This window comes from Malaclemys terrapin, chromosome 14 (assembly GCF_027887155.1).
Source record: "Malaclemys terrapin pileata isolate rMalTer1 chromosome 14, rMalTer1.hap1, whole genome shotgun sequence".
Lineage (NCBI taxonomy): Eukaryota > Metazoa > Chordata > Testudines > Emydidae > Malaclemys > Malaclemys terrapin.
In genome coordinates, this window is record NC_071518.1 from 30,118,208 (window position 1) to 30,694,923 (window position 576,716).

Here is a 576,716-nt window from a genome sequence, read left to right on the forward strand (position 1 = left end):
AAAACAACTCCATAGGTTTGAATTTAGGCTCAGTTTCAATCAACTTGAACCTTCAAGAGAAACCATTCATGGTTGGCATCTCCCTATGTCAATCCCCACCAAGGCCTCGGAATCCTCACAAAGATATTTAAGGAAAGAAAATAGAGCTTCCTGTGGGATGGGCAAGTTTAAGTAGGTTGCAATGATGGCTGTCTGTGGAGAAATGAGGTGCACTGGCTTCCCAGGTATGTGAACAACCTGAGACCATGTTTGCTGAATTTTTGTGAGTTTGGACTGAGTCTCATAAACAGACTGAATCTGACACAAAACTATATACTTTTGTAGTTGCAACTGATTTTTTTGTATAGCTCTATCTATTACTGTCTATCTACCCACATTTCCTCTGCAGTTTCCATTGGGATGAGCATTTTTTATCACTCTGTCCAACATTCCATGTTGTGTAGTGTTGCAGTGCCCCCTCCTATTGCCATATCTCATCTCAGAAGTTGCTTCAGTGCCCTTGTATGTGACATGATTACTATGAATATGGGCACAAAATGGGAATTGTGTGTCCAACTCCCATTGACCTTTTATGGGAGTTTTGGCCTACCTAACACTTGCTCCTTTCAAAATCTCCCTGTTTACTGCATAGTTTGTTGAAGGCTTTAGAGTGCTATTATAAATGCACAATTAGATTATTATTGATTATTATTATTATTTGTTATTTTATTAAAAATACCCAACAGAAAGAACAGTATTTTAAAGTTGGTAAAAACAATAATTTGGTATCAATTGTAATTTGTTGGGAATGTTGTGCATGGCATGACTGCTGAACAATTCAAGATCCCTACATGCAAATTGCTCCCATAGACATATAACTCGAAAACATAAACATGGGCATTTGTTTTGTTATCATTGTAGCTATTTCAAGTACAATTTGTGTAGTACAAATAAGAACATATACTGACTTTCTGACTCATGATAACACTTTACAAACTTCTTAGAAGTTTATCTCATCAGCCTTTAAGGTTCGTATTCATTTAATGGTTTGCAAATGTGCAGCTTGTTTGTGATAATGACATTTCTCATGAAGTATCCAAAGATAATTAAGCTGAAGTATCTCTTACTGATTTATAGAACAAAAAGTCAACTTTAAGGTAATACGGAAAATTTTTTTTAAATTGAGTTGTGTCCTTTTTTTTATTTCTTTATGGTGTAATAAAGAAGGCCAGGAATATTTTCTTAAAAACATCCAACATACAATCAGGAATTTCAAGTCTGGTCCTTCCAGGAGATCTTCTTAGGGATTTCTAAAACATGGATTATGAACTCTCATACTTCAACTGAAGGGGTGACAAAATTTATAACAAAGATACCCTTTCTCCCAGGTGTTCATTAGACACTGCAATTAAATAAGTGTTAAAAAAATCAAAGCTCTTTAGGGGGCCATAATAACCACCACCATAGTTTATTGATACTGATTCTCTGGCAGGTGACAGAGTATTAAACTTTTGTAATCCTAATACGAGACTAGGCCAAGAAATAAGGATCAATCTTCCACAAGCGTTTCTGTGCGTCACATCCTTATTGCACAGCCTATCTAAAATTCACTTTCCTTTTCAATCAATCAGTCTTCCATCTCTTGTCTTATGTGATGTCAAAATTTCACTAGTTCTCTAGTCAGAGAGTCATTCAGATTGACAAATCTGGAATTTCTGTCATAATAAATAAGCTGAAAAATAATTACTATTAATTAAAGCCGTGTCAGAATTGATGTTTCGGGCACTGCTGTAGCTCCATGGGTACAAACACCCAGAGTAGACATACTGTACTAGTATAACCATTATTTACATTCGTGCAGCTTATGTGAGCTTACCTCAGCCCCACAGCCTATGCAGGGTAAACTGCATAAGTGTAAATTACAGTATACACCAGCAAGTCTACTATAGGGGGTTGCATCAGTGTAGCTACAGCGGTGCCTAAAAACCCAATGCAGACAAGGCCTTAATTAAACAATAAAAACTGACCATATTAAAGTGAAGTTCTGTGCTGAAAAGTGACTATAAAAATAACATTGTGAGTTTAAATTTATTGCCCCTCAATGATTCCATTTCAACTTTGTTCCCTTTGCTAATTAAAAGATGTTTTTACTAAATGTCATCCCTGCAAACTCAAGTGCAAGTCTAGATGAGCCAAACTGATAGCTATTATCATACGTACATCACTTGAGAACTAATCACTGGCCTTAACATGTTCTCTGGGCCTAGGGAAACGTCACCAGCACAAGTCATGGTTTACACCCGTTCAGCACATCTGCGTTAGGGAAGTGTAGTGATGCAGCTATTCCATGGTTAAAAATTCCATTGTTGACAAGATTTCTAAAGAGAGTCAAGCCTATTTTCCTGTTCTGAATTGAATGCATTTCTTCCCCAAATATCCCTACTGAGACATTGCAAAGTACATTATTTCTAAAATATGGATCTAACGTTAATCAAAATGATGGAGTCTCTTAAGTTTTAAAATAAAATAGTTTGTATGTACATGTCATACGAGGACAGTAGGGGGCAATTTTTCCCCACAAGTCATATTTTATGCACTGATATAGAATATAACAATAAATAATGAAATGGGGTAATTTACAGTATTTACCAAGCTCATTGTGTGGTCTATGACGACAAGGTAAATGTAAGGTTTCATTTTTAAACTCATGTTTTGTTATCCAGGCATGTGCTGAGGGAATAAGTGGTTTAAATATAAGAAAAAAGTAACCTAAGACAAACAAAGAAACTAGAATCTAAAACCCTTTTAGAAATGAAGGAGAAGGAAATTTACATCCCTGCAGTTGACTGTTACAGGATTTGTTTGAAACTGGTTTCAGTCAAAAAAAAAAAAAAAAGTTACACATTTACATTTTGATAAGCAATTCCCCCTTGGAGGAGTGAGTTCTAAAATTTGCAGTTTAAGACTCTACAAAAACAGAACAGGAAAAGACCCCTCAGAGTGAATATACCTGGTAATCTTTTCTCCTTCATTAATATGAGATTTGCATATGAGAATGACTATAGTTACCCATAATAAGATGTAAGGTCTGTATGATACTGTGCACTTTGAGCTAGATCCTACATCACCGAAGAAAAGGAAGTTTTGCCATTAACTTCAATGGGTACAGGATCAGGACATGAAATAATATATTTTCCAAACAGTTTTAGTGCTGTCCCTTGGTGTATATTTATATTTTCAAGATTATGGGATTTTATAGCACTGCCTTTAAATTTACAGTTCACTGGTAAAATGGCAACATCTTTTTTTGGGGGGGAGGGGGGAGAAGGGGACTGGTGGGCGACCAGGGGGTTATTATTGCAGCTATTTTCACTCTAAAGACTTCCAATTAGAACAGTGCAAATGTCTGTAATTAAATCACAAACCAGGTAATTATGAACCTCAAACTAGAGTCAGGTTTGCTGAAACATTCACAGAGGGTGATGACTATTCCTAGGATGAGTTTTAACAAATCTGGGCCAAATCATGGTTTCAAATGAAAGTCACGTAAATCTCAGTGACTTTGAGCCAAAACCAAGTAAAACTTGGCACGTTCAACTTAATTTTGGGATACCCTTGAATGCAAAACTCAGATTGAAGCAGAAAAACGGGTTGCACAGACGCACTCAACAGTGTTACAAGACTCTCCTTTCCACTAGTTCAACCAGAAGTTATAGGCTTAAAGCAGGAACCAGTGGGTAAAATTCTATGGCCTGTATTACGCAGAAGATCAGACTAGAAGATTGTAATGGTCCTTTCTGGCTTAAATATCTATGAGGTGAACTATGAACTCCCAATCCCACACCTCCTTGACCCAAGAGAAACCGTTCTGATTATATTTACAGACCAGTTTCTAGCACAACAGCTTTAAGATGTTTATCTGAAACATCCCTGAAACTTTTGAAGTGCAACAAATACAAATCTGTATATCTGCTACTGTAGCTACAATGAAGGGCCAGTGAACATTTCAACAGAATCTCCTTGCAGACCCCCCCGGCCTCTAGCTTTTAAATTGAACCATAACTATATGCTCCTGGAGGAATGCACAAGCCTGACTTACATCACTTCTCTGCTGCAATTCATTTGCCTATGTAATAAAAATCACCAAAACAAACCAATTAAAAAACAACTTAACTATGGCTCTCCCTATGTCCTAAAATATAGGATCAGATTACGCTCTAAATTATACCCATAAAACCTAAAACTCCTGTTGCAGTTAGCACAGTCTCAACTTTATTTTTTTTTCCACACCTAGAGCATTTTACATAAAAAACAAGGATTAGTGGACGTGGAACACTCTGTAGCAGTTCCTGCATTGTGACCTACATTTACATGTAAATATTCAATGAGTACAAGTGTGATGGATATTGACAGAGTAATTTAAAACCAAAACCATCAGAATCATCACAATGAAAAGAAAATAAATTCACTTTTTAAGTAGTGTCTGAATGTGACCAAATCCAATTTTAGCAAATACTAACAACTGGGTCAAAACTAGAAAAAGATATAACTACCTTATACCACCATTTGTGTAGTCAATGATTTTTTTTGTCTGGAGAGGTGTAGTGCTGCTCTGTCATGAAATCGAAAGTCCAGTTTAGCCCTGTAAGTGAAAAAATTGTTAGTTGATTATTTTCTTTCAGGGACTGACCATCTGCCCACTCTGAGATATTAGGGCTGAACATCATTTCCTTCAAACCTTAGAAGCAAGTCAGATCTGGGGCTTGGCCCTGACCTTTCTCTGCCCTGGAGCCAGACAAGTACTTCCAAAGTTGTATAGAAACTCTACATTCCTATTAGTTGGTTAAATATGAATTTCTTAACAGTAACACACCTTATTAAGTATATGCATTGACTCAAAGGCCACCATGAAAATACCTAAAGAAACTCTATTGGTTGGGGATGAATGGGGAAAAGATGAGTTCTAGACAGAGAATCATTCAGGGAACAAATTTCCCATTGTGCAGCCTGGCTACTCTTCATATCTGAGACTTTTGGTACCTAACAAACAATAAGGAAAAGTCAGGAGGGAGGGAGGATGATCCAGTCATTAGGGTACTAGCCTAGGAATCAGGAAACCTAGATTCAGATCCTTGCTCTGCCACAGTCTTACCTGGGCAAGTCACTTAGTCTCTTTATGCCTCAGAGATGTTAGCACTTCCCTATTTCACAGGAGTATTGTGAGGATAAAATACATTAAAGACTGTAAGATGCTCAGATATTACAGTAACGTGGGCCACATAATTACATACGAGAGATGAACAGAGAGGAGGAGATAAGGTAGGACTGAAAGGAGAATGTTCTCCCATCACTAAAATTAAAAAGTAGCACGGACCCATTATAGGGCAGTTCCGAAGCATGATCTGCAAAGATATGACTATCAAACTGGAAAAACACCATGAACGTGATGATGGATGACAAAGGGGCAGATGATTTCCTGTGTGGTGGACAACAATGTTTCATACCAGTGTGAAACATAATGTGTGGGCTCTGATCTCTTCTGAAAGAGCTTTATCTATGGCTGAATAAACACTGGTAATACAGCCTTTGATCCATCTAGCTATGGAGGATTTCAATACATGAGAGCTCATTATTTTATCATGAAAGGAAACAATTGAAGATGTTTTCTGGAAATGGTCAGTTCTATTAACGTACATTTTCACTGTTCTTCTCTCTTCTAGAATGTGCATCACCTGTTCCTTTCTGTTCTGAGCAAAACAAAGGAAAAATTATTGACAGAGAACATAAAGAGCCCATAAGAATGGTCATACTGGGTCAGATCAATGGTTCATCTAGTCCAATATCCTGTCTTCCAACAGTGATCAATGCCAGGTGCTTCAGAGGGAATGAACAGAACAGGGAAATGATCAAATGATCCATCCCCTGTCGTCCAATCCCTGCTTCTGGCAGTTAGAGGCTTAGGACACCCAGAGCATGGGGTTGCATCCTGGACCATTTTGGCTAATAGCCATTGATGGACTTACCCTCCATTAACTTATCTGGTTTTTTTTTTAAACCCAATTATAGTTTTGGCCTTCACAACGTCCCCTGGCAAAAAGTTCCACAGGTTGACTGTGGGTTGTCTGAAGTAGTACTTCCTTTTGTTTGTTTTAAATCTGCTGCCTATTAATTTCATTGGGTATTATGTGGTTCTTGTGTTATGTGAAGGGGTAAAAAACACTAACTTATTATCTTTCTCCACACCATTCATGATTTTATAGACCTCTATCACATTCCCCCTTAGTTGTTTCTTTTCCAAGTTGAAAAGTCACAGTCTTTTCAATCTCTCCAAATATGCAAGCTGTATCAGCCCCCATTTTTGTTGCCCTTCTTTGTACCTTTTCCAATTCTAACATATCTTTTTTGAGATAGGGTGATCACAACTGCACACAGTATTCAAGGTGTCAGTATACTATGCATTTATATAGTGACATAATGATATTTTCTGTCTTCTTATCTATCCCTTTCCTAAATTGCCTATGAGATACAGAAGGGAATTATGGGTTTGCGTTCCTTTGGATGACTAGATAAGTTTGATTAATCAGTGTTTGCAATATTCCTTACCCTTTCCTATAACTAGTATGAGTAATACCTAGGAAATACTGAAAACATTGAGAGAACGTTTAGTTATCTAAGTGAACTGACAAGCTTTTAAGCATGACCTATGTATGAAATTATTTGGTTTCTTAAGTTTCAGTCAAATTAAATAAAGGAACAAATTAATCTGATTTAATTAAGTGAAAAATAAGCCACATTCACGACAATTATGGGTGCAACACCACACACTTTAGTGAAATTCTACCAGCTTATGCCAGTGATGAATTTAACCTACTGTACTTCTAGCATTTTAGAGAAGGCCAGACATGCTTGGCTAAAGCAAGGCTCACTAAAGGTAAAATCCTGGCCCTGCTAAAACAATGGGAGTTTTGCCATTGACTTCAATGGCATCAAAATGTCTTCCCCTCTGTCTAACTTGGCTGATACCAGGAAGTAATGGAAACGTCATTGGGAGTCAGGGTGCCTGAAAATCATTATTTAAAAAAAAAAGAGCAACCACATTTTTATTTATTTATTTATCTAGCATAACAGAAGAAGTGGGCTGTAGCCCATGAAAGCTTATGCTCAAATGAATTTGTTAGTCTCTAAAGTGCCACAAGTACTCCTGTTCTTTTTGCAGATACAGACTAACACAGCTGCTACTCTGAAATTTGACATACTGGCAGCTTTTAATTTTCTTAAATGGCTAAAGTGGCTATTTGTTCTTGTTTCTTCAATTAGTTTCCTAATTGTTAGTATAATTTCAGATTTCACATAGGGATGTTTTTCTACTGAGAACTTTCACACTTAAAATGCTCATCTATGCTAAAAAAACAAAAACAAAAATACAAGGCTAGTGCCTCATTAACATTCTTGTTGTGAGAACAACACAAAATTGATAAGCAAATAGGCCATGCTGTATGTGCAACCAAACTACCTTCCAACATAGTCTACTTCCACAAGTGAAGAAAGGTAAAATGCTTCAGCCAAGCTATACCCTCCATCAGGGCTTCCAGTTTCTACGTCACTGGGGCTTGTGTTTCTAAGATATGTAGGTACTTAAATATGACAAGTTTTGAAAATCTTGGCCTGTGTGTATATAAAAAGATTTTCAATAATTTTGTTAATGTACTAGGATAAATGCATTTTAATTGATAGCACTTATGTATCTTAATTTTGAAGGGATAAAGATTTTATACCGCTGAGAGAAAAGTTGTTATTAAAAAATATTAGCAATTGTTGCTGCTGGAAACACTTATGCACATACTTAACCTTAATCACAGGTACTCCCACTGAAGTCAGTAGGACTATTCAAATGAGTAAAGTTATGTACCTGCTTAAGTGTTTGCAGAATCAGGGCCTTAATTTTCAATATTTTTTTTTGCCTATAATAGTTTAGAAAATTGGTAAGATATCCTATTAGTAGTATCTAAATTTTCAATAGCATAAACTTTCAAATCAGTTTTACAATGTCTTGGCTAGATTTAAAATCAGTGGTAGAAAATCAAGTGATTTAAATAATTGAATTAAACCTGTTCCACCCTGTGGAAAGTGAGAGTACTGGGAGAATTCTAATCCAATGTTGAGACCAAACAGGTTAATTTATACTTATCTGAACTTCTAAACCTTATGAATTTTACTGGGCTCTGATATTTTATGCAGACTAATAAAAAGCATGTTCAGACCCTCCCATCATCCAAGTGTAGAATCTTTAAGAATTTCATCATTAAGAATCTTGCTGATAGTTAACTGGAATTCTACATTAGCAAAACCTTCAGATTGCAGGCTTGTTTCTGTTAGAATACCAATAAACATGCACAAAACCACAGTGGCACCAAAAAATGGTGTTAAAAATATTCAAAAAAACCCAGACTCAATAGCATGAAAAACAAACAACATAACAACAAAGCAGCATATTCCTTGCTCCATATGTAGCAACACTGGGGCTTCCCTTCCATTCACAGCCAGGAGTGTAGTGCCAACTCTCATCTCTGTCAGCAAGGCTCTCCAGCCCACCCTCGGCCTAAAGAACCATGCCTCCTGCTGCCTACTGTGATTTAAGAGCAAGGACAGGATGTGTGTGTTTCGGCATCAAACTCTCTATTGAGCAGTGCAGATTAATTTGCCACCCACCTTGCTTTTTCTTAGCCCACTCTCCACCCAACCTTTCCTTTCCTTCCATTATTGCCTCTCTCTCTTTTCCCTCTCATTAACTTTTCTTCTCTACCTCTTCTACTCTCTACCTTCTTCATCCCTTTCCTATCGCTCTAGCCCCAATCTCTTCCTACCTTTCTCTCTCTCTCTCTCCTCATCCCAGGATCTTTCTTCTACCACCTCTCATTCCACTTCTGTCTAGGGTTGCCAACTTTCTACTTGCACAAAATGGAGCACCCTGGCCCCATCCCTACTCTGTGACCCCACTCCTGCTCGCTCCACCCCCCACCCTTTGTTGTTCGCTCTCCCCACCCTCACTCACTCTCTCATTTTCACCCGGTTGGGGTGAGGGCTCTGGTGTGGGGCTGGGCTGGGGCTGAGCAGTTCGGCATGTGGGAGGGCGCTCTGGGCTGGGGCAAGGAGTTGGGGTGCGGTGAGGGTGAGGGCTCTGGCTGGGGATGCGGGCTTTGGGGTGGGGCTGGGGATGAAGGGTTGGGTGATGCTTACCTCAGGCAGCTCCTGGAAGCAGCAGCATGACCCCCTTCCAGCTCCTACGCTGCGGCCAATGGGAGCTGCAGGGGTGGTGCTTGGGGCGGGTGCAGCACGCGGAGCCCCGACTGCTCCTACGCGTATGAGCCTTGCTTATGCTGCTGTTTCCAAGAGCCATACAGAGCCACGGTAGTCAGGGAGCCTGCCTTAGCCCCACTGCGCTGCCGACCGGACTTTTAGAGGCCTGGTCGGGGTGCTGATCAGAGCTGCCAGGGTCCCTTTTCGACCGGGTGGTTCCAGTAGAAAACCAGACAGCTGGCCACCCTACCTCTGTCCTGCCTCCCCTCCCTGGTCTCTTGAGGAATACGTCTACACGGCACTCTAAGCAGAGGCCTGATTCAGGTTTGTGACTAAGCCCCACTTCCATTCGCACACAAATCAGTCTGACTCAGGACCTGTGGGCTAGGACCCTGCTGGGGGGAGGGAGGGGCAGAGCCCAAGTCCCGCTGAGACCTGGGCCCAAGCCCTGTGGTTTTGCAGTGTGGATGCAGACCGGAGTCAAGCGGTGTGCGCAGCACAGAACGGGCATGTCGGCCCCGTTGTGAGACCCGGGTCCAGCATCGGTCAGCCCTTGCTTACAACGCAGTGTGGACGCTCAAGCACGGGCTGGGGAGCACCGAGTCCCGCATGCCTGGGTCCCACAGACCTGGGCGTAGTCGCGGGGAGCGTCGACAGACCCTTAGTGTCTCCCCATGCCCACTCTGTAAGGTCCCCACTGCTGCCCTCCCCCGCCCAGTCTGCCCAGAAAGCCCCAGCGCTCCGAGGACCTGGCCAGGCTTCCGTCCCCCCAGCCACTCAAACCCTTTCTGCCACCTCCAGCCATTCTGCCTCCCACAACCCCAGGGGTGCACCCCTCCCCCCAGGGCCAGCCTCACGTGCCTGACAGGAGGCAGACGGCTGCTCTTGGCACCCAGCAGAGAAAAGACAACAAGCATTCTGCTGCTGGCTGCACACAGGCCGCCCCTGCTGGAGGCAGATGGGAAGTGCAGCGTTTTCCAGAAAGGGGGGGGAAAAGACCCTGCTCAGTGCTAGGAACTGAACCCAAGGAAGTTGCAAGGAGGCACTGGGGAGGCAGCATCCCCTTCCATCTCTCCCACATCTGGCACCGTGTTGTATATGACTGGCTTTTAACACCACGTAATGTGACAAGATCCGTCTCTCCCCTTCCATCATTAACAAGACCTTGGTTCCTTAAACATAAAATGTGAAGCCATAAGTGTTGCCTCCATGCAATGGCACAATCTATTCATCTCTCATTTATTTCCACAAAAGCCTCAGAGTTCAGAATACCCCATAGGATGTACAGCTTGGTCCAGATCAGCACTTTACTTAGCAATGAGGGAAACAGGAACATGTGCCATTTATAATCCCTGGACAAATTTCTCAACTTTTTTTTTTTTTTTTTTTTTTAAATTAAGCATTCAGGTCTTCTCACTGCCCTTTAAATCCCTTGGAATCAATGGTTCTCATGCCAGGTATATCACAAAGTGCTGGATTTAAAAGTATTGAGAAAATTTTTGAAGATTTGCATCACTGGACATGTCTTAGCAAAGGTACAAAAACAGGCCATTTGTTCACTCCTGAAACAGGTAAAATGTGCTCATATTTCCTCAGAATTCAAACAGCCATCCAACATCCAGGAGAAAACAAAATCATAGTTATGGGTGTGATGGGATGAGGATTTTCAGTCAGCTGAAGTGTGTGGCAAATACGAGATTTTTTAGTTCACAGCATCATAATCCAAGCAGTTATCAATGTTTCACACATCTCTCTCATCAGTTGGTTTCTAAAGGTGAAATGACCCCCAAGTAGGAAGACCTCTGTGGTGGGATTGTGCGAAGGGACTATCGAAGATGGTGAGCTCATTCAGGGGAGTTCTGACCCCTGTACACTGCAGAGGGGGTCTCTATGATAGGCCTGAACAGGCCCGTGCATTAAGGGAAGGAAGGAACTAGGGAAGGGAATGGGATTCTCAAGTATGCAGAACCAGCGGCGGAGAACCTATTTGTAGGAGCTGACAGTGGCCGTAAAGGGTCTGTGTTGCAGATCCTTAACCTACATGCAGGTGATAGGATGTGTACATTTCATTCCCTCACTACCCCTATGGAGTTTTCTGCACAGTGCCCTATTAGTTAGCCTTTGGGTAGGATATGAGTGGGAATTTCACTCTAAAATAAATATTACTATTTATTTACACTATCTGATTTTGGTTTAAATGAATATAGGTGGGTTGCAATATATTAAGAATGTATGTTCTTGCTCCAGTTACATTTACTTTTTTTAAAAAAAGACATCATTAGCATAATTTGCTGAACTTGTGTTTTTTAAAATAAGAAACACAGGCAAATTAGGGCATAGACATGACCAAACCCACCAGAAATAAGTTCCAAATGGGGCTACTTTTGGTATGCTAATGTAATTGACTGTACTAGAAAAACTATTAAAAATATTTTAAAATGTAGAAAGACTGCTAGCTACCGTGCGTTTTATTACCTTTATTTGTTCCCCTTTCCATTTGTAGTGTCTTATGTGGAGTTTATGCAAGTTCTTTGATCGCATTGGGCAAATTGCCTTATGTATGATAAATCCTGTTTTTAGTTCTTCTCTGTCATGGAAGCAAAGGGCCTCCAGCTATGGATGCTTTATTATATTTAGGAATGAATAAACAGACTAATCATTGATTGACTGGTATTAACATAGAAAAAACTTCATTTTGTTGATTTTTTTTTTTTTAGAAAGACCACATTTTTCCTGGTAGTCTTTCACAGACACAATTCACTTCCTGTTGCATTAATGCATAAGGAAATTATTTTGCATTCACCAAAGATGCCAGTTTGACTAAATATAATATATATTTTTCAAATCCACAAAAATGTTAATCAGATTGTTAGAACACATGCAAGCCTGTGTTGTGTTGTTACAGCTATTGCTGTATGATTACTCAATAATTTGCATTTTGTTATGAGGACATGGGTGTGTGCAGAGGTTCCAAGCTCACAGCTCATAATTTCAAGTATTCCTGCATTAACAATAATGAATGAAGGACATGAAGAGCATAAATTTTCTCTTGGGCTTTTTTTTAGTTGATTAATCTGGTTCCTTTCTTACTCTTAAATCCTCATCCCCCAACCAAATAAATACTGTATGCAAGTAAAGCAGCAGTAAACTGGAAAATGTGTTATTACTGAAAGTCTAAAAAAAAAAAAACCTGAATAAACCACATTGCTAACCATAAAACCACTGTAGCTATTTTTTGTCAATTGTTTCACAAGAGAGTGGATGGAAATTTGACACCATTACTACAGTGAGCAGTAAAACATGTAAATCAACACTAAAATGCCTCCCATCATTTATATTTCTGTACAAAATGTTAAGTGGCTGAATCAATGTTAAATTAACTGTTAACTGTACATTAACATAGTATTATGCCATAACATGGTAGAGCTACTTCAATTAAGAGTCTGTAAGCATTTCCATTATCCCAGTTTTCAGAGTTCTTAAGCCACCTCTTTACCTCCTCAGACAAAATGTTCCAAACTGGGTGCTAATGATTTAGAAACAGATGTTTTGTAACTAAAACCCATTGACATTAAGTTACTACTCCATCCTGCTAGGGGTGCTGAGCACTTTGACGCTGATTTAGGAAAGACCGTAGGGTTAAATTCTTATTCCATTTCAGTCAATGACAAATTTCTTATAGAGTCCGAAGAATCTAAGATTTGTCCTTAAGCATATAGTTAACTAAGTATGTGAGTAGTCCCATTGACTTTATCTGAATCCAGGGCTGCCCAGAGGATTCAGAGGGCCTGGGGCAAAGCAATTTCAGGGGCCCCTTCCCTAAAAAAAAGTCGCAATACTATAAAATACTATATTCTCGTGGGGGCCCCTGAGGGGCCCAGGGCATATTGCCCCACTTGCCCCCCCCCCCCCCCCCCCCCCCCGGGTGGCCCTGTCTGAATCACTTATATGGGTCATATTCCTCAGCCTCTTGCAGGATCAAGCCCTCAATGAATTACACTAATTTGTAATTATTAAAGTTCACTTATTTGTTAAAAAAGACATGTCATTTCAGTTCATTCTTTATTGTATCTCTTTTAAGAGTATCTTTAGTTTACTACTTCTTTCTCAGCCTATAAACAGGTAAAATTACTCAGTATTAAGGGATACAACATAGAAGGCCAAATTCTTCCTTTGCGTAATAACTCTGTTGAAGTCAAACATTTATCTTACCTGCTTTCAAAAATGCATGTATAATTATTCCATGAGTTAATCAGCAATATCAAAAATAAATGAACAAAAGCAGTGTAATACCTTTAGCATACCTTGTCAAAAGTAAACTTAAAAAACCAACAACAAGTCTTTGAACTGACTGTGGTTCCTACTCTGCAGTAATGATACAGAGACATCTGCAGCGATTCAGTGAGATTCTGCTCAGGCAATGCAATCCATCCATGCACAGTTGCAGGATTGGGGCTTAGTTCTAATTATTAATGCCTAAAGTCTGAATGACCAATTCAAAAAGTAAAACTAATTGTAAATATTTGTCCCTTTATGGAACACACAAAAAATTGGTTTGAAATCTTATCATACTCCTGCATACAAATCTGAATACCCAACTGTATACAAAAAATGAAGTTTTTCTTGCCTTCAAACATATTAATATATGTGGCACAATTATAGGAGGATTTGAATTTGTACACAATGATCAGTTCTAATACAAACTGAGAAAACTGAATGCAACAGCTATTGTTTGGCCTACTTATCCTTTGTATTTTTGTGATACTATGCAAATGTGCTATTGTACACTGAAAACAAAATGTTTTATAACCAAAAATATTTATACTAATAATATTGTCTTTGGTTGTAAAAGTGCTATTGAAGTCAAGTTTAGGAAACCTCAAACTCTTCTCAACACAGATAATTTCATGAGTCATATATAATAGTATAAATGCACAATAAAATAAGTGGTGATTCTTCATATAGCATAATTGACTAACTGAATTCACATGATTACTGTCTAGATGCATGGGATATTTTGTACCTAAGTGTTCTATTCCTGAGTTACCTGACCATTTATATGAGAGGGAATGGTAGACAAAAATTGGAACACTTTGTGCCTAACTTTGGCTTACCTGTGCATACCGACACAAACACCAGAAAGCCTGCAGGAACAGCAGCGCAGTTGTTGTAGTGCACAGCAAAGGAAACCTTCTGCAATTCTGATTTCACTGTAGTTACAAGGAGCTTGCCATGCAGGCCATAACAAGTAAAGCAGAGGGGTATAATATGGCACAGCAAAGGAGGTACGCGAGTATGGTTTGACTGTACATGCCCAACCCAACTTATCCATGACCTCTTTGTACACATCCCTAAACAATTTATCCATTTCTATGGCCTTGTCTAGACCAGGAAAAAATTTTTAAAAAATATAAAAGCTAATATGTTTAAATTAAGTACTGTTAAAAATGTGTTAGCGTCCAGTAGAGAGTTTAACATGTTTTTTAAAGCAGCACTTACTTAAAATGTGTTTGCCAGTACATTAAAAAACAGTTTTGTTTTAGTCTAGACAAAAGTAGTTGCAATAGATGGAACCGTTTGCAGAAGGGGACTTTTTTCAGGCTGCTCACAGCTATCTATGCACATATTAATGATACCATTGCAGTTTCTATATCTACCTCTTTGTGTTACTTTTCCTGCACTAGTTACAATTTGGAACCAGGATTAAGAGCAGGTTGGAAATACAAACTACTTACTGCAGGAGGAAAAAAAAACTACAAGATGTAATATTGTCCAGTTCATTTGCTGGGAAAATCCACACTAAATAACATGTCTTACTAGTAACAATATGAAAAGAAATTGGGATAATTTTTTTTTAAAATCAGAAACTAGAAAATAGTCAGCTTTACAATGAAATATTGTTAAGAACCTGAAGCATATTATACATGTTAATGTCGGCGTCACTGAGAATGGTTACCATGATGTAACCAAATATCAACCAGAATATACTGCAGTAATTTACCATAGAGAGCGATGTGTAATGAATTTGGTAGCTTAGCCTCAGTTTCCAACTTCAGATGGTGAAGATTAAATGTTAAGGGTGTTACTGTAAATGTAACATGAACATGGTTGATGAACATGTAAGATGAATATGGTTGATTTTCTAATTTTACCACATGGTTTACTTCAGAAGAAAATAAGCATTAATAATAGTTCTGTAACTCAGTAAACAGTCACAAAAAATCAATACAACTCACTTCTTTGTTTATGTGGAAGATATTTAGTTTGGGTTGCAAGTATCGGAATAATAATATGAACCTCCTGGTAGAATACCACAACTAAATTTCTGAAAAGCCACTTGGTTAATCTCAGTGTTGAATCTAGCTGTTTTAAATTACCAAAATACATAACAACAGTCTTAATGACAATACAGATGCACAGTGCCAAAGAAAGCTAGAAATAGTGTCCAAAACGATGAGCTAAGAGCCAGCCCAAGTGACAAACATACATATGGCTGTATACAAGGAATGGAGGAGTTTAGGAATGCAAATGCCTGCGGTCTCCAGAATGTTCCAGAGGATTGAATTATGAGGATTTACAAAGTCTGGATGAGAGCAATACTGCTCCTGTAGATGGTAGGCCCTTAAATGGAGGCATCCATCAATTCATGGTAGAATTTAGAGATATCTTTGGTCAGAATATATTCCATTGGCCTCATAATGTACATCAACAAATTAATACTGTATGGATGTCATTTCAAAGCCTCCTAAAGACGAAGAGGCATTATTAACACGATTAGAGCACAGATGGTTCAAACTGTATGCAGATATTCAAACTTGCTTTTTTGCATTATAGCTGCTTTTTTTTTTTTGCTGTTGAACTGTAATGAATTGTCTCATAATCTATTCCATCTTCTTGCCATTAGCAGGCTTTGAATGTTCACAAATAGGAGCAAAGAACTCATTTTCCAGAGGTTTAATCACACAAAGAGCAAATGCCTAATTCTCTAAATGAAATGGTCTGTGATCACTGAAGCAGAGATTTAATATATCACGGCAAATTAGGTAGATTTTAATAAATTACTTATCTCTCTGAATACTTTACATATGCTTATGAAGAAACATAGTCTGTTTGCAAACAGTGAAAACCCACAGCCTATAAAATCCTTTGAAGAAAATGACAAATAAAGTAAATTAAAAAATGAAATGCATTATATCCTAGTTCTCCAGAGACAATCCTTTTGCTGCATTGATTCACAGCTCCATTAAAAATATCAATTAAATCTTTCATTGAGATTGGTTAAAAGCTAGAAAATTAACTTTCCAAGCTCCTTTCTAGCCACTGGTTATCCAGATACAAGGATCATTGTATGTGTTTGATGTAAGTTTTAAAAGTGATCAAAAAACCACTTGCCTGTCCCTACAGCTCAAACTAAGCGGAACAGAATCTGATTGATTCTTTTATATTTTCTTTCTGTGCTTTGATAGCTGTTGGTTGAAACTGTAAATCTCTTTTACTGTATATGAAAATTGAGTCCACCCTCCCCCTCCTTCAAATCATGGTAATCATAAACAACTACTTATAATGTTAGTAGAAGGGCAAAAGTTATTTTTAAAAAAGCTTGCAGTAATTTAATAAGTCTTGCGACTAGCCTCATTCTTTATATTTAATTGATAGAAACTGCACGCATCAAAGAAAACGCATACTGAGATTTAATGTGCATAAAATGGATATTAGCATTTTAAAGAGGCAGATTAACACATTAATCCAAGTAATTTTCATATATTGCTTCTAATAAAATCTTCACAGTATAAAATTCTTAATGAGGCTAATCACAGGCATTGCATTTAGTGGGGTGATTAGGGATAACATAAAAGTATTTTTAATCAGTTTTCTAAGGCTTAAGCTTTTTTATTAAAAATTAAAAATTCAACTTGCATTTTTATTACTGTTTTATGTAAGAAAAAATGTTGAAAATGCAAATAAAGCACATCATTCAATCATGTAGGTATTAATTATTTACAAGACGTTGTCCATTGTAGAGGGAGTCTTAGCCTTAGGGGGAAATATAAAAACAAACAGACTGAAAAGTATACAAAACTTTACAACTATAAATCAAGCATCCTTTTCATATAAATTATACATTAAATATACTGTAGTAATTACAAAAATCTCATCTACGAAGAGCTATCAAGCATGTATTTACACTGGGAGAAGAAGCATCTGTAGGCACACTTTTCTTTCATGCCTCCTAGTCATCTTTGTGTTCCTCATAGACTGAGCGCAGAGCATGGAGGGCCTCCACTGTTACTTTGAGCTTTCCAATTACTGCACTATCATCTTGTGAATCGAAAACTAGAAAGAAAACATCAGACAACAATATTAGCAATTTAATTTAGTTTTTGTGTTACAATAATTTCACTTTCACATTTGGGAAGATTAAAAGGCACCCATACAAGGTTAAAAAAATAGCTGTCAGTTCTAGTGCTCAATCCTGCAAGATGCTGAGTACTATCCACCCAACTGAAGTGAGGGGGAGGAGATGGTGTTCTGCACCTTACAGGATTGAGACCTTCCAACAGTAGGATGGAGGAATACTTTAAATTCCACCTCAATAATGATTGGTGCAAGGTTTAATTTTCAAGCTAAGAAAGCAGAATTTATTATATACCTTCCCAAACTGTTTGTTCATTTTTCATAGTAAATAAATATCACACGAGGAAATGTATACATTTAGGGTTTGATCCTGCTCTTGCTGAAGTCAATGACTGTGTTGCCATCAATTTCAGTAGCAGTAGAATCAGACCCTTGTTATCTATGCATTAGTACACAAGCAGATTTGAAGGGTGAATTGTCTAGGTTCTAGCCAGCTGTGTGCATGATTGGGGCTTGAATTGTGCAGTTAAGATATTAATATACAGATGACAAGTTGATGTTGTCTGGGTGAAGCACAATATGATTTTGACTCCAGGCTTCTTGGATGCTGTAGACAAGTGTAGACAAAGACATTATTCCCCCTTACCTGGTGAAGCGTGTCCAGATAACACATTTTTAAAACATTGACATCTTTGTCTTTACTGGGTGCTTAAATGGTGTTGAAAAACTTGACATTTAGCCAACACACTTTAAAAGAGAGGTATAGGACCAGCAGGAAAATGTCCTGACCCATGTGGTAGGCGGAGACCACCTTCAGGAGGAACGAAGGATGTGGGCGAAGCTGGATCTTATTCTTATGGAACACCATGTACGGGGGCTTGGAGGTCAGGGCCCTGAGTTCCGAGACCCGCCTAGCCAACGTGATCGCTACCAGGAAGGCTACCCTTCCACAAAAGGTGCGACCAGGAGCACGTAGCTAGCGGCTCAAATGGGGGGGCCGTCAGTTGGGCAAGCACCAAGTTCAGGTCCCAGGTGGGACAGGGGGCCTAACGTATGGGAAGAGACAATCCTTAAAGAATCGGCCAGTCATGGCATGGAAGAATACCATGTGCCCCTGCACCAGTGGGTGGAAGGCCGATATGGCCGCCAAGTGCACCCTGACGGACGAGGGCGCCAGGCCCTGTGCTCTAAGGTGAAGGAGGAACTGAGGGTGGGGGGGAGCACGTGGCACCCCTTATACCGTGCCATGGAGGCGCCACTCCAGGGACCGCTGGGGCGCTCCCCTACGGGTACTGCTAAGGGAAAAACTTCCGACACCGGTGCACGTGGCGAGCACACACACCTATTGTGGAATAGACATGAGCAATCACTCAAAAAAGAACCAACATTTGGCCCTTTGACACCACAGAAATGCTATAATTGCCTACAATGGATAGATAGCTATTTGTAGTAGGATATTATTGACAAAAATGTTGAATATAAAATTAATAAGTTCAGAGGCTTTATTAGCATTTAAAGAAATACTCTGCTTGTACAAAAGATAAAAATATACTAGTGAGTAATTAGGCCTACCAGTCTCAGGTTTTGTAAACTGATTAATCTAATAACACTTTACTAGTAATACTGTTCAGATTTTTTCCAAACCAGGGACTGTGTAACTCTTAGTGAGAAGATAATACTAATTATATTAAGTTCTTTAAGTTTTAGGCAATACTATTTCTTTTCAGGAATAAGTTGTATGTGCAGCTGAATTGTGACAATTTATTAAAGTGATGCTGTATGGTTCAATATTATAACAATAATTAAATAATTAAGTATGAAACCTCTCAGAGCAGAGAAGAAAAACTCTAGTAAAATTTTGAAATGAACGGATGTCAAAATTTAAAACTAAGAACTCTGCTAAACTTACCATCAATATCTTGCTCAATTATGTCTTTTTCTTTCTGAAAAATCTCGGTTAGACTGACGTAAGCAAAGCCAATGTCTTCACACTCAAGATCTTGTTCATCTTCTGGAGGGTCACTAACCACTGTAAATCGTATGCTGAGAAAAAAACAAAAATTCTCACTCTTTAAATGATCCATAACACCCAAGCACTTGGGGACTAAATCCAGACAATAAAACAAACAAATATAAAGGCAGAGCATATCTAGAAATTCCCAATTTAGCATATAAAACAACTCTTGATCAGTGGTTCTCAACCAGGGGTACACGTACCCCAGGGGGTATGCAGAGGTATTCCAGGGGTACATCAACTCATCTAGATATTTGCCTAGTTTTACAACAGGTTACATAAAAAGCATTAGCAAACTCAGTACAAACTAAAATTTCATACGACTTGGTTATATTGCTCTATATATTATAGACTGAAATGGAAGTATAATATTTATATTCCAATTTATTTATTTTATAATCATATGGTAAAAATGAGAAAGTAAGCAATTTTTCAGTAATAGTGTGCTGAGACACTTTTGTATTTTTATGTCTGATTTTGTAAGCAAGTAGTTTTTAAGTGAGGTGAAACTTGGGATATCCAAGATAAAACAGATTCCTGAAAGGGGTACAGTTGTCTGGAAAGGTTGAAAGCTACTGCTTTTAATTAGTGCTTCTCAACACTTTCCATAGCAGGACTCAATTTTTCATAGCACATCATTCAGGTACACCTCCACTGCCTTCCCAGCTGGCTGAAATATGCCTCTCCTCCTCCAATTAGCAATATGGGAAGTACTGGTCATTTGTGACCCCAAGTTGAGATCCCCTGTTTTAGATTAAATACATTTTTTCATAAGGTGACACCCAATTGTTGTTCACATGGTAATATATTAAGAGAGGCAGAAATGTCTACAGGACAGAACATAGCTCTCAGAGCCAGGAACTTCTAAATTCTTAGCTCATATCATTCAATCACTTCACCATTTTATAAATTAGGAAACTGAGGTACAGAAGTGATTATTCCCATATAACTCTCAGAGCTTTTTATGAGAGCACTCATGTATGTATAATGCTTTGAAAATGTAAATCACTATTGTGCTTTTTACTGTGATGACCTTTATTTGCAATTTGTTTGAAATGGCAAATAAACTTTGTCTTCGGGTGGAGGGGGAACCTGGAATAATCAATTTCCATGTTATGTTTTTAATCTTGGCTGGCATATGTATCCTTCAGGCTAAAAATGATTCATTAAATATCATCAGAATTTTGCTGGTTAAATCTTTCTGTACTACAGAAAGCCATCAAGCAGAAGATCTGCTGCTTTACTTCAGTGTTATACCACATAATAAACTTTAGCCACACAACAAAATGCAAAGGTCACTCATTCTCTTGGCATTATACTGAATCATGATAAATAGATGGTAGAGATACAGGGGCTGGGCAAACCAAATAATAAATCAGCCATATAGCAGAAATACTAGCCATATTCAGTGAAGCAGTAAATCAACTGCAAAATATTCAGCTGTAAGATATTTGGGAATTTCATCTGTAATAGTTACTAGAAGAGAATATTCTAGCTAAGAAAACCACCGCCATTTCTTGTTCCAAAACAACAACAAAAGTTAGAATCCAAAGCCTGCTGCCCCAGAATAACATCTTTGTAATGGAGTGTTATGTATTTGGTGTTCAAAGCTGGATAATAACTAAATCCAGCAGTCATGTATAAATACACAGCAAGTGCATCTCCATATGGATTTCCGGCATTCATTAATTTGAGTCCTTCGTTAGTTACCACGGTCAGTAAAGAGTGATTCTTGTCTTAATCAATAATGCTATGATAATTTCATAAGGTACAAAGACACTTATTACAATTTAAATAGAAGAAAATCAGTTCTGATCTTCTCTTTACCTGTCCTCATGCTGTTGCAGCTGCATGCACTCAATGCCTGATACATACCTGCCAAACGTTTTGCCTATTCAGTTGCCTTTTGCTGTGCCCTACCCAGGGCCGGCTCTAGGTTTTTTGCCGCCCCGAGCAAAAAAACCCCTCTGAGAGCACAACTGACGAAGCAAAAAAAAAAAAAGGGGGGGGGGTGGGACGACGGTGGCCGGAGTGCGGCCCCTGGAATTGTGCTGCCCATGTGCTTGGTTTGCTGGTGCCTAGAGCCGGTACTGGCCCTACCTCCCCATCCCTGTCCTTTTGCCATGTCCTGTTATTAACATCCATAAAAGAAAAAAAATCTTAATTTCCCTTTTTCTCCTCTGCTCTTATGCTGCTGCCCTCATTCCCCTGCCAAATATAGTTAATATTTTATCCCCATCACTGTGTACCCACTGTATGTTTAAAAAAAAATCTAAAGATAGTGTATTTGGTAAGACCTCTGAACACAATTATTATCTAATCTAAATAAGGGAATACTTGCCCATCCCTAATGTCTAAGCCCAACAGCTATACAAAATATTTGCATATCTTCTGCAAACTTAAATTTCAGTCACTGCATCCAAGTATTACTTTCCTTCTAAACATATAATTGTAGTCTTCTGTTGGAGCTGACTTCAATTAGTGGCTTGTGCAGTGGCCAAAAACACTGGGACTGACCAAATGACAGGAATTCAGAGCTAACTACTCTTTTGATATATCTTGGCAATGTTGTTTAAACCATGAATCCTTGTAAACTTTACCACGTAAAATTTTGTTCAATAACCATGATCCAAAATGAGAAAATCAAGTTATACAAAATCCAGGCCTATTAGAGATGATACCTTAAACAAAAAATAAACAAATCCTCCTAAAAGCCCTTAACAGTATTAGTAACCACTGCAACATGCTTTTATAGTGTTGTATTTCAGCTGCTATAACTAATAAATATTTAGTTCACTTACTTAAATGCCTGTTTTTAGCTAACAACGAACATAAGAAAATAAGAAAAAAGGGGGGGGGGGACAAAAAAGAAAAATACCTCAGAAACTACATTAAGAAGGCAGAAGATCTGGCAGATTACGATGGATACAACTCTAAAATCTTTGGCATTGCACTAAGCAACAGGTGCAAATAAATAAAAAAAAACAAAAAGCAAAAAAGGAAATAATTCTTGGATACAAAAGAGAAGTATCGAACGTCAAAGAAAACTATTTAAACTCTCTAAAAGACAAAGGCGTGTTTGGAATACCGTGCACTTATTCTTAAAAGCACAGAATGCAGCCAAAGTGATTCAGCAACTATGGTTACTCAAAAACTTGGAGAAATCAGTTATGTGATTGGGATGGTGAAGATAGAGGAGGGAATTGTGAACCAGCACAGTCCTTACCTCACTGTGGCACAGAATACACAGTGGCCAAACTCAATCTTTGTAGGGTTCTTTTTTATTGGAAGTTAAAATAGCAAAAACACAATATAGCGATAAGATTTCTTATCCATGTGAGGCTGTTCCTAGTGTTTCCCTCTAGGTCAGGGGTTCTCAAACAGGAGGTCGGGACTCCCCAGGGAGTCACGAGGTTATTACATGAGGGTCGTGAGCTGTCAGCCTCCAACTCAAACCCAGCATTTATAATGGTGTTAAATATATAAAAAAGTGATTTTAATTTATAAGGGAGGGTCGCACTCACAGGCTTGCTATGTGAAAGGGGTCACCAGTACAAAAGTTTGAGAACCACTGCTCTAGGTTCTCTCTCACAGACTCTAGTTCCCTCTGCCCAGAGAACCACTCCCTACATTCCCTTTCTGTGGTTTAGTAGGCTAATCTGCAGTACTACCAATGAGTCAGCAGCAACCAGTCAGCATTTCCAGGTAGGGTCCACTACCTGCTAACAGAGTAGGCAAAGACTTTGCCACCTTATCAAAGGTACCATTGAGAAATAATTTATAAAAAATCCAAGGGAATAGAGTGGATACCTAAACAAACCTTGTATGCCAATGGAGGTCAGAGGGATAAAGGAATTCTAAACAGAATTTCTTTAAACAGTGAGTACTCCATATACAGGACTACCATTGGCAGCAAGAGGAAATTAATACATTTTATTATTAATTATTTTTCTGAGACCCAATTCCACAGTGCTAAGCACTATACAAACCTATGAAAAAAAGCTAGCTCTTGCCCCAAAGAGCTTACATTCTGCATATAAGACAAGAGACAACAGGTAGAGACAACTTACCGACAAGGGTTTTTGGGGTGTGGGGGTAGTGGGAAGAGAAAAAGGTAACAATGAGACAATTATTGTAAGTGTAATGGACTGTGATCAATGGGTGCCAGCTACTTAACAACTGTTGAGTGATTTGAAGACTTCATGGCAGAGAGAGATTTCAATTACAACAAGGAATACAAAAAGTGTACAGTGCTCATTTTATATTATTTTTTATTACAAACATTTGCACTGTAAAAATGATAAACAAAAGAAATAATATTTTTCAATTTACCACAGACAAGTACTGTAGGTGCAATCTCTTTATCATGAAAGTGCAACTTACAAATGTAGTTTACTGGTTACATAACTGCACTCAAAAACAAAACAATGTAAAACTTTAGAGCCTACAAGTCCACTCAGTCCTACTTCTTGTTCAGCCAATCGCTAAGACAAACAAGTTTGTTTACATTTAAGGGAGATAATGCTGCCCACTTCTTAATTACAATGTCACCAGAAAGCGAGAACAGGCATTCACATGGCACTGTTGTAGCTGGCGTCGTGAGACATTTACATGCCAGATACACTAAAGATTCATATGCCTCTTGGTGATTTGGCCATCATTCCAGAGACATGCTTCCATGCTGATGACGCTTGTTAAAAAAGTAATGCGTTAATTAAATTTATGACTGAACTCGTTGGGGGAGAATTGTATGTCTCCTACTCTGTTTTACCTGCATTCTGCCATATATCTCATGTTATAGTAGTCTCGGATGATGACCCTGCACATGTTGTTCGTTTTAAGAACACTTTCACTGCAAATTTGACAAAACACAAAGAAAATACCAATGTGAACTTTCTAAAGATAGCTATAGCACTCGACCCAAGATGTAAGAATCTGAAGTGCCTTCCAAAATCTGAGAGGGAGAAGGTGCAGAGCATGCTTTCAGAAGTCTTAAAAGAGCAACACTTTGATGTGGAAACTACAGAACCTGAACCACCAAAAAAGAACATCAACCTTTTGTTGGTGGCATCTGAGTCAGACGATGAAAATGAAATGCATCAGTCCGCTCTGGATTGTTATCGAGCAGAACCCATCATCAGTATGGATGCATGTCCTCTGGAATGGTTGTTGAAGCATCAAGAGACATATGAATCTTTAGCATATCTGGTATGTAAATATCTTGCGACACCGGCTACAACAGTGCCATGCAAACGCCTGTTCTCACTTTCAGGTGACATTGTAAACAAGAAGTAGCATTATCTTCTGCAAATGTAAACAAACTTGTTTGTCTGAGCGACTGGCTGAACAAGAAATAGGACTGAGTGGACTTGCAGGCTCTGAAGTTTTACATTGTTTTGTTTTTGAATGCAGGTTTTTTTTGTACATAATTCTACATTTGTAAGTTCAACTTTCATGATAAAGAGATTGCATTACAGTACTTGTATTAGGTGAATTAAAAATACTATTTCTTTTGTTTTTTACAGTGCAAATATTTGTAATAAAAAATAAATATAAAGTGAGCCCTGTACACTTTGTATTCTGTGTTGTAATTGAAATCAATATATTTGAAAATGTAGAAAACATCCAAAAATATTTAAATAAATGGTATCCTATTATTGTTTAACAGCGCGATTAATCATGATTAATTTTTTTAATCGCTTGACAGCCCTAATGTATTTTAATAAATAATAACTGGTGAATTTAATAAAATAAAAATCAAAGCAGCGGCAAGTGGAGAGAGGTCATATCTTTTATTGGACCCACTTCTTTTGGTGGAAGAGGCACACTTTCGAGCTTGTCTCTTTCACCAACAGAAGTGGGTCTAATAAAAGATACTGCCTCTCCTATCTTGTCTCTAATATCCTGGAACCAACATGGCTACAACACTGCACACAAAATCAAAATAGATATTCACTTATTTAGCACTTTTATCCATGCTTTCAAAAAGTTTGACAAACATTAATGAAGTAGGGCCTCACAATACTTGTGTAAGGAAGATAAGTAGAAATAGAGGCTCAGAGAGGTTAAGTGACTTTCCCAAGGTTATACAATATGTCTGTGGGGAAAATGCAGGCGACTTGAGTCTTCTGACTGAGTTCTATGGTGTAGTGACAAAGCCTTTTCCTGATAAAAAATGAAGAGTTTTCTGGAGAGAGTTAGTGGGGCCTCATAAGAAGGAAAACTGTGTGGTACTCCACAATTGCTAACCCAAATGTGATTCCAGGAATGGCCCCCATGTCCTCAGATTACCTATTGCTCATATGTTAAATATAAAGCATTCTATTTAGCTGCATATTTTCTTATTGGTTGATAAGTATAAAGTGGCATACGCTGAATGCCAAAAATCACTGCAAGTTTCTGACAATAAAGCCATTTATTTAAGTATAAAGCCAAAATGAACCACAGGAACGAAGTTTTCTACATGAAGAAGTGGAAAAGTAGGAAAAATGGAGAACACTTGAGTTAATTTTAAAACATTATTTCCTAACGAACAGCCAGAATATATGTCTTTTGAATATATGAACTGCCGTGTTAAATTGCATTTGTTTACCTGTAAATACAGACCGTCAAAGGAACATGAAGATACAATGTGAAATTTATTATTTTCAGTAGCACTTTAATCAGATTTGGTCACACCACAAAAGTTGGCTTTGCAGCTTATTACCAAATATGTTATATTAAAAATCTATGAAAATATCAATGTCAATGAGATTTAATCCATGTATTTATACTGTAGATGTGGCTTTAGAGAGTACTTTAACTTTTAAAGTGATCCAGAAGATCAAACACCAATAGCAACAGCATTTGGCTTCCAATACCGTAGAACCTGAGTTACAAACACCAGAGTTACAAACTGACTGGTCAACCACATACTTGGAACCAGAAGTACACAATCAGGCAGCAGCAGAGACCAAAAAAAAAAAAAAAAAGCAAACACATTACAGTACTATGTGAAATCTAAACTACTAAAATAATAAAGGGAAAGTTTAAAAGAAAGACACACTGTTCTTTACGAAAATGATAATGGATGAGAGTGGAGATATGCTATTTATCAGACTAATTTCACATGTAAGAATATATTTACCAGGAATGTGTGTGGATCTTCTCATGAAGACCTAAAGATTTCTGAATTTCATCTCTTTTTTACTTCTTTCCATCTCTCAAAGGGCTTTTATTACCGTGATTTTCCTCCCAGAAGAGCAAAACTGGATATGTCGACCATCTTGGCCATATATTTATGGAGGTTCTAATATAGCACCCTATCACTGTAGTATTTAAGTGTCCTTACAATGTCACTTCATCAGTGTTGCATATGATAGGGTAAGATTTGAAAAGCTGCACAAGGTGGATCTCTCCCCACCAAACCTGAATTTGTACTCCCGTCATAGAACTGCATTTATAACAACACCAAAATGTTTTCCATGACCATGTGCAGCCAATTTTGACTGATATTTATATTCATAATCATTTGATTTCCTAAACTTTAAAGCATTAGTTTAGTTCCTGTTTCAGCTAAAAAAGCCCGGATGTTATTATATAAGGCCTTGTGATAGCAAACGTGTTGAGGAAGCAGCTAAGCCAGTTTTAAAACGAGCAAAGTCCAAAACCAAAGGCGTTTGGGGAGGATCATGCCATGGGTTTCCTCTCTCCTAGCGGTCCCATTGTTGGAACAGGACAGGAGACTGGACTAGTAGCAAGCCTCTTGTCCTCATGTTGAGTCAGTGCAGAATTCAAATATCTCCATAGTCCAGGGCTCTAAGCTATGATAAATGTCCCACCAATACAAAATAAATTTAAGTGAAAGTGAGCACAAAGAGAAGGGTTTTTTGTTACGGTGAGAATGCCATTGCTGTTTCTACTGCCTTTTGTTATTCATACTGGCTATGAGCTGTTCTGCAAGATGGCTCAGGTGCTGCTTGGCAAATGTCTGAAATGAATATAATTATTATATTTGGCCTACATAAAATAGTTATTTGCAGCACTGCATGTACTCTTGGTAGAAAAAAACAAGACTGTTTTCAGTGCTGTAGGATTCTCTAGTATACTGTGTTCTCCAACTTGCTAATTTACATCATAAAACTGAATCCCTTTGCTTATTTGTTGAAATGAAAAATTATTTGTATTTTGGAAGGTCAAAGTGCTTTTGATGTGATATTTCCATGCTCTTATGGGATCTGCTTCCTGTCCGATTTAATTCAAAATTGACTTCTGGCCAAGGGATGGAACTCAATTTTAAAGTTAAATGGAAGAAAGAGAGACAACTATCTTATTACTAAACTCTGCCCTTACATGTCACTGGGTATCTGTGAATATGTAAATAATTAAATGACCCCATACTTCAAACACAATTAGCAGGTATTCCACTATCCTGTAAATGGCATGGATCTTCACATCAATGGGTCCTCTAAATTTGTGATGGCTGGCCTCCAATAAGTATTGTTGAGTTTTTTGTTTGTTTTTAGTAAAAACAAATCATATGTATGCTAATATCCAAAGAAGTTTGGACCTGAACAAACATAGTAAATGACAGTTAGCGCTGGTACAATTAATTTACGCTCAAACTTTGTCATTTATGTAGCTAACAGCAGTCTGCTACATGAACTTATACACAGCTTTAGACTAAATTCAGGACTCAAGACACCCTGTGGATTTCCTACACTCGCTAGAATACTTGGAGATCAGCAAGCAATGAATGGATTATCTTAATTCATAAATGCACTTTTAAATCTGTCACAGATATAACATTGATAATATTCATTTACTTAACTTTCCCAGAACATTGTGTGCTGAACAAAATGTGACACAATAGAAATTGTTTTTACGAACAGTGAGAGAGGATTGCATTGTTTCAAGGCACATGAAAAACCACTCAGTGAAGGACAGGCATGTCACCACATCAAAGTTTAGGTGGCTGACAAGCCAGTGTGACACATGCAATTCATGTCACTGGAAGGCATATCACATGCCATAAAATGTAAAATAGTATAGTAGAGCCACAGATCTGCTTTATATTGCAGTCAACTATAATATGCAGTTATAACATACTACTGGGAAGTTAAATCAATCTTAAGCTATCCTGAGTTGGTGTTAAGTTCTAACAACTTCTCATAGATATTTCTTCAACAAGAAATTGTTACAAGGTATGCCATGTCACAGACTGTATGCATGTATTTACAAAGATTTTGTTTGGTGTGTTTCACCACCAACATTTACCTGCCAGTATTCAACTCTGATTCTTGAAGTACAGACTTTAGGAATTCTCTCCTTGCATGGTTATTCACCTTATCCACGTGAATCACTGGAAAGCAAATCAAAAACCCCAAATTAATATGATAATTAGTTATAAACTAAAATTAGAATAATCTTGGTTTTGGTATTTAGAGGGAAAAAAATGAGAAAAAACAAGTTTCCTTCCTCAGTGCTTCCTAAGAAATGCAACAATGAAAGCGAGAATTAAATCTAAACAGTCATGTGATCTAATGACATGTCACTGCCACCTTTATGTGCACAATGTCAGAAAAGATAGAAGCAGCATCTAAGTTTGCCACATGGCTGTCATTTTCTCTTAACAGCTCTGGCAGTCATGACTGTAAAAGCCAGTGGTCTTTATTGCTTTGTATATGAGAGGATTTACTGCATTTTCTTTCACCCAAGAAGCTAGTGATAATGATAATGTATGGCAGAATGCTTGTCCCTTCTGACAGCCTCAGTAATTTAATCCTCCTCTCCTGCCACAACACGCAATAAGAGAGGCATCTAGACCAGTGGATTGAGGAAAGCCACAGCCTGATGTTTATTTAAATAAAAAAAAAAAAAAAAAAAAGCTGTATTGCTTCAGTTTAAAAACACACCCATCACTTAAATTTTTTGTACCACTGAAGTGACTGACAGTAAAACCATGATGAGAAAATTACAAAAAGGGTTTTAGAAAACTCCATATGAAGGTTTCTGGCATGGACTTCCTTCATTGGAAAGGGGGCTCTTTCTTAGGACATAGTAACAGTCTACAAGAATTAGAAGAGTGGTTTCGGGCTAATATTGCCTTAACGTTGTTACAGAATTTTACCAAGGAACCATCTTCTCTTAGAGTCTAGCCCCTTCATTAATTTATTTTGAAACCAAAATGTATCCCACCATTAACCAGGAAATCAGAAGTTCTGTATCCTCTTCATCTACTAACGTAACTACATTTTGTCCACATAATCAACTCTTCACTCCTCAGAGACAAAGGCTTCTGATCTGTGTAAGTCTCATAAAAACTTTGGAAGATTTCATTAATCTTTTCCATTCTATTGTCAATTCCCTAGAAGGTTTATATAAAGCAAAGATAACATTCTTCAGACCTGCTATCATTTATCTTATTTCCTTACCACTTTCTTGTCTTCTCAGCATTCTTATAGCAATATTTTCCATCCCTATGAAATATAAATGCTGTTTCCTTGTTATCAATGTTTGTCAACTAAACCTGATCTTTTGTATTGTCCTGAAAATAAATTTTAGGTGAAATTTAGAGTCAAATCTCAATGTACCTACCAGGTAAAGCCTACGAACAAAATGTGGGCTTTACCTGGAGCCTCAAAATGTTCCCCCTATTTTTCAGACTGTATGAAATAAAAGCTAGGTTCACTCTGAAATGTGTACTTTGACGTGGCATTCATATAGTTAGCAGACACTAATTTTATTCTAAATGTTTCACCTGAATTGAAAAGTCTGTGTGAATAAACTGCTTATTATGGCTCAGATCACCCCCTCTTGTGAAAGAAAAACTGTAGGAAGAAGCCTGAGATGAAGAAGAGGTGATTAAGTTTTCCTCGCACTATTGCCTTACCTGGGATGGTTTGGGGGGCTGTAGAGTTTGGAAGCACTCATGGATTTTTAGGAAGATTTACTTGCAGAGCCTGTCCCAAAAGACAGCTACATAGGGAACTTTCAGTGACATAATGCAGCTCTAAACCTCCAACCAAGATTTCCATGCCAAAATCTAAGAGATTTGCTTCCCTCCCTGTCCTCTGAGTTCAGCAGAGCTCCATTTATGGGGAGCTACAGAGAATTACCGATAGGAGTACTACCCTGCTTCTGCCTAGAAATGGGGAATTCATTTTGTGGATTGGCTCTTCCATGCACTAATCAACTGAGATTATCTAAGATATTATTCTTTTACAAGATTTGTTTTTACTAATTGTAAAGCTACTCTGCAACTATCTCATAATGAAATCACAAATGTTAAGGTGGTGATGTAAGTGTTAAATAATTAAAATAACTGTTCCTTATTAACCAAAGATTCCAACAGATCATTTATGTCAGCTAAGACATAACATCATTTAAAAAACAAAAACGTAACACTGCTTCAGTTATAAATAAAATAATAAAAACTCAATAAGGTTTTATTTACCAGAATTAATGATTTCTTAAATTACTTGTGGATTTACGATGATTTTTTTCATACAAAATCTAGAAGACTATTAGCTTGCCTCTAAGCTCAAAGTACATTTCTTTCTCTGCATGTAAATCTCATTTTTATTAAAGAAAATATTCAATTAACCCCAAATATTCTACATACTCAAATCTAATTAGGGATGAATAAGAGATGGAATAAAGCTATAGTAAACACACACACACAGAATTCATTACTATTAGATTATTGGCCTCCTCACTGACATTATCAAACAGCAAATTCATTAGGACTTTTCCCTTACATGCAAAGCCAGTATCAAGTAGAAATTAGAGGAACAGTTATCGAAGTAAAACACCAGCAAGAATAAATCAACTGTATTGGAAAAGTGCTGCAAATTAGAACGCTGTAGCCTTTAAGACAAAAAGTATTTCTAAAGAATTATTTGCTAGGATATTCTAAGTTATGAAAACAGTTTTACATTACAACAGCAAATGGAAAAAACAGGGTTGTTATATCCCACGTTTTGATTAGTAAAGTTAAAAACAATTAAATTTATTATTGCCAACCCCAATCATTCAAAAATCACAAGTCACAACCAAAAGTCATGATACTGACTTAAAAAACAATGAAATTTTAAAAATAATAAATTCTGGATTCTGATGTTTGGGCCTTTAGGGTTTAGCAATCATAAGCATTAGAAACTTTTAAAAAGTTTTTAAATGAAAGCTGAGAGTCTCACATAATCACATGACTCCAGACCTGGGGATTTAAGAAAAAACACCCAAAATTGACATTCACCAAAAAATTATTAGAAATTGCAATATTATTAATACTGATTGTCAGTATAGTTTAAGAACTGTCCTACTGCTAATCTTTTTACATATATATCCAAACCATTTCTGTTTTTTCCTGTCTCTAGACCATCACTGTGATTCAGTTCCTGGCCCCACTGAAGTCAAAGGAAGTTCTGCCATTGACGTCAATGAGGCCAGGATTTCACCCAGTATGTCTATTTCTTTCTTCATTTGCTACCTGATGTTAGTCTAACAGTCCAATTTTAGTGAATCAGCACTTCTAAAAATAGTGTAGGCCTCGTATATTAAGGGCCCATTAATGTGCTTTAGGGATTATAGTACATAAGATCACTCATTCTTATACCTGTTGATAAAGGCCATTATATATTGGTTATATACGGATTATGTATTTTGGTTTCCAAATCTAATTTTGATTTGAAGGTATCTCCCCAGTTTGCCAAAACTATCACATCAGTTGACCTGTTCCTACGTACTTTAGTTAGAGAAGACCTCAAGTTCTCATATTTAAGACCACATCACATTTCTGAAGCTTGGATTGAGTAATAATATATGAATAGACTTTTGTAGTTAAATAGAAAAAAATACAGCAAGTACATCAAGTTTCAAGGTTGAGATAATGTGAAGTCACTGAGAATTCAAGACTCACAATCAAAATATTAGCAGGCTTTACTACAGCAGTAATAACTTCCTGTTTGTCAAAGAGACTATGCTTAAAACAATGCTGTATGTTCCAAACATATAGGCACATCTAATTATATGATTTCTCATTAAACTTGTGTTTGGATGTTGGAATTCTAGGAGATTCTATTGATTAATGATTTTGAGTGGTTTTGACTCTTTTGTACTATGATGGTTAAACACTTTGTTTAAAATATGATAAAGATAATTTAGTCTCTGGTATTCTATAGGTATTTCCATTTTCAATAAATTAAATTGTTTACATTTTAAGGGACACATTCTCAGCTGATGTATATTGTCATAGCTTCATTGATTTCAAAGCAGCTATGAGAATCTGCACCAGCAGAGATAAACCCCTATATGTGTGTGTATATATATAAAATATGGCATCTGTGCTATTTTCTAAAAGAATATTTAGAAATGGCAGATACAACCGGAATATCTACTAACTTTACTGTAATCAAAAGAGTTAAGGAAACAGAACTTATTAAACATTTTCTATAGGACTGACTTTAATAGAAGACATGAGGGTGTTCACAAATATATCATACTTACCATTGCTATAATTGTAGTGAACCCACTGTCCACTTTTTGGTTTAGGAAGTGACACTGGTGTCTCTTCTGCAAGGAAACTGTAGAATCTGCATTCTACAAACAGTCGCTGTATTGTGTCATCCATTGCAACTCGGGAATCAGTGAGAGTTAGGGATATAATCTCAATCCGAATTTTTTCTATTGACTGTTTTAAAAACAAACAAACAATAAACACACCATATTTCTTGTAATGTCAACTTGAACAAACAAACATGTAAGTCACTGGGATGTTTTGTACGGTGAAACATGATTTATTATGACAGAGATACACTGAGGTTCTAATGCCCCTGTGTTTGCAGTTAACTGTTTGCAATAGACTCCTCCTTTGTATTTGAGGTTAAAAATACTTCCAGCACAGTAGCAAAGGTGTTGTATATACATTTATCATCATTTAGTAACCCACTTGAAAAAGTCTCAACAATATAATGGATCAAACTTTTCCAGCTGGATGACTATCACTATATGCCTACTGAAGATTGCATTGCTATTAAACTAGATCTGATATAAAACATATGTCACATGAAGTAATACAGTACTTATGGAAATTTCACATATTAAACTCATCTAGTCTAGTTAAATTAAATAAATGTTTAAATGGATATTTTGACAGTACATTTAAAAACTCTAAATTGGCCTTCAACATACTTTCTTTTTCCTTATATTTTTGTCTTAATTTTGACATTTTTATATTTTATATTTGAAACTGTTGCTTTGTACCCCTTTGCTATTTTTGCAATCTTGGCAGGTTTTTGTGTATGTTTGTTTTGTTCGTTAACTTTATAATGTACTGTACCCTACTATGGAGAGTTTAGGAGTCAAACATAACAGAGGGGGGTCACAAACATTTCTTTGAATAACTCTGTGATTTCAAAGAAAGAAAAACCACTGTGATTTCAAAATTAGACTACACAGATGAACATTCAAAGGACGAGATTCTGTTCTTCAAAGAGCAAATAGAACTCCTCGCAGTTCACAACTGTCAAGTTTTTCTTAACTTAAAAAAAAAAAAAGTTATCTGCATTAATGACTATTTCTCCTATGTGGTGCTGGAAGACTTCTGGTTCTAAATTCAAATCATCTGAAGTAACAATCATAAAATTCAAAAATAAGACATGTTTAGAAGATCAGTTTTCTAGACTTCAGTGTAAGAACAACAAATTCACCCACATCATGGTGGTTGCTGATGCATTTCAAAGCATATTATATAATTAATCACATTGAAAAGCATGAGTATCCTATTGTAAAAATATCCTTCATAAAGAAAAATTTTCATTGCCGTCAAGCCCCTTCAATATTTGATGAAGTAATTTTACCCCCTCCTTCAAAAGACATTTTCTTTTATTATGTATCCTAAGACACTTTAACTAAAAACCCAAATCTGAATATTTCAATAAGGTTGTTTTATTATTCAGTAGATTCATGGAAATTTTACTAGGATGACAGAGAAAATTCCACACCATTCTGTCTCCACTAATACAGGTACACGGTTTCAGCTGGCAATATTACTAGGATTAGCATAGTATGATGAAATATTTAAAGGAATTTTTTTTCTAAAACCTAATAAATCAAATGACTGCCAAATGTCATTAAAGTGATGGTCTTTGACTTGAATATGCTTTTCATATTCAAATTCAAAAAGAAAGAGATGAAAGCCAAGAAAGGTTACTCGGTTTCAACTAATAACCTCAAGCACTCTACATTCACATGCATAAAAAATGAAATTGGCTCTATTGTCTAATTTTACTTCAGAAACAACTCTTTTCTTTTTGCATTGTACGGATATATCAGCAGATGCATTTAAAGTGATAATCTGAGGGGTTCTCCCCCCGAAAAATTATTTAGCAGTTATGTCAAACTAGTTTGTACACATACAATAGTTTATAAGTGAAAACCAAATATACTGTATTATCAAGTCTTTTCTCATAACTTAAAATTTTGTTTGACATACTTATCATTTGTAATAGTATGCTATAGGAAAAAAACATTTATATTACTTTCCATTTTCAGACGGAGGAGAGGGGAAAATCCACCTATTGATGGCATACGGCTTTCTAATTTTTAAGGCAACAAATACTTGTAAATTGCATTGTTACAAAATTAAAAGAAAAATAAATGAATTGCTCTAGACTTTAAAAAAGAATATTTAGAGTCATGGTTTTATTATTATGAAGCATGCAACGTAGTGTATAATAAAGAGAACATAAGTTGATTTTTTTAAAAGATAATTTACATTTGCAAATCAAACTATGCAACTGCTAAGGACTAACAGCTAGTATTGAAGTCATATTTCACTATTAGTATAAAAACCACACATTTAGTATAAATAAAAATAAATGTCACAATATCAGCTATGAATGAAGTTTTAAACTACAGTTTTTGGTACTAGGCTGCAGAAAATTATATATTTATATTTTTCTGTTTCTCTGTTAGATTTTTCTTTATTCTCTACAGCCCACCTACTAGGTTTAATTACAGTGAAAAATAACTAGTTTATCATGACCAATTATTTCCCTTCAAATAATTCTGCTTTGATGGAAATTCAACATTTTGTTGTTGATGTAATAATAAAACAAAATTTAAGAAATGTTTCAATGGATTATATGGGTTGTTGCAGTAATGATAGAACAATCTGAGCTACTGATATACTGTTATTAAACCAATGAAACATCATTTAATATTTCAGGATTTTGGCTTGCATTAATTAGTCTGTGGTATTAGTGTTAGCATAGTTCAGTTACATGTTGCTTCTAATTGTCTATAGGAGTATTCTTATTATATTTAGATACCTAAGAATGAAACAATATTATCATCAGTCTGTGATCTGTCAAGTCAAGTTTAATGCCTCTCTGGAGAGACCTTTGTAATTTAAGCTGTGTGCTATGCATTGCTGAAAATCCTCCTCAGACTTCATTTCAACATACATATGGTGTTTGGATTCTATTATAGAAATGTATATTATAGTTCCATTGAGTATTATTGGGCTTCAGTTATCCTATACTTCAAGGGAAAAAACAAACAAACCAAAAGACAGGCCAGATCCTCAGCCCTTGTAAAGAAGCATAGGTTCACTGACTTCAGCTAGAAATACACCAATTGACACCAGCTGAAGATCTGGCCTTATGAGGCTGATGAACTTAGAAGAATCTTTGAACTCCCACAGTGTGCTTTAGGACTGTGTTAGATGCTACTTCTTTTTCAAGAAGGTTTAAGTAATGTGTTGAATACTCAGACATCAGATGTTTCGAGTAGTTGTAGTTATTTCTTGGCTTTTTCACTTAATTTTTTTTTGTCTGAGCAAACAGCAAAGACAAACCTGGAATATGATTCTATGCACTCTTGGATGGCATCTACAGCAACTAGTATACTATATTCTGCCGTTTCTTTACAGACCCAGGATGAAATCCTGACCGCAGTGAAATCAATGGGAAAACTCCAAAGGGCCAAGATTTCACCCTCAGAATCAATAGTTTTAGGCAGCAACATGCTTGGATGTTTCTGGCCATTACAGAGTCATTTCTCATTGTCTGTCCATGCCAGAAGAAAGACAGGAACTCATAGATGTGGTTTAATAAGGGCATAACTTTATTCACTTATAATATCTGGGAGAACCTGGCAACCAACTGTACACTGCATGAAGGAGAGGAGTTTGTTTTCCACTATCCAGATGTAGAACTCCAAACCCCTTTCCATAACTCCCTTAAAGGGGGCCAGAAAAAGCGGGGCGGGGGGGAGCTCCCTGATGAGGAGACAGAGGAGCCCCAACCTCCACTTATTTGGCGCTATTACAGGATGCTTCCCTTCAAATCATTTTCCAATCCATTTTATTCAACAACCATATCCCTTCCATACCGAGTACCTGAGTATCTTCCACAAGTTTTATGTACGAAGTTGCGACAAACCTAACCTCCCTACTCTACTCCAGACTAGCTATGGCGAAGGCAAAAAACCCAACCACCTCAGCCAATATGGCAGTGAGGGGAAGGGAAAGGGCAACTAGCCTAATGTCTACAACATGTCCTTTTGCCAAGTTCATGTCTGGATGGGTGCTGCCACCCCGATCCTGGTAAAGGAGTGCCTCTACAAGGCTGCATGGGATAGAAATACTTCCCCAGCGCTTCTAGTCAACAGGAAGAGCAATGCAGTGACCTTGTCCTAACCTGGCCCCAACTGCTTCCTGCCCAGGAAATTTTCCATCTTCGTCCCACCTGCTCTAAGAGAGGCCTTACCCGGGCAACACCCTTTTCTTTGGACAAAGACCCACTCACATAAATGTTGCAGCAGGCACTTTTTTTCTTTTTACCAACCAACTTGTATTAATTCTGGTTATTTTAATTCTTCCTTTCATTTTTTCTCAGTTTCTTCACTTGCAGCAACTAATAGCAGACTTGTGAATTTAAGTATGTCTGGGGAGTATTTATCCAGGGAATACTGATTCAACCTTTCCTTTAAATCGATCATTTTGTGCATTGTTATGCAGTAATGCATTTACTACTGTTCACATTTACTGCTGACTGAATGAGAAACCACCAGCTAGTAAATTCAATACTGAAAACTGAAGCCTGAAAAACAAGCTAGCCAGCTTTACATAGAACCATGATATCAGATGTCTTTCCCCTCCCTTCCTGAAATTTTAGATTCTAGCAAATCAAGCTTCCCAAGCTTCACAGCTCCATACACAACCCTCTTTTCCATATCCAATGCCAGTTGATTCCCCCTGTTAGCAACACCTCTATCACCAATTACCTTTTTAAAAGGTAGAATGTTCTATAACTTTCTTATGGTTTCTTAACTGGCCTAACCTTGAAGTTCTCATCACTCCTTTTTCAGTTTTTACATTTTAGAACACAGGCTGAAATTAGTATTTACAATAATAAATTCGAGATTAATGTTTCTAGTAACAAAACACTTTCAAATAGGTTATATGCATACAAATACATGTGAGTGACATAAGATCAAGAATTCATGAAAAACACAATGATAAAATCCAATTAACACTGAAAAAAATAACTGGATTATTTTCTTTAAAAACCTGGGTTTTTTCACCGCTCAAAATACAGCTAACACCTGAGTAAGCAAAAGTGATTGAAAAGTAAATAAAACAGTGGGTTTTTTTCACCTCCCTCTGACACTGTTGCCACAAGAATGCCAGTCTGATTGATTTTATTGATTAGAGATGCATAACAATGCGAACTGTGGTTCTGTTAACAAACCAACAGTCTGGATCCAGTAGATACTCACTCAACAGATGACAGCAATAATTCCTTTGACCACCCTGACCCAGATCATGTGATTGAGATAATGTCAGTTTCTTAATAGCACTCTCATCTGTCAGACCCTTATTAAACCCACAATTTAAAAAAGATCTCTTGGTTGGGATTTTGCAGAAACAATGGTCATGGAAATGAGAATTATCCTTTTTCAATCACTGCCATGGCACATTAATACAAGTTATGCTTAGAAGGAATCTTCTTCAAATACTGCTCTAGCTTTCTCCCCTTCTGCTTTAACTAGTCATTTGGAAATTATGGTAGCCTGTGGGAGAAGGTGGTATCCATGTGCCCTTTCTTTATATTAGCTGTCTGCCAGATGGAGACAAACTATTACTATAGAAAATCTATACTCTTCTTGCGCTTTGGTGGCAAAGTTCTTCACAGAGAGAAAGAATTTGAGAGTAGGCTTGTAAGAATGGAGGCAGGAAACCTAAAGGAGCACAACAAGTCTGTCAGAATCATATTTTTTTGCTTCAATTGAATTATTTAATTAAGATTTCATATCTGTAAATTCATGTACAAATTTAAATTGCTACCAAAGTATCAAACATCTACATTTGATAGTTAGCCAAAAAATGAAACCTGTGTCGACTCCTGAGGTAAAAGTGAATCATGCAGAGTTTGCAGCTCTTATCTGTCAGAGTGCCAGTATTAGGGTACATCTATACTTACCTCCGGGTTTGGCAGTAAGCAATCGATCTTCTGGGATTGATTTATCGCGTCTTGTCTAGACGCGATAAATTGATCCCGGAAGTGCTTGCCGTCGATGCCGGTACTCCTGCTCTGCGAAAGGAGTACGCACAGTCGACGGGGAGCCTGCCTGCCGTGTGTGGACCCGCAGTAAGTACCTTGTATTTCGAACTAAGGTACTTCGACTTCAGCTACGTTATTCACGTAGCTGAAGTTGCGTATCTTAGTTCAAACTGGGGGGTTAGTGTGGACCAGCCCTTAGATTCTTTGTCAAAATGATACTGAGTAGTTATGTTCATTTTAGGTTGTATTTCTCAGCTCTGACTTTTTAAATACTAGTGGTGAGATACTACATAAGTTAGATATAAAATAAGACTTAGATGAGGCTATACTGAATATTTCAACAAAGAATGAAATTTCCTTGACTGCAGTTTTTAGATGTCCAGCTTATTTGACACTTTATTTTTTCCCCTAAACACAAAGACTTAATGTATAAAATATGGGGTGAAGGAAAAAAAGATTTGGGCATCCACCTCTCATATGAGCGAAGAAGTGGACTAGGACTAAGAAATTATTTCTGTAAATATGACTCATTATATGAGTTTCATTAAGGGAGTACTGTTTTTCATTCTATAAAGAGAAAAATCAAATTGCACCTGGCCCTTGAATGTGTGCAGTAAGGAGCCTCCCCTACAGTGGACTAATTATGTTGTAGTACTTGAGCTCTTTTACATGGCAGGGACTGCTACCTGTAAATTGCCCTCCCTTGCTCCACCTTCCCAAAAAGAGAAAGGCTGAAGGCAGGGAGGAAACAGGGTCAAGCCCTGCTCCTCATCCAAATTAGCCAGGAGAGCTGGAGTGTTGCAGAAGGGACTACACACTGTACCTATCTGATGAATTATGCAGAGGGCTCACTTCTCTTGCATGCTGAGGGGCTCTTCAGGGGCAGTGAGATTCTGCACTGTTCCCTACACGGGGGGTGGAAGGTGGAGTGTCTATAAGGCATAATTGAGCCCAGAATTAGCTCACCATTTAACATTCTTTGTCAAGTTTATTTCCTTATAGAACACTGCACAAAAATAGATCCCCCCAAGTCACATTATTTCCTTAAGCACACATGAGAGGGCAAACTGTTTTTGCTGACGCACAGGGGACTGAATTGGGAACCTCCAGAGCTAAATGCATGAGTAGCTATAGAGGGAGCTAAAGAGTCAAAACTTTATAGCTAGGGGGCTCTTACAACTCTTATTTTCTGTGAATTGCATAGAGGGGGACCTCTAATACACACACACCAACGGCGTACACATAACCAAAACTTTTCTACATTTGGTCTTATACACCAAATACCTTAGAAAATACTCTAAAAGGTACTGCCGGGATCTGAAACTCTATTGACTAAATGACCATTAATGACAGCATTAAACCTATGTATAAGCAGGGGGCATTTGCACTTTGCTCCTAATGCTGTTCTCAGACACACAGAGGATATTGTCCAAACTTCCTTCTTTTATGTGGTTTGCTTTTGCTGTTAACTTTACATAACATAAAACGCTGTTTGGGATTCCTACTGAGCTTGGCTATGCTTAAGCTTTCTTCACACATTCCCCTTCGACTCTGCCCCTAGTTGACAAATTTTTCTTTTTAAAGAGGAATAAATAAAAAAAGATAAATATCTGGAATTATTTTACTTGCAGCATTTACAAGCTCCAATGGCTTTGTAATGCTCCCTCCTCCCCTCCAAGTAGTGCTATGCATGCAGCAAAGATAATTGTTACTGTAACAGTGCAGTTGGAACCCACACTTCTGTACTGCAGCCTAGCACAAGGAAGAGAGTAATTTGATTTTTCGATGGTAAAACACTGACCACTCATTTTTCAAGAACTGGATGAAGTGACAGGAAAGTACTAAGTGTCAACCTCAATAACCAGTTAGACACCTCAGTACCATCTATTCACACATGAAAATTATTGCAAATGCTTTGTGGGCTTCAGTTACCTTTAATTTCAAAAGCTAGGAGGACTCCTTAGATATTAATGGATGAAATGCAAAGAGCTCTCACTTCTGTTCTATCTGTAGGGAGTTAGGCAATGTTGAGGTTATAGAATGAGTGTACCACATGTTTACATGACATTCAGGATAAAATATGAAGTAGTTATATCTTATAAAAAAGAAACTGTAACACAACAAACCTGAATCACAGAATCCTAGAATATGAGGGTTGCAAGGGACCTCAGGAGGTCATCTAGTCCAATCCCCTGCTCAAAGCAGGGCCTGATCCCAACTAAATCATCCCAGCCAGGGCTTTGTCAAGCCTGACCTTAAGAACCTGTAAGGAAGGAGATTCCACCACTTGCCTAGGTAACCCATTCCAGTGCTTCACCACCCTCCTAGTGAAAAAGTTTTTCCTAATATCCAATCTAAATCTCCCCCACTGCAACTTGAGACCATTACTCCTTGTTCTGTCATCTGCTACCACTGAGAACAGTCTAGATCCATCCTCTTTGGAACCCCCTTTCAGGTAGTTGAAAGCAGCTATCAAATCCCACCTCATTTTTCTCTTCTGCAGATTAAACAATCCCAGTTCCCTCAGCCTCTCCTCATAAGTCATGTGCTCCAGCCCCCTAATCATTTTTGTTGCCCTCCGCTGGACTCTTTCCAATTTTTCCACATCCTTCTTGTAGTGTGGGGCCCAAAACTGGACACAGTACTCCAGGTGAGGCCTCACCAATGTCGAATAGAGGGAAACGATCACGTCCCTCGATCTGCTGGCAATGCCCCTACTTATACAGCCCAAAATGCCGTTCACCTTCTTGGCAACAAGGGCACACTGTTGACTCATATCCAGCTTCTCGTCCACCGTAACCCCTAGGTCCTTTTCTGCAGAACTGCTGCCTAGCCACTCGGTCCCTAGTCTGTAACAGTAAATGGGATTCTTCCGTCCTAAGTGCAGGACTCTGCACTTGTCCTTGTGGAACCTCATCAGGTTTCTTTTGGCCCAATCCTCTAATTTGTCTAGGTCCCTCTGTATCCTATCCCTACCCTCCAGAGTATCTACCATGCCTCCCAGTTTAGCGTCATCTGAAAACTTGCTGAGAGTGCAGTCCAAACCATCCTTCAGATCATTAATGAAGATATTGAACAAAACCGGCCCCAGGACCGACCCTTGGGGCACTCCGCTTGAAACCGGCTGCCAACTAGACATGGAGCCGTTGATCACTCCCCTTGAGCCCGACGATCTAGCCAGCTTTCTATCCACCTTATAGTCCATTCATCCAGCCCATACTTCTTTAACTTGCTGGCAAGAATACTCTGGGAGACAGTATCAAAAGCTTTGCTAAGGTCAAGGAATAACACATCCACTGCTTTCCCCTCATCCACAGACCCTGTTATCTCCTCATAGAAGGCAATTAGGTTAGTCAGGCATGACTTGCCCTTGGTGAATCCATGCTGACTGTTCCTGATCACTTTCCTCTCCATTAAGTGCTTCAGAATTGATTCCTTGGGGACCTGCTCCATGATTTTTCCAGGGACTGAGGTGAGGCTGACTGGCCTGTAGTTCCCCGGATCCTCCTTCTTCTCTTTTTTAAAGATGGGCACTACATTAGCCTTTTTCCAGTCATCCAGGACTCCCCCAATCGCCATGAGTTTTCAAAGATAATGGCCAATGGCTCTGCAATCACATCCGCCAACTACTTTAGCACCCTCGGATGCAGCGCATCTGGCCCCAGGGACTTGTGCTCGTCCAGTTTTTCTAAATAGTCCCGAACCACTTCTTTCTCCACAGAGGGCTGGTCACCTTCTCCCCATACTGTGCTGCCCAGTGCAGCAGTCTGGGATCTGACCTTCTTCTTGAAGACAGAGGCAAAAAAAATCATTGAGTACATTAGCTTTTTCCACATCCTCGGTCACTAGGTTGCCTCCCTCATTCAGTAAGGTGCCCACACTTTCCTTGACTTTCTTCTTGTTGCTAACATAACAACAAGAAGAAACCCTTCTTGTTACTCTTAACATCTCTTGCTAGCTGCAACTCCAAGTGTGATTTGGCCTTCCTGATTTCACTCCTGCATTCCTGAGCAATATTTTTATACTCCTCCCTGGTCATTTGTCCAATCTTCCACTTCTTGTAAGCTTCTTTTTTTGCGTTTAAGATCAGCAAGGATTTCACCGTTTAGCCAAGCTGGTGGCCTGCCATATTTACTATTCTTTCTACACATCGGGATGTTTTTTCCCTGCAACCTCAATAAGGATTCTTTAAAATACAGCCAGCTCTCCTGGACTCCTTTCCCCCTCATGTTATTCTCCCAGGGGATCCTGCCCATCAGTTCCCTGAGGGAGTCAAAGTCTGCTTTTCTGAAGTCCAGTATTCTGCTGCTCTCCTTTCTTCCTTGTGTCAGGATCCTGAACTCGACCATCTCATGGTCACTGCCTCCCAGGTTCCCATCCACTTTTGCTTCCCCTGCTAATTCTTCCCAGTTTGTGAGCAGCAGGTCTAGAAGAGCTCTGCCCCAGTTGATTCCTCCAGCACTTGCACCAGGAAATTGTCCCCTACACTTTCCAAAAACTTTGAATGCCCCATTCTGGCCTAATTTTGAAGGGGGTGGGAGGGGCTTATATTTTAAAATCTATGTATTTTGCATGTTAGTTTCTTTAGAAAGGAGTATAAAGAAAATACACAGAATGAATTATCAAACAGCACATTTTCAGTTAGTAAAAGTACATTTCAGTACTATGAAAAGTGATTATGTAAATAGCAGCTTATTGCTCAGTACACCTGTTCCTCATTTATTCCAAGTCCTAATTAGTGACAAAAGTAAGTTCGTACTACTTTCTTTTCCTGTCAGTGGAGCAGAGCAAATACAGCTGAGTGAGTGAGCTGGATTCTATTCTGAATTTATGTGTCACCAACGGAATTGTTAATATTCCATTTAATGACTCTTTATTACACATAGTGTGTGAGCTGGAGAAAATTCAAATTCTAGACCGTGTTTTTTAGGGCTATAGTTAGGGAAAAATCCAAAACCATTTTTTTTTCTACTTGTAAAATTATTATAGTTTATCTGCACATACCTGCAACAAAATAAATATAGAACCTCACAAAGCTATTTGTACAAAGCCTTTTTTCCAGAGCAGAACTTGAGTATCATGCATTTGCCCTCCAGGTGTAGATTTTGGCAGATGCCTACAAAAATATTTAGTCCCTCTGAATGGGTGACTAAGCAGTGTTGATGTGCACCTATTATCATACATTCTATTTTTATTTTGTGTAAAACTTGATGCCACAGACATAAAATAAGTCAGCCACTTAAGGGCTCCAGTTTTCCGGAAAACATTCATTTGGTACCAATTTAGGCATAAGTGTTTTACCCAGTTACTGTTTCTTCACCCTTATGAAAAGTATTCAAGAATTTAAGAAGGAATCCAATATACCGGTAATTAAAAATACTAATGTTTTAGGTCACTCTTTTGATTAAGGGTATGTTTATAAAAGGTTAATAAATGATTAATAGATTTTTTTAATAAATGGTTAATCAACTAGTAGAGTCCAACTAGTCAATAGGTTACTTATAACCATTGGCTTCCTTGTTAAAGTTAAATTCAAATTATACTAGTTATTATGGTATTCTCCTTTTACCTGGAATTTACCAAAAATATACTATAATTTCTGACATAGCATTTATGTACACACTGTTTTTCATCTAAAGGCACCTTACCAAATCTTCATATGTCCTGTCTGAAAACAGAGAAATTGCAGCCCTTTTGTCAATTTCTATTTTGACTATACAACCATTTATCAGTACCCTATAGTTTTAGTTTTTATTTTGTTTAAAATTTCCCAGGAATGTATCAGTGTTTATCACAAAATTTTTTTAAAAAGTGAAAAATCAGTAAAAACTGAAAGCAAAGGGCCCATGATGTCTGAAACTCACAGGTTGCAGTGGCCTCTATACTCGTGGTGATGGTCTCGATACTGTGGCTCTGTGCCACCATGATGTAGCTGCAATGAGCCAGATTTGGGGAGTTCCATCACTTCCAAAATTTGGCTGAAGAAACAAATTGGTAAAACCTCAATAATGATTTTTTTAAAGCCAGGAATTTTTCAGAAAAAAAAAAAAAAAAAGGGAGCAAAAATAAAAAATAAATGGCCTTAAACTTATATCTCAAGGAGTAATTTTTTTTTCTTCACTCTCACCTATCTTTGGTGCTGTCCTTTTCAGATCCTCAAATTCTCCTGCAACATATTTTGTTCTAAGATATTTCCTCAGTGGCATTTGGTGCAAACATTTTACCGGTACTCTGTCTGGGGCAAGCTCTTCTAGTTGGTCATAGATTTCCAGTCTGGTCACAAGTCACAGTGTTGCAACTAAGATAATGGGCCTGGTTTGGTTTACCGAGGCACTACGCTCTTCTTTCAAAACCTAGTCAAAATTGCTTACTTCCAAATGTTGTACCATTTGTGTTTTTTTATTCTGAAATTGGGTGTCTCTCTATGGACAAAGACTATTATTAAGTCTTTTGTAAGTGCAGCTTGAAGCAAGTGGACTCGTAGCACAGGCTTTGTGAACCATAAAGAAACCTATCATTTAGTGTTTAATTTTAGAATTGTTTTAACTAAAATATCCCTGCCAATCTATTTAAATTCACCACGTACTTGCCAAGCATTTAATCATTTAGTTTATTTTACCACATAAAAACTGATCTGGAAAAATTAAGTTTGTTCTGGGAACATTAACATTTCCATTAATTTCTTCTTCAGCTGTTTTTTATGGTGATGTTATGTCTGTCAAATACTCAGGCCTTGTCTTCACTACCCGCCTGGAGCGGCGGGTAGAAATAGATCTCTCGGGGATTGAATTATCATGTCTCGTTGGGACACGACAATCGATCCCTGAATCGACGTGTGTACTCCACCAGCCCAGGTAGGAGTAAGCACCGTCGACGTGGGTGCCGCGGCGGTCGATTTGCCGCCATCCTCACAGCGGGGTAAGTCGGATCGGATACGTCCAATTCAGCTACGCTATTTGCATAGCTGAATTTGCCTATCTTAAATCGATTCCCCCCTCCCCCCAGTGTAGACCTAGCCTCAGTCTTTCCCTCTTTACTATAGTTAAAAATAATTACATTTTTCTTACGTGGCGGTCTCTCAAACTATGAAATAATGTTCAACCATAAACAAAGTTCTCTTTATTTTCATGAAAATGAAGAGTGCTCAGCTGTACCAAACAAAGGCGTGTTAGCCAATACTTTAGCAGTACTTCAGCACTCTTACCAATTTTTCACTTATGGAAGAGATCTACTATGGATTTTCTTTTCTTTTGCTTTTTGTCTAGGAACAAACTGTAAATAAATTAACCAGTCCTAATAATGTCAATGTCATTATCAAGAATTCTGTGTTGTATATTACAGTCTTACAGAGTAGCATCTTGCACATTTCTCTTTTCCCAACTTTTAAATGTAGACTTTCAAGGAGAGGTACAGATCAAAACAGCAGTCAAACCAGCTTTTTGATAGCTCTGTATTATATCAGAAAGTGAAGACAGTTGTGGCAATGAACAGACTAATTAAATACTGCTGATCAGAACAGTAACTGTAACATGACATTTAAAAAAAAAAAAAAAAACCACAACGGTTTCCCAATCTTTTTTTAGCCTATAGGAAAACAGAAACTCTCACAAAGATTCCCAGAAGTGGCTACAATATTCCAGGTTTGGCTGAACCCGAGTTGTTAACTGAAGCACTAAACATCTATTCTCAACATCCAGAACAAAAATCAAGTCTTTTTTTTTGGTGATTATAGTGCATTGCGCATTCACATCTAGATTACTGTTCACTATTATCTAGAGAGCTTTTCCAACATTATTGCTCTCCAGGTTTTTTTTCTTCCAAGTGAATATCTGTGTTCTCGGTTTTATTTTTCCTCAAAATGTACTAGCTTGTGTTTTTTCATGTTGAAAATCATGTACTATTTTCTACCCATATTTCTAAACTCACTAGGCACCTTTGTATTATAATATTTCTGCCCAATATCACCAGTAAATTTTCTTAATCTCTTTGCACCATCTTCTCATTAATCAATTAAGCTATTAAATAAATTTTCTAACGCTATTTGAAACTTCTCCTTATATCACTTTTGTTGTTGTTGAAAGCTCTTTAGCCTGCCTATCCAAGCCATTTGAATTAGTTGTGAGGGGAAGATTTCATGATGTACTGTAGTATCAGATGTTTTACAAATATTTTCTAATTGATTTATTTAGTTGAATTAAGCTCGTCTGGCAAGATTATTTCTTCAGAAATTCATACAGCCTACCATTCACAGTCCATTAGTTTTTAAATGTTTAGTGGTGGTGTTTTTTTATCTCAGCCCCCTCCCTCTTAATATTTGTTCCATTATTTCACTAGATTCAGAAGTAACGTATACCATTTGGTAACTCCTACAATCTGATTTGTTTTCAGAAGGTTGATTCCATATTTAATTATTTTTCAATCTTCTGGCAGTTGATCAGTTCTCCATAATTTTTCAGAAACAGCTGTCAGTGGTTCAGTAAGTTCACTGGCTAATTCTTTTAAATTCTGGTATGCATTACACTTCAATTTCCTGACATTTGCCTTCTAGAAATCTAATACCCTTTTACTGCTATGCACTTCATTCCCGTTCCTTGCTATGGTGCATTGAAGAAATCTGTGGACATTGGTACCTTATCTGTTTAAGTGGGGTCCATCAAATCCTTTATCAGAGTAGATTGTTGAGAAGGTTGTTGAAAGATAATTTTGATATTACCTGGACTCTTCACACTTCTTTCACCCTTTCACTTCGGCTTTAGTCCTTTTTTGATCTTATTAACTAATCATGACCTCTTAATGATGGAGTATGGTCATAGGTTAATGCTTATTCTCTTAAATGTGTGACCATGAAGTTTTAATAGCTTGCTTTCAGAACCTCAGTGGGGTAGATGGTACTGGATGAAGGATTCACTTTCTTCCTTCACCATACATGCCAGTACGGTGTTCATATTTTCCCAATGTCTGACTGAGGCTGGAATTGGATGAGAGCATGCTGGTTGAAGTCAAATCCTGGCAAGACAGAGGTATTACTAGCGGATAAAAATCATGAATGAAATACAAGTGGAAAATGAAAGACGACCAAGGCTTATGAAATTTTGGACAAAGTACAAGCACCAGCCTCACATGACAGAGTCAGGCCGAGATTTTAAAAATTGGTTATCAGAAACTCCTAAATCTATATTTAGGCACCTAAATAAGTAGTCAGATTTTCAAAAGTGCTGAATACCCAGCAACCCTCAGTGAAGTTAGAGCTCAAGCAAATACAGCCAGAGTAACCTGAATGTATTATAGTCCTGCAGGAGGGAAGGATGAGGGGAGCATAAGAAGGCAGCCATGTTTTTAACATTGAATGTAATGGTCCAGATCCTCAGCTGGTGTAAATTAGCACAGCTCCACTGACTCAGGGAGCTGTACCGATTTACACTCGATGAAGATTTGGACCAGTGTACCTGATTTTCAGGCCCCAGCCTCCACTTATGTGTGAAGAGCTCTGCAGATGCACACCTATGAATCCATTTGGGGTTGTAACACCTGTATTTGCAAGTTTGTGTGTGCAGGTGCCAGGTTTTACGTGGGTAAGTTCTATCCAATCACATTAGATATTTCAATCTTACATGTGGATGATACTTCATAGTATATGCACATGCAAGAGGACCTGTATGCACAAATGGAAGCCAGGATAAGGCCCCATTGAAAATCAGGCCCATTACACCTACTGTAATGATAAAACTATATTCTCCCCTTTGATGTATGCATACAATTCATAAATGATATTCAATGCCAGTGCAAAAGGAGCATATTAAAAATTGAAAAGTGTTTATTGCTTCTTACTATGCACATTTCACTGTGTGCATTATGGATGTTCAACCTTTCACAACACATTTTACTGAACACCAGAACCACAACCACCTGGCATTGCTGGTTCTTGTTATTTAACAGTAACATCCAAATTAATTACATCATGAGATCTTCATTTGGAGAAACTGATTATGACAGTTTTCACTAAACTACTATTAGTGCACGCAAAATGCCCTTACCATATCTGCCATGAAAGAAAAAGATGTAAACATACCTAAAGGAAAACGGGACCACCATTGTATAAATTGCTTTTGCCAGTAATTGCCTTGCGGGCACATTTTAAAATAACTTGGAAGCTGACAGCAGTAAATTTTATTGTGATAATTGAAAACTATATTATTACTCAAGATGATAAAGTGCAGAGGTGGGGGGTGAAGGGAGGAGGGATGGAAGAGAAAAGGCAATTGTTAATTTTTTTAGACTATGCCAAAGCAAATGCAAATTCCTAGTTTTGATGTATATTTTGAGGATCCGAAACAAGGCTTTTAATCAATGTATTATACATCAAATTGATAATGTTAACTTCGGATTATTCAAATATATGAAATATTCATAGAGAACTGTCCAAAGTTTTACATTTCCCTGACTTTTTTCTCTATTAATTATCATGCCTGGAAGCTTTTTAGTAAAAGCAGCAGCCATCAGCCTGACTGAACCTGACAAGCCAGCAAGGCCCAATTATACTGGCACTCTGTGGCACTTTGATGTACTGGAAACGAAAAGAGATAGGGGCAAATTGTATAGCACATTATGTTAATGACTTGATTTAATCCAGCCACTAAACTTTATGTAGCCTGTTAAAAAAGATGCTAACACTAATTACGCCACTTTGGAAAGGAAAGAAGGGGACAAGCATTTCATACCGACAAAGTGAAGCTCATAAATGTTGTAAATGAAATGAAACAAAATGAAGTAATCTATGATTAATTATACATCATAGACATGAAGAAAAGAGAAAGAAGCAAGTCGTACAGCTAAGTACTGGAAAATCTGTTAGATTCCTTTTATGATCAACATATCTAAGAAAAAACCATGAACTGTCTGATTTGCAACATGCAAAAAAGAAATGGTATGATCTTAAATGGCTTAAACAGTGTGGCATGCAGTTCAGATTCACAGTATAATTAGCATGATCTGTAAAAATCAGAAGTTTTATTTACAGTGTTTTAATGATTGCAGGATATTTATCTCAGACATAAAAGTAAGGTACTGATTTTTAATTAAAAGAAAATTAGTTCAATCTAAGTTTTATAAATTGTATTCTTTGAATTAACTAAGTTTTCAGAAACAGGAACCCATTTTTCTCCTAATTTTGAATTATATGCTCCAGGCCACCAACACCAACCTTATTTCAAATCTATTGATGTAATACTTAGAAACTTCTAGGTTCTTCAGTAATCTTATCTACCTTCTTGCACATTTGCTTTGTTTCCTGATGATCAGATCAATAGGGAAAGGAAGATGCTAATGATCCATAAACTAATCTTTCTGAAACAGAAAATCTTTTATGATTGTGCTTAAATCATTTTGATAAAATAAACTGTAGTGCAGTACAACTCTAAATTTGTTCATCAACTACATCATTGTTTGGCTTAATGGTGATGAGTAATTTCCTTTTTAGTTCACACTGTTACAGATTAAAGAATTTTATGGCATTCACTAAGTAATTAAATATAATGCAGTTCCACTTATTAAAATTACTTAGGTATCTCTCTCTAATTCAGATATGAGGTAGCGCTTCTGAACCTCTGTGAAAAATGATGAATAGATGTGCAGCCAATCATGCATGAAATGTTGCTTAATGTAGCTGGTTACATTATAAGATGTTGCTCATGCTTTACTGAGATAGTGTCTGACCACAAATCAGACTATTATTGACCATTGTAGATAATCACATTTTGGAATGTTAAAAAGCCAAGGTCACTCAGCCCAAGTAGGTTATAACAGTGTGATATCACTCAAATAATCCTCTCAGACACAACAGGAAAAATCACTCAAGTACTCGAGACAGTTGGAAATCTTACAGTCAATTTTTTTCGAGGAACTAACTTCTTTACTTTATAAAGACTCAACTTCAGGTCTATTCAGCTAAATTAAAGTCTTTATTCTCCTTGTCTTTAGGAGACACTTACCACATTTTTAGTAAAGAAAATGTACAGGACCAAGTTTTCCAAACTTGTTCTATCTTGTGTGTGTGTAATTATGTGCAAGCCATTTTTATTATCTCTTGTGCATACAAACAACAGTAGAAACTACTCATGAAACTCCCCTTTGCATGCTAAAGTCAAGGAAATGCTCTTTTCACATTCTATCATTTATACAAATGCACAAAACAATACATGCAATAGAGTGCATGAGCAAAGATGCACCACGAAAACAGAGATTGTGAAAAAGCTTCTTTGGAAAAATGACTCTCAGTGCTGCAGTTAGAAGAAAGATGAGGAAGGATAAGAAAAATGATCTGTGAACATTTCAGCTGATTAAAAACTAAGTATCAGTTTAATGTGTTGTCAACATCTTAAAGTCAATGGAAGTGGGGCAAGGGTCTGATAAGGACAGGGTGGGTACTCTGGTATTGTGGAGGTCATGAGAATGGAAATTACTCCTCTTGAACAGTGGGCATGGTGTCTGCCACAGAGAGAGAACTGGTGTTTTCTGTGTAAATAAGACAATCACTGGCAGGTTTTCTGCATGAAGTACAGGATCAGGAAGAGAATTACAAGAGAGAAAGTTTCTTGGAGATTCAGGTTTCAAACACAATTACTCTCTATGGACAAGCAATTAATGCACGAGTTCTGTTTTAACTCAAAGTGGCACCAGGCTGATGAAAGCCTCTAGCTGCACTTTCCTTTTGTGCAGTTTAACAAACAATAAATGAAAAAAACAATAATATAAATCATAAATGGTAGCTCCTATGTTTTCACAGAGATCCCTTTCATGGTTTCGGGTCAGCCCAACACAGCATTCTTTCAAGGTGTGAGGTCTAAGTAGCCCGAGCTGTACTTAATTAGCTCATAGATAGTAGTGCCTCCATAAACTGCCTCTGAACTCTAGATGGAAATTAATCCCTGAAATCATAGGAATTATTCTGATTCAGTGGAGCCTCCTTTTAGGGAAACCACCAGTGTGGCAGGTCTTCTGTGTCCCCAGTAGGGGTACCAAGACACCTGTACACTGTCATATACATATATCAAACGCAAAAAAGTTATGTAAAAAGATTATTATGAAGGTAGCAAAATCAAGCCCTCAAAAGTTAGGAAATGTCAGAGGTTGCCTGTGCAACCTGAATTCAGCTCCCTTATACAGTAACTCCTCACTTAAAGTTGTCCTGCATAACGCTGTTTCAGTGTTACGTTGCTGATCAATTAGGGAACATACTCATTTGAAGTTGTGCAATGCTCCACTCTTTTGTTGTTTGGCTGCCTGCTTTCTCCACAGCTGGTAACCACCCTACGCCCACCCCCACCGCCCCAGTGTCTCCTGCCTGCCGGCAGACCCCACAGATCAGCGCCTTCCCCCTCCTCCCCCCGCTGCCTGCCCATGGCAATCAGCTGGTTTGTGGCATTTTGGAGGCAGGAGGGAGTGGGGAGGAGTGAGGACTCAGTGTGCAGGCTCCTCCTCCCTCCCGAACGCCGCAAGCCAGCTGATTGCCCCGGGCAGGAGGGAGGCGGGAGGCAGGAGGAGTGAGGACTCGGCACGCCTGCCCCCTTCTCCCTCCCCTGCCTCCTGCTGGTGGCTATCAGCTGGCTTGAGGCGATTTGGAGGCAGGAGGGAAGAGCGAGGACTCAGTGCACAGGCTCCCCATCCCTCACCTGCCTCCCGAACGCGGCAAGCCAGCTGACTGCCCCAGGCAGGAGGGAGGAGCAAGGACTCGGCATGCCTCCCCACTCCCTCCCCTGCCTTCCGAATGCGGCAATCAGCTAGCTTGCGGCGTTTAGAAGAGAGGGGAGGGAGGGAGGAGGAGCCAGGATGCAGCGTGCGAAGTAAAGGGGGAGGAAGTGGGGAGAAGAGGCGGGTCAAGGGTGGGAGCTTGGGTGGACTGGGGGGGGGGCTGAGGGTTGAGCCCCCCGCCCCTGCTGCTTGCAGAGTAGGGGAAGCTGCCCTGGAACCTAGCCCCCCCATTTACATTAATTCTTATGGGGAAATTGGATTTGCTTATCATCGTTTCACTTAAAGTCGCATTTTTCAGGAACATAACTACAGCGAGTTACTGTACATATGCATTGTGATACAGTCTTTTATTATATGATCACACATCATTTGCCCCCCCCAAAACCCCTGACTGCACAGAATGGATGGTGCTCATTTAATAGACAGCTATTCAATATTTTGTTTTTTCCTCATTATTCAATGTCTGACCCAAGGCCATATTTTATTTCACACTAGACAAACCCTGCTCTGAAGCCAGAACTATTAATTTCCTGATGGGCTTTTCTGTGGTGCTCATCATTACAGAATCTTAATGCTCCAGAAAGATTATTTTTACAACATCTCTGTTATATGTGGCTGTATTATTCCAATTTTATAGATGGGGAATGGAAGTACAGAGATATTAAGTTCCAAAGTATCCACTAATTTTGGGTGTCCAATTTGAGACACTTAGGACTTGATTTTTCAGAGTACTTAGTGTTATGCAGCATTTTACAATATATGTCAAAAACAGCTCTCATTGACTGCAGGTGCTGTTGTATGTGCTCAGTACTTCTGCAAATCAGACTGCAGGACATCAAGTCAGGCACCCAGAAAACAAGGAACACAATTAGTAATCAACTATGAAAATTTTGGTGTGACTTGACTGGAATCACATCACACAGAATTCTGTGGCAGAGGCAGGGATTCAATAACCATGAGAACAACCTCTCATCCTGCACCACCCTGCCTCTTTCACTCCACGCTTTCCAACTTCTGCAATGAATGAAGCAGGATTCTTACAGAAAACAGCCTCTTGCACTACACCCCCCACCCCCAATTCATCCCCAGAGCAGGTCCATACTGTTCACTGAAGGAGGCAGGGGTCTTTGTATGTCATCATGTAATTAAAGGCTGCAACATAATGCATACACAAGGAGCCTGAATTAATGCAACCTTAATTCTGGCATTTTCTAGCTTCTGAGTGCTTGACTTTGCAACATTAACAAAGTCCTCCCAACAAAGTGTGTGTGTGTGTATGTGTAATTTCCCAGGTTTTTAAAAAGAGCAAACTGAAAAATTTCATCATGTGGCATCACACTGACACCCACACGGGTCATCAGCATGGTAGATCCACCACACAGACCTCTGCCACTTCAACCAATGGCGTAAATAATAGCTGTAGTAGGTTGTAATCCTGCATGTGGGCCAGCACTAGACAAGATGGAACACTTTACCAGTTGCTTTTACAGATTTTTGACAGCAGAGGAATGGTGAGATTTAGGAATCTTGGATTCTATTCCAGACGCTGGAGAGGTGTTCTCTAGTGGGCTCTTCTGCTCATTTTCCCCAAGTGTGACCCCTTCTGCCTGGTCTCCTCCAACCTGTGCTTGTCCCAGTCTTGTTTTCCCCCCACCCTGGCTCCTCATCCCAGTCACGTTCTTTTATGTAACCAGTCCCAGTCTCCACTCCTCAGGTTTCTCATGCTAGTCCCAATCTCTTTCATACAGCCATTCCCAGGTTCCACTCCCCCCAGTCTCTCAGCTTCTTGTCCCCAGCTCTTTGTCCAGCAAGTCCCAGTTCCAAGCTCCTCACCCTGTCTGTCTCTCTTCCCCACCCTGGCCTCCAGTTACATCCCACTGTTCACATTCTCCATCCCAATTACTTTCAGTCCCAATCTCCCGCCCTGGGCTCCATGTCCAATCTCAGAGCTCCTCCCCTCCCCCCCCCCAGCTCCTAGTCTCTTTGTCCTGTCAATCCCTGTTTTCCCCCTTTGCTCCAGCTCCTAATCAGATCGGTCTCCTCTCCCCTAATTTCCCCTGCCCCACTAGATCTCAGTCCAACTCTCCCTGCCCAGTCAGTACCTGATTCCCCTCCCATCGAAACTCACTGTCCCAGTTTCCCTCTCCGCAAATCAGCCTCCAGTTCCAACGTGCCCACCCCAAAGGGTCGTTTTCTCAATCTACTCCTCCTCTTACCTCCTACTGACCTAACTCTTAAGAGTTGAGGATCAACCAGACCCTTAATTATTAAAAATAATTTGTCTATAGAAGATTAGATGTAAGTATTAAAATTGGAAAAAAATTAAAATTAAAGTACTTAAAGCACAGCAGTCACACATCGATAAGATTAACTGCAGAATTTCTAACAAGATTTATGCTTCTCAGTAGTTTAGACTAGCACAAATATTTTAGTAGCAAGAATTGTAAGTATTAATGTTCTAATAAATTCTAATTACAATCATATTCTATTCTTGTAAAGCAGATACTATTATTACAGAAATATCTTAACACAAGCATCCACTGCTAAAATTGTTTACAAATAACTTTTATTCTATAGAACAAGATACTGTGTGTGGTTCTGGTATCACTGAGCAGGCACCATAAAATTAATTAATGCAATATATTTTAACCAAATAACACATTTAAATATTACTGTTAAGATTCTGGTAGTAGTGTTTTAATCAACAAGTGTTTTAATCAACATAATTTGACATGGAACTTACACTGAAAATGGCCTCTCCATCTCTTGAAACATTAAAGGCAAGTTATCTATAAGCCTTCTTGTAATTTGGTAATGGCATCATTGTTGAAGAACAGAACTTCTAGAATTTATACAATTCCTAACATCTTCAGTTATTAGATTCATTAACACATAAAAATTAATTACATTTCTTTACTAATTACTAAAAGACTAATTTTTAGAGTAGTCTAATCTAGTAACATTTACACTTCTAAAACTGCTGTCCCTTAAAATTCACATTAACTGAAATCTGATTCCAAAAATTACCAAAGCCTGTTCCAGCACTCCTGCAGAACTCCTTTTGACTGAAAATGGGATTCCTCTAGATCAATGGTGGGCAACTTGTGGCCCGTGGCCTGTCAGGGTATTCTGCTGGTGGGTCGTGAGACAGTTTGTTTACACGGGTTCGCCGTTTCCGGCCAATGGGAGCTGCGGGAAGTGGTGCAGGGACATGCTTCCTAAGCAAGACAGTTGTATTGGACACAAAAGATATCTGCATATAATTTTAATATTATTTGTTTATGCTTACAAACGTGTATCTGCACATGTATTACATAGTCAGATCTGTAACTGTCTGACCTGAGGCCCAAGTTTTGAAGATCACTACAAATTTACAGCTTCATTTCTATGTATAGAAAACCTCTATTTGCATGCATATTCAGGTCATTAGGCTAAGTTACCTGATGTGTGTGCACAAGTTCCCTATTTCATCTTGAAAACAGGTACACATACAAACTGAAGGCTCTTTGAAAATCTAGCCCTTGATATCTCACTGCTGATATTAGAGGAAGACGCATTTAAAGTATGTTTTTCTTAGATTTACATAATTTCCCAAACAGAAGCATTTAATTGCCATAAATATACTGACTGACCTGTTTAATATTCTTGGACACTGGGCTAGGAACAATACAGTCATCACTGTCAGTTATTATTGATTCCATGGCATCAGTTGTCTGTCTATAATCTTGATCTGTTCGAGGGGGAAAAAAAAAACAGTTAAATTCTATACTTGTAGTCCATTTGAGATTTGTTGAGAAACCTAGGCGCAGAATATTAGTTTTTCTAATAAATATAGTTTGAGAGAGTCATGCAAATCTTTTATCATTTGCAGACCATGACACAGGCAAATCAATGACTATTAAATGGTCTAGAAAGTCACCTTGTTTTTCTTCTGATCTGCTAAAAACACTAATGGCTATGATGGTGGAAACAGAGATACAATCGTATCAAATCTCCTGTGATAAACAACAGGGTAAATAAAGATTAGTTTAATATAGGAATTAGGGCTGTCAAATTATTTAAAAAATTAATTGCGATTAAATCGCAGTTCTAATTTCACAGTTAAACAATAACAGAATACCAATTTACATTTATTATAAATATTTTTGGCTGTTTTTCAACATTTTCAAAATATATTGATTTCAATTACAATGCAGAATACAAAATGTAGAGTGTTCACTTCATTTTTTTTTATTACAAATATTTGCACTGCAAAAAAGATAATCTACAAGTTGAAGCATGAAGGGGCACACTAATGTTTAAGCGTACCTGGCATGTAAATATCTTGCAACACTGGCTACAATAGTGCCATGCAAAGACCTGTTATCACTTTCAGGTGACACTATAAATCAGAAGCAGGCAGCAGCATCTCCCGTAAACATAAACAAACATGTTTCTCTTAGCGACTGGCTGAACAAGAAGTAGGACTGAGTGGACTTGTAGGCTCTTAAGTTTTACACTGTTTTGTTTTTCAGTGCAGTTATGTAAAAAAAATAATTCTACATTTGTAAGTTGCACTTTCACAATAAAGAGATTGCACTTGTATGAAGTGAATTGAAAAATATTATTTCTTTATCTTTTTTACAGTACAAATATTTGTAGTAAAAATAATATAAAGTGAGCACCGTACACTCTGTATTCTATGTTGTAATTGAAATCCAAAATTTTTTATAATAAATGTATATTGGTATTCTGTTATTAACAGTGCAATTAAAACTATGATTAATCGTGATTAACTTTTTAAATCAAGTTAATTTGTTTTGATTGAATTGCTTCAGTTAACTGCGATTAATTGACAGCCCCTAAAAGGAATATTGATTTAATCTGTGGATTTCCACTGTTTAGATTTCAGCATCTTGCACATAAATTACTACATTGCAAAATAATTTCTCAGAAACAGGTTAGGCTTGGATTCAGGCAGACACTTCTACAAAGCCTTCAGCTCAGTTTTGCTGGAGTAAAAAAGAATTATAAATAAAATAAAAAGCAAAGGGAGTTAACTCTTGATTTTTGCATTCCTAATGAGAACAGCAGGCCTAACAAGAAGCTATAAACAATTGAATGTAAAAATCTAGTATCCTGTTTCTGCCCTTATTTAGTAGATAAGGACTCAGCTTGATTCCCTGATACTAAGCTTAAAATAAGAGCTAGAACAGGATGACCTGGCTTTTGTAGTCTGTATATAAATCTGCTGCTAACAACTTGAAGTCACAGATGTGATAAAATGTACTGCCCTCTCATTTTCTGAGATGATCTCTGATAATACTGTTATCTGCAGACAAAAGGAGAACACTTTTTAAAATATTCTTTAGAATGTCACTCTTCTGAAGGGAGAATATAAAGACATTTAAAACAGAAGCCAGGTTTCCTTTAATATTTTATGAAACTAGGTCAGATACCAAATTTTTGTATTCAATTACTATATAGCTTCCAGTTGGGCTAAAAATAACACCAACAAACCCACCCAAGTACAGCCATATAATTTCTGTCATGAACCTTCTTATAATGAGGTAGCTCCCACTGTTAACAACAAATGCTTAAAATGGAAAGGGTGGTAGCTTTATTAATTAAATAGATTCATTTATAATTTATAAAAATGAAAGTTACCTTCTGGTTCCAATTCCTCAGTTATTTCTGTTTCATCTCCAGAAGTAGCTGAGCTCTGGTCAGCCAACTGACCCTCAGATAGCTGAGAGAGGTCATCTTTTTCCTGCTGAATTTCTCCAGAAGTTTCCTTTACTTTATCATCTGCCACTCTTTCCTGTATAACCTCAAATAAGTAGGTATATTTATAGACATTCTGTGGTATTTATAATACCTACTAGAAGAGGAAAAGCTACTGAGACTTAAAACTTGAAGAGTTATGGCTAGTATGCATTATATATGTGACCTATTAGTAACAATATAGCTTAAACAGGACAGAGAGCAATGAAAAGCTCATCAATTATCAACTGCAATAACAAATATCTGACAGAGTAAAAAGGACACATTCATAACAATTTACATTTTCTAAAGATATAAGTCATAAAATCTCTTGGCATCTGTCTCTGATGGTTTCAAAACATTTAACTTGTATTTTAAACCATTTATTTTTAGAAAAAATATTATTCAGATGGTATTTTATAACCTTGATTAGCCTTTATGCACTGCATTAGTCTCCATGAACTGCAAATAGCACTAAAAAGGAGCCAGTTTAAAAATTACATATTTAATGCCTCAAAAATCTAGGGTAAGTGAAGCCTTTAGTTTATAATTTATTCTAAAGTTCTCTTCCCCTCCCCCCTTTCAGATCCACTGAAATCACAGATCATGGTACCTTTTTCAATATGTACTAAATCAGGGATATTACACCCACCAATTCTGCTGGAGTAAGTTTTATCTGCTCTATAGGGAGCCCAGTAAAGTTTGTTACCAGATCATTTTCTTTCTGGGTCTGATTTCTCTCCCAAGTCAGACATTTGAGCTGCACCTGTCCTCCTACAATATTGGAGGCATGGGGCTCCAAGGCTTCCCGTAACCATTCTATTCTTGGGCCAGGTTAGTCCCTCCACTCTAGACCACTGCAGCCTAACAAATGAACTTTAAGAAGCCACTGAGGACTCTTCCACCAATTGAACAATTCTCTTCTGGTATGAAGCTGGCTTTAGGCCCTCCATTGGCACAGGAGACACGTCAGAGCTGGGACACTGTGTGATCCAGACAATCCTTGGCCAGTGGAGCATTCTTTATGAAAAACAGTGGCAGTGGCAGTGGCAGAGCTCCCTTTTTGCAGCTCACGAGATGATCTCCTAACAGATGGAACTCCTTGTAGTCGTTGGCTCATTCTATTTGGCCTGCTCTGCCTTGAAGGGAGAAGGAGGAACAAACAGAAAGAGTGCAGCCAGGAAAACCAAACCCCTTTAAATGTGTTCCCCTGAGGTGAATAGGGGGAATTAGCTTGCTTATTTGCCCTCAAAATAAGCTTTAAACAGAGGAATATGAACGTAAAATCAGGAGCACTGAACTATTCTGTTAGCTCACCAGACTGATAATCTGTCAGGAGCACTGTTTCTGCCAAGTTTCTGCTGCAGCCACTGCTGGCAGTAAGAGAGGTGTAATCTAAATGTCTTAGATTGGGAAGGAAGGTCAGGTGCCAGAAATGAATATCCTTGCACAGGTTTGCAAAACTATTTAATTATCCTTATTTTCCTCTGCGGAACAGAGAAAAGTAAAGTCTCCAGTTTAGTGAAATGGCAAATGTGACTTCACTAGTGTAATACACTGGAAAGGTGAACGAAAAGGTGGTTATCCATCATTTCAAGAGATATAAAAGAAAAGAAAGGGTAGGTTTAAAATAAATTATGTATTTAATATTTTTCTTACCCTTGGTATTTTACATATTCAGCATATATTCCACAGTTGGTGGAATTTTTTTGCAGTTTTCTAGTGATCATCTTTAAAGGGAGGGAGGAGATGCATTTAATTCAAGTGTTAAAAGCATAAGGAATTATTAGGAATATTACTAGCTTAGTAGTGGTTGAGAGGAAATAATGTCAGTCACTGAATCACCTATATTCCAATGCACTTAATGAAATGTCCTCCATCCAAATACTGATCCAGGCTTAGCCTGTTAAATGTATTTTTTTCCCCTTTCTATTTTCTCTGCATGTACAGTTGGAAGGCTACATACCATGTAAAGAAGCAGTAAGTCGGACAGCAGCCCATAATGGGAGCACTATGCACGTTCCTTCCATGAACTCTAATCCTTTTTGGCACTGTACTTTCAATTCTTTAATATACAACATGACATGTCTTGTATGCCTGTATAAAACCATTTACTAAAACACTCATTTGACCTGCCTGACAAAAATCAAGTAATTTTTTTCTCTTAGATTCTTATCTTGGATTTCCTAGTTACTTAGAAGTTGATGAACACACAGCAGTTGGATGATAATGTTGATACCAAGTTCATTTCTGACCACTTAGTCAATTTCTCTAGTATAGTTATTCATCAAGAGAACCAATTAAAATTCTAATTACCAAACAATTAGGATATCACTGTATTACAGTTTTACTCTTAGCGCATGACTAAACAAATCTGATATTGAATTTTCTGCTACAGCTATCAACATATCAACAGAACTCATGTGCAAATTGGTATATGACATCATAAAACTTGAACCACCTCATACCTCTGGAACATTTGAAACAGTGGGTGTATCAGCCTTAATTTTCTGTGAAATTTCTTCATTGTCTTCATCAGCAATAGGGCTCTAAGGTATTGGTACACAATAAGGAGACATATTTAACTGATATTACAAAATTAGCACATAAAAGGTAGACTCTCAGCCCAGCTTTCAAACGAGCCTCCTTTTTGCAGCTGCAATTATTTGTATTGTCAAAATGGTCACATGAATATCTAAGAACCAGAGTGCATCATAACCAGACAAAGTAAATAGACTACTAAGGTTTACATTTATTTCTAACCCATTCGTATTTCTGATTTTCTTACACTAGTACAATGCTGCAATGTCTGGGCTATAATCCATACAAAAAACTGTTTTGATTCTTTTTATTTAATTAATGGAAACTTCTACTAATATTACTTTTGCTAGCAATTTAGGTCATTTGGACAGCAAAGCTGGGCTTTTCAAAGAATGGAGTTGAGCACCTAAATCCTACTGAATTTCAATAGGGTTTGGGCACCTAACTCCCTTTAAAAATCCCAACCTTATGCTTCAAATTATTCCTGAAAATCAGGTATACAGACTCCAAATGGCAAAAAATGTGTATTCAAATATTTGTGGGGACAAATTAGGAAGGGGTGGGGGAATGGCCCTTGTGAATAAATTTGGTCCCAAAATATGTTTATATTAATTATATAAGTCTAATGTGACTAAAGTTACATTTAAGTGGAAGCTTTATATATTTCATATAAACATACATACTTCCTACTTTCATTTTTCAGATTCAGGCTTTTGAAAAAGTTTGATTCGATCAGTGCTGAATTTGATTTTCTATGGTGAACTTACAATAGACTGACTTAGTTTGTACTTATGCTCTTTGGTATTTATTACTGTTCAAAACAAAGTTTACTCTGACTAAAATTTAACTGACAGTAGGAAGAGTTGTAGATCAACACTGATACCATGTTTTTAATATGATTAATTAAGGTTATCAAATGCATTAGGGAACAGAAGAAAGTAACTGTATATAGCCCAAATATAATTAATACACCATATTAACAAATAATAAACTACACTTAACACTCATCTCAGGACATTTTACAACTGATGTTAGAGACTCCATTTTAGTTAACTGGCTTCAGCTGATTAAAATAGTAATTATTGGTACTATAATTTGCTTAAATTATTGCACGAGTAAATTTTCAATACATAAACTCTTAAGAAAATACTTAAACCTCACTGGAATCTGTAGTATGCTGACATCCATAAAAGACACTTTCTTGTCTGCTAGAGCAGTACGCTGTCTTGGTTTGGGCTTTGGTGCCTAGGATAAATCAATACAATTAAAAAAGGTGTTTGCCACAATGTGGTACTGGTCCTTTAAGAACAAAGAGGCCAAAGCACCCATGACTCATAAGCTGCTTCCTAATTAGCACCTGGACCACAGAAATGGGGAAGAAACAGAGAGCGGAGGAGTCAGTCAGGAAAAGGGCAGGTGAGAGTTGCCTGGGAGCAAGTGATCTGTAAGTGAGAGCTTCCAGACACCACGAGACTTCAGCAGGTCCCTGGAGAAAGCTGTAGGTGGTTACTAGAGGAAGGCTGAAAGCAGGAGAACAGCAAGAGGGGACTTGCTGGCTGACCACTCCAGCCACACAGTAAGTGCCAAAAGCCTGGAGAGAGCTGAAACCCAAAGAGGCAGGCATGTCTGTTCTGCCACAGCCTACTACCTCATAATTCAGCTTCTGAGAGTCTTTTTTCCTCTCATGCTCTCCTCATGTCTGTATTTTCATCAGTTCCTTTTCTGGAAACTTCTAGGTGACAGGTAGAAACACAGTGGAAGCTAGCAATGTTTGGAAAATTAATGAACAAGACTGAAATATTTCCCTGTAAAATCTGATTGAGGATTTGGAATTTACTTATTTTAAAAACAAAAAGGTAAATAATTTAAAATGTCTACAAAATGATTCTATCTAAAGAGGTTAGTGTTTGCTTTGTCTCTCCTATACAATTGTCTATGGGTACAGAAGACTTTTAAAAGCTTCAAAAGTGACATCACGGAGGCTTTTTCTTCCAGCAGAAATCCAACTGGTGGTTGTATGAATTATTTCTACTAGTCTCTATTAAATGCACTGTATTGTAGGGATGAATCCTACTTGGCAAGGTTGGACAGAATGGCCTACTGTAATAGGTCTTTTCTATCTCTATCTTCTTTGAATTTGTTAGATTACTTACGGTCATTGATGAAGTAAAAGAAGGGGTCAGGGTTAGAGTCGGCACTTCCTCCTTCACAGGTAATTTAGTTGCCGTCGATTTTTCATTTTGGATGTAACTCACTAGGTCTGCTGCCATTGCTGATCCACTTGGAGGTAGGTAGGCAAACCTCCATTTTAGTTCAATGTTGATGGTGCCAGCAGAATGTCCTTCAGAATCTGTTAGTTCAAATGTACCTGAAAGGAGAGTGCAAAACCCATCTAGCTATATAGCTATCATGCCAAGTGAAACAGCATGTAATGCAAAAATTATAGAGGAATAGCATTCAGTTTCTTGAGCTCCCTTGAGAACCACATCCAAGACAGGCTTTAGAATATTAATTCCAAGCAAAAGGATGCCTCCTGTAATTTCAAGTCTCACATGGAGAGTATTTTAAAGCAAAGGATTTTGAGGGAAAGCCATAATTACAAGAGGGAAAAAAGTAGTGCAAAGCAGGCAAAGTGTAGTGTAGTGTAGGTGCCACTCTTTCCTCGTAGGGCAGGGGTTCTCAAACACAATATAGCGATAAAATTTCTTATCCATGTGAGGCTGTTCCTAGTGTTTCCCTCTAGGTCAGGGGCTCTCAAACAGAAGGTCGGGACGCCTCAGGGGGTCGCGAGGTTATTACATGGGAGTCGTGAGCTGTCAGCCTCTACCCCAAACCCCGCTTTGCCTCCAGCATTTATAATGGTGTTAAATATATTAAAAAGTGTGTTCAATTTATAAAAAAAGGGGGGGGGGGAGAGTCGCACTCAGAGGCTTGCTATGTGAAAGGTGTCGCCAGTAAAAAAGTTTGAGAGCTACTGTCATAGGGAGTTATCTTGGAGAAGGAAATTTCAGTTCATGACAATGTAAAAGAATGCCTATTGTTGAGGTTCCCTTAGCGAATTTGTTCAGGATTGATTGGTTACATCCACAGCATACCTTAGAATGCGAGCCCAACAAATCAATTCTATCAATGGTGGCATCCAAATGCATACAGGTTGGAGGCCCCTGTCAACAAGGATAATTCAGTGTTTATGTACTAAAACTCTTCATGTTTATTCCTTCCTTCAGGTTCACGATTGGGCAAAGGAATTGGTGACAGATGAGTGTGCATAATATTGTGCATTTGGCCCACAGGTTCACCTACTGGGTCTCAATAATGAAGCATTCCTGAGTCAGCCTGGATGGAAGGGCAATCTATAGGGAGCAAAGGAATGGATCAAAGAGGGGGAATACTTCTGGACCAGCTGATACCCCTTGTATCCCCTTGCCTGGTAACAGGCACTGGATGTGACTATTTTTCACTTCAGTAAAAATGATTTAGGAATGTGTGGGAGAATCAACTTGATGATCAGAGCTAAATGGGATTTGGGGCAGATCCAGAATTTTTTCCTGGGAGTGATGATTATTTGGTCTGAACTGATGCAACAGAGAGTATAGAAGGAAGCCATAAAGCCTCCATGAGTTGCAAAAGCTAAAACAGTGGTTCTCGACCTTTCCAGACTGTATCCCTTTTAGGAGTCGGTTTGTCTTGCATTCCCCCAAGTTTCACCTCACTTAAAAATTACTTGCTTACAAAATCAGACATAAAAAATACAAGTGTCATCACACACTATTACTGAAAAATTGTTTACTTTCTCATTTTGTCTGTATGTAATTTCAGTTTATACTGGTTTCACCAGTGCTTTTTATACAGCTGTTGTAAAACTAGGCAAATATCTAGATGAGTTGATCTACCCCCTGGAAGACCTCTGTGTATCCCGAGGGGTACATATACCCCTGGATGAGAACCACTGGGCTAGAGAGTACATGAATAGGGATGTGGCTAAATTCATATGTGACCAAGAGGGATTGGTATTTACTCATCTGGACTTATTTAACTGGGCACCCAGGGAGGATGGGGTATACCTAACTAATTGGGCAACAGATATACTTTTGTTTGATATTAAGGAAGAAATCAGTAAATATCTGGGAACCTTGAAGTGTGTGTGGGGGAGGGTGGGAAGAAGAGGAAACAGCCAAGGGCAGGTACTTCTTGTGGAAGGGATAAAATTATCAGATAAAATGGATTGAAAAAGGGTGTGAAGGAAAGCATCTCTTAAAGGATCTTAGGAAGCAGGGATTCGGAGCGCCTATGTCTGGTACAGCGGGGAGCCAACACCCTCCTTTTATAGCCCTGTTAGCCCTCATACAAATGGAGGGCCAAGGGGTTCCTGCCATGAGATGGCTGGGACCAGATAAGGGATGGTGGAAATAATTAAGGAAAGGATGACAACCTGCCCTATACAATTTATTGCTGGGTACTGTTAGATATTTTAAGTGAATAAAGTTGTGGCCTAATTAAACCTCATCCAACTCCACCCATGTTTCTTCCATCGTGGCTGGACAATGGATTTACATGCACTACGGCTACCTTGTAGGTTTTTCAGGCCTTAGGAGAACAGGTTCTCTCAGATACCATATTCTGTGTCCTTACTGTAATATTTCAAAATAGCTTTATCTAAAACAATTTATTCAGAGTCTACTAAAGGCTGATTTTTGTTTTAAACAACTGGATGTAGAAGGTTGTGATGTCGCTGATTGTGGGGTAATCTCTGTTTTTGCACTCTTTGTCTCTTATTTTGGGGTTCATAATGCCCATAATTCTGGGGAGGAAGAAAGGCCTCACTGATGGGGAGTGCAATTTGGGCTGATGATCATGTCTACAAGATGTTGATCACTTTGTGCTGTGACTCTACGACATCTTCAAGCGAGATTTGTAGCGAATCCACTACTTTCTTAAAGAGGTCTTGCAACTGCTTGAAGTCATCTGCTCTAGATGGTGGGAGAGGCACAACAGCTTCATCAGGAAAGATGAGGCAATGTTGGTCACAAGGTGTAACCTCCTTGTTTAATCTCTCCTCCTGTTCCTCAAAGATCCTCAAGATTTGGTATCTATATGCTGCCATTGTGTCCCAGTATGGCCACTAACGTGGTGCAAAGGGCCTGGATGGGGGCACCAAGGATGTTCATACAAGTGGGTGAGCCTTGTCTACCCTGGTGATAGGCTGAAGGTGCATCGGTTTCTATGTGGCTAGATGAATGTTGTAATATTGAGCCTTGCACAGACACTGAGTATAGATCATCCCCATCATCTACCTCGTCGTCGCTTGACGAGGTGGAACAGTAATGGATGGTGGAGGAGATTTTCTTGGTAGCACATGTAAGACAGGGAACTGAGACGTAACCAGTACTGCAGTCATGTCGATGCCTAGCAAAGGTGATTCAGACATCTCCGAGACCATCAAGTCTTTAGGGAACCAAAATTCCTTTGTGACTGAAGCAGCCGTTGGCTGAGCAGAGGCCCTTGAAGTGGAAAGAGTCAACAATAACGGAGGTATTCTGTGGGCCAACAAATGACCGGCAGATGTTGCCCTAGCCTTTTGTAGGGCTGAAGTACTCAGTACCAAGTCTCTATAAGATTCCATTGGTTCGATTTTAGAGGAGCTGCATTGTTCTTCGCAGCTCCTTTCCCCTCAACAGTACTGATCTAGAGGAGTCTGCCCCCTTATGATCTTTGGGCTTACTGGCAGTACCTGAGGATCATGCAGCCTTGTGGGTACCTAGTCATGGGTCACTTGGTACCAAGGTAGTCAACCTTCTAGGAGACCTCATTCTCTTGGGTGATTCCCTGCTCACGGGACTTGTGGCCTGCTTTTTTGAGACTTTTTGAGAGGAATCCAAGGATTTCCTCTTTGAGGTCACCAGAGTGCTGAGCAGACAATGTTGACAGGATCAGCCTCATCAGAAATCGCTGTATGGGGGGAGGAAGGTAATGTCCCAGGTCTGGAGGCTGGTCAGAGTTAGCTTTCTATCATGAGCCGTCTTAACTTTAGCTCACATTTTTTTCCAGCTCTTGATTTAAGTTTGAGGCAAAATGTGCTCTTCTGAGGCACCTGTTACTCTCCAAGGCAGCAAATGCTGTGGGAATGGCCATGGCTGACAGGAATGGCTTCTAGACAGAAGAGGCAACGTTTAAACCTGGGGGAGCCAGACCCTTTTTAGGGTTCACGTCCCAAAAGGGAAGAAACGAAGGAAAATTAACTTACACTAGGGTAATAACTAGGACTCCATGTCTGTCAAGGAGGTTGTGGAAGTCACTGATTCTGTGACTTTCCACGACCTCAGAGACTTCTGCAGCAGCCAGTATGGATGACCCTAGGGCCACCAAAGCAGCTGGCCTGGGTGCCAGCTGCTGAGGCAGCCCTGGATACAGCCACACCAGCCACTGCTGGAGCAATTCCACAACCAACCGCCTGGGTGGCCCTGCAGCCTGGAGCAGCCCAGGGGCCAGCCACACCAGCCGCTACTGAGGTGGCCTGGGCATCTGGCCTGAGGATATAGTAAGCTGGCTCTGGGGACCGCCCCACCTGGCCCCGGGGACCGCTTGAGCAGCAGTCCTGGGGTTGGCTGGAGCAGCCGCTGCTCAGCGGGCCCCCAGCAGCTTGGGCTGCTGGCCTCAGTGGCTCCCAGCAACAGTCCCAGGGGCAGCTGGACCAGCAGTGGGCGGGTGGTCCCGGCAGTGGCTGGAGCAGCCACTGCTCGGCAGCCCCCAGCAGCTGGTGCCACTAACCCTGGCACCACCCTCTCCCCCCAAGCAGCGGCTGCCCCCTGCACCCTCTATCCTCCCTGTGCCCCCACGCTACGATTTTCAGTACAAGTCATGGACAGGTCATGGGCGTGAATTTTTGTTTATTGCCTGTGAACTGTCCATGACTTTTACTGAAAATACCCATGACTAAATCATAGCCTTAGTAAAAATTATTCTACAAGCAAGATAAGAATTATTTTTATGTGGGAGGGGAGAAAAGGAAAAGGAAAGGAAAAAGTAGTAATAACACTAATGGAAGCTCTATTACTATGTCTAATACTGAAGGAAACAAATAAGAAAAGGCTAAGGGAACTCTGCCAATGGATTCTGCTAAGGCTACGTCTCAGGCCCAGGGTGGTTGAGAAGGAACTCAGGGTGGTAGCAACAAGGCAGAGTACTAGAAGAGGAGAGCACATCTGTGGGCTGAATGGATACTGCTACCTAATATCTCCGATCTGGGGTGCAGGGATGCAAATACACCTAGAGTGGAGTACCCATAGGGACACTACTTGAAGAAGAACAGCTTCTATTCACCTTTAGTCACAGATTGTAACTAATAAAATGGTTAAAGTTGGACAAAAACTTTAAAATAAGATTATGAAGCAGCTCTGAGAGTCCACTGCCCAGCTGATCTGGGAAATGTTTTCCTATTTTAAATACACAATAGAAACATTTTTCCCTAACTCAAACCACCACATATATTTTCTCTTCAATACATAGAATTACATTTTTAGAGTCTCAGCATGGATCTCTGCAAATGATTTCATTAAGTTATTTTCCAGTGGTGCATTAAGGAACAATAATTATCTACTGTAAATAAATAGGTTTTCTAAAAATATAAGCTATACATATAAACAGACAGCCTAAAGTACATAAACTATAGCACCAATTAAGTGCAGCTAAGATTAATACATTTAGGCTAAATGTTTTTCTTTGACAGCATTATTTTAAAAACAAAACAAAAAAGAAAAGTAGCAATACCTTTCACTTAGCTTTCAGTTTAATAGATAATTCAAAACTTCACAGGCAGTGTTTTAATATTTCAACATATTCCCAAATTATTCCCGCTATATGCCCCAATTCCGCAGTCAGATATATATGAGAGCAAGTGTCCATCTGTGAGGATCCGATTGCAGGACCATGGGTTCAACTGATACAGTATTTCGACATATGTCTTAGAAGTGACATCTTAATAGATGTGCAAAATATTGCTCTCTCTCTCACTAAAATGAAGCCTCATTATAAATATCTTAAGATTTCCGCACCACCCCCCCAGTCAAATTTATATTTGTTCATTTATGTTAGTTTAGTTTGTGGATTTTTTTCACATTTATTATCTGTCTGCTGCACAGAATGGGTTCAAATGACCTTCCTGTTTTCTTTTCTCTATTGCTGAAAGATGACAAAGGGTTTCTCATGTTAATGTCCTGATTGATTTTTAAGTGCACTTCAGTTAAAATGATTAAAGGAAAATTCTGAAAAAATGAAGTCAAGGATGGAAGGTAACCATGGAGGAAATTAGCATGCTGTTACTAGAAAAATGAAGAAAGATCACTGGAAAAAGAGAGAAAACAACTACAAAATGCTTTCTATTGTAAGATTATTACTATCACTAAGCATTTAAAAAGAATGTCACCTAAGTAGATCTTCAAAATATCCAGAGAACTTTTTTAATCACACAGATGCATTCAGGAGGATTTCCAAGATTTCTTTTAAGAAAACTCATTTAATCTATGACAGGTTTCAGTGACAGACCTGCGGGTGGCTATATTACAACAGAAAAACTTCAAAAACAGATTCCAACGAGAGACTGCTGAGCTAGAATTGATATGCAAACTAGACACAATCAACTCCGGTTTGAATAAGGACTGGGAATGGCTGAGCCATTACAAACATTGAATCTATCTCCCCTTGTAAGTATTCTCACACTCCTTAACTGTCTGTACTGGGCTAGCTTGATTATCACTTCAAAAGTTTTTTTCTCTTAATTAATTGGCCTCTCAGAGTTGGTAAGACAACTCCCACCTGTTTATGCTCTCTGTATGTGTGTATATATATCTCCTCAATATATGTTCCATTCTATATGCATCCGAAGAAGTGGGCTGTAGTCCACGAAAGCTTATGCTCTAATAAATTTGTTAGTCTCTAAGGTGCCACAAGTACTCCTGTTCTTCTTTTCTCATTTAATCTATATTTGTTTTCTATGTACTTTGCAGAGGCCCCGTTACATTTTAATAAACCAGCAAGGTAGGAAATCTAATGGTTAGTTTAGCACTTTCCAAGTGATGTTAACACTAACAATGCTCTATTACCACACTAAATACAAATGCTAATGATGTAGTGTCAGAGAAATACATCAGATTGACAACTCAACCAATCAGGATAGATTTCTGACAGTCAAATCTATGACCAAAAAGTTAAATGCAAGGAAAATATTACTAGAATAAAGAAAATATGGATGGTATCTTTGCAATTAACTCAGTCACTGTTAATGAATGATGATTTATACCAATCAGGCTAAATTTATCATATAGTATTCATGCCACAGTCGAAATGCCCATTCATAGCAGAAGAACACAGGGTCAAAAGGTAAAAAAATGTTACTTGTGATTATTGTGAGCAGGCTGAATGAGAACTTTGCCACTGAGTTTCTGTTGGTTTTACTTTTTTTACTGATGGGGAAGTTTTTTAAAAAAAAATACAATTGTCCCCATTCCAAGAAGACTTGTGCAAAAAGCTGAACCTTGCATTCAACCCTACAGATTGCCAACTTTGACTCATTCTGCTTTTCTGGTGGTAATTAGATGCAAAGCAAAGAACCCCAACATTAGAATTTAAATTTATGTTGGTGTAAAACTGGGAAAACACTGTGATGAATTAAACACATAAAATATATCATGGGGCAGTAGGTGTAAAGTTAGTTAGCTTTGAAAAGGTCAAATTCTTACCTGAGATATATCTGTCATGCGCTAAAGAGATAAGAGGAACAATGGCTTTCCCTACATAAACACCTTCTTCTGTTTCACCATCATCAAACACATAAAAAGTCAAAGATTCCGATTTTAAATATTGGTCTAAATCTGCATTCATTGGCACTGGAAAACACATGTGATCGTCAAATTGAGGGCTGTTGCTGCTATGAATGATGGGAGTATCATGGTCTGCAAAATCAAAGAACTTGTAGACAACATAAGGATTTGGCTGAAGGTGGTTTTTTCGGGACTTGAGATTGTTACAACATTTTATTGTAATATGAAGCTCATTTAAGTTGCCATCTGCTGAAGTGCTGACTTGGGCAGTTCTGTGTATCGGTTGCTTTAACTGAAAAAAGCACATGTTAATTAAAACCCGTTAGAATTCTTATCCTGCTGCAGAAGAGCTATATAAAAAGCAAAAACAGCTGCCTGCTTAAATGACAACTAAACTACTGTTTAACTAACTTAGTGTGTCAAAACTTTACTTGAACAATAAATTTCAGTAACTTTGGTTATAAGCATTGGGGAAGAAGAGATTAATCCTTTCATATCTACTACTTATTTGTTTTCTTCTTGTAAAATTTTATGATCCATGTGCCAGTCAGAGCTGGGCAAATAGTGGATTTTTCAGTTCGCTGACAATTCAAAAAAATTGAAAAAAGTTTCATTTTGAGTTAAACGAAAACAAATTCTTTTGAAATTTTCATTGAATTGAAAAGTCAGAATAAAATTTGAGTGGGGTTGAATTAAATGTTTTGTTCAACCCACCTGAATTTTTTTTGTTTTGATTTAGGGCATTTTAAGCAAAAGCAAAAGGGGACTAGATTCACAAGATGGCTAGAAGAGAAAGTGGCAGCAGCATTCTTCTTATAACCTTTAACTCACTTATGTTGTGGGAGATACAGATTCAGTTCCCCGTCTGCCTGATGTGGAGCAGGGATTTGAACTTAGGTCGCCCACAGTGCAGGAAAGTGCCCTATGAATTAGGGAATCAGGGATTCTAGTACGGATTCTTCTCAATCTTGCTGTTGGCACTCTTCCACTTTTTATAAATAATTAATAGTTATTTTAGCAGGGACTTCAATTTAGGTCTTAGGAGAGTGCCCAAGTCATTCTCACTCTCTTTTCTTGGTCCAATGACTATTCATTAATTATTCATAGTGGCAATTCACAGTCATCCTACCTAAGTGCCCTAATCACTGGGCCAAAAGTTATAAGGAGGCTGCTTTCTCCTAAAGCTCTCTTGTGACTCCAACCCAAAAAACATTCAACCAAACAAAAAACTTCAGTTTTGGGGGAAACTATTCTTCAAACTTTACATAAAATTGGGAATAGTTTAAAAAATTCACTGAGCCCTAACTCAGTCAGTCCAAAAAACTATTATTGTCATTGTTCTATAGGTAATCAAATGAACTACAGTATAAAATTATATTAGTATTTTTAACCCTATAAGATGAAAAAGTCAAGCATCTCATCCTTGACTTATTCCTATCCCTATTCAATGTCCAGATATAATTTTTATAATTATAACCTCATCTGTACATACATTTTTCAATAATTTAAAATTAATTCTCCAAATTAATTGCTATTGTGTCTCTAGAGTTACACCAGGGATTTATTTGTCCCAGTTATTTCCCACCCCAGGATCCAAAGCCTTTATTTTAAAAAATCAGCATATAAAGAGCAATAATAAAATGTTCTGAAGTGTAGCAATACCCTACAACTGATATTGGTGCAATAGTACTGTAAAGTCAATGGAATTTTCTTAATTTATTACATACAATCTTCAACACCTTGCATATTCTGGGGGGAGGTGGACATAAATTTTGCACAAGACCCTGTATACTCCATGGCACTCTTGTAGACTAAGAATTCCAGAGCAGCTTCACTTGTAATTTTAATATTGATATTTTAAAATTAAATTTAAAAATGAGTAATCCAATGGAGCTCAGTATCTCCCCTCTTATTTATTTTGAAATTAAATTAATTATTCTATCTCCACATTTTTAGTTTTTAATATGCCAGAGATACTTTTATTGCATGACTGCATTGCAGAAGTTGGTGGGGGAAGATGGAACTTTTGGTTGAGGTGTGGCTTTTGATATCTGGACAATTTGATTTTGTGGGATAAAGCACATTAGAGTAATCTTTCTCTAAAATGATCAATTAATGTTGTCACTACAGAACACAGTTTCAGATTTATCAACTGAGAGAATGGAGCATTTCACACCTCTCAGAGCTATTGTTTCAGGCTACTAGACTCAGGGAGACAATCTGTTTGTAACAGATTGTATTAGGGTCACATTTTCAAGATCACTGTATTTTCGTGACCATAAAGGTTAGGGTTTTTTTTTGTTATTTTTAAATAAATGAAAGCTTAGATTCTGGAGCACAATACAGCAACTAGTTGTGAAGGGGAGGAATATACTGGGCCCTTCACATAATATTATTACCTGTGTTCAAATTAGAACAGGAAATATTTCTGAAAGCAGAAGAGATTCAGCCAGGTGTGTGTAAGGTTTCTTTCCACCCTATTTCCCCACAAAATACAGATTCTAATGCTTGTTTTAACAACTGCCAGCAGGCACCAATTAAATGACCACACCACACCTCTAAGAGTGTGTGTGTGTGTGTCGGGGGGGGGGGGGGGGGGGTGGTTGTCTGGCTGGCAGAGGGAAAGGGAACAGTGCTCTACGGGTCTACAGATGGGAGGGAGAGGAGAGAGGTCAGAAGCTGCTGCAAAAGGGGGGAATGGGTCAGCGTGGCGATGCTGACTCATCCCCTGGGAATGGAAGGGTAGAAAAGGGACAACCCCAGGTGGGATAAGCCCCTTTCCAAAGGGCAGGTGAGGCAGCACCCACCCTCACTCCCTTTAGGTGGCAAAAAACACAAATTTGGTCAGGACCTGCTGTGGGCATTGTGCTAGTCGCCCCTTTTTAGGTGGCTGGGAAGGAATTTTTTCCTCACCACCAGCTTGGCCTAGGTGGAGTGGAGGGTTTATTTTGCCCTCCCCACAACACGTTCAGGGAGGACTTTGTTAATGTGAAGCGTGAAGGGAGTTAAATAATGAGTTGCGACATATAGTCTAAGCGTGGGGCACATGTCCAGTGCAGGTACTCCATAGGCAGGGCCCTACCAATTTCATGGTTGTGAAAAACATGAACTCTGATCTCCCCCATGCTGATGGGAACCCCCCAACTGGGGGTTCCTAGTTGCAAGTGCTGGCCGGGCTGGGGAGGGACAAGACTTGTCCTTCCCCTGTACGGCTGCTCTCAGGCGGGAGCGGGGGAAATCAGACCCACCTTTGAGCGCCTCCCCCTTCTGCAGGAAGCTCTGGGGCTGAGCAACAGCCCTGGAGGTTCCTGCAGCCAGAGGAGGTTTGTGAAGGTGAGTCCAACCTCTCCCTGCTGCTGGGCGTGCCCTAGCCTGGGGTTCCTAGCTGCGAGTCTCCACTGGGCTGGGGAGGGACACGACTTGTCCTTCCCCTGCATGGCTGCTTGGGGGGCAGGGGGAAATCAGACCCACTAGGTACCTTTTGGGTTGGGACCCCAACAGTTACAAAACCATGTAATTTCAGATGTAAACATCTGAAAACATGAAATTGACCAATTTAAAAACCCTCTGTTCATGAAAGTGATCAAAATGGACCGTGAATTTGGTAGGGCCCTATTCTTAGGGCAGATATACAGTGACTGGATAAATGGCTTAGAAAAAGCCTTAAAAAGTAGGTGTTGGTTAAAGGAATGAAATAGGGGTGGATTTAGGGCTCCTATGAATGATCCGGCAGGGAGCCAACCTCCTTTCTTATAGCCCCCCTTTACCCTCCTATGAGAGGGGTATGGATGGTAAGGTACAAGAAATGGGTTGGCTGGTGAGACCTGGACGGAAAAAGACAGGGGACTGCCAGAAGCCCCCTGAGTAGTTATTGAATGAACATGGGAAACCTGCACTGTCAGGGCTAGCTTTAGGCCGATTCGCCCGATTCTCTGGAATCAGGCCCCGCACCTTAGGTTCCTTTTTAATTTAATTTTTTTTTTTTTTTTTTTTTAATTTAAATCTTCGGTGGCCCCGCTCCCCTGGCCAGAGCGCCAGCCGGAGCATGGCAAGCTCCGCAGCCCTGCTCTCCCGGCTGGAGCTCCAGGCGGAGCACGACAGCCCTGTGGCCCCACAACCCTGGACGGAGCACTGCAACCCCGTGACCCCAGCCGGAGTGCGGCAAGCCCCACCGCCCCGTGACCCCGGCCGGAACGTGGCAAGCCCCGCAGCCCCGCTCTCCCGGCTGGAGCTCCGGCCCGAGCACGGCAGCCCCATGGTCCCGTGACCCCGGCCAGAGCATGGCAGCCCCGTGGTTCTGCGACCCCGGCCGGAGCACAGCTGCCCCGCGACCCCCCTTCCCCGGCCGGCAATCTGAAGTGCCGCCGAAGACTGGGAGCGCCGCTCGGTGAGTACAAGCCCCAGGAATCAGGCCCCGCACTTGCTAAAGCCGGCCCTGTGCACTGTACACTTTTTTTCTGACGGGTACTCCCAGACATCTAATAATAAAGTTGCGGCCTGATTAAAACCATATCAAGTGTCTCCTGTCCTTCTTTGTTTGGTATAGCTGGACAATGAAAAGACTCTTCAATTCTTGTAAACACGAAGCCAGTGTAAGAAATTGCAATACTGTTGGTATTATCAACTGCTATATCATTTCTAACAACTACAAATTGAAAATGCTTGCACTGATCTAAATTTAAGTTACTGCATCAAATTTCTCAGGTTACACTGATGTAAATCTGGAGTAACTCCATTGAAGCCACTCCAGATTTACACTAACAAACTGAAAGCAAAACTGACTCACTATTACATTAGAGAAAGTGTTTCATTTTGTTTAGCTAAAGATTTTTGTTTCCTAAGCCAATGTCAAACATATCTGAACTTCTACTCTTTTACTCCCTGACTGTTGCTTACTGTTGTTGTGATGCATAAGTAAAGTCATATGTTAAAGTATGTTAATAGACTTCGTTAATAGCCTAGACAAAAAGTAACAGCTCAGTGTAAAAAATATTAGTTGATTGTAGTATATCTTAAGTAACTTTATTGTAAATTTGTGAAACTATCAAAGAAAAGCTATTTGGTAAAATAATTTATTGTACTGTGTTAAATTGTTTTTGCAACATCAGTCTAACTGATATAAGCAAACACAAAATCCTGTATTTCCACTACGGAATTTCAAATTAACCTCTTTAAATCTGGACTGACTGCAGAATTCTGCAATAGCGCTAATGTATTTTTCATTAACATTTGTAATTTCAAGAGCAAGAAAACAGCCATTTGAGTTTAAAGGATTTGTAAGCATTTTGGAACCAGGCCTTTCTGTATATTCTGTACAACAGTATGCATAACACATAATAAAATAAATAGCAATGGGTCCAATCCTGCAAGGTGATAACACACTGAACTCTGCAAGAGGTGATAATCAGCTCTAATTTTTAGTTACTTGGAGTTCATGAGGCTTCTTTAGCAAACTGGAGGAGATGCTAAGCAACTTGTAAGATCATGGTCAACAGTAGAAATATTGACCTTGCTTTGAAAATTAAAAGCAAGTAATGGAGAATTTCTGTACAATCATGGTGCAGTTTACAACATTCATTTTTATCTGTGGCAGTTTAAGATATGAACCCAAATACTCATCTCTAGCCTCCTAGATAAGCTATGATCCAGGATGCCTGTGTTCTTCTTCAACAGCAGCTTTTTCTGCCTGTATTGCTGAGAAGTCACGTTGGCTGAGAAAGTTTGAAATGTTGATAACATTTTCCATTTAAATGTTTATCTTTGATTTAAAAAAATAAATCACTTTTTTTGGAGAAAAGATGTATTTTGTTTTATAGACACCTTTCACAGGAAGTGGTTTTCTTTTTTTAAATTAGCTCTTGTTTTAGTTGAGTTTTTGCTCACTCTTGAAACCTTTTTGACTGGCCACTTTTCTCTCTCTCTCTCTCTCATTTTCACCTGACTGAGAAATATAACACAGTCTCAACCTGAATATCCAAAGAACAAAAATCCTAAGATTTCTTCTGCTCAAGCACTTCAAATGTACTAGAGGGCTGAGCTACTGGGCCAGCCTAGAACTCCTGGGTATTGCAGTAGAGCAACATGTAGGAAAAATTTGGCATCTCAGAATCAAGAGAGTTAAACAGAATGTTTACTCATTACTATTTCACTACTTTCGGGCCAAGAAGTTAGCAACAGCTAGTAGTTTTAGCGACAATTAATGACTGATGGTTAAAACTGATTCTCCCTGACACAACCATATATTATATCATACAACTAGTAAAATCAAAAACTTTTCTGTTCAAGATCCCTTAAAAAGCAATGAAAACAGTTTATATACACAGCAAAAGCTAACAGCGGAAGAAAGCTATTGAAGTGAAAGAAAAAAATTTGAACAGCTTACTCTATGTGAATACCAAAAATAAATTAGCTTACCTGTGGGGCTTTTTCATGTTCCTTTACATTGGATGTTATGTATCCCAGAGCTTTTGACCTCTCTTTGTAGAGTCTGATAGCCTGATCCATAGGAACTCTTAATCTGACCCAGTAATCCACTGTGCCATAGTTTGGGATATGTCCTCCATTTCCTATAGAATATTTTATTATATATAATATTACATACAAAAAAATTAATTACATAAACATTTCAGTAGCAAAGCAAACACTAAAAAGTTAGGAAGTGCAAGAAGTAAGGTTGCCTGTGGAAAATTAATTCTACCCTCTTGTGAATATGCATATGGTCTGACAGCACTGCATCAGTAGTCTATAGCAGAACCAGGAACAGAAGCCAGCTCTCTTGCAGCCAACTCCAGTGCCTAAACAAAAGAGAACATCCTTTTTCTTCTTGTCCATCCTCTGCACTGAATGAGGCACAGATCTTGTAGAACAAACAGGTGATCATGTGCTTATGCATATAACAGTTTTAGTTATAAGGTGGGTGCACAATTGGTTGACAAACAGTACTCAAAGGGTACATCTACACTACAGGGGGGAGTCGATTTAAGATACGCAAATTCAGCTACGTGAATAGCGTAGCTGAATTCGATGTATCGCAGCCGACTTACCCCGCTGTGAGGACGGCGGCAAAATCGACTTCTGCGGCTTTCTGTCGACGGCGCTTACTCCCACCTCCGCTGGTGGAGTAAGAGCGTCGATTCGGGGATCGACTGTCGCGTCCCGTTGGGACGCGATAAATTGATCCCCGAGAGGTCGATTTCTACCCGCCGATTCAGGCGGGTAGTGTAGACCTAGCCAAAGAGAAGTTATCAGTGGTTTGCTGTCAAACTGGGAGGATGTATAAGAACATAAGAATGGCCGTACTAGGTCAGACCAAAGGTCCATCTAGTCCAGTATCCTGTCTACCGACAGTGGCCAATGCCAGGTGCCCCAGAGGGAGTGAACCCAACAGGCAATGATCAAGTGATCTCTCTCCTGCCATCCATCTCCACCCTCTGACAAACAGAGGCTAGGGACACCATTCCTTACCCATCCTGGCTAATATCCATTAATGGACTTAACCTCCATGAATTTATCCAGTTCTCTTTTAAACGATGTTATAGTCCTAGCCTTCACAACCTCCTCAGGCAAGGAGCTCCACAAATTGACTGTGCGCTGTGTGAAGAAGAACTTCCTTCTATATAGCAGAGTCCTGCAAGGGTCTGTCCTGGCTCTGGTCCTATTCAATATTTTCATTAATGACTTGGATAATGGAATGGAGAGAGTGCTTATAATATTTGCAGATGACACTAAGCTGGGAGGAGTTGCAAGCACCTTAGAGGTCAGGATTAGATTTCAAAATGACCTTGACAAATTGCAGAATTGGTCTGAAATCAACAAGATGAAATTCAATAGAGACAAATACAAAGCACTACACTTAGGAAGGAAAAAATCAAACGCACAACTACAAAATGGGGGAATAACTGGCTAGATCCTGCAGAAAAGGAGCTGTGGATCACAAATTGAATATGAGTCAACAGTGTGATGCAGTTGAGAAAACACGTAATATTCTGGGGTGTATTAAAAGGAATGTTGCATCTAAGACACAGAAGGTAATTGTTCTGCTTTACTCGTCCCTGATGAGGCTGGAGAATCGTGTCCAGTTTTCGGTGCCACACGTTAAGAAAGATGTGGACACGAGAGCAACAAAAATGATAAAACGTTTAGAAAAATCTGACCTATCAGAAAAGGTTTGGGCATGTTTAGTCTTGAAAAATGAACATTGAGGAGGGATTTGATAAGTCTTCTAAAACGTTAAGGATGTTTTAAAGAGAATGGTGATCAACTGTTCTCCATGTCTGCCGAAGATAGGACAAATAGTAATCGGCTTAATCTGCAGCAAGGGAAATTTAGGTTAATTATTAGGAAAGACTTTTTAACTAAAAGAATAGTTATGTGCTGGAAGAAATTACCAATGGAGATTGTGGAATTCCTGTCATTGAAGTTTTTTTAAGACCGGGTTAGACAAACACCTGTTAGGGATGGTCTAGGTATATTTGGTCCTGCCTCCGTGCAGAGAAATGGATAAGATGACCTCTCAAGGACTCTCCCAGTCCTACATTTCTATGATTTTATATAATTAAAAACTGTATTAAACAACAGCAAAAAACCCAGAAGCAGAAAACAAGCATGGAACAGTTAAAGTTTGGCAAAATTATAAGCAACTGAAAACACATAAGGGAAAGTTAAACCAAATTGCTAGTTTAATTTATCCACATTGTCGCGAATATATGTCATAGCCAGACACCACTACATTGTTATCACTGCTATACACATCCTGAACGTTCATTCCATTAGGGGCAAAATTGTTCCCTTCAGGGCCTGCCCACAACTGCTAATTGATCATTGTGAAACGTACATTCACATCCCAGAGCAGAATTTGGCCTTGTATATACAATATTTCTTTTTTTAAAGTTGTAAAACATTAATTCAGTGTTGTACAAATATGTACTATTATAACGGTCAGTTAAAATATCACACACAATACACTTTGAAATGTTACTTACCAACTAAAATTGCTGTACTATAGATCCTGCCATTATTTTCCAAGATTTCATGGAACCTCAGCTGACATGCTGCAGCTGTTTCATAATCTGTGCCTAAGGCACGATGAACCTCAAGAGTGATAGTGCTTTTCTGTATGTATTGCAAAAAAAAGTCATCAATGCGCACAAGATACTGTGAAGTGAAGTTATAGGATGGATTAAGACCACGAATTACTGGGGTTGTCTGTAGTTCAAAGTCATAGAATGCATAGGTACAGAAAGTTGCAGGTTCCTGGTCACCAAAAGCAAGCACAGCTTCTGTAGAAAATATCACTTTACTGATGTGAATTTCAAACAGGTTTTCTCCTCTTTCTAAGTGGACAGTTTCATCAAATTCATCTACTGGATCCTCTGGCAGGATTTCTGGTTTGAATTTGTACTGTTTGGTACCATAGGCAATATCCTTTAGTTGAGCTACAACAAACAACATGAAATTGAACTAAACATGAAAATCTTTTTCTTGTCATCAACAAATGCTGCAACAGAACTCGATTAAATGACTGAATACAGAGAAAATAAAGGGTAATTCAATAATGTTAAAAAAATGTTATTTTTTTCAAACATTTCAGTGCTCCTAATCTGTATAATTGATTCTAGTTATCAAATGATTCACAAGTTTTATATATGGGGCCTTGTGCTCATATAAGTCACACTCCTATAAATCAGGAATAACTCCATTGAATTCAGTGGTTTTACACTATAGTTTCACTGCACTGGAGTTAATAATCGATCGCAAAGCAGTTATGAGAAAGAAGCCTTAAAATGAAACATCTTTTTTAAAAAAAGGAGCACTGGATTAAAAAAAACATACCAGAGATTTAAGCTACATATTTTTGCAGAGCTGATTGTGGATTAATGACAGAGGGAGTTCCTTATGGAATGCATAGGGTATAAATACCTCCCCCTGATGCATATACCTCCACCTACTGGTCTGCCATCTTCCTGTTCCCACCTTGGCTCTGTTCAGGTAAGTCCATCTCCCTTTCTCCTCCCTTCTAATCAAATACATTTGGGACCCGTAAAAGAGCCCCATCCCCTTTTTCTTACTGACCAAAGACCCACTGCATTCAGGTGTGATGAATTTTTGCAGTTGAAGGCATTTTTGCAGTTGAAGTATACAAATAAGTAAGTATACAAAATAAGTTTTATTTTTTGGGGAAAGAGAAAATAATAAAACCTGGGCCCAAGCCACCATAACATTCTTCAGTACATAGGATACACTTTTATAGTACATAAAAAGAATCGAGCCATTATTAAAATTCTCATTACATTAGTCCTTGTTAGTTATTGCTTTTTTATTTTTACATGTAAAATCATATTTTATATGAAAAAGAAAAACAAAGCTGGCTTCATTCAACTCCGCAATAATTTGTGAATTAATGGAAAAAATAAAATGAGTTTTGAAGAATTAAAAGAAGGTTAAATATTAGGAAATAACAGCCATTTCAAATGTAAACTTGAAAATAGAAAAATGAAAAAACAACTGGGCCTAATTTAATATTTTAACAATAAGATAAAAAAGCTGGAGTATTACTGTTTCTAATGTAAGATAAACCAGAGATGTTAAAAATAATTTATGTACAGTAGAACCTCCAAGTTACAAACACCAGAGTTATGAACTGACCAGTTTACCACACATCTGATTTGAAACTGGAGGTATACAATCATGCAGTAGCAGAGATGAGACACTCCCCCCCCCAAAAAAAGGCAAATACAGTAGAGTATTGTGTTAAACGTAAACCACTAACAAAAAAAATAAAGGGACAGCGGCATTTTTCTTCTACACAACATAGTAACATTTCTAAGCTGTATTAAGTCAACGTTCAGTTGTAAACTTTTGAAAATACACCGTAATATTTTGTTAATAGTTACGAACATTTCAGAATTATGAACAACCTCCATTCCCAAGGTGTTTGTAACTCTGAGGTTCTACTGTACAACATTTTCTCATACTTGAGACCTCTCTTTTGAGGCAAACATGTGAACCGGTTGCTCTGAAAACCTTTCCAATTTTGTCTTTATGCATAAAGTGTCATCAACATTTGCAGTACACCACTATATTTTTTGTGGTGAATACTATAGTTGCAATAAATGTTTAAATCCTAATAATTTTTGGCAGATTAGCTATATCAAATAAGATCAAAAACTGGATTAAAAATTTACCTTCTAATTTTCGGATGCGTGCAGCCCTAATGTCAAGAAGATGGACATACTGTTCAAGTTTTAACTCATAATCTTGCTGTAAACCCTCCATCTTCTGCGTCACTGCTTCAACTTCAGTCTGAAAGAATATTAGTAAAGATAGTATATTCTGATAATTTATCATATGTGGGGCAAAAGGTGTCATTTCCTTTTTTTGGCTGAGTTAAAAAATATAATATTAACAGAAATATTCTAAATTATGTACAAGGACAGATGTCAACTGTTGAAATTGAAGAATTAATTTTGGGGAAAACTGGACAGCTCAGGGGACTAATAATGGAATATAGATTAGGTGAAATAATATCAAATAATTTCTTTTAAAAATCAACATTTATTGTTCCAAGTAGCTGCAATAAGAATAGTATCCCCCTATTGCTTAGGAGAGCAGAGATTATGGTACTGTAGTGACTACAGACCGGCAAATACTGAGTTTTTAAGTGCACTCATTCTAAGGCTTCTAGATCACCTCTAGTCAGCCCAGATTGGAAGGGGAAGAGCTGTTATCACTTTTGTATACATTACATATCACAGTTTTAGAGCGTCAAGTATCAGAGGGGTAGCCGTGTTAGTCTGAAACTGTAAAAAGCAACAGAGGGTCCTGTGGCACCTTTAAGACTAACAGAAGTATTGGGAGCATAAGCTTTCGTGGGTAAGAACCTCACTTCTTCAGATGCAAGTGATGTAGTTTTAGAGTGGTCACCATTTCTTTGGCACACACCACGGATTTACAATGACGACTAATAGAAAAAAATCATTTAAATTCAAGATTAAATCCATATTTTGAGACTATGCAAAAATAGCAACCATTTCCAATTAATTAACACAACGATCTATTCTAATTCCAATAGAAATAGACTCAGGCCTTGTCTACAACATGGGGTAATGCATCCTATGGGGGTTGATTTCTAAAGCGCAAATATGTTGCATATTAAATGGTTTGTTTGAACTCTGATGGTGTGTTCTACAGATTTCCTAATGTGCTTTAACATTGCTCTGTGTAGTCAAGCCTCATTTTTAACAATAGTGATTAGCTATTTCAGTTTAATGCTCTAATGTTGTATTTCAAATTTTTATGGGTTTAGAATGACCTCCATTAAGTGAACAAGGTCTGCAGTTCCAGAGATGAGTTTGTCAGAGTAGCTGACTGGGCCAGAAGCTTTGCTTTGCCTATACACTTCAAATCAGTACTCACATATGGCTGCAAATAGACTTGTATTCAAGGAATGAGCTAGCAGAGGAAGCTTAGGCCTTGGCTACACACGACAGCGCTGTGAAGCGCAAGTGTAGTCGCGCTGCCAGCGCTGCGAGAGCTCTCTCGTAGTGCTGTATGTACTCCACCTCTCCGAGGGGAGTAGCTTGCAGCGCTGCAGGCGCTGATTACATTGGCGCTTTACAGCGCTGCACTCGGGGGGAGGGGGGCGTTTTCACACCCCTGAGCGCAGCAAGTTGCAGTGCTGTACAGCGCCAGTGTAGCCAAGGCCTTACAACCATGTGGATCCTGTGGACTAAACCGAACATTGCAGATGCAAACAGGCTACGCTGTCCCTGGTTATGGAACGTGGATTTCATCCACTCCCTCCCGTCTGAATTTCACCCTTATAGCCAATATTTATCACAATGGGAAATCTCCCAATGACCTCATATATATCAATAATTAGTTCTTTATGCTGAAAACTTCCTGAATTCACAAGTCTTAACCATTAATTCAAATTTCTTGATAGTAAAAAAAGTTAAGGTGCTGCTAATATTAGTATTTTGTTACAGGTTATTTTCCACTGCGAACAGTTTAGTACCTGATAATCTTTGTTAATTTTATGCTGCACAATTAACATATTCCGTGTCTTTTCAAGTTCTTGCACTGTTTCTGCATGTGTTGCTTGAAGCTCCCGCATGGCGTATTCCATGTCTTTATGGACGTCATCTTCTATTTTCCCTAAAAAGGTAAGGTCCCCATTCTTCTGCTGTTTGCGAACCTACAAGAAAAAGTTTGTTTGTTTTCTTATTGGAGAACAATTTTGCAGTACAATTAGGTGTTTGCTTGCATGTTTTAATCTACCGTGAACAAGACACTGGATATTCAGTCTTATTTTGGCAACAAAATAAAAGATTATAGGACTAATTCTGTGAGTTTCCAAGTGCCCCCTGCCAGAGCATCGGAGAAAAGATAGTTCAGCACCTCTCAGGACTGTGCACTATCCTATATTTAATTGTGTATCTGGAAGCAATGACATCACACAAGATACCTAGAAGAAATCAAATATCTATTCAACAACTGAAATTAATAAATTTCTACAGATTTACTTTAGGGGAGGCTTAGCTCAGTGGTTTGAGCATTGGCCTGCTAATCCCAGAGTTGTGAGTTCAATCCTTGAGGGGGCCATTTAGGGATCTGGGGCAAAAATCTGTTTGGGGATGGGTCCTGCTTTGAGCAGGGGGTTGGACTAGATGACCTCCTGAGGTCCCTTCCAACCCTGATATTCTATGAATCATTAATGAAAATGACTTGATGACTTAGCAGTAAGAATTGAAAGATAACATATGGTCTTTCGAAAAATATGTAAATATTTTGGTAACAATAAGAATCAGCCGTATATATATTTATGGAAAAGCCACAAATAACTTCACAATTGTCCTTTACATGGCCCAAAGCTGTACAGTTTTAACAAAGCAATTGAAAAGACTTGATACAGAGGATCTGAAGACTTTTGCCAAGTTGAAAAGCTTCAATCTATTAATGCAACTGACAAGAAATTAAGGCAAGATCTTAAAAAACATTAGTGTCAAGTTCATCTCCTAAAGCCTTATTTAGGATCCAATTCTTAAATTAGATCCTGCATCAGCACAGAGCTGTTATTAACTTTAAAAGAAGCGCATCCATATGGATCTCCTGGCAGTACAGGGACCCTGGGCAGCTACATATGACAGTTTCCCTGACCCTGTGCAGCTCCTCCATCTTTACTGGACATCCAAAGCACATTAAAGTTCCTGGGTGCTTGGCACTTTTGAAAAGCAAGACAACTTTCATAAGTGCCTAAATACAAAATTAGGACTCTAATGTTCAGCATCCATTTTTTAAAATCTTTGTCTAAACCTGCTTCTCCAAAATTGTTTTCTGATTCTTTGTAGTACGAGAAATCCGATCCATGGATATCATGATCTTGTTATGACATAAGTATCATCCATCATAAGAATATCACTCCCAGCACTGATACCTTCCTCTACCCATAAACCCTTAACAAAACAGAAAGTTACTAGAAATCTTTTTAAAACCTATCCAACAAGTGTTTTGGACCCAAAAAGGAACAAGTGTTAGAGATTCTTTAAAGCTGATTAGGGACTTGGCCAGTGCTACTGATTTTACATGGAAGGTGCTTATATACTATTGTTATGTGGCCCAGTATAAAACCCAAACATTCAATCAATCAGCTAATCCCAATGTAATTTGTGACTTTGATCTTATAGCATTTGGATGATTACAGATGATGTCATCTGTGTAAATTTAATCAGATGAAGTGCTGTTTGTCAATTCTGCATTATTACAGGCTCATCCAAAATATTCAGACTAATGAAAATACAGAGTCCTGTCAAGTTCAGCAAAAAGGATTGCATGAGTGTCTCATAGAAAACTTTGAAAAATATTCTATTTTAGATACAATTCTAATTATGTTATTATTTACTTTGGTTAGCTTTCTTTTTAATCTTGTTTTATTCTTTAGAATTAAGAACATCTGAGAGGATTGCTTTTCTACTGTGAGGGCATGCTCATGCACAGGTATATTTATCACCTATTTTAGTCAACACATATATATGGGCCATTAGACAGGTTGGTGAGGAGACATGAGTTGGAATATATTCGGAGGAGATCTTTATTATGGGGGCTGAATCACATATTAGTAAAGACAGAGTTATTATTCTTGTGGTGCTTTCTATGCTTTTAAAAAAAAAACTGGTATGATACTTAAAGTCCAGGTCAAGTGATTCTTCTCCCCCCACTTTTTTTCTTTGAAATAAAGAAAATCTATATGCATAGAATTTTAGTTGGAAGAACTTATTGGCTTTTCACCCAAGATCATAATCCTTTATATTGCCTCAGCCACAGACACTAGGGTTTTCAATACTAGTGGGATATTAATACTTTTTCTATTCCAGTCTTTTAAAAAAAAAGTTTAAAATAGTGATTTTTTTTGTTGGGGGATCTTTTGATTTTAGAAATGATATTTATCTTTAAGAGTCCAAGATGGATCATATATAATGTAAAAATGTGAATCTTAAAAGAAAAAAAATCAATAAAAAGGATTCGCCTGAACACAGGAAACAATCTTTTCCATTCATTTATTCTCTTTCACTTCACTGCAGTCTTGTTGTAAGCGACAGAATTACAAACTATGTGTAAGAGAAAAAATGCATTTTTCTGGTTCTTTTATAAATAAGCAGGAACAGGTGTTCAGACACCGGAGAGCATCTTTTTATCGTGCTTTCAGAGCTTAACATTTTAGTTTGGAGTATGCTTCCATTGCCTTCAAAATTAGTGAGCAAAAAGTTGTTTTTGATCAGCACTATAATAGGGTAAAGAGATAAATAAAAAAAACAGCAACTCTTTTCACTGAAATAAAAAAAAAAAAAAAAAAAAAGGTAAAATTTTAAAAGCAAGTGTCTGCCGATCTGGCCTAATTCACTTTTGATGTTATTATGAAATATGTACATAACCTAAATAAATTTCATCCTGCCATCTTTTCCTCTCTCCCTTTTGCTTTCCTGTAACTGGGGAGTGACATATGCACATGTACGAACAAGAAGCATTAGCTACTAAAAGATGCACAAATGATTCACCTCTTGAAGAGGCATTGTGTAGAGAACATGCAAAAGTTAAAGAGTTAAAAAGTAGAGTGGGACAGATCAAAACGTGATCAATTTCTGTATAAGTTACCTTTATAAGCATGAGGGCTTCACTGAGTTCTGTCATTTCAGTATCACTCTCCTGAAACAGAAATAGTCAATAAAAGGTGTTATGAATGTGTGAATGAATAATGGAGAGATACATTCAGAATAACATGGTGCATTCTCACTAAACATGACACTTTGCCTGATATCATGAATAAATAAACTCCATCATACTTCTGCATTCTTTTGGTTTTGCTTTTAAGAGTATGTGCACTATGCATAAAACATAGAAAGCTTTTTTTTGGTCATTTTCTAAACAGAAAAAAGTTTACCTTGGTGAAAAACTTCATGCGATTTTTCAGTTCATCTAGCTGTTGCTTGTGTTCCAGATAATGCAATTGCAGTTCTTTGTTCTCTTGGGTCAGCTTCTCATTTTGGTCTTATTAAACAAAAAAACAAACACCATACTCCATTTAATCCAACATAACTTAAAAAGTTGTGATACTGATTTTCAAATCTACTTCTATATAATAAATGCATTTTTAAATATTTGTCCCCTATTCCTTATATGTAGGAAGTCATATTGTCTTAGCTAGTTGCAAGATGAGGTTGAACACTGGTTTTCTTGACCTGGTCGTTGGAATTAATATAGGGAGGGTTGTTCTTACTGACATTAAAGCTCAACTCAATGCATTAAAAAAAAAAAATCTACGTTTAAAAAGAAAAACTGAAATACAGAGAAACCTTGAACATCATCACACTAAGTATTTTCAACCATTTTTGTGTAATATCCTTAGTCAACCATTAACTCATCTGGCATGGGGTGTAAAGATTTCCCCAAATTATCCACTAACATGCAATTAAATCCATATCAATAGCTAGCAAGCTTTAATAGGAATTTTGCATCAGTAAGGATGAAGTAAAGAAACTTCAGGATTAGGCCAAATGATTTTAAATCAATTTAGTTCTACCAGTGCAACTTTTCTAATATAGACCAGTCCTAAATTTAAACCTTTTCCAAATTACTGAGGTTCCTGAGACACAGATGTAGAAAATGTCTACCACTCTCTTTGGTTTATTGCAATGTTTTCTACAATGTGTATTCCTCCTCCCTTGACTATCTATTGAGGATCCCAAAATTATATTCCCTCATCCTTTGCTGTAATATTATAAATTCATTTTACTGGTTAGAGATACAGTCAACTTGATGTGCAAGCATTAGCTTTTGCAATTTCCATTTGTACTAATAGGAGTTGTTTGGATAAAACTCTACACATTTAGTTGAGAGTATATCCTTCTCCTTTCAAGAAAATAGTCTTTGACACCCTCTTAATGCTAAGACCTTTTCTGTTAACCTCAAGACATGCTCCATAGCTTATCTATATTTACAGAGTTGCTTTTTAGTTCTGAGGACTAAACGCAGCAGATACCAGAGTTTCTAGTTCTGAAGGTTTCAAATACTGGCATTAAACTAATTTGTTTTCTGTATTTATATGACACAATCACTAAAATTAAGGGAACTCATCAGATAAATCAACTTTCCTATACACAGCCATCTCAACTGATATGTCTTTCAACCAAAAAATCATAATGGCCAAACATACTTCCTCCCGCTACAAAACACTCACTTTCAATTGCAATACAGAACCACTAACAATGGTTTAATTCTCTACAACCATGGAGAAAACATGGTGTATGGCAGGGGGGGTCAGCATACACTCCTCCCCAGGCACACAAATCCTGTGGTAGTGGCTGCACTAATAGAAACAGCAGCAGCACGTAGGCCTCCTTCCCCCTAATACAAGTTGTGACATGAGCTGTCTCTGTAGACTTAAGACGACACCATTGCATCAATTAACATTTGGGTTACTGCTTAGAGGGTTATCTTCACAACTCTAAGCGTTACGGAAACATTATCTTTCTTAAGCAAAAACTTAAACTTGCGGGAAACACATGGTCAGGAAAGATCCACCTCATGAAAGTGGGTGAGAAGACTTTTCAAGCCCTTATATACTAATTACATACAAACAAATGAAGTTAAATTAATGTAATTTAGGTTGCAAAGTCAAGCACTTGAGTTAAGAAATATTCCATATGGTGCTCCCAAAGTAGGGGGTTGGGCCACTGAGACTGTTCCGGGGGTGAAGGGAGGGTTGTTGGGAGAGTGCCCAGCCCAGGTCTCTCCCACCCTCCTGGAGAGACTGTCTACTCCATGGATTCCTTGTGCAGTGTGTGTGCTATTATTACTTCAGTACCAGTAGGAGCCCACCCTTACATTAGAATATTAATGTTCCATTCCCTTATTACTTTGTCAGGCCACCAAAATTCTCCTCAACGATGCAAGTGACAGAAAGGAAGAGATGATTTGCAAAAGATATGCTCTCAGAATTATTTTGGGGACATTCTATGCCTTACACAGGAGGTCAGTCTAGATGATCAGAATGGTCCATTCTGGTCTTGGATTCTATGAATTTATGAAAAAAATTTCTCTCACCCAAATCTGAACAGAATCTCATAGATCAAACCTAAGTGATTTCTCAGACCCACTCCTTACTTCTGAATTAGCAATAATCAGCAGCTTCTGCCAATCATAACAGTCTTGTATTCAATATTTTACTTTTTCAAAATTATGTCCTTCCAAAACAAAATTATTTAACAGCTTCTAGGAGAATATTTTGGCAAAACAAACAATTTTCAAAGTCCTTTTGTGATAATATCCTCAGCTGTAATCAATATACACATTGTGCTGATCCAGGGGTCAGCAACCTTCGTCACGCGGCCCATTGGGGTAATCTACTGGCGGGCTGCGAGACATTTTATTTACGTTGACCGTCCACAGGCATGGCCCCCCGGAACTCCCAGTGGCTGCAGTTTGCTGTTCCCGGCCAATGGATCTCTGAGATGAGACTGGAAGACTCTTCATCAAGTGCCACAAAAAGTGTGAGGACAATCTAAACAATGTAGTCCTGTTCAAGTAGAATGCTAACACTTCCCCAGCATCCAGTGTGTGGAGTTTCTCCTCTCCTTTCTGAGCATGAAGCTTAGGCAAGAAAGTTGGTAAATATATTGCTTGATTGATGTGAAGTGAGAAACCACTTTGGAGAGAAACTGGATGAAGGCACAAGTACACCTTGTCATTACAGATTGTATATGGTGTTACAGATACCATAGCTCTCAATTCACCTACTCTCCTAGCCAAGGTAATTGCCATCAAAAAGGCTACCTTCATTGAGAATGGGGCAATGAACAGTTGGCCAGCAGTTCAAAAGGAGGACTCATTAATTTTGCTAACACTAGTTTTAAGTACCAAAGGGGAAATATATCACCAGGTAGAGGATCCTAACTGGTCCAGACCCTTCAAAAACCCAATTGACATGGGATTATAGAAAAGAGAGCAATCATCACTTAGAGAGTGAAAACCTGAGGTAGTTGCTAGGTGAACACTGATGGAACTAATGGCAAGAGCTTGTTGTGTCAGGTATAACAAAAACTTCAGCTCATATTGTATTGAAGCCTGGACTGGGGAAACCCCTTTTTGCTGAGACCAGATGGAGAATCTCTTCAATTTTGATGGATAAGAGTTCCTAGTAGAAGGCTTCCTATTATTCAAAGGATGTTTTGAACAGATCTCCTCCTGAGCTGTTAACCATGGAGCATCCAGGCTGTAAGGTGAAGGGCCTTTAGGCTGATATCGAGAAGGCAACTATAGTCATGTGAAGTCAGGTCTGGGTCTAGTAGTAGTGTCAATAGAACCCTGGCTGAGAGGCTCAGCAGAGTACAAAACCAATGCTGGCGAGGCCATGTCAATACTATAAGCATCACTCAAGCACAGTCCTCTAACATTCTGAGTAGGAGAGGAATTGAAGGATATGCATTCATGAGATTATCTTTCCAGGAAAGCGTCCGTCAGAGACCCTGGATTATGAGCAAATGAATTCTCTGTAACTTGAAGTCTTTAAACCATGATTTGAGGACTTCAGTAACACAGAGATTAGGGGTGTATTACAGGACTGGCTGGGCGAGGTTCTGTGGCCTGCAATGGGCAGGAGGTCAGATTAGATCATATGTGGATAAACTAAGGCCTGGGGGCCGGCTTGGCCATGAGCTCCTGGCCGGGGAGGCTAGTCCACGGCCCTTCCCCCGCAGCCACACCACCGCGTGGGCCGCACTCTGGCCCGCCGCTCCTGCTGGGCAGCGTGGGGAGTGCAGCTGGTTCTGGCTGGGTGTTGCGGCTGCGAGCTCCTGCTGCTGGTAAGGGGGCGGCGAGCGGGGGATTCTGGGGGGCAGTCAGGGAGGAGGGGGCGGTTGGATGGAGCGGAGGTTCTGTGGGGGCAGTCAGGGGATGAGGAACAGGGAGGATTGGGAGTGGGAGTCCCGGCGGGGCTGTGGATAGGGGTCGGGGCAGTCAGGAGACAGGGAGCAGGGCGGGGTTGGATGGGCTGGGAGTTCTGAGGGGGGCAGTCAGGGGCGGGAAGTGGGAGGGGACAGATAGGGGGCGGGGGCCAGGCTGTTTGGGGAGGCACAGCCTTCCCTACCCAGCCCTCCATACGGTTGTGCAAAGTTTGCCCACCCCTGGATTAGATGATCATGATGGTTCCTTCTGACCTTAAAGTATATGAGGCTCTGAGAGACCTGCTCATGAATAAAATTGATGACACTTCCTGTCAATGTAGATTACAAACAGGTCAACATGGGGAATTCCCCACAGTTAAAAAATGAACTTAACTGTATCTGGGCAGAAACCACTTGTGGTGACTTGTGAAAGACCTACTCAGTTGGGTCTGCTGGACTGTTCTGGACAGCCGGAAGGTGTGAGGCTTTGAGATGAACTGAGTTGATACAAAAGTTCCAGAGCAGCATTGCCTCTTGGCAAAGAAGGGTCCATCTGGCCCCTTTCTGTCTGTTCACACAGAACATCGCTGCTGTTTTGTCCATAAATACTAGTAAATCCCTTTCCTTGATATGGGAAAAGAAGATGTGACAAGCTACATGAATGGCTCTCAGCTATCTTATATTTGTATAGAGAACTACATCTTCCACCTGATCATAGCCCTTGAGTCTACAGAGATTCCAAGTGGGCCCCCCAATCTAAGAGCAGAAGAGTCTAAAATAAAGTCAAAATCAGTTAGGTTGGAAGCAAATGGAATGCCTACACATACATTGGATAGGTCTATCCACCAGTGAAAAGAGGCTAAGACACCAAGTATATGGGCACTCAAACCACATATGCAGTGAACGATAATTTGGGGAGTACACAGAACTCAGCCAGCCCTGCAGCTTCCTAAGACGAAGCCTGACATGTCAAACCACATAAGTATATGTGCCCGTATGCGTCAGAAGGAGGCCACGCCGCCTCGCTACACCACTTAATGGCTGAGGGCCGATCAGCAGAGTATTAGCAATGTAAGTCAGTAAGGAGTCTATAGTGAGCCCTCTTGCTGGGGCAGGCAGCAAACAGTGCCAAGCTCAGTCCTCTGGGTGGGGCAGGCAGCAAACAGTGCCAAGCTCAGTCCTCTGGGTGGGGCAGAACACAAGCAGTCTGTGGCCAGCTCCCTGGCTACGCAGATAGCAAACAGTCAGGCCTAAGTCCCCCGGCAGGGGCAGAACAAAAGCAGTCTATGGTCCAGCTCCCTGGCTGGGGCATACAGCAATCTTAACGCAGGCCATCTGGCCTAAGTTGGGGAGGCTGCCACCCCAGGGGTGGGGTTGGCAGCAGGGGGTATGGGGAACCTGGCCCATCCTACTCCACCGGGTCTCAGCCCAGGACCTTAACAGTGGCGGGGAATACCTCTTGAATTAGCCTCTCACCAGCCAGTCATCCAAGTACAAAACACTAGAGCTCCTAATTTCCTCAGGAACACAGCCACATGCTGTGTAAAAACACACTGAGCTGCAGAGAGGCCAAATGGCAGGACTGCAAACTGGTAGTGGGATCAGTTGACCATAAAACTGAGGTATTTCCTGTGGCTTTGATGTATTGCTACATGGAAATGTCTCTCCTTTAAATTGATGGCAACATACCAGTTGCCAGGACCCAGGGAGGGGATCATGGACGCCAGAGTGACCATGAAAAACTTTATTTTCTTTAGATATCTGTTAAGCTCCTTCAGGTTTAGTATTGATCTGAAATCTCCTTTACTTTTTAGATTAGGAAGTAGCAAGAATAAAACCCCTTTTCTCTGTGAAAAGGAGAAACTTCTTCTATGGTTCCCAACAGAAGGAGAAATTGTACCTCCTGAAGCAGAACTCCTTCATGAGAGTGGTCCCTGGAAAAGGACAGAGAAGAGGGGCAGAAAAACTGAAAGGTGTATCCCAATTCCCAATTAAAAGGCTAAGAAGCCTGTCATCAATCTGCTGTGAAAAAGCATTGGTCCCTCAAAAGGGAGATGCTGAATGGTTCATTGGACCTCCTGAAGAAGATCAATAGCCATGAATATCTATGCATTGTAATGGCCAATGCTATGGCTCAAGCAGTAGAATCTGCAGCACCTGAAGCAGCTTGAAGACAGGTCCTGGCCACCATCTTTCCCTCATCCACCACAGCTAGAAACTGTTGCCTGGCCTTCTCTGGCAACTTGTCCATACATTTTAAAACATTGTTCCAGAGGGAGAAATAACCCTCCAGTAATTCTTGGGGATTAGCAACCCAGAGTTGTAGTTCCACTGTTAAATAAACTTTCCTCCCAAAAAGATCAAGTTTCTTTGCATCTTTGGATTTTGCAGTAGACTGGAGCAGATTGTTCACATTCAGTACTGAGCCTGGTACCAGGAGCAGCTTCTTGTGGCTCTTGACAGGAAGGATTGTGGATACCTACTGGAAGATGTAGAGCAGGGAGGGTGCAAAGTCGATCTGGAGGCAGGTGGAAACCCCCCAGGGTTCCAATATGGCCAGTGGTATGGTCCCAGAACCCAATTTCTTACAGCCTAAAGGTCTCTAGGGGCAGGCCAATGCAGAGCTTCCACTTGATACCAGGGGTGAAAACCCCTCAGAGAGGAGTGATGGCTAACGTGATGTGGCTGACACATATACAAGCCATCTTCTGACTCTGAACCAGATTCATCTGACCAACGAGGTACAGCACCTTTTGGTGCCAGAGATTAGTGTCAGGAGTCCACAGAGGACAGCACTGGAGAAATCATAGCTGATTTGCCTCTTGACATTATCATATATGAGGGTGTACTAGATTGCCCAGAGGGGCCCTCGGTAATGGGTGCTGAATGCTGGTAGTTGGCAAATCTATACAAGTGTCCATTGGTACTGGGTGAGATGTTTCATGACCTGCTGGTGAAGCCGGTACCAAGAGACTCAGCAGATTACATGCTGCAGCATATGCCTCTGGCCCTGATATAGTCTCTTGCTGCTGAGTCAAAGATGACAGCATTACTGAACCAGGTGGTGCCATGAGGTCAGTCTCAGTGGCCTGTACTGGCATTGGACCCCGCCTGAGGTGCTACGTGCAACAGGGAGTGCCTCGGATTTAAACAAAACCCTCCATCTCGGCTTGGTTGCTGAACTTTGGTTCCAGAGACCTTGATTTCTTGGTCGCCAAATCCTTCGATGTTGTCTCCTGGTGCCTTTTCTTTAGTACCAGAGAAGGACTGGTATTGAGACTCAGCCAAGACAGGGAGAGTGCTCCTAACTGAAGCAGATGTGCTCAGTACATGGACCAAAGAGGGGGGCTCCAAGGGTGGGACCAGCGCTGCCTCCATAAAAAAGTGCTTTAGCCTAACTTCTCTGTCCTTTTTAGTTCTGGGCTTAAAGTCCCTGCAGATGTAACACTGTCCATGATGTGAGGTTCTCCTAGGCACTTCAGGCACTGACTGATATCGGTTTCTTGCATCCATTACAAGGTTTGAAGCTCGGGGACCAAGGCACGCCTCAGTACCAGACACCAGTACCCAAATGGCAGGAACTGAAGAGTATACTAAGTACGCCAGCAAAAGGAAGCCTACTAGTAAAAGCTAAACAGGGACTAAAGCTATTAAACAAGTATCAACTATATACAATAAGAAAGGGAAACATTTCCAGTAGCAAGATAGAATATTCTGACAATGGTCACGGGCGATAAGAAACTGAGGGGGATTGGGGTCAGCTCTGCCCTTTATACAACACCACGAGACAGCAGAAGGTGCATGCGCCGCCCTGATGGGTACTACTAAGGGAAAAATCTCTGATGCTAGTGCACACACACTTTAAATGGAATGGAAATGTGAAGTCACTTGGAGAAGTAGCAAATATCATCATGCACAATCTGCTCCTATGGATAAACTAAACCAGGGGTCGGCAACCTATGGCACGCTGCTGCCTGCCGGGGTCCTGGCCGCCGGCTCCACTCAGCCTGCTGCCGAACCCAGGCCGGCAGCGGGCTGGGCGGGATCGGCAGCCGGGACCCTGGCAGGCAGCAGCATGCCATTAAAAATCCTGCCCAGCCCAGCCTGCTCTTCTCTGCTTCCCACCCACCGCTCCCTCCTGCTGGGGCAGGGGGCAGAAGCTTGGTCCTGCCAGCTGCTGCTGCAGGGCAGCCTCCACCGGCAGCCAAGCTCCCTCCTCCCCCGCCTCTTCCCCCAGCGTGCTGGGTTCCTGGCCCTCCTCCTCTCCCTCCCTGCGGCCAAACAGCTGATGGTCCTGGAGAGGGAGGGGGAGAAGCAGAGCCGGAACCGCAGCCGCAGTGTGCTCGCTGCTCCGGAGAAGGAGGCGGAGGCGGAGGCGGAGGCAGGGCCTTGGGGAAGGAAGGTGGAATCAGGGCATATCCCCTCCAGCCCCCTGCCATGAGCCGTTCAGAGCAGGGGGCTGGGAGGATCCCCATGACTCCAACCCACATCTCCAGCCCCCTGCCCTGACTCCTGAACCCCCCCCACCCCTCTGCCCTGAGTCCTGCACCCCCCCACACTTCCCAGGCCCCTGCACCCCCCTCACACACACCCAGCCCTGACTCCACCCCCCCCCGCACATACCCAGATCCCCCACACACCATGCCGATTCCTGCACCCCCCTCACATGCCCCCAGCCCTCTGCCCTGACTGACTCCTGCACCCTCCTCACACACACCCATCCCCGTCCTGACTCCTGCACCCCCCACACCCCATGCCTTGACTCTTGCACCCCCCACATCCCCACCCTGAGCACCAAACGGAAGCTCCTGCACCCCCCCCCACATTCCCACCTGCACCCCTCACGCCAAATGGGAGCTTCCCAGGTAAGCACTCCACACCCAAACCTCCTGCCCCAACCCTGAGCTCCCGCCCTCATTCTAGCTCCTGGCCAGACCCTACACCCCAACCCCCAGCCTACTCCTTCACCCCCAGCCCTGTGCTCAGTGCACTCTCACCTTCAGCTCAGGGCAGAAAGAAAGGAAGAGAATGGGCTAAAACCAGGGAGAAGATAGGTACCCACTCTATGTGGGCAGGGCCGGGACTCCAGACTGGCAGTGGGCTGAGTGGGGCCGGCAGCCAGGAACCTGGCTGGCAGGAGCCGGCGGACGGAACCCCAGACTGGCAGCGGTCTGAGCTGATCAGCCCACTGCCAGTCTGAGCTGATCAGCCCACTGCCCGTCTGGGGTCCTGGCTGCTGGTCCTGCTCAGCCTGCTGCCAGTCTGGGGTTCTGGCTGCTGGCCCCTTGCCAGCCGGGGTCCCAGCCGCAGGCCCCGCTCAGCCCACTGCCGGTCTAGGTGAATGGAACCCCAGGCCAGCAGCGAGCTGAGCGGGCCGGCAGCATAAGATCAGCATTTTAATTTAATTTTAAATGAAGCTTCTTAAACATTTTGAAAACTTTCTTTACTTTACATACGACAATAGTTTAGTTATATAATATACAGACATAGAGAGAGACCTTCTAAAAAAACGTTAAAATGTATTACTGGCACACGAAACCTTAAATTAAAGTGAATAAATGAAGACTCGGCACACCACTTCTGAAAGGTTGCCGACCCTGAACTAAACTATAATCCCCCAAGAGCAATGAGTGCCTCTTTTGTTTACTATTTTCTTGCTGTCTTCCCCCCCAACATAAACATACATCCCCCAACCATTTACCATGATGCTTTTTCATTTGTATTAGCCATGAAAAACGTGTCACAGACCATGAAATCTGGCATCCCCCTATGAAATCTGGTCTTTTGTGTGCTTTTACGCTATACTACATCGATATCATGGGGGAGACCAGCGTTTCTCAAATTGGGGGTCCTGACCCAAAAGGGAGTTGCAGTGGGGTCAACAGATTATTTTAGGGGGGTCACAATATTGCCACCCTTACAGTGCAGAAGTAAGAGTGGCAATACCATACCATGTCATCCTTACTTCTGCGCTGCTGCTGGTGGCGGCTATGCCTTCAGAGCTGGACTCCCGGCCAGCACCTGCTGCTCTCCAGCTGCCCAGCTCTGAAGGAACCCCCACCAGGTCGTAGCATGCTCGGATGCATGACGTGATCCAAGACGAGATCCTGTGTGCAGAGATGGGGAGGTCTTTCATCCTTTCCGCTATTTCTACAAAGTGTTGAGGTGACTTGCGGAATGGTTTTGTCCCTTCAATGTAAAAAACCAAGGCTCACCTAACGTCCAAGAAGTGTAGGCGCTGCTCTTCCCTGTGTGCATGCAGCTTAGGGTAAAAAAAATGGGAGAAAAATCAGTCGGTTGTAGTGGAACTGAGACACCATTTTGTGGAGAAATTTTGGATGTAGGTGTAGCTGAACCTTATCTTTAAAGAAAACTGTATATGGGTCTCCGCGGTGAAGGCCCGGATCTCTGACACTCATCTGGCTGATGTGATGCACCAGAAATGCAACCTTCCAAGAGAGGTGTAACAGCGAACATGTTGTTAGCGGCTCGAAGGGTGGGCCCATCAACTTTGATAAGACAAGGATCAGGTCCCAGGGCTGGATTGGATCTCTCATCTGAGGAAAAACTCTCTCCAGGCCTTTGAGGAAATAGCTTACCATCTCGTGAGATAAGACCGATATAGTGTCAACCTTAGAATGGAATGATGAGATGGCCGCCAGGTGGACCTTGATTGAAGAGCTAGGCCCTGCTGTTTCCGGGATAAGAGGTAATGCAAAATGAGCTGCAGGGATGCTTGCTTGGGCCGAACTCCACACTGTGAAGACCAAATCGCTTCCATTTTTCCCAGTAAGTAGCTCTCATGGAGGGCTTCCTACTGCCCAACAGGACTTTACGAACTTATAAAGAGCAAGCTTGCTCATCAGAGGTTAGCCACAAAGATTCCAGGCCTTTAGATGCAATGCGCTGAGGTTTGGGTGGAGCAATCAGGTCTGGGAATAACGGGGACCTGACTGGAGTATCCACCAAAAGAATGGCTACTGCCAATGCTGTCTGGGCCATGCTGGAGCTATTAGAATGACCCACGCTCACTCCTGCTTGATCTTCATCAGAACCTTGTGAATCAATAGGATGGGGGGAAAGCACAGAGCAGGTGAGTCAACCATGGCGCCAGGAAGGGCTCCGTTAGAGACGTGGGGCTGTGGTCCCTCAGGAAGCAGAACTGCTGATGCTTCCTGTTGGTGCAAGTGACAAACAAGTCTATGTGGGGAAATCCTCACTTGAGAAAGATGTCCCGTGTGACATCCAGGTGAAGAGACCACTCGTGGTCAGAAAAGAAGGGCTTCCTGAACTGAGCTTGCACCCCCGGTAGGTAAAATGCTTTGAGGCCAATTGAATTAGCAATGCAGAATTCCCACAGATGAACTGCCTCCCAAAAGTGGGGGAAAGAATGAGCCCCTCTCTGTCTGTCGATATAGAATATGGCTGTGGTATTGTCCATAAGAACTGAGATTGTCCTGTTTGCGACGTGGAGCAAGAACGCCTGGCAAGCCAGGTGGACAGCTCGGAGTTCTCCGATATTGATATGAAGTGACAGATTCAGAGGTGACTGAGATGGGCTCCGCATCCCAGTGCTGAGGCATCGATGACCAGATATGCAGATGGCCGGGGCGTCGCAAAAGATACCCCCCACACACACACACAGTGTTGCGGTCTAACCACCAGGCCAGTGAATCTAGGACTTGAGAAGGTACTGTGAGAACCCTGTCCAGATGATGTCTGGAGGGCAAGTATATGTGGCCAACCAGGTTTGCAAAGGTCTGAGTCTCAGCCTTGCGTGACTGACACATAAGTGCACGATGACATGTGTCCGAGGAGGCTCAAGCAAACCTGAACCGTCATGATCAGTAGGGACTGAAGGGAGCTTATCAGAGATGAGATTGAGTAGAAACGGTCCTCAGGCAGAAGAGCTTTTGCCTGTAGGGAGTCAAGAATTACCCCCAATAAACTCTATTCACTTCACAGGTATGAGGGTCAATTTCTGAACATTTATTTGGACTGGAAGGTTGATTGTATGAGAGTGATGTTGGCCTCCACCTGCACTCTGGACCAACCTTTGATCAGCCAGTTGTTGAGGTATGGGAAAACGTAGACCCTCTTTTTCCTCAGAAAGGCCACCATCACTGCCATGCACTTGCTGAAGACTCTTGGGGCAGCTGACAGAACAAATGGCAGAGTCGTGAATTGGTAATGGGCCTGGTTCATGACAAACCTCAGGAATCTCCTGTGGCCCCAGAATATTGATATATGGAAGTATGTGTCTTTCAAGTCGACAGTGGCATACCAATCCCCTGGATTTCGAGACAGGACGATAGAGGCCAAGAAGATCATGTGAAACTTCAACTTCTTGATATAGCAGTTGTGCCGCCACAGGTTTAGGATGGGTCTGAGACCTCCCTTGGCCTTGGGTATCAGAAAGTACTGGGAATAGAACCCTTTTCTCTTTAGAGCTAGTGGAACCTCTTCCACCGCTTCCATTCAAAGGAGGGATCAAACTTCTTGCTCAAGCAGAAGCTCAGAGAATGGTCCCTGAAGAGGGACCGGGAAGGAGGATAGGGTAGAAAAACTGGAGGGTATACCCGGATTCCATTGTACTTAGGAGCCAGTGGTCTGAAGTAATGCATTCCCAGGCTTGGAGGAAAAAGGAAAGGCAGCTGGAAAATATAGGGTTAACTGGGTCCTGCAAGAGGGCTGTTGGTAGGTCATCCTCGAATGCTACGTCAAAACAAGTACCTGGAAATGCCGGACTGACGTGGGGCCGGCTGAGAGGGCCCTGCGGAGGATGAGGATGGAGGCAGCCTTTGTCCAAACCCCCTGTTCCATCTCCTCCTCTGATCCTGCCTAGGTGGCTGAGAATAATATCGGCCAAACTGCTGAAGCCTGTAGGACTTCCTTGAATGTGTGGGCATGTATAGGCCCAGCAATTTCAGTGTCACTCTGGAGTCTTTAAGGCCATGGAGTCTGATGTCCATGAGCTCTGAAAAGAGCGAGGAACCTTCGAAAGGCAGATTCTGTATTGTCTGCTGCACCTCTTGCAGGAATCCTAATGACTGCAACCATGAGTTCCTGCACATGGTGACAGCTGTGGCCATTGTCCTGGCCGCAGAATCAGTAGTGTCTAGGGCTGCTTGCAAAGAGGTCCTGGCCACTGTTTTGCCCTCCTCTACAAGTCTTGGGGAAGCTTCTCCTTGAACTTGTCCTTTGCTCCCCACATATTAAAATCATAGTGAGCCAGCAGGGCTTGCTGGTTCACTATATGGAGTTGTAACACACACACACACACACACACACACACACACACACACACACACAGAATAAGCCTTTCTCCCCAGCAGATCTAGCTTCTTGGTGTTCTTTGCCTTCGGTGTCGGTCCCATCTGGCCTTGACAGTCCCTCTCTTTGGCTGCCATCATCACAAGAGACCCTGGGGGAGGGTGAGAAAATAAACATGTGCAGCCTTTGGCTGGTACACAGTACTTTCTTTCCCTACGCTTACTCATAGGATGGAGGGAGGCTGGATTTTGCCACAGAGATTTTATGGGATTCATAATAGCCTCATGGAGGGGAAGTGCTATCCTTGAGGCCCACCTGTCACTAGGATGTCCAGGAACCCCTCACAAGACTCCTTCACCTCCTCTGCTTAAATGCCTAAGTTAGATGCCACCCACTTTAGTAACTCCTGGTGGGCCCTGAAGATCGGAGACACCTCCTTGCCATCAATGCCTTATCAGGTGAGGAGGCGGCAGTGGTGCACACGGTACCAGAACAGTGTCTGCCCTGCCTGCTGCGGGAGGGGCCTGTTTCTGCTGCTCCGTGTCAGATTTTGCGGTTCCCCGTGGTTGGTACCGGAGGTGGGTTCTGGGGTTTCATGGTGCGGTACCAGAAGGACTAGGCTCTCAGAGGCTAAAGAACACAAATATCTCAAACCGGAGCCTTGGTCTGGTGGAAACCCCCACAGATTCCAAAACAGTCACCGCAACAATGCCAGTCCCCATGGTTCCATCAACCAAGCGCCCTGGTGCGCCATGGCAGTAGCTGTTCCAGCCACAAAAGACTGACGTGTGGAACGGTGCCGATGATCCTGAAGGCTTCGATGGTGTGAATAGACAGACGCTGCCTCTGACTCCGAAGAGGAAATGGAGGAGGAACATGGAGGTGCCAAGCCATCCAGTGCCAGTGAGCGGTGCTGTGGAGAGGCCCTAGGAGAGGCACTCAAAGGGGGTTTTCCTCATGAGATTGGTCTCGGTGCCATTCTGACAGTAGCGGAGACCTCCCTATCTCCCTTCTGTACCGGCAGTGCCAAGTCCTTACCCTCTGGTGACCCCGGAACCGGAAGCAACAGCAGGTCCCTGGCCTCAACATATGCTTCTGGGTCACAGGCACCTGGAAAGTTGTGTCTTCCAGATACCTTCCAGATACCTGTCAACGGGGGAGGGAGAGGAAGCGGTGTCACTTGTGATGGACTGCAAGGGGGTATAAGACACTACTTACCCTATACTCACCCTATAACTGTGGCAAGATGGTGAGAACAGGGGTTGCCTTAGCCTGGTGATCCAAAAAATGGGGTGGTGAACAATGGGATTCAATTCTGGGAAGAGTGCAGGTGGAAACCTGTCACTTGGAATAAGTGCCCACAGGAGACACTAGCAGAGATATCACATGTGCAGGTCATCCCTAGCCATCACACCTTTCTTAACCAATACACTTTCATGCTTCAACAACCACACTGTACTCTTGCCTTAGACTGATCAGAAAGCCCTGATTCCCAACAGTTAGTTTATAAACTAAAGACACACATGAATCAATGTTTTGTAACCTTTATCTTAAGGTATTTTATCCATTCTGGTATCAACTAAGCTGCAAATTCTTTGGCCCCAATCCAACAAAGCACTTACACACCTGCTTAACTTTGAAGTCACTGGATCTACTCACAACCTTAAAGGATCAGATGATATCCTGCTTCACAGGAAAAAGGCTAACTGGAAACGGTGATCAGAAAATCAGAATAAAAAAATAGAGTGGTAACTGGATTTGTACCCAGCTATGAACAAAAATTAATGTATATTGAGAAGATTAAAAAATAGCTGGCCACATGATGGGTGAAATAGAGACAACTGTACAACCTCCAAATGATTGTATGGTATACACACACACACCATAGTATAGTGCATGGAGTCTGAATAACAGTGGCTCATATTTTGGGAGGGAATGTCAGACACGCCCTCTTGTCAGAGAGAAGTTATCACAGTGAAGGATGACAGTAAATAAGCCTACTTTTACTCTGGCTTCCTAGAGTGAAAGCATTAATGCAATTTTAAAATCCCAATGGATATAGTTTCCTCATTCAGCACATACTTAAGCACATGCCTAACTTTAATGGGATTATGTATGTGATTAAAAATTAGTCATGAGTTTTAGCACCTTGCTCAATCAAGGCCTTGAAGTGTGGCCCATAATCATCAGTTATAGGAACTGAACTTTTCTATTACATGCATACTGGGCTAGAACTAGAAAGGCAGAAGAATCTTGCACATGCAGCACACTGAGAAAAAGACTGCTATTTTATAAATATACCTCTTTCTAGTTTCATTCTGTCAAGGATTTCACTTTTGTCTGCTAAGTCAGACTTTAAGGCAGTCTCAAGTTGAGCAATTTGTAATTTCAGTTGCTGTTCCTTTAACTTCCATTGCTGTTCATGGCTCACACTGAAGGCACTGCAATAAAACATGTGGCATGTGAAGAACTTTTAAAAATCAACTTCAACAAAAATAATAAAGAAAAAAGCTTTTAGTGGCACAGAGACTACTGTCATCATGTTTTAGGAATTAAGTAAACATATGCTGGTCTGCTGCTGTTGAAACCAAGGCGCCTTTCTCAGGCTGCGGTTAAAGAACATGAAAGAGTTTGTGGGATGAGCAAAGGAACTGGCCTTAATTTAGAGCTCCAAAGTCAGAAAAGTTGGCAGTGTGCAACATTTGTGGGACTAGGAAAGGAATTCAGATGCATATTCCAGGGGAATCCACAACTCCAAACCTCAGCAACAGACAACTGACAAAACCATTCTTTCCGCATACAAAACCTCTTAATGTAGAGACCTGTGATTACCCACCTGATCTCTTTTAACATCTGCGAAACATAGAGAGTCTAAAGCTCTGTTGCCTGTTCAAAGAAATATTACTATTACAGTTCTCATACTGTAAAATGATTCTGATTAAAACAAGACTACTTTGTGTCCTACTAAAAAAAAGCCTAGGGGATAAGAATAACTATTTTTGTCGTAACACATTATTTGGTTCTAAACCGAAAACCTGTATGCAATAGGGATGGGACACAGAATTAGAATTTCTGAAACCATCACAAAAAATTATTCAGTTTGAAGCAAGAGTAAACATATGAAATACTTCACAGTTAGGATAGAACATGTAAAGATATATGCAATGTGTTTTTGCATAGTTAACAAGATGAATGTTACTTTGTGCTGTTCACATCATTATTTAACAATGCACTCATTGGCTTAAAAATGTTCTCCTGGGCTTCAGCAAATCATAAACTAGCTTATTCACCAAAGGGCAAATTGTAAAAAATGTTCTGCATTTTTGTGAATAATCTGAAACTGTACAATAATATATGAGGCAGCTCCTCATGAATCTGATTTGGAGAAGCTGATTCCAACTGGAATAGGTATGTAACAAAAACTACAAGCAAAAAAACCCCAAACTCACACATATGTGCTTTCCACACCTAAATTGAAATGGAAATTGGATGTCTCAATGGATTGGCTGTGATAAGGTAAAAGTGAATTAACATCTAATGAATCAGGATTAGGATTTGCATAAGGAATTGAAGTAAGAATTATTGTAACATGAAATCTTGACCCTACTTTTTAGCTGACTAAAATAATTCCAAGATACTCGGGAACATCTCATGTTTTCCCTGAATGCAATAAGTGAAAAGTTAAATGTTCACCATTTGTTAATTTTCAATGCTATTAACATATTCTACAAAGAAATGAATTTGAGAGGCAGTGTGGCCTAGTTATTCAGTGTTTCTCAACTACTGGTCTATGGACCGGCGCCAGTCAGTGGCAGCCTCCTTGCTGGTCCCTGAGATTTCCCTGAGAGAGTTTAGGAAAGCAGAAAGCCAGTCCCTGGTATCAAAAAGGTTGAGAAACACTGGGCTAGTGGACAGTCAGAAGACTTGAGCTCTATTTCTGGTTCTGACACTAACTTGCTTTGTGATTCTGAACAAGTCACTTCCACTTCTCTGTGCCTCTCATTCTGCTCCCACCACTAGTCTGTCTGGTCTATTTAGATAGGAAACACTTCAGGACAGGGACTGTCTGATTCTGTGTTTGCAGAGTGCCTTTTACAATGGAGTACTGATTTTGGTTAGGGCCTTTACGTGCTACGGTAATATAAATAAGTAATAATGTGTACTTCTCCCTCCATTACTATAGTTTTGGAGAGGTTTCCTTGAATCCATGGTACCAGCAATATTTGGAAACATGTAGACTTAAATTATTCATGTTTTGACTGACTGACTAATGTGAAGAATGGATTATTTCAACATAAATTATAAATGGTTAAATCTTGAACAAAAAAAAGTCATATGTCCTCAATCTTCACTCATCTGAAGAAGAAGAAATTGCAAGTTCTTGTGAGTATGCTACTATGTAGGTTTTCATCTATATTCACTGTTACTATGGCTGTTTAATTGCTACATAACAAAATACAGGTCCGCATTATTTCAGTTGTCAAAAATGCTATGCTCCAGTGCCCTTCATATGGGCACAAAGATCACCAACAGTTGTTCTGCCAGTAATATCAGAATTTGGATTATTTAAATTAAGAACAAATTTAGAAGTCAGTCCTTTCCAAGCCCACATAACGCTAATGTTAATATGTGTAAGTTAGTCTGAATTCAGTCCATAGCTATCTTCCCCTTTAAATTTAGGGTTACATTCCATTTGAATTTATGTGGGATTTCTTTTGAAATTACTATATTCCACCACACTTGGAGCCATCTGGGTAACTATAAATGGTAAGCCACATCTGAAACCATTTCCTTTGCATGGATTGTGTGCATGACCAGATCTGCATTACAAGAGCCTATGAAAACAATCCCTACAACCCTGTTATTCATGCAACTGGTTTGTTGCCTAAATAGTAAGACTTCACTGACAAACTCATACTTGTGTATGCAGTGTTGTGGTAGCCATGTCAGTCCCAGGATATTAGAAAGAGAAGGTGGGAAAGGTAATATCTTTTATTGGACCAACTTCTACATTTTCAAGTTTACGTAGAGCTCTTCTTCAGAAGTTAGAAAGCTTGTCTCTCTCAGAAGTTGGTCCAATAAAAAAATATTACCTCACCCACCTTGTCTCTCTAAAACTCATACTTGCTCTCTGTAAAGTCTTGGGGCCAAAGCCTGCAGTCCTGGCTTCAGCAAAACTACCACTGATTTCAAAGGATATTTCTGTGAATAAGGTATAGGGTAAGGAACGCAGGGGTTGAGTCTTATTTTCTAGTTCCTATATCATGATATCATCCCTTTGGCATCTGTGGTCACTGGTATGTCCACTGCTAGCAACAACAGTAAATATAGGCACAATCCATGTGTGTAACAACATTGGAACTACAGAACAAAAGGTATAGCACACTCAGTTTGCTTCCAGTTTATTTACACTGGAGATTTACCCGTCTTCACTGGCTCCCTCTCTACAATATAATCCTTTATATTTGAAGGGACAGTGAAATCAATTGGATAAATGAAGTTATGGATGAACAGAGGGGTTATTTGAGGGAGGGAGGAATAACCCATGTGGCAGTTAACTGGGAGTTTCCGTTTATTGGGATACGGTTAAGTAATGTTTTAATTTATCAGTTTATTTTAAAGGTCTGTTCTTTTTAGTTGCCCCACTTAATCTTGCAAGGCAAGAGATAACTTCAAATAAGATTACAAGCTTTGCTTTAACGAAAGTTATTTCTTTGCATAATTGAAAAGGAGGAATTATGGTGTAATAAGAAATATTAATTCACCATTTAAAAGCCAGAGGAATCCACAACATCAAACTTCAGCAACAGACAACTGACAAAACCATTCTTTCCATATATAAAGCTTCTTCACGTAGAAAGCTGTCATTACCCACTTAGCCTTAAAACAATCCTTAAAAACAATTGGATCTCAAATGCTTTCACCTATTTACATTTGTTTGTTTGTTTTTTAGCAGGAAGGTAACAAATATAATAACAACTCAGCAAATATCATCAGATGTTATTGTATTTACTTCCCAGAGGTCCTCTAAAAGTTGCCAAGTTGACAAACTGCAAAATACAAGTTCAAAACACAAGTCATTTGGGGGTGGAGGGGAGAGGGGGCGAAAAGAAAAAAGACTTCTAGCATTCTGGCTACTTCCCCAGGAAACTAATTAACTGTACAATATGTCCCTGATTATTTTAATTATTCCACCTGGACAGAAAAGGTCATGCTCTCCTTCTATTAGAAGAAAGACTGTTGCCTTCAATTTATGAAAAGTTTATTTCAACATCACTTTTTCTCTTTAAACTTTTGCAAATTGACTAATTATTTCAATTTTCTACGCTGCATTAGAGACTGAGTTGCACCTTATCAAGCTTCATGTTCATAAGATTTAGTATTTAATATTTTATTTATGTGATTCTAAACACTGCTGACAGGATTTACACAGGCTTTAAGTAGAACCAGCACAAAGGAAACAGTTGCTATTAAAATAAACACAATTAGAAAATGTCACCAAAACTGTCACAAACATTAGCCTCACTTCACTTCTACTGCAGGGATGGGAGGAGTAATTCAAGAAAATATCATCCAAGAAAATAAATTTAATCTGCAGAATCCTATGTCCAGAGATACATGGATTCCTTATCATTCAAAAAGCAGCCACGTACACTGTTTCTAACGTAAATTCACACCTACTCCTGAACATCTTGCCTTGATGGTCAAAATTATACGACCTATACTACTGACTGTTCCTTTAATGGATTTTTTTAAAATGAGTTTAATACTTGAAGAGCACTGGATTGACAGTCCTGGAGGCTCCAGCCCTTTCTTTGTCAACAAAATATGCAACACAGGCATGGCAGCATAAGTTTCCACGTACACTTATGGATAAGAGAATCCCTAGGAACTGGAGTGAGAAATAGTTAAGTCTATATAGATATAGATATAAAAGAGGAGCTAGGAAACAAGAAAGGGAGTCAAGTGACATTAAAAAAATCATTTATAATTTACCTGTTATATAGTTTATCATAATTTTCCTTTAAAAGATCCCTCTCCTTTTCTAGGTCATTAATTCTATCCTGCAACTAAAATGAAGAAGAAAACTACATGTAATGCACAGCACAGGAAAAAATTAAAAACAACAAGTTATAAAGGTGATTAGCAAATATCTGTAGACACTGTCAACATGCTTTTATTTTTTTAATTCAGCATTGTGTGCAATAGTCTCTTAAAAGCATAAAAATAATATTTTTTCCCCACCAATATATCTCCACTTGGACAACAATTATTTTTTTCATGTTGTTTATGGAGATGAAATTAACAAGTCTGGTCTGTGTTTAATAACAGCATCTAATTATATTGTGGTTTATGCCAAGAAGATTTGTTTTCGGCACTAACAATTGTGATGATCTTAGTACTGTTCTAGGAATGGTGTTAGCTAGTTAGTGGCTTCTGTATAGTTAATTTTGTTTTGAATCAGCCAAACAAAAACAGATATTATTGACTGCTTGCTTTCAAAATGTCCATTGAAGGGAGATAAGAATTTTAAAGCCATTAGACATTTATAAAAAATTAAGAACTTTCCCAAGTATATTATTACAATTTAGTGGTTATTAGATATAATATCTAATATTATATCTAATAACCACTAAATAAAAAAGGATGAGTTTCTTTAAGCTTAAGCTTTGTCAATGTAACAATAAATTCATATCACCAGCAACTACACACCACACCACAGAAACACCAACCCAGGAACCTATCCCTGTAGCAAACCTCGTTGCCTACTCTGTCCCCATATCTACTCTGGCAACAGCATCAGAGGACCCAACCACATCAGCCACACCATCAGGGGCTCATTCACCTGCACATCCACTAATGTCATATATGCCATCATGTGCCAGCAATGCCCCTCTGCCATGTACATTGGCCAAACCGGACAGTCCCTCCGCAAAAGAATAAATGGACACAAATCGGACATCAGGAATGGTAACATACACAAGCCAGTAAGTGAACACTTCAATCTCCCTAGTCATTCTATCACAGATTTAAAAGTCACTGTCATTGAACAAAAAAACTTCAGAAACAGACTTCAAAGAGAAACAGCAGAACTAAAATTCATTTGCAAATTCAACACCATTAATCTGGGCTTGAATAGGGATTGGGAGTGGCTGGCTCACTACAGAAGCAGCTTTTCCTCTCCTGGAATTGACACCTCCTCATCTATTATTGGGAGTGGACTACATCCACCCTGATTGAATTGGCCTTGTCAACACTGGTTCGCCACTTGTGAAGTAACTCCCTGCTCTCCATGTGTCTGTATATAATGCCTGCATCTGTAGCTTTCACTCTATGCATCCGAAGAAGTGAGGTTTTTACTCACGAAAGCTTATGCCCAACTAAATCTGTTAGTCTTTAAGGTGCCACCAGACTCTTTGTTGTTTTAATAAATTCATTATGAGCCAACCTTTAGGCATGACTAAATGTAGCAAGATATACAATGGAAGAACCTGAACTATGATCCGGCAAACCCCTTTTCCTGCACAGAGTCAATGGAACTACTAAGGGATTAAGGAATGTACTGAATGATCGGGCCCTATATCTGGATCAACGCTGACTGTGGCACTTCTATTCTTCTGGCTAATGGAGCTCAGGAACAGAAAAAGTGATTGATTTGAGCTTCCAGGTGGAAAGGACAGTCATCTGTTATGTGAAAAAATCATTTTAAAAGATTTTAGGTAGATGTTCAAACTTGCTGGGATTCAAAAATGTGGTGCTAAGGAGTCTCAGTAAAAATCAATCAAGAAAATATGTACTATGGCTGTTTTTTGGAACAAGTATTTCTAAATACTAATGCTCACCTGAATACTCCTCTAACTCTAAGCATGCCTCACAAGCATAGGAAATATTTTGAAATGTACAATATCTCTGATACATGTAACAGAACTCACTATATTAAAATAACCAAATTTTCACCGATAAATGAAGTCAGCCTAATGTCAACATGAAAGTTCAAATGTATGCAGAAAAACAGAGAAAAACAAATATGTAAACGGCCTATTTGAACAAGCAGCAAATATAGGATATAATTTCTAGACATAGGGAGTCAGAAGTTAAATCTATACTATACTTTTCTCTTAACCAAAAAGTCAATCAGCAGTGATTTGCAGAGCAACATTTAGATAATCTCTTTAAGTGAAAATACAATTTTCTCACTAAATATTTCCAGAATTAGATTTGAATGCAGATCAATGCGTGAGCCATATGGAATCTCACCTCTTCTATCCTTTGTTTTGAAAACGTCATCGACTGTAATTCTCTCTCAAGATGGAGGCACTTTAAACGTTGTTCTTTAAGCTGCAGATTGAGTTCATTCCCGTTTGCCATTAAAGCATCATGGCTGGCCTTAAGGTTCTTTTGATTCTATAAAAAGGAATGGAGAAGAAAAAAAGAAAAGGTTAAGCTTCCAATAATAACACAATGATGAAATAATTCCTGAGTTATAAATATGTATATATTCAAATAGTAGTTGATCTTGCAAACCAGCACATAATACACATTTTCAACTCAGCCAACAGGAGGCACTCTTGAACTAAGTTTGACCCTCTGTAGGAACTGAAAGATCAGTGTCAGCACACATGGCCAACAGAAAGGTGGTGTTTTTTCCTCTCCTCAACATTAACATCTTACAGTTAGTTGTGATGAGAAGGACCAAAACTACATCTGTTAAAGCAACTAAAACATTTTGCTGTGGTTACAGTGGTTAGATGTGCTGACCAAAAACACTGCAATAACAAGCAAAAGTTAAGGCTGACCACAGCTATGCTAATCGCAGAACTTGACAGCTCTGCTAACCCATAGTTTTAGATATTCATTTGATTTATATTCACAATTCACTCAGATACATTTCCTTGGAAATAATAATTTAATGAAAGGCTTACAATTTCTTTTAAAATTTAACCTACTTTGTTGGATTAAATGTAGATATTTTAACCATCCTTAATATTAGTGTAAGATGCTGGTAGAACCTCATTTCCAGCATATTACTGATGATTATACCCCTCATATTTCACAGTGTTTTAGTAATACCGATTCATTATAAAGAATTTCACTGTAAATCACATTCAGACAAATATGGCTGTTAGGCTGTTTTGTTTCTGGTCAGTCTGCTATTTAACATTCTCTAAACCCAACATGTAATTATATAAATATAGGAGTCTTTTATGGATGGTTTTGGATAGGAGAAGTTAGTTTTCATGTTTTCCACAATTCTATACCATGTAATATTTTCAGGAGTTTAAGACAGAAACTGATAGAGAACTCTGTGCAATTTTGTCGTCTTTTCTGAGAAATCTATGTGCAGAATGACTACTCTCAAAAATGACTTAAGAAAAAAAGTCATCCACTTGATCTTTTACCTCCCATTTATCCATAATATAAACCTTATGTAAAACATCAAATATGGCAGATGCTCTTATCCCAGAGAAATCGCAGAACAAATTAAGTATATTATCCATAGTCCTCATCACTTATTTGCAGCCTTTGACTCTTTTCTTAAGCCAGTTATGGGCAACTGCACCTGTATTCCTCCTCTATAATCCAGCGAGCGCACCCACTTTAGGCTTCCAGCACCACAGCCATTGCCTTTCTTCGGGGGAGGCACATGTCTCTCCACCTTCTGATCAGGGTGGAAGAACAGTTCCCTACCTATATTTTGGCCTCCCTAGAAACAGGCAGACAGGCCTGCTTTGCTTTCTCCTCAGAGATGGTAGACTGTAATTGTCAACAGGTGGAAGCTACCACAGTACTTTCTAAGCATGTACCGGTACGTTTATTTTTAAGGTAAGAGCATTACGGAGAAAACATACTAAAAACAATCAAACAATCTACACCCATGTCAATAAGCTTACCAAAGATCACCGCTAACACCGCAAGGGCTCTGGGTGGGGATTAGTCTATCAAACCCCACACAAGGTTTTTTCCTGTGATTACAAGTTAATCACAGCTTCAGCTCAGAACAAACATGCTCATTTATCTGAGCCCCCTCCTATCTTCAGTCTGGGTCTTTGAAGTGACCAGGAATAGATAACACTGGTCTACAATTTTTGAGAAGTCGTCTGCTTCAGAGATAAAATGTGCGATTTATTATGTATTTTGATGTGCTGAATTCAAACATGACAATTAAAACAACTGATTGGCTACTGTTTCTAAGATATTTAAGTTTTTACATTTTATGTCTATGTATATTGTGTAGATAGTAGAGTTTTAATCATAAATTGTAAACCTAGGTCTTTTCATGTGTTTATGGTTGCTTTACATGATAATATTTCACCTGTCCTGTTTATGTAACACTTTAAAAATCAGCAAAAGGGTTATATAAATAAAATTTATGATGAAACAAAAAAGGAAAAAAACTATTACATACATAGTTTAGTCTTATTCAGTGTCTACTCGGCGCTTCTTGGCTTGTCTCTTGTATTCATTAAATGGAGCATCTCTTGTCACTGTCCTGCAAGCATTGATGGGCTCCATTTGCCCTGATAGCGTTTCTCCATTGTTGCAATGTCCTGGTGAAATCGCTCGCCATGCTCGTCACTCACTGCTCTGCAGTTCGGTGGAAAAAAATCTAGATGAGGGTGCAAAAAATGTATCTTTAGTGACATGTTGCAAACAAGGCTTTTATATGCCTTGAGGAGGTTTTCCACCAACAACCTGTAGTTGTCTGCCTTGTTGTTTCCGAGAAAATTTATTGCCACTAACTGGAAAGCTTTCCATGCCGTCTTTTCCTTGCCATGCAGTGCATGGTCAAATGCATCATCTCGAAGAAGTTCACGAATCTGAGGACCAACAAAGACACCTTCCTTTATCTTAGCTTCACTTAACCTTGGAAATTTTCCACGGAGGTACTTGAAAGCTACTTGTGTTTTGTCAATGGCCTTGACAAAGTTCTTCATCAGACCCAGCTTGATGTGTAAGGGTGGTAACAAAATCTTCCTTGATTCAACAAGTGGTGGATGCTGAACACTTTTCCTCCCAGGCTCCAATGGCCAACCTTTCTTGATGTAGTGGGAATCTCTTGCACGACTATCCCATTCGCAGAGAAAACAGCAGTACTTTGTGTATCCAGTCTGCAGACCAAGCAAGAGAGCAACAACCTTCAAATCGCCACAAAGCTGCCACTGATGTTGGTCATAGTTTATGCACCTCAAAAGTTGTTTCATGTTGTCATAGGTTTCCTTCATATGGACTGCATGATCAACTGGAATTGATGGCAAAACATTGCTATTATTCAGTAAAACAGCTTTAAGACTCATCTTCGATGAATCAATGAACAGTCTCCACTCATTTGGATCGTGAACGATGTTGAGGGGCTGCCATCACACCATCGATGTTGTTGCAGGCTACAAAATCACCTTCCATGAAGAAGAATGGGACAAGATCCTTTTGACGGTCACGGAACATGGAAACCCTAACATCACCTGCGAGGAGATTCCACTGCTGTAGTCTGGAGCCCAACAGCTCTGCCTTACTCTTGGGTAGTTCCAAATCCCTGACAAGGTCATTCAGTTCACCTTGTGTTATGAGGTGTGGTTCAGAGGAGGAGGATGGGAGAAAATGTGGATCCTGTGACATTGATGGTTCAGGACCACAAGTTTCATCCTCTTCCTCGACTGACTCAAGTCAGAATGATTCTGGTGCATCAGGAACCGGCAATCCTTCTCCGTGGGGTACTGGGCGTATAGCTGATGGAATGTTTGGATAATGCACAGTCCACTTTTTCTTCTTTGACGCACCTTTCCCAACTGGAGGCACCATGCAGAAGTAACAATTGCTGGTATGATCTGTTGGCTCTCTCCAAATCATTGGCACTGCAAAAGGCACAGATTTCCTTTTCCTGTTCAACCACTGGCGAAGATTTGTTGCACAAGTGTTGCAGCATATGTGTGGGGCCCACCTCTTTTCCTGATCTCCAATTTTGCAGCCAAAATAAAAGTGATAGGCTTTCTTAACCATAGTTGTTATACTGAGCTTTTGTGATGCAAAAGTCACTTCACGACAAACATAGCAGAAGTTATCGCACTGTTCACACAAGTACGAGGCATCTCTGCTCACTTTGGCTAAACAGAAATGTGTCCCTTTGCAAAATCAAACACTGACAAATAAGAGAGCACGACACTGTATGATTTCTAGAGCTGATATAGGGCAATTTGTTCAGCAGAGTGATGTAAGCTTCGTTATGATTGCATCATCCATGACTTCTAGGAATAACATGATGCAATTCATATCATGGATGATGCAATACCAGCTTCAGCTTGCATCATTCATTGTTTTGCCTAAAAAGCAAGTACTGTCCAAACCCAGTCATAGATTTATTCATAGATCCAGTCAAAGATGTATTTTAGTCATTTCTGGTTTAAATTGAGATCCCTTCCCTTTATAACTCACTTATCCTCCGCCATTCCCAAGTCAAGGGTCGTATATACTGACCCAATAGCATATCTTGAAAACTAGAGCCAATCAACAATTTTAAGCATCATTTTCGTTCTCAGTGACTCAGAATTAGTAAAGTTTGACTACATTTATTTCAGAAGCATTTTGGCTGTAGAGCAGTGTAATTGGACAGACAATAGGTTTCTGTCCAAGGTACGGCTTCAAAAGAATGGATCCCGGGGTGGGTCATTTGCATTCCCCCTCCTCCCAAGTATTTCCTATAAATTCCCCCTAATTTGTGTAGCACATTGTTTCAAAGAGTCCTTTCAAGCACATAACACATCCTAGGGTTTACATTAAATAAGTTAACACAATAACAAGTAAGTATTTGCATTTTTAATATGATGAACTCCTAAAATTAATTCCAAAAGGTTAAACTAGGCTATCGCAGGATATTGTCATATCTGTCACACTCCCCTGCCTTCTTCCCCATTTTTTATCTCTGCACATTATTTGTTACCTTCTTTAAAGAGAAAAAAAAACTGACATAATCTGCTGAGACCTCTTTATCCCACCTTCTCTTTCCACTCATTTCCCTTCTCCTCAAACTCCTCCCCTTCTCCCCAGTCATCAGTCTTGATGTTCTCCATCTCTAATCTCTTCCATTCCAACTTCCTTACTTACATTACCCTTCGACTCAACCCCTCCCTTGCCCTACTTCTCAACCTCTCATTATCCTATGGTTCTTCCCTCTCTCAAAATATACATGCCCTCAACTCTCCTATCCTCAGTAAATAAAAATCCCTCAATATTACCTGCATTTCCATGTGCCACCCCATCTTTCTCCTTCTCTTCATCTCTCAAATCACTAAACATATAGTCTACAATCAATGCACCGATTTTTTCTTGTCCTAGTCTGTCTCAGATCCCTTCTAATCTGGCTTCCGATCTTTTTAAACTTTACTGAAACTTTATTCACTAGAATTTCTAAGAACCCACTCCCAGACAACCTAGGGCTTGTAGGCTATCCTCATCTTCCACAATCTCTCTTTTCTTTTTGATACATACTGTCGATCCTGTTCTTGACATCTTGGGTGAAAACCTGGTCCCATTAAAGTCCATGGGAGTTTTGCTATTGACTTCAATGAGGTCAGGATTTCACCCTTTATCTTCACTGGTCTTTTAAAATACAGTCTTCTCCTCGTTCTCCTTCTACAACTCTGACCATTCTTTCAGCATCTCTTATAGTGACTTCTCCTCCTCCCCTCCCCTACTCTCTCTGGCAGAGGGGCTTTGAGCTTGGCCCTTTTCTGTTCTCATTTTAAACCCTGTCTCAAGCTGGTAACTGGGTTCATGATTTCTAGTTTTTTGGATTTCACTGGGGTCTTGCACTTTATCCTTTGCGAAACATGCCTGCACATAAAAAAATAAAGGGCTTGATTTTGATTGCACTTACACTGGTGTAAATCAGGAGTAACTTCATTGAGATTAATGGCACTACACTGCAGTAAAAGTACCCGATAGAATCAGGCCACAGAATCAAATCAGATCTCAATTACATCTGTGCAATCAGTAAGTGAGAGCAGAATTAACTCCTTAGAACTAGAATTGGAAACAACATAAAAATAATTTAGCAAGTATCGTTCTATGGTTCATGAAATCCAGAATATCAGTTTCAGAATCAAGACCTCTTTATTTTTTTAATATTCGCATAAGGGATAGTAAATAAATAATCAGAAGAGAGTTTCTCAGCAGATTGCAGGATTCTTTCATCCAGACGGCCCACACAATGATGACTGTCACTATATTAAAACTTTCTCTAGGAGTGTATGATAACATGGACATATGTCAGGCCATTAGCTAGAGTAGGATCTTCAGCTTTTATCCCCTGCTTGCACAGTAATTGTGCTGGTCCAGATTAAAAGGGAAAATGGGCAGATAGTATTTGCATTTCAACTGGTGGAAATTGAAAGTACATAGTAATTAATTTCACTATTTATGAAAACAAGTATCATACTTCTGGAAAACACATCACTACTGAATGGTGCTACACTATCAATGTCTGTTGGTTTGCTATTCAAATTAGAAATTCTGTGCTGTTTTCTATGATTAGTTACATTTCATAATTATCACTAAAACTGTGTGTGTCTTATTTACTTTTTTCAGGATGATAACTTTATCTCTGACCATAGCAAATACTTGAGCTTTGCTCTTCAGGTTTAATGACACCCATATGAACCCGCGATGGAATTATAGCCCTCTATTTCAGTTGCTTGTTATTTATTCTGTATTTACTGATCCCTTATTCTGCACTGTTAGCACTGCAACTGTCCATCAAAGGTTTCTTTGGCCTGAAGTTTTAAAAATGTGTCACTCTTATTTCAGTAAGTTTTCTGACTTAGAAACTTATTATTGGTTGGATCACTATTTCAGTTTGCAACTATGAAGGAAGTTTGCACAGGCATAAACACAAAATCAATTGCTTATAAGAATTTGAAAGAAAGGTTTAACATCAGAAAAAGCCAAAGGATTTGAACAATGTTTCACTTACTGTGAATTAAATGACACCCTTGTCAGATGTGAGAAACAATAGCCCCAAACTATACTCTTATAAATAACAAATACATCTGGTACTACTACATTTTAAGGAGGGGGACCCCCTCTAGCCGCACAGGTTCATTGCCTGAAGGGTCCAAACAGCACAGAGGGGAAATGGTTAGCTGCCTCACTGCCATTGTCCCACTTCTCCCTGGACCAGCACAGGGCCCTCCATGGGTATACATGAGAGGGGAAGGGGGAGCAGGCAGCAAGGATATGGACCTTCAGACCTCATGTATGGAGTCCACCATGCAGCAAATAGCCTGACTTCTGGTGGTTATTTTACAGAAAATTATGCTTCATGTGATTTAAACTGGTCCTTAAAAATGGTTTCCCTTATATTATAGACACAAGTAAAAGCCAATCCTCAGAATTCCAAACAGCCACATTTCTGTTTTATCAACACTCAGCTCCAGCCCCATATTTCAAATTCACAGTGAAACCACCATTTGTTTTATGAAACCCTGTTTTAGAAAGATTTCAATCTTTACCTGAGACAGCTGGAAATCTGCAGTTTACCTGTATAACAAAAATTGGACCACACCAAACCCCTGCACTCCCATGGACGAGCTCACTGCGTACAAGTGAGAACTGTAGGGCCTGCTGGACCCATCTGCAAAACAACTTTAACACTGGAAACATTGTAAATTTCAGGTAGCAAGTGTGTAATATTTTATACAATCTATTCTCAAGTGTTCAGTGTTGTCATATGATGTGAGAATGGAATGTTACTGATTGTGAGTTAGTTACCTCTTGAAGCTGAAGAAATTTCCCTTCCATTGCTGAGAAAGCATTGCCTTTCTCCATCAGTTGTTTGTGGAGCTTTATCATTTCCACATTGTCCCGAATGTTTAACCTTCAAAATTGTATAAAAAATAAACTCAGTGAGATTTAAGGTACAATAACAGTCTTCTTATTAGTTTTGCCTTGAAATTTTAAAACCCTTTGCAAATCAGTTTTTCATGGCTTCTTACTTCCACAACTCACTTGGGGGAAGGTTTAGCATGTAATAGCCAACTTAATTCCTTCTTTTAAAATTTGCATTATAGATTTTAAGTAATTCCACGTTTTACTGGAAGATGACATGTAAGTATCAATCATTATTTGGACATGTTTCTTGACAATATCAAAACTAAAGATATACTGCAGTGCAGAGAGCAATCCTATGCTTAAAGCAGAAGGATCATTTGTTTTGCAATCTATCCACTTTCTTTAAAAGTATGTGGTCATAGGATTACTACTTATTGGAATTTCCTCTCGGCGCTTAAACTTTTTAAATATTTCCAAGAAAAGTGACTTAGCATTTTACACAGATAATACCCTAAGTCCAGCATTCAAATCAGCTGCAGATGTGTCTTTAACTATATAAAAATGCTTAGCATCTATGCAGAAACTCTATATGCCTGTAATTCTTTTATATATTTCCCCCGCTGAGATTTAATTGAGAATGCATTATTTAATAGGAAAAGCTTGTTAAAGACCTAAAAAATGTTTCCAAAAAACTTTTACCTCCAACAGCTAAAGGTGAGCTCATTATTTTTTGCATATATTTCAAGCCAAACAAAGAGAAACCCCTGAACTGCTTTCTACAAATACAAAATAAAGTGATATAAAAATGAGACTATAGCAATACTGCTTGAAATGTATAATTTCTCCTCTAATATTTATCTATCACAGACTATTAGAAAAATTGTCACAATGCCATGCTGGAAACAGAAAATGGACTACAAAGCTTACACATCTGTAAGCCAGCTGAGGACTTGAAATACTTATTCTTAAAAATATCAAAGTTCATTGTGTTTTGGTATTGCCCAGTAAACTGTCCTTACACAAATGATAAACAAGCTCATAAACCTGAGATTTTCCCCAAGAAACAACCCTAAGAAAATACTAAAATAACCATGTGTCCAAAACATGTTATCTATACAAATTGTCTCTTACTAGCTATTTAAACGCTAATGTAGTGGCACATTTTTATTAATCTTGTTTCACACAAACAGCACTGATCCCTTCAAACGCTTTTTACAGGAGTTTTTTGGTTTTTGTTTTTTTTAAGTAAACAAAAGGAGCACATGACAGTGAGATTAATGATGTGCAGATGTAACTCCAATGGCTCTGGACAATCAAAATTAACCATTACTTTCAACAGTGACAAAAAGAGTATTTGATTTGAATGGTTTTGCCAATGCTTATTACCACACCAACCCTTCAAAATCAGGAAAAATAGATGTTTATTAGAATTGAATTTAGTTATGACAATTCTGACAATATCTAACTACATATAGTTGCTAGCTACTGAAAGTAAATGACACTTATTTTTAAACAATGTATGGATTTTAATATATATTTTCTCAAATATTTACAAAGGCAAGGGCATGAAGTTTTTCCTCTCAGACATACATCATTTTCATGTTACTCCTATTAAATGGCTATGTTCTGGCTGATCATGTACATGGGTGCACACCTGAAAGCCTGCCGGTGGAAACACATGGCAGAAGCTGCCTTTCCTATTTTGCTTCTCCTATAAAACCATGGAGAGATGACTCCTCAGGTCTTCCACAACTGACATCACAGAGCAGCTGAAGAGACAGTGGCCAGGGAGAAGTTGACATGGTCCCTACAAATAGTGTATGTACATATACTTAAGTGGTTACCTGGTCAAAACACAGTACCTCATTCCAATTATTCTGTCTCTGAGCAGAAATAGTTTATGCAAAGGGGTCATAAGTCTAATATGAAGCAGAATATGAGCACCTATTAATGCTGTCTTTTCCCTTTATAGCCAAAATGTGGCCTAAAATAACTTGCCCTCCTCCCCCACCCAAAAAAGTTCCAGGTGAGAATAAAAAGAGTTCATTTAATATTATGGGCTTACTTTTTTCTTATTTGCATATCAATTACACCAGTGAAATTAAATCAGGAATAGCTCCATTGTAGTTACATTAAAGTCACTGAGATCTGCAAACTATCAAATGTAACAACACTGAGACAGCAGTCAATGGATATTTCTTGAAGACAGCTCCTATTGTCATATCAGCTAAGCAAGCAGCTCTTAACTCTTTCCATATTGTTAGCCCACGTTCAAACAGAAAACAACTTTCAGGACCTCTTCCCTTTCTATTCAGAAGTAAAGAAAGAGAAATAAGAGAACCGGACAATATTTTTCAGTAGAACAGGATCGGTCTCCCATCAATGCCCCAGACATTTATTCAGGTTAATCTTAATGATGGAAGTAAAAAATATAGTATCACCACAGTGTATACTTTTGTCACTTCTACAAACACATTTGAAATGACAAAACTATATTCTGGCTTAAGTCATGTCCGTAACACTTTTAATAGGGTTTTTGTTTTGTACCTCTTATTTCTTTTAATGGTGGTCAAATAAAAAAGAAAAAAAAAAGCAATCGTTTACTCTAAGTATCACATTACTGTCATTATCAGATGTTGATACAAGAGAAACTAGAATTATTTCAATTCACATATCAAATTATATATTAACCATTTCAATTTAGAACCATACACACAGAAATCAGGACAACATGCATCTTTGTGTGCACATTTACATTCCTGCTTTCAGTCCAACTCAGTATTTGCATTTGGAAATAGGGATTTTGGATGTGTGCATAGCTAAATAAATACCTATCCAACAATCAGCAAATCCCTGATCTGCAGGCACACAAACAAGTGTGAGCATGAGAAGTCAGGTGTGAGAAGTCAGATGGAAATGTGAGTACAAGTTTATGTTTGCACTGGGTCCGATTTGGCAAAGTTTTACTCATGTCTAGTTCTACTGAATCCCCAATGCTATATTAGGTCTACCATGTTTGGTCCTTCTAATCTGGGAATAGAACTGCTACAATGCAAAAACTGTAATCAAGAGAATTTAATGTACTATACCAGGGGTCGGCAACCTTTCAGAAATGGCGTGCCGAGTCTTCATTTATTCACTCCAATTTAAGATTTCACGTGCCAGTAATATATTTTAACATTTTTAGACTGTCTCTTTCGATAAGTCTATAATATATAACTAAACTACTGTTGTATGTAAAGTAAATAAGGTTTTTAAAATGTTTAAGAAGCTTCATTTAAAATTAAATTAAAATGCAGAGCCCACTGGACTGGTGGCCAGGACCCGGTCAGTGTGAGTGCCACTGAAAATCAGCTCGCGTGCCGCCTTTGGCACGTGTGCCATAGGTTGCCTACCCCTGTACTATACTCCTAAATCTGTGTGTTCAATAGGCCTGATCCTGAAGTTCTGTTGTAGAAAAAATGCTATTATATATACAAAATACATATTTTTCTATACTGACAGATGAAGGGCATTGTCAAGTATCTGTTTCACAAATGCGCTTCTGAGCTGCTTCAAAATATGTTTTTGGAAAATACCAAGAGCAATTAAGTTACTTGAAGGACTAGCTGCTTGCAAAAATGTAATTGTTCAGAATTAAAGCATTTTGAGTTGAGCACTGTGTTCTGTAGAAATCATCGAACCATGAGGTAATTATGTTTTGCCCATCTCTAAATTAAAAACAACCAAACTAAATTAAATTAAATGTTATGTTTAAAAAATTTAACCAGTCTGATAATCTATGTGCCAAGTTTCTCAAAGTAATATGCCCCATTTAAAAAACAAAACAAAACTTGTAATGGAAATTATAAGAAACACAGTATCTGCAGTTATACCACTGAGTGCCGCAATAGTCACCTCAGTGCATAGTTTAACCCAGTGGTCTCAAACTTTTGTACCCTTTCATATAGCAAGCCTGAGTGCGACCCCCCCTTATAAATTAAAATAACTTTTTTATATATTTAACACCATTATAAATGCTGGAGGCAAAGTGGGTTTGGGCTGGAGGCTGACAGCTCACGACCCCCATGTAATAACCTCGTGACTCCCCTGAGGGGTCCCAAACCCGTTTGAGAACCCCTGGTCTAACCCACTTGGACACACACTAGTCTATGTTCTGTGCTGTGCCTGTCTTGAAGTGCAGCATAGAAAATCTAAGCCCAGGATGGGGTGGAACGGGGAGGTCAAAGTGGCTTTAAGCCACCTTTGCGATTCTTGGATTTCAGGCTGCTCTGGGGATTGGGGTGGTCCCCAGTTCAATTTAGAGCAATCCACAGGGCTGCTCTGACTTACACTAGCTTTGACACTGCAGTCTACATGCTGCTGTGCAAGCCAGAATTTCTGGACCATGAACACACTAGCCAAATCCCTTGTTATACTTCTGGTCCTATGTCCAGCCTATTCTTGTACTGCGCCAGGGTAATTCTAGAATTCCATGAAGAAGCTATAGCATGGGTTGGAACAGGGGTCAGCAACCTTTCAGAAGTGGTGTGCCAAGTGGTGCCAAGTCTCCATTTATTCACTCTAATTTAAGATTTTGAGTGCCAGTAATACATTTTAATGTTTTTAGAAGGTCTCTTTCTATAAGTCTATAATATATAACTACACTATTGTTATATGTAAAGTAAATTAGGTTTTTAAAATGTTTAAGAAGCTTCATTTAAAATGAAATTAAAATGCAGAGCCACCTGGACCGGTGGCCAGGACCCGGGCAGTGTGAGTGCCACTGAAAATCAACTCGGCACGCGTGCCATAGGTTGCCTACCCCTGGGTTGCAATCTGTTAGTTCTCTTGTATTTGCACTTTCAAAGTCACAAGATGTTTAGTTGACTTCTTAAAATTCCAAATCTAATCAACATAAAAAGAGTCTGCTTTATAACTAAAAAGTGGCACTGAGTTTCTCAAGGAAGAAAATGAGTGTTTGACAAAAAGGCCAGGAAGTTAATAGTCTGATTAAGGTCACACTCAGTTACCACACTGGGTAACAGCCTGGAATATGTACATGCAATGATCTTATCTTCATGATATTCAATGAAGGAAAGATCAGCCATCACATTCTGTAGCTCACTTACTTTTTACAAGTGTCTTGCAATAACAAATGCTTTTTTAACCATAAAGTGGTAAAAATTGTTTTTCCTAAAGGCTCAAAGTGTCTTTAAATCTTGTGAACACCAAGCTGAGATCCCATGATGGGACAGGTTTAAAGACTGTTGGAAGCACACTCATCGGGTCCTTCAGGCATCGCACAATCACCAGGTTTCTAAAGACAGATTTATAGATTAAAGGGCCAGTGATCATCTAAGTCTGACTTCCTGTATAACAAAGGTCATAGGACTTCCCTGCATTAATTCCTGAGCTGCCTTTTGGAAACTAATACACCCAGACGGTAGCCAAATGTATGCTAATTTAAGACAAGGAGGGGACTTTAGGTATAATAAAATTCCAAAATACTTGATCTGGAAGCAGAACAAGGAGACATTGCCAGCTGCCCAAACCACCGCTATTTCTGATAGCAGCACTTTAATATCAACAGCCTTCTGTATTGCAATAGAATTTTCTAAACTTTCTGAGAGGAGAGAAGACCAGACTTATTTAAGTCCCATAATTCAAGCTGCCAGGTGGATCATGGTGCAGAATGAGACTATCCTCCTACATTAGCATGTCAGATGACAGCTGTAGGGCTCCTGAGAGAGAAAGACAAACTAAACTCTTAGGATAATGAATGAAGGTATGTGCACCCATAACCAAATCTGGAAAGGATAGAACTGAGGCTACTGGATCCTTGCAGTTCATGCTCCATAATATGCACATAGAGAGCACTGCATAAACCATTTAAATTTAGGGATCAATTTAGAAATCATGGAACAGAAGTGACTATTCCATACTATTGTGTTGACTAGGTTAGCATTCCTTTAGCTATTTCTCCCACCATACCATTACATGGACATGGTGAAGTCTAACTATTGGCACATTTTGTAACAATTCTAATATTCTTTATTGGACACTTAATTTTCTACTTTTTAATATCCATGTGCATGTGATTCACAGTGAACTCCTTTACAAATAGGCAAATTACATGCATTATATTGTTTACTTTTTATATTGAATTTGGTTTAAAAACCACAGACACATAGGCTGCAGGGACACAAGAGTTTTGCTAACAAACGATTATGTGGAACATATGCAAAAATCACATCTAAGTATTCTAGGGGCCACAACAACAGGAAAAAAACATGATTTCAATAAAAGGGTGTTTTAGTTCCTATTTCATGCCAGTTACAGGCTTGGAATGACTAAAAGTTTATGTCAAGTTGATGACAAACCAAACTGGTCAATTAAACAACAACTGCAAGGAACGTCAATAATATTTTCTGTAAAGATTATGTGCCATAAATGTCAGGTAGTACTCGTATATAGATTTCTAACATTTCAGGGCCCGGAATCAGATATCTAGGAAATACTTCCAGAATTTCAAACCTAAGCTTATGCAGGCAGGAATGGAAACCTAGATATAATATTGTTACTGGTACCTGTACAGTCATTTTATTAATGTAAATTACTATAGATTTACAGTACTATTACAGATTGCATGTATTTTGAATCTCTAAAATTAACGTAAAATACATACATAATACATAGATTTTTTTCTAAGTGGAAGTATTGCTAATACCCTTTTAAACTATTCACGTTATGTTTTAAAAGAAAGGCATTTTAGACTGAGATCAATTATGATATGCTAAATAATTCAAAATCAACATTTATTAAATATGTAGTGCTACTGATGTGTACCGACACATAAGCCAAGGTCCCTTCCCAGAACGATGTCTGGTATAATTAAGGGCCTGATTTGCCAGTATTAAGTCTGCACAAACTTCTATTGAAGTCAACTAGATTTTTGCCGGCATGGAATAGAATAGTGAGCCCTAAATTAAACTCTAATGAAAAGTAGCAATAGATAATGGGGGTGAGTTAAGATTGAGGAGGAAGACACAAGGAGAGCAAAGTTCTATTGAGTGTAGCTGTAACAAGATCAGGTCACTCAACAGATCTGTCCTGTCTAACTCTTAAAAAGATACATTACTACTACTTTCAGCCTAGAGCTGTCAGAGAGATTTCTTGCGTCAATTCAGTTCTAAAAAGTCAAAAGATTAAGTTTAAACAAAACAAGAGAGATGTAAGTCAGGAAGAAGATAAAAAATAAGCACAGAAGTAGAACTGGATAAAAAATAAGGGAAATTAGAAACAAAAATGTTGTGAGAAAAAATAATGCAAAGGAGAAAAGAAAATTTTGAGGGTGGAGAATAACAGACCAAAAAAGGAGGACAGATGATGAGGATAAAAGAGGAAAGGGAAAAATAAGAAAAGTGAGGAATTAGGAAAAGTGGAAGGAGAAACATATAGGAATAAAAACAAAAAGAAGTTGGGGGAAAAAATGAGAGGTAGCAAGAAGAGGAAAGAATACAACAGTCTTCAGTTTCTTCCCCTGCATACCTACAAAGGGCGTTCTGCTATATTCATTCAAACATCTGTGCAGGCCATCATTTTATTGCATTTAACAGCTTCATGTTCATTTGACTGAGATCATCATATGCATGAACAGGGCTGTCCCTAAAACAAATGGCTCCCCAGACAAAGAGTGTCTTCGGTGCCCCCTCTCTCCATTTGTTAAACTTTTGAATACCTAATTTTTTATTGCATTTGCAGCCCATTTCACAACTTTGATTCACGATTTGCATGCATGATTTATCCCGGTCACATAAAATGATAAATTACAAGCTAGGATCTGTAAAACATTTTACTTCAAGCATTCCGTTTTCCCTTTTGTCTCTAACAACTAAAACAGCATCCCAAGCCCAGCGCCTTCCAAGCCCAGCATCCCAAACGGTTGCCTCCCCCTACATCCAGCCCTGTGTGTAAACTTAGGGTCAGGGACTATCCTCAGCATACTAACTGGCCAGGGACAGGCAGGATAAGGCTTTACTTGAATGCCTTAGTACTCAGCATTACCACACAAAGAAATAAGCACAACAAACTTCATTTGTTTCTAGAATCATTAAATGTCCTGTACTGTTTTGAGAAATATGGAGGATATATGAATTAGGGCATAACTCTCTAATGCTTCACCCTAATACCAATGTATTAGAGAAGGCATTATGGCTTTGTGATATAGAAGCTTCCAGTTTTCAGAATACCTTTGCCCTGTTGCTTGTTGCTCTTTCAGTTGCAGAATGGATTCTTCAAACTCTTTTTCCTTCTTTCTTATCTGACTCCTTAGTACCTCTCCAGTGTGCTCCAATTCTTCAATCTGTCCCTTTTGTGACTCAATCACGTTTTCCCTACAAGTTAACAAAGCAGCTTGCGTTTAGAGGTTCTCTCTCTTTTTTTTTTTTTTTTTTTTATATACAACTAGATAAAAATTAGACGCTGAAAGGAAAGCAGAAAAAAGTATCCTGTGTGAAGTTACATTCCTGGATCAAATCTCCTCACCCATTTGAACAAAGGTGCTAACTTGAACTTCTAGAATTTTGTTTATCATGAAGATTATTAGTGCATACTTAGTTCATGTAGGGGGTTGCAATAGTCCAAAAAAAAGTAGATGATCAAATATTAGCCACATTTTCAATTACAATAGCTAAACCCTTCATAACATCTTTAAAACAGCATATATTAGATGGATTAAATTAAGTTAGTTTGTTTAGCATGAATAAGCTACTATGTCATATCACATCTGATTTATTTACATGGCATATTAAGTGTGTCCTATTCTTAATTTTCTGTTGCCAGAAGGTTTGGAGACAGGAAAACTTCACCTCCAGGCATGAGAAGATTAACAAATCCTGAATGGACTAAAACGGCGAATTCCATTTTTAACCTTTTATTTTGGGTTCTGTGGTGGTGTACAATGCAATTTAGGCAATCTGCATCAAAATTACTAACTTTTACAAGCAGTGGAATTTATTCTGATGAAGTGATATTTCAGGTGAGTTCCACCCAGATCTGGGTTTGCCCTGAAGGATGAGCAGATCAGCACATCATATTAATCAAAAAATGATATATTAGTAACGTTGAGAATCATCTTAGTAGACAAACGTCCAGATCTGGAATGTTTCTTGGCAAAGTAACCTCATATTTTTTCGCATTGCAATTACATAGGTAGTAGTATGTGTAGCTACCCTGTAGGTCTTTATTAATAGTATCTTCCACTATACAATTTTTTGTACGTTAGATACAGTTTCTAATAAAAGTATATGTTGCATCTTGAGAAAACTATGCTCACCATTCACTCCAACAGGTAAGGTACAATTACTGCATATTTCACTCAGTGAAAATTATTATATATTGTATTTTGAAATCACCCTTTTAACTGTTCACCAAGGACCAAATTCAGAGGTCATATCAACAGTATTCTAAGCTCCTTTAAGTGGGTGGAATTTACACCCAAGGGACCATTTAGTTTATGCCTATATTGAAAATTTAGCCCTTATGGGACCTTAAATAAATCTCACTTGGATAAATATTACTGAAATATGATTGTCATACGCAAAAAATGGACTTAGGAAAAGCCAGACCTCAGAAAACTAGAATAGCTACTGATAAGTTTTAGGGCAGAGAAATAATATAACAGAGTTCTGTAACTTTAAGTTAGAAATTAACTACTTTTGCTACATGTTTCCCCTCCCCGCCACACTCTCGGATAACACAGCCCTCAAAGCAGGGATGTACCAGAAGTTCTCTGTGCTCCAAGTCTAACTTACAGTGCATGCCAGATTGAATCAAAGAGGAGCCTGGAACCTAGGAAATGCAAAGATGACTCACGATATGTCTACACATCTACTAGACATCCATGGTTGGCGAGGTGGGAGAGTCCCCGATCCCAGAAGTCTACACAGCAACAAAACAGCACTACAGCCCAAGTCTGCTGGCATGGGCCAGTCGCAGGTTTTTCTTTGCTGCATAAACATACCCTTAAAGCCAGCTTTGCCACCTCCATTCCCCAGGCTGCATCTTCCAAGACTCACAGTACAGAATCTGGCTCACTCGCTTGGACTATGAATCTTCATACTTCATCAGTTAAGCAACATCTAAGTTAGGTCACCACTTTGATGGGAGATCTCCAGACTAAAACCCAGGTGCTTCAAGAAGTTTTGGTAATAATTTCATAGGTAACTTTCTTCCTTCTGTCAGTGTTAACCCCAATAGCCTAGCACGGGGATAGGGGGCACTGTGCTTGCAAGAAGTGCTGGTTTTTGAATGAAACATAAAAACCAATGCTCTGGCCACTAAGAGTCATAAAAAGATTCCAAGGCAAATTTTACATGAGTAAGGGTGTTAAAACCTGATCAAATTCCAACTAGAGTACATACATTTTACTGTATTAAATTTCTCTGTACAATGCAATTTGATAAGGGATCCTTATACTTTCCATTTCTAAATCTCTAGTGCAGCGTTGCTGATGCCAATACAATCAATGCCAGATCCTAAGGCCCCATTTTTTGTTGGAGTAGAAGCTTTGTAAAACACCTTGATGGTTGCAAAATGTGTTTTTTTCTCAATAATATTACATATACTAATAATTGTATATTATAGAAAATTAAGAAATACAAATAGCATACAAATTTCTTATCTCAGCCCTTGCTTCTTCAAGCAAACTATGTCCGTATCTTGGAAGCATGGGTTGGGGGGATCTCAGTTCTACATCCTGAAATCTCATTCCTAAAAATAAAGAAAACAGAGAGGCATATTTCTGAGACTGAAGTTAATGAAAAAAAATATTTAACATAAGGGGGAAAATCCTTACACAATATAAATATCTATAATTACTATATAGCAGGGGTCAGCAACATTCGGCACACAGCTCGCCAGGGCAAGCACCCTAGTGGGCCGGGCCAGTTTATTTACCTGCTGACACGGCAGGTTCGGCCGATCGCGGCCCCCACTCACTGCGGTTCGCCGTCCTGGGCCAATGGGGGCGGCGGGAAGCCGCGGCCACCACATCCTTCGGCCCGCGCCGCTTCCCGCCGCTCCCATTGGACCGGGACGGCGAACCGCGGTGAGTTGGGGCTGCGATCGGCCGAACCTGCCGTGTCAGCAGGTAAATAAACTGGCCTGGCCCGCTAGGTTGTTTACCCTGGCGAGCCGCGTGCCGAACGTTGCCGACCCCTGCTATATAGATATCAGAAAGGGTATTTTTATATCAAATACACAACAAATGCTTTGTATAAATTCAGAACACGCACCACACAGTTCAGGTATCAAAATTCTAGTATGGACAAAACAGCATGCACAGTTACAGGGAGATGTTATCAATAGGCTTTGATATGGGTCTACTAGAAGGTATTTATTGTAATCTGACAAGCAAAGAACATAAATGCCAGCTTCAGTGCAAGGAGACTTAACAGTAATGATAATTTAAAAAGTGGTTACTGCCTAGCAGAACCTAGTTCTCTGATTGGACTATCTCCATAGAGCCATACTGGAGGAGTCATTTATCTAGCTTAGCAGTCACAGGACCACGATTAGTAGTTTGTACTTAAGGGTCCAAATAATTTCCTCAAGTCTTACATTGCACCGACTGATGGTATAAGTATCCCAATCAATTTTAAAGGTCTTTCAGTTCCTTTTTACCTCCAGACACTCTATTTAGATCTGGGCCCCAAAGCAGGAAGAGAGAGATGGCCAGTGTAACTCCTTCTCCTTCATGACTATGCCTCTACAAAGCTCCATTGAAAGGGGCTAGCTAGATGTAATCTCCCCGAAGAGCGCTGCTAGGCTAGTTGAACAGTCCTCCCAAATCCAGCATCTAATCTTATTGCAGCATCAAGGGATTAGTGATTTGCTAACGCGTGAACTGAACTCTATACATCTGCTTTTCAGACTTCAGACAAGAGCACACTGAAGACACATGCCACTGAGGCTGCCATCCCTCTAGATGAGTGAGCTGTGAGATGTTCAATACACAGAAACACCAGGAAGATCATAAAATGAACTAAATGCACGGTCTTACCTACTTAGGCAGCCTTTGAACTGAGATAACTTGACCTTTTATGTATTTCCAAGGGTTACAAATCATCTGTTTGACTTTCTAAGCAGCTCAGTTATTCCAAGAGAAGCTAATCATTCTTCATATCCAGAGCCTGCCTGGTTGGATTTTTATTATTCTAATAGCACAAAAGTTGATGTGTAAGCTTGAAAGTTTGTCCCTCTTTCACCAACAGAAATTGTTCCAATAAAAGATATTCCCTCACACACGTTGTCTCTCTAGGTGGTAAAATATCAGAAAAGCCACTGAGGATTTGAATGACTACTTGTACTGAGCCACACCTTTCTGACTCAAGTAGTCATAAGAACAGCCATACTGGGCCAGACCAAAGCTCCATTTAATCCAGTAGCCTGTCTTCCAACAGTGGCCAATGCCAGGTGCTTCCAAGGTAATGAAAAGAACAGGTAATTATCAAATGATACATCTCCTGTCACCCATTCCCAGCTTCTAGCTAGGGACATCATCCCTGACCATCTTGGCCAATAGCCATTGATGGACCTATCCTCCATGCATTTATCTAGTTCTTTTAGACGTTTGTGGGCCTGCCAGGTTCATAGCAGATAGGCACACTTGAGATAAAGTGACTCATTCCTGTAGATACCTTGCATCCTGACACAAAAGAGGCAATCAAGTTCTCCCGTGTCTGTTTAAGCAACCATATTGTCTCTGAAAAGGTGCACTGGTTTCCCTTTGATCTATAAGAAAGATTTTGAGATCCAGCCTGATAGCCCACAGTTCTAGCAAGTTAATGATTCTTTGATTCCTGAAGTCTCCAAAGTCCACATATAGTCAAAGATTTTAGATATGTTCCCCAACCCAGACTTAAAGCATCCATGCCTAATACTATCTAAAGAGAAAGCTGAGACAACATTCAAGACATTTTTGTGATGGTGAACACCACAGTACAGAGTCTCTGACTTGCTGAGAAGGAAACACTACCATACTCAAGCTCTAAGCACTTGCTTTGTACACCAGATTCAACTAACTTTACAAGGGAATCCTTAACCCGTGAGTATGTCTACACAGCAGCTGCCAGGGTGCTTCCCAGTGTGGGCAGACAGACATGCACTAGTTCTGCTCAAGCTAGTGTGCTAAAAATATCTATGTGGCCATGGTGTTAGCTTGGGCTGGCCACCCATATCCAGGGGTTTGGGCAAGACTGTACTCAGGTGGTTAGCCTGAGCTGCTGCCTGTGTTGCCATGCCCACTCTGCCATGTTTAGTGCGCATTTGTCTACCCAGGCTGGAAAGCACCCTCCCAACTGCTGTGTAGACACATCCTAAAAGAAAGGATTTATAAAAGTGCAGACTCCTGTCAGGCCTAACGTTGCCAGCCATGCAACTTCAACAGTAGGGCTCTGCAGAGGCAATATCATAAGAAGAAGAGTATGTTTTCTTTTTTGTAATAAAATAAATCTTTGTAAGATTGCCATGCAGGAGAACAGAATATCTGAATCTTTCCAAAAAGTGCATGTATGCCAATTTTAGCTGCCATGGTTGTATTTTCTCCCCCATAAGACTAAAACGTACAAACGCAAATAAAGCAAAAACCAGGGCTCCTTTCATTTAAGGTATCCCAAAATGCTTTACACAGAAAGAAAAAGGAGTTACTGTAGTCAGAAACTGATAGTGTTACAATTAGGTATGCAAATACAGCAGGCAATGCTCACCTACTGCCCTGGAGAAGAAAATCTATTTTATTGATAAACAGAATATTAGCCAAGACACTAGGGTTATCACTTTTTTTTTTTTTTTTTTTAAAGACAAGAAGGCAATCTTTAACTGCAACACAGAGAGACATGAAACAAATAGAAAGAATCTCCGCTTAACAATATATCTGAAATAATTTTGCAAGAATAAGTCTAGGCCACAATAGTTTGCTCTTCCAAGCTGAAGACCATTTATAGTGTGTCAGAGCATTCCTAGTTTTCTGTCCTTGCACCACCTTTAACTACAGTACTGTAGAGGCAGCCTAATTGAAATGTCTAATGTGTAATTCATGACATCACAAAGGCTGAAAGAACACAGTTATTGGGTATTAAAAATTTCACACTATATAAACATTAGGAGAGTAAAATGCAAATGCCTATTACTTTTCATTGCCTGTCTAAAAGTGTCAGAATTATTTTTTTTGGCAGGCCGAAGTGTCATAGTAACGAATAATCTCAATGTGCTTTCCCAGCTGAATGAATGTTTGCAAGAGTATGGGATATTCTCTTTATGGAGAAACTGAAAATTTGAAAAAGAGACAAAAACGCAGTGTACCTGACCATGAGTCTGACAGAAAACTCATAGAAGTTAATGGGGAGTCTCCAGCTGACTCATTGGGTTTTGGATCAGGCCCCATAGGACTATTTTTTTACAAGTTATTTGGATAGATACAATAAACTATCTAAACACAAATCCCTTCACAAACTTTCTCCTTATAAAATGTAACATATAATTGAACTCTCTTATATAATTTAATTACCCCAAATACAAGACTGAAAATGAGCGTCCAATTCTACTCCTCTTGTAGTCAACGGCAAGTCTTGAATGTAAAAACCTGCATTAACAATGATTCTATCTCACCATATAACTTCCAGAATCTACATACGTATAATAGATTTTTCAAAGATTTGCAAAGTCATGCACGCATGTATCGGAGAGTAGAGCCTAGCCCTAAAACTGAATAAGGAAAAATGTGTGAAAAATTGAAGATGTATAACTTTTAAAATGTGTTAGTGTTAGCCGTCTTTTCATATACTTTAGGTTTTACATGAGCCCTTAACATCTACAGAGATTTTAATTTACATGAATATGTTAAAACTGTAGGGTTTTTTTTTTTTAAAAAAGAGTATCCTACGTTTGATAATGATTGTACCTGAAACTGTTTTCCGATTGCCAATACCATTATGGCTTCTCAAATGAAGACATACAACATGAACAAGACATAATGATTGCAACAAAGAGTAAAATAAATTAAAAAGGGAGAAAAGCTCACTTTCTTGTAACAGTTCCTGAAGGGACCTCTACCCACAAAAGAGAAAAAGACTAGAAATTAGCATGTGACCGTATATGTAACTACTTCTTAGGTGAAGAGCTAATCAGGATATTAAGTATCAGAGGGGTAGCCGTGTTAGTCTGAATCTGTAAAAAGCAACAGAGGGTCCTGTGGCACCTTTAAGACTAACAGAAGTATTGGGAGTATAAGCTTTCGTGGGTAAGAACCTCACTTCTTCAGATGCGTCGAAGAAGTGAGGTTCCTACCCACGAAAGCTTATGCTCCCAATACTTTTGTTAGTCTTCAAGGTGCCACAGGACCCTCTGTTGCTTTTAATCGGGATATTGTCTCTTAAAAAGTTGGTAGCACATAATCTCAATTTTAATTATACCTTTCCTTGTGCGATCTTGGATGGCGACAGCCTCGTTCACTTTTCTGAGACCAGTGTTAATGCGAGATTGAACATAGCTGTATGGAGTGTGCCGATGGCCTTGAACTTGGAGCTGCTGTTTGGTTGAAATGAGTCTCTTGCGGATGCCTTCATTTTGTTTCTCGAGCTCACGAACTCTCTCTTGCAGCTGCTCAATCATTTCTTCAAGCTCCACATCCTGGCCCAACCGCTTGGGGCCACCACCAATCTGCTCAGATCTTTTCTTGTCATTTACAAGCCGAATTAACTTGGTGGCCATTCTGGGGAAATAATAAAAAGATGAAAAAGAATGTGAAAAGTCAGCATAAAAACCATTGTGTTGAAAAGAACATAATTACTGTGAAGACTTCAGCGTAAAACCTGAATAATAAATTGCAGGTTTGATACAACTATTACTGCCTGTGAAGAACCCTTTGAAGATAATTGAAACCACTGGGCAGCAATCTGCTTTATAGCACTGACAAATAACAGTTTCCTCAGGCTTATCATTTAAGGTTAGTAAAGGGAGGACACATATTTACTCCATATGCTCCTTAAACATAATTTTTAACGCATGACCTTATAGAGGAACTCTGCATTCTGTTAAGTACAGTCACAGATTGGGGATGTGGTGGGCAATGTATAAAAACTACAATTCCAGAAGACATTAAACTATTGAACACATACTAATAATATGCAGAATATCCACTTTCAAGAGGATTTTAAGCCACATTTCAGTTCTAAAAATGCTAAAAAGTGTAGGTGAGCATGCTTAAAAAGCTCCTCAGGAGAAAGAATCTTAATAGTTCATGTTGCCATGCTAAATTTTATATTCAGCAAGTAGTACCAATGTGCTAAGAGAAGTAATGATTAGCTGTGGGATATAATTAGATACAGGAAGTGTGGTTTTCATCTGTCTTTAAAAGGATACAAATTTTGCTTTTGGCATCTCAAGAGTTGTACCTCTGATTTCTTTTAGTTTTGATAAACATTGGTAAGCCAGAACAAAAGACAGAGAGGGCACATGGGGGTGATGTAATATGCAAGAACATAAAACATGCCCAGCAGTGAATAGAAAAAACTTGGCATAGAAAGAAAGAAAAGGTGGCTTTGATGAGGAAGACCAGTTCAAGACTTTACAAAATTGGTCGCACATCTTTAAGAGCTGTATCTAGTTTATAGGGAATCTATTTTTGCAGAGGCCCAGACAGGAGATTGAAAACAAAGACACACTTCATTTGTTTAAAGGAGTTTGTTTTACTTCAGCATGGGTACAGACAGAAGCTTTTACTTAAAAGAACAAAAGTGAAACAACAACAAAATAATTCAAAATAGCTTTGGGATGTCACAGAACTGCCTGCAAGCAGTTTTCTGATATATATATATTTCTACGGCATATTCAATCCACACTTCTAGCTACAAGAACTCCAGCATTGGGAAGAAATTCACAGCTGAATTAGTTAAGACTTCTTCCTCACGGACAACAGAGACAATGCATCGAGGGTTTGATTTTTTTATTTAAAATACCAATTAGTGCATCCACTGCATTATGACCTAGGTGGCCAATTACAGGCACACTGGGTGAGTTTAGGCAGTCCACAGCACTTCTTTCATTGGTCTCAAACATAGAAAATTCCACACAAAAGGACACTAGTGAGCCATCTGATCAAGTACCTGACAGCAGTCAGTACTAGATGCTTTGGGGAAAGTTACAATGCAAATATGTAAAATAATGACTTGTACAGACTGAGCTAGAGAGATCCTTTTTTATTCTGTCCCATACTACACAAACAATAAAACACTTGAAGAGCCTAAAAGGTGGCATATTTAGATCTAATTAAAGATCTTTAAGATATTGAACAGCTACTTCTCTGCAGATATGAGGAAAACAGTTGAGAATGCACCAGTCTGGCCACTTTTAAAAGGATAAGTAAAAATGGGAAGACCTGGGGGATAGAGAGCTGAACCACTGCATATGGACTGTCCAAAATGTGGAATGAAGTCTCCAGGCCCTGCTTGTGCCTCTACAACCTCTTTTTTCAACCTCTTGGATGCCTTTAGGATTTTTGTCCCCACACAACAACATAATGAAAGCCCCAATCGAGATAGGCTCCAAGATGTGTATGGCAGATGGGTACACCAATGCACAGATTCACAAAACCTGCTTCACCACACAGATGCACTACATCCCATAGCAGGATTCACCCCAAACTGAGGGGGTGTGGATGGTTTACATTCTTCTATGTCAAAAAAGTACTTTGTATATACAAACTAGACATAATTGACAGTACGCAAGAGATGGTTTCTATAAATCGGAGATTCCTAAACTGTGATCTGTGGAACACAAGCAGCCCATGGCAAGCTGGTTGATCACACTGTGCTAGCTCTGCTCCTGGCTCCCAGCTGCTAAATTGAATTAAGAGAAGCTAAAAATCCACAAATACTTTTCTAATAGTTTTACAGGTATCCAATTTCTGTAGTGGCCAAAAGATGTTATATGTTTACAAATGAGAGGGTAAGTGATCTGTGCAATGACAAGTGAGAAGGCAGGTGGTCGAAGAAACAATTTCTCTATTAAGGTGTGGTGCATACTATAAAAATGTTTGAGAAGCTCTGCTAGAGGATACATACCTAAACAGATGAGATCATCCATATCATCATATGCTAATACAACTATATGACAGCATGAGTTGTCAGAAAAAAAATCTGAGTCATCTCGCTTCAAACAGAATCCAGAGTAGCTCCAATAGAGAATATACTTGTTAAATGGGACTGAGAAATGGAAGAGAAGTTTTCATGAGCAAAATTCCATGTTTTAAAGTAACATGAAGCAAAGCACTTTAAACAATGGAATATTGCAATACATTTTTATTTTTCTATTGAATGTATCTGTTTAAAAGTACATGTTCAAAATGGAGGGTGCGAGACAATTGTTTTCTCTATCATAGCACAAATAGCACTAAATTAGCAATGTTATATAAAGTTTTTATATACACAAACACATACACTCCCACCCATCTCATACTTCTCCATTTGCTCTTTATTTAAGTCCTTTCAAGGCCTAATTCATTTACTTTTCCTCAGTCTATATCTTTCCTCTCTTCTTCCGACATTTTCTTTTCTCCCCTTACATATTTATTTGCATGTAAATAGCCTATTGCTCAATATTTATCTAGCAATATATAAGACCCCAATCACTACAACATGTGGCACCACATCTTTACTCCTTTCTATTCCTCTTGCCCCTCCTCCCCCAACCAAACTTAGTATTGGTCTAACTATGAAAAGGTTTTTGAAAGACAGCATGCACTGTCTCCTCCTCACTCTCTCTCCTTAACTTGAAAATGTCGATCCTTTTTCCTTTTCTCCTTTCCTCTCCTCCCCCCACCTCCTTTTTGGTTTCCTACATCTCTATTTCCTCAGAATTTAAAGATCTACAGGCCTACCATGCTTATGACAGTAGGGGAGCAGTTCATGCCTGGGAACTGAAAAGGTAGCACCTCCTATTTCAGGTGTTATGATCTGTCTCTGAGGGCTGGTCTACACTGGTGGGGGAGGATCAATCTAAGATATGCAACTTCAGCTATGAGAATAGCGTAGCTGAAGTTGATGTATCTTAGATCGAATTAAAATTACTTACTTTGCGTCCTCGCGGCACGGGATCGACGGCTGCGGCTCTCCCGTTGACTTTGCTTGTGCCTCTTGCCGAGCTGGAGTTCAGCAGTCGATGGGAGAGCGATCAGGGATCAATTTATCGCGTCTACACTATACGTGATAAATCGATCCCCGATAGATTGATCACTACCCGCCGATCCAGTGGGTAGTGTAGACGTACCCTCAGTAGAAATCAGCTCACTGGAGTAAGATCAGAGAGGGGAATGTACATAACACAACATTGCACTGCAAAAGTTCTGTGGCCGTATTAGGAGTACTAAGGATTTCACAGACCACTCTGAAAGGCTTTATTACTCCAGTTTACATGATTTTGATTGGTTGATGATTAAGGTTTACAAGAACATATTCTCCAAATTTGATTTTGGTTTAAAAAAAATCAGAAGATTCAAACCTTTTAATTTTATCTTCTTGCTTATGTGCATGTTGCTTAAGTAAGATGTTTTCATCATGCAAACGCAGGAAACGGTCTTCTAGCTCCTCACGACTAATCCGTGAGACAGCTTGCCGAGCTTTCACATTCTGGGCAGCTGATGATTCTAACAAGCAGAAACAAAATCACAGCAAATTATTTTCACTATTCCCAAAGGAATATCATCATTTTGAAACCTAGCCAGTTTTAAAAAAATGAGTTTAATATTGTTTCATGTTCAACACCTGGCCAAGTCTGTCTGCCAACTGATGATCATAAACTCATATTTTCTAATCTTTTTAATGCTTTCCAATCCTTTGGATAGAATACCCATACAAATTACATAGCAAAGTGGGTAGCTAATGGATGATAGAGAGGAAATAGTTTAACTGATTCACAGCACTTCATATGTAAACACACAATCTAAAAAGTAATTTTTATATAGATTGGACAGAGTCCTTTTTAAAAGCATAGGGAATTTATTCACACAAAACTATAAAAACATTAACTGATAAGGTCCAGGAAATTCACGCTAATGTATGAAATAAGCCTCAACACAGTAGACGACGGTACATACAACGGATCTGATTCTAAGAGGAGCAGAGCACCTCCTCAGAGATGCTGAGCGCCTTCTGCTCCCATGTTCAATGGGCCAGCTTCTGCTCGCACTAACATCAGTCGATAAACTGGATATGGCTCGATGGACTTGCAGATGCCCAGCACCTTGTAGGCCTGAGCGCTATATAAATAGTACGATGAACTCTGAATTATCTTATATCTTTGTGAATATAACCCAGACTCTGAATATTATCTGAACTTAATTTTCATAAGTGTGAATATCAGAAACATTTTTAGAAGGAAGCCAACAAAGTCACTGATCGAAGTCTGTCACTGTAATAAATAACAGCTGGTACAAACCTTGTAATCCTCCAATTCCAGCTAGATTTAGACCTACATCTCTCACAGGCAGGTCTCCTGCAGTTTCATCAGCTGGAGCAGACATGGTTTATCTGTGGATAACAAAATTCATATGAAATCCTTTTCCATCTGTAACTTAAACTGTGAGACTAGAACGAACAATAATTACATCATATAAAATGAATAAGAAAAAGGTAATGACAGATTCACTATAGTAAGACCTCCTGCCCCAAACGTATGACTCGGGGGACATTAAAAACTTTCAGTTTTTAACATTATGCCAATCTGAATCATAGTATATCATACATACTCCTTTCTACAGTACAGCTCCTATAATTTATTTTAAAAAGGGATGTAGATTAAACATTTTTTTTCAGGGTCTGATACAAAGCACAATGAAATCAATGGAATGACTTCCATTGATCTTAAGTATCTGATCCAAACTCATTGATTTCTACTGTTTATAGCAGGAAGCTTAAAGCATCAACAGGTGGAACATTCTGCTGTGTTCCCCATTGTGAATGGCCTAAGAAAAATGGAGGGTGTTCCTGCTTATATTGCCTTTCCAGGCCTCATTACTGCTCATTTAGTTTTCCTCAAGTGGTTCTCAAACATTTGCATACTAAGGATCAATTCTTAAAACAGAGGCTCTTATGGACACCTCATCTCCTAAACCTGATCTTGCATCTTCTATGAGGCAAACAGAATGCTTAGACACATGAAGGAATAATACTAGAACCTCATTGTCTGCGGAGCCATACTGCTCTAACTTTTCCAGGTTATTTTGCAGTTTGGTTCTATTTTTTTGTGGGTTTACATCCTCTCCAGTTTTGGTGCTGTCCACAAATTTGACCAAAGCTGAATTAACATAAAAGAAAGACATGAAGCCTTGTGCAGGGGTCAGTGATTCCAATTTGCATACCTTCATGGTAGGTTTCTGAAAACGAATAGTGAGTCCAGAAATGTCTTGGGAAGTTTAGAGACTGAGCTAGAATTAGCAGCAAATATCACTGCTTGAAGATTGACACCACTTTGAAAAGAGTTATTACATGACCTGGAAGCGTTCTGAGAACCATTTGTCCATTTTACCCCAAAGCTGTGTTTTTCTTCTAAAAAGCAAGTAACTTCCTCCAAATCAAATACCAATGCTGTTACCCTCTGCCTTGCAATACTGGTGCATATTTGTTCTAACACACCACTCTTGCAAGAAGTGCACTGATATCTTTAATGACCATTATTATCCATCATCTTTCCTCTGAAACATGACACCCAAAGAGCAATTCCCCATAGAAACATGTCAGGGTTATTTGTTGAACTAACTCAGGGCCCAATCATAAACTGCTTGCTCAAACAAAACTCTCATTTAAGTCAATGGGAGTTTTGCCTCTGTAATCAGAACCTCCTGACATCACTTCCAAAATGCATGGGTTTTTCCCAAAGGTCTCCAAATTACATAATTGGAAGGCATCAATTTAACTGATCAAATCTGATGAGAGTGTATCACAATCTTGTTACAACAAAGCAATTGTATTTATAGTTTAGAGCTGTAGTTCTAGAGAGAGCTTCTCCAGTTGGCATAGTTACTACCTGTCATGGAGGTGGATTAACTACATCTCCCATCAACATAGTAGCGTCTTCAATGAAGTGCTACAGGGCACAGCCGCACCACTGTGGTGTTGTAATATCTCAGAACAGAATGAGTGAAGACTTTGTTTTCTCTGAACAACAAGGGAGAAAAACAAATTCCATGTGTAATGTGCCATCAAGCTCTTTATGTTTTAAGAGAATGGTTTGGCATCTAGATAACTAATTTCTAGTGTTTCAAATTCATTCAGTGTCTAGTTATTTGTTTGTTTTCCAAACAGACAGAGAATTCCTTTGTATGAGTGGTCTGTTTGAATTAATGATGAAGGCGAGGCTGTTGACTTTTTGTGTAAGCAATTAAATTTTTCTCTTTCTTTTCTTTAATTTGTTTTCTTTAGTTATTTCACCCTTCTCCTAAGTAGCTAAAATGGTTAACCAAAAGACTGCTAAGATTTGCTTGTCTACAGGGTCTGAAAAGAAACACACTTGTGGTTTGTTTTAAGTATAGACCTGTCCTCCTGCCCTAGGACTAATCAATAGGAAGACACACATACCCTCCTCCATTGCATCCTGCAACCCATCAACTCTGACTGTTTTTTGCCCCCAGAATAGTTTACCCTATAAAGGATAATGGTTACATGATTACTACTCAGTTCCTGTCCTTGGAAATGAAGCACAAACTTCACAATTGGAAGAAGGAAATTAGAAATATTGTGATTAACCAACATAATTTTTGGGCCTTAGCATAAAATCATGAAATTTCCAGAACGCTATTTATCCTGCAGAAAATAGTAACTTTGTAATCTGTAGCACTGAATTTATGGAATTGTTTTAGCACTATTTGTATTTGACAAACATTACAAAGAAATTTACATACAGATTTACAATTTGCACACAAGGACAAAAATTGCCAAACATGATTGCTTAAAGCTAAACACCTAAATACCTGTTTATGGCCCAATTCTGCAAAAAGAATGTGCAAGTGGTCTCTTGATCCGCTTCAGCCCATTCAACTTGGATACAGTTCAAACTGGCAGATGGGAGTTACCCCTAAACTGTCGTTAGGTACCTAAATTAGTAATCTAATTTTCAGCCAGGCTAAAAGGTGCAGTTTTTATTGAAGTCGATAGGAGCCATACATGCTCAGCACCTCTGAAAATTAGGATACTTATTTAGCTAAGTAAGGATTTAAATGCCTAATTTTAGGCACTTCCATTTGAAAATATTGGCCATTTTTAGCATAATGTAGGGAACAAACAAACAAACACATATCTCCAAGCCACAAATTTTTAAATTCCTTACACCCTGCATTCTTCTTCTAGCCATACATCAGAGGTAACTGTTTACACTGTACTGGGGTCACCATTTATCTTTTCCCCCAAGAAACAGTGCCTATTGGGAGATGGCATTAAAAATAGTCTCACATTCTTTTTTAGGAGTGAACATAGACACATGGTCCAATATTCTTTCACACTTTTCTGGATGTTACAATGTTGAGGTGTATTGTTTGTTTTTCACTGTCTCAGTGCATTGGCACATTCTGCAGCAACTGGTGCAAGAAATGCACTTGGGTCCTCTAATTACTAATGCTACACAAATAAATAACAAATGCACACTTATACAGGGGTTTGCCTTCAAAATACTTTGCAAACATTCACTACATTTTGCAGCCACCCTATATGAGGTAAGTGGGTAAATATCATTGTCCCGACATTAGGAATCTGGGAGCTGACACAGAAGCGATTTCTAGCCTTCTCCCCCTGGTTGCAGTTCTACTGGCGATATCAATGGCAGGAGCCCCAGAGTAGACAGGCTATCCAGCCACCGTTAGAGGGCTTTCCTTTTACCCCCTCCCCTGGTTCTCGTCATGCAGACAGAAAGCAGAAGACCAGAAGTCCAAAGTGCAGGCAATGCAATATTTATTGGGGTTAGTTCCAAGCAAGCATATCCAGAGCTCTACATACCGTAGAGTCTGTTTCCCAGTGGTCCGTTCCCAGCTCTGACGCTGCAGAGCCTTGCCTGTGTCCCCGTTCCTCATTCCCCCTTCCCATTCCCCACCTCCTCCTTCTTAGCAGCCCCAAATATACCTCAATGGACACCCTTGGTCCCACACCTTACAACTTATGGTCATGTTCCATTCTGGAGGATCATGAGTCTAGGGTCTTTATCCCACCTGTTTTGTATCCTGTGTGTGGTTGTGCTATAGTCAGGGACAGGCATTTCTTTGGCCTTTTAGTGTTTTATACCTTCCCCCCATCCCCTCCCAATTGGTTGCTTGACCTTGCCTTGAGAAAAGAGCCAGGCAGCCTTCCAGTGTATGCTCATATATTACATCCTACCAGACCCGTAACACTTTAGCGCTATCCCTTATCTTTTCTCATTGTACTAAAAGACCCATCTGGTTGTGGGGAATGGAACACACAGTGTCTTTGTTCTTCACACATAGTAGTAGTATAAAAGTATCAAAAAAAATCAAACCCAGAATTCTATCTCAGGCTAACAAAAAAGCCTATATGCTAACAGCCATCAGTGTAACCTTGAGTGACCTAGACTAAGCCAGTCTGGGTGGGACAGTGTTTGAAACTCTGGGAGACACCAGCACCTTGCCTACACTTGCACTCCCACCTGTGTAGCTGAACCAGTGCTAGCAAGAATGGGTAACCTTAGGAGAAAACATGGTGGTGTATGTATGCAAGGCGAGAGCCCATGCGTATCTTAAAGCTACACTCTCCCCTCAGGCAGAGGACTGCAATTCCCATTTGAGACCAGTGTTATCTACGTATCTGTGGGAAGCATCTGGCCCTTAGCCAAGAGCAGGACTGAGAGTAGCCCTTGGGGTAGCCAGCCACACTCCTGTGCTCAAATCTCTGGGAGCAAGGCACCCTGATATAGGATGGCATCTCATGGGCCCCCATGTGATCTGGGGACCAGGACCTGCCCCAAGGAAAGGGGGCACCAGTCTGCATAGACCAGAATAGGTGGCAGCCCCATTACGTTAAAAAAAAAAAAAAAAACCACACACCCCACGCCCAGGGTAGGCCATGGCTAGACAAACCATAGTACAGCTCTGTCACGGGGTCTGCAACATGGCCGTACATGGACACAAGTGTTCACCGTAAATATTTTTAGGTCCGTGGGGGGTGCTCACAGGCGGCTCCCCATCCCTGCTGTTGCTGGCAGAGGCGCGACCAAGGAGATCTGCACGGTACCTCCATTCCCCCTCCCTGAGCACTGACTCTACAGCTCCCAGCCCATTGGCTGGGAACTGCAGCCAATGAGAGCTGTGGGGGGGGCCGCGCCTCTGCCAGCAAGAGCTGGGACAGGGAGCCACCCGAGGGAAGACTTCCTGTACCTGCTGTTGCTTGCAGAGGCACGGCTAGACGGCTCTGCACACTGCCTCTGCCCCCTTTCCCCAAGCGCTGACTCCACAGCTCCCAGCTCATTGGCCAGGAACCATGGTCAATAGCAGCTGCAGCCATCCCCAGCCCCACCCCAGAGCCTGCACCCCCAGCCAGAGCCTTCACCCCCCTGCACCCCAACCCCCGCCTCAGCCCACAACCCCCTCCTGCCCCCTTGCCAATGTCCGTCACTAAGTCCGGTAATTTTGTCAAGTGTCTATTGCACAACATGGTGATGCTGACATAGGCGCCGACTTCCCCTCTGCCCCGTGGATGCTCGATCCCCCGGCCACCCCCTAGCCCCGCCCTTGCCCCGCCCCTTTCCCACCCCCTTACCTCAAGGCCCCACCCCTGCCTCTTCTCCGTCTCCTCCCCTGAGTGCCGTCCAGTGCCCCCTCCTCCCGCACCCACAAAGTCCTAAGCGCCGCCAAACAGCTGTTGGGGGCGGGAAGCGGGGGAGAAGGAGGCGAGGCGTGGGGAGCTTGGCAGCCGGTGGGTGCAGAGCACACGCTAATTTTTCCCTGCTCCGTCTATCATGTCCCACCGAGCCCTGCACGGAACCTACCCGACGGCCCGAGCTTGTTACCGCGCCTGCCCCCGTGTCCCAGAGGCGGTAAAGCTCCCTGTGCACTCACGGCCCTGCGTGCTCCTCTCTCCCCCGCGGCCGCTCATACTCCGTTAGCAACGGCCTCTGTTGCTACGCAAAAAGGTCACTTCCGCCGACGCGGGGGGGAAGGGGGGCGGCGAGGCTGCGCCCCACTGTCTGACGGGAGTTGTAGTTCGGGGGCGAGCGTTCCAGGCTCCGGACTACACCCCCTCCCTTCCCGTGTGTCAACCGCGCTGCATCTCGGGAGTTGTAGTCCTGCCCGGAGCTCTGGGCCTGCACTGGTGCCGGCAGGAAGAAGCTGAAAAGACTACTGGGAGGCCGAGCGCGGCGGTGTGGGGCGCCGCACGCGTCTGGGGCTGTGCTCAAGCACGGCAGGCAGCAGCATGAAGAGGCGAGCAGGGGCGAGCGAGAAAAAAGAAGCCAAGGTACCTTCTCTTTGCTTCCTGTCCCTCCCAGCCTCGTCAGGCCGCCCTCCCCCGAGCTCGCCTCTGCCGCGCGCCGGCCCGCCCCTAGGCAGGGCTCTGTAGGCCAGGTGGCGCCAGGCGGACGTCTCTGCTGCCTGCGGGGGAGCTCATCACGCCCCAGCCTGTCGGGGTTGCCGGAGCACCCCTGCCCAGGCAGGAGGGGCTGGTACTGGGCGCTGCTCCCGGCCGGGACCCCTGACCCCCTTCCCCGGCTGTGAATTGCAGCAGCGGCCCGCTCGTCTGAGCGCCACGGCGGAGGAGGCGGCCGCGCAGTTTAGGATTAAGCCCGAAGCCCGACACTGGTCTGTCCGCTGCCTGCGGAGCCCGAGTGTTAGTCAGCGCTCCCGGGGCGTTCGACTGGAGCCCTCCCCAGGTGTCCTGGGTTCAAATCCTCCCCCTCTTCCCATGAGATTGCAGCGCCACTGGTGGGTCACTGTCCGCAGCCCTCCACTGGCGCTGTCCGCCTTGTGCTCTTCTGTTCAGCAAGCATCTGGCTGTGGGGTTGACTTCTCCGGTGGAGTTGAAAAGTCTCAGTGTCTACAGGGCAGTGTCCGTCTCCCAGGGCTACTTCCTTCCACCTCTTGGTCACGAAATCGTTTTGGTCGCGTGCGACAGGCCATTTGTTTACTGTAGACCAAGAGTGGGACACAATTGCCTTGCTTCTAGCTGTGAGAGGTGTGGCCTGAGCACAGGGCTGGGAGGCTGCTGCCTCTGAGTGCTAATCCCAGTCCTGATGGTGGCTAAAAATTGGTGCTGTCCTCGTGCTAGATTTAATAATTTTTTTATATAAATAACTTTGAAACTGTGACTATTTTTGAAGCCATTTCCAAGGTCTTTCATGGTTTCTGGATTACATTCTTAGTGGTAACTTTATAATGTTCACCCAGAGTAATTTTTGTGACTACATGCACATTAAATTATTTCCCCAGTATCTTCTTACTAAATGGCCAAATAAGTGTGCTTTTGTTTTTCCAGTAAAACATTTCCCCCCTGGCCCAGATGATCCAAATGATTTTATATTCATGTATTTGATAGGAATATTAGGTACGTTATAGCTTTCTGGCATTTGAATTTTTTTCTTGAATGTGTGTGTATGTTTAATGATATTATGAGCCCACCTTGAAAATTTAACCCAGAGTACTAATTTATATAGTTTGAAGACACTATTAACTGTATTTTTTTGTATGGCTCTCTAGCACCCTCATACAATATTTGATTAATATTATGAATCTGATTTTCCTTTATTGATGATTTTACACTGTTGTAACTTCATTGATTTCGTGGCGTTACCGCTATGCACCAGTGTAAGTGAAAGGAGAATATAAGGCCCCTGTATATTTTGTATCAAGTATGTGTAACATTTAGACTTTAAAACAAACAGCTGAACTCTGATCTCACTTACACCGGTATAAATTAGGGGTAAGAGGAACTATAGTGCAAGGGGTATAGTGCAAGAGGAAGTGTGCACACACACACACATCAGTAGAGGCTGAGGTTAGGCCTTAGTGATGATCAAGCACTGATCTCCTGCAGCAGGCTACCTTTCTTTCTTCAAAGGAAGCCTTCATGCACATCATCAAAGTTTTTGTTTTGTGCTGTTTTAGAAGAACTCTCCTGCTCCAAGGACTGTGGTGAGATTTCTTTAGAGTACAGTTTCTGTAATGTAATGATGAAATTGCAATGTTTTATATGCTTTTGGTCTCTGTGGAATGCTAGTGCCCTTGGGCTGAATATTCATATGGGTGCAAAGTGATGGAAACTAGCAGAACTTCATGGAGTTGAACTTCCTCAAGGTGATGAGTGCCAATTAATTTCAGGGTATTATTTGTCCTAAGCCTAGCTCTCCTATCCTGCCTTCACCAAAATATTGCCTTTTTGTGCATTGTAGTGTTCGACATGAAAATAGAGCTGTTAGGCTAGACATTATTGATTGGTGATTCCAACAGGACAGACATTTTAATTGAGCACGCCACACCTATGAGGGTTTCCTTTCTCTTCACACATAATTTAAATGGAATTAGTCTGATCTGCTTTTTATTTGGGTTCCTTACTTCGTTACAGAGTAGGCCATAGTTTTGGCCATTTCCTTTACTTAATTGGACAAAGAAAATATACACTTTTCAAAACCAACTTTCCCGTGCTTGGTCTCAGCCCAGAATCTATTTTTTCCCCTTAAAAGTTTGTTATTTTTTGAATATTTGAAATACTTTTAATTAAAAACAAACAAATCCTCACACATTTAAAAAAAAAAAAAAAAAAACAACCAAGGATTTTTCACCTTCAAGATACTTTGTCTGATTAATAGTCACGGTTTTCTTTTAAAATTTAATCCATGGCAAGTATGCATTGCTCAATGAGCAATGAGTGCATTACTTAATATGTTTATGGGGTTAAAAAAAAAAAAGTTTAAAAGTAAATGTAAGCCTGAGAGGTGCTAAGCACCGGCAACTTCAGTTGGCAGGTAGTATCTTGCATGAGTAAGAGTTTGTGGGATTAGGAATTAAATTAGGACTGTTTGAAAAATGGCATACCAATCCCCCCAGAATGTTATCTTCCTCAACTTGAATAAGATTAGCTTGTAGGATTTTGGGGGATGATACTACTGGACCCCATTCAGTATTAACTTGCATCTTGTGTAGTCATTTACACTGGTGAAAGCGGCTGTATAATGCTAACAAACAAGAGCTAGCAGCAATGAATCTGTCTCACCGTCATTAAATATATATTTGTATAGCACCCAGTACAATTGGCTCCGCAGTTGGGATCATTTGGGGCTATGGCAATACAAATAAGAAAATGTATCAACATACAGACATCTGAATGTTCAGAAAGGATTTTAGTGGCATCTGTATATTTTGGTGTGTGATTGTTCCACATGTGAGCAGGGTTGAAAGGGAAAGTAATCGAGAATTCTTTAATCTGTGCTAAAATATCATAATTTTTTTTTATTTTATTTACAAAAAGAAAAAGGAAGTCTTCTACAAATATAGTCAACAGTGTTAAGGTTGAGATTTCATCCCATCAAAAATCAGGAATTCCGTTCCCCATATCATTCTTAACTTGCTGCCTGGCACATACCAAATAGGCATTTAAATAGGGTGTTTTATCACTTTCTCATACACCACTGATGTAACCAACTATTCTCAAAATAATATAACCAGGGACAGGAGTTAAGGTTGATGTTGGAAAACAGTAATCTCTTTTATATGGTTAAATATCTCAGCTTTAATATTGCATTGGTGTAATTTATTGTTTGCATTTTTCTTAATAAAACAATAAAAATGTTAATTTGTTGATTAAATTTATTTTGTCAGTTTTCTTACAGTGTCTGTATCTAAGTGAAATAATGTGAACATACAAAGTATTATGCACTCATAAGCCTGTTATGTTATGCTTCTTGCTTAGGTAGACAGTGTGCGAGTTTTAGCAGAATCAGCAGCCAATATGCCACTAGCAGTTTTTGTTTTAGTCACATTATTGGGCCCTAATGTTATTAATGAGACGGTAATTGAGAAATAGTGTTGATTGTCACATAAAACATGATCTGTATATTGGAAACAACCAGGTAGAGGCCTTGCATATGCAGAGTAAAATGTTCCCTACTTTTAAATTCATCACAACCCTGCTGTTTAAATTGCCCCAGCTGTTAATGCTGGGACCATTACAGTAATGGACTCAGCAAATGAAGGAGAACCAAGACACACACACTTTATTACCTGAGGGGTAATTTTCTCTTCATCTGTAATAGAAGCAGTGCCTAGTATTGATCAGACCATCAAGATACTAATCCTCTGTAAAATTACTTGTTATAACTGAAAATGTGTTAATCCAAATCAGTCTGTGTCCTGACTTTCTACTTACTATTGAATACAGTCTATTAGATGGTTTATTTTTCATTATTTAAAGCCTTTACATTGATAATAGTTGGAGCTTCCTTTGCAAGAGCGAGTGCTTAATCTTCTCTATAGCCCAGGGTTGTCTTTTTGTTTTAAATAGAACATCACCCACTTAATTAAGGAGTGAGTGTCTGTCTTGCTGGTCTGAATTATGATGGTACTTTATGTCCCCAGATTTATTAAACATGCTGTTTTACACTGTCTGTTTTTGTTATAAATAAGAACAGGCCCATCTTGCCCAGATTAGAAGTTTGCAAGTATAAGATATCAATAAGTGCTAAGAATGTAAGTTACTTGGATTTTTATTGCAAGCTCTAGTTTGTTTTGTCGATTGTGTCCTGTAAGGAGAGCGTACCAGAGACTAACACAAAGAATGTTTGTATTTTACTATCTTGAAAATATTGTCTCCTAAAGCTCTAAATATATTTCCACTGTCATCTGTAACTTTACAAATTTGGCATCTGGCCCGGCATCTGGCTGCTGAGTTCCTTCAGTTCCCATTGATTTCACTGAGAGGTGACAGGTTCTGGACTGGGAGTTGGGAGAACTGGTTCTATTCTCTGCTGTGCCACTGACCTGCTGTTGCTTCATCTTTCTGTTCCTTTTAAGCTGTCATGGGATAAGAGGGAAGGTCATCTCATGGATGGGTAACTAGTTAAAAGATTGGAAACAAAGGGTAGGAATAAATTATCAATTTTCAGAATGGAGAGAGGTAAATAGTGGTATCTCCCAGGGGTCTGTACTGGGCCCAGTCCTATTCAACATATTCATAAATGATCTTGAAAAATGGGTAAAACAGTGAGGTGGCAAAATTGGCAGATGATACAAAACTTCTCAAGATAGTTAAGTCCCAGGCAGACTGCGAAGAGCTACAAAAGGATCCCTCAAAACTGGGTGACTGGGCAACGAAATGGCAGATGAAATTCAGTGTTGATAAATGTAATGTAATGTGCATTGTAAAACATAATCGCACCTATACATGTAAAATGATGCGGTCTAAATTAGCAGTTACTACTCAAGAAAGAGATCTTGGAGTCATTGTGGATAGTTCTCTGAAAATATCCACTCAATGTGCAGCAGAAGTCAAAAAAGCGAACAGAGTGTTGGAAATTATTAAGAAAGAAAATATATTGCCTCTGTATAAATACATGATATGCTCACATCTTGAATACTGCATGCAGATGTGGCCGCCCCATCTCAAAAAAGATGTATTGGAATTGGAAAAGGTTCAGAAAAGGGCAAAAAAAAAAAAAATGATGAGGGGTATGGAATGGCTGTTCTGTGAGGAGAGATTAATAAGACTGGGTTTTATGATAGAGGTCTATAAAATCATGACTGGTGTGGAGAAAATAAATAAGGAAGTGTTATTTACTCCTTCTCCTACCACAAGAACTAGGGGTCACCAAATGAAAATAATAGGCAGCAGGTTTAAAATAAAAGGAAGTATTTTTTTTCACACAATGCATAGTCAACCTGTGGAACTCCTTGCCAGAGGCTGTTGTGAAGGCCAAGACTATAACAGGGTTCAAAAAAGAACTAGATAAGTTAATGGAGGATAGGTCCGTCAATGGCTATTAGGCAGCATGGGCAGGGATGGTGTCCCTAGCCTCTGTTTCCCAGAAGCTGGGAATGGGTGACAGGATGGATCATTTGATGATTACCTATTCTGTTCATTCCCTCTGGAGCACCTGGCATTGGCCACGGTCGGAAGACAGGATACTGGGCTAGATGGACCTTTGGTCTGACCCAGTATGGCCGTTCTGATGTTTCTTCATTGCCTCTTTCACCCTTTGTTTATTTTATTTATTTAGATTGTAAGATCAAAGGGCAGGGACTGGCCATTTTATATGTATAGTGCCTAGCACAGTGGGGCATTGATCTTGATTGTGGTCTCTAGGCACTACTGTAATACAGATAATTAGTAATAATAACTGGTGTTGCAGGTGCACACCACCTCCCAAAATGGAGCTGTTTAAAAACAGCAAAACTGCTTCAATGACCATGTTCCCGCATCAGGATTCGTTAACATGGGCCTGTGCCCTTTTTTGGAGTGCTAATAAAGTCATTGGGAGATCGCTTGTGAGACATTCTAACAGTTCTTGTTGCAAGATCAGGGTCTAGAACTGGAGGACGGATGATTATTTTTAAGAAAAGTGTTTAGTAATGTTGCATGAAGATGATTCACCCTGAGATGGGGGGGGGGGGAATCTTAAATCAGACTTTTTTTTTTTTTTTTAATGCTTAAAGCGTCAAGTTGATCTTCCCTCTAGCAATGCTTGTAGAAGTGTTTACTTTGTAATTGCCCCTTTCATTGCTATTTTTGGTTTTATTGTAATGGATCCAACTTACATTATTTTTAAAAGAATCAGCCTTACCAAGAGTATATTATGTGTGCCTTCTGCTATGGTTACCATATTTTGTGCCTCCAAATGGAGGACACTCCACGGCCCCGCCCCCAGCCCGCCCCAACCCCGCCCCCTCCCAAAGTCTCCACCCCCTCCCCTGCTTCCCGCGAATATTTGATTCGCGGGAAGCCTGAAGCAGGTAAGGGGGGTTTGGGGGGAGGAGGCGCGGCCCAGGCTGGCCCCCCGGCGTTTCCAGCCTGGGTTGGCTCGGGCCCTGGGGTGCCGGCCCCGGTCGACGGCCCCCTGCGGCCCGGCTCCCCGGCCCCGCGGGCTCGGCTCCCCGGCTCCCGGCCCCGCGGGCTCAGCTCCCGGCCCGGCTCCCCGGCCCCGCAGGCTTGGCTCCCCGGCCCCGGCTGACCGGCCCCGCGCCCGGCCCGGCACTGTGACCCTGGCCCGGCACTGCGCCCCTGGTTCCCGGCCCGGCACCATGCCCCCGGCCCCGCACCGCCGGCCCCGGCCAAGCACCACCGAGCCCTCCCGATTTTCCCGGACATGCCCGGCTTTTGGGGATTTCCCCCCGGACGGGGATTTGAGCCCCCAAAAGCCGGACATGTCCGGGAAAATCCGGACGTATGGTAACCCTACCTTCTGCAGAAGGTTTAGGCCTTGATCCTGCAACTGTACATAAGCTTCAGGTGGGCTCTGCTTAGTTATACAGGTCTGCCTGCAAGATGGGGCTCAACAGACATTTAAAATTCCTATTCATAGGCTAGGATAACTCTTGTATTCCATGCCCCTGGGTAATGTATTTAATTACACACATGCTTCAGTGTTTGCAGGCCAGCGGCTCCATAGCAATTTCTTCTACATTTTGATACATGACATTAAAAGTTTAAGATTTATTTCTATCAGTCTCCAAAAAGTGCAGTTAATTTTTTTTTTTTTTTAACATAAGCAAACTATTAGTCACCCAAGTTAGTCCCATTGAATTTAAACCAGTGGAATCTCTGAGGTGCCCAAAGTGCGCCTCTTCCCTCCCCCTCCCCTCCCCCGCTGCTACCCACAGAATCCCTCTTAAGTGTGTTAGCGCGTATGCTCACATGTGTATGGGGAAAAGTGTCTAAAGTAATTGCTTTAGGTGGGGATGGAGGAACAACATTCTGACAGAACTCAAACCTCTTCCCGTGCTCAGATCTGGATCTCCAGGACACTTGTGTGGACGTACCTCTGGGGAAATGGGGGAATGATGCCCGAATGGTGGCATATCCTTTCATGTGTCCCCTCAGGCCCCACACCTGAGCAAATATCCATTTTGTTTTTTGTTCTTTATATCCACAGATGGGATGATCTAACCCCATGTCATTTGTTTAGTTCTAACTTCATTATTGAATACCCCTCTTCCATAATCTTCAAGAACACAAAGTAGAGATCCTTAAAAGCTAGCACTAAAATTAAGAAAATTATCAAATCTTTGGAGTTCTCTCAGAACTCCTCGGAAGGCACTGTCCAATATAAAGCTACACTTATCTGCTCCCTTCTTTTTCAGGGTATATCCAAAGTATTATTTTATGGGTATGGTTGAAAAGGAATTGACCTCTGAAAGATGGTGCAGCCTGTCTGCCTCTTTTCTTTGTGCACTAATGAACTGTGAAAGCAGTAGTGGCTAGAACTATGTGGAATATTTGAAATAAAATTCAGAAACCTTTAAATCTGAAGTTAGGGCAAATATGTCTGCAGATTTACCACAAAAGTAAAGAAAAATAAAACCACCCCTTGGATTTTTTTTAAAGGAAAATAGAACTTTGTGTGCAAATAGGCCAGTTTTCACTCAACAATGGTCCTCTTTCTGGGCAGGGATAGTACAGTTTTGGTTTTATTTGGATAAAATTAATTTTTGCACTGTGTTGATCATATAAAACTGGGGTATATTGTTGTGTAATACCAGAAGCAGCCCACAGGAATCTGTCTTCAGATTCTGCACATACAGCACATGATGTTAATGGCATTCCACATTAGCAGCTCCAGAAGTGACTCTTCCCTTTTGAAATTAAACCATGATGGAGTCACATTGTTCCCTATGGAAACAGTGATAAAACTTTCATTGATTTCAGTGGGAGCAGGATTGGGTTCTAATTATGGTTACAATAATTCATCCATATTCTCAGTTATTCAGTTTACCTTTAATGACCTACAGCATCAAAATATTAAATGATTCTCTTGCCTTCTGTTACCAAATGGGAGTATAATATTGTATTCTGTATTCTATATTTGATACTGAACTACAAAGTATGTTTATGACTATTACCATTTAAAACATTGTTATGAAATATACTTTATTATGGATTCTTGAAATCCTCTGTATAATAAATAATAGTGCAGTAGTTTACAAATCGTTTGTTTTAAAGTTATGATAGTCTTACTGTGGAAGGAAACTCTGGACTATTGTGTTTTATTTAAGCAGCCTCTCTTCCATTATACTGCACATAATGCACCCTTCCTAGAAGAATTACATCTCTATCCCCTAGAATTTGTTCAGTTTAATTTTGACCTTTTATCTGCTGCTCATCCCACTACTTTTATTTAAGAGTGTAAAGTTACTTTAGTGTAACTGCTGTTGTCACCTTTGCCCCTCAGCTAATCAAATAGTTTACCTTGAGGGAAGCATTTATCTCCCACTTTCATTATTATTATTTTCGTAGCTGTAAAGATATATATTTTGTGTCTGCAGAAGGCTGTAACAGTGAAACGAGGTATTGATCTGCTGTATTTGGCAATTTCTTTCCACCTTGCCATCGATATCATGTCAGCCTCTGTCTGTACTGTGGTTGACCTCACAAATAGCTCTTTATGTTCCCATTGGATTCAAATGATATACTATGCTGAAAACTAAATCAATGAATGATTATAAAGTTTTTAGTATTATTTCATGACCCTGAGGCAACTGGTGCTCCATGCATTGAATACTTGAAAGGATACCTAGTATGGTAAAACAGGTGTTGCTATTTTTGTTCTTATAGAGCTGGAAACATTATAGCTTAGGTCTTAAGTAACTGTGCACTTTGATATTTTTGTGATTATTTTACAAGTTGAGCAAATCTATGTTTAAATTCCTTAAAGGCCTGACTAGAGGCAACTCACATTACTTTTAAGTTTTGCCTCCTTAAAGGATAGTAGGATTGGACTCCAATGAGTCTTACAGCTACAATGGAAACAATTGAAATTACGTAAGAGCAAAAATTCTCCTCTCTGTTCTATGCAATGTTACATATCGTGCGATCCCACAAAATGAAAATCCAGTTCTGCCCAGTTCTAGGTAAGAGCCTAACTGGCACACAGTGCTCTAATACAGAGATGGGTTGTAATCGATAAATACACTGGAATAAGTAGTGTTTATGTAATGGGCCGTTGGATGTTTACTGCCCATTCACAGCAAGCAGAATTAAAAAAACTTCTGGAAGGAGAAAGAGCTGAATCAACTATGCTAGGATTTGAATCTGTGGTAACAGGGGATTTATGGTTTTGTTCCCCACCCCACCCCACCCCAAAATCTAGGCCATCGTCACCTGATGCTTCCCTGCTCTGTTTTCTAGAGCAGTGTTTTTCAACTCCTGGGGGTCTGCAGACTGTCTAAGATTTCCAAAGGGGTCCGCACTTCTGTTTGAAATGTTTTTAGAGGTCCACAAATGAAAAAAGGCTGAAAACTACTGTCCTAGAGTTTGTGGTTAAAAAAAAATTATAGATAGTTGGTCATATTTGTGCATCTTTTAATCTGTTGTGCTTTCTCTTAAAAGTTTTAATAAGATGTTGGTTGATAAACTTTCCATAGAAAAGGGACTGGACACATGCTAATTGGAATTAAGCCTCTCCCATCCTATGAAACTGGATAGTGGATTAGGCACTTGTACTGTTAAGGCTTGATCTTGCAAGGTGTGGTGTATTTGTAGTATTTATGTCACTTTCTGTTTTGCTGGTGGTTCAGTTGAAAATAAACTAAGGGTCCAGTTGTGCAAACACTTATTACCAGATGTGGTGCTTACTATAGTGAGTAACCACATTGAAGTAGCCCTGTGAAATAGTCAATGGGGTATTAGCACTATGTATGGTAGGCAGTGTTTTGCATGATTGAGTCCTACATGTGGAGAAAAATGTGATATAAAACAATGGGCTAATGGATACTACAAATGGTATTTCTGCCCCAATAATGTGATTCAACTATATGCATTTCTTAAAAATTTATTTTAGTTCTGTTAATTAAGGGCAAATATCCCTAGCTCTCCGCTTCACCCAGCCTAGGCAGATGGAGTTGGTGCAGGGAGCTTCTACGTATAAAATTATCCTCAGCCCGAGGTTATGTTACAGCTCTGATGCTCTAGGGAATCCAGGCCACTACTCCTGGGGTGAAGGTGGCCAGCAGATGAATATAGGAGCAGATTAACAGCACTACCAGTCTGTTTGACTTTGAGAGAGAGTATTGTGGAACTATATTCCACTGTCTCACAAAGTGTTGACACCTTTGTCAGGCTCCCCTAATCTGTCTTTATATGTTCCCCATCACCATAATACTTGAACTACAGTCTGTCTGTCTACCTGTTACTTGTGTAGCTTCCTTTACTTAAATATCTGAGTGTCACAGTTCACAGGACTACTTCACCTGTGTCCTCCCCTTGTGGTCCATCAAGGGCACCCATTCTAGGCTTCCAGCTCCTCAGTAGTCGCCTCCTGTGGCAGAGACCCATGTCTGTCTCCCTCCTGACTGGGGTTTTTCCAGGCTGCACCACTTGTTGCCTACCTGTGATATTCCCACCAAGCCAGATGGCCTAAACAGGCCAATGTCTACTCTATGCTTCCTCTCCAGATGGTAAGAACAGAGTAGTTGCCAGCAGTTACAAGTTACCACATAAGTCTTTACAAGCAAGCACATTTATTCTTAAGGTAAAAGCATTACATAGAAAACATATTAAAACAATAAAAGAACATACATGCATGATAAAAAGCTTTAGATTACCTATCAGCCTTATGGGACTCTAGTAGATTAAGTCCTTGCAACCCTTTCCTAAGAATGGCCCCCAGCTTCAACATACGGTCCTGTCCATTTGCTGAATCAAAAATAAAGGCCCTGAGTCAGTTTAAACTTGGGCTATATATCCAAATGTCCTATTTTTGTCTGTTGGTCTCTGGAGAATCTAGTTTGAACTAGTATATCTAGGTCTCCCAGGAGATAATATCTCTCTTAGGGGTTCAACCTTACTGATTTGCCTTTATCACCACCCACTCACTGTTTTTAGTTCCTGGAGGAGCTGTGGTAGTCCTCCCCCGATGATTAGCACACAATCTTACATAAACCACTCATTAAAAACAATGGACCCAAAAGATACTACATGGTGTTGCAATATCTGTTACATCTCCCTCTCACAGAGGTTACAGACAATCCTGACCCACAATAATACGCAAACTTAATACAATAAGGTCTTTCAAGGATATTGCAGGAAATTACCATATCTGTCACACTGAGGATTTTATGATCCTTAATGCATTTATCTTCACAACACCTCTGTGAGGTATGGCTGTGATGTCCATTTTACAGATGGGGAACTGAGGCACAGAAAGACTAAGGCCAGGTCTACACTATAAACTTACATCAGTATACCTATGTCACTCAGGTGTAAAAATCCACACCCCTGAGTGACGCAGTTAGACCAGCCTAAGCCACAGCGTAGACAGCACTATGTCGATAGGAGGGCTTCTCCTGTCAACATAACTACTGCCTCTCGTGGAGGTGTTTTAACTACGCCAACAGGAAAAGTTCTTCCATTGTTGTAGTAGTGTCTTCACTGAAGCGCTATAGCAGTGCAGTTGCACTGCTGCAGCATTTTAAGTGTAGACCTGCCCATAGTGGTCACATGGGAAGCCTGTGGCACAGCAGAGAACTGAACCTGGGTCTCCAAGCTAACAGTGTAACCATCCTTCCTCTCTCTCTCTCTCACTTTCTTCCTTCCCAGCCTGGAGGAGAAGTGGCTTGGTTTATTTGTATATTTTTTTCTGTGGAAATTCACCATGTCCTCTGCAGATAGGGCCTTTCACAGCTGCAGAGGAATGCTTATGATTTAGGCTTTTTTGGCCTGCAGACCCTTGAAATGCAGTGATTAGGCTGTTTTCACAAATTCTTGAGGTTCATTATTACTTATAATTAGGTAAGTGCTGACCGTGTGACCGGTACTATAATAGACCCAAATAAAGATACAACTCACTGAGGAGTTTGTGCATAAGGCATTTGTGTACGAGACAGGCAAGTAGTTTTCTGCTTTCTGAACCAAATGTATGCCTCATAAATAATGATGATTCACTCTCTTTTTCGTTTACAAAGCACACAATTTGTGAATAGGGCCTTTAATATGTCGGTGGCATGACAGAAATTGGTTCAAAGCGGTGTCTTGTGTCACAAGTGGGATGATACCAGTGACCCAGCAAAGAGAAACAAGCACTTTGCATGTTGATCTGTTTTGTTAAAGGGCAGTATTTGGCCCCCGTAAGTGCAGGAAAGATGGGCTGTTCATGAAAAGGGCATAAAAAACCTAACCCTTATGACACTTTGTCAGCCTGATTAAATTTAATGTCTGGCATTCGCTTTATGTGAAAGATGGGAGGCATCACTGTTTATCTAATCAACAAAGCATTTCTTTTTTTCCATAAGTATTTTATATGTTAATACAGGCAAACCTGAATATGATCACACAATTTAAATGTGCAAACAGAAAATATAAATCTTGGCTGGCTATTGGTTAAAAATATGGTTTATATGTATTATGTAAAATAGTGCAATTTGATTGTTGATCATACTGTGCAAACATAACTCTTCAGAAACAGTGCTTTTAAACAAATATTAAAATATTGTTATTGAACAATTTATAATGGAAATTATTATGATTTTACAGAACAATGCAACATATTTATTTGCAGTGCTGTAATAGGTATGGTTCTATTGTAATATTAATACACAAATATCAAATCAGCGTTCCAGGTGTTTTTATTAACTCTGATTATAAGATGTCAGGATCCAGTCGTCTCATAATTTAAAGAAAATTCAGTATTTAGAAAACAGAGTTCAGTATGTATAATTTGAAAATGACTACAATCTGCTGAGAGAACCAGATAAATGCTTGTGGATTGTTGACTTTCCTGCTTAACATTTAAAAAAAAAAAAAAAAAAAGTTTAGGTGCCTTTTTAAAAAAGAAAGAAAGTCTAGTTTGCTTTAAACAATTGCTGAAGAGCTCTGCTTAACCTTATATTTTGCATGCATTCGTGATTTGAACTAGCAATAAGTCAAATTTGAGGCAGACAGCTTGAATGGCATGCTGTCAGTTTGGCTCTTCATGAATTGGCAATGGTCTCGTTTAGGACCTTCAGATATGTGTCTGCTTGGACAGAATGAGAACATTTTGCATGTTCTTCAGTAGACAACCACTCCTTGCTGCCTCACAATATGCAGTGGTGCATGACAGTTGCCCTTCATTGCTGTCTTCTTAGAGCTTAACCTTTGACCCTCCACTTAGTCGCTATGCAGCAGTTGGAGCAGGCCAAGATGTTCATGAATGACGGGCATCAGCCTGCAATGTGCTTGTCATTATTTGACTGTCAAAAGTAGCCTGCTATTGGGCTCCATCAAGGTTTGAAACCTATGTGCAATAGTCCATATTACTTAACTTCCAGGGCTGTCAACAGGATGATCAAATGTGCATAAAATATAAGTGTGTTGAATACATCTTCAGTCATAAGATAGGAAGAGTTTTGTGAGTGTGTGCGCTGTATGTATTCAGATGACTTTCACAGGGCCAAGAGGTTGAATCTGTTGCCAGGGTAAGAAGTGAACTGTTGTCTCTTGTGGTCTAAGTTTCAAATAACACAATTTAGATTTGAGCAGCTCTGCCAGTTAAACTCTCAGCTTGTCTTGCGTATCCTATCAGCTTTTCAGCCAGCAGTATAAGCAACTAGATACTAGATCAGTGGTGCCTGAGGTTAACTGTCAAACTGCAATGTTCATTTTGGATCTCACTGTAATGTAATATTATAGAGAGAGAGGTCAGCTTGTGTGATTTGAAAAAGCAGTTGTGAATAGCTGAAGTACTGATTGTCAGGTACAGTATACTTTAAGGAGTCCAGTATAGAAAGCTTAATTGATTATAATAAAATAAGAAATCAAAGGCAATATAGAATAGCCATTTTTCTGTCCAAGTGCAGAATACTGTGCATAGAAATTGTTCATATTTAGGAGGGTCATGTCCTGTTTTTAGCATAATATTCACTGTCTGTTACTGTTCCTGCAAAAAGCTTCTCTACTGCAATTTATTATAATGGATTTAAAAGGTGTCCCTATATTTTCTCCCATAATGTCCTTGTTTGTACATTTCAAGTGGTATATATTTTAAAAGGAAAGTATCAGATTAAGAGGTTTAGATTCAGCATAGGTTCTTTACAATGTAAAACTTTAATCCAAAACAAATGAAATAGCACTATCTTGCCAATTGGTTAAATTATACTCACTGTGCTTTTTTGTACATTTAAAAATAACCACTCCCCCAAAACCTCCAGGTTTCATAAGGAAACCAATAAAATCACATAAAGTTGAAGGTTGGCAAGTGCCTAGAAATAGCAACCCACATTTGTTCACTTCATATTTTTATGCCCTTTATGTATTTTCAGAGGCAGCTTTCACTCTCCCTTGTTGATAGTCAGTGTCACTTGCAAGAGACCTCTGTCCAAAAGCATTGGTCTCAAAAATTAGATCATGGCATGGAGGGCTACATGAAGTCTTCACCCTTCTTCTTGCCGTTAATCTCAAATGCTGGTACTGTCTGATAACAAACAGTCCAATCCTTTGATTTCAGTATTTGCTTGTGCATTTGTTTTAATATCTGAGATGGATTATAATTTTTTGTACATTTTCAAATGTGTGCACACTACAAATGTACATAATTAATTTACCAAGCAAGCTGATTCCTGCTTATCAGGATTTGCTGTATAGTTGTCAACCAGTACAACCATTTTCACTTAAACAGTATTTCATACTTGTGACCACTAACTTTGCTATTAGTAAATGCCTGCTTGGGGGACCCACTTTTTTAAAAGGATGTATAAGTGCACTGAATGAATACATTTTGGTGCAGGGATTAATTTTTGAAAATTGTGTGCATACAAAAAAATAGCACATAACTGAGTGCCTAATTCATGCAGCAGTTGTACTTGCAGACCAGGTATCTGAACATGCAGGCACCCAATTTTGGCCTGTATAGTTTTTAAAACTACACCACAGAGTCCCAGCAAAATCAGCTGGACTCTTTCCAGTTGAAAGTAATACTGATTCACATTCATGGTCTTCAGGAACCGAGTCCTGCTTCCCGTTGTAGTCAGTTGACTTCAGCGGAAACAAAATCAGGCTTGTATTCCTAGTGGGCTCTAGTTTTATGGAGGCCAAATGCTCAGTTCCTGGAAAATAGAAAAGTTCGAAGTCTGTCAACATCAGCCCTTCCAGTTGATTAGAAGGGAAGGTTTTGTATTAAGGGTGGAATACCAAGTCTCCCTGGAACCACAGTTTAATCACTAGGCAAATTTGACTCATACCTTTATTATTGCTTATTATTTGCATTACGGTAGCACACAGGAGACCTAGTCACAGACCAGGGCCTCACAGACCAGGTGCTGTACAAACCGAACAAAAAGACAGTTCCTCTGTGAGGAAGAAATAGAGTACCATCATGCAGTTTACTGTGTATGTGCATGTGCATGCTCACACACATGCATATCATTCAAGTGAAAAAACAAAGTTGTTTGTGAACACTAACAATCCCATTATAGTTTTCATAAAGAGGTTTGTTCTGGTGTTTTGGCCAGTATAGCCTTTCATTATGTTGTTCTGTGCATTTATTAGTTGCCACACTGATGGCTTCTAGAACTATTACAAAAAGATGTGGAAAAACCAGTTTAGCTATTTTAAAAAAGGTGTATATATATTCCCATGCTCTGGACGTTATGGTATAGAATGTCAAATATATAATAGACAGAAGATGGTAATTTATATTATCCCAGACTCATCTTATATGTTATGAGGAACAGTGGCTCAAAGCTATTAGCTAGCTAAAGCCAGGGTAGTAAAAAGACCAGTGAACTTGCACCAATGACTTTAGAGTGGCCAGCCAAGTGTCTGGTTTTCAACCAGAAATCCAGTGGAAAAGGGGATCTGATGGTGTCCGGCCAGATCTACCATCCCACAAAGTCTGGTTACTGAAGGAGGGGAGGCACCGAGGAATCACCCGTGCCAGCCCCTACTTAGTCCTTCCTGCATCAGCGGCTGCAGCTCGCAGCCCCAGCTCTACAGGAGAGTCCCTCCCAACCCACACAGGGAGGAGGGGAGAGGAGAAGAGCAGCAAATGAGGGAGGGAGGGGGAAAGAGGAGGGAACTGGGGGTGGAGCCTCAGGAAGAAGGGGCAGGGGGTGGGCCTCAGGGGAAAGGGGTGGGGCAGGGGAGTTTCCGGCACTCCTACTAGAGTGTCTGGTTTTTATGTATTATAAAGTTGGCAACCCCAGACTTGACTGAGATGTTGGAAGAAAAACAACTGTGGATAAGTGCCATTGTGATGTGGAGTTCTGTTTGCAATGTGAACCAGACTATATAAACAAAATTCTGGATTTTTTGGAAGGAAAGAAACTTTTGAAGATGTTGGCATACCGCAACATGTTTTTTTCTGGATTCTTTCTTCCATTTTCAAGAAGTATTCAAAAATATACATGAATGTTTGAGAGGTTAAAGATCTATGGTACTATGTTGTCTCTTGAAAGAGAAATAAATCTTATTGTCCAAAATAAAAGAATGAGAGATACCTTAAGGGAAATGCCTAGTTGTCACATACATACTCCGCAGTATAAATATCAGCTTGTCTCAAAGGTTGAGACCTTTGTAGTGCATTCTTTGAGGGTACAAACCTGTCTCTCTTCTGGCTTTAATGCAATAGCTTTGAAATATCTGTATTAGGTAAAATAGAGGTTAAGGTACCTTAAGGGCACTGAATTCTTATCTTTTTTTTTTTTTTTTTTTTTTTTTTTACTAGCGGTGGTGTCAACATGTACTAAAATGTGATGACCTACTCTTCTCTTTGATAAAAGGAAAATGACCTGTCTAGTGTGGATGGTGATAGTTGCCTTAGGCAGATTATATTGTCACCTTCTTTACTATCAGCATGTATAAAAATAAAAAAGGCCAGGATATTTCTGTTTACCATAGAAGTATTTGACATTTCTAGCTACTGATAAAATATACTCGGGGGTGGAAAGAAAGGTTTACATTACTAAATGAGGTTGTGAAGAAATGCAGTGATTCTTTATTGTGTGAGCTCTTGGTATCCTAGGACATACGCACGTACCAAGAGATTCCGTCCGTTGACCTCAGCCCTTCAAGGTTCAAGTTCTGCATTTAACCCCGGTTTTCACTTGTCTTAGGCCTTTTGGTGAATGCACAAAGACTCTGACATCCCTTGAGTCATGGGTTAATGTATGTGTTTAAATATTGAACCAAATCACAATTTGTGATTTGAGCAGACACTTTCCTAGTGTAAAAAGCTTATTATTATTAAGCAGCACCTAGAGCCCCAACCAAGATCTTGTGCACCTATTACCCATAGCTTCCATTTATGTTTCTGAAGCAAAGATAACTTTGGGGGTCATTATTTCTTATTACTTTGGAATGTAGAAAATTCGTAGATGGCAATATGGAGATAACTTAAGTGTTTAATAAAACTATAGACCTAAGGTGTATCAAAGTAATGACGGAGGATAAATTGATGAATATTATGCCAGACACACACAAATATACAGTGACATACCATGTTTTCCTTTACAGTGGTCATGTACTCTCTGAGCACTCAAGAGATTAAGGGCAAAATTAGTTCTAAGCCCCTATCTTGGTGTACAAAGGAGGCGTGTGCTCAAGAGTGCTCTGCACCTTACATCAAAAATAGAGGTCTGGTACAACTTCTGTTCTTTAAGGTCAGGAAGCTCAAGGGTTGCATAGAGCTAGTAATAAATATTGGGGGTCAGAGCTGGCCTCACATGGTAGGAATGCATGCTGCCTCATCTCACAAGGCAGTGCAGTGGCTAGGGTGACCAGACAGCAAGTGTGAAAAATTGGGATGGGGGTGTGGGGTAATAGGAGCCTATACAAGAAAAAGACCCCAAAATTGGGTCAGTCCCTATAAAATCGGGACCTCTGGTCACCCTAGCGGTGGCTGAGACTCCTCGCACACTCTGGATCTCCAGAGAGCATTATGTTTGAATCAAGCAATGCCTCTCAGTGTTCCTGCTGAAGTGGTGGACTTCTGCACAATCCCCAGTGTAGGAGTATGTCTTTAGAGGTGCAGGAGTGTTAAAATATTATTGCTTTTCTTTAATGAAATTTCATAAACATCTTTTTGATTAATCTTTTATTGAAATATTGTTTAAGGGGGAGTATAGTAAGCACTGAAACAAAAAAACAAACAAAAAAGATAAACAACACACCTGTCCAAATAATCAGGATGTAGTGCCTAGGGAAAAACATAATGTAGTTTTTCAAACCTGACCATAAATGTAAGTGGGGGAAAATAAATAAGGAAAATAATATAAGGTCAAACGATGGCACCATTTTATCACATCAATTGAGGCTTTAGTATAAATTAAGGATTTAGTCCCTAGCACATACAATGGGCCAGTTACTCCTTTTAGACGGTGCCAAATTTTTTTTTTTAAAGCTATCACAAAAGACAAACTACATAAGATGTAATTGACTTCTAGGTTCATGTTTCATACTTCAGGAGGCTAAATGTGCATTTTTCTGAGCACACTAAAGATTGCTGAGTGTTTAAAAGGCAAGATGCATATTTAAGGAGTAGATGGAGTGTCCAGAATATTACTCATGATATCTGTAACAGAAAACCAAAAAGATTTCACATCTGTCTCCCCAGAAGATGTGGAAAGAGGTTTCAGTAGAATTAATGCAATTTCTGCAATATTGTTATTGAAGCTCATTAAGTTATTGTAGTAGGTCCTAGCCAGGGCTCGACCCTTCCGGACAGGAGGGGAGCCACACCGACTCACTACTGTGGGAACAAGTAGTCAGTTAGTCCCGAAACTCCGGCTCTTTAGTGCAGAGTCGGAGCAACCACAGTTAAAGCTCAGGCCCTTGACTGCAGGGGCTGAGCGAGCAAATAGTTCAGAGCCCAGACCCTGGATCAGGGCGGGGCAAACACAGTTAGGCTCAGGCCCTTGTTTGCAGGGGCTGAGCGAGCAAAGAGTTCAAAGCCCAGGCCCTGGATCAGGGCGGGGCAAACACAGTTAGGCTCAGGCCCTTGTTGCAGGGGCTGAGCGAGCAAATAGTTCAAAGCCCAGGCCCTGGATCAGGGCGGGGCAAACACAGTATGGCTCAGGCCCTTGTTGCAGGGGCTGAGCGAGCAAATAGATCAGAGCCCAGGCCCTGGATCAGGGCGGGGCAAACACAGTTAGGCTCAGGCCCTTGTTGCAGGGGCTGAGCGAGCAAATAGTTCAAAGGTACGCCTAGGCTTGCTGTAGCCGAGCGTTGGGTGAGGGGGAAGCCTGCCACCCGTGCAGGGGGTGGCAGGGGGGGAACGCAGGCCCACCCACTCCACTGCGTTCCAGCCCGGGGCCCTAACAGCGGTTGCTGCCGCTGCTGGTCAGTGGGGTATCCAGGCCGCAACACACGGACATAGGCTCACACTCAGTTGCAGCCGGACCGGGGTCGGCTATCCCCGGGCTACTTCCGTGATCCCCCTCACAGCCTACCTCGTTCGTTACGCCGGGATCGGGCCAGTCCATCTCCATGGGCTCCTCTCTGCCCGGGCTCGGCGGCAAGTCCGGTAGCTCTGCCGGGAAGTCCGGCCAATGGTCCTCAGGCAGCTCCTCTGGATAGCAGCAGGGGCGAAGGGGTTCGGGTCCAGTCTCACCCTCAGGGTTAGTGGGGTCCAGTTCCCAGGGGTTCTCCCAGTGGCGGGCGTGAACGGGCTCCGGCGGCTCCTCCTCGTAGCGGGCCCGGGGTAGCTCAGGCCAGCCAGGGTCCAAGCCCCGGTCTTCGACGGTCTCCTGGCCAGGAGCTACCGGCCGCACGTCTGCTCCCTGTGGTGGCTGGGCCACAACTGAGCTCTGGCGGCCGGCCTTTATACTTCCTGTCCCGCCCCTTGACTTCCGGGGGGCGGGGACAGGCGGTGGTGGTTCCACCCACTCCGGTGCCGGCACGTGGGCTCCCTCTTCTGGACAGGAGGGGAGCCACACCGACTCACTACAGTTCTCTATCTAAGAAGTCCCAACAGTCAATGAGGAAGTTGGAAGGTTTATCAGTGCTGGGTATTGAGCTCAGTTACGACAAAATAAGGTATGATCCCAAGGGGGATGTTAACTCTTGCTTGTTGATAAGTAAATCATGATGCTAAAAAGTCAAAGGACGACTGCAAGTGTCAAACATTAAATTTTTCTCTTTGAAGCCTGAAGACAAAAAGTTTACTTCCAATTCACTGTAGCTGTATAGAAAACAGCTATAGTGGGGAGGGGTTCTCTAGGCGTGAAAAAGCCAAATAAATACAGACTACCAACTGACAAAGGAGCATAAGCAGACATACTACACCACTACCTCGATATAACGCGACCTGATATAACACGAATTCAGATATAACGCAGTAAAGCAGTGCTCTGGGGAGGTGTGTGGGGGGGGCGAGGCTGCGTACTCCGGTGGATGAAAGCAAGTTCAATATAACGCGGTTTCACCTATAACGCGGTAAGGTTTCTTGGCTCCCGAAGATAGTGTTATATCAAGGTAGAGGTGTACTATTGAAGTCAATGGAGTGGCACTTGTTTATGCTGGTGGTGAATTTGCCCCAGCTCCATGCTTCCCTTGGCATTTAATGTGATGTCATAATGTCAGTTGAAACAAAATTTGCTCCCTTTCCAGTGAAAAAGTGTTCATTCTGGAGAGAGGTGATGAATTGAATCAACTTCAAAAAGATATGCTATGAGAATAATTTTGGGGAAGTTCTAGGGCTTTGTTTTACAGGAGGTCACACTAGATAATCACAATGGTCCCTTCTGGCCTTAGAATCTACGAACTTTCAATAAATCTCTTTTATTTAGATTCCTAACAGTCAAGGCAACAATTTAGTCTTCATACCTCTCTGTATACTGACTAAATAGTGCATTGGTGTATCAGGCCTCTTCCATCTTAGTGTTACCCAGGCAGCTTTGGGTGTACAAAACTGAAAACACCATGGCAGTAGGAGGGTAGAAAACAGCCATTCCCAATCCAGTGATCCAGTTAGCTCTGTAGAACTCTTTAGACTTTTATTTCTGCAAGGATGTGGTGTCTTTGGGGCACGGGTGTGGAGAAAGGGGAAGTAGATGTGAGAGTCAATGGTGGGGTTAATTAATTTGGGGTGGTGGTGAATTGTGTTGTTGTTGTGCTCCTTTTACAAGGGATTTGTTGCTTAAAAAAAAAAAAAGGAAGGTGTTTCATGTATCGAGTAGTTAGTCTTAGAGTCTTACCAAATTTGCCATAGATAAACAGATCATGTTACTCAGCCCACCACTACTTATGGGGTTAGTGGAAATGCTGACATGAAGTTATTTTGTTATCAAAGTTTTTAAGGGAGATGACTCAAAAACTAAAAATTTTACATGAGCATTTACTGGTGCAGCCTCTGTGCTGGGATCACGTGGTATCTGAAATGTTAACAAGAAACCTCATGGAATTTCTACTGACAGTTGGTATGGCTTTATGACATTATGCCTACAAAACTGTGTATGTCACATTTGTAGTTACCTACCAGTGAAAGGTACAGTACATATTGCTGGCTGTAGTTTGAGTCAGATGTTGTGGTTTGATATTATGCTGCACCTATTTTTATACAATAATGAAATGGTATTTTTAATTTTATCTGTTTCTAAAGTGAGTGATAAATTTTCTAAATTGAGTGGATTATATAGCAATGTAAAATATAATTTGAAATCTAGTTGGATAGTACTGTTACCGGTGATGAAAAATCACAGATTAGTCTGTCTTTATATAAACAGTACCTTTACACAGTAGATGTATTGTTACAGTTATTGTGTTGGCTCTGATTTTCACTCAGTATGTCTATTGCAATTTTCTCATTTACAACTGTAATTGAGCTCTATAAGTAGTAGATGGAATTACTTCATCCATTTATTTGCCGAATAGCCTACAGAAACATTATTGTTAATATTATTATCCACTTCATGTACACAACAGTTCATAATATAGAGATATGAATAATATTTTGTACTGTTTAAATTTTATTGGAATGAGATAAATAGAACTAGCACATTTTTTGGTAAAAAATGCCCTGTAAAGAAGCATCTCTGGAGGATTAAAAAAAATCTATTCCGGGCCAAGGAAATATGCTATGTCCATAGTGTTAGTGCAGTATATGAATACTTTAATTGGCCCCAAAATTGCATAGTCAAACACATTTGAAAACAAAATCTGAACACGCATATTATAAATTTCTTATTAAAATGGTTATATTCTACTAACAACAACATGCTGGGAAAATTAAAAAAATAATGTCAAGAATAATATACCTGCTTAATAGCAAATAAATTATGCATAAAATATATTAATTTTTATAAAACATACAAGAGAGAAAAGCACTTTTAACGGTCCTTTAAATGTTACCTCCAGCTATGTTAAAATAACAGAAATAGTTACCTAAAGAGGTAAAATAAGTCCCTATCCCATGTCCATCTTCATTCCCCAGTACTGTGTGTTTTTTTGTAAGATTTTCTTATAACATTATTTTACATTGTAACAGGATAGCTGGTTTTATGACCCTAAATAGAAATGCAGGCCTCTTTTCCCGTTTCAGTGTAATATTGTTACTGGACTATCCTTTCTTAAAGATTCAGAGTTGTTGTTTTCTTTCTAATGATTCATGGTATTAGCCTGGTCCATTCCAGAATGCAAGAAGATCTCAATCTTTTCTCAAAAGCAAAGAGAACTAGAAGCAGGAATTGAAGCTTCCTGGAGGTGGAAAAACAAAATCCAAAGAGCCTAAAAACCTGGTTTAAACTTAAGTGGTGTTTTGTTTTAGCCCAGAAAGACGGCGAGTAGGCCTGTTTGAGTGAGCAAGCTGAATTCCAGGCTTTACCCTACTGCCGCTTGTGAATCTGGATCCCAAGCCCTCCAGTTCCCTTGTTTTTTGCCCATACTTGTTCTTCTGAATGTAAGATAATTGGAGTACAAATCCTTTTCAGATTTCCTGGACTGTCGGATCTTGTGCATCTGAATGTAATGGAACACTTAGAGCCTGAGCTAGTGGAAATAAATGAGTGGGGAGTAGGTCACCTTTACACAAGCTGCCCAGCACATGGTGTGGAAGCCTTAGTTCTCTCCATAGGCATTTCCCTGCATGCCTTGCTGAATCGTAAGGTGTATCTGCCCTCTCTCAATGGGTCAGTTGTATAGCTGATGATCCTTAATGGGCCATCAAGCAGGCTATGCAGTGCTGATGCCAAACTGTCTGGGGGTGTCACCCAGAAGCATAACATAAGTTCAAAATACAGACATATCTATAACTCATAATACAAAGGTGATACAATCATATAAACAAGATTATCCTATTTAGCAAATTACGACATCTTTGCAGATATCTTACATGAAATATCTGGCTGATTACTTCGTAGGCGTTACCCCAGGGGCAAACATTTGAAATCCAGGTATAGAGCCAATACTTATAACTTTAAATACAAAAATGATACATGCATACAGATAGCATAATCATAACCAGCAGATTTTAACCTTTTCATAGACATCTTACTCCACAGTCTTTGTACAATATTTGCTGCGAATATATAACAGTGGTTGCAACAATGATCTATATGGTCATATTTTAATCAGATAATGTCACAGCCTAATGCTTCAGAGGCATAGTGCCCCTATCGAGGTGTTACGATGCTGTCATACTCTTTCTTTAAAGACCATGTTAGCTATGATTTACCTGGGAGCTTCAGTAAGCCTGTTGGAAAGTAAATCTAATTTGCTTCTAAAACTTATGTGGTTGTTTAAGAAATGAAGAATAACATGCAGTTGATGTTATAGTAGAATAATATTGGTATCTTTAGTGTTTCCTTTGGTTATTCTACCAGCTGTTTCCACGGATTTCTGCTTACTGTAGAAAAATGACATCAAATGCAAGATAACAGAACACTGTCAAACTAGGAACACTTTATATGGACAGCATTAGACAGGAGCAGAAAGATCCACTGCACTAATAGGCACACTCACATGAGCTACCTAGTCCATTGACAGTTTTTTCCTTTGTTCTCCCTCTCGACCCAGTTTCTGCCAGTGATTTGTGACATATTTTGCAAGAGATCAAATAAGCCCTTGACACCTGATTGCAATGTAGTGCTTGTTTACAGTTGCATTTTTGAAGGACCCCTAGACAAGATGGAAGGCTTAACTTGAAGTAATTAAATTTGCATCTGGTCTGTGAAAGGGATTTTCTTACATGTGCATCTTGTTGAGCAACTTTTACCATAATTGGCCATGAGGTACCAAAAGAAGGAAGGAGATGCAGGTAGACTAAATTATTGTTTCCTACCACTAAAATCTGTAATTGAAATACAAAGATCACATAAAACCTGGCTAGTACCCAGGTTTGCACTTGTTTCTTTAAAAGATATGAACCACTATATTGCTGTTCGTTTGCTTTCCTGCAGTGTTGGACCTTGCTCTTGATTCTCTTGCACTACTCTAGGTCTCGCTCTTAAGCTGCCTGTGCTTGCTCCAGTCCTTGCTCATGATTGCTTCTGTTTCTTATACTTTTCTAGTTCTTGCTCTGCTCTGCCCTGCTTTGCGCTTTTTTTAGTTCTCAAGCTTCACTTGTAGGCATGTGCGTCTTATCCTTGGGCAAATTTCCCCTGGCACTTTTTATGCTTATATAGCTAGACTCTGGACAGCCTCCTTTCCCTTGTCTCATCTTGATATCCATGATCCTTAATCTCATTGGCAATAGGCCAAATTCAGATCTGGTGTGTATGGATGCAACTGCACTGAAGTCAGTGGTATTGACTTTCTTATACCAGATCTGAATTCGACTAAACATCCTACACCTGCTTGTGCCTGAATGATATATATCATAGTGGTCTGTGTTCAACTCTATTCTTTTTGCCTAATGATAATAAATACTTATACAGCCATGCATCTAAAGATCGCCTCTTACTGCTTCATAAACATTAATTGATAAGTCTCACAACCCCCTGGGAGGAGGGATTAGTTTTAGCTGCAAGTTACAGATGGAGAAACTAAATGCGAGAAGAGCTGAGTGACTTGCTCAAGTTCAAATAGTAAATTTAGTATCAGAGCTGAGAACAGAACCCGGGTCTCCTAATTCCAAGCCTGTGCTGCAACCACTAGCTTACACTGCCTTCCTTACAGCCGCAGGCACATTTACAAAGCTATGTAAATAATGATGGTGATGAAATAAAGGATTGGATAATCTTGTGACTATGACAGTGCATTAAGTTCTCAGTCCTTCTCCCAATGAAGTCAATCAAAGTTTTGCCATTGATTTTAATTGGAGCAGGATAGGGCCCTAAAAGTTGACCTTCTTAAAGGGACACTTTTAGGTTAAAAATAATTAGTAGAACAAGTACTTAAGTTTGTGTGTTAAATTATTATTTATATTACAGTACTGTTGAGGCCTCAATAAGGATGTGAGGTCCCATTGTGCTAGTACTGTACAAACAGACCAAGGCCTTCCAAAAAAGCATAGAGTTAAAGAATTTTAAGACTGTTAAATAACTAATGCCTTTTCAGTGTTACCCAATTTGAATAAATACAATTGACAAGTCAGTTTTACTTTTTTTCCTTTAACAATCACTTTAACATTTTGGTTCTGATATAGGAGTATTGGGTTGCAATGTTTGGGTTCCAAAAACTGCAGGGAAATGTTTACATTCAAATCAGCCCCTGGCCACTCCCCTCCCCCTGAAACCTCAAACAGCCTGCTTTAATTAGAATAACTTTAAAATAACAACAAAAAACAAACCAAACAAAAATAGTTTTCTTTTGGGATCTATTCAGGTGCACATATCACAGCATTCCACTTTCTCATCATTGGGTAGTCTGGTCAGCAACATCCTTCGCAATTTATAGATTCCAAGGCCAGATGGGACTATTGTGATCTCCTGACCTCCTGTATAACAGAAGCCAAAGAACTTCCCCAAAATACTTCCTTTTGAATTAGAGCATATCTCAATAAATAAATATTTAAATAAATTAAATCCAGTCTTGATTTAAAATTGCCAGTGATGGAAAATCTGCCATGATGCTCAGTAAATTTCTCCATTAATTAATTACCTTTACTCTTAAAAATATATGTCTTATATCCATTCTAAATTTGTCTAGCAATTAAATCTTGTTATACCTTTGTCTGCTAGATTGAAGAATCCGTTATCAAATATTTGCCCTCCATATTTGTAGATTATGATCTGGTAACCCCTTAACCTTCTCTTTTTTTAAACTAAATAGAACAAACTCCTTGAATCTATCACTATAAGCTGTATTTTCTAATCCTTAAATCACACTGATGGCTCTTCTTTGAACCATCACCAATTTATTGACATCTTTCTTGAATTGTGGGCACCAGAACTGGACAGTATTCCAACAGTGGTCACACCAGTGCTAAATAAAGACATAAAATAACCTTCCAACTCCTACTCAAGATTCCCTTGTTTGTGCGTTCAAGGATTGCATTAGCCCTTTTGGCCACAGTATCGCACTTGGAGCTCATGTTCAGCTGATTAGCCATCAGGGCTTCCAAATCTTTTCCAGAGTCACTGCTTCCCAGGAAAGAGTCCCCCATTATGTAAGTACAGGCTGCATTCTTTCTTTTTAGATGTATACATTTACATTTAACTGTATTAAAACACATATTGTTTGCTTACCCATAGATCTAAATCATTCTGTATCAGTGTCCTATCTTCTTCCTTATTTATCACTCTGCCAGTCTTTGTTTTATGTTTTCTTCCAAGTCATTGATAAAAATGTTGCATGCACTTAGCTACTTGGAAATTGCACAGCACAATCTACATTTTCACGGTGGCTGTCCAGATTGTACTTGTACTAATTGTTTAGAGTTTAATTTCCATTGTTGTGGTGCTTTCTAGTAATGTACATGATCTTGGAGTCTAAGGATTCCCATCAGGTCCTCCATACCACCATCTACTTTCAGGTGTGATTAAGTTACTGCTGATTGTTGGAAACCAGAGGGCAACCACGACACACTGGGTGATAGATTGAAAAAGTCTGAGGGTCTCTTCTGTATTTCCTCCTGTCATAACTTTTCAGAGATGTCCCCTAGTTTGCATCATGAATTAGGCTGAATTGAGAGAGGAGCTTGCTATAAAAAGTAAATAAATATTGTACTGTGGCCTGGAATTTGCTGAATTTTTTAATATTTTATCTGTTGCTTGTGACAGATTGTGAGCAAACTCGTGCCATGTATGTGGCTGTATAAATTCAGTTGTTGAACTGTCTCCTACTTGTGTCAGAATGTAAACAGCATGCCATGATGCCCAGATAGTACCATTTTAAAGTGCTTTTTATGAGGACCAAAAATTATTTGTCTTTCATGGCCTGTCCTTATTGCTAGTTGTGTGTACAACATAGGTTAGAAGAAGTAATTATTTTCAGCCCACTGACTAGAAGCAAGATTAATAGCATCTGAAAGGAATATAATGAAAGGCTGACCCAACTGGCTTCTGCATTATTCCTTATTTATCCTACTTTCATCTCTATCACCTTTGGGCTACAACAAAATGTAATTTATGTTAGTATCGCTGCATAAGAGGTGAAAGGTTACTTTTTAATGAGGGTAGACCTGATTGGGAATCGAGTTTATGTTGTAGAGGACGGTCAACAAAACCCAGTTGAAATAGGCACACACACACAGAAATGCAGGGAAACATTATATAACAAGAAATAAAACTTCCATCTTTACTAGACATGTTATTGTAAAATCCAGTTAGCATACGTCAAATTAGTTGGAAAATAAGTTTTGAGAAAATACAGGTAATGTAACGGTCCAGTCTAGTAAATCTTTATGGGTCCATTTGCTCAGAAGTTGTGGCCCTTTTGTACTAACAATACATGTTATGTAAAAATAATAAAATTCCACTCTCTCCTTATTTGACCACACTTGGCAAGTCACTACACACACACACACACACACACACACACACACACACACACACACACACACACACACACACACAATTTTTCTCATCCCTGCCTCACCTCTCCAATTTGTTCAGGAAAAAAAGGCAATGATCACCTAAGATTGCTCCAGGGACAAATAAGCAGTGGAGTCCAAGTGGATTGCCTCCAGCATATATTTGGAAAAGGTTTAACTATTATTACAACTCTTGGTATTCACTCACCTTCCAGAAAAAGCTGTATTGTATTAATGCCTAATGTATTGTATTGAGCGGTATTGTGTATTAGGGAACCATTCATATTAGCAAAGAGATATATTTCACTGATATATAGTAGTGGCCAATTTGCAAAGTCAGCGTTTCCCAACAGTTATGACACTGGTTTCTGGAGGTTTCAGTGGTAGCCGTGTTAGTCTGTATCAGCAAAAAAACTGAGGAGTCCCTGTGGCACCTTAGAGACTAACAAATTTATTTGGGCATAAGCTTTCGTGGGCTAGAACCCACTTCATCAGATGTATGAAGTAAAAATACAGGAACATGTATAAATACATGAAAGGATGGGGGTGCTTTACCAAGTGTTGGGTCAGTCTAATGAGATGAAATCAATTAATACTCCCCTGTATTTAGAGTAGGAAGTAAGTATGTATCTCCCATACCACAATATGGTAATTGATGGTAAATGCTGACTTTTTTTTAATGGCAAACTCTGCATATAAAACCCTAAAGGAAGCAAGTTACACCTTGCATTGGATTTAATTGTGAGAGTTTCACACAGCAAGGATGCTAGCCCTATAAATACAGTTCAAAGACTTGGAAAAGGTATTTCAGTAGTGCACGCTCTCAGAGTTTTGCATCTGTGGCTATACGTGCTGCCCTGTCATCACATAACATCAGACTGTGCTCCTATATGCTTTACTGTTATTTCATAGTGAGATGTAAGACTATATACTGTGGTCCTTCCTCTATAGCTGGAACATTTGATTTCTTCTCTCCCTCTCCCCCCTGCCCTGTCATACTTGGTTCCTTTTAACATAGATCATCCTTTCCAAGCTATCGTCCCATCATTGCCACTCAATGCTGCTGTCTCACTTCTTTCCTACCACAGCCCTCCTTTGTGGTCCTGCTGTCTGTCTGCAAGGATGGTACTTTAAGGCAGCTTAGTGTCAAAGACTCCACTTCTTCAGTGACAATAGGTCTTGAACTAATAATGCAAATCTTGAAAAATTTCATTTAAATCCATACTTGTTTTACATTATTTTATAATTAACTTGTAGTGTTTAAAGAGTAGAAAGAAACAAAACTTTTCAAATTATTAAATATTAATGTAATTCATATTTAACCCTAATTTGCATTAATAATGTTAAATGAGATGCAGAATTTTTGAATTCAGCTTTTTCATTTCTTCTAGCTTCATTGAAGACTAGTAGGATTTTGTCTTTATGTTCATACTGAGTAAAAGTCCATTGGGATGGAAAGAATAATTGTGCTTTCTCACTATTTCAATAAAGTTTAAATGCCACAATGTTTAAATGGTCACAATGCTTGCTGTTCAACTACAATAAAAAGGAGGTTCACTTTGAAAAGATAAGTGACACAATTTTTTAATCTAAAAACAAGTTTTGCCCAAATGTTATTTTGGACTGATACAGTGGATTTTTATTGAACTTCATAAAATTAAAAAAGCATTATGATTAAAAATTATATTGTTTTTAAAAAGTAAAAGAAGAATAGGTTCAACTTGTTAAAAATATGTGACCATTATATATTTTTAAATGTCTACTCCTCATAGCTCCTCTTGTTATACATGTAGGGTGAGATTTTCAAAAGCTCTAATCTTTGGCCTAACTCTGCTTTGCCTTCATTGAAGTCAGTGGTAACATTCCTAATGACTGCAATGAGAGCAGAGTTAGGCCAATGCTGAATGCTTTTGAAAATCTCACCCATGTTGTCTTAGCTTCGTTTGAATGCTTGTGTGTGGGTGGAATTTGGACTGCAGAGGATATGTATGTTGATACATGAAAATTTGGACCACAAAGTACAGTATAATACAGTTAATCTCGTCTGGTACGTACACAGGCATATTTTCCATTGAAACCAGTGGAAACTTGCCCTCGTGTCTATCAGGAGAGAATTTGAACAATGGGACCTACAGGTGCTGAGCACTTGTGGATCTCTGGCCAATTATTTTGGTGCTTTACTGGAAGCTGTGTTGGGTAGTAGTCTCTTTTGAAAATTTGGTCCTGTGGGCATGTGATAGCACATAATATGTGTGTAACACATATATTGCATACTGTCACACATAATTACAGCATATGACATAATACAGTACCATGAACTTATGTAATAGAACAAAAAATGGCACATTTAGCTCCCTAAATGCTTAGAAGCTGTTACAATGCAGTAAAGAAACCAAGGGTTCAACTGTGTGTGTGTGTGTGTATACATACACAGACATATACACCCACGCACACGATCATAAGAACAGAGGAATTTGGTAGAAAATCCAAAAAATGCCAAGAGAAAAATAACTACTAATGCATATGACTACATAAGACTAATAAAATTAATCTCTGGTATCCGTTTTGGTACCAGAGAATTTTATGAAACAAAGTGTACTCAAACAGTACCTTTTATAAAGTTGTGAAGTTTTTTTGTTTTTGTTTTGTTTTGTTTGCTGGTGACCAGTAAATACTTGATATTGACTTTTGTGGTTTTAAATTGTCTCCAGAACCCACAGCATAAACACAGCTTATTCACTGTATAAAGTACCTATGCACACAGGTGTAAAATACTTTGTGCACAACATGCTGGTGTCATTATTTTTAAAAAATAACCTCTTTCATCAGAGATGTTTTAATAGTTTAACACATTCTACAGTTATGCATTTCTGCGAATGGTAGAGACCCTTGCATGCAGTGTTTAATAAATTATTGAACTTTGAAGAACCTTTGAGAAGCAAGGGCTCTGTGACTGAGCAGCAGACATGAAAAAATGCTATTCTCAAGTGTATCTAAGAGACAGAAATAGAGGCTTGATCAGACAATGTGATCACTGAGTGAATGATGGTAATAGCATTAAATATTTACATGTATAGAGAGCAACTTGACAATAGAAAAGAGACTTCGGTTATTGTTAAGCTGAATAGAATCAAATGCAACACAGTTCAGGCTATATGGTGTCTTTTTTTAATAACCAGGGAATTTTGTGTGGATTTTGCTGTAAGGTGCATATTGTAAAGGGAGGTCTTTCCTATGGGGTTCACTTAAAAACAGAAGTTGAGTTATAATCCTATTAAACCTCTGATTCAAAATCTATGAAGTTTCGTTAGTTAGCCAAGACTTTGTTATGGATGTAACCAGGACACTTAATATGTGTATAGCACTCAATACCTATTATGCAATGTTTAAGGGATTACTGAGTTTAGAAAGAGAGAATTAGAGATATGAATAAATACTTAGTCATATAACATCCAAATATTTAGTATTATAACCTAATTCTGATCTCTATTATAAGACTAGAATAATTGTTGAGGTCCATGGAATTACTCCAGACTTACACCAGGGTAACAGATCAGAGCTGGTCCTAAAAATCTGCTATTTAAGTACAAAAGAAAGTAAATAATGTGACTATAAGCAAAAGAATGCACAAATACAAGATATGTCCATATTTTTCCTGGGGTTGGATATGTTAGCAGTCATATGTGAAATAAATCCTTTTTTATAGTATCCAGAATCCTTGAGTTCGTTGTGTTTGCTGCCCTGTTTTTGTTTTTTTGAGAACTTGCAAATGATGATTATATAATAGTTTGTATTGCTTGTAATGTTCTTTTAAAAATACATCATGCTTAGTTTCTTACATAATTTTCAGTAGAAATTTAATATATCAGAAGCATAGAATAATAACTTAATTTCATAATGGATCAAGAGAAGATATACTGTGGTGGAAGTTCCCATGCTTTAATGTAGAATCATTTCAGGTAGCTATTAGTTATAGGAAAGAAATAAAACAAATGTGACAAGTAAATTGATTTTTTTTTAAATACTGTATGAAGTTTGTCTTACTATTATAAACCTGTTTAGATTTAATGATCTGTCATGTCACACAATTAAAACAAATTGTTAATATTGAAAATGAAGTAAAACAGAATAACATTAAAGCACTTTTCTTTTTTCTGTATTAATTTTACGAGTGACATCAAAAGAGAAAAAAGTAGCTATTTGATATCCACATATTGTTTTAGAATTTGCTACTAAAAAAATCATTCCGTTTACTTGATGCTAGAGTAGACTAGAATTGTGGGGGATTGAATGGCTGAACAGATGGGGTAGTATAACATGGAATCTTTCACCTTCACTTTGTTGGTCTGAATTCTGGCCCAGGTTGGTATTACTTTCTGACGGATGTTTAGTGATTTATTTCTGTGTCTGGTTGTTATTAATCCACTATTGGCATCCTTATTGGCCACTTTAACAGAAAAGTCAAGGATTGAAGGGGGTATGAAAAATCTCACCATTGTCGGGTGACCCTTCCACTGAATGCTACGTTCCCCCAAAGATGTAGCATCCTCTCTTCCCTCTGTGACTGTTGTGAAGGAACTTTGTTGTATACAAAAGGAATATGGTCAGGGGAACAGCCATTTAATGTGGCATGTTCCCTTAGAACAATTTATCTGCCAGTGTAAACATCATGGGAGATTACTGCTGTCCAACCAGCAGTAATTCCCCCTCTCTGTCTGTAAGACTGGGTATGGGGAGGGAAGTGGAGTTCTGACCACAGGACAGGCTAGGTCCTTGACAATATTAGCATGGCACCATGCAGGAATTAGCTAAAGTGCCTTAAGTGAGGGCTGAACAACACAGATGCAGAGGTGGACCCACTTCATTGCTTGAAATCTTCAAAATATGCCATGGCAGCTTCTGCTGATGTCAGGTTTGAAGGCTATGCTACAGTCACAACTAGCTGTTGTGGTCTTGAAGTAATGAGGTGGCAGATAAATAGGTTTAAGAAGACCACAAATCTAAGGAAGTCTGCACTCCCTTTTTGGAGTGGTTTTCCTCAGCTGGACTGGGGGCTCTACAGGTGAGGAGGAACAAATGTCCCTAGGGTCAGCTCTTTGAACTCATGTTCTTGTGTGGTGCTAGATCCCATCACTTGTCCTCAAGGAAAGCGTGGAGTTACACTGACACTGCTCTTTCTTCGCTGCCGATTTTTATTTTAACTCGATTTCTCATAATCCTACTACTATATGTATCCTTTCTATGTAATATATCTGGAAGTTTTGTGCTAGAAGTTTTCCATTTCCCTAATGATGAGGCAATCAGATTTTTATCCATCTTTGAGAGGAAGATGCATGCATAGGACATCTTTCAGCATAGCAATAATCTATATTGGGAATAAGACTTTCATGTGCATTGCTCCTAAATAGAATATGAGTGCCAAGTTGCTAGGCATTGTGCTGAATTGAATATTTGGACTTTAAAATATTGGAGTTGAAACATAAACACAGTCTATATATCTTGGTACATGCCTAGGAACTAAAGTAGGAGGACCATTCCTGGCTTTCATGCTGACTTTGTGGCCGGTTTCTAAAGCACTTTGGGGTCTTTCTGAATGAAAGTTGCTATATATGATAAGAGAAGTTATCATTCACTGTCTTACCCAAATTCTATTTCTGCACAGCAGCATCCATTTAATAGAACAAGAGAAAGCATTCCTTTAAAAATCTTTATTAATATTGTTTTAAAAAGATCTTGGCAATAGTGTCAATATAATGAGTCGGTGGTATTCCTAAACTTCCCTCTTTGCCGTGATTAGCATGTGGTGATTTCTCATTGATAGTAGAGTCCACTGGTACTGTTGTATAAGAGCAGGGAACTATGTTGTGCATGTTTTTGTACCAAGGCATGTTTTCCTGCAGCCTCCTCCTTTTACCCTTTTCAAGGGTGTCATAGCTCTGAGAATGCTCCAAGGGCAGATTCCCTAAAGTTGCAAGCAGAAAATGAGAAACCATGAGGAAGATTCTCCATGACAGACTTATAAGGAAGAAAATAATCCCATTGATGTGCTACTTAAAATAGAGGCAATATTGATTTTATGGTAGCATCTTAGGTCCTAAGGCATGATATTGATTAAGCATCTGAAGTATATTTGTAATGGAGGTTTCCTGTCTTACAGTTACAGGGTGCCTCCTACTGGGTGATACTTCTCCAGTTCTTGCTGTTACAAAAAGTGTATTTCTTAGGGATTTCCAATCCTGCGATATCTAGCCACTATGTAGAAGTATTTGTCTAATACAATGAAAGATTTAATCCACAAAGTAACATTCCTTTAATCTGGCCCTCAGGGTGGGAATTTGACCGCAAATAGAACATCTTTTGCCCCGTCACATCAGTTGAACTGTGTTTGATGCAGATATAGAATTTATCTCTGCAATTAAAGCAGGTACTTCAACCATCCCCAAGAGAAAAAATTAATCCTCAAGGCCCTGATCCTGCAATGATCATGACTAATGCTCATGCAGAGCCTCACTAGGTTTTGGGTTTTGTATTTTAATTCCATTGAGCCTTAGTTGATGGCGATAAACTTTGCCTGACATTTCCCTTGCCAAGTGTAGCTTCCTGCCTGTGTACATAATATTTATATTTATATACATTATTTATAAGTATTTTCCTTCCTTTGTTAGTCTTCAAATACAACTTCTTTCTCACTTTAGAATGTTAAAATTGCTTTTAACTATAAAGTCTGCAGAAGTTGACTGAATCATCCACTTTTAAATCTTGTGGGAGATGTTACAGAGCAGCCAATCTGGACCAGCATAATGTTTCCTAATAGTCTCTGATTTGATAGAAGATTCCAGTGCCATGGACAGGATGGTAGAATTTAGTATTCTCCTGCAATAATAGTTTAATATTTTAGGGTTGAAGATTGATATTACTCATCCTCTAATGGGATGATCAGGGGTTCTGATTGGTTCCTTGATTCCATTTAAACCAAGCAGAGGAATAGGAAGTTGTCCATGCAACTGCTTAGGACTGCCTCCCCAGCATCATCTGACTCTGATCTCCTGGTAACCTGACTCTGCTGGCTTCCTGACACCTGACTATTAGTCTTCTGGCCTGTCTTGGACTCTAATCTCCTGGTGTCTGACCCGGCTTGCCTCCTGGCTCCCAACTTGTGCTCTGACCATTAAGTCAAACTGTCCACAATGCCCACTTCATGCTGGTAAGTTTCTTCTGCTAGTGTATCCTTCTATGTATAAAATGCCCATCAGCAGGGTAACTGAGTACTAAAATGTCAGTCACTATTAAGACTCATGTAATATGTTCTCATAATAGCACAACATAAGAAAAAGCACAGCCACCCCTGCAAGCTCCACATCACTTTGCAGTTGATCATTGGTTTGCATTACACCCAGATGTAAGGATATGGATAGTTATTTGAGTGCATGTGTTCATTGTTATCCAAGCAGCTCACGCAGCGTGCCTCAAAGACTGTTTGAAAAATTAGGGTTGAGAACTATTATTAATTGTGCACTACCAGTGTATTTAGTGCTTGACAAATACAGGACAAGACCTGGACGAAATCCTATCCCCATTGAAACCAGTGGAGAAACTCCCATTGACTACAGTGGGCCATGATTTTACCTTTGGTCTCTGTGTGAATGAGCTAACCGTTGAAATTAGGCACACCCAATACAGTCCGCACATAGGTGCAGGTGCTTTACATACACATGCACTCCCTGTAAACTTGATGGTTTTCCACTGGACAACATTTTTTAAATGAAATTTTATTTAAGTTGGAAGGCAGTAGGTTCCAGATTGGTAAGGTGATATGTTACTCCTCTAGAGGCTGTCATCTTGTACTCTGGAATTCAAGCTTCCATGAAAAAAAGCAGCAAAGAAATGTAAGGCTATGTCTATGCTACAGACCTTACAGCTGTACTGCTGCATCTGTGCAGCTGTAAGGTCTCCTGTGTAGCTGCTCCATGCCGGCAGGGGAGAGCCCTCCCGCTGGAATAATTAAACCATCCCCAACGAGTGGTGGTAGCTATGTCGGCGGCAGAGCATCTCCACACTGGCTCTTCCGTCGGTGAAACTTATGTCAATCACGCAGGTGTTTTTTTTTTCATACCAACGAAAGTGCTAGTGTAGAGTCAACCTAAGGCGCTAGCTTTTATGTATTAAAAAAAGAAAAAGCCTTTTAGTTTATCTACAAAGTGTAAACCAATGCAGTTATGTATGCCAACGTTTTCAGACAGCCTGAACAATAGCTCTAAATGGTGTGAACTGTCGTTGATACTGTAAACCAGGGGTTGGCAACGTTTGGCACGCAGCTTGCCAAGGTAAGCACCCTGGTGGGCCGGGCCAGTTTATTTACCTGCTGACGCGGTAGGTTCGGCTGAACGCGGTCCCCACTCGCAGCGGTTTGCCGTCCCGGGCCAATGGGGGTGGCGGGAAGCTGCGGCCAGCACATCGCTCGCCCGCACCACTTCTCGCCGCCCCCATTGGCCCGGGACAGCGAACCGCGGCGAGTGGGGGCCGCGATAGGCCAAACCTGCTGCGTCAGCAGGTAAATAAACTGGCCCGGCCTGGCGAGCCGCGTGCCAAACGTTGCCGATCCCTGCTGTAAACCTTTCATGGCAGGGATTCACTCTGTATGTTTTTCACGATGCCCAGATCCCCAGTCCCAGTTGGGTCTTTGGAGTCCTCCTCCTCCTCCTCCCACTGCTACAATTACTACTCATATCAGTAGAGTGATTGGTGAGGCATAATGAGGATTTCAATATCAGCACTGTTTAAGCAACAGTTAAATAATTAAAGTCCACAAGAAAGAGAAGGGGAAATTATATGAAGATCTTCACATCTTTTACTCTCATTTTGGCGTCTCAAGTGGGCAGCTCTTGGTTTTTGGGTGGGACTTGGTGGAACAGTGCTATTCCCTACCCCATGGTTCAACTGCTGAGAATGACACATCTAAAAGGAGATACTGGCAAGACCAATCTAAACCAGCAAGGTAGGTATGGAAGTTGTGATGGGTTGGATCACAGAAATCCCTTTGGGACTGCCACCTGATGTGCTGGGACTACCTCTGAGCCCGTTTTCCCTGCCTCCTTAGGACTTCAGTACCTTGCCTTGTTTGAGCCAGACACGTTTGCCTGCTGCAAACACAGATTCAGGTCTGAACCATGTCCCCAACAAGCCGCAGGCTTAACTGAAAACAGCTTAAGAAGTGCTCCTGTCTCCAACACTCAGATACCCAGCTCCCAATGGGGTCCAAACCCCAAATAAATCTGTTTTACCCTGTATAAAGCTTATACAGGGTAAACTCATAAATTGTTCACAGCTGTTTGCTCCCCCAGGTATTAATACTTACTCTGGGTTAATTTATAAGTAAAAAGTGATTTTTATTAAATATAAAAAGTAGGATTTAAGTGGTTCCAAGTAATAACAGACAGAACAAAGTAAATTACCAAGCAAAATAAAATAAAACATGCAAGTCTAAGCCTAATACAGTAAAAACTAAATGTAGGTAAATCTCACCCTCACAGATGTTCCACTAAGCCTCTTTTACACACTAGATTTTTCTCCTCCTCCTCCTTTCACATCCCTGAAGTTACTGTCCTTTGTTCCAGTTTCTTTCAGGCATCTCCTTGGGGTGGAGAGGCTAACTTTTGTGCCAGCTGAAGACAAAATGGAGGGGTTTCCCAGGGGCTTAAATAGACTTTCTCTTGTGGGTGGAAACCCCTCCTCTTCTATGCAGTATCCAGCTCCAAGATGGAGTTTTGGAGTCACATGGGCAAGTCACATGTCCATGCATGACTCCGTTCTTTACAGGAGGTTCCCAAGGAAGCTCTTATGTGGATTGGCGTCTGTCAAGGTTCATTGTTGGCCAGGTACTTCCAATTACTTTAATAACCCCTTCACCCTATGTTGACCAAATCTGCCTTAGATACTTTCTACAGCAAACACTTTAAATACAAGCATAGAGCCAACGCTCATAACTTCAGATATAAAAATGATAAATGCATACGAATAAGATAAATACATACAGAAGAACATAACCTTTGCAAAGATATGTTACATGGCATATCTAGCATAAAACATATTTCATATGTCCAGGGCCAATGCTACCATTTAGGCAAACTAGGCAGTTGCCTAGGGCACCAAGATTTGGGGGCGCCAAAAAGCGGTGCCCCCAATTTTTTTTTAACATCATTCCTACGCCCCCTCCCCAAGCGCGCAGTTGCTGCTCCACTTCTCCCGCCTCCCAGGCTTGCAGCACCAATCAGCTGTTTGGCGCCGTAAGCCTGTGAGGCGAGGAGAATTAGAGCGGGAGTGGCGTGCTCGGGGAGGAGGCGGAGCAGAGGTGAGCTGGGGTGGGGAGTTGCCGCACGGCTCCCCGGGCGAGGAGAGCTGCCGCGGGGGGGGAAGGGGGTGCCTCAGGGTGGAGAGGAGGGTGGGGAGCTGCCGCAGGGCTGGGGGGGTGGGGCGCAAGGTGGAAGTTTCGCCTAGGGCACGAAACTTCCTTGCACTGGCCCAGGTTATTTCATATTTACACTCATAAGCATATTTCTATAAAACATTATGGGGTGCAACATCACAGAAGTTATCTGCATAGAGGTGGTAGTTGATGCTGTAGGACTGCATGAGGTCCTACATCCAAAGGACCTCCCAAAAGGTCCACCCAAAGACAAAGTGTAGAAGGAGAAGGGAAGAAATCTCAGGATATGAAGTTATGAATAGAATGTGGGAGAGGGGAGGAAGAGGACTCACCAATGGAGATGTTGAAAAAGATTGAAAGAAAAGAGGAGAAGCAGGCAATCACAGAATCACAAGATCCCACGGAGGAAGGGGAGTGGAAAAGGAGGGGAAAATAATTTGTGTCGAAAACAGAATATTGACTGAGGAGAATGATAATAGAGAAGATACCCTTTCACTTTTCACTCAGCCAGGAGGAGGCCACTTGTTCTTTCTGTGGAGTGAAGGGGGCAGAAACTAGATCCCAGAGATAAGCAGAGGAAAAGACATCAAAGTGATGGGCTTACTCAAGGAGCTTGTAGACTTCTTACTAGACTCTATGTAGACTGCATACTCAAGGAGCTTGTAGGCAATAGGATAAGTTTAGTGACTGGTATCTAACATTCTGAATGTGCAATTTTATTTTTGGTTATCAGTTCAATATATTCAGTATCATTTTTCCTCCTGTAAAAGCTAGTCTGTAAGTTATTGTGCAACTACATTTGGAAAATGATTGTTTCCTTGATGTTAATTCAATCCTCTCCCAATGTAAGGATTCTTTCTATATATTTCAGCCATTTTGCAACCTTGGTTAGGATAGTTCCACTGCAAAATAAGTGTATACATAGGCTGTAGTCAGCAGCAGAAACACCACAGGGTTGTGGTGACAGAAAATGGTTGCAACCTCACTTGTAGCAATAGGAAAGAGAGATGCAAGGGATCATAATGCATTGAAGCGTAGGAGGAATGATGCAGAGAATATGAGCCTTCAGATGCTTTTGCAGTTGAGTTCTAAGGAAGTTCCATGGAGGGAATGAAGTTGCCCACCCAAACAGAAACCCTACTGAGGGCATTGACTTAAATACTGACTGATGCCTGCTGAGATTAATCTCTCCTGGGATGCAAGTGTTTAACTGGTGCAGAGAGGTGTCATTTGGACTTCTCTGCATTAGTTTGGTGAGTCTGGCCCTATGTACATTTAAATTCATTTCTGTGTTTTGAATTTATATTTTAAATGTGGTTTTTGTTTTGAAATAGCATTCTCTGGATGTTGTTCTAATTTTCTAACACTTAGGTATTTGAATTCATTACTGATATCTTCAAACTGATCTAATTTTGAGACTGAAAGTTGCTAAATCCCTTGTTTGTGAAGTGCACCGAGAGTAGTAGTAATGTGGCCTTTGAGCTGTTTTTGTTTTTTCCTCCCATGTCTTCATTCAGGTTTCACTTCAGAAGAATACTTTGTGCAAGATCAGTCATTGTCAGAATCTGTAGTTTTGCTACATATCCTAGCAAGAGAAAACAGCGGGATGAAAATTTTCAAGTAGATTAATTTTGATAAAATATTTCGTTAACATTAATTAAATAAAATTTAAAAAAATATTCATTTTTGAGCTTCCTCTGGTTTTTAATGTAGACTATATTTTGTCCATTTCTGCAAGCCCTCTATCTTGTGTTGCTTGTAAGGGAAAGTTGCAGTAAAAACATGCGTATTTTTCGTTTTAATAAATATACACTTGAACAGGTGTTTTATGTTTCAGAAACACGGGAGGGAGAGACAACTGCCTCAGCATGTCCTACCTCTGCCTGAATTCTCCCTGTAAAGGGTGGGCGTGGGGTTGCTTTTCAGTTCTATATAGATGCCACAGCTTTTGAACTTTACTTGTACTGTAAGTCTTTAGAGACAATCAAGTTAAAGTGTACGTCACTAGATGGCACTGAAACATCGTTGTACGCAAAGTGAAGTCTTGAGTCTTTCCCCTATGCTACTACAGCTGCATGGATTTCTAGATGTCAGGAAAATTGTTTTATTGTTAAAGGGCATAGTGTAATATATTCATCTCCATCCAAGGCAGCCATTTAATGCCCTGAAACATGCCCCTCTCACAGCTCTGGCCTGTTAACTACGGTTATTTGGTGTAATAATTAGCAGAGTTTCTCACTAACAGTGGTACTTACCAACACCTCACATTTTCCTCTGTGTTTTTGTACGTGACGGATTGTGCATTCTATGAATGAAGTTAAGCAGGTCAAAGCCTATGCCCTGTACAACACCACTATTTTCTGCACAATTGTTTTGAATGGGTATATATTAACTTCCCCTGAGTCCTGTGGTGTGTAATGCAAACAAATTTCAGTTTTTATTTATTAGCCTAGTGAAGATTTGTAAACATAATACAGTTAACTTTTCAACTTTTGGAACAATCAAAAATAAATGAGTAGCTTTAAAAATAATTAGATCCCATGGACTCCTCCTAACGGTTATACACATAGAATCATATTGCAGTCCTTTATTAATTTTTGTGCAGATCACTCTACTTTTAGTTATTCAAGAGGAAAGTCACACAAGCATTTTAATGTTAATGTTTATGCTTGTGTGATATGTAGAAATATACGTTTGTCCTCCATGTTCTGAGGATAGAGATAGAAAGGCTGGGGTTGTGTTTAACAGCTTGTTTTCCAGATTTTTTACTATCAGGCAAAAGTGAACTCGTTGAAAACTGCTCTGCTGAAAGTGTGAAAAAATAAAATCCAAAAGAGGATGCAGTGCTAGTGGGCAATACTGGACTTGCTAACCCTGGAGTTTGAAGTCCTCTACTACAGACAGTAGCAGTGCAGGCTTCCCCATTTTACACTGTCAGGGTAACCTCCACCTTTAGGCCAGCGATAAGGGTGCAAGTGTAGTTTAACTTCCATCAAGTCCTTGATTCTCTGCTGAATTAGTGCAGATTGTAATGGTTGATGGTGTTAGTTATACAGACACTTAGTAATGGCTTGAGATGATCAACTCATTTCACATAGTCCATAGAAAAGCGGGTAGATGTTGATTACTTTCAGTTGCTATCTGCTTAGATAGGATTCAAAGTAGTGATTTTTAAAAATGTTGGTCTATAACTACTGCATTTGTCTGATACACTATTTTAAAATTCTTTCTTCCAACTTTTTTTAATATCCTGTATTGTCCTTGTTTTATCCTCCTTTCATCGTATGCTGTTTTTCAACAGGCAGCTCCCTTCCAGTTCGAAGGGTAGGTGATATTGTATAGTCAATAAACAAGAGCAAAGGTGGCCCCGACAGTTTTTTCTCTTAATGTCAGCTTCTTGACCTCCATCTCTTTTATTAATGCATCTAAGCTGCTGTCACCTGGATGGCCATTACTTATAAGTGCATAGTATATGTAGAATGGTGGCCTAGTTTTGTGACTTTCAGGTTAAGAGCACCTAGACTTGCAGAACCACCAGATCAGATCACAGCTTGGTTGATTCAGGAGGTTCTGAGTAAAGTGCAGTTTGCTGTGTGCAAGTCTCTGACATGTGTTCTTAAAAGTTGAGTAGGTTTGTGAGAATTAAAGAATTTCATAAGGGCAGAGAGGTTAGCCTGTGTACTTGGACAGAATCACTTCCCATCACACACACAGTTGGTTAGAGTGCTAGTTGACAGTCTGACTGCTTCCCTTTACCCAATTCTGGTTGTGGTTCAGTGGTGTCTACAGTATATCCTGTTGCTTACAAAGTGTTCTGGGCTCTATTAGGATGAAAGATGCTATACAATGTAAAATATTGCTTGCTGTTTATGTAAGTTCTGCACTCCTGTGAGCAGATGTAGAGGCCATCATACTCTAAACAAAATGCACTGTTATGTATTTATGGTAGTGCTCACTGTGTACCACACACTTTCAAAACATTTAAGAAGAATGGTCCCTGCTCTGAGGAACTCACAATCTAAAGAGAAACAAAAAGAAAAAATGTATATAAAAGGCAACTGAATTCACTATAGGCAGCCCAGCAGAAGTGGCTCTTTGAGACTTAAATGTCAACAGGTCAGGAGCCTGTTGATGAGCTCAGAGAGGTCATGCCATGCAGGTGACTGCATAGAAAATGAGCAGGAAGAGACTGAGAGAGAATCTGACAGAAGGGTGGATGAAAGTGGGAGCACTAGCAGAGTGGAGGGGAGGACACCACAAAGCTTGACAATGGAAAATAAGTAGGGAGAGCCAGAATTATGTAGAGCTTTGAAAAGTGATGACAAGAAGTTTAAACACTCCATATATACCCTAGACTTAATGCCTCTGTGGGGTTTGGCTTTAGTAGAAACTCAAACAGCCACCACCAAATACACCTCTACCCCAATATAACATGACCCGATATAACACAAATTCGGACATGACGCTCTGGGAGGATATAACACGGTTTCACCTATAACGCGGTAAGATTTTTTGGCTCCTGAGGACAGCGTTATATCGAGGTAGAGGTGTATAGAGCTCTGCCTAAGTTTTGTCCCTAAGCTTGGTTGTTGCTAAGATTTCCGTACAGGACTTCTCTGTCCAGACATATACTCCAACCCCACTGATATCCTGAGTGGCGCTAACAAGTTCCACCTGCTAGTAGGACTCAGCAGTAATTACACTGCATCTTCATGAAGAATTCAAGCAACAGATATCAGGATAACTCAACAACAAAGGAGCCTTGCAGCTCCATGCTGCATAGTAAAGTCTGGCATCCTGTTGAAACATGTTGCCTTTTTTTCTTTAAACATGTTATTTTAGTTTTTCCTATTGCAAGTTGATTATATAAACTTACTTCACGATTTGACACATCTTTGTGATATTAAAATTAAACCAGAAAAAGGTAAAGACTCAGATATTCAGTGTGTAACTTGTCCTGCTTCTGCACGTGAGGCCATGTAAACCTCTTTCTGGGGTCAGTCCTAAAGGGACACAGCTAAGGGCTGGGAGAAAGCAGTGATGAGCCTGTGGTAGGATTGCTAAGTGCTCTGGTCCTAATGATCCAATAAGGTGAAGGGGAAACAGGTACTGCAGGCTGATGGGCACAGTGCTTTTGCTGGTCAAGCATACGTCATGAAGTACTGAGCAGCTGGCTGGGAAATACTGTTTTCTTGTCATCCTTTGACACATTTTTGTGTCTGTGGCTGCCCTGCTTTCACTTTGTTCGGAGTATGGCTCTCAACTACACTTGAGTGAGCCAGTGCTGTTTCTTGGTGTTTGTTTGTTAAATTTGACAGTCAGTTAAAATATACAGTAGTACAAAATTTAGTTTGCTCCAAAATAGTGAGCAAAACCTGGTGAAATCGGACAAAGTGTGGAGGGAAAAGATGGAACTATCCCTTCTCTGTCAACCTGTCACTTTGTCATCTGCAGAAACTCCACACAGCATTTCTGAGAGTGGGAAGGAGGAGAGAAGAGTCAGGGGCCAGTTGGCTTAAGCATGTTTCCCCATCTGGAGGATGGAATTTCTGTATATGTAGATAAGTACACCTCTACCCCGATATAATGCAACCTGATATAACACGAATTCGGATATAACACGGTAAAGCAGCGCTCTCTGGGGGGAGGCGGGGCTGCGCCCTCCTGTGTATCAAAGCAAGTTCAATATAACGCGGTTTCACCTATGACGCGGTAAGATTTTTTTGGCTCCTGAGGACAGCGTTATATCGGGGTAGAGGTGTACTGAAAGTATGGTAAAAATGCTGGTCAGAGCCTTGTTACCTCCCTTTCATGTTGTGTGACCCCTTATGCACAAAGTACAGATATGACCTTTGCATTAATGGTAAAAGGGCTATCGGTATTTAAGTCTGTCATGTTACCACTGATGGGGCTCGGGTGCAGTGAGGGAGGTAAGATCATGGAGGAGTTTCTCTGTGCATCTGGCCAGGGATCTCTCTGAAAATGGCTTTTCACACCTCCCTCTGATTTCTGCCCTTCAGTGGCCATCCCGCCTACCTCTACTGCATTTCTACTGCTGAGGGATGGAAGGAACCAAATCAGCATTTCTGTGAAATCCTAGCTGGGAGGGAATGTGGGTTTGATTAGTTTGTTGTCCCTTGCCTATAGGCCCCTAAACATTCAAGTAATAAAATAGAAAATGGGGAGTTAAATGTTTAATTTTTCTTCCCAGGTGTCTAGGGTGTTTTATTGTGATTAATAAAACAGCATTCTTTTAAGAAGCAATAATGCCTAACTTTGTTGTGCAACGGATGTATTCTTAAGCAAGTTGTTAAAGAGTGATTCCTTTGTATTATGGAATGTCTTGGTTTGGCACACAGCAAATATCTTAACAGATATATCTCTTTCCTAATAGTTCAATGCTCTATTGTATTTTGCCTCTCAGTGCACTATAAAGCAAATGATGGTGTTTTAGGATCTCAAACCATCCAGGCTCGTAGAGGGAAATTAAATAATTATTTCCAATCACAATAAGTTATATTTAGCATTAAAATAGTGCAGTGTATGTTCTAAGCAGTATATGAACATGAATCTCACAACTCTCTTCTGAGTTAGGTATTGTAGGTAAGCACCATCATCACCATTTTACAGATGGGCAAACAGGAAAAATGAGTTGCCCAGGGTGGTACAATAAGTCAGTTGCAGAGCCTAGATCAGAACTCCAGACTTCCTGACATTCTTTGTTGCACTCATTCCTCCAGATCATGCTGCTTCTCTTTTTACAAACCAAAAAAATATACAAGTACGTGTTTACCTGCGAAAGCCCAGCAGAGTGGCAGTGGTGGAATGTGGTTCTTCAGGTGACAGTGTATGTGCTAAACTAGAAGCCTTCCTGAGTTGGGGGGGAGGGCAGGGAGGGAACAGATGCAGTGCTCTAAGAGCCAGTAAGTACTATCTATCTGTTTACTGATTGCAGATAGATAGCACCAGACCATGAGGAATAGATAGAGTTCAGTACCTGCCTTCAGAACAGAGGACTGGAAAGTTACTTCTCTTGCCTTAACATAGTGATAGCATTTGATATATCAGAGGGGTAGCCATGTTAGTCTGAATCTGTAAAAAGCAACAGAGGGTCCTGTGGCACCTTTAAGACTAACAGAAATCTGTTAGTCTTAAAGGTGCCACAGGACCCTCTGTTGCATTTGATATATGTTATCAATATGACTGTTTCTGCCCACATGGAAGAAATATACATATAATTGATATCCATTCTAAATAACATATGTTTTATATATCTCACACTTAGAAGAACAGATTAACTAATATAAAAGTGGCTTTTATTATAAATATATTGGGAAGTATTTATTGTAGATGTGCACGGGACTCTATGTCCTGTCATATGGCACAATGTGATATTTGAGACCTAATATATAATGCATATCCTATGTGGAAAAATACTTGTATTGTGATGCTTATAAAACTTAGCATTTTCCTATGCATGTAACATATACATAAATCTGTATGTGAATGATTGGTCAAATACTTTCACACACTTGCATGAATGGTGTCATCACCAGTCATATGTCATTTTCACATAGGTTTTTTTTATATAGATTTATTTGTAAATGAATTCTGTAATTATGCCTCAAGAACCTGATCCAAAGGCCTTTGAAATCAGTGGAAAAGCTCCCATCAACTTGAATGGGTTTTTGATCAGGCCAAGAGCCTGTTTTTCCTGCAAACCATCAGTTAGTATGCCGTTGAAAAGCATTCATATGAAAAGATGTTATATGCACACTAGTTTAGAAAATACATAATCTTTGCACCGATTGTCCTATTTGTTTAGAAGGTGCCGACACTTTACATAAGACCTTTTTTTATGGAACCATGGTCATGAGTTTGTGGCCAAGTTGCCATTCAAAGCCTTTTTTTGAGACCCGCACCACCAGTGAAGTCTGGGGCCAAAGGCACCTCTGATTTTAGAGACATTTCCATTTAAAAAAAATAAAAGCAATGTCCTTTTTTTCAAGGGCAATTTAATCACAAGTATTGAAGGGAGTAAGGAGCTAGGCTCCAATTCTGAAGCAGAGGCTAATGAGACATGCTGGCTGTTTCCCCACTATTCAGCCCCCCCCCCTTAAAGTAAAATGAGTCTGTTAATTTTGGGGTGTGTTGCATAGTATCATCTCACAAGGCCCCTCAAAATCCTAGGCTAGCTATACATTGTGGAGTATTTGTGTTAGATGGGCAGGTGGAACCACAAAAAGATGTTTGGGGCAGGTGGAACCATAGGCCTGCCCCAAACGTTTTAAGAGTGTGTCTCTTCCTCCACGCCCAATATAAAATGATAATACATTGGTTTTTTAGATGTTCAGTATAACACATAATAAATATTTCAACTGTCAGTGCCGAACCCCAAAAATAAAATAAAAAATGAGATAAATTATTAAGGGGTTCTGCCTCTGGAAAGCTGTGAAGTTCAACATGTTTTGCTAAATTTATGACACCTGGCTTTATAACCCTACTGGGCAAGTGAAATCCATGGAAAATATTTCAAATTTACCTCAGAGAGAAAATGTTGAGAGCCAACAATTTTGTAATGCTGTGAAGATGTTCAAATACTATGTAATGGGCATGACAGTTACAGTATGTGAAATTTAATGCTCTGGCTGTTTATTGATCTCTCCTTTAGCTGATGGTATGGGCACAAGCATGTGCACTTAGCACCTGCTGTTTCTACATTAACACTATCTTTAGCTTTGTTATCCAGGGGACTTTGAAAACCACCCTTCATACCAAACGGGGATCCTTTAAAATGTGTAGATCTTTCCTAGACTCATTTTATTTCATTTATTTTTGAGTGCGAGGTCTTTTAAATAATATTTTAAGTCTCAGATGATTTAAAACAAATCTTCAGTTTTGTTTTTTAAACATACTTATATTAGACTTAAGATCCTTTTGTTGCTGTTATCAGTAATAAAAACCGTCCTGGATTCTCAACTGTGCTCAATATTTTCTGGGAGCTGCAGAGAAACTGGTTGCATCTCCCTAAATCTGGACCTTGTTCTAATTCTGCAATAATGGATGATGGCTGACTACACCCTATGATAAAGACTTTGGGCTAGTTCTGGTGGGTCATGTATGAGCCTGAAAAGTGGTGAGGGGGCACAGAGAGCAACAGACAGCACAGGGGGCAGAATCCTGGTATTTGCCCTTCTTAAATGCAAAGTGCAGCGGGATATTAGTTTAGTCAGCAGAGCTAGTTACTCCACACTGGCATGGCTATGGTCTCCCCATCCCCTGTTCCCAGTGGCTGGAGGTGCTGCATCTAGTAGGAGTCACAGTTGATTACACTCCCCCAGTGACCCAGAAGCATTTTTCTTTCCACTGTCCTCCACAATCCAGATACCCGTCTGCTTCTGCTATAGTCCTCCACCCATGCTTCCACAGTGACTGCTACAGCAACAGTATATCACTTAATAAATTCATTATTACCATTTTCAGAGTAGCAGCTGTGTTAGTCTGTATCCGCAAAAAGAACAGGAGTACTTGTGGCACCTTAACAAATTTATTAGAGCATAAGCTTTCGTGGACTACAGCCCACTTCTTTGGATGCATAGAATGGAACATATATTGAGGAGATATATATACACACATACAGCGAGCATGAACAGGTGGGAGTTGTCTTACCAACTCTGAGAGGCCAATTAAGTAAGTGAAAAAAACTTTTGAAGTGATGATTAAGCTAGCCCAGTACAGACAGTTTGATAAAAAGTGTAAGAATACTTACCATTATCATTTATTTGTATTGCAGAAGTATCCAGAGGTCAGTTATCAGGATCAAGGCCCCATTTTGTGGGCAATGTAAAAACACATAGGAAAGGTTGGTCTCTGCTCTGAAGAATTTGCATTCTAGGATGAAAATCTAATTTTTGGCCTTTTAGAGATTCTTCCTGTTTTTCCTCAAAGGTTTGCTTTTCATTTTCATGGAAGGGAACATACAAATAGCAGCTCAGAATTGAGGCCAAGTGCACTTTTAGTTTATCCATCTCCAAATTTTAACATTAATCTCACTGTATTGTTATGCACAAATTATCCAAGGAATGGGAATTAATCAGAGAAATTAGCATAACCATCAGTGAGTCTGTTCCAAATTCCCCTGTCTCTGATCTGCAAAGATGAGTAGTCTGTGGAGCAACACATGGTTTTAGTTCTAGTGTGTCGGCCAAGATGGTGGCTGTTGTATTAGAAAAGGGGTTCTCAAACTGGGGGTCGTGAGGTTATTATATGGAAAGTCGTGAGTTGTCAGCCTCCACCCCAAACCCTGCTTCACCTCCGGCATTTATAATGGTGTTAAATGTACAAAAAAGTGGTTTTTTTTTAAATTTATGACGGCAGTCACACTCAGAGGCTTGCTGTGTGAAAGGGGTCACCAGTACAAAAGTTTCAGAACCTCTGTATTAGAATGTGAGACCATCACAGATTGTGATGCCAAAAAGCATCTGTTGTCGAGTGTTAAGCCTTTAGCAAGCCTAAATCAATATTAAAATTTTAATATATTCACTTAATTGGGAACTTCGTGCACACCCTGGCTTTTTGCTTAGCCAGCTCTCCTGCTGTAGACTAGGTTTTTTAAAGAAGTCCAAGTATGCTTTTTGCCTGTGCCAACATGCTTACATGCATATTGGAATTTACACCTATTCCTGTCTGGGTGCAAATCAGAACATCCACTGGGCATGTGTATACATTTTAAGAAATAATTTTGCTCGAAGAGAAGAATCCATTTAAAAAAAAAAAAGTGAACTGCTTGATCAGTTGAAGAGACCTAAATAATATTATATTATAATTATGTTTTGTCCATTTCTAGCACCTTCAGTCCAATGATTTCAAAGTGTTTTACAAACACCAATGAATTAGGGTTCACAGTGTCTTCTTAGGGAACTCCCCCCTCCCCCAGCATTTTACAGATGAGGAAAAACAGAGGCATAAAGAAGTTAAGTGACTTGCCTAAAGCCAGTGTATGACAGCGACAGGAATAGAACTCCGATCCACTAGCTATGTACCATCTGTCTTAACCACAGCACCATCCTGTTTCCCACTTAAAATGGAGTAGAACTCTTTGTGGAATAAAAATACGAGAGGAAGAATTATAATTACGGTATTTTATCTTTATTTGATCTCTCTCTTTTTTTTTTTTTAAATCTTTGCTTGGCATGTTCTGTGTTAAGACTGGCGCTTAGCATTTCACACCTATATTTAACACCTGGTCAAACACTACTTAACTCTTTGGCATTGTCTGTTAGGAGGAATTTTTGCTACAATTATCTGGATTAAGTAGAAACCATTTCCATTTACTGTCATTAAGCTAATGTGGCTCCCTGGAAGCTATCATGATAAAGCTCTGCCTAGTTAAGTGGTATATATTGTATTTAGTTTCTCAGCATCTGTTTGATTGTCTTTAAATGAAATGGTGGGAAGAAAGCCAAGCAAAAATAGTCCTTAGTCTTTGCTCTTTTCAGATCCTTCACAATTCACAAAAGCCATGTTCATCCAAAAATATAAAAGCCCTCCCACCCTGAACAAACGTGTGTGCACTCTCTCACACGCACACATACAAGTCTGAAGAACGATTAATAGATGTTGGAATCTGTGTAAAGGTAGGTAATTATTTTTCCAAAAGCAAGAAGTTTGCTTGCTTTCCATCAGTGTAGAGCTGATCCAGTAACCAGTCTGTACCTGCTGAAGGAGGATGCTGAATAGTAAAGGGACGAAAAAATGGATGATGCTGTCAAGGTGCTTGCAGTGATGCCAACAGTTTATTGATAGGGTCTGCTGGGGTGGGGCTCAGGGGCATTCTATCAGCAAAAAGAAGCCATGTTTGAATGATTTATCATTTCAACTTCCTATTATAATTACTTAAAGTGCTAAATCATGTGTGACAAATCTAACACTCAACTGGGCAAGAAGATTGCCAGTCCCGTTTCATTAACAGCTACTGGCAAAAGAACAATGTTCCCTTAGGTTAAAACAACAATTAGAGGACCCTTAACATATCAAGTCAGGCCTCTGAGAAGGGATACTGATAGCAGACATTTCTCACACATAGCTAAGCTGTTTCAATGCATAAATTAACTCTGAGTTCAATTACATCAGTCAAGGATGTTGTGCATATGCATGACTGGTGTGTGTGTGTGTGTGTGTGAGAGAGAGAGAGAGAGAACCAGAATATGGGCCTGTTGATTTATGAGAAGGGGTAGAGAGGTTGGACTTGGTAAGCAAAGCCAAACAGTACCTTAGCAGGAAGGAATATCCGTTTTTAGACAGCTGCTCAGTTATAAATACTGGTATTAGAACTGAGATTTTTTGTTTGCATTCCTATAGTCTGTACATTTATTTATTTTCCTCCCTCCGTGACCCAGTCAGTTAATTAGGTCCTATATACTTCGTAATCTGACTGGTTTGTTTGTTCGGACAGTAAAATTTACGATGATTACATAAACCAGAAAATATTCGGAAATGGAGTGCAATTTGGGAACACAAGTTATGAACAATTAAGTATTTTTTAGATAACTCTAGATCATGAATTTTAGTCTAGATGGAGTCATGTGGTTCTTGGCCTTAAGAACCTATAAAGCCTGTTTGACATATGATATGGGGAGGGAAGGTGAGCTGTACTGTGCTAAGTACAGTGCAGTTTGTGGTGTGATGTCTGCCAGTATTTTTTGACAGATTGGATTATAGGAAGAATGGTAGCACAGACAGTGTAACTGTTGGTAAATCTGAGTATAATGAAAGAAAATTGAAAATATAACGCTGCATTTGAATCAAATGGAAAAGAGAAGAAATTATCTGAAATTTTCTTTGTGATCATGCACTGTATAGAAAAGTACAAACTGCAACAGTACATTTCTAGAATGCATTTTTTATTGCTAAAGATTCATTTCTGACTGAACTGGATTCAGTGAACCATTTGAATGATCTCAGTTACGATAAAGTTTTAATAGGTAACACCAACCAACCAGTTTAAAGAAGCACTGTCACCTTGAAAATCACACTTCTTCCTGAGGTCTTTGTAACTACTATAATTGCAAATTACATATAATATTATAAAACGAAGGTAGAAGAAGAAATCTTATTTTTAGTTTGCTTACTTTGCTCATTGGATAGTATTTTGGGTATAGTCAGTTTCACAGCTATAGTCAGTTTTTCCTGTGCTAAAAGACTCATATTCAGGAGAGCAAAAAAGGCTGTTTTGTTTTGTTTTTTTAGGAATTTTAAAATCTAGTTTCAGGACTTATTTTTTAAAATGCTGTTTATCAGAAACTGAGATTTAAAAAAAAAAATTCAATTTGTCAGTATCCCGTAAATATAAAAAGAAAACAATACCTGCTTCTTGCAAGTGAACACTGAACTTGTCCCAAATGGAACAGTGACTGTACTATCTATGAAGTTACATGAGACTTTAAGCCATGAACCCAAGAGAGACTGTGATCCAAGAATGTGTTCAGTGGGGTTTGAATCAGGCCCCCAAAGGAGGAATGAAAGGCAAATAATATTTTTGCTTGCACTTTTTGAAGATTCACTTTTCCCAGTTATGTCACTAATTGTGTGAACTTAAGTAAGTTGTTAGACATCTCTGTGTTCATCTATAAAAATCTATATTTAACCTACTACAACAAAAATTGACTCAGTTGGAGACAATAGAGTTACAATGGTTTGAAACTGATGTAAGTGAGAAGCAAATAAGGCCCAATAATTGCAAAACATTTTTATTTGTACACCTACAGTAAAAATAAACATTTAATGAGCAGGGCTAGTGGGCACAAAGAATAGTTTGGATTTTAGAAATGATACTCAGGAAGAAGCAGCCAGATTTGGAGGCATCCTACATATGAAAGGTGGGAGGAAGGGAAGGAATAAAAAACAGCCCCCGCCCTACAGATTGCAGGCCTGAATGATAGAGGAGGGTTGTATTGTCTGCAGATACAGAGAATGAGGGAGGCCTTTGGAGGAAAGATTAGAAGTTCAGGACTGTCCATGTTATATCTAAGTTGACAGTGAGACATCCATATCCAAGAGGAAATGTCTGAGGTACACGCCAAGATTCGGGATTGTTTGAAGAGAAGTTGCTTACTGGTAGGAAAGTAAACATACAGATGGTAGTTGAAGCTGTTTAAGAAGATGAGGAAACCCATACTGAAGTTGTAAAGGGAGGAAAGAAGTCCAAGCACAGAGCCAAGTGGGATTTCTAGAGAAAATGGGAAAGGAAAGAGGACACTGCAGAAAGAGTTGGTCAAGGCAATTAAAAAAAATGAAGCCACATGGGTGATGTATATGGGGAACAAAACGAATAGGAGTTCATAAGATCTTAATAAGGAAAGGGGTTTTTGAAGACTTCTGACTTTTTAATCCAGCTTCTGTCTTCAGCGTAAGTGATTAAAGGAATCCATTTGCTCATATATCTACTGTATGGATCATTCTTAAGACTAATTGTTTTGCATTGCTAAGACTTGCCAGATTTTTGTAAGCCATCTGTTGAGAGTAATCGCAGTAAAAGCTGAAAGCTTTTCAGCTAACACAATGGTTCATAATTACTGGGTCCAATGTTGATCACACGTGAGTAAAGAGAGTATATTAGCACAGAAGGATAACTAGAGTGTGTCTAATGTAAACATGGCCTTTGCAAAGATTTTGAATGTGCACGCTATGTTCTATGCAAATTAGACCTTTATTTTATATTACGTGAGTGAAAACAAACTTCTTAAACTAATAAGATCTTTTTATTGACAACTATAACTTTAAATCCAATGAATAAAAACAAATTTCAAAGGTCGAGATCTGAGAACTTTTATGCCAAGTTTGAGGTTGGATTGAATTTTACAAATGAGATATCAAACTGTGAAACCAGAAGTAGTTTCATAACCTCATATATTATGTTTTGTGTATAATTAGTGGACAACAGCTATAATGGACTCCATCTTCAACTTAAAGATTTCCAGTTTCGCAGGTGTATAGTACCAGTTAAGTACCCCCCCCTTTCCTCTCCCCCCAACTAGACTGTTAACTGCAAGTAATAAGAACAGTTGTAGATAATGGAGGCAAATGACATATCAATACAAAACATCTTGGGCACTGGTTCTCAAACTGGGGGTCGCGACCCCTCAGGGGGTTGCAAGGTGGTTACATGGTGGTCGTGAGCTGTCAGCTCCGTGGGGCTGATAGCCCCAAGCCTCCATTAAGTTAAATTACCCCCCTCCCATTTTAATTGGTAAGGGGTATCATGCTCAGAGAATTGCTGTGTGAAAGGGGTCACCAATACAAAAAGTTTGAAAACCACTGATCTTGGGGTTCTAGGCCTTATGTTTCAGGCTTTTAAAATGTTGTTTTTTAAAATATAAGACATTTTGGGGGTAAATTTGAGAAAGGTCTAGTAAAGTGAGGGAGCCTTTCTAGGGAGGGGCTTGGCAGTGTATTAAAAAGTTTTAAGTTCTGCCCATATAACTATCTAGGGTTACCATATTTAACAAATAAAAAAAGAGGACCCTCCACGGGCCCTGGCCCCGCCCATTTCCCCACTCCCAGCCCTGCCCCAACTCCGCCCCTTCCCCACCCTAACTCCGCCCCCTCCTCCCTCCCACTCCCAGCCACGCGAAAAGGGCTGCCCGAGCGCTACCGGCTTCAGGGTTTGCCGGGCAGCCCCCAGACCCTGCGCCCCCAGCCGGCGCTTCCCCAGTGCAGCTGGAGCCCGGGAGGGGAAGCGCCCAGCCGGGGGCGCAGGGTCTGGAGGCTGCCCGCCAAACCGTGAAGCCGGTAGCGCTTGGGCTTCGGGCAGCCCCCTTGCCTCCGGACCCTGCGCACCCAGCCGGGCACTTCCCCTCCCGGGCGCAGGGTCCAGAGGCATGGGGGCTGCCCGAAGCCCGTAGCGCTCGGCTCTTAAACAGAGCCAAAGAGTCGGGGAGGAGCAGAGCCGCCGTGGCTGAAGGCTCTGCTCCTCCCCTGACTCTTCGGCTCTGTTTAAGAGCCGAGCGCTACCGGCTTCGGGCAGCCCTCTTGCCTCAGGACACTGCGCTGCCGGAGCCCGGGAGGGGAAGTGCCCAGCCGGCGGCTGGGGTCCGGAGGCAAGGGGGCTGTCTGAAGCCCGTAGCGCTCTGGCAGCTCGGCTCTTAAACAGAGCCGAAGAGTCAGGGGAGGAGCAGAGCCTCCACGGGAGGGGAAGTGCCTGGCCGGCATTTTCCTGGACATGTTCGGCTTTTTGGCAATTCCCCCCGGATGGGGGGTTGATTGCCAAAAAGCCGGACATGTCCGGGAAAAGCCGGACATATGGTAACCCTGTAACTATCCCATCTTCATTTTATAAATCCATCCAACCTGACAATATTTGAGCAGTGAGATTGTTTAGGTAACATAGTCTGGTTTTATATATAATCTGGGGGAACATTCATATTCAATGGCAGCTTTAAAAGGGACTAATGCTCCCCTCCAGTGGGAAGCACCAAAGGTGAGTGTGGGAGAGACACATTCAAAAACTCAGAGGAGTTCGCTTCATGGAGTTGAGGCCATTGTCTTCTCCAGGGGAGAGGTGTTTGCCTCCTCGGACACAGCTTACATACCTCACAATTTCTGATGACCTATGGGAAAACAAAACACAAGGCTGTCTAAGCAATGCCATTTCTGGGGATGGACTTCCCTTTCATGCTGATGACAGGCCCCCACCTCCTTCTGCTAGCATCTCCCATGGAAGTTTTGCTTCTGTCGGTTCCTTTCCCCTTTCTTCCTCCTCAGTAAGGCATCATTGAAGTCAATGAGACTTAAGGATATACTTAAGTGTTTTGCTGAACTGCAGCCTAATTCACTGCTCTCTTCTCAGAGGAGTGTAAAACCTAGGGTTGCCAAGTTTCTGACTGATTGTAGAAAACTGAATGCCCCCTGCCCCACCCTTTCCCCGAGGCCCTGCACCCCGCTCATTCCTTCCCTCCGTTTCTCGCTCTCCCCACCCTCGCTCACTTGCTCATTTTCACCTGGCTGGGGCAAGGGGTACGGGCTCTGGAGTGGGGCCAGAAATCAGGGGTTCAGGGTGCAAGAGGAGGCTCCAGGATGGGGCAGGGGATTGGGGAGCGGGGGAGGTGAGGGCTTCTGTTGGGGGTACGGCCTCTGGGGTGGAGCCAGGGATGAGGGGTTTGGGGTGCAGGAGGGGGCTCCAGGCTGGGGCAGAGGGGTTGTGAATACAGAAAGGGGCTGAGGGCTGGGGCAGGCAGTTGGTGTGCAGGAGGGACTGCAGGGGGTGCTTACCTGAGGTGGCTACTGGAAGCGATGATGTCATCTGGCTCCTAGGCACAGGGGTAGCCAGGAAGTCTCCATGCGCTGCCCTTGCCTGCAAGCACTACCCCCGCACTCCCATTGGCCGCAGTTCCCAGGAGCCATGTGGAGCCAGGGCAGGAAGGGAGCCTGGCTTAGCCCTGCTGTGCTGCCAAACAGACTTTTAACGGCCCAGTCAGCAGTGCTGATCGGAGCCACGATGGCCCTTTTTCAACTGGGCATTCCAGTAAAACACACAGAGAGCAGTTAATACAGCCATGTCTCGCTGCCCCTCTAACTGCTTCATTATGATCTCAGAATGCGTGGAATTCACACAAAGGGATTTCTGTGGGCTCTCAGAATGGGGAACATGCCTACAGTTGTGTTTTCCCATTTTCACTTTCTGCTGCAATCCAACACTGGCCTGTTCCCGTCTGCCAAAGGAAAAGGGAGATTCAGGCCCTCAGGTGAGAAACTCTGTCTGGATTAAATGCTCATCTCTCTTATCTCTGTCTTTCCCTATTTTAAGGTCGTGACATCCTGAGGGAATATGTTTAGGAGTATCTCATCTCTTCATTTAAAAAATGAATAATCCAAATAAAATTTAGGCGGCAGTTAGATTACGGACTGAAGGTCATTATAACATGAGTTAGATTGTGATTCAGAAAATTAAATTAGATTGCAAGCATGGGAGAATCTGAATATGCAGAATTGTTATTTTGCAATTAGTATTATTTACTTTCTATCAGACAAGTCAGCTCAAGTACATTTTCAATAGTTACAGATTTGAAAGAGTAAACTAAAAGAACTTAAAGTACACACTCCTCAATGACATTAAACATGAACGGATGAAATTACAATCAAAGCTCATTATTATAATCAGTACCTATGTCAAGAAACTTTCATAACAAAATGGGACTTTGTTAACTTTCCGAGACACTTGTTAGATAAATTAAACTAACTGGAATGCTTCTTTCAAAATATTTATTAAATAAACGTTGGACTAAGCAGTCAGTTTGTGATTCTGCCCCTGGTAAGAGGCAGTGCATTTGTTTCGCTGCTTCTGGAGCAACCCAGGAATGAGATGGTGACTTGGGGAGTCACAATATCACCTACATCTATGCTCTAAGGAGGTGGTACCTTGCAACAGGTCTGTGTGTGTCGCAGTGTCTGCTCCCCAAAGCACTGCCATAATTATACTGCTACAAATGCTGAGGTTTGGAGTCCAGGCTCTGTCCTCTCTTGCCACTTTCCACCCACCTGTGCAAAGGTGGGGACATAGAGGCTTTATTGAGCATCCATTCTCCCTGTGTGCAAGTGGCAACAATCTAGTCTTAAACCCCCTTTTGCTGCCTTGTGTTGACATGCAGGATGGGCCACGATCTGGCCCTTTATGCAATTTCAAAATACCTTTTAATCACCTGTACAGAAAATAAATAGCTTATGTTTATGGGTTGGTATCCATACACCTCCATTTTTTACTCTATAATTATTCATAGTTTAATTGTATAGGAGGCTCCTATTCCCTGTATATATATATTCCCTGTATATATCCCAGAGATATACAGCATATATGAAAAAAACCATCAAAGATTTATGCAAGATTTTATGTGAAAATAACAGGGAACAGGATGATGGGATGATGAACGGTTAAGAATATGAGACAATAGGATTAATATTGTACTTGGGTCATTTCATTATTTTTGTAACAGCTGCCTAAATGCTTTTTTCTTCTAAGATGTGACAGATCTTTACTTTATTCTGCATGCTGCCAATCATAAGTTGAAAATAGGCAGGTGTGTGCTTGGACTGAAGGAAAGGGTTTGATGTGGGGATTTCAGAGTGGGGTATTTTTTTTTTTTTTTTTTTAAATCATGAGAATTCCCTTTCTAAATGATGTGGAAGGATGAGCATAACTTTCTGTGAGCAGCAGCTTCTCCTGCTGTTCATCCAGGCAAACAGCCCTTTCCTCTCAGTAGAGGACCAAGAATTAGCTGCTTGCTTCGTTGGTACTTGTTCAGTGGGTCCATTGTCACCTCCTCACCTGCAATATCTCAGTTGCCATAGTCAATGTTTGCAGGAGCCTTCTGGTACTGCCAGTGCTCCCAGCCAGCCTGTGGTAAATCACCTTCCTTTATCTAGTCTTAAATTAGCGCATCTGAGAGAGAGGATGCCAACTGCCAAGCAGACAGTTATCATTGACTTTACTCACCTATGTACAGATGGGTGGATGTCTTCTCTTATTCCCTTTGCCCTTATTCCTTTGTAATTTTCTGAGCAGAATCAACAGGGACTTTTTTTCCCATTCAATCAGTTTTCTGTCTCCCCCTTTACTTGCAGTATTGGATGTATTAGCACTGGTGTATTCTCCAATTTAAGACCAATAGTGGCCCTTTACTCATCTCAGGCCTCCATTTCTCTCAAAAGTCACCTGCACATCAAAGAGAGAAAAATCCAAACGCTTTCCTGAATGATTCATGTGATGAGAGTGATCTCTCAGTCCAGGAGTGCATTGCTTTGCAGATCCTGCTCAGAGAACAGGGAGGAGGGTATTGGTGGAAGGAAAATCCACTTTCTCACTCATGCTTTTATAGGGCTTGTCTACACTTACTGGAGGATCGACGCTGCGGCGATCAATGTATTGGTGGTCGATTTAGCGGGTCTAGTGAAGACCCACTAAATCGACCGCCGATCACTGTCTCATTGACTACTGTACTCCACCGGATTGAGAAGAGTACGGGGAGTCGACGGGAGAATGTTTCCAGTTGACATTGCATAGTGTAGACTCTGCATTAAGTAGATCTAAGCTACATCGACTTGAGTTCTGCTATTAACATAACTCAAATTGTGTAGCTTAGGCTTGGTCTACACTACCCCCCCCAATTCGAACTAAGGTACGCAACTTCAGCTACGTGAATAACGTAGCTGAAGTCGAAGTACCTTAGTTCGAACTTACCTTGGTCCACACGCGGCAGGCAGGCTCCCCCGTCGACTCCGCGGTACTCCTCTCGCCGAGCTGGAGTACCGCAGTCGACGGCGAGCACTTCCGGGTTCGACTTATTGCGTCCAGACTAGACGCGATAAGTCGAACCCAGAACTTCGATTTCCAGCCGTCGAACTACCTGGTAAGTGTAGCCAAGGCCTTAGATCAACTTTCAGGCATAGTGTAGATAAGGCCTCAGAATCTTAGGCCTTGTCTACACTAAAGGAAAAAGTCGATTTAAGCTACGCAATTTGAGTTATGTGAATAGTGTAACTCAAATTGATGTAGCTTAGATCTACTTACCACGGGGTCCACACTATGCAATGTCAATGGGTCTTTACTGAATTGACTGCTGATGCATCGATTGCTGCAGTGTCGATCCTCCGGTGAGTGTAGACAAGCTAGGGTGACCAGATATCAAGTGTGAAAAATCGGGACAGAGGGTGGGGGGTAATAGGCACCCATGTAAGGAAAAGCCCCAAATATCGGGACTGTCCCTATAAAATCGGGACATCTGGTCACCCTAAGACAAGCCCTTAATTTGTTTAAACTTCATCTCCTGTATTTTCAAAATGTTATATGGGATTTTGGCTGTGTGACTCATTAAGGTCAAAGGTTGGTACATCGCTATAAATCAATAGTTCTTAACATTTAGAAGGAGTAGTTATTTGTAGACTATATTTTGGAAGTGTATGGCTGACTTATTACATGTGTATTTGGTCTTGCTTCATGTCCAGAGAGATTACTTGGTGTAGTGAAACTGATCTTTTTTTCTCTAGTAACATCCTGCATATGTGAGAAATGCATGGCAGCAGAATGCCCAGGGCTATCTTTAACTCACCGACCAGATTTTCGTGTGGTTTTTGTAAATTGATCACTCTTTGGAGTTAGTTTGGGTCATTCAGTTTGGTCATATTAATCCTGTTTCAAGCAGTGCCCACCCATTTCTGTGCTTGTATATCATCCTCTTGTAACTGTCAACAAATTTGATAGCTGTCATTTCTACAAGGGCATGGTAACAATTTAATGTTCATTATTTGTAATAGCCAAGTATTTCACTTCTGTTGTTTAACTTGTTTCAAAAGTGGAGATACCTGTTGTACTCGGCGCTTAGATACAAAGATGATAGGCACCTTTAAAATTGCATTTGAGAGTGACAGAAGAGAGAGCCTTAAGGATGCGGCATGGGTCTTTTCTCCTAATTATTTTAGAACACCCTAATCCAAATTTAAATTCCCCATTAAGAGGCAAATCTTGCTTGCCTTGATGTCATTAAGACGATTTGTGTGAGAAAAATATCATCTTTTCAATGAATGATACATACATCATATGCTACATTGCAAAATTTAACTTGTGCTTCTTTAGAAATGAAAGATATTTTATGGTTTAGAAATTCTTGTAACATCATATGTCTAATTATGATCTACAGTATGGGTTCAAACCAAGGTCTTGGTCTGTAACTTGGAGGTACTTTACAATCTTCTGGCTTTCCTGTATGATGGTGTTTGCACAGGTGGGGAATTTTCATTTGAAAAACTAGGCCATGCTTAGTTTTCACAGCACATACACTGATTAGGGTTCTTATGTGTTGTGTAGTTTTACAAGTAAGAGGAAAGGAAATCTATTTGGAAATGGTATTGATGCCCTGCATGATGATACATTAGGCAGATAATTTTTGTACAGCCATGCTGCCTGGCTGGAGAATGTCACTAAGTGTTCCCCCTTGAACTGCTTAATTGGTAAACAGTTAACCAGGCATATAATATTTCAGAATGTAGAGTCAGGCAGTGTACTTTTGCTGCACCTTCATTACACTCCCTGATTATGTAACAGACAGGGCATTTCTCTGCACCAGTTACTGTTCCTGCTGTCAACAAATAGGCGTGTAGTTATGGAGATGGATTCCACATCTCATTGTGGATCTTAGCAACAGCTACTGGTACATTAACTCATTGTTAGTAAAGGGATATAGACATACAAAAATTGCATGGAGAAAGTTGCACAAAACCACAATCCTCTATCATTGAAGCTAACAGAGAGCTCGCTTAACTGGTGGTAGTACTTTCCTTATCCTCACTATGAGCCAATCACTAAGAACACACGTGTGCATAATGCCAGTTTATTACAAATGTTAGAGTTGGATTTATAATGCAGGTGTTCCTGGCTTCCAGTTCTGTACTCAGCTCCACACCTAAATAATGTCTCTTAACAGTCATAGCAATCCATGAAATGTATTTACACAGAGATCCACTTCTATCTCAGAAGACAGAGGAGCAGGCGTATATAGATTTCCAGAGCAGTGCAAGTACATGCTGATGATGCATCTAAGCAAGACCTAATCCCCACATGTCAACAGACAGTCTCAGTATAAAAGCCAATTGGAAGAAACAAGCAGAGATTTTATTTGAAACCAGATATCAATATTCTGTTTCTAAGGTCTTGTTAATTACAAAGAATTTTAAGGCCTCAGATGTAGAAAAAATGTCTCTTTAAGCTACTTAGTAATGGATAATGTTACATTTTAAAAAGATCTTTCCACCTTTTCTGCACCTGCTGAAGTTGCTGTAAATACACCACTTATGTAACACTCCTTATACTTAGTCTACAGCCAGCTGGTATAGCTGGGTCTTTGATTTTTCTCTTTTTTTTATATATATTTTGGAGGAATTTGTGAGTAGCTTGATGTATTTGACATCTATGAGACAGCTTCTTGTATATGAGAAGAGCAGTGTGTTATAACACCCAGCTGTGTGTATTTGTCTGTACATCAAACTGAGGAGCAGCACTTAGCCAGATCTGACAATCAAATGTGAGCTAGTACTACCCACACTCAAGAGTGCATTTTAATGTTGTGTGCTTTTGCCAAGAGCTTGGCATTTGACAAAAAAATTGTCAGAGGTGTTTCTCCTCCTCTGTCTGCTAGCCTTGCGTTCTGATTTTTGTTTAGTTTAATATACTTTTATTGTACAAACAAGAAAAGAGTTATAAGTGTATGTTTCAAAGTCAGCAAAGGCAGCCTTCTGTTTTCAGTGTAATAAATAATGTTAACATAAAAGTCATACAATGTTTTTTGTAACATTAAAGAATGACTGTTTGGGAATATGCTGCACACTAACATGTTTGCCAACTTAATCTAAAGTTACATTCTGCTTGGTTTCACCAATGACTCATTGTCAGTTTATAAAGTGTCCCCAAAGAAAACTATAGACTGAGAGATCAGAGTACATTTCTAGTTTGTAAATGTCAGTGCTGTTCTTGTCAGTCTAGTTAGGATCAGTGAATGTCAGTCAGTGAGTGGTGATGTTATTAGTCTGTGCTACCTGCTTTTGGTTCAGACTGTCTGACCAACCTGATAGCCATAATACTTCAGTGTTCCCCTCCACAAGTGAAGCATACTCTTTATTTGCCTTATGCTATAACCTCAGGACAACAATAATGAAAATTTATATTTTGTCTTTTATACCCTAGCATTGCATTTGTGTTCTTAATAGTTTAGCTTGTTTTGTCTCTGTTTTTATTATAAGATCAGAGATTGGTCCGTGTAATATTTTCATTTTTCTCAGATGCAAATACCAGGATGGGGAGGATCAGTTTAGGATAGCACATGGGACACATTAACCAGGAGCAATGGGATGTGATTATAAAAAGGGAAATTTAGTGAATATCAAGAAAATCTTCTTGACAAATAACGTTGTACCTGTGAAATATTCTAAGCGGGAAGTAGTAAAAGCCAGATTAAGACGAGAGAAAGAACTGTAGGGGTGTAGGGAATAACCTTTCAGTGGCCGAGGAATGGACTAGGAGAATTAGAAAGTGTAACTACTAATTTTGATTTTTTTTAATTTGATGTGAGCTTTTTGATTTGTTTCAGTTTTAACATTGTTATAAAATGTATTACATTTCTGATTTCATACACATACTTTTTTCTTGTACCACATGAACATTTTTAATATGCAAAAAAAATAAATATTTCTCATAGTTGTGTTTATATGGTGGAAAATATTTAAAGAAGAAATATATTAAGAATTTGAAGCCCCTTGTATTCAAATGTTAAGGCTAACTTTTCGCCTCTTGTGGCATATCTAACTGCTGTTAGTATCAATATAATTTTTATTAATTATTTGTTAATGAGCAGTGATATGCTCAGTACTGCACAAGATACAGTCCTTAAAAGGTAAAAGAGAGTGACAGATGAGATGCACTAGGAGAGGCAAAGGAAATATTGACCAGGAATGTTGAGCAGAATCTTACACTTTCTCAATATTCTCCTCTTATATCCGGTTCAGGCAAAGATGGAATTTGACTGATGGGATGGAATGTACATTGGCCTGTCATGATTTAAAAATTATTGCTTCAGAAACTCTATGGCTAGTGCGAAACTCTCTCTCTTTCATGGTCTATGGTGTTAACTCCATAATAAACACACACAGTGTCAGCTATCTATTTTATTAAGACATACATGGAGGAAAATTACAGGTTACAAACCTGCTTTTCTCAATCATTTTCTTAAATGATAGAAATATTAAGTAGATTACAACCAAAACATTCTCATTTTATTCAGAAAGCTGTTAGTTCTGTCAAATTAATTGTTCCAGCCACTCAGAAAAAACAAAGATGAAAGAAAAAACATGAGAAGGAAAAGGAGGGGGAAGCTCTTCTTTTTACAGTCAGGTGGTAGGTGACTATGAGCCACAACTGTGATATGAAGCTATTTCCTTGGGCAGGCAGATTTCCTGGTCCACATGAAGTCAAGTTGGAAGATTGGATTGGAGACGAGGTAAAGAGGACGAAGTTTCCTTTTCTTTTCTGATTGGCGGGAACGAACAGACACTATATGAAAACAAAATTCATGATTGTTTAGAGTTTGTTATTAAACCACAGCCTGGGGTACACGAGGGTTTACATCCATTAAACCCAGAATTTGAAGCAGAAAACAAAGAAAAGCAAAGAAATAAACAAGATTCAGCATTTAAACCAGGCAAAGTTCTGCAGAACCTTTAAGAATGAGTGTACTTTTTTAGTATAGTAAGGGAGATTCTCCTAAGGAAGAACTGAGGATACCAAAAAGTACTGTATTTAATCCTCTGAAACTACTCAGCTGAAATTGGGGAAACTCAATTAAGATGAGGTTGCATCTACTTCTCCTTGTTTATTTAAGATGTGTTTTCTTAAATTTTGGCTAGTGAAACAATACTAACTTTCTATACTTTTTATATTCCTAATGCAACTAGTTTATTATTTAACTGCTGCTGGCTTCTTTGACTAATTTCATGTCATAACTTTTTTTTTTGTTTGTTTAAACAGAAACAAAAGCTTCTTGAAGAACTTGGAGAGAGTTGGCTTCCATATCTGACACCTAGAGATGCCGAATTCCACCAACTGGTATTGTATCTTATTTTTAACCTTATTTATAGTAAACTTGATTGGGCATTCTTATCAAACAGCAAACCAATCTTTATTTACTGGTGCACTATTAGAGCTGACAAGACTAAAATGTCACTTCTTCTAATTATTTTCTGAGGACTGACATAGGTGGGATCTTGGTGTATGAAGTGAAGGGTGAGATTCTTCAGCACTCAGGACAGAGCAGAATCAGGAACCTTGGTGTGAAATCCTTCTGAAGTCAATGGGAGTTTTGCCATTGACTTCAACAGGACCAGGATTTTATCATTTGATCTTTAGTTCACACTTGTAAATGGTAGCTCTAAAAGTCTCCTTTTTAATCTTTGTTTAAAGTAAAAACTCACATAACATATAAAGAACTTTCTGTTTTTGTGTTTTCTTGTAATTTGTGGTCAAGTGAATTGTATGATGTTGATTTGCAATATCTCATGCTTAACTGGAGTAAAAAGAGCACCAAGAGTCACTGTTCTTTCAGAGGTCTTCATGACTTAAATCATATAGAGAACATGCTCTGTAGACTGGATTTGGCAGAGATGAAGAGTCTTTAAAAATGAGATTTAGAATATGTGGCTTAATTATGCTTATAATTCTAGTCACAAACAATACACAATGGTTAAAACCTGGCATAGAACCTGAACTACAAAAGCCAGAATGCATGCCTCAAATGAAATTTAAGGAAAGCTAAAACAGGCCCAATAGTCACATAACTAAACCAAATTAGTATACAGAGGCATAGCATTAAAGAGCTAGAAGAATACTGCTACGTGTATCTTGGACCTTTCTCAGGTCAAATAGAAAACATGTGGAAAGAATTGTAAGTTCAGTCAAACGAGGTTGGAACACATTCAGTAAGATGAAAGACATAAAAAGGAATCTCTTACTTAGCCTGAACAACTATAGCAAGAGTTCCTACATTACAGCCGTGTCAACTTTCTTGTATTGACATGTGGCACAAAGATGCATATAGTAGCAAAAAAAACAACCTTGGTCTTGTGCTGCAGAAAGGGAGGGTATTTTTTTGCAGGAGCTCATGGACAAGAAGAATTTTAAGACAGCAGCTTTCCACATTGCAGAGAGAAAGGGTGGTCTGTGTTCAACTCCTGGCTCAGTTTCACAGACTTCCTCTGTGATCTTGGGCAAGTCACTTGATCTTTCTGTGCCTTACTCTTCATCTGTAAAAAAGGGATGATAATATTTCCTTTCTTCTCTCCTTTGTTTTTCTCATCTGTTTTGAGGTCTTTGGGGCTTTGTCTGTTATTTTACATATTTGTACAGTGCCTAGCACAATGGGACAGAGATCCTATTGGAGCCTTTACTGTAATATAAATAATAAATAGTAATAAAACACATGGTGGACAAACTCGCTACCAACAAGAAAAGCACTATTATGGAGCACTTTTCTTGTTAGCGTCCTTCTCCCAAACCAAACCAAAACAGCAAACAGATTTTCCAGGGTTTCACCAACATTCAGTAAAAGTTCTTGCCCCTTTTAGGGTCCGAGTCAATCACCATTTTCTCCTTCCTTGATCCTGTTACATCCCCAACTGTCTGTTTCCATTTCCTTTTATACCAGCGTCTGGGCCTGATAGATTGAGCCTAGCTGTGTGTCCTCCACACTTCCCTAGCCCTTCCCTGCAGAGGTGACCGGGAAAGACATGGTTGAGCTGAGGCTGCCACTTGGAGTCTCACAGCATCCATACAGGTGGAAGGGCTTTGGGAAGAAGATAAGCAGTCAAATTAGACCAAATTAAAGTAATTAGTGCTATTGAAAAGATCAAGGATCTTACACAAAGCCTATTGAAGTCAACTGGAAGTCTCCCATTGACATCAGTGGGCGTTCGATCAAGCACCAAATGAACATGGGTAGAACTGATTGCCAGAAGGTGAGATAACAACTGAACTGTTATAGCCTTGGAAGGATTATACTGAGTAAGTTTGCAATGTATGTACATAAAATATGCCTCCTGTTTAGTTTGTGTGTGCATGCATGTGCATTTGCACATATATGTGGTAACAATAAACATCACAAACACCTTTCATTTAATAACCATGATATGAATTTTAAATTCTTACTTAAATAGCTGCTGTGGATGTCACAAAGTTCCGCTCCTACCACTAGTGTTATTTCCATAGTACCTACATGTACTTAAATGGGAAAAAAGGGAGAGACTATAGAAAACAATCAATCTAAGAATAACGTGGCAGAAGTCCACGTACTTAGATCTACTTACCGTGGTGTCTTCACTATGGTGAGTCAACTGCAGCCGCTCCCCTGTCAACTCTGCCTGCGCCTCTCACCGAGCTGTAGTACAGGAGTTGACAGGAAAGCGCTCAGGGATCGATTTATCGCGTCTAGACTAGACACGATAAATCGATCCCTGCTGGATCGATTGCTGCATGCCGATCCGACCGGTAGTGAAGACATATCCAAAATAAAACAAAATGCATGATGATGTACTGTAGGTTAGTCTGTGTGGCTTTCCTTGTTTTGAATCACCTGTCTTACTTAAGAATCCCTCACTTGTGAGCAATGTGGTTTGAACAAAATGATGTTGGGAAGGTTAGGTAGAATATCATTCAAAAGCTGCTGCATGCCTACAGGCAGGAAGATATATTCTGAGCACAGACCCGAAGTCCCTACTTTAAAAGTACTTCCATTGCACTTCCTTTTCAATGGGCATTTTTCCCGATCAGGGATTTTAGAATGGGACCACAAGCAATGTCCCTTTTGGAAATCAAATAGTGAACAGCATCTGAGAAAAACACTAGAAAAAAATCATAGTAATAAATCAGAGGATTTCCCAAATGTCTTCAATGAAACATAACATCTCATGATGTAAAATATAAGTGTCAACTTGCTTATCAGGGGACCTCTTCACTGGTTTGCAGCTGTAGTCAGGTGCTTCAGTGGTGGGGTTATCCTGTCTCTTGAAAACAAATTATGTGTTAGATGCCACAACATGGCTAATTTTTAAATACTGTTTATGTAATACACATATGAAAAATTGAGCACAGAATGTTCATGTTCATTCCTGAAGTTATCAGTGCCATAACTACTTCTAGCAGCATCAATACGAACTGACCTTTAACACCTGCTGTATGAGTGACAGCATACAGGACATGATTCTTTTCAACCAACATGGTGGTGTTCAATAAGAATTCAGTGTTTACCCTATTTCCTGATCCCTTAATGCTTTCCTTGTGCAGGGCATAGCATGACGGCTGGTTGGAGATTTAAAGAATACCAAACAATATTTTCAGATGATATGTTTAAAATGTGTTTCCACTTCCTGTTTTCTTCTGAGATACCAGTGTGTGCTTTTTAGAGTAGAACTCTAAAGACCCCATGTAAGAAATATTGATAAAATAGTTTTTAAGCGTGTAATCTTAGTGCACAAGCCAAAGGTAACATGCTTCTGATTTGGCTGACATTAAAATGTGGAACACATTACCTCCATGTTTTAAAAGGAGAGTGAAATATTGGTGCGTTTGAATAAGCTCTGCATCTTCCTTTCAGATGTGTATTTTCAGACTTCCAATTGCTTTGCAGATTCTTGTTTAATTCCATCCTCTCTTTGTTTGTTATTTCTTTGCCTGAAACTTTACTCGTGCGATTCATGTAACAACTTCAGTAGATTAATGGTGTTTTTAAAACTGTATTAAAATATACAGCGCCTTCCTAAATTTGTAATGATGATGCATGTGATTTGGCTATTGATTAATGTAAAAGTCTAATTTGGGCTTCTCTTATGTTAAAGTTCTGCAAAGAAATCCAGCAGTGATGCCACACAAGTGAACTACTAAAGCGTTAATTTATTCCTTATTTGCAGAGCCTTATATACCCGTGCACAATGGGATCAGATTTTGTGGCAAGAAGTAAATACTACAACAAGCACCCCTAGATTCTGTAGTAGCATTAAATATTTAATCTCCATGAAATAGCCTTCATTCCCATCCTCATGCGCATGCACATGTGCGCGCACACGCACACGCACGCGCACACACACACACCAGAGTTGAAAATACTCATTGACATAAAATTCCTCAATAATTATTTTCAGTAATGATTATTATTAATGATGTTTTTCACAGTATTCTTCAAGCTGCTCATGGGGCCCAGCTCAGAGTCTCCTTCCCCACATGTGCCAGGAAAGCGGGGAAGTGGTCATCTTCTTAGCTCTTTGGGTCTTGGCTGCTGCTCTGTTCTCCAAGCAGCTGAGCTCAACTCATTGTCAGAGTTGCTGAGTACCTGCAGTTCCCACGGAAATCAGTTTTTAAAAAAATGCTTCCTTGGGAATTTTTGTGGATAGTCATGTGAAACTTTTAGCATACAATATATTAAATTAATTTTAACAATTACACCTCTACCCCGATATAACCCGGCCCGATATAACATGAATTTGGATATAACACGGTAAAGCAGCGCTCGGGGGGTGGTGGTGGTGGGGGGGGGGCTGGATCAAAGCAAGTTCGATATAACGCGGTTTCACCGATAACGCAGTAAAATTTTTTGGCTCCCGAGGACAGTGTTATATCGGGGTAGAGGTGTACCACCAATTGGGTCATGGTTTATTAATCAGTTAGATAGTATCTAATGCAACCCCATTGTTACTGCTAAAATAGCGTTCTTTGGATGCTTTCTATTTCAACTCGTTAATAATACATGATTTTCAAAACCTAAGTGTAATAGCAAGTTACAAAAGAAAGTTTAACCATTTAAACTTGGAGAGACAGAAGATGGAAATATAGTTAGGTAGAGAACAGATTCTGAGTTATACCTTTGATGGTTAGGTGATGGAAAGGTGGTTGTGAATGTGATTGTTGTTGGTTCAGGCAGGAGACAGAGGCTCTTTCCTTGGCTGAGCAGGAACTCAGGCTAAAAAGAGGATGATGTATCTTCTGGCCCAAAGATTGTAATAGTAAGCTAGACCCAGTTGCTTGATGGACTCTTCCCTTTCTTGGTGGCAGGGACCAGTGAAGGCAGTGTTAAGTGAACTGGCAGCCTCTGTCCAAGGGTGAATAGGGTTAAATTGTCAGAATGAGAAACACCAAGGCCTGGAGGTAGGAAGTCTGTAACTAATCCAATTAAGACCATAATTTGGAGCAGAATATAAAGTAAATGCAAATGGAAAGAGACACACTGAACACACACACAGTGCAAAGATGAACAACCCACCAGCCCTTAAGTCATTCCCTAGTATTTAAAACTTTCAGTCTGTACATGCAAAAAATGCAGGATATTGATCAAACTCTCTACCACATTTTCCCACTAGATGTGTTCACTCAAAAAGTGCTGTTTGTAAACTGAATAACTTTGGCACAGGTCAGGAATATCAACAAAAATCCTGTTCTCAAAACAAAAATCCATGTTGCTTAAGTGCTTTTGTTGCGATTAAGTGTTTTTAGAATTTTACCCACAGTTCCAGGATAACAGTTCATTCTACAGGCCTTAAATACTTTACAGTCACTTCTCTTTAGGTAGGCAAGATGCATCTCAGACCTATATCTGTTTGCAAGGAGTAGAATGGGAATCCCAGAGTGTTTCAAATAATACATCGAAATATTTGCACAAATAATAAAAAAAACTTTGCTGCTGATGAATTTTACTGTATTATTTCCTCTTTATTTATATGGGTGTCATAACCTTACAGTTCCTGAGAGGAATATATTTCAATGTTGCTTAACCCAGCTATACTAGTACTGTATTTTTTGTGCATTCCCTCTTGTAACTAGCATTCTTCCAGTTTAGTGTTCAGCAATGGTCTCAACTGTTGACATGCCTCAAAGAGGGACTGCAATGATTGGGCTTTTGTTTTGTTTTTTTCAGCAGAGTAAATATAAAGATAATGGACTGACACTTTCTCTATAATGGGGGTTCACAAACTTTTTTCACAGTGTGGATCAAATCCTTAGATAGAGCTTGTGTTATGGTCCAACTCCCATCCTATTTGCAATCATTTAACATCCAGTAACAACCGCAGCAATGTCAAGGTCCAATTTTTTTTCTCCCAGGGATTTTGAAAGGAATGAACTGATATAGAAGGGATATTATTTTATTTTATCATGTCAGCTGTGCATATTTGTATTTTTTTTTCTTAGAGTAGGACAAGCAGCCTATTATGTGTTGTGCAAATTAAGTTATACAAGGCTGCTTATAGCTTGGGATGGATAGCTTGGGATGGATACCTCTTCATATTTTATAAATCTAAATAAAATAGTGTTTCTTTAAGAAGCAACCATGTACTTTCTCTTGTTCGAAGCTCTAAGTGTTATGTAAGGATGCATTTAAAATGTGACTAGATTATTAATAGGGAATGACATGCTAATTTTTGCCTGGATTGATAAAAGGGAAAAAAACGAGATGGAGGTACAGCCCTATTCTACAAATGGTCAGCCCAATTATTAGTGCATTGGATTGATAACCTTAAAGATTTAATTTACTGCACTGTATTCCTTTCTTGTGGTGAAAATTGAAATTAATTGGCAGAGTCCCCGTTTCCCAGGATAGAATCCACCAGTATGTCCTGCATTCTTTGTTCCTAGAGATATGGCTTTACCTTTGGCAGTATTGAAATGCATATTGTTAGCTTGTGCTAAGTTTATCAAGCACTCCAGATCGCTCAATATCAATGACCTGTCTTCTTCATTATTTACCACTCCCCCAATTTGTGTCCTCTGCAAACTTTATCAGAAATAATTTTGTTTTTTCAGGTCATTGATAAAAATGTTAGATTGGTTCTTGGCCTACACTATCTTTGTAGAATCCCACCAAAAACACAGCTGCTTGATAATGATTCCACTTTTAAAATTACAAGTTAAAATTAAAAGTTAGCCAGTTGTTAATCCAATTAATGTGTGGCATGTCAAAGTTGTATTCTATTTTATTAATATGTCATGTGGTACCAAGTCAAATGCCTTTCAGAAGTCTAAGTATATTACATTAACATGATTACTTCTATCATCCAAATGTGTAATGTCAACAAAAATATATTTACATTATTTTTGCAAGATCTATTTTCCATAAACCCATGTTGATTGGCATTAATTACATACCCTCCTTTAATTGTTTATTAATTGAGTCCTGTATCAGCCATTCCATTACAATGCCCTGAAATGACATCAGGCTGGCAGGCCTATAATTTCTCGGGTCATCTCATTTAAACTTTTTAAATATTGGCACAACATTAGTTTTCTTCCAGTTCTCTGGAGCTTCCCCAGTATTCCAAGATTTATAGAATATCAACATTACTGGTTCAGTTGCTCCTCAGCCAGCTCTTTTAAAACTCTTGGATGAAAGTAAACTAGACCTTATGATTTTAAAAAGTCTGTCTTTAGTAGCTGCTGTTTTAACATCTTTCTGAGATACTAGTGGAATAGAAAGTATTTCATCATCATCATCATCATCATGATATAAATGTATCACATGGGTTTTTACCAAATACAGAACAGAAATATTTATTGGACACTTCTGCTTTTTCTGCATTATTGACAATTGTACCATTTCTATCTAGCAATGGATCAGTATCATGGTTAGGATTCCTTTTGTTCCTAATATATTTAAAAAAACTCCTTATTGACCTTAATTCTGCTGGCCCTTGATTTGTCCTTGTGTCTTTTTTGCTTCTTGAATCAATTTTCTACAATTTCAAGCTTCTGATTTATGTTCATTGCTATCAGCTTCCCCATTTTTTCATTTGTTCGTGATGAGAAATATATTTTATTTTTTGTATAGTTGCATTCACTTTTCCCCTAAGCCTGGTTGTTTTTTTAACCAGTGTAGCTTGCTTTCTCTATTGTGCATTTTTAGGTATCAAATAAAATTATCATGGAAAAGCAGTTTAGCCTAGTGGATAGATCATTAGAGTGGGATTCAGGAGACCTGTGTTCTATTCCCAGCTCAGCCACTGGCCTGCTGGGTAACTTTGGGCAAGATGCTTCACCTCTGTGCCTCAGTTTCCCTTTCTGTACTATGGGGTAATGATACTGAACTCCTTTGTAAAGTGAGTTGAGACCTACTGATAAAAAGCTAAGGATTATTATTACTCAAATTTTTTTTGATCAAATTCTTTCTTCTAGCTAATTTGGCTCATAATTGTTTTCAGCTTTATGAAATTGGCTCTTTTTAAAGCATCAGTTATACGTATGTGTATATTTCTGGTTTGGACATTATTCCGTGTGGGTTGGTGTCCAAGTAATGTACTCCAAACAGTTGGCTGTTGCCAGTGTATACCTAATACATTCTATCTATCCAATCAACATAGGCATTTATATACATTCACCACAGTGGTATCTAAGTACTAGTTTACATGTTAAAAGAGATTTTGGACTGATAGTTAGAAAATGCCAACATTGGAAAAGAACTAGAAACACACTGAAAATGTACATAGTACAGATTACTGCACATGTTGTGCCACACACCCTCCAGCTGCGCTAAATTGTTTTAAGACAAATCTGAGCCTTTTAGAAGTGCTGTTATCTAATGGTAGACTATGCACCTATGTTGGCAGGAATGCTGTATGTAACACTAGCTGCCCTAGCAGTTTCACTACTGCGTGGCTGTAGATACTACTGCATGGTAAGCAGATCTTAACCACAGAGTCTGACCCATAAAAATGTGGTGGGGAGGGGAAACCTCTGCATTTGTGCTTACTAACCTCCTAAAACAAACAATGGTGGCCAAAATCATAAATGGCACAAACACTCACTAACTGAACAGGACAATGGGGTTGTCAGTTTGACACCTTTCACAAGCTCCTATCACCTTAATAAAAATGTTGCAAGAATTATACAGGAGAGTAATGCTACAAAGCTTTGCTCACATCACCATTAAGGAATTGCACAGCACAGCTGTAGTCACCCTTTCCCCTCCCTGCCCCTGTCTCTCCAGAGTTGGTTGTTTCTTCCTACTAAGCTGGAGTGTAAGAGTCCTGAGGTCAATATTGGAACTGATCCAATTTGCCAGCGTTCTATCTACAATGTGGCTTCCTTACCTTGTGGTCTTTGTCCAATTTTTTCCCTCCCTCTATTGATGTGCTTTTGCAGCATCCCACTTGGCTGATGTATTTCAGAGATGCTGTATGTATGTTTTGTACCTTATAACGTTAAAGTACTAAACAAATATAAAGTAGTATGTCTTCCTTATTGCATCACATTCTAGATTTACTTTGTAGTGAATATGAGCATAGCCTTAAAAATACATACCTGGATATTTAAAATATGTTCTGGTTCTTACAAAAATAATGAACTATTTATTTATTTATTTTTTAGTGGAAGACCAGCTATTCCAAACTCCTCCTCAGGAAAGCTGATAAGATACCCCAAGAACTTCATCACATAGTGCAAGAAGCCTTTTTGATCTTGCAAAAACATAATTGTTTCTTCCAAGATCTTGTTAGGATCAAAGAAAAAGATTTTCTTACACCAGTATCTCGTATATTAATTGGAAACCCAGGATGCACTTACAAATACTTGAACACAAGACTATTTACTGTTCCATGGCCTATGGAGGATTATGAAGTAAAATATTGCCATCCTGAACTATTTACAGCTTGTAAAGCTTTAATCAAACTTAATGACTACTTGAATATAGAAGCAGTCCAGGCTTTGCAAGAACAAAATGTATCTGGGACCAAAGAAACTGAAGATACTGCTGTCACAGATAGAGAACAGGATTTTTCTAATTTTATTAAGGGGTCCCTCTTAGAAGATCAAAGCAGTCTTTATACACCAAGGAATGACTGCGCCAGTCTGAAGTATAGAACATCTTATAACTTGACTTTATTGAATTATATGGATCCTCTACAAATGCCGTACTTGAAACAAGAGCCTTATTTTGGAATGGGGAATATGGCAGTGAGCTGGCACCATGATGAGAATCTGGTTGAAAGGTCAACAGTAGCTGTGTACAGTTACAGCTGTGAAGGTGAGTAGTGGGGAGGTAGCACAATATGATTTGGCAATTGGTCTAAATCTTTTAATGCCCTGAAGCTTTTTTACGTTTTACTGTGTGAGCATACACCCCTGCAAACTTGCCTGCTAGTCTAGATTTGCCACTGGTTTCTGAATATATGATAGTAATTAACATTATCTTTTCATGTGTAAGCACTACTGTCACTTCTGCCTTTCTTTACCCAAGCAAAATATACCTATGTTTACTGCAGCTGGCCCTATGTATAGTACTTGTAAGTGGATTGAAAAGTTGCTATAATTAACTTGCTGATAAAGAGCCAAGAAAACAAAATCTGTCAAATCTCTATCCCAGGTTCCCACAGGTGCATATTTCTAGTCTGTAAAATGTTTTATTATAGTTGACATCACTGTCTTTAGTAGAGTGATTTGTCAAATATGGACTTGCTCTGCTTCATGCTGATTTTACTACTGTCCTTTCTTTGCAAAGAACATGCTGGCTTGGCTTTATATAAAGGTATTCTTATGTTTACAGGGAACTATATAAATTCTTGCCCAGGCCTGCTGTACTGTTACATTGTCTTGGAACTCAACAGCACTGTTGTACTTAAGAGGAGGGGTGTCTGATAGGATTTCCATTGTAAATACTTGTTTTATGTCACTTTATACAGGCTCTTCTATTAAAAATCTATTCAAGCATAATGTGAATTATGTAAAATGTATAGTTCTAGAGCAATGAAAATAAAATTATCAGTTTTTCATGGTTTAAAATACCTTTTGCCTCTTTGTCCTCTGTTGAAAACAGAAAAGGTGTGTGTGTGTGTGTGTGTGTGTGTGTGTGTGTGTTTAAAGTACATAATTCTGACTAAGGCTGGATAACTTTCAGCATCTAATTTGAGGGCAACTTTTTTCAAAAATGGCATCCAGTCTTGCAGGCACAAATGATAGAATACAGACAGCTAATCTATGTGATTTTTAGATGCTGATGATCCATTGCAAGTTCATAATTAGAAACTGAAACTATGGGCTTTGCTGTACCCTTTGAAATGTAAAAAGACTCACATTGACCTAGTGGGCTTTGGATCAGGACCATAGTGCATAGACAGCTGCTGGTATTTTTATATGTATTTTCTCGCTTCACGTAAAATCCTAAACCCGGGGTCGGCAACGTTCAGCACGCGGCTCGCCAGGGTAAGCACCCTAGCAGGCCGGGCCAGTTTATTTACCTGCTGACGCGGCAGGTTCGGCCAATCGCGGCCCCCACTGGCTGCGGTTCACCGTCCCGGGCCAGCACGTTCCTTGCCCGCACCGCTTCCCGCCGCCCCCATTGGCCAGAGACGGCGAAATGCGGCCAGTGGGGGCTGTGACATCCGAACCTGCCGCGTCAGCAGGTAAATAAACTGGCCTGGCCCGCTAGGGTGCTTACCCTGGCAAGCCGTGTGCCAAACGTTGCCGACCCCTGTCCTAAACTGTCCTCATCTTATTATATAACATTTACATTGTAATGGGGTTGTTCTCTCCCCCCCCCACCCCCTACATACACCCTGCTAATAAAAGTATCCCATTTGTCCAAGTATCCCATTTGCCCATGTTTATAAGGAACTTTTTTCTGGATTACCTAACAAAGCTGATTTATTTATGAAAGTATGTTTCCAAATGTCACCCCAGTGGTATATATGATATGGATGGTATACATATACCATATAGCAGGGGTGGCCAAACTGCAACTCACAAGCCACGTACAGCTCTTTTACAGTTTGTGTGGCTCGTGGAGAACCCCACATTCTCCACCTATCAGATTGGGGAGGGGGAGCTTGGGGCTTCTGCCCTGTGGCGGGGTATGGGCTAGGGGCTTCTGCCCAGTGGGGTGGGGGGGTCTCGCCGCTTCAGGCTGCTGGGGCCCAAGGCTTCAGCTGAAGCCCCAGGCCCTAGCAGGCGCACCCCGGCTCTCGAACTTCTGAAGATTAGCATATGCGGCTCAGAGGGTCAGTAAGTTTGGCCCCCCCTGCCGTATACTTATATGTCCAGTAAATTAACACTCTATTTTGGGTTGTTACAAACACACCAATTTAAATAAGAGAACCACAAGCATGAGGCAAAGCGGAAGTGTTCATGCACTCTCATAACGCGTGAAACAATCTCTGCGTTAATGTAAACCTACTTGTGGAAGTGGATGAGAAAACTGGGCCCTTTATATTCAGCCATATTTGAGTTAACCATAAAGAAAAAGGTCTTGTATTTCTTTATAATTAAAAGCTGCCTCTGGATTCTTCTTTTACCCAATGGTGCCTACACAGAATGCAGCACATAGGATAAGTAAGATCATCCCATGTTTTAAAACCACTACAAAGGCCAAACCAAGGTATGGGTTAGAATACAAAAGAGTTCCTCGGTTGAAAACAGACCCTTTATTCTTTTAACCTGTTTTTTAGTGTAATATAGACTGTTAGCACACATTCTGTTGGTTTTAACCAACCATTGTGCGAGAATATTACTACTTTTTTTAAAAATGTGAGCTGTATAAAAGAAAGGCTCTGCTTAGAATTAAAAATCATTAAAGGATTTAAAAGTAGAGGTGAAAACTTCCAAATATCAGCCATTTTCATGAACATACAAACCATTTTATCGTTGTACTTTTTAAAAATGGGAAGATAACTTCAGATTTTAAGTTTGTACGTTTTCTTCTCCAATGCATCTCAAAGCCTGACTTTGACACATGTGTTAATAATGATCTCTTGGCAGGACTTGGAAATCTAAGGAGTATAGCTTAACTGGAGACAATATGCAGAAGGACAAGAAAAGATTTTTTTTTTTAAGATGGAAATGTTACTAAACTGGGACCTGATTCTGCAAGGTGCTCAGCACCTCCTGATAGGTTCCAAACACCACTATCTTCTAGTGACATCAGTGGGAGTTGAGGGCACTCAGCAGCTGCCAGGAGGCACTTAATACCTTGCATAAAATGACCTTTACTGCACTGGTATGTGATAGCATTACACTGTTACAAAAGTTTCTCCCTGTCCAGATTTACTAAGTATGGTTTGTCAGTAGTCTTATTGAATTTCTCGGCAGTAAAGCTGCATAGTATACAGGAAAAGCCCAAGCATTTAATTTCACAAATCCAAGGAAATGGGTAAACTTTTAAAAACAGTTACTACTCTTAAAAGGTTAAATAAGCAGCAAATAACGTTGTCAATTAATGCTGAATATGTACACTTTTTTTCGACTTCTCCATCCAAGAAGCTCTCATTGTCCGAAAGATATCAGACAACTTAAAAGAACTGTTTCTGTAATTTTCCTAGTTATAGTTTTCAACTGCTGGCAGTTGTGAGCCGTGAAAAATGTTGATAAGTCTATCAATATTAATAAGACAATTCTATAGCACTTTTCATTTGTAGATTTCAGCAATTTGCTGTAGTTGGCAAGTATTACCATCTCTATTGTACAGATGTGGTAACTGAAGTACTGAGAGGTGAAGAAGTAATATAATGAGGGTCACACAGTAAGTCACTGGAAGGTTCTTGAATAAACATCTCCTTACTGTATTCCCATTCTCAATCTCCTAAACAGAAGCTGCCGCACTGTATGTCAGTATTCCTTATTGGTATTTAAAACCAATTCTCATTTTACTGATTACAAGCCTGATTGTCCCGGCTAGTGTTTGGTGTGTATTTACTAGAAGAGTGAAAGCTACATCTAACAGAGTAGAGCTGTTTGGAAGTTTTCTGATGGAACAGTTTTCCACCAGAAAATGCTGATTCAACAGAATTGAAACATTCCACAAGAACTTATTGAATTTGTTGAAATTCTAACCGGAACTAGGCAGGTTTCTGATGCTACCCCAGGATCCCAGTTCCTCAGCAGACCAGCTGGCAGGCTGCTGCCAAGCCAGGGCTTCCAGGCTCCTGGCTGCTCACCAGGGGGTTGCCCCTGAGAGGCAGGGAGTCCGCTGCCCAGCTCCCTGGGCTGCCTGGCTCACCTGGCTTTTTATTTTAAATGAAATTTAAATTTGTGTGTAATGCTTTAAAAGTATATAATATAACTGTATTTATTTTATTTTATATTTTAATAAACTTTATTTTTATATTTCATTTTAAAAATTATTAAAACATCTGCTACTCTAATTAAAATGCTCTACTATACTATCTTATTTTCTTATTCAAAGTATCTCTTCTTTGATGTTATAATGAAATAGTTTGATGCTTTGATCAGTATTAATGAGAGTAGCAGCTGCTTTTAATATCCTAGAAAAATAATTCCAGGCTAACACAAGGATATTAAAAATAGCTGCTACTTCAATTAATATTGAGTGCTTATCTTATTTTCTTGTTCAACAGGTCTAACAGTTTCATAACAACAGCAAAATATTTTACTCAGCTAATTGGAGTAGCAATTGTTAACGAATTGAAGAATAATATACATTCAAAATAATATAAATTACATTAAAATATAAAAATAAACTGTCAAATTCAAAACAAAATTTTCAATTTTTCAAAATATTTTTTTCTGGAATTCCTATTCAGCAGGAAATTTATAAATTGGAATGGATTTTTTTAGAATGTTTGGAATTTCCTGTGAAACAGGAATTCTGAATTTCAACCAACTCTATACCAGGAGGATAGTGTTGAGTCTACCAAAAAGATGCTATCCTGAGCTCCCATCACATGGGACCACTAATATAATGAACAAGACTTACTCATTTTCCTTTGGCTCTGTAGAAAAGTTGGTGTGGCTTTCCAAAATAGAGGCACAATAATATAATATAAGGAGATATACCTATCTCATAGAGCTGGAAGGGACCCCAAAAGGTCATCGAGTCCAGCCCCCTGCCTTCACTAGCAGGACCAATTTTGCTCCAGAGCCCTAAGTGGCCCCCTCAAGGATTGAGCTCACAACCCTGGGTTTAGCAGGCTAATGCTCAAACCACTGAGCTATCCCTCCCCCCAATAAGGGCTGTATATCCCTAATTCATTATGGACCTGCCTGAAATAATTGTAGTTAAACAAACAACCCAAGAAAAGAGTGTGATTTGCAAGGAGGTTTTTCCTTTAGCCCCACATTGGTCCTCTAGCCCAAGGAGTCTAACCCTTTTCTCATGGAAAATCATGCAATGACCCTAATTCACTGTCTTTCATTTACGTGGGATTTTCACAGGCTGGTTTAGAGGTTGAAGAAACAGTTTTCTTCTGTATACTTTACTGTATTTTGTTTGGCTTGTTGCCCTATAAGAGCTGCTTGCTGTGTAAATCTCTTGGAGTAATAAACGGCTGGATCTGTTAGCTGACAGGTTAATGTTTAACAGTTTAACAAAACCAATGATTAACTGCAGTAAAGACTAATTTTGAAGGAACCATTATTTTTTACTTTCATAAAGTAAAATTTGTGTTTTTCATGTTTTTAAAAGAAACATCCCTTTGCTAAAGTTAATAGCTGCCCCATCATTTCTACAATAGTGGGAAAAGAAACTGAGATGCAACATTGACAATTTCCTCAGTGGTTAATAATAATTAACAATTGGAATGATCCTAAAGATTTATAATTGACCAGTAATCTCCTCTATTTGCTATTTAATGGACACTGAATAATTTCTTTGTACAACATAAAAGCAGTTATTGTCAGTGGTTTCTAATATCAGTAATATGTTCTAGATATTGACTGTGGAAAGAAATGCTACATGTAAAAATATTTCCTCACTGCCTGGCACTGAATATGTAGCTACATGCTCATTTCTGTATGTGAATTGTATAATTATGCAATAATTGCTAGAAGTTGGTCATTACTCGTAGACATTAACCAGCTAGAGGTAATTTTCTCAGGTAGGTTTAGGGCAATTGTTGAGTACTTTTCAACAAGTTAATAACTGTCTATAACAATGATATACTTGTGAAAAGTTAATAGCAGCTCTTCATAATGTTAATATTAAATCTTTATTTGAATTAAAGCTGTCGGTCTGTTTTTCTCACCAGCATCACTGTTTATATCAATAAGATTTCTCTCCCGCATCCATTTAGAGATGGAAGAACTTCCCCAATTTTTTTTTATTATTATTATTTTTGGTAGTGCTTTTGTGCCTGATATGTTCAGACACTAACTGTTGGGAGAAAATTGTGACTTCTGTTGAAGGGACAAATTGATAAGAATGCAGTTTCAGGAAATCCCTTGAATTTTGTATATATAAATCCCAGTTGGAATTGAAAATTTAAATGACATCCTTGTTAATACTGGTATATTGTTTGTAGAGAATAATTTTTTTAAAAGATGGTTAGAGCGCCTGTGGTGGAAGTCAGAGTCCAAGTTAGATCAGTTGAGCTATAAAGAATCTTGAACTATAAAGAGTTTTTGGCCAGGGTGCAAACCACAGAAATATGTGTTTTGTGACGTCCAGATTGGATTATTGTAATATGCTGTATATGGGGCTATCCTTTACCACAACCACTGAAACTTCAGATAGTGAAGAATAAAACTACCCACCTGTTGAATGGGGTTTCTCATTCAGAGTGTTGCATGATCTGTCACGGCTTCCAGTTGATTTCTGAGTCCAATTTAACATGTGCAATACGGTTTGATTCCTGAGTACTTGTGAGTGGGGGAGGGCTGCTGGTGAGGCATCTTTTATTTTTAAGAAAAGTCCTCTACTCTGGATGTCACCATTGGTATTGGTCCTGCAGGGGCTAGATTTGTTGACCTTTAATTCATATTGCAAAGCAAATCTTTTCTCCTGGGCTTTTTGTGGGAAAGTGAACTGATTGGGTAATAGTGGGTGATAGTGGAGTCTCAGCTTGAGTGGAACAGGGAGGGATTTTATATTTTGGTAATTGATTAAACTTTGTATGTTTCATGAAACAATGTACAAGTGCCCAAATCTCTGGCTGGGCACAGCTTAAAAACTGAAATAAATAATTCTGTCAAGCATAATGCTTTGTTCTGTCTTTGTATGAGAGCAGTCAGTTGGGGTCAACAGCAAACCAAATATTACACCGTTTGTTTTTCTGCATAGGTTGGCACTGATATTTCTTATAAGAAATGAGACATGGCGTTAGGGTTTGATTTAGGATTCAATTTAGGATTAGGTTTGGCATTCCAATTCAAGGTTAAAACAGGGAGCACTTGGGTTTGAAAGTGCTAAAATCTCTCAAACTGTTCTGTTTGGCCCAAAATGACAAAGAAACTTCTCAAAGTCAGCTGTCTTTGCAAGACTTCCTCCATGGTGGGCCAATAACTAAACTAGATCTAGAAAAACAAGCCCTTAATTGTTCTGGGTCCAAAATCATAAGGGCAGTGTGATGTAATGTGTCTGGCCTTCTCTGTCTCCTGCTTGGGGTGTGGCCACCCTGACACACCCCACCTGAAAAAAAAGTGTCAGAGGGACCATGAGTTCAGATCTCCAAGCACTGTCTAACATTCAGTCTGTGGTATTGACAGAAGCAATAAGACATGGTCCTCCATAGTCTAGAAGGGCTGGGAAGGGGCAGTAGCCAATCAGGACCCAACAAGAGCGATAAGGCTTGCCTGCTTCTTCTGTGGGGGAGTGCTGGGTGAAGCTGGACAGGAGGGGAGATCCCTTGGTCCTAATCCAGAACCCCAGGTCCTGATCAGGGCTTAGCCATCTTCTGTACCTTCACCTGAAGCAATGTGACAAACTGGTTATTTTGTTCTGAGGTTTAAAGATTCAGGTGGCCAATATTTGAGTCGAACTTTAATTAACTGTTGAAGGACTAGGAAGGAGCTCCTTGCATGAACTGCCTTGCTCTGGGCAAGCTGTGACAGGCAGGTTCAAGATTTTGGGATTTAGAATACCTCTGAAATACCAGACTGGGACATCAAGCCTGGTGTTCTGGCCAAATTCTACTTCAGTTACTATGTTCTCTCTATCACAACATCCTCTTTAATTACGGTTGGGTAGGTACTGTATGTCCAAACTGTTGAGGAGTGTTGCTGTAAGCTTGTTACATAGTGGCAGCATTTCATTTTGGATGTGAGCAAACTAATACCTGAGGGCCAGATTCTGCAGTCCTTTATTAAGCAGATCAATGGGAATTTTGCTTTGTTTTTATTAAGTACTGCTAAATTTGGCAATTTCTGTATAGTTTGTTCCAAAGTAAACAAATCTCTTTAAGGTCTATTTGTATTAAAGGTGCTATGTATATGAAAGACCCATATGATTACAATACCTATAGTTTAGTTGTAGAACTTGAAACCTCCAAATGTTTTAACTTAAACCGGAACTATACTTGTCTAAACAAATATATGGCCTCATTGCTGCTTGAGGTTACAATAGGATTTTATTATAACTTCTCCCTATGTATAAGTTTTGCCAGCTAACGTAGGGATATGCCACAAATGATGAGAAGCCTTATTTTAAAATCACTTTGGCATAACTGACAGAAGCAAGTAGCAGCTTGCTTCCATTTGTTTCCAGAATAACATGGTAAGAGTAATAAGTTTCAACTGCTGCAGATAATTATTAGGTGCATTCATTGGGAACATAGGGAAAGGGAGTCTGTGAGCTACATTTGAACTCTGTACTTAAGCAATAAAAATTTTATCAAACTGCAAAAAACTAAGTCATTTTAACGAGCACATTCCAAAGGTGCTGGATTTATGAGGAGACCCCAGGAAACTTTGATTGAAATTGCTGTCTCTGATTGTAGTTCTATATTTTATTGGTGCCATATTGTGAACAGTGCTGCTGCCAAAGTGAATGGGAAAGCAGCATAACAGACAGAGTTAACCCACAAAGGTTACCTCTTTTTATAATATCCATGATGTATTGCATTAAAAATGCCTTGAAAGCCATCCTATTTGCAGTTTTCAGAAAGCATTTTTTCTTAAATTAAGTTACGATTTATCTGAACAGGGCAGAAAATATGAAAGCCCCTGAAAGACTTTAGTATTGATTTTTCTCAGAGTATTTGCTAGCTGTTGTTTTCTCATTTGTGTGCTCCTTGATGGAACAGCCTAGAGCTGTGCACTGATCCTGAGCCAAACCTTTAGCAGGATGAGAAGAACAATAGTGAGGGGCACTATTGTGGGGCTGATCTTATAACAGGAGTTTTGCCTGAGTAAACAAAGACATCAGGTTTGGGCTCTGGGATATTTACTTTTTTTTCTTCCTGGTTCTAGAATTTAAGCAAAATTTAAATCATCTGGAAAATTATTAGAATTTTATTAACTATTATGCCTTCCCCCAACTAAGTAAACACTGTAGTAGCCACATGTGATGAATGACTTGAATATTCTGAAGGCATGAGGTCAACACTACTCTGTAAGTGTGTGTAGAATAATGAAAGTTATAAATCTTTTTTCTAGTATTTATGTTCTAAAAATAATTAAGCTTAAAGTCTACAAAAATTAGGACATGAATGTGTATTTGTCATGGCAGTGAAATAGATATATTCAACCAATCGGTAATTATTGATTCTTTAAAAATTAGGCAACATACAATTGTTGATTATTACTAGCCATTGATGGTAGTTGAGTACCAGTTGCTCATTAATAGCTACATCCTCCCCCTGACAAAAAGCTCTGTTACATCAGCCATTAAACTATTACACCATAGTTTCCACATACCTTATTATAAATGCAGACTGTATCTTTCACTTAATACTGCATTGTACTCAGCCTCTGAAAATAGTTCTAGTTGAGAGATTGAGCTCCAAATATTTTTTCATTGCACTGGATTATTATTTTTCTCCTAGTTTATCACATCCATGTTGTTTAATGATAAGACAACCACATGAAGATTAGATTGTACAGAATCTTCATTGACCGTTGCCCTCTCTAACATGTTTGAGTAGTCTAATAATGTGAGAAGAGGATGCAAGATAGGATTCCAGGATTATCTCTTCAACTCTGCTGATTTTCTGTGTGGCTTTATAGAAGTCACTTGAACTTCACTGAACCTTAGTTTATGCTTTGGTAAAATTAGAACTAATAACATGTAAACAAGTTTAATTGTTTTTAAAGTGCTTTGAAATCCTTGGCTCAAAGTATCTTAGAATTTCTTTCTTCTTACATATGTGGTATCATTGTTCCGCTCTAATATTGGTAGGCATATTACTATAGTTTTAATAATCTGTATTTAAAAAAAAACAACAAAACCAAACCCCCAGATCCAAACATCCCAGAACTGTAGGGAATTTTAGATGTGGTGCCAGACTTTATTGTCCTGATTCTCCATCATCCTGTGCCTCATGTATATATTTTGGGTTAGTAGTGTTTTACACCCACTTTATACTCACTTTACATTGACATCAGTGACTCTATGAGGTGTAGGGCAATGGAAAATTAGGCTCAGTGGCTTATGACCATACCTAACATATTTGGGTTTGCTCTACTAAATTCTTCTTTGTATTGTGTGGTTCTAATCCTACCTCATTTCTTTGCCTTTTTTTTTTTTTTTTTTTTAATTCCTCTTTTCTTTTTCTTTTTTAGGTTCTGCAAGTGACAAAGTTAATGAACAGGATGTGGAAGGGAGAGACCCAGCTGATTGGCACGTAGGCCTGAAGATAGCATGGGACATAAAGACACCTGGACTGGCAATACCCCTTCACCCAGGAGACTGCTATTTTATGCTGGGTAATTTTCAAAGGCTTAGGAATGCAAATGTTTATTGAAAATAGAGGGCAGACCATCAACTGGAGTAAATTATCATAGCTCCATTGATGTCAGTGGGATGGAGGTGACTTACAACAGCTGAGGATCTGGCCAGAATGTATAATTACTTTGTGGGTTTTTTGGTCTTTGGAGACTGTTTTCTTCATATTTTTCTTGTTTTCTTCCTTGTTAGTGGTGCACAGTGAAGTTTACCTGTTAAGCCTTTCCCTATCTGATGCTCAGATTGCAATAGCACAATAGGAACATTTCTTCAGCTTGTACTTTACAGGGTAAACGACCGGTATGAGAAGTTGAGACGTTTATTCCTTATTTTTAATTGAAACTTCTTCTTCCTCCTTTCAAGACACAATTGTCCTGGGGAACAATAGCCATCTACTTCATTGTCTTATTACAAAATCTCCCCGACGGTGCAGTTTTGGGTGAAGATGGACTATACGTGTATTTCATTTGTTTTTAAAATTTCCATATATATAGCTATAAAAACAAGTGTGTATATTGCTGTTGTCTTTGATATTTCTGACTCCTTGGCTCAGGATGAGATTTTCTTAGTACTAGCCCAGTACCCTGTCTACCGACCGTGGCCAATGCCAGGGGCCCCAGAGGGAGTGAACCTCACAGGTAATGATCAAGTGATCGCTCTCCTGCCATCCATCTCCACCCTCTGACACCCTCTTGAGTCTAGGGACTCCATTTCTTACCCATCCTGGCTAATAGCCATTAATGGACTTAACCTCCATGAATTTATCCAGTTCTCTTTTAAATGCTGTTATAGTCCTAGCCTTCACAACCTCCTCAGGCAAGGAGTTCCACAAGTTGACTGTGCGCTGCGTGAAGAAGAACTTCCTTTTATTTGTTTTAAACCGCTGCCCATTAATTTCATTTGGTGGCTCCTAGTTCTTGTATTATGGGAATAAGTAAATAACTTTTCCTTATCCATTTTCTCCACATCACTCATGATTTTATATACCTCTATCATATCCCGCCTAAGTCTCCTCTTTTCCAAGCTGAAAAGTCCTAGCCTCTTTAATCTCTCCTCATATGGGACCCATTCCAAACCCATAATCATTTTAGTTGCTCTTCTCTGAACCTTTTCTAGTGACAGTATATCTTTTTTGAGATGAGGAGACCACATCTGTACGCAGTATTCAAGATATGGGCGTACCATCGATTTATATAAGGGCAGTAATATATTCTCCGTCTTATTCTCTATCCCCTTTTTAATGATTCCTAACATCCTGTTTGCTTTTTTGAATGCCTCTGCACACTGCGAGGACGTCTTCAGAGAACTATCAACGATGACTCCAAGATCTTTTTCCTGATTCGTTGTAGCTAAATTAGCCCCCATCATGTTGTATGTACAGTTGGGGTTATTTTTTCCAATGTGCATTACGTTACATTTATCCACATGAAATTTCATTTGCCATTTTGTTGCCCAGTCACTTAGTTTTGTGATATCTTTTTGAAGTTCTTCACAATCTGCTTTGGTCTTAACTATCTTGAGCAGTTTAGTATCATCTGCAAACTTTGCCACCTCACTTTTTACCTCTTTCTCCAGATCATTTATGATTAAGTTGAATAGGATTGGTCCTAGGACTGACCCTTGGGGAACACCACTAGTTACCCCTCTCCATTCTGAGAATTTAACATTTATTCCTACCCTTTGTTCCCTGTCTTTTAACCAATTCTCTATCCATGAAAGGACCTTCCCTTTTATCCCATGACAACTTAATTTACATAAGAGCCTTTGGTGAGGGACCTTGTCAAAGGCTTTCTGGAAATCTAAGTATACTATGTCCACTGGATCCCGCTTGTCCACATGTTTGTTGACCCCTTCAAAGAACTCTAATAGATTAGTAAGACACAATTTCCCTCTACAGAAACCATGTTGACTTTTGACCAACAATTTATGTTCTTCTGTGTGTCTGACAATTTTATTCTTTACTATTGTTTCAACTAATTTGCCCAGTACTGACGTTAGACTTACCGGTCTGTAATTGCTGGGATCACCTCTAGAGTCCTTTTTAAATATTGGCGTTACATTAGCTATCTTCCAGTCATTGGGTACAGAAGCTGATTTAAAGGACAGGTTACAAACCATAGTTAATAATTCCGCAACTTCATATTTGAGTTCTTTCAGAACTCTTGGGTGAATGCCATCTGGTCCCGGTGACGTGTTAATGTTAAGTTTATCAATTAATTCCAAAACCTCCTCTAGTGAAACTTCAATCTGTGACAGTTCCTCAGATTTGTCACCTACAAAAGCCGGCTCAGATTTGGGAATCTCCCTAACATCCTCAGCCGTGAAGACTGAAGCAAAGAATCCATTTAGTTTCTTCACAATGACTTTATCATCTTTAAGCGTTCCTTTTGTATCTCGATCATTCAGGGGCCCCACTGGTTGTTTAGCAAATGTAGAGGCCCAAGGTACTTCCACAAAGCAGAGGCCCGAGTTGAGGGCCCAAGTTACTTCCACAAAGCAGCTCCTCCTACCTGCTTACTTATTGGGGTAACTTTCCTTTTCGCTTTTCCCCATTGTCTATCAGGTGAAACTGAATAACTTAGTTACCACGAGTGAATTTTTTTCAGAGTGCCTGCTAATATCTTGTACCTTGTTCTGCTTTGAGTTACACCTGTACAACCCCACTGGGGTTAACAATGTGGCATATGTGTAACTAAAAGCAGAGTGTGGCCATTGTGCTTTAAAACACTTTCAGACTTGAGCATCTCACAGATTAAGATACGGAATTGTGTGAAATCCTGGAATACTGTGATACAGAAGATGCGTCTGACTTTTCTTCTTTCATTAGGATGTGGGCTGACAGTCTGGAGAGAGAGAGATTTTTTTAAAATCAAAGTGAAGGTTATGTGACAGTTAATAATTCCTTTTGGAAGAGTTTGTAATCCATCTTGTGCAATAGCTGTTCTAACATAAGATGGACAGATTTATCTAATTCTTATTTACTGTAAAGTTTATGCCTAATCAGCCTTGTTGGCCAGCTGATTCAGAAGACAAATTGTAGAATGGATGTTCATCATCGGTGATTTTAGTACTGTTTATTCTAGTACTGTAATTCATAGCTGGCTGAACTTTCAACTGGTAAGGACATTCCTTATTCTCCTGATAGGAGTTAACTTTATATACTGTAGATCAGGCACTGCTGGAAATGCTATATAAAGGACGGGTCAAAAATTTTATTTTATTTAACACCTAACAACATCCTGATCATGTTTAGGTGGAAACAGAGGACATATTAAACGTTTTTCCAGTTATGGTATATAAATCACTCTTTCCTATTAATTCTTCATAGAAAAATACTGTTTGGGACTCTGTAGAGCAGGTGTTAGATATTCTCTTCTAGGTTTCTAAATCATTTAACGTTACCTTTTAGCAGGATTAACAGAAACATCTATTATTTGAATTTAACAGCAGTAATAGTTTAGAAGGGTCCATCCTAGAAATGAAACTTTCTGACTAAATCATATCTATTTTATGAGTTGAAATGAGTGACTTAATATAGCTGATAGTAACCCAGGGGTCGGCAACCTTTCAGAAGTGGTGTGCCAAATCTTCATTTATTTACTCTAATTTAAGGTTTCGTGTGCCAGTAATACATTTTAATGTTTTTAGAAGGTCTCTTTCTATAAGTCTATAATATATAACTAAACTATTGTTGTATGTAAAGTAAATAAGGTTTTTAATGTTTAAGAAGCTTCATTTAAAATTAAATTAAAATGCAGAGCCCCCGGGACCGGTGGCCAGGACCCAGGCAGTGTGAGTGCCACTGAAAATCAGTTCGCATGCCACCTTCGGCACGCGTGCCATAGGTTGCCTACCCCTCTAGTAACATGTAATTAAGGGACCTATATTAGCATTGGGTTGTTTTATATCTTCTTCATGTTGTTGGTTTGCAAGCACACTATTTTAAGAGTAGATACATGTGTGGGATGACACATAAGGTGTGATTCAATATATTTGGAGATTTAAAATATGGGAACATTATATAAGAGATATCGTGATCGCAAATGACCAAATATTAATTAATTTATCCTGTATTTCTGCATTTCACGCATTCCAGAGTCTCATCTTCTTCTCAGTTACCTTTGGTACCTCCTCCATCATGGTTGCAAAAACAATGGAAACAGTTAGGGAACATGCTGTTTGATCCATCTGGAATTTGTACCATCCGGACTTGTACCAGTGTCACTTTGGGAATCAGCTAGTAGATGCTGATGTAGGGTGGGGGCAGCATGTTTAATGGTTAGAATGGGGGGGAATGACAGTCAGGACTTCTGGGTACTCTTCCTGACTCTGTCTTTGACTCATATGATGGTGGTAAGTCGCTTCACCTCTCTGTGCCTCAGTTTTTCCATTTGTAAAATAATATGTTTACTTTACATGAGTGTTATGAGAAAAGATGTCCGATTCAGTGTGCTGTTAATCATTTAAAAGCCAGCATTGATCAACAGTTATTGCACAGTGGTATCTGAGATACTCTGTTTCCTTTGCTTATGTATGTACAGGAAGTAGCACAATCTCTTCATCAATACGATTGTGTGAACATTTGATAAATACTGACATTTTTAATAAGTTCTCAAAATACAAATTATTTTTATTATTAATAAAAGCCGACAGATGGCTACATCAACACTATAATTATACAACCTCCATTAGCCTAGAAATAGAGACTCCTTAATTATAAGGTTTTTGTTGGACCGTTAAGTACTTTAGTTGTGTCCTTTTTGGCACAAAATAAATACAATCCAAATGTGCTCTTTCCATAAACCTCTGCATTTATTTTTGAGAGACATAGTATTGTAAATTGTATTTTTTTTTTAAATAGTGTTTCAAAGAACAGGAAAAAGTGGATGAATTTTTTTGCCCTTCAAAAAAAAAGGGTGTCCTGCTCAGAGGCGCTTCTATGATATGATTCTTTGTTACTTTGAGAAGAATTGTGTTTAAAAATGCAATATCTAAGGTTAGCATTACACTTGCTTTCTCAGTTCTTGTCTTCAGTTGAAATATGTTGCTGTATTAAGTCATGTCTTGAACTGTATATTATATGCCAAACATCAGGTATTCAAATTTGTCTATTTTAAGATAAGCTATCACAATATCCAAAAGAACTTTTGATTTAAGGGGGGAAAAATTAGCTTTAATGTGGCATTACCTTTTATTTTTTTTATAATCTTTGTTTTATTTCTCACATGAAAAATAGCACTGCAGAGGGACTGCAAACCTGCTGCCTGATAACTGGAATCTGAACTTTATAGCACTTATGAAACGGAAACAGTTTAGCTCAATTTAGAATAATATATTGGTCTGTAGAGGAAACACATACTGAACACTGCTGTCTCAAGTACACAGTCAAGGGGTGTCTAATATGAAACGTGTTAGGTGCATGTAATAAATCCACAGCACGTGGAGGTGAGCGAAGAGCTCCAGCTGCTGTGGTCGAGAGCATGCTTAACTAGGGTTGTCATGGTCTTACTATTAAATTGGAATCTTTCCCCTAAACTTAGAGTTAGACACGACCAGATTTGCAAATAGATTTACAATTTTCACTAATTTTCCTACCATGACTTCAAAACATACTTAACAAAAATACACTCTGGACTTTTTCAAAGGCGGAAGATTTACTTTTCAACAGCTGTTTCCCATAGATCAAATGTTGCTTGAAGGTTAGGGGTTTAAAGCAGCTTGAAGATGAACTTGATGGTGTCTTTTTTTCCTGAACAAATTATAGTTCAAGGAGCATCAAAAATTATTTTCATTAACCAGAATTTAGGCACACACGTTGCGGGGGTGGGCTGTGGTTGGAGATATTCCTTTAATGGAAACATTTCCACATGTATGTAGTGGCTCATTAAACTATTTTGAGCCAGTTAATCTGCCTGTACTTCCATATATTAACTTGAACCTTTTTTGCTCTTTAGCATCTTGAATATGTTTTTTTAACTTTATTGTTTGCTCTCTTGACTCCATGTTTGATCTAAATTCTTTTCCCCCAGGATTATTAAGACTGTTAGCCCCAGAAATGTATTTGTTGTTATGAAACTTTGATCATATAGTTTGGCAAATCCCTGACACATTGTTCAGTTCAATCTTTTAATCCATTCTGTGTTTTCTTTACACACACTTTATTGGTTTAAATAGTGCAAATATTCCCTGATTAGGGCCAGTTATTATATTCCACTTTTTTCTCCATGAAGGTGATGAAAGGAGTAAAAGATGGTTCTTTGGCCTATAATTTCTTGGGGGGAGGAAACTGAAATTGTGTGGGGTCATTCCCTTAACATTGCTGCAACAGCCCCACAGTATGCTACCTGTACGTTTGTATTGCTACTGTTGGAATGCAGGGATGAAGCTGTGTGTGAAGGGGTAGACCAGGGGTCTCAAACTCAATTTACCTTAGGGCCAGTAACCAGTCCTGAAATCCTCCCAGCGGGCCAATAATGTCACTGAAGATGGTGTTCAGAAAAGAAAACTTTTATATTGTATTTTTTATTTTGAATTTCTTAGAAATAATAAAATTGTCATACGACTTTATACAATTCTTCGCCTGCTGGAGAGTTTTTAGTGTTTGCCAGACACCTGGCAACGCTTCAGTTCTGTCAGTTCGTTGATTTTTGGCCTCAGTGACTGAGCAGTTGAAACCTTCAGGATTGCAGCAAGGTTGTTGTTTCACCCAGGCAAGATATTAACAAACTTGAACAGAACTTTATTTACAGTGGAAATCTCTTTACCAAGCTGTAACTGCACACTCTGTAACTCTCATTCAGCCTCTTCAACTCCTCCCCCCTCCTTCCTGTTTCCTGTCCTTTCAGACTCCCAACAGCCAGTGCTCCCAGTTCTAATAATCACATGCAGCATCTAAACACCACATTCTCTCCTCTCTTAAGAAACTTTCCAAATTAAAATAAACATTGTTGTTCCAACCCCAGGAACAAATATCAAACAAGACACTATACTGTTGGCAGGAATATTACACTGAAAACACTGTAGATACTACATAACATAGTCTTTAGTCCAGGCAGGTGGTCGTCTGAGTCTGACAGGCCATCTCTCAAGCCCCGGGTTCCAGTGCAATGTCTTGTTGTGTTGGTTGTACTGTGAAGTCATCCAATGCAGACTGGGTGTTGGCATAATCTCCTCTTGGTGCATAGGTAGGTGCAAGATAAGAAGCATTCCATATCCACCCATCAGAAAGTCGATAGGTGTAAGGGCCCTTCTCTATGATTTTAAGAGGAGCTCTGAATTTATGGTCCCCTTTGCGTAAGATTCCAGGTTTTTGTATTCTAACAAAGGAACCACACTCAAACTTTGGTTCCTTAGCACCTTGCCGTTTGTCTGTGAAAGCCTTAGACTTTGCTTGGTTCTGTTCAACTGTCTTTCTGACATCATCCTTGTTTGGGGCATCAGGTCGTGCCTTTAACAATCCAGCAATGTTCAGTTTAGTATTCAGCTGTTTCCCATGCAGTAACTCTGCAGGTGATCTTTGCGTTGTGGCATGTCGTGTAGCCTGGTATGCTTGCAAAAAATCAGTAATGAAGGGTATCCACAATCGCCCTTCCAGTTTAGCTGTTTGCAAACTCTCTTTCAAAATTCTGTTAAACCGTTCGATTTCTCCATTGGCTTGAGGGTCATATAGGGATGACCTCCTGTGTAAAATGTTCCTCTCTGCTAGAAAAGTTTCAAACTCCAGGGAAGTAAATTGACTACCATTATCTGAAATCAGTTCTTTGGGGTTACCTTCCCGGCTAAAAACTGAAGAGAGAAACTTAATTACTGTAGCAGAAGAAATTTGCGATGTAAATGCTACCTCAGGCCATTTGCTGAAATAGTCTATTAAAGTGATGGCATAACGACAGTCAGTTGGAGCAGTATCAAAGGGTCCTACAGTGTCAATCGCCACTTTTTCGCATGCAGATTCAGGAAGAGGAACAGGCTGTAATGGAGGGTTACATGTCACTTCTGTCTTATCATGCATTTGGCAAGTGACACAGGATTTTATGAGTGCTTCAGTTTGAGAGTCCATCCCTGGCCACCAATACAGATCCCATAGGCGTTGTTTGGTTCTGACAATTCCTTGATGAGTATTGTGTGCCAGGTGTATGAGTTTTGACTGTAATTCTTCTGGCATAAGTAGCCGGTGTGTACCTCATAGCACACAGCCATCGAGCAAAGAAAGTTCATCCCGAACTCTAAAATAAGGCAGCAAAACTGGGTCAAGGTTTTTAGGATTACTGGGCCATCTCTTTGTCAGAAATTCCCGTAGTTTTTGTTGAATTGGATAAGCTGAACAAGCAGCTTGAAATTGTTCTCTTGTAACCGCAGTAAGAGTGCTTGTAATAAGTGCAACTACTACATCCTCATCCTCTGGTGGACCCTCTGGTGAAGGCAAAGGCAGGCGAGAAAGGCAATCAGCTACCACATTTTCGTTTCCAGGCTTATATTCCAGTTCTTAATTGAAAGAGTAGTCTTGCAGACCATCTAGCAATATGATATCCTGCTTTTCCCAGTCCTTTCGTGGTGCACAACGTTGTCAAAGGGCTGTGGTCTGTGCACAACTTGAATGTGCGGCCCCACAGGTAAGTTCTCCATTTTTCAGTAGCCCAGACACAAGCAAGTGCTTCTTTTTCAACTGTAGAATATTTTCTCTCAGCATTACTTAGTGTCCTTGAAGCAAATGCAACAGTCCTCTCAGTGTTGTCTTCATGAAGTTGTGTGAGGACAGCCCCAAGTCCATAATCAGAAGCATCAGTAGTTACAATTGTGGGCAATGTGGGACTGAATAGTGCAAGTACTGGACTATGTGTACAATCAAGTCTTTCACCCTTTCAAAACTAGTTTGTGCATCCGTTGTTCACACTAAGGTTGAACTTCTCTGTAGTAATTCTCGTAACGTTTCAATGACAGAAACATAATTGGGAATGAATTTTTGCATACCAGGAGGTAAGACCCAAGAAGGAACGGAAGGTTTGCAAATCTGTTGGAGGAGGAGCATTTGAAATTGCCAGGATATGATCCGGATCAGGTTTTAGTCCAGCCTGTGAAATTGTATGCCCCAGAAAGGACAGTTCAGTTGGTCTAAATTTGCATTTGGACCTTTTGAGCTTGAGGCCTGCTTTGTTGATGCAGTTTAGTACAGACTGCAGGTTATTGTCATGCTCCTCAGTAGTATTCCCAAACACAATAATATCATCCAAATAGCACTGAACTCCATGTTGATTCTTCAGAATCAATGACATCATTTTTTGGAAGGCACTTGGGGCTGATGCGAAACCATATGGAACATGTTTAAAATGAAATAGTCCCTCATGTGTAATAAATGCTGTGAGGTCTCTCCTATCTTCATGCAACATAACCTGGTGGTATGCGCTCTGCAAATCAAGAGTAGAAAACATCTTTGCTCCACGGAGTTCTGCAAATACTACTTCTATGTGAGGAAGAGGATGGCTGTCAATCACAATAGCTTTATTTGGCTCCCTTAAGTCCACACAAAGGCGAATGTCTCCACCCTTCTTCTGCGTCACTACTATAGGTGAAACCCATTCTGCGGAGTTAATCTCTTCAGTAATGTCCTTTTGAACAAGTTTTCTAAGTTCCTCTGAAACAGCTTCCCTGACTGAAAATGGTAAGCGCCGTAATTTCTGTCGTACAGACATTACATTATTCCGCATTTTAACTTTATGCAGAAACCCATAAGCACAGCCGAGTTTCTCCTCAACCTGGAGTTGGGTCCCAGCTGAAACTGGTGTGTGTACCGTAAGAGTGCTTTGCTGAGGAAGATCAATTCGTCCGTTAACTACCCTGAGATTTAAAGCAACTAATAAATCTCTGCCAAGGATAGCAGTGCCTTTGTGGACAATGTAGAACTCCGCAGTTACACAGCGATCACCAAAAGTAACTCTTGCTGGCAGGCAGCCATGTACTGGAATATGGTTTTTCAAATAGCACACCAAGTGAAGTTTGGGTTCAGTAAGAGGCACATCTTTAAAGTAACGCAAATAGATGGAATCAGGTAGTATAGTGCTGCTGAGCCAGTGTCCAACATTAGCTGAATAGAGTGTGATTTGCCTGAGGGTATGGCAGAAACATTTACAGTGCACTTCATCTGTTCTGGAATATGTCCAGTAGTGATTTTGTCCACACTCAGCACAGTAACATCTGGTATTGTAACTGCATGCACCTGTTGATTGAACTGGCTACTGCGACATACTTTAGCAAAATGCCCAATCTTTTTGCAATGATTGCACTGAGCTACTTTTGCTGGACATCCTGTGTAGCTTGCAAGATGTTGTGGGGATCCACCGCATGCTTTTACTGTATTCTGCATTTGCTGATTCAGTGGTTTTTCATTAGTTTTCCTTTTGCAATTGTTTGTCTGCAGTGATAGTGAACTTTTCTGCAAAGGAGTCACAGCCTGGACTGGGCCTCCTGTACCCTTGCTCATTATTTTGTCTTCAGCTGTAGCTGACTCAATCTGAGTAGCAATGGTTATTGCTTTTTCTAGTGTAAGTTGTGGTTCTAGAAGTAAGTGTTCTCTTACGCGAAGCATGGTTGTTTTCTCAATGAGCTGGTCTCTAATCATCTCATCTGCCATATTCCCAAAATCACAAGTTACAATCAGACTCCTCAGGGAAGCAATATACTTCATTATAGTCTCCCCTGGTTTCTGCTCACGCGGGCGAAATCTGTAGTGATTAGCTACTACATTCACTTTTGGCACAAAAAGTTGTTTAATGCAGTGAGTGCAGTCTCATATTTATCATCTGCAAGGGGAAACTTGTAAAATATACGCTGCCCTTCTGCTCCAAGGCAGTGGATGAGCAGATCACACTTTCTTACTTCAGAAATCTCTGTAGCACTGATTGCAAGCAGATAAGTCTCATACATATGGATCCAGACAGTAAAAGCAATTGGAGGCTCACCTGCGTTTTGCAGAAAGGTTGCAGGTGGGTTCAGAGGTAGAAGATCCATCCTCGTCGCCAAAATGGTGTATCACCAGGCAAGGTATTAACAAACTTGAACAGAACTTTATTTACAGTGGAAACCTCTTTACCAAGCTGTAACTGCACACTCTGTAACTCTCACTCAGCCTCCTCAAGTCCTCCCCCCTCCTTCCTGTTTCCTGTCCTTTCGGACTCCCGACAGCCAATACTCCCAGTTCTAATAATCACATGCAGCATCTAAACACCACAAAGGTGTGCATCAGATAATTGTTTGGTATTTTGACTTGTTTATATTCATTGTGGAAAAAAGTAATGCTGGCTCCATGGCTAACTCTGCCCGGTAACTAATAATACTGCCTCCATGGCTGACTCTGCCTGGCGACTAGTGATGGTATCTCTGTCCCTCTCCCCCAGCCAATGGGAGCTGTGGGGGGTGGCACCTGCAACAGACATTGCTGGCAGCGTGTCTGCCTGCGTCTCTCCTTCGCAGGCCGCAGTGGGGAGGTTCTTGGGCTGCAGATGGCCCGCGGGCCGGGACTTTGAGACTCCTGGGGTAGACCTATGGAGAATTGCTTCCTGTAACATTACCTCATCCATCCAAACTTGTGGATTGTGTAAGATAATGCTGATAGAATCAAGTTTGTGAATTGTAACTAGTTTTGCAAGTCCAGTTTGTGATATGCACAACACACAGCACTGCAAAAGGGTCGTTCCTCCCTGTTGGTGCATGCATCAGATGGTTTTTTGGGGAAAAAAGCTTGTGTATCTTATTTTTAGAAACTATCTTTTGCATAGCTCATTATAATGGGACACCAGTAATCAAAAAACGTCCTTAGTTTCAGTCGCATGACTAAATCCAAATGGAACCAGAAAGGTGGCAGAATCATGGTTAACCATTTTAGCTCCATTGTGTCTGTATACGTATTTACACTAAAATGATCACAAGAATAAATACCCATCTTTATTTTTTATATATATATTTTGTTTAGGAAGATAAATAGCCCAATTCCATTTCATGTTTGTATTGTTAGATATATTTGCATTTAGAATATTGAAAATTACGCTGCACTTTGAATTAGAGGCATCATACATGGCAACATTGATGATGAAAAGACAATTATCTGAAGAGGTTCAATAGAAACAATAAGCAGAGAGGAAAGGTAAAAAATTGATTGTTGTCGTTAGTACTGCAAGCATTACATTGCTCTTCCCAGGAATCATTGTATGTACTAATAATCATGAGCTCAGCTCTGCAGCCCTTCTCATTAGAGTAATGCTTATTTGTACAAGTAAGTCTCACTGAACTCAGTAGGAGCCGTGATCACAGGATCGGGCAAACAGATATGTCTTCTTTCCTTCCTGTATTTGGTTTATTTTGACAGTCTGTAGCAGTAGCATGTGGAATTACAATCATCAGTTCCCTGTGTCTGCATTGGTTTGTTACCATGTTGACGCCACAGTTCAATTATTCACACACTCATCCATCCACTTCTCTGACAAAAGCTATACATGTACAGATCTAATGCTGTAGCACAGAGATAATCAAATCATAATTGTAATAAAAAACAAGCAAACAAAATAAAAAACAACATAAATGTACCATTTATCTTTAGCCCAAAAAAGTGGAAAATATAGTTAAGCCAGACATGTTCCATGGATGTAAAGATCACCATATAAAATATAGTAGTAACAGTGAATGGTTAACCTCAAGAACTCTGTTTCAAATTCATTCTCATATAATAGCCAAGAACTTCAGAAATAGAAAAAAAAATGTTTTTCTCTTTGAGTCCATGTTGGTGTAATCCTGTGCCATCTTTTTACCTATCTTTTCTAGGTATCTTTTCTATCCTTTCAACTGACTGTAAATCCCTCAAAAGATGTAATTTTCTAAGATCTATAACTTTCAATTTGAGAGGGGAAAGATTGCTGTCACCTATTTTTGAAGAAAGAATTATTTAATAGTAATTCATGTTCACCTTTGTGTCTGAGTATATAATTTTTAGGTCTGGAAACTTACAAAGACATTATAATTGGCAGAGCTGGCAGGGACACTTCTAGGTAAGGTTGCCTAACGCTTTCTATTAGAGGACCTGGTTTTCGTTGTGTGTAACATCGACAAACTTTAACTATTTGGTTGAAATTTTCCATGCTCAGCACCTGCCTCAGGCTGAATTTCTTTTTGAACGCAAAAACAGTTCAGCCACTTTAGAGAAGGAGGCCAGGGGAATTCTTTTCTTTTGCCAATGTTAAAAAAATGCTTCACTGTTTTCTTGATAAGCTCTAGCTTCTCAGTGCTTGGGAGCAGGGACTTGAAATTTGGCAGGGCTCTTGCACTGTGGGCAGAGAAGTGCCTTTTGCTGTCCCCTTGAAAATCTGCTCAAATGTGGCTGAGTAATAAACATTTGAAAATTGTCATTTCCACATCTTTAGCCAGAGAAGTGTTGGAGTTTGGCTGCTAAATTTTCTGAACTTTTTGTCTGTATTGAACATGCTCCATCCCAGGGTTGCAGGGACTGAGCAGAACTTTTCTTGAATTTTTTCTTCTGTGTTCTGACTGTTCCCTCTGCTGGTGCCTACTAAGCAGTGTGGAGGAGAAGGAGGAAGCAGATTGACTCAAAATGAAGAGGAGTGAGGAGTGGATAGGGGTTGGGGTGGGGTATGGTTGGGCAGAGGAGCAGAGGAAGATAGAGTTAGGCTGTGGGGAAATAGGAGCAGAAGAGGACACGGATTAGGCTGTAGTGTGGGAAAGGGACAGGCTGGGGTAGTAGTCTCCGGGGGACATGTTGGGGGCAAAGTCAGGAGGAGGAAGGCTAGTGGGGATAGAGGCAGAAGGTTCTGTAATTAGTAGCACATACTCCCATTCAGAACCTGTAATAGAGTCTAGGGTACCTAAGTCCCAACATTCCTCTGCAGTCCAGGAAACACTCGCAGGACCCACTTGCACAATGTGTGTCAGTGACTGGCCCACACAGGGGATACCATGACACTTTTGCTGCTCCAAGTTACTCTGATAGCTCAAGTGACAGAGGTCTGTACTAAAAGCAATTCAGTTCTGCAGCGAATCCTTGCCCTTCTAGTTCTGTATTATAATTGTGGTGTGCTGTTGTGTATGCCCTCTGAGGTATTTGTATTAGGTGATTCTGTATCATCTTCTATTTAAAAAAATATTTTTGGCAATAGGAAGACCTGCTTAAACTTGCTCTTCTGCTGTTTCCAAACTTCATTTGTGAAGTAAAACATCTTTGTATACCATCCATCCAACACCACCCAAGATTATAAAGACTGCAAGTTGATAACATTTGTTTTCCAAGGTGGATTTGACCACCTGTACCCAGTTATGCATGCGATTAATTTCTTCTAATAAATCATTCATTGAATTACAAGAAACAGAAGTCCTCTAATGGGACTTCGTTCCAAACTGGCAGATGATTTGTTGGAAATGGGCAGGAAGAAAGTTGAGGAAATAGGAAATCAATACACCTTGATCTAACACCCCCCTCCCCCAAGTTGTGTTATGTATATCGATGAAATTATCTTCCCTTCTTTTTTATAGTACTCCATACAAAATTGGAAGTTATCTCTCCCAACACTGAGCAACACTAGATTCCTTGGTTTGTTCTCTTAAGTGTAAGGCCTTTTGCAATGTTGGGCAGTTGATTTAGGCATTTCAGTTTTTATCATACACAAGCAGTTTTTTTAGACCCCAATTCAAGGAAACTCAGGATAGTTAAGCATATGTTGAAGTTAAGTGTGTGCTTCAGATCTTTCATGAATTGTCATCTTAATTTTGGTACAGTTTAGAGATTCTAGAACACTACAAACTTGAGAAATGCTTGATCAAGTTTTAGAGATAAGGTTACAACTATAGAAACTGGCAGTAGTCCATTGAAAAAGGGTTTCCCAGCTTCTGCAGACATTGGCACTTTAGAAAGGGTATACCGGCCATATCATGCAGTAACCTGTGCCATTAGTTCTATTTGCTAATATGTGATGAAAAAGACAATTGACAAAAGAATGCTATCAACTTAAAGAGCATTCTTGTCTCTAAAAATTGTTTATCATGTCCATTGTCTTCCATATATATATATGTAAAAAGTTTGTGTGTGTAGTGCTTGTGTTTAGCTCATTGTTGGGATTCAGTTGATGGCGATTAAGATTAAAATTGAAAGCGTCCCTTTGAAAAAAATTCACTTTGCATAGTTATTATACCGTTTATATACTTTATTGACTAATGCTCTGAAATTGCAAAGGGATCTGCATGTATGGACCTTACTCCTGTGGGAGTCCCAGTGAAATTGTGCTCCATGCTGACCCTTAATCCAACACAAATTCAGTGGGACTTCTGCAGTAGTAAAAGTCTATGCAAGCAGATCTTTCTGCAGGACTGATAACCTATTTCTCCCCTCACCCCCCTCACCCCCCCCCCAGCCATACGGTGTATAATGTTTTTAAAGTTGAGCGGGATGCCTTGGTTTGGGTTTGCAAATCTCATCAGATAGAATTTAATTTTGCAAAAACTAAAAACTGGTGGTGTATCCATATGTATTGTATTTTATCTGAACTATCAGTATGCAAGGAAGCTAAAGTGGGCATGGCAGGGTTGGCCAGGTTTTAGTCTACCTCTAATACTGATAAAATAATTTGTATGCAATGTTGTTAGTTAAAAGTGACTGCCGCTAAATGGGCAATGTCTCTTTTAACAAGCAATTTTTTTTCTTTCAAGTTGTAGGGAAAAAAATCTTTGGAGTAATCTCTTAAGGCCTAGAACGTATTTTTCAATATCCTTTGAGACATATGATCCATGAAGCTTCAACCATTTTTATACAATTACAGTTTTAGATGAATTATAAACTCTTAAATTAAAATTACAGGGTTCTTTCTAAAATTCATAAAGGATTAGAGACAGTTGGAAGCAATTTCAAGAAGAGACAGCCCCACAATGAAAGGGTTGCCGAGAGTTTGAATGAAGGTGCAAATCAAAATGTAATACTTATAATGCTGTGTTTGCTACACAGATTGTACCAAATTAATTGGTACTGAATGGAACAAAAGTACTTAAGCAATCTGCTTTTCGTGATCATTCTTCATAGAGATGACTGTGATACTTAGTGTTACAAAATCCAGATTTGCTATGTTTTTGTTTTTAAGATTTGGCTTGATACCCTTTAACTCTCGTATGTCTGTACAGCAGTGATTTCTCTCTTTGTTTTAAAAAGTATTGAAATGAAGTTTCGTGCAGGCATCACACTGGCAGATACTGTGCAAGCTTCCCCACATAACCTTACCAGTGCAGCTCAGTCCTGATCTGTAAGACGCCTCCTATTCCAGCCCTAAGCCTCTCACGATCAGAAATTTACATTTGTACCAAATTGTTTCTCTCTTCACTCAAATGGTAGCAAAAGGAACAGAATCATCATAATGCTTTCTCTTTGTGGACCTCAGTGGCCATGGTTTGCAGTAGAAAGACAGCTGTGAATTCCTAGGTGGCCACAGGTTTAATGTATAAGTGACTAATTATAATATGGTTCTGCAATAGTCCTAATGGATTATATCTTAAATATATTTATTGGTGATACCTAGATGGTTTGGCATTATTCTGCAGTGGAGAAATGTTCAATTTATGTTTCAATAGCAAGTGATATAAGTTTTCCTAAACCTGATGGGGATATTGTGAGGATTTTTCTCTTTATCTAGTTTGTTGAATGCACTGGACAAACATCCCTTCTTGGGATCTGTTTTCATGTTTCATACAGGAACAGAAATGGTAAAGGATGAAACCATCCACCTGCATTTTTCTCCTAATATCTATAATGCTAGATGCCGCGTTGTTGTGCATGAATTCTTACAGCTGCCTATAAAATCCATTGAAAGAAGAGAACTCATTCTTGCAAGTGGAATAAATCCAATAAATCTTATCACAGTGTGCATGCCAATTTGAGAATTTCAGACTTATTACAAAATAAAGTAAAGATTTCAGATCATATTTGTTTTCATTAATAGAGAGAATAGTATATTAAACTTCACAGGTAGTAAACTACACTAGGGTATTCAGTTTAACAAAGTGTGGTTATGGTAAAAAAAAGTAACTATGACTTAATTTTTTTAAAGTGACTTGGGATTTTGGGTTCCTCAGTTTTGTTGGGTATGCAAACTGTGACATCTTTAAAGGGCTTAATATTTATTAGGGGAGGATGTATGTGAGGCTGAGCATTTCTGAAATCAGACTCCCGTACTGTGATCAAATTCAATAGTCACTAGTAATAGCTGAAGTAAAAATGGCACCTTCTTACTCGGAGCACAGCATGCAGAGCCCTCCTCCCTCTCTGTCAGCAATCCGGTAGGACTCTGTCCCTAGTCCCCTCTTTTCTCCCTTACATTTTTTTGCTGAGTGACTTCAGCTCACAGTTTCATTTACCCTACAGTATATATACTGATGACTCACAAATCTTCCTCTCCGCACTGATCTGACTGACAGTCCAGTTGTGACTGCATCATCCTGGATGTCTTGCTGCCAGCTCAAGCCCAGTATGGCAAACTAGAACTTTTCATTTTTCTTCCTTACCTGCCTCCTCTGTGTTTCTACTCCATCACTGTTGAAAACAGTATCATCCCACCCCATTACTCAGGCTCATTACCTGATGACAATTTATGACTCCTATCTCTCCTCCTCCCCATACATCCAGCCTTCCCTATAAAATATCAAACATCTATTCCTTTGTCACTCTTCCTATGTCCATCCATAGATACCATGATTGTCTCCTGCCTATTGTCTAATGTTATTATTTCCATTATTATTACTATTATCTGCTGTATCCTACGTATCCCTGACCTCTTTTAACAAATTTTCTCCCCTCCAGCAGCTACTCAGACCCTCTTCCAGTCCCTCTTCTGCCTTTCTCTTGCCCACCAAATCAGGTTGAAACATTTCTTTCTTACCACTCAGGCTCTATCTCTGACCTTTTTTCTCACTGGATCAATCTTGCTTGCCTCGCTCCATTTATGATGCCAGATTCACCACTTTTCTTCTTCACTTTCTCACACTATCTTCCTTGTGCCTTCTCTCTTGCTTGGAATGAGTGCACCTCAGTGGATAAGGCATGCTCCATCTGTCCATTGTAGTTCCTACCGAAATTCCATTTTTGAAAGGCCCATAGACCCTAATTTCTGACACTTGAACATCAAAGCCAACTTGATTTAGAACATTTTTAAGAGTTCTAAATTATTGCTGCTTCTGAGTGCAGTAGCAAAAATGTTATTACCAGAGCTGCTCGGAAATTTTCCATCTGAATGTTTTTCTACTGGAAAATTCTGATTTGTCAAAATTGAAACATTCTGTGGATCATTCTGTGGGATCATGATGACTTCAGTGAAATTCTGATCAAACTTTGCCTACCAGGGGATACCTGCCTGCTTGCCTACCAGCTCAACCCACCAGGTGGGCTGTTTGGGAGCCTGGGCTTCCAGGTTTCCAGCTTCCTGCCTCCTCACCAGCCCAGGCTTCTAGGATTCCCAGCTCCACAGCAGCCTTCAAAGTGGACATCCTTGAAGTTGGGGCTTCCAGGGTTCCTGAGCTGCCTGCTTCCTACTTGTTGGATTGCTGGGGCTCCAGGCAGCTCAGAAAGCCTTGGATAAGCTTAGAAAAGATCAAAATGGAAATTTGATCTTTTTTAAACAAATTTTTGGAATTCCTGTTCCATGGTAGATTTTGAAGTTTCTTTTCTTTTTGGTTACATTTCCGAACAGGTTTATTCAAGGGGGTCGGGGGTGAGGGGGAAGAGAAATTTTGGAATTTCCCACAGAATGGAAATTCCAGTTCCAGACAGCTCTAGTTCTTACTGATGACAATGCATCAGCCAGAAAGAACACAACTTGTTTATCAGTCCCTGGATTCATGTTACAGAGCTGTCTTTTATGAGAGGAGGGAAGGAATTCTCCTTTTACTTGTAAACTGAGCAAATGTGAGAGATAATTGAGACATTTTCAGGCACCGAGAGACTACAAACACAGAACCTCACTCTGCCATTTTTACAGTGTAAACTTTCCGAAGTATAGTTACACTTCAAATTATATTCCAAAATCTTGCTAAACTTCTTCATGATTATTAATGTAAACACGAAGCGCAATGAAAATAAGGAAAATGGAGCTCAGTTTAAAGAAAACACTTTAAAAGAATTCAATTTTGTTTATTTTTGTCTGTTCATTTGGGGGAGAGAGTGTGGTTCAGTGGATAGGGCAGACAGCAGATTTTCAGTTCATCTCTCTGCCTCTGTTTCTCCATTTGTTAAAAACAGGATAATATTTACCTTCTGCTAAGCCCTTGAGCTCTACAAATGAAAAACGTATAAAACCTTATAAGAGCTAAAAAGACATAAAAGAGGAAAGTCCTTGTATTGTGTTCAAAACACTTGCCTTATAGTGTCTGTTATTCATATTTGGTAGGAATAAATTTTGTATTTAGTATATTTTTCTCCATAGACTGAAACTGATTATTATTTGTCCTCAGATGATCTCAATATGACACATCAGCATTGTGTTCTGGCTGGTTTTCAGCCGCGTTTCAGCTCTACCCACAGAGTGGCAGAGGTGAGTAAGAAAGAGGATTTGCTTTTTGGTCATTCGTACTATTAGTAGTGGCTGACAAAATGAACTTAGGATCACACAGTCTTGTTTTAAACTATGATTAGTGGTTTTACTGGTGACTCCGACTTTTTGTGGGAGGTGTATGTTCTATGCTTTTCGTTTACTGTTGGAAGAACTCTTATTGATTTTTATGGGAGAAGGGCAGTTTCTTTGTCTGTGAGCCATTTATGCCTAACCTCACATAGAGTTTCTCTATTACACTGCAGTACCACAGTTTATTAAAGAAATGCAAAAACATGTAATCACATTTTTATAAAAAATGTTTTCATAGGTTTTTTTGTTTTGTTTTTGCCATACTCCACTTAAGAGGCATACTGTTGATGGGAAGGGATATGAGGTCTAAACATACTGCACACCAGCAATCCCAACAGCCCTAGGCTGCCACTTCAAGTCAGAGCAATGTGGAACAGCCATGAGGCTGGATTCTCCGGCTTCCCCTAGAACTGCAGGTGGAAGCAGAAAAGTGCACAAAGCTCTTGCATCTCTCAGGTAGTCTGAGGATTCAGCCCAGTGCTTCCAAGATTGCTGATGTGTGCTGTTTATTAGATTTATTTCTTCTTTCAATACTCTTGACTATTGATCATAATTGCATTAATTATAAAGAAAATAGAGGTATTTGTCCTTCGTACTGTGATTATTTTTTTGCTTGTTTTCATAGTTATTTTTCTCTGTACAGCAACTAAAAGGAAAAAGCAAATAATAGTTTTTTTTTAAAAATCACGAGATTACACTTTAGTTACCTTTGAAAGAATTATTTTAATCACATTTTACTGTTTGTCTTATCAAGTCAAAATGCATTATTGTTGAAGTATCTCTGTGTGTGTTGTATTTCAACGGGAATGTATTTAATTTTGTTTCCACTATTATTTGCTTTTCCCTTTGGCTGTTGTGTAGAGAAAACAATGAGGGCAACAAGCAAATAAATAAATAAATCAGAGAAAGCATTGTAACATTAAAATTATATCACAGTATTTTTCCAAGTTAGATTAAGGATTTGATGGTATAAGGACACATCTGTCTAACTTCTGTCATGTAGGAACATATTTTTCAAAACAAACACAGATTCTGGTGACTACAGCTGAGCTTTGGAATAAACCTAATATAATGTGCATTGTACTGTATGCATGAAGCATATGGTTCTTTATTTTTCTTCAGCAAGAAAGATGAACTCTCTAACCTTGTGCTCCCAACACTCTGTTATTTTGATATTAAAATACACACTTATGTCCACAGTTTGAAAAGCTTCCACTTTAAAAGCTTATGTTTTGTTTTTATAAACCTTTGTGACCTCACATTGTATAGTATGGAAATTCTAATACAAAGAATTATGATACTGGGAGTCCTTACTCAAGGTTTTTCCTAGGGAGTTACTAATGTTATAAATATTTAACTGAAAATAATTACAAGGTAGACTTATCTTTTTATTTTGTGTCAGAGAGATATTTATATGTTTCTTTTAGCACTGAAGGAAGTTATATTCCTAAAAACAAAGTAAAGGCAGAACAATTAATCTTTGCAACTGTATTATATGCTTTACACTTAGGAGTACATTCTACTTTCATGCTGTATGAGAAACTACCCTTCCACATCATTGTGAGTCCTATGCAGGGCAAAATGTGACCAACTGTTAGATGCTCTAGCATACTAATCTGCAGGGAGGAAAAAAGAAAGAAAAAAGAATTTTCAGCCATGCTTTTGAATCTCTATTTCAAATGTGTTTCACAGTGTTTTTGGGTCCCCCCCCCTCCCCCAAATGTATAGGGTATTTTTAATGATCTATTATATCTTTAATGAGTTAGTTTTGTAAATGTTAACTTTTTTATATCAATGCAAATAATTTTAAATAGCAATACAAACAATCTGGCATGTATTAAATGTTATAAGCTTTCTTATTTTGCTTTAAAACATAATAAAATTAAATCACAGAAATGCAGTCCCTTTTTCTCTCATTTTATTATTTTGATTATTTCAGTTGCTTGCACTGAATCTTACTTTCTGTTTGCCTTAAACAGTATTACTTCCAAAGGATCTGTAAACTGATTAATTTTTTTATTGTTCTCTTACAGTGCTCAACAGGAACACTGGAATATATTTTTGGACAGTGTGAGGTTGCACTTCAGAATTTACAGGTTGATTCTGATTCAGCGGCTTTATCTTTGAAATCACTGGAAGTCCAAGTTGTAAAGGAAGTGGAAGGAATCCATAACGAGGTGAGGGGAAGGTTTTCACAGTACATTAAGCCTGATTCTTTGAGAGTGGTGCAGTCAATAGGCTTCAGGATGTTCAAAAACTCACAAGACATGGCCCCATGTAAGTATCTCAAATTTGGATGGCATTGACTCTTGCATTTGGGTGTGTTGGTTGGGATTAATGCAAAGTCACAAGGGGGAGGACTCCATTTTTCTAATTGAAGGAGCAGCTTATAGCAAGAACATTGGTTACATTATGACAAATTTGATTAATTTCTCCCCTGCTTTTCTACTCTGGCAAAAAGTAAGAGGGTAAAGAAATTAAAGGAAAGGGGCAAGTGAAACCCTTACAAACCTCTTGAGTTGTTCCTCTATGCTAAAATAGTAGCCAATCATGTTCAAAACAGATGTAGGACAGGATGATGACAGAGTCTGCTTTAATGCCTGTAATTAGGAAAATACTGTAGAAATCAAGTTCCTGAAAATAAGATCAAGGCCCTGATCCTGTACTGAGGACCATGCAGTGAACCAATATGCCCTCAAGGAATCCCACTGAATGTACCTCTGTTTTCAGTACAGAAATGGTCCTTAGCAAGCAAATACATTTAACAGACCAAGGTGTTCATCAAGTTAGACAGAAAGTATTAGTGCAGTGTTCAGAAAGATTTGGGAAATTGGTAACTTTATCTGAGCTATAAAATTACATGGTATCCTGGACAATGCTGATTTGCTAATTCTCAGTGTCAGAGGAAAGAGTTGCAGTGTGACACAATCATTAAGATCTTGCAGAGGGTTTGGTAAATTTGCTTACATTCTTTTTGTAATGGTGCCAGTGGTGTTTCCAGAGAAGCTCAATTGAATTTTCTTTAAATTTTAACTTAAATAAAAAGAGAGAGCCACGGAAAATGTAGAGTCAACAACACTTTCTAGGGTATTTAAAAACAACAGATTTGACTTGTTTTTTGTTATCCTGATAGCTATATCTTTAGCTAGAACTTGTGTTGACCTTTATTGATTAACAAAGCATAAATGGTAAGCACTATATGTCAAAGGAGTAACACTGACTAATTAGTATACAGTAGTACTAATCTTTTTGACCAATTCTCTGATTTCAGTGTGTTTTCCGGCACAGTTATAGGCATAAATTCCAAAGAGTTATTTTGTATTTCCACGAGTATAAGTTTGAGCAGTATTTGACCTACTGGGACATGTATAGACTATAATTTTCACTTAGAGTAGAGGGATGCATTTATAGCTCTCAATATTTTTTTAATTCATAAGGTACAATATATTTATTCAGGAAGAAGACAAACTTTTACAACTTTCATAAAACTTTGAGGGTCAGTTTCTTGGCTGCACTGGGTTTACTCTTGGTGCAGCTGAGGAGAGTAGGGTGGGGAAAGATCTGCTCCCATGCTTTTGGTTGAAATGGCTGCCAGTATAATTTAAATCAGCCTAGTACTTGCAATACTTTACGAAATATTAATCAGGCTTAGTTCATAAGACTGTAGGCCTATATATATTTGTGCAACTAGGGCCACAGTCACAGCTGGTGTAAATCAGCATAGCCCCATTGACTTCAAAAGAGCTATGTGATTTACACCATGGGAGGAATAGACCCCAAGTGTTTGCAGTAACCTGAATCATTTTGCCATGTGACATACAGTGGTGTTTCCTGTTATACATATGGGATATACTATACCAGAAATCACTGGTCAGGCTATATATATTGTACACTCTGACTGAATAGAGACATTGGATCTATATTCCATATGAAAAGAGAATCACTCATCCACTCTCTTTTGATTTTTCAAGGTCATCTCTTCTTTTGAGGGATTAATTCCATATGTCAAAGTGCTATGTCAGATATTGTTCTTTTTTTACCACACAAGTAGGCAAGTTTTCTGTGGTTTACATTGTGGTAGACATACGTTCCTTTGCTGTGTATCACTATTAACTGGAACCATAAATGTCTGTGAGGCTAATACAGATCTTTCATTCTTTTCTTTCGGGGGAAAAAAAAGCCACATGCCTTTTTAATACAAGTTATATGATAAAGTTCTGTAGTTTCATGGTCTAATACAACTAGTAGGTTCAAACTCTGTACATTATTTATAGAAAAAGTGCACAATAATTTCCACACAAAGAGCCAAATCCTGGATCTAGTGAAGAATATGCCAGATCTGCCATTGACTTTGGGATCAGGATTTGGCTACAACTCTTAACACCCTCTCCCCTGCAATTTTCCTCTCTTCAGTTAAAAGAAAATGTTGAGAAACTTATAGTGCTGGCTAAAGCAAAACACCATATGGGTGAACATGCGTGGGGATCCCAAACAACTCTACCACTGTCTCTCTGTTCTGATGTGCAACTTACTTCCTATTCTAGATCTATGCCTTGCCAGAAAAGTTGTAACTTTTGTATATACTGCAGAGACAGCCTTGAAAATGATAGTACTTGAGCTTCTTCCAACTCACAATAACTGACTGCCATGTTTTATTTTTAAGTATTGCCACAAATGCAGTTCTTTAGAAACATTATCCCAGATAGTGATTGATAGATGCTATGTCTTTTTCTGAAACTGTCACTTTGCCTTGATGGCCTCTCCGAAATAGGCATCGGAATAATCATGAATGGTTTGCTGAAAGGCTAGAAATGACTGATTATAAACTCCACAGTAGAACATTGGTTCACACTCACAGCTGTTCCTTCTTTGCATCTCTGGTGGATGGCCAGGTAAAAGTTAGATTTCTTTGGTCATAACCTTGATGTCGTGGCCTCTGTCTTTAAAACAGAGATTGCATTTGAGTTATTACTGACCACATAATCTCTGTTGCTTTGTTCACACAGTCATTTCACTCCAAGCACATAGCTCAGTGTAAATAATGGCACTCTCAATAGTGTCTGCCTGCTGATTGTCAAGGTAGTCAGTCTTGAAATGCTGTAACTACAAAACAAATACTTTAGTGGTAGCGTATCCATGAGCGAAGTATAGTAGGATGAACAGAAGTAATTATCTGTACGGTTGTGAGGTACAGTAGCCTAACATCAATGCACACAGTGTTACGGATTGAATTAAATTAATCACCTGATTGTTTAAAGGGAGGTTTCATCAGTAGTAATTTACATTGGAGTAAATGATCTAGCAAAGCTGACGGAGTGCTTAGCTGTTGACTGTGCTGAACCATTCTTGGCTTAAAAGGGTGTTTTTATCTGGGTGGGTCTGGAATGGAGCTATAAGAAAGTTGGGAGAACCCATAGCTAAGCAGACAACTTTAAAAAAAAAAAAAACTCCCCCCTCCCCCCCAAAAAACCCCAACAAAACAAAACATTGCCATGCCAAGCAGGTGATTTAAATGCTCATGGATATATATAATAAAAATAAAATATTTGCAGAACAAACCAACTCCTTCCTATGCTTTGCATTTCAAGCACTGGGCTCATGTGTTCTGAAGTGAGATGAAGTTTAGTAGTAGGATGTTGGCTGTGTGATGGTTAGGATCAGGCCCTATAACCACAATAGGTGAATGCTAGTGAATACTTAGGCTTGCAGAGACTAGGGCATTGACTTCAGTTGGTTTTGGATCAGGACTTCGATTACCACCAAGGTTTGAAGGTATAGTTTCATGGTCTGCTGTTCCTCTAGTCTGGCAACAGTCACTTCCTTGCATACATCAAATCCTTCCTTATGGCAAAAGTAGATTGAGTTTATTCCTGAATATAGTGTGATGTAGAAAAAGCTAAATTGAAAGAGGTTTGTGTTGTTAAACTCTTAGGTCAACTGCTTAGAAGAGTGGTGATGTACACAGCAAAAGTAAGGTTAATGTGTGTTTTACCACATCAGTGTGAAATGACAGCACAGTTGGTGGCTGGCTGGTACAAAAGAGAGGAAATATAGATCACCTACATAGGTGGCATTTAATAACCAATACCTTTAAATAATTGACTGAGGACCACAGGCTCACAAAATGTCAAATGGTGCTGTTGGCCTTTTACTGCCGAGTATTGACTATAAACCTAAAAATCAGCCTTTAATCGTTGTTTAAAGGACAACTTCAGGATGAGTTGATGTTACACATAACAAGCCTGATTCCAGTCTTACTTAACACTGGGGTAAATCAGCAGTGAAAACAGAGTGAGATCAAAATCGGGCCCAAAGTTTTTTATTTTATTTGTAATCATTTTTAAATGTTAATTCTTGCCATTCAGTTTAGTTTTGGTATAAGGAAGTCTCCAATGTAAAATTGCATCAGAGAAACTGTAGTCAAAGACGAGGCACAACAGTTAATCTGATATTCAAATCTGGTATGTGAATATTCACTGACCTCAGCTACTTTGGGTGTCTAGCTGTTTGGTTATTGTACTATGATTTCCGTCTGTTGGAATTGCTGCATTTATCTGTCTTATTTCGTTTTATTCTAGGGCCTTAAGTGTTGAATCTAATGATTTATATAAAAGACCTTTTGTTTTTATATGGAGTTTGTCCTCCTTACCTTTTTAAAAACCTTCCAATGTTTGATTTTTTTTCCTTCCTCGCATCCTTCTAGTCATAGAAAGTGTGGGAAGTAGGAAGGCAGGTGTGAATGCCTCATTAACCCCTAGTTGATCCAAGAAAAGATGTTAAAGAGTTGGTTTGTTTTAATGAAAGAAAGAAGGGGAGAGTATAACTCTGAATATAACTTCTAAGAACGTTGGGAAAGTGTTTAACACATCTCAGGTTGTCTATAATAGGGTGACCAGATCTCCCGATTTTATAGGGACAGTCTCGATTTTGGGGGCTTTTTCTTATATAGGCACCTATTACCTCCCACCCCCTATCCCGATTTTTCACTATCTGGTCACCCTAGTCTATACAAGTCTATGAAGATAGCTACCATGCATTAATTTAAAAAAAAAAGTGTACTTATCTTTCAGAGGATCCCAAAAGGCTTGTTACAAAAATAAGTAGCAGTATCCCCCTTTTACAGATGAGTAAACAGATGGTGACATCATGGCCACAGAGAGGTTCCTTTGCAGAGTCAGGAGTCACCTGACTTTCAGTTCTTGCTCTAGCCACCAAATAACTGCCTGCCTGCACTACTTCATGAAGATCAGCTTGAAGACTAATGTAGTGGATTTAAAACTTTGATTGACCTTTCATCTTTACTTAACTCCGTATAGATGCTAAGTTGAGACACTAGGTAAAATGAATTTGGACCTCAGTTTGAGATCTTTGGTGAACAGTAGTCCATATCCTTAAACAAGCACATATGTCACAATTTGGCATGGTTGGCATGCTCCCCCCTAGAGGGACCAACTAATCCTGCACAAAATTAACTAGCCTACCACTAAACTTTACCTCTAAAACCTAGAGAATAATACAGCTCTTCTAGGTCACAAGTGACTAAGCAGTGTGACTGTAGTTGCAGCATTCATGCTGTGCTAGTAAATGGTGCTGCCACCGTTTCCATTACTGCCTGTCAGTTAAGCCCAGGATGTATTTAAAATGTGACCAGGGTGCCAAAGATTTAAATTAGATTTAATTTACATAGATCAAGAGGACAAATCAATATAATTAGTCAAAAATCAGATTGACTGAATTCACATTCCTGTCATAATGGGTCATGTTGTCACATTGATTTTTTTTTTATTATTTTTAAAGCAGAATTCTTTGATTAATGACCCAGTATGGTTTATTTCCTGAAATGTTGTGGTTGCCAGACTTTATAGGGTATTGCCTTTTTAATGGAGGAAGCCAGCAAAATATTACCATTGGGCCTTATTTTCAGCAGTGCTGAGCACTCAGAATTCCAGTTAAAGTCAGTGCAAGATACTAGTTCTTAACACACCTGAAAATCAGTCCCAGACAGGCCTGGCAAAATGCATCTCGACACTTCATACCTGGATAATGCTTTAAGAGCAATAAACTTTACTTGAACTTTATTAGAAAGGATATATGCTGTTAAACCTGAGTACTAAGAAAAGCTGAATGACGCTTTCAAAACATTTAAGATTTACCTCAACTAATGTCTTCTAATCCTGTTGACATGTTTTACCAATGGGGTTGTTTTAATATTGTATGTACAACTTTTTTGCTTAAACTGCTTTTATTGAAATCAGTTACACATATCAAACAAACGTTTAGTTAGTGTCGACTAAAACAACTTTCAGTCTTTTGTAGCTGTTCTGTTGGTTAAAAGGTGTTCTCAGGTGAGGGCTTTAAGCCATTTTCTTTATTGTTTCACCTTCACAGGTTGCCTTTGTTTGCCTCATCAGAGTTCGAAGGGGTAAACAAAAGAATTCTTTGTGGTAAAGGTGAAGATTAAAGCAGCTTTGAGCCTCTGTGTGAAACATAACTACCATAACAAAGATAAATACAAAAATCTAAGAGACCAGAACTGTAAATCACTAATAAAAAAAATCAACCAAAAGAACAACAAATGAAAAACAGAGACTGGGGGGTGGCTATTAAGTTGAATGGAATGACTATTCTTGAACAATAATCAGTGTGTTATACAGTCTTAAAGATGTTTTATAACTACAGTACTGAATGATGTGCAAGTATGGTATTAAAAACAACCCACACAGGTTATCTGTTGTGTGTTATGTGCCTAGTGCTCCTGGGCTTAAAGGGGTGTGCAGCACATAACTATTTTTTAAACTTAGCTTTCTTGTCATTTTAGCTTCTTGAGGTGTGTCAGATCCTTCAGTGTCTCAGATCATTGCCTCCATGAGGTGCCTCAGCATAAACTCTGTTGGTGACATCCCATCTTCCACAGTACTCTGCTGCAGCATAGAACTAGCCCTTTAAAGGAATCAGGAAAATATATTTTACTATAGTACATGGAGGTGTGCTGTATGACTTCAAAAGTAGTTTAGTTTATATTCTTCAGAATATAAAATAATCCTAAAAAATGAAAAGATTGTTGCCAAGCATATCTTGTAATCTAGGACAATATTCTCTTATGTGAGCCTTTCAAGGCTGTCTGCATGCTTAAGTGCAGTGCTGTGGTAGTTGAGGCGTCACTAGCATAATGTCTGCTGCTGCATCACTCTGAAAAACTCCCAGAATCTGTGACTTCAGGTGACCTGGAATTAAGCAGAGTGCACCCTTTTTTGCTTTTGCAGTGTGCGTCTCTCTCTGCACAGCTAGAGTAAGAAATGTTTGTTTTATGTGAATAAAGAATTGATGGAGGCAGCACAAAGAATTGTTTTGGGGCCCCCAAGCAGTAAATGATAGATCTGATGGGTCAGAGTAATTGGTATTGGGAAATAGATCATTTGATCTCTAGGTCTCCCGTCCAGATCCTCTTTGGCCACCTATTTGAAATTATCTTATAGTATCAGTACTGTTGTCTCCATCATAAAAACCACCTCCACAACTGGCACTAGTATATGCACTTCCTGAAAATTTTATCAGATTGGCCAATATTTATGGGGACTGAACTATTTTCCCTCCCATAGTGGTAGTTTAGTAAGCCAAGGGTTGAGGCATGTTTGCCTCAATTGACATGAAAAAGAAAATTAAAAGTAGCTTGCATTTCTGTGTGTAAAGTTCCCTTTGGAAACTACTTATTATTGGAGAAACTCTCAATGTCCCCATCTTATAAGTAGCAGCACAGATGTGAATAGATTCATATGTTTTTCCAAGTAACGAGCACAGATTATTTATGCCTCCTTACATATCATTCATCTCTTTGCAGGTCGAATTTGAGTGGCTTAGGCAGTTTTGGTTTCAGGGCAAACGCTATAGGAAGTGCACTGATTGGTGGCTAGAACCAATGGCTAAATTGGAAGAATTTTGGAAAAAGATGGAGTTTATGGTAAGTACTAGCAAATAACCTACGGCTCTTAAGAACCTAATTCTGCAGATGCATTGCATGCAGAACCCATTGTAACTGCATGGTAGAATCAGGTTTTAAATTTTCAGTATTTGTGTGCTCTCTATAATGCCAGTGCTTCCTTCCAATCCCACAGCAAAGCAGGAGAGGGAATAAAATAGCAAAACAAAATGAACAAAACCAAAAAACAACAGGACATGTTGCTTAGTGTCCATTTTGACTACTCTAAAGTATGATGTCAAAGTACTGGGTTATTACTTAATAACAATTTGTCTTCACAGGAAATTTTCAGCACTATCCCCATATAGCACCAAGGTAGCTAGCTCTACTGGTCTGCAGGTAAAAACATCTCAATGCAGTTTCACCAGTGCTTGTGCTAGACCAAGACTAGAGAAGAATGCTAGTGAATGCAAGGCTAAATAGTGTCTTGAGCAATGCTAGTTGAGTGGCTAAGATCACTATGTCCTTTGAAAATATATCCCTGCCCTTGTCTACACTGGGGATTTGCATTGGTGGCCAGCCATTGATGTAGCTACACCTGTGCAATCCATGATGTCTTACTGCGAAACTGCTAGAAGACTCTGTTTGTAGTATTGCCCATCTACAAGAAGTTTTTGTACTGGTGACTGGCTGTAGTTGGCTGTAACTAGGGCCAGGTCTATGCATGGAAGGATTTGCCAGTAAGATATATTATACTGGTAAAGAGCTCCTAGTGTGGACACAGCTTATACCAGCAAAACTGTCCTTTTCCTGGTATAGTTCTTCTAGCGCCCTGAGTGAAATAAGCTACACCAGCAAAAATGCAATTTTACTGGTATTAACTGTGTTTACACTAGGGACTTTTGCCAGCACACCAATGGCAATCAGGTATCACACTTCATTACAGTACACACCTGACTGACATAGCTATGTTGGCAAAACTTTGTAGTGTAGACCTGACCTTGGACAAATCCCCACTGTAGACAAGGAGCCTGAATATCTGCTTTGAGTAGTTGTTAGGTTTCCGTGGCATTGAATTTGGACCTGATCCTGAGAGTTGCAGAGTACTGACAACTCATCAATGGTATTTACAGGTACACAGATCAGGCCTCATGTGTAGCTTTCAATTTGAGGAAAGTTTCTTCCTTCACGCACAACAACAGCAGATAACAGTTCACACTATACCATGAACAGAAAAATGTTTTTGCCTACTGGAGCTCAAGTTCTACATCCTGAGCTTTTTCTGCAGCAACTGGTATCCCAAACACTCAAAACATTACAGAAAACCAGAATGTAGATGTTTGTGCTCCTACCAGCTGCAGAAAGAAATCAGAGAGCCCTGGATTTTACCAGTGAAGAAAGAAGTGATTTGTAACTTTTATTTTTTTTTTAATGCATTTGTCTCTCTTTTTTTAAATCCATGCACTCCCATTCTGCTAATGTTTTTGGATCTCAAATGACTTAGCATTTTTAAAAAAGCCTTTCAGTTTATTTTCCCTTGAAATAACTATCTATTTTCTTATAACACAAAGACTTAGTGAGGCAGACGCAAGATTGTTTGATTGTTATTTTTAACCATTGTGTGTTGGGAACATGGAAAAACAGCACACACAGAAATTCTCAAGGGCTAGGTTTTCTGCAATTGGTGTGACATTACCATGTGTCTCTAATTAGCAACATGGTGGCGTCAGTGTATCTCCTTTCAACAGGCCTCAGGATGATATTTATCAGCAAACTGAAGGCTTAGGCCAAGACAGAAGCTGCTTCTAATTTAAATTTTAAAAATTGCTTTAATGTTTTATGATTAATCACAATTAATTTTAGCTATTGAGGGAGACAGTAGAGAATTTTAATTGAGAATGTCTGTTGTTTTGATGAGTCTTTAAGTAAATTTAGTGCTTACTGTATTTGGGACCCAGAAGCAGCCTTTTTCAGTTCTGTTCTTTCTCTTTATACCTGCAGCATGTACCAGTCTTTTAAAAACTGACAGTAGGGGGCATTGTTGAGCTGCAGTTTTAATGTAACAACAATACTGGCCTTGAGAAAATACATAGAAATGTAGCATTAACTGTCAAGAATTATCCCTGTTGCTTCAAGTTATCTGTAATCTCTAAGATTCCATAACACAGGAAATCAATTGTGGGTTAACAAATTCAACAGCAATTTAACATAAAAAGTGCAGTGTTTCGTGCACATTTGGATTCTATCGAAATAAGTTAAATCAAAACAACATTTCTGGAGGTACCTGCCAGTCTACAGTCAATATATTTCTGTAAATTATAATCATTTTAGCTGAATGATTATAAAAAAAATCATTTTAGTATAATTTAGAAAAAAATCTAAATTCTGAATGTCTTGCTATTGTTAATTTTGTCTGTACAGAAGCACTATTGAGGTTTCCTTCTAAAAGGAAATACTTTAATAAGCAGTGCATTTTTCTTTACCTCTGTTTGAGCCATAAAACTCTTATCATGCATTTTTGCATGTATGTATCTAGAATTTTACAAAAGCAGGTCTTCATCTCTTTATTTTTGTTTTCTGTTTTCCTGTTTAAAGATAATTTTTAAAAAAAATATTTTTTCCAAAACTACTTCTAATTCTGCTAACTGTAATTGCTCCAGTGTCGCAACAAAATAATAATTCAAAAAGTTTAACCCTATGTTTCCAAACCTCAGGGCTCTATTTAATATTTTTATACATTATAGTAAGCATACAGTTTTATCATAATGTTTATTCCTGGCATTTCTTTCCCTGAGGATAGTTTTACTCAGGGCTCACTCTTGTGATGTAAATGTTAAACCTTTCATTTGAATGACATTCTGATAAAACATCACATTTCCCCATAATATTACCTCATGAATTTATGAGCCCTTAAATCCAAAGCAGGTTGACCAGTCTTCACAGCCCTTCCTCCCCCCTTAAAAATATGAAGGCTATTCAAATGTTTGTATTAAAAAAAAAAGTCATCCAAGATTACCACATTATCATGTGCAACATCAGGATAAGTGCTCACTGAATTCAAAGAGAGAGTTACCATTTGAAAGGGACTGTACAAGCTTTGCTTTCTGGGTAAAGAGAAGTCTGAAAAGCTGAAATCTCATGTGATGTGAAGAAGTCTTGCTGTAGCTGTTCTGAGATTCTGGGGAAAGACAATTTGTCTCTCAGGGTCTGATATCATGCAAACCTCACAAACTGACATTTATTTTACCTATAAAAATGTTTAATACTGCACCAAAGCTGTGGGAAAAGAAAGAATTAAAAATAAGGAAATGGAGAAATTCTAAGACTTTTTTTTAACTCTAATGTAAATTTGGTCAAGTAAAATGTAAATCACTGGTATGGTTTTGCTTGTGAAATGAAAAGTGAATAGACATTACACATGAATGACAAATCTTCAAGATTTTTGTTAACATATCTAATGTTCATTTTAAAAAATGAAGACACTAGTAGTGTTGTTTGTCATAAATTGTATTTCCTGCTTTGGCAGACCATTTAGCAATGGAGCAACGTATTTATATAGCAGTTGGCCTTAATAACCTTTATTGACTTTAGTGGGTAAGAGCCAAGACTGGGATTATTAAAATATATCAGTTTCATTGCAGTATAAAAGCACAACATATATAATTATGTTAGGTAGACTAGGCTCCATTTAATCCCACCCATTTATGTAGGGATTTGGCAAGAGGAAGAAAATCATGGCACTAAAATGTACAGAAATATAGAAGTGACTTGGAGTTTTAATAGCATAACTGTTTGTCTACTGTAAAAAGGTCTCACTTGAAGACATGAAACATACAGAAGCTAAGCGTAAGCTTTTGGCATTTAATTGTTAATAAAGTAGTCTAAATTCAGGAAATCTCATACCATTTGTTTTATTGTTTTGGCATGCTTAAACAGTTAATAATGATTAAATGTAGCATACCATTCATTTTAATTTATAAATGTACTGTACATACAGGAATGTATAAATTTTATGTGATTATAAAGAATGAAGTGTCATTCCATGCAGTCTGGTATCTTGAAGCACAACTGTTTCATCTTAGAGGTTCAGGGATTTTTTTTTTTTAGTAACAGTACAACTAATCATGCTCTTCTTGTTCTCATCCTTAATAGTACCCTTCTATCATTCTTTCACTTAAATTGAAATTGGAGAGACAAAATATTTACTTGTTAGATTATTTTTCTTTGTTTCCTTTTTGAATTCTAGTTCATTATTTGCTACTGTTGCTATATATGAAGATATTTCAGAGTTTCTGCTATAAGCCACTATTGTCAGGAGCTTATAGATTGGTGGTAAAAATTGAGTCTAGGTTGAAGCTTAAGATATAGAATCTCAGTCCATGGCTGTCATATTGTTTATATTTTTCCCAACATTTTAAAAGGTTTAAATGTGTATCAGTGCCAAAACAACTATGATGATCTGTAAGGCAAACAGTCTATCTCTTTAAAAGAAATCCTCTGAATTTTCTGTTATTTTGACATTTTTAAACAGCTAAAATTAGATTCAAGGAATTGGCAGGTTGATTAGTTAATATCTCTTCAGGGCTTTGAAAATGTAAAGTGTTATGTAAGTGCCAGATGTTATCAGGATCTGACTTTGACAGCCCAAAGTCAGGAAATTTTGAGTTAAGGCTTAAATTCCATCCCTAACTTTCACATTGTGCTTAGCTATTGCAGTTGTCACAGTCCTGTGGTGGAGGGCCTCAGACTGCCAGGTGATCATATTTGCCTACTGAGCTGCAAAACATGGCTACTTAAAGGACTGAATTTCAGCCATAACTCCTGAATTTCTGGGCTTTTCTTATCTGCTTATACCAGACCCTTTAAATAAAGATACTTTTTTTGTTAGGTCAATTTTTATGCATACCAGGATTGAAATGTTCAGAGAAATTTACCCTTACTTAAAAAGCTAATAATGAAATCTGGTATTTTATTAGTTTCTTTTTCTATCCCACTAATTTCTTTGACTCCAGTATTTCCACTCCTCAGAAAAGAGAGAGCATGTTCAGCATTGTTTACTGGAGAATCATTAACAAAAATTTTAAAAAATAGTTGTGCACAACATCTTCCTAAAAATATATTTACAATTCTGAGAGAAATCAGATTTAAGCTTCCAAAACAAAATGTGTGCTGAAAGCACAAAGGAGTGTGTTTATGATTCTCTTTGAAGTGTTTTTGCAACAGGATAAGGGAAATTTTAGAAACTGTCTGATAGTGTTCAGGGTAAATACTTAAACCCCTTTAGAGAATTTCACACACAGATACTGTGCAGTAGAAAAAAGGATACTTATGTTTCCTAAAGCTGCTACAGCCTACAGCTTTGTACTTAAAGACAGAGGTGTTGAATAGAATTCTACTGAGGATACATCCAGTGACAATATCTACAGGAACATCAGAGCAAACCAGTGGATAGCACTTTCTATTTTTAACCCTTACATGAGCTGGTTGAGATCTGAGCTCTGTTGGTATGAAGCACTTCTAACATTTCTATTACTAACTGGGAATGTTGAGATGAAAAGCCCTGTAACTCTTATGGTATACTTAAAAAATAACTCTTGAAAACCTGAGGGTTGGCATAACCCAGCAAACTCAAAGTTGTGGCCTGGCTACCCTAACTTGTGTGCAATAGGGCATCGGATACATGCCAGGGAGGGAGTTAGGACAATGTTGTGAGGTAAGTGTGTGGTTGGGGGTGGGGGGTTACCTTCAGTTTTAAATTACTAGACTTCTGCTGATTTGTGCTACAAAATTTAATGTTATTTAAATAAGTTCCTCTCTCTCTCTCTCTCTCTCTCTCTCTCACTTTTATATGCATATATATATATATATACACATCCCAATTCTACAATTAGATTCATGGAATCTGAAATCTGGGCCCATATTGAACCCTGTAGCCTTGACTGACACTCTGGGCAGGCACAAGACAAGGGTCTGCCTGCACAGATCAAATTGCAGAATCTGTACATGCATGCACGTCCACGTATGTATGTGTGTACACATCAGTTTATTGCAATTGTTATGAACTAAGCTAGTCTCCTAACTAAAGAAATTGTACAAAGGTATAGCTAGACATACAGTATGTCTTCAGTGCTTTATACTTCCTCAACAGAGTCAATGGGAATTATATCATAGACTTCAATGGGAGCAGAATCAGGCCTTTAATCATGAGGCTAGCATGGTTTTTATATATATTTACTTTGCTGTATTTATGCTAATATCTTGGCTGAACACATATGCACCACAGTGCATGATCTATCTTTGATTGGTCAGTTATTATTTACCCACTTTTAGAGGCTTATAATTTGTCTGTTGTAGTATTATTGTACTGTCACTTTCAATAGGCTGATTATTGATCCAAAAGCCCATTATAAGTTTTAGAGAGCCATCTCATTGTTTAATTTTATAAATCTGATGAAAGTTGTGACAACTTTCTGCTGAAAATATGTATTAACTTTTATAGAAAAAAGCAACACCTGTGTGGTTGAAACTTTTTTTTTAAATTAGACCAATTATTCAGTTTATTAAATACTCTGATATACTTCAAGTAAATGGCTATTAGTTTTGAGTTACAGGGCCACAGGAATGATGAGAAACACAAAACTTCTATTTTGTTTGTACTCATTACTTAGAAGTGTGTGTATGTGTTTGAGTGTGTGTAATATGTTAAAAGGTATGGTTGTGGGTTAAAAAAAGTTTCTGACCAGAGAAGTTTTTATTATGACAAAATTATAAACTACGAGAAATAAATCAAATGAGTGTGATTCAAATGTCATCATTTGCTGTAATTTTTTCACAATACAGCGAATATTTGTTAAACTCTTTTTTACTGCTAGCTCATTTTAGTGACTTGACCATCACTTTGTGATGGGTGTTGCCATTCCCATGCTAGCTGCTAAGGCCAAGTGGAAATTCTGTAACATGGACAGATATAGTTGCATTTTACTCATAATTTGTAAATATGGATGGGAGCAAAAGAGAAGATGCTTGTCTGATGGTCACTATTTCCAGGAACTGTGCAGCTCCTATTCTGTCTGATTCCCAGTCCTCTCTCTTATTAGCAAAATCATAGGTGAATATCTCTTTTTGTAGCTACTACAGGTTTTTTTTTTTTTTTTTTTTTTTTTTTTAGAATTTCATTTATGGTAAAAACCACAGTCTACTTTTTACAGATGAGGAAGTTGAAGCTCAGAATAATTCAGTGACTTGCCATGTAAGGCACTGTGGTCTGGAAATGGGAATCAGGAAACCTGGGATCTTCTAACCCTAGTTCCATCACCAACATTACCAGTGTATAATCTGAACAAGTAATTTAAGCCTGATCTTCAAAATCTGGTGCCCCCAAGTCCCAAAATTTCTGTGTCTAAAATAGGTATTTAGGTGGCAAACTTTAAGCACTTTATCAGCCTCAATTTCCACATCTGATTTTTACCATAACCGTAAATATACGGAAATTATGGTAGCTGTAAAAGAACTATTCACTATCATCTTGCCGGTGAGAGAGAAGGTTTGAGTCAGAGAAGATTTGTGTGGGCATGAGGTTTATCCACATGGATCCAATTGTAAAGTAAGGTCCAGTGATGACAAGCTCTGCCTCAAGAGGGCAGTGCGTATGGCAGAGTTCTGCCTGAGTGAATTAAATTGCAGGAATTAGTCCCATATAGCATATCCTGATCATTCCCCATATAAAATCCAGGAATCCATTTCAGTTTCCAGTCCTGGCTCTTATGAGCTCTTGGGCAAGACTTTTCTGCACTTTTCATTTATTTTGCTTACTACACACACTTCCTTTTAGTAATCCTGAAGCTGTAGTCACAATAAAATGCAGCTTATCTATTTAATGTTTACCATGCTGCAGCAGGAAAGTAATTATTGGCTTTTCTCAAATGTCTCTACTTAACATCGGGTTTTGGCAGCCCTCCTTGGACCGCCAGTGAATCTGAACTCAACTCTAAATAATTCTCACAGCAGAGGCTTTATATTAAAGTTTGAGCGTAACAAATCTTCTTAAGTTGTTTTCTGTGTAATAATGTGATTGTTTATCACAATTGGACTAAATGGCATCCCTTTTCATAGGACTCATTTTGAATCTTCTAAAAATAATAGTAATAGTGTGGTTTAAAGACCAGTGACGGGGGTCAATTCATATGTAGTGTCAATGAGAATGGTATCAGTGGAGTTACATCCGTGATGCATTTTCCCCAGTACCTAGCAGGTGACATTCAGCCAAATGTGTTGTTGGAGCTAAGGGAAATTGTTACAATTTGTGTTGCCTAGATGTTTAGAATCAATATAGTTATGCAATAGCTAACATGACTCAGATTTACATATGTATGTTTAATGACAACATTTTGGCCTTGTATCTCAAGTGCTGTGCAAATGCTAATTGATAAAGCCTGCCAACATTTCTGTGAGCTTGATAAGTAGCAGTCTGGCCATTTTGCAGATGGTGTTGTGGGTCACAGTTTGAATAAGTGAATTGTACAAGTTTACACAGTAATTCAGTGGCGGAGAAAGCAATAGCACTTAGGATTGTCTCATTATCCATCGCACTGCTTTAAGTATTAGGCCTCATCTTCTGTCCTGTTTCACATTTCTGGGTAGTGAAATAGCAGTTCTGAGTTGCAAGCACTTTGCAGTATCAGGCAATTCGCATTTACACCTTTGCACAAAAATAAAGAATGAACATATTGTTTCACTATAATGAGATATATCAATGTAGAAGGATTTGGATGGCAACTATTTTACAAACCACCATGTGCTGATGTTTTTCCCCCAAAGCCATGTCTACACAGAGGTCCATGTTATGCCTCCTGGAATTCCCAGGTGAACAGAGGCAGAGCACCTACTTGAAAACCTTTATCAGAGACCGCTTTCTACCCTCTGTGCACTAGCCATCTCTTCATGGAGAGAGGGACAGAGCCATGGCATCTCCTCTGTGGTGTGTGCTCTCTCAGGACAGCGGGGATGGAGCAAAATACAGACCTTGTAACTCTGTATGGTATTCACATGGACACACAGTGGGAGGTGCACAAGGAACCCTGACTCTAAATTAGTCTGAGACTTGATACTCTTTTTGGAAGGCTTAAAAAATCACTGATAATAAATAATAATATTTTGCACTTGTATAGGTCTTCTCCAGTTACCCCTAAGCAGTATGTTCATTAGTGCAGCAGCATAGTAATTGACATAGTCTCTCTGAGGAACCACAATAAAGCTAGGCTTACTACCCTACTACAGTTTTGAAGATGTACAAAAAATGTGGCAAATGCTTAGCTTCAACTATCTCTCACGTGTTTTATTTATATATAATATGTGTCTACGTATATATCTGTATAGATATAGTTGTCAACCATAGCATTATTGTAATTTCTCTAAGGAACTGTGTCAATCAAAAACTTAAAGCTTGCATGACGATTGTAAGGAAAATGGAGGCTAGAAAGACAGAGAAAATGTTACTGATGAAAATGTTTAAAGAAAACAACAAAAAAAGCCAACTGGGCCCCGGTTTCTCTAAAAAAATGTTACTGTGTAAAACAAGGACACTAAAGGGCTGGTTTCTCAACTCTTTTTTCCTTTGCTTTTCATCTATTAGATGTTCTTGTTAAATCTAAAATATTGTAATTGAATCACAGCATTAAATGGCTTTTCTGACAAAACAGCAGATTTGAGCTCTTTACTGCTGGTTTCAAAAGTAATATATATAGAGAGAGCACAGAGACAAAAATTGAGCACATAGATGTATAATCCCAAAGGAATAAACTGACTTTTGCTAGACAAGCTGAAAGCTGATTAAAATATTTCTCATCCTTTGGGTATGCAACAGCTTTTGATGATGGAGAGCATATTAATATTCAGCTTAGCTGCTTGTCGACACTTCAGACAGGTCCCAGGAAAGAATCTGAAATTGACCAGGTTTTCTCACTGTGCCAGAAATCTTTCTGAGACACAGAGCAGCACCCTTGCACCAGCAGGAGCAAAGATAAGCATTTTGCGTTCCTATTTAGCTACTTTTTTATTTGACTAGAAAATTGCTTTTAGACATTTTGAAACGTTTAAAGAATTATTTTAACAATATGAACTCATTAGATGCAGTGAAGGCAAGACTTTGAACTAAATTTAGCTGAAAACAAAGATGCTATTATCTATTACTTTTAAACCTCTTTGTATGAGCTGTTTGCAAATACACTGACTCAAATGGTAGTATCAGAGACTTAACTATACAGTAATTGCAGTTAGCATAAACCCAGAGATGTGGACTTTTTTGAGTACTATTCTCTCAGTTTGCACTATTCCTTTATAGCACAGTACCTACCTTTCAGGCAAGAAGGGAGTCTTAGCAGTTGATACTTCTGCTCTTTTGCAGGGAGGCTGACAATGTGGGGTGTTGGCTTCTTCCTCTATCTCCCGTGACTGAGTATACTCAGTATCTCTACAAAACATGTAATGTGCTGCATGAGGTGCCTTTAGGATGGCTCCAGGGCTAAATATTTCCTGTAATAGGTGAAAGAGCAAGGCTTAATCAGCTTAGTTAACTTAATTAAACTGTGATTTTTCTTGTGGAACAGCCTAAAGTATAACACATTTATAAATTCTATTACATAGATGAATCCTATGGTTTTTGTAGTCGGTCTGAAAAATGTTGAAATAGATGAAATTTGCCAGTAAATGGACATAATTTAAAAACAGATATAGTTTACTGCGGCTTTCAGTAGATTTTAATGTCAGGATTTAAAGACATTTAAAATCCAGAGGCTTCATTTATTAAGACTTTGGCCAGCTGTATTTTGAGATAATCTCTTACCCATTCTTCCCCAATCTCATCGTCTTCATATGGAGACAACTTGCCATTCATGGATATTACCCTTCCTATGTGCAGTTAGAAGAGTCAATTGATTCTGTGGCACTATCCAACTCTGTTTCTGGACTTGGTGGGGAGAAAGCACTGTTGTGGTATGGTCAAGAGGATGTGCATCTTTTTTCTCCACCAGTCTTTCCAGGTTACCAATACTAAATATGATTAAAAGGTGAATGTAGTTTGAGCTTCTTCATCCTCCATGCTGGGAACCCCCTTTTAAAAAGTCAATCTGAGTGTATCCTGGGGGAGCTTTGGCATTATGATTCCAATGAAACCCATCCTGCTAGAGAGCTGGGGAAAGCTGCTTGATTAGAGAGTACAACCTAGTATTCATGGCTTCTAGCCCAAAGCTATTCGTGGCTTGACTTGAACCCTGAGCTGTAATGAAATAAATATTTATTAAAACAAAAAATACAAAAAACCAACAACAAAACTTCCACTTGCTATGAATGTGTATGGAAATTCTGAACTGAATATGTTTGTATATACTAATATTTTATCTATTTTTCTCAGAAGGCCACCTTTATTCTTTGCCCATTTATATAAGTAAATAATTAAATGACAACATACCTATACATACAATTCATAGCAAACAAATGCTCATGTGCATTTTACCTTTGATTACACTGCTCTACAGCCAAAATGCTTCTGAAATAAATGTAGTCAAACTTTACTAATTCTGGGTCACTGAGAACGAAAATGATGCTTAAAATTGTTGATTAGCTCTAGTTTTCAAGATATGCTATTGGGTCAGTATATACGACCCTTGACTTGGGAATGGCGGAGGATAAGTGAGTTATAAAGGGAAGGGATCTCAATTTAAACCAGAAATGACTAAAATACATCTTTGACTGGATCTATGAATAAATCTATGACTGGGTTTGGACAGTACTTGCTTTTTAGGCAAAACAATGAATGATGCAATCTGAAGCTGGTATTGCGTCATCCATGATATGAATTGCATCATGTTATTCCTAGAAGTCATGGATGATGCAATCATAATGAAGCTTACATCACTCTGCTGAACAAATTGCCCTATATCAGCTCTAGAAATCATACAGTGTCGTGTTCTCTTATTTGTCAGTGTTTGATTTTGCAAAGGGACACATTTCTGTTTAGCCAAAGTGAGCAGAGATGCCTCGTACTTGTGTGAACAGTGCAGATAACTTCTGCTATGTTTGTCGTGAAGTGACTTTTGCATCACAAAAGCTCAGTATAACCACTATGGTTAAGAAAGCCTATCACCTTTATTTTGGCTACAAAATTGGAGATCAGGACAAGAGGTGGGCCCCACACATATGCTGCAACACTTGTGCAACAAATCTTCGCCAGTGGTTGAACAGGAAAAGGAAATCTATGCCTTTTGCAGTGCCAATGATTTGGAGAGAGCCAACAGATCATACCAGCAATTGTTACTTCTGCATGGTGCCTCCAGTTGGGAAAGGTATGTCAAAGAAGAAAAAGTGGACTGTGCATTATCCAAACATTCCATCAGCTATACGCCCAGTACCCCACGGAGAAGGATTGCTGGTTCCTGATGCACCAGAATCATTCTCACTTGAGTCAGACTAGGAAGAGGGTGAAACTTCTGGTCCTGAACCATCAATGTCACAGGACCCACATTTTCTCCCATCCTCCTCCTCTGAACCACACCTCATAACACAAGGTGAACTGAATGACCTTGTCAGAGATTTGGAACTACCCAAGAGTAAGGCAGAGCTGTTGGGCTCCAGACTACAGCAGTGGAATCTCCTGGCAGGTGATGTTAGGGTTTCCATGTTCCATGACCGTCAAAAGGAGCTTGTCCCATTCTTCTTCATGGAAGGTGATCTTGTAGCCTGCAACAACATCGATGGTGTGATGGCAGCCCTCAACATCGTTCACGATCCAGGTTAGTGGAGACTGTTCATTGATTCATTGAAGACGAGTCTTAAAGCTGTTTTACTGCATAATGGCAATGTTTTGCCATCAATTCCAGTTGGTCATGCAGTCCATATGAAGGAAACCTATGACAACATGAAACAACTTTTGAGGTGCATAAACTATGACCAACATCAGTGGCAGCTTTGTGGCGATTTGAAGGTTGTTGCTCTCTTGCTTGGTCTGCAGACTGGATACACAAAGTACTGCTGTTTTCTCTGCGAATGGGATAGTCGTGCAAGAGATTCCCACTATATCAAGAAAGATTGGCCACTCCGACAGTCATTGGAGCCTGGGAGGAAAAGTGTTCAGCATCCACCACTTGTTGAATCAAGGAAGATTTTGTTACCACCCTTACGCATCAAGCTGGGTCTGATGAAGAACTTTGTCAAGGCCATTGACAAAACACAAGCAGCTTTCAAGTACCTCCGTGGAAAATTTCCAAGGTTAAGTGAAGCTAAGATAAAGGAAGGGGTCTTTGTTGGTTCTCAGATTCGTGAACTTCTTCGAGGTGATGCATTTGACCATGCACTGCGTGGCAAGGAAAAGACGGCATGGAAAGCCTTCCAGTTAGTGGCAATAAATTTTCTCGGAAACAACAAGGCAGACAACTACAGGTTGTTGGTGGAAAACCTCCTGAAGGCATACAAAAGCCTTGGTTGCAACATGTCACTAAAGATACATTTTTTGCACACTCATCTAGATTTATTTCCACTGAACTGCGGAGCAGTGAGCGACGAGCACGGCGAGCGATTTCACCAGGACATTGCAACAATGGAGAAACGCTGTCAGGGCAAATGGAGCCCATCAATGCTTGCAGACTATTGCTGGACAGTGACAAGAGATGCTCCATTTAATGAATATAAGAGACAAGCCAAGAAGCACCGAGTAGACACTGAATAGGACTAAACTATGTACATAATAGTTTTTTGCCTTTTGTTTCATCATAAATTTTATGTATATAACTCTTTTGCTGATTTTTAAAGTGCTACATAAACAGGACAGGTGAAATATTATCATGTAAAGCGACCATAAACACATGAAAAGACCTAGGTTTACAATTTATGATTAAAACTCTACTATCTACACAATATACATAGACATAAAATGTAAAAACTTAAATATCTTAGAAACAGTAGCCAATCAGTTGTTTTAATTGTCATATTTGAATTCAGCACATCAAAATACATAATAAATAGCACATTTTATCTCTGAAGCAGACGACTTCTCAAAAATTGTAGACCAGTGTTATGAGCTACCCAACATACAGATAAGTTGCTCTTTGTAACATCTGCCTGTCATAAACCAGTTAAAGATAAGTTTTGTCATGTTAGCATCCAACCAGCAGAGGGAACTAGGATACGTATAAACAGATAGAGGAAACTTTTGTTGCACAACTGGTAGGCAGATGTTAAATGCTAGGACAATGGAGTTGATATGATCTGTTTTCACCCTCTTGCTGTCCGAAGAATTTAGTTGCTATTAGATTTCTGAAATCTCTCCATCATATGAAATTACCCTATCATCTATCCCTTTACATTTTTATCTTTATAAGTTGTATAAAGTAGGGCTAAAAATATAGAATTATTTCAATCCTTGACAGGTGTTGGGTGGCTAGTAATTTTCTGTTGTTTTTCACCAGCTATTATTGTAGATATTTGTTCTTGAATAAAGGTCTGATCCTTGATTCTTCTGTAAACTTATAATCCCATGTTTAAATTGCCACCATTTTTTTGCTATGGAAATATTCCATGATGTCACAAATTCACAGCAGAACCAAATGAGGATTATAAGGGAGAGAGGAAGCCCTTGTTTAAACAACAAATATTTTTGATACTTAGCCAAAATGGCAATGGAAGTTATTTAAAGTATGTTGAAAGGTAATGGATTTTAAAGTAATAAAGATGTAACCAAATGTGTTCCACAGTGCAAAAGTCTTTCAGTTAGCATTATGTAAACATAGTTTTTAGTGTTTTAAAATTATATGTATGCTTGTAAAAATGTGTGAATTATTTTGTGAGAGAGTGTAAGGGAGATATAAAATATGTGTGTTCATACATTTAAGTATTAAGTTGTCCTCCATAATGCAGTGAGTTATTGAATCCTTCTGAACTGATACAATGTTAGTTTCTCATTTTAGTAACCTTCCACTGCTTCTGCATAATTCTATGGGAGACTTCAGCATTTCTTGATTATATACAGTGTTATAATTTCCTGATGACTAGTTATATTATTTGTAATGCAATGAGTATTAATACTTTGGCAGTTAACACCCTATTTGAGTCACTAGAGGTCAAAGGTATGTTCTTTCATTAGAGCAGTTAGTGAGTTTTTCCTCTTTTATATATCTGTGTTTTTTTCCACTGAAGTTTTTGTGTTTTCTGTTTTATTTGAAAATGACTATACCTTTACTTTTTTATTATTTTTTTATTGTTGTTGTTGTCTACTTCCTTAAGGACCCAGTCTGGTCCGTGCTGTCAATGGAAGTGGGAGCACAATAAGGCTCTATATTCTGTCTGTAACAAGTAGCTCCTCCAGTATTCCATACTAATAAGTAAGGGGGCCAGAAATGGGGCCTTTATAGAAATGGGGGGAGGAGGAGGCAAGGCCAAAATGCCCCCTCCTTCTTCAACGGTGAGCTAGCTGCCCTCTCTTCTGGTACCACAGCGGCTCCTGGTGGGAAAAAGGTGTAATGGCAGCACCTCCCTGGCCAAATCTTCAGGGGACATGAATTCTGTGCTTGTTTCTTTTGTTAAAAAGTGGATGGGCATGGCTGGCGCTGGTGCTAATAAGTTCTCCTCTCTCCACCAGTGATAGACAGGCAGATGGATGATTTGAAGCTACTTTTTGCAGGAACCACTTCCTGCTCATCCTCTATAGAAGCCGATGCTGTATGTCAAGCTCTCCTCAGGAGCCACTTTAAAGAAAATGCTTGGAATATGGCAAAAATAAAAGGGCCTTTATCAGCTGTTCTGAGTGAAGGAGCCTGTTTATAACATGTAACTGGTCCCCTTACAGGCATCAACATGCAGGCCGCACAGCTCGTAATATGGGTGCCTCCTTCCCTTCTCCAAACTAGCTGTATGACCTTCTGTCTTTTGATGGGACATAAAGAGGAAAGGTAAAATCATTTGTGTCGGCTTCTTCTTGCCCTTCTGCAATTGAGACAGGTAATAGTAATGGGAGATTTGATTATTAGAAATACAGATAGTTAGGTTTGTGATGACCAAGAGAACTGCGTGGTATATTGCTTGCTGGGTGCAAAGGTTGCAGACATCTTGAGACATCTAGACAGACTTATGTGCAGCGCGGGGGAGGAGCCAGTGGTCGTGGTATACAGGCCCAAGCCACAAAAAAACCTGCCGGAGCAGCAGAACAAAAAAAACTGTGCAGGGTGGCTGGAGCGCGGGTGGAGGGGGACTCCTGGTGCTGCAGACATGCCCCGGGCAGCGGGGGGCGGGGGGGGGGGTTCTGGAGGCCAAATTTAGGCTGCGAGGTAAAGAGAGTAAAGTCCAGGACCTCCATGGTGGCTTCTCTGAAATGCTTCCAGTTCCATGCGAAGGGCCAATTAGTCAGAACTTCTTAATGTGTGGATGAGATGATGGTGTTGGGAGGAGGGATTTAGGTTTATTAGAAACTGGGGAACCTTCTGGGAATAAAGGAATCTATACAAGGGATGGGCTCCACCTAAGCCAAAATGGAACCAGATTGCTGGCATGTAAAATTAAATAGGTCGTATAGACATTTTTAAACTAAGAGCTGCGGAAAGCCAACAGGTGTAGAGGAGCACATGTTTTGGGCAGACAAATCCCTTAGAAGAGGATTTATTAAAGGTGATATTAGTAAAGAGGAGAGGTTAGAAGGTAAAGTACAGGTAGAAACAGAAGAGAAACAGTCAAACACAAAAGAGTTCCATTCAGTTACCTCACATGAAGGCAGACAACTGAATATCGACAAATTTTATAAGTTCCTGTATACCAGTGGAAGAAGTCTAACTATTAAGATGGGTGAACTTGAGTGCCTGGTATTGATTGAGGATATTGATATAATAAGCATCACAAAAACTTGGTGGAATGATGATAATCAATGGAACATGGTAATAGCAAGATACAAAATATATAGGAATGGCAGAATAGGTTGCACTGGTGCGGAAGTGGCACTATATGTGTGAGAATTTCTCTGGAAAGAAATTCCAAGCTTGAGTAATAAGAGTATAACATCCTGACCAGGATGGTGATGGTGATTGTGAAATACTCAGGGAGATTAAAGAGGCAACAAAAACAGAAAATCCATGTTAATGGGCGATTTCAACTATCCCCATATAGACTGGGAACATGTCAGCTCAGGATGGGATGGAGAGAGAAAATTAATGAACCCACGAGACAATTCTTGATTTAATCCTAAGTGTCGCACAGGATCTGGTCCAAAAGGGGAGTATAGCTGAACCACTTAGTAATAGTGAACATAATGTAATTAAATTTAACATCCCATGGAGGTGGGGCGGGAGAAGGAGGATACCAAAGAGACCCACCACAGTAGCATTTGACTTCAAAAAGAGGAACTACACAAAAATGTGACTAGTTAAACAGAAATGAAAAGCTGCATGAAAACTTTATAAAAACACCATAATAGAGGCTCAAACTAAATTTATACCTCAAATAACAATAAAAAAGCAAGAGTACCCCCCCCCCCAAAGACCATCATGACTAAACAACAGAGTAAAAGAGGAGGTTACAGACAAAATGACACCATTTAAAATTGGAAGTCATATCCTACTTAGGAAAATAGAAAGGAGCATAAACTCTGGCAAGTCAAGTATAAAAGTATAATTAGGCAGGCCAAAAAGGAATTTGAAGAGAAACTAGCAAAAGACAAAAAAAACTAATGGCAAAATTTTTCTTTAAATACATCAGAAGCAGGAAGCCTCCCAGAGGGACCAATGGACGATTGAGGTGCTAAAGGCGCACTCAAGGAAAACAAAGGTGTTGCAGCACAGAAGCTAAATGAATCTTTTCCATCGGTCCTCACTGAGAGGATATGAGGGACATTCCCGCACCATTCTTTTTAGGTGATAAATTTGAGGAACGGTCACAGATTGAGGTGCCCGTAGAGGAGGTTTTGGAACAAATTGATAAATTAAAGAGTAATAAGTCACCATGACCAGATGGAACTCACCCAAGAGTTCTGAAGGAACTCAGATATGAAAGTGCAGGACTACTAACTTTGGTATGTAACCTATCACTTCAGTCAGCATCTGTACCCAGATGACTGGCAGACAGCTAATGTGATGCAATTATTAAAAATGCTTCAGAGGTGATCCTAGCAATTACAGGCAAGTAAGCCTAACTTCAGTACCAGGCAAATTGGTTGAAACTATAGTAAAGGAAATAATTATCAGACACATAGATGAATAGGATAGGTTGGGGAAGAGTCAACATGGCTTTTGGAAAGGGAAATCATGCCTCGCCAATCTATGAGAATTCTTTGAGGGGGTCAACAAGTATGTGGACAATTGGACATAGTGTACTTCGACTTTCAGAAAGCCTTTGGCAAGGTCCCATACCAAAGGTTCTTAAGCAAAGTAAGAAACCACGGGTTAAGAGGGAAGGTCCTCTCATTGATCAGAAACTGGTTAAAAGACAGGAAACAAAGGGCAGGAATAAATGGTCAGTTTTCCCAGTGGAGAGAGGTAAATAGCAGGGTCCCCACGGATTAGTCCTGGGACCAGTGCTGTTCAACATATTCATAAATGATCTGGAAAAAGGAGTAAACAGTGAGGTGGCAAAGATTGCAGACAATACAGAATTACTCAAGATAGTTAAGTCTAAAGCAGACTGCAAAGAGTTACAAAGGGGGCTCACTGAAGTGGGTGACTGGACAACAAAATGACAGATGAAATTCAGTGTTGATAAATGCAAAGTAATACACATTGGAAAACATAATCCCAACTATACATACAAAATGATGGGCCTAAATGAGCGGTTACCACTCAAGAATGAGATCTTGGAGTCATTATGGATACTTTTCTGAGCACATCAGCTCAATGTGCAGAGGTAGTCAAAAAAGCTAACTATGTTAGGAACCAGCAGGAAAGGGATAGATAATAAGACAAGAACTATTGTATTGCTACTTTATAAATCAATGCTACGCCCACACCTTCACTACTGTGCAGTTCTGGTCACCCCGTCTCAAAAAAGATATGTTAGAACTGGAAAAAGTACAGAGGAGGGCAACAAACATGATTAGGGGTATGGAACGGCTTCCCTATGAGGAGAGATTAAAAAGACTGAGACGTTCAGCTTGGAAAAGAGATGACTGAGGAGGGATGTGATAGAGGTCTATAACATCATGAATGGTGTGGAGAAAGTGAATAAGGAAGCATTATGTACCCCTTCACATATGTACCCCTTCACCAGGGGTCACCCATTGACATTAATAGGCAGTAGATTTAAAACAGACATTAGGAAGTACTTTCTTCGCACAATACACAGCCAACCTGTGGAACTTGTTGCCATGGGATGTTGTGAATTCCAAAAATTCAAGTGGTATCAAGACAGAATCAGGTAAGTTCATGGAGGATACCTCTATCAATGGCTATTAGCCAAGATGGTCAGGAACACAAACCCTGGCTCTGGGTATCCCTAAATCTCTGACTGCTAGAAGCTAGCATGGGACAACAGTGGATGGGTCACTTGATAGATTGCCTTGTTCTGTTCTCTCCCTCTGAAGTATCTGGCACCAGACACTGTCAAATGACAGGATACTGGGTAGATGGACCTTGGTTTGACCCAATGTGGCTGTTCTTATAATGTGTCTCCTAGGTGCTATCAGAGATCCCTGCCCCTGAATTTTCAGCTGCCTGATAGTCTTTGCTTTTCCTTTGCTTTCTTGTATACCTCAGTTTAGGCCTTCAGGGATATCAAAACTTTTCACTGATACAACTATTACTGCGTCAGCCCCATCACACTCTCACCTAACCATAGAGATTAGCTGCTCTCTAAACATTATGGCCCTGACCCTTCGGGTTCAGCTGAGCTATGCTCCTGGCAGGACCCAAGCAGGGAAGAGGAAGCAATAGTGGCTTTTGCTGGCTTTGTATTCCTTTGATCCTGGGGCTGGCTGAACATTGATTCGGCTCCTGGGGTCATTAAGACCTTCCCCATTTAGGCCTAGCTGAAGTGTCCCCCAAGGTCCTGTTACAGAAGACAGGATCTCTAGAGCATACCACCACTCTGGCCCTACCCCGTCCCTGGATGTGACTCTAACATACACCCTGTGTCCAGGTCCTTCAGGGGAGCGGTGAAGCACAAGACTCTACAGCACCCAGAGATTCCCTCATCCCAGGGCAGTCCTTCCTAGTCTACATTCTGTGGGTGTCCGATTTTTTTGCCCCAGATCCCTAAATGGCCCCCTCAAGGATTGAACTCCCAACCCTGGGTTTAGCAGGCCAATGCTCAAACCACTGAGCTGTCCCTCCCCTTCCCACAAGGGCACCTACCTTGGCCTCTCCTCGCCTCACTTTGAAACCTTTCTTTGGCTGATCATATCCATTGACGAAGCTTCTAATATCAGCTCACAGCTGAAGCTCTGTAAGAAGATATGGTTGTCTTCTCTAATGGTTAGGCCTTATGAGCTGCATGTCTGCACCCAGCAAGTGGTCAAAGAGCAAGAAAAACTTTCTTGTTGACAGGCTGAAAATGAAGAGAGCTGCTCACTTGGCTCTTCTACACTTCACAGCCCAGATGCTAGTAAATCCAGTCCTACTCAGTCCAGGCAATGCTGACGTGGTGTCTTAGTCCTCCCTTGATTGTTGAGTTAAAAGTCTAGCTCTCTCACAGAGGCCTTGCCAATTCTGAAATGGGCAGAGAAGGATCCTGCCCCTCTCAAAGCAATCTAGATAGCTAGGAAACTGAGCTTTAAAGTAGACTGGCTCAGCTGTTACAGTGTGGGTCCTGAGGAATTGGAGCCTTAGTCCACAAGTATTTCATCAGACTTGCAGGATATGGAGAACTCCAATAATATACTTGTTTACCACCAAATGCCTGTTTTCTCCAGTAGATTTAGTGGTCTTCTAGCACTAGGGATAGTTCCATTCTTTATTCCTTGGAATCTCTCTATGCTTTTATCCTTTCCCTGCTCATTCCCGAGGGGGAGATGCTTGTGTCTAACTATTCCTCTGATGAAGCTTTCCTCTTTCCCCCACTCCTTTGTGTGATTATACATGCGCTCACTCGCTCACTACTCTCTGGACTGGCTTCATGGCTTGCTGGAGTACCATGATTAGTGCTGTTTTTGCCTTAGTGGCAATATTTCAAGCAGACAGATGAAGAGATATTACTTGTTCTACTCTACCATGCAAGAAAAACAGTTCAGACACTGCGGACAATTAGCCTTATTTTGTGGGATAAAAAGCAGACATGCTAAAATTTTAGGGGGACTATTTTCCTATACATACTCCAGGGGGAACCTTGCATATGGTAGTGTGGCTTTCTATATGACTTTCTGTTTAAGCTTATTTTACTGCTGTCTGCCATTCAAGTACTGGCCTGTGGTTAGTTTTATTTCACTTGTACAAATATGAAGCAGTCGTTTGGCTTCTTTCTGTCTTTTCCCCTTTCCCCCAGCCTTCAGTCAGACTTCATTAGTTTCATTTATGCTATGAATGGATGACCCGTGCTTTTGCTGTTTTTCTGCTCTGCAGAAGGAAGGTGAATCAGTAGCACTCCCGTACCACAGAGCATGAGGAGAGTGTGGGGAATTGTGGGAGGGAGATTTTGGTTGAAGAAAAGTGTGGAAGATCAAGTGGGGGAGGAGGGAGAGTGGAGGTATTTAAGGCGAGGGGATATTGTGGGTTGTGTGGGGGGGAGAACCTGGAAGGATTTAAGTGGAAAGGAAAGGGAGGATGAGCAAGGGAATGGAGAGAGAAAGAGTGTCTGAAGTAAGGAGGAGGGACGGAACAGTGTAAAGAGAAGTGGGATCAGAGATTAGGGAGGGAAGACGAACACAAAAAGAATGATGGAAGGTGCGAAAAATTTTAATGGGGAAGAAGAGGAAGATTTATATCAGAGAGAGTGAAACTGTGGTTTTAATACCTTTTAAATTTACTTTGTAGTGAACAATGCGAAGAAAATTAATATGAAAATCTAACCATTTATTTTAAAGCTGGTGTTGCATCTATTTTATGACATGTTTTTCATCAACGTTATGCACGAAGGAAGGTAGAAAACCTACATTAAGTGATGGAAGGGGAAAAATTCAATGGACAGATATCTGCTTTCCTGAGCTCATAAGTCTTTCACTGTCTGGTGGCCTATTCCTCAGACCTTATTCAGGGAAATCTCTCATTTACCTCAATGGACGTTTTGTCTTAGGTAAGCACTGCAGGATTTGGCCAAAAGAATCCCGAGTCTAGTCTAATAATCTTTTTCTACATATCTACATTTCTCCATTCAGAGAAATGTTTAAATAAAAATATAAGCCCTTGCATCTAAGGACAAGAGGTGTACAAATTATTCAAAACAAATGGCACAACTACTCAAAATCTGATTTTTGTATCTTTATGAACTGTTAAATGGGTCCATATTTGACATTTTTGTGAATTATGTTTCATGTTAGGGCTATTCTAAGAGAAAAGCAAGTTGGAAATTTGCCTGCAATTTGAGGGTTTGCATATGTCTGATATACAAACAGCTATTTTGTGAAATTCTGTGGAAAAGTGAAACTTCAAAGGTGCAAAGTTACCTGATTTAAAAAAAAGACAGATATTTGTTGAAAGCTTGTTGTGCACAGACCGACTTGCTACTGAAAAAAGGCAAGGTGAGATTTTTATGTGTAGTATTTCTTAGCCAAAGCCCAGATTGCAAACTCTTACTCATGCAAGTATTACTCAACCCTGACAACTGAGACTTGTTGGAGTAAAGGAGCAGGTTGCCTCTTGGTTCTGTTGTGTGACCACCAAAATATATATACTAGTCTGATTTTAATCTTACTAGGCCTGATTCAAAGCCTGCTGAAATCAATCAGTCGCCCCTCCCTCCCGCCGCAGTGAGTTTTGGATCATGCCTATCACGTGCAACTATTACCTTGCTCAGGTAAAACTGTAATTATTAGCAAGAGTAGTATGCCCTTTTGTACTGATATATGAATTTCATTATAGATTACTGCCATTGAAAAGGCTGGAAAATGGATTTGTATAAGTAACATATTAACTCAGTCGCTGAAGTTATGAATTTATAACTCATAATATTTTGCTTGTTGACTCTTCCCATAAACAATTATTAGACAACCAGTGTACACAAAATTTAACCAAAAAATAAACAAAACCTTTAGAGTTATCAAAATATTCTGTTTTAAACAAATATAGAGATACAAGTCCTTCAAATATCAAACAGTATTGAGTACATATCAGCGTCTTTTAGAGTGCTATATATCCCCAGTTACACTAGCTAGAGTAATAAATATGTATAAAGCATGAGAACTCTCATGTTTCAGAGGACCACTAGCTGCTTAGGGTTAGGAAGAAGCTTCCTCCATAAGCATGTTATTGCATGATTGTGCATCACCATTTCTCTCATAGCATTTGAGATTGGCCACGGTTGGGGATAGCACATGGGACTAAATGGACTGTGGATCTGATCTGGCATGGCAGTCCCTTAGTGGTCTGAGGATTCTTGTAATTTGGCCAACATAAATGTTTTCATTTCCTTGGATGTTCTGTAGATGTAAACCTGGTCAGCATACTCTATTTTCAGTCTCACCAAGTAAGGGACAGATGAAGAAAATCCTGGTGCAGATAATTTCTTATAAACAGTGGTGAACGTTTTCTTTTTTGTTTTCATGAATCTTATAGTGGAGTCCAGGAAAATTCCAATCCAAGATTCTTTATATTCAAGCATACCTTTTAATGGGCAATTTTCAGATTTTGTTCCTCTATGTAACACAGAATCAACACTGTTCTGAGAATTAGGGGGAATTTCACCTTTCTTTGCGGATAATCTTCCTGCAGACATGACTTGCATTGAATCTGAAATGGATAGTGCTCTGAGTGTCTGTAAACAATTTTTTGGGAAGGGAAATAGTTTTTTCTTTGTTCCTTGTTTTCCGTGTTCTCATTATTAATCCTACACTTTTTAACTGTAGTCCAGTTTTCAAGAGCTTCAAGACCACTTAGCTTTACTTAATTCTGCTTTAAAATTTCTTCAAACATGGGGTCTTATCCAGATATAAAACTTCCTAGACACACATCCCCGTGTGTCTGTTTCTTCGGTGGTTTCATGGGTTACTTTCATGTAGGGGATTGGAAGCTCAGAGAACTTCACATTACGGAGTTTGAGGCCGCTTCCATTAAAGGACTGTGGAAGAAGCAGGGAGGTATATCCTACCAAACATGGTGGATCCTTGAGATCTGCAAATCACAAGGAATTGACATAGAAGCCTTGTGCTTTAGCCCTCTTTTATGACTCTCTGGGTCCTTCCAGTCCTCTGATAGCATGATTTCTCCATTAGATGTTTCCCCTAGAACTATCAGAATGGTGACCAAACCTGCCCCGCTTGAGGACTGTTCTGGTTTCACTGCCAGGAGTCCTTTTGATGCTGACTGGGTAGTTCAGTTTCCCTTTTTAGGTGATCCTTCCTGCTCATAGTTGAAATACATGAGCATACTGTTATGGGGAAGCCTGCACTGCTTTTGTCTGTGCTAAATCTTTCTACTTTTGATTTTCCATGCTGATTTTCTTACGTTTCTCCATTTATCAAAATATTCTTTACAGTAACTTACCAATAGGAATTATTTTTATTAATGCCTCTCTCAAACCCTCCTAATCACTAGGTCATATTTCTGCATTTTACATTGAAAACTCAGATTGAACTGTACAGTGCTCAAATTGTTGAATCTTTTGTGAATTTTGTTGTGAAGGTAGAGAAATCCATTTATTCTGCATCTCAGTTATGAAGTGAAAGATACTATTGGAATTAAATAAAAAAAAATCACTATATCATAACCCACGGCACATATAGATCTCTCTTAAAAAGTTCATTGCAAATTAAATGGTTAAAACTGAGCTATAATTACTTATTATTTCCTGACTGTGTTCTTTTTATGAGAAGAGAAAGGAAAGAAAAGGAAACAATCGCTGGGTGTCATCAAGGAGCTGGTGGAAGGTGGTGAAATGAATAATGAGATTTGTAAAGTATCATGAAAACTGAAACACCGTGGTACAAAGTACCACTTATCCTCACAGACATGAGAACCACATGACAACACTGAGGGAAAGTATTTTCTGAAGATTTGAACTGGAGTCTGGGAGACAGGACTCCTGAATATTATTTCTTTTGCATTTCCATTTGCATGGTATGTGCCTTAGGCAAGTGACTTAAGATCTATCTGTGCTTCTCCCCTTTCTTCCTGTCCTTTATTGACAACATCACCATCCCCCTGTCATGGTCACTGAAGCTCACCATTGTGGTGTCATCCAGGCCTTGCCACTTCTACTTCCTGCTTGTAATCTAGTTACTCCTACTGTAATATTTCTGAAACCATTGTTTTCTTATCAGTGCCGTCAGTTAAAACACAGGTTCTGGCCCTCTGCTCTGAAACCTCCTTCTCCCCTCTAATAGCATCTCACATCTCTTCCCTCAAGTCTATTCAAAAGGCAGCTTTTAAGAGCTTCCTCTCTCTCTATTAACATTGTCTTCTGCTCTAACAGTGCATCACCTCAACCCCTTGAACCTCTCCTCTGTTCTCTCCTTCCACATCAAGCTCTTCTTCCTACTCTGTACACTCTGCCATTGCTTAGATCTGTGCTACTCTTCCCACACATCTCTTTTGGAGTTCAGTGGCTCTGATACCTGATGGGGTATTAGGTGGTGGTGAAGGCTCACATGGTTGAAGCGCTGAGCAGTTGGAAACATGACTGCTGAGCCACTGGTCATTCTCCTATGGAGGGCTGGTGGTTGGGTAGGAGATAAAAAATCAGCTAGAATAGGGGTGCAGCAGCATGAATGCAGCTTCAGTTGCACTCCATGGCAGGAGGATTCCCGTCCCCCAGACCCTATGGAGAGCCACCCAGTGAGCCTCATGCTTAGATTTGGGGGTTATACTTAACTAGAAAGTAGTGTTCTTATTAATTTTGAAAACATTCCTGACATTAAAGTAAAATGTCCTTGCTAATAATTTGTTAAACATAGTTTAGTAATATTGAATAGAATTTGTTTTGTGCTGTGATAACTGGATCGTTTCTATCCAGAATCCTGGTGTCTTGAGGTGGTGTGTGTTTGTTTATTTTTCAGATTTAAACTTTTGCCGAAGTATTTGCGTAAAAACAAAGTCTTCACTTACAGTGATGCGCCAAGGTATTAATATTACTTGTGATGACTTGATGTTCAGGAGGCAATATACTGCTGTACAGTACATGTCAAATTGGAGAGAGCATAATTACCTATGTCTAAATCACTGCCTATTTTGCTGCCACTTCTCTTCTAGCTTTCAGCTGCTTCATCTCTCATCTTATGAGAAACACCATTAAATATACAATACCTGATTCTGCTCTCACTTACCCTGTTGTAAATCAACAGTAATTCCATGGAATCACAGCAGATAGCACTAGGGAAAGCAGTACCAGTAGGGTTTCCAACTTTCTAGTCACACAAAACAAACACCTAGCCCTGCCCCTCACCCGAGACCCCACCCCTTCCCCAAGACCCCACCCCCAATCACTACATTCCCCTCCCTCGGCGGCTCGCTTTCCCCCACCTTCACTCACTTTCATTGGTCTGGGGCAGGGGGTTGGGGTGTGGGGAGGGGGTGAGGGCTCTAACTGGGGATGTGGGCTCTGGGGTGGGACTGGGGATGAGGGGTTCAGGGTGCAGGAGGGAGCTCCAGGCTGGGGGGTGGGGCCAAGGGATTCGGAGTTCGGGAGGGGGATGCAGGTAAGGCAGGGGGTTGGGGTGTGGGAGGGCAAGGGCTCTAACTGGAGGTGCTGGTTCTGGGGTGGAGTCAGGGATGGAGGGGTTTGGAGTGCAGAAGGGGGCTCCAAGCTGGGGGGTGGGGCCAAAGGATTTGAAGTGGGGGAGGTGGCTTTGGGTTGAGGCGGGGGGTTGGGGTGCAGGAGGGGGTGAGGGGTTCAGGGTATGGGAGGGGGCTCTGGGCTGGGGCAGGGGGTTGGGGTGTAAGGGGGGGGTGAGGGCTCTGGGCTGGGGCCAGGGATGAGGGGTTTGGGGTGCAGGAGGGGGCTCTGGGTTTTGGGGGGGCTCAGGGCTGGGACAGGGGTTAGGGTTCAGGGTTGGGGCCTGGGCTTACTTTTGGCAGCTCCCGGTCAGCGTTGCAGGGTGTGTGTGTGCTAAGGCAGGCTGCCTGCCTGTCCTGGCACCGCACTGCACGCACCCCGGAAGCAACCAGCAGATCCAGATCCTAAGCAGGAGGGGGCCAGGAGGCGCCACATGCTGCTTTCGCCCACAGGCACACCTCCCCCAGCTCCCATTGGCCAGGAACCGGCCAATGGGAGTGCGGTGCCAGTGCTCAGGGTGGGGGCAGCGCGTGGAGCCCTGTGGCCCCCCTGCCTAGAAGCTGGACCTGCTGGCCGCTTCTGGGGCTCAGCACGGTGCCAGCCAGGACAGGTAGGGACTCGCCTCCCTTAGCGCTGCAGCAGACTTTTAACGATTGGCGATGCTGACCAGAGCCACCAGGGTCCCTTTTCGACCGGGTGTTCCGGTCAAAAACTGGACACCTAGTCACCCTAAGTATCAGGCCCGGTTTGAATTAGAAATTATCACTGTAAAAAGGTAAAACAAGAAAAGTGAATTCAAGCTGTTGGAAGAGTGGGTGTAAGAGCAAGGAAGTTACCCAATAGGAATCAAGTATGTCATTTTGGCAGCCTTTGAAACACAATTTTTATGCTTTGTTTGTTGTAATTTTTGGGAAAATATTACTGCTTCATGTGATATGTCAGGCTGTGTTATGGGCATGTAGTGGTGATATCACAGATGATAATTTATCACTCTTCTACCCAAACTATATATTTTTCTACTAATTTTAGCACCAGAAATACATGCTATTTAGTGGTTCTGTCTGTGCTATGGGAATTAGTGCAGATATTTGAACTCTCCATTCCTGTGGTCTAGGAAAACTGACATTTTACAAAGTATTTCATTGTTTCAATGGTCATAATTACACTAGATGGTTTCTCAGAGCATTACTCACTGGAAAACTCACTTATTTACCGGGGGGGATGCTATATTTAAGTAAAAAAGATACTCTGAAGAAATTCTTAATCTTACACACACATCAGGGGATAGACTAACTCTAATATATTCTTAATCTCAGATAGGAGAAAAATGAAATATGAAACTATTCCCAGTAGAAATGCTGTAAATCTTACAAAATATATAAACTTTCTGTTTTGGCATACATCAAAGCTGGATGACTCGAGAGATTAAAATATGTTTTTAATCTTAGTTTGATGAGCAAAACTTTCACTGTAATATTTATTATGAGAGGTTCGGCTTGTGTTGCCTCTTCCCTTTGTTCTGTTTATATACGACTTCCTTTCTTGCTAAGAAAGTAGGAAGTATCACTTTCACAAAGCCAAAGGATATTGCAACGGTTTGTTCATTTAAGCCCAGTGGTAGGCCCACGTGCCGGACACAAACTTTTCTTTTATTGTCCTGTGTCCCAGAGGAAGACCAATGCTTTCTGATGGCTTCCCATGAATGCCTTTCATTTGTGGAGGAGTTTCAGTGGCTTATGCTGACTGTAGGAAGATCAAAAAGGCAGGGAAATTGTGGTTTTGAGAAACTTAGCCAACATCTCTGTTCTTTTCTTAGAAGTTTTGTTTCTCTTACCTTATTTTTTCAGGCTTCTGCTATAAGAAATAATTCTATCAACTGGTAAAAAAGAGAAAAAAGTATTGCATACATTCAGTAATTTTATGTTATTTATTAGTGTTTGCACCCTCCAATTATTAGAATATTTTCAGGAACATATAAAGAAAATAACTAACCATAACTACAGCTTCCTGAGAGAAAAGGTTTTTCTTAATTATATTTGGTATTGTTGCCTACTGAAATTCATCTTAAAAAGAAGTATGGCTGCAATCCCGCAATTGGATCCACTCAATGGTACCCTTATTCCAACACAGAGTTTCGGGGAAGTCATTGGGACTCTGCATGGTACAAAGGTCTGCCCATGCTGATTTAATTGCAGGATTTGGGCCATTATTTGTTTCCTTTTCTGCCTTTGAAATACACTGTTTATGAAACACTGTTTCTTCCATCCTTTTTAAACAGTACACTTAAAGGTTTCATTTTCCTTAGCCTTATGTACTTATAAATATTACATAGGCTGACAAAAAGATGCGTAGACCATAATATCCTATTATGCTGTGTATATTAGCATATTCTGGAAATAATATTCAGTTTTAATTGCATGACTTTTCCAGTGTAAAATCTATTTTTTTCATAAACACTTAGTTTTATAAAAGAGTGTTTCAATAAACAACACTAAAATGTCTCAAGTTGTTGAAGTACAACATGCACCATTTTCAGAGGTCATATGGAGCTGAAACTTGAACAGCTGTACAACAAGCATCCTAGATTGTTGTTAATTGTCTTCCCTTTCTGTAACAGCAGTAACTCTTGTTTATATTGTCAAGACCCTTTCCACTGAACACAAAAGCACCATACTTTGAGGTCACATGCTTAACCCCATTGCATAGTTACAATGTAAATGGGCCCCTTTGTTTTTCATTAATGCGTACTGAAGTAGTACACACGGGGGATGCGAGGTAAGGGTGTTCACAAGGCTTATTGTAAAAGCGTTGCAAAGAGAGCATATTTTTGTCTCCATATCACAGTTGTTTAGCATTAGCCTTGTGCATCCAACTGCAAGCCAGTTTATTCATTTGTCAATGGACAGAAATTTTTTGTGCCGTTTTGCTCTTTTGACCTGTGATACTTTTTACTGACCTTACAGATTCACTTTTTAAACAAATGCTTTCTCCCGTTCACTGTTTAGTATGTTCTTAACAGTTAACTTAGAGTTGGCTTTTTCTCCAAAAACTTTTACATGCCAGTTTACCCGATAACACCTGTTACTTTAGTGACATATAATTACAAATCATTGTAAAAGTTTTTACTTGAAAACTGCAGCTAAGAAATAGAAATACAGTACATCAGCACTTGGTATTTTATGTAATATTACTGTACTATAATTTTTGTTAAAGATGAACAAAATATATATATTTTAAAATGTATTTGGGAGAATGCAATAATGTGTTTATGTTGCTTTCCTGGGTGACGTACGAGAAAAAGTACCTTTCAACCAACAGTAAATGCATTCCTTAAACATGAAAGTCACCTTGTTACTGAAACTAATGAAAAAGCCAGTGGTAGACTCAGTTTGGGAGATAAATCATTACTGTTGGCTTCTTTTGCTTTTGTTTATCCAGGATTGGGCCTGAACCTAGGATACAAATACCCCAAAACTCTGGGAAATTTCATATCCAGTTCTAAATCCAAACTGTGACTCATGTCCATCTCTAATTTTATCCTATGTACATTTAGGCATATAGACTCAGACCAAGATTTTAAAAACAGCAGCCTAAAGTTAGGCTCCTAAATAAGAGCTCAGCGCTTTTGAAAATCAGACCACTAATTTAGGAGCTTAAATATGGACATCGGAGCCTGGACTGTTTTAGAAAATCTTGGACCTTAAGTTTAACTTATTTCAGGTCTGTTTCAATCAGACACACTAACTCAGATCCTGGGCTGGTGTAAATCATTGCATCTCCCAGCTAAGTATCTGACCCACTATATTTTATACAAAAAGACTTTATGCTAGAGTTTCTCTGTGTGTACTGAATTTATAAACACTGAACAAGGCAAAGGGAGACCATTGTCTCTAGAAGATGAGCCAATAATACATGCTTATCAAAGCAGAACACTATTCCGAATACTGCAAGTTGTCGTTTAGTAGGAATTCATGCTAAGAGCAATAGTACTTTGTGGGTTTTGAATTGTATTAATCAGGATAGAAAATTGGTTTTTGTTTACCAACCTGCTGTTTAAAGGAACACAGGTAGAGCTCTCTGAGGTGAAAGCTGTCCAACACGAAGTTCAATTCATAACATTCAGTTCTTGTGTTTTAAAAGCTACATTCATGACAATAGCCTATTTTCCAAAATGGATTTTGAAACATTTTTTTCTAAGTGTAATTGCTATATTATTAGGATACAGATGCAGACAAGTTTACATTAAGTGTTTTGGCTTTTAAGCTTCTTAGCTAGTCTTCACTTACCGGCTGGTCCGGAGGCACGCCATCGATGTTCTGGGATCGATTTATCGCGTCTGGTTAAGACGCGATAAATCGATCCCGGATCGATCCCGGAAGTGCTCACAATCGACGCCGGTACTCCAGCTCGCCGAGAGGAGTACACGGCGTCGACGGGGGGAGACTTCCGGCCGCGTCTGGACCGCGGTAAGTCCGGAGTAAGGTACTTCGAATTCAGCTACGTTATTAACGTAGCTGAATTTGCGTACCTTAGTCCGAAGTCCGGACTAAGTGTAGACCAGCCCTTAGAACTGATATGTAAATTGTTGTTTCTGTTTCACTAGTATTATATAATAGTTCAACCAACTAGATCTGCGGACATCTGGGCTCAAGAAAAGTTGTTGGATTGAATAGCCATAAAAATGTAAATAGGATGGCATCTGCTGACCTTGAAAGAAGATTTTAAGCACTTAGAAACATATTCCAATATTAGTGTTATCTATTAAGAAACATTCCTTTAAAATGTAACAGAAAAATTAAATGTATGTCATTTTAAACCACAGAAATTAATACTAACCCACAACTTGCATCTGAAGAAGTGAAGTTCTTACCCACGAAAGCTTATGCTCCCAATACTTCTGTTAGTCTCAAAGGTGCCACAGGACCCTCTGTTGCTACTAACCCACAAGCATTTAGAAATGTGCCTTCCTCTTAACAGCAGAATCAGTGGTAAATGTGAAAAAGCAATTGTATGTTCTAAAAAGATAATACATTTCCTTTTAAAAATGTTTTAACTTGCTTCTTCCCATGCGATTTTAGATTTATCCCTGAAATAATTGGAAAGTTCATAATTAAAAATCTGCCATTAAAATACTATATGCAAAATTTAAAAAGGCTTAAAATAAAATATGCAGATGACCAAGTTATTGGCAAAATGGCTATGGGTTTTTTAGATTTTTACACAGCATCTTAATAGCATGGGTTATTGTTATTGTAGTGTATATCCTGTGTGAACTCAGTTTTTTTAATACCCTAAACTCAGATTTTGACTGTTGTGGATAAATACTTGTTAAAATGGAGTGTGGAGTGGATGGGATATAATATTGTAATTGAGTTTTAGACAGTATGTCACTGTTGAAAGAACACTGAGGTACAGATCCTGGCCCGGATAAAGCTCCTTTGCATTGCTTTAGCAGTGCAAAAGAACCATGAAGCTTTCCTCATTGGGTAGCTGAGGACTCCTCCATTATGGAATATCCCTAGCAGGCTGTAGCTCTCTCTGTTATAGAGGACCCCAGTCAGTGTCATTTAATGCAGCCCTGAAGCTGCTTTAACTTGTGCCAAGGATTAAACCAGCCTTCAGCAGCTTCCAGTATCAGAAAAACATAAAAGTCGCGCTCAACCACATTTATTCCTGCCTCCCTCAGATCCTATGTTCAGTGCAGAGTATCTGCAACTAAGCATTGGGCCTTGTATTTTATTTGTTGCTCATATACAAGTCCACACTGATGAATGGTGACATTACAGCTGAGTGAATAACAGTGAGTAATTGTTTGAACAAATTTTATTTGTTTATTTTTATTTGTTTTGTTTATGAGATCATGGAAATCTCTTGTTTATTATTCCAAATGACTTGTCAAAATCTTAAGCAATTAACTCTTGTCTGCAGATAATTCACCACCAGTTCATTGTGAACACCCATATTTTTGCTGCATTGGTTGGTTTTACAGGTCACATGATTATGTTTCCTGATTGGATGATTTATGTAGCTAAACAAACTGTTGCAAATTCTGAGTTTGAAAAATTAAAGTACAAATTTGAAATTCTTTAATATTCAATTTTAAAATTAACTTTTTTTCAATAATTCATCTGGGAGCCCTTGAACATTTATGGAAAGAGAATACAACAAGATCACACAGAAGGCTGAACTGAAACGCATTTTCAAATCTGAAACATTTTTAAATTTACCTGTAGGTGACACTAAGGATACATTTTTCTTACCCAATTTAGCTTTATCCTGCTACTGTTTTACTGCATTACTCCCAGATATGTTTTAATTGTTGCATCAGTGAGAGCACGAGCTTCCTTTCGAGGGGGGAAAATATCTGAGAACAAGTTTCCCCAAGGAGATGGACTAGTTAGTAGTTTGGGCCCATTGTTCCCTTCCTCAGTAGAGTGCAGAGGAGAGTAAAAGTGCGTAAAGCCCCTGAGAATGTGGAAAAATTGAATCCATGAAAGGAAAAGTGGCATCTCATTGAACTGACCAGAGACATAGCCACGCCTGCATGGCCACAACATAAGATCTCAGTTGTGCTGCCAAGGAAGCTTGTCTAGCCTGAGGGGCAGAAATCAAGGGAACAGCCACTTTATAGGAGGTCCTTAGTTGGGTAGCATAATCTGTTGCCAGCAGTAACTCCCATCTGCAGCTTTTATAAACCACAAAGTGTTTATAGACATGTAGCAGACAGAGGGCCAGTAATGGGTGGCATGGCATGGCAGACTGGCATGCTTCTGGCATTGTGGGAGTCTGTGTGTGACAACAGATGGGCCAGAATCTGTGGAACCTGACCCTGTTGTTAGAAGATGTGGTGCCCGTGCACCTGATTGTTCTGCTCATGCACTACCTCCAGCTCCCAGTCAGGATGATGAAGTTGAGTGGGTTCCAACGGAGCCCACACAACTGTGGAGGATCAATACTCCCCTTCTGTTCAACTTGGTATGTGGAATAGAGAATATGGCCTTGAGTTCACTTTCAGTTTTAACTGCAAATAATTTTTCACCAATGTTTTGGAAATGTCTTAGACTTAGCTATTTGTGCTGCAGACAAATAAGTACATTTGGTCAGAAATATTAACCAAAGTGAAATCTTGCCTCTGTTAGAGTCTGAAGTGTATTGTAGCTGTTGGACTCACTTTTACTATCAGTCTTTTGTTTTCAAAAACAAGAAATATTTTTACTGACTGCATGGAACATTTAATAACAGGCTGGACATATATCCTTTTATCAATTCTAATGAGAAATCACGGTCCGTAGAAGGCATCAGGGCTGTAAGAATTATATGTTTCCTGGCTGGATAAATCAGTACACAAGAAATGCAGCTGCTTGTTCCTAAAAATGCACTGAGCCACGCAAGGTAAAAAATGTGCCATAGCCTGCCCTCCTAAATTACATACATAGCAAAGAGCATGACTATGGGGCAAAAATAAGCACACAAAACTTACTTGAGTGACCGCATTATTTTATTAATGTAATTCTTGTCCTCTCCCCCATCATTCCTATTGTTAAACTCACTTGTGCATCATGTCTAAAATTAGACTGCAAGCTCGTAATAGGTCAGGGCCATGCTATTTATCTGTACTATAAAGCACTGTATAAATAATAATATCGAAAAATTGTAAAAGATGAAACTGCACTGAAACAGCTGTATAAAACCCTTGTAACACTCAGGTCCTTTAACTTTCAAGTGTTCAACAACACTGCTCTCTACAATGTACAGAGAAGTTTATTGTCCGGCCATGCCGGAAGGAGGACAGGAGATACTGGATGTGGCCGCAATTTTATTCCTAAATGTCCAGGAGTACCTGGTAGGTAATTGAAGAGTGCAAGTAATTGCATAATTGCGGGGGGGGGGGGGGGCGCTACAGTCAGCCCTCTCCCTTTACCAGTCCTGTCCCTAGCCAGCCCACTACTGGCTCGAATGAGGGTTAAGGGAGGCTATAGAGGGGGAGGGGTTGGCTTCCTGGCATACCAGTCATAGGAGCTCCAACTCCCAATTTCTGCTTTTTTAAAGATTCCCTCCTTTAAATCCTTTACTAATGCATTTTATCAGATCGCCATATCCCTTCCCTACAGAGCACCTGCACGGGACAACCACGCCATGCTAACATAATGAGTTGCGACATCATAGCCTAACCCCTGTTTCATGTTTGTCCCAACTAAGCCTCCAACCCGCTGTGGGGAAGGCAAAACCCCCCTTGGTTTGCCTTGGCCAATCTGGTGGTGAGGGAAAAATTCCTTCCCAGCCCCCCCAGGAAAGGAGCTACTAGTGTACTGCCCACAGCAGCTCATGACAAAACCTGGTATTTAACTAATTCCTTGCTGCTCCATCTGGTTCAGGTAAAAAAGGGCCTTTCCTGCACCAGCATGGACCTAAATAGTCCCCCTCTCTTCCAGTCACCTGGGGAAGGATGAGTCAGCTTCCCCATGCTGACCCTGGTTTGAAGCTGCTGCAGCAAGTTACTCTCTGGCTCTCTAGCCCTTAAAAGAGGCCACACACTTTTTCCAACAACCCAGACAACGGCCCCCACTTCTTTATGTGCAGTGAGGCTGTTATCAGTCCCCAGCTACTGTCATCATGACAGCCTCTAACAAAGGGCATTGTGTGTTTTAATTTGCCTTTTAGTAGCCTGAATTATTTCATGTTCCCTGCACAAGAATAAAAGCAACTTGTGATGCTGTTTTACTTCCATTTCCTGTACTTTTCCAGGCACTGTGATATTCTATTGAATTCTCTGTGTTTGGCCCTTTGTAACTTGCTGGTTAGTGTGTATATGTATCACTGTCCTCTAATGGATGGAAATGGCAGATCTATTTGAGGGTGCAGTAATACTGCAGCTAATACAGATGTTCTTTTTAGCTAACGTGGTAAGAGCCAGTACTTTTGCAACAGAAAGGCCTGAGTTCCATTCTTACTATGACCATGAATTCCTCATGGACATAGTGTGTTATATTGTGATGTTTGTGAACTCCTTGATCCATTACCCCTTCATATTATTCCAAGACTTGATTCAGCTGTGTGTGGCTATCTTACATATGCACTACTCTGCTATTCCACTGCAGCATACATCCTGGAGAAAGCACACCCAAAGATGATTTTGTCCATGTAGTGACAGTAGCATCTTACCAGTCTCCGCATTCTACAATGCTCATAGTATTAATATGGCCCTCTGTGTTTTAAATAGTTTCAATAAAAGTAACAAGCATTGTAAATGCATCTGAACACTTGCCCACCAATATCTATAACAGACCCCGTGTTGGATAGGGACATGGCTGAAACAAGAAACTGGTGAGCTGCAACAGATGATGACTTCACTCAAGTGAGAGAAAGTTCAGTGCTGCTCTAGGCTTTCCCATTTTAAGCAGACATCAAGCATTGTGTTCAAGGAAATCAGTAATTTGATTTCTAGTAAAATATTTAATTATGGGTTCCAGCTGCAAAATTCAGTACTGGATCCAGAATTTGACACCCTCTTGCATCTCCATCCTTCTCAAAGTTTGGGGATGTTTGAAGCTGATAGTTTGGTTTGACTGATTACATAAGGCCCATGTGCACATGTAGGTATAGTTCTGGGTTTGGATTTTGAACACCCATAAAGCTTCGGGTGTTTGAATCTAGGGTTTTCGTTTGGCCTGTTAAAAGCAACTAGTTAACAGGAAAATTTGGATCCGGATCCCAGTTTGGATTCTGACCACCACAAAGTTTGGGTGTTTAGTTGTCTGGGTTTGGTGTGGGCCCATTTCTAGAAATATTAAAAATTAGGTAAATGATCAATATTGAAGCTTGGATGTAATTTATAGCAGCAGACAGAATAAGCCACATTTATCCCTAGCATTATTCCACTGACCTCAATGGAGTTATAGTGGCAATGATTTGACCCAGTACATATTCATATAATTGTATAGCCTCATATTGCTAGACAATTGAGTTTAATTACCTGTTACTAACTTTGGATTTGAAACTTATGGTTCTCTTTCACCTTCTTTTGAAATCATTCATATAGGCACCAGTAGATAACACCTCAATTCCAGTCCTATTAATTTCTACATTGTAAATATGTGTAGTTACAGGAGCCTTAATGCGATTTTCCAACAGATAAAACCATTGTGTTGGTTTTTATAAACATTTTGCTTAAAACTGAGAGCCCACTTGCTGGTGACTAAGGTTCTCAGCAGCTGCCAAGTTAGCTATATGGGTTGTGCTAGGCATGATTTGGTGTCACAAAGTGTGGGCTATCCAGAGTGCACGTTAGTGAAGTGACTCTCACTGTGCATCCAGCTCAACTGTTTTCAGCAATAGTAAATTATCACTGAAGCATACACTGCTGTGGCAGTCCTTCAGAACTTAAGTGCTCAGAGTAACTACTGTTTGGATGTGACCAAAAAGGGAAAAGAGAGATACATACAAAGGAGTGAATTATAACAAAGAGCCCTTTCTGCTTCAGTTCTTGTGCAGAAAACATATGTTCAGCCATGCAGGCAGCAGTTGGGTTAAAGACACACGGTAGGATTGGAAACAAAAGGCATGCTCTTTTCTTGCATTCACAATGTTTTCAAACATATTCACTTGTTTCACTTGTTAGAGACTAGCTTGTCATCTGGATCTTCTTGCAAGTGTGATTTCTTTTTCCCGCTTCCTTTCAAAAGCTTTTACCCCCAATGTTTTACACTTCATATAATCCACTATGCATGGTAGGCCAACTTCAGGCTTTGTATTATTGATGTTTGGGAGGCAGAGGGGGTTGTGCTGAGGGAGAAACTGACTAAAGGGTAACCTTTCACTCACCCATAGATCTAAGGGTGCTAAGCCAACATCTTGAGTGGTTCAGTCACTCTCTCTCTCTTGGTGTGATGCGTTATACTTCACTTTTAGAGGCTTGCTGAACAGTTTAGTAAAGACACCTAAAAAGAGATGATCTTTTCACACCCATTTCCTAGACCTTGTTTAAGCCGTTAACCAGATTGAAATGTCCCAGGTAAAAAGACTAAGCCATTATCACCGAGAATCCATTCAGGTTTGAGATGCCAAAGTAACCTAGAATAAATCAGTCATTATTTTTTGTAGGTGTTTTTGAATACTTCTGAGAATAATGTTCTTAGCTCTTACCTTCTGTATCTAAAAATACCATATCACCCACTTCCTGCTATGATAAAAGCTTCTTTTGTCTTTACTAATTAGTAAGCCTTAAAACTGTTCTACAGTCAACAACAACAAATTTTAGCTAAATTTTCAAAGGGGCTGATAGGAATTAGGCGCCAAACTCCCATTATATTTAAATGGTAATTGGGTGCCTAACTGTTAGGCCTGGTCTTCACTTGAAAATGTTACTGCTTCATCTATTTTTGTTAGAAGTGTGATTTTCTTTTTAACCTAAATAGTTATACTGGCAAAATCCCTCATGTGGATGCATTTATACTGGTATAAAGGTAAGGTATATGGTATAGTTATTTCCCTTCCTGTATGGGACTAGCTCTACCGCTATAAAGCACCTGAGATAACTGCGTCTACACTAAGTGAGTTGTACCACTTTAGCTATAGTGACATAGTTAAAGTGGTAAAACTTTCTAATGCAGATATTCCCTTCGGCCTGGTCTATATCTAAAACTTCAGTAGACCTGACTGCGTCGCTCAGGGGTCTGAAACATTCACTCCCCTGAAAGACAAAGGGTGACCTAAGCACTGGCATAGACACCACTAGGTCGATGGAAGAATTCTTCTGTCCATCTAACTACTGCCTCTTGAAGGGGTGGATTTACTACAGTGACAGAAACCCCCCTTCTGTTGGTGTAGCAAATATCTGTGCTATAGTGGCATAACTGCAGTGCCACAGGTCTGCTTTTGTAGTGCCCTTAGATTCTTTTGAAAATCTCTGCCTCTGTTGTTTACTCTATATAGGTTTTGTCAGATCAAATCACTCACCCATCAAGTCCAATATTCCACCGGTGTTGTGGTCAGCACTGATTACTTCAGTGGGATGCAGAACACCCTCCCCCTTGAGCACGTGCCTCACTTTAAGCATGAGGATACTCCCACTGAAATCAGTGACACTATTCAGATGTTTAAATTTAGCATGTGCTTCAGTGCTTTGCTGTATCGGGGCGTTAGCTAGTTGTGCAGTACTGTATGTGAGGGAAAGGGTGAATCCTCCTTAACCTTTGAGGCAATCACCTCACATCCTGAAGCATGAGATTTTATTACTTTAACATGTAAAAAGTACAAAGGTGGTACAATTGTCATAACATTATCTAGTTGTAGTTTTTTCAGTGCAGATGCAGTATTTGACTCAGTCACATGGTTTAATTTAAATTTTTAATGTTATAAATGCTCAAATCTCCATTCCCCCCCCCCCCCCAAAAAAAAAAACTTTTCCCAACTGTTTCTTTGTATTCTACCACCGCTTGAATTTCTGAGCTTGAAACGTGCCAATGTTTTCCCTAGGAAACAGAAAAAGGAGAATAGTTATGGAATTTTATATTGGCCTGAGCTACTGATATATCCTCTTGGAGTACTAAGTGGGTTTTTAGATGAATTCAGTGGCCTGGGAAAGTACTACTGACGAACATCCAGTCAATAGGATTTCTCACATATGGTTCCTTAGAGTATGATGATAATTTGGACATCTAGCAAATCCACAGACAAAAAACCATGTAAATATTTTCTCATGGAAGGTGCCAACAAATACATCCCTGCCAACACATGTCAAAACTGCCAAAAGATCTGTGCAGATGGGGATTAAACTTTTTAGCACTGTCATTTAAGAGCCTTGAAAGGAAAACATTATTTAAACATTTTTCTTTAACTGAATTTAACTGTCTGAAAAGATGTTAACGGTAGATAAAACTAATATATTGTTAGCAATACTGACAGATATTCCAAGTCTGCACCTTTTTCTTTTCATTGAGATCTGTGTCAGACATCCCCAAGAATAGTACAGTTTTAAAATAAATTGGTCTTCCTTCTCAAATGAAATTTGATGATTTGTCTCCAGTCTGATAAAAGAAAGCATACGTTAGTATATTGCTTTCTTTCAGGAATTTTTAGTTTTGTTTTATAGGCTCTTTGAAGGAAGATGATGTTTTAGATATTGTAGTGATTTCTATAACTCTTAGAAAGAAAACAGTTAATTTGTTTCTTTTCAGCTCCCCTGAGTATGCCTTCATTGTACAGGTTGCATATAACAGCTAGTAAGAGTAAAATGTACTGAACCTTAAACAAATCTATTAGGATCACCATGGCAAGAAGCTTGGAAAATGGCAGGAAAAACGAACAATGATTTTGTAAACCCTCCAAAGGTCAGAAAAAGGCTTTCAGTAAGTATGCAGAGGCTAGAAATCAAATCCCATTTCCTATCGTAAGAAACCAGTTATTTTAGCAGCAGTGGTTAATGTACTGTATGTGAAAGATTTAAGACTAGTTGGAAAGCTTTGCTTCTGTTTTATTAGGCTGCTATTGAAAAGCCAACAGCATAACTTCAACTAGGTGCTTTGAGATTTCTTAATGGGCTGTCAAGGGCAAGACACCAGGTCTGTGCTATACTAGCTCTTTCCTGTACATTAAAACAACAGGGACCAAATGATCATATACAGAAGTATGAATTACTTGATGCTTTCTCTGTTCCATATGGTCAGCCATGTCTTTGGCAATTAATCATGTACAGAATCAGTTGAGTGCTCTCTGAAGCATTGAAGTCAACATTTAGTTGTACCTGTGCCAATGGGGGCAGTGGGGGTTGCAGGCGTAAAATAGCAGGATGAAGAGCTGCTGGCGCCAAAGTCTGAGCAGCTGGCTTCTATAAACAACACTTTTTCCCTCCTCACCTTTTTTTTTTCCACTTTCTTTGACAAACATGAGCCATTTTTCAACATCATCCAAAGCACAAAAAGTTGCTGAGTGAAACTTTGCTATCTAGCATGGTGGACTAATAAACAAAAGGCCGTCAGTTGTGTTTAAAATGTCCAAATTGTTGGTGATAACCTAAAACATACTGGCTAATTCCATCCTATTGTTGAGAATGGGGTGCATTAATATACTCTTTAAATAACAAAAAAAAGTCACTGATACTAAGTCCTCTGCTATATACCAATGAAGTCATGTTAAACAAGCATGTCATCTAGATTTCAGGTTCATTTTCCATAAAAGCTACCATGTTGCAGCTGACAGACCATCAGGATCCTTCTTGCAGAGAATAATAGCATTGTAACTAATTAAAATTACAAGAAAGACGTGCAGAGGGGACTGAAATAGTTGGCTGTGCTTACACATGTAATAATACCTGATTTTTCTCTTCCTCTGTTAGTTATGGATTATTGATAGTTGAGTGCGGCCCTGGAGTGGAAGAGATTAGTAAGGACTCAGAAGTTTATCCTGCTAATCTATTTAAAAGGCTAATGAGTAAATTAAATCTTTACTCAAAGAGGTGAAAAGCGCATTTGTTGGCCAAATAAAGTGGGACCAAGAAACAAACAGTCCCAAGTGCCACTTTAGTTCAGACTGATAGAATCATTCGTTTGCCAGAATATCAGGTCTCTGGCTATGCAGTATTTCTAAACATATGTGTACCTCCCTGGTAAGTCTGTCAAGGAAGAAAAATATGTAGCTTTAGAAGAAAAAAATGTAAGTATGAAATCTACTCATTCAAGTAACATGATTAAACATGGTAGTGGCCCAATCATATTGTGATATTCTTGCTTCTTTTGTAGGGTTGTCAACCCTCCCGGTTTTACCAGGAGCCTCCCTGGAATCAGGCTCTATCTCCCGGAGGCTACTGAAGCCAAACCGGGAGATTTTAGGCTGCTAGGCTCCCTGCCTGGCCTGGCCCTGCGTCACTCTCAGAAGTGGCCAGCATGTCCCTGCAGCCCCTGGGGGCGGGGCAGGGGGCTCCGAGTGCTGACTTTGCAGCTCTCATTGGCGGGAAGTGAGGCCAATGGGAGTTGTGGGGTTGATGTCTGCAGGCAGGGGGAGCGCGCCGAGACCCACTGCCTTCACCCCACCAAGGGGCCGTAAGGACGTGCCGGCCGCTTCTTGGAGTGCCGCAGGGCCAGGGCAGGCAGGGAGCCTACCTTAGTCCCACTGTGCTGCCGACCAGGAGCCGCTCAAGGTAAGCGCCCCCTGTCCAGAGCCCATACCTCTCCCCAACTCCGGCACTTCTACCCCAGCCCTGAGCCCCCTCCCACACCCAAAGTCCCTCTCAGAGCCTGCACCCTGCAGTCCCTCCAGCACCCCAACCCCCCTGACCCAGCTCTGAGCCCCCTCCCACACCCAAACTCCCTCTCAGAGCCTGCACCCTGCAGTCCCTCCTGCACCCCAACCCCCTGCCCCAGCCCTGAGCCCCCTCCAGCACCTAAATCCCTCCCAGAGCTTGCCCCCTTCCCCCCAATCCTCTGCCCCAGGTTCAGTCCAGAGCCCTCTCTCATATTCCGAACCCCTTGGCCACAGCCCAGAGCCTACACCCTCTCCCACACTCCAACCCCCCTGCCCCAGCCACCGCGGTGCAAGTGAGTGAGGGTGGGGGAGAGAGAGTGATGGAGTGAGCGGGGCAGGGCCTCAGAGAAGGGGCGGGGCAAAGGTGTTTGTGTGATTAGACAGTTGGCAACCCTATTTGGATGGTACTAAGTATGTTGTTATAACCCTGGTAAGAAGCCAGAGTTTAGCCATGTTAAGACTGGTAGAAATGTATCTAATTATGAATGCTTATCTAAGGTAAAGGCCAGGGCATGGTTATAACACAGTTTTATCCAATACCATGTTGTTGTTGTTTGATTTTATTAGTAGGGACTGGAGGAGGAGGAGGATTTTACTATCGAAATCTCATTCTAGTGTGCACGTATGAGGGAATTGCTTTGGTAGCTACCACCTTTTAGGTCAGCAGACCTTTACCTCCAACTCTGCCTTCTTACCAGGAGATAGGCAAAAGGTGTAATCGCTAAACTCAATCACTAATGTAACACAGATGGCAAGATTGTCAGCTGGTGTGAACTGGCATAGTTCTAGTGAAGTTGATGGAGGCATGTTGATTTGCACCAGCTGAGCATCTAGCCCATTTCTTTTTAAAAGCCAGATCATTTTGGCAATTATCTAGGAAAGCCCTATCCATTCCTATACGTGTCCCCTAGTGTAAAAATAGGGGAGATCAACACAAAGCACTAATAATGCTATATAAAAAGACACCTCACCCAGTAAGAGAGCCAGTGACTTCCCAAGCCAGTGAGATGCAGTTTGTGTTATCTCTTTGCTGAGGTTGTCCAGGATATGTTTTCATCAGTTCAGGAAACAGAGGAAAGAAAGTTTCAACAATTCGTAAACATTAGCACCCTCAAAACCCTCTGCTAACAGAAGGATGAGATAAGGCAGGCCATACGATTGCTTGCACTGTTTGTTTATTCTCCTGCCCTGTAGTCCCGAGTGTTTGGAAAAAAAACGGAGCCGGTGTTGAGTCCAGTTTAGAAATGTAAAGGCTTCACTCAGCATCGGAGAAAAGGGGCCTCAGTAGACAATTATCTGTCATTAAAGATGATTAAATGAATGAAGACACAGGGTCAGCCTTTCTTTGATGGGATGTGCAACTATAGGAATGTTCAACAGAAGGCTGTCCCTGCCCTTTAAAACAGGGGGGGTATCGGCTGGGTTTTTGATGGATTTTTATCAGTGTTGATGTGAGGAAATGGCTTTCCCAGCTGATAACATCTTTGACCGAGTTTCTTGAACCCTTGACCTTTCTCAGTCAGGGTGCATTGGATCCCTTTCTAATCTCTCTTAAAAATAAATCCTAAAATAAGGTCTAGGTAGGAAATACCTTGCAAGTATGACATTCTTGCAAAAAGGGGGTGTTTTACATTTTCCTTTCACTCTATTGCTTTGTTGTTACAATTTGGAAATTTTTCTTGTGAGAGCAAATAGAACGTATCATTCAGAAACACATAAACGCCTTATACTATATCCTGCACTCAGGCCCCCGGTGACTTGATTGACTTCAGTGGTCTTAGATAAAAAATAAGCTAAACTGCTGTGTAGTGTTGGTGCATGCTGCTTAATAGTGCTGTTTCACCCCAGAGCTAGCATCATTTGTATCTCATCAGGCGTTGTAAGGTTTAACTGTATGTGAAGCATTTTGAGACTCTGAAATGAAAGCTGCTGCAGAAGTGCTGCTGATGATTATCACTACATTTTCTTCATTGATGGAAACACCGCTAAAACACACTCATAGTGCCAGTCTCTCAGTTAATCTCTGACTTAAACCCCATCCAATCCTGTTGAAGTCAGTGGAGTTACTTGGGGTATTAGTGCGAAACTTGGCATGTAGTACTTTCATATTTCCAAATGACGTGTTATACTTACCCTCTCAGTAAAAATTAAATTACTCCTAAATTGCCACAATAAAGCTGCATCCTAGAGTGAAATGAAAATGTAATTGTAGAGTAGTTTAGGTAGCAGAATGTAATTACCCAAGTTGGAATTTGGCCAGGACATGAGGGTTAACACCCCTACTTTTACTAAAAGCATCATTTGACCTGAGTGTTTAGAGGACTTTGATTCTATGTCTCATTCAAAAGACTGCATCTCCACCACTGCAGAGCCCTAAACCCTGTGCAAAAGAATGGGTTTGGTACTGACTCAGAAAGAAGAGTGCTACTAATGGATCACTTGCATTATCATTTCCTGCAGAACCTTCCCAGTATTGAACCAAGCAGTGACCTAGACTATCCCTGAGTTTCTTGTGAGATCTGACATGTGTTGCCACATAAGTGACATGGCTGTAATTTGATTGCAATAAAATATACAGAAAAACTATTCTATAAAATAGCAGTTCTCAACCAGGGATCTGGGGCCCCCTAGCAGGTTTCAGGGAGTCCACCAACCAGGGCCAGCGTTAGACTCACTGAGGCCCAGGGCAGAAAGCCAAAGCCCCACCGGATGGGGCTGAATCCTGGGGCTGTGAGCCCCGCCACCGAGGGCTGAAGCCAAAGTCTGAGCAACGTAGCTTTGTGGGGGTCCGGTGGCACGGGACCTCAGGCAGTTGCCCTGCTTGCTACCCCCTAACGCCGTCCATGGCTTTTATATGCAGAAAACCAGTTGTTGTGGCACAGGTGGGCCATGGGGTTTTTAGAGCATGTTGGGTTGGGCCTCAGAAAGAAAAAGGTTGAGAACCCCTGCTATAAAACAGCATTAAACATGTTATGCACAGATAAGTGTAAAAGTTTAGGGGTTAAAGGGTATATTCATCTTGAAAGTCAAGTGATGTGTGTTACCATCCATGAAAGTGTAAAAGTCCCTTATAATAATGTGAGCGCATACCACTGATCAGAGACTCACCAGTGCCAGAGGTCCTCCCATTGCAACTGAAGAAAGGGAGAAGCAAAGGTGGTTTTGAGCTGAATGAGTCCGTTTACCTCCTTAAAGTTATTGTGTCAAGTTCTCTCAGCCAGATATCACTGCTTTGGTTACACTCCGCTTTGTGTTTTCAAACTTATCTTTATTGCCATAAGAGCTAGAATTTATTTTTTAAATAAAAGATTACAATCTGATGTAATCACATGACTCCAAGAGCTGGGGTCCTGTGCTGGGACTGAGTAATGTATTTTGAAAAATCAGTAATTTAAGTTTCCCATGGATTTGAGGGTTTTCTGCTGTGGAACTGCGTGGAATTTGAGTTTGTTGTATGGCAGAGTAGACCAGGTCTTGGTTAAGGTTATACTAATAAACATGGCAATGAAGAAGAAAACACTGTCGTGTATTCATAGCTATAGATTAGAATAAGACTGCCACAAACTGAAGTATAATATGATCTCGGGGGATGAATGTTTATCTTGGTCGAAGGCTGACTGAAGTTCATTGCATTTACACTTTCTAATTGTATGTAATTCATTTCAGAAACTGAAGAAAAATTGTTTGATTGTTTACTTCCTTGAAACAGAAAAGAGAAAAAGGGGAAAAAATAAGAGTAGCACTAACCATAGAAATTCTCTGTATAAAGGTATAGTACAGATAGATTGAACCAGGAATCAGGAAAAAAAAATTCAGTGTTACTCTGCAAACATTAAAGAAAAAAATTAGGAAAATAACTTCTAATGATTATTTATACAAGAAAGCACAAAAGAAAAGGAATTATGTCTTGAGAAAATGAGAGCTAGAATGCACAATATCTTGGTGTGTTACTTAAGGCAATGAAGCTTTAAGGTTTACCTTATGTGCCATGTACATTGATTAAATACCAAATATATAGTGGCCATTTTTGACCATCATTTACTGTATTGATTTGTCAGCAGTGCAACTGTAATAAAAAAAACCATTGATTTACTGTCCTTATTTGCTTATGGGCTTTTTATTAATTTTATGCTTTTTTGGATTATAATTTTTTATGTTTTTTTTCCCTTTCAGACAAGCCTGGTGCTCGGTGAAGTTGGAAAAGGGGAACGAACCATGGAACAAAGGAATGAAATCATCAGCTGCTTCTTGCCACTTCTTACGGAGCGACAGGAGCTACGCAAAGAATGGACAGCAAGGTGAGAGCCCTAAGGAAAAGGAAAATATAGTGAGACCTTGAAATAAAAAAAACACATGATCAACTATTCTCATAAAGATGCACATAGGGAAACAAACAGCTGGGCAAGTCTTTTTTAAAAAAGCGTTTTACTGTTTGCTTTTCCAGTTACATTTCTGTGTGAATTAAATAGTCAAACGTTACTATATATGATTTCACAGTTGATTTAACAGTGTGATGTTGTATTACTATGTGGATACAGCAATCTATTCAATTGATACCCTGATAAACAGCATGCCCGTTTAAAGGATACTGTCAATTTAATCACATTTTGTCGAAAAAGGTTTTCCCTACTATTGTTACAAATAATACCTGCTAATGTCTCATGGTTGTGATAGGCTCAGTATAAGAGCCTGAACAGAACAGTACTGTGGTACAAACTCTGCCTTTAGATATGTCGGTGTTGATGCTTACAACTACACAGAATCCAGATAACATCTGTGGGACTCCACATGGACAAGTGTGTTTACAGGATTACAGTCAATAGCTGAAAAAAGCTGAGGAGAATCCTCTATTTTTTCCCCTTCAGATGGCTTGTTTTTTGCATGCGGCAACACTTTGTGTATAGGCAGTTTTACTGATTCAGCCAAATGACAAAAATGGGTAAGGAGGTTCCATGATGCATTCAGTAACTGAAACTACTTTTAACACATTTTTTTTTAATTGTCTAAATTTGTAGTTGACAGTGTTCCTTTAACTGTGATAAACGCCCAGGAACATATTCAGTGGGATGCATTTCAGTGACTATCGATAAATGATATTCTTAGCCTGTTTGAAATGCCATGCCTGTTCTTGTTGGAAAACCTGTTTATAGCAGATGTGATTTGGTGTTTACTAGAGTAAATTTCCACTGCGTGCCACCTTGCTTTCTTCATTCCACTTTCCTGCGCCGGTAATGGCTACTAAATGAGTCAATTTTACTTTACGCTTCTTAGCTCTATAGCTAAAAGCTGCAGATGTATGCATCTCTTGTTTTTTCTTGTTTTTAAGACAATCAATTAAATAAATACAAACATCTACTGCAAAAGTGGGCCAAATTCTTCCCTTTGATATGTGCACACAGCTCCCATTAAAATCAATAGGAGTCCTGCATTTGCATGTAAGACCAAACTTTGGCCTAATGTATGTATTATTGTGACACTTGTGGTATTCAGGGTAATTGCTTCATTGGCATGAATTTGTTTCCAGTGGTGTGTGTGCCAGTTAGGAGAATTGTGTTGTACCCTTAATATAGTGCTTCATGTGACTGAAAGTTCTGTAGACTTGACCTCAGTTATTTCAAAAAGTCATTAGAGGCTGCTGCACCTGATGTTTGATTTGGATTTGCTGTTCTCAATATTGCTGTACTGCATGGGCTCTTGAAACACTCCAAAAACTCCAGGGATTAAACACTACAATAGAGTAACAATTATTTGAACAAATTAGCGACCTTGTCTCGTAAGGTTTCTTCTAGTGGGTAGGGGGCTAGGCATTATGATATTAATCAGATGAGGTCTCAGAATGAAAAATACCTATCTAAGAGTAGTTTGCAATTTCCTCATGTTATGTCACTCACTTCTCCGTTTAGTTTCCTGCTTTCCAAAGAATCTCCTGGATGTTTTTTAAAGTCTCTGATGCTGCATCATTTGTCTTATTAAATTAAACCAAATGAGTTGGAGGAGGGGGATGTCATTAGCTGGAGAGCTCTCTAAGGGCTTTTCTTCACCAGGAGCACTACACTCTTCATATGTTAAACCAAATAGTGGGCTTTCTAGAGACAGGGAAAGAATAAAGTGTTGTGATAACTGACGTCTTCTTAGGGTCCATTTAGTTTAACAATAATTTTCTAATATACCAAATCATCAGGGATCATGACAAAAAATGACTTGTTTTGAAAGGACTCTGGTTACATTGTTTCTGGCCTTTGCTTACTACTAACAATTTAATCAGAAACTGGAGCCAGCACTGATGTGGCAGACAAAGTCTAGTCTCTGACACAAAAATGCTAAAGTACTTTGGGGGATGGTGGTGGGAAAGCTTAGAAGCAGACAAAGTGCAGGCCTCCTTAAAACTAAACACCTGAAAGAAAATTTCAAGAGCACGGTGTCTTGAAAGCTCAGAAAGAAAGTGTCCCTTGAGTATTAAATAACCATAATCCTTTTTTTCCATTTGATGTTTCCCATCCCAGTGACCTATCTAAGAGTCTCATCCATATGATCTACATAAACAGACTGTTACCATACACCTCACTTTACCTCATCAAAGCTTCAGCTAGATGTCTGGAATGAAGCACTGACTATGGTAGCCATCAACCATGCGGTGGTGAAAGTTATAAAACATCCGCCGCATTGCTAGCAGTGCTGCCCGTGTTTTAGAGATCAGTCTATTGTGTACTTTGGAATTACATGAGAAAAATGTGCTTGGACAGGAAATAATTAGCACTTGTCAAAGGGCAGGCAATAGGCTACAGTATTTTACTTTCAGCAGGCTATCAGGGGATCAGCTAGATTAGATAATAGATTTTTTTTTTCCTCTGGAAGTTAAATACAGATGACTCTAATTACCTTACATTGCACATTAGAGAGCACATTATGAACAGTACAACTTGAAGAAATTTAGGTCAACTAAGAGAGTAGCTGGCAAAAACTTTACTGTGCTCTTAGAACAGTGTAGCCATTTTGTTGTTTCAGCAGGTTCACTTGTGGCACTGATACCTTAATTTAAAAAACAAACAAACAAAAAAAAGCATGGAACAGTAACACAGCTCTAAGGTGATTGTGCTTTTACAGGCCTGTGAGTCTTCCACACAGAAGTATCAGAATTTCACTAACATGAATTTCTGTCTTAATCAGACAAATCATGTCCCTGTGGATTTTGCTTTTAGTTATGCCAGCATTCTGCATAATGACTGGCTGAAATTACACAATGTGTTTGTGTAACAGCACAACTGTTCAGATCACATAGTAGTACACTGAGTATTATGACCTGCCATTTTGCATACTGGTAACCCCTAGACAATGCTATCCAAACAGGGCTTTCAGGGATGCAAATTAATCTATATTGAGTGGTAATGATCCAAAATATCTCAGGTGAGACTATGTGAATGTGCTCCAAGTGTTAACAGAAATGACCCAGAGTTTCTAAAGGCTCATACTTGTTTATACTGCTTGATAGTGTCTGATGGACAGGTTGTTATAGCTGTTAAAGAGCTGCTCAAGCCCTTTGAACTGACCCCTTCTTGACCTCAGTTTACAAAAGGTCAGTCTTCAGCTAATAAAGCAGGCGGAACCTTAGCATCTACTGTAGTGAGCAGAGGCTAAAGAGAACAGCTGTGAATTTTGAACTGACCATGCAAACCGGTGGAGGTTTTTTGGGGTCACCATGTGATAATGAAAATTATTACTAAATTATATGGATGTTTAACTGCATAGTGGGCAAGAGAGGGCAGAGTCTAATGTATTGGGTTTGATAAATGAAGTGTGAAGTTACCCATCTGGCTCTAGACAGCACTTGCCTTCTCTCTCTCTCTCTTGTTAAAAAAAGGGAAACATTTTAAAATAACCACAGTACATATAGAATCATTGACCCATGCGGAGAGCTGGAATAGATTAAGATTTAATGGTGACCATGGAAGAAATTATCATTTGAAAAGTGAGACCAAAGGGGGAAAAAGTACAATCCAAGAACTGCACCTGATTCATTTTTTAGGACAATACAATGAGAAAATCCGTTTTATGAGACTGATAATACAACTAACATTTGGTAGACAGGTTACTGTATAAGAGTATCTTTACATTTGTTACTTTACATATATACACACACACACACACATTTTAGATAGTATAAGGTTTTTGTTATGCAACTTTTGCAAATAAGTTTTTTGACTTCCATTATCCTCCCATTTCTACTAAATTTGTCAGTATAACTCCTCAAAAAGCAAATACAAACAAAAAACTTTCTTGATCCTGACACTCACACCCTATCTCTAATTTGTATGTCTTAGTAAAGTACTTGGAAAAGTTGCTCCCTCTCATTTTTTCACTCATCTCTGATTATATACTTCATAGGGTTCACTTTGGGTTTTGCTTTGGCCTGTTCTTCCATGTATCTCATTATCTACTTCTTTCTGCTAAGCAAAGTTCTTTCTTCCTTGTTATTCTCATTTATCTTATTCCAAACCATGGGCCACTCTCTCCTATCCTGTTAAGACCCATCACTTTTATCTTCAACTGCTCATATATTTTTGACCTCCTTTGACTCATCCCTTTTTTGACGTGTCCAAGTGAACATGTGATTTTACCTCATCTTTCAGCTTAAAAGTCTAAAGATGGAAGAGTTTCTCTTAAGTTAGAAGAGCATCCTCATTTTCGCATTTTTTATATTTCCCTTCATATCAGAGCCCTCCATTGTTCATTACTTTACCTCCCTGCTTAATTTTACAAGCCTTGAGAAATTTGAGTTCATCTCACAGGCAACCCATTGACTTTCCCACATTACAACTGGAACCAGAGTAAATAAGATAGGCCAAAACTTAGAAAGAAAGTAGAGATTTATGGTGATCATATCAATAGTCAAGAACAAAAGATTATCATAATGTCCTATGAGGTTACTGAGAGAATTGGCAACTGGATGTATAGTGTTCCATAATAGAGAAATCTGAACCCCATTTGGGTCTGCTCATCTCCATGGATGCACCAATGAAATAGGTCCTCCACTCCCAAAGGATCAGTAGTGAGCCTGGATGCCAATATGAGGGATGTGATGGTCTGACTGTGACAGAGGTATTATTTTTACCCCCTATTAACCACCAAATCCCACCCAAAAATGTGATCCAAGTTTTTGTGTACAGCCTGAAGGCTTTTTATGTAGGTCCTTGGTTTTCAAGGCATCCATAAAATTCCAGGCCAACCCAGAAGAGCTACTGTGTGCTCAAACACTAAATTCACCCAGAACAATAAGTCTGGGTGTCTCCAACACCAGGTGGGTCAAAAACTCAGTTAGCTCAGACTGGAATTCTGAAGTTCTGTACACTGCAACTTTTGCCATTTTAACCATATTCTAACTTCTCAAACAAGAGTGAATGTGGTTTTGAAATTGGGTACTAACTACAGCTGTAGTAAGGGTATTACATACCAGTCCTGCCTCAGCACCGACAGAGCTGAGCTAAAAAAGGGCAAGCTAAATTATTCACCCAGATCTTGGTTTTAAAAGCACATTTGGAGGCCTCACTTATGATTAATTTATGAATCGTATAGTCATTATTAGCTACTGACCTTGCATCAAGCAATGTTCTTGGCCAATGAATAGACCGAACAGTAAGGTCACTATCAGCTGATGACGTTTGCCCGAGATGAGATCTCAGAAGAGACTATAACCAGACACTAGTTGTCATACAGCTGGCCTCAATCTGAAAAATGTTTCCTCCCCCCCTCACCTTTGCTTTCCATGCTTTTCACAACAGGAAACGGAAGAATTTGAGTTTCTAGAAATGGTCCCACTTGACTGGCTAGTCAATGCCTATGGCACTACATGCAAATGTTAAATAAGAATCATCGTAACTCTCTTTCTTTCAAGGCATGCCATTAATTTGAAACAAATTTACCTCACGCTACACTGGAGTTACCTGACTGTTTATCATTCTGCATTAGTGACATCAGAAATATTTAGATTAATAGAAATACTTAGATCATATCTTTGGGGCAGGGCCTGTCTTTTGTTCTGTGTTTGTACAGCATCTAGCACAAAGGGATTCCTGGTCCATGACTGGGGCTCATAAGTATTACAGTAATAAAAATAATAATGTAAAGCTGACATTCAAGAAGCGTTGTCTATGTTGACAGTGACCATCCAAAGAGGCTGAGGGATGAGTGGGAAGATTTGGCTTATTTTGTTGGTTCATGACATATGAAGAAGGTCCTAAAGGTTTTCTTTTTTTCCTGCGTCTTTTTTACATTAGAATTTCAGAACTTGTCTACCCAGGAAGACCCTCTGGAAGGACAGAGAACTAGTACTTACTCTGTTAGCTCAAGTGGTAGAGGCCTGTATTGTGGATCTAAAGATTCAAACCCTGAAATACGGTCCACTGGTTAGGGCATTAGCCTGGGCCTTGGGAGTCCCAGGGAATCCCTCTTTTGCCACAGACTTCCTGTGTGATTTTGGGCAAATCACTTAGAACCAGAACACATTTTGAAAGATGTTTATGTGCCTAAAGATGCTGCATGGGAATTTCAAAAGCACCTAGGCGCCTATCTCAAATATCTGGCCCTTAGTTTCTCCCGGCCTTAGTTTCCCATCTGTAAAATTAAAATAACATTCCTGTACCTCACAGGTATGATGTGAGAATAAATGTATTAAATATTGTGAGTTGCTCAGATACAGTAATAGGAGCTATTTAAATATCCAAGATGGATAGATCTCAAGTACCAAAGACACAAAACTGATTGAGTACAGGGGAGATTTGTTTTCAGATTATTTAAAACTCTTAGTTTTTGTTTGTTTTCATTAATGCCTGTTTAACTAACACAGGTAGGAGAAAATCTCTCTTTATAGGAATTCAGCACTCCTACTTTTTAAATTGAGAGCTCATTCTGCACATCTCTGACATCCCCAATAGGCTTGTCTATACCACAAAAATAATCCAGTGCTGACAATGTATGTTAGCATCAGGAGCTGTTGAACTGTTGCTGAAGAAGTGCTACCTGCAAGTGCCACAAGGACAAGTCATATTCACCATTTTGGATACTGTGGCTAACAAATCTCCAAGAAAAGTAAAGGAAGAGCAGACTTGACTTTCTTTTTATTAAAAAGAAGCAAGACTTTCAAGTCTCCACTTTGTATCAGAAAGCAAACTTGTGGAAAGCATAGTTTTCTTAATATCACTTATTTTAAGGCAAAGGTATTTTGTGGTATGGACGCTGGCAGTGCATATTGTACATACATCATGAAAACTCTGTAAAGCAGATTGAAAGTCCAAACTTACAGCCTTTAAATGAATACAAAACTCTGAGACCTCAGTGAAGGTGTCAATCCTCTTCATGTTGTGTTTGAGGGTCATCTGTCCTTGGTGACCTTTGCCATCTCTTTGATTGGTTATTGCCAGCTCTTTTGCTTCTTGTGACCCTTCCTGTTTTCTGCTTTAGTCTTTCACCTGTGTTTCTTCTATTCAAAAGCCTTTGAACCAGCCAGGCTTGGTATCAGTAGATGCCAGTACTCTAAAGAACAATGGAAATGATGCTTGATTAAATACTGCTGTTTAACAGCCATGATTTTTTTTTCTTTGAAACTATCTTGACCCTCTAACCTTGAAAAGACTTTGCGTCTAAAAGCTGTGGATATTTACAAATAACCCTGCATTCTGCCTCATGATGCGATCAATTCATGAAAAACTTTAGTTGGTGCAAAGGACCTTATAGATTCAGTATAAAATCCATTGAGAGGACTCACGTTGTATGGCATTTTAGGGATGTCTATTGTAAAAGTTTGTCACAAAACTTGAGACCCAGTTACTTACTCTGTTTTTTATGAGCCTTGCAGGCTCTTTCATTACAGCAAACTGTACAGATTGTTTGCTCTGAAGCCACTTGATTACTTTATTTCAATTTTAGAGTTTAGAAGCTCATGAGTAGCATTGACAGCGATAATACCCCAAATTTAGACAGAAATCATATAGTCATCTAGAAATCTTAGTTGACACTTTTTGTTTGATTTCATACCCACTTTATGTGTGTCTGCCAGGTCTTCAAAGACAGATCCAATTGCTTGGCAAGTGACACAGATTTTAGCTCTCATTACAGCATGATTAAAGTTTCCAAGCCAAAAAGCAGTGTTGGTGATTCAGAGAGCCAACTTTTTGCCTAACAGAGAATTTGTTGAAATTGCTGCAGTTTTATGGAGTGCGCTTAATGCTCATTTTCTGATGGAAAAGTACCTATAATTGCCTGTTAATAAAATATTATAATATTATACATTGGTCTGAATTCAAGTAATCTGGACAAGGCTTTAAAGTCAGCACTAGTGACCGTTCCTTATTTGTATAAGATTTCATGATTGCAATGCAAGGAAGTGATTTGGCAACAGTGTACTCACTACCCACTTGCAGATCTGAATTCAGGGAACAGAAATTATGGGGTTTTCAGGCTGCAGGATGGTGGAGATCAAGTGTATCACAGAGGTGACAAATGTATAATCTGTGGAGACAGAGTGTTAGCTACATCATCTGACAGCTGAACCACAAAGTGGCATTAGCATCAGCTGTCATCCTTCTTGCTACAGACAGTGGTGTCTGCCAGAGGCCAAGGAGGAGGCGAAAAGCAGGAGTGTGCGTGTATATATGGAACTGTTGTCTATTGCTCTGTTGCTCTTCAGCTAAAGAACTGGCATTTTGAGCTAGGGATGTGGAATGATTGGCCCAGTGAATGAAAGAATGTCATAGGTTTATTTTGAAACCATCCATTGAGGTTTCTTATTTTCCTCTGCCCTTAGCAGAGTGTCCTTTATGCCTCAGAACCGAATATCTCCATAAAACCAGCTCACAAATTTAGTACAAACTGAAACTTTGTCTAAAAATAGAAGTTTGGGACTAAATGAGGCTAGAGATGGAACTACCTTTTCTTTCCAAGAACAGATGCCTTATCCTATGGGGACTTTATTGTTAATGTTATTACAGTTATCTTTGTATTAAATTTAGCTCTATGTAGTATAAAACTATTTGAACTTTGAGGATCTGGGTTATAAAATCAGCATATAATGTTAATATGGAAAAATTGTGGGATAACATGGGGAAATTAAATGCAGTCAGCCAAATTCTGTGTTATTTTCACCATTGCAAAAGATATAAGTGAACAGGTACAAGTACAGGACTTAAGTCTTGGATACTGTTAATCTTGTGTGTTACTAAATTTTCAGCACATATATGGGACTCGATGATGTTGGGAATTAATAATGAAACACAAAGCCTTTCATCTCCAGTCACTAGTTCAATTGTGGATCAGGTTGGTAGTGCAAAAATGTTATTCCTTTTGGATTGCTGTTTGATGGCTTATAGAAAATGCATTGGTTCTTCAGTCCTAGTAGGCAAGTGTGTATTTAATATAGTGCCACTATCACAACAGACACTAATTTATACCCTTGCTGATGTTTTCAGAGAAACCAAAAATCAAATGGACATAGCAACAGAACAATATGTCCTCAACAGGAGAAGTGGTTTCTCCAGGCCAGGGTTGTGACAAGTTATTTTTCCAATGAGTGGGGGACCCATTGCCTGCTCTGTACCTTCCATATGAAGAGAGGACATCGCTCTGTAGTCGTCTTCATAAAGAGCTTTTACATGTATTTAAAAATGTGTGTGTATAAATATGTGCAGATCTACACATTTATCACATATATACTGGTGATAGCCATGTTACAGATTGGAGGACCATGTCCGCAATAGTGGACAGGAAGGGAAGCAACTTTTGTCTGGGTCTCAGGCCAAGGGGAATGAGACGAACTGGAAAGAAGTGTTTAAAAATATAGTCTATTGTATAGTCCCTGTAGCTGCAAAGATGGCATCTTTCTAACATTTGTGAAGTTTATGGTTAGATATGTTGTTTAAAAAGATAAGGACTAAGGGGCCTCTTACATAAACTGTATTGTTTTCATATCCATGGTCCTAATGACATGTTGGGAATATCTATAGACCATGAATGAGAAAACAGTTTAGGGATTATAAGGTGGTAGTAGAAAGAAAAATACTTTGTAACCCACTGAAACTTCTTGGGATCTACGCCTACAAAAGGAAACCTTTAGAAGGAAAGCAATACCTTTGAATTACTAACAAATATTCTCATGAGTTGCAATACCACTGAAATGTTTCATAGTACCATATTGAGTATACTATGAATTGCCTAACGTGGGTTGGTGATGAAGCAGAAATAATGCATGGGCAAGAAGCTTATTAAAGAATATTAATGACGGGCTTTGGTGTCATCTAGAAAAAGAATGGCAAAATCATAAACACAGGCAGTTGGAGATGGACCAAAAATAATTTCTTAGAAGATAGAGGCAGTGAATATGCCGAGTATAGAAAAAGAAGTTAGGGGAAAGTGTTAGACAATTAAAAGCAGAGGTGGTGAGAGCTTGGAGGGAAAGAGAGAAAGTAGCATGCTATCAGAGAGAGAGAGAGTAGCCTGCTTTCAGAGAGAGAGAGTCTTGAGAGCTTTTGAACCTGATACTGAGAGGGTATACCAGACTCATTGAAAGACTGGTAATTTTTTTTCATCAGTTACATTTATAAGGTTGGTGTAACTGATGTTAGAATTTGGCGCAAAATATGATGTGAATAAAACAGAACAAATAATTCATTATATTAGTTTCACCACTTTCTCTGAAAATTGTCTTTGAGCAGATTGCTATCTTCTCAGATTTATTCACTATCTGAAATTATTTGGTAAATAATTTTGGAGAATTCTTGGTCCGCAGGTTGTTTATGAACAGGTCATTGTAATTATGTATCTGAAGCTGAAACCATATTGGTTAGTTTTGATCGAACACACAGCTCATTTAATATGTATCTGCTTCCTGGTTGGATGAGAGTGACTATTTAGAATTGGGTTCTCTCATGAATGTGTGATTATGAATTCAGAATGTACTTTTTGGAATTTTCCAACATTTGCTTAAAATTTGCTGTTTCTGCAAACATTCCTGCCAGAAAATTGATTTGCTAGAATATCTGTGCCGAGTTAACAGAAAAGTGTGACACAAATGGAGTAAAAAGAATTTTCTTTTAAAATAATAAAAAAATATTCACAGGTTTTTTTCTGTATTCACCAATCTTTAGTTTTCCGCTAATATGATCAATCTTGATTTGTGGTAAATAAGTAAGGTGTTTTACTCTCTACTAATTGCACCCTCAGCAGAATTTTAATAAAGGTTATGAGTTGTGGGTATTTTTGTCTGATACTGGGGATATATTTATATATCTTAGAAGGCCAAAATGTGTCTTTCTAGAGTTTTCAGATCCTTTAATAAGAATGATTTTTGACCATCATGGTCAAGGTTGATTTGAGGAGATGCCCTGGAGATGAAAGGTTAACAATTTGTCCAGTCTAGAATGGATTAATCACTCACTGTACACGGTGCTTATCTTAGCAGACGATTTGCCACTCACAAAGAACAGTAATTTTATTTTATATCAGGGTGTCCCAAGTGTATCTTAGACATTTCCCCTTCAATGTATTTTCCCAGTTTATAGATGAAGCCTAAATTCAGCTGTCAGTTGCAAAGTGATAGAATGGGAGTTGGGTTATTAATAGCTTTGCTTGCCTGTAGGTGACACTGTTTCACCATTTATCTGAACATTGTCCAATATCTTGTCTAGGGACAAAAAAAAAGGAGTTACATTAAAATAATTTGGGAGAGATTCAAATAAATATATTGCATTAATGGTTCCTTCCGTCTTGGTTAGAGAGTGGAGTATTAGGTATGGGTGGATGAATGGCATGTTATCCTTTTCAAAGACGGCAGCAGTTTATGAAATTATTTCTGATTAATTAGCTCACTAGCATCTCTACGTCTGTTCAGTATCCCCTTGACAGGCAAGATGCTAAAAAGATTACTCTACAGTGTTTCTAAAGGCGAATGTAAAAAACCTGGAGGATAATACACTAGTGGAAAATCTTAATTCACTGCTAACTTGTGGCAATGTAAAAGTAAAGTTAAAATGTTCTTAGTCATGCAAGTCATTTAAATTAATAATGTGTGCCATTAAGTGAAATTTCAGGGAGGATTTTTTTCCTACAGGAAAAAGGATACTGCTTACAGAGAAAATAAAAAATTCTATGAGGCTTGAGCAATCATCTATCTCTAAGCTACAGTGGTCAGACTGCCAGATGTTCAGGCGCTGCTGCTGCTTTGACATGTATATCTCTCTTCCAGGCAGAAAACAATATATACATCAGCCCAGGTGCAAGGTGGCCTTGCCAGCAAATCTACCTCCTCCTAGCTGTGACACTCATCCACTCCACATCACAATGTGTATATTAGAAGGAGAGTGTAATTAACGCCCGGAAAGAATAGGTTTCACTAAAGTGATGTGCACTGTAATGATATTGTTAGCTTCCTTAATTTCCAGTTTCACCATCAATTATGCCATGTGTTTCATCCAGTTGGTGCTACCCTCCCAGTGTTAATTATAACCTACAAGACTGTTACAGTTAATTTTATGGCAAGCATATTGTCTCTTCAAGGCTCCAGAGCAGCTCATAAATTATCTTGAAGGTAAAATGTAACTTGGGGAACTAGTTATGAAAATTCCATCCATCTCGCTTAGGAGGTGCAGCTGCTACTGTCAGCTGCCTTGCTGCTGCATTGTGAAGGAATTGTGGTGGGTCAGGTTTAAGACGCTAGGCCCAGACTGTCACTGAGGAGAGAGGCTGTCCTGGCCCTGTCAGACAAGTACCTTCTGCCAATCCCTTGTGGTTTCGCTTTGCAGGCAGTAAAAGGCAGGCAGTGCAGGTGGATGGTCCCCAAGCTGTCTCTATTCATTACTTTACAGAAACTTGTTTTAGTTAGGCAGGTACGGAGACCTTTTCTCTTCACTGTTGTCATGATGTTAGGCATCATCTGCAAAGTCTGAGATAGATAACTCTATAAATAACTCAGTGTTACGCTGGGGCTGTGGTGGTGGTGGGGAGTGTGGGGGAATGATTAGCACCATACGCACACACCCAGTAACTCACTGGGTTGTAAAATGATTGTTAATTTACTTGTAGGAAGGGGTTGGTTTGGAGGAGCACATCTGTTCCTTTTTATTTCACATACATAATTTGATGAGGTGAGATTTAATTGCTAAGTAATTTGTATGAAAGTTTGGCATTACATAAGCATGTTTTTATATTGGGATTATTTTTATGAAGTGTGTGTTTGTTAAAATTTTTTCTCACAAGAATTGCAAACTCTGTTCAAGCCCTTGGGGGCTTCAAAAAAAAAACCCAAAAAACAAAAGACAAAGTGCTCACAAGTAGATGAGACTTTCATTAAGCATATTTGTATAGTTACTGTAAATGCCCTTTTATTGCTGATGGCTCTTCCTTTGAAATTCTGGATCATGAGTTAGTATTGAAAGCTTTCAAGCTTTGGGAGTGCCCCTAAGCATTTGTCTTTATTAACTACAAGTCAGGTTTTCGGATGGCGCAGTTTTCTCTGCACTTTCACACTATTAAAAGCATCCCATATTTAGTCACTGGTATCTCCCCCTGTTGCCTACAGCTGGGAGGGCAGATGAATGAACACTGAAAGTTGGTGCTTGTGCAATTCCACATACAGTCAGAGGTGCTGCGGATGCAAATACACAGGGCCATTGTGAATTAATAAATGTTGTGAACTGACTTAAGGAGAAAAGGCACAATAATAAAAATCGGCCAGGACAATGCACCACAAAATGCAGTTTGTTCATTTGTTTTAACAGCTGTAATTCAATTTTAATGATTTTTGATAATTTATAATGTCCCCGAGCAAACTTTTCAAAATAATGAAGTTTTGGTATGTGAGACCTTAGTTTATAAGCACTCTGCCTTTAAACCTTTTCAAAGTGGGGGAAAGGAGGCATCTGCATGTAGAAATTATTGAAAAGTGCATTTGTGAGGTGCTACCATAGATTCATTGTCACTTTCTTTTTTCCCCTGGAAATTCCAGGAAATGTGTCTTTGACACATTTAGAGGTCCATTTCCCCTCCAAATATGGGACACTTAGGCTATGCTACAGGCTATGTTGGCAAAACTTATGTTGCTCAGGGTTGTGAATATTCTATCCCCCTGAGTTACACCGACATAAGCACTCGTGTGCACAGTGCTATGTCAGTGCGAGAGCTTCAGCCCCCGACAGAGCTTCTGCTGCTCGCATTGGTGGTTTTTTAATGCCAATGGAAGAGTCTCTCTCTCTCTCTCCCCCTCATCGGCATAAGACATCTTCACCACGTGAACTGCAGTGGCGCAGTTGTATCAGTATAGCTGCGCTGCTGTATGTATAGACATACCCTGAGGCATGCTCTTCTCTTGAGAAGAGAATAGACTCCTAAATTTCAACCATTTTAAGGAACCGGAACATTGAATCTTATCTATCTTTGTTATTCAGGGCTAGATTATGCCTTCAGGGACTGTCTTGAGCAGGTGTGTGTGATATGCAAACAGCATCATCCTGCCCCAGAAGCATTGTGCCTCAGAGACACAATTCCTCCCTTGCTTTCTCCTTTTTTTGCTCCCAGGGGCGGGGGAGGAGGGGAAGGGAAGGTAGAAAGAGTTATTTATTTTTGGTGTATACCATTTAGTGCTACATTGCTCCACCCTGGCGGGCTCCTATATGTAACACCTTGTGTGACCAACTAAAGTTTGCAGTGTAGTTGTAGCCATGTCAGTCCCAGGACATCAGAGAGACAATGTGGGTGGGATTATAGCTTTTATTGGACCATCTTCTGTGGCTTGAAAGCTTCTCTCTCTCATCAACAGAAGTTGGTCCAATAAAAGATATTACCTCATCCACCTTGACTCTCAACTGAAGGTTGACTTCTGACCATAACCGTATGAAGATCATCCATCAGTGTCACCAAAATGGTCCCAATGTTGTGGCTCAGTCTGCATTCTGGCTGAGAAGGATTAAGGCTGTCTGCATTGATTAGCAGTTGTTAAAGTATGGTTGTCACTAATTTTTGGATGAGTTTTCTTAGGAAGAGAAGGTTGGGGATAGAGCAGTAATTTTTAAGATTGCTGGAGTCCAGTACTAGTTTCAGAAGGACTGATCAGATTTTGAAGCACTTAGAGGAGAGGAAAGTGATCAGGAACAGTCAGCATGGATTCACCAAGGGCAAGGTATGCCTGACTAGACAAATTAGAGGATTGGGCCAAAAGAAATCTGATGAGGTTCAACAAGGACAAGTGCAGAGTCCTGCATGTAGAATGGAAGAATCCCTGGCACTGCTACAGACTAGGGACCGAGTGGCTAGGCAGTAGTTCTACAGAAAAGGACCTGGAGATTACAGTGGACGAGAAGCTGGATCTGAGTCAACAGTGTGCCCTGGTTGCTAACGGCATTTTGGGCTGTATGAGTAGGAGCATTGCCAGCAGATCAAGGGACGTGATCATTTCCCTCTATTTGACATTGGTGAGGCCTCATCTGGAGTACTGTGTCCAGTTTTGGGCCCCGCACTACAAGAAGGATGTGGAAAAATTGGAAAGAGTCCAGCAGAGGGCAACAAAAATGATTAGGGGGCTGGAGCACATGATTTATGAGGAGAGGCTGAGGGAACTGGGATTATTTAGTCTGCAGAAGAGAAGAATGAGGGGGGATTTGATAGCTGCTTTCAACTACCTGAAAGGGGGATCCAAAGAGGATGGAGCTAGACTGTTCTCAGTGGTACCAGATGACAGAACAAGGAGTAATGGTCTCAAGTTGCAGTGGGGGAGGTTTAGGTTGGATATTAGGATAAACTTTTTCACTAGGAGTGTGGTGAAACACTGGAATGGGTTACCTAGGGAAGTGGTGGAATCTCCTTCCTTAGAGGCTTTTTTAAGGCCGGGCTTGACAAAGCCGTGGGTGGGATGATTTAATTGGGGATTGGTTCTGCTTTGAGCAGGGGGTTGGACTAGATGACCTCCTGAGGTCCCTTCCAACCCTGATATTCTATGATTCTATGTTTGCATGCTTCAAAGAGGTAGGTATATTGATTTATATGAAAAAAGTGTTAATGAATCCTAGAGGCTTGATTCTTTTCTCACATACAGTGGTTTTACATCAGTGTAACTCCACTGACTTCAATAAAGTTACCGTTGATTTAATTTAGTGTAACAGAGACCAGAATAAGGCCTCAGTAAATTCCTTTCAAACTGTCAATATGAGGGTCTCTCAGACTTCCATTTTAATACTGTTTCCGGAGAGAGAGATTTGGTTGGAAAAAGTCTTTTCTGACTGAACTTGGCATGCAAAACTATCAGCACAGAAGTATTTCTTTTAAATATAAAAAATTTGTTTTATACAACTGAAAAAGAAAACCTTACCAGAATAAAGTGCTTTTGTTTTCCTGCACTGTATAGCCTGAGGCCAACTTCAAAAGAAAAACTATAACTTGGAAAGTGATTGAACTACTGATATTATGAAGCCATAGGTCATTTGGGAAAACATATTAAAGTTACTTTAAAAAGGGGAGGGGAGGAGGAGAGCCTAAAAAGTGGCTGCCATAGAAATCTGCTGTCACACTTGAAGAGTTTAAAAAAAATCACTGGAAATTTTAGAGTTTTGGCTGTTGGGTTGTGGGGTTTTTTTTTTTTTTTTGATGCAGCTGGATTGACATGATAGAACAAAACTGCACCAAAGGAGTCATTATATTCTGTTGGGTCAACAACTCAGGAAGAAAATGAATTTTTAAGGTAGGGTCAGTAATAGGTCAAAACACTTTTGGGAAAATGCAATTTATTTAGAGTTAGAAGCTCTTATTTATGAATATGCAGTTTGTAAAACAAACCCGATCAGACATTTTTCTTTGCATAAAAGAAGACATTTTTGAAATAGTATGTATATGAAACTATGCATTTTCCCAGTGCAATTGAAATCTACTAGGTACAGAAATATGTAAATATTAAAAAAAACATTTTGCAAAACAAATATATACAAATACTGAAAGCACTTAAATCAAAGTTTTGAGAGGAAAACATAATGTATTTCAAAAACAAAAAATTATAAAAAAGTGCAACAGTTACATGAATTCCAAATAGCTACAGAGCCGGATTCTTTATAGAAATTCTTGATGAGAAAGCAGATCTCTAAATGTAACCCCATGAAGCACATAAGTGCCTATGCATAAATGTACTTTATTATATTATTGCCACAAATAAATATTAAAGCCTGAGTATTCTTCTTTAAAAAAAAAATCACTGTGGTGTTAGTTTGTTTCCAGAACCTAAAATTAAACATCGCATGGTTTCTTTAACTTTGGGTTTTCTTATTTGGGACATGAATTAATCATAAACTCTAATCCATGTATGAGTACCTATATGTACATGTGGAATTTGGAAGTTGTCAAGGCTCTGAATGAACACAGAAGTCTGTCAATGCAGATCAAATTGCATAGTTATTTTTTGTCCCTGCCATTAACCTCTTATCATAGTAGTTTTTCTTTTGTCAGACTCTAGTATGGGAGACATTTGGGGATTATTTTTGGTTGCCAGTACTGCCAAACCTTTTTTTTTCTTTACTATAGGAGATGAAAAATAAATTTGTCGCACTTAGCCCCTTTTCAGTGTTTCACGGCCAATTTCTGATAAATGGGTCTCTTGTAAGAGAGCCATTTTACAATTGGTCTTGAGTCAGAAGTTTAAAATTTTTCTTCAGTAGGATTGTTCAGACCACATACATTTCATGTAATTGTAATTGTATTTGCATGATTCATGTTATATGGTCAAGGAACAAGAACTTCATTACACACCTAGGCCACAGTCCAACAAAGCACTTAAGCACATGAGTACCTTTAAGCTGATAAATGGTCCTATTGAAGGAACATACCTTGCAATAATGTCAGTGGCACTACTTATGTACTTAAGTTACACATGTGCTTAAGGCCCCAGTTCAGCTAAGCATGTGCCTAACCTTAAGCATGTTCTTAGGTCCCATTGTCAATGGACTTTCAGTCAATGGGACCTAAGCCAGCGGTTCTCAAACTGTGGGTCGGGACCCCAAAGTGGGTCATGACCCTGTTTTAATGGGGTCACCAGGACTGGCGTTAGGCTTGCTGGGGCCCTGAGCTGAAGCCAAACCCTGGGCCCCACCACCTTGGTAGCAGGGCTCAGGCTTTGGCTTCAGCCCTTGGGCAGTGGGTATCAGATTACAGGCCCCCTGCCCGCAGCTGAAGACCTTGGGCTTTGGCTCTGCCCCCATCCCTCCCAGCCGGGGCAGCAGGGCTCAGGCTTTCGTCCCCCCTCATAGGGTTGTGTAGTAATTTTTGTTGTCAGAAGGGGGTTGCGGCGCAATGAAGTTTGAGAACCGCTGACCTAAGCACATGCTTTAAAAACGTGTGCTTAAAGTACATTGCTGCATAGGCAGGGGCGGCTTCAGGCACCAGCGCAGCAAGCGCGTGCCTGGGGCAGCAAACTGTGGGGGGTGGCCTGCCGGTCACTGTGAGGGCGGCAATCAGGCTGCCTTCAGCGGCATGCCTGCGGGAGGTCCCACGGTTTCGGCGGCAATTCGGCGGTGGGGATGCTGAAAGCATGGGACTGGCGGACCTCCCGCAGGCATGCCGCCAAATCAGCGTGACCAGCGGACCGCCCGCAGGCATGCCACCGAAAGCCACCTGACTGCTGTGCTTGGGCGGCAAAATACATAGGTGCATAGGCACCTATATGCTTCACAGACCGGGGTTACATATAGAGATCTGCTTTCTCATTGAGTATTTCTATATAGAATCCTGCGCTGTATCTATTTGGAATTCATGTAATTGTTGCACTTTTTATAATATCCTGTCTTTGTTTATGAAATACATAATGATTTCCTCTCAAAATTTAAATTAATGACTCAAAGTTTTAAACACTTTTATAATCGTAACATAATTGTTTCCACCAATGTAGAGGTTGATCCTGAAAGATGCTGATCACCCCTTGCTGAGTGCCCTCAGCTGTCATTTAAATGAAAAATATTAATCCAGGAATTCTCATTTTTTTCTCTCTCTTCATCTGATAAAAGGAAACTTTAAGAAAACCACAAATTGTCAGAAACATTATGAAGAAAAAGATTCGTATTCTTTTTATTTAAATTTTTTTGTAATTACAAATTGTGATTTAAATACGCTTAAGTGTCATTAGGTGCCATCAATTATGAATCCTAAAACAGAATTCACCTTTAATTTTTAATTGGCTCGCTTTTTAAGTCAAAGCCTTAGCTTTATTTAAGCATATTATTTTCTGTTTCACACAAAAGTATGTACAAGATTTATTGGCGTTTGCATGAAAAAATAAAAGAATTTTCATGTTTTATAAGAAACTTAATACACTCTCACAGATGGTCCCGCTCAGGTGTGATTTTAATTACGAGATACAACAAAGCCCAGCACAGTAGGAAGTCTCTTAATAAATGTCCTGAGGCTTTTGTCTTCACATGTCAAAAAGCCTTTTTATTGAGTGATTAAAATATTTTCTTTTATTGGCTGATTTTAAAAATGAACAAAATGCTTGGAATAGAAATATGAGGGCTTTCAGAGTTCAAAATGTGTTGATTTGCATTGTTTGGGGGGAGTGAAAAAGAAGTTTTATTTTGGAATTACTTTTTTTCCCTCTCTCTAAATTTGCTTTTCAAAAAGCAAATGCTAGACAAATGTGTTAATAATATATTAAAAATGTGCATGAACATGAATAATGTATTAACAAATGAAAATGTGTTCTCTTTACATACTGTGCTTGATTTTGGCTTGTCACTTTGTTTAGCAGTAAAAAGCTAGGTTTTGTAAAACACTGTGTAAAATGCACAGAAAGAAACCAATAATAATTTAAACCCAGCCATAACATCCAGCTTCCATTAATAAAACACAAATGATATGGTCTTATTGTTAAATATTAGTAATATATAATAATAATTTTATACTGTCTCTCTCTTAGTGGGGAATTATGAGGACCTCAGGTAAGGACCTCGGTGTCCTGACATGGTTAATTATCCATAGATAATGGTTATCAGCAATAGCTGTTATAAGCACCACAGCCTCATTGGTGAGGGGTTATTAAGTGTTTGCACTCTCAGGTGCAGTGCACCTATGCACTTCTCTACAGAAACAAACAGCTGTGTTTTCTTTACTGTATTATACATCACATTCAGTGCATCATTTATTATAGCAAAGCTAATGATGCACATGCAAACCTTTATGTCCCATATTATACAGTGGTAATATATTTGCTATAGATATGTTAATTTAGCTTTCATAAGTCATTTATCTTTGCTAATATATAATGTATCTTATTTAGGATGCTGCAGCTCTGGGGTTCATTACGTATGAGTGTATTTAAATAAGAAATGAGTAGAACTAACTTATGTTAAGTGGCTAAACGTTTCCAGGTCCCCAAATCCTGTTTCATAATATCTGAGAACTTTCTTCTTAAGGACACAGTTATTGGAAATCATTATTCCAAATCTGGGACAATGAAAAGAGTGAAAATAATGAGCATATACAAGTAACATAGGTTGCTTTTTCGATGAGGTTGAATGCATCTCATGGGAGGAAGTTCCTTCAACTTTAGATAGTTATGGCTCACTTTAAATCATGGTTTGGAAAATGCTTTACTCCTTACACATGTAGCTTAGGACTTAGCTTATGGGTTAATTTACTAGTTTAAAGTTAGCTTTTAAGTAAAAAGATAAGATATATGTGTAAGGCAGTAATGTAAGAAGCCTCCAGGCCCAAACCTGTAAGACATTAGTGTAAACACGTAGCGTAAGGAAGTTAAGGCTATAAGCATAAATAAGCTGATTGTCAGTACCCCTAACTTATAAATTGGTATAAGATATAATTTTGCAATAAACCGTTCTGCTGAAATTTTGTATAAAGTGATGGTAGGTACCTGAAAAAGTTAGGTGATGCCAGTTTCAGTATTGTAGGATAGGAACATCAGCAGATGCTTAACAGCAGGATTGCTATAGTAACGAATAGATGTATATGCTAATAAAGTTAAGATAATTAATATGCAAACCTAAAGAATAAGTTTGTTCCCTCCCAACAATATGAGGGAGAGGAAATTAATTAGGGGCAAAGGAGGCTGAACATTATGAATATTCATGGCAGGCATCAGATCCTGTAAGAGGGCTAACTACAGCCTAGACCTGAGGTTCTCAGATTGTGGTCCGTGGACCACCAGTGGTCTATGAGCTCCATTCAGGTGGTCAGCGGATAGATCCCTCTAATGTGCATGCCTAGGCGGCCACACACAAGAGAATGAAGGGCCACCCATCTAATTAGTGCAGGTATGGCTCCATTAATTAGGTGCCTGGAACCTGGAGAAGACGCACTTGTAAGGTGAGGTGGTGGCCTTGGGGGGAACAGGAGGTAGGTGGGAGGGGGCAGTGGGGTGAGAAGAGGTGGTTGGGGGAATTTGGGACGTGCAGGGGTGCAGCAGCCAGAGAAAGAGACGACTTTCCCCAGTTCTAGGGCTGTGGCTTCCAGGGAGAGACGGCCCTCCTTCCCAGCCTCAGCTCTGTGACTGCTCTAGTGGGGGAGATACCCCCTCGTTCCCAGCCCCAGCGCAGGCACTGCCGCGGCAGGGGAGAGAGGGAGAGACACCCCCTCGTTCCCAGCCCCAGCGCAGGCACTGCCGCGGCAGGGGAGAGAGGGAGAGACACCCCCTCCTTCCGAGCCCCAGCTCAGGGGTGCCGCAGTGGGGGAGAGAGAGAGAGAGAGATCCCCCTCCTTCCCAGCTCCAGCTTGGGGACTGCTGCGGTGGGGGAGAGAGGGAGAGACTCCACTCCTTCCCAGCCCCAGCTCAGGGGTGCCGCAGTGGGGGAGAGAGAGAGAAATCCCCCTCCTTCCCAGCTCCAGCTTGGGGACTGCTGCGGTGGGGGAGAGAGGGAGAGACTCCACTCCTTCCCAGCCACAGCTCAGGGGTGCCGCAGCGGGGGAGAGAGGATGCATCCATCGCATTAGAAAGGTAAGACTATCGATATTAAAATATGAGTTGTGTGATTTTATTTGTAGAACAAAAAATGTTTATTATTAAGGGGTTTTTTTATATAGCGCTTTTATCCAAAGTGCTTTACAATAGTTAGCTAATGGTACAAACAACATTTGGATTGATCATTAAGTGGTCCGCCGAGACCCTCAGAAATTTCTAAGTGGTCCGCGAAAAAAAAAAGTTTGAGAACCACTGGCCTAGACCATTGAGACTCGACCACTGGATCGCTTGCCATGCCAGAGATAGGATAGAACCCTAATGGACCACCACCTGTCTCCACGGGAATTGGGAGAGTATGTGTATGACTCTGGACATAAAGTTAATAATGCATGACTGTTACATTCTTGTTTGGATCGGAACTTCTGTATTTACTAATTGTGTTAATAAGACTATTGCAAAATCAAAAGCTTTTCCCAAGTCTGAGTGTTGCAGCCATGTATATTGAGGTTTCCAATTTAATTGTATTTCTAATAACTCTGGGCTTGATCTTGGAGCTGGAACCTGCCAAACCTCAGAGTACTAATTTGTCATTTGGGGATTCGAAAGTAATCAATACACAATCAATAGATCAGGCAACTCACATTTCTTAGAACGTACCACATTGAATGAGTATTGAATAATGGAATGAAAAGATAAAGTGCTAATTTTATATAAACGAAACCACGTTCAGCCTGGGGCCTACTGAAAGTAAGATGAGTTTTATGGTCTTTGAAGATCATTGGTCAATATCACTCCTTACCTAATAAGAGCTAAATCGCATTTAAACACGCCAGATTGTTAGAAGGACAGTGTTGGGCCTGTGCTCACATATTGCATGGAACGTTGAGTTCGTGGACGTTGTTGGGCTCGGTGATGCTAACACTCACAGTTTTATCATGGATCTCACATTATTTGGTATTTTCGGAGTGATGTAATCACATGAAAATCTTAGCTTACCATTTTTTTAAAAAGTAAGTTTCCAGCCCTGATGGCTGCTGAGAAGGCAAGTAAAGAGACCCCAGATTTATTTTGCTATGTATCCATGATTTTTTGGAACCTGGCTCATGATTTTTGAGTGCTTCGCATTGGCAGTGCTGCAGGCACAATAGGAAAGCTGCAGCAGTCTGCGTCATAGCTACATGAAGAATAACTTCATCAATTAAGAATAAGGAATAGGAGTATGATTTTTATTCAGGGAAAAATCATATGAACATTTCCTCTTATTAGTGATTTTAGGAGCTTTTCATCTTTAGTGAATATCTGGTGAATTCTTGTGGTCTTAGTTAAACTGTGGCTGAAGACACTTCTGTGCTATTTCAGCTAATATTATAGGGTCACAGACTTACTAGCTAATTTGTGTACTAACACTGGTATAAACCGGAAACTACCCAGTGGAAATCAGTGGAGTTATACCAGTGTGAGAGGAGAATCAGATCCGCTATTGTTAGACATGGGGCTTTATACTGTACTGTATTCTTATCCTGTATTCCAACTTATCCTGTGTTATGAAAAGGTACAATAGAACCTAGGAATTTGGAGTGAAAAGTCTGCTGGCTTGTTTCAAGTTGTTATTGATTATTTGCTGAGTGGCAGCAGAGTGTGATGCTTTAGAAAAATAGAGGATGGTGTCTGTCCCCAGGAGTTTAGTTAAGAAAATTTTTCTTTTCCCCTAATCTTGTGTGGGTTCTGTATGGGGAGAGCAGTCCTGTATGGGAAGTAGTAGAGTAAGAGATGGTATGGAGTTGGGTTGCCAACTCTGGGGAGTTGCTCTGTTTAACATTGATTTACATTGGTTCTGCCACTCCACGGTGAATCCTGCCCTGTCCCTGATGAGTAATAAGAGGACAACTGCAGTCATGGATATCATGAGACTGTGGCTCCTTGAGGTTGGGGGATGTACTGTGTGGCATGTGGAGACACACAGCTTCTGCACAGGTGGACCACTCCTCTTCAAGAGAACAAAACATTCCAACTCTTGGTTGCTACACAGGAAAAACATGCACGGGGGTGATTTGCCTCTCTGTGGTACTACCCCAGAAACAGAAGGATACATCATGCACTTATAAACTCAAAAGTTAGGCCCAATGGCCTGATATTCAGAGGTGCTGAGCATTACAGGCAATGGGAGCTGTGATGCTTGAAAATTAGGCCTGTCTCTTTGTGAACCAGGTGCAATCAGTTTCCCTTTAACTCACTGGTTACCATTCTGGGGTGTATCTCTTAAAAATGAATCTGCCTAGTTAGAGCTCAGTTGTGGCTTTGCCATAAGCCCTGATTTAAGGAGGCAACACATGTTTGAAGACTAGGGATGACAATCTAGTTCCTAGTTATCCCCTTGCACCAGAGGGAAAGTAATGTGCTTTATACCTCGCACAGATTATTTCCTCCTCTATGTTGTGCTAATTGGCACTTTAGAGGAGTGAAGTCCAGGTTCTGCCCATGCCCACCCTCTTTCATCCATTTGCTTGGAAGTGTGGGGAGTATGAGCCCTGCATATGTTGCTCTCCCCCCAACACTGCTATTAGACATGGGTAGCTCATGCAGAGGAGTAAGGGGATACCTTAAGACCACTTAGCCATTTGCAAGGACACATTGCAGTCCACATTTGTGCCCTTAATATCTACCAGTGTAGCAATGCAAACAATTTTTAGTGCTCATGAAAGAAGGTGGGTTGGCAATCCTGGAGACTGAAGTCCTCTCTCACTGAACAGTTGTGGCAGGGACAATGCCTGTTTCCCCCTCAGTTTTTAATATTATAACTTAAAAAAAGAAAGAAAGAAAGAAAGAAACTTACAGAATCTAAAGTCTTAAAAAACTAAAAACTGTATGACACTGGTTTCAATGTAATTATGTAAATTTTAAAGCAGAGACTAAAGTCAAGCATCACACCCTTGGTAACCTACCATTGTTAAATTCATTAATAAAATATAACTGATCTTGATCTGCATTTTCTTTCTCCATTATAATCTAAACAAGAAGCATTTGGCTCATGAAAGTAAATGTTTTTGATCCTTTGTTGTCAGATCCCACAATTTTCTCTACGGAATTCTTTGGTGAGACAGAAAACTAATATACTGAGCAACTGGAATGCAGGCTTGTAATTTAGAAATATCCATTTTATCCCATGTAATTTCTTCCCTAAGATTCCTTAGTCTGAATCTGATACAGGTAGGAGCCGAGGCAAACAGTAACCATTTATAGTCAGTCAGACTAGTTTAGGTTTCACTATAATGTAAAAGAAAAAGAGCTCTTGGCTTCCTTTCAGGTGTGTTACAGGAGTAGAAAATGCATTAAAATTTACCATCAAATGTTGCCACATGTTTCTATAACAATTGCAAACTTCTGTTTGATAAAAATCTAGAGATGTAGAAATCTTCATACAATAAACGTTGCCAAATAAAGAGTCAGTTTCCAAGGTTTTTTTTCAGTCCAGAATGAATACGTACCTTGAGTTCTCCCAATCCTCCAAGTAATAGCTTCATCCTATTACAACACTCAAATCTTTGCAATTAACAGTGAGTTATGACAATTTATTAAGGGGAAAATTCTGGCCTAGATTGAAGCGCACAGCTTCTATTGAATTACATTCTGACTCCTTTCAAAGTCGAGGCACTTCTATGCAGGCAGTTGTGACACAAAGATGAGGTCTCATAATAAGGTTCATGGGATGGTCTGTGCACAATCATGTACCCATGAAGACAGCAATGACAACTGCTACACACATACAGGTGTAGAGAAAGGGAAAAATATGTGTGTAGGTGGGCCATTCCCAGCAAGAATACAGGCATATATTAAAGGACCATTCCTTCCAAACATTGACTATTGGCTATAGTGCTGTCTATTGTGAGTAGTAATGGTAGTAAGTACTACAGCAAACAGTAAGTGTTTGCAGGATTGAGTCCTAGGCCATGTCTACACTACCCGCCAGAGCGGCGGGTAGTAATCGATCTATCGGGGATCGATTTATCGCGTCTCGTCTAGACGTGATAAATCGATCCCGAATCGACGCCTGTACTCCACCTTGGCAGGAGGAGTAAGCAGAGTTGATGGGGGAGCTGCGGCGGTCAACTTGCCGCCGTGAAGACGGCCAGGTAAGGCAAACAAAGATACTTCGACTTCAGCTACGCGAATAGCGTATCTTAGATCGATTTCCCTCCCCCCGTGTAGACCAGCCCCTACATTTGTTTCTGTGGACTACAAATGTGCTTGTTCCAGAGGTTGTTACACACTAGTGAGATTCTGGCCAAAATGCTTCATTGTTCACCACCACTCACTCAGCAAAAAAAAAAAAAAAAGAGTAAGGAAATAAATTTTGTTTCAAGACTTTAATTTAAAAACTTCATGAAAAATACTGAAATGAGTTCTGTCTTGGCTTAGTCAGGTTACTCCATTTGAATATCTCCCTACCCCACCCACTGTGCATGCATGTACGTTCACACACACATCTGTTAAATACATGCTGTATTGATGGAAAGTATGACCTTTTACTTCCTCCTAGTAAGCAAGGTTTGCCGAAACATAATTCAGAGTCTGCAGGGGGTCAGTTCTGAGTAACTTTGGATTGTAGAACTAGGATTTAATTTCTCTGTCTCAAATTTTCTCACGTAAATGTCATTAAAATACTTATTGTACCTTTGTTAAAGTACTTTGACATCCTTGAATGAATGGTGTTATGTTATAGTGTATAATGACTTTCATAGAAGCCAAGTTGGGGAATCTGTGTAGCTAAAAATACACCTACTTTTTGTGGTGGAAAGGGGAAGGGGATTGACAATGTTATGGTTTTTATATATGAGAGAAATGAGAAATAGTACAATAATATATTTTGACAATAATAGTTGTTGTAACAAGAAGGTTAGTATAGCAGGTTAGTAACTCTGATATATCTATAAGAAGTTGGCATAAGTCAATAAGCCAAATGCATTTTAACTATGAAAAGCTTTGTTCAGAGGAGGTGTCATGCATAGGAGTGTAGGGGTGAGAAGGAGACCCTGCCAGCAGGTGAAAAACTTCATAATGGTAAGTTATGTATTGAAATAGATAAACAACCTGTAATACCTAATGAACATCATATCAAAATACAAAATACAAACTAATTATATTGCTTCATAAAGGAGAGAGAGAGAGATCCTAAAAACTGCCTACAATGTCTCTGCTGAAGAATTATACCTTTGGGTATGATTAGGAGACACATGTTAGTACAAGAAAAGATATCACATTATCTATTTTACCTATTTCTGTTGCTTATAAAGAACTTCACTGGAACTTCATTACTGAGATGGATTTCTAGGACCAAAGTAATACTGTTTCTTAGTACCATAAAAATCTACAAAATTCACTTTGCCATCTGTAGAGACACAGTGAAGCAAAGTAAGTTTGCCTCAAATGAAGGGTTTTGTCCTCCCTATGTGGGAGAAATCCAAACCAGAATTAGCAAGACATCACTTTTGGACTAGCCCATTGACATTTGAAGAGGCAGCCTGCCAGAGATGTGAATTTTCAGCAGCAGTATGAAGAATTGGTTTTATGGAGTTGGATTTTAGCTGCAGTATGGCAAAATCTGAAGTTTTTACAATATTATTGACAATAGATTCTTAACAATTTAGAAATGGCCACCTTGACATCATTGCTTCACTTTGTTATTAAAGGAACTATATGCTATAAAGCCTGTTTCAATTAGAAAGGTATTTACTCTAGAAGCTGGACTCTTGGTTGCCTTCAAGGAAACAGGTGATCAATAAATGAACAATTTAATGGAGTAGAGCTCAGCAAATTATTATCACCCTGGGTAAAAGGAAGCTAAATTTGGAAGATATTCCACCAAAAAACAAACCCTAAAGCCCAGAACAATGTTGAAAAGGATAAAGTTTTGAAATAACAAAATTATTGCTTTGATAACATCAAGCCTTTTTATATTAAAAAAAATTGAGTGGATTATAAACTAGGGAAATATTAACAAATATCTGTGTGCTTCCTAAAAACATCTGTTAAAAATGTCCACTGAACACTGCTACCTTTTTGATGATCTGCACGTTTCACTCTGGGGATGGATAACCTTAAGATGACCTTTTCACATCTGGGTCATGTCCTAGTAAAACTTGTCTTTTTTCTTAGACTTCAGCTGGGCTGGCGTTTCTGACAGACGTGTAAACAGATGCAAGCATTGTTGCTAATGACAGGTGATTATAAGTGGCATGGGTGCCAAGGTAATTAAACCATGCTTTGACAGGAACATTTGGTGATGTGGTATTTCAGCGTTAGAAAAATTGTTACAACACATTTTCCCCTGCTAGGCTTCTCCTGAATATCATTAATTTTGAGTGTTTGGCCATAGGACTTTGGGATCTTGAACACTGCTCACTGTCTGAAATATAAAACCATTCAGTGCAGGAAAATAGAGGAAATGGCTAGTAGAAAGAGTGGGCATATGAACAGAATTTCTTCAGATGACACATCGTTCTAGAAAGCTCTTTCAAATATAGATGCAGTACATTAGTTATAGGAGCTATTTTATCCTGCTTTATTTAATGGTTATTGTACTAGATTTGGTAATGACTATATTATTGTGCTATTCTTCACCATATACTGTATTTCTTACTGAATATCAAAACTGTGTTTTTATTGCTGCAAATTGCAGTTCCTAAATCTGTTTAAAAGCAATGTGTGGATCTGTACTTCACAGTACAACACAAATTATCAAACTAGAAATACAACATAGGCTTAGAAACCATAAATGATAACGTAAATGCTATAAAACCTTTATATTTAAGCAGATTACTGTCAAATCTTAATGATTTACTAGTCCAGATGACTTTATGCCCCTCACTCAGATACTTTTGCTGATTACAGATTGGGTTTTTTTTTTGTTTTTGTTTTTTGCTTTTGGTGCCCAGCAAAACAACCAATGGGAATCTAGTAACTATTTTAGTGGTAAGAAAAGTTGATATATTTATATGGAATTTTAAACATGGTGTAGTTATTTTCTCACCAATGGCTTTTAAAGCTTTAGTAAAATGGGTTGAAGATCTCACCCCCATACACTTTGCAGGAAGTGATGAAATGTACTAAGCCTACCTAAATCACAATAAAATATTAAATAAAATTACTTGCATCACTATTAGCCTGTACTAGACTGAGGCACAAGCACTTTTACAGAGGAAAAAAATGCATTATCTGTGATGATAAATTATGTTCCTTCCAATGAAAGTGAGAAGACCCTGACAAAGCATAGCGATACCTCTGAGGAATAATGGAATATGGTGTCTCTTGTAAAGTTTCCCAGTGGGACAACTCTGAAAATTAGGAGGCTGATTTCAATGTTCTACTCAAGACAGTTAAGTCCAAAGCAGACTGTGAAGAGCTACAAAGGGATCTCATAAAACTGGGTGACTGGGCACCAAAATGGCAAATGAAATTCAATGTTGATAAATGCAAAGTAATGCACATTGGAAAACAATCCCAACTATACATATAAAATGATGGGGTTTAAATTAGCTGTTACAACTCAAGAAAGAGATCTTGGAGTCATTGTGGATAGTTCTCTGAAAACACCCGCTCAATGCACAGCCGCCATCAAAAAAGTGAACAGAATGTTGGGAGTCATTAAGAAAAGGATAGATAGTAAGACAAAAAATATCATATTGCCTCTATATAAATCCATGAAAAGGACAACAAAAATGATTAGGGGTATGGAACTGCTTCCATATGAGGAGAGATTAATAAAATTGGCACTTTTCAGCTTGGAAAAGAGATGACTAAAAGGGGATATTATTGAGGTCTATAAAATCATGACTGGTTTGGAGAAAGTAAATAAGGGAGTGTTATTTACTCTCTCATAACACAAGAACTAGGGGTCACCAAATGAAATTAGTAGGCAGTAGGTTTTAAACAACAGGAAGTATTTCTTCACACAACAGAGAGTCAACCTGTAGAACTCCTTGCCAGAGGATGTTGTGAAGGCCAAGACTATAAAAGGTTCAAAAAAGAACTAGATCAATTCATGGAGGATAGGTCTATCAATGGCTATTAGCCAGCATGGACAGGGATGGTGTTCCTAGCCTCTGTTTGCTAGAAGCTGGGAATGGGCGACAGGGGATGGATCACTTGACGATGACCTGTTCTGTTCATTCCTTCTGAAGCACCTGGCATTGGCCACTGTCAGAAGACAGGATACTTGGCTAGATGGACCTTTGGTCTGACCCAGTATGGCCGTTCTTATGTTCTCAGAAACATGGTATCTCTCCTGTATAGGGAGTACAGCACAGGCAACAGTTATTTCAAAAGCTAAGGTGTTAGACTTTGTCTTTTACATATGGTAAGATTATTCTCTTTAAACACACAAATTCTGCTGCCCACTTGCTCTTTGTAATTTATAGGCTTATAAACTGTGAAAGAAAGAAGAGAATTTGATTGCTGTGATTAACAAACGAGTGAAAAAGGCATGGCCCATCTTGCCAGAAATAAAATGAATCTCGCATATTGACACCTTTTAAGAGAGAGAGAGCGTGTGCGTGTGTGTGTACCTTTTTGTAAAGACATAGTGTTTTTGTACAAATGGCCTTGGAGCTGCCAGCTTTTTATTTTGGATATTGCCTGATAGTCTCTGAAGTAGATAAAGTATGGTTTTGTTTTAATCTTTCATTTACTAGGCTTTCATTGTATTGCGGTTACAGTCACAATGTCAGCACATAAAACGTTAAACATCACTGATCTGAAAGAAGCTTCTATTGTCTTCTACCTCTGGTGCCGGGGGAATCTTGCCAGTCTTGCAGTGGTGGTTCTGTCAGTGTAATATGTCATGAAACATTTCTCAGTAATGACAGACATTGAATATGACTGACAGGAACTCTGACCGAATGGAATGGGTTTAATTACCAGAGATGTGGGGTTACCTGAGATAAAACCAAATGGTCCAATTGTGCTTGGTTTTGACCCCTTGACTCAAAGTTACAGAGCAGCAAAGACAAATGGCTGATTAACCACCCCCTAACCCTCCTTTTCTGTGATAAACTTGTTTGGATTTCCCTGTCTGAAAAAATCTAAGTATGGTATGTTTCTAAAAGGAAATATGATAGGAAAACAAAGGGTCCTGGTACTAGTCATTTTCTTCTCTTACAGACACAAAGCAGAAAGCTGTCATTCTATCTTGGAATGTATCTAGGACACAGTGTCCAGAAATCAATACAAGATAAATGATTGCTCTCTTAACCTCACCTTTCTTCTGCTGCAGCGGTTACATTGCTCCCGTTCACCTGTAGCCAACCTGACGCCAGAGTAAATGAGAGACCCTGCCATCAAAAGTGTCTTCTTTTTTTGTTGTTGTTGCTACTCACTATTGAGTGCAGTTTTACACTTGTTCCTAGTCCTGTGCCTACAGCTCCCAGATAGAGTTATAGCAAGCTGCCTAATTAAACTGTCGCTGTCTGCCCTCACTTGACTGCCTTTACAAAGTCATTTAACTAACAGACATTCCTGACTATTAAAGCTAGTAGCAGCGTGTCTCCAGGACTGGAGATAAAATGAATGAAATTTGTTAATCTCACTGACACTTGATCCTAGATGTTGAACTAATGCTGTAGCACCTGAACTTTTTTCTTTATTGTAATCACTTCTCATGTTATTATTTCATATAATAAATTGGAGAAAATTGCAACAGGTATTAAATTCTTCAAGTTGATTTATGGGTGCTGGGTGAATACAGCATTCATCTTGTGCATTCTTGAAAAGCACACTCCGTGTATGCTCAGATCCAGGATCAAGGATTGTACTAACCAAATACTGTAGTAGGATGATGTATTTCCTTCATCTAACAGGAATGCCATTTTTAAATCTCAATGCTGCTAGTAATAAAGATAAATGTTGCCTTTGTAGTTTTATCAAGTGTTGATTTAAAACAAATATTTTGAATGCAAATTTAATACATTCTTAAATAGCACATCAAAAGAATTACATGCCATCAATGATAAAATTAAAAGAGGGTTGGAATTATACAATGGAATTCAGTTCTGTTTGAAGGGGCAAACATTAAAAATTACTTACAATTTTTTCCATCTCCTAATTTGGTTTGTGTTTTTTGTTCAGTGAATTCAGGGTGATTCTTCTTGCTGGGAGGGGAGGTCTCTTAGAGCCTCTAAAGATTACTACCACTCCACCTCTCAAATGCTTCCCTTAACTTCCTCCCTCTCTAAAAAAGTGAGGCAATCCCTCCTGAGTCTTTTCTTGCAGCTCTTTGAACAAGACAGATTGACAAGAGGCTTCCAGCTTGGCCTGTTTGCATGATAACATAACTAGGTAAGATAACCTTAACTAGCTAGGGAATAAGATTTAGCCCTGTGCATTGCTTTTGATAAAATAATAAATGGGCTATGCACAGGATTACTCCATGGGGTAAGGAAACCCTCATCTCCATTGCTTCTAATGAAGCCTCACAGCTACAGTCGCTCCTGAAGCTACTGGTCTCCATTGTCCCAGGGAGTTAGCCAGAGAAGCCATGAACTCATGGGTCCATTTGCTGTGTTCCTCTCCAGCACAAGATCTGCCTCCATGCTAACATGGAGCAATCTCCGCACACCTCTGCTCGATATAAAGCAGAGAATGGTGGACCCATCCAGTGTCCAGTGTGGCATCCAGTGTCCCACAGCACAGGGGAACTTCATTAGCACTGCAGTGTTCAGGGCCATCCATGGCTGTTATTTGGGCTGAAGGGTTTGTTCCTTAATATTTATATAGTGCTTTGAAGAGTGAAAGTGCAGGTGCCAAGTAGTATTACACATAGACTCACATAGCTTTTTTGTTTATTTCTTTGTAGAGAGGAGTCTGAACCAGACAACAAAGCCTAAAGCTTCCTCCCACGGCCCATACCTTGGGGAAATTCAGATGCAAATCTGAATGTTATAGCTTAGATCTGTCTCTATAATGTGTCAGGCTGGAACTCATGAATGTCCATGAAATATCTAGCTCTCATCAGTCGTCCATACCATGCTGCAAGAGGCAAGCATAAGCTTTATGGCCTTTTGCTCGGTATATTATCATACTATCATATTAGGCAATCACTTAAAAAAATGTAATTTATGATACACAAAGGTATGAGCCTCTAGGCATTTGTGTTGAATTTTGTGACCTTAGGGTAAGTCTAGTTGAAAGGCCACTTGTTTCATTTCACTTGGCATGATTTTATTGGGACAGTAGAAGGAAGCAAGTAAGAAAAACCTCTGCAAGTAAAACTTGAGACTGTTAACATACAGTAACTAACCTTTACATAGTACTCTATGTATAACTTGTACCAAAAGTGATTCAGATGAAGGAATCTGAGTTACTGTATGTCAGGAGACTTCTCCATAATAAAGATTGGGAGGTAGTTTGGGAATATGCATTTCCTTTAATGGGATCTTTCCATCTGTCTTGATTAAAAGTTGAGTCCTCCCTAGACAAAACAATTGTGTGTATTCTTGGTTTATATTCATTATAGCTCAGACTGTTTGACCCTTGGGGTCTCTAGCCTTATTTTTACATTTTTGCTTTGGATTTGATCCTGCAAGTTCCATAGTAGCTTCAAGGCGCTGAGCATTAACATTTCCTAGGTCAGCATCCTTAACAGAATATACCATATGCTCCCCCTGCACCATAGCCAAAGCTGCAGCCACAGGGGGGCCCTATATCATGGGGCCCTCAACCCAGCAAGGAAAGATTGAAATTCTAGTGTGATATTCAGTACTTGTACCCAAGTGTCAAGCTGTTTCATGCTGAGGCAGATCCCTGTGCTGGTAATAACTTCAACCCGTTGGGGCTATTGGGCTGTCAAACTTTTATCACAATTGGGGTGCGGCACTTCTCAGATTTCCCATTTCTTTCTGTTTAAGAGGAAACAGACATTAAGCATTGAAGATGCAATATTCTGATGCATAAGCTGACATTATTGTTAAAGCATCCCTCCAGACCAAGGTCAAGTGTGTAGGTTCTACTGAGCAAGAGATAGTTTTGTATGAAAAGAACACTGATGATACTCTGTTGTTTGGAAATATTGATACCAAGACCAGTTCTGTGTACATTGAATACAATAGAAAATGGCAAATAGCATTCTTAAAGATGCCACATTTCATATCATTTGGACATAAGGGGCAATTGGTCATCACCAGCTGTTGACTTCCATCTTCTGTGTATTGCTGGTAGCACATCTGTGTACAGGTATAAAGTAAAACAAGCCTTGTTGTATTAGAAACCCATTTACTTCCTTCCTGTCTCTACTCCTAATGTAGTCACTCTTCCTCCATTCTAAGTCTTAGTTGATAGTCCCATTTGGCTCACCTGTATATGTCTTTGTCAACACTGTTCATGCTATTTCCAGTGAGCACAACAGTACATGGAAAAATATTCTTTGTGTTAGGCCTTTTGCACATAAATCTACTGAAAGTGAATTGCTGCAATCTGCAAACCAATAGCAGATAAAGTGCTATTTTTTCCTTGGAAACACTGCAACTGACAAAGTTCTCATGCAGCTTCTTTTGGAAATAGCGGGAGCTTTATTTTTATAGTCCTATTTTTCTGTTGCAGAAAAATGCAACTTTACCTTAAACAAAACACTGCTTGTTGTACTACTTTAAAAATCAATATCACAAAAGCAATTGAACATGAAATAACTTTTAAAGGAAATATTGCAATTACAATGCTGATCTATTTTCATTGCAAGACCTTTACATTTAAAATGTGTATTAAAAATAATTTGTCATTTACCAGTAGAAGTGTGTAAGTAGGTAGAGTTTCAACCATGCCTTTGATAAGAGGTTACACACATCAAGTGAAGTCCAAATTTAGATTTGTCCTCCATTTTAAGTCCTAAAAACAAAAAAAAGTATCAGTCTAAGCTTTCTCCCCAAATGTAGCTATTCCTGTAGTTCATCCCCATCTTTAGTTCCCTCTGCCGCCGCAAGAGCTTGCAACTCCTTTGATACTCTTACTTTAGTTCAGATTGAATATATCTGTTCTAACTTCTGACTAACTCAGGAGCTCTGCATCTCTAGGCAAGGTTCAAGAAAGGAGTCCTGCATCCCCATGGAGGGTCCATGAATCTGCAACCCTGTTACAAAGTGATTGGTCTCTTAACTCTTCACTTCCTATTTATGATTCACGAGTCCTATTAACTGCTGGTCGGCACTGCATCTTGTGTGCTGTTACCCCTGGGGGAATTCTGCGCCAAAAAATGCAAAATTCTGCATATTTTATTTGTCAAAATAATGCAATATAATCAGACCGGTTTCACTTACTTTAGTAATATATTTAAACTGACATACAGAAAAAAAAATCACAATAACTGTTCAGCATTTCCTAAACACATGAAAGTTAAGTTACAAATACTTGGTACCCAATACCTTGCATTCCAGTTATAATCCTGGATTTTCATTAAATTACATTACTTTTATTTTGCTGTTCGGTGTTCTGTAAAGTAGAATATCGCTTTAAATTGCTCAGACTTCACAAATGAAAGTCGTACAGTTTTGCTAATCATTGTCCTGCATTTTTTTTAAATGGATAAGTAAATTAGATCCGAAGCTGTAATCTAACCCCATTGTGCCTCTCTGGCACAGGAAAAAAAGCGAGAAAGCACATAGATCTTCTAGCTGAGGAGTCCGTTACTGTCAAGGCCGCCGTCCACGCGCTCTATGTGGACACCCTGAAGAAAAAAACGGACCAGGGTAAGGCCTTTGAGGTGACCAGCAAGTGGGACTCCAGCAACCACTTCAGTAAGGCTCCTTTACACCACTCTGGCAAGGTAAAGGAGCCTTAATTGCCTAACAATGAGAACAATAGTAGCCTGCCTGCTTAGTTGTTACATTTCTGCTCTGTCTCAGGGATGTTCACACATCCCGACGCCTCCAAGCCCGGGATGCAGCAATAGCAAGCGAGCGAGAGGGACAGAGTGAGTCTCTCTCACTTGTTCGCATGCAGGCACGGGCCCAGCCCCACCCCCTTAACATCTCTCCATGCATGCACGCCCATTCTCTCCCCCCTCGTCCCCCAGCGGTGATTTGCCCTCTGCTGTTGGCTGCTCCCAGCAGACATGCCTGGGCTGCCGTGGAAGGGGCATTTGTCCCCACAGATTTTTTGCTCCCCCATTTTTCTGTGGGGGAGACGAGAAATCTGCAGAAGGTATGAATTCTGTGCCTCAGCAGGGGCACAAAATTCCCCCAGGAGTAGTGCTGTGTTTGCTGAAGCGATGATATTTCAGTGGAATGTTGGTGATGTACCTGGTACATGGGGCTGCATCAGAGATGTGTTTTGCTACTATGCTAGATACATGAGGCATCAACAGTGTAGTAAATTTTATGGGATGTAGCCTCATACTCGTGTAATTTATGCAGAAAAGTGATGCCTGAGTTTTTTCCATCTAACTGATACAAAATCAGTATTGCCCGCTAAGAATTTTACTCCACAAAAGGAAGACAAAGCAGCCAGAACTTAACTGGCCTACTTTACTTGAGTAAAATTACTCACTTGAGTAAATGTTTGCAGGCTTGAACCCTTGGAGATTAATGGCAGCAGTCACCCGGTATGGGAAGAATAAAGAGATATATTCATTTACAGGTCTAAGTAAATTGTCATCTAAATATCCATAGGCACAAAAACTAATGAATCAGACATTCAAAGGTAAGTAATAGACTGAAACAAAGAAACAATAATGTCTAAGTACAGAATAGAAAAAGCACCTGTTTGCCAGTCATAAATCATAGAATCATAGAATATCAGTGTTGGAAGGGACCTCAGGAGGTCATCTAGTCCAACCCCCTGCTCAAAGCAGGACCAATCCCCAACTAAATCAAATATTTATTGATGAATATTTATTTCCTCACATAGATGCCTATGTTGTTATAAAGTTCTTACCACACTGTTTCTCCCAAAGAGTTATTAGACGTTGATACCTACACCTTTGTGTTTGGATAACTGAATCTTTCCCCTTAGTTCCAGCAACAAGATCCTTATTCCATGTGTCTGAGCAAACCATTTCTACCTATTGTGGGTGCCAATCCCAGACTGATTTTACAAGCTGAGAAATCCAGTCAAAAATGCACTCTGTGCCTGCATCTCTAGCTGCCATTATGAGACCTTGCAGAAAAACGAACATTGCATGGCACCTGGAGAAATGAACCCCACACTGCTCCATAAGCCTGACATGGGCAGGAGTTAACAATGTGATTAGTGGACTGATGGATGATGCACAGTTCCATGCCTCAATAGCAAGTTGTTCCCGGGGGACTTTTCTGACCTGCTAAAATCATGTCCAGTCCTAAAACAGTTGAAGGTTGTCTTTGCTATTTGCCATGGAAAATCTGAAACCAATCTGGGGTAGTGAGAGAATTTAACAGTTTTCAGAATATTAGATATCCTGATTTAAAAAAACAAAAAGCTTTCAGTAAAAGAACATAGGGGGTATTATATCCGGTATCTTAAATCTCCACAATTTTGAAAAAAAAATATATAGGGCTCAATTTTCAAAATTGGATATGTAAAGTTAGGGCATCCAGCTTTGCATTTGGATTCACACGTCCGTTTTACATTATGCTGAGTAAGTGCTGACTTGTGCATTGCAATGTATTCTGCCCTTTGTGCCTTTTGGTCGACACTCAAAAGCTTTGCCGTCATGTGAAAAACCCATACTCTTAACCAACATAATTATGCCAACTGAAGTCCCAGTGTAGACAGCATTATACTGGCAAAAAAAAAGTCTTTTTGATTATATAGCTTATATTGTTTGGGGAATTGGTATTAAATAAACTATACCAGCAAAAACTTTTGCCCATATAAGCTGTACTAGCAGGGTTTGCCAGTATAGCTATCCCTAGTGTAGACATAGGTCTAAATGACTGTATGTTGCCCGCAATGTGAGAAGAGCACACAGAAGTTGCTAGATCACAGGCCCTGGTTCTCATGGGAGACTTTAATCACCCTGATATCTGCTGGGAGAGCAATACAGCGGTGCACAGGCAATCCAGGAAATTTTTGGAAAGTGTAGGGGACAATTTCCTGGTGCAAGTGCTGGAGGAACCAACTAGGGGCAAAGCTTTTCTTGACCTGCTGCTCACAAACAGGGAAGAACTAGTAGGGGAAGCAAAAGTGGATGGGAACCTGGGAGGCAGTGACCATGAGATGGTCGAGTTCAGGATCCTGACACAAGGAAGAAAGGAGAGCAGCAGAATACGGACCCTGGACTTCAGAAAAGCAGACTTTGACTCCCTCAGGGAACAGATGGGCAGGATCCCCTGGGAGAATAACATGAAGGGCAAAGGGGTCCAGGAGAGCTGGCTGTATTTTAAAGAATCCTTATTGAGGTTGCAGGAACAAACCATCCCGATGTGTAGAAAGAATAGTAAATATGGCAGGCGACCAGCTTGGCTAAACAGTGAAATCCTTGCTGATCTTAAACGCAAAAAAGAGGCTTATAAGGAGTGGAAGATTGGACAAATGACCAGGGAGGAGTATAAAAATATTGCTCAGGCATGCAGGAGTGAAATCAGGAAGGCCAAATCACACTTGGAGTTGCAGTTAGCAAGAGATGTTAAGAGTAACAAGAAGGGTTTCTTCAGGTATGTTAGCAACAAGAAGAAAATCAAGGAAAGTGTGGGCCCCTTACTGAATGAGGGAGGCAACCTAGTGACCGAGGATGTGGAAAAAGCTAATGTACTCAATGATTTTTTTGCCTCTGTCTTCACGCACAAGGTCAGCTCCCAGATTGCTGCACTGGGCAGTACAGCATGGGGAGAAGGTGACCAACCCTCTGTGGAGAAAGAAGTGGTTCGGGACTATTTAGAAAAACTGGACGTGCACAAGTCCATGGGGCCGGATGCGCTGCATCCGAGGGTGCTAAAGGAGTTGGCGGGTGAGATTGCAGAGCCATTAGCCGTTATTTTTGAAAACTCATGGCGATCGGGGGAGGTCCCAGATGACTGGAAAAAGGCTAATGTAGTGCCCATCTTTAAAAAAGGGAAGAAGGAGGATCCGGGGAACTACAGGCCAGTCAGCCTCACCTCAGTCCCTGGAAAAATCATGGAGCAGGTCCTCAAGGAATCAATTATGAAACATTTAGAGGAGAGGAAAGTGATCAGGAACAGTCAGCATGGATTCACGAAGGGGAAGTCGTGCCTGACTAACCTAATTGCCTTCTATGATGAGATAACTGGCTCTGTGGATGAGGGGAAAGCAGTGGATGTGTTATTTCTTGACTTTAGCAAAGCTTTTGATACTGTCTCCCACAGTATTCTTGCCACCAAGTTAAAGAAGTATGGGCTGGATGAATGGACTGTAAGGTGGATAGAAAGCTGGCTAGATCATCGGGCTCAACGGGTAGTGATCAATGGCTCCATGTCTAGTTGGCAGCCGGTTTCAAGTGGAGTGCCCCAAGGGTCGGCCCTGGGGCCGGTTTTGTTTAATATCTTTATTAATGATCTGGAGGATGGTGTGGACTGCACTCTCAGCAAGTTTGCAGATGACACTAAACTAGGAGGCGTGGTAGATACACTAGAGGGTAGGGATCGGATACAGAGGGACCTAGACAAATTAGAGGATTGGGCAGAAAAAAACCTGATGAGGTTCAACAAGGACAAGTGCAGAGTCCTGCACTTAGGACGGAAGAATCCCATGCACTGCTACAGACTAGGGACCGAATGGCTAGGTAGCAGTTCTGCTGAAAAGGACCTAGGGGTCACAGTGGATATGAAGCTGGATATGAGTCAACAGTGTGCTCTTGTTGCCAAGAAGGCTAACGGCATTTTGGGCTGTATAAGTAGGGGCATTGCCAGCAGATCGAGGAACGTGATCGTTCCCCTTTATTCGACATTGGTGAGGCCTCATCTGGAATACTGTGTCCAGTTTTGGTCCCCACACTACAAGAAGGATGTGGAAAAATTGGAAAGAGTCCAGCGGAGGGCAACAAAAATGATTAGGGGTCTGGAGCACATGACTTATGAGGAGAGGCTGAGAGAACTGGGATTGTTTAGTCTCCAGAAGAGAAGAATGAGGGGGGATTTGATAGCAGCCTTCAACTACCTGAAGGGGGGTTCCAAAGAGGATGGAGCTCGGCTGTTCTCAGTGGTGGCAGATGACAGAACAAGGAGCAATGGTCTCAAGTTGCAGTGGGGGAGGTCCAGGTTGGATATCAGGAAAAACTATTTCACTAGGAGGGTGGTGAAACACTGGAATGCGTTACCTAGGGAGGTGGTGGAGTCTCCTTCCTTGGAGGTTTTTAAGGCCCGGCTTGACAAAGCCCTGGCTGGGATGATTTAGCTGGGAATTGGTCCTGCTTTGAGCAGGGGGTTGGACTAGATGACCTCTTGAGGTCCCTTCCAACTCTGATATTCTATGATTCTATGATTCTAAGGGCTTCCCTTTGTTTTCTAGGGGCACGTAAAAATTGTGCTTTTAGCAACAGCTACGCTCTGGGGGTGCTGCCAAGTCACATTCCCCAGTGAGGGCAACAGGAACCATTGCTCAGTGAAGCTCTCAGGCACACAGGGGAGTATGGCTGCTGCTAGATCCCACACAGTCTCCCTGTGTGACTAGCCAACTCTGCTGGTCAGTGGGAGGCTGGGGGGAAAGGAGGAAGAGCTATGATCTTGTTTCCTCCCTGTTTTTTTCAGGGTATCTAGTGCACTGAAGAGATGTCAGGGACTGAGATTATGGTCAGTCCCTGAAAATGAAAGACATACCTAAGGTTGGGAAGCTTCTTATGCCCCGCTCCTCTCTTGTCCATCTTTGTAGAGGCAGCCACAGTCTGTCTCAAAATGTTTAACAGCATAATTATCAAAAAATGAATTCAGCCTAAATATTTCCTGGTGCAAATAAAAGAATGTTTGCAAAGAAGGGCTCTTGAAGCAAAGGTTTAGCCAAAAGACAGCAAGGAAGCTAAATAAATGAATCACCAGCGAGTTTTGCGGTGCTATATGTTGAGAGTTAGAACTATTTAGAAGAGACTGGTTTGGTCCTGCTCCCATTAAAATACTGTTGATTCCCAAGGGAGTAGAATTGGTCCATTATGTAAATTTTTAAAGATTAAATGGAAAGAATAGTATGCTTTCTTTAAAAGAGTATTCTTTAAATTGTGGGAATATATATATATTAGTACAGGTAGCAAGTAGCTGACATCATATTGCTATGGTCCATCTGGCGAATACATATTTTAGAATGGGTACTAGTTTAAAATGATATGTATTTCTGTCAAGTAAATGTGTACTTTGGTAATTTTTTAAAATGTTTATTAGTTACCCTATTATAAGAATCATTGTGGCCTAAGTAATTATTAACGTGATTTCTAACAAGAATGGTTGAGAAGGATTTTAGTATATTTATGTATGACAACTTGTATAGGATGAGTTTATAACAATAAAAGAATTACAAGTCCTTCTTTTGACATAATTCTCTCGGCTCTTATAGAGTTTGCTGATTTAACGTAATTTCAACAGTAACACCAGTTCTCTGAATTAGTAATAATTAATTTCTGCATCCCTTTAGCATTCAAGGACAATATCTTATTAAGAGTGACATTTCATTTCACGGATCCTAAAAAAAAAAGTCCCATTATCTTAAATTAATGTCCTTCATATCACTTCTATTAATATGGTTTGTTATAACTGGAGAAGCATAATTTGTTCTACATTTTAAATATATTAATAAGTATAACCATCTGCATCAAGTAGCGAGCAGAGGAGAGGAATCTCTTTAAGTAAGGCTTTGATCTTACCAGGCCTACAAGGCTGAATCATAGCTAAATGTACTTTTCATGCTATTGTTATCCAGAAAACACCTATGTTGCTAGTAGTTTTCATATTCGAAGTTCTGTTTTGTTTTACTTTAAATCTAAAGCTCTTGTATCTCATGTCTGTGCAAATAAAGCTCCTCCTGCAAACCAGCCAGGAAAACATATGATACCATTTGCAATTGCAGAATGCAGCATGCTGTTCTTCTGTAATTATAATGGCCTGAGCAGTGTGGGGTTGGTTAGCCTTCCTTAACAATCATTAATCTACTGAGTCTTAGTTACTGTGGCCCATCTTGGAGAACAGCAGTCCTTGGCGTGAGGCACCTTGGGCTGTGAATTCGTTGTGAGCAAGGGATAGCCTTGTTTGTTACATTCTGCTGCTTGCTGTTCCCCAAGGAGTCTGGGAAGAGATTTTTTTCATCTTTGTGATTGCTGCTTGCCCTCTCCCTCGCTCTCCTGCTTGTCCCTTTATTTCTCCTTGTTGTGAAAGTTTCTTTCTGTGTGACTGGGAGTCTGTTTAGCAGACCATATTGCGAGTGAAGGTGCATCGTTTGTTGCCTGATTTTGGCAACACTGGGCAGTCAGCTGGGATGTAATTAAGACTCTGAGAACAGGCTGTCTTCTCCACAGGAAGGGCATGTTAGATGTTGCTGGGATTTGGGGCTGTCAGTTTGGCCAAGGCTGGAGAGTGAAAGCTAGGGACAGTGATCTTTCCTTTCATTTATAATCCCTTTATGTACAGTATATGCACTTGGCAAAGTTTACATATAACCTAGTGACTGGAGCGTACAAGCCAATGCGGCTAAATTAGCATATGTTACATGTATATTTTAGTAATATTTTAAAGCAAGTGCAAATTTCCAAAGTGAATTATGCATGTATGACAGAAATAGGGTTGTGTTGCATTGGGTGTCAAATCCCACAACTTTTTGTCAAGACCATGGATTTTACATTAAAGAGGCAGAGAGACTAAACGAAGTAAAACAGTTTTAATTTTTAACAGTTTGGTCAAGCCCAAGGAGCCACTCTCTGACAGTTATAACTGACATTTGAATAATTGGATTAATTTAGAGGGGGCAAATCCTGTATTGATAGTTATGCTTGTTCTATATATTTTTTTTATTTAGGGATGGAGTTGAGTGGCTTAATTATTTAAAGTTCACTTCATGCAATACAAAATACTGCTGTTCTGAAACTTTAGACTGAATTGCAGGAGGAAAAAAAATCCTGTTTAAAATATTTCATTTTCTACAGAAGCAAGCTTAAGAAAGCATTATAAAACATTATTTTCCAACTTGTACATTGCATCAGTATAATGTAAAGAAAACTCAAAGAGACAAAAAAAAAAGGTGTCATTTGTGATCTAAAGCAATAGTTTCAGAGATGTACATAGGTCAGTAGACCAGATTCTGATCATCTTTCCACAAGTATAAATCCAGAGTAATAACATTGACTTCAGCATTATCCCAGATTTATGAGGAAACTGAAATCAGAAACTGTCCCAGTTTTTTTAAAGCAGTATCAAATTCCTTTGGATTCACATTACATTTCAAGTCTCTTTTCATAAGAAAATTAACATTAAAATGAATAATAGTTATGAATTAATGAGCCTTTCCTGATAATTCTGTTAATGAGCTGCTTTTACTAAATTGTGGCAGAAAGCTAGAAGGGCTAACTATAGAAATAAAGAGTCTAGAATACTGTTTGCTGCTGGCTTTATCGTTGTTTTACTCAGCAGGACATTAACAGATATTAACACTCAGACAAGAAGTGTTGATCCACTGTTTATGATATTAACACCTAGTTAGAGAAGTATAAAACGTGCACTTGGAATCCAACACACAGACATATATGTATGCATTCGGATAGGTAGAAATGTTCATTTAAAGGTTATACATTTCACTTGAGCTTTGGTAGTTGTAAAACTATTGCAGCACATTTAAAAACAAAACATAACAAGTAAACTATATCCTTACCCTGCTGTAGTACCTGCCGTGTTGCACTTAAATGTTACACCATCAGAAATTATGTTAATAAAATAATGTTGTGTACGAAAGGACAATCAGTCTTACAATGGAGATAAGGGAGCATATTGTTTAAACTAATTTTGTGCATTTTAGTCTTGAAGACTTCTAAACATTATTGAAATGCTGTATCGTTTGCTTTGCAAATGGGGTAGTCAGACTTCCTTGTAACCAGACTAGCAATCCTTGGGGGATTCTCAAAGCTTTTTAAAATTATGGTGGGTTTTTTTTTCTGGGTCAGTCTAAGTCAGTCCCAGGGGTGAAGTTGCCATCTGTCCTTTATATTAAAAGAATCTCCTATATTATATACCTGATGTTCTTGTCCCAGAGATAAATGTTGTTAATTAAAGGACAGCATTTGTCCTTTATGTAGAATAAAGATTCTTTCCAGCCTTAATAATTTCTGGGTTCTGTACATGCCCTTAAGTATTGCCTAACCTAAATGTGATTTCTTATTCATTCAAGATCTTTGGTACACTTGGAGAGTTTAGTAACCCAAACAGGCATATATATTAGTCCAGATTAGATGGTGTTCATTTCAGGCACTGATGGTAGAACAGAGGATATAGGTTTTTGATGTACAGTAGTTAATTTATTTGAGGCAAATCCCCATTTGGGAGGGTTGCCTAAGAAAGGACTGCAGGTTTCAACCCTTTGTAATACAATTTTCTCTACCTCCACCTTCCTAACTACCTCCTCCCAGCATGCACTTATTCTTGAGCAATGCTGCACCTTTTCATCTAACCCTATAATGTCCATTATACCCCCAACACTCCTTCCATTTAGTGAGCATCTCAAGGTTATACTTATTTGAGAAGTCCAATTCCAAACACAAACTACACGTTCTATAACAGCACATTTACATGAGCCAGGCAATAAAGAATTGTATTCCTGTTCTTGTTCATGTGTCCGTAGGGGTTTTAGTAGAATCTTGTAAATGAGGATTTCTCATTAGCAGGGAGTGTGCCTCTGTGGTTGTGGTGGTACCTCTGGTCCATGGTCACACTTAGTAATTCAATCACCTTTAAATACCACTGGTTTTTATGCTGTTTTCTGTCAGGATGTCTCAGGATTTTCATTTTTTATATTGCATCCTTCTCTTGCCTGGCTGACTTGTAGCTTATAAGCTGTTCACTCAGGCAGTGGGCATTCTCTGTGTGCCTCCAGAAAGTCCCTAGAAAGTTGTGGGTACCATCATAAACAATTTAATTATAATTATTATTTTAATCTGTTATTAGATGCTTGTCATCTTCATACATCTTCTTTCCTCTCTTAATCTTGTGTGGTATGAAAACAAAATATGGAAGGTGAACCATATCAGAGTTCATCCATGTGCCATGAAGGAAAACTAACATATATATTCTGATTGCTAGGCCAGATTCTGACGTCAGAGGAACTCCACAGATGTCTGAGAATAGTGTCAGGTATGGAAAACACTTGGAAACAATAAACTGGGATCTTAATTCCAGTATGCAGGAGGCTGGCACATCCCTTCTGAATATCATGTTTATGGTCCATGGAAAGAGAGTACACAGAATTCTCTCACAGTATTCAGGATACAAGCATCATATAAGCATAGTGACAGGCATCTTATTTCAATCCCTTGGAGCTGATAGACTCACGATAGCTCACAAAGCTATGTCTCTTGTGCAGAAACCCAATTCACGGCTACCACAGCCTCAGGTCAGCGTGTTATTCCTTCTAATTAATGGAGATTCCTTTTAGTGATTTAGTTTGCTTTTTTAAAGTGAGAAAATCTGCAAGTCTATTACATTCTTAGGTGTTTTTTGTTTGCTCTATCCAAATTGATTGCAGTAAGTGTGAACAGTGTTCTCTGAAATTTCAAACCATTAAAGTAGATTGAGAAATTACTCCAGGGGTATGATACGAAATGGTTACTTGTAGCTGTGGTTCAGTCAAAGTTAAAGACTGGGCCAGTTCCTAAGGGATTCTCTAGTAGGACAGGGTAGCCATAAATCCAGGGATCTGGCCAAGTGAGGATTTCCTTTGCATGGTGGAGTGATCTGGTGATGTAAAGGTGACACAGTGCCACCTGTGCCACTCTTCCTTTAACTCTGTCTTTATGTCCTTGGTGACCCCCATCTCCTATAAGTACCACTTGGGCACAAAAGTAGAACAGCTCTGAGATCAGCCTCATGTTCAGGAGTAGCATAGAGATGGGTTCATAGCTACCTTTTTCCCTTCTCTTTCAAGCTGCACCAAGCTCAGGAGGGACACGAGCCAGGATATGGTCCCTGTTGTTAAGAGAGCTCATAAAAAATAAAAATTGTAGTTAGACAAAAAATGTAAGTTAAAAGACAGTGTAAAAACCATTTGCCTAAGTATGAGAGTGAATAACCAGCAAATTAATTTCTTGGGTAGAACACAAATGAGAATTGCAGAGAATTCATCTTTCAGCAAATAAAAAGGTGTATGTTGACAGATGAGGCTTGTTGTTTTAAATGACCATATTAAGAATTATGCAAAAATATGAGTAACTCACAAATAAAACACAGCTGAAGGATATAGCAACCCTCAACTGATATTATACTGCAGGTTCATTTTCAAAGACAATCACTACCTAGCAATTCTGAATGCTACGAGGTTGTCACTGACATTTTGTGTACAAGAGATAGTGATAAATGGATTATTTTAAATGTCATTCTACAGCTTCTTAGAGTTGCAAGTTAGACTTCTAATATACAGTTGTTGGTTAGTATATACTTCACCAATCCTTTGTGATGAAATAATCTTCCCAAGTTGCATGCAGAAATGTCAGTTCCTTTCTTCTTAAAATCACACAATATGCATAACAGAATGTGGAGTCATATGTAACTGTTTATAGAAAACTTCCCCAAGAATTCCTACTCTCCAGTAGCATTTCATATAATATGTTTAACACTGGCCATGTTACCTTAGTGTTTCCCCCCTGTTAATATTGATTAAACTGCAGAAGGTTTCTTTGCAGTTAATGGGGGGCACACTTTAAAATTTAGATCATTAACATTTAAACAGATTTTAATTGTTAAGCATAACAAATTTATACAGATAGATTCAATTGCTTCAATTAATTGACATTTACATGTTCAGAGATCTTTTGCTGGGGCTATTCTCATAAAACTTTAAGGGTCCCAGAAGGAGTTCTCTATGCCATTCTTTCCATTTTATGTCTTCCGTTCTCTCCATATTATTTCTTTGAAAGTGCTGGACTCTTTCTAACTGCCAGTTACTAAAATCAAATTGCTTTTAGCCTGTTACATGGGGAGGTTGGTTTCAGCAGATTTACATGGAAAGACCCAAATAAAATTTAAAAATGTTCATGTGTCATGCGTAATTGGTAAAGTTGCTTTAAAAAACATTGTGCTTGATCACAAATGGAGGGGAACTCAAGTGGGTGCATGCATGATAGAAACATGCAAAGTAGGGAAAGCAACAATCCTAAGATATGTCCCTCCATTCTCAGAGGCTGCAGAAGCCCACAGCAGATACATCATGAGTTTGGTGTCCCCATCGACTCCTTCACCTGCACAGTTGGAGGAGAAATAAGGGGGTGCAAATGAGGTGGGAGAGCCCTGTCACCTGGGGCTGAAGCCAAAGCCTGAGCATTGTAGCTTCACAGGGGGCCCCTGTGGCATGAGGCCCCAGGCAATTGCCCTGCTTACTACCCCCTAATGCCAGTCCTGGCTTTTATATGCAGAAAAACAGTGATTGTGACACAGGTGGCCCGTGGAGTTTTTATAGCATGTTGGGTATCCTCAAAAAGAAAAAAGTTGAGAATCCCTGTTCTAGAGGACAGTGTTTGGACAGTACACCTGTGTCTGCTGTCCCAAGATCCAGAGGATGTCTCTGCTGTTCTCAGGGCATCTTCAGGTTACGGGAAGGTATGGTCCTTGCCTTTTCTTTTAGAAGCAAACCACATTTCCACATTCTCCTGTCTGAAGGAAACTCAATGACTTTCAGCTCATGGAGTTTTCTGTTCCTTCTACATTTTTTCTGGCACAGGGCTCTGGCTCTTTTTTCAGGATATTATCTTGTTGGATGTAGTCACTGTTTTATACATTCAAAGTATATTGATTTTACTATACCTCAACTATGAGGACATAATATGGGGTATCTTTTTAAGCAGCAAATTACTATCAAGTTAACCATACTACCTAATCAAACCATGAAGATAATACTAAATTATATGAACCCACTACAATTATATAGAATATTAGTGGAGGCAAGGGGAACTGGAGGTGGAATATCTCTAGCTCCATTATGCACCATAAAATAGTATAAAATGGAAAAATAGCAAATGCATTCCTCTCTGTTTCTTTAGAAACATTCTGGCCACTACTAACTGCATATATATATATATAATCCCATATATGTTGGTAGAGGATACACTCTATTAATGGAAACTTGGTCATGTACCTTGGGGGTAGTCTTCCGAGTCACCAAGCCCATTGTACAGTGACAGAGAAGGGAAGAATTGGAGGGGGCCCAGGGAAGAGAGTGCAGTTTTGGTCATATTAAGGTTACATTGATGGCAAGACATCCAAGAAGTGATGTCGTGGGGGGAGGGAGAGTTGAGATCTGGGGTCAGGAGTGGAGAAAAAGAGCTGTAAATTGTTGGCATAAAGTTAGTAGTTAAAGCTGTGTGAATAGATAGGATCACTTAGAGAAAAGATGTCAACAGAGAAGAAGAATGGACTAAGGAGAGATCCCTGTCGGTCATGGGAGGAGGCGGACCCTCTGAAACAAGCAAACATTGAAAGAGTGATCACTGATGTGGTTTTAGAGCCATGAAAGCCAAGGGATTTAAGATGTAATGAATGTGCGATCAACAGTGTTGAAAGAGAGGTGGCCGAGGATGGGAATGGAATATAGACCTGGGATTTGGCTAGGGAAATAAGATTAGAAACTTCAGTGAAGGCAATTTCGGGACAGTGGAGAAGGCAGAAGCCAGATTGAGAGGATCCAAAAAGGAATTTGAAGGGAAGAGCTCGAAGCAAAATTTGTAGATGTTCAATGAGCAGAAAGGTGAAGGGAGTTGGAGCAGTAGTTAAAGAGGAAGTTGGAGTTTCAGAGGGGTTTTCCAAGTATGGGAGAGACCAGGGCATGCTTCTGCTTTAAGAGGAGCTTGCTATAGCAAGCAAAAGGTTGAGAAGGAGAGAGGAGAAGGGAAGGGATGAGTAAAGTTAGTAGCCCAGAGGGGATATGGTCAAAGGGGCTTGATACTGGAATCTGCTGGCCAGTTACCACTAACAGGTTTCTTGAGGAAGACTAGCCTTGTCCTTGAAGTTGGAGATAGGACCTGTCTTATGGAAGACAACTTATGTCAGGAGCTGGAGTGTTTTTCTTGGTGATTTACCCTGCCAGGTTGGATTTATCCTAGATGTTTGGCAGATAATCTAGGAAAAATAGCAACCACACTATGATGGCACTCCACAAATCTTTGACTAGCAGGCTTATATCCAGAGCCTCTGCCTTCAGTGGTGATAGGATCCATTTTGTGAGGGAAGGACACCCTCATCTGAAAAGGGAGCAAATATGGATGAAAAATGAAATGACTTATTCACTAAATAAGTGTCTTTTTCCTGTAATAATATTCCAGATTGAGAAAAATTAGAATGGAATGGACTAGAGATTAATATAAGGAAAGGCAGTACAATTTTTTACACATACACATGTGCACTCTGTTTTGTGCATCTGATTCTGACATTAGAAACTGGTAAGAAGACAGAACAGTTTCAAGTATGGAAAATGTAAAATGTACTTTTGCATTGCAGCATCATGTTACTTCAGGATTTCTACTAACTTGAAAATAAGAATATTTACTCCAGAGGGACTGAGATCTACACATAGATATTTTATGAAGGAAATAAATATTTTAAAATGCAAACACCAGAGTGTGTTGGTCCTTCAAAACAGGGTCAGAGACTTGTTCATCTTTTAGAAGTGTTGGTTTTTTAATGTATATCACTACAAACACTGAGCCTTTCATGATAAAGTAACTACTGTGTTACTTTTGCCAGTTGAAAAGAAACATACAGAGCTCCTTTTTGTTTCTAAAGATCACAAGATTTCTATAAATAGTGTAACAAGACTTTGCTGTATTGGGGAAGATGTAAGTTGTTAAAAAGTTGATTTATTCTATCCAGACCGCACAGAGGAGACCACCAGAATAGCATCTGACTGACAAGTTAAATCATGTTACTTTTAATGAAGATAATTTCCTCAATGAAAGCATTGCTACGACTTTGCTCATCTTAAGGCAAATGCACCTTTTCTCCAGTTGGTCATTGTCTCTTTACCACCAAAATATTTAACAAAACACTTGGGGGATCATATTGTGTCTGGTCTTAGCAGGGATGTGCAAAGGGGACAGAGGAACCAAGTGCTGTTCACAGGAGCCAGGGACATTGGCAGTCCCTGCACTCTTCTGACTACCATCAGCTAGAACCGCTGTGTGCTCTAATCAGGCTAAAAAGGGAGCTGGGAAGATTCAGAGCCATTACCTTGCAGTCCTCTAGCACATATACACACACTAGATAGTGGAGGTGCTGTATTATGCTCCTTTGTAATGAGTAGTGCAATGGGCTGCTTCTCTTTGTGCACTGCAAACTCAGAGAGTCATTGTGCCTAGCTGTTTTGTAATGCATCCTGGAGTTCCTCACAACCCCCAAAGCAGGCCTGTGCCCTAACGGTAAAATCTGGTTTTGGTTGCACGGCCATTAATCTTGACACACATTTGGTTTTTTTAGGCAAGAATCTAGATGTACTTTGTGCACCCATGTAAAAATTGTCTAGCTACGTTAGCTCTTTGAGTGGTTTCTAGACTGGTGTTAGGTAAAAGCAACAAAGGGCTAAACTGCAATAATGTACCAAAAAAGAATATAGACAATGGAGTCCATAAAAGGATTTTTTTTCTCCATTTGTTTGCAAATAATATCCTGTTCATTGTGGGCCTTATTCTGACTGCAACGAGGTATTGAGCATCTTCCATTGCTGTTGACTTAAGTGGGAGCTGAGATTGCTTAGAATCTCGGAGGATTGATCCGTATCAATTAGCAGCCACAAGGTTTCCAGTTTAAACATTATATGTGTGCATGGCAACAGAAGGGTTGAACAACTTCTGTAGCTTCAGTTCTTCACTCAGATCCTCTTGTTGCTGTCAGTACTGGTGATAGATAAACCGCATATTCAACTCTGCCATTTCTTAGAATTTACTGTGGTGTTGTTCAAGAGTAAAATCCCAAGAAACATAAGAAAAGAACAAGGGGTGCAGCTTATCAGGGAGGAGTCTCCCAAACTGAAACCTAGAGACTTGTAGCTGTCATTCTGATGCATTGCTGTAGTGTCAGCAAAGTGATTCCATTGAAAAGTGAGCTTTTTACAAAGGAGGGGTGGGATTGCTTTTAAAAATATTTATAAATATATAATAACTTTTTCTGTGTGTGTGTGTGTGTGTGTGTGTGTGTGCGTGTGTAGATAGATGTATGTATGTATGTACAAGAAACCTAAATGTTTTAGGGGCAAACACTAGAAGTTCATGATAAGAGAACTTGGAGAAAAAAAAGACAACCCCAAGCTCCAGCTATGTAAAATATGGTTTAATCACTGATTGCCTAATCACCTCTTAGAGAGGTTAAGTCCTCAGGCAAAGCAGGAATATTGTTACTCTGACCTCTTTTGTTTGGTATTTTTAGTTTCTTTTTTGTTGAACATCTGCTACCTTTGCCCCTGACAACTCCCCCAATCTGGGATTCTGGATGGAAGAGGAATAAGTAAATAGTTGATTCCATTGGCCTTTCTTTCTTCCTTCCTTTTTGAGTGGAGTAAATATGGTGTGTCCACTCTTTCGTTGATGTGTTTCCAAAGAGTGTGAAGTTTAGTTAGTGAACTAATACCGCTAACGAATGGCCTCTAGGTATTAGAGATGGCAGTTGAATCTGAATGTTTGCTTCAGCATTATTCTGAACAATTATTCAATAACTGTTATAACCCTTTTGTAGTATAAAAATAATTGCTACAAAATCATAAGCTTTCACAAGTTCTTACAAAGCCATTCTGACCAGCTCAGCAAAATGTTGTAAAGAGTCATGAAGAAAACTTACCAATGAAACAGAAACATGGGCGACAAAGTAAAGCATTTCTACAAGTATGAAGGGGTTCAACACACGCCCACACATGCACATGGCGGTATCTTTCCTGCACATTGTCCATTGCACACACCTACACAGCACACTCTTTCAGTTAGTCTCTCAAACCTTGATTACAATGAACTGGAACAACATGCTGGATTTTAAAAAGTTTGGTGCAGTGTTGGCAATGGAGATGGCAATTCTAAATGAGGCGGGATGCTTGTGCGCTCATTTGTGTGCTGCTACACACAATGCATTTCTATTCAGATATGAAATAATATTGCACTCGCAAGGTACAATGGGAATTTTGCCATTGACTTCAACTGAGCCAGTTATTTACCCAGAGTGCCTTTCAGCCTGAAGTGCTTTAGGAACACACCCCACATAATTCCCAGAGCAAAAATGTAGTCACCTCTTGGGAGAAACCTAGCAAATGCTTAATAGCACACAGCCTCCCTACACATCTTTTTAGGATGGGAAATAAAAATTCTCCAAGACTATCCATTGAACCTCCTATGGGAATTTAGGTAGGCAAACTCTAATTACCGGAATAGAAACTTGGCTAAGATGGTGGGATAAAAATCTGATTCTTTTTCAGAAAATTCGATGGGATTTTTAATGATTGCAAGTGTCTATCTTGTCTTGTCTTATCCGAAATCTTTACCCTTTTCATTTTTGAAGGGTATGAATACCAAAGAGATCAAGAAATTGTGTGGCCCTGTGTGTACTTATATAGTCTTTCCTGGTAAAGAATTCTTTTGTATCTTCAATTTTAATGACAGAAGATTAAAAATATATATTCTTATTCTTGTAGATACTTTATTATCTACAATGAGATCAATTATCATATTAAGTTTATTTTTGCTAAGAAGTTGACAAATAATCTTTTTCATGGTCAGATATATCATAGTCCAAATAAAAACTTTCTTTTCAGTATCCATTAGTCTTGAAGCAGAAGAACTGATTATCTTATCTAATCAAAACTTTCATCCAACTCATGCCTGTCTGAATCCCCTCCAACATTTTATGAATAATGTAATTAACTAATAAGCATAAAGTTAATTTAGAGATCAGTAATGGAGAATGTATAGTTAAGCTAGGCTTTAGATTCAAAATCAGTTGCTTCATAATACTGGTTATAGATTTCAGCATCTTCTCTCCACCTCCAATAAGAGCAGCCAGTGACTTAAAAAGAAAAGCAAATAAAAGACAAATACCAGAGAACAGTGAGCAAACAAACAGTTCTTGAAAAGTGTTTGGGCAAAGTAAGCAGGAGGATTCACAGCAGATTGAAGATTACTGTTACTCTTTTCTTAAAGCTATATTGTAACTAGGGCTGTCAAGCGATTAAAAAGATTAATAGCGATTAATCGCATGATTAAAAAATAATAGGATACCATTTATTTAAATATTTTGAATGTTTTCTACATTTTCAAATATATTGATTTCAATTACAACACAGAATACAAAGTGTACAGTGCTCATTTTATATTTATTTTTGATTACAAGTATTTGCACTGAAACCCCCCCAAAAGAAATAGTATTTTTTTCAATTCACCTTATACTGTAGTGCAATCTCTTTACTATGAAAGTTGAACTTACAAATGTAGAATTATGTACAAAAAAAACCCTGCATTCAAAAATAAAACAATGTACAATTTTAGAGCCTGCAAGTCCACTCAGTCCTATTTCTTGTTCAGCCAATTGCTCAGACAAACAAGTTTGTTTACAATTGCAGGAGATAATGCTTCCTGCTTCTTGTTTACAATGTCACCTGAAAGTGAGAACAGGCATTCTCATGGCACTGTTGTAGCTGGCATCGCAAGATATTTATGTGCCAGATGCGCTAAAGATTCATATGTCCCTTCATACTTCAACCACCATTCCAGGGGACATGCGTCCATGCTGATGACGAGTTCTGCTCGATAGCAATCCAAAGCAGTGCAGACCAACGCATGCTCATTTTCATGATCAGAGTCAGATGTCACCAGCAGAAGGTTGGTTTTATTTTTTGGTGGTTCAGGTTCTGTAGTTTCCGCATCAGAGTGTTGCTCTTTTAAAACTTCTAAAAGTATGCTCCATACCTCGTTCCTCTCAGATTTGGAAGGTACTTCAGATTCTTAAACCTTGGGTTGAGTGCTGTAGCTATGTTTAGAAATCTCACATTGGTACCTTCTTTGTGTTTTGTCAGATGTGCAGTGAAAGTGTTCTTAAAATGAACAAGTGCTGCATCATCACCCGAGACTGCAGTAACATGAAATATATGGCAGAATGCCAGTAAAACATAGCAGGGGACATACAATGAAAGAGTTCAGTCAAAAATTAAATTAATGCATTATTTTTTTTAATGAGCGTCATCAGCATGGAAGCATATCCTTTGGAATGATGGCCGTAGCATGAAGGGGAATATGAATGTTTAGCATATCTGGCATGTAAATATCTTGCAATGCCGGCTACAAAAGTTTGTCTTAGTGATTGGCTGAATAAGAAATAGGACTGAGTGGACTTGCAGTTTTACTTTTTTTTTTTAGTGCAGTTATGTCACAAAAAAAATCTACATTTGTAAGTTGCACTTTTACAACAAAGAGATTGCACTACAGTATTTGTATGAGGTGAATTGAAAAATATTATTTCTTTTGTTTATCATTTTTACAGTGCAAATATTTGGAATAAAAATAATATACACTTTGATTTCAATTACAACACAGAATACAATATATATGAAAGTGTAGAAAAACATCCAAAATATTTAATAAATTTCAATTGGTATTCTATTGTTTAACAGTGCGATTAAAACTGCAATTAATCGCTATTAATTTTTTTAATCAGGATTTATTTTTTTGAGTTAATCGTGTGAGTTAACTGTGATTAGTTGACAGTCCTAATTGTAACAAATGTTAAAGTGACATTCGTGAAATTTAAAAAAAATTAGTGCAAGATTCACCAAATGTCTCCATTTCCCTTAGAAAAGAATCATGTATTTTTGTGATCGCAAAACCTTGAATCTGCACGGGCCAACTTGTCATTATGCTCTCAGATTCCCAACTGCATGTGCAGTTACCCAGTCTGTGCATCCAAATGCAAGGTTTTGGCATGTCATGGATGTGTGCGTGTGTTTGTGACCATGTCCAGCCTTTGATATCTTAGCCCTATGTGTTAAATTTAATCTCAATGTTTGTTAGAGGGTTTTTTCTTTCAAACTAAGAGAATGAGACCAAGCCCAATGAAGTCAATAGGGAATCTTTCCATTGAGCTCAGTGGGTTTTGGATTAGACCCATTAAGTTTAGTTTTACTGGACATACAGTATTTGCATAGTGAAAGATGGAAATGAATATGGTACTCTTTTAAAGACTGGACTCCTCTGATAAAAATAAAAAACCCCTATGCTCTGATTTCACTCTTAGGACTTGAGTCCTGAGTCTAGCTCAGAGAGGCCTACCTAAAACTAGATTCAAGCTGACTGTATTGCATTGCTATTCTAATTTCCAATTTGGGATTTTGCTACATAATCTCTACTACAGTGTATCTAATCTTCATGAAACCCAAAGTCTTCATATAAACTTTATGGATTTTCCTCCATGTGTCTTTGCTAAACTGAGATGTGTCTTCTGGCTGAGCTGTAGAGACATTAAATTACTGAGTAAATCAATACAGCGTTGTAATGTCACTGTATCTTTTTCAAAGACCAGCTCAAATTTTGTATGCCATAGCTTTGATCCTTTTCATTTAATTCTAAGTACACTTGTTATTATAGTAACTGTTGTTTGTATGTTATTTTAGCTTTTTACTTAAGTAGCTATTTAGCAATTTAAATGAAAATGTAATTAGCTTGCATCTGTTTTACATGCATGTAATACCAGGCAGATGTATACTTCTATTAAAGCCATATTTTCTTTTTGGCAAAAAGATACGAAAACAAAATTGTACCAATCATGCGATACATCTTTTTTTTTTTTTTTTTTTTTTTTTTTTTAACACAAAATTAGTATACACAAAATGTATGTTGTGATGGTAACAACACTCTATATTTAGGGGGGAGACAAAGTGAAAAGCTAAAATAAGAGGATTGGTGTATCATTTAGTTGCACAGTTAGTTGCTCTCAGTTACACTAGTGTAAATCCAGAGGCACTCCATTGAAGTTAGTTATGATTAATTACAAAATTCATCATCCTTAATAACCCTTCTCTTTATGAGCTAAATACTGTTCTCTGGAATTCCACTGAAGTCTATAGAGTCCCCCTGGATTTATACCAGTGTAAATAACAATAATATTTGGCTGTTAGTGAGTTGAATTACTGAAAATGAAAAATTTTCTGTCTATTGTCCTGATGTTACAAGGTACTGACTGCCCTCAACTAACTTTAAAGGAAATGAGGAAGGATGTTCTTGCATTTGATGTCATGGACAGGGACACAGAAGCTCTGTGTTCAGTTCCCCGCTCTGCCACAGACTTCCTCTGTGACCTTGGGGAATCACTAAATCTCTGTGTGAATCAGTTCTTCTGTACCCAGGATAATATTTCATTTCTTCCATCCTTCATCTGACTTTCCTATTTAGATTGTAAGCTCTTTAGGACTGTGTCTTACTATGTGTGGATACAATGCCAAGCACAATGGGGCTATGGTCACTCGGCAGCTCACTGAAGATGCTCGGTATCTTGTAGGACAGGTCCCTTTATCTGTCTCTGGAATATCCAGTTTATCTGTTTGAACAAACTAACAATGGCCTAAAAATGCTAACAGTTAAGATGTTTATTCAATAATATATTACACTGCACTTCATACTGGTAAATAATACTCTGAAACCTGCATTAGTAAGATAAGGCAACTCTGATTTATTTGTTTATTTCATTTATTTTGAATGTATACTAACATAATTTCTTCTACATGGAACAAGTGAATACTTTAATAACTTGCTATTGTTTCTGTACATGTCAGTATTCAACTCTCTGCCTATTCAGAGAATAATTTTAAAGGAAGCTTTTTCTTGTATTTCTTTCTTGTGCATATGTAAGGCGCCAATCCTGCAGCTGCATGTGTAAGTAAGTGAGGCTGCATACAGGCACATGGTTGTGCCCATCTCATGGAGCTGCAGGGGCAGAATCTAAATTTGAGTTTTCCCCCATTATTTCGTTATTAAATAGTTTAGGACCAAATCTTGCTGCCCTTCAGTGGGAGTTTTGCCTGAGTGAGGACTACAAGGTTTGCCCCTGAAGATTGTTTAAACTCTCCACTTAATGTAAGGGCAAAAGGAGACCACAAAAGGTCAGTTTTATGGGATTGTTTCTCATTACAGTGGTGCCTGGTAGCCCTGTTATACAAAGTTTGTATTTCAGGAGTTTATAATACGGTCACTCCTTGAGAGCCATTAAGACCTACTGAAGCAATTCCCATGTAATCCGATGAGACATTTTTCTTTTATTTTTTTTTTAAATAATCAACATTATAATGCAGAGAGAATGAAATACAGAAAAGTTTATTAAAATAATGTAAGGAAGGGATTGAAAGCTGAGACACTGGGTTGTAGCCTGACCTTTCTGAATAGAAATGTGTGCCGGGGGGAAGGGGGGGGTACACACCTTGAATGATCCAGTGCTTTTCCATTTGTGGAGATCCATGGCACGCTCCCCTCATGCAGGCAGAGGCAGAATGATTGGCCTCTAGCTCTTGTGTTAGACTAAGATTGGTGGCTATGTATTTCTAAAATTTTTGGGTCTTAACCATATGTGTGTAGCACAAAGCCACATGCTTGCACTGGAAGCATGACTCAGTTTCTGTGCTACCACCGCTTATCAGTGTGTGTTAGTTCTCTGTGACCTCTCCGATGGTAGTCACAGAATAGGTTGGCAAATTATATTAAGGATAACTCAATATTAAGTTACATTGCAACTGGCCATATGATTTACACTGGCTTTAGGTAGGGGCATGCTGTATACAGTGGCTACTTCCTACCCCTGCCCACAGAATGGCTTGCACAGAGTTGGTAGATAAAGCTACTGTTAGCTACATGGTGATGGCAAGCATAATTCTTACCTACTTTGCCTTCTAAACTGTTTCCCATTTCAACATAATTTTTCCAGTTACTGCTCAATTGCTCCCTTCCGCTCTTGGCAACAGAATGGAACATAGTGCATATTGTCCATAACTTGTCCTTTTGTGCTTAGCTATTGCAACACTTGTGGTAAATAAAGTCACTCTGGTGCATTGAGGTGGGTTAAGGTTTCAGCCTTAACTTGGATTTTCTTGGCTTTTGATCAGTTAAGCCACACCCTTTACATTTTAACACATTTTGGGCATTTTTTTAAAAACTTTTGTGGTATAAATAAAGCTGTTAGACATGCTTCAGGGTGGTGTGGTAGGGCAAGGGGGGAAAGAACCCAGCTACCCGATTAATCACAGTTATTAAAATGCTTATGTAGCATGTAACATCTTTGCATTTGTGTTATGACAGCTCTCTTTGTTGATGAGGTAAATGAGTATCTGTTAGAGCTGCCAAAGTCAGGAAAGAGCCTGTGAAACCTGGACACAATATCAGATCATGTTTCACCAACAGAACAAGATTGATTTATTGTGTTACATCAGGGTTAGATGGACCTAGTACTGCTTCACCACATGCTATTTCATTCCCTTGTCTATTAAGTATGCAAGTACAAACAGCTTTAACACAGTTCTTTACCTAGAAACAAGCCTGGGGCTTCATCCAAATACTTGTAACATATGAAAATTGAGCTGCTTTGAACTTGTATGTTTTTGATAACTGCTTGGTATGCTTCCTGGAGGATCACCTGTAGGCTTTTCTTTCCAAATCCTAATCCCTTTGATTAAGTGCCAGGACAGATAGCTCTCATTGAATAACTCCAGTCTCATAATTCTTCCCTCATTCAGAGTTGAAAGGGAACTGCTCGAGCTTCAGTAGGTAAATCCTCAGATTTAGTTAAAGTAAGTCAAACACTTAGAACAAAACAATTTCAGTTTATAAAATAGGGTTCAGATGAGCTACTGAATGTTTACATACCACTTGCTGCCAGAAGCTGTAGGATGAAAAAACAAAACAATTTTTTTAGCAAGTAGGATTAGGAGAAGGAAAACTTTGAGAAGCAGAAGTTTAAAAGACAACTTGGCATGGAAATTTAAGCCTAAGTGTAGGAACATAGTTATTTTACTTGACTGTTCTTGTTCTCTTTTCTACAAAATCAGGCTTTAGTGCTGAGCTAAACATTCCATCCCCTCTCCAATCTCTTCTCCCTCCCCCCCTGCCCCACTCCCCAAATAACTACCACAATATGGAGGAAGGGAAAACATCCTTGTTCTTTTTATCTTTACAAATGTGCCTGCTGGGGACTAATGTAAACCAGCTCAAGATGTTTCTATTTAAAACAGTTTGCAGCATCAGAGGGTGGTGGGGAATTAAAAATAAAGTGACATGCTGGCTGTTTGTCTTCTAAGAATACTGTTATAGCTGATATTTTCATGGATTTCTAATACATATATGCATGCACACCATTTTGGAAGTTAGTCAAATTGCCCGTTGTCATACTTAATGAAACGTTTTCCTTTATAGAGCATTCACTGTACACACACCCACCAGATGAGAATGTTTCTGACGTGAAGAATATTGGTTCAGATTAATTCTGATGCAGTAGCAAATAGAGCAGTCTAGTTAGATAAATCACAATAATCGCACAAAACTAATTCAGATGATGCACATTTTTGTGGCTGCTTTCATCCTGAAGGATCTCAAAGCTCTATGAATCCTCATCCTGAAAAATAGTGCAAAGCCCCAGGATGCAGGCTCTGGTTGTAGGAAAATGCAAGTGGATGTCGCATAGGGTTACCATATTTAGCAAATAAAAAAAGAGGACCCTCCACGGGCCCTGGCCCCGCCCATTTCCCCACCACCAACCCCACCCCAACTCCGCCCCTTCCCCGCCCCAACTCCTCCCTAGCTCCGCCCCCTCCTCCCTCCCACTCCCAGCTACGCGGAAAGGGCTGCCTGAGCGCTACCGGCTTCACGGTTTGCCGGGCAGCCCCCAGACCCTCCGCCCCCGGCCGGCGCTTCCCCAGCGCAGCTGGAGCCCGGGAGGGGAAGCGCCCAGCTGGGGGCGCAGGGTCTGGAGGCTGCCCGGCAAACCGTGAAGCCAGTAGCGCTTGGGCTTCGGGCAGCCCCTATGCCTCCGGACCCTGCGCCCCCGGCCGGGCACTTCCCCTCCCGGGCTCTGGCGGCGCAGGGTCCGGAGGCATGGGGGCCGCCCGAAGCCCGTAGCGCTCGGCTCTTCAACAGAGCCGAAGAGTCAGGGGAGGAGCAGAGCCGCCGCGGCCAGAGGCTCTGTTCCTCCCCTGACTCTTCGGCTCTGTTTAAGAGCCGAGCTGCCCGAGCGCTACCGGCTTCGGGCAGCCCCCATGCCTCCGGACCCTGTGCCGCCGGAGCCCGGGAGGAGAAGTGCCCCGCCGGCGGCTGGGGTCCGGAGGCAAGGGGACTGCCTGAAGCCCATAGCGCTCGGGCAGCTCGGCTCTTAAACAGAGCCGAAGAGTCCGGGGAGGAACAGAGCCGCCGCGGGAGGGGAAGAGCCCGGCCGGCATTTTCCCGGACATGTTCGGCTTTTTGGCAATTCTCCCCGGATGGGGGTTTGATTGTCGAAAAGCCGGACATGTCCGGGAAAAACCGGACGTATGGTAACCCTAATGTCGCAGAACTGGAGAATAAAAGTTTTTAGTCTCAGCATGATGTATCTGGGTAAGGTGTCCATCTAGCTGAGCTGTGGACACTAAAACGTGGCACAGAGGAACTAGCAGACACAGTCCACATACAAAGGGTTTTGATTCTACTGGCCACAGCTGCTGTTGCTGGCCTGATCCAAAGCCCACTGGAGTAAATGGGAATCTTTCATTTGACTAATCAGGCACTTAATGGCCTTTGGTAGATCCATTCTCTAAGCTTCCATGTGTAACTGATCTGAGGGCACAAAATGCATTTGCTGAGTTCTGTTCCCTCACTCTTCTATATTGCCTAGCATGGCAGCAGTAATGTGTAATTTCTGCAACTTTTTGGACCTACAGACTGGCTGATTGGAGATAAGGCCCAACTGGTAACATGAATGGAAATCTGACAGCAGTTTACAGCATACAAACAGTATTGTCAGCCCCAGGTGTTCAGAAATCATGAGTGAGTTTACCCTTAAAATGTTTTATTAAAAAAAAAATGGTTCTTTTTATTTTACTTCTGGTTTTTGAGTCTTACACGTAGGTCACTTTTCCAAGCTTTTCTCTGCAGCTGTGTGCTTTTACTTTTTAAAAAATGTAGACTGAGATTTTCATATCATAACATGACTTCAGGAGCTGGGGATTTCAGAAAAACACCAAATATCAGAGTCTCACAATAAAATTGGCTTCTCTGACACATTAATGCTGCACAACAGTTAAGGCAGACTGAAAAAGAAGAGTGTTCAACTCGAACTGCAGAGGGGACATTTGTAGGCGGAATGCAATGGACAAGCTGGAACTTTGCAAGGATCTCAGAGCCACTACCCCTACTGGTGCAAAAAGTGCTTCAAGGTATTAGATGCTACAGATTATCAGGGCATCAGCCTTGCATCTCATCCAAAAATGTTATCTCCAGCAGAACAACCCCCCATCACACTAAGGCTGATCTTCACTATGGGGAGATCGACACTGCTGCAATCAATGCAGTAGGGATAGATTTAGTGGGTCTAGTGAAGACCCGCTAAATCGACGGCAGAACGCTCCTCAGTCAACCCTGGTACTCCAGTTCCCTGAGAAGATTAAGGTAAATAGACGGGAAAGCGTCTCCCATTGACGCAGCGCAGTGAAAACACTGTGGTAAATCGAGCTAGGCTACGTCAACTCCAGCTACGTTATTCACGTAGATAGAGTAGCGTAACTTAGGTCAACTTACCACCGTAGTGAAGACAAGCCCTTCATCAGTGCCTCTCTTTGAGTCACCAACACCAGTCACTTGCTCTAGAAACCAAACTCAAATGTCATCTGTCCATATACTAAGTGGGTTTGATTTGGCTAAGCTTCTGATATTGGAGAAGATCTCAGTCCTGATTTATGATTGGATTCCTTGACTAGCTTGACAAATGAACCCAGTAGATCTTCAGATTCCCATAGTTAATGACAACTTGAGGGTTCTTCCTGTTAATAAGGTAATAACAACAGTAGCTCTGGCCAAATAAACTTGGAGGCGGGAGGCTGAAGGCTGCATGTTATTACCTCATTAACAAGAAACTCCATTAAGTTACTATTACTGTGTAATGTGTTCTTTGTCTTATCACCTCTGTGCTCTGATCAGCTCGGATATTTAATGAAATAGTACTAAATTAAAAGAAATTACAGATAGCTAATCAAGACTATACATAAAATGAAGAAAACAAAAGGGTTTTACATGTGAACATATGCAAAATAGCAAGAGATTCAGCATGTTCTTAACACAAAAGCTTTGGAATGAAAGCAAAAGTTTATGACTCATTTTATTATAACTGTAAATCTGAAAGCATAGCTATAGTTTTTAATTTTTATTTTGCCTCTGTAACTATTTTTATACTCTTTTTATTGCTGGCTGGACCAAGGTTTAAAATAACCTCTACTGGGAGCCTATGCCCCATTAGTCTTTTGTAATAAAATGTGAACCAGGCTAAACTAAAACACGTATCCATAAGAGCAATTAAGAGTGATTTTTTGCAGATAACTGCTAACATGAAATACAATTGCTATTTTTATTAAAGGATTTAGGAAAAGCAGCACAACAATTTATAACAAAATAGCAGGTTATTTTACATTTTTCGTTTCTGCCTCTCACTCTGCCTAGCTCTCCTACCAGGCCCCTGAAATAGTCGACTCCTGCTTTTAAAATGTGCATCATGTTACCATAAACTTCCATCTCTGTTTTATGTGTGGAATGTTATGATGTCACATAAGAAAGTGTTTCTCCCCAAAAAGCATTATTTCTGAATGAAAATCTGGTTGATGTTTTATAAGAGAGATAAAAAGTAAAGCTGTGCTTTGTGCTTCAATAATGGCAGGATTTGTAGGACATAGACATAATCTACAGGGCAATTGTCTGAGCACAAAGCATAGCATCTCATTATCTCATAGTTTCTTAAAAACTATAAACACAGTTGACAGATGTTTCTCTAATAGTATAATAATAGCTTCTTTGTGATTATTAGATTAAGCTTGTAATAACTTAGGAGGAGTGCTGGAGCTTTGTATTTATTATAGCTGGAAATAGAATACGCTGTGTTAAACTTGGACAGGCTGCAGTTATTTTTATGTTTGAAGCATTAAGGAAGACTTCTTTTAAAATTAACTTTTTATTATGATTTAAACAAAGCACAGCATGGACATATCACTTCATACTCCTGTTACCTGCAAATGAAAAATGCACACTTGGGGGTCATCATTTAATATGGGGGAAAAGAAGAAATGACCAAAATCTTCTTTCACGCTTGAGAGTGTGAAGGTTGCCATGACTGTAACGTGTGGTGTTCGCTTTGCTTATCAAGACCCAAATTTTCTAAGAGGCCTGAAACTGCCTTCTAAGTTTCTACAGAGACAAATCAGTTAGTTAGAGGCAATATCTTAAACAGGCCATTTGTACCTCAAAATGTGACTGTTGGGACCTGAAAAAGCTTGGGGCAGCAAAAGCTTGGCTATACAAACTTAGGAATGTTTTATCTAAGCTTTGAGCTAATATATTTACATTTCTCAAATAAACTCTGATCTTGTGCTAGTAAATATGAGGAAGTGTTTGAGAAACAATAATGTAGTATTGGGGACTGTGTCTTTAAGCCGTGAGCTTCCCAGGCAGACAGTTAGGGCAGGACTCCATGAAGTTCTTGTTATGCACAGCCAGTTGGAACTGGACACAGAATAAATATTTCTTGCAGGCACATTAAGTACTGAGTGATCACTGGACACCATGTAATATACTATGTCTTTAAGGGTACCACTAGACTAAGGGCTGTATTGTAGCTTTAGGAACCACTGACACAAGGAGGGAGTGTGGAGGGCCACAGCAATGAACCAGCGGCTGGAGGCATTCAGTGTGTGCAGGACAGAGGTAGACAGAATGTCTCCTTGAGCGCAGGGGTAGCAAACACTGGCCTTGTCAAGACTAGGAAAGACTATAACTCAAATTGCTAAAATTGACCTTAAGTGACACTACAGAAAGAGCGCAAGTTGGGCTTAGCTAGTTTGTGTTACCTAATCCTGACCTAAACTCAACCTTTTTCCTAGTGTGGAAGCCAAGAGAGCAGCAGCTGCATACGCCCGTCGTAAGGGCGCAGTGTATATTACCTCACTGATAGGCCCAGGTTGCCAACGTTGCTAGAATAGATATGGGGCATTACCCTGCCCATCCACACCCTGATGCTGCTGACAATGCTAACAGTCCTTCTTGATACATAACAACTCCAGAGCTCTCGGGAGGACCATACATTGCACAAAAGGGTGTGCTCCCCTGCAGTAAAGCTCACCAGATGTTAGATGGTGTAGCGCAGGGCAGGAGTCCTAGCAGCACTCATCCTTATATTCAGACAGCAAAAACCAACCTCATTATGGCTGCCTCTTGCACGTCCGCACAGTTGTGCAGGAGCAGCCATAATTTGGTCCAAATTCTCCATTTTATTTCCAAATGCTGTTGACTGGCAAGTAATATATTTCAGATTAAAAACAAATCAGTTAAGCAAAAATAGGAAGTTAGAAAGGGCTAAAAGTCTGCAGAAATTCCAGTTATTCCATTAGAATCTTTCAAATGGTCTGTATGGGTTTCTGCATTTCTCTCTTGTAGAGCACCAGTAAGCCCAGGGGAAAGTGCTCCAATAGGACTATTGGCCTGTTCCAAAATCTAGTTGCAAACTGGAACCCGTAACACCCATTTTAAAATGGAATTTCTACTAGGGTGAGTATTGCCTACAGCATTAAGGGCCATGGTTTTTTAAAAAGCCTAGTTTTGCACCTGCAATCAAATGTAGGTGCAAATGATAGAATGTCGGACAACAAAATACCTGATTTTTGCGGCAATATTTGTAAATGTCATTATGCCTAAGCTCTAATTTTGTACCTGCAGTTTTGTTTCAGCAATGAATTCTGGGCTCAGATTGGCTAGCTCCCAAATTAGAGGCTGGCTGAATCCTCTTTGAAAATCTGGCCCTATATATATGTAAATAGAAACAAATTATAACTGCTGCAGCAGATAAACACCGAGTCAGCAATATCCTCTAGCTGTGTAACCACAGCCATCTCTAGCCAGAGTTACACCCCATGTTTGGGATGCGCTTAGTCACAATGTGAAGTGTGAGGTTGCAGTCACCTTGCACACTGCCAGCTGGACATGCCCTCCCCGGGGGCCCTGCAATAGGGTCTACACCAGCCCCTGCTGGCATATATCCTGTAGTAAATTTTGCCTCTGGCATTTCGTTAGAGACTGGTAAAATTTCAAGATAAGCTATGTAGCTATGAAATAAATCTTTCTCTGGAAACTTGTACAGTAGCTATTGGCATAAGAATCTAGCCTTCACTTAAAATAAGAAGCATATTACAATCACTACCCGTGTCATTCAGAAAACATTATGTGGATTTATACAGTGATTCATATTCTAGAGAAAAGGAGTTCTGGGATTGGATTTCTTTTAGCTTTTCCCACTTCAGAAATGTAGCAAAAAAAAAATGTAAAAGATTTTAAGTACAAAGTTTTAAGTGTAAAACAATGTGTAGAACTCTGGTGCATAAATCCACATTACAAATAATGGTATTTGTGTTCATAACTCATCCGGCACAGCTTTGAAATGTACCCCTGAAATAACAAGTGGCCAGAAGGCTGAAATAGATGGCGTTTGATGATAGAAGGGATGCATTTTCAAAATGTTCATAGACCAGTAAGTCTACCCCAGATCAGCCTCCAGAAGAGACTTCCCCCCCCCCCCCCCGAGGGCCAGAGTGGCCAGCTGACAGCCTCTGACCACTCAATAGACTGTTAGAGGCATCTATCCAGTCTCCAGAATAGTGGTGGAGGAAAGGATGATTTTTAATACTAAGTGGGGGTGTATGTACATAGGGTCCTGTAAGTGGTGTCACATTTGAATAACTACATGAACCAAAAGAACCATGCCAGTGCCATCCCCAGCATACTGAATCTTGATGCATTTAAGTCATGTAATCCACACAAAGTGAGCACAACCATATAAAACTGAAGAAACAAATATTCATTCTGGCAGCATTCTATCGGAGCATTAATTTACTGTGCTATGCAGAGCCATACCTTGGGTACGACGAATCAGGGTGGCTACCCTGAGCCCTGTGCTTTGGGGGGCCCCACAGGAGGTGGGCGGGGAGGTGAGGCGGGAGCCTGGCAGGTGAGTGGGGTGAAAAGGTGAACAGGGAGGCAAGCGAGAGGCAAGTTCCCCCACCAGAGCCTCGCCCTCCCTCTCAGCGCCTACTGTGGATCAGATGTTTTGCGGCGTCCAGAGGCAATGGACGGAACTGGGTGGGGAAGAGGCAGGGCAGAACTGGGCAGGGAAGAGGCAGGGGTGGGGCCTTCGGTGAAGGGGTGGAGTGGGGGTAGGGCCTGGGCAGAGACGGGGGGAGCACCCCCGGCTGATTAGAAACTCAGTGCTTATGTCCTCTGGCCCCCCTCCCCCCCGGGACTGTCCCATGCAATCACCAAAATTATGTGTTGGGTATCTCAGCTGCTGCTTTGTGCTTTGAGGGAAGCGCTCACATGGGTGGCATAATAACTATATGATACAATTTTCTGTTTTCATTTTAAGAGTTACTTTAAAAAAACCCAAACAAATCTGCTTTTCTAGAATAGTGAATGGGAATTATTTTGTACGGTGACCAACAGTTTTGCTCAGCTCCTCCCTCTGAGACAGCTGTGGCCAGTTCTCAAGAATCTTCATGTTGTTTGGGCTTTTTTTTTTAACATGTCATCTTTTGGCATGCCATTCAGACCAGTGAGAGGTTGTGTCACTGCTTGCCCTGTAGCTGTAGGTGCTTTAAATGCTCTGCTGCTGTGGCTCAGACACCAACAGCCAGCAGACAAGCATTTGGTTCCCTGAGTGTCTGTATGCTGTGCAGCCCTAGTTCAGCACTCTGACCCCAGCAGCCCACTGACAACACAACAGCCCCACGTTGGTCTCCACCAGCCCTGGTTACTATTTGCAGGATGACCCCAAAACAACTCCCAGATTTCTCCAAAACCATCTACTCTGAAGTGGAGCACTCAGAGAATTCATAAGGTTCGTTGCTCCTTAAAAGAGATAAAAGCACAGCTTTTTACTTTAACTGGGATTAACAATCGCTTCAATTCAAGCTCAGCGCTGGGTTGGTTTAGATTAAAAGTAAAACAAGTGTATTAACAAAAAGAGAGAGGTATTACATGAGTTCAGGTGTAAGGGTTAAAGACACAGTGGTGACAAGCAAATAAGAGGAAAGTATGTGTTGTAGTGGCTAAGACTTAACTCAGTAAGGTACAGCCTTGGCTCAAGGTAGATTTCTTACAGTATTTTTCTTTCTAGACTTGGCTGACTTTTCCTCAATCAGGACCTTCCACAGAAGTACAAGAGGATGGGTTCCCTTGTCTTCTTGGGTGAAAGATTGTTGCCTAAGCAGATTTCTCACCTATATTCAGTTCCCAGAAATGTCAGCCTCCTTAGTTGAAGGATCCATCCTTCTTAGCTTGGCCCTTCGTGTCTGCCCAGTGATGGATTCTAAGATGGCTTCTTCTCTCTCCTTATAGCTTCCCAAACTCACTGTTTTGTCCTCTGTCTCAGGATGACCACATGCTGTTTTTCCCTTCCCGTGACTTCCCATCCTGCTGCTGATTCGTACGTACATCAGGTTTCCATGTTTTGATTCCACAATGCTACCTTCCCTCCTGTCTGGGAGAAAACCTATTTCTCCTTGTGTTTGGTGACAGACTTCAAAGCATAATATTAGTGTGAATCCATATTTCCTCATGTAGTACTAACACATAAATTTCACAGTGATCTTAGTCACTGATGTGTCATTAGTTTTCAGAAAAGACCTTCCTTGATCCACTTTTAAAATACAATATTATATACAGTCAGTTGGTTCAATTATTTATCATTTGTGGATCAGGCCCTTTTATAGTCCAGTAAACCATTGAAATGTACTCTCAGATAAAGTTCTTTTTCTCCTCCTGGAAAGAAACACCATATGATCTGGTGAAGGCTTCATGCTGGTTCCTCCCTCACTGATGATAATTGAGTCGTTACCTCCTCCTCTTCATGGAACTTGATGGCTTTGTTTACCTTTTATATAACTGAACCTTTATTGTCTCTGCGTGGTGATCAGGCTGGTCAGCCAAGCAAATACACAATCCATTGTCTAGGGCAGACCATGCTTATGCATTGCTTGCCAAACACATTTCAAGAACATAATTCTAGCACATATTCATAACTCTTTGTACGCACCCTGAACATACATCACACAAGAATATTACTGATCAGTAATTTATTAATTTTCAAATGATTACATCACATTTTACATAAATATTGTTATACAGTGTGTTCGATGTAGTGAGCAGTCAAACTTGACAAGAGTTGCTGACCTAGAGAAGTAAACTACCAATGGGTTCTGTATCCCAAAATGGCATTTCTATTTTTTTGTGAAAGCTTTCTGTATGGTTAGGAGATTGTTGCATGAGGATTTACTCATCTCACATTTTTGACATTTCAAGTTTAAGCAACTTATGGAAAAAGTTAAATGGCAAATATGTTCATGTAAGTTAAAAGGAATTATCTCCCTTCTGTGAGAGAATTTGTTCATATTTCAGAGAGGGGAATGGCCATGATGATGCTGATATTGGAAAGAAAAATTGAGTTATGGATCTTTCTCTACTGTTGTTATTAAAATCAGTTTAACACATACATGTTTACTACTTAGTTAATTTTTAAGATTGCAAAGCACATTCAGACCTCCTTGAAGGATATTGTACACTGGAAAGAGATGTTGTGTTGTATTAAAGGAAATGAAAGCTTTCGGGTAACTTATTAAAAGTATTAATTTGAAGCCAATGATGCAGAGTTTAAGGTTTACAAAATTCACACATTTAGGACTTCATATTAGGTGTGGCGACTCTCCATGTTGCCACACTCCTTCTTTATGACATCTCCTATGAATCCCATCTTATGGTTGCCTTCCTTACATATGCCAAACAGCAGGTGTGGTACTAGATTTGGCAGTGGTACTATATTTTAGTCTGCACTGGGAGCCAGCACCTTTCTATTTAAAATTTCACACACTCTTGATTTTCCCTGTGTGGAGAACTGCAGAGTGGATTACTCATAAGGGGTGAAATCCTGGCCTCATTAATATCAATAGGATTTTGCCATTGACTTTAGTGGGGCCAGGATTTCATCCAAGATATGCACAGAGATTGGGTCCATCATGGATGCAGAGATGCACATGCTGCAAGAGGGAATGCCTCACCATGGGATTGTCAGAAATGTAAGGCATTACAAATCTACATTAAAAAGTTAGGTCACCTCAGCTGTGTCACTCAGGAGCATGAAAAATCCACACCCCTGAGCAACATAGTTCAGATGCCCTACCTGCCAGTGTAGACAGCGCTAGGTTGGCAGAAGAATTCTTCCATCAATCTAGCTACCGCCTCTTGGGGAGGTGGATTAACTACAGTGATGGGAGAAGTCCTTGCATTGCTGTAGTGAGTGCCGACGCTGAAGCACTACAGCGCTGCTGTTGCAGCATTTCTAGTGAAGACATAGCCTGAGTCAGAATTTGGAAGAAGTGAACGAACAACCTTATAGAAAATGAGCTAAAGGCCAAAGACCGATCACTTGGGAGTGGACAGACACAAATATCACATAGATATTGGTGCTGTTCTGGTGTTCATTGTTTTTGTAATCATTCACATCGCTAGCCAGCACTGGACAATAACAAGTATTTATATCATGATTCACAAGGTGGTTGCTTACAAATTGACAACAAATGGTGATGTTGTTATTGGCATCTGCAGATGTTATTGACTTAGCAATAACAAATGCAGGGGTGGTGTTCTATTGCCCTTAAAAAAAACACCTTTTCCCCCATTTTACTTTGCATAAATAACAACATAAAGGTCATATGGGACGAAACAGTTTTCTCTGTTTAGGAATGAAATAGAAGTCATCTGTGCTACTGAGCGTTTCTCAGTAAAAATGATCTTTTTAAAAAATGATGAGACTACAAGGTGCTGGAGTGTGGATAAGCCAAGCTCAGTTTGACTTTATTTTGGTTTTCAGTGCTCTGCATTCACACTAGTCCTTCATGCACAATAACCCCCATTACACACCCTTTGGGCTCCTTATTTATGTCCAACAGCTACACAATTAACACCTTGTTAAGCTGCACACCTGTGGCAGCTTTATTGTCAGACCACTGCACTGCAGCTGTTAACTGCCCAACATTACACCAGCAGTCCGGGTGCCCAATTATAGGAGATGATGAGACATCCCATTTTAAAGCTATGTAAATATGAAACATTTTGTGTAACTATTAAACATTAAAGTTTTTTTTATCTTAAACTAGTTTAAGGGTGACCTATAAACTGGTACAGAAAACTGAAAATGCACCGATCTTTGCTTAAAATCCTACTAACTAGATGGGGGAGCAATCAGCACAGGAAAAAAAAATATATATATATATATCTATATCTATATATATAGATAGATAGATAGATATATCTATATATCTATATATATTTTTAACTGACCTTGATTTTTTTCCCCTCTGGAATCCTTTTGCTGCTTTCTGGTTCACTGAAGTTACCCTAGTACCCATCATTCTGTGACCTCACATATACAGAGATTGTATTGAGCCTTCTAGTAGTTATGATGTCTCATGCTGAAATTTCTTCAGTGAACCAGGTACACCTCTACCTCGATATAACGCTGTCCTCGGGAGCCAAAAAATCTTACCGCGTTATAGGTGAAACCGTGTTATATTGAACTTGCTTTGATCCACCAGAGTGCTCAGCCCTGGCCCCCCCCCTCCCCTCCCGGAGCACTGCTTTACCGCGTTCTATCCGAATTCGTGTTATATTGGGTCGTGTTATATCGGGGTAGAGGTGTAGTATGCATGGGCAGGGGAATGTTTTTAAAAGGTTAGTTTAAACTTTTTTTTTTGTGCTGACTGCTCCCAAAAGACTGGTCAGTGAGGTCATTCACTGCAGAGATTTGTGTAAACTAATTTACATTTTAATTGTTGCTTTTTGATTTTCCTTTGAAAGGAGAATGGAAGCTGGTTGCATAGTGGAGAAGAAGATTGGTCTTGTGGTTAAAGCACTGAACTGGAGGATGTGGTTCAGTTCCTGGCTCTGTCAGGCACCCTGTGTCTCCTTGGGCCGATGTGACTGGGCAGTTTATTAGCAAGTATACTGTAAGGAGCCGTCCTGCAGTGGCAGAAGAATAGACTGGATTATTTAGTCAATCTTGTATGTCTCTAATATCTCTGCATATGGCATATTTAAAGTCAAATTTATTCACAGTCTATGGATATTTGAAAGAAAAGCATTTGGTAAATCTACTGCAGCTGGAGGCAGAAGGAACATGTTAGTGAGTACATAATGGGCCAATGGCTACCTTCAGGCAGAACTTGGACCAATATCTTAAAAAGGAAACTAGCGGACTAACATTACAGGTTCTGAACCCATGAGCCAGTATTTGGTGTTGCTGTTTTACAGACCCTGCAAAGACTCTGTAACAAAACACTCTTGCATGCTATGTATTAGTGATTAGGATGTGGTAAGATAAGGTCATGGAACTGCTAACAAATATTTTAGAAGTTATTTTGTATGACAGTGTGGATTAATTGACAACATTCTCCTTGTATTAGGGAAGAATACTTTAGAATCCTGCAAAGGGCTGCGGGGCTTCTCTGTGGAGTCATCAATATATCAGGTGCTTGAATATAATTACTGCTAAATCATACTAACAGAGAGAACCTTGTTAGCTCCAGCACGATATAAGAGGAGTTGGGTTATCTCTCTGGGCACAGGGAGCTACTGTCTGGAACCGAGAATTCCTTCAGGGGAAACCACAGGAAGAGCCAAGTATAGGAAGAAAGCTTAGGTTGGGATTTATGTTTGGTGGTAGTTATTTGAGTTACCAATCAAACAGAACCATAGCAAAGGGCTAAATTTGGGCAACGTACAGTATATTCTGTTCAAAGCAGGCTGGGAACTACACTGTAATTGAAAAGAATGTTACAAACAAACAATAATGTACAGACTCTTAGTCCAATATGTGTTACTACAATGAGTTGGGGTTAAGACTGTTCTCTCTTGAATAGTCTTTCAGCATAAGAAACTGCTGTATATACCCGAACTTCATATACTCCTGGGTCCATGGGTTTTGACAATGTGAAATCGTCTTTCAGGGGGTAGTATTCTTTCTCTACCTTTTCTGATGTGCACAGGGGAAATATGTGTAACAGCTAAAAAACAGTCAATTTTAACACACAAATGGGATGTTGTTGTTTCAGAACTCGTGATTCTTTTATCAAATGTTATTTCAAAGGCACAGAATCCATAGCTCAGACATGGCTGCTTCTTGTGGTTAGGGTTTAGGGAACATTCATAAAGTTCAGAAAATCTACTTAGGGATCACCATTAGAGAGTGGAAAAAGGTAAACAGTTTTCACAGTGGCTGACAACCTGGCTTGGTCTCATGAATGAAAAAGCAGCATATTTCAATTATACAACATATGGGAAGTGTTTATGACTTTTTGTAGCAGAAATTCAGCCCATTACAAAGACCAATAGAAAGCCTATGCACACTACAGTCTCACTTGAGTACTGTTTTGAGAGCCTTCTGCCTAGAGGTGAATTTATCTATGTATTTTTATAGGACACTATGTGCCTGTACTGGTTTTGAAGATTGTTTCTCTTTTCTGAGGACAGAGCCTAGTTGCTTCAAGCCAGATGTAAAGGGAATAAAGAATTAAATAACGTTGCTGATATATAGTACCTGGGAGCACTACATTATTCTAGTGTGTAAACTTTCAACATTCTGATTTTCTGTTGGAATAAACAAGGGTTGAAAGATGATCAGTTCCTCCTGATTATGTACAAGCTTTATCACTCAGCTGTTACCATCTGAAGACGTGTGTAAACAGTTGTATCACAGGGGACTTTTCTAAATTGCCAGGGTTTCTGGTTTGCTGCTATAAAGGAATGACTTCTAATAATGTTTTGTTAGCTAATGTTAAAACAGCCAAAGTCCCTGTGTTAGGTCATGTATTAAAGAGACATCTTTCTTCCAAATCAAATTAGACTGGTTCTGTGCATCTGCTCCTCATCACAGAAATTGCTAGGCTGCTAGAATACCATGTTATCATGGACCAAGCAGTTCTTCTTACTGGAGCAATAAGTAACTTCTTATGGTTTGTATAGGCTTATGCATTAATTTGTTTACATGAATGTTGCATCTGTGTGAATTGGTGACAGATAAAGTTATGTGTTCTGTTTTGCCTAATAATTTTATATCTACTGAAGATGGGTCTGAGTGATGATGTTTGGATCTGATCTTCCCCCAAATTTGGGGATGAAGAACTTGGGTACAGGTCCATCTGTCACATTTATGATAGCAATACTCACAGATGGTCGCAAGTAGAAATAGTATTGTACCCTCTCCCAGTCAGGGAGAAAAAGCAATACTCAGAAGCTACCAAAAGACAGTTTAGGCTAGGCACTCGGGAAGAAGTTCTTACAGAAGAGAAGTTGGGAAGTGGAATAATCTTCTAAGGCTAGGTCCACACTACCCACCTGATTCGGCGGGTAGAGATCGATCTTCTGGGATCGATTTAGCGCGTCTCATCTGGACGCGATAAATCGATCCCAGAAGCGCTCCCCCGTCGACTGCGGAACTCCTGCTCGCCAAGAGGAGGAAGTGCTGTCGACGGGGGAGCTTGCCTGCGCCACATGGACCCGCAGTAAGTAAACTTAGTTCGATCTAGGAAACGTCGACTTCAGCTACGCTATTCTCGTAGCTGAAGTTGCGTTTCCTAGATCGATCCCCAGCCCCAGTGTGGACCAAGCCTAAGTCAGTTGACCGAGGATGAGACTTGCAAATAAAAGGGGGAAAACCGTACATCCTCCTGTTCTGGACCTATTGCTTTATCTGTGGTTCCACCCTCTGTTGAGTTTTATTAGGACTAGATGCTCTGAGTACCCTTTGTTCAAACGTATTCCATATGTTATAGTTTATATTCAGACTTAGTCTGTAGTTTTCACCTTTCTCTTGGCAACCCCAGAGGGTTAATTCAGATCAGAGATGAGCACTTTTAATAAAAAGTTCAATTTAGCTTTGTTTCATTTTGTCTCAACCCATTATGACAAACAAATAGTATGACTGTTCCTAATTTTATGCATGTATTCATACTAAGACGACTAGCTAGAATTGGGTTTAGTGTGGTCAGATGTTGATGTCATGCAAGCATTTTCTATAGCTCTGACAATGCATTTAATCATGACCTATAACATTCATATTATCTCGGTGTGCTATGACACTATAATCGCTGCTACCCAGCTCCTTAGAAAACTGTCTCTGGTTTCTTCTTTTCATTATTCTACTCCTACTTATGTGATGACTCTCGCTGTCCTTCTGATGACTTCTCTGTTCCAAGATTTCTCTTCTATGGTATAATAGAAGGTTAATTTCTCAACTCTTAGGTATTCAGATACTACAGTAATAGGGCCATGGAAACACCTACAACACTCTCCTTTTTTCTATCTAATCTCTCATGCTTAATCATCTTGGACCAGATTTCAGGCCCACCCATAGCCAAACCTGGCCCTCATTTTTGCCTATGTCAAATTGCAAGCTAATTATATACTCAGATATCAACCAGTAAATAGCCTCTAAGTTATATCTGTAGTTCTGTGCCCACATACTGTGGGTGTGCAAATGGAGGCAGGGCCGTTTAAAAAATGCCATACTGTTTAAGTGCAAGTTGGAATTATCATTATTTATTGTATTAGTTGTGCCATAGTTTGGTCGTGTGGAGTTGAGGCTCAGCTGAGACCATTAAACTCGTTTTCCTGTATGAGCTCAATTTGCCAGAATTTGAAGTTGTGTAAAAGACGAGCACAGTAACCCAATGCACCATGATTTATGATGTCTGCTACATCATCTCTTAAGTTTTGTATTGTGTCCAAGCCTAATGATCAATGTTTTAATTTAGAGAAGAAAAAGATATGTCTATGTTCTCTAACTAAATGTAATAACTAGATATTTAGATGCACTTTCTCACTTGCTGCACCTATCCAGGAAGTTTGGAGTGATGGTTTATAGCAGATTAATAAGTAGGTTCAAAGGGTATTGTTGTTTACAGTGGAAATATACTATACAGAATTGAAGACATTTAGCGTTTCTAAACCTCTTGACACTAGAAGTCAGATATAAGTTAGGATTTCCTTATCCACAATCTGTTGCCGGCAGTAGATTTTCAAAGGGTTAAAGCAATGCTCACAAGTACACATGACTGAAAATTGGTTGAATATGATTTCAAAGGGATTTTTTAAAAAGAAAATTCCAATTACAGATAAGTAATTTCCCTTTCTAGCTTACTAAGCTCCATTTCATCCTTCTGCAATTTCAAGATCCATATCCCTTTCCCCTTATTTCCATAGATATTTTGAATATGAAAATGTTATGTCAAAACTTAGCTGAGGCCTTCATCGGGTTTTTCAAAACCTAAGTTAGAATTCTGTTTCTAAGATAAATAGATTTGGATCAGAAAGATGTTTCCACTAGCTGGTATTCCTTTTTGGATGAGTTTTCAAGCAGTGTCTTTAATCATATTTTTGTTGATTATTTATTAGTTTCTGTGGGAAATCAAAGGATGGACAACCTAAAATATGTCTTCCATAAAATACTTTCTGAATCAAAAGCTGTAGTAGAGAATTTATAGGAAGTGTCTTTCATGTGCCGATATGAACTGATTGAGAGAGAAAATATTTCAGCATGTGTATAACATGCAAATGAAGGTTGACCCCAAAATGGAAAATTGAATCTCTCGTATCTGGCTGGGGTAGCTATTACTCTTGTACTACCAGACTAGATAAACCTATTGTGGTTAGCATAGTGGGGGGGAAGAGTGTTTCTGTTCTGTTCCATGACATCTGAATATGGATAGTTAGAACTAATTCAGAATGTTAAAGAAAAATGCCCCGAGCCAGAAGCTTCAATAAGTGCATACTGAAAAGAAACAATTGCTAACTTGGGAAACTTCAGATAATATATACTTCCATAATTGGCCTCTACTTCTACGTGATATTAATAAATTCCATAATCACCTAAATATAGCTGCCAACTCCCAGTCATCCTTTAGGAATAGCTGTACATACTGTATGTATATTTTAGAACTGATAGACTGCGATTGGCTGCAGTGCTGACACTAATTGGGAGAAAATAATGTCTCACTGTAGGAAAGTAAAACATACTGTACTTTTTATTGCAAAAGTCAGCAATGTAAAAACCCTTTGTCATTTAAAAAAGTAAGGGATTACATACAAGCAGCTTCTAGCCTTTGAATCTCCTCTGAGAAGCGCTATTCTAAACCTCTTAACATCTCCAGACCGTCAAATGACCCATTTTTCATATGGATAACCCACTAGCCCATGGGAAGCAACCCCACCTTGCATCAATGAGTGAACAGCACTCGGTTAATGCCTCTGGCAGTAATTTCTGACAGATTATATGTTTGAGAGAGTAAATTTTTCTCAGGCTTCTTTAGCCTATAAAAGGAAACATCGTCTGTCTTCCCCAGTGGGTCCTGCTGAATGTCTATTTACCATACCTCCTGCCTCAGTAGTAACAGGGCACCTCTCAGCTCCATAAAAGGCTAGCAGGAGAAGCAAAACCTAACTACTGCAGTTGCTTGATGATAACTGAGCATTTATCTCCTGCGAGTATTGGAATATGGTTGGTCTAAAATGACAGGTATTTTCAATAGAAAAAAATCGAATTAAATGAAAATTTTAGTTTTGTTTGAAAACTTTCACAGATTTTTTCAATGACAGGAATTAAAACAAAATTTTTCATTTTGTTTTATTTCTAATCAAAACTTTTCCTTTCATTTCAGTCTAAATAGAAAATATCCTTTTCAATCAGATTTTTTTACAGGGGCGCATTCACCCTTTTCCATCCTTTTTTGAGAAAAAACAAACAAAAAAGACAATTGAAATTAAATTAAAATTTTCTATTTCAAACAAAACAAAAAAATTTTATTTGCATTTGTTTCCTCAAAAAATTGAACATTTTTGAAGGGAATGATTTTTTTTTTCATGAAGATGTTTGCTTCTGTTGGTAGAAACAAAAATTAAATTAATTTTTATCAGCTCTGTGTTGGAGAGAGGATGAAAAGGTCTGTCCTTAGAAAAGTGGTGGAGAAGAGAGGTCATCTAGGAACAGAAGAGAGAGATTCAGTCATGTATTAGGAACTGGTGGATATTTGAATTTGGCAATCTCAATCTCAGTGACGCCAAATACAATATCAATCTATTTGCCCACCACTATAGTTTGTAGTTAGCTGTGTGTCGATTTTGTCCACAAAAATTGTGCAAAGCTCATTTTTAGGATGATGTTATCCTAAGGCAATAATGCAGAGTAAGGAAAAGTGCAGCCCAAATTGTGGCACAAGTTCTATAGTGAGGCCACTCGCCCTTAATATAGCAGTGCTGTCTGTCAAGGCTATGGGCTCCAACATCAGATATAAACATTTTATTAAAATTCATGTTAAAAAATTATATAATAAACAGGTTAAGAAAAGAGACTCTGTACACTCTGGGTATAGTGGTTAGGTTATCCAAAAATAAAAAGTTTGTTTTAAAAGTCATAAGATACATATAGTACATAATCAGCAATAACCCGAATTTAGATGAGTATATTTAACAATATAGTTTAGATATTAGCATCCAAATATTTGGGTACATCACTCATGAAAAGTTATACAGAGAGTTGGTTGTCAAAAGCAAATACATCAATGAGTAAAGATTGTCCCTCAGTAATTGAGAATTTAGGGTAGATTGTCCATTAGAACAGTATTTGAGTTACTTTCCTGACTGCTTCTCATCAGCACTCCCGATCATCCCTCTTGGTATTGCTAATGTCCAGTGATGTGTTCTAGGTAGATGTTCCTCGACCAACTGTTGGCGTCCAACACCATGAGTTGCCGCATCAGCTGAGCATAGCGTTGACTGATTCCACAGTCTTTCTTTCAACGCTTGCTCGTTACTGAGGTCCCATATACCCAGGGCTCTGACGATCAGTGCTTGAGTTTGAACCTCGTAGCCCATAGCTCTCAAGGTGTCGGCCAGAGGAGCATATTCCTCCAGCTTTCGAGATCGGGCATCGTGGAAGGCCGGGCTCCTGTTTTCAAAGGGAACTATGACGACCACCATCTTCCAGTCCTCATTGGTGATGACGATGTCCGGTCACAGTTGTCTGTCCATTCCAGGGATGGCAGAATTCATGGCAACCTTCCCCATGAGTAGGGGGATGGCTCTGATCAGGCAATCTTGGATGGCATTCTGGCGCAGCTGCCAGGCTCTGGAATATGGCTTGCAGCTACACAAAGTATGGGTTAGCGTCTCATTGGCATAGCCGCACTTCCTGCATCGCTTGTCCCAATTCCCGTGGTGGACCGTTCCATTCAGCAGCATGCAGTTGAGCTTGGCCATGTGGATGAACTTCCAGTCGGCAAATCAGCTGAAGCTGCCCCCAGGGAGGAAGTAGTTGCTGGCGTCCCACTTGCATGTCACCTCGAAGGCCTTGCCCTGGTCCAGCTTCTGTTTCAGGTTTTCCGTGTACTAACAGCGGAAGCCATCTTTCAGGGTTCTCTTCAGCATGGTTCTAGTTCTCAGAGTGATACTATATCTTTTCAAACTTGCCAAGCCTCCAACTGAAAAATAAAGATAGCTGCAGTCTCTTTTATTGTATACTAATTGGGTTTATTGTTCAGGACCTGGGAAGTTGCCAGGGCAGCCCTCAGTTTGGCAAGCTTGGGTGCTCCCAGTTTTGAAAGGCTGAAGTTACCACTGCACTTTCCTGCCACTGTCTTATCTGTGAATAAGGAGATGATTTAGCTTGGTTCTCTGTTGTATTTTCTGCTAAACTTTTTAGAGAGCCAGAGGTGGGGTTTAATGAAGTTGAGTGATTTAGTACATTGGGAGTTAGTCTTTTTAACAGGTTATTATTTAATTCCTAGGTGTGTGTGGTGAGGAAACAAAGATGACCCTGTTCGCAAGTGAACCAGTGCCTCAGGTTAATGTCCAGGTGTTCTTTCAACTGAGCTGTGAGACTAATTTCTTCCTGGCCCTCTGGTAACCAGCTGAAGCAGTAGACCAGCTGGTATATCTTCAATCTTGCATACCAACATCTTTCACTGATTCAAAGATTTCCTTATATCCTTTATACTTCCTCTGGGGCTTATACCCTTTGAATAACAGCAGTTTGAAGAGAACTGCTGTTAAGCTTTGCAAGTACCATTTCTAAGCCACAGAGAGAAAAATGGAGGCCTCACTGAAATACTCCCCAGAATCCTCATTTTGACTCATCCCACCTCTCAAATTATTTCAACTCTGAGAACTCAACTAATGATATCTAAGGAGGATGCTGGACACTGAATATTATCTATTATTGAACTGATTTTTTTCTCTGAATTCTTCAGTGGCACATTAGAAAGGGAAGAAATTAATTCTTATGAATTTGCATAGTATTTCAATAGCTAATACTACAAAAGAGGAATCCCTACAATAGATATCAGATTTGAGCCTACAGATACATTGTGCAGTAGAGGAAAACCCAAGTGGCTTGTGATATCACTGGAGTTATATAGAGAATTCAGAACTTTGTAATTTACCATTTATTTTATTTTTGTGTCAAGCATGATTAGGATTTACAGGCCTGATGTGCTCTCCCCAATCTCTGCTGGGGCAGGTGCAGTTCTGTGCACCGAAAGCGGCACACGCAGGTGAGAGAATGTTTACGTGCAAAACCCATTTGGACGAGTGGAGGAAAGAGGTAGAGGAGCAAGAACAATGAGACAGCCACTAATTTTGGCCCTCTCTTGGGAAGAGGGTGCAACAAAAGCGGGAAACTCCCAGTTCTGGGGGAATAGAGAAAGAGGTGACAAAAAGGGTAGAGACCCCCTCCTGCTTAGGGGAAGAGAAGACTAGATAAGGGAAAGACAAAGAAGAGATATTTGGAGCTGGTGCAGATAGGGGGCTGATGTACCAGACGGACATTGGGGAAGAAGCAGATTGGGTGTATACCTTGTTGAAGACACCAGAGGGAGTACATAGCTTAACTAAAGATGCTTAGCCACCCCCAATTGCCCCTGCTGGAGATAGCAGGCCATCTCTTCTGCCTTCTTCCCCACAAGAAGAATAATTAGGAGGAAGCAGAATCGTTGGTGAAAGGGATGGTGGTGAGGATTGCAGGGATTAGTGGGAGGGCTAACAAAAGTCTGAATAAGTATTCAACTTTAAGATGCTTATGTGAACTGATGCAACACAATTGAGGTTTTTTCATCATTACACCTCTACCCTGATATAACGCTGTCCTCAAGAGCCAAAAAATTATAGATGAAACCGCGTTATATCGAACTTGCTTTGATCCGCTGGAGTGCGCAGCTCCGCCCCCTTGCCCCCCCCCCCCCCGGAGTGCTGCTTTACCGCGTTTTATCCGAATTCGTGTTATATCAGGTCACGTTATATTGGGGTAGAGGTGTACTTTTAAGTGGGTTTTTTTATGTTTTAGGGATGTTTTTAAAAAATGAATTCACTAGGTCTTGTTGCAAAATATAGGGAAGAATAAGATTTGGTGGCTGGTAGAGCAGATCTTTAAGATCAGCCTTTGAGCCGCAAGGTAGGCGCTAACAATTAAGATACTCCCGTAAAAAGAACCAAACTTGTAATGCACCAGAATACGCACATAACCCAGCTACAGCTGTAGATCTAACAGTTCACAGATAATTCTCTTGGTAAAAAAAAAAGTATCCATTGGAAACTGTGGAAAAATGGAGGCCAGTCAGAATGAATCGCAAAAAAGGATCATATCTTTGAATGGTTCCTACCACCAAGTCCTGTGGGTGAATCCCTTCAAATTGTTTGGAAAAACAAAGTTAAAGGTAGCTGAACTCTGATAATTGGCTAATGTATACATGCAATATCTTTGGTTTTTTTTAACAGTTTCACAAGGGCCTTTACAATGTGATTACATGTTCTAATTATATGATTACATATATTTTATACCAGTTATGTCATTAAGTGCAATTACACGTATTACGTGACTATGCCATGATAGTGCAAAAATTACTTTGAGAAAAATTACACAACAAAACCATAATTAAAAGACCATTAAGTATAGGAGACACACCTACTAAAATAGGGTAATTCATACTCAGAGGAAAAACTCTTTTATGCATAAGCCATATGCACTGCAGCACTATCTTAATGCTAATTGTCTGTGCACTGTTGTGTTTAACCATAAAGTTTATCCTTTCACTGTCAATCCTGTGCCTTTAGTGTAGTTTTTGTGTGTGTAACTTTTAGTTAGTATGGTGTCTTCGCTATGTAGGAAAGACATTGGAAGTTTCAAATGCAGCCATAGCCATTTGTGTATTGATCCTCCCTTGACGTCTCATCATTTAAGCAGGGACAAGCTGAGTCAGTAATTGTGTAGACAACTGCAGTGGAACATCTTGGTTCTGCAGGAAGTAAGGTTGACTGTTCTGTAGGTGGCACTCTTCTGTCTGTTACTGATCAATACATGCCCAGTTGTGCTAGGACACCGTTGGAACTGTCGTATTGTGGGTGATACATTTAAACAAAGTCCTGACCTCTAGTGGTCATGAGAAGTTCCAGGATATGTTTTATAAGTATGCTAGCTAACCTCAGTGCCCTTAAAATGTTAATGTAGGTATCTCCATTCTGTCTACTTAAAGGAGGTAATTTTATAATTGAGATGTATCAGAATTGTATCAGTACATTGGAATATTCTTTGGGGCAGTTTCAGGACATGAGTTTTTCTTATAAGAATGGTTTGATGTATAGGTTTCACCTCATACAGTTTAGATATCAGTTTATTTAGCTTCTTAGGTGCTATGAGATCCTTTTGGATTAAAGCTGAAGTTTACAGTTAGGATGCTATTGTATAATGAAAACAGAGACATGCTGCATTAGCGCGATTATAAATCTGTATGTATAAAGATGTATAATAATGCTGCAAAGACATAACAAGTTTAAATAGCTCTGCCTATTCATTCCAGTGAGTCCAGACAACAAGAACTGGTTCTTCAACTATTCTATGCACAGTTCTTCTCATATTGTAAATAAGGATATTGGAGGATTTGAGCAAACCTTTCCGACATGCACATTTTTCTTCTTTGTTAGCCATCAACTCATCCTTCAGATGTTATTAACATTAGCTTATGGTATCCATTGAAGTTTCTTGTCCTCACAGCCAAAACAGCTATTTCATCTATTACTCATCTATGAAGTTTCTGTTCGTTATAAAAAATGTTTTCAAAATCACCTGTACCTTTATTATAAATCACTGGTGAGGGCAGAACCCTATTTTGAGAAGTCTCCTGAGGATGATGTCTGGTAGGTACCCCACTCATGTTACATATGGGCTGAATTACTGAGCAAAGGAATTGAACCTCCACTGTTTCAGATTGGTTACGGTGGTAAAGAGCTGGCTCATACTGCTCTGCAGAAGAAGGATGGATAAAATGCTCTTTGAACACTGAAGATTTTTTTTAAATGTCGGTGCAGAAGGGTTGCATTTATATTTGGCTTCTAGACCTGTCTCTTGACCTTCTAATTACTTTATTTGAAACAGCACTGAGGGTACAATAAAACTGGAGGTTGTCTCTCGTTTGCTTTATCATAAATTAAAGCTGTTAGTTTGGTGAGGTGAAAGTAGAGGCAGAGTGTTCATTACTGCACAAGTGACGGCTTGTCAATAGCACTGCTTTTTAGTTTGTTCTAGTCAGCACTTGCTGTGCATTTTGTTGGACCACTGGGAAATAATACAACAAGATTATACATTTGGAATACCACAAGAGTTCATGGGGAAAAAAAAGATAAATTATACACTTGGTAAAAAGTGACATGCTATCTTGTGCTATTAACAACCAGAGATAATTGCAGTGAATTGTAATTGCAGTTTGCAACTTACAGTATAGTGTGTCCAACATCAATCTTAATAGTGAACAAAGCAATTTATATTAAAACTTAATTCACTTGCTAACTTTCTGGTGTATACAAGGGAGCTAACAGATGTAGCTTTTCAGAAAGTTCAAAGGCATTTAGAACACGGAATGAAATGCTAATGTAGTAAGCCTTAGAGAAAGAGTGCATTACTACTTGTAATGAAAACAAATGTATGCCATTATATCCTATTTTGTGTTTATTTAATAAAATATTACAGTTTGCACATTGATGAATTTAGTGTTCCTGAATGAAAATGGAATGATATCCTCTTTTTATTCACAGATCAGACAGGATCAGCAATTATGCGAACAGTATAAATGGGATCTGGACTTCTACATATTGTTCTATATTGCATTTTACTTTAAGAATACTAGCCTTTTATGGGATACAGTGCTAAAATGAGATTTTTTTTAATTGGAATTCTTCAAATCTAGGGTTCTTCTTTGAGTGATTGCTCCTGTGTATTCCACAGTAGGAGTGCGTGCTCGCCACGTGCACCGGTGCCGGAATTTTTTCCCTTAGCAGTACCCGTATTGGGGGAGCACCACGGTGACCCTTGGAGTGGCACCTGTATATCACGCTATAAGGGGAGCTACGGACTCCCCCCCACCCTCAGTTCCTTCTTGCCGCCAGTGAAAGTAGTCGGAACTTTTGTGCTCCAGCTCTGCTGCAGCCCTTCTTCTCGACCTTAGCGGTACCGTTGTAGATTGTTCTTCAGTTGTTAGAGTGGACTCGGGGCATGCCCTGTGCCCCAGGCTTCAAGTCGTGCGACTCCTGTTGTCGTTCTATGCCCAGGAGCAACCCTCACCCTGAGTGTCTTCGTTGCCTGGGTGAGACTCACATCAGCGACCGTTGCAAGATCTGCAGGTCGTTCAAGCCAAGAACCAAGAAGGAGAGGGACTTCAGACTTTGAGCTCTCCTGATGGAGTTGGTGCTGACTCCGATGCTGGTGCGCAGATTGGACTCGGTGCCGGCTGCCACGTCATCAGTACGTAGCAAGGCCCCTTCAACCAGTCGGCGCCGCTCTCCCTCCAAAAAGCTCGGCCTCCCAACGCTGCTGCGATAAGGACAAGGGGGAGGCTGGTCCCGCACTGGGCAGCCCTCAATCCCCCCCGGGCTCAAAGGCTCCAACTCGTGTGGAGCGGAGCAACCCGGTACCGTCGACCCAGGCATCCCCTCCAGTACAGATGCCATAGACGCCGGAGGCGGTACAGGCGGCAAAGGACATTATGTCTCTGCCCATCCCAAGCTCGCAAATGGATACAGGTCCTAGGTTGCGAGGCAAGCCCCCTTTGGGTGCCCACCAGACCTCTCTGAGCAGCCGCAGTTCCCGCTCCGAAGGGCAGTCACCTCACCGCTTAGCGTGCAGCGACTGCTCTCCCGGCCACCCTCGATGCCGGCCAGACCGTCCGGGCCATCGTCGGGACAGGACTCGCGGGGACCCTCTACACTGCCTGCCAGCGAGCGGAGGCACTGAGAGAGGCACCAGGAACGCTCACCTGCTAGACGTGGGTACCGGAGCCGCTCTTGATGGGACAGACGTCGGTGCTCCCGCTCGTCTAGACATCACGCCAGAGGCTCCCCTCGGGGTACCTCGGCGTCACGGCACCAAGCTTTGCATCGCCGCCACACGTACCGAAGCAGTTCATCGCGTGGGTACCGTTCGTCGTCGTCGAGATCCCGGTCCCGAGGGAGACGATGCCACAGACACCGCTCCTACCGCTCCCGTGGCACCGAGCGTTCTTCGGCAACCTCGGCACCCATCCACCCAACCTCAGCACGCGTCGTTCCAGTGGGGCACATGTTGCCATCCCGCACTCAGCCGAACCAATGGCAAGGGACCCCGTGGCAAGGACAGTGGTGCTAGTGGGCACCGTGGCTGTTGGTGGTGGCCCAAGCGGAGTCCTGTTCAGTCGCCGGAGCGTCCTGAGCTCCATTGGCCTCCTCTGGCCGCCCACAGGACAAGTCGGCGGGTCATGAGTCGGCAGACCCACGCCAGGACTCTGACCTTGGTCTCGATGCCCCGGCACTGACCAAGGCACCTGGCTCTGTACAGGCCCACTCTCTGGTACCAGACGACACCATAGTGGCGCCTCCACCATCAGTCCCGCAGGAGGACTTCAAGGCACACCAGGACCTGCAAAAGCGGGTGGCTTCCAACCTCCAGCTGCAGGCCGAGGAGATGGAGGGTCCGTCTGATTCCCTCTTTAATGTTCTGTCTCCCTTGGTGCAGGGCCGCGTGGCCCTGCCTCTGCACCAGGGTATTGCCAACATCTCCAACTCCCTGTGGCAAACTCCCGCCTCCTTGGCCCCAATCTCAAAAAAGGCCAAGAGGAAATACTTTGTGCCGGCGAAGGACCATGAATACCTGTATTCCCACCCAGCACCTAACTCGCTCGTTGTGGAATCGGTAAACCACAGAGAGCGTCAGGGCCAACCCGCACCTATCCCCAAAAACAAAGACGCCAGGAGACTGGACTCCTTTGGCAGAGAATTGTATTCGTCGGCTAACTTCCAGCTTCGCGTAGCCAACCACCAGGCCTTACAGAGCAGGTACGACTTCAACCTGTGGGAGTCCCTGCCTAAATTTGAGCCCCTCCTCCCGGACCAGGACAGGAATGACTTCAAGGCTCTGATAGAAGAGGGGTTGTCGGCGGCTAAAGCTGACCTGCAAGCTGACCGATGCTGCCGACACGGTGGCCCACTCGATGGCTTCCGCGATCACCATACGCAGGGCGTTGTGGCTCTTGTTGTCCGGGCTGTTGACGGAGGCCCAATCTCTGATGCAGGACCTCCCGTTCGATGGCAAGGCACTCTTTGCGGACCAGAAGGACGTCAGGCTCCATGGGATGAAAGATTCCTGCACCACCTTGCAGACCTTGGGCCTCTATGTCCCTCCGGCTAAGGACAAGGCCAAATCGCTTCCGGCGGCTCAGCCTGAGAGGAACAGGTATGAGCCCCCGTACAAAAGTCTCAGAGATCAGAAGCGTTGGTCTCAGCAGCAGTCCCGCTCTGCCTCGCAGTCTGGTTTGCTCTAAGGGCAAAAGGCAGGGAAAGAGGCAGCCTTGACTATCTACAGGGGGGTACCGGGCCTGTTGCCAGGGAGACCCCCCGATTAATAAAATTTGTGTTCTGCAGCCGATTATTTGCCTTCCTCAGGGCATGGTCCCGCATAACTTCAGACCAATGGGTCCTCAGTACCATTTCCAAGGGCTACGTGTTGCAGTTCACCTCACCCCCACCAAATCACCGCAATACGTAAGCGGACCCCCTCAGCAGGGTTTTCTCCCCTCAGTACGAGTGGTCGCTCCACTCGGAGGTCGCTCACCGGCTCTTCCAAAAGTGGGGAGCTCCCCAGATCGACCTGTTTGCAACCCATCAGAACCGGCATTGCCCCTGGTTCTGCTCCAGGGGAGGGGTGGGGGAAGGCGCAATCTCCGATGTGTTTCTCCTGAGCTGGTCGGGCCAGCTCCTTTATGTCTTTCCCCCATTCCCCCTCATCGCCAAGGTCCTTCAAAAGGTGAAAGTGGACAAGGCGAAAATCATTCTCATAGCCCCAGCATGGGCCCACCAGCACTGGTACGGGCCCCTCCTACGCCTCTTAGCAGCTCCCCCTCCCACCCCCCCCGAGGGTGCTACCGCTCTGCCCGGACCTCCTCTCCCAGGACGGGGGGCGCCTCCTCCATCCCAATTTGGCCTTGCTTCACCTGACAGTGTGGCTGCTCCAGGGCTGAATGAGGAGGAGAATAGGTGTTCGGAGCAGGTAAGGCAAGTCCTCCTGGAAAGCAGGAAACCATCCTGCCGTGTCTCAGAGATCAGGGTCTTGACCTCAGAACCCCCCTATACTGTTTTTCATAGGGATAAAGTCCAGCTCCGCCTACACCCGGTGTTCCTCCCGAAGCTGGTCTCCGCCTTCCATATGGAGCAGAGCATCTTCCTCCCGTGCTCTGTCCTAAGCCCCACTCCTCTAACGAGGAACGCCGCCTACATACACTCGATGTGCATAGGGCATTGGCTTTTTATCTGGATCGGACTAAGCTGTTCCGCAAATCCTCTCAACTCTTTGTTGCCTTGGCTGAGCGGGCAAAGGGGCAGCCCATCTCCACCCAGTGGCTTTCCCACTGGATCACCTCATACATACGCATGTGTTATGATTTGGCAGGGATTCCCCCGCCACCGATTGTCAGGGCACACTCTACGAGGGCTCAGGCCTCATCAGCTGCCTATGTCGCCATCCAGGACATTTGTAGGGCAGTCACTTGGGCCTCAGTTAACACTTTTACTTCGCATTACGTGATTGTCTCCCAGTCTAGGGATGACACCGGGTTCGGCAGGGCAGAACTTCGTCCCGAACCAGCGTGAACGCCTACCCATCTCCAACAGATATTGCTTGGAATCACCTACTGTGGAACACACAGGAGCAATCACTCGAAGAAGAAAGGACAGTTACCTGTTCCATAACTGGCGTTCTTCGAGATGTGTTGCTCCTGTCTATTCCACATCCCGCCCTCCTTCCCCTCTGTCGGAGTTGTCTGGCAAGAAGGAACCGAGGGTGGGGGGAGCCTGTAGCTCCCCTTATAGCACGATGTACAGATGCCACTCCAGGTCGCCGCGGTGCTCCCCCAGTATGGGTACTGCTAAGGGAAAAACTTCCGGCACCGGTGCATGTGGCGCGCACGGACACCTACTGTGGAATAGACAGGAGCAACACATCTCAAAGAACGCCAGTTACGGAACAGGTAACTGTCCTTTCTATTCTGAAATTATTTACCAGTGCCAGGGTACTTTCATAAGGTTGTCTGATAACCACCGAAGATTTTGAGTGAAATCTCTAAACTGAGTAGTCAAGGTAACATTTTATTCTTTTCGTTCATATATTTTGTAATAAAGTTCGGCATCACTTTCTACTAGATAAATAATCTTACCTTGTGTGGTGTTCTCATGTCTGTAAGAGATTCCATATACCACTCAGCAGAATTTCGGGTATGTGGGCTGGAGCACATTTATTTTAATAAGCTGTCCCTTTCTTGCAGTATTCTGGTCAGTCTGTGGTGTTTATCACCAATGACAGAGAATTCCCTGGATTACGTAGTCAAGATCAATCACCTTATTGTTTGACCATCTGGTTGATTTCAGATTTGTACGTGATTGTCAAAATACAGTTTGACATACTATAGTGTATGTGCCTTCCATTTTGGATACTGCTCCGTATCAGTGTAAGAGTTTCTGAATTCAAATATGATTGGAATCACCTAATAAATAAATAACATCTTTGAATAGCTAGGATGAAAAGTGAGCAGCGTGACTCTTCTGAGAGGAGCTCCCTGTTCATTTACCTTTTACAGTTTTTGTCCCACTGGTACGGACCGCATTTCAAGGAGTGGCCCCTTATGGGAAGGACTGTGCCCCTTCCTTTTAATGCCATAATTTGTTTTCCCATATGTTTCTCATCTTGGACTCAGGGAGAAATGTTAGGGCCCGGGGATAGGCAGATTCTCAGATGGTGTAAACTGTCATAGCTCTATCTCTCTGTACTGAGTGGAGCTATGACAGTTTATATCAATTGAGGATTGAATTCGATGGGAGTTGCGGGTTTGCCAGAAAAGGAGAACGGGGTCTGACATTCTGCTTTTTAAATAATAGCTCATAGGGGGAGAGTGTGGGAGGAAAAGATGCTAAGACAGCAGTGCTGTTCACAACCAAATGGTTTCTTTTAATAAATGGCATTGATCTTTACCTGCCTGTGGTGCAGGAATTCCACGGTTGCTCCAAACCCCGGATTTCTTATCTAGCACTACCACATACTGCTGGCAAGCTAGTGGGCTGGCCTTCAGAAATTCGTAACATCCTTATAAAAAAAATGTGTAATTTTAAATTATATTATTAAAAGTGAATGTTGTGTTACAATATGGAGGTAAACGTGTAGTAATTATTGGCAGGCTTTTAAATTTGAAGGAAAATATTTGTCGTGTCATTTTTAGAGAGAGATATAGTGGAGAAAAATATTTCCCTTTGCTGTTGATGAATTTTCTTCTTTATAGCAATATACTAGATGACATAACTTGGCAAAAGACACAACTTGAGAAGCTCAATGCAGAAACATGAGCAATACTTTTCCATTTGTTTTAGCGAAAGCTTTCTATAAATCTCACTAATGTTTTTGACAGCCAGTCATTCTGGATGTAGAATAGACATTTAGAGCTATATTTGTTTTGTTCACTTTTTAATAAATTAAAGTAGAATTTTTAAAAATATAAGTCCATATTGGTTTTATTCAGGACAAACTTTTCTGAATATATGAATATACTGACCAGTGATATTCACTAAATCTAGTTTCCTTTGTCTCCTGTAAATCTTCTTTTTAAACACAATGCATAAATAATTATCTGGTTCATTTCCATGCGATTCCTATGGACTTTATTGGGTGGAGTGTGCACTGTGCATTTTCAGAGAGAGGCCAAGTTCTGCTGTCAGATATGCCTGCACAGCTCTCACTGTAGAGTTTCCCTCTCAGATTTGAAGGCACAAATTGGCCAAAAATGTGCTGCTTGAATTTCTTTATGAAAACTCTTTCTCTGTTTGTAGTATGTAATACTAATAACAGTCCAGATTGTGCCATTGCAAGGGAGAAAGGGGGCATAAGGCCTCACTGCCCACTGTACTGTTACTTTCAGCACCATTTTATCCCCAAGTCTCACAGGTGAGTGGGAAGGGGCAGAGGGGGAATGGGGCCTTGAATCTGTCCCCACACCCTCCTCACCACAACCAATTCAGTGACATAGCTATGCTGGGTGCAACAGACACTATACTCTGCACTAGGTATTGACCTGTTGCAGTTTACTATATCCATGGAGCAATGGGGAGACATGGAGGGAGACTGTGACTCTCAGTCTCTCAGGTGCCCCAGAGACAGCATAGCAGTGCACTACTCCTTGCTTATGGCTGGAAAGCAGTGTCCCAATCTAGCCCTGCATGAGGCGAGATGGGCAGATGTAGACATAAAGGTTCCAGAGTTTCAAAAGAGCTCAGCAGCCAGCACCTTCCATTTAAGCATCTAAATAAGGGGACAGGTTTTCAGAAGAGCTATTTATATATTTATTTACTTTCAATTTACACACACATTCCCTAAAAAAGGCACACCCATACTTTGCTCTAGGCACTTCTTGACATCTGTTAAAAATACAGTTCTATAAATAGACTACTCCAGGAACCCTCTTTCACCCAATAATTAACGTAAATCCCAACCCAGCAGCAAAAACCTCATTTCCACTCTTTATCGTCTCCCACCAGATCACTTAAATGAAGTGGGCATATAGTATAAAGGGTTCCGCACTTGGCAACTCCGAGATGTGGTCTCAAAAACCTAATCCAAGTTCTGGTTGATACCTCCCTGTATTTCCAAATGTTTGCATATATGTGACACTAACCAGTGATGATGTTAGTAAGAACCCAGGTATTTTCATAAATAATATCACTTTTATATGGAGATATACCTATCTCATAGAACTGGAAGGGACCCCGAAAGGTCATCGAGTCCAGCCACCTGCCTTCACTAGCAGGACCAAGTACTGATTTTGCCTCAGATCCCTAAGTGGCCCCCTCAAGGATTGAACTCACAACCCTGGGTTTAGCAGGCCAATGCTCAAACCACTGAGCTATCCCTCACCCCACTGTACCTCATTCTGAGACATACAGACGCAAATCCGACTTACGGAAATCCGGACTTATGGAAAAAGTTCCGTAAATTCCGTACGTTTTTTTTTTTTTGCGTAATTGTCGGAGACACGTTCCTGACTTATGCAAAATTCGACTTACGGCAAGGCTTTTTGGAACAGAACGCTTGTGTAAGTCGGGGAGCTTCTGTACAGTAGGAAGAATTAAGGGTGTGACATATGACAATTTCCTGCAGTATGCTTGGACAATCTTCTTAAATTAAGTTTAAGTATCTTTGGAGTCCTTTATTGGGGGTCGCAGCAGTCACAGATTCTGTGACTTTCCGTGACTTCCATGACTTCTGTAGTGGCTAGTGTGGCTAACCCCAGGGCTGCCCAAGCAGCTGGTCCAAGGGCCGGTTGCTCAGGTGGCCCCACAGCCAGCCGCACCAGCCTCTGTTGGAGCGGCCCCATGGCCAGCCGCAGCAGCCAATGCGGTTGGCCCCAGGGACTGCCTGAGCAGTGGTCCCAGGTGCCATCAGGGCAGCCGCTGCTTGGCAGCCCTGACAGCGGTTCCAGGGTGGGCAGAACAGCAATGGGAGGGTGGCCCTCAGCAGCTGGTGCCACTGGCCTCAAGCCCCCCAGGGGCCTCCAAACTCCTCCACAGCAGCGGCCCCCTGGTGTACCTCCATGCCTCTAGCAATGCCCCCCCACTAAGATTTAGTCAGGGGTATTTATGGTATAATTCATGGACAGGTCATGGGCCGAGAATTTTTGTTTATTGCCAGTGACCTGTCCAAGACTTTTACTAAAAATAACCAAGACTAAATCGTAGCTTTAATTATTATGTGCATGGATGAGCAAAGGACTATATTGAACAACATGTGAGACGAGGACTTTTTTTGGAACAATATGTATGAAGTGGATTTCCTGGGAACTATTTAGGGGGAGATGAATGCAAATTCCCCACTCCTGGTTATGCAAAATCCCAGCCTTTGGAAGCTACTCCCTGAGGAATGGGTCTTTGTTTCCTGATCACCTATTACATGAGGCCATGATCAAAGGCCCAGACTCTATAATGGAAAGACTAAAGTATTCATGGTTGTCCTGGTCCTGAGCTAAGGCCACTATTGACTTGTAACCCTGGGAAGAACCCTTGGTGGGATTTGAAAGACTGAGCCCTACCAGAGCCCTTGTTGGTGTTAGGGGGTGATCTCTGATAAACTTCTTAGCATGCATGTAAGTTCTTTTGTTGTTTTCGTATGTTATCTCTGTAATGCTTTCACCATAAGAGTAAATGTGCTTGCTCATAAAGATCTGTGTGGTAACTAAAATTGCTGGCAGTTATGTTGTTTATAGCTGGCCTGTTTAGGTGATTTGACTTGCTGGAGATATTACAGTATAGGCAGGGAAATGCGCAGCCTGGAAAAACCTCTTGTCAGGGCAAGACACATGTAGACCTCAAAGCACTTTATAAAGGAGATAAGAATTAGCCCCATTTTATAGAGGGGAAACTAAGTCACATAGAGGTTAAAATGACTTGCCCAAGGTTACTAAGCAGGCCAGTGGCAGAGCTAGTCTTCTACTTAAAAAGTTCCAGGAGCAATCCATTCAAGGAGCAATGCCATAATACGTAGGTGACCAATCACACAACATTAATAATGAATACCAAATAACCGAAGCAAACTGGTATATTTTCCTTCAAAGTATTTGGCCCTTTGTTACAAATCATGAATGCATTCAAAGAAAACCGGGAACAAGTTACAAATGGTTTGCTAACAAATTCTGGCCCTGATTCTCCTGAATTCTAGTCTGCTTTGTGCTGCTCCAGTCAGAGCTGCTTTAATGTTGGCAGATCCACCCACCTGAACATTTCCCTTGGTAAGGGGCATCCTTAGATATCACAGAGTGACTGTACAGCTCCTATACCACCCACCTTCCAGACTCCAGTATAGGGAAGTGGCTGGCTTATTTGTGGCTGCTAGATCAGCCCCTGGAAGGAGTTGAGAGCCAGCATAAGTAAGAGCAGCATGCAAAGTTTTATTTTTATTTTTTTTAAAGTTTTTTCCACTTCTGTTGAAGATTTCTTCCTGTGTCAGTGAAATAATTGAATTATTCAAGTTAGGCTGCTTGTATACAACAGGGAAAAAAGGGTCTAATCCAGCTGCTGCTGAAGTCAATGGGAGACCTTCCACTGATTTCCGTGGGAATAGGAGCAGGCACAGAGGCCCTGCTTCTTTCTGCATTACTGGAGCCAGTGGAACTTTTGCCACTGAATGCTGTGACAATAGGATCAGAGCTGAAATGAACAATGGCTTATGTTCTAGGAAGGAGGGTGAACACCCTCAGTTAAAGGGGTGAAAATACAGAGTGCAGTTTTTATTTTTGGACACGTGTAAAACTCTAATGCTGTTATTTATTAGAAACTAGATAGTTACAGCAGTGCAGTTGTTTCTCAAGACCTCGGTCTGATGTCAGGCATTATAAAAAAGATGCCTTTAGGAATAAAACCATTTCAGAGTAAACATTTAAGTGACTGGATTGAAGGAAGAAAAGTTTGGGTTATTAAATAAAGTTCCAACACTTTTTGCTTGCCCAAAATATTTGCTGCAAGTTCTTTGAAATAGAAAATGAAGGAAATGTGCTGTGCAATTTTTCTTTAGCGTCTTTGCAATGCAACAGGACAATCGATACAAATCTTTGCAGTAATCATATATTGATTTTCCTGGAATATAACTCCATTTAAAGCATTTTTATCCCCAGGAGTGGAAGCATTGGAGGCTATCAGAGAAGAAAGTAGGTTTCCTTGACCCCCATCTGCAGTTCACAATTGATTAACAGAGGCTGGGTAAATAAATAAATATATAAATAAAAAAAGAGAGAGAAAGAAAGAAAAGGAAGAAAGGAAAAAAAAGAGTCAGAGAAAGGTTAATACAGGCTAGGCAAAAACAGAATTATTCTGCATTAGGCTTTTGTAAGATTGTTAGGTCATGATAAGCTAATAAATGCCTTCTTATAGCCTTACAAATGACTTTGAGATGGTGGGTTCTACACTAAATCACAGCTAAATATTACAATACCAATTTCTTATTGACACTGCTGTGAGTGGAAATAATTTTGTGCTGTCTAATGATCTGTATCTTCACAAGTATTCAGAAATCAGCTAAGGAAGTTAAGTAAAACTGAATAGAAAGAAATACAGTTTAGCCTTATCCTTAAAAGGAAGGACCTTGTATTGAACTTTGGGTTGGATAAAATGCATTAAAATTGTTTGATCTCATGTCTATGTATTTTCTTAATCCAAGTTGTTTTCTGATTGAAAAGCTCCACTTTCCATTGCTACTATATAAAGATACCATGGAAAGATAAAATAATAAAAAGTGATATCTCTCTGTTTTCAATTATAATAATTTATCATTTATAATGTATATATTACAATAATTATAAATTATAGATAACATCCAGAATCACTGAGACCTGCCTTCTAGTAGCAGCATATGAATGAAAATTCTCCAAAAAGTCCCCCGCCCCCATCTTCATGAGACAGTCCAAATTCGACACAATCATCTAATGGAAAGAAAATGTCACAATCTGTGCTGTTCTACTCCTGAATAATAAACAATAAAACCAAGATGCTTCATTTGAAACAGAGATAAGGTCTAGCTACAAGTTTACATCTAAGGACCTGAATTTCCCCAAAGTTGAGGGTTCTTGTTCTGTCATTGAGATAAAGGACAGTTGCCAAGTTCAGTTTTGATTCTTCCATATTTGTGGATGTTCAGTTTTGGAGTTTTGTTTCATCTACTTTTAAAATCCTAACTTTCTTCCCAGTCCTGCCCACGTGGCACACCAATAGTGAATTCCATTCAAGTCCACACAAGCGGATTCCTATTAAGTAATGAGATCTATACTCTCAGCCTTTCAGTTTTACCTCTTAGTGTTGATACAGTGATTCCTCTCCCTCCCTGCGCACACTTTGATGCTTTCCTTGCCCTGTTTCTCCATTTCCTGTAGTTTTTGTGTCTGAGGCCAGGTTCTCACAGATCAGCCCTTTATTAAATTAAAAGGTGCATGTAGCTTCATTATCCTTCTCAGTGTGTTGTAGTTGATACTGTTTATTTAATCCAACTTCAGAGCTTTTTTGCTTCAGGCAAAGCAACTACTACACATTGTCAGATAAAGTACCTTATCTGTCAGCAGCACTCTTGTGAATTAATCATAATTCAATAGGTTTACTAATCAAGATTTGAGATGAATGTTTTGATAGAGAAATCAGATTTGTCTAATCTATCATTAGTTGACAGTTGCTTTAGGCAGAGTGCTAACTTGGCATTAGTACCTGGTTTTGATCAGTTTGGCATGGTCCCACCAGTCAGTAGCATCAGATATTACAGCAAAAGACCTTTGCACATATACTAATTAAAGTCCTTTTCCAGGTTCAGGACAGAGTGGGTGGAGTGTAGCTGAGATCAAACTATTCCCGCCCACCCTGTAGTGCATTATCAACAAATTTTGGAACAAGGAGTTCACGCTGTAATTTTCTCAAATAACAGAGGTACGCAAGGCTTGTTGACAAATCAGAGACATGATTTATGGCAACATATGCAAGCACTGCTCAGAGCTGAAAGGGTCACTGGGATAGAAAGGAGATAAACCTCATATATTGTTAAGTGTTACTAATTAAGAATCCAGTCACGTCTGATGTCACTAAAATTTGTTCTCTATTTTGCCCAGTTATACATTCTTGGGGGTAATTTACAGCATAGCTTGCAGCAGTTTGTTCAATTTGAAAGCATAAATGAAAGCTTTCATTGTATATTGACATATTTTTCTTGTTAAGCAATGTTTAAAGTACTGATACAAGATGCTGTAATAGTGGGTTAGACTGCAAGTGCAAGTTTGGTACATTGTAGTCAATAATACATTAGAGTGGGAAAATGAAGGAGAGAATTGATGTGTTGTAGGCGGAGTCTTGTCTCAGTGTAGAAGGGGAAAAACAACAACCTTGAAGCATTATGGCCAAATTCAGGCCCTTTCCCTTTTGGGCCTATATCAGTATATATCGGTATATCAGTGCTGCAGAAGAAATGCGTATTTGGGCCCGTATTCATATACTCCCCCAATATATATTCCTTCTGCCATGAACTGGACTAATAATTTGTATGATGCTTTGGTTGGATATTCAGGTCATGTAGCATCCACGTGTTAATCACACCTAGATGAGAAGTCCCACACTGGAATACCCCCCTCTTCAGAGGACCTTTGAGATATGGGTGAAATTCACCCTTGTGCTGTGGGCCAGCCCAAGGAATATGCACCACTTAAGTCCCACTTCAACCCTCAGCACAGGCTTTATGCTAGAGTAGTTCTCAAACTTCATTCCACCACAACCCCCTTCTGACAACAAAAATTATTACATGACCCCGGAAGGGGGAACCCTGAGCCCCGCCTTCAGCCCCGGGCTGGGGGGGCCGAAGTCCGAACCTTGGCTTCAGCCCCCGCCTGAGAGAGCTTGGGCTTCAGCCCCGGGCCCCAGCAAGTCTAAAGCCCACCCTGGCAACCCCATTAAAATCATGACCCACAGTTTGAGAACCGCTGTGAACTGTAGGAGCAGGATGCAGAAGCTGTACCCTTTGGATTCTCTCCTGGCCATCCTGAAAGCCTGAAATGAATTGGATATATGAGAAACTTAATAAAGTACCAGTTTGATCTAAGAGTTTTTCTAAACCAATTAGAGAGAGAGAGTTGAAAGGACAGCTGCTGTATCAGAAAAAATTGGGCATCTGCAGGATGGGATGATGGCCATAATTTTAAGGAAAGTTGATCTTTATTTGTTTAAGTTTAAGACCAGTTCACGACTATGAACGATGTTTATTGTTCATTGGAGGGGAAAGAAGTGGCTATAATGGTGAACCCTTATGGCCAGGCTCTGGTTGCTTTTGTGCCAGTATGCCAATTGGGGTGAGGGCTCAGGAGGCTGCTAACCAGGGCCAGCTCCAGCATTTCTGCCGCCCCAAGCAAAAAAAAAAGCAAAAAAAAAAAAAAAAAGCCGCGATCGGCGGCGGCAGTTCAGCGGCAGGTCCTTCACTCCTAGAGGGAGTGAGGAACCTGCCGCCCCCGAATTGCCGCAGGTGCCGCCCCTCTCCCTTGGCCGCCCCAAGCACCTGCTTGTTAAGCTGGTGCCTGGAGCCGGCCCTGCTGCCAACCGCCTAGTTTACCTGCGCAAAGGGCCTCCAAAAGCCTGGTGCATACACTTCCTGATTGAGATGTGCTGGGGAGCGATAACTCCAACACCGGTTGTAACGACCCCAAAGTGGACGTAGTTGGGCTGGGCAGAAGCATGGTGATGGTCCCACTCCTTTCTACACCGACTGATGCTGAGAACAGTGCATGCTATAGCCTCTCTCTCCTCATCACCCCCCACATCCCCTGCCCAAGAGCCATTTTCCCGCCTCTCTGCACCACCAGCAGAATGCTTCCAGTAACTAGTGCCCGTCAGGAGAACCTCTGCATCTCACCCAATAATGCAGCAGCATCAGGTAAAGCGACAGTCTGCTTGTCAAGTGCTTAGAACAATATGCATCCTTATGAGTGCTGCTTTCTTAGCTGCATGCTGTGCCTCCAAACAGCACTGAAAGAGCTGACGTTGTTCTGATTTCTGCTTTTTTAGGAATTTGTATGTTTTTTCCTGCCACTGCTCTGTTAAAAGCCAAAGTGAATAGTATTTATGCTCGCACTACTGATAGAATACCTCAGGCCTATTTCTTTGGTAGTGATGAGAATTACATTGACTTTGCCACCATAGGATTATTTTTAATATCCTGTCAATAATCCCATGTCCTAGACATCTCCTCCTTTTCTCAATCCCATCTCTCCAGGAACTTTTAAAGGAACAATAAAAGAAGATCCTTTTCAATATCCACCCACTCTGTTTCCTTTGTGCATTGAACTGCTGTACTGTTGATTTCTTTGCCAGTTCTCCACTATCCTAATGAAGTAAACTGGGAAATCCATATGAAATGCCTGTGCACATGTTTGCTTGAGGAAAACTTTCTGATCTCAATGAAGTACTGTGTATGTAAAGTGGCTGATTAAATTTCCTGGCCTCCTCCATCAAATTTCTCAAGTTAAAAAAAAAAATCCTATTTTGAGATTCTCTACTCATTCTGCGTCCTGTTGTCTCGACAGCCACCTCTGACTTCATTTTCTTCTTGATAAGATCTAAAATGACATGCAAGAGTACCTCGCTTATATGTGAGATGAATGATAGTTCTGCACTCTCACTACAATAACATGAAATTACTATAGATCAAGGATTTACTGGAGACATTAAGAACAGGCAGCCTCAACATATTTAATTCATTTTGTTTCTTTTTTTCCCTCTCGCTAGTTAACATATCAAACTATTAAATAGAAATGAGTCATTTCATTTTCCTTCATGCTGCTAAAAATGTATTTGATTTGACAGTTTTATAATAGTAAGGAGATTAAAAAAACTTCTTGGTACAAAGATGTTCTATGTGATAACTTGTGCACATTTCTGTTCACATGGTCATGCCTGTAACACCTGTGCAATCCCTGGGGCAATTCAGTCATTCACTTTTTGCCTGCCAATTCGCTTGCTTCATTTTGATCTATGTTTGCTATCATTTGTCAAATGACACCTAGAGCATGTTTTCACATCTAGTTTCAGGAACCATGTACGTTGATAATTATATCAGTCCTGCCCCTGTGCAGGGGGATTGACTAGACAATCATCTACAGTGCCTTTTGAACCCTAATGATTCTGTGACTTTCATGTTTTTCCTACCCTTGTTGATTATTTATTGTGTATTTTCCCCATTGCAGTTTTTAGACATCAACTAAAAAATTTTGGTTTTGGTGGTACGGAGCTGAGCCAGTGGCTGGAGGAAACACAATGGGAAACTACAACTCCAATCCTACAAGTACTTCTGTACACAAAATCATAGAAATGTAGGGCTGGAAGGGATCTCAGTGTGTTATCTAGTCCATTCCTCCCACTCTGAGGTAAGATTAAGTATACATACTAAACTTTATGCATGCGAGTAGTTCCCTTTGAATTTAGTGGGACTAATCATGTGCACAGGGTTGAAGCATACTTGCAGTATGGGGGCCTAAATTGCTAGATGCTGAGGTTAAAGAAAATATTAATTAATAAAAGAGAATATGCATAACTACAACCACTTCTTGTCTTCCAAAAATATCAAATGGCCTTCCAAGTTATATTCCTAGGGGACTAAATTTCATCCTGTGTGTCCTCTTTTCCTTTTTATCTGCCTGATGGAATGAGACATTCAGACATAATACATAAAGAAAAAGTCAGGGACTCAAAAATAGTTTTATTTTCATCTGTTTACTATTAATGTGAGAATTCTCCACCAGGGTTTTGTAACTATTTCGATCAGCTTCTTGATCAGTTTATTATTGACATTATTCCCTCATTAGTGTTCAGCTGCCTATTTCAGCATAAAGTTCTTTATGTCACTTTACTTCAAAGTAGCTGCCCCTTCAGCTGGTCCTCCATAACAATGTCATTGTGTAAAACTTTTTGATAAGATCTCCTGGCACCAGAGAGTTAGTCATATTTTGTATGGGATTATCAGGGCACGTTTGTAATTCTGTGAGGATAACAAAAGGACTCCTGAAGACCTAAATTAGGATCAGGGTCACTATAAGCAAAGTTGCACACTTGGGGCCAGATTTTCTGTTGTGAATCATGTGTGTTCATTGCAGCTGAGAAAGGGGGCATGCAAAGGAGCCATTTACAGCTCCCCTGTCCTTGGGCTTGTTCTGCTCCATGGTGGTCTCTGAAGATGGAATTTTCAGCTGGATGGATCTGCTAGGCTTATGATCCTTTTGCACTAATGGATCCCAACAAAGGGGCCATAGCACCTCCTGCATCCTGACCAACACCCAGCACCTAATTAGGAAGTTAGACAGCAATTTATACTGTCAGAAGCTAATATAAATATATTCCTATCAATTAACATGACACATAAAATAAGGTCACATTCTGCCATTGGTTACATATGTACAACTCCCATTTACCTCAAGGTGCATGTCGCTAAGGATATGTCTATGCTACAGCCGTTACAGCAGCACAACGGTGGTGTAGACATTTCCTACATTCACAGCAGGGGTTTTTCCGTCGATGTAGATAACCCACCTCTCTGAGAGATGGCAAAAATTCTTCCATCAACCTAGCTGAGTTAATACTGGTGGTTAGGTCTAACTAACCATGGCTCTCAGGGCATGAAATTTTTCACAGCTGTGAGCGACATAACTAGGTCCATCTAATTTTAGGTGTAGACCAGGCCTGTGTGAAAATTATGGCCATCACTTACTCATTCTGGCATAGCATCACATTTTAAAGCTTTTTTTGGAAAGAGTTTTCCTATATGTAACCAATAGGCAAAGTTCCACAGTACATGTTGGTCTTAAATAGCAGGCATATTGCTCAAGTACACTAAACAATGCTACTACTTTTGAGGAGACTTACCTCAAAGCTCTTATTACCACAGTTTTCCACGTCTTTAATTTATTATGTGTTCCATATTTCATTACCTTTTCCACATTTTAGCTATTTCGGCTCCACTTTTGAGTGCTGAAAAGTTAAAAGGTGTTCTGCAAAGACTGCTGGCATAGAAGCACATCAAGGCTAGAATTTTTACACCATTTGAAACAAAAGAATAAAATGTAAAGCTATTTGTTTCCTAACTACATTAAACATTTTATATCATACATTTAAAATCCAACATACACTTTAATTTTTAAACAGATCTTATAATAAGCATTTACCTTTCTCGATGCATAACTAAATGCCTGTACCCAGGAAGTATAGTAGCACTCAGTAGTGGCCAGACTTTTTCCAGTTTAAATACTTGCTTTAGAAGGTTTATGAATCTGAAGTAAAAATTCCCTTGCCACATGGGGGCAAAGCGATAACATTTTTATACAACAAAAATGCATCTTCCTGTGCAGCTCCTCACCCCACATGTGTAGGTGTAGTCATGCCGTAACGGAGTCATGGTTTTGGTATTTTTTACAAAAATATCATCTTACATTTATATATCACCTTTTATCCCAAAGGATCCCAAAACACTTTAGAAAAATCTCTACATAGGTAGGGATCACCTCACATATCACTAGAATACTGACACCTCTCGTTTACAACACAGCAGCTTTTTAAAAGCTAAGTAAAATGCTTTTAAAATAAATATCAAAAGAAGGAAAAAGTTAAAGATCCAATCCAGCTACCACTTAAAGTCTTTCCATTGATTTTAATGGGAGGTCTCTAGATCTTAACAGATAATAGTGTTTGATTTAAAAAGTATAGGTAAGTACTTTTTTTTTTAAATGGAAATATTTTCCATTTGCTTATTTGTGGTATTTACTAGGATCTTACTTTATGGTGTTTTCACCTACACGAGCCGAAGACATGCCTCACGCCTAACACAATAAGCTCTGCAGCTCCCAGCCTTGTTTAAGATATTTGAGGTGCTTTTGTAGTTGTTGGAGGCACCAGAGAAACCTGACCTCAGTCTTGGCAGGTTTTTAAAAAAAGCGGGGGGACTTTGTTTGCTTTTCAAATGTAATTATTTGTAATTTTACAGCTACATGTATTCAGATAATTATTTCAGATCCTGAAAGAGCTTTTAGATCAATTTTTACAAGCATTTCAGTTCCCCTCCAACAACACATGGCTAAACTCCATAACTAGATAGGACAGTAAACAGAGAATACTAATTCCAGTTGCAAATGCAAGGCGGGTGTAGTTAGTTAAGTAGCTGAAATGTGGCTAGGATACTCTGATTAGTATATTTTAAAGACCTAATCCTGTTTTCATTGAAGTGAATGGGAGTTTTGCCATTGATTTCAATGGAGAGTGAATTTGAGCCCTTAGTAACTAAGAGTAGAGGAGGGTGAAATTTTTGGGACAAATGTTATTTGCCAAAAAATACAGTTTCAGGTCAACAAAAACTAAGCATGAATTCAGGTCAAATTTGGAGAATAGCTTCAGCTGAAAAAAACTGAAAAAAAAAAAAGTTAGTCTAAATGTTTAAGAGCATAAGAACGGCCATACGGGGTCAGACCAAAGGTCCACCAGCGTCCTGTCCTCTGAAAGGGGCCAATGGCGGGTGCCCCAAAGAGAATGAACAGACAGATTATCATCAAGTGATCCATGCCCTGTCACCCAATCCCAGCTTCTGGCAAACAGAGGCTACGGACGCCATTCCTGCTCATCCTGGGTAATAGCCATTGATGGACCTATCTTTCATGAATCTTTCTAGCTCCCTTTTGAACCCTGTTATAGTATTGGCCTTCACAACACCCTCTGGCAAGGAGTTCCAGAGGTTGACAGTGTGTTGCGTGAAAAAATACTTTCTTGTGTTTGTTTTAAACCTGCTACCTATTAATTTCATTTGGTGGCCCCTTGTTCTTGTATTATGAGAAGGAGTAAATAACACTTCCTTATTTACTTTCTCTATGCCACTCATGATTTTATAGACCTCTATCATATCCCCCCTTAGTCGCCTCTTTTCCAAGCTGAAAAGTCCCAGTCTTATTAATCTCTCCTCATACGGAAGCCGTTCTATACCCCTAATAATTTTTGTTGCCCTTTTCCAATTCCAATATATCTTTCTTGAGGTGGGGTGACCACGTATGCACACAGTATTCAAGGTGTGGGCATACCATGGATTTATATAGAGGCAATATGATATTTTCTGTCTTATTATCTATCCCTTTCTTGATGATTCCCAACATTCTGTTCACTTTTTTGACTGCTGCTGCACATTGAGTGGATGTTTTCAGAGAACTATCCACAATGACTCCAAGATCTCTTTCTTGAATGGTAACAGCTAATTTTGACCCCATCATTGTATATGTATAGTTAGGATTATGTGTTCCAATGTGCATTACTTTGCATTTATCAACATTAAATTTCATCTGCCATTTTGTTGCCCAGTCACCCAGTTTTGAGAGATCCTTTTGTAGCTCTTTGTAGTCTGCCTGGGACTTAACTGTCTTGAGTAGTTTTGTATCATCTGCAAATTTTGCCACCTCACTGTTTACCCCTTTTTCAAGATTGTTTATGAATATGTTAAATAGGACTGGGCCCAGTACAGATCCCTGGGGGACACCACTATTTTCGTCTCTCCATTCTGAAAACTGACCATTTATTCCTACCCTTTGTTTCCTATCTTTTAACCAGTTACCAATCCATGAGAGAACTTTCCTTCTTATCCCATGACAGCTTATTTTGCTTAAGAGCCTTTGGTGAGGGACCTTGTCAGAGGCTTTCTGAAAATCTAAATACACTATATCCACTGGATCTTCTTTATCCGGATGCTTGTTGACCCCCTCAAAGAATTCTAGTAGATTGGTGAGGCATGATTTCTCTTTACAAAATCTATGTTGGCTATTTCGCAACAAATTATGTTCATCTATGTGTCTGACAATTTTGTTCTTTACGATAGTTTCAACTAATTTGCCCAGTACGGAAGTGAGGCTTACTGGCCTGTAGTTGCCAGGGTCACCTCTGCAGCCCTTTTTAAAAAGTGGAGTCACATCAGCTATCCTCCAGTCATTTGGTACAGAAGCTGATTTAAATAATAGGTTACAGATGACAGTTAGTAATCCTGCAAATTCACATTTGAGTTCCTTCAGAACTCTTGGGTGAATACCATCAGGTCCTGGAGACTTATTATTGTTTAGTTTATCAATTTGTTCCAAAAACTCCTCTAATGACACCTCAATTTGGGACAGTTCCTCAGATCTGTCACCCAAAAAGAATGGCTCAGGTTTGGGAATCTCCCTCACATCCTCAACAGTGAAGACACTGTTTCATTTTGACACTTCCAAAACAAAACATTTTGACTTTTTTGTTTTGAAATGAAGTTTTGTTTCAAAATTTAGTTTGCATTATCTTAAAGCAGACAGTAGAATCAACACCAGAAAATTAAATGGAAAAAAAAAAAGAGAAAAAAAATTCACATTCGCTGAATGAAATGTTTTGTTTGACCTAAAATGAATTTTTTTCAGTTTTTCATTTCAGCAAGAAAAAACGAAAAATGGCTCTTTTGGGTCACCATAGCATAAATTATTTTTTAGATTTTTCAGCTCGGCAACTGTACCAAAAAATCAATTATGTGTTCATCTCTAGTTAAGAGTACATATGAAAGACATCAGAAATGAGGGGAGATGTCTTCGGCCAAAGTTATCTAATCAATTGCTTGCTTTATCCAGTCACGATGTTCGTTCTGTGATGTGCACAAATGAGGAACAACAAATTTATTTTCATTGGTAATTTTGACCAGACTTGACCATCAGAGTTTCAAAATGAAACAACATGCCACTAGACTTGAAAGGTAGATAATTTTGCTGGATTAAAGAGGCTGAAAGAGTGACTTTCAGTGGATACTGATCAATTTTTTTTAACTGAAATAAAGGTGATCTTGATTTAAAAAAAAATTACTCACTGGGCAAACCACAGTCAAAAATGTCATGATATTTTCAAGTTTTCTGTCTCTGCCTGCATGCACAATTGTTGAATTTAGATTGTAGATGTAATTTTGTGTGTGAATATTTTTTATGATCAGATGCCCTGGCTGTAGTTTGGATTATATAGTTTCCATTGTCCCCAGTTGTATTTTCATTTTCAGACTGCAAAAAACCTCCACTGATTGCTTTAAAAAAATAAAGACTTCACCCAACAAAAACTACAGTAAAAAAAGAACAAAGAAACAAGAACTGAGTTGTTTAAAGACTGAGGACAAAGTTCCAGCCTTAACTTAGAATTTCTGTGCCTTTGTGGTTTTAGCGTAGACCAGTGGTGGGCAACCTGTGGCCCGGGAGCGGCGGGTGGCCGTGCCTGTGGATGGTCAATGTAAACAAACTGTTTCGTGGCCTGCCAGCGGATTACTCTGTTGGGCCGCAGGTTGCCCACCACTGGCGTAGACTCTTAATGTTGCTTTTATGTAATAGTTTGTGGTGTATAATATATACATTATTTGTAATGATATGTACGTAATCCAAGACTTTTAGTGGGAGGGGGAATGAATTAATTCTTCAATTCAGTATGACCACAGAAACTTTTCATTTGTCTTTTTATGCTGGGGGTATTATGTACCTCAGGTTATGTCTACACTGGCAGTTACAGTGCCGGCAGTTACAGTGCTGCTCAGAGAGCGCTGAAGGAAAACTGCTGTTGTGTGTTCACATTGTCAGCTGCCTGCAGAATAGTGTGTTCACATTTGCGGCACTTGCAGCAGTATTCGGAGCAGTGCACTCTGGGCAGCTACCCCACAGAGCATCTCTTCCTCTTCTGCTGCTAAGAGTTGTGGGAAGGCGGAGAGGGTTGCAGGGCATCCTGGTTCCTTCCCAATGCCCCATGATGCATTGCTTCACATCCCAGCAATCCCTGTTCTTCCATCCACATTTGGCACCATCTTTCAACGGTTTGTGTACTGTGCACTCTGCTCTGTCTCTTCGGTCTGCAGGAATGGATCCCGCACTGTTGACCAATATGCTGCTCGCTCTCACGAACACGTCACAAGTGGCAGTGGAGTTGTTCCTTAAACAACAAAGGCAATAGCTGTTCCACATTGATCTCACCACGTGTAGTAGCTACGACACGAGATTGTTTGTGATATTCACAGAGATGCTGACCACAGTGGAACACCACCTTTAGGCTCGGGAAACAAGCACTGAGTGGTGGGATCACATCGTCATGCATGTCTGGGCTGACGAGTAGTGGCTGCAGAACTTTTGGATGAGGAAAGCCACATTCATGGGACTGTGTGATGAGCTCGCCCCAGCCTGCAACACAAGGACACAAGAATGAGCGCTACCCTGCGGTTGGAGAGGTGTGTGGCGATTGCACTGTGGAAGCTGGCTACTCCAGACTGCTACCGATCTGTCGCTAGCCAGTTTGGAGTGGGAAAGTCGACTATTGGACTCGTATTGATGGAAGTGTGCAGGCTCCAAAAGACCGTGACTCTGGGCAACATGCGTGACATTGTGGCTGGCTTTGCACAAATGGGTTTCCCTAACTGCGGTGGGGCGATAGATGGCATGCATATTCCAATTCTGGCACCAGACCGCCCAGCCACCGAGGACATTAATCGCAAGGGATATTTCTCAATGGTTCTCCAGGGGCTTGTGGATCACCTTGAGCATTTCACAGACATTAACGCAGGCTGGTCCAGAAACGTGTGTGACGCATGCATCTTTCAGAACAGAGTCCGAATCTGGTATTCAGGAACACTCTGACAGTAGCGGCTTTTCATTTGCTGTCAGAGATAGCTGATTTGTAAATGTGGTTGTGAAAACTGGCATGCATAGTTACTACAATTTTGCATACATATTTCTATGAAGCCCTGGGCTTCTGATCTTTTGAAAATCCGTCCATTAATGTTTTTATGTACATTTTGATATAATCATATATTCTTGGATCTGGCTGACCTGCACTCACTGTGAGACTTGGGGTGGGAGCTGTATGGTACCCATTTTGCTCTCCCAGTACTTGGGGCAGCCAGGGGCCAGTTCAATCCCTGCACCAAGTTAGGGGTGCTCTGACTTGCCCTGGTAGTACTGGACCCATGGGGGCCATTATACTGGCCATTATACTCATCCCAGCATACACTGGGGGGAGAGATGAGTGTAGCATAAAACCACTTACACTGGTTTTATACTGGAAGTGTAGGAGACAGAGACAGGCTGTGCCACCCTGGGCAGTTGACTTGACTTCTTTTTGCATATCTTTACATTCTTGTAACAGGTGTAAATACCTTCCTCCCGGAGATGTTCATTTTAATTAATTAATGTTCGCAAACTACCTTGATATCCTAGTTCTATACAATTAGAAAGCACTATTACTATATGTGCAATAAGCCACACTTCTGAGCCCCATGTAGTACTTAGATGTAGGGAGTTAAGTCAAGAAAGTTGTCATTCTAAACTCTAAAGTTCTATGCTTTGGGGGTTTATTGGCAAAATAGATTCTTAATGGCGCCTTTGGTTTACTGTATCTAAGCCTACCTGAGAACACTTTAATTTGCACATTATTGACACAATGGAGTACAACGGTTCCTTCAGAGCCATTAAGTTCTATCATGATAATACAGCTGCCAGACACCATTTGTTAGAAAAAATGCGCTAACACCATCTTCTAGGAACACATGGCGATTTTGATGAAAAGTAGCTACTATTCATACACGGTATTCTCTTAACAAATAACTCCTTTTTATTTTATTTTTTCAAAATAGTAGTCTATGGGGGGGGGGGGGGAAGACCTTAATTTTTTATTAAATTTAAACCTTTTTAATCTCCTTGTTTTTTGTCTCTCAATTCTTTGTCTCACAATTATCACCTCTGTAGCCCACAGCCTCTTAATTTGAACATGTAACTTCTTACAAGTGAAAGAAGGAGTGAAGGAAGTATCTGTAGTGTATGATATAATATCTCTGGTAGACTAGTGAACTGAGGCATAAGACCAAAGAGCGAAATCTTGACCCTATTGAAGTCACTGGGAGTTTTCTTATTGAGGTCAGTGGGGCCAGAATTTCACCCAAAAGCTGATGTTCTCTAATGACCATCCCAGTTTAACGCTTGTTCCATTTATTGCCTCTCAATATTTAGACTTCACCCTATTTATCTCAATCTTATTTTTACTATCATTTAATGATTTAAACAATCTGGTAATACACAGTTTCTAATTTCCAAACAGAGTTTCCTGTTACTATCTCCACATTTATAGGAAGCCATTCATCAGGAATGGATTAAGAGTAAATATGGCCCAGAGCCAACTACAATGCTGGGCATTTCAAAATGTGGGCCCGAAGCCTGGAGATTTGGGACAGCCATGCAATTGCAGGTCCCTTTGACCCAAGTGTGTGACCCAGATGAGCTAGTCCATTTGTCTGGCCATAATTCTCCAATGATAGTCATAAATTATGTAAGCACTCTTCAAACAAGGGTTTTCAAAGTGTAATCATTCACTCTTGGAGTCAGAATCTTTGATGTCTTCAAGCCTTGATTTTACTAGAATTTTGAGGCCATTGTGTAAAGAATTCTGGAAGAATATGGTGATAAATGTTTATCAGGAACAGGACATAGTTACTGAGGTGAAGCAGGGTCACTGCTGAACTACCAGGGACTCTCTTGGAAAGAGCAGTATGTAACAGTCACTTTAGAGGACCTGGCTTGCAAAGCAGTAATTGTCTTCTAAACACCACTGTAGCATTGGGGAAAGATTCTGCTCTGAGAGCCATTTGATTCCCAGTGCAATCCCTTCGTTTAAAATGTCACATTTTTTCCAGGCAGCTGTATGAATGAATAAAGCTGCAATAATTAAGATGCTTTGATTAATTCATTTTTATTTAGCTAAAAATGTCACACATGAAAGTTTGAATAAATTTACAGACCCTCTTTTTATTCCTTCATGGGCCCTTCTGTTGATACGTTCTCATCCAGGCATATTAAAGATATAAAAACAAAATAACCCTAATTTCTCCTGGTGGTAATCTCACTAATATCCCCCTTCATTTAATATCATTAGTCACAGAGTATCCAAATATGTTAAGCCTGGACAATCTTGTTTCCGTTTTCATGAGATCTTTTGGCTTGGGAGCATTTTTCAGTCGCTCCACCCAACACCTTTCTCTCTCCCCTCCCTCCCCCCCCCCCAAAAAAAAAAAATCCACCAGTGAAAAGATATGTAACTGTGGGTTATTACTTTGTTCTAATTTTCTGTGCGGAACCTTGAATGCCTAAGCAGAGTGGAGTGAAGGTAGAACATTTTAAATAAATAAAATTATTGTTAAGAACTCAAAGAACCAGAATAGCAAAAACGGTAATTAGTTTCTTTCTTCTAAATCCTAGCACTTACCAAAGCAGCAGAAGACTAACTTTAGGAGCAACTTTATATTATCTTTAATTACTGTACTGTTATTGTTTGGTATTTGCTAGAGGGAAAAATATCTCATCCAGCAATATGGGAAGTAATCCTAGAAATACCAGTAATACTAATGACACCTTTCTGATCCCTTCCTAGCATTTCATGCAAACTAATGGCTTTAGTATATTTTTTTAATAATGCCAAAACTTGGATCTTATGAAATGTTTAGCCTGTTAAATCATTTGAAAGACAAGGTAATTAGATAATGCTTTACATTTTTCATTATATAAATAATAGTTAATGAATGTGCTGTGACAGCTGCCCCTTGATTAGGATAGGAGATAGCTGAATGAATATTAACAACTTATTTGCTTGTCCTCCGCATGTAGGTGGGCCACATTTCAAGTCAATAATAAAATACTGTTAATCAGTGAATTGGTTCAGTCTAAACAGTTGTATATTGATACAACCAAAGCTTTAAATTTGAACATTGTCACTTCTGGGTGTGTCAAGACCGAAAGCTACATTGCAAGCTCTGAATTCCCCGGCCTGATATAGTAATCAGAGAAGAGAATCTGTAAAGGAGATAAGTACCCTCCAGAGAATGGAAAGGATAAGGAGTTCTCTAATGAATATGATGCATCATGATCAAAGCAGATCATTGAAGTATAAGGTAGCTACTGTACCAGCCCTATCTCTACTAATGGCTCTCACTGTCTACCTGTCATTGCACTGTAGAAAGAAAGAGCAGTTCAAGGGACAAAATAACAAGATGGGGAGACCATTTTCCCAGACACATTCATGATACTGGAGTCTTTGGATCATACCTGACACCATATGTTAAAGTATTAAGTTGTAATTTTAGATGTATGAATTCAATTGAGCTAAAATTTTGTACTGTAGGAGAAACACTGAGATTTTCGTCTCCTTTCTCCTGGAGGTACAACTTGTCACAGTGTTTGGTGCATTGCTGTTAGTGGTCCATCAATTCACAGCTAACAGCTTTTCAGTCTAATTCTCAGTCAACATAAACAACAGATCTTCCTCTCCAGTTTAGCAGTGAAGGGATATGCACCAAATAATCTTTTGTAGGTGAGAAATATAGTTGAACCTAGTTGCCTTGCCTAGTTTTAATCCAAAGTAAAAGGGAATTTTTAAGTCTGTGTCTCAGGTTCACTTGAATCCAGTTAGTAATACTCTAAAGTCTAAAAGGCCGTTGAATTGCCTCACATGCATACATACACTTTTTTTACTGGAGTTTGCAAAAATCTAAATGAAGAAATAAAATCAAATATGTGCATATGAATGATTTCTCTTTTTGTATAGAGTTAACAAACTTAGGCCGTTACAGATGTAGGGATGAAGTGCATTCCAAATGTCAGGGCCCCAATGGAGAATGCCTGGCCCTCCACCCACTCTCTTATGCCAATGGAATTTCAGCTCTGGCACTTCTGCTGACTACAGCTTGTCATAATATTGACAGTCAGCAGGTATGTAGGCATTGTGACATTCTGTACCTTGGGGGAGCACCCTGTAATCCCCGTATTCCTAATTTATATATGATTGTGATCTTGCATATAAAGCATGCCTTATAAGGTATCGGGGCAAGGTTATGATCTGCTGAAAGTCATTTCTCTATCCATATATACGTATATCATTAATGTATGTGAAGTTATGAGAATTATGTTGTATGGTTTTCACTAAAACATACTGTAAGTTGGGGATTCAGCCAGATATTCGCTCCCCAGAGGCAACAGCAAGGAAAGTAACCAACGCCCGGGCGGGGTGTGAAACAACCCATCAGTAGCCATTGTCCAGCAAGGGAACTACAATGCAATGACTCACCTGCATGAGGCCACAGCAGGGGAATTGCTCAACCTTGCCTGGAGACTCAGCAATGCCCCCAGACATGCCTGGACTTGTGCTCCTCAAGCACATGGGACTGAGGTTATAAAACAGAACACAGTGGCCACATGCTGGGCCTTTTTCCTTCAACCACCTACACTGCAAGCAACAAGGACACTCTGAAGACTCGAACTGAGGGAATTAGCCCAGATTTCAAGGGTGAAATCTGTGTACTATGAACTTCAATATCCAGTGGGGTGAGAAAAACTGCTTAAACTAGATGTTGCCCAGTTTAATAGGGTTGAGAGTTTAGACTGCGTGCTTATATTTTATTTCTTTTGGTAACTAACTGACATTTTGCCTTTCACTTACTATCACTTACAATCTATCTTTTGTAGTCAATAAACTTATTTTACTGTTTATCTTTACCAGTGAGTTTGCCTGAAGTGTGCGGCGAATGTGCTCAGGTTTGCAAAGGCTGGTGTATGTCCACTATGCATTGATGAAGTGGTGAACCAATTAATAAATCTGCATTGCTCATCTTGAGCAGTGCAAGATGGTATATTCCTGGGGTACAGTGCTGGGAGCTGGGGGGATTTGGTTCTGGTGCCTTTCTCTGTGTAATTCATGAGTGACTCTGGGAGCATTCATGCAATCTAGCTGGGTGTGGGGCTCCACATGCTGTTGTGCTGAGTGATCACAGCGCCTGGAGGGGTTTGCTGCTGATCACTAGCAAGGCATTGTGAGAGACAGCCCAGGCTGGGGAGAGTTAAGGGGGCACAGCTGTCCCACCATCCCAGGCTGCACCCCGGGGATCCCGTTAGAGGCATACCTTAGCTGGCTTTGATCCGACTAGCTCACTAAAAATATCAGTAAAGCGGCAGCAGCACAGAGAACAGCATGGGCTGGCCACCAAGTATGTAACCTGGGTCCTGGATGGGCTTGTACTTGAGCAGCTAGCCTATGTCACCACCCATGTTGCTGGTGCGGCTTTACTGCTAGTTTTAGCTCAATAGTTCATTCAGATCTAGTTTAGGTATCCTTTCATGGCTGCAATCACACCTCCAAATTGCAGTGTAGACATCCCTTAGACAGGTAAGTTCTAGGACAGTTGGGGCTTTATAGGTCAAAACCTACATCTTAAAATCTACCCAGGAACCAATAGGCAGCCAGTGTAGACTGCAGAGCACAAGGTTAATATGAGCACAGAAAGAAACGCCACTTAACAAGCAGATTGTGCCCGACCTATAGTTTCCAAATAGAGTTAGCGTAGTTATGAAACCTTACAGCGCTATTGTCATGGTTTTTTGGTAAATGAGGTAATCATTCAGCAGAAAACAAAACCAAGCAAAAACCCAGGAGATTTATTTGGGGTGGGGGATTATTGCAATTCATTTATTGTTGTAGAGCAGGTCAAAGGTAAAGTAGCTTCAGTCACCTGGGACATTCAGTAATGCCAATTTATTACCACCCCCACCGCCAGAAATGTAGTGTATTTTATTGTTATTCATATCCAGTAAAGTATGAACGCTCAAAGATGGGGAATTTCACAAGTCTGGCTTTTAAAGATGTTTTTATTAACGTGCATGTTGCAGTAGCAACTCTAGTCCCAACCCAGGTTGGGGTTCCATTGTACTAGGTCTGTACGGCTGAATAGTGTCAAAAAGTTCCTATTATGAAGAATTCAGAAAACAGACAATGATTGAAAGGTAGTCAAGAGGCAAAGAGAGGTGATGTGATTTGCCCAAGGTCACACAGCAGGTCATTGGAGAGCCAGGATTAGAATTCAGGACTCCTGATTCCCAGTTCAGTGACCTGTTCGCTAGACCACACTGCCTCCCTAGCATACGCAAAAGAGGTGTTGTTCAGAAGTGCTGCTATCTGAATTCTGAAGACAAACCGCAAGGCTTAGGTGTTGATGCAGATGCATGGTTAACACTTGTGTATCTTTCCTATTACAGAATATAAATGATTAAAAAACACAAATTAGACAAAACACCCATTGCATATATGGGATTGGTCATTGCCTGCTTTATGGTCATAAAAAATAAAAATGAATGCCCACATTAGTTTGATCACCAATATGTGCAGTAATTCTCCTGAAACTACTTTCTTCGGAAAATTCTAGAAACCTGATGGAGCACGAAGGGGAAAGTTTACACCTGCAGTTAGTAATTCTCTTCTAACATTGACAGACTATCCAAAAATCTCTATTTGAACTTAAGACAATGAGGGTTTATGCCATTCCTTTACAATGGAGTGTTTGAGAATGCAATATGCTGAAACTGTCTTGGAGATGTAGGTTCCCATCAATTTCAGTGGGATTTGGTTGAGTCTATATGTGAACAAAAATTAGGCCTGTAGCTTTTGGGTAGACATTGTTCCCCAGGTCAGCGCCATAATTGCCCTCATTGACATGTGGAAGGAAGTCCATACATAGATGAGGGCAGTTATATGGTCCTGACTCATTAGTTAGTCGAATGCAGGAATAATTTCTATGCTTATACACACCAAAACAATACCATTAATGAAGCCCAAGTCCAAGTGTATTGCAAATTAATTGAGCAACAATAAATTTGCATACAGTTGACACTTCTGTTCTTATATGAATCAGAAGGAACAGTTGGACAGAGATCCTTTTAGGAAAAAGAAAAAAAACATATGTTAGTTATTGTATTCAGTGGATGTTTTTATGAAAAAAGAGGATGCTGCTTCATTAATAACTCTGACATGCCACACCAATTCTAGTAGGTCTGATAGATTAAACATGAACCTCTCATTATTCAAGCAGACTAAATATATTGGCTGCTTTACTTACCTAATATTTATTCCTTGCACAATCAAACTACAGAATTGACATCTTCTTTTAAAATTATATGGCTTTAATAAATTTAAAACTTTCACCACTGATGTAAAGCATTGGTAGCTGGCATCATTTCTTACCCCCTTTTAATTATTCTTGACACTATGGAGAAACATCTAATATAAATCTGTAATGTGCTCTGATGACAAACTACACGGTTGGAAGACCATGTAATCTCTCCACAATTAATTAAAGTGCACAGAGTTGTTTTTCCCCCCCCAGCAACCAGATGCCACTGACTGGCTCAAATAACACTGCTGTCAACTGTAAAAAATTAAGATCCAAACCCTAAGAAAGGTACTTAGGTAAAGAAACCAGATGCCAGGTTATTTTTTGATATTACAATATACATCTTGATGAAGCCACTATTGTTCAACATCTGTAGCTCTACATATGTAATTACTCACATAAACTAACAAATCTCTCAGCAGTTTAGTTCCAAAAGTATCAGTCATTGAAGCAAATCCTTTCTTAAAAGTTGAATGATGCCAGTCATTGTGAATGGTGCAACAGTATTTGAAGATCCAATACATGAGGATTTGGTCACTGTTCTATGTGCACACACTTGTGATTCTGCATGGGTGTGTGGTCACTTCAGGAGAGGTTTGGCATCATGCTAGAAACGTGTCAGGCTGATATAACACCTGGAACTGATCAAAAGCAAATTAATGTTTATTTTTAAGCAGGAATGCAATTAAATAAAAATCAGTAAGAATGTTGTTGTAACATTTACTCTAAAAATGCTGCTGATAGATTCAAAAATATCTTTGTTAAATATTTCATGATTAACATGGAAATCCACCATATTTGTGTGTGTATATTTGTATTTATAATATCAATTGTAATATTTAAATATATAACAATAATACATACCACAAAACAGACACATACAGACTCACACTCCTCATATATATGTCTTTATTTATATATGTGATAAGTCTGTATGTGTCTTTCATTGTATTTACATTTGTTATATATTTAATTCTTATACTGCAAAGTCCCAGTCATGCAATTGACTGTACACAAGTGTTTCCCTCCTACTTCAGTGGGATTCTTCATGGCCACAGGGATCTGCCCATGCAGATTCAATTGCAGGATCGGGCATAAGATATTCATTATAAAATAAAGTTATTTAAAATACAAAATGAAAATGTACATCTATGTAAAATAATTTTTCATGGACAGTATGTATTAAAATATATTCTTAATGACATATTATCATCTAATATGGATATATGTACCTGAAAACTCCAAATCTATTAATTTCTTTTCTGCTGTTTCTGTATAAAGATGAAGTAGAGCAGTATACTAGTGTGTATAGTTTTGTTACTAGTCTAAGATTGTGTATTTAGACTGAACAATGGAGTAAAATTTTTTGAAAAGTGTAGTGTTGAAAAACTCCATTATGTTTAATTGGTTATCAGTAATACTTCTTTTGTGGTTGAAAATGAGGTTTGCAAACATTATAACCATATTATGATTGTTGTTGTTGTTGTCAGTGGGGCCTTTTTCTGGTGGAATGTGTGACTGTTTTGACGAGCAAAGAGCAAGTTTTCTGTATCTCTTACAAACCTGTTACATAAAGGTGGCCTTCCTCTGCTCTCTCTACCACCATACCTGCTATACCAACTGTGATGCAGATTTCATAACCATCAATTTCCTTGTGATTAGGAACACTGAGTGATAAATATTTAGTCATAGAAATAACAATATAGTATTTAAATAACAGTTTGTATCTTTGCTGGTTATGTTGTACTGATGAATTAGGATGCAGAATAAGATCGGTTGTTCTGTCATACCTTGGGGAAAAAAGCTGCTTTCTATGGAATAATGCTAGTATCTATAACCTATTCTATAATCCATAACTTTCCAGTTCACATTTTACTTTATGCCACTACTCATTCACTCTCCACCCCTCTCCCCCATATAAATCTAGTGGTTTGCGATGCATTTCCTCTCTCCATCGTATTCTGCTTGAAAGGAAGATTTTACTATTACTACTAACTACAGCGAATTTCCTCCCCATTAAAGTGTTGGCACAACCAGAGCTTAAAACCACACTGTCCTTGTTAACACTCCCAGATAGAAATCTTTTCCTTTTTAGGAAAAACACTGACTCAGCAGAACAATAAGCCTTCTGATTTAGTATAGGTAGTTAAACATTTTTAACCTAGAGTGGTGGAGGCTAAGGAGCAGTTTATAAATCTGAAGGTGTGTGTTGAAGGGATGCCATGTGACAATCCTAATCCATATAAAAATGACACAAATACTTTATAAACTGTATGTCATGATCTAAAATTACCTGAACTAGAGGTGTTTTTTTCTACACACTTTTTCCTAAATGTTGCCAAGTATATTTTATTTCAGTGAATTTTTTTTCTTCTACAAATATACAGTGTTATTTTCCATTGCTAAGCTATTTTTCATTGTTTTATTTAAGATTATTCATAGTATAATCTTATTATTACATTTACAGTACAGTTGAAGGATCTCAAATTGTGTTACAAAATATGGTCCAAATTCCACCACCAAATGCAACCAAGAAATCCTGTTTCACTCACTTCAGTGGGATTGCAGCTGCTGATATTTAGAGATATATGTATATAGAGAGAGATATATGCAAATGAATCACTTCCACCACCACTTGAAATGCAGTCACCTCTGAGGTGAAAAGTGGCAAGATTGCAACAGTGCACAACAACACTATATAATATTGGATAGGAAGTGAAGAATACCTTTTCTAACTGAAAAGGCATGGAAAATTAAGATAGGATGTAATTATCCAAACTGGAATGTGTGGTCAGTACATTGGAGTTAACACCCTAACTTGTGCAGCAAGTGCCTGGGATTTTAATGACCACAAATGGTCAGGACCTTGATTTGAAATCTCATCTGACCAATAGTTTATGATGCACTGTGGTTTTAGCTACTCTGTTACAACACATTTCTTGGACCATTTAAAGCCTTTGGATAGTAACACATTTGAGGTATGGGTTAGCTCACAGTAACACACACTTTGATGTGTCTATTGTTAAATGACATAGTGCATACAATATTTTGTTTTATTTAATACAAATCATTTTATTTACTTAAAAGGAGCAAGCTCTCTTATTATATGTGCTTGGCTTAAAAACAAAGGGATTATATTCTTTTAAGAGGAGTTTTATGTTTTATGATTGCTGAGAGAAAATGTAGCCTTTTAATAGGCATTTATATAAGTGTTTTCCATGTCTCCACTATATTATATATTTTCAAATAATTAAAAGTGCTAAAGTAATGTCAGACAATGGCCTTACAAAAAAGGGGGAAAGCTATGTGGGTTAATGATGCCAGAAAATCCCTCCTTCCCTGAAAGATTTATTAGGGCAACTTAATTTCTACTGATGCTGCAAACATGCGTCAGATGAGGATGTGGGAGTTCAAGTGTGGACTTTACTTATACCGTTCCCTATGGTAACCTGTTCTTCATTGAGACAGTCAATTGATACAGACGCCAGTGCATTTATTACTGAGTCTATTGTAAATGAGACTCTCAGTCTTGCCAGGGATGGATATTTTTCCTGGGTTCGCCACTATCACACATCACGTTTGGGGGGAGAAAAAAGGAATTTTTAAAACAATATCAAACAACTTGGAAAAAAATGTTAAATATTACCATATGAAGAACTGATTAAATTTGTATGGTTTTCTTTTCAGTAAAAATTGATATGTGATGAAACACAGTGCAGCTGGATAACTTGTTTTGGCTAACATTCCAGTGTTCTCTGATCTCTCTACCCGCTATATGTATATATATAAAAAATCTGCATCAACATTCTTATGGTACAGATTCTGAAATATGTGCCTCTTTTTTTTTTACTTACACCATGTCATCTGGACTATAGATGGCTTAATATACGCTCACTAGTTGTATAATTGAACTTCCATATCTTCTCTTTATTCATTGTTTACTCTTAAACATTGGTATTGTTTTGCACCTCTTCATAGCAACCAGTTTACCTTTAATTTGAAATGCCACTTCACTTGGGTGTTTCCACTGGAGCCATAATATAGAAAAGCTACTGCCAATGAACAGGAAACCCAAATTTGGTTACTGTACCCTTCCATTGTAGCCCAGCGCCAGCAGGGACTGGCAGTGTTGTTGAGGCATTAACCATAGGATAATGGGAGATTGAAGAGTGTATTTTACTTTAAAGAGTTATCCTGTCCAGTCCTCCAGATCCTACAGTATCATCACATTTATGCAGCATTTCCTCTGTATCACCACATTTATGCAGCACTTCCTCTGTTTTCAGTGCAGCATCCCACCTTCTCCTCTCCTTTTGTGTATCCCACTCGTTTTTGTCCATAGTACTTTCAGTATATTAGAGAAATGCAGGCTTCGTTCTCTGAACAGGTAACATTTTCAAAAGTTCCTATATCCCCTTGAAAGTCAATGGTACTTTTGAAAATTTTATCATTTTTGAACATTTTTTCCAGCCTTTTTAAATACGGATGTATGAGATTAGCCTAGGTGATTCCTTTTAAACTCATACCTTCAGCAAAATACTCTATGTAGCTCTTGGCTGGCATGTGAAGATAACACTCATTCCTCATCAGTGTAGATAGAATTTTTTCTTTTATTTTGAGGGTGGCAAGGGGTTCTTAGAAAGCTTAAGTTTCCATTTTCTTAACTAAGAACATATGCCGAGGGCCTTGTACTCTCTGAAGTTCTGACTGACGTTGAATATAATAGCAATTCGGCATAGGCTGTGGTTGGAGATTCTTGGATTCTGTCCCATTGACACTAGATACTGAAAGATTGCACATTTTTAAACTGGGGTGCGTAACCTGGATAATTTGCTTTCCACTTAGGCACTATCTGTTTAATTGCTATCACAGAAGAGTGGAACCATCTGCTAAAATGATCAAGGTTGGGGGTTTTGATTTATGAATGTTTCAGGAAGTCTGAGATTTACTACTTGTCATTTCTTGTGGAGAATGCCATAGAGATATGCCCAGTTCCTGATGTATTACTGTTGTTATTTATTATTTGATAAGTGCCAACCATGTATTTCATAGCAGAGTTGCCATTCTTCTTCCAGTCCTGCTGCACTAAATGCTACTGTGCCATGCTAATCCTGCCTGCTGTATTGGTGTCTTTCATTGGCACCCCTAAAATCTCTTGCACGTATATTGCAGGGTTATTGAAACAAATTTATGTTGGAAAATCAACATACATATTATTCAGAAAACCAGGACAGCGAGCAGAGTGAGCACCCTGAGGAGCCTGGCCTGGACCCACATAGGTCCCTTCCCCCATCTTCATCTGCTATCGCCCCCACTGGGTTATGACAGAAGGGTGCCCAAGCCAAATTTGGAGAAGGACCCCATGTGCCAGGACACAACACCATTCATTCAAATGATGTAGGAATGGCTGGGCCAAATTTGAGTGAGTGGGGTTACAACCTAGTACACAGGGTCACAGCACCACTCAAATTTGCAGCAACTATAAAAAGTTGTGATGAGTTAAAAGTTGCAGCTTCTGCCAAATTTGTGCTCCACAATTTTCTTACAGCCTTAGTCTTTGATCTATTAAGTGTCAGCAATTTTTTTTTAAATAAATATGACTAACTTGATGGGCCGAATCCTGGACCAAATTACACTCATGAAATCCCATTTGAAGCAAAATCGGGGCTGCACAGGGTGTGAATCAGAGCAGACTTTGGTCCCTTCTGTTATGTTTTATAATAATATGTGTTGTTGAATAACTAAGTTACCTCTATTGTATCAAATGTCTATAGTGTACATTCTTTCTCAAGAAGCATGTTGAGATGAAGTAGTTGTCTTGACTTTCAATAGAGTTTTGCTGTTAATTCTTTTAACATGTATCATAGGCACAGTAAACTGTGAAATGTAAATATTTCACTTTTGGAGGGAACATAAATCATCATGTAACTTGTGGTATGTCCTTCGCCATTGCTAACTAAATAATTGCCAAATCCATGGCTTGCTCACCCAGAGAGTACTGGTATACATCCCCCTTTCTTACACATCCTGGTACGGGTTTTTCCATGAACACTTTTTGCAGTTTAGTTATTTGTTGTAATTATCAAGTTCATTTTTCTCTAATAGATGTGATTAAGTATATTTAGCACTGTGTAATGAGTTTTCTGCCTGGTTGCATTCCAGCTAATAAGGAATTCCTCAGAGTCTCTTCTGACAGCTGCTGTGAATCCCAGGTTTGTGCTGCCACAGGAGACCTCTTCTATGAATTGCTAACATTAGAGAAATTAACTCGGTTAGACTAACCATAAAATCCAGGCTGAAATTTGATTACTAATAGATCATGCATTAATTTTCAGCAGCAGAGATATTTTGGTGCTTTTTTACACCCAGAGATAGAGAGAGGAGAGTGAGACAAAAGTCTGTGTCTGTATATTTGCTTCCCCATACCCACAAAACATCTACTGAAGGGATAATATTTATTGGGCGAGTGCAAAGATGATGAATCTATAGGTTAAGTATTTTGTGGACACCATACTGACAACAACCTTACTGACTGTCAGTCATACTACCCATGACTACTCATTATTATGATTACTATTTTATTGTCTTTTTTTTTGTTTTATTTTACCATCCCTCCACTAACTTCTTAATGTCTGCATCATACTTTTGGAATCCTAGCCACTTCCCATTGTCACAGTAGCTTCCGCATTTGCAAGGCTGAAAATGCTGAGAACAATTAGTAATTGGTGATGCACCGCTATGGCATAGTTGCTTAGCAACAGGAGCTGCAGTCTCTTCACTAAGTCTCCGGAAGGGGGATACAGAGACAGGAAGATAAAATAAATACAGTTTCAGTGAGATTGACTTTGTTAGTGAATGATTAAGGTTGTAAGTTATTTTTTTGTAAGTGCCAATGACTATAGGAAAAGCCTTCTATAAACAGTTGCTTTGATAGCGCAAAGTAAGAACTTTGGCACTCGGCTTCCTTAATTATGATAAGAATGGAATGCAAATGTAAGGATAAATATATTTTCTTATCAACCATGAGCCTGTGTTAAATTATCAGATATTTTCCACTGCTGAATCCAATAGTTGCAAAAAAAAAACAAAAAAAAAAAAAACAAAAAAAAAAAGAAGAAGCAGCAAGATCATAACAGTGTTTCTTCTGTTTATCACTGCAGTAGAGTACCTAATTCGTGGAGAATGAGTAGTGAAAGTTAATGCTTAAATTTCCTGCTGGGGAGTTACTCACATAAAGACTGTTCATAATAGGGTTAGTTATGTTATAATTATGGATGGGTCTCTAATTTTAAATTCATTGAGATCTGAACAACTCTATGTTTGGGATCACAAAATATTAATTTCCAGATACTAAATCTTAACCTTATTCCATTTTATTTGGTGAAATAATTTACAAAGGTTGATGGGATTAATAAGCCATCAGAACATTATTTTCAATACCACATATCCCAAATCTTGAAACCTTTGGAGTCAGCTTTGTTAGAATCCTCTCTGTGGAGCAAGGTATCACACTGCACTACATGATTTCATGCCAAATCTCAGCCTCTGGAAAGCAGGACATGTAAAACGAAGTAGAAAGTAAGTTGATTCAGACCAGATATATTCAACTTTGTTAAGGGACTCTTATCTTCAGTAACCAGCAACATTTGCTGGCTTTTTCCAAAGTGCAAAGGCTCATTACAGCTAGTCAATGCTACTTTGCAATTAGTGTTGAAGCACCTACAAGAGGTGGGGATACATAGGAATTAAAAACAGATAAGATAAATGCTAACAAAGAGACTTAATCCTTTTGACTTTTTTCACTTGTTTACTTTTGATCTGAATAAAAAAAAAAAAAGAAGAGAAAGAGAGCACTGCATTTCAGCAAGGGTTCCTTCAGGGGAAGAAAGCAGTTAGAAATTTGAACAAGCAACCCAATTATACACAGATTTTTATATTCCTATTTTGACTTCCTTGCAATTTGTGCCACCTTCATCATGAGCTTTGTCAAAACACACAAATAATTATAAATAAGACTGTATTTCTCATGAGAGCAAAGGCTTTTTTATTCAAATGGTAGGTAGTCTTTTGGAAAGTCAGGTTGATAGACAACGTCCAACAGTCTAGATAATGACTCTGTGAAACTAATTCTTAAACATACAGTTGAACAGTGAATTATTACTGTCCTGGAAGTTTGGTTATGATCTTTCTGTCCCAGGTATTACAGCTGATCATTGCCTAAGAATAGTTAGTATTGAGCTTTCCATTTCACAATTTTATTTTATTTTTTTGCATCACAGGTTTTAAACAAATCTATTTTATAAACCATTTAGTGCATCAGAAATGGTGGGGAAAAAAACTATTTCTCTTAGAACATGATAATAAAGCATTCTTTCTTTTTCCTGCTAGAGGTCATTGTTTAAAATAAAAACTCAGATCATGCACTTCATTTGTGCACTTCATTTTCACACTGATTTCCCATAAAACGTATGCAATCTTTTTTTTTAAATTATTCATTTATTTTTGCAAAAATATCTTCACTTGTTTGTTTGCTTTTTAAAAACAAAATACTGGAAGAAATCTTGAAATAAGACTGCATAAAAGATGGGCCTATTTTGTATATAGATTATTGCCTGTCCTTTAGATCTATGTGTTTCGCTTATGGAATAAACCAAAGTAGGAGAGATAAACTAATATTTTCTATAAGCTCAGCCAGACAACACACATGATAAAGATGTTTCATCTTCTTATGCATGCAGAAAATATGAAAAATTGTAGTTTACACATATTTTCTCAATTCAAGTGTAAAATTGGGCCCCCAGATTGCCCTGGGCCACGGTGGTTGTGTTAAAGAAGCACTATTTACCTAGCAGCTGAGTGAAAAATGATCAGAATATTAGACTCATCTAGGCCACATTAAGGAGCCATTGCATTTCCCGACAATTTTATGCTATCTCAATATGAAAACAGAGCAATTTCAGCTCATATCAGGTTATGATCGGCAATTACAGTTGCATAATTCACCTAGTCGTCTCTTTTCAGGGCCTTTATTTTCCCTCTTGGTGACATTCCTGAGAAAGTGCCTGATAAAAATGTCATATATCATCCTGGCTTTAGAACTCGTAAGGGGGTAATCTGCTATGCCTTGCTGAGCCTATATTCATCACTGGATTTTTGACTTGGAGGGGTCATGACACTCATAATTTCCTTTTGGATATTGTCCTCACTAGATATGACAAGGGGCTGTAAAAGCTCAGTTATATGCTGTGGTTAAGAGCCATTCCGGTGGGGCTCATCACTAGCAATAACAGTGCATTACTGTGGATTGTGCAGTGGTTGGCCGTTTCGAAGATAATTAGATTTGATGTCAACATTTCTTTATCACCTGCATCCTTTTGTGCATCTGCGTGTCAAGTTGTTATTTCTGGATTTATTAGCACCCTCCGAGCTCCTATCTATCTGTCAGACTGTGTGATGTTTGTGTTGACAGTTGTAAAGTTAATTACTAGTACTAATGAGCATCGGGCTTTTGGTGGACATGGCATTTTGGGCATTTAAAACTATAATTAGATTTTTTTCTTCATGTACAGCTACAGAAGCCCCCCCCCCCCCCAACTTCCAACTCCATTTTGACATTCTGTTTGCAATCATCTTATCTTTTATTCAAAGGCTCAAAAAGTCAGTTCTGTTTATTTTTAACTAGACTTTCCTCCCATTGCTTACTCCATGAATAATTTCTTTCAGTTACCTCGCCCTCTCCAAATTTAGACCTTAAAATTTTTATAGTGTAGGATGATTTTTAAAAAAAAATAGCGGTCACGTATGTGTGTGCATTTTCTTCTCTTCCATAAAAGTAGTTTATTATTATGGATGACTTTTAAAATATATGGAGAATAAGAGCTATGCATAAAAGGGGAGGAAAATATGCAGGATGAAAAATTTATTCCATCTTATAGATTCCTCCCTTATGAATATGCTACATATTTATTAAAATACAATTAATATAGGGACAAATTCTTCTTATTTATAACTTCACTGCATTTGTATTAACACAGGTATAACTGAAAGCAGAATTTGACCCTTATTTGCCTTGAGCTCATGTAAAGCTCCTTAAAACAATTATCCTACAAATCATATTACTAGATCATTTTTATAGTAGTCCCAGTTATATGCAACTGCTGGGGTTTAGAATAATGGCACTTACATATGACATACTTTATGTAAGTATATTGTTTATTCTGTTGCTGCAACTAAGAACCACTCCCTTGCTGCTGTTTCTATTTACTATCTATTTATCATTATCAACCATTTTGCTAAACAACTACCCTTCCCAGACATAAATCATCTGTAGAAATACTCTGGCTCAGAGAAAATTTCACCCTGGCACTGAAATGATGAGATAACCATTTTCATCTCTTGTTGAAGCATTGAGATTTATTGGGCTTTGATGGGCTACAGACCAGACATCACTCTCTGCTAAACAGACTCCCACTTGCATTTATTCTTATTGCATTTAGCGATTCAAAATGGAGCTCCCCAGGTCCCTGGAGATCCGCTTTACAGCTTAGGTGGGGCGTGGAACGTCAGTGTTATTACTTTATATTAGATAAGGAAAGGACACACACAGAAGCATATGGTGAGTCAGATGATTTTTTATTTCCGTTTAGCAGTGATGACAGAATGTCATAGTAAAATGACTTCAAAAGTCATTTTTCCCTCTGCCCTGGTTCTGCAGCCTTGTCCCTCGAGGGCACTTCCATTGTACAGTTTTATTAATTCTGCTAACTTTGAGACTTCATTGCTGACAATAGGCCTTTTGGCTTTCTCAGAGTATTACATTAAATTTCCTATCAAACCATGTCAACCTCTGAGGTCAGAGATTAGATATTTTCCTTTTTGACTTCATGGTCAGGTGTTTTCAAAATTGGTTTTAGGTTTGTTTTTCCAGTGTCAGAATGGTACTGAACCTAGTTAAAAACCCAGACAATGAGTATCCATCAGGAAACGAACAGAGATGCGCGTACACATATCGTTCTCTTCTCCATTACATGAATGTTAGTACAGATTAGGTACCCTGAAGCTATGCAAGTTACTCAGGTTTTTCACTCCTATAAATAGGAGCAGAAGTTGGCCATATTTTTGGTTGTTGCTGTGGCTGTATTTTAAATGGCTCGCCTTCCAAACAAAGAAAAAAAGCCTCCTACCTTCTGAGTGCTACCTTAATCTAGACTCCTGTCGTAATAATATAACATTTACATCTTATACTTTGCATCTGTTGATCATCTCAAATTGCTTTATTGAGGAGGGTATGTATTATGTTAGCCTTTTACAGAAAGGGGAAACTGAGGCACGGTGTGGTGTTTTGCCCACAGTCAGTGGCAGAGACAGGAAGAGAACCAAAGTCTCCTGACAACGAACCCAATGTCCTATCAATTAGACTACACTGTCTAGATGCAGTATAGTTGTAGCCGTTTTGGTGCCTGGATATTAGAGAGACAAGCTGAGTAAGGTAATATCTTTTATTGGACCAACTTGTGTTGGTGAGAGAAACAAGCCTGAAGAAGAGCTCTATGTGAGCTTAAAAGTTTGTCTCTCTCATGAAACAGAAGTTTGTCCAATAAACAATACTACCTCGCCCACCTTGTCTTTCTAATACACTGTCTAGAAGCAGTTAATTAAGTATCTTCATTTTGGAGGAGTTTTGAAGTACTAAAGTACAGTATAGATAAAAGTGCAGTAAGTTTTGCCCATTAAACATGGTCGATACAGGGATCAGTGAAAGTCTTGGATTTCCTACATCATCACGTAATCATTTTCAGACCTCCAATAAAGGTTGGTTGGCAAGCACACATTTTAAATCAAGATTTGTAGTCTGCTGCAGGTGGCATTATAAATTAGGTGTTTAACTTGACACATTAATTTTTTTTCTTAGAATGATGTAGCGTTGTGGAAAAGACAAAAAAAAAAAAAAGTGGACCCTCCCTTAGCTCACAAGATCTTCAATCACAGCAAATTTCTACCCCACCACTACATTGAAGAAAACATGTTATTTAAGGGAAATGGAGCTGAGTGCAAAACACAACTACATTTAACATGCAGTGGGAGTGAAGGGAAATGCAAGCTAAACATAATAAAGCCACATCAACAGTATAAGAGCTGGAGTGGCCAGTTCAGTTTAGCAGAATTCACTAGCCACAGCCTCTCAGACATGTTAGGCATAATTTTGCATTTCATAACCAGGTTTTCTATATTCAGGCACAGTCGATCTGTTAGGTTTCCCCCTCTCCTCCCTCAAAACACTGTATACTTCAAAAATCAGACAAAGTGAATGAGCCTTCAGACTTTCTAAAAAAAAATCTCAACCATAAAACAAGCTCTGCTCATTTCTCATATTCATTTTAAGAGACTGAAAGTAGAACTATCTTCATTTTTAACTGTTAATTATATATTTGTACCCATGAAAGGGAACAATGGCCCAGCCATATGACTGGAGAAAGATGTGCTTAGAAAGGCAGTGTTGACGTGTTACTACCTGCTTGCAGCCATAAGGATAGGGAATCATTTGTGACACTCTGGGGACAATTTTGTCACCCTGACAGTAATGCTGTTATGCACCAACTTGACACACAGGATGAATCTATAAAGACAGATAAGTAACTGTGAAAGTGGCTAGGGATCAGCCTGAGTGCTACCACTCACCTGCAGTGACAAATAGATAGTCATGAAGGATTGAAAATCCTGCCCAACACAGAGATATGTCAGTCCAAAGCTAGAATACTGCATGGTTACACGAAGGCTGTAGTAAAAATACACACGCGCGCAAGAGCCCCAGGCATAAGTATGAGAAGGTTAACATCAAAGTATACTATTTCTTCCTTTGTAGTGATCTTTATTTTTATTTCTTTATGGTTTAAAAAGAAGAATCCTATCTGCCTTTAACACACTGGACTTGAAATGGAGTCACTCTGGATTAACGTTGGTATAATTTAAGATCAGAATTTGGCCAGTGTTATTTTAGTGGGAGACAGTGAGGCTATTTCCTTGTAAGTCTTTTTATTTCTGATAATTTTTATACCAATAGAGGTCCCCATCTGCAAATCAAATGAAAACAACTTATGATTATTAACAAAAAAAAATCCTTTTGCTCAATATAACGACTTTAGCTGCTGCTGTCAACCACAGGAACTAAAACAGAAACTGCCCCTTTCCTATTTATCATGTTTGTTAGGGGGATGAATTCATTCTCATTGATGGTGCATTTCTCATCATAGGATGAAATGTTGTGTTGCTGACTTAAAAAAACAACAACTTTTTTTTTTTTTTTTTTCAAGAACAGTTGTCAAAAAATGTTCCTGGAACAAAATCTTACCCTGAAGACCATTGTGGAATCTAGTTACTCAGTCTGTCTTTTTCATTATTTCTATTTGTGAATATGAACAGTCGGTAGCTTATCTGTTAGGGAGCAAGTGAGTTTTAGGTGAGGACAGAAGCATTATTTATTTATTTATAAATAAATTGATTGCTTTATTGATTGTAATTTACCCCTTTCATCTCAGTCTGGCTACTTTCAGCTGAATTATGCCTTTAAGTGTTTACTGGGGGTAGTCAGTGGAGTCATTTTAACCCAAAATTTAGAGAGCAGCAAAGAACTGGCTGCCACTCTCATTCCCTGCATCCCTCACATCAAGGACTCTCTCATTCCTGTTTTGGTCTCCCCAAACCTGGGGCTCTTTGTTGTTCCCGTGGTTCCCTCCCAAACCAAGTACTTTGCACATCCTCCTGGTCACCCCAGTGGAGGGGGTTTGCCTGCCCCCCTCACAGAAGTACTTTTTTCTGAATTCTGAATGCACTCTTATCAGCCCCAAGTGTTCAAAAAGTATGAGTCAGGCCCCCCAAAACCATGAAACTTGTAATACCACAAGAGTTGGTAACATTCTTCTCCTCCTCCCACATTATTATGTAGGCTTGTGAGATGGCAGCATTAAAGCTAGTCAGAGAATTCTGAGTCTAAATAATTTTTCGGTGGAAACTGTAATTCTTGCAAAACTGAAATTTTCTATGGTAAAATTTTCAGTTTTGACCAAAAAAATCTGTTTTATTGAAACAAAATATTTTGTTTTGGGTCAGTTTGACTTGAATTGGAATATTTTGGTTTGTTGGACTGACCCAAAACTTTCTGTTTGAGTCAGTTCAACATTAACTGGCATTTCTCTAGGGTGTCTCATTGCCTCATGGGAGTTGTAGTTTGGGTCCCTGTTCTCTCCTAGGGGTTGGGGTCCTTGACTGGACTACATCTCCTATGATGCAATATGGACGTCCCTTTTACCAAGCTGCGTGGTGCTTCATGGGAGATGTAGCACAGCAAGGGGGAGGTTGAGGGCATCAGGCTCACGAATAATAACTCTCGTGAGGCCATGTGGCACCCTAAGGAAATGCAGTTTAATGTTAAACTGACTGGAAATGAAGTGTTTCGGGTCAGTTCAACAAACCAAAATGAAATATTGCAATTCAGGAATATCTCATGTTTCATTCCATGAAAAATTATGATATTTTATGAACAGGTGTTGAAATACCACCGGACATTGTCCACCAGACACAAGTATTGTCCACTGGACACAAATTTTGATTTTCCCCCAGCAGGCCAGAAAGAAAGCATTTCTCCTCTGCCTTCTGCTCCTCTTGTTGGTTGAGCCCGGTGCCACTGGGCTGAGCTATTATCTCACTCAACAGCTGTTAGGCGAATCTCAGTAGGAGGAGAGAAGGTGCAGAGAGCTGCTGTACTGACAGCAGGGCTCCTGGCTAGAGAGCTCACCTCTTTTCCCGTCCCCTCCAATGGAGACTGAAAGTTTTGGAGATCAAAAATACTACTGTTCCCTCCGCACCTGTGAAAGTTGGGGAAAATATGCCTGTTTCTTCTTCCCCCCAAAATTACATCCAAAGGGCAGTGAGAGATACACTGCACCATGGGAAGCTCCTTGTGGAATTCCTCTCTTAGTTCCTAGCATGCCAGGGAAGCACACTTGCTGCGACATACCTTCAAGGTATGCAACGTGCTCTCTCCTGCATGCCCAGCAGGCTCTCCACTCTCCCTTTCAGGGGGCTTGCCCCCAGGAGATGCATGACAGGAGCAGTTTCTGTGCTCTGGAGAGTGCAAGGGCTGCAATTGACCTTGCTGCTACACAGGGCTGCAAAAGGGGTGGGGAGCGCCTTACGTTTCCCTCCCCACATCTCCATATGTTCATGAAACAGCTGAGCATGATCTGTTCCTATATTAGCTAAAGAAATACACAGTATCTGACAAGTAACATTTTATAGGATTTAGTTTAGAGCACTGATAATGGGATATCTGTGTTTCCAATGCTCACATTCCTTCAGATGCTATAGTTTTGCCTAGGAAAACCTTTCTGGGTGTTCTATATTTAAACATCCATTATCTGTCCCGCTGAAAGATTATAAAGCCATGTCAAGCCCTTTCTATCTCCCTGCCTTGATGTATCATGCATGATATAAATATCGTTAGCTGTTAATATTGCTCAGACTATTTTTTCTGAAGGTTGTTTTTTTTTTTTTTTTTTGGGTGCACAGAGGTATAATGGAAATCTTTTAAAGGCTCAGAGAATGGTGTTCTTGAATTGACATTAGCTGACTCTATGGTTTAGCAGTGATTTAAAATCTGAAATTTCAGAAGCTTTGGTACAGATGTCAGTTTGTGCACCCAAATGGTAAATGTTTCAGTGAACTTTGACTCTGAAAGGAAACTATTTTTAAAAACGTTTTGCTGATAAACAAGGTCTTCATTGAAAACTGATACTTGCCACCTTAATGTTTGATGAGGCAAAGCTAAGGTCACAGTCTGACCTAACTTGTTCCTAAATTCTGAGGTCCAGCCCTGTTTTATAGCCTACAACTGTAGTATTTTATTTCAGCAAGATTTTTATTAATGAGATTTAAATCTCAAGGTAAACACTTCATCAGATAGGACAGCAAATGAGTGGAATGGTATAGCCATTTGCCATCAATGAGTGATAGGTGACAGCTTTAGATAGTCTAAGTTCAATGTACATATGGAAAGTATGATAGCTGTTTTATTGAAATAAGATGCCTGTGCATCTCCCAAGGGTGATCATAACCACAGGACTTCCAGTTTTTGTTTTGCTTTAAAAAAAATCAAATACCATCAAATCTGCATTTTAAATAGGGCCCTGGATAAAATTCTATAGCTCCAGTGCATTGGCTGGTGCAAATTCCCCAGTAATAAAGTAGATAGGGCAGATGGGGCAATGTCCACCCCCCAGAGCCACTGCTCCATTCACTGGAACAGATCTTCAGGTGGTGTAAATTGATGTATTTCCATTGACTTCAATGGCACCTGGCCAGTTCATACAAGCTGACTGTGTGACCCACGGTTCCTACAAAAATTGAAGTGGAGCAGATGTAATGGGCCTCCAAAGAGCAAAAATTTAAATATCAAGAACTCTGCAGTAGCAGACCCACTACACAGTTCCTCCAGTACTCTCCAGATTTATGTCTATAGATTACAGGTTGTTCTAGACATTGGAAAGGAAGGACTCTACCCTGCACTTTTGCTATGTGGTCTGTGTCCCTTGGCCACTTGCTGTGGGGCTAGATTTCCCAGTTTTTTACTGAACATTTCCATATATGGCTCTTCCAGGAAGAAAGGGAGAGTACCACCATCATTATGATTGGAGTGAAGGAAGATGGTTTGCGTGATGCACAAGACTGGGAATCAGGAGATCTGGGTTTTATTCCCAGCTCTGCCACAGATTTGTGTGTCCTTGTGAAAAATTCCAAGCAGTTCTGGTTCTGAAGGGTGTTTGTGTCCATGGCAGCTCATCCCCGTGCCTTAGACAATATGTGTGGACACCTCACATCATCCTCCTGCAGTTGTGTATGCGTCTTTCATGTGACAAGTGGATAGTCCACAGCTGGCAGTGGTTACGAGTGGCAAATGTGGAGGGTAATGTTAGAGGACCAGCTCATTTGGCATATCAGCTATGACAAGCCTTTTTGATAGCAGCACATGGTGATGAGGTGACTATTTGAAGCAATGTTTAGCTCTTTAGCATAGAAGAATGTCCATGGTGGGTCAGAAAGTGTAGTTGTATTGTAGTGCTGGGCACTGTGCTATCAGATCCCAGCATTTCTGCATCTAAATAGCAACAGAAGCTTAGTTCTTGAGTGCTTGTAAGTGACAATTTATTGCTGGTTAGTGTTTAACTGCACAACGCCCTGTCTTCCCCTCCCCACCCCGCAGTTCCCATTTCCGGGCCTCTACCAGTTGCTACTGAACTAATAACTCAGTTGCTGGATGCCTCTTCTCCTTCCACATGTGCAGGCAGGTGTACCATGTATTAGGGTCATTACTTGACATGGAGCAGCTTATCAGATGAAAACATATGGAAACTTTTTTTCTCATGATGAATTGCGCGTACGGCTTTATTGGCCAAGTGAAGCAAGGCCTGCCACTCAACTTGAAGACATTGCTTTGATTTTTTTTAATAGAGATCTTGCTTTCAGGGGCACGCTTTCATCTCCCTAACAAGAACAGTGAACCTCTACTATGGCAGGGTCCCCCTCTTCATCCCAACTGAGTTGTAGCAAGGAGTAACTTTGGTTTGTGTGGCCCTTTTAGATCAGTGTTTCTCAACCTTTTTGCAACCAGGGACCATTGCTGCCTTTCTAACCTGTGTCAGGGAGATCTCAGGGACCGGTTGTTGAGAAACACTGTTTTGAATCAGTGATTTTCAATCTGTGGTCCAGACCCCTGGGGGTCCACAGACTCTGCCTAAGATTTCCATTCGAAACTTTTTAGGGGCCCATGTATGCAAAAAGGTTGAAAATTGCTGTTTTAGATTGTCAGCCAAGTTAAGAACTCACTCTTACACATTAGGCAATTGGTGCCATGTTCTGTGTCCCCTTGACATCCTCCCTAAGATACTATTAGCGTATTTAGCAACTGGATAGGGCAAAATTCCACTCTGCTCCTGGGGAGGGGCAATCGTAAGTAGCCATGTAATACCTAAACCAAGATTACACAGTCCCTCTCCAAGGGGAAGGAGGAAAGGAAATCTGTGGCTGTATAGTTAGGAAGGCCCAGAGAGTTTCCGTCCAGTTAGAACCAACAGTGGCTGAAAATCTAAAAAGGAAGGACCCTTTTATATGAACTATTAATAGGCATTAAAGTAACAACATATAGTACATAGAAAATTGGGGAGGTGGAAGAAAGTAACAAAAAGTTATAGTGTAGTTAGAAATACTCATAAAGGTCAAACCTTCAATCACACAAAGGTCACAGTCATATTTCTTTTCCACTTAATTAATTATGTAGCTCCATCATTATAGCTCATGCCAGTTCTGTGAAAGCATAATATCTTCAGTGCAACTGGACTATTTCTTAGTGTTCTACCTGAAAAAAAGGCAGCTTTTTAGTAGAGTTTCAAAACTTCCAATATGCATTTCTCGCTAATTTATTTCAAGCACACTGCATTTTATAGGCTTATCTACTAATTCTTTTGATTAAAACACAAGCAAAAACCAACCAACTTGAACAGGTTGAATGCCACATCTGTGCAGAAGATAGCAGCGACACTTATTTATGGCTCAAAGAAATGGAGCCTAAATTAAGCTAGCTATTGCTGTAGAGTGGATAAGCGGCCATTATGAATTATCCTTAATTATAGCGATTTCCTAAACTAATAAACCTGCTAAATCTTTATTGCAAAGGTTAGTTTACGCAGCGCATATAAATTCCGCATGTGCTACGCATCAACCACCAGCTGTCTGACAGTGTGTTGCTATTGCAGTGAGTGTTCACATAAATTTTATGTTGGTTATATTAACAGTCAGTCCATATCACTACCCACAGATGCCAGTAGACATAAAAATTGCTCTCTAGTGAGCCTAAGTATCCCTAGAAGCTAGTTGTGTCTAATGTTCCATGTAGTATTTGTACGTGAAAGCAGCAGATTGAAGAGTTATTTACAGATGAATATTTCAATCCAGTTAGTTCATATTGGCCTACTTAGCCTTCTTTGCTGGTTTATTTGTATGCTAAATAATTCACCAAAGGTTCTTGTTTACTTTCAATAGTAGTTTCTATGAAATGCAAACAAGGGAGCTAACTTTAGGTGTTCAAAAGGCTAAGCAGCCCTGTGTGTAAATGCAGGTCAGAGCTACAAACAGAATCTTGAAGATGGGCTGTCACTCACAATTTTACCCGTTTTGCATTTTAAAAAAATTACTGGGACTTGCTGTTTTCATATGAATTTTTGGCAGGAGTGGAATAGTCTTAATTGATCTTTTTCACAGACAAATATGAAGTCCTTCAGTGTCTACCATTAACCAAACAGTGCTGGCAGCATACTGCCCAGTGTGGGCTATTAGAAGGTTTCTTAACAGTGCACTGGGCTAGCAGGTGCACTAGAAATGTGGTCCTTCCTTCCAGGACATAAATACTTTTTTGAATGAATTTCTGTGGTGCAATTATTTTTATGCCATTTGTCCCATACTTTGCTTTCCTTTAATCGGAGCACTGTGCAAATTCAGCCATTCTGTGTTAGCCTTTCTGCACTCAGCCCCATAGACTTAAAAGCCTGGGACTAACAGCTTCGTCCAGTTCAAACCACAGTACTATCTAGTTCACAGAGAGTTCAACCATGGGGCTAACTTTTTATTTTATAATATTGATTCTATCATTTTACTGGTAATAATAGGAATTGCTTTATTGATATTTACTCAATATCTCATTGTGCAAAAGCTGTAGAATACTTTGTTACAGCTATTGACGTACATCTCTGGTTCACCATCTCCACCATAAGCCTATTTCACCCATATGGTATTCAGATGCAGCAATTGTTTCTTGCTATTGATTTTAGATTGTTTTCATAACATACTTCTAAGGACCTTAGCACATGTGCAGCATCTGGCTACAGTGTCATTTCGATCCTAGTAGTAAGAATATGAATCTTACATATTAAAATCACAACTTTTTAGTATTTACAAGGGCTAGTTTTGCATCAGTATTGCTTGCAACCAGCTTTCTCAAGTTAAGAAGGATGAGGCCAATTCAGTTCTTGGATGGGGGACATTCAAGGAACAACATAGTGCTTTCCTAAAAGAAACTGGATATTTGTAGGTGGCATTCACCTCCTGAAGTCATGAATTAATAAATATGGTGGCATGGTTCTAGAGGACGCTATATCGTCAGAGATGCACCCCCACCCCCCCTTTTTTTTTGGTATGAGATGTGAAACTGAGGGATTAGCCATTAAAGGTCCCATCACACTGTTTGAAAAATAAGGTATGCTGGGTAAATTCCAACTTGAGTGATTGCTAGAGCTGGGTAAATACTGAAAAACATTTTCTACAACTATTTATTTGAATGTTTGAAAGATTTCACTTTGCCTATCTTCAAGCCCCTTTTGTGTTTCCTTGTCACTAATATTCCTATGAACAAGTTTATTAGCAAGAGTGTTCATGGAAGCAGCTTACTTTAAGTGTACATTGTGAATATTCATGGCATGCACATTTTGAATGTATAAATGCAAGTATTTGCACCAGAAACTATCCAATCAGGGAGCAGAAACATACCATAACATCTCTCAGAATTAACCAGCAGAGCTCTTATGTTATGTATTGAAAACTCTTAATGATCTGCTCTTGTACAATCTGCAGACCAAGAATTATTCACAGACTCTAGTTGGTGAATAATTTCAAATGGTGAACAAATTGGAGAGCCTATCCATTCAGTTTCAACTGGATATAGTATTCTGCATTTATTTTAATCCATTGTGTACTCTTGTTGAGCGCTGTTAAGATAAGCAGCAGTTTTTAAAATAGTGGTTTATATTTGTGTGTGTGTGTATGTGTATTCATCATATATATAATGTCCTGACCGTACATCCTTAGCACAGTCAAAACTATAATTAAAAATGAGCCCTTGCCTGTCTGAGGAGGACTGAACCAACAAGGCAGGATTGTTCTCATAGAGGGTCAGATCCTCAGCTGGTGTAGATCAGCCTAGCTCTGCTGATGTCAATTTAGTTATGCCAATTTACAGCAGCCTAGGATCTGGCTAGAGTGTTTATCAATTTAAGTTTGCGAAGTGCTTTTAGGATCCTTTGGGATGAAAGGCGCTATATAAATATAGCACCTTTTATCAGTTAGATACATTTTTCTTACCCACTGGCAGCAGCGCTTATTCATTGTACTCAGCTTACATATTAAGCTTAGGAAAAAAGAATTTCCCACAACTAATGAGGCCATTCGTCAACCATCTATATACAATGATTCAAGAGGAAGCAAATTAAATACACCTCACCATAAAGCATCATTGAGTCAAACACTGTGGCTAGAGTTTTTGAGAGAGCTGGATAATTTTAATATGCTAAATTAAAAGTAATCAAGTCTCATGCTGCCAAGTTGTAAACTGATTGCTGCAGGGGGTAAGAAAGACTTGAAAATATTGCATAGCTGCTAAGGTTTTATTTCTTCCTTTGTATTAACCACTGCTAGACTTAACTGATGACTGGTGTAATCTTGTCTAGCAAATCCTATATTACGATGGCCAGTTATGGAATTTGATATCCATGGAAGATACCTCAGAAGCTGCTCTCTGAAGAATCAGATAATAGCTATCAAACTTACTATGAAGAAACTCTGCTTTATTGTTCTCTATGCTTTTTATGCAAAATCTAAGTCAATGTTTAAAGTCATCTTAAGGGGAAAACAATATGTAAGCCAAATACATAGTGCCGGTGAAAGCCAATGGGACTTAATTCTCCTAAATCACTTAGGCACTTTTGAAAATCCCACCTTATATTAAGAAAATTGGAAAACTTCAGAAAGTTTTGTAAACATGCAAAGATTGTATGCTCAGCTGTAGAGACAATTTAGCCCTATGGGTCAAGAATTAGGATAGTTAAATAAAGAGAACAGCTAGATTTGCCTAAGTGTCATGAGACAAATTTAGCCCTGGTGTGACTGTACTCGGTTCAGTGAAATTGGACCCAGGGGACTGGACTTGGCCCCACAGTGCTGTCTGTGGATAAAAAACAGAACAACGGTAACTTTCACACTAACTCAGTGGAACACATAAAAAATAATCCTTACAGAGTATTGGATCTTATGTATGTTATGAGATCTTAGTGTTCCTCAAAAACTATACTGATTTGTAAATAAACACAGACACACACTCTCTCTCTAACTATATATATATTGCTGCTGCCAATGGGTAAGAAAAACGTGTCTAACTGATAAAAGATGCTACATTTATATAGTGCCTTTCATCCCAAAGGATCCTAAAAGCGCGTCACACCTTTAAATTTATATATACATAAAAAAATGTATGAAGTACAAAAAATGGAGGCCCTGAAAATCAATTCAGATATGGCACCCTGTTTCTGTGGAATGCCAAATATATATTTATAAATATTTTCTATGTATAAAAAATCTTCACTCTGTCCAATCATCTGTGGATCTGAGAGACAAGACTTTCATAAAAGAAGTTAAATTACAGACTTTATGCAATGAACAGAAGTAGCTTTAGAAGTGTACATTTTGCAGACAACTGAATGTCTGAAATCTGACATTCTAGAAAGGTGAAATTACGATATATTCAGACCCGATTCTGCACACCCAGCTCAGTCAAAATTCCCGTTGACTTCAGTGGAAATTTTGTGCGAGTAAAGAGCACAGGATCAGGCTCTTCGTTCATAATTTAATTGGACAGAAGTCTAGCAATTGGAACGCTTGAAAGTAGCATACAAGTGGAGGCAGACAAGCATCCTGCAACAACTAATTCAACCGCATAACACATCTTTGAACTGTCTAAGGCATGCCTAACTACTACATGCTACCAACAAGAGTAAATACTCCAAAGAGAAGGAAGAGATGGAGTTGCTGTGCATAAAGAAAAAGATTACAAGACAGCCCATCTGCTAAAGCTGTGAACAGTGTACCTGTCACCTCTAGTTATAAACTAGAGGCAGCCCTGCCTCATAGCAACCATACAGGCCAGTTTATTACAAACACGAGAAGGAAAGAAGCAAACTTAGACCTTCACTTTCCATCTGACATTGTGTCAAAATATTAGCTTCAAGGAATCTCGTGGACGGAAGCGTGAAGATGAGCTGAGGATAAATGCTAACAAGAAAAGAACTGAAAGCATCCACAAGTTCAGTGAAACTACATGGCTATTCCTGCTGAATAACTATGAAAGGAATAGAAAAAAAATGGCTGGCGGGTGTAGAGTGGAGCACTGTCAGAAAACAAACACTGACTAGCAATGGCGACAGGAGAAATATATATTAAATAAGGTCATCGTGATATCCTGTAGATATTAATCTTCCATTTCTCATTATATCAATTTAAAAAAACAGTAATCTACTTATGTTGTTTTGATGTAACATGGCTTAAGAAGGCGCTTTAAAAATGCTTTAAACTGAGCCACTTCATTCTCCTTGAATTGTCCCTGTTCCCTTGGAAGCCATCCACTCCCACCCCATTATCCGCCTCTCTCATACACACACACAATCTGGAATCTCTCACATTCCTTCTTTCTCTTAAGTTATCCTCCTCAAAGTCAGGTACAATGGTCACAGTCAGTGTTTACTGCTATTATGATGTTTTAGTTTTATCTAGCATCCCTTGGAGAATGGACAAATTGGGTGCATACGGGAAGCGGACCATCTTGGACATTGATTTTTGAAGGACTGTTAGATAAATGCTGACATCACAGATTGATGTCTCTTTAAAACAGTGCCTAGTGCAGAACCGTTGGGGAAATAAAAAAATATTGACTTAACATGTTTGTGCAGAGGGCCCACTGGAGAATTCCTCTGCATTAATGGGATCCATCAATTTAGGTGTTCTTTAATTATTCTAATTCTACACTTCACAGCTGGAAACAGGTCTTATCAGCTCATCCGTTCCTTGTACCCAGGTATTCGGCACTTCTTCAGAGAGGAGGTAACACTGGGTGAAGACACTTTCATCTATTTTTCATCATCACATCTTGACCTCTTGTTCAGTAATTAAAATTTTTGATTATAGACTAATTTCCCTGTGCAGCGTGGTGGTGAAATTGAACAGGGACTCGATTAATGGACCAACGCAGAGGCCAAGAAGCTATTTGGCTGTTTAGTGAAATACATGCCGGCAAAATAAAGTTGATGCTTTTGTTCATGTTTAACCCCTCACCTTGGTACCATCAATAGATTGAAGACATCATTTGTATCTGCAAGTGTTTGTTTAATTAAGACCTCCTAAAAATCTTTGCTATTGATTCATTCCATTATCTTATTGATTAACTGCACTGGATCATGTACTTGCTCTTTAGTGGAAGGCAACAGTTTCAGCCAGCTGTCATTATCCACAGATGTGAACAGTAAGCAATGTTCAGCATCCATGTCTGCCAAAGTGTCTTGTGTTTTAATGAAGTACTGGCTGCAGTTCCCTGTATTACATGAGAAAAGCCAGTTGTCTCCTGCTGGTGGTGTGACCAAGCATAAAGGTTTTCTTCCAGTTATTCATAAAGCAGCTGCTTACTAGGGAACGTTAGAAAGTTGTGCTTTGCATTTGTATGTTAAAATCTAGAGGTTTCGAGTCGGAGCAGCAAATGATCACAGATGACCTGCATATTTAATTTCCACACTATTGTGCTTTATTTTTCCATATTGAAGAATTCTGCAGAGCATAATATTTGTAACTTGATTTTGCATGTTTGTATCTTGCAGTCTCACCTTTATGAGACTACTGCATAAACTAGAATTAATATAGCTGTATACCAGACATAAGCTGTACATTATTTAGTTCTTTTAAGCTGTGCAGGAAATTAATCCAGTCAGCAGCATTTGGACCACTGTGAAGATGAGTTCTCCAGTTCACATTTGCAAGGCTGAATGGAATTCACTTCTGCTTGTCAGCTTTTAGGACGAAAGCCCCTTTTCATAACACGATGATGCAGTGACAATGCCTTGCTTTGCTGTTTAGATTCAGTGATGGAATCAGGAATCTTACTCCTCGTACCAATGGAGGCTGTCTGCCTTGCAGGAGGAGTGAAACTACACAATCACAGTGTACTCATTTGCTGGCCCACCCATAGTGAATTTGAGTACTGGTCTTAGAGCAAGCTGCTCATGCATTCTCTCAGATTCTTGGGGCAGGCACAAGAAACAAGCAGGAGGTGGTGACAGGCAATAAAGTTATGGGTGGAGGAAGAAAGGGGAGAGTTTGGTAAAATGTAGGCAAGAAACCTAACCCTGCAATTTCTCTTTCTGCTCTGATATTTGAGTGACAATCCAGATTGGTCCAATATATGCATTCCTTATTGGAGTATTTCATAGGAAATAAGGCATGTATTCTTTACTTTCACGTGCAGTGCTTCCCTGAGATTTCCAGTACACTATACATAATGTGGGTGGTCTGTTAGTAAGTGCCAGTGGGTTCTTTGTTGCCATTGTGAAGGGGAGGCCTTAGAAACTCCCCACGCGACAAAAACGCAATTTTCTTCTTCCCAGTTGTATTTAAAATGAAAATTTCACCAGCTGAACTGTTTTAGAGTTATAGCTCAATCCAGACTTCAGTGTTTAGTTAAGTTTGTATTTCTGCTGGCATGCGTGGTTAATTTCAGCCAAACCCTCATCTTTACCTTGGCAGAGAAACTGATTTTGTTGGGTTCTCTACATCCTGTTAAATGAGTTAGTACCAAACCAATATCCAAAGGACAAATGACTGCTTTCTGAATACTTCTCAAGCTTTTTGATGACAGCTCTAAGTACTGATTCAGTCTTTGTGATGCTTTAACATGGCAATTTTGAGTTCCTCGGGTTATTTGTAACTATACAAATGCCAAAGTTATGTAATAAAGAGAAAAACACCTGTATAGAGCTTCTTAGAATATGTTCCTATTTAAATCCAGCTGCTGGAGAATGTTACACAAAAATTTTATTTTCTGCAAGATAAAATTATGCTGCTATACTTAACATTTTTCTTGTACAATTTAGGAAGTGCTTTGATCATTTGTTGATAAATGTGTAATTTTACTAATATGTGCACATACAATATAAGGTAAGATTTTGAGCTACATTGTGGAATTGTGTAAGAGGGGGTGTGGAGGGACTGCTTTGCTGCTGAAATCCCCATCTGGTGAATTCTTTCTCTCTAATAGGAGTCTGACTGTCTATAATATTTGAGCATCTCCCATGTGTTTAGAAAAAGAAATAATCTCTCCTTCCCAGGAGAAATAGCTTGATTGGTCGGAATGTGTTTTGTTTATGCTAGTGGGTGTGTTGTGTATCAGTGAAGAAAGCTGATGGACCACTACATCGAAGAGCAAAATTCTGCAGTTAGTTATTTCAGTAGGTAGTTCTATGGTCATTCTTATCTCTTGAGGAAGTCAGTCTCATAGTCTACGTCCAGTTCCTGTAAAAGTTCTGCCTACTGCACTCACAAGCCTGTTAGTTGAGTTCCTTTGCTCCTCATTCTGTATCTGGGTAGCTTGGTTGTCTACCCTCACCCTGATCCTTCTCTCAGGATTAGCGGATAGAGTAGGTACAGCACTGTAAAAAGATTTTGGCAAGCACCTGAACAGTGGCTGGAATGGTGGGAGAAAATCTCCTTGTGCTCCTTCTCATTTGTTCACTCACATAGGATATGGTTGCACTGAGTAATAATCGCTCATATAAGTTGGGAAGAGAGATATTTAAAGCATGGTGCTGGAAATCAAAAATTCCCAACTCCAGATCCTGGTTGGATGTGGACTTCCTCTGTGGCCTTGAATGAGTCATTTAATCTCCCTGGGAATCAGTTTCCACACCTGTAAAATGTGGATAATGATCATGATGATGATAATAAAAATAATATGTGTGATGATTATTGCTGGGCAGGAAATGGTTTTCCCGTCCTGGGGAAAAAATTGAGATTTTGAAAAAAAAATTCCATCCCAAGTCAGGCCAAAAAGTTAAAATCTCAAAATTTTTCACAAGCTAACAATCCAAACAAAATTTCAGTTCAGGTCCATCAAAACGTTTTGTTTCAATAATTTAGAAAATATCGTTTTATTTTGATTTTTTTTTACATTTTATTTTTGTAATATAATTAGCTTAAATTTTTAAACAAAAAGTTGTTTCAAATAGAAAAAACTGTTTTGGTTTTTTTTTTGAAAATGTCAAAAAGGGACCTTTCAAATTTTCAAAAAAAAAAAAAAATATTCTTAGCTTTTTTTCAACAGGAGAAATTTGTCAAAATCGACCCTTTCCTATGAACAGTTTCAGTTTTGATGAATTGGCATTATCCAACAAAAAGAAGTTTTTGTTGAAAAATTCCCAACCAGCTCTAGTGAAGAATGTTATTTATAATGGACCAAATCCTCCTCTCCCTATTGACGTGAATAGTCAAAAGGAATGCTCCTAAGCATGAAACAAGTAGCATTTGATACAGTGTAGGTAAAGTGCTTTGAACGTAGAAGAATGCTATGCACATTTTAAGTATTGCTATTCTTGTTTCACAGCACTAAGAACTGTTAATTGTCTAAAATTAAAAAATAAAGTATGAAAAAAATCCTGCCAGTGTCAGTCCTAAAGAGTTAACTTTCCCCAAACACTACCAGCATTTTATTACAATTGTCAAAAAAAGAACCCAACTCAGTGTTATTGTTTTGATTATTGAGATTCAGCCACAGATCAACGGAGCAATTAAAATTTCTAAATAAAATTCCCTGAATTGTCAAACAAAGGATGAGTTCCCAATGGGAAGGGTTTATTTTTAAAGTTGAAATTTCTCTTTGTAACGTCTCTGCCAGTAAATGGTTTCGTTAATTGGAATATACAGAAATATTTTACCAGTTTAACAATGCATGACATCCTACTAAGATTGTGATGACAAGCTTTTCCTTTTATGTAAGGTGAAGTTACTGCATTCATATAATAAATATATGGGCTTAGTTACAAATAGATTTTTAGAAGAAATTAAAAAATGCATTTATTGTTGAAACTCAACAAAAGTGTCTGGAATATTTAGAAGTCTGAATAGAAAGAAAGTAACTTTTTTCATCAATACTAGAAATAAAAAGGTAATTCAGAATTTGAAGAAAGTATAGAGGAAACTTGATTTACATATTAATAATAGTTTTCTCTAAAAATCTGACCTCTGAACTTTTGGGGATAATTGACCCTAATAATGCTTCCTATACACCTCTACCGCGATAAACGCTGTCCTCGAGAGCCAAAAAATCTTACTGCATTATAGGTGAAACCGCATTATATTGAACTTGGTTTGATCCGCTGGAGTGCGCAGCCCTGCCCCCCCAGAGCACTGCTTTACCGTGTTATATCCGAATTTGTGTTATATTGGGTTGTGTTATATCGGGGTAGAGGTGTATATTACCTCACCCTTGAATAACTTTGGGAGTACTGTGTGAGTAAAGTCTGTAGAATAGGACGCTATAATATATTTAAGAAGACTATCTAGAACAGGGCATGTTAAAATGGGACCCTGACAACTTAAATTTGACCCATAATTTAATTTTGCACAAAACAAACAAACAAACATGAAACTAATTGAAGAATATCCATTAAAAAAATCCAATAAAAAGAGATAAAATAAAATAAAAATTCACAGCAACATTAAGAATGGTTTCTCTGAAATGGAAATTGAATCAACAAATAAGTTGCCAAAACAGTTTTTTATGCTCAGAGGAAGCCTTGGGCCGGAATGTATAGGAACATTAATTGCACTGTTGAACGCTTGATGGCAGACAGTATTTGCATTTTTAATGGAGCCTTTTGAGTATTTAATAGCAGATTTGCTATCTTGATGTTTTTAACTGTGCAGTGTATTTATGTATTTAGAGTTGTCCTATGAAATTCAGTGCACTAGCCTCTACTCATCTGATTGAGTGATTACATGAATTCCACTGCAAATTTGGCATTGTAATAATAATATCTTAATGAACCAAGTTCATAGTGTTAGAGTAGACTTCACTAATGCTTCTAAATTAGAGCCAGTTAAAGTTTTCCAAGTGCTGTAATTCAGAGGCAAAGCTGATATTCCATCCTTTAAATCCTCTTGGTATTTTAGCACATAAGATGATCTACAATAGTGGGAGTTCAGATATTATGGTAATTGGTAGAGTGTGGAAATCTAGATAGTTAATCAACATTAGCAACCCCAAGTGTTAAAAAAAAAAAGTATGAGTTGGGCCTCAAAAAACATCATAATCAGATGGACTTTAAAATCGTGAGATAAAAAAATAATACATTTTAAGTTCTTTTTATTAGACTTCTTGTTTCTGCACCTTCAGGGTGCAATCTGGTCATATTTTCAAGCGTTTATCTACAACCTAGAAGGGCTATAAGGGAGATTGCCCCACAGCAGAGCGCACTAACAAATCTTGCAGGATCCCCAAGACCATCAGTGAGAAGACCCTATCTGTTGCAGAGGTTCTGTGCCCCTGGTATCCCCCACCCCTGCAGCACGAGTTCTTTAGAGCCTTATGGCCAGGACTATCCCAGCTGTCTTTAAAGGAAAATCTGCACCCTGGAGGGCCCAGTGGAACATTAATACAGCCTCTGCACTTAACAACTTTTGTTGGAGAAATCAATTTTCCTGCCCTGCCCCGCCCTGCCCTGGAGGCACAGTGAGTCCTTTCTGGGGTCCAGGGGAAGAGTGAGACACTGCTGTAGAGGCAGCTGATTTTCATCTCCCTTTCACAAGGGAATACTCACCGTACTACTGCTGAAGCACAGTGAATTATTTCCTTACTCCTCTCTCCCCACCCTTTGTCTGGTAGGTTTCTCGAATCTAGCCCCTGAATTTTACCATGAGATGTTATGGTTCAACAGAATCTCATTCGACCAAAAAAAGCTGCGAGCAGCATGGAAATGTACATTAACGTCGACTTTTGGGACTTGGCTCAAACCAAAGAATACCACTAGCTGTGTTTTTTCCCCTGCAATTATTCCATCTCACTAGAGAAAAGCAGCTGGCGTCTTACCTGGCAACGTAACGATGTCTGAATTGCCATTGTTGCCTGGTCAGTAATTGTTTAAACATTGAAGTTTATTGTAATGTTGTCTTACAGTGAATATACAAAACCCCTGGGGAAAAGGAACAGATTTATGTGCAGTTTGGCCTGCAGTACTTGCGTCATCACTTTGCTCCTGGAAGAATATTCTTTGACTTATGTATTCCTAGCTTAATAGTCCACAAAAGTCAACATCCCTTTGGAAGAACAACTTGTGCTTAAAGTAGTCACAATTTCCAAGAGATTCTATTAAAGCAGGATGTTGTAAGAGACCCACAATTGAAGCAAAAACTCATGATTCCTAATTACAGTGTTAATAGTTCAGAAACGTTAAGCCACTATGTCCTGGTTTATATCAATAAAGGTTTGGTTTCTCCTCTTCCTCCTCCACCCCAGTCCTGCTTTGGGAAGTTGGATGCAAATCAACATTTTTATTTGCAATATAAGAATGTTCCTATAGTCCATTATTATGTAAGTACTATATTGTGAGTAGCCCCCAGTGTGGAGATGAACAATCTGCTTTCAAAATATCCATAACCACGCTATTTTTACATAAATAGAGCTGTATTGTCATTAATCAAAAACTTTCCTGCCTGTTTCTCTTTTTACAATATTCTGTCAGAGCTTAGTGTAGAAATTACATCAAATGTCTGACTTACTTTGCACAAAGGGTGCTCGGTGTTGGCTGAAGGAACACAATGGGTATCCCCAGTATGTAGCACAGCCAAGGCAGTGCCATCATTTGACCCAGCCCTAAACAATGACACTCCTAGGACGCAAAAAGAAGAACAGGAGTACTTGTGGCACCTTAGAGACTAACAAATTTATTAGAGCATAAGCTTTCGTGGACTACAGCCCACTTCTTCGGATGCATAAGTCTCTAAGGTGCCACAAGTACTCCTGTTCTTCTTTTTGCGGATACAGACTAACACGGCTGTTACTCTGAAACTCCTAGGACGATCCTTTTTTCTGCAGTGTTTGATTCTATGGGCATGCACTGTGCAAACTCCCACTTCATACAGACAGTATGTCACACAAATGCAGTGGGCCTGCTTCTTCACTGTGTGACTCCACTTTTATGTGGGTGAAATTCCATTGAAGTCAATGACTGCACCGCATCTGAAGCGGAGGGTGGGGCAGGAGGTGTGTGTGTGCGGATGTTGTCCGGGCTTGCTGGAGGAGGGGTAGCAGTGCTTTATGGGCAGAGGGAGGGAAGGCAGTCAGAAGCTGCTGCAAAAAGGTGGGTGGGAGTCAGCCTGGTTACACTGACTCATCCCCTCAGAAAGTAAGTACAGAGGCTTTAAAAGGGTCAAGCCCTGGCATTAGAAGTCCTTTCTCCATGCAGCAGGCCTGGCAGCACCCACCCTCCCTCACCTCAAGGTGGCGAATATTAGGACTTGCTTTGGGCATTGTGCTAGTTGCTCCTTTATGAGGTGGCTGGGAAGGAATTTTTTCCTTACCACCATATTGGCTTAGATGGACTGGGTTGTGTTGTTGTTGTTTTGCTTGTTTTGTGTGTTGGGTTTTTTTTTTGCCTTTCCCCCCAGCGGGTTTTCAGGGAGGGCTTATTATGGTGAGGAAAACAGGGGGTTAGGCTATATGTTGCAACTCATTATGTAAGCGTGGGGCGGATGTCCAGTGCGGATACACCATAGGGAAGGCATCCAGTGGCCAGATAAATGGCCTGGTAAAGGACTTAAAAAGGAGGTGCTGGTTAAAGGAAAGGAACGGGTGGAGTTCTTCTGAGAGTCAGTGATATATCCAGATGATTTGTAGAATAATACTGTAATATGCCATCCATCCACATAGAGTGGCAGATAACCAACTATCTTCAATTGAATATTACTAGGTCATATTACTATGATTTCATTTTATTTCAGGAAAATGAGACATGAAATAAATTGTGCATATTCTTTGCCATTTTCCTTGTGATGAACTGTTTTTCTTGATTCCTAGTAGCTCTGGTAATTTACTAAGCCTTTCCAGATAGAGAAGAAGTCATGAGCCTTGCCCCATATACAGTTATGGGCCAGGATCCTGCAAAGTGCTGAGAGTCTAGGCCTGATCATGCAAATCACATGAGCATGTTTTTAACTTTGAGAGCATGAGTAATCCTGTTGAAGAGAACACGCTTGAAATTGCTTATGTGTTTTGCTGGATCTGGGTCAGAGTACTCAAAACTTTGCAGTAGTGAGCCTATATGGCTTGTAAATTGTACAGCTGACACAAACATATTCAAGTATGACAAAGTAAAACTTTTCAAATCTCACTTTAACTTTAAACATTATGTCTGTTGAGTTGTGTACCAAACATTTTTTGTGTTTGTCATACACTTACTGCATTTTTGAGGAGGGATACTGGGTTTTTAACAAATATTAGCATTCCAAAATGTTTGTCTTTTTAATTTGTAGTGACATTATGGTAATTTCTATAGCTATGAACTAGATTTTTATTATAAGTGTTATTTAATAACTGTTGTTTCATCAACAGTTAATTAAATCTACTATCTAAATTGAACCGAAAATTACAGTGAGTTAAAGACTATAAAAGACTGTTGCAGATAAGACTTATTGGTCGTAAGAATTTGAGATCAAATCTACAAGCAGTATCCTGCTCATATTTCTCTTTTAGGCTGCTGTATTCTAGCTTTTTGAAAGTGGCCTATTATTTCCTATCCATTTATTACAGTGTCCTGTTTGCTGCCAACATGCCCACTGTTTAAAGTTACTTTCATTAATTAACTGTAAGTTAATTTCTTTGCAAGCAAAATCTCTGATCTCATTATGTTGTCCTTAAAGCTGAACACTTCAGCTTTTCTATTCTACTTCGATGGCACAATAAAAAGCACATTCTTTAACTTAAAAAGCTATGTCTCCAGGGGGTTAATTTGATAGTCTTTGAAAGAGTGATAGTTTGGGCAATCATAAAATAATACTCACTTTTTTTTTTTTTTTTTAGAAGAGAGTAAATTCAGTGGCTGATTCAGCTATGGAATGTGGAACATGTCCTTAAAATAACCTGTGTCCCATTGATTACTTCACAATGCTACTTGGAAGAATTATTCTCTCAGGCTTCCTAGCCTCGTTGCTAAACACACAATCAAGTCACAAATGTTTGACAAAAACATTTCACCTGCTCTGCATCACCCTGGATTCTTTTCTGTAAGGGATGAGTGCCTATTTTAGGGAACAGCTTCTACATTTGTTATGACTGTCCTTGTTGTGTTACTTTGCGATTCTTTATAGAAGCTACATGTTTAAAAGTTTACTTACTGATCCATGACTCTGGTGTACTAACTAGAGTTGTGCTGAGGGATGTTTCTTTGCAGAATAGATTGATCTAGTCCTTTTTCTGATGATAGATGCCCATTACCACTACATAGGAACAATGGTCAAATTGGATATGTTGCATATACTATGAATTTAATTTTTTTTTCCATTGCACTTCATCTCCCTAATGCTATCTGAGGTATTTTGAGACATATGCAGCCCTGTCTTTCTGTCTTTTAGAGTTAACTTCAACTTGAGCAATAAAATCTGGGTGCTTTTTAGAGCGTTAAATCCGGCGAGTTGAAATTTGTCAGGATGTCTTTGAGGACTACAAGGTGTATGTCAGCTAGTGGGAAAGTTACTCCACAGGTAACTCAAATCTCTGTGAGCAAGCCTAGTACATGAAGAAGCCATTTGTATCCCTCTGAGTCCCGTAATGTTGAGTGCGTTGCTGAGATTTACACAAGTCTGATCTATGCAGCTGATGAGATGGCTGCAGCAGGGTAGCAACGGTCTGACCTGAATCATAGTTTCTTATGCCTCAAAGACCATGACCATGGCTCTAGATTTTTTTCTTCCCTGGGTCACAGTTTACTACAAAGGGTGCATTTTATTCAACAAGGCAGTTGGAAATCAGTTAGGTGGAAGAGCTGAAGAAGGAAAACCAGGTGCCTCTTGGGCACGCAGTAGAAGCAACGGGTCAAAGGTAATATATTGGTGAAGGTCCTCAGTGTCTGGTTTTGTATCTTACTTATGTCTAGTTCCAGCGCTTTTAGACAGAAGTATTGTCAATGGTATTGATTAGTTGATCTGATAATCCAGCAGGCTCCTTGATGTGTTAAATTTCCTTCTTTCACATGGCTGTAAGTGTGGAAGAAGTGTGTGCGACTGCGAAAGCAACTCTCAGTGGACACCGCAAAAGTATGACTGCCTGTGATCAAATTGTGCCAGGCATGCCAATGCCAATTAGTCATTTGCCAGTCACTTTTAACCCTTTCCAGTAATTCATCGGCATCTGCATTTCATATAAATCTTTTTTAGTCCACTCTAGGTTTCTAGGATTTTACATTTATGCATTCCTTGGAATGGGTCATGCATGTGTATTTTTTAAAATGAATTGTATATGGAATGAAATTTTACCACATCTACTGTGTATCCATGGTATCCCTGAAAATATTAAGTTCAGCTTATAGTTATGTGACAAAATGCAGAGTCCTTGCAATAGTAAAGCTTTTAAATAATTATTTCTTGTAGATTTAAAAAATCCAGAAAATATAAATGTCATATTTGTTGTACGAATATTACTAATGTATAATAAACTTCTAAAACTTTATTATCATTATATAAAACGATAACCTCTGTTAAAGGATTGTTAACCAGCAGAGAATGCCACGCCATCGTTAAGTCATCCCAATGCACCTACGTATTGCAGCACATGTTGCCATGCCTGCTTTTCTAAGGCTCTCACAATAACTACACTGAGTTTGAGGGCAGTGGCTAAATAGGCCCCATGTTCACCTGCATGTCTGTATAGGTGAAGAAGTCTGGATCCACAGGAGTGGGGAATTTTCATTCAGCATTTCCCCACCCTGTGGAAATCCCTTCATGGAGCCTTTGCCCTGTTCCCGTCCCCATTCTCCTTTTCCCCATGGATGAATTCCTAGGAAGCACTTTGAGTTAAAACTGGTGAGGTTTCTTATCCCTTATGCAGGCTACTATTGCCTGGGAGAGAATTGGGCTCTGTGTCAGCTCCCTGCTTCTTTGCATAGGGTGTCTCATCAGTGGTTGTAATATAATGTAATTCATACTGCAGAAAGTATTATTGAATTTTAAATCCATTATATTTTGCACTCTAGCACAAATAGTAATGTTCAGCCAGTTCCAGGGCATATGCCTGGAAGCAGTCCCGTGACTAGTCCCACTTATGTCAGTTTATAACCTGTATACATGCATAAATATAAATCCCTAACAGGTAGGTGTGTAGAAATAGAGGCTCAAATGAAATGTTTTCTTCATGCACAGAGAGGAAACCCTGGAATCACCAAGACAACTTGCATGAATAAGTACGGCTTGTGTGTATGTAAGTGTGTGTGCATTTGTATGAGGTCTGCAAGATAGGGTCCAGTTAAGCCCTTTTTAAAAAAAAACGTATCTAGCCAGGCTGACAATATATGCACCAAGTTTTAAGCTCACTTCAGATTAAAAAAAACAGAGTTGTAACATAAATTGCCTGAAGAGCAAATTCAGCCCTTATGACACAGTTACGTACATTTCACACTTGACTGAACCTTTCTGTTGGGGAGAGATGGGGAGGGGGAGGAAGCTTGTTACATTCTGAGACTGCTGAAATGAAGGGCCTGATCCTGTAGACCTTACTCTGTGGCTGCATCTGAACTGGCAAATTTCATCTGTGTTTCTTCAACGACAGTAGTAAATGGTAGAGACTGTACTGTAGACCAGATCCAGATGTCACCGCTGTATTGTCTAACCTTTCAAGTTATACTGCATCATGTCCTGTCAAGACAACAACTTCCTCGTGTTTATAACTGGTGGAATTGCAGTATTGGCAAAACATGGGGCCTGTAGTCACAGCCTGTAAGGGCCCAAATATCAGTTCAGTGGATATTAAAGACATTACAGCAACACATGGGTTAATGGCTGTATCCATCCCTCAGCAAATGGCCAATTAAGAGCAAGATTAGTAGACATGAAAAATTTATTGCAAAACTGCTGCAGTATTATGGAAAACAAAATGATTTCATTGAGTAGTAGTTCTGTTGCCATAATCCTAATGATAAACTCTGTTACACTAATAATAGAAGAAAAACTAATTGCAGTGAGGACAGGACAAATCTTTTTTAATCCTCGTTGTCATCTCAACTAAATCCAAACCCATTTGTATTAACCTTTGCTGACAGAGTCACATGATGGACATAATTTCTTGTAATTTACCAGCAGTAGATCTAACCTTTCTTCATCAAATATTCATAAAGGCGGGATTCTCAATGATTTTCTGTCTCTTTTCATATTTACATCTTGTTGTCCTCTTCCTTTTTACTGCAATTTGAACACAGCTGAAGTCAGATGGAATTAAAGTTAAAGTGCTTTAGCAGCTAAGGTACCTGAAAGCAAAGAATAACTAATTGAAATTTCTTACCAGTACAGATCATGCTATAGACTGATGTGGCAGCACTATACAGACCAGATGTCTCTCCTTCCAGGGGGAAAAAATGAACTCTAGATTTGAGAGATATGAATTCTTGTCATAGTATAAAATTGTTTATATATAAACAATAACACAGAGCAAGGTGTACAGTTTTATTGGATTCCTGCATATCTTCTGTGAATTTGAGGAATGAAATGAAAGGCAGTGGGCCTGATTCTCCACTTGCTTTAGATATGTGTAAATCAGGAGTAACTACAGTGAAGTCAGATAAGTTATTCCAGTGTAAAACTGGCATGAGAGAATGGATAATCAGGCCTTATGTCTTTAACTATCCAAAAAGTGTGGCTATCAAGTGTAACCCACACTCTCCAATGTGTCTCGCGGCTTTGACAATGCTTTAAAAATATATTTTAAATAAGGGAATTTGATACATTTTCCATAACAAATATAAGTATAATGCCAAATATTAAACAGCATTTAATATTTTTAAGAAGTATTTTAACATGAAAACTATTTCTCTGTACAATACTTTAGACTGAGGGCTTGTCTATGTTATGGGTGCTATCGTGGCACAGCAGCATTGTAACTGTAGTACTGTAGCGAAGACGCTTCCTACAGCGACAGAAGCAGTTTTTCCATTGCTCTAGGTAATGCACCACTCTGGAGCTAGGTCAATGGAAGCATTCTTCTCTCACCCCTGACACATCTACACCAAGGGGTGATAGGTTGGCATAGCTACAGTGCTCAGGGTGTGAAGTGTAGATCAGGGCTGAATTGTTAGAACCTCACTTAAAAATATCAACTGTGGCTGTCATTCATTCATTAAATCCAATGAGATGCTGAGAGGCCTCAGCTCCCGTTTATATCCATGAGAATGAAGTGCTCAGCACCTTGTAGGATCTGGTCTGTAAAGAACTGAGGATTCCATCAAGTTCCTAAGCAGTGTGATGCTTTCACTAAAAATAACGTCTAAAAACTAGAGGCCCTGGAAACCTATTACTCCCTCTTATATCATGCAATTTAGGGAGGGCAAAATTGACTGTCCATACTGGGCAAGTATGCCAATTTCCTCCACACTGGGAGTTCCCACACTCCTAAGTAATTTGTATGTTTGAAAATGTATAAGTGACAGCGAAACCCATGTTAGGAATTTTAAATGAATTACTTACAGTTAGTTTAGTATCTCTATTATATTGCATTCACTGAGTTTGAGGAGGTACTATATGCGTCATCTTGTTTCTAAAAATATCTCCCAAATTACTAGCCAATCAGTCAATGAATAAAAACTCTCAGCTGATTTTTTTACACCCAAGGGATCTGTAGAGATTAAAACGAAACTTTGGCATTTCAAAGTTCATACTTCAATTCCCGTGACAGCTGTGAGTAGGTAGGATGTTCTAGGGGATAAAGCACTGGAACAGGACTTTTTTCTCATGTGTTTGCCCTTACTTCCTCTCCTTGCTCCTATTTCCCCTACAGCCTGTACTAATGGTGTTGGATGGTGATTTAACAATAGATGGTCTATTATTCCCACAATAGCATAGGAAGGAAGGTTAGTGGGGAGGAAGAATGGTCCAGAAGATGGTACTGTGTTAGATGTCAGAAGACCTGGTTCAGTTCTTGGCTTAGCCTCTATCATCATATGTGGCACTGGACTAGTTATGTACTTTATCATGGGAATGATGCTGCTCTGACTCACAGAGGTGTTGTGAGGATAAAATCCATTAATGAGTGTAAAGTGTTCAGATACTACCGTGATGAGGGCCATTTAAAATACGTAGATAAATAACACTGTTGCACTAGAAGCAGATCGACTTGCAGATAAATCATGTAAATCCAGAAAAATCAATCTTTACTGCATCATCCAATGTTTCATTGGAAGATATCTTTTTGACATCTAAAATCTTGAGTCCGGGTTTGATGCATCTGAAGGAATCTTTAAACATTTCTCAATTGAAAACAAGTGACAGGGGATAGAAAAAATGCAAGATCGCATTGTCTTAGAAACATAGTAACGAATTATTAAAGTAATCATGGGTGTTCTCATTAAGGACAATTGGTTATGTTACTTCAGATCCATATCGTACATATTTAGAGCAAAGATCAAAACACTGAATCATCATACCCAGAAAATAAGTAAGGAACTTTTCCTTGTTGGGATTAGTAATAGATGTGTACTTCGAGACATTCAATAGGACAACACTCAGTGCATGAAGTTAAGCATATATATAAGTCATTGAAGGATCAAAGTCTATTTACTAATTTGGATATGCAAAAGGAAAAAATGGATCTAACTATGTATCATTATCCAAATCCTTACCTAACTTTGGATAATGCTGAATTAAAAGCCTATGTTATTAGAACTATATTATACCATAAAATACAATATTTATAACTAATGAACGGGACCTAATTCTTCTCTTAATTTAATCAGTTTACTCCTGGTTTACACTAGTCTCAGAAAGTAGAGAAGGAAACCCAGTATTCTTGGGTTAAATTTTAACTTTAATTATACTAATTCTTTTCTTACATTATTTCCTGTATTTGCCCACAAGATGACTAGAGATCTTTGTATTCTGATAAGATTGATAACAATTGTTATAATGCTGCTAAAATTAAAACTGCCTTTTTTATCTTTCCCTCAATACTTTCTTAATGATGTATTTTTTCTAGAATTATGAATAAAATGATTTTATAATAAATTATTTGTAATACTTTACACTAGTATAGCTTCTTTCAAAGTGCTTTACAAACTTCAAAGATCCGCACTGATTTTGGGTGTTTTGAGGTTTGGGTGCCCAAATGAGATATCTCTCAGAGATGCTGAGTGCCTGTAGCCCATTGGGTGTACAAAAAATGGAGGCAACCAAAATTAGCGGATACTTTTGAAAAGTTAAATCTAATTAATTTTCCCTCTCAACATCTCTCTAATGTAGGATTGTGGTTTCCGCTTTATAAGATGCGGGAAATAGGGCACTGAGAAGCTTCAGGGGATATGTTTCCCAGTCACAAGCAGGTCAGTGGTGGAGCCGGGAGTAGAAACCAAAGCTCCTGAATTTGCCACTATACTCGGACCGCTGCACAATGCTGCCTTCTTTTATACTGCCAGTTTTAAAATGATAAATCGCTCAGTAGAATGCACCATTTTACTTAATGTGTACATCGTTATACCATTCTGCTGAAAAGACTGTAGTATTTTGATAAAATCATCAACACAGGATATAATTATTAAAAGGAAATGGTTTTTGTCATAGCTTCTGTAAGGACTGATAAATTCTCTGTAGAGGGACTATGACAGATGCAATAAACCAAACCTATTATTCAACAAATATTCAGAATAATTTAGATGTAACAAATATAATGTGATAGCAAATATTTCTATGCTAAAAAAAAGTGTGGCTACTTTGTGGGGAGAATTTTCCTTCCCTACATAATTTCTCTCTATATTATTTATTGATTTTATTATGAAATCCCCCCAAATGGCAGGTTAGTACAATATTATGTGTGGCTAGAGCAGTAAATGGTTTCTAATTTTATGGATCTCTTTTTTAAAAATCACAAAGGTATAAGATAATGCCACAGATCTTTCCCCACGTTTGATTTAAAAAAGGAAAATATCTGCATGTATGGGGGTGGGTTCCATGTGCATTATAGAAGGTCAAACTAGAGGCACGTTAGGGTAGATAACATGATTGATTGATTCAATTCAGAGTACACTAAAGGACCATGATCTCTGTACATATTGAAAGCCTGTTTTTTAGTTTGTGTATATTCCAAAGAGAATGATTAAATATGTCTGACATTATAGTTACACATTATTTCCAAAATGTACTTTATCTATTAATGTCATATTCCTGTCCCTTGATTGTATAAATAAATGGAGCAATGCAATCAAAAGTTTACATTTCCAAAGTTTCATTCTACATTAATTGTTGTGGGTCTTTATAGAACCTTGGATTTATAGAAATATTCATTTTTTTAAAGAGGCATGTTTTAGTAGGCAAATTATGAGTCTGGTCATCCCATAGATAACCTAATAATGAACATTGCAGAGAAGCATTAATAGACCCTAAATATTTCAGTTAATTCCCAGGCACTTTAGCCTACAGAACTGTTCATCTAAAAAGCGTGAACACCAATTTAGCAGTCTGCTGAGAAACCTGACTTTCCATCAGTCCCTTTGCAAGGGCAGAAGTTTTTGCAGCTAATCAAGTTGGGTAAGCAGTGAGGCCAAGTGGTTTCCCAGGTGACCTTGGTCCTTTAATGCACTGCAAGGAGCTGACTCTCTCCATTAATAGTTTTGTTTGTGAGAGCTGAAAAGGTGACTTGTAATACAGTTCCTTTTTCCTGACTCCTCCATAATGACATTTTGAACAGGCAGATGATGGCCTTTGATTCAGTATGACCTTCTTAGTTTTAGTGGTTACAGAATGCTTTAAGAGGAACAGCGTAAATGAGAAGATAGGTACATTCCATACCTAAGCTTTCCCCTGGAGAGCATCTTTGTAAACTTACATAAAAAATCAAGGGTAAGTTTTATATATTTTTTCTTTTTTCTTTAAGAAGAAGCTGGCCTGTACGTTCTGTTAATAGATCCAGTATTGCAATTAGATATTCTTGACAGTCTGCAGTCAGCACTTTAGAGTCTTTCTCTCCACACTGTCATAGGGTTCAAATACCAAACTGCCTTTCTTGGGGCTATCATGCTAGAAATCTTCTTCCATTCTGTTGGAATATCTATATCAGCTACCGTGCACCATTTTGCACAGAGCTACATTGCAAAGAATTTTCAGCAGTTAGTTAAATTCTGTGGTAAAGTTTCATGGAGTTTGGGCCAGGAGAGACCATTTGATCATCCAGTGTGACCTCCTGTATATCACTTGTACTGAGTACGATACCTTGTGTTTGATTGAAGCATAACTTGTATTGCTAAAGCACATCTTCAAGAAAGGCATTCAGTCTTAATTTGTAGACATCAAAAGATAGAGAATCCATCAGCTCCTTTGGTAGTTTTTTTGAGTAGTTAAGCACCTTCTCTGTTTTTAAAAAAAAATTGTACCTAATTTCTAATTTGAATTTGTCTGGCTACAACTTCCAGCCACTAGTTCTTATTATGTGTTTTTCTGCTGGAATAAAGAGCTCTTTCGTACCTTGTGTTTTCTCCCTGTGAAAGTATTTATTAGGGCTGTCAAGCGATTAAAAAAATGAATCGCGATTAATTGCGTTGCTAAACAATAATAGAATACCATTTATTTAAATATTTTTGGATGTTTTCTACATTTTCAAATATATTGATTTCAATTACAACACAGAATGCAAAGTGTACAGTGCTCACTTTATATTTATTTTTTATTACAAATATTTGCACAGTAAAAAAACAAAAGAAATAGTATTTTTCAATTCACCTAATACAAGTACTGTAGTGCAGTCTCTTTATCATGAAAGTTGAACTTACAAATGTAGAATTATGTACAAAAAATAACTGCATTCAAAAATAAAACAATGTAAAACTTTACAGCCTACAAGTCCACTCGGTCCTACTTCAGCCAATCGCCAGACAAACAAGTTTGTTTACATTTACAGGAGATAATGCTGCTTGCTTCTTGTTTACAATGTCACCTGAAAGTGCCAGATGCACTAAAGATTCATATGTCCTTCATGCTTCAACCACCATTCCAGAGAACATGCGTCCATGCTGAGAATGGGTTCTGCTCGATAACAATCCAAAGCAGAACGAACCAACTCATGTTCATTTTCATCATCTGAGTAAGATGCCACCAGCAGAAGGTTGATTTTTTTGGTGGTTCGGATGTAGTTTCTGCATCTGAGTATTACTCTTTTAAGATTTCTGAAAGTATGCTCCACATCTCGTCTCTCTCAGATTTTGGATGGCACTTCAGATTCTTAAACCTTGGGTCGAGTGCTGGAGCTGTTGGTACCTTCTTTGAGTTTTATCAAATCTGCTGTGAAAGTCTTCTTAAAACGAACATGTGCTGGGTCATCATCCGAGACTGCTATAACGTGAAATATATGGCCAGGGGTGAAAGTAACTTAAGAGACTTACCGGTACGCAGGGCCAGGGTCCTGAGCAAGGTGGGCGGGATGTCGGGCGGAAGGGACGGGGCCTTTAAAACCCCGGGCCCTTTAAATCGCTGCTGGAGTCTGAGGGCTCCCAGCCGCTGCCACTACCCCAGGGCTTTGGTGGTGATTTAAAGGGCCAGGGGCTCCTGGCTACTGCTACTACAGCCAGAGCCCTGGGCCCTTTAAATTGCTGCTGGAGCCCCATGGTAGCGGTAGCCGCGGCTGGGAGCCCTGGGGCTCCGGCAGCGATTTAAAGGACCTGGGGCTCCCGGCAGCAGCTGGATCCCCTGGCCCTTTAAATTGCCGCTGGAACCCCGGGGCTCCCGGCCACTGCCGCTACCCCAGGGCTCCAGCAGTGGGGCTCTGGCGGTGATTTAATGGGCCAGGGGCTCCAGCCGCTGCCAGGAGCCCAGAGCCCTTTTTAATTGTCGGCCTGGGAAAGCTGTCCTGATTAATCGACAGCCCTAGTATTTATACACGGTAATTAAGTCATCTCTCAGTCTTCTTTTTGATAAGCTAACCATATTGACCTCTTTATGTCTCACATTGTAGGGCATCTTCTTCAGCTCGTGAATCATTTTTGAATGAATTCTTTTCTGCACCCGCTCCAATTTTTCAATATCCTTTTAAAAATGGGGACAACAGAACTGTGTGCAGAATTCCAGTATTGGTCTCGTCAATGCCATATACAGATGTACAATTCCTTCCTTTCTCCTCTGTTTATACATCCAAGAATCACATTCGTTCTTTTTGCCACGATGTTACACTGGTGGCTCATGTTCAGTTGCTAGTCCACTGTAACCCCAAGATTCTTTCAGAATTCTTTCAGTGCTCCAGGATACAGTGCCCCATTTTATAGGTATGACTTGCATTTCTCCTAGGTGTATAACTCTGTATTTGGCTGTATTAAAACACATTTTGTTTGAATTGGTCCAGGTTACCAAGTGATCCAGATCACTCTGTATGACTGCTCTGTCTTCCTTGGTATTTATGTAATCTTTGTGCAATCTGCAAAGTTTATCAGCAGCAATTTTATATTTACCTCTGGATCATTAAGGAAAATGTTGAATAACATGAGGCCTAATATTGAACCCTGCGGTACCCCATTAGAAAAACTCCATTTGCTGGTGATTCCCCACTGACAACTACTTTGTGAGATCTGTCAATACGCCAGATCTCGATCACTTTACTGTGTGCGCTGTTGATATTGTATAGTGCTATTTTTTTAATCTGAATGCTGTGCAGTATGAAGACTTCCAGAATAGCCTTCCAGAAGTCTAGGTATATTACAACTATGCAGTTACCTTTCAACCAAACTCGTAATCTCATGAAAAAATGAAATAATTTTTCCACTAGAAACAAAATGAGAGACTGTGGCACAAGATATTGGATTATATACCTATGGTATGTCGACACTATCAGAAAGCAAAATTTGTATGAATTTCCTGGAATTAAGAACAGCTGGATTAGCAGTAATTTCATTTAAACAAAGACTGAGATGAACTCGTAGTTCAGGACAATATTATACCAATTTCCATTAGGAAGAGAAATGGGAAGAATTAGATCTGCTGGCCTGCACAAGGAAATAATGACTCTTGTGGAATGGGAAGAGGAAAATATTCATCAGCAATTCATGCACTAATGTGGCTCAGCTGGCAAACAAGAAACCAGGAAAATTGGAGTTTGACAAATAACATTCAAATAAACAAAACAAAATATTTGGAAGGCCAAGACTATCCTTTTTTCATCAGGCTCCAACAACTGTTCTTTTGCAGGCACGGAACAGAGGACCCATTGTCAAAGAGATGGCAAAAATCCTTTATTGTATCTGTTCCCTCTTGTCCCATTAATCCACAGAAACTCTGGAATGATGGACTCACTTATTGATCAAACAGGTCTTGGTATTTAAACCTTTTAGTTAGCCATACTCATCTGGCTTCATCTAACAGGAAAGGCTTTATTTTTTAAGCGTGTAATGTTACACCAAGATCCATACAGTTTACACCTGACACAGTGACTACTGAGCAAAGTCACTATGCACGGCTACTCAGAGTGTCATTGGTAGATTCTAGAAAAGTCCACCCAGGCATTACTTTAAGCAACATGTGACAAATGTTCATCACATCACTTAATGCACTACTGGCAGGTGTTCAGATCCTATGATGATGTGCACAGTATAAGCACTTATATATTGAATAGAATAGAAAATACTGTTATCATAAGAAAAGTCTCAACTAACCAGGTATGCATGTAGGGCTAGGGTTCAAACTCTGGTATAATTAGATCATCCCTAAGGCCCCAATTCAGCAAATTGTTTAAGCACTTACTTAAGTCCATCCTATTCAGCAAAGTACATAAGCACGTGCTTAACTTAATCACATTCTGAAGGATTGTTGAAGTTAGTGGAACTTAAGCACATGGCGAAGAGCTTTGCTGAATTCTGGTGGACTGCTGAATCAGGTCCTAAATTAGCTAATGGAAGTAGGATTTTAGAATTCCTACATGATGGTCTAAAAGGACATCTTATATGACAGACTAATGCCACAACGGCATTACAGATCAGTATGCTCAGCAAACGCCTGTGTTTTCAGCATTGACAAATTTGGTTTCTTAAGTGAGCCACAGTGAATGATTAATCCATAGAAAATTCACAAGTGCTGGCTGGTTAATTTGAATTGTGCATTGCAAAGCTCACAAAATACTCATTTGAACTACTTCTTAAGGTAGCGTCACCACCTACTTTATTATCATTAAAATATTCCCCTCTGGCAATAACTTTATCCAGAAGGAATTTCAAGACTAGGCGCATTATCTATTGAAAAGCAATTTAGTAGTTTCCATTCAGGCAAGGTAGTTTTAAGAAAAACACTGAAGTTTACTCCGAAGGCAATTGCAATCTTCTATAGATCTCAGGATATTATATTACCTTCATTCTTTTCGAATCCGCAGCATAAGAAAGAGAAAGACTGACATAAATTGGATGTTCGAAGAGCTCTGAAGATAGACATCAGAAGGACTCAAGAGTAAGGAAAGATCTCAGAATTATTTGTTCTTTTCCATCTTAAAGTAAAAGAGAACAAAGCATCAAAGACATCAGTAGTGAGATGGCTCAAAGTCAGTACTGTATATCATATTGTATAAAGCAAATGGTTTGGCACCACCAAAAAATCTAAAGTCCCGTTCTGTTGGAGCAGTACTGACATTGTGGTCAGAAAGATCCTTTGCTCTATAGAAAATAAATATGGAAAATTTACTATACTGGGCGCTACACGTTTTATCTGTTGGAAGCATTTAGCAGGTGAGTTTTGCAGTCCATGGTGGCTCAGTCGTGGTTGGTGGACAAAATTAATGACTTTGACTTGTGCATTCTAGAGCTGGATTCTGTATTCCTTATAGGCGTCAATAGGAGTTCTGTCTGTGCAAGGAGTGCAGGATCAGATAGATGCATGTAATTCATCTTATCAGTTTTATTCTTATTCTTTAAATAAGATGGATGTGATCAGGATCCAGACAAGAAAATTTGTTCTCATCTGATAATCTCTTATTCATTCTCCAGTCCACACTGGAGTTTTAGTGGGATTAAAATAAAATATTGAAGAATTTTTTTAACTATAATATTTTGGGATCTGATTCTGTTCTCAAACTGCTTTTATACTGGAGTCACTCCTGGTCTGTACCAGTGTAACTGAGTTCAGAATGTGATCCTTTGACTCTGTATATGGATTTGGGATAGTGTTTTATTACACTGGAGTAGAAGTGGTTATTAGATATCTCTCTCTATATTGCTTTGGAAGATTTCATACTGGAATGCAAAAAGATAATTACAGAGAACCCAAGGGTAGACAATTTGATACCTACCACAGTTACTGATGGGGAGGAAAACCCTATTGTTAGCATTGGTGAACACAGTAAGTAGCAGAAATTCTAAGTTATGGCTGCACCATTTATAAAACACTAACCCAAACCTATATTCATTATATGCAATTCATAACACTAGTTCATTGGAACCTCGTCCGGACAAATCATCTTTGCTGTTTCTGCCATATTGAAATAAGTTCTTCAGCAAAAACAGGAATATGTATATGCACACACACACACTCTTTGAATGTCTTAGAATATATTGCAGCTATTTATAGGAAAAGATGCATATAACCCCCTCCTTTGCCTGAGAGCTGAACATTTTGACATTTCTCTCAGTACAAATAGAACTGCTCAGCCAGTCATAGTCGTGGGTGTGACTGGGAGATGGCAATTGAAAGATGTTCCTCTGTGTCCCATTTCTCTCATTGATTATTTTATGACAAACGAGCAATTGCTTTTCATCTCCTGCATGACCACTGATAATCAGGGACACTCGTTGATAGTGATTGCAATGGTAAAGTTATATTTCCAGGATTTAGAATCCCTGGTAGACTGTTTTCCAGCATTTCATTGGTGTTATCCAATTTTTATTTGTACCAGTATGAACATTCAATCAGAGATGTTAGGAAAAGACCTCTTAGATAATCTAGCGCATTCCCCTCCTGCTAGTGCAGGAGTGTTCCTTACAGTACATTTCTAAGTGCTTTATCCATAAAATATGGATGGATAGAGAAATAGACATGTAGAAGTTCAGGGGTTATTAAAATACCTGTTTGGATACTGTAGGAGTGTATTTGACTAAAAAAAAAAAAAAGATTTTCTCCCTCTCCTTTTGTGGCTCTTTGTCCTTTTGTTTCCCACTTTCCCCAGAATGTGCCCCTTCCTGCTTCCCTCTCACCTTGCTATGACCTAGGGGAAAAGATTACTTTTTTAAAACGATGCTTTTCGATCTTAGCATTGTGTTGCTCTTGTGGGACACAGGCCCAATCTTTGTTATAAATTTCCCCCCTTACTGTGGGATTCAGTGTTTAAGACAGCATGTCTTGTAGTGTAAATAGGACCGAACCCTGTTTTAATTGTGTTCCCCAAAATATGGATTCCAAGGCTCGAGCACACTTGAGGAATATGTTGGAAAATGTGACTTGGTTTGATCTTGCAGTGTAGAAGGAACCATTTTTTCAAAGTTCAGGCACTGTGGTGTACCTCAATATATTAGATTTTCACACTGCAGACAGGGCTTTAGTCGGCCTGTCACCATTTCTTTGCTGCACTGAGCTCACTCTTTGACTAACCAGGTTTTGTTACAGTCAATAGAGATCCCGTTTAGATGGACTAAAGTTGGTGGGAGCAGCACAGTGATGGGAGTTAATGGGGGGGGGAGTGATTTGGGGGTTGGGTTTTTTTGGGGGAGGGATGGGTTTGAGAGGGGGGTTGCAGGTGAGAACTGATGCTAGTGAAATGAGACATTTGGAGGTACTACTAACAGAGGTGGTGGGGCAGATCAGGATTGTTTCAGGAACCTGGGAGGGCAGCAGTGGAGGGTTTGAGTCTGAAAGAATCTTAAAACTTGGTGGTTGAAGAGTCAGAGCACATTTTTCTACTGTTTTGCCCAGTCTCGTTTAAGTGTATGAAACAGTGAGGTTTCTATCAGTTCCCTTAGGGGAAACTTTCACAGTCTAAAAAAATCTTTTCTTGATCTCACTCCCATGTACACCAAATCAGGATTCTCCATTCAACAATGGGTCTCAATTTGCCTTTCCCACAAATGTGTAGGGTTGTAGTCCCTAATAACTAAGCTGCAAGTGCTAAATGCTCCTTTCCCGTGGAAAAATACATGATCAAAAATCTGCAACGTGGGTGCAGCTTCCTGGAAAAGACAAAGGGTACAGACTTCAAACACTAAGGATTCTTGGGAAAATCGGGCTCCCTCCTTGTAAATCTTGGGGCCTCCTATGGAAATCCCACCCTGCTGCTATACTTCCCCAGAAACTATGCTACCGGTTCCTTTTCTCTGCTTCATAAGCCTTGGACGTTCTCCACCTACCAAGAGAGCTAAAAGGCATGGATGGGGAGATTAAATGCTGCTTGAAGCATCATTAACTCTTGTGTGGGTTTCAACCAGGAGAGAAGAACAGGCCATGTAGTGCATAGGTCACCCCCAAATCTCCCACCAGCCTACTGTTAACAGGGGAGAATATCTGTAGCCTCCTGAGAAGCATAGTACTGATACTTCATTTTCTGTTGGTTATATTACCACTCCTCTTTCCTCTCTTTTATTTATTGCCATATTGCACAACAGAGAGCATATATGGCCTCAAGCAAACCCCCTTGTAAAATAAAGGGGGGAAGTTCAAAGCTCCCTGGGTGCTATTGCATCAGTCTGTCTGTGGACGCAACAAGATAACCATGCATCAGTTTACATTGTCCAGGCTATCTTCTCAACCAGAAGAGCTAGAAACTTTATGTTAATAAAAGCGTAGATTCTGGATAATACAGTACAATCTCTCCAAAGGCCCTAAATCAGCAATTACATCTGCATTTCAGTGAACATGGAGGAACAATGTCCCAGTTGATAATGCAAACAGGATGAAAATAGTTATTTTAAAACTGCATAAAATCAATACTTTTGGGGGAAACAAGTCAGCTGTGTTTATACTCTGTGCCTAGCAGACATTTTGTTTCTTTGTCTGAGAAATCATAGGACAGCACATATTGTGTGTGAAGTAAAACAGCAGATCGTACGCTGTATGAGAGAGAAATGGAGCATTTTAGGTTCCTGTTGAGGGAATATAAATTATACTGAGGTTGAGATATTTTTATGTTGTCTGGAGTCAAATCAGTATTCTCAGTCAAGAAATGTCTCACAGCCGTCATTTGTAATGAGAACAGTAAGCCTAAATCCACGCCTATGGTGTTGAAAATTTTCCTCTAAATGCTGAACCCTTCGGAGTGGTGGGATTATTTGTAAGTGTCCATATGGAGGGGTGTGTGCATAAATATGCATACACATTATTCTCATGCATTCAGGATACAGTGCGTCTGCACATGTTATTCTAAGAAACGGGGAACAGAAGTCTCTCGGAAACAGGTAGTTGTTGCACATATGAAAACTGTAGGTTAGATTGGATTAAACATCGTGTTTCTGCAAATACTGTGCTGTTTATGAAGTGTTGCTCTGGGGGATTTGTAACCCCTTGTAGTACAGTGGTCATATTTGTTGATTAAATAACCGGACAAACATGGCACACACACTACCCCTATGCAGGCATTCCTATGTGGGGAACAGGGACCACGGGGAGTTTCACTGTGCTTGTTCCTAGTCCTCTCAGGGGGACTAATTTGTTCCCAAACTGAACTGGCAGAAGACTTGTCCACTAACCACACCAACTTCGTAAGATCCATTCAGATCTCAGGACATAGAGAGGAAGCAGGACTGCCTCTGTGGAAGCCAAGTGTCTCTGCACTGTTCCATTGGCTATCTGGTCTCCTATGGGTAGCATGGCTCCATGCAGTCTCCAGTGTCACTACACCAGGAACCTCCACCCTCCAGCCTATTTGAGACTATGGGCTTGGCAGTCGTGATCTAATCTGATCAGAGGTAACTCTTTGATGGATTTCTGCTTGGAAATTCATGTAGCGGAGCCAACCATACTGTTTCTTTGTCTTCTTTCTTCCTCCAGCCCATCCACCTAAAGCTGCGAAGTCCATACACCAGGAAGGGACTTTCCACTTGCCTGGGGTTGAGAGAAAGATTTGGGATAGGGAAAAGGGGCTTTTCAGTCTCGTTTTACACCCTCCACTTCAGAGGTCAGCCTGCAGTCCACTCTTTGCTCTTTTCTGAAGTTACAGCCAGTTAAATATGTTAGCAAGTGAGAAAAGCAGTGAAGTATGTTTGCACAGGTTTATTTAACATTGCTATTGAAAAACTTGGATGTCAGTTCCGTTTTCACTGCAATAATTACAAGTTTTCCATAATTGTTTTTTAAATGTGTGAGCCTAATTGTTGATGCCCATGGTTAAACTCTCTAACTTTGTTGTGTGAGTTCATCAACATGGGATTTTGAATGTATAATTTTATCTCTGTGGTTGTTATAATATCATACATTTGGAGGAGATTAACTTCTTATTTGTCTAATTTTTCTCTGCGTGATATTCCAGAACAAAGACGGGCAGAAATAAATTTTGAATTCAATTTTCTATATAAAAATGTAAGAAACCTTGAAAGATGTGTTACGTTACCTGGCCCTTGATTAATCAGCGCAGTACTGCTCCACAATCAGGTTATTAAATATGAGTGGTGATGACAATAGCAGACTTACGGAGATTAAAGCCCATATAAGCTTTCTCCAAAAGGTTACATAAAAACTCATCCAAAAATTCTAATCTTAACAGTATTAAAATTACTATTATTGCTCCTATATCCCATAGCCTCTGAATTTATTTGATTTGATTAATCTCCGTCCTATGTGAGTGCCTGTGCGTATACATATGTGAATTCCCTTTAACATACATTGATATATCTGCATGAAAATATTGATTCTACTTAGTTCCAAGTGGATATTGTTTTAGGGCCTTGGACATCCATTATGTGAGGGGAAAAGACAGGTACTGCTTTTGTACACTGTATTGACTTGTGTGTGCCGTGCTATTTCCATCAGTGTGACATTCTGTAAAAGCCAGTAGTTGGACTCAAGCTTACCATCCAGTTCTCAGGTGAGCAGATGGAGGGTGGGGGGAAATATTAAGCTTTCAATTTGGGTAATAATAGAAACACTGGCATTTTTAAAGCTCATGCAGCTGTCACTTAAACCTCTTTATTGTCAAATTCATTTGTCTCACCCCTGCCTCTATGTAGAACAGCAAAATACTCTCTGCAGGACAATGTTAAAAACTGGATTCTTATACAGATTTACTTTGCAAAACCACATACAGCAGTAATGCTGGTTGATTTCAGGTCATCATGCTTGTGTCACGAGTGATTCCCCAGGGGATGCTGCATCAGAGCCCTCATTACCAATGGAAAGAATGCCTGCAGGAACCTCAGGCTTTTTTGTGAGCCGGGCTACAAGCTTCTGTAATGTAGTAAGAGTCAAATTCACCAGTGGCACATTTGGTTACAGCTTTTTGGAGTCAAAGTTTGCAGTGGAGGTTTTACCACCCCTGCGGTTATCTGTGGAAGGATCATGTGTAGCCTTTCCTTTTTTCTTGGATTATAAACTCTTAACTGGAACGTTCTCAATCCAACCCTCAATCTGGCATTCCTTCTCCCAATTCCTCATCTGGGAACAAATTCATTTTCTCAATTGTCTCTTCCCTCTACAAATGAAGAGCAGTTGCTCCTGCTCTGAACTACCACTCACTGTTGGGCACACTCTAGCTACAGCTTATAAAAGAGCATCAGCACAGGCTGAATGTAAGTGGGCCACACCACTATGGAACACATTAGGACCAGATTTTCAGAAGAGCTCAGCACCCTTCAGTTTTCATCTGGCCACTTCATTTTAGGACCTGACTGGGAGCTGAGTGCTTTTGAAAATCTGGCCCTTAAAGTCAATCAGACTAAATTTTGCATGTTGTTTGAGGGTTTTTTTTTTTTTAAGTTTTAGTTTGCACTGTCAGGTAAGAGCCAACCTCAAAGAATTAAAAAGAAAATGTCTTCACCACAGATTGATCACCTTTCTCTTCTTTAGAGAGCATGGTGTGAGTGTACTAGTAAAATGCTAAGAAAATTGGTAATGTGGGTTCAGAATGAACCTCAAAATTCCAGTTCTGAAAAAGAATGGAATTTAATTGTATCATCCCAGGACCTCCTATTGTTATTTCTGAAGGAAAAAATAGCATCCAGCCATATGAAGTAAACTATTATGTTTTTTTCCTGATTACATTTCTCTAAACTCCTTCTACCTCAATAAATTTCCATTATCTCACTGTTTTGCAGCAAGCAGCAGTTTGATAGGGCACTTAGTGTGAATCTCTTACTCAGAAGCTTGTAACCAATGTGTATAGGGTTGGCCTACCAGTATTTTACAGAGATAACTATAGTGATCAAAAAGTAATTCTGTCCTCCTTGAAAGCACAAGCAGCATCAAGGGAGATGAACTCACACCCCAGTTCCAAGCACCCTGAACTTTGCTGAAGTTCTGATCTATATCTAGATGTTGTGCCTGCTCCTTTCTCTAAAACATGCTGAACCAGATGCCTAGAACTGAACCTTAACCCTGAACCTTAGGGAAGTTCAGCTCCAGTTCCAAATGTAAGCCTTGCAGCTAAGGCCAGTCTCCAACTAAAAGGTCTTCCTGACAGAGCATAGTAGTAATTCCACTCTGATATAGTTGCCCCAGATTGAAACTCTCTGAGAGAAAATGCATAGTGCATGTACAGTACATTTTTCTTCCGATGGTAGAGTCACCGTTTTTTCAAAAGTGTTTATTTTCATTGTTGTTCTCTGAGGACAATAAGTCCATTCTACTGAACAGCAAGGAAAGTTACTTTAGACCTCTGAAATTGGATACCTTTTGTTTCACAGATTTCTGCAGAGTTCTACAGCTCTGTGCCGCAGAGCTATGGAATTCAACACTGTGTTCCCTAAAGCTTATAATTGGGCTGCCTCAGACATGATACAAATAATCTCCAAGCCATTTGACCCCTATATTGTTATATGCGGTCAGGTAGGAGCAATGCAAGTTTCAGGTGACCCTATCATGTGACTGAGATCAGAGGTCAGCAACTCCTAACTGTTCAGCTGTCAGGGTAGCCCATTCATCACCATTGTTATGTAACTGACATGCTGACAAATAGACCTGGGTATAAAATCGTTCTCAGCATTCTACCTGATGGCCTTAAACCTTAATTGGTGGCTGTAAATTTTCACATGTTAACAGCCACTGTGACCAGACAAGTGCCTGGAGCGAAGGGAAGGATAAAATTAGGCCTATCATAATTTGTTAAATTGTTAATGTCATAATGGACACCCACCTGGTTAAGTGGATAAATGCTTTCTCTTTACAAAGATTCCCCTAACCCCACTGTATCATGTCAGGCATTTTTATCCTCACACCTTTCGATTTACCATGAAAATATAGTACAAGATCATTTATTTTAATGGCAGATGTTACAGTTTTGATACTTTCTAAGGAATTGATCCCACTCCGCCATCCATGACCAAAGATGAAGGACATTGTCCACCACCAAACTAAGTCTTTACTTAAAAGCAATACTTTTCATGTTCCTTACCAAGCAAATCAGTCTGTTTAGCAAATCAGATTTAGTTTTCTTTCTATGACATCTTAAAATAAAAACGATAAAAGATTGTATGTTGTGATTGCAAGTTACATCAGCTGATTTACTCAGGTGAGATGCAAGGCCAAAGAACTGATTGCTGTCAGACATTTAAAAAGTCTGGATTTTTTTAAAGGGATGTAAATTTCAGTGTCCTGGCCAAATTTCAGCTTGGATAATTACATCTAGTTTATAGTAGTCTCTCTGCAGCTTCCGTTGGATATGATATGTTTTATTGTTACCGTGGGCCATTGTCAGGGTTGCTGTTTGCTGGTAAACATTTAGGGTAAAATCATGGGCCTGTTGAAGTCAATGGGAGTTTTGCCATTAAGTTCAATAGGGCCAGGATATCAAGCCTGATGCTTACCACCCCAGAAGTAGATGAATTATACTGGCAAGAGAGGCATTTTGTGTGTGTGTAATTATTGAGATTTACTCACCTGAGTAATCTGTGCTCACATTAATATTCTCATATTTTTCTATAGGGTTGAGCACATAAATATATATAACTCGAGAGAAATGCATTCTCTGGTAGAATGCTCAGGATGTGGGTTCAGAATGAACCAGAAAAATCTTAAAAGTCATTGGAACTATTCATCTGTCATAATTACTCAGGAGAGGAAAGATTTGAAGGCTCAGGACCTAAGCCACAATCCTGCAAGGGGAACTGTGTATATAGATGCCTGTGCTTGTGCAGAGCCCTGTTGAACTCAGTTGGACTCAGTGGTTCAACCATGAAGACCTCTTTGCATGGGCAGGACCCACCTTGGTAAGATCTCTGTGAATCTTCATAATTAATGGAGATATCCCATCTCCTAGAACTGGAAGGGACCTTGAAAGGTCATTGAGTCCAGCCCCCTGCCTTCACTAGCAGGACCAAGTACTGATTTTGTCCCAGATCCCCAAGTGGCCCCCTCAAGGATTGAACTCATGACCCTGGGTTTAGCAGGCCAATGCTCAAACCAGTGAGCTATCCCTCCCTCATGCTGTCTAAAGAGAACATTATTATTCAGAACAGTGTACACGTTAGAAATGTTAAATCCTTTTTATCAAGGTTGACGCATGCACATGTCTTATTGGGGGATTATTCAGTATAACAACCCATTTCTTTGCAAATCTCTAATGATTCTACTGACATACTAATATTGCATATGAATGCTAGTTTGCCCATATTTTCATCTGGGCATCTACCCAGCCTCCACTTGTGCATGTGAAAAATTTCCTAAGGATGTACATTTACTTCTGCTTTAAAAATTCTAACACCTTTGCACACACAGTGTTAAAATTTGCATCCTGAAAACTCAATAGAATAATTGGACTTTGCGTGTGAAAATTCAATTACTTTAAAAATTCTAAAACCTGTTGAAGTGAAAGTGCATATACAGCTGTGGAGACCTGCGGACTATGGCCAAATGTACATGTCTATGCAGTTTGGCATGTGCACAAGTGAATGCCATAAGCTGAAAATCAGCCCTAAAGAGACATCATCAGCTGGCTTTATTCAGCTACACCTCTACCCCGATATAACGTGACCCGATATAACACAAATTTGGATATTACACGGTAAAGCAGCGCTCCAGGGGGGTGGGGCTGCACGCTCCAGCGGATCAAAGCAAGTTCAATATAACGCGGTTTCACCTATAACGTGGTAAGATTTTTTGGCTCCCGAGGACAGCGTTATATCAGGGTAGAGGTGGAGTATAGCACTTAAGCATGTTGCTCAGGCCCTCAGAGTCTGATGTTCAGAGGTGCTGAGCACCTGCAGCTCCTATTGAATTAAAAAACAGGCCCTTGCAGTTTGGTGTCCTTTTGCTTGGAAACAGTCTTATTGACCTTTTACCTGTGCCACATATTAGACAATATCTCGAGCCCAGTGCCTCACTGACAGAGCACACTGTGGTGCCCAATATTTTCCATTTCTATGTGTGATAAAAGGGGTGGCTTTAGTGTTTCTAGAGAGAGCATAGAGATAATAACTAATAATAGGGCTTTCAATCTGAGCATCTTAAAGCAATTTTCAACATTAAGGATCCAGGTATAACTCTGTAGTTCTCTGGAGTGTTTAAGTGAATACCTACTGCTCTGGCAATGATGGATGGGGGGTATTAGCTCCTGTATAAAGCATAATGCCTCCAGGGATCCTGGAGTAAGCACCTATAAAAGATGCAGTATGTGTCCCCCTCAATTATCCCCTTTTGGCACTTACTGGTACGTGGTAGGGACAAGGCCATCACCATGCCCCCCATTTTGCCTAACCAACCCCTATCTGGTCCCCACCACTGTTTGCACTCCTGAGCAAAGCCAACTAAAAAGCCAACTACCTCCTGTGGGCTGGGAGGCAGGGAATAGACTCACTGTGCCCTCTCCCCATTCTAGTTACCCTGTGCAGGGTGAACCACTCTAAGAGCCTACACTTCTGTGGGGTAGATAAACATGTTACTAGAAGCCAGGAGTCATATCTCCCAATTCCTTACTCTGATCATGAGACAACACTCCACAGTTGCATTAATCACACACTTCCCTAGCACCCACATTTTTCTGCATGTGATCCTAGTCCGCATACTTGAACAGAAAAGTATTTGCCTGAAATAAGAGTATGTAAGAATATTGATACTTATTCCTTATTAGCTGCAAAACTTAGGGGAAAGAAAGAATACTGTTTTTAAAATCAATGGCTATCACATTACTGTAAAATCTATTGATTAAAAACACAAAGTATAATGTTAGTCATTTAGTCTGTGGAATGATGCAATACTGAAATAAATTTATCCTTTGACTTTTGCATTAACCTTTTATTGACTGCTTGCATACCCATAATTAACACACACTTTAGCTAAAGTGGTTAATTTTAGCATCATGATCAGTGTCCTCTAATGTAGCTGACACCCTGATCATCAAAATGTAAGTGCAACCCTAGAAATGATAACCAGGGAAATATCTGTTTTAGTGAATTTATACTTGCCCATAGTGAGATTAGCCACCATCTCGGTGAAACAAACAACTCTTATAAAAATGGTATATTATTGTTTAATTGAATTGTTATGAAAGGAAAATTAGTTAGTAATATTAATAAGCAAAAGAGATTTCCTATTGTATGCCCATAGCCAGGATCAAAACCAGTTGAATATGGTAGGAGAGAGATAATGAGAATGTAGATCAGTGCACAGTGAATTGTAATCAATTGCTACTTCCAAATGGACATTGTAATTGAAACTCGGATGGTTTTGGTTGTATTGGTGAGGGTCTGGGGAAGGTGAGGCTTTGGAAATGTGGACACCTTCCACACGTTTATAGGTACTAGTCATTTATATTTTAAATTGTCCCTCTTCCTGTTTGGTGGATTTATATTACCAATGGGCTGGAGGGCCACTTTGGCGCTCAGCTGATGTGTTGGAAATATGCTGCAGCTGTTGGTCAGTCAGCCTTGTGTGAGCAGGATATGAAAGAATCCAAGATTCAGTAGCTCTGCCTGGTCTAGGTAAAAGAGGGCTGTTCCTGCACCGGCATGTACCTATATAGTCCGTTCCCCCCTCCCCCCGCATCTCTTCCAGGCACCTGGGGGGAGGGGCAGGATGGATCCGCGTCCCCAGGCTGACCTGGTCTGCCGCTGCAGTCAAAAGCACCTCCTTGGCTCTCTAGCCCTTGAAGGGGCACACACCTTTTTGAACGAGCCAGATAACAGCCCCCCCGCCGCTTAATGTGCAGCGAGGTCATTCAGCAGGGATCGCCTAGTTCAGCGTCTCACTCATCCTGTCTATGAACCCATGACATTCCCAGCCTGCTACATGCCATACATATTGTTCCAACTTACTCTCTTTTGAGGGGTTGACCTTTTTTGGTTACTCAAATTTCAACCACCAAATATAATCCTCAGCCTAAGCTTTTTACTCCCCACCAAGTTAGGGTGTTCCTAGGGTTTCCCCAACAGCACCTCCTCTGTTGTAGATCCTAACTCCTTCTGCCTCTGGGAGGAGACATCTTTATATACTAGGAGGAGTTAATGTGGCTTAGCAATAATTCCACTGTATATTTTTATGTGAGGTTCAATGCCTGTGGATACAGTGCTTCAGTTGAAGCTACCTGTGCCCCTATGCAGGTTGCTCAGGTCTGTCACTCTGTTACCGTATCAAAGACCAGACCTGGGACGATACCCTTTACAATTGTGCGGAAATGTATTAAAGTTAGGGCTAAAAATATTACTACCAAAAGGCTACTGACTCCTTTTCACATCAAAAAGGGGGTACACAATCAGATGGCCTATTTCAGTGTTGTGGATGCTACTTCATTTGATAACAGCGTTATTTATGGTACGGTGAGTGCTGCCAGCATCGTCTTTAACAGTGATTTTGAAGGACCTAATCCTGCCACCCTTTTACTTGTGTAATTCCCATATAAGTCAGTGGGGCCTGTACCAGGGCCGAAAACCCCGGCTGAAAATAGGTGATTTACATAATGTATATGTTTACCATTCGCAACTTCTCTCACTAGAAAAGTGACATTAAACTAGGTAGACTGAACAAGTAGAAGAAGTGATCAGAGTGCACTCATCCCCGACCTGCAGAGGAGCTCCAGACTGGGTAGTGGAAGGCATGGAAATGATGGGATGCTGGCACTGGCCATTTCTCTCCCCTTCTCAGTCGCACTTCTGGCCTCAGACTTGTGAATCAGGAAGACTCTTGTGGATGGTCACTGACATCAATCCCTCATGTAGAATACAATGTGGCTCAAGGTTCCCAAGTGCACGACTGTCATGTCATGAGGCATGTGCTCAGCAAACCATACCAGGTGGTGAGGTGACCTTTCAGACTGTCTCTGCTAGAAGAGCAATGGAGCAGTTTGCGCTGCCACTCCTGGGCTGCCCAAATGACTGCAACTTTGGTAACTATTGCTATATTTAAAGTGACCCTGATGCCCAAAATTCAAATGTGAGGGAAAAGTTGGTAGGAAATGCATTACATAGGGAGGCTCTGAAGGTTAGGAATATACACTACGGCTGCACAGCATTGAAAGGTGATGCGTGTTCCCTCCCAAAGAATTTAAAGTGATTGTTATTAATAAATTGACTTTTGCTAAAGCACATAATATGCCTGGCAATCTTTACTAGCAGAGCCTCTTGATGTGTCAGCTGTAGTAATCTCTACACGGTTTAATTTATCCACTTTTAGATTGAAATGCTTACACTGGAATATCTTATACTACCCAGCAAATTGAGCATGTTATTTTGTGCCGAGACCGAAAATAAAGCAAGATTTTAAAAGCCTTACAGAGTTATGCTGTAATTAGTTTCAGCTTCTCTTGCATATTAATTTTCTCCTGTTCCTTTATATAATTTGGAAAATGTCTTCAGAACATGATGGCACAATCAGTTAAGTACCTCTCAGAACTCATACACTAAACTGCATTTGCTCTAACAACAGTTATAAAGCAGCCTGCAAAACAAATCCTCTGTTATTCTGTACAGTGCAGCTTATCAATGCAAACAGTTTAATATTTATGCTAAGAGGATTGTCACAAGTAGCTTCTGTTCCTTTAATTCTTGTTTTAAATAAATAATGAGAACATTTAAACACATTACTCTTCTCAGGGCCCTGAGGTCGGCTAATCTTATTATTTATGAAGTGATGTGCTACATAATAGTACTTAGTGCATGTTAACAGATGCTATTATCAGGGGCTGATGTGGAGAGCTGAAGATATATTGGAATGTTATGTGTTAATACTGTCCTTGTAGTATAATGTACGATGGATTGAGTGCACAGGATGCCGCAATTAACCGCACACCAACATGGGTGTAAAGTTGAAGTATGTTTTCTCATGGGTATTACACTGCTATTAATAATTCCCAAGAGAAGAAGACATCTTTCATTTGGGAACATTCTCTTCCAGAAGGCCTCGAAAGGGGGCCAGAAAGTTGTGTGTTGTTCTTGTTCATTTTACAGAGCTGAAAGACACCCGAGTGGTATAAAGCCACTTAAAAAATAAATTTCATTTTATATTTTTTAAAAAATTAAAGACTTCTATTTACATTTTGCATACAAAATATGATTTTGCATAGTTCTTACTGGGGATAAAGCAGTTAATTTCTATCTATGTGATCTGATGTTTCTTGTAAAGAAATGAATTCCTCTCCTGAACATATGAAATAATTGTAATAGTACTTGGCACTTTTCATCATCATAGTGCTTTACAGACATTAGCTAATTAATCAGCAAATGGTAAATAAAAAAAAAGTCACTGAATTGTTACAAATTTTCTAATGCAGTGCAAATAAGTGGCAGCCTGTATTACAAACTAATCTTAAGAGATGTGACTGTTGCTACTCATAAAACTTTCCTGTGCTGGGCAGCAATTTAGCTGCATATTATAATTAGACTTCACTAGTATTGATGAATAATCCATTTAATAAAAAACACTGTAATTTAAAAGTTTTCTCTGGGGACTAACATACACTAACATCTTAATTTAATTTTATTGAAGTTTTGCCTACCTATTCATCAGTGGAAATTGTTATTAGCTTCCATTTGCATATATCTTTATACAATTTTCCCTTTTTACATTGCCTTTTTCAGAGCAAAGGAGGCTTATACACTGGTAAATCTCTAGAATCTACAAAGCCAATCCTGCTTCTGTAATATTGTTTAATCTATCCCCCGACCTTAATGCAGTAAATTCAGTTTAATCTTTCTCAATAGTCAAGTAATACACTGAAAACCCACAAACATTTAAATCTGATAATAGTTTAATCACGTACTTTAAATAACAGCTGAGATAATGAAAAAATAATTCACCATAAAAAGGTACGCAAACTGAATTTTTTTTCTGATTGGCTTTCTAAGAAATCCCTCTAGATAACACAAAGCTTACAACAGAAAACACGTCTGCTTCTCTATAAGTGAACAACCCATTTTGTCCACAGATTTGTTATCTCTCTCACTCTTTGTTTGTTTATCTTAATGGACAAATATACCTTCCTGTGAGTTTGGTTTCTTGACATTCCTTCTCTTAAAAGTAATTGTTTGTTCATCTTTTTTTTTTTTTTTTCAGATGCCAATGCCAGCTTGCAATGAGTTTGCCAGAAGAGCAAAAGCCAAAGTGCCATCCCCTCTGGAAGGATGACGATCCCAGTATGCCTCTGCCATATGATCTTGAAGAAGTAATTGCTAACCTGCAAACTCTGCTTGAGAAAATGGAGCACTAGAAGATGTGCTCCCAGTTTAAAATGACCAGAGCTCCACTTTTCATCCTTTTAAAAGAAATGTAGTCAAAATGGAATAAATCTCTTAAATCATATGAGTTATTTTATGTCTTCTCTGAATGCAGATATATGCTTTTTACCCTTTTTATTCCCTTTGTAACTGGATTATGGTTCTTAGCTACTGTTTTAGTGATTGCCACAAAAAAAGAGGACTAAGCATCAAAATATGAGATCTTAAAAGTAAGGTTGTTTGTGATCTGTTTTGAAATAATATTCCAGAAAAGCCAGCAATTCCATCCTGGACTATACAAGACTATCCTGAATAAAAGAGTGCTCATTTTCTTTAATTTAAATTGTATTCTAAATTAAACTGGTTTACTTCCTGAAGTCATATAACCAAAACGTGTAATATTCATTGTTTGACATTGCTACTAAGAAGGGGATTATTCTATTTAAAATCATACTGAGGCCAACTCTACACTAGGTGCGCTTTGCCAGGATAGCTATACCAGTATATTTACTGGGAAAGCGCTCCGACTGTAGATACAGCTCATAGCAGTTGTGTCCTTGCCAGTAGAGCTTATTCCAAGTCAAAATAATTATACCAACAGAAGTGCTGTTTTGCAGTATAACTGCATCTACATGAGGAACTTTTGCCAGCACAGGTATGTCAGTCAGGGATCACATCTCTTCACAGTCCTGGCCAATATAGCTATGCTGGCAAAAGTTTGTAGTGTAGACCTGCCCTGAGTACATGGTATATTCACTACATTTCTGGGACTGTTGCTCTGGCCATCAGCCACCCTTAAAAAACGGTAAGACCCCCTTAAAGAAGTAGCTATTGTACTTAAATTAGATTTGATTGGATTAGGATCTTGGTCTGGGTACACACCATTTAACTGATATCCCCTGTGTCAGTTTTCTTAGGACTTGAAAAGAATGCTATTTCATGAGCACAGCTTTTTTTCTGCTCTAGTTAAGGCTTGGCTGTACCATAGGGCAAACTGCATACGTTTGGATTAGTGCCACACTAAATGCGGTTTGCTTTGGGAATCACTGAAAGATGAACTAGTTGAAGTTGTGGGGATTCTGCTTCAGAAAAGGTGGTTTCTCATGCAGACAGATATTGCTTTGGAAAGGAGTTAACAAAATACATTTAACAAGTTTTATTTTTGGGGGGGAGGAGTTGTTTGTTTTTGCTGTTGCTACTTTGATTAATTTTTGTTTAATTAAGCACTGGTAGAAACCATGGAAATTGCAGTGGTGAAATGAATTTGACCGCCATAATTAGAGGAGACACTTCAATGTTGTAGACTGCTGCTCAAGTGAAAGCATAACTATTAAAAAATATATTGGCAAACAATAATTTACTGCAGTATTCAAAGGCTATTAATGGCTTTTCTTTTTTAGAAGACTGGTGGCAGCTTATAATAGAATTTTTAAAAATACATAAGTCTAAGGCCTTGCTTAGGCTGGGGATTGAAGCCAAATTACTAGCCGCACCAGTCTGAGCCTCTAGTGCAGGCAGATACAACTGCTCTGTGCCACAGTTTGCAATGGTGCAGGTATAAATCCATGAAAATCTAGGAGTCTACACTAGTGCAGATACACTGGTGCCTGTAATTGGGGGGACATTCCCAGTATAGACAAGGCCTAAGGTTTGCTAGCAAGATATCGAGACTCCGACACCTAATGGTGGCTCAGATAGGATTAAATGCTCTGTTTCTGCTTCCAATTTCACTTATACCATTGTAAATTCGAGTAATTCCATTGAACTCATTGGAGTTACGCCACTGTAAAATCCAAATACAGCCCTCCATTTTCTCAGTGCTCATGATGGGCAACCATGAATTAGCAAAGCTGATTGGAACTGTCCAGAGCACATGGTAGCACTCAGAACAACACAGTCAGGGCCGGCTCTAGGTTTTTTGCCCCCCCCCCCCCCCCAAGCACATGCTTGGTTTGCTGGTGCCTAGAGCCGGTCTTGAACACAGTTACAAATAATAATAAATAATCAGACAAGAAAAAGGAGCACTTGGTATACTTGTTGCCTTGGTCAAGATACTACTAGAAACAGACAATAATAAGAAAATGGTTTAGAAAATTGCTTTATTTCATTTGAATAATTATGACTGAGGTCCTCTTGAAATGAACTTCTAGCACATCCATTAACATTGCAGCATAAGATAACTCATTACCATTTTGGATGCACTACGAAACATTCTTAACAGAGGCCTCTAATATATGTTCTATGTATAGCAATTGTTTATTGACTCTAGATACTCTAGATACATGAGGACCGAGGTCACTCTGTTTCAGGGGAAAAGCATAAATTAGCTTCTAATGTTGGATTCAGTGATTCTTTTCAAATGGTGAAGTTCATGACTTTGCTTACATTTACTTTTCATCAGCCCTGAAAGAATTGAGGTAAAATAGTTCCCTTGCATGTGTGTGTCAGGCTAAATGGATTACAGAAGATACAGATCTGTTTGCCTGTCTGCACTTGCCTTTAGATAATATTCATCAATTTTACAAAAGCTACTGACTAAACATGGAACCAATACAAATGAAATGCTCAAGGCAGGGGCTTTTTATTTTAAAAAAATTGATACATAACTATTAAAAATAGTTTTATAGTTAGTTTTATACTGATAGACGGAAAATTTTGGCAGAAGATAGAGAGCCAATACATATATATTAGGCATAGTACACACCACTATAACAGGCATTGTGCGCATGACATAAAAGTGTTGGGAAGTTATATTAACTGACTGTATTATTCTCTGTCCACAATTTTGTTCCCTCATGTCAACTGTCCCAAAACACTCTGCAAAGCTGAAGTCAGCTTTGGCATCAGGCTGTCAAAGGCAAGATACATTTATTCTATGTCTTAGTATAGGTACCTTCATGGGCAAGTAGTTTAGAATGTAACATCGAAAACAGAGATAAGGGAAGGTACAGAACAACAAGGTAAGGAACTGGTGAGTTGGCGCTCATGTGAGGTATAAAGTGCTTTCTACCTTGAAAGCAACCATTCGATGAATACAGGTGGTTTTGGGGACGTATTTTGGGGAGCACATCTTCAGTGTCAAGTGATTTGAATATGCTGTGGAACCTGCTTCCCAGAAGGATTGGCAATGTATTAACTCTTTTTTTCCTGCACCATAATGTTTTGTCTATAGTCAATAACTTGGCTGAGGTCTCTTGAACATTTTTCGTAAGGAACCACAAGTGTAGTCAAAATCCATTGGCTATGCATTTTAATCAATATTGCATCACTAGTTAGGGGATGAAAGGTGACGGCCAATTTTAAGGTGGTCAATAGAAAACTATAGGTGTTATGCCATGTAGATCAGAAATTATTTCATAATGCTTTATTCACATTACGGCATATGAAACTATTTCATCCTGCAGGTTCTTCCCCTCGTTAAAAGTTTAAGTAAATGCAAAACATTAACACCAACATAGTAGATTTTAAAGTCAGAATTCTTATGCGCTGAGCTTTACAAGAGAGTGAGAATGTCTAAAATGTAAATAAGAATGCTATGAATAATTACCAACTGGAAAATCTCAAGGATGTGTAGCCTGCCACATTATAAATATCCAGATCAGTTCTCTTTATTATCATATTGAAATAGTGGATATTTTAATTGGTAATGAACTGGATTTACTTAGCAAGATGTCCTTTCAAATCATGCAAGATCTCTGCAATGCTGTAGGACAGATTTGGGGATTCAAGAGCCATAATAAAAACAAAAAAGGCAAGAAAAGAATAAAAAATCCATCACAAACAATGCAAATGGACGAGGCTATGAGACTAACAATGGGCATAATTTTCCTCTCAGATATACTGGTGTAATGCCATTGACCTGGCGCAATGCAATGGAAACTGTGCCACTGAAACTGAGATAAACATTTAATTTACATACCCATTCTTCTCAGAATAAGCCAGTACATTTCAGGCCATTCATTAAATAAGAGAAAATAATGCATACATTTGCAGAGGCTTCATTTGTTAAGGCTACAGAAATACCTGATTAGCTTGTTACATCAAAGTGCCAGCAGTTTGGTATGGAGAAGAGCAGTACACATGTGACCTGAAGTCCTACCAAATATAAATTGCATTGTCTAAGATTTATCTCACATTGGCATGGAGACACCACTCATCATTCATATCACGTAAAAGACAAAATTTTGTCCTGACTTACGGCTTGTGAGACCCCATTGATTTCATTACGATTGTACATGGCACAAGTCAGAATTTTGCCCTCAAATTAGCTCTTTTTCTCATATCGTCAAATACTTGCCTCCATGCCAACAATCTTGGTCTGATTAGTCCTCTTGATTACAGAATGAAAGAATAAAGTCAGGTGTATAGTATTCCAATTATCCTTTATTTCACTGGTTCTGTGAACAGGTCAGACAGAGTTATTCCAATGAAAATGTGAACAATTTACTTTTGTTTATCATTAACATTCAGGTTTCTTAAAATCACACCAGAGTTTGGTAGGCAGTGCTTTTCATACATCCCTTGATCAATGGAACAATCTGTCAGAAGCCATTAAAGCCTCCATTAGCTCGAATGGATTCAAAGCTAAACTATCTGATCATTTAAAGGGCTGCAATGATTGTTTTTAATATACTATACATTGATTTCTCTCTGCGAGTAGTAACATAACTTTGAAACTAAATGTGTATGAGTAAGGCTCCATTTGCTATCTCCAATGTGCCCTAAGAAACTTGGTTTCACTTTGAGAATAAATGTCTATGTAAATTTTTTTAATGAGATGCAGACCCTTGTACATTTCCAAAGGTTTTTCCTCAAATTTATCCCATTTCATTGTACCCATTAAGCATATATGGAATGGGAAGAAATAGTTTTGTCAAGGACCTCTGCTCAAGAGTTTCAGTGAAAATGTGAATGACTAATAATATTAGCACATTAAGCGTTTTTTTCATCTTCAGAACTCAGAATGCTTTACATGGAGAAACTCAGGCACACAAGTTAAAAGTGCCGTTTTGATTTCAAAGGTAACTCTGAGAAATGGCATGTCTATAGTTCCATGGCTGTTGTCTCAACTATTTCCATGTTAAATGAGTTTAAAAGATGTTTTATTGGACTGCCCTCCCTCCAAAAATCACACTGGGATCTGAAAGTGAAGCTGGGTGCTTTCCTTCTGATGCATCCTCACCTGTGATAGAGATTCTGCAGGTCACTTTAACCCTGGGTTTGTCTTCAGATAAAGCCCTCTGTGACATGCATGCAGTCCCAATGCCTTCAATGGGTTGTGCCTGTACAACTCATTGGAATCAGTGTGCTGTTCCACAGATAATATACAGGGAGGAATTTAGTCCAGCTCTCTCTCTCTCTTTCTTAGCTGTGTTGACACTTCTCCGTTTTATGGTACAACCGTACAATATGGATACAATTGCCAGTAACTTGTCAGAAAAGATCCACATATGGTCAGGATGGGGGGTGTTTGTCAAGATATACATGTATTGGCCTGAACTGTGTTGGAATGCTTGCTATGAACCTGTTAGCCCTTTTGGTCTGGCTCCTATTTTATAGTCTGTACTGCAGCACTGTATTGAAGGCACTACTTTTTTACTTCTTCTTAATAACTTATTACCTAAACATTTATCAAAGCATTCTACACAGCTTTCATTGCTAGTACGCCTCTACCCCGATATAATGCTGTCCCGGGAGCCAAAAAATCTTACCGTGTTATAGATGAAACCGTGTTATATTGAACTTGCTTTGAAATGCTGGAGTGTGCAGCCCCGCCCCCCCCGGAGTGCTGCTTTACCGTGTTATATCCGAATTCATGTTATATCGGGTCACGTTATATCGAGGTAGAGGTGTATCACTTTCCTCCCCTCCTGTACCCCTTCCTGCACACTTGTTTCTAAGTCTAGTAACATTACTCCATAAATCAAGATTACAAAACATGAAAAATCTAAAATTTTGTATCAAAAAGCATTGTCTTAATGAAAAGATCATAAAGTGGTTGTCCCAAAAAAACCCCTCCTTTCCAATATTTACTACATTATGGTATATTAGATACTACAGTGTTTTCGTGTACTTAGGACAGGAATTCATTGTAGTTATCTAAAACATCACTAAGGTAAAATGACCCATTTTAATGGCAAACCCTGTATTTGCTATGTAGCCCCCCCCCCCCAAACAGGCATAAGAGAAAAACCTTTATATGTTAAATCTTGAGTTGTGGAACAACTCCGTTCTGGAACGATCTCTATTTTTTGTTTTGGTCCGGTATTTAGATATTGTTTGGGGTGTTTTAGCCTGGTCTAATGACATTTGTTTTCTAGCCAGTTCAATTAGACTTCTACTTTTTAGATTTTAGTGTTCCTTTTAAGGACTGTTTATAAAGCACCATGAGATGTATTGTGGTATATCAATGTACATACTGTGTCTTTGTTCATATTAATGACATCTAAGAAACACTCTGTGCCTATTGTTTGTACTCTAGAAAATACTAACTATCATCGTTGGGACGTGGACATGGTAAGTTTGATCGTGCTGACAAATGGTGGTAGGAAGGAGTTAAAGCAGGTAACACTAAAGATATTTTAAAGATTTGCTTTGCTGCAGTAGCTGCAGCAAATTGGGCTGAATTTTCATTACATTGCAGGTAACACAGCAAGGTAAATTCTTAAGTCACTCTAGTGATATAGCAATCTTACCATTAATGGTTCTCACTAGTTTTCCCTGGGTAACTGTAGACTTCCTTCAGTGAAAGGTTATGGTCTTACCTCTGATTTCTAGGTTTGAAAGAGATAATTATCTTTCCTGGACACACAATCTCAGAGTTCCTCCCTAGATTGTAAGCTTTTATAACAGGTACACTGTTTCTGTAATGTGGTACTATTTTTAGAACTTCCAAAATGGTTGCTCCATTTACAGTTTTTCTGGACCCTCCATATATTGGGTCAAGAACTGTCCACCGATTTTACAGAGACTGGCTTAGAGATCATCTTGAAAGAGCGAAGTCTTTCAAGGGTTGTATGTGCACTGGTGTTTTTCTTGCTGTTTGAAATCCTGAATGGCTGTTTGGATCATCTTTGCCTCTTTTTTCATAAGCACATGGAGATTGCTGACTTTCTGCCCAAAAGAGTTAGTATAGAATATAAATACATAAATCGAAATCTAGGAAACAAAAGAATTAGGCAGCTGTTCGGGGAAACTCCAAACAACTCTGACTTCTTGGCATGTAACATTTTCTTCCAGTTCTAGGTTTTAGAAGAGGATTAACCAACTTCCTCATTTAAAAAAAAAAAAAAGTTAGTGCACAAGCAACTTGATGAAGGCCCATTAAGAAATAAGAATTGCCCTGAAATGTATTTCTTTCCTCTAACTGTAACACACTTTATACTACTATCCCCTCAGGAATATGAAGACAAATTTGCTTGGTATCTAGATACCCTCAGTCTGTTCCAACTTTTCTATCTCAAAACCAAGAACCCCCTAATCTTTCCTGCTCTGTAGTCTGACCTAGCAATGGTGAAACACATCACATTCCTGACCTCTTCATAAAGGAGCTAGTGTGAACTGCGAGCAAGGGGAAAGGACTGGGATGCAAGGAGCTTGTTCCTCACCATCCCCAGCTCAAGTGCCAAGGACAGTAACAGTCCATGCACTCAGGAGAAGCAGGGACTGCTCCATCTGTGTGCCTCAGGGCAGTGCCTTGCCCTGAATGGGGCAGGGAAAAGTTTAGGGCCCTTCTGCCTCAGTCTACCGAGGAGGCCTAGTATAGTGGATAGAACAAACTCTGCATCTCCCCCCTTTACAGTGTTCTGATCTGCCCAGGAAAGGACTGTGCCTTCTTTGAGGCATGCTCTCTGAGCTACCTCCTGGCATGTAGTAGCTTCACACAGCCCCCATGCAGACCAGTCCTGAATGGCACAATTTGGCCCTAAGTATTTACGGTCAAGAAGTCACTTCTCTAGGTCTTAGATGTGCAATGTTAATTCCAGAATCTCGTGACACCTGGTATAGGAGTTCCCTGGCTTCTGTTCATTCAGTGAAATGGGAAAGCCAGAGAAGACACGTCACTCATTCTTTAGTGAGATTGCAGACTCCTGCTATGAATGCCACTGTGCACTGTGTGTGTTATTAGTGACTGGTTAAGTATCTCATGTGGCATTCAGATTTTAATTTATCTCTACCCTCAGGACAGAAAGTTTGCCCTGCGATAACCAAAATCATCCAAGAAGGGGAGACTAATGCTCCTCCTTTTATAATAAGGACCTTAGCACCCATCACTTTTGCTCAACTGAGCAATTGTTACCCTGGAGCAGCAGGCCCACAAGGGATACAAGCTCCACTACAGCTAATAGAAGTTCTCCTTTACCTAATGTGGTGAGGCTTGTGTTCCTGCAGCAGAAGGTCTAAAGCTATATTCCTGATGCTGCGTGTGTGCGTTATGTCTGTCCACCACCATGTCTGCATTTTGCTGTCACAGGTTCATGACAGCGCATTTTTATTAAATATTTTAATTAGATTGCTGCTTTTCTTTAAAGATCATTTGGATTAAAGAAACAGCAGCACAAAGCCAAAGAAATACATGGGCTTGTCATACAGATGCAAAGAACCAGGAAAAGTATATGAAAATTTGGACCTACTATAGCAGTCTGGACAGTTGCCTTTTCAGTGAGTGGTGAATTTGATTTTAGAGTTTGTATCCAATAGAAAATATATCCTGTTAGAGGTAATGTCTATGCATTGCTTCATTCTGAGCGCTCTCACATCCTCTGTATAATGTGTTTATATTTCTATATAGTGCTATGGTTAATCACTGTGGTTCAGTAGGCATTGAATTCAATTCACTGTATAATACATACTCCTGAGATTTTGGATCTAATGGCATCTCATAAATTAGGGCTCTGTTATTAGCCTATTCCTAGCTGCATCTTAATTATTAGGCTGAAAATAGAGAGCACATTTTATAAGCCTTCATATTTTCTGTTTACAAGGATTTTAGTAACGTCTAATAAATTTAATGATCTCTAATAAGAAGGGGAAACGAAATCCTACTTAGCAAATTCAGAGCTTTTAAATGCATCTTGTAGCTTTATGAGCATTTCAAACCCTAGCAAGGTAAAAGCTGTTTAAGGAGCTGTTGCTGGGTTCAACTAGCTGCAAAAACTGTTAAGTTATTTTTGTTTCGCTTTTATTGCTTAACCTCCAGGGCTTAACTCTGGGCTACCAGATAAAGCAGTCATTCAAGAACTTGGAACCTTACATGCTTTGACTTGCTAAACATAGAACAGGAACTGGTATTAAACATACATTTTAAAAACATAATTTTAAATCTGGAAATTGATTGTGGCTTGACCTACTTATTTTCAAGAGCTCATTCTTTCTTGGTTTCTTTGCTTTGTTGATATTATTAAATCTATTGTTCTTTCAGCAGAGCTCCCAGCTGGTAGGAGAAAAAAATCAATATTGTGAAAGTTCGTGGTGCAACAGCACTATTGTTAGAATGAAGACCACAATTAACTAACTAACTAAAGTTATATGCAGTGTAATTGTAACCATGTCGGTCCCAGGATACCAGCGAGACAAGTTGGGTGAAGATGATCCAATAAAAGATTGGACTCTCTCTCTTGTCTCTCTAACTAAAGTTGTGACATTTCCACTCTTAAAAATTACTTATGCAGCTTCCAGTCCACTCAAAGGGATGGAATCAAATATTCATGAACAAAGATAGAAATAGAGCTGTTTATATACTAAAACATATACGATCTTGTATATCTATATATTTACACACTAATCTTAGAGTGCCTGGTGATGTGTAGGGCATAAATCACATAGAGTCTCTTCCCAATACTGATTCCTTTAGCAAGGTATATTTCCAAAGTAACATTTTGTCAGGAATTTTTATTCCTCTGTGTACCCTAATATTCCCTCTTCTTTAAGACTCCTTTGTCACATATTAGTTTCCCAGTTGTCTCACATAGTGAGCATTCAGCAATTGCCCACATGGTGCACAATGCAGATCTCGGGAACATCAGACGCTGCACCCCTTCCATATGGTTGCTCTGGCTTGTCTTGAATTGAGAATGGTTTGCCTGTGCTTAGAGGTTTGTAGTTCAAATACACATCTGCCCAGCTAATGGGGTCAAAACAGTTTCCTCCATAATAGATTGGTTTTCTCTTGGGAAAAGTGCCTCTAAGAGACATTGTGAGTGGATCTACCCTTAAATAACATTTGTTGCTGTGGAAGAGAACAGTAATTACACCCTTTACCAACACTATTCCTAAGACAAAGTCATATTCCATAGGAAATATAGGCTAATACTGTATTTAGAGAATTTGTTAGTACGGAAATGTCAAGGAGATTTATTCATGCTATTGGAAAGCGTTGTTACAGAGATAATTATAGATATTCTAAAACTTACACACATTAGATCAAATTCTGGCCTGAGTTACCCTTCTCTCTGAAGTTATAGGAGTTGCGTGAGGGTTAGGCCAGCCCAGAATTTGGTCTAGTCTTAAAATCACTGCCCGACTTCTCTTTAAATAAGTTGGAGCCTGCACAAATGACTCCCAGTGAATGGGTGAGAACGGGGCTGCCTCTGATCCTTTGGTCTCAACTTTGTAATTCCAAAGTTCTATTGGCTCCCTGTTTCCCTTGAAGACTTACTTATAGTAGGTTTCACTCCTGTCCAGCTGCCAGTATCAGCTTAATTAAAATACATCATCCATCTTGCATATCCAAGTTCAGAAGACAGGCAAAGGGAGGTGACCGACATATGAATGGGCCAGACACCTACCACTAGCACTGCCTGAGCACAAGAGGGAGGCTGGCTAACTTGCCAAGAGAAACCACATGGCCCTCAGAGGATGTGGTTCAGATCCCATCCTTCCTGCATGCCTGCTACCACCCAGAGGTAGGCGTTGGGAGAGTGCACGCTACCTATTTCTGCAGCAGGTGTAAAAAGCCCTGCTCTCAGCCCCCATTTATCACCCCCCCCCCACACACACATACAGCCTCCTTCATAGTGCTTTGGCCATGTGCCTCTGAGCATCACTCCTCAGGCACTACAGTGTGCATCACCTGTCCCTGTTCCTTCAAGGAGCAAAGACACAATTTGACTCTGAGTGTTTGGTGTTTACAAAGACAATTGTCTCACAAGGCTGCTGGGCTACACTGATGCACCAGCCCCTATCCTCTATTTTGGCTGGTCCCAAAACATAGTCTCTGGAAAAATTCTTGATTTTATGAAAGTGTTCTCATTCATTTCCCCCCACTGCCAAGAATTTCCTAAAAAGTAACACATTCAAAATATTCTTGGGGAGCCAACCATGTACAACACAAAACGTTCCAGAGTTGGGAACAGGGCTATCAGTAAGAGTGCAGATCTACGCACGGTCACTTTTGCCTTGTTGTGGTGCTGTTTCATTTACACTGGTCCATCAGTAGACCTGGAATATGTATGAAAAGACGTTTCAACATCAAGTGAGTCTGTGCAGGGTGATTTGATGAAATGTGATGTGTTGAGCTGCTCTTAATATTTTAGGCCTTATTTCCCCCTCAAAGCAAGCATACAGCTCAGCATTCATGACTAAAGAACATAAAGAAGAGAACAGAATCCCTGAAGCCTCCATTTGTACAGATAAAACTTTGTATGTCCATGAACAAAGGGATAGTTGAAAGTACAGTGATCTAATTTATGCCTAAAGATGTAAGTGGCTACAAAGAGATGCACTAGCAAATCTTGCAGATGTATTGTGAGAGACTGGATAAATATGGCCGTTTTGCAACAAGCAAGGAGTTTATTTAAAAGCCAATTGTGCATTGTGGTTTTCACATTACTATGCAATGGCTCCCTCCCCTTTAAGAACTTTCCAGTCACGTTCAACAGTTAAGTAACATTAGTTTGGTATTCCCAACGTATTCCCATAAGGGATACTGCAGGTCCTGAGGTAACCTTATCTGTTTGTTTAAAGCAAAATCCAGAAGCTTTTAAAGGCAGTCACTAGAACCATATATTTATAATTACTAAAACTGCTATGTAATTACTATTTAGTTCTTATTTACTGTATAAACCTTTCAAAACCTCAAGGGGTTAAAAAAATACAGCAGTCTATATAATAAATACTGTATGCTTCAGTATTAAGAAGTAATGAAAATATATCTCCTGAAATGCAATGCTGCTGGTTTTTTAAATTTAGAAGCACATCATTATTTTACAGAGAAGTACAATATGTAAAAAACAATTTCTGTGGGGTAAACAACCAACCAAAAAATCAACACTTGGAACATTTTTATTTTGTAGCAACCGCTTAATAATGTCTGACACTTAGTAGCAATGTTGTGAGATATTTTTTGCTGCTCTGCCAGCAGGTGGCTTTGCTGTGAATCTCTAAAGACAAATCCATCTACAGTGAATCTAGCAAAATTCAGCTCCATGTAGTATGTCAGGGTTGAGGACTACTTGTCAGCTGTGACACTGTCAGATTTTATCTTTAAATATGACAGGCAATTTGTTCAGGGAGCAGTTCTGAAAGACAAGATAGAGTGGTGTTGTAAAACACGGCACCTGTGTGGTGAGCCCTGCCTTTGTGGACATCAGAGGCTATTGTTTCCTTTCGCTATTAGACAGTCACAAACCGCACAATAAGGCTTGTAAAATGTTCACAGAAACCTTTTAAATAGAGTAGAAGGAAAGTAGATACCCTTTGGTCATTTAAGTCAGGCCATTTATCATTTTATCATATAAAACACAGCATTCCCTAATATATGTTTAAACCTTTGAACAGGGCCAAATACTCCTCTGAGGAACATTGGTGTAACCCCAGGATTTGACCCGTCCTGTACTCAAATATGTGATTTTTAGAGTGCTGTGCAAGAGAAAGATTAGGGTTTTGATTTTTTCAAAAGCAAACAGTGATTCAAGTGAGCCAGAGGACTCTAAATACCCAGCTCAAATGCAGCTCTGCTGAAATACCCATTGATTACCATAGCTGGGCTTATGATAGAGGGAGCTCTAAGAATGGATCACAATACAGTAAGACAAAAAATGTCTTGATTTTTTTTTAAAGGGTGTGTGTTGTGAGGCTTATTTCCTTACCATGAACAACACGTATAACTCTGAAAACTAATGATATACAGGTAATCAAATCTTATGCTTCAGGGCACGCAGCTGTGGAAGTCAGGAAGGGATTTTCCCACACCACAGAAGTGCAGTTTTGGTGGTGGTGGAGGGGAGCATCGTCTTCAGGAGCAGGAGGATACTGCATGAAATAGATTACTCTAATTTATAAAATAATTGATGATAACTAGATTAATAGTCTGATCCTGTAAGGACATTATATGCAAGCATATCCCTGAATATGTTGCTCTGAAAGACATCAGCTATTGCCGAGCTCATAGCAAACACCATCAGTAACAATCCTCCTGGAGTTTTAAAAAAAATTCTTTTAAAGAAGAAATGTCTTTAAATGCCTTTGCTTTGGTTAGGTTCCCCTTTTCACTAAGAAGTCCCCAAATTTCCTCGTTGTTTGCTGATCAGGTATTATATGCTTTATGCTTCTCCTTAACAGTATGGTGGCAGCTTCTGCCTCTCCCCCCATGCATGTACAAACCCTATTCCATTGCCATCCTCCTGCTCTCCACCACTGTTGGTCTTCCATGCACAGATTGCCCCCTCATTCCAAACAGGCAGGGGCACTGCTGGATTCCTTATCCTTTGCTGCTGAACTCTTTGTGCAAAGCCACTTCCATCCCTGCTGGACACATGAACAGCCTTTCCCATGCCCAACTCCATTCCTCTGTTATGCTGCAGTACAGGTGCTCCCCTCAGATGGCTACAAACAAGCAGCACTGTTCCAAAGGGATGCAGCCAGGCTGTTAGAGGTGAGGGGTAGAGATCTATTGTTATTATTTATTATTCGTACTGTGGTAGTGCCTAGGAGATCCAATCATAGACGAGTGCACCATTGTCCTAGGTGCTGTACAAACTGTAGGCCTGCAGCACTAGGATGGGCCTGGATCCAAACAGGTCTATGTAGATTTCCTGGTAGTTCCATGGGATGTATTAGTTTCCTGGCTTTGTTCTCTTTTCCCAGCATACTGGCCCAAATTCTTGATCCCTGAAGGGGAAGATCTGACTGAACATTCTGACTTGGGGAGAACTCCCTCTCATTCTGGATTAGTATGTGGCCCAAAATCAGGGTTTTAATCTAAAGTAATAGGGAGGTACTCGTCACATCAGTTATGTTGTCTACTCTCAGCTCCAGGTCTCACTTAAAGCCACAGCTCCTGGAGACAAGTGATTATGTGAGAAGATTCTTTCAGCTTTCAGGGACAGAAAGTATCTAGGCCTTATGGTTGCAATAAAAAGCTTGGAAATGCCACCAAAATGCATCCAAAAAGTTCAAATGCTAGCAGGAAATAAAAAGATCACATAAGAAAACCTCATGATTTTTGTGGGCCTGGCTTATTTGTGAACCTGGATATACCTATGGCTTTATAGTTTAGTTTTAAACAGAAGTAATAAAGTTCAAATTCATGTGTGATGGGATGGAGCCGAGATTAAGGAGATATAGCAACGGAATCCATCATAGGAGTATTTTGCATGGTTCAAATGTAGTTCTGTGTCCTTGTGAATAGAAGTTAAATAATCTCTTTATCTACTTGAAAGTAAATTTTAAGGATGAAAGAAGAGAGAGAACCCACACTGGCTACATCCTGAAGACATAATGATTTCAATCATGTTCAGCCTTAGTGCAACTCCATTAACTACACAGTGGATGAATTTGATACATTTGATTTTTAACAATCATTGTGCTCAGATATGGTTTTTTGCTCACTAATCTCCCTCCTGCCTATATCTGCCCCCATTTTCCTTCAGCATGCAAGGTTGTCATGATCTTAGGAGCCTCTTAGTGGGTCAAAGGTCCAACCTGGGGAAAATATTCAAAAGTTTCTCAGTGACTTAGGAACTTAAATCCCATTGACTTTCATTGATGACTTTCAATGAGATTTAGGAGCCTAAATCACAAAGGTGCTTTTGAAAATGTTGCCCTCTCTCTATTCCAATTCCAAGAGTAGGCAATCACTCCTGTATTGAATAAGCACATGACCATCTGTGATGTGTGAACTTCATAATGGAATCTAACTCAAAGGGCTTTTAAAAAAAGGAGAGAGATTTTATTGTAACTAATAGTGATGGATGATTGGTATGGTCACATGGAGCAACATAAATCTTTGTGCCATGCACAGTGCTAAAAAGCAACCCAACTCAATAGCTCAGGAAACTCATGTACTTAAGCATGAGAAAGTCATATGGGGAAAGGGTTTGAGACCTTTTCTGCATTAGGAGGGCAGATAACCACGCAGTGAAGTCATTTTGCCTGCCTACCAGTGAGTAATGTTCTCTGAAATTAAGTACTGCACTGCAGTCCCACTTTGCTCACACAAGTGGCCCTGCATACAGTTTTAGAAAGAATGTGATCAGCAACAGAGGAGAAGAATCCCTCAAACATTATAGAGAACAGCAGAGGCCAAAGTTCACTGCCGCTCATAACAGAAGAATTTATGGGTACTTGTGAGTGGTGTGGGCCTAATTATTTTCACCATTAATTAGCAATAATAATTTCAGTGTACATATACCTAGTAAATTCTTGTCCTTATATGTTATTTATTAACCTAGTGGCTATTGCAAGTGGTTGGCTTTGTAATAAATTTTGGGGTAAAAGTTTTTGGAAGGTGTAATGATGCTGCTTCTTAGACACCTATGCCCAAGAACCATTTAAAGTATGGTTAAACTATGCTGTATCTAAGGTGCTGCTTTCTTCCTTAATGAGAAGTGCCTCCCAAACATCTCTAGGCCTTCTCCCCATATGCCTGGAATGCCTTCCTAGAACCAACCCCCCGTCCTTGTCTCCATCCTAAACAAACCCACTTCTGCCATGGCATCTACAAGAAGTGAACTGATCAACCCTGTAAAAACAGCCATTCCTATCCAACAATGTGTGCTTAAGCTCCGTGTGTGACCTGATTTATGTTAGCCATTTTCTCCCCCTGCCCATTACTACTATTACTTGAATATCTATATTGCATTGGAACCCAGAGGCTCCAATTACGATCAGGACTCTGTTGTGCTGAACACATATGAAAACAGGATAACTGCCACATGCAGCTCCTTCCTTTGTTTGCTTTCTTCCTTGTTTATTGTGTCAAGTCCAGCTGATGAACTCCTTCTAACTGTTTTTGTGGGGTGCAGACATACACTTGGTGTGATACAAATAATCAACACTTGGCTGTCTGTCTCAATCAGTGATTCACGAGAGAGTCAAATGCAGGCATGACGGGAAATTTTGAAGCATGACAGAAGCTGGAGGCAAGCTGGTGAATTATTCTTGTTCATTCATGAGTCTCCTCTGCCATAGCTGGGAGGGGGAGGGTGGGGGAGGGGGGGGAGGTTTAGCCACATGTCCTCAAGCTACTGTGGCTGGAGCAGAATTTGTTGGCTCACACTTATTTAGTGCAATATGTGCTCCTGGAGAGCCACAGTCTTTGTTAAAGAATGAAACCTTTTTGGAGGGGAGGAGGGAAGGGAGACACTAGCTACAGGAACAAGGGAGACCATGTTGCCTAGTGGATAGAACACTGCAATGGGAGTCAGGAGACCTGGGTTCTGAATCCCAGCTCTGCCATTGGCCTGCTGGGTAACCTTAGGAAAGTCACTTTGCTTCCCTGGGGTTCCTTTTTCCATACCTGTAAAAGGGAGGTAATGTCACTGACCTCCTTTGTAAAGTGCTTTGAGATCTATGGATGACATGTCATACAACACCTATGTAAGTATTACAGTTTCTGAGGGTATGTCTACACTACCCGCCAGATCGGCGGGTAGCGATCGATCTATCGGGGATCAATTTATCGTGTGTAGTGTAGACACGATAAATCGATCCCCGATCGCTTTCCCGTTGACTGCTGAACACCACCACGGCGAGAGGCGGAAGCAAAGTCGACGGGGGAGCCACGGCCGTCTATCACGTGCCGCGAGGATGCAAAGTAAGTAATTCTAAGTCAATCTAAGATATGTCGACTTCAGCTACGCTATTCTCGTAGCTGAAGTTGCGTATCTTAGATTGATCCACCCTCCTAGTATAGACCAGGCCTGAGAGTTACCCTCAATAGACGCACAATGTTAAGGTAATTTTGCTTATAATGGTCAGTCTAACATTTTGTGCATCATTGTGCTAGTTGCTGAGCACTTTGATATGACCCAGCAAAGCGCATGGGCACACACTTTACGTGGATGAGCCATCCAATTGACTTCAATGCATATATTTAAGTGCTGTGCAGAATTGGGGCCAGCATGTTCTGCCCCTTACAGGATTGAGTCCTTCATATGCTAATCTTCTGAGGGAAGGTTGGGTCTAGCAAAAATAAATTCGACCACGATACACTCTAAAGGAAAATATTGGTTTAAATAATAGTTTGTCTTTCTAAACACACACAATGTGATAGTTAAAGAAAGTTAGCTTAGGTGTATAATCTTGTACCAAAAAGAACTAATGGCTTGTCAATTATAGTATTATGCAAAGTAATATTCCTTGTATTTGTACAAAGATTTAGTAGTTAAATTGCTACTTCATTTTATTTTAAAAATCAGCTGAATATTAATGAATATCAATGTACAATCTATATCTGTGCAAAGGTGCCAATAGACCGCTCTATCTTGAAATGTGCTTCATGGATCTGCCATTGCTAATTTATACAAAGTCAATGAGACACATTTCAGAAGTGGATTTTTCCTCCAAAAGGCAAAACTACTCTAATTTACAGCTGGATATGAACTGACAAACTACCCCTATCTGAAGTAAGTGTAATTTATAATATAGAAGGAACACTGTTGAAAGATTAGATTTGATCAACTCTCTATGCAAGTAATTTGTGGATATTTATATTCTGATAACTGGAGAGCACAAATTGCTTTTGTTTTTCATTTCAAGTATCTTTTGTTTCTTTGTTTGGTGAAAACCTGCAGAGGAAACTAGAACAACTATAATTACAGTCACAGTTACATGTTGTGGGGTCTATGGATAATAAGCTACAAGGCATTTTTTATTGTGTTTTTTTTTTATTTAGTTAAAGAGCACTTTCTCCCAAGACAGTCCATCCATATTTTGTAGCACGGAAAATCAAAGCAATAGCTGTCAAATATCAGCAAGATAGCAGATTTACAAATTAATCCCATTGCTTGATATTTCAACAAAGGTTAAAATCTATAATTGGTGCTAGAAAGTATAATTAACTTATTAGGAGCGCTCAGGCAGTTAGGTGTGCAAAATGGCAGCAGGTGTGTAATATCATTAGAAATACTCCATATAAAATGCACCTCTGAGTTTTATCTCTTTAGTTTCACGCTGCCAGCTGCCAATTTGATTGGTAAGTAGTTTTGGACCATGCAATACTCTTTCTTTTGGATTGATGTGTTTATTACTTTTTGTGACAGTGGATCCCAAGGCAGATGTTCAATAAAGAAACAAGCTGCTACAGACCAGAGTAAAGAGATAGGTGGTGTAGATGCAGGAAATTGGGAAAGTTATCATAAGCGCTAAGTTGTTATTGAAGATTTTGCTCCCAGCATTTGTAGCAGTTGTGTTATATACTCTTCCACAGACAGTAATCTAACAGGGAATTATTGAAAGCCAAATGCCAAGATTTTAAATTGCACTGTATGGTCAGAAGCTGCTACTCAAAGGGTGAGCTGAAGCTTTGAAAACAGAAAACTGTGGCTATGCCATTTTCAAAAGGAATATGTATCACTGTGCATCAGTGTAGCTTGGAATTGCACGTCCTGTTTTCAATTAGAAATACATGGGCGCAGATTCTTCGTTGTCCTGCATCTTGTGTAGTCAATTACACTAGCGCAGAGTGAGTGAAAGTCGTTGCCAGAAAGAAATGCACTGTAAAATTTGGGCGTAGGGAGAACAAACAATAGGCTTGCAGGGTTTTGAATCATGGAACACTGAGGGCCAAATTCTGTTCTCATGTTCACTGGTGTAAATCAGGGGTCATTACACTAAAGATAATGTTTGCTACATGGGTGATAACTAGGATAAATTAGAAGAGAATCAGGCCACATATTGAAGATTTTCTTTTTTAGTTCCTTTAACTACAACAGAGCTTGATTTTCTCACGCTATCTTTTGTGGAATGTTAATATGAAGAGAAACAAGAAGTTTCTTTCATGGCTTTCAGAAACTTTAAACACTGCTTGACTGAAGAAGCTAACATGTACTAGAGGGAATTGTTAGCAGGTTTACCAACATTCCTTTGCAGGTTTTTCTTTATGGTGGCGGGGTGGGAGGAAGCAATAGAATGTAATTGGCATAAGCCCCTCTTTTTCAGTTGATTTGGTAGGTTTCTTATTCTTGGGCTGGGAATTTATTCTGCATACTACAATGGTATATGAAAAGGGTTAACAATCCACAATAAATGAAGGTGCCTTTTTAAAAATTTTAAGGGTCAAATTCTGGCCTTTAAAAGTGCATGGCCTTTTGGAGAAAATGGGAACTCCTTATGCACTTGAGAGCAGGATTTGGCCAACAGGTTTGAATGTAACTGCTAGGAAGTTGTCCTGCTATATCTAAATACTTTAGCCTATCTCCCTCCTTGAGTCATACCTTCCACTCGCAGTATGCTGGTGTCCTCCTTAACACAATACCTTCTCCTTTGACCTCTCATAGAGGTGTCTCTCTAAATCTGCCTTTCACCACTTCTGTAATGTTCCGCCATTGTTGCCACTGTCTCGTCTCCTCTTGCTTTGTCTGTTGCAAAATTTATCCTCAAAACACCACTGTAAACCTTTATGGCTCCCAAATTTAAAAAGCTCCCAAGTCTCAGCAGTTCCGACTCTAAAATATACAGCTGCCCACCTTCTTGTATAAACACAAAAGTGGGACCACATCATCCCCAGGCTGCTATCACCCCCCATTTAAATCATAATCCATATTAAAACTGCCCTCCTTTGTTTTACAACTTGCCATGGACATTTTCCTCACCTACCTCCTAAATAATGTCTTTCCGTTCCTCCTCCTTCTCCCATAGCATTAGCCTAGCTTATTTTTAAATTGTGATAAACTGCAAAATTAAAAACAGCCTTATAATGGTCCTTTGTTATCTCTGGGGCAGAGATACTGCCCCCAGATCCTAGAAGATACCTGGGCCTTATGAAGTTCCACTGCTTGAGATGATAGGATTCCACATGGATGGGGCCAGTAGACTAGAAGGAGTGGGACCAACGGATTTGCAACTATTCCAGTCCATTGGTCAGTTCTTCCTCTCTCCTGCAGCCTTCAGGAAGCCCCTGCTCTGTGCAGAGCTTACCAGTGTGTAGGCTAGTTATTTAGGTTACATGCTAGGCTTGGAATTTGTCCCTTAATTATGGTTCAACTATCAGTGGGCACTGAGATGAGCTCTAAGAAGGTAACCCTGTGTAACAATTGAAGACCATACACTAGGAGAGATTAAGAAAAGAGGGAGAATGACGGGAGCGATGCCTTGGAGTGAGGGATTTATATAAAACTGTAAAGAATTCACCATCTTTCATCCGAGGATCTCAAAACATTAACCAAAGGTAGGTAAGAGAAGATCAGATAGCGCCTCACAAACAACTGAGGAGCTGAGACACAATGAAGGTGATGAGGATCATGCTAAGAAGTTATATAGGCAGCTGTGCAAAGTGACATTTTTAAAAACAAACCACCCATGGTTGTCTGCATTGTACAAATCTAATAAGACATTGTGAAAAATATTGGATTTATTTTTACAAGTTAAAAGTGACCTTGTTGGCCTCATGAATGGATTCACTTCTCACAGTACCTCTTCAGGGCATTAGGGTTATGACTAACTCATAAAAATAAATCCAATATTTTCCCCTTGGCCATGTCATATCCAATGCTGAAATTTAGCTGTGTGAACTAGTTGGGCTCCTACTTTCATTTAGTTTGACCTCCCATTATGAGAAGTACCCAGAGCTTAGTAGTGGTGGGCCATAGCATAATTCCAGTAATGGTCATATCTTGTATACAGCGGAGAAAAAACAGAAGTTCTGGAAAATAGGAAGCCATTCAACCCTGTACATTGCTGAGATGAGGTACACTATCCAAGCCAGAGAATAAATTCAGATACTGAGAGGTCAAAAGAAAAACAGGGAGGGAAAAGACGTGGGCTTTTTGCTATAATAGATAAAATCAGAAAAGCAGAAGTGGTGGTTTCGTCTCTCTCTCTCTCTCTCTCTCTCTCTCTCTCTCTCTCTCTCACACACACACACACACACACACACACACACACACACACGTTGTATAAGAAAAAATATACACATCTAATGACTTCATGCATTCAGACACTCCATCACATAGGCGTTAGAGGCTCCTAAGAAAATGATCGGAGAAGAGACGGGGTAAATGTCTATTTAAGGGCATTAAGGATGCTAGACAAAAGAGACTGGCATAGGTGACAGCCACAAGAACTCTGAAGACAAGTGACCTAATCCACGTTAGTTAAAAACAATGGTCAAAGGCCAATTTTTTGCCACCAAACATGAGTGTCTAAAGTTATGCATCTAAATCTATATTCAGGCACCTAAATAAGAGTGACTTGATTTTCAGAGGTGCTGCAGATTCTCTGCAAATGTATGTAGGTGGCTGAATTTAGGCATCCTGGTTTGAACGTTTCAGCCACAGTTTTAGACTAGATGTACCAGGTTAACTCAATTTAAATAATCAAAGAACTAATATGTCAGTGAGTAAAAGTGGCATTAGTCTCTGACTTAAAAGGTTGTTTTCTGCCAGGGGATTTCAGTGGTATACAAGATTAGTGGAGAAATAGCTAGTGGTGGGGAAGGTGGTAATGTTCCTGGACTAGCCAGAGGCTGGATCAGAGTCAACTGCTGTTAACTGGGTCAAAGGATAATAGAAGAGGCATAGAATCAAGACTTCTCTCACTTGGATTACCTTGTCCCATAACATCCTGTTAACATGTATACTTAAGGCCCAATTCTGCCCTCAGTTAAATGCTGCATGTTCCATTTAACAGTTGTTTGTTTGAAGGCTGAGTTGGGTCCCAGCATCCACTGCTGCAAGCCTTTTTTGCCCCTGTTCAATATAGTCTTCTTTCTCTTCACATTTTTTTCCAGATGAACTTGAATAAGATACAGAATTAGAATCTATGGGATCACTAATGACCTGCAAGTGCTGAAGGCCATAGATATCAATGCATTTTTGGAGGGTTGTGGCATGGGCTATCAGAGTAAATATTCACACATAAAATATTGGATATTGGGGTCTATAGGCCATACTCATGTTAATCTCATTTTCCTCTTTATTAAATGAACACCTGTTTGTACTGACTATTCGAGTTCTGGGTAGGTACCATCCACAAGTTGATCAGCTGCTCAAGCTGCATTTCTTTATGTTCCCTGAACACACATGTGTTATTGTGGTGTCTGAAGCATTTCTCAAGCCAAATCCTTCATGGGATTTGAGGGAAAATGCTATATTCCCATGAGACAGGCTAGGTACAGGATTATATTCCACAAGCTGAATGAGAACCCCACCAGGTCTGCACAATGCTGATCAGGTGTGTACTAGAATTACACCAGGACTGCTGCCTTTCCCACATAACTGCCAATGCACCTTAATACTGATTTAATATCCCAGCCATGCAACCCTGAGACTTTGACTATCATGGCTAATTGTGTAATAGTTCTGGGATGCATACATGTGGCCACTGGGGACTAGACTGAAATTACTGATTCAGTTTTCTTTTGTGATGTACCTTAGTTAGGATTTAAGGGACTCTCTACAAAAACAACATATTAACCTGCTGTACCAGCTACTCTGGAAACTAGGTCTGTAGAAGGGAGCTCCAGCAACCCTTATATATATAAAAGCATCTATGTCACTATATAGACTATGATTCACAGGTTTATTCTGCACTAAATACATTAAATTTTAATCAGTGCAGATTTTAGTTATATTTCCCATAAATATACATTGTGAATACATTATGAAATAACCCCAAAACTTGGCAACAGTTAACAGGAGAGGGTTTGCAAAGAAAAATCAATATTGCCTAGGGTATCCTAAGGGAGCGTACTGCTAGTGAAGTTTAAATTAGCTTTGCCCTAAAAATCTAAGACATTTCTGCAGCACAAGGTTTCAAAGCATCCTTAATTCTGAAGGAGTTAAGCTAATTACTGTCCTATATGAAGAGAAGAAATCTGTAAAATAATGGACTAAAATCTGCAGTCCTATGTTGAGCAAAACTCCCACTGAAGACTCTGAGTTTGCTTACTCAATGACCACAGAATTTGGTCCACTGTTTCCACAGAGTGCTATTAAATACATAAATACTTTTTGTGATTTCTGGTTACAAGGGTTCGCTGGCCTGAGAAATCAAGCAATTAAAGCCCTTATAAGCCCTTTTCCTTCTCTTTTCAAAAATGGAAAATGTCCCCCACACATGCCAGTGTGCAGGATGCCACAGCTAGAAGACATCATAAGATTTTTCCTTTGGAGGCAGCAGCCGGGTCAAGGGATTGCATTAGGAGGTGATCTCCTCAGCTCTCAGCAATAATTGGAGGTTAATATTCAAAAGAGCATAGCCAGAGGAAGATGTTTTCCTCTGACATTCGAGCCTTGTTCTGAACTTCACACTGGAGTCAGTCTCATCATCTCTTTGGCCCAGTGAATATTAGATATTTTATAAAAAGTGGAACAGCTTCAATAGGAGATATTTATAGAGCATCACCCCCAAATACCCTGCACCCCAGTGGTTCAGAGATTGACTTGCAATATGGGAAACCTGCATTCAAATCCTTGCTCCATATTGGGCAGAGGCGGATATGAACCTGCCCATGGCCTGGGTGAGTGCTCTAATCATCTGGGAGGTATGGTCAGAGGCCACTTAAGAGTGTGCCTATCCGATCAGGCCCCCACCCCCAAATACAGCTGAAGGAGGAGATGGTGGCAGCAGTGGCACCACTACCTTCCCTCCATCCACCCCCTTAATACCAAATAGCTTGAGCATTCACCCAGCACGTGGGAGATTGGGTTAAAATTCCCACTCTGCCTGATATACCTCAGGGTTTTGAACCCTGATCTCCCAGCTCCCTGAAGAGTGCACAAACCACTGGATTATGGGGAATGAGCAAGGGGTGTTGTGGTGGCCCTACCTTCTCCACTTCTGCAGGCTCTTAGTTGGCCTCTGAGCATGCCTACTGGATCAGGCCCTGTGGCAGAGGAATGCCTAGTTTGTGAAGCCCAGTGGGGTTAAGGCCTGAGTTAGGTGCTGAGCTACTTGGTGGTGTCAGGACTTAGGTGGCTATGCATGTATTCCCCCAGAAGAAATAATGTAGGTTCCAGGGAAATTTACCCATGGAGACGTAGGTGCCACAGGACTTTAGCAGTTAGCTGAGTGGTGATTTTGTGATTGCCAGTGGTATCTAACTGAGGGACTTAGGCACCTAAAGTGGCAGTTAGGAACCTATGTCTCCCTTGTGAATCTAGTCCCAGATGCCTGTCTGCATCTTCAGGCGCTCAAATACCTTTAAAAATCTGACCCAAAGTAGATAAGGAGGAGTAAGGAGCCATTCGTTCTGCATGCTGCCCTCCTATAGCCTATGGGTAATAGTTTCAAAAGCACCTCAGTGATGTGGGATTCTGAGTCCCCTGTGCTCCTGCCTCGCCGTCCAAGCCCCCAATTAAGCAGCCCATTAGTTGAGTCAGCCGGCATGGGCCAGCCACGGGTGTCTAATTGCAGTGTAGCTATACCCTTAGATGCTTTTGAAACATTTTCTCTATCGCTCCCTGCCACACCTCACATTGAACCTATTGCTCCCCACCTCACCTCGCTCGGAAAACGGTATTGAAAAAATTGGACAAACTAATGAACCAGAAAATGAGTTGCTATCATTCTAATCGCTATGCTTTCATTTCCTTTAATGTAATCTACTATTTGTAACTACATTTTTATCCATAACCACGAAAATAAGTGCAAAATCTTATCTCTAAACAATGCCTTTTCTTTCCTATGGCTCAATGGTGGCTTTGGTCTTTAGTTTGCATAAACAGTTCTTAAGAAAGTATCAGACATAAAATGCTTTGCACTTACAGTATACGTAGCACTGATCATCTGCAAAGAACGCTGCAAAATGTTACAGACTCAATTCTGGCACCTTTACTTGTATTGGCTCAGATCATCCACTTCCATGGTAAAACCCATGGAAAGGGGATGGGAAGTTGACATGGAGTCCCCTCACGGAGAGCCTCTTGTATTGTTCCACTGGGGTGGATTTGATCCTCTAACAGGAAAGGTTGTTGAACATGCCCCTGAAATTCGGTGGGCCAAGGGAGACCAGAGACATCTGCACAATGCCTCTGCAGTAGTGATAATTTTCAGCAGCCCCTGGGCAATATAGCACCTCCAGCAATAGCAGCCCCAGAACCCTCATGGGACTGCAGTAAAGGGAATCCAGTTCCAGGCTATATTACCTTTTCATGGGAATCTCTGCAGGGTGGGTGATGTTTGGGTTCTGCACAGAGGTGAGCATCCACTGCAGGGTACGTAGGAAGGAGCAGTGCGGTATTAACTCTGAAACCGAAGTGAAAGTAAGTCGTTCTATAGTCAGACTGATCTCCATCTATTTCTCCAGTGAACCAAGTCAAATTGGTCTAAGGTCTGAGTCAAGGAGAAGACCTTAACAACTTGGATTCCTTTTATAATTACATGTAGACTTGTTCCTCCCAGGAGATGTTTCTTCAACATCTGTTTTTTAACTAATGATTTTACAAGACATTTACACACATGAAGAAAAGTAGTGCTTTTTGTGAACATTTGCCTAGCTGCTTATTGCCAGGCCTTTTTTTTTTTTTTTTTGGCTAAGGAAGCTACTGGCTGGAAGAGGATTGGTATAATTTTAACAGACTTCTTGGTTCTCACTGGTTGACTGAGACTTCAGATTTTTCTGACCTTGAAAAAAAAAAGCGGGGGGGGGGGGAGTTCATTTTCTGACAGGTAAAACTCAATGAATTGAAATGGGTTGGGTTTTTTGGTAGTCTTGAGATTTTATAACATGGACACACAACTCTAAAATGATGAGGCCTATGGTTCACATTTTCACTGAAATATAATAACATTACTGTGACTTGGCCAGCAAGGAAAGGAAATGTTGCATCAGGGACAACTGAAGGGAGAAAAAAAAAGTTAGGCCCATGTTCTACCCTTGATCTTAATGGAGAAATATTGCCCTTCCACTGAGATATATATTTTCAGATGAATTTGCTGGCCTTTTTCCAATTCCAAAATGTAGCAAACAGGTGAAGTTAGGTGTTGGTTGCTGGTAAGGACGGTACAGAAGATTCTTCAGACCCACAAGGAAGGCTAGGTGATGGGGCTTCAACCAACCATCTTTCCATATGAGTTCAGGTTCAGCTGGACCAGGAGCTGTCAGAATTTATTACGTGTGTAGCTGGAATATTAAGGAGATCAAATGCATTTTTTAATGAAACTCTTTCTAAAGTGATCACTAGCTTTTTGCAATACTCTTATGACCTCCCAAGTTACACGGCAGTAGATTATCGCAAGATCTGCACTAGAAATATTTATGCTCTATCTATCCATGTATGCACTTGTGTTCAAGTGTACGATGGCTGTGTGTGTGTGTGTGTATACATATCACATTTGTGAATGTGTTATTAATCCAAATTTGTTTGTTTGCATTTGCTGCATTGCTTCAAATTCCTTTAACATACCCTTATGCAGCTGTATAATGTGTTTATTTTACATTTTCTTTTTAATTCAATGGCTCAATCTGCCATCCCATTGCTAATAGAACAGGCCCATTGTAGAATTCTCCAGACCTCTTCCTTTCAGCACTTTTCTGTAAATTAGCCATACAAACTAGCCCACAGAAGCTGTTTTTTTAGAACAGACTGCAGTTCTCACACAGTCTCCTTGACGGTTTCCAGAACGTCCTTTCAGCAGTGTTTCTTCCCTAGGGCTATCCAAGAGAACATGCCTCAGATGACCACATTCTAGCAAATATCGCTCTTACACTTCACTTTAACCAATTGAAATCTCACACATTGCGCTGCAGCAAAAGCCATTAGCCCACCTTATCCTTCACTGTAATACAGATCTGGTCCTATCTCATTACAAGGCTCTTAGTTCTGGTGCAGTGTTTGACACATACACAAAGCTATCCAGCGTTATTAAGGGTCTGATTTAAGACTCGGGAAGTTCTGAAGCTCCACCCTTAGTGTGCCCTGTAATGTTTAGATTTTGCAGAGGCCTCTCATGGTGGTGGTTTTAATGATCTTTGTGCTGCAGAAATATAGCACAATGGGGCAAATTGAAGGGATGCTGTTTCAGGGCTATTATAATTTTATGGATTGAGAATAGTGTGTGTGTGCGTTCTGATTTTGGACCACTCTGGTCTTCTTTTGCATCTTGGCTTTTAACAAATATTAGCAACCTGTTTTCCTTACTTATGTAAACAATGGAATCTGTAAATCTTCCTCATCAGATGAAAGCCCAGGAATTTCAGATTAAAATTTCTTATGTGCTTGATAGCAGGAAATATCATTCTGAATGCTCAACTTTGCCTTAGTAGGTCAGAGCTGATGTTCTTTTTATACAGATCTTTAATATAAGCAATATTCTCTCTGGCCCCTGACTCATAATACAGCAGTTTTCCTTCAAAACGTAAATTAAAGTGATGCCACAAAAGGGTCATTAATGGACTTACTAGAGTCAATACTGAGGGCATCATGTACTGCCTCCTTAATATTAAAAATGAAGTCAATGGAGCTATGCCCCTAATATACGAGGGATTTGTGAATACCAAAGAGAGTGTATGGAGCATTTATGCTTAGAAGCACACAAGAGATGAAACAGAGCTTGCAAACAGGCATGATGCTGGGGTTCATTCTTGAAAGCCCAGGAAACTACATGTCTGTAGTTAAAGGTCAAAATCTAATACCAAGAATTAGGAAGGGTCTAATCCACCATATTTCATACTTCGGATTTTTTAAAATTCTAATGGAAGAAAGAGGTTTGTAATTCCAGAGCCAGCATTTAAACAGTAATAACCAAATTGCTGGTTAATCTTAATCTTTAAAATAATGAAGCATAGGACAGAACACAAAGACAAAATCTTCTGCAGAGAATGCTTTACAAGAGGGTGGTAGCTAATAAGATAGCCACACAATGTAACTTTATTCAATTTACATTATGGGGAATTTTTAGGGGACCAATTAGAGAAGGCTTAAAATGCAATTAAAATGGAAATCACCTGGCAACAAGACATTAGCGATCTCTCCAGCCAGCAATGCATTAACAAGCCTTTCTCAAGAGATTTGCAAGTGGATAAGATCTTTGTGAAGCATGAGAATGAGGCTGAGTCCAGAGAGCAGAGATATCCCTAGGTTAATAGTGGTCCATTCATCTGAACCAGAGACCGCACCAATACAGATCTGCTGGGCTGGACAGTTTAACATTGAAGGGTTACCTGAAGAGGAAAATGGGGGCTGTGCCCTTTTTCTTTGCCTCTTTAAGCTGTATAAAGAAGGCCTAAAAGGTCCGGGAGTGTTTTAAAAGTTTTTCTGCTTGTTTACCACCTTAGCAGTATCAAGTTGTGTCCTCTCTGTTTATGATGGTCACCATTTCATGATCTGGAGAAGCAGATTGGGAAAGACCAATGGGATGGGAGGGAAGGGTGCACAACTGGAAAGTGGGAGTTCAAAATGGGGCAGCACTGGCTGAGGATGGAGCGTGGTCAGGGCCGTGTTGATTCATCACATCCTCCTCAATAGCCTCCCCTGATGAGATTCCTCTGGAGCATCCAACTGCCCCTTCCTTGTGGAAACTGTGGGAGAAGGCAGTGCTGTGTTGCCATGGGCTGATCTTGCTGGGGATGGATCCCCGCTAAGATGCAGAAGTCCAGATTTGTGCAGGGGGAAGTCATTTACCTTGGTCCTTGTGTCAGCTTGAGTGAATCGAGTCTGTGAACTGTAACTTTGCATTAATCTGAATGGAAATTGCAGCTGGTATTTACAGCTCTGTATATGGAATGGAGCACAGTGGGCCCGTAAAATGGGAAAGTCTGTTAAAAAATAGTAAAGATATTTGCAAAGGAAAAGACATCCGAAGAATGCTTTCTAGAGCCCAAATAGTAATTAGCCTTAAAAGAGCATTGGGGTGTGTGTGTATGAATTCTGAAAAACAGATAAAGTGAAACATTTGATTTATGCGATTAAATGTTTTAACTATAGATAGACTTAAGATCCACTCTAGATTCCTTATTCAAACACTCATTGATTGTAGGATAGATTGTGTGATTGGGGTCCTAAAACCAAATTCTATCTTATGTGAGCATTCACATATTATGGTGATAAGGGCCTAGGAGATACCTGGATGGCTGGACTAATGCTGTCATTTAAGACGTGTCTATAGTACCCGTCAGTCTGGTAGTTAAGTAAATGAACTTTGTGCATAGCAGATTATGTCATCTCTTACACCTCTGGAATATGAGAGATAATGCACAATATGACTGTGGACACCAGTCACAAACTATGGATCACACTATAAATCAGTACCCACTTTGATCGCTTGACTTACACCATCTCAGGCTTACACCAAACCACTTCCACAGCTACCCACTGGCTCACTAATCCCTTGCCATACAGAAGAAGCCACAGTAGCAGCTTTGGGCAGCAGATCAGCTTGTAGGGGTGCCTAACCTCCCCTCCACCTAGCAATAATTTGTGGTGCGCAGATCCAGCTGTTTATGGTCACTCCCACTACCTGGGCAGTGAAGCCAAGACTGCAGCCCCGTCCCTCTGGTTTTGTCCAGTGAGTCACATATTGGATCAATATAAATGCTGAAAAACTATGAAAAAACTGGCCAGTGTCACTTACAAAGGAAAACGTGAACAGCAAACCAGGAGATGAATAGAGTTCTCCTTTTTCCCTGACAAGTAGCTGTCAACTACATGTTACCACTAACAATTTGCAGATTCGAACATTAATTTAGTTTTCCTTCCTATCTGCTGATTAATTTTTAGAAACAATTTGTGCATGTCCTAACAAAATGGCTCCAGATTTCCATAATTACAATGCTGATGTCTTTTCAGATTAGAACAAAGGATAATTAACGTTGTTCTTTTATCTGCAGGGAAATACCTTAAGAGAAGGAAAAGCAAAAGCTTGGCTATTTTATTTTAAGCCCCATTGCATGGACAATCGAGGATAATTAATTCATCCACATCTTCTATAAAATGAATAAAAGAATGTTTAACATTGCCTGTCCCTCAGTGCAACAGAATCCTGAAAGGCCACTTGTTTAGCCAAGCCAATGTGAGCATAGAACTTCGATGCCTCATCATGGAGTCCAGGCCTGACATTCTAATTTAAAAGCATCGCTTAAAATCTTAATTAGTGCAACCAAATTAGCAGAGGCGAGCTTTTACACCATGTTCACTGTTTACGGTTATCATTTTTAATAAACTTTAAAATGCCTTTACAGGTGTGGAAATAGGCATATTACCAAGATAATTTTCTTAATCATAGTCATCTTAGATTGAGACATGACATTCACCAGAGTTCCCTTTTACTATCTCAGTTTCCTGAAAGCTATCTAGGTTCCCGACATCATCTCTGTGGTACAAGTGATCTCCTGATTGACATATCCCCAAATAAGCCTTTGAATAGCTTTTCATATTGGCCTTGAAATAATTCAGATGTCAAATTACATCTTGCCAGACTTCCTGACTCCACCAGGGCCCTAGAATACATTTTTTAAAAAGTATTTGGGGAAAAATATTAAATTTTCGGAGCTGGGTCAGGGTTCGTAGAATTCTCTAATAAAAGAGGCAGGCAAGGAGGATATTTGCTTAGGGGAAGGCCTTAAATTCATATTGTGCAACAGCTGCAGGTCGGGATGACCTTTGGTGAGTGTTTCTGAGTTTGCATGTCTACCGCTTTTAGCATCTTTGCATTTTGCTCCTGTTTTCCTATGGAGCGAAACAAGAAAATGATTGAACTCTTTTCACACCAGGCTTTTAGCCGGCACCGCATATTCAAACTCCAAATATAACCGCTTCTCACTTTGACAAGGGAGATGTTCTTTGAGGATCTCAGTTTCTTCATTTGCTTTAAATGCATTCACGGCTGGAATTGCATCGAAAAGCCAGAGCATTTTCTCTCCTAATAAACAATGGTAGACTTCAGTCAAGCTTGGCAAGTGGATATCAACCCAGATAACAGTTTCTCTTCATAATATTTGCGTGATGGAGCTAATCATGTTTCATGAGAGATATTCCGTGTTAATGGCCCAGGTGTACAGAAGCAGCTACATGCCCAAATGCGCCTGGATATGATTGTGTTCAGATTGTGCTAACTGTAGGTGGTTCTGTTGTTTAATATTTGCTGTTAGTGGCACTTTAATATTTGTTAATCTGATTTTTTTTTTTAAAGTACACGTTGCCATGGTCCTGCCAAGTATTTGCAATACCCAAGGTCCAAATCTTGGTCCTCAGCAAAAGCCATGGGTAAGTGAGCTTTGTGTAGGGGACCTCTGCCCTGGGCAGCAGCTCCATAGCACTGCCTTGCATAATCCCCTCTATCAGAGGCCAGGCGGAAGTGTTGAATTAGTAGATCAATACAGGGGAGGGCCCGACTGGCTGTGTTCCTGCCCCTTTCTAAAACTGCCTCCACACCTCTACTCTGCAAAACAAAAACAAACCCATGTGGTGGCGAGTCTCAGAGGCCAGGTCAATGACTCAGGCTCACAGGGCTAAAAATAGCAGTGTAGACATTCCCCGGGCTCTGAGACCTGCCCCCCTTTGCTGGGGTTCAGCGAAATCTGCCTTGGAGCAAAGCTTTGCAGCACGGAGCCTTCTCTGTGGCCTCTCTGCAGTCTGCTCCCTTTCTCACCTCAAGCGCAGTAGAACTATAGGAGTCCCAATGGGTTTATGGCCTTGTGGACTGAGTGACAGGCAGGACTTGCCCTGGAAGTGGCTTTAAAAATTTTTCATCCTTTTATTTGTTATCATCTTGACGTAGGACATTGAAACAATCAAGTTGTACTCAGACTTGCTCCCCCAACCCACTGATGCAGCCTTTCAGAGGAACACACAAGCAAGAGGACTGCATCACTATACACAATGCAATCCAGAAATCCCATCTATTTAAATATTAAGATGATGATACTCCAGATGCTGGTAAATAATCTTTATCTGCAGTTAGATTATCTAAAACTAATTATTTCCAGGAAAAAGTCAAATCTATAGGAGCTGAATAAAGTGTAATACTTTTAATTTAATTTTCTTACAAAATTTAATTAACATATTCTCCAAATACCAACATCTGTAGCAAATTATTACTCCCAGAAGCAGGGGCCTTTACAGTGACCCTGCCATCTCAAAACTGGCCTAATATTAAGTTTTGTAAAAAACAAGCTTTAATGCTGTTGTTAATGGGGGGAGGGATAGCTCAGTGGTTTGAGCATTGGCTTGCTAAACCTAGGGTTGTGAGTTCAATCCTTGAAGGGGCCACTTGGGGATCTGCAGCAAAATCAGTACTTGGTCCTGCTAGTGAAGGCAGGGGGCTGGACTCAATGACCTTTCAAGGTCCCTTCCAGTTCTAGGAGATGGGATATCTCCATAAATTATTATTATTATAATGGAACCTAGAACTGATACTAATGTTTCCATACAGTCCATAAATGCTCCAAATATTGCAGCACTGTGAACCTGAAAATAAAATGTACTATAAACATAAGTATGCAATGAAATCCATTTCAAAGGTAGAAAAAATGGATTTTTAAAATGTAATAAACCCTGGTGTAATTATAAATGTGGGAGGAATAAATATGCTTACACTGAGTGTCTCTTCAGACACTTCTGTCTAGTATCTGTTCACTATTTTATGTATTGGCTTTACTGACATTTTCATAGGCTGAAAATCTGTGGCTAGGTGTAGTTTATCACTATTAAGAACATATTTGCTGCCAGCAGGTGGTATTCCTCAAGAGGTACAGGACAAGTTGCAAAATCATCAACTTAAAATGCCCACAACTATTGTTTCCTTTAAAATAATTTCTTAGTTGGAGCCTTATCTTACAGTGTAGACTGAAATAATCTGAAAGGTAAATAGTCAAAGAGAAATCATTAACCAAGACTATTTACAGTGCTATTAAACTCGAATCTTTATGCAATGTTCAAATGCTGTAGTTAATTTTAGAAACAAGAATGTGACAATAGTAAACACTATCTAAAAATGTTAAAACTCAATGATTATAATCAAAAAGTAATTATACAGTGCAGTCAAAAGAGACAGTTCAATGCATCTCAGAGATCAGTTACAACCAAAATCTGTGAATAGCAGCAGTAGGCTTGTATGATTGTCACGCAAAGCACCACTGAATTACTATTCACTTCGATTAACTTTCAGTGACCGTGTCTATAGGCTGCTTGGTTAATGGTTTTCTGTCAATACTGTAAAAATGCTAACCTGTCTTTACATCTAATCAATTTTGCAAGGCTCTTTACATAAATGGTCTATTCCTTTTCTTCATTAAAAAAAGCAATCAAATAGGATTGAACTGAACAAGCAGTTGTAAGAAAAAAACAAACAACCCCCCCCCACACTAATTAATTTTGAGACTGTGCAGTTTGAGGTAGTTGTCCTTGAGTATTTTCTTCATCACCATGTTTTAAAGGGCATTGAAAATCAATGTTTTACTTTACTATCATCCATCTTTATACAGTAATAAATTAAGTGGAAAGTATTGATATTTTTGACTGAGCTTTTAAAATTTACATACTAATGACAATTGTACCCTTGTGACTTTTGATGTCTGTTGCTGTTTACTGCTAGTGACTAGAAGGAAATTTCAGTCATCTGGGGACCATTCTTTTCTCTAAAGGAAAATTGTGTAATTTCTCTGCTAAATACTATGCTTGAAATCTTAGCCAAACAATCTCCTTCTGGACTTCTGTCTTAAAAGGGAAAAGTTTGAAATGCTTGCCATCTTGCTCTTTCTATAATTCAGGCTAGAATGATGTACATTGCAAACACAGCTAATGGAAGTGTGAGAAAGTAAATGTATGTAGTGGGTAGCAGCAAATAAAAAGGCTGTTGACACATTAGTCTCATGCCTTAGCGTGTCCAGAGTAATGCAGCTAGCCTTAGGATGAACAAAATATCATTCTGTTGTATATTTGGGGGCAGAAATGAATATGGAGCTGTGACAGTCAATCCAATCTTATCCTTTCTGGCTATTTTTCTGTGTATGCTAGTCTCAGAAGCAACGTCTGGGTTGTATGATAGCTAAAAAAAACCTTAAATCCATTGCATAAAGGAAGGAAGCTTTCATGGATTTTATGATCCTTTTAAACTTTATTATTTAGCATATAGCCTGTTATTGTAGCAGAAAGTGGTGGGTTATTTTTAGAGATGAAAAAATTATCCATGAATATTAGTTTAAAGGAAAGGTCAGAAGATTACTTTGATAGTATTTACAATGTCTTTATTCACTTTCTGCAAACCTTAGTATGAGTAACTTTCTGTGCACAAGAAAACTTGTTGTGAGTACTCTTGTGACTGTATATTTTCCATATGTATGTGTGCCAAAAGTATATGGTCATCTTAATAGTTTTTGTTGGTTTGGGAATCAGCCAGCTAGAGACTAGAGAAAGAGCATGAGAATACCATGTGACTTCGGTGACCAATTGTACAGTACAAATAGCTAACCACACACACAGTGGATACTCAAAGTAATAGTTATGGCAAATAATTTGCCAGGAACCCACAGACTGCAATATGCTGACATAAGCCATTTAATGAGTAATTCTAAATAGCAAATAGATTCATAAGATCAATGTCTGCAGCTAATTTGCAAACAGGAAAAGGGGTTACATTAGTTGAATAAATTGTTCACTTGAAATAGGTCAGCCAGTTCTGGTGATTTTACATGGTTTGTCCTTTACAAAATGATTCCTATAACATTTCCTCCCCTACTGTATGCTTTGTTTAGGAAAACAAGTTCTATTTGGCTTATCTTCCCGCTATCTCTTTAGTAATGCATTGAGTGTCTGCGCTTTGGTTTACTAATGTCCATCCTGAGGTTAGCCATTCCATTTAATAGTGTACAGGAGGAAGATGGACTACGCTGGACTGTGAGCCACGGAGCAAAGTTGTGTGCTTTTTTGCATAGCAACATTATGTTGGCATGTGTGTTTTGTGTGGGATCTTTAAATACCATAATATAGATTTATTAGGGCAGATAAATTTTAAAACCATTTAAAAGGCCAGATTCACAGACTCTTGTTTCAGTGCAGAATAGTACCTTTCTGCACAAATAGTCTCACTGAAATCCGAGATTGCTCCTGTGAGTAAATGCTCAGTGAATAAGGAACTCATAATCTTGCTTTAAGGATTAATGGCCCCATCCAAAACCCATTGGAGTCAATGGAAACAGTCCTACTTACTTTCACATGAGCTGGATCACATCCTAGATCCCGCCTCAAGCTCCACAACCACCGAAGCAGCAGAAATCCTGCTTATCGCAAGGCCCAACTCTCTGGGGATTCCCTGTCCTGAGCAGTTGAGGGGGCATCGGTGGGACATAGGAGGAGTGAGGAGGCTAAGGACAGTTGGATCTGCCTTTTCACTGATCCACCAGACATTGAACCCTCCTCAGCGCTGCAGTTTCCAGGCAAGAGAGCAGCTCCACGGCTTCCAAGGAGCCTGTGAGAGATGAATCCACACACTTGGAGGATAGGATTAGTCCCAAGTATATACGCCTAAAAAACATCGGGCTCAATTCTGCAACCCTCATGCAAGTTGAGTAGCACACTGACTATAGTGGGACTGGTTGAGTAAGTGCTACTCACTGTGAAAAAGGTCTGCAGAATCTGGCCCATTGTAAATAACACTGTAGTCATTCCAACTTTTTTTTCCAAAATTTCCTCTGAGCAACCAGTACTTCAGTCAGAAAGGCTAATTTGCAGGGTAATATTGATTGTCTGCAACATGTTCAATTCTCGTTTAGATTCCACCGGATAAAGACACAGCAGCACTGATGTACTCTCCCCGCTGGAACTTGAACGGTGCTGGAGAAGACAAATACAATAGAAATTGCGCATCAAGGTACAGGCAAACCGTATGTTAGCTGCAGCTCTCCCCAGGGCAAGGTGCTAAGTTTTGTTTACATTTTGCCAAGACAGCAATAAATTGCTTGTTTACAGATGACAGAAAGCAGTGGGGGTGCAGGCTATGCACACAGATGCAAACAATGAACAGACAAACGTACACCCAGAGCTAAGTAAAATTAGTTGTTTTGTTCTGTTTTTTTTGCGAACCAATCCTAGGGATCATTATGCAGGATTATAAAAATGTTAGGGCTGATGAAAGTTTGCCTTCTTCAATTTCAAGAGGAATGGTGATTGCTCTGTTAGATCAAACTGACCAGGATGTGCCTTGCAGCACTGTCTCTGTGGAAAGGACAGAAAATATGAGAGGTGTGGAGAAGGACTCACTTTCATCAAAGTATCAGTTTCCAGGATAGTTTGGGAGCCCACAGCATTATTGTATTACACGTTGCACAGAAGCGTGCCTTGTTCATTTTTTTTTTTTTTTTAGTGTTTTAGAAATAAAAGACTTTTTTCTTCCAAATTGCGCTGGGAGGCAAATTCTTCAACGGTGTAATAGAAAATGTTAGACAATATTCCTTACTGGAGCTATTGACATTTTTGATAGTCGTGACACTTTGATTTTTCTCAAAACATATGGATCAAGCCTCAGTGTATTATTGGACAGGAAGCCCTGATGAAAGGCTTTCCTTTATCTTCCTTTGTATTTTTCCCCCTCCTGTTTGTTCATGGCTTTCTCTCTGAATATAATCGTGGTTTTCTTATGCTGCCCAGGGAGTCGTTATTGCCTCACTAAATATTTTATAGTGCACTGTGCGCCATACCTGCCAACTGGTTATTATTTGTTATAAAAAAAAGTAGCGGGCTAGCTCATGAAAAGGGTTGTTTTTAAAAATTACAAAACTACACACTGAATAATTTTAAATGAGACGTGAGGCTGCTTTTTTATATGGTTGGAATGGCTCTGTTTAGGGCTTATTTTTCCCCTATCTTTTTGGTATCTGTTCCTCTCTATGATTTCAAGCACTTGTTTCCTCACAGTTTCGTTTCCTATTTGTTCAAAGAGGAAAAGTTCAAAGCCACTCTGGCAGCCAAGGGAAAAGCTTGCTGAATGCTAACCCTCAAGTGTCTGTCTTGTCCTGACCTTGAGAAAGTAGCAGTAAACTGTTCTATTGCAAACACTGCATGTGTGTTTTGTTAGGCCTAGTTAGGAGGGGTCAGAGCTCACCTGAGGCTTGGGCTGCAGATTTAGACTTCTTTTCAGCAGCATAATGCATTTTTAAAAGGGACATTCTCGCCTTTGTATGGGCCTAATATAGGCTCTGTTTAAAAACCTGTCAAAATCTCAAGCACACTCCATAAAATATAAATAAGTACTTACTGTTTGCAGATGTTGCTTGTTTTTCATAATGTTTGTATTTGAAGTCCCGAATCCCCACTTCCTGTCAGAGCCAGCCCTGTTGCTTTAGTCCATTTATTTCTGAAGGAACGGAAGGAACTTCAAAATGCAATTTCTCAATGAAGACACTTTCTGTCAAATCTGTCAACATTCTCAGCACAATTACCTTCTTTCAGAATAAGGCCTTCCTTTATGGCTTTGACTGCATGCACAAGCCCCCCTTCCTCCCAGCTCAGGGATTTTTTTAGAGAGTCCTAGTTACAGTAAATTGTGACTTTTAATGCTTCCAAAGCTACTGTATTTTTAAATAGCCCTTTCGATTATTTGCACGTTTGAATATATTTGAAAATAGCTAGAAAATATACCGCAGGGAGAAATCCTGTATCTGGAAGGGAGATAGATGAGATTTTCCCCCTCTCTGCTCCCCGCCCAGATTATTTATTAGATACCTACATATATAAGGTGGCTTTATCAAGATAGCTTTGAAAAGAGGAAGGAGACTAGAGAGAAAAAGAAAATGGATTATTTAAAATCTGGAGTCATGGAGCCTTCTTCCGTCCCCAAAAGGAGCACTACTGAGTTCTGTACGTCAGTGCGTACATAAACCGACATAACGGGACAAGAACATTGCAGTATGGATGTTCATTCAGGGCTCGGTCCAGCTCGTATTGAAACTAAAGGGAGTCTTCCCATTTGCTTTACTGGGAATTGGATCTGGCTCGTGTTGTAGCCCAGTTCTGTAAAACTTCCACTGATTTCAGTGGTGCTGAATCACAGCCTTTGTCTGCTGTAGTTTAGTTGTAGTAACTTAAGATCATATTTCATACTGTCCTGGTGGTGTTAAAAGAATGAAATCTTCTAGAGGTGAGATCTCACTACAACCGCTGCTCTCGAGCCTTTGCTGAGAAGTGCAATGCAATCACTGATTACTTGTGCAGAGTATGGGTTGGCAGAAAGCTGAGTTTCATAGCTCCACAAATGTGACCGTTTCCCAGACAAAGGAAGATATGTTCAGACAATTCACTTTAAAGATTGAAACGATGCACAGGGCAATCATCTTCTCTGTAACTTTGAGTCATTATAGGCATCTTTTTTACATAATATGCATCTCCTCCATTATGCTGATAGATTTTGTCTCTATGTTCCAGTTTTGGTTTCAGTCATTAGAGTAAGCATCTTTCCTCCACCTCCCTCCTCTAATAGTTCAACCTTTTCACTAACTGTGCAGTCTCTTTAGTGTGTAGTGCCACCCCACTGCTGGCAAGGGGAGGGGGAGGAAAAAAACCCTTTCCTTTGTATTCCAAATTCAAAGGGTCATTATTCCATAGTTCCCTATGGACAAATGTGTGAAGATTATTGTGGGAAGTTGGTATTTATTCTGAAGTCCTAATACGATCCTCTTGAACATTTTAATAATGTGTTCTCTAGGGTCCGCGCTGCAAAGGTTTAAAGGGAAGCAATGTGCTTTAGCACTGGGTGACTGGTTCTTTGCTGAATGGTCTAAGTTATGGTTTTGCTTTTGATCTGCCTCTGTTTTTTAAAAAACAAACAAAACCCTTCTCCACCATGCATGCTTCCAGATTTTGTTTATCAGTTACATTGATCTAGAAGCAAGGACAAGGCCACAGTATTATATGTCCACATTTTGATCCTCTTATTTATGAGTTTCTTCATTCTAAAAAACTTAGCTTATCAATTGCCTCAGGAAGTCTTAAATCTCTGGTATTAAGCAGCAAAGGAAGATATTCGAATCAAAGGGGGGTGATTTTGTTTGCTGTAGACAAATTTGTGATAAATAACGTTCACTTGCAATTTTGCTTCATTCTATCTAATTTTTAAAGCCTTTCCTAAACATACGTTGTTTCTGTAGGATCTGATTATAAACATATGCCTGGGACAATGTGCATACATGCTTGAATCAGGTCAGTGGAGTTTTGCTTCATCTTTAAAGCTCAAAAACCATAAATCAAGATGAAAATACTCCAGCCAAGAGCTTTACCAATTGATACAATTTTAAAATAGGCCGCTGCTAAGGCTTGAGGGAAAGCTGACATGATGACTTTTATAATAGCAGAACGTTTAAGGTTATAGAAATAAAAGGAAGAGGATGAAATCAGTCGCGTTGATCTTAGCCTGCAGGCTCTCTCAGCTAACTCGAAGCTCCAGCAATTATTTCTGCTCTGGCTTTTCCCCTCTTTTTTCCAGCAGTCTGTTTGAAATGAAGCAGAACCAGGCATAGCAAGCTTATCAGTGTCGTTAGCTGACAGGGAGCACATCACACCTGCTTTTACTTGCTAGTTTTTCAGGCACTTTATGCCACAGAAGAATGTTGATTTTGTTCTTATAATGTGTAAAGATTCATTTATTTCACCTTTTGAACTTGGCAGAGCCACTCAGATTTGATGGGAGTTTGTTTTTTTCCTGGCACTTGGAAAGCCTTGGCAATTACTGGACTATGGCCCAAGGCTGTCTTGATGACACATAGGGATGAACAAATTGAAGAGCCTCCAGAAGCAGGCCAGGCTAGGTCTGCCAAAACCCTGTATAGACTAATAAGGTTTTGGGGGAGAGCAGAATCTCAGGGATACAAATATCACTTGGGTCATCTGTACAGGTGTTTGCAGTGAATGACGTGTCCGATATCGTCACTAGAACTCCAGACAACTGTCCAGTTTCTGCCCCGATTTTCGACTGTGCAGCTCCACTGAACCTGCTGAAGGTGCAATGGATACAAGTCAGGGCAGAGTTTAACCAGATTAGTGCCATTCAAACATAGCTTGCACAACACATCCTCGTTTATCATATTTGGTTTTTAAAACGACTATTTTGAGAACAATCCGATGACTATTGTATTTATTAACGGGTTGAAATATATTTTAACAGCTCCTGTCCATAGTTCTATGTCTTTGTACATACAAGACTAAGAGTATGGCAAACTAAGGCTCATGGTCCATTATGAGAGGACTAACCCATCTTTTCCAAGACCTGTCCTTGACTACAGCTACAGATAAGTATGGACTCAATATAAAATTCCAGCAGCCCCCATCAAGTCATCCATATTCCTCAAAGATCAAAGGAATTCATTCGAGTTCAGGCCACACTGATAGATGCCTTGCCACCTCCATTTTAACCCCCGAGAATCCTGAGCACCACTACTAATTGTGAAAGTGGCAGACTTGCCTAAGGAGAGAGAGCTCTCAAGTTCCCAGGATCTGAACTTTGTAGCTGTTCATCTACAGAGCTACTTTTATTTTTTTCATTGACAAGGCTTGCTCCTGTACCGCTGAAACCAATGGGAGTTTTGCCACTGATTTGAATGAGAGCGGCCCTGGCCTGTCATAAAGCAGCCACCCACCTGAAATATTACAGTTTGTTGATTAAAGTACATACTTGTGGCTATTTTGTAGCTACAAAAATTCTCCAGATTCTTGGCCTGGAGAAAAATATTTGACATCTGGGTCCTGGATTGAGGGGCGAGTCTTCCCTGCTCAAAAATAGATATCATAGCTTTTAATCCTGTCCTAAACAATCAACTAGTTTTGAGCGTATCGAGCTGACATATTTTAATTTGTTTTACAAAATAGGGTATTTCCTTTACTCGTTGTTTACGAAAAAAAATTGCGCTTTTGTATTTGAGTAACGCTTAATAGCAAACCATGTACTTTATCAGAACTGATTGGATAGGCCTTTTGTATTGAAATATGTTTGGTATCGATACGATAGGATGCTTAGTTGATAGCCAAGTGCCTAAAGCTATTCAGATTTTTATTGGCACTTACAAATCAAAAGAAACTAAATCACAGCTGAAGAGGGTTTTTACAAGGAAAATCTGCATAGAGATCAAATTAAGCAGTTTACATGCACTCAGGGTCATGATATACACATCTTATTAGGGCCAGAAGCCCATAGAAGAAATGGAGAATACACACATACTTTTGAAACAGAAAATTAGTTAAAGAGAATTCATTATAAAAGTGCCAGCCAAATTACCAAATGCTGATATATTCAATGAGGAGAGAATTACTACTACATTACTATTCATAGTAATGGAGTATTTCATTTGGTCACCCATACATATCATTCTCTACACAATTTACATACATTTGAATGGATCACTATAACCTAAAAAGAACTCTGTGTAGCTCAAAAGCTTTTCTCTCACCAACAGAAGTTGGGTCCAATAAAAGATATTACCTCACCCACCTTGTCTCTCTCATAATGTTAATAGACATACCCCAAGACTAAATTATAGGGCAATTTCTGCTCATCTCATAGTGCCACTGAGACAAATCAAGGGCTAGACTCTAACATTACAACCTATCTCATAGCAAAGGGAAGCATGTTCTTGTGCTGCCCCAGGAGCAGCCCAGGAGGGAGACAGACTGCTTGAGTCACCAGTTCCTCTCCTAGTGAGGAAGTATGGTGTGATAGGTCTATACCCAACATAGCTTATGCTATCCAATGCCCTGGTGCAGCTAAACTGCTGCGTGTGTTAGCGAGAGTCAAGGCTCCGCCCCTTCACAGCCAAATCCAAGATGAGATTGGACGTAGTGGCTCTCTGGAGTCTGCTATGTCTCACACATTCCCATCCTCCCCCCACTCCCTGCCGCACAGGAAGAGATGGTATGACTTAAGGGAGTAAGAGGGTGCCTTATACTCCAAGCAATTATTTTGGGGAGGTTCTGTGGCCTGTATTATACAGGAGGTCAGACTAAATGATCACAATGGTCCCTTGTGGCCTCAGAATCTATGAAACCTCCATATTCACTTGTTCCGGTGTCAAGATAGACCATGGTGTGTCTCCACATGGGCAGAATTTGGCCCCACGTATTAATTTTGGAGAAATGTGCTATCAGTTACATGGGGTGGAAGTCTGATGCAATTTAGAGCAGAATTTATGTTCCTGTGTCTGTCACTACACACACTCTGCGGCAACCCACAGCTACTTTTTGCAAGCCAGTAGAAAAAGCTCTAAGAACTGTACAATACAGTCTCAAATGGGAGAAAGGATTTAGTGTACTGTTTATTGTCATGCCCCCAAACAGATTCTCTATAGGTCTGTTTCTTTATTTGGTGTTCATTTGAAACATGCTCTGGTTTGTTACAATGCTCTGAAAGTATTTATTTAATAGATATTTGCCTTTATTGTGGAATTTTCAATTTTAGTTTAATATTTGTCACATTCAAAGTTATGTTTTTTTAACAAATACAAATTTTAACAGGTAGACATTTCCAAAGAGCTTGATCATATGTTTTATAAATGTATCCTTTTGCTGTTACATTAAGTGAATAAAAAGCTACTGAAACATTCAATTCAAGTAATAGATCTATATAAAATTTCATATTTAAGGTAATTGATTATTCTTTAGGCAAGATGTTTCATAAAAAATAGTTTCTGGGTTGAATACTTCTATAGTTTTGTCTGCCCTCTTTGAAGATCAACTTTCAAAAGCAAAGACTAATTTTTAAGAAGTGTATACACAAAAACACAGAATTTTCACCTGTTCAGATTTTCCAGCGTGTCTAGGTGAACGAATTGTAATGTGCAGTAAAGCTTTGTGAGCCCCTGCCATTATTCAGTGATTAGCTGTAACTGTCCAGTATAATATGTTACACACAGGCATAAAATATGCTCCTATGTGCCTGTATGGATTATCTGTTGATGAATATTTATCATACCTCATTATTGTGAAATGTTCATGCCAGAGCATCTGATTGACAATTATTTTATTGCTGTTTTTTATTTGTTGTTTTTGTTTTGGCAGTGATTTCAAACTGACACGCATTTCTCTGTTTAGATTTGGCTTTGGAAAGCTATCATAAGAGACAGAAACTGACTGAAAACGTATACAATGAAAAAATTGCCAAAAGCAAAGTAATCAGTGTGTTTGACTTCAGGTTATGTTTAGTGGTGTCCTACTATTACTTCCATTATTCTCTTTGGTCTTTAGTTTACACTAATAGTTCAGTATTATGCTGGGCAACTTTAATTAGGGTGTCTTTTGCTTAGTGGGCAGCTTTTTTGCTTTCAGGCAAGTATGACATGCTGTACAGTAGAGACTTAATTCCTGCTTAGGGAAAATCTGAATACATCTCAGTTGCCAGCTGAATAGTGAGCAAGCACTCTAAAAAAAAAAAAAAAAAAAAAAAGTGTATTTTTCCTAGATACAAAACAGCCATAAACCCATTAATTTAAATGGGGGTTACATGTGTGTATATCACTGGGGAAATATATCACTATGAGATGCCAGACTTTCAGATGAGATAGAAGTGGCAGATAGCATTTTGATTGAATGGCAATCCCAAAAATTCTTGCAGAGAAAATGCTGTGCCACCATGAAGACCTAATATCTGGATATGTTTTCTGCCCTATTCCAATTACCTTGTTAGGGCTTTAAGAAAAAAGGATTTCAAAAGACTGCACTGATGTATTAACACTTGGTTTATTTTCAGAGTTTGGTTCATTTGTTGCTAGCTTTTTTTGTCTTTCAGAGTCAATTCCACAATTTCAGGAGATGATTTTAATGAAAGGCAAGGTATTTAGAAGATATGGTGGGTGGGGCTATATTTCAACAGCTATTTTGCAGTCTCTAGGACACATCAGACAATGCAATATCAGCACTGGTGACATATCGGTGAAAACAACCACAAAGATAAAGAAGGTGCTCCATCATTTGTTCAGTTCCATCAAATTAATAATACATGAAGTTCATATAGTACAAAATGTGTCAATTATTTATTAATTTGAATATACAAAAAAGCTACAAAAACAGTATTTAGGAGGAAATCTTGTTGTCAGAAAATGAAATTATAAATTTAAGAGCTACCTGATCATTGTTTTTTAAAAAGACTTTGAACAAATTGTTCTATTCCACTTGGAGGTACTGTCAAAGTATTTTTGTTGATGCTGTACTCAACAGGACATTTCAAGAATTAAGACTGAGATCTTTGCTTTTACCCCTTCAGCATATATCTTTGAAAAGAATAAAGCTATAGCATCCCTATTCTTAATATTTGTATGAAAGGAATCCAATTGGAACATTTTAATAAAACCAAACACTGATTTGTATTTAAGTTATAGTAAAACATTAAGATTGGAAAACTCGGGTGAAAAGAAGAACACTATAAATGTAATGAAGTTATTGATTTTAATTTTCTGGCTTTCTCATCAAAGAATGAAGCACCTATAACTACCAGATACAGGAGCAAAGTGGATAAGTGGGAAATCTGGGGCAGATCCAACAATGAAGGTTTTTTCAATAACTAAGATGAATAAGGTCCTTTTTTTCATATTAAATTTCCCCATTGGAAAACCCCCCATAGGTAACACTAATCTTTGGTGTTGTGCATGTTCCCATGAATATAGGCTTATATGTGTGAATCTAGTTCTACTGAGTTTTCACACTAACCATACATACATTTTATTCTGTTTAAATTCGGAACCAGCCTAAGATAGCTCTTCTGAAAATCCAGACACCCCTCCTATAAGGAAAAAAACAAAAAACAAAAAAAAAAACCCCAAGCAACTAAACAAACAAAACCCACCAAAACAATCTCTTTAGATGATTTAGAATGGCTAAATTGGATTGTCCTAAAGTCAGACATGACCTCTCTTCTGTCAGATTACTGTGTATTTCAGTGTCTGCAGATTGAGGGCTTTCCTGACTATTGAAGGCCAAGCTTTGTTGCTAGTTTTTTAATTTTTTAAACTATTGTTTTAAAAAGAAAATATTCACCAAAAGCATGATTTGCTTTGCTATGGCAGCAGAACTAGAGCATGTCAAAAAGATTCCATTGAAAGTTTTGACTGAAAATGGCTTTTTCATTTAAAAAAAAAATCCATGGAAGTGTCAGTTTTCAAAAATATTCACCACATTTCCTGAGCAGTTTTCGCTGTAATAGAAATCCTGAGGCTGTCCAGTAATGGTAGTCTGGACAGTCTAGGTTCTCTTTTTAGGTGTATCCCTGCCTGTGTGGCCCTAGCTATTTTTCTTTAGCACTCTATGCCTTTGTTTCCCCATCTGTAAAATGGCATTTTGAGGTTAATCCATTAGTGCAGGGTCGGCAACGTTTGGCACGCGGCTCGCCAGAGTAAGCACCCTGGCAGGCCGGGCCAGTTTATTTACCTGCTGACGCGGCAGGTTCGGCCGATCGCGGCCTCCACTCGCCGCGGTTCGCCGTCCCGGGCCAATGGGGGCGGCGGGAAGCAGCGCGGCCGAGGGATGTGCTGGCCGCGGCTTCCCGCTGCCCCCATTGGCCTGGGACGGCAAACCGCGGCCAGTGGGGGCTGCGACCGGCCGAACCTGCCGAATCAGCAGGTAAATAAACTGGCCCGGCCCGCCAGGGTGCTTACCCTGGCGAGCCGCGTGCCAAACGTTGCCGAGTCCTGCATTAGTGTTTGTAAAATGTTTTGCGTTCCTCAGCTCTATTTATACTAAGGTGGCTCTCATCCCTGGAGTATGGGAGTTCCTGGGAGATGCTACACAAATGTAAATGATTATCTGTAAATTGACAGGCCTTGGCATGATATGCCCAGGATCTGTGCACATGAGTAATGGATAGACAGTGGCCACAACATTAGGAGTCTTGTGAAGTAGACCCCCATGGAAGCTACAACTGAGAGAGGCCTGCTTGCTGAGAGTGGTCAGTATAAATATAAATAGCTAGCAAGCCAATTCAATACAATAGGGAAGTCACTGCCAGCATTTACTGATATTTAAAATACAGTCAATTACCAGTAAAAGAACCTGAGTGGACTAAGTCGGAACTGGAGTGTGAATAGTAGATGTGTTTACATATGCAGGCATATACATTGTTTTGAAGAATAATATTTTAAACCTGGATCTGCTAGGGTATGTATAAGTAGCAAAGGAATATGCTAAAATAATATTGGTTAGCTTTGCTGTCCAAAAAAATTGCATTTACCTGTAGTAATTATGGCAAAGGGCACCACAAGTTATTTTACTTTATCTGTATTATTGTTGCATGTAGGAGCCCAAGGGACATCATAACCCCATGCTCTGGGTGTCCCTAAACCTCTGACTTCCAGAAGCAGGGGCTGGATGACAAACACAGAACAAAAAAAAAGGTTCCAGCTACAAAGAGCTTAAAATCGAAGCATAAGACAAGGAACAACCTATGGAGAGATGAGAGAGAACAAGAAAGCAATGAGACAGTATTGGTCAGCATGAGAGACTCAGCCTAACTGTTACGTTTTTTTTTTTTATGGGCGTCACAAAAAAGGAGAGTTTTTAGGAGGGATCTGAAGAATAGTAAGGTGGCTTTGCTAGTTTGGATTTATGGGAATCAAATTTCATGCTTCAGAGGACAAGCTAGTCGCTGCATGGGTCAGGAAGGAATTTTTCATACATGCACACAGTGATGCTGTTATTGATGTACACTGGAGAGGGTTTTCTGCATCAGGTGCTAGTCAGAGTAGTACAGCATCCACAACTGGTGAGGAAAGAAGGGCAAGTTACACTAATACTTAAAAACAACCCCAAGGGCAAAATCCTTCATTGCCTTATGGTTTGCCACAGTGGGAATTCCCCCCAGCTTAAGCATCTCTACACTCTTCCTCCACCCTCAACATAGGCATGATATTTCCAGGGTAAAAAGTGACAGTCCTATGCTCCAACTTCTGGAGAATAAATTAGGGTAGTCTCATGGCTGCCGTTGCAAAGTTGTGCTGGGGGCCCAAGGTGCCCTGGGATTGGAAGTGTGCATTGTGTCCCTATATCAGACTCAGCGCTAGCACCAACTCTGCCCCCAGGTGTTCATGAGGAGAAGTCTCAAAGGTGCTGGCTGGCCCTTTTAGCTTGCAGCAAATTATTTTTAAGATAACTCTTATTAAAGTGTCTACAAGTTATTAACAGTTCATTCCAAGTACAATTACAGGATCCAGTAAGCTCGATTCACACAAATAATCACTACTCATTTCAATGGCACTATAGCTGTGAACAAACATTACAGGATCAGGCCATTGCTAATTTGTGGCTCCCTGAGGCCCAGATCCACAAGTGTTCCTAAATCTCAAATTCAGGCATTATTGTGATCCACAACCCCCCGGTGCAGCTGCCAACTAAACCTATCGGTGCCTAAATGCTCTTGGGGCCTAAAATTAGGGTTCCATAGGTGCCTAAGTTCTTTCCTCTGAGCATGTGCACGGCTGCCTTAGACAGGCGCCCGGAGGCCTAGCTTGTGCCTAAGTCCCAGAGCGATCCTCAAACCAGGTTAGGGCACTCCCCTGGGATGTGGGACACACCCTCCTCCCATCACACCTAGCTGGTTTGAAAGGAATTAGAAACGCAAGAAACGGCATTGGCAGCTAAGCCGGCTGACTCCAAGAGAGAGTTCCAGGCTGCAGATCACAAGCAAAGACTGAAGCCTCCCTGCAACTTGGGCAAAGGTGCCTAACTCCCTGAGAGGAGTGGGGTTTATGACTCATTTCTCTCGCCAGCATCTCTCATTGGCTCTTTTCTGTGGCTTCCCACCTAGCAGTGTTGGCTTTTGTGCATTCCATTCTTAGATGCTTACCCCTCCCCGTGCATTGCATAAGGAGCCTAGGTGCCTAATTCAGGCTTTGTGGATTCCAGTTATTTTCTGGGTGCCTAAAAGTTAGGTGTTGCGATTCTCAGCATTGCAGTGCCTAAGTCCAGTTGTGGATCCGGGCCTGAGTGCTTTCCTAAAGGTTCCTGTGTGAAACAGTATGTTCACAAAGTAGTTTCTGAGATTTATAGTGTACAGAAGGGAAGATATAGGAACACCGAATCTGCCCATCTTGTTCAAAACTACAAATCTTAGCCATGGGTCATTTTTAAGGGTGTATTTAGAAAATTGTGGTGGCAGTTTGGATAGATGAAGAGCATGCAAGTCACTGGTTCATGTGTGTAGCTGGCGAGTGTTGTATTTTATGGATGTCATTGCAGTTTGTGTTAGTAAAGCAACCTTTTGGGATGAGGTAGCAAAGCTGCTCTGTTATAAACTACATTGCTGTGCTAAATGTTGCTATGTAAAATACACTCAGCAGCAGCGCTCCACACTAATCATCATTAGTGAAATAATAATTCAGTGGTGTCTGCAACTCTGGTGAGGTTCTTCTGGAATCGATGAGTCGAATTCTTCATTTTAATTCCATTAACTTCACTGGAGTTTTACCAATATAACACTGGTGTGATGCAGAGGAGAATCAGGCCCTATATCTTACTCCAGTGGTGCCTTCCTTGGAATAAAACATATTTAGGGTCTCATTCTCCATTCACTCACCCTGAATTTACATCAGTTTGACTTCAGTGGGTTATTCCTGATTTCCATTGGTCTAAAAGTAGACTCAGGCCTGGTGTGTGTGTGTGTGTGTGTTGCAAAATATTTGTATCCATTTTTAAAGATATACTTTAGTTAGACTGTCAGATGTATCATATTATAAATAAGATTGTATGAAGTTCTCAGATTCCTAGCTCTTTCACTGTTGTTAAAGATAAAACAGGACTTTTCATGCGCATTGCCACTAAAAAAGGGACACACAAAAATGTTATCACCTCTTTTAAATGATAAATATTTGGGTGCAGCTTAAAGAATCATTTCCTTTTATAGGATAAGTGGTTAGGATGACTTTGGTTTCTAGAGATTTCTTATTGTTTTTTTTTCTCTGCTGCTTGATGTTTAACACAGATTATTGGGACCTGTGACTTCTTACCATGCCAATCCATCTCCATCCCCGCCCCCACTAGACACAATGAAATTAGCCAGTCACCACTATGAACAGGCAGCTAACTGAAGCATACCCTTCAGCCCTTGGGAGCAGACCTCAGACAAACACCAGGGCAAATCTGTCCCACACAAGAATATGTGATCAATGTCATTCAGTGAAGACTCTCTCTAGTAAGACCTTTTTCATATAGGTTATTAGCAATACTTCACCCCACATAAACCTGATTTTAATTCCACGCTGTTCATCAAACGCTTTCCCACACAAAATATATTTTAATATGTATAAATTGCCAAATTTAGCAATATGACATGAACTCTCTGAGCTGTTGGTAATAAAATCTAATTAAAAGCCAGCAAATGCAGAATAAAGTCTTCAGGCTAACGCACTGCCAACTTCATACATTCAAAAAATCATGAGTGAAGCCCCCAAAAGTCATGAGATTGGCTAAAAAATTATGTTTTTTTTTTAATAAATTGTGTGTTCTTTTTATTTGCCTGCTGCTTTTTGAGCCTTTGGGGTGCACTGAGGTCACATTTGCAAGCTTTTTTCCACAGCTGTGTGGACTGGGGGTCCAATCCTCAGCTAGTGATCTGACATCTGGTTTAAGAATGTTTTTTAAAGGAAGGCTGGGATTCTCACCCGATCACTTGACTCCAGAAACTGGGGGCTATAAGAAAAACAAATATTGCGTGATTTGCGATAAAATCACAAGGGTTGGAAACACTCTGCTGTAGCATCAAAACTTGATACAACTTAGTTGAGCAGTACAGTGCACATGTACATCTAAATCCTGAGCTCATTTGAAAATAAAAGCCCAATAAACATTCACTGTTGCTTATAATTAATTCTTAGTTGTCTGAGGCAAGTACCATGGTGGATTTCATAAAGACCACCTGCCGCACTGCAATAGAGAGAGGAAAGCACTGCTCTAATCAGAATACTTTAAATAAATGACTACTCAGTAAGGTCATAACTAGATATGTGCTTTGTTTTTCCCAAAGCACAGGCTAATGTACTTAGCTGCAGAATACAACATTAACTGCAGAGACAGCAATTTTGGGTTTCTCATTTAGGAAGTTTCAGAGTAACAGCCGTGTTAGTCTGTATCCGCAAAAAGAAGAAAATTTGTTAGTCTCTAAGGTGCCACAAGTACTCCTGTTCTTCATTTAGGAAGGTGTCTCTTAAAAGTTTCTCAGTCCCTAATACAAAAATAAATGTTGAGTGGATCTCTTCAATCCACACCAAATGGGTCTTTCTGTAATACCCCTAAATTGCCTCTGAGTGTCTCTATAGTTCATCTCCTCCCAGAAACCAGCCAAGCAGGAATAATGCAAAAGAAATGAGTCACTGAAATTTATTGGTGTCAGCTTTGGTTTTGTATTCATAACATCTTTTACTATTATTTTTAAGGATATTGCAGATTGAAAACAAGGGCGGATCAAGTGTCCCAGTTGTATTTAAAGGAAGTAAATCTTTAAGAAATGATTGTGGAACAGATGTTAAATAAATGATTTTGAGTTAAGACCTATGACAGAGTGTTGTACCTAGGGAGACTCTTTAATAGTAAGAATCCTACTGCGACACAGAAAGCCCGAAAGCTGAATCTAAAGGGAAAGCAAGCCTTTTTTTTATTTGTTATACCTGCATAATTTAATAGTTTAACACTAGAGGAGAATGAACTGTTGAGCCTTCAATAATACTGTGTTTTTTAGCCAACAATCCCTTATTCAAAGCGTGTTCCCCAACATCAAGTGTATTAAGTTCATCCACTGAACTAGTAAATTGAGAAGTTCGGGCCAGCTTCAGTGACTTTCAAGCACACAAAGCAATATTGTGGATACATAATTAGTGCGCGTAGAACTGGTAATTGCACACACAACTGCATAGTGACATGCACAGTATTTGCGCACACCGGGCTGGATTCTCCTTTCACTTCATTTGTTTTGCACTAGTGTGACTCCATTGATTTCCAGAGCTACCTCTGATTGACACTTGTGTAAGTGGAAGGAGAATAAAGCCCACTCGTTTGGTGTGCTCAGGTACCGGCTGTAGCTTGCACCAATGCTCTGGGTGTAATGAAAAAGGCCCAGTGATAATCCGGCATTAAGAGTTCATTTTAAAAAATGCAAACACCCAAGTCTTTCTTTCCCTGTGTCTGATTTTACTCTTTTTCCCATTTCCAATTTTACTACTAAGCCTGACCAGTTAACTATTTCCCTGAATGGAAAATAGACTTTGAGAACAACTATACCATTTATTTGTCATCTGCCCATATACAAGGCTTTAATACATACAGCATGTATGAAAGAGAGAATATAATGTACACACATATTTGGTTTTAGGAGCTAGCCACACATGTGGCTACATGGAGCACCATATAATTGAGATAACTAACCTAACCAATAATCAAGGTCTTTTTTTACTAAAAAAAATTTGAAACAGGCAAAATTTACTAGATCTTTTTTCAAAGTTTCACTAGGAGTTGCTAGTTCCATTCCCAAATAAACATTTCCAGACACACATAAGAGTTCACGGCTTTGAAACTGAAGCAATGCTATTTTCCAGCCTCAATTAGAGAAGTTTATCAGCAAGATGTTTCATGATCAGCCTGTTTCAATGTAATTCAATGCAGGGGCATAACTTACGGTGTGAGTAGCAGACCTTAGAAACTGAAATGGCCCCTCATGAACAGAGCATTGACTCTTTTGTTTAGATGCACGGCTGCATTATAGACACAAGTAACAGGTAAATTAAATTGCAGTTTCTTTCCAACTGAAATGTTTTGTTGCAGCTGTACTATATCCACTTGCTATGGGGACTGTGAACACCTTGTGTCATGAGCTGCATGCAAAAATCACTATGGAGAAAAGCAAAAGCTAAACATACAATCTTTGATCTGGTATTTACAGTAGAAATATTTCTCAACCTCAACTGGTTGCTCTCATGAATTCAAAGACCAATTAATGCATTCATCCAAAACCTGAGATTGCAAATACTTGTGTTGTTAAAGCTAAATGAATAGTGTTAGGGCATAAAGGGAAACAAATCAAAAACAGTTTACCTTTTGTATTGCAGTAACACTGGCTACGATATACACAAAAAGAGAGGGGGAAAGATGCAGACATCTCCAAGATGATTATGAAGGTTCAAAACTATCAGATTATTTTATTTGAATGCAAAGCATTTTAAAATTTAAAAATGGTTGCTATTTGTTGCCCTAACAGACAGACTTATGAGCCCAGTGAAATAATTCAGTCTATGTATGAAAGGTGTTTTGTACTGTTCTCTTGTGCTGCCCACGGGAGGAAGGGGTATGTTCCTTTAATTGCTAAGGGATAGTGTAGAGATAGGTTTATATTAGGAATTTTACATGCAAGTCAAAACAAAAAATGGCTAGAGAGGTACAAATGGGAAGGACTCAGCCAAGGTGAAGTTTTCAGTATGGAAGTAGAATATGGCTATAGAAAACCCAGCTTTTTACAGAGACAGGAGCCTAGGAATCTTGATACATTTCCCCCAATCCTGCAATCTGATCCACACAGGTGTATCCATAGACACACACAGAGCCTCACCGGCATCTTGAGTGGACACAAGGATTTGCCTGTGGGGATCAGAATGCAGGATTGGGGCACATCAGAGCTTGCTTATGAACCGTTCATACTGGAAACCATTTGCAAGTCTCTGTTTACTTAATGACAAACTTGAAGCCAAATTCTGGAAGACGCCAGAAGACCCACCACAGGTAGCAGGGCAGAAGTTGTCATTCACCTTTCTGCCTTCTCTCAAACATCCCACAAAAATGCTGCTCCTTAGACCCTCCATATCAGAAGCCAAAGCTGGGGTGAGACCTAGGCATATGATGTTTATCTGTATACAGAGTGGTGCCAGGGTTTTTGCCACCCTAAGCAGCAGTGCTCCTCCTCTGAGCATTCAGGGGGTCTGGGGTCTTCAGCGGCGGGGGTCCTTCCGCTCCGCGTCTTTGGGGCACTTTGGCGGCGGGTCCCGGAGCGAGTGAAGGACCCGCTGCCGAATTTCCGCCGAAGACCCGGAGCGGAAGGACTCCCCCCCGCCGAATTTCTGATGAGGGCGGCAAAATGCCGCCCCCCAAATCCTGCCGCCCTAGGCGACCGCCTAGGGTTGCCTAGTGGAAGTGCCAGCCCTGCCTGTATAAACCCACCTGCCTTGGCAATGGCCTGTGCATCAATCCCCATTGCAGATTATTTCTGCTTGGAGTAAGAATACTCTGAGAGCAAGAGAAATGGCTCTGCATGGACTGCTTAGAGCCAGAATACATGAGCATATGCATCTTGCTTGTGAAGAGTATTTGCACGCGTTTTCTAGGGTTAGTTAAGCCACTTTATACATTCTGGCCAGAATGTAGCCTCACATGATAATGAGACTTCACTTAATTTCACCCACTGCTGAAGTGTAGCCATTGCCAGGGTGGAACACTGCCGCTTTTATGCAATGCCAGCAATGTTACATGATAGTTTAAGGTAAGAAAGTGAAGACGAATGCATCCAATTAAAGCTACAGAAGGTTTTAGGTAGGCAGAATGTTACCCACCTTGGAACGGCACTATGCATATTTCAGACAGAAGAAAGCAACACGTACTGTGTTACTGTCAAACACTAGTAATAACTATTAAAACACACAGGAAACGTCAGTGGCGTTTCCTCCGAAAACATTGTACAGTGGAATGACAAAACTTAGTGCTATAATTTAATGCATGAATGTTTTTCACACTTTACCATTTTTCATTGAAACATCAGTCCCAGGTGCATCATTGTAAAGCTCCCCTTCTTGTTTGATGGCCAGTTTGAAGCCCTGCAGCTCCAAACATAGTCGTTTGCATTGTGAAACAAGGGCGACGAATTACATGTATTTTTAGACTGTATAGTCCAGCAACAAAAAATCCTGAACCTGGACAATGTGGTAAGGGTTTGAAAAGGGTGTTAAGTCTATTAATGAGCCAGAATTTGGGTCATGTGACTACTGTATGTACATGTTTAGTTGAGGACGTATAATGGGCATTTGGGGCCATGTTTTCAGAAGCTGTATTCTGGTCACCAAGCTTGCTTAACATTGTTCTGACTGTTTATGCGTCTGATTGGCAGAAGGGCTGAGCAGCCACAGTTCCCATTGGCTTCCATTGGAGTTGCAATGCAAAAATTCAGGGAGTTTTAAAACATGTATTTTTTTCATGGGTGCAATCACGGGGATGTAGGTGCACCAACTGTATTTGAGAGAGCAAAATGACTACTTAGGGGTCCAACTCCCCAATTTGCACATGCAACTCCACCGTATAGAGAACCTTTTACTTCCAATGACTTTCATGGGAGTTGAAGATACTGAGCAATATGACACCTTCCATAGAATCAGGTGTACACAATGCTCGGCACCCCAAAAGTTGGACCTCCCCCAGGCATGCAATTTTTGATGTGCAAATTATGTGGATTGGAAAATTTTGTTCCCAGAGTTCTTACAGAGTATTCTATAAACAAACAACTGTTTAGGGATAGAATCCATAAAGGTGTCCTTATAAAGTAATTTTCCATTCAGATACATTATAAAGTAATCTCTTTTATAAGATGCCGAGAGAGGGAGAGACAGTGATTAATTGTAGTGAAAACTAATCACTTGCCAATTTTCAGTTTTTAACACAAGTTATTTGACTGCAAAAAAAAAGCACTGGAAGTTGCAGATCTATTTTATTAACTTTGCCTTTGTATCATCTAAGAACCCAATTGACATTTCTTAATTTGATATTCTAAAAGAATCCCTTCAGGGCCAAACACTTATATTCCAGATTTCTGCTAAGAACAAGTTTTTCTATGGCCAAGTTATAAGCCCTTGACACAACTTTAACAATAGTGATGTGATTGTACCACTGTAAGAGTACCATTCTCTTTAATTATTTTCTTTCATCACATAGCAAATACAGACATAGAAAACATGACCCTCTCTATATGAAATTTTAAAGAAGCAAAGATGGAGCAATGTCAGAAAAGTTTCTAATGAGAATTCCAGACACTGCAAAAATCTTCAGCAGATTGTGTTCCAGAGCCATTGGGAGCTGATGCATTAGGCCTATATATTCCAAATTCATCTCTTTTATCCAGATCTTTCGGTTTTTTATATGCTTTCCAGAATTCCCCCTTAGATCTGTGAGCAAGTTGACTATGTCGAAGCTGATGATTTGTGATAGCTGTGAAAAGTCAGTGTGGATCTCTGTGTTTTACCTCCGAGTTGTTTGATGCAGTCTGGTGCCAGTGACAGCAGCATAACAGCACTACAGATGAAGGTGCATACTATAGATTCTACAGTTGTACTGCTTATTGATCACAGGTAACACTATGGCTTAGTTCTAGATATGTAGAATCAGAATTGATGATTGGATGCCTTGATACCGCTCTCATTATTGTATGGGCTATTTTTATTTAGTAGGTGTACCAATAGAAGCTTAGAGGCAATGAATGGGCTACATTCACTTCCATTACACAGTCAATGCAAACTGTGCTCACTACAAGGAAAACTGGAGAGAGCGTTCTTTCAGTCCAACTGGCTCTGAACTTACTTTTAAGTATAATATTTCTCCTCTTCCTATCCAAATCTTTTGTCAAGCAAGTTGTCAAATACCATCAGGTAGTCTCATGCTGGTAGCATCTAAACCATCATGGATATAACACAACATGTCTAGAGCTATGACTTGGTAATGGTGTAAAGATCAGTCTGAATAGTACTAATATTAACATGTGGCTTTAAATAAGATATGTCTATATATATATATATATATATATATATATATATATATATATATATATATATATATATAAGCACAGTAAAGAGATTATAGGGGGGACTAAATCCCACTTATATGAGTAGCTCTTTTGACTGTAATGTGACTATTGGTGCACATGAGGAGAGCATGAGTCAGCATGCTGTCTGCTGTGTTTCCCATGGGGTGAGATGACTGCCCATATGGAAGATGTACATACACTGGGTCAGTGATCCACATCCTTCCAGGGTCAGTTTCCTTGCTAGTTCATCACAATAGACAAAGGGTAAAATTTTAAAAGCGCCTAAGTGATTTAGGAAACTAAGTCCCATTTTCAAAAGTGACTTAGGTGCTTTTGAACATTGTTATCCATAGTCTAAAGTCAGCCCAGCCCTCTGAGGGTATGTCTACACAGTAGTTATATACTCCTGGCTGGCCTGGGTCAGCGGGCTTGGGCTGTGGGGTTGTCAAATTCCTGTGTAGATGTTCAGGCTCGGGCTGGAGACTGGACTCTGGGACCCTGCAAGGGGGGATGGGTCCCAGAACCTGGGCTCCAGCCCAAGCTCGAATGTCTACACAACAATTTTTAGCCCCACAGCCCGAGCCCAGCGAGCCCAAGTCAGCTGACCTGAGCCAGCTGCAGCCATGCTGGGGGTCTTTTATTCCAGTGCTGGCGTACACTTGGGGCCACAATGTGGCTAACCTCAGCCAGTTTTCCAGGGGAGAAAAAAGAAGTCGCTCCAGGCTGATGCTGGTATTAGTGTCTGAGCATATTCAAAGTTCGGTCCCTGGGTTCTCCCAACTCTGAAGACGGAAGGTTCATACCGCTACGTTGCTTCCTGGTTTCAGTCTGAGGATTTATTTGTATCTGTTCTTGCCATTCACACATGTCCTTCCTCCTCCCCAAACTTTTGTGTAGAAGGGAAGGATGAGACAGCCTTCCCTTCTCCACAGCTGTCTTTGCAAAAGGGATAGAAAGCTGCGCCCCTTCCTGACAAAGGTGGTTAACTATTTCCCTGACAGCTTAGGGTTGGGGTCTGCATCCCCATCCCACTTGGCAATACTTTGTGCCCATTTACTCAAAGGTATTGGTTGTGTTTCCTTTCTGAGTCATTAGGCTCCATTCTGTTTCAATGAAGGCATTAACACTTTGTGCAGCTTGTGATGGGTGCTTATAGGAAGCAATAAATAGAACAGCTAGTCAGATAGGATGTGTAGTTCAAGAACTAGATTGTCTCCTTGTTCAACATGGTTGCAGAGGGGAGTAACGGTTACCTCTTTCCCTCCTCACAAACAAGACACAGCCTGCTTTTGGTCTGGAGCTATGGTTCCACCCAACAAAGAGGTCTCGACAAGCAGGATGTACCGCACCCCATAAAAGGATGTTACACACCAGGCTCCTCCAGCACAACCAGGAAGCCCAGTGGTTGGGGCATTAGGTTCACGTTCTTTCTCTGCCTTGTTAATAATTAATAATGCCTATTGCTTATGTAGCATTTTCATCAGTAGATCTCAAAGTGCTTCACAATCATTTTTACACATCGCCTCAAAAAACCCCTGTCAGGTGAGGAAGCATTATTATCCCCATTTTACAGATGGGGACCTGGGGCATAGAGAGGCTAAGTGACTTGCCCAAGGTCACACAGGAAGTCCATGGCAGAGCTCCCATTGATCCTAGGTCTCCAGTCCTAAACCAGTGACCTAACATCTCCAGACCTAAACCAGTGACCAGCATCCTTCCCCTCTGATTCAGGCTAGTGACTTAAACCTGGGTCTCTCACCACTGGGCTATACAGACTCATTGTTTCACAATTTTTTTTTTAATTATCTTAGTTCCTTTGCACATGGTAATTGTACCAAATGTAAACACTTTTCATGACACAGAAGTCTTGTTTTCCAGCCAGCCACTCCCTGCAGCTTAGGCTTTTCTTATTGAAAGGAGAAATAAGAAAATCAGGTTTTGAAAGAGTATTTTTTTTCATAATTTAGTGCTTCTATTAATACTTGCTCACCATCTTACTGAGATGAAATTGGTATGCAGGAAAGGATGCATCAAAGACAGCAATTAAAGTGACTTCATCTAACTTGTTCAGACAGTTGAAGTAGCCTTGTTTGATTTGGCTTAGGAAATCAGTAGTACCTTAACAGAAGGCAGGAAACTTTGATCAAGTAGTGATAGATACAGATCAATATATTGCATAAAGATTTTTTATTTAGGTTGCAGTATTGGCACTAGGAAAGAGGAATGGTTCTTGGTTGGTTCTCTTATGAACGTTGGGTAATAAGATATTTGTCAAATAGTGGTATTTTATTTACAAACATGAAATAACACAAGTAGTGTCATGATTCCATTTTATAAACAATTTTACTCTACAAAGACTAAGTGTTTATTTATATTTGAAAGGGTTATTTACGGGTAGGTATATAACCAGCTCTACAATTAGATAAATATGTCAATACGAACAGAAGTGAGTAGCATTCACAGATAGTTACACAGATTGAAAGAACAGAGTTACGCACCAGCTGACCAATTAGTAGGCATATTTTGTACAGTCACATTTGTGTTACAGATTTAAAGCAAAGAATGGTTGAATCGTTGGTACAGAAATAACTGGTAGTTTTGTGCAGTTAAATTATGTGCCATTATAGCTGTGTGGCTTTAAGACATGTGTGTGTGTGTGTGCGCGTGTGTGTATAAAGCACGTGTTTTGGGGGGAAATTTGGGACTGAGAGTGTGTTGGTGTCACCCTACAGGTAGTAACCAAGGCTACTGGAAGCCAGAGTATGACTGGACAGCAGCTGACAGGCTGCTGGGGTCAGAATTGCTGGCCCGGAGCTATGGCTGTACACAGACACTCAGGGTGTGACTTGCATGCTGACAGGCTGATTGTGAGTGACTCAAGTTGGGAGCTACAATAGCAAAGCATTGTGAGGCACCCAAGATTGCAGGGCAAGGGGTGACACTGATCTGGATTGCATCCTGGAATATGATAGTAGGTTCAAATGATTTCCAGTCTGAAGTCTGAAATAGTTGGTCTAGGTGAGCCAGTTTTTTTTAATCCCCTCTAGAGGTCATGTCACAGGTAACCAAGTGGAGAGGCAGGGATATGGGCCGTCTTGCAGTCAGAATAAGATGGTTGCAACTAGAGTTGGGAGAAATTTTTCCCATGAAATTTTGGGAAGGGAGGCAGATTTGGCAACACAAAAACATTTATCAAATTTGTGCTGATTTCATCAAATTGTTTTGGTTAGAAAAACCCTAAAAACAAACAAAAAGTTTTGTTTTGACAATTTCAAAGTGTTTCAATTTTTCCATTTGAAATGACTTTGCATTACAAAACTGCCTTTGATTTTATTAATCAAAAACACTTAAACGTTGAAACAGAATAGTTCATTTGATCTGAAAAGATTTTTTTTCAATTTTTTAGAATTGCCAGTGAGCTGAAAAATGTGTTATTCACCCAGCTCCTGTTGTAACATTTAGGTTTTGTTGTTTCAAAATAGTCAGGATGTTCTTAAGCCATATGTTGCCCAATCTTTTTATCTGATTCATCATCTCCAGAGTATCTAGACAGAAATAGAGAGATTTTTTAAAGCAATTTGAGATTCTTCAGGATGTTAAGGAAGTGTAGGGGATTCTCATGCTTCTGGTTTTGTCCCATCCATACTCTTAAGCTCTGTTAATGTAGCTACCCCACTACAACAGGTTTATACTCATTCTCCCTTGCAAAACAGACATTGGCAATTCTTTATTTACTATAGAGGTGAGGTCATATAAGCGTACTTAGAGCACTCAAGGGGAAAGCAATTTAAAAGGAAGGTAGAATTAGGCAAATAAGCAACCTAGCATGAATAGCGACAACATTTAGTAGAAGAAAAGCTTTAAAAGTGGTGGTATGTGATGCACATTAGTATTTAGGTTACAGGCCACATTGGAAAGGGACTTCAACTTGACTTAACTAAAGCTGGTCAAATACTATCTATTGCATAGGTTATTCAGTAAATAGTTTATTTGACACCAAATTATTCCACTTTTATTTGTGTTGAGTAGCACTTTACGCCATAAGATGACCTATTGAAGTCAACAGGGCTATTGCGGGAGTGAGGTGCTCTCAGTGTAAGTAAAAATGTCAGACTCTGGCCCTCAGTAAATATTTTTGAGATGTTCATATATTGCTGTAGCTGTGAAGCAGTGAAGCTACTCACTGAATTTGTCAAATAATTTATTCAGATTTTGACCAGTGATGGGCATAGTTATGCAGAGCACCCAGACAGTGGATGAAATCCTGGCCCCATGGAAATAAATGGGAGTTTTGCCATTGATTTCAGCAGAGGCAGAATATTACTATGAAAGGGTGGACTAGGTCTGGAGGCCCCCTGTTGGAGGCCTTGCGGCCCTGCCACACCCCACCCCAGATAAGAGTAGGTGGCCTAGAGTGGCTGCAGGGGAATCAACCAATCAGAGGGGCCTTTTGTGCAGCCAGTCAGGAGCCACCAGGGCCATATAAAAAGTAGCAACAGGGAGAGAGCAGTCAGTTGCTGCCTGGAGCTGAAAGAGGGAAGATCAGGTTCCTGGCTGCCTGGAAGAGTAGCAGGACCCCGGACAAGTCAGTATGAGCAAGACTGAGCGCAGGGAGGGCTGCCGAAGACCAGGGGAGCTAAGAAGGAACTCATGGCTGGCTGTGGGGACCAAGCAAGGACTGACTCCAGAACCTAGCCAGAATGATGCCCTGTTGCTGCTCTCTCCAAGGTTTCTGGATTGTTTTTCTCATGGGAATTGGTCATTTTTGTTCTCAAAATGCAAGTTCTTCTTTTAAAAACTTAAGAAAGGTAAAAGACTAAGGCTCCACTCTTGCAACTTGCTTCTATTCTATTCGGGTTTTTATACTGTGCCTATCACCATAGTATCTGAATGCCTTCCAGTAGTGCAATGTGACTACACATCTGTCACATCTTGTTTGTTCTGTTCCGTCCTCCCTAGAGGGAGAAGGATGTGGAGTGTCTTGCTTGATGTGAACAAAGCCCTACACCTACATGGAACACCACTGAAGTCAACAGGGTTCTGCCTGCACAGAACAGTTTGAGAGATTGGGACAGAAGAGAATGTGGATATGAACAGGAGAATGTGATGAAAATTCTAGCTGTTATATGGAGATGTTGTAAAGTGGTTTCAGGACAGAGATGACTCTCTTCAAGGCTAGCTTTGGTCTCTGTCCTGCAAGGCAATGAGCACTCTGGCTCTAATCCAGCAAAGCACATGCTTAAATTTTAAGCTTGTGAATAGTCCTTGGGAGAACTTCAATCCAAGCTCCCTCTGTGGCCCTGGGCAAGTCAATTAACCTCTTTGCCTCAGTGTCTCCATCTATATGTTTTCATAATGTTAACAAATTTTTTGAGAAAGTACATTAAACATCATGACTCAGGGTTTAAGCCAATCTCTAAGGCAGGGGTTCCCAAACTTGGTTCGCGGCTTGTTCAGGGTAAGCCCCTGGCGGGCCGCGAGATGCTTTGTTTACCTGACCGTCTGCAGGTATTGCCGCTCGCAGCTCCCATTGGCTGGGGAACAGCAACTGGGAGTTGTGTGCGGCCGTACCTGCGAATGCTCAGATAAACAAAGCGCCTCGCGGCCTGCCAGGGGCTTACCCTGAACGAGTCGTGAACCAAGTTTGGGAACCCCTGCTCTAAGGCCTGGTCTACACTTAAAAGTTAGTTCAACATAGCTATGGTGCTCAGGGGTGTGAAAAATTACACTTCTGAGCTCCATAGTTAAGCTGACCTAACCCAGGTGTCGACACAGCTGGTGTTGACAGACAAATTCTTCCATCAACCTAGCTACTGCTTCTCGGAGAGGTGGATTACCTACATCAATGGAAAAAGCCTTCTATGGCTGTAGGAAGTGTGCTACATTACGATGCTACAGTGGCAGAGCTGCGGCCCTGTTGTTGTGCTGGTGGATCCATAGTGTAGACGTGGCCTAACTGTTAGGGACCATGAAGAGACCTAATGCAGAGGGGATGCAGATTATCCCACATCTGTTACTACAGGGTTCTTACACCTACCTCTGAAGCATCTGGACAGGGGAAGTTTGCAAGAGGGAGTTCTTACCAATCCCCAGGACAGCAGCAAGCACAGAGACGGGAATGGCAGTAGCATCGGAGGATGGAGAGAGGAAAATAATCAGGAGATCTCCAGACACAAATTTCTTGTTCGTGGGAGGGGAGTTTAAAAACGGGGGTACGCTCAAAAACAAACGAGAGCGGGGAGAGGGCCCCCAAGACCCCTAGCTGATCAGACCAGGTGGCAAAGAAAGGACCTTCTCCGAGGTCTGATCAGAAAATGTCCGGCTTTAAAGGCAAACTCAGGCAGTTTCCCACCAGTACTTTTGATTGGCTCCTCTTGATACAGGGGAGGAGAGAAGGCAGGGAAAGGCTGCAGGTAAGCATAGGCATGCCTGGGCATGTTCTGAGCCATAGGTATGACTCATATGCTTAATTAGTTGGCCACTTCAGGTCTTGCATTTCTGGGCAGCGCCCCCCACACCGAGCCTGGGTCTGAACAAAGGAACCAAACAAAGAAGCAAGAAGCCCCCTCCCTAGGCAGAGCAATGGCTCCAGTTAGTCTGTACAAGCCATTCCTATGAATAGGGCTGTGACTTTAGTGAGCACCATGGCCGGGAGGGGTGGCCACACAGGACAAACAGAAAGGAGAGGGGAAAAGGAATGCAGCTAGGGGGACAGCTGTAACAGACAGCCTGCAGAATCAGGCCCTAGATTGTTTCTCACTATGCCTTAATGGTGACAAATCTGAAGTTAAACATAGATTGGCACACAACTGTATTGGACTAAGCAAGACACAGTAAGCCAGCTATTCGTATTAAAAAACAGAATTTCTACATACAAAAATAGAGAGGAGTGTGCACTAATTGCAAACAGAATAGGTAGTTTGTACAATTAATCCTTTGGTGACTCTGGTACTTTACACTGCAGAAAGTGTTCCCATCAGTAATTAAAATATGATAATTGTAGAAAATATATAAGCAGGCCAACACTAGCTAAAATAACAAAAAATCAGAAAAAGCTACAAGGTGAACCCCAGAGCTCACAAATTATCTTTCCCTTGTTTCCCTGCTTACGGGCTCCAACCCTTCCCGCCCCCAATTAAATAATGAAAATACAGATGGTAAAAATGCATTATAATGCAGTTACTGTATCTCAATTAAACATGAGTGAAACCAGCTTCTCTACAATTTCCACTTATAGCCAAACACTCTTACAGTTCCCTCTCCTAAAGTGGAACTTGTCCTGTTCTGGTGACAATTGCTTTCTTTGCTAAATTGTCCAAATAGCATCCCCTTGCCTTGGGGTGGAGGACATACTTTTGGGAAGCAACAATTTTCCCAGGCATAATTACAATATGCAGATATCTTTCAACACCTTTATCAGCCACCTAGTGATATGAATGGAACCATCATGATATTGAAAAGGAACAACTGAGAGTCACATACATTGCTAATTAACTATAAAATTTCTGCAACAAGGTTTTGATTCTACACTGTGCTTCCTGAGGGGCTGCACCTTTAGGGGCTGCTTACCAGGACAGGAGGAGGGCAAAGATAGCCATATGCTACCTTTACACCCTGCAGATTCTGTGTTGCTGCAGGAGCAGAAATGGCCTCCTTGTAATTTAGAGCTCTGTGGGGGTGCTCTAAATTACAACAGCCTCTAGCCTATATCGCAGGCCTGAGACAAGGTTGTGTTTGGTGCTGCAGGGGACAGAAGCACACATCCATTGCCAGGAACACACAATAAGCTCTCTACTCCTGTGTCTGCCCCACAGGCCTCTTTAAACCAACCAATTGGCCTAGAGTTGAACAGGTGGCCTACAGCCAATTAACTGTTCCCACTTGGGCAGCTGAGCTCCTCCACTAACAGGAGGAGGGGTGGGACTTCTCCCAAATATCTAACCAATCAAGGCTCTGGAAGAGGGGGATAGGTGAAGAGGCCAACTCTTCCTCCTTCTCCTACCAGCCTCCTAACCAGCTCAGAGCTGTCCCTGTCACAGCCATGTTGCTGGCATGTTGTGGAGGCTCTGCATTGTTAATTTCCATGTTGTATTACTACCTATTCTGCCAAATCAGAGCCAAAAGCTCACACTCCCAGTCTTTGCATCTCCCTCCCCAGGGTTTCTTAATTTCTCTTTCTAGTATGCCACAGGAAGAGCGGAGACATCATTCTTCTCTGTCAAATAAAAATGAAGGACCCAATCCTGAAATCCCTTCCTCATGGGAGAAGTCTCATGATTTTAATAGGATAGCTCATGTAACAAAATACTTGCAGGATTGGGGCCCAAAAGGGATCTTCTCCCCCAGGGGGATCACAATCTTCATTTAATAACTAAATAATATTATTTATGTTATTTGATCATAATTGATTTCTGATGAACTTCTACATTGTTAAACAGTGTAAGAGTGCACAATTAAGAATATATGTAAAACACTTTTGTCTTTTATTTATAAGACTTTGTTGTCCAATGACCTGAAAACTAATTCGGTTATTTTTAAGGTCTCTAACTTTTTAAAAAATCTGACCTCACCCAGGCAATCTCAAGGCATTCTGGGATCAAGCAACATGCTGTATCCTCTTACTCTAGTCAATGGCCTATGACCTTACAAGTAGGGTTAGTCAACATGCTACAAAGCTTTTCTTGCTTTTATCAAGTAACAAAGCAAACCAAATTACATAGTTTCTATAGCAGGCCACTACAGTATGTAAACTGCAAAGACGGCTTACATCAGTTGCTTATTCTGTAATGCCGACAACATGAAAGGCCCTTTAGTTCCACTGACCGTAGCCAGTATTTGCCTATCTCACTTATTACCAAGCAACAAAGGAGCTGCAGAGGTTGAGTAAGCAAATGAAAAATGAAAATGGAAGAAAAAACAATTGAGCAGCTTCGAAGAAATGTTTGTCTAAAATGTATGCAGACATGTCTCCATACGTTTATAGGTGCTAGAAGGCTCACTTTATCAGGCCGGGAACCGAGGTCTTTATAAGCCATGATAGAGTTCAAAGAAATTTTTGAGACAATGTCTACTTTACCTTATAATTCATTTATTCTATTAATCCTGTTAGCTGGTCAAACACTCAATAGCTGTGATGGTTAGTCACTTTTTGAATATTTCTATCCAGACAATCCCAGCCATAGACATGACAACATACATTTCTCATAGAGACTTAATGCAATCTTACAAATATTGAGATTGTTAGTGGTTTGTGAACTATCAGAGAGTAGAGCACACTGGGTAAAATTCACTGTTGTGCACAGGGCCAGCTCAAGCCTTTTGTACAATTAAGGCCCATTTGAGGGCTTAAAGTAGACTTTAAGAGACACAGAGATGTGGTGCTGGCTCTCTGAATGGGGTGAATTTCACCCGCAAAGAATCATGATTACAGATTGGCCTTGTGGTCTAGCAGTTGCACAAACGTGGTGTACAATTATGTGGCCTGAATCTGAGATTATAATTTTCTGTTTTAAACCGCTCAGGATGTGCTGGTGGAAGCGCAATACTCAGCCCTAGGAATTGGGGGCATGAAAGGTGGTGCTGGGGAGTGGGAGAAGGATTGCTTTACATCTCTCTGGAGTTTTTTGGAAAAGCATCAACAAGCTACTTCTTCCAGCCCTTCTCTAAGGCTAAGGAAATAGTTGCCCTGAGGCAAGAAGGAGTTCATTTGGGTAGGGAGTGGACTAAGAAAGTAAAAAACTAGCATTAGTGATTCCTTCAAGGGAACACAGATGTGAGAGGAGGAGAGTGGGGAAGGATAAATGGTGATTGCACAAGAGCTAACAAATGCAAATATTTCAAAATATAATGGCATTAAGTATTCATTGGGAAATTAGATCAGCTTTTTAAAAGCTGCAGGGTGAAAAAAAAAACAACCCACAGTGTTCAGCTAATTAAACAAAGTTAAGAGATGTTAAACACTTTTCCTTCAAAAAGTATTTGTGTCTGCACTACCATGCATTTTTAAATGTGTCTGCATGAGTTGGCAATGGTATCAAATAATCTGACATCAAACAATTGATAATTCAGGTTTTTTAAATCTTCTATGGTGGAAATTTTTAAAAGAGAACAGATCTACACTGGACAAATCTGTAGCTGTCCTAGCACAATGCTGACACAGTTCTATGATGGTCATTTCAATGCTTTATGCCGTGATATCTATGTAATGGGATGTGAGGAAATGTAACTGTACTAACAAGTTTTTGTGCCCTGAAACAACAAGTTGCTTAAACACATGCCTAACTTTAATCATGTGAGTAGTTCCATTGGAGTCAATGAGACGGCTTACATGCTTGCTGAAGTGGGCCCATGGTGGAATCAAGATGCCTGAAGTGAAAGTCTCTTTTCTCATACAAGGTAACAAAAGACAAAAGTCAATGTTTTGAGAAGTTTGGGTACTCCAGTTAGCATTACCTAAGATATCTCTGTGACGGGTTGGATCACAGAAACCCCCCGGGAGCTGCCAACTGATATGCCAAGAGTACCCCTACTCCTATTTTACCTGCCAGCTCAGGATTCCAGCACCCTGTCTTGCTGAGCCAGACATTCCCGTCTGCTCCAACACAGACCCAGAGTCTGAATTACTTGCCCCAAAGCTGCAGGTTTACCTGAAAACAGCTCACAGAAGTGTGCTTGTCTTTAGCACTCAGATGCCCAACTCCCAATGGGGTCTAAACCCAAATAAATCCGTTTTACCCTGCATAAAGCTTAGATAGAGAGATATGCACAGTTGTTTGCTCCCCCAGGTATTAATGCATACTTGGAGTTATTTACGAAGTAAAAAGTGATTTTATTAAATACAGAAAGTAGGATTTAAGTGGTTCCAAGTAGTAACAGACAGAACAAAGTAAGTCACCAAGCAAAATAAAATAAAATGCGCAAATCTATGTCTCATCAAACTGAATACAGATAATCTCACCCTCAGAGATGCTTCAGTAAGTTTTTTCTCAGACTGGACACCTTCCAGGCCTGGGCACAATTCTTTCCCCTGGTACAGCTCTTGTTCCAGCTCAGGTGATAGCTAGGGGATTCTTCATGATGGCTCCTCCACCTCCATGTTCTCTTTCACCCCTTTATATATCTTTTGCATAAGGCGGGAACCCTTTGTCCCTCTGGGTTTCCACCCCACCTCACTGGAAAAGCACCAGGTTAAAGATGGATTCCAGTTCAGGTGACATGATCACATGTCACTGCAAGACTTCATTACCCACTTGCCAGCACACACATATACAGGAAGACTAACAGGTAAACACAGCCATCTACAGACAATGGTTCTGGTTAATGGGAGTCATCAAGATTCCAAACCACCATTACTGGCCCACACTTTGCATAATTACAATAGGCCCTCAGAGTTATGTTTTATATTTCTAGTTTTAGGTACAAGAGTGGTACATTTCTACAAATAGGATGATCACACTCAGTAGATTATAAGCTTTGTAATGATACCTTACAAGAGACCTTTTGCATGAAGCATATCCCAGTTACATTATATTCACTTATTATCATGTTTTTATAAAACCATATAGACTGCACAACGTCACAATCTCATATTGAGTATCTTAAAATTGACACACCCAAAATTAATGAATACTTTTGAAAATTTGCCTCTGGCCATTTAAAATTACGCCTGATTCCTGCACATGTTTTATCAGGTGTTAAAAAAAATGTCTCTCTTAGTAACTATTTTTCCTAACAGACTGTAACAAGACAGCTATCTGACCAGCTTCCTTCTGGTTTAAAAACCCTTCCACCAACCAAAAAGAGACAGATTTTTTCTTAATAAATATCTCATATTATTGCTCCATTAAAACAATCAGTTTAGACCATCTTATTTTACTTAAGTCCACAAATTTAGTGTTTATATAGTACAGTAGATATAAGATAAATAGTTTTAATACTTGGTATAGGTCCCTTTCTATCAAGCTTTAACAATATTATTCTGGCTGAAACTCATTTTGTCCAATAGATGATGTGCAGGACTGAGGCATCATTCTAATTAATACACCTTTCCAAAAGCTTAGTATCCAGTCTTGCTAGTCAGACAACCCTCTGCTAAAGACATCAGTATTGAGCTCTATTTATAGCACTTTTCTTCCCTAAGACCCTGATTCAACAAAGCACTTAGGCATGGGCTTAGCTTTAAGCACATGCTAAAGACCATCCCTATGCAAGGACCTAACCATGTATTTAAGTGATTTGCTGAATTGGGGACCAAAAGGATAAAGTAATTTAATGCAAACTTTTATGTAAACATCTCCAGTACGCTTTAAGTGTTTAATATTCAATATAATAATTTTCAGTATTTACCATAAAAAACATGGACCACAGAACAAATCTGAAAATAACTCTGCAGCTCAGGCCACATGTTTGTAATTCCACATGTAATCTAGACCCAGGGAAGCAAGTAGTTGCTCCTCTCAGATACTCTCATACCGTAGTTCTCAGCCTTGGAGTCAAATCCATGTGTGGACAGGGTGACTACCCATTCATTATTTTAATGAACTTCTCTTATTTGGTGCCTCATTGTCTCAGGCTATAAACAATAGGGAGCTACTGAGAAGCATTTGTTCAGATAATTAAAAGTCCGTTTTCAAGCAGTAATTATGTAAAGGATCACGCATTGTGATACAAATGTATGATTTTGTACGATAAATTAAATACTGTGTGGTAGTGTGCCTTACACATAAGCTCTGTCTTATACTTCTCACATTTGTTGGTTTTGTTCTGCAAGTACTTGGAGGATTTAAGACCTCATTCTTGGGATGAAAGTTGGTCAGTAGGTCACTGTAACTTTTTTTTTTTTCAGAAGAACAAGGTTTTTACCCTATCATAAATGAATAGAGTTGATTAGAAGGATACAAGAATGTAACTAGATTTATACCTTTGCTTATGTATGGAAAGACTCCCTTTGTCTTCAATGGGAGCTGGACTTGGTCAATAGATAGGATGGACATTGCTAAAACAGAATCTCCATGCCTAAAACAAACCTGGCAAGGAGGAAAAAAACTGAAGACCTGCTTTTGTAAAGGATATGCTTATAGCATTCCTGATTAAATTGATCCAGACATAATTGATGTTGCTAGTCAACAACATACAAAACCACTCTATGTCAATATCTTTGTATTATTTCCATATCAAAACAGCTAAGCAATAATTTTCCAATCTATTCACCTATCAGAAAAGGGGTGGGGAAGGAGGAAGGAAAGAAGGAAAGCATTCTCAATTTGTTTTTTGTTTATCACAGAGAATTTTTGAAGAGAATTACACAGTAGTTCATGAAAATTAATGTTTTCAACAAATGGTACTTGCTTTGGGACTGCATATTTCTTATGTTACTAAAACTGCAAACAAATAAAATCACTGCTCTATGCAGTTTTGAGCTGGATATAAAAGAAATTATCAGAGCTTGCATATTTACTATAGGCAGTTCTATCAAATTGGAAATGGTTTATGATAATGTGAATACAACGTAATACAAACTTGCACAGTGTGTAAATAACCAATTATTAAGTTTCTTTTTTTCTTTGTTAAGTATCTTGTTTTGAACAGAAGGGAAAATTCTACCAAGTGGAACTATTTTCATCTTTGCTTTATATGGATGTAATTTTAAGGAGCCCTGGGTGTTCTTCTTGTGCTATTTATTTAAAGTATTTATACAAGCATAAAATCCATTGAGATGAAACATCACATATATAGAGTCTCCTGTCTGCAGCAAGAATTATATTGATTGCTATTGCAGAAGACTGTGGTGCCAGGTCACCTTCCTGCCATTGATTTTTGATTGTCCTATTTCACACTGCCAATCATGACTGCATTAATTGTGCTCCAGAACTTGGTAATTTCTTACTTTTTGCTTCATTTTTACCTCTGTCCATTTTTCATAAATGATAGACGTGCAATAGCTATTTAAAAAAAAATTGAAATAAGATACTGGGGGAGCGTTGAAGAAAAATGGAGTTTCTTTAAAAAAAGGTGATCAACAGCTTTAAACAAAGTTATTGTTGCTAACGCTCTCCTTGCAAGACTTGGCCAAATTAGGCCAGGCAGCCTGAGGAAACATTGGTGACTACAAATGATGACTGGACAAAGAGTTCTCTAATACTAAAAACCAACCAACCAAACAAAACTATTGGTTTATAGATCTTAAAGTAAACATGAACAGATTTTAGCAGATCATTTGGGTTAAACAAGGACCTAAATATATTATAGATTCTATTTACCAGTTAGGCATTTGAGTACATACGTTTTGTTTGTGCGCATATATGTGTATGTGTTATATATATACACATACATATTATATTATAGATTCTATTTACTAGTTAGGCATTTGATTACATATGTTTTGTTTGTGTGCATATGTGTGTATGTGTTTTATATATATATACACATACACACATATGCACACAAACAAAACATATGTACTCAAATGCCTAACTGGTAAATAGAATCTATAATATATTTAGGTCAAAAAAGAACTAGATAAGTTCATGGAGGATAGGTCCATCAATGGCTATTAGCCAGGATGGGCAGGGATGGTGGAAATGGGTGACGGGGGATGGATCATTTGGTGATTACCTGTTCTGTTCATTCCCTCTGGGGTACCTGGCATTGGCCACTGTCAGAAGACAGGATACTGGGCTAGATGGACCTTTGGTATGGAATTTCCATTTCCAATGACTTTGAATTTCTGTGTAAGAGAAATAAGAGAGATAAATTCCTCCCCAGAAAAAGAGTGAAAATTATATAAAGTCAGACTGGAGCAACCAAAAATTAGGCCCTATATAAACAAACAAGCAAAATGTGCAATTTGTAGAGGACCTCCATTATTTCCTCACGGCAAATCAACACTTGTCTGCAAGCCTCATTTAGGACCTGCTCCAAAGACTACTAAAGTCAATGGAAGTCTTTCAAGTGACTTCAAGGCCCTTTGTATCTAGATAGCACAGCTTATGTATTTAGGGCGTTTCCCCCCTTTATTTCATTCACACAATCCATGAGTGCAATCCTGCTAAGAGCTGTGCTCTCCCTGTGAGTTTCTTCACCCCTCCGAGAAGGACCAGTTGTAGAATTCAAGCAACAGAGCCACGGAAGAGACTTTTTAAAGATGATAATTCAAAACTCCAAACTGCAGGAAGGCCAAGGCTTCCCTTAGTGATGGAAACTCCCATTTTGTTACAGCTGGTGTCACATAGCCCACTTCCTCTGGAAAGCATCCTCAGTCTTGGACTATGCAGAAATGGATTCTGTAGTTCTGTAGTGGAAAGAAAGGGTAGGAAAAAGCATGAACACTAACTGGTGGGCATTCGTGGTCCTAGGAGAGAGACAGAATCAAGTAATTTATAGCCTCGCATTTCCTTTTGATCTCTGTATCCCTATTTCTGTTTAGAGTTAGTTAATTTACCTAAATATACATGGGGGAGACTGAAGAAGGATTTAATTGGAAATATATGAAATGATTAGATTAAAACACTGTGGAGACCACTTAAATGCAAAGTTTAGGCAGGCAAAATTCTTTCACTGAAAGGCTGGTTCCTACCTCGCCTTATTATTAATTTCAGTAATTCACCTTAGATATAAGCAGAAGCTGGTTTTAATAGTTTAACAGGCCTGATTCCCTTTTTGTAAACAAGTACTGATAATAGTTCTCTGAAGACAGTAACCAAACAGGTGCACTCCACACCCACCCACTGAGATGAGCTGAGGGGCTGCAGAAACCTTTCAAAATGCTGGACAATTACAAACATTACAAAACAATATACAAACCAGATAAAATATTGAACAGGCCAAAGGCTCCTCCTGTGCCTGGGGCTTGCAGGCTGAGACCCTTCATAACCTCTTTCGCAGGAGGATGCTAATCTCCTTAGTTTATTAGCTACTGAGTTTTATTTGTCTGCCTGCTGGGTGAATGGGATCCACACCATGTACAGTGGTACTTCTCCATTTTCTGATTTCTAGTTGCTGTACCTTCTGGTTAAGATTCCCCAGGCTCTGTTACAGCAATCCAGCAGTGGAAGGTGATCTGCCTTCTTTCAGGGTGAAATTCACCCCAGCACATAATGCCCACACCAGGTCTTGCATACCACATAAGCCCTTAACATAAGGCTCAGTTGGGGCTTAGTTATCTCTCTGCACAGCGGGGAGCAGGGGTGGGGGGATGTCATCTTCAGTACAGCACAGTGGTACATTTAACTTCCTCCAGAAACTATCAGATGAGCTCGCTCCCTTTAGAACCACCTGGACAGAGGTTTGCAGTGAATGACTTGCTTCTATTCTTCACATTAGAAATGACAGAACTGTACTGGTATCTGATAGATAATTTTCTGGGATCCCACTACTCTTGTTCCTATTTTTTTTTTAATGTAGGTGAATAGAAAGACAGATCTATGATCCCCTTCAATAATAATCCTAGTAAATCAGATCGGATCGTTCAGTTAATATGAATTTATTAATGTATCTGTACTGTAATGATACCCAAATACCCCAATCAGAATGAGGGTCCTATTGTGCTAGGGGCTGCACAAACATATATGACACTGTCCCTATTGCAGGGAGCTTACATTCTAACTTAAGACAAAACAAGTGAGTATAACAAAGGACAGGTTGGTAACAGTAATAAGTATGTGTTTACACTCTGTGCTTTACTTGGGGATTCAAATCATTATTTTTTAAAATAAATACAAATGCAATGCACACTGCCCCTCCGCATAGCTATCTGTAGCTGGTGATAACCTGAGGCATTATGAAAAAAGTGGGTCTTGAGAAGACATTGAAGGAGAGGGCAATTCCTTTATGGATGAATTCAAGGAGAGAGCATGCCATGCATAAGGGGCAGAGTAGAAGGAATTGCCAAGATGTAGAAGCACACAAGTAGGCAGATGAGACCTGCATCACTACCAGTGCAGAGAGGGACTTGAAGAGTGGATAAGTATAAAGGGTCTTATAGCACCTCACAAGAAGCTTGAACCTGGTGAAGCATAAAAGGAGAGCCAGTGGGAGGATTTGCTATTCCTTACCTCACCATCCTTAGTTTGAACACTGGCTGTTTAGACTGCACGCCCTTTGAGGCAAAGGAATTGTCTTCTTCCTTGTCTATAAAGCACCAAGCACCCGGATGGTGCTGTACAAATAATATATAATAATTGTGCTGCTCTGTAGCCATTTCCGCTTAGTGCCATTATCTTTTTTCTATGTATTCCCCCAACTGTTTCATACAGTTACATTTGGTTCACATTTAAAAGTACTGTAGTAGGCACCTTCCCAATTTTAAAATAAGAGCTTTGTCCTCCCAAAGTCCTTTTTCAGATTCCCAGTTCACTTCAGCTGCCCTCAAATCACACAAATGACTTATTAAATGAAAGCAGCATTGACGACCCGTCTCATCTGAAGATATTGAAACATAAGTGATGCTCTGCGGTGAAAAAAAAAAAAAAATAACTCCAGAGCTTCCTTCACTTTTAGCTTTTATTGAATAATGTACAATATAATATTGATGTAATTCATGAAGCCATGTCTTAATGTATGTGCATCTCATATGCATTTTTAACATTAAACACTCTCACATGTTTATTTTATTGTTAATGTATTTTGTCATCATGCAAAATATAAAAGTGCTTGGTAGGAGGTCATGTTCATTTTTCTTTTGAAGGCTTTTTCATCTGCTCTTGTAGAGAGGCCAGACAAGCTCTGCAAACAGCGACTGTTGCGGTAGTAGCAAGCGTCCAGGCACGTACACATGCCAGAAAGTGAGTATCTGTAAATGTTATTACAGGGAGATAGATGTACCATGACGTTTCAGAACCTGGACAGGCATGTGGAAAGCACCTGTTCTAATGCAGCCTACACATTAACAATTTTGTGTGAGGCTCTTTCAGAAGGTTTTTTTGCCATAGCCTGGTTCAGTGGCTCAGGTGCAATCAGTGCTTCTACGCATGTGGGGAAGGGAGGAGGTCTGGATTAAAGAGGTTGGAATGACAGCTCCAGAACCTCTGTTTGAAAGGCCACCTCCACTGTCTATGGCATGTGAGATCTCTCAAACAAATAGTGGGTGTGAACGAGCTCTGCTAATGTCTTCCGTTGATGAGTAGATGGAATATTCCTGGGGGAGATTTGTCCAGTGGGCCTGATCTCAGGCTTGGCACTATGTCCTAGATGCATATATTGTTTTCTCTTTCTTCCACATTGATCTTAAGCCAGTATCCTTTGTAACCAGCTTTTCCTGCAGTCAGTGGCAGCTTTGGTATCTAGTTTAGATTCCACCACACTAGCCCAAAAGTCTCAATTTACCTATTGCTTCGCATAATATATGCTGTACTTGGAATCTGTACATTTCTTATTTTTTGACAAAGGGCTTATCAAATGAAAATGAGAAGGGGATTTTGTTATCTAAAAAGATGAGATGTCATATAAGCTGTACAGCTGGGCACTTGCTGCCATCAAATATCAAAGATATCTTCGGATAAAATGTAGCACATTTTTGTGACTTAAAAACTTCCTACAACAGCAAAAAGGTGTTGGTGGATATTTTAGTTTTGAAAGTAAAGCAGATTTTAAACTACACATGATCACTTGTCTATACTACATCTACATCCCAACTCTTTAGCAATGTATATTTAAAAACAAGCAATAAAGCTATTCCCCAAACTTCCATAAATCTTTCACCTTTTAATGATTTTTTAAACTACTCAACCTCTCTTTATATTTCTTGAATTTTTACAGCCAACAGTTTTGTACGTGGATAAAGTACTAAACAACTGTCATTACAGTCTTATACATGGTGCTCTATGGAAGTATAAATTCAACATTAACATCATACTAAAGAGTAGCTGAATGCATTTTAATAAATGTCCCCAGTGACTTCAGTGTCTAGTATCTAGACAGAATAAAAAATGCTCATACATTACAAGATGTTATGAACCTTTCTATCAAAAGTAATAAACAAACAGACTTCTTGTGTGCTTAGGTTATTGGGTTACATTTTTAAGCCGTACAGTGGAAGACAAATCAATCCAGGAAGAAGACTATTAGTTGATCCTGTTCAATATTTTCCAGCTGCTAAATGTAGGCATTTAGCAACTGGTCAAAAATTAGATTCTGCTCTCCATCTGTTTTCATAAAAGTATTGTAATTATGACACAAGTCTTTGGCACCCGAAGAGATCATCTGTAAATAAACAAAGATTTACTGATCTGAAGTATTTAATTTCAGTAGCAGCAAAAAGAGGATCTTGCTCAAATAATTAGCCAAAAATCTAGAATTCTTAGCTAATACTTTGCAAATTAATAGTAAATAGGCTTTCTATTGTCAGACCCATGTTATGACATAGTGTTTGAGTCAGACGACATCATTTTACAAAGCAATAACTGGATGCAAGCACACTCAATGTAAGTATACTAAGTACAAATGAAAATGATATCAGGAATCTATATTTACTTCATTACTTTATACCCCAGAAACATTTTGTGTATTGACTTTCCAAACTGAATTAATCAGAAAGTAATTAGCTATTTGGTTTATCTGCATGAAGTAGATAAAATATCATGCTATTGACGATTTTGGATGAGCAGATGTTTTGGTTTTGGCATATCTGTATGCAATTAATCCATGTTCTGTGCAGGAATGCTGTTTTATTACAAGATTTAATATAAAATCTTGAATAAACAATTTAACTTGGAGTTTTTCTATTAGGAGGCTTGTTTTCTAATTCAGAGATCCTTGTAAACAACAAACCAGAACCATTTCCCTATTAGTAGTGCAACAGCCAAATATACCACATGTATCCTTATTTTGCACATGTGTGTTAACCAATTGCCTTAGAAGAGCAGCAGCCTTACTAATATCTGGACTTATTTTTCACACAAACAGATACATTTCAAGTCAACAACCATCTCAGGGACTGTACTAGCCTTACTACATTTCTGTTGCTACTTATGTCCCTGCTTTTTCCACCTTGGACAGTCTAGAAAATTATGTTTTTATCTAAAACTGCTTTCGACTCTATGGAATAGAAATGGGGGAAGCAAGGGGAATGGGAGAGGGAAGACAAGGGAAACATCGACCTCTTCCTGCCTGTCTATATATTTCTAACTCATCCTCACCATAGTATTTAGGCACCAAATACAGGGTTAGATTGAGCACGTCAATGGTTTAAGCGATACTGCCCCAGGACTAGGACGGGGAGGTATTGTGTCTTATTCACTGCCTGGGGTCTCCATACCTCTGAGGAGGGAAGGAAGTTATTTCACTCCTTTTCCAGCTGCAGCATACTCACCACTTGTGCCTGGCCAGCTCCTCTTGCTGGTACATGGGAGGGAACAGAGACATAGGTCCAACAACTCCTGACCCATTCTCCACTCTTTCTTGCCTAGTTACTTGTTAGTGACTGTGAGGGGAGGATAGGGGACACAGCCCATTTCCCTCCACATATACACAACACTGAAGCCACAATCCTGGCAAAGCTAACGCAGCCCCACAGGATAGTTAGGGCTGCCTTATGCCCCCACATAGCCCAAGGACATATTCTAGCCCACGGTGCTTTTTCTTTTCTTTTTTTTAAAGTTATTCCCTTTCTGGGTGGAGCACTTGGATACAACGATGGGCCCCTCATGTAAAATTCAGATTGGCTATTTTCCTGTCATCGGACTGAGCCTTTTGGAAATTTGCACGGGAGAGCATGCCTGGCAAGGGACATGTTTCCTTCCTTCATTGTGAGTCTTGCTTCCTTTGCCATTGCACATGGCCAGTGGACAACCTGGACCATTGTCTTTTTATCATTTTTATAGTCCGTGGATCACTAATTATTTCCTGACCATGTTAATGCCTGCCAGGTAGCTGAGGGGCTGCTGTTTTTTTCAATGTCCAACTGCCAACTCTCGTCAGCCAACTAGCTGACTTTATTACCAACTCGGGCACCTTTTTTATGAATGGAGATAGTCAGGGGCTCTGGAATTTACTTCCCCCAGTAATCCAGCAGAGACCAGGTTTGTTTACTGTTAAGTCACAATGCAAGGCCGATCTATCTTCCCATCTGTTTGCCTTGTAGGGGGGGGAGGGGTTGATTGTGGGTTATGTATATGCATAGACAGTGCCATTTATGTGGTAGGAGTCTGTTTCTACTGTTACTGATCAACATATTGGTGTTGGTTTTTTTCAATATTGTGCATGTGCCCAGGGACTGTCGTGATGAGCCCATATTATGTATTTAAAATACCATTTCAAAAAACGCTATTTCCATTTTTTAAACAGATGCCCTAAATCTTGTAAACTGAGCTCTGCTAATGTATTCAATAGCAATCTCGGGCATTAAAAGTAAAAATTGTTGGTTTAAAACATAAACATATGTTGCTTTACAGTTCTATGGTGGTGCAGAGCGCTCACCAATGCAACTGTTTTGACTTTTGAAATGAGTACCTGCAATGTTGGCCTCCAGACCGTTCAGAATGAGTCCATTGGTATTAGTGTGTCCATATGCCTACACTGAGAAGAACTGCTTGTGACACTGTCTGCCAGCTGCCTTGGTAGTCTGAGCCACATGCAACAGAAGTGATAATTTTTGGTCATGTATAAGTATCTGGCTGAATGATTCCATAATGTGGGCTGTGCAGTGTGTCACAGGGCCAGATCATGAAAGCCGTAACAGGTAGATACATTTCCCGCTTTCACTCTATCTACTTTTGTATTCTGGGCTCCGATCCTGACCCCAGTGACCAAGCTGTTAACCATACCGGGCACTGGGTAATGCCTTAGAGAGGGGTCAAGAGTTCTCACCCAAGCTATGAAGTAGGAGTAATGCTTGGGCTCTCTGTGATGAGCATCTTCTGACTCAGGTTGGCTTGTGATAGGGTGACCAGACAGCAAATGTGAAAAATCGGGATGGGGGTGGGGGGTAATAGGAGCCCATATAAGAAAAAGACCCCAAAATCGGGACATCTGGTCACCTTAGCTTGTGATCCCAGGAGGGTGGGTGGCGACTTAGCTGGGTTCGCAGTTAGTGAGACTAATGATACTTACCTATCTCGCTGCGGCTTTGTGAGGCTTAATTAATTAATTAATGTTTGTAAATCACATTGAAATCCTTTGATGGAAGCTGCTAGAGAAGCGCCAAGTATTATTTTTAAAGTGTTTAACCTCTCCATTTTCCCCCTCGCTCCTGGTCTGCACTGATCCATCTAATATCTAAAAGCACACGTGCAGCTAGTAACAGATACTAGTCAAATTGCTCTTCCTGGGGAGATGTATGCAAACTTTCACAAAATTAGTTGCACAGATTACCCGGGTTTTTGAAGTACCGGGTGCAGCGCTGCAATGAAATGTAGTAGAGACAAGTGTCTGGGCTTCTCATTGATTTGGCTGTTGCCAGTGTGATTTTTTTATATTCAGCACCATGTGCTCTTTCCCATGACAACATTCAGAACAATAATCTGAATCTGTAGGCGGGTTTTGAATTTCCAAATAATTGTAATTGATTCACCCCTTCCAGAATTATTTTATTTTTCCGCTTCTGGATTTCCAATGGCAGTGTCAGTGATGGAATGTATCTCTTGGAGCCTGGGACAGCAAATAAAGATTTTAATTGATTACCATTATGTATTATTTTATAGCACTCCAAGTGTGTGTTAATTTATCTCACAGGACAAAAGGAGACATGATCTGTGACTAGGGAACTTACAGACTCTGGGCTTGATCCTGTAATTGGTTCCAAATGGGCAATGCATGAGTGCGTGGGCCCACCCACCCAGATCTGATTACAGGATCAGGGCCATAGTTTGTAACCTGCTCAGGCAGGGATCCTATCTCCCTGTGTGCGGTGAGGTACCTAGCACACTCTTGGGTGCTGTGGAATAATAGTCAGATGGGGGCCTACTTTCAGACACAGCACAACAAGGGCAGGTGGGTGAGAAGATAGTAGAGATGGGCACAGGAATAAGTACTGGTTTAATATCATGAGGAGAATGTTGTTACTTAAGCCAGGTCTATACTTAAAACTTTTGCTGGTAATGTTGGCTAGGGGTGTACATTTTTATACAGGCAAATGCCCTGGTATAGACAATGTTTTACTATCAAAGTATAGCTTATTTCATTCAGGCAATTGGTATAAGCTACAGTGGCAAAAGCACTCTTGCTGGTATAAGTTGGGGCCACACTGGGCGGGTTTATACTATACCTGTATATCTATACTGGCTAATCTTTTCTAGTGGAGAGGCCCTGTAGAGAAGCTAGTGTACAGCATGATGCAACAAGGGATTTTAAAAAATAAAAGAAATCCATGTCTCAGGGCTGTAGCACTCCAGTATGGAAACTACCCTTGCCAACCACAGCGGTTCTCCCATCCGCATAGGTAATTTACCTCCACAAGAGGCGATAGCTAGTAAGCAGAAGAACTCTTCCATCAGCCTAGGGCTGTTTACACTGGGAGTTAGGTTGATTTTACTGTGCCGCTCAGGGGTGTGGATTTTTCACACCCTTGAGCAACGAAGTTGAGTTGACCTAACTTTTGTTGGCTAATTTCTTGTAGGTATCACAGCAGAGGTAGATGTTAGAGAGAGATTTCATTTCTGCTGCCAGAAGTGAATGCACTTTTGCAGCTTGTTGCATTTTCAATTTTAAAAGAAAAAAAAAGCAAAACAAAACCACCACATATGCAGTAAATATCTTAGACTCTAGGGTGAATTCCATTAACGAAGAATGTGAGATAATTCTGTCTTATTACCTATGTACAAATGGTATTCTATGTTACAGTAAACATGACACACGTCTCTGGATCTTGCTAATTGCTTGAGTGAAATTTAACTTCACATGGTAAAAATAAGGGAAGGAAATGGATGTACTAAGCACTTTACACTTAATCTTCTTTTCCAAAAGCACAGACAAACATAAGAAAACATGGCATAAACATGTCACTTCAGTGTTTGTCCTAAAGGGAATATTTACCCATCCTCTGAAGTATTCTTTCTCCCTAATCAGCAGAGCTGGTCAAATATTGTTTTCTGATGCAAAATGGCCTTTTGACAAAACAGAAATTTTCTTGTAAAAATGTTTGGGGTTTTGATAAAGAGCTGAAAAATGAAAAATGAATTTTTTTTTCTTTTTTAACATAATTTAAATATAATACATTGTTGATCATCTCTATTAGAGTACTGTGTCAGTGCATACATCACCATATTGATCAGGCTGCTATCAAAAATCCCACAGGCCTTGCCAACACACAGAAGTTATACCATAGTGTCTCTACTGATATAGTTAAAGCAATACATTCCCCCCTTCATGTGAATACTATTAAAGCGTTATAAACATGCTTATAGCATATTTTTCTAGGGGGAGGGGATGAGCTATATCAGTATTCCGTTCTATTCTATATAGATTCGTATACCACACTCATTACTATAGTATCTAGTACCTTCCCTAAAACAACAAGGAATCTGGTGGCACCTTAAAGACTAACAGATTTATTTGGGCATAAGCTTTCGTGGGTAAAAAACTCACTTCTTCAGATGCAAAAGTGAGGTTTTTACCCACGGAAGTTTATGCCCAAATAAATCCATTAGTCTTTAAAGTGCCACCAGACTCCTTGTTGTTTTTGTAGATACAGACTAACACGGCTACCCCCAATACTTAGTACCTTCCCTAGTGCACTAAGCAATGTGATTAACATCTGTCATTGTTCTCTCATCCGATCCTCTGGGGAAGAAGCAGTAGAGTGTCTTGTTTTGGTAGGGTAATTTTTTTAAAACATACATGCTATTATGTGTTTTGTTAGAGAAGGCAAGGTCAGAGAAATGTGCCTTTCACTTGGAGTGGAAGGTGTTGGCATCTAGATAAGGCATCTTTATACTGGTATAATTGCATCCACACTAGGTTGTTGTACCGGTATAATAACTATATCTGTTTCCTTCCCCAACCACAGAGCTTGTGTCCCATTGGTTTTCCTTCCTAATGGCTTCATCCTTCTACTACTTACATTCCCGTATTTCATCAGCCTCTCTGGCCTTGTCTATGTTAGGAAAATTAGCACCCATTTTTTACCAACATGGCAGCTACTCATTTTATCCGCGTGTGCACGAGTTAGCATAGAAAAGGCTTGGGTGTTTTCACCACAGTGTCATTACTATTAGCGTTATTATTTATTTCTCATTTAGCAATGATTAGTAGAACTAGGCAAAGTAACTCTTCCAACTCTGGGATGGTTTTTCTTCATTGTTTACTTATTATTTTACCGCACTGCAGATACCATGGTACTTTAATATAATATGTAAGACATGTTCCCAGCCCCAATGAGCTCTGAAATCAGAAAATTTAGATTTTATTCTCCTTTGAATTTAATTCTAAAGTCAGAAAAGTTCTTGTAATTAGCATCCAAATCAATCTTTTCTCTTTCTTTTCTTTAGCACTTTAGTTTTTTATTTTTCTCTCTTATTTGTATTACTTAAAACTCCCTTTCCTTCTCTCTTCCATTTGCACTGGAATGCATTAGAGAATTGGCACCTCCCTCACCAATCACTCACATAACTCCAGAAGTATGAAGGTCAATTAACACCAAGCCACAGGGGAAAGCTACAATTATCACCTGCCTGTGTGTGCTAACACCAGCCCTCTTACAGAGGCCCTTTTAAAAAATAAGAACATACCACTATTGGAATTCATGGAAGAAGGCACTCAGACAACTTGTTTGTGCACAGAGTGATAGAGATAAAGCATTTCTAGGGATGATTGGATGATCATGCCATGAGAAGCACTTTTATCTTTAAGCTGCTGCTTTGGGGAAGCTGGAGATTGGGACATGTGTGGAGGATCTATGTCAAAGAAATAGATGGATTCTCTTTGGCTGTCTCTACAGTAGGCAATTGGTGCTAGATGTGATGGGAGCACAAAACTAGGTAGTTGTGTTGTGATATCTGTGTTAAAAAATGAGGTTATCTTGTCTGCTCTAGCATGCTACCGTTGTTAGCACTAGTGGAATTGCTCTAGTGACAATGTTATTAATCATGTTTATTATAGCAATGCCTAAGGACCAACCAGGAATGGGATCCCATTGTTCTAGGCACCATACAAACACAGAGTAGTATATGGTCCCTGCACACAAAAACTTACAGTCTGTATAGACAAGACCAACACAGGGCAGGGGAAGGAGTAGACTATACCAGCAGAGGGAACAATGTTACAGGAGTAAACAACATGTTAGCACCACGATTTGGAGGGAGTGGGGGCTGGGTTTAGTTTGGAGGACCTAACTTAAGTGGAAAAAAAAAAGAAAAGGACGTTGAAGGGAAGTGGATGGGGGGTGGGGAACAGGGCAGGAAAGAAGAGGGGAAGAAGGAAAGCGGTAGAGTGAAGCTAAGGCAAAGAGACTGAGGGAGAAATAGGGCCTGGAGCATACAACCAAAGAGCACTGAGGAGAGAAATGCAACACTGGAAGATTCCCCATAAAAGTCTAGTGTAGATAAATCCTAACTGTTGGACTTTCATTTTCTCATCCTACAGCTGTCATGGAAAAATGTTACCCACTGTATCAGAGGTGAATGGATAGTAATGTAAATAGCAATTGTTACCCATTGTAAGCTGTTAATTTTAAAGATAGGTTGAAGCATAACGTTTTTTTAATTACTTTTTTTAAAAAAAGCTTTGTGGTGGTGGGTGCTGTTTGCTAGCCTTTTTCAGTGGCTGTTTGCACTGCAGAAGCAAGCAGAGGGACAAACTGTGATCAGTATAAAAGTACAGGACAGTAAGAACAGACAGAAGCAACCTATAGCAGGAAAGAGCACTCAAACCATCAGAAAACTGTAATGAGTACAGGATCAAAACAGAGGCAGCCCCTTCCCCGTACAAGAGGAAAAAAAACAAAATTAAATTAAAAACCAAAAACCAGGACATTGAAAAATATTCAAAACTCAGACCATACAAACAAGTAGATGGATTCTGTCACCTTTACTCACATTTGGTACTTATTTTGTGAGCAGCCCTGTTGATTTCAACTGATCTCAGTTATTCCAGTTCTCTGTTTTGTAGCAGCCCCTTTAAGCAAAGTGCATTGCACAAATTAATCATACTGGATATATATCTTTTCCCCTCTATTCTCCTTCTGTCATAGTCATCTTAGATGTTATTGGTATTGGGTCAAGTTTTCATTCAAGAAAAGATTTTTAAGTTGACAGTGCCCCTTTAATTGGTGGGAAGATGGTTGTGAGAAGATGATCTTGTGGTTAAGGCACTGGACTAGAACTCAAGAGACCAGGTTTCAGTTACTGGCTTTGCTACAGTGACCTTGGGCAAGTCATTTAGTCTCTCTGTACCCCCCATCTGTAAAATTAGGAAAATAGAGCTTCCATATCTTACACGGGTATTGTAAAACACTATGGTGTTAGCTGCCATATAAATATTTTCAGAGGGCAATAAAACATAGGACATCATAGGCTGGCCTATGGCAATATTTTACACCAATTTAAGAGCTGTGGAGAGGCTGTCAGGGAAGGGAGCAAATGGGGGGAGTAAATGAAAGGAAGATATGCTGGACAGACCATAACCAAAGCAAAAAGGCTAAAATTATCATATCTGTAAAGATTTGTCTTCCTTGAAGTTATTTATTTCTGTGCATTGATACCCTTTGATTGCAGTGTAGTCAGTGAGGCTCCACATGCAGACAGGATTGTAGGATTGGGGCCCTAGCTTGTCTAAATATCTGGCCCGGTAAAATCTAATCATAATGTAGTAAAACTAAAGCCTATACACCAAGAACAGTATCTGTAGCTCTGAAAAGTATATGTAGTGAGTAATGTGTCTGTGTGTATTTTTCCAAAGGATGCTGTTTAAATGAATGTTTACAAAGTTGAACAGCAATAGGTAATTCAGTTGGCAGAAGGCTTTAAATACCATTAACTTGCTGTGCAATAACCTTTGTAATTGTCGTGTACATCTGTACAGATACGGACTGGCTACAGAGCTTGCTTATACACACCAGATTGTTCATCATAAACTCCTTTAATGTTATGCCAGGTCTGGCTAAGGTTAGCTTTAAATAAGGTATTTTAATCACAGTGACACCTAGTGGCTAAACAGTATAATACAGTTTAGCATTCCATTGCATCTCTCCCTTTAAGTTCTAGGTTCCTACCAATTACAATATTTACACTAGCACACTGTCTTTGAGTTCAGAATGGAACAGTCTGGTAAGTGTCTCCAAGTGAATCCTACTTGTTTTCTAATTACACCATCTAAACGCATAATAACTTGGTCATCTAGCTGTCCATGAGTTGCAACCACCGGTTGTGGTAGGTTTGGAATCCTTGCGTCTTCTTCCTCTTGTTTTGCATCTGCCATCTGGGGAGTTTGCTCTGTGGATTTTTCTTTCTGAGGAACAAACTATAGAAGTTGATGGCTTCTGTTGAACTCTCCACTGTTGGTCTCAATAGCATGTGATCTGGGTGCTGAATTATTTTTTCTTTGTGGCAGCTGAGGTGGTCCATCCCTGGTCTCCATCCAATTTGGCATGAACACAGTCACCAGGTTCTAGACCCAGCAATTCTCTGAGTGAAATCTGTTGTAAAAATATTCATAAGCTCTTTCAGCCTTTTTATCTGATTTGGCTACTCTCTTCATGTCTGCCCACTTTGGAGGAGATCCTTTACCAAAGTTGGAATGATATTTCTGAGTTGTCTTCTCACCAGGAGTTGTGCCGGACTGTATCTAGTAGCTGATGATGGTGTTGATCAATCAGAAGAGCAAGAATGTTGTCAATCAGAAGAGCAAGAAATGGATCTTCCAGCTGATTTTCTTGGCATGCTGTACAGTTCTCTTAGCATCTCCGGTCACTTGTGGATAATGTGGGTTGCTAGCAATATGATCAAAATTATATTTTGTTCAGAATGATTTAAAGTCTGCTGCAGTGAGTTGTGATCTGTTGTCCATCACTAGCTGTTCTGAAATACCGAAGTGAACAAATGTGCACTTCAGTTTCTTGATAACTCCGTGACACGTTATGTCTTTCAAGTACATTATTTATATACCTGAAAAAATAATCCATGATGACCAGGTAATGGTGTCTTCTAAATTCACATACATTTGTAGTTAGTTTCTTCCAAGGGGTGTTTGTGCACTATATGGCTCAGCATTGACTCTTAAGCTGATTTATATTGGATCTCCTTTTGAAAGTACAATATCATCAAATCCTCAATTGAGTTCTTCCACCTTTCTCACTAGCCCCATCAGGGCTGCCACACTGCGGCTGAGAAGGTTGTTGGTCTTTGATCCTTTGATCACTTGCATTTTGAATGTGTATCTTTTGTCTTTGTAAGCTGTTTCTGTGGTGAACTGACCCATGCAGTTCAGAATACCATAGGGTTGGTCAGAGCTGGGTCAGGTGACTTAAGCTCTGGGAGGGATTGTAAATCCCTTCTGAGATGACTGTGATATCAGCTCCTGAGTCAATTTTAAAGTCAATAAGGTTTCAATCTCCAGGCAAGTTCTATGTCATCACAAATGTTAGATCCCAGAAACAATGGCTCTTGATTGTCTATAATATGAATCAACTCTCTTACTGCTTTGGCGTGACAAACAGCTGCAAAATGTCCATATTTCAGGCATGTATTACACTGTGTGTCACTGGCTGGATACGTATCAACTCTTGGGATATGACTTTTTTCACACCTTGTGCATGTAGGTTGGAGTTTGTCCATCTAAAGCCTGGTCTTACACTACCACTTACTTCAGTATAACTTTAGGTTGCTCAGGAGGGTGAATAATCCACTCCTCCTCCCCCTGAGCAACATAAATTACACAGACCTAAGCACCGGTGTGGACAGCTCTATGCTGGTGGGAGAGTGTTCTCTCATTAACATAGAGCGTCTTCACAGTGGCGCGGCTGCATCGGTGCAGCTGTGTTGATGTAGCGCTTCTAGTGTGGACTAGCCTTTAGCCTGGGAGTTCTCTTTCCTTGCCTCAGGGGTTTTATAATGATGATTTTAGCACTCCAGTGTCTGTTTATATCTTCTAAGCTACTTTCAGGTTTTTCAAGTGGTTCCTGCCTTTTGTTCTGTTGTTTGATTAATTCTGACTGATTTGCTAACCATATAACTGTGGCCAGGGTTAAATCTCTCTTCAGCTGTAGCCGTTTTATCTGTTAACCCAATCACCAGCCTGACTCTGATATTTTCATGTTGTGCATTCCCAAAATCACAGTTTTCAGCCAATGTATGCTGAGCTCTTATAAAACATTCAACATTTCCCCCTCGTTCTTGAATTCTCTGGTGAAAACACGCTCTTTCTAAACTACATTTATCTGGGGTATAAAGTATGTATCAAACATAACCAGAACCATTTCATAGTCATCTTTGTGATTGTCTTTAGTAGAGTCAAAGGATTTAAAGATATGCTTTTCTTTGTTCTCCATAGCATAAATTAAAGATGATACCCATAGATCTCCAATTTCTTTGTGGAGTTTGTTTGCTATTTGAAATCTTGTTTCCAGTTTGTCAATTGTGAAAGTTTGTCAAAGCTTCTCTGGTGAAAAAAGTTCTCTGGTGCATTGAAGAGTGGCATGTTGATGAGATCCTGCAACCTTTGTTGCTTTGTTCCTTCTCTTTGGAACCTTTGTTAATGTTTTCCTCCTGTTTCTGCTCTGAATCCCAGTTGAAACTATGGCATGTACTTCTGTACCAGATACGGACAGTTCATCGTAAGATCATTTAATGCTTTGCCAGGTATGGCTAAAGTTAGATTTAAATAAGGTATGTTATTCACAGTGCCTCCTAGTGTCTAAATAGTTTAGCATTCCATTACAGTAATAGATCTGATGCTTCCTTACTGAGAAAGAGTGAAGGCATAGCAGTCAAATTCTAAAATAGATTTACAAACTGTCTATGAGTATTTATATAATTGGGATATTCAGCTACATTTTCAGAATCAATTGAAGTCTACTGATCAAAGTGTTTTGACTATATTCAGTGGTGACCTAAATGAGATAAGAATGGCCATTTAGTTTCCAGATATCTTTAAAATATACTTAAAAGTAATATAACTTGACAAGAACTGTGATAACATTTTCCATTCACAGAAAATATCAACATGTAAATATTTAATACACTCACAGTAAATGTAAATGCGGTAAATTTTCAGCAGAAAACGAGGGAAAGAATTTCCCAAAGCAACGAAGTTGTGACGGGGTTTTGTTTTAATTTTTGATGAATATTTGTTCTTTAGAGGATTACATAACTGGTATCACAAAAATCCAAAGGCCTCTCTTTTTCCTTAATCAATGGTAACTTAAGTGAAGGCCTCTAGTGTTCATGTTAATTCAGAGATAGGCCTGACTGACATTTATAGTGAACTAAATATTGGGACTTTATGATAAGAGCTAACATGTGAGCTGAGAACCCTAAACTCATTTTGTTAGACAAATCCAGCTCTATTCTACATATGGATGCAGAGAAGAAAGACAAATGGTTTATCCTCTAAGCCACCCAGCATCCTGTTCTTGATATTTCAGTAACATATGCTAACATATGCTTTCCTCTAGAACTTCAAAAACATGCTTTTAGCAGCAATGAAAATAGTACCATACATCCAATTCAACTTTAAACCTCATAGTTTACCTCTAATACCATTACCTCATGTACAGAAGAAAATGTAAGTCTAAAATATGCTGGTGATTATAACCTTTCTTCCTGACAGACATTGTAATATAAATGCACATAAATTGAATTTCTTCTTTAAAGAAATTTGAATACCTTTAGAGCATTTTAGCAAATCATCTCCAGCCTTTATGGCACAACTTCAATGGACTGTGGAAAAGTGATCTCCCTATGGCATGACTTCTGCAATAGAAGGATATAGCAAGGCAAAGACATGCCAAGAAAAATAGAATGTACTTTATTGATATTCAAAATTTATTTTATTAAACTTGCATAAAAGACTGAAAAACTGGAAGCTGGTTTTATTAGAAAAGGCATTCAAATATTAACTCTGCAAATGCTGGTTGTGTTGCTCAGCTGGAAAAAAAATAATTGAAGATTTACAGTTTTAACATTTTGACTTTGCTCTCCAGGATAATTGTTTGATTTCTTGTGTTAACCATTAAATCAGAAACTGTTAGAATGGGTAAGTAGTTAGTAGGAGGTCCTGATGCATCAGATAAGAATTCTTCAGAAGGGTTCTCCATAGAGGGGGAAATGGAAGATATTTGAGCAGTCTTGTGCTAATTAGCAAATATGCTAATTGGTGGATAATGGCCACTTCATTTCTAAGGGAATTCATGGCAGCATTCCCAAGTACTATCGGCTGTCAGTGTTTATCTTAAAATAGGTTTGGGAAATAGAGAGCCAAAAAAAGAGAAATTTTCATATTGACAAATACTAATATTTCTATAATATGTTGAAGGATAAACTAGTTGAAGTTTTGTGAGTGTTTTGTTAAATAGAGGACAGCCAAATTTGTGCTAAATTAGTTGGCTCAGTTTTATGTGACTCAAAATAAGACAGGTGTTTACTTTAGCAAGGTGAGCTGCTTCAGTGCGTTAAAGATTTCTACCTCATTCTGCATAATGCAATGTGTAATTTATAGTAATCTTGGGGACCAAAAGAACTGCTCATTGATGTAGATTTGTCACATGATCTATTTTAAGATGATCTACTGCCAGGTAAATGCATGGGTTTCAAAAGTTACCTCAGTGGTGAAATATTGCGCTTGGCTTTCGGCTTCACATATGCTACAAACTTTCCAACTTCAGGACTTTAGAAACTGGTAAATGCTGTAACTCGTCAATAAATTTGATATATATGTGTGTATCAACATAGCCCCACTCCAGCCATTACAGTTAATGGTCTGTATATATTTCCATTTCTACTACCACCTATTTTCAGGGCTTTATAACTCATGCATAAGCATTTCCTCATGACTGCAACTTGGTATGCAGCATAAACCAATGAACCTTTTCTTTAAAATAAAATCTGTTTTGACGTGAAGTTTACAGCTTTTGGGGCATTTTTTTATAATCCTAAGAAATCGATAAATAATTTATAGAAATAAAGACTTCATTTTTTTAAATGAAGTTTTGTCAAGATGGTAATTCATATAGACTCAGGACTTATATTGAGCTGACTGGAGGTGTTACACTTCTCTGGTGCCTTCTTCAGGTGCTGCAGGATTTAAGTGTTCAGTTTTTTTAAAGTTACAGTTCTATCCCTTCTGGTTAGATGATATTAGGTGAATTTTTCAATGCACGAGTGACTTCGTTCTATTTTCAAAAGTGACTTAGGGCACTTAAGAACCTCAGTCTCAGTGAAAGTCAGTGGGATTCAATGGGAGTTAGGCACCTAAATACCTTCGAGGATTTGGGACTATGTTTCCAGGGGACAGATTTTTAAAAGTATTTAGGTGCCTGAAGATGCATATTGACCCCTAGTATGATTTTCAAAAGCATTTAGGCGAGCGCAAAGCGCAGCTATGCAAGTTGTGTCCTTGCAGAATGATTTGCCCCATGGTGCCAATTTCAGACAGACAATCTGTTTACCACTGTGGTGGAAAAACAAACATCCACACTTCCTGATACTTCATTGGTCAGGACCTAATGTTAATTGTATTCTGATGAGGCAGAATAGCCATCCAGGCAATAGAGGGCGCACAAGCTACCTACAACTGTGCTCATGCATACGCTGATGCCAATATACTGAGGAAGTATGTGCAGCGCTCATTTGACCCAAAGGGAAATATGAACATTTTTGAAATGTACAAAGGCTATTTTCTTTCTTCCTAGAATGTATTAGAAAAATCTAGAGTAAAAACCAAAATATTAAAAACAATTAAATACAGTGTGGCCAGATAATACGATTTTTGATGTTTTCTTAAGCCATAGCTCCTGGAATGCTGGGATGATGTGAGAGGGTTAATTAAAAGAAAGTAGGTTCCTAATCCTCACAATCTTGGAGAAGAGTTTGAAAATATAAACCCTAAAGACTCCAAAAACCAGAAGGCAAATACTCTCCCCCTCAAATTTATTGTTTATAACATTTCATTTTTTTTCAGGCAATCTCATGATTTTGGAGGCCTGACTCATAATTTTTGAATGCTTGGGATTGGCAATACTGTCAATAGTAAACTCTGGGGACTCATTTTAAGAACAATTGCCTGCCAAATCACACATTTTAAGATCATCTATTACTGGAAGAAATGGGTGGATTAACCTCCAGAACTAATTAAAATTGTTGTGCTTTTAGTTGCTGTTTGTTTCTTTTCTTTAAATGTGAAATATATAGTATCAAAATAAAAAACTTCCTGAGCACAGAACCCCCATAAAGATGTTCAGCTGGAGATAATTTTTAATCACCGTTCTAAGCTATGAAACTGGGGTATATAATAGAAATGCTGACAAAATTTTAACTGTGCTGTAGTACAATAGTTATGTAAATACAGTACATAACGTACTTAATATGTTAATCTCTGAATCTCAAGAAGCAGAATCTTACTGGAGCAGAACTTTGCTAGGGCATATCAGCCTAGTGTTACAAAAAATGGGGGCAAGAATGCAGAGCCTACTAGTGTAAGCTCGTTCTTCTGGTTAACGGCACTGGCATTTTGGGAAGAGGCGAACAGCACTTCTTAATTTTCACTTCAACCACTGGCTGGTTTTTTACATATGTACTGCCAGTTGTGCTTGATTTTTGCCATGTATTCCGATGATTTATTTTTGTTTGACAATAATGTAAAATACAAACCATCTGATGCTAGGGTTTAGCTCCATTACGCTAGGAACCACAAACCTATGCCATGTTGCTTTTCCATTTTATAGCGCTTGTTTCAATCTTACTGGCGTAATTGCTCAGGCTTTTTTCCTCTTTTGGATTAAATGATGGTTTTGGCCCCAATTTTGTGCCAGGAAGCTGAACTTTCTGACTCACATCTCTAAGTTGTAGAGGGCTATTAATATAATATTAAAGTGTCTGATCTGCAAACACAGTGATGTGCTCAAAACATGCTTGACACAATATGCCCAATTGGCCTGTGCTGTTACATACATGCATATACCCAATGACAGTCATTTGCAGGCTCAGTTACCCAATCTGCACACACAAATCAGTGATTAAATCGCATGTAAATTTGGCACAAGTAATTGCATAAATAACATGTTTAAAATATAGTAAAAACTATATTATATGTAGTGGATGGTGGAAAGAATTCAACATTCTGTTTTAAACAGAAGCCAGGCTGCAATCTTAACTATGAAGGCTGAGATCCTCAAAGGTATTTGAGCATCTAACACCCATTGAGGAACTGGGCCTAGGTGACCACTCCATAATGTAATAGTCCCGTCTGCAGATCGCTAGCAAGGAGAGAACCCTGTAGGCATCTATCATTTGAGTTAGAGAAGTTAAAAAAAAAAAAAAAGTTAGTTTCCTGATAAATTCCTTTTACAAGCCAGTCACACATTTTATCCCACACTATCCTTAACATATAACATCTATCTTAAGTCATGCATAAGAGCCACTTCAGACTCTATTGTATGTAGCACTAATAAGTCACAATGGATTGTAAAGAGTTTCTTATACAAGAGAAGTGGACTTAGATCTCCAAAACATATGGTACATAATAGAAGAAATTCATAGGTCTTTTGGAAAGAATTTACCACTAGGTTTAAGTTGTTGTTAAATAAGCACAACCATGTTAATACAGCTCCCTTCAAAACAGAGAAAAAGTCAGTAGGGTCTATTTTTCCATTCAACTGGTTAGAGATTTACACAGGTATTTCCCATTAATGTTAAATTCTCTCTCTGCAGCAAAGAGAGAGAGAGAGCGAGAGAGAAACAAAACAACAACAGCAAAACCTTTCAGTTTTCACCAAATGGAAGAAGGAGCAAATCAGAAGGGCACAAACATGTTTCAAGTTTCTAAGATGCAGTTAGCATTCGTGGGCTGTTTTAATATGATGGTTAATTACAACTCACCTCATATTTGTCTCTTTGGAAACTAATAAGATGGATAAAAGATTGGGGGGAAATGAAGCAAACCTGGTTATTTTAAACATGTGAGATTTCTGAAGGGAATACTTAACAACTGAAGCTTTTCAGCAGAGGGCTACTTTTAACCAGCTGTTATGGACCGGTGTGTCTGGGAAGAGGAGAAGGAGACCTGTTGCTCTCTCACTCTGGAGAATCGTATGAGCTGCTTCAATTATACTGTGATGCATTTTGGCTAATTCGCGAAGAAAGAGTGAAATCAAAAGGGAATGTTTCCTTAACTACAAGGTATTAATATCCTGTTTAATTTCTGCTTTCTGTTATTGTGAACCCTTTTCCTTTAACATACAGTGTCAGCTCGGCAAGGATTTTCTGACAGTATCAAAGGAGGATTTAACTCTGAAATGCTGCCATGAAAATCTCTCTCTCTCGCTCTCTCTATAGTGTAGTCTTTCAAAAAGAAGCATTATGTGTCAGTAGAAGACAGTTACTGAGTGAATAAGAATGAACCCCTGGGGCTGGCCAGGTACTGCTGCTGATAGGGGCATAAAGTGTCACACTTTGCCCTTGGTTACACAGTTGTAAGCCTGGAGTTACTCTATTAAGTCAATGGAGTTATTCTTGATTTCCTCTGACTGACCGTCTGGAAGAATGTGAGTGGGAAATTATCCCTATCTACTGGCAGAAAACAGATGGAATGAAAACAAACTGCATGAAACTGAATAATTTCCAGGTAAGAAGATAAATCAAAGGTCATTAGTACGGGCTGGATCCTGCAGACTCTTACTCATGCGAACAACCCTTAGTCCTATGAGTAGACTCAGTGATTTCCACAAGACTACTTATGTGTGAGAAATGAATACTTATGTGAGCAAAGACAGAAAAATCCTGGCCCCAGGTTCATTTAGTGATAGTCTGCGGCTGCATAATCCTCTTGCACAAAGGTAAATTGAGATAATAACCCATCGGGGGAAAGGAGACACTGATTTCATAAAAGGGAAATGCTTCTTTAAACCATACATATATACTACTTTACATCAGACAATGGAGAAGTCCAGGATTAGAGAGTCAGATTTCTTTTGTAGGAATCACCAAATACTTTATTAATTTGAAGAGGCTGATATTTTTTTACTGTTCATTTCATTTTGATTTTCCTGATTTAGTTAAACAAGGTAGTTACAGGTTTGTTTGTCAATGCCGTAGGCATTTTGAACACATTTAAACTATCCTATCCTAAAATGAATAGGAGACTCTATGGTTCATATGGCCCATCCATTTCCCCTGTATTTAGATGGAGCAGAGAGTGGGGTTTGGCCACTGTCAATAGGAATGTGAAATAAGAAAAGACTTTCTTGGCTTTAGATTATTCAGAAAACCATTGAAAAGATTCCTTAGATTGATTTAATTAGAGATTAGTTTAAAACACAAAGTTCAGATCCAGAGCTTGATTTTCCCAAAGTCTGGTATGTTCAGAGTTTTTGTTTGTCTCTAGTTTTTCCTGTATACAGACAGCAGGATATTAGTGCCTGCAAAATTTCCTACTTGCTGCACAAATGAATCCAGCTCCATAAACAATTGGTTAAATAATATATCAATTTCAGTGCACATGGACTAATTAATAATTCCTGCTGACTCACAAGCAATTCATGAATCATTTTCTGAATGCTGAAAAGTGGTTCATGAATCCGGAAAAAATAAGGGAAATTAACAAAATAAGTAATTTGTAATTATCATCTTGCTCATGAATCCAGCCATGGGATTCCAAGTTCTCTATGATTAGTCTATCCAACTGAATCTTGAAGAACCAATTAAATCATCAGTCTAGAATTCCATTTCCCCTGACATCATTAGAATATTTCTATGGGATTGGCACCATTTCAAGTACCATATACAGCTTCGACTGTTTAATTATGTGATTTCAATTCCAGGGTGAAATCTGCGTTGGATAGCAATCCAGACCATGACTGTGTCTTTTGTATATAACCAAGTTACACTACTCAAGTGCTTAGTATTGAAATAAGAATGTGACTTGCATTCCTTCCACTCAATGTTTCTGTCTTTTTTTTCTTTTTAATTAGAGGGTCTCTGACATTGCCCTGGCCAAGCCACTTTTAATATCTGCTGCCAACCCTATTTCTCTGACTAAACAGTTTACAAGACAGTGCAAAATATCCCGAAGATGCAGCTCACTGAGTTGTTGTCTGGTTGGTACATATGAAGAGTGTTCTACAAGTCGTGTGGCAGCTCAGACGTGTGTTTTGAGGTTTTTTGGTGTGGCCACATGTCACTCAAGCCTCTTGGCCCAATGTCCCTTGTATGGCTGGCTGATGGATTTTCTCCTGGCAGAATATGCTGCCTGTGGAAAATAGACTTTGACTGGTGGAGTTGCCAACATATTTCCTTTGGCTGACATCAAAATATAACAAATTCTGGCCGGGTTAAGGCAATCTTTTTAAAAAAAAAACAAAAACACATTTATTTAATATAATTAAATCAATGAACAAGCCTCATGTATTTGTTACTCACTGGGCACGAGTCCCCCACTGTGCCTGATGCACAGAAGACATGGGTATGTTACACCACTTCTTTTGAGAGCCTGGCTCATGCTTTTAGCGCCCAAGATCCCCAGTTCAAATCCTGGAACTGGCCAAAGTGTTACAACTGTTGACCAAACAAAACAAAAATCCCAATAATTTCCAGCATCCCTTAGGGTCCCTACCCCAAATTCCAGTTGTCTTTAGTGGGCATTTATGATGCTTTTCCTATGACAGGCTCAGCCTCTGGTTGTACAGTGGAAATATTTGTCTTAATTTAGTGCCTTGCATGGTGTCAAGTATCAGGGGGTAGCCGTGTTAGTCTGTATCTACAAAAACAACAAGGAGTCTGGTGGCACCTTAAAGACTAACAGATTTATTTGGGCATAAGCTTTTGTGAGTAAAAACCAGAAGTGAGGTTTTTACTCACGAAAGCTTATGCCCAAATAAATCTGTTAGTCTTTAAGGTGCCACCAGACTCCTTGTTGTCTTAATTTCTAACCCAGCCAGACTCTCCCAGTTACTAAAATCCCATATTTTAACCCTCAGAATAAATATGCCTCCTATGTGTCCCTCACTTGCTGTGTGACTCTGAGCCAGTCACTTAATCACTCCGTTTTTCCACCTGTAAAATGGGGGCAGAGCACGTTGCCTTCATTGTGAAGAAGAGCCACAGATAAAAGCTTGGAAAGCCACAGATGAAAAATGCTATTTTTAACCACTTATCCTTGTGATTGACTATTTTAACATTCTAAGTTGTAAGGGCCCTCTCTTACTAATTACTTTGAAAAGTATAAAACCCACTCCAGGTTTTCCAGCTGTTATAGCTTTTTATGATGTTAATAGTGAGAAAGGGTACAAATTAAATATACATATTACTTATTTTTGCCTTTTGGCTATAGAGGGGATTTTACGTTTCTTATGCTCAGATATACAAGCAACAGTGATATATATCCAAAGGGGATCTTTTATCCCATCCCATCCTTGGATGAAATATATTGTCTTCCCCATTTTTCTCCTATTATTTGTAACACTCACTGCAATCACATTTAAAATTAGATTGTCCCTGTGCTGGAGCACTTACAATGTCGTGAGTGGAGTGTGTTATGAGGTCCAGTGAACAGTGCACTGGATGGGAAGGCAAGAGACCTGAGGCTTAAGGTTGGTGGTAGAGGTGGGACTAGAACCCAGGGATTTGATTTTCTGTTGCCCTGTGTAGGCAATTACATCAGAACAAAGTATAATGCTACTAAGTCAGTATGGAAGCATTTTACATTCATTTTGCACTGGTATAAACAACTACACAGGATGAAGGGCAACAGAGACTCAACTCTCTGGGGTCTGACACTGACCTTCAGTATGATCTTGGCCAAGTCACTTTACCCCCCTCTGTGTATCGGATGGACCATCTTTTGGAAAGAGCTATACATGAAAAGCACTATAGAAAAGTGAATTATGTATTTTTTTTATTTGCATCTCATATTTTGGGTGCTATATAAATACGAATGTATTGATAATGGTTTGTTAGTTGTTATACTTTGTCCTCAGGCATTGTCAACTGTTAGCTTTAAGAACATTAAAAATAGAGAAAGAATAGTTTTGTAAAGCGAAGGTTGTTGGGCTAGATCCACAAAGGGGACTTAGACTCAGCATTGCAATGGCCAACATTTGGGTGCCCTCAAGCCTCGTGGAATCTACAGCCCTGAGCTAGGCACCCAAGACCCTGATTCAATGCGTGGAGAGAGTTAGGCACCTCTGAATGGGATCCACAAAAGTCAGCAATCTGAGTAGGGAGCCACCTAGGACAGATAACAGGAAACACGTAGGCTGGGGGGTGGGCTGTGCACAAAGAGTTAGGTGTTTAAGACCTATATTCAAATCCATGCTATACATCAGGTGTGGGGGTGGGGGGGGAAGGATTTGAACCTGGGTCTCCTACATGAATGTTCTAACCACTGGGCTAAAAATTGTAAGGGGACTACCCTCTCCTCGCACTGTCTTGTGCATTGGGCACACCTGATGGCTTAGGCCTCACAGATCAGCTAGGTGTTGACCTGCCTAGTTTGAAAATGCTGCTGGGACTTAGGCATGTGCTAGGTGCCTAGGGGTTATGCACATCTCACTGGCAGAAATTAAGGAATCTATAGGGCTTTACCAGTGGAAGCGTAGGTGCATAGGGATTAAGTGGCAGCTGAGTTTTTGAGGATCTACATTTTGGACGTAGGCACCTAAATCTCTTTGTGGCTCTAGCCCTTTGGCCCAATGCAGAGCCTAAAGAAAGGCTCTGTTATACAGAAGTAATAGGGGAGAAACAAACTTCAACAGCTAGGCAGGCAGTCTCCTTGATTGTACATATGTTTTAACTTGTGGATAGACAAGAACAGTCTTCATGCCACAGATGTCTAAAAACTTGCTGAGCTGTCATCTCGTGAAGCTATCAGTCAAGACCCTAGTCGTTTTGTTTCAGTCTCTTGTGGGTTTTTTTCCCCACCTCTCTGCATTTTATTGTAAAGGAACTCAGAAAAGTCTCAAGTGTTGTTTTTATTGTTATTATTTTCTACAGAGCCTTAATCTGTTTTACATCTGTGTTTGACTGCAGAAAGGCAAGACAGGGTGAAAATGGATCAATCCACAGTTAAGGCACTTGGAAAGCTATTTAGTACTATGCTGAAATAACACCTGTCCAATCCTGACAGATTTCAGTGCAAGGAGCTGCAAAAAACGTTAAACAATCCTTCATAATTTTTTTAAGCTAAGTACTAATATTCCCTCTTGGTGCATTTCTGAAACTATTCATATATGGGTTCACTGGAAATATTTAGGAGAAACAGCTGGACATTACAAGGAAGCTGTCTTTTATACTTAGCCTCCTTATACAACTGAGTTCATATTTATGGAATTTTTTATTGCTTCAGATTTCCTCCTGCTACCCCCAAATTTGCTGTATTTTCCTTTAACAGGAGATTTTATAAAAGTGGCCCAACATGGAGTGCAGATTTTTAAAACCCTAAGG

The 576,716-nt window shown here is 39.7% G+C and overlaps 2 protein-coding genes and 1 long non-coding RNA gene across 9 annotated transcripts; 1 reads left to right on the plus strand and 2 right to left on the minus strand.

Annotated features, from left to right (window-relative positions):
• Nucleotides 1-16,944: 16,944 nt before the first annotated feature.
• RPGRIP1L (RPGRIP1 like) lies at nucleotides 16,945-143,691 on the minus strand. Of its 6 annotated transcripts, XM_054048740.1 has the most exons (26): nucleotides 143,585-143,691; nucleotides 138,038-138,129; nucleotides 137,102-137,246; nucleotides 133,018-133,316; nucleotides 128,218-128,317; nucleotides 125,797-125,940; nucleotides 117,506-117,611; nucleotides 110,003-110,149; nucleotides 107,741-107,814; nucleotides 103,046-103,185; nucleotides 87,472-87,578; nucleotides 87,186-87,236; nucleotides 84,052-84,231; nucleotides 82,220-82,337; nucleotides 80,018-80,470; nucleotides 77,451-77,602; nucleotides 70,956-71,328; nucleotides 63,375-63,589; nucleotides 62,383-62,466; nucleotides 61,149-61,229; nucleotides 58,585-58,747; nucleotides 56,571-56,668; nucleotides 33,131-33,314; nucleotides 28,901-28,985; nucleotides 19,541-19,674; nucleotides 16,945-17,610 (listed from the first exon to the last, which is right to left on the minus strand). In XM_054048740.1, the coding sequence occupies exons 2-26, from the start codon at nucleotides 138,120-138,122 to the stop codon at nucleotides 17,507-17,509; spliced, it is 3,822 nt and encodes a 1,273-aa protein (XP_053904715.1). In that variant the 5' UTR covers nucleotides 138,123-138,129; nucleotides 143,585-143,691; the 3' UTR covers nucleotides 16,945-17,506. The 6 variants fall into 6 exon arrangements, 5 of the variants coding, with proteins under 5 accessions (XP_053904715.1, XP_053904716.1, XP_053904719.1 ...); XM_054048741.1 differs by lacking the exons at nucleotides 16,945-17,610; nucleotides 19,541-19,674; nucleotides 28,901-28,985; ... (4 more) ...; nucleotides 62,383-62,466; nucleotides 70,956-71,328 and having other exon boundaries at nucleotides 63,475-63,589; XM_054048742.1 differs by lacking the exons at nucleotides 16,945-17,610; nucleotides 19,541-19,674; nucleotides 28,901-28,985; ... (11 more) ...; nucleotides 87,186-87,236; nucleotides 103,046-103,185 and having other exon boundaries at nucleotides 87,485-87,578.
• Nucleotides 143,692-143,881: 190 nt separating this feature from the next.
• Nucleotides 143,882-479,188, plus strand: FTO (FTO alpha-ketoglutarate dependent dioxygenase). 2 transcript variants are annotated; one of them, XM_054048745.1, is made up of 9 exons: nucleotides 143,887-144,051; nucleotides 208,597-208,674; nucleotides 217,963-218,617; nucleotides 229,036-229,179; nucleotides 248,675-248,754; nucleotides 250,878-251,021; nucleotides 258,683-258,802; nucleotides 304,988-305,112; nucleotides 478,943-479,188. In XM_054048745.1, the coding sequence occupies exons 1-9, from the start codon at nucleotides 144,010-144,012 to the stop codon at nucleotides 479,094-479,096; spliced, it is 1,542 nt and encodes a 513-aa protein (XP_053904720.1). In that variant the 5' UTR covers nucleotides 143,887-144,009; the 3' UTR covers nucleotides 479,097-479,188. The 2 variants fall into 2 exon arrangements, with proteins under 2 accessions (XP_053904721.1, XP_053904720.1); XM_054048746.1 differs by lacking the exon at nucleotides 258,683-258,802 and having other exon boundaries at nucleotides 143,882-144,051.
• Nucleotides 211,100-225,265, minus strand: LOC128848681 (uncharacterized). Its single transcript, XR_008447098.1, has 3 exons — nucleotides 225,073-225,265; nucleotides 213,474-213,700; nucleotides 211,100-211,622 (listed from the first exon to the last, which is right to left on the minus strand). It is a non-coding gene; the product is annotated as an uncharacterized LOC128848681 (long non-coding RNA).
• Nucleotides 479,189-576,716: the final 97,528 nt, after the last annotated feature.

What these genes read in the sequence shown, in the direction of transcription:
- RPGRIP1L (XM_054048740.1), bottom strand. Translation starts at nt 138,122, where the DNA reads ATGTCTGCTCCAGCTGATGAAACTGCAGGAGACCTGCCTGTGAGAGAT. An exon ending in CAAGAAGATAAAATTAAAAG is followed by an intron (nt 133,317 to 137,101) that starts GTTTGAATCTTC and finishes TTATTTCCCCAG; the next exon opens with AATGGCCACCAAGTTAATTC. An exon ending in TGAGGAATTGGAACCAGAAG is followed by an intron (nt 56,669 to 58,584) that starts GTAACTTTCATT and finishes CCCCTCGAACAG; the next exon opens with ATCAAGATTATAGACAGACA.
- FTO (XM_054048745.1), top strand. Translation starts at nt 144,010, where the DNA reads ATGAAGAGGCGAGCAGGGGCGAGCGAGAAAAAAGAAGCCAAG. An exon ending in CTACCCACAGAGTGGCAGAG is followed by an intron (nt 248,755 to 250,877) that starts GTGAGTAAGAAA and finishes GTTCTCTTACAG; the next exon opens with TGCTCAACAGGAACACTGGA. An exon ending in GGAAAAAGATGGAGTTTATG is followed by an intron (nt 258,803 to 304,987) that starts GTAAGTACTAGC and finishes TTTCCCTTTCAG; the next exon opens with ACAAGCCTGGTGCTCGGTGA.